The sequence below is a fragment of the Lineus longissimus genome, chromosome 2 (genome assembly GCF_910592395.1).
Source record: "Lineus longissimus chromosome 2, tnLinLong1.2, whole genome shotgun sequence".
Taxonomy (NCBI): Eukaryota; Metazoa; Nemertea; class Pilidiophora; order Heteronemertea; family Lineidae; genus Lineus; species Lineus longissimus.
The window spans coordinates 25,003,304-25,502,606 of record NC_088309.1 but is presented as its reverse complement, the minus strand read 5'-3'; the positions used below and the strand labels follow the sequence as shown (position 1 = coordinate 25,502,606).

Here is a 499,303-nt window from a genome sequence, read left to right as displayed (position 1 = left end):
CATGTAAGATTCCCACAGAAGAAAGTCATTCAGTGGTCATCTCCATGTAAGATTCCCACAGAAGAAAGTCATTCAGTGGTCATCTCCATGTAAGAATAAGATTCCCACAGGAGAAAGTCATTCAGTGGTCATCTCCATGTAAGATTCCCACAGGAGAAAGTCATTTAGTGGTCATTTCCATGTAAGATTCCCACAGGAGAAAGTCATTCAGTGGTCATCTCCATGTAAGATTCCCACAGGAGAAAGTCATTTAGTGGTCATTTCCATGTAAGATTCCCACAGAAGAAAGTCATTCAGTGGTCATCTCCATGTAAGATTCCCACAGGAGAAAGTCATTTAGTGGTCATTTCCATGTAAGATTCCCACAGAAGAAAGTCATTCAGTGGTCATCTCCATGTAAGATTCCCACAGAAGAAAGTCATTCAGTGGTCATCTCCATCAACATTCATGTAGTAGTGTGACATTAATATTGATAGGAAGAAAACAAGACACCTTTCTAAAATAATTTTTATTGCCTATGAAAAGTATATTGGATAACAGCAGGATGATGACGACGGTTTTTTATGAAAGACATGTTCATCACGAAAGACAAACATTAGTTGAATGTTACATACACAGTATATTGAGCTGAAATGTATCGATTAAACTGGTTTCAACAGACCTTTAAAATTGGACGGAGAATGCAGTTGTTTTGTCTCCCAGTTTTGATTGCTGCAACAATGTATTTTATAAAAATGTAAGTATCAATCATCTATTAAGAAGACCAAATGCCCATGAAAAATTAGAACTGTCGATTGTCTTTTGCTACTGCAATAACAACTTAATGGGCATCAGCCTCCCTGCCAAGAAATTTGCCACACTTGAATTTGTACCCGAGTCCTTAACAACCCCTCAACGTGTCGAGGTCTGCACTTTCTATTTCTATATATGCGTACTGGACTTTATGAAAATTTTGGATACAGATTTTCAATTGGACTCGGTGATATATGTCATTAACACACAACAAGACTGTATAGACCAATGTGATCCTGAAACTAACGTTATCTTTGATTCTGCAGACAGCTCAAAGAGACCCTTCAGGCAACAGCTAGCTTTTTATGACGTCATGTTCTTTTAGACATGCTAAATCAAAGTGAAGTGTTCGTTAGCCTTAAAGGAGAAAGGATACATCTTTGCGTCTCTGTTATTATTTACTTTGTTACGCAAAGGATCGAATGATTATTTTAGCTTAGATCTGATGAGGATGCCCTTGGCATTGGAAAGATCAATAAATCAGTCGGATTATTTTTAGAATCACAACATCAGAAACCTTGCTAACAGGTTCCTTTTACTCCTTGCTATAGTAGCATATCGAAAACACAAAGCAACTATAAATATATTATGTGCATTCTACGTGAGCTATTAGAGCGAGGATAAGCTATCGAGATGCAATGACAATCATTGTGATTGAATGACGTGAGAATGGCTTTGTGTGATAACGAATTTGTTTCTTGTTTTTTTCTTGTCAATATTGGTTGAACTGCTTTAGATAAACATTCAATACATTGAAAAATTATAGCTTTATTTCGGATTTTTTTCACACTGAACAAATAACGTCAGCAATTTTGATGACGATCATATGAAAATGCTTTAGTTTCTTTGCCTGCCTGAGGATTTTGTAGCACTTAAAAGTAGAATAAGCTACATATAAAATATCTCTCGTTATATCCTTGTGCCAAAAGCGGCTTCACAGATTTAGAAAAGGAGAGAAAAAAATTGAACACCTTACAAGGTCAAACTTTTTTATCATGAGTGTGTCACCCACGCTCCATGGTTTATACTTATAACAAATAATGAAAGATATATACATAAAATACAACAACAAACTTTTGTGCCATTAACTCTTGACGTCAATCTCATCTGTATTTTTTATTGCACATTGTGAAAAAAAGCATTCTTCCATAAAGTTTTGGAACATCTAGAATAATAGATGTCTGAAGTTTTGGTGATGTCAAAACTCTCTGCACCTTGTTTGCCTTAATTTGATAATGAGAAAGAAAAAAAGAATGCTAGGATTCCCTTGCCAGTGACACCACTCTCCTTTTGAAACCAAGGTTGGCTGAAACTAACATTTACAGGGATGTGATGGTGGTCAGAGCAAAAAAATGAAAACCTTTCCATGTGAAAATGTTGTCCCTAAGACTGCCCTGACTTGCAAAAAATATGCCTCAAATGTTTATTTTTGGTGCTGTTATAAGATTTCTGGAATGTTCAACGTGGACCCAGTCTACCCATGACTGATTAAATCAATGATGGATTTGTCCCAATTGTCCCAGCCCGGAAGAACCATGGCCCTTCAATGCTGTCATGGAATGTAATCAAGATTGCACCCTTCATGCTCTGGACGGCAGGCGAATTAACGTTGTCCCAGTCTGCTCCTGTTACTGGCCATTCTCTTCTTACTGCTAGATACTGTCTCTTGTTGTTGATCCTGAAATAGACACAAAGTGAATGCAACTATAAAGACTTATCTATCCATGTAAATTATAATTCGGACAGTCTATAACTCGACGACAATATCATGAGGCAAGGGGTTCAGGAGAACCTGAAAGCCAGTGACAGTAAGCCTTTACAATTGGTTCATTTTCTTTCTATTGCAAAAGGTCACTGGTAATAGGCGCTCAATTTCTTCCCCAGTAAGTTTAGAAACTGATTCTCCAAGGTGTTTGTGATAATCAATGCCATCTGTCCATTTCTGTTCGAACTGAATTTTCTGCTCTCTAAAACTGACCTGGTTTCTAAGCAATGCCTGGTAAGCTGCCTGCTTTTGCATTTGTACCGGCATTCCACTTTGCCTGTTGGTCAACTGGTCATATGCATTGGAGGTGCGCTTTGGAGGAAGAGGGGGAGGCAGGTCATCTGGGGGCGGGAATTGCTGAAAATCAACACCAAAACAAAACTTAGAGATGCTGTAGTCATGGAACGGGAACATAGACTCTGTAGTCATGGTACGATCCCATAGACTCTGTACCCATGGTACAGCACCATAGTCTGTAGTTATGGTATGGTACCACAGGCTCTGTAGTGACCCTGTGTGGGATTGCTCCATGCCCATAAATTTTGAAAATGTTATCATATTCCTTTGTTGTTTACCATACACAAACTTCACCAATAAAATGGCTGAATAATTTCAATTTGGATCTAACCTGAGGTGAACTTCTGTGAGGTGGAAACGGTCTCTGGGGAATTCGCACACCATGATAAACACTGGAACTGCCTGTCACCAATTCTGTATAATCACAGGAACCTTCCTCTTGGCCGCATGGAGTTGTCAACAAGCCACAATAGTTGGAAATGTGAGCCTTAGGATATAAAAATAAAAAGTGTACAGATTGCACGGAATGATCCAGTTCCTTTGATATTACAATTGCCAAAGCACATATGGTAATTACATATTGGGCTGAAGCAGAGCAAAGATACAAGGTATAATGATAGCTTCTGTGTGCATTAATGTGTACTCTCTGCTGTATTCTACATTCTAGGTGACCCTGCACTTTCGGTTACCGGCTGGCAGCACAGTTCATCAGGTCTCAAATCATTTGTCCAATCTAGTGGCAATGGCAAGAGGTAAATTTAGAAATGGGATATGACTTACTGTTTGATGATAGCAGACAAGGTCTGCCAGGCTCCTGTGAACCTTGGGTTCCCCTACAATGATGTATTTCCCATTTGGAAGCTGATCAACCATATAGTGACGAATTCTGTCATCAGCTCTGAATAGACACAAGACAATAATTACATGTATATCATCAGTTGAAAATTGCGACACAACAATAGTGCAATGAGCTTATTTCATATAAAGTATTCTCTTTAATTAGTACAGCATGGTAGGCCCTACAATGTGATAATACATCTTCATACTTACTTGAAAGACAAGCTGTATCCAAATCTGCTTTCACTGACCCTGATCAGGAATGCTCCGACAGGTTCATCCTTAAGCAGACCTTCTGATTGCCTGAAAATAAGATAACACAACCAGATGTACTGGTAGATAGATCTAGAAGATTGTCTGCAATTTGCTTCAATATATCTGGACATCATCGCCCAAATTACTGTTAAAAAGCTAAAGATATCGCAAAATGAATGCACTGGCTGATATGAGAAACACTTGGTACCTGGGTACCTTTGTGCATTATAAGGTCATAAAGTGAGAGGAGAGCATCAACTTCATTTACAACAGAAGCTGATAACTCAGTGGCCATGATCAACACAACAGTTTGTCGTTCTCTCCTAAACTTGGGAGTGGGAGCGCATCTATCAGCAGCATTACCTCCTTGTAATGATGCCATGGAACCACTCAAAGAATCCACCATGCTGCGATTGGACATTTGACGTTTGTGTCTCCTTGAACCAGCGGATGGAAGCATGCTTCGTGCCTTTTTTACCATACTTGTTGGCCACCGGCTGCTCCAAATGATAATCATCTTCTACGACTTCCTCATCTGAACTGGCCTCTTCCACGTCGTTGGTGACCTGGAATGGAATTTGAATCGATGGATATACATTCAACACTCTCACTCTGGATTATCTTGGAATGCATGTCTCGCCTCCCCAAAAGAAAGGCAACCTCATTTACTTGCACTCACCGTTTCCGGACTGAATGAAAGAGTAGGTTTAGGTTCTTCTGATGGCAATAATATCTCGGGTATAGGCTCATTTCTGCACTTCTTGAAAAAGGCTGCAAGAAAAGATAAATTGTGCAGGTCATTGACAAAGACGAGCAACCTTATGGTATCTGAATCTTGGTTTTATGTCTAAGTTTCTTCTTCTTCTTGACTTCAGAGAACTATTATCCCATCCGACTTATCTACAATTGGGGGACTGGGATTACTGGCCTACTGTACTGTTGACTCCATCTTCGACCAGGGGTGTTCATCAAAATAGCAACAGCTCATTTCATGGTCCAGAGAGAGAGATTGACAGAAGATCGTGTCGAAGAGATGGAAGACCACTGCATGACAGCAGTTAGAAACTAGATAGGAAGGAATCTTAACAAAAAGCATATTGCTAAAGCTTGTCAAGGGAGAAGAAATGGAGCAGCTTACTTTCTGGGATTGTTTTATCCTTGATACACATCTCCTCCTGTTTCTGACACCAAGCTGCCCCCAACGCTGCAACATGGCTCATGAATGATGCAGCTTCCAAGTCACGTTGGTGGGCCTCCAGCCACAATCTCTTTACTTGCCGACGGTCAAGGAATCCACGCACATCTGAACAAAATGTACAGATAAATGCTTTGTAAATCAGTTATTGGGGAAGACTTCTTGATATGAACACAAAAGCTGGGTAAATCCAAGAAAACCCCAAAAATCTAGTAATCAAATCACTTCATAACTGGTCCTTGCCCTGCTGTTTCTGTCACTGCTTTGACTTTGACAACTTAAGCAGAGGTCCACTATACATGTAAAATAGACGATGAATATCAAACTTACGTTTTTGGATTGCACGAGACGAGATCTCCAATTTCTCCATTCTCTCAGCCAACTGATCGAGATGGTAGTACTTCAAGAACACCTTCGTTTTCCTGAAATAGAATATGTAAAATCATTGATACTGTGAACCATGACTTTTCCGCAAGTATAATGATATCTTAATTTCCGCAAATACATTGTCAAACGGGAGGGGGGATTACATGACAGAGATGAAGTAATTACCCTAATTGCCATCCAGTAATCTGTGATTTGGCGAGAATATTCCTGCAACTCTCCTTGTCTTCAGGGATACCCATCTGGCAGAGTAAGATTTGATACCTAGAGGAAAATATTTGTGATTAGCCAAAGTTAAGTTCAAATATCCCTTGGTGAAACTTCTATCATGATATCCTTAATAAATGCCATCATGAATGGAAAAAACTAAGATACCAGTAGAGATAATCGTACAATGTAGAAAGCTTAGCAAGAAAAGAAATAGGCCAAAGTAAAATGATTCCAAGTTTGACAACATGACAACATTTTTGTATGAAAGGATACGTCAGACTTAGCAATAATCACAACACTCATGAGAAACAAATATACACAGTGACAACACATACTTTTGCACGAATTCAGCAAACGTGGGTCTTATAGCAAACCCTTCTCTTCTTATCTTGGTCGTCTCCAACATGCCTGTATACAGGAGCTGAAAGAGCAGGACAACATACACGTAGAAACCAGACGAAGCACACATGACAAGCAGCACATCTTGACAGCAATAGAGTTGACAATACTATGGTATGTCCTATAAATCGTATGCTCCTCTGGGGGAGGGAAAAGTATGCAAGATTAAAGAACCATCAGCATAGGACAAGGCAGCCTCATTTACACCGACTGACAAGCACGAGCACATACACTAACAACAATAAGCATAATACAATTAGCAAATAATACATGTAGTGCAGACACGCTGTAAGTACATTTCGCTTGGGACAGCCAAATCTGACTCAAGTATAGTGAATCAAGTACACAGTGTTCCTACCTGTCTCTCCACATAGCCATTGTCATAGAAGTTGGCCTGCTTCATGGTGTTGGGCTTGATACAGCGGATGAAATGAGGCACCGCTGCTGTCATCCTTTCCATCAAAACTTGAAGCGAATTCTGTTTAAAAACAACACAAGCTATTTAGATGAGAGTGTTCACAAGGTAGGTAGTCAGGTGTGTTGTCTGCCTGGAAGAATGCAAAATCAGATACTGTTTGGGAATATTGGTAATGACTTGGCTTTCACTCTCACAATCACCACATTTTACTGTGCATAACATTGTAAACTGGTTGCACATACCTTGAACTGACCACCAACAGTAACATTCCTTTTGCCTGCATCTTTTGCTGGAGCTTTGGATCCCAACTGGAAACAAGAAACGGCAGATTAAAATGGTTGTTATACATTGTGTGTACAAGTACAACAAATGCTGACCCGGTTGCTCTCATCACATGACCCTAACTGAGCCAAAAGTGAGTCCTCCTAAAGATCAATCAATCGTAAGATGTTTATCAACACCCCACTATTCTTGTGTTGAAATGCCTTTTGAAAAGCGATTGATTCTTTGCCGTGGCATGTACCTTTCGTTTTGTGCTGCGGGTCCTCCCTCTCGATGTTCTGTTCTGCAGAGCAAGGGTCCCAGTCCTTGTAATCGTGCCTCTGAATATGAGCCTTATGAGATCATTGTGACTGTCCTGTAGCATCTCCATCACCCCGCTGGGCAAGGTATCTCGGTTCTTCTCTAACCATTCATCAGAGCTGTACTCAACCAACCCTGCGTAGTGGGCGATCTTGAACAGGTTACTCGTTGAGTCTTTCGATTTGGTGTAATAGTTTGTTTTGGCAAAATTCTGATTGAATTTCTCGACAAGAGAGTGGTCTGTGGCCTGTAAAGAAATTGAGAAAGAAAGCTTGCTGGATCAAAGCATGAAATGAGATCAAGGTTAGAGCTATGGCTCATTTGAAAAGTCTGACTAATGAGATTATATTGGGCAAACCAAAACAAGCAAAGGCCTTCGTCTTCAATTGATGACTTCTTGTTCTTCTTCTGCATTTGATGAAAGTCACAGGTATTTCAATATACCTCAAATTTGCCTCACCTTTGGAAAGTAGCTCTCCTCATCAAGCAGTGCTATTAGTCCAATGGGTTTGACCAAGAAGAGATCCTGAAATCATAAAGGGAAAATCCTACATGACTGATTCATATTTGACAGATCCCTGATGCCAATTCTCAGTGTGACAAAATCATCTGCAGGGCTTTCTCATAAGCATGATGACAAATAGGACCACAGTCGAAATGTCACCCTCTATTCACTTAGGACAAGCAAGGGGACACTTAAAAGTAACAGTGTGCATTACATATCAAGTGAACAGAGATATTTTCTAACATCTCAAATTCCCTTTGAAAGCAAGACCCACAATTTCACTTACCAGTAGTGGTTGGTTATCCACATACGTCACCTGGGTACAGTCAATTCCCTCTCTTTCATATTCGACCAACTCCAATTTGAATATGTGCTGGTTGAAGAAAAACTGTAGCTGTTCATTAGCCAGGTTGATACACGCCTGCTCAAAACTGTTGTGCTCGAAATGCTCAAAGCCAAATATGTCGAGGATCCCAATTTCATTTGCTTCATTTGGAGGGAGGGATTCCTGCGGTGCCAGGAGGCAGTTGACCTTGTTGACGATCCAGCTGAATAATCGCCCATACAGAGTCTTGGCAATGGCATCTCGAGCATCTAAAACATAAACAAGCTTTGTGGTTAATCCGTAAGGAAAGAATGACTGACACATGAAGTGTCTACTTATGACTTAGATTGAAACTTATTGGTACCTAGATAACTAAACAAGCTAACTTGGGAGAGTAAACCTCAACCTTCATCAGGACACAGGTCAAGATGACAAAAAGTTTAACTGACTTATGCAATGCTTTACTCATAATGCATGGCAATTACTCTGAAATGTTGAACTGACCTTCTGCATGATCCTTTGTGTAGAACCTTGTGATCGCCTCCCCTCTTGTCTTGGTCACACTCTGGGTCATGCAGTGTCCAAGACTCTCTTGGTTCAAACCCAGTAAGCTCTGAAAGAGCAAGATGCATACAATGAGATCATGACAGCGGCTGACGATATTCTGGTCATCAGGTGTATGGTTCAAAAGGTGTTGCCTGATCATAGTGAAGCAGGTTGTTATTCCTACAATTCACAGAGTGAGACATTACTGTCAAAACACAGTGTACAATCTAGAGAACAACTAAGGTAGTCCCAAATACCACTACGAAGTAAGGTACTAGAATCGTTCTATTCAAGCTGCACAACAACAACCCCTAAAGTCCTCAAGTTGTAAGTCCGATTTAAACTCAACTCACTGCCACAGTCTTGATGGCTCCATTCTCATCTTTAATGTAAGCATGGTCATCATCTGATGCTTCGAAGTCGATGTTCCCCATCGTCAGCACACTTGACAATATGGTGAACATATCCTCTTGCTCCTGTAATCAGAAATCATCAGATGAACATCCAATAGGATCGGATCATCTCCTCATGCCGGATGAAGGAATAATGTTACCAGCAAGCGAATTGCCCAAGACCACAAGTGATGTGCAAGTATCGGGTATCAAACCCAAGAGTAATGCTCGGATCATCAGACATCTCAGCTACTAGACCATGACACTCCTCAGAAATGGACTTACTGGTTCAGTAGACTAGACGTACTCTTAGAGATGTTCCAAATATCACATAATCTATTGCAAGTTGCTTATAAATTGTGCTTACCTCATCATTGAATCCAACCATATCAGCTGCATTCACCAGCTCATCAAATTCTCCTTTCAATCTCTTGAAATGTTTCTTCAAGCTGATTGCTCCATCAGTGAAATATCTGCAAAAAGAGTAGGCATTAGAGAGATTAGTGCCATAGACAACTGAAATGTGTGGAAGATTACTTGCAACAAATACTATTCGTCTGTTGGATGACGACAATTGTACTAACTTATGACAAACGTGAGATGAGATTATAGATGGGTACAAAACTATCATTACCTATAGGTATCACTGTGTTTCAACTGATATTTCTGCAACTGTTCAGGACTGAGTCCAGCGAACATGTAGTAGAAGATATGGAAGTTTTCTTCTCCAGGGCTCTGGCGTACCACACGTGACTTCTCCAGGAGATATTCAGAGATTTTGGCTCCCATGATGGAGCCATGTTGGAACTTCAGCTGTATATATTTGCCAAATCTACTCGAGTTGTCATTCATGATGGTCTGAGCATTACCAAATGCTTCCAATAGTGGGTTCACCTGAAATGAGGAGGAACAATATTTCATAGAATGTGGCAGTGATTTACTTGAAATCTGTGCATTTAGTCACATCCCTCTTTGGTCCAAGGCAAAGTGTGGCCCTACAGTTTACCTACCTGAAGTATCTGCTGCTCAAGCTGAGTATTGCCTTTACATAATTCTATCAGCTGTTTGATGATCAATTTGGTGCTCTCTGTTTTCCCAGCACCACTCTCTCCACTGAAACGTAAAACTCTTGGAATAAGACCCTGGGAGGAAAAGTTGGGTTGCAGGTGTAGGACCATGTGAACCATCTCTTGAAAGGCCACAGCCAATCGAGCTCTGAATCAATGTAAAGATGTTGGATGTGGAAAGATTAAATCAAAACGTTATCACAAAGATTTTATTTTGAAGCGTTCATCGAAACCAACCTTATCAAAATGCATTGATTTTTCTGCGAGGTTAGGCCAGTACCATATCCCAGTAATGCCTGATAAGCAGAGTCTGCAACTGCATAGATATGAGGAGGCAACTGGCCTCTTTTCACCATTTGATATTTCTTGCATTGCTGTCAAAGAAAAAGAGAAAGAATTAAATATCTTGAAATGCAAAGGTTCAACTTCATTATTCGGCCAATCCATTGATTAATGTTTCTGTCAAGGTATTGATTAATGAATGTCCATTCAATGAATAACTGAGAACCATTGCATCCTTAGTAAAGGATAATTCCCATATGTTAGGCCTACAGACAAATGACTGTAATGTCTTTACCTCCTTCCCATAGATTCCTAAGTCTGCAAAAGGATTCACGGACACCAATATGTCCCCTACATTTGTCTGAAAGAAAATTAGGTGAGATATTAAGGGAAGGAACTAGTATACAGTGTCATACAGTTTCCACATGAATGTCTCATTACAAGTGTTCATCCTTTACTGCCCTATGTTCTCAAGAAATCATCTTTAGAATAGATACAAAACATGGCGAATGTCAGAATGAAATGGTAGGTACAAATGAGCCAGGTGGAAGCATTCTTTGACCCGACTGAAGGATCAGTCTCTGCCAACTTTTGCTCTAATCACAAATGCCTATCATTATCGAGGCAGAGAACTATTTGGGGGGGGGGGGCTGTGGGATGACATTGAATTTTCAAGTTGCTGCGATTGTAATTGTTTTGAAGTTTCACACATCGTGACTTTCATGATAGTCCAGACAGTGCCTGGCACATCACATGAAACAGACAATGCAAGCCTAAGGTAACACCCATAATACACAAACAGTGACTCACACATTTCATACACAGTCACTGTAGTGTACCCACAATATAAATGTGTGTGAAAAAAAGGACAACATTTTACTCACATAAATCTGTTGCCTTTCATAACGAATTTTGAGTTCATTTAGTAAAATCTTTTCGTCCAACTTGGCAAGAGTGGCAAGATCATCCGTCTCCCCAGGCGCAGCACCCTCAATCACTCCAAACATTTTGAAAAACGGTGGTTTTTACAGCAAATTTTGATTTTTAGCAGACACTTATTTCCTGGTGTGGAACACCCCGAATGATGTGACGTCATTTATTGGAATTCCCAGCAGTGGAATATAACCAGCTGGATGAGGCATCATAACCTCATGAGAGACATCTTTTCAGTTGGACGGCACCGAGAGTCTTTACAGTAAGATATAAACTAAGGAATGGATGGCTTCGAGAGATCAGTTGGAGACCATCTTTGAAATGGATGGCACTGAGCAGTCTTTACAGAGAGGGATGGATGGGCTCAGAGAAGCTACAGCAGTATGGGATGGGTAGCTGAGAAGCCTCTCTCTGTACAAGACTATCTGGTATTATAATATCAGACCAGTTGGTCAGTCAAAGCCATTCAGAAAGTGTGGTTAGAGTTCCATGAGAATCTTTTTGCAGCTGGTGCCATGCTTGCATGAAGGCAAGGGTTGAGGAAGACAACTATGGAGAGACGACTTATCAGAGCATATCTGATAAGCTGATCGACTGACAGGTCACAGACAAAGAAAAAGGCATATTACAAAATATTTCAAGTGTATTGCATTCATATTCTTTTTATATTGCATACAATTAAACATACATTCATCATACATTTTCTGAACAAGCGATCAAAATGAAATTTATCCCGGAGGAAGTCCCAGCCTGAACGTATGCTTACCAAGATCCTATTGTTCTCGAACATGCCATGACACAATCTCTTAGTACAACCTGGGTTGTATGAGACACCCAGTGATGTGCCGAGTACTCTCTACATACATACATACAGATCCGTTTTTGTTCTTCTTGCAATTGAGCCAGTAGTCTACCTAGCAATTCGTCAACAGTGAAGTGAAGTGAAGGGGGTTTATAGAATCACAGACAACAGATTAGACCAGCATGAGCCAAACAGGAGTCAGTGGACTTGCAATTCAAATGGCACTTTTAGTTTGTGTTCTATACAAGGAGCGTCTGCTACTGCGTTTGGTTTCGGGTTGAGCACAGTTCTCCTTTGGTTGACTTCTTACTGCCGTGTCTGTTTTTTCACACAAATCAAAATCCAGATTTTCATGTAATTTGAGAATTGGAGACTGTAGCAAGTGAGAGAGAGCTCGGGCAGTAATGTTGGGAGAATATTTCTTAGGGACACTTGCGGTACTCTTTGGCGACTCCTTTTCAGAGTCGGATTGTTCAGCTACTGAGTAATGTGGAAAACCCGCCTCTTCCATTTGCGGGCTTGGATTTGAATGGGTTGGACTACGTGGTAATCTGTTAAGTTTTCGTAATGCCTCAACGCGATGATGAGAGGGTGAAACGGGCACATTAGACTCTGCAACAAGTTTCTGGTGATGGAAAAGTGATTTTCTCGGCGACTGGACATTTTCTGACATCACTGACAGAGCCTCAAGACTCTCCTCATCTTGCTGGGAGAGATTACTTCCTCCTAGAAGCATGGACCCAGAGGAACAGCGAGATAGTTGCGAGCTCCTCAGCCCTTGTCGGCTGTTGGACTCCTCGGAGTGATTAGAAATGCCTTGGGCACTAGAAGGTTTGTGGGTCTGATGTAACAGTGTGCTTCTCAGCTCCCTCCGGCCATTGGAATCCTCAGAATGATTTGAAGCACCGTGGGTATGAGAAGTTTTGATAGAATTTGAGAGACCTGATGGAACTCCGGAAAGACTTAGCGAATGACGCAAGTAACCTGATGGTGTTCCTTGACTTTTCTTAGTGAACGAAGTATCACTGCTGAATCCACAGGTTGTCTCATCAATGTATCGAAACTGTTCTTGACCATTTGATAAGAAGACATCTTCATTTTCAGATGAGAAATAATCAGGACACGACACCTGAGAACTGATGCTCTGCATTTGGGAAACCGGAGATTCCTCATAAGAAGGAAAACCAACACTCTGACCATCACCTCGAAGTACACGTCGCCGCTTTGTTGGTGTCCCAACCAGTTCTGGTTTACCTTTTCCTCCATTTCTTGCCTCCAATGCCCCTTGCCAAGGACAAGCTAATCCTGCAGGCAAATCACCAGTCTTTAATACCTCGCCCAGCCTTTTACGTTTACCAGAACCCTTAACCTTATCATAAGCACCAACAGAACCAATGGCAAGTCTCTTTCTTGGGGACTTGGTAGACATATCAGTAAAAAGCTCCGGAGTGAGACCAGTCTCTTTTGACAGGCCTCGGGTAAATCTCTGGGGTGTAAACAGACACTCTGGGCTAAGATCGTCAGCACGGACAATAGGAGATTCCTGTTGCTGCACCCTTTTACCTGAGACAGAGTCTGCTTTTTCATAGTTTTTTGAGTAACTGTTGTTATCCTTCGTTGTATCCATCAGTTCCTCTGTGTCTTTCAAGGACAATGAATTTCTAGCAGATTTGAAACTTGGAGTAAGGAGAAGCACCGAGTCTACAGATTCAGTATCAGGAGATGCCACGCGCTCTTGTGCAGCACTGCATTTTTGGTCCGCGTATTCAATAACTGTTACACCATCCAATCCCTTCGGACTTGACACTCGACTGTGTTTGCGCACCTTACGATTCAACTTTGGCGACCTACTCTCTTCAGGCGGTTCAGCACTTTCTGCCTCCAGTTTCAGTTGCTCTCCTGTAGGAGACTGTTGAACACTCTTCCGCCTCTTTTTCCGCTTCCACTTATCAAAGGAATCTGGAGTCTTCTTCAACGGATTCGACTGTGGAGTAACATCTGCTGGCTTTGCTAGCATCCTCTCAGGTGTCACGTCCCCGAAACTCAGATGATTCGTCTTCATCACAATAGGACTGTTTCCCAACAGCGGCAAGATACCATCCAAGTTGATAGTCTCAAATTTATCTGGAGTCGTTTTACCCCAGTCGTCGCCAAATAGACCAGGAGTTGTAGGACTTTTTTGTTTACTTTTAACACCAACAGGTGTTCTGATCAACTTGTCCTTTATATTGACATCTTCAACACAAAATGCAAGTGGTTTCTGAGGAGAGTTTTCAGCACCATTCAGAGTTGGTGTCTGTATATCTGATCCAAGGGACTCCAGGCACAGTCTCTTAGCAAATCGAACAGGAGAGCGACCATCTGCAACTGGAGATGAAAAACTTCCGGTTTTAGACTTCAAAATGCTCCTTGGAGTCCGAGGAGACAAAAGGCTACTCATTTCTACAACCTTCTTTTGCGGTGTGCTGAATTTAGATTCAAAAACCACAGTTTTGCCAGGAGTGATCGGTTGACTTGATTGGTCTTGAGCGGACTTGAGCCCAAACAGATCCCTTCTACCATTGCTTCTTCTGAGTTCATCCACAGATTCTGAAGTATCCTTTTTCGGTGTCCTTGTCCTTGTGAAATATGGTGCAGCATGCATTTCCAGACCTCGGCGTTTTGGGGTCTTCTTCCCACCAGAGAGAATAGATTCAGGCCTATCTGGAGTTTTACATGGAGTGTGAGGGCCCATTTCTATTGGTTCAGACCAAATTACTCGTTGTGGCGTTTTTAAACATGAATCGGGAACCACTAGCGTACTTGATGGTGATTTCTTGGGAGTTGACACAGATTCATCCCGAGCGTATCTAGTAGGGGACGTAAGTCTCCTAGGAGACTTAACTGGAGTTTTCTTTGGCGACTCCTGCATGACGCCAAGTAATCGTTTCTTCACACCAGATGTGCGGTGTGGAGTGAGTTTCGGTGGCAGGATTTCTGGCCGAATTTCATCCTTTTCAGGCGAAAATAGTCTTAGTGATCGACGTGGTGTAACCTTTGGCGAGCCTGATATTTTCTTTCCAGGACTTGGGCTGCCAAACTGAGAAAAGAGAATGCTTTTTGCATGTTCCTTGACTACTTTATCAGGGGATCTGAATTCTCTGGTTACAGTTCTGTACTTTTCAACATTCCTCGACTTCTTACTGGGATGATCAGAGTAGAAGGATCTCTTTCTTGTGAGGGCTGGCGCAATTGACATTCGTCTGGGACTTTTTCGCACAGCTGGAAAAAAAGACATGAAATCTGTTTAAGACATATGTGCCAAGTTAGCCTTATATGTGTTTTAGCCAAGGCCAGTTAGAAACTCCATTATAGTGCTAGGGATATCAGCTGGTACCTTATCTTTCGAGTAAGTCGACTAAGAGACAATAACTGACAGCTTGATAAAATCTCTGGGAATATCAAATTATGCTTACCAGCACCTCGCATTGGTTTTTCAGGCGATTCTTCCACAACCATCACTTCAGACTTCATACTCATTCGTCTTGCCAGTTTCTCCATCTTTTCACTATTTCGTAATGACTTTCCCACTTGCTTGTGTTCGGGTGTTTCAGCAACTGTCCGAGTTTTAAGAACTGAAAAAAAACCCAACAATATCAACCATTTCACAAGTCTGTTACGATAGCCCAAAATACTGGTCATATGACGTCACACTGTAATGCAGGTCGATGCAATGCATAACGTCATTGATCCAAATCACACAGTAGTATCGTAACGTACATACTTTTTCAAGGACCTGGATCTGTCCCTCTCTACACAAAGTCACTATTTTAGGCTTCTAAAACAGCACCAAAATATCAAGATAGTTCATCAATTCAACTCATCCAGTGAGGACAAAACCGGTTATTCAGATTGGCAAAGTCGCCATTCCTTACTCAGAATAACCAAAACTTGTCAAGAAAATTACAAACCTTTTTTCTTTGGAGGGCTCTCCCTGACGTGTGCAACATTCTCCATGACAGCAATGGACTGCCTTCTCTCCAGGAGGCGCTCACTTCCAGCGCTGAGGCCGCCCATGAACAGATTACGACGAACCTTCTTTACGTCTGCTGAATCTGAAGATGTAAACAAGGTATGAGGTAACGTTTGCCTATCATCAGAACAATATGGAGACAATATCTTGATGAACTGAACAGGAGAGCATCCCATCTGCAAATGGAGATGAAAACGTCCTCTAGACTTCCAAATGCTTCTAGTCCTTGTTGTACGAGGAGTCAAAATGCTACCCATTTCTACAATCTTTTTTGTGCCGTGCATTGCTGAACTTGAATCAAAGGACCTAACTAAGATCAGACTTACCATCTTCTGTTTCCGTTTCCTTCTTCTTTTCAACTGTCTCAGCCACCATGATTGGGATATCAGAACTGGAAGCGGCTCGGGGCAACTGGAGAGAGAACAGACATTGACAACAATCACACTCATGCAGAAACCTCCTGAGTTCAGAACCTCTCCATTGAAGATAGTTTTTCTTTTGTACAAAGGGTAAGAGTATAATGTAATGTAATCATAGCAGAATTGAAGTTCTTTTCATGTTATTACTTCATAAGGCCTATCACAAATGTGATTTAAACTGTAACTCCTGCTACATCATTGTATTAGTACAGTCGGTGAGACCCTGCAACACTTTGTGTACAACTGGGCCTGACTTTGCCTGGAGGACACATCATTAACTAACCTTTTCCTTCTTAGAGCGCTTTCCCGATCGTCTGCGGCGAGACTTTTGAGCAACTGGCATCATGATCTGCTTGTTACTAGCCATATCACTGACACTCGAGTAACGGCTCACCTTCCTACTCCTGGGAATGTACAAAAGATCAGTAGAACCTTATACTTTTGTTTGCAAAATCAAAAGGATTAGCCACTCATGGCTGTCAATCAAATTTGGCGCCAATAGAACAAGAGGTTTTTAGGATTGAAGGTAAACAATGACCCTGAACAATGGGAGGGGACACTTCCAACACAAACAAACTTTTATAAACCTAGAAATTCTTACCTCGTTCGGACAGACCAAGGGTCACTTGAATCCTCAGAAAACAGCAACTCTGACCTAACAGACGACAGAGATCGAGCAGACGACACCGACCTCACTTGTTTCTCATCATCACTTTGTGAGGATGGCGAGAATAATTGTGGCAGGAATTCAGGAGGTTGCAGCATCAACTCCTCATACAGGTTTGCCATTGTCAAAGGTATCGTTGGAGCGTAGCTAGAATAGATAGACCTGATTAGATAACTTGCCTCATGGGAATCTGATGTGGGCTGCAGGAGTTTGCCACCAATTTGGGTTACTGGCCCAACTGACTCTTGTCTTTGGTCCAGGAGAGGATACCTAGACACAAGCTACTTACTTATATTTCTAACATGAATGGGCTTTTTGCTTGCCCTGGTGAAACATGATAAACTTTTAAAAGGAATGCAAGAGGATAACAGTACTCACTGTTCCAAGAGAACCTCATTTAGGAACCTCTTTTGGATACTACTATCATCAGAGGCAACAGTCATACTGTTTATCATCTTGACGACTTCTTTGATTCTTGTATCATCAACAGATTCCACTTCCTGGCCCTCGGCACGGAATGATTCTTGTTCCATATGCAAGGCTATCTGAACCTGAAATCTGATTGAGAAGAAAATTGAGAATTGCATATTCAGCGCGATCCTCTGGACATCAGCACACTGTCTGTCATCAGTCTTGCAAGGCATCAACTAGACACTCAGGAAATAATGTCAAGTTGATGTCCATTTATCATAAATGTCAGAATGTTTTGTTTTTGTTCACGGAATTTGTGTGTACACTGCGAGCGAAGCAAGATGACTTACTCAGTGACTTGATCCGCTTTCTCAACAGAGCTTGCATTGAATTTTTCTTTCAATGTTCTGGTATCCACCATCAACATGGAATTCATAAGGGATAGTGTGCTTTCTTTTGGGTCTGCTTTGCCGCCCTCCTTGTAGTAATGGTTGACAATCACAAATGCCATCTGTGCATACAGAACAGGCTGGAATTTTCCAGCCAGAACTTTCTCATAGTTTTCTTGAAGATGGGCAACCAGCTCAGTATCGTCTTTGAAATCTAAAAAGGAGAATGAATGGTTTTTCAAGATTTTGAGAAGAAAGTAACAGATTAAAAAGACAAGCTCTTTAGGACCAGTAATCAAAATGTGCGATTGAGAACCAATTCAAAATACCTTTTCCCTCAACAAGAGAGCGGTCTATTTCAATCCTTGCTGGTTTGATCTTTTCTTTTTTCTCTTCCTTTGACGGACTGTTGTCAGATTTCTGCTTCTCCTCCATTATTTTCCTACCCTTTTCAACCATTGTTCGAGCTCTTATCGAAGTGTCCTTTTCATTCTTCAACAGCTTTGGAGCACCACCTGAAAATATGCGCGAGGACATAGGAATTCAGCGCATGAGGTCATATCACCTTATGATTGGGCACATGTCACACTGAATCCCAACCAATCAAGACATTCTCATTTCCTGGACCTTGGAAGTCAGAAGAAGATGTTATTCATGCCAATCCTTGGAACAAAATACTTCTATTCAAAGGTACCCCCTCCTCTCTTATTTGATGATACTGACTACTTAGCAGTAGAATCAGGTATCAGTCAACGTGCTCACCCTTTCCTTCTTCTTTCTTTTCTTCCTGTTGTTTCTCAACTTTTTTCGGATTTGCCCGAGTCGGATCTGGATTACTGGCACAACGATAGAGCTTCTGGAGTTTTCGTATCGTTTGTAATTCCTCACTACCAGGCCCAAGTGACCCGTCCTTCAGGGACTCCACCACTGACTGCATGGTGGCCTGTCTGCAACCCTGAAGATACCAAGGCTCCAAAATGCTGCTGAGCATCTTGGTGTCTGAGTGTTCATTCGACACTACACTTTCCAGATCTGAAAGGAAAAATCAAACGGACAGTAGATCAGAAGAATGGATATGCCTATTGTGCAGGTGATCCTTCTACACTGCACTCTGTTTAATGTTCAGCAGAAACAGCAGTTGGAGAATCTTGACACTAGGAGGACAGAGGCAGACCAGAGGTCAGAGCCAATTCACCACATCTAAAGACAATTGAGTATATGGTGCTTGTCAAACGCCAAAAACAAGATTTACCACAATATAGTCCATTGCTGGAGAAAATGGCACTGCACATAATCAATCTTTTTCTTTGGTATTCTTACCTGATGGCATGGCCTGGTGAACCTGACGAATTGATACACCTTCTAAAAGATGATTGACTGTTCTGTCCAGGAATGACTGCAGTCCCTCATGTTTTGACTCGGCAATCAGTTTGGACGTGAGGAGCTTTTCGACAAATAGGATATGGTCTGGCTTGATGACTGTTAAAGTGGCCGAGACGGAGGTCAGTGGCTGCAGGATAGCTTTCCAACATGTATTGCGTACAAGTGATGTGAAGTCTACCACCTGAAAAATAAAATGAATACAGTTATAACTTAGTTTATCCTACCTTGAAAGAGAAAGGTTTCAATGTAACAATGCACAACTAAGTTGTAACGGTTTATTGGAGCAATGTTCCATCATACCTTATCTTCTAAATAAAAACGTATTTTGAGACCAAAGGTATTATATTAGAACAAAAAGCTATCGGTAACACCTGATCAACAACTTGAGCCCGTGGAAATTTGAAAGTAACTATTTTGAAGTACTCACCAGAGCTAGATTCTGCTTTGAGATTTCAGCCAGAATACTGTAGAAGAGAGCCTCTTTGCTATACTTCTTACTCTGGGTGCAGAGATACACATCAGTATTAGACAAATATTCTAGAGGCAGGGCTCCTCGTTGCAGTGTGCCAGAGACGGCAAGTACCACAGTCGAAACTTTTGCATCTTTTCCACTCTTTAACTGGCCATTAAGACGGTGGTTGAGAGTTTCCCCTTGGTTTAACAAACTCTGTGTGTCTAGGTAACAAACTTGCTTGCCTTTTTCTACAAAAAAAAAGTTGGTTTTCAATTTTAAGTCAATAAAGGTTGAGGTTAAATATTGCTACAGCATAGAGGAACATATCACTGAATATGGGAGAAAAATTACCATACGTATGGAAGAAGTGTGGTAAATTATCTTGTTGGGGTTTAGGGGTTTCAAAAAAATAACTGTCATCTTTTAATTGAAAACAGTTGTAATTATTTTCAATTAGTATTTTGTTTCCCTTGGCCTTGACACTTATTAAACAGCACAAACTGCTTGTACAGGAATGTAAAAGCAAGACTACTAACCTGTTAAGAAGACCAACCCAGTCCCTGCTTTACCATCATGGACAGCGTTTGCAGTTGTTACATTAGCATTCCCTATCATATGGTCGCTAACTGATGAAAACGGTACCAAGGCATCAAGATGGGGAACAGCCACCTTTTCATTTGCAGCACAAGTTCGATCATCTACAGTTCTCAAATTTGGGACAATCTGGCACTGAGTCGGTGAGCCAAGTTGAAGTATAGCACCAAGAGGAATAACTCTCCCTGAGAATTCTTGCAGGACGTCATTGAATAGCTGGAGTCCAGGACTGCTGTGTGGCTGCAAATTTGAAAGAAAGGTCAATTTAGTACATAGTACCTGATGATGTTAGGATAATTTTAGTCTAAAAAAACTAACAACAGTAAAAGTGAGGTCATCTGTTCATCTGCATAAGGACCAAAAAGATCCGAACCTTTGGCTATGCCAACTATCTGGTTAGTATTTTTGCTTCAAAGCGTCCTAAGATCACAAAATGTTAAGTAATGTAGCTAGTGTATACCTGTGTTAGCGACGACACATTCCAAGTCACATCCACTTTTTCAGTCAAATCTACCAAGAATATTCTTATTCTCTTCCCATCACAAATTTCTCGGAGCAATGGTGGAGTTGTGATCCTGTTCAATACGTCTTTTGCCTTGATGTTACTTGAATTTGCCACATCCTCTTCAAACTGTTTTCCAACTGGACCATACATAAAACTGCCTATGTCCTCTTCAGTGTTCGGGCAATGGGAGAACACAAATGAAATGTTTTTCCACCCTTGGGCCTTTGGTTGGGCTTTTTTGTGACGTGACGGACGGACAGGGGACATGATTTCTGGGCGTCCCCATGGGAAGTCATTGGACAAGTCCATCAGTCCATATTTCGTGGCTTCAGAACGGCACCTCACTCCCTTGGAAATGGAACCTTCCTCCATCATCCGCTCATTCTCAAGTCTTTCTTCTACATCGCTCTCAAATACATCAAAGTTCTTTAGATTAAATTCTTTAAAGTCTGACCGTACATTTGGCGATGCCAGGGAGCATGAATTGTAAAAAGTGTATCCCCACCTCAAGTTATGGGAACTTGTTTTGGTTTGAGAAAATACTTGACAGAAATGGGTCAGCAGTTTCAATGCACTCAAACGGATTTGGTTGGCAACTTGTTGGCAAGCCAACTCGTTCTCCTTATTCCTCTTATATGACTGCAAATCGACCATGAAAGCGATTTGAAAAACATCGCCGTCGAACGACATGATTTCTGATTTTGATGAGGATTTTAAATTTTTTGTTCAGCTTCAGCCATTTTGAATTTCGTTCCCTTTACACTGGTCGCTCATCTCTCTCGTATTCTAAGCACACGGAGAAGTCCCGTTCGCGAATTTTTTTTCCTGAGGTCTCGTTAGGGAGTTTTTCCCAAATGTACGCGATGATGACGTGCCCCATTAACACGACGTAACATCTATTTTAAAATCCGTTTCCAAAGTGAATGCATGAGGACAACCCATCTGTGTCGTATATCACTGGAAACGCCCGATTCCCCTGATTCTGCAGTATGTTAAAGGGCATTTTATTTCTTTAAAAAAATCATAAGCGTCGCATTTGCTCCAAGCTCTGTTCACCATCCCAAATGGCAATATTGCCAATTGGGCCGGACAATCACGAAAAACCCCAAATGTTATACATTTCTTCCTGAATAATTCTTACAAGGACCATTCTCCCATGAAAGACAGTTGCTTACGCTACACAAATATAAAAAAAAATCGAGGGTCAACCATTGAACTTTTGAGATATGTTGAATTTTGCACAAATCAGCGAAAAACGCACCAACTGGCACTGGACGGCCTTACAACACGGGGCCGACGCACATCCCAAGTTCAGTGTACACATACGTTGGCCAACAACAGTAAATGCGTGCTTTCTTGTTAGCCGCCTATTGAGTAGCGCTCTAGGTTTCAGAAACTCCGAAAAAACATGTCTTTGCCAAAACAACTGCTGCATCAACACTGACATACTGTGAGGACAGAGAAATCAATGATTTTAGGAACTACGGTGAGGGGGGCTCCCCCATGTTAAACAGTTGTGTGGGTTCACTGGAGCTTGCATTTTCTAACTTGTCCCCATATTCCTTCAAAGGTCTGTACGGAATGTTTCTTGCCAAGTTTACATTCAATGGTTAAGCTTAACGACGATCACAACCAAAAGTGAAAATGGCAACTTCCTCTCCAAAAGGTGGAAGGAGTCGCCTCCCAAGTATTTGCAAGCAGGATGCGGCTCCTCTCCAAACCCTCATGCATATGGGGTTTCCTAAAGAAAGAGTGTATGTTCTGGCTTTTAAAAATATACAGTTCATGGTGGTTACCATTGTCGATTTTGTGTATGAAGTGCGAAAAGTCAAATTGAAATGTGAAAAATGTCCTATTTCTCTTCCTCTTCCTCTTTCAGTTTCACTTAGTCTTTGATTTGGTTGAAATCCAATCCTCCTTGACATTGTCTTTAACTCTGTCCCCTACATGGCTTATCTGTGCATGCAGTCTTGGCTTCAATATACATGTTATACATGTAGATGTTGACTCAGTTGAGCTGGCCTGTTATACCGGTATACTCAAGTGAATCTGGCACACAGTAGTACTAGTAGGAGGAGCTTTGGAAGAGGCGAAAGGCTCAAAGACGAGATGTTGAGCAGTTGGGGATGGAGCTGGTGAAGGGTAGGACTAGGAGGGCCATGAGAAGTCAGTGAGTGTCTCCCAGTTGGAGCAGAGAGGGAGCTGAGGAGAGGGCGGCGGGCCAACGTTCCGTGCACTCTCTGTCATGTTCGGTTATGACAGTATATGAATACATGGAATTGACCATAACAATCCATGTATTGACAATAGGTATGACATGTATGAATAGTGACTTCAGTGACCTCAATGAACACAGAACAATTTTCATTGTATTCATTGTCTTTGGTTCCACTTTTTCAGGGAGAAGGCCCTTGCTGCAACAGGCAACAATGGGGTTCAGCTGGCAACTGATTGGTAAGTTGCTTCTTGCTATTCCACAGCCTAGGGTGGCTCAGGAGGAACACAAATTTGATATAATTTTTCATCGGCAGGCACTTGACATGTCAGTATACAAAGTTCAGCTTGGGACAGAGACCAAGTGTTGGCACTTGGTCAAGTGTACTGGGACATGCCACAGAATAATTGTTTGGTAAATTTCACTAGAATTGCGTTGAAGGTCTACAGATCTTTTTCATGTTCTTCTACATAAATGCTCTGTGCTTTGATAACAATTATTGAATCACTTTCAGGTTGTTATCCCACATAAATGATCCATGCCTTGATATGAACACTCCAAGAGACTACTTTGTCTACTTGTGCCCAAAGGGTAATCTGTTGCGAGATTTGCAAGATTTCTGGGTGACTTCTGCTGCTAAATGTGGGCGGAATAAGGCGCATAACTACTTCCCTCACATAACATTGTGTCCTATGTTCAAGGTGAGTGACTGTAGTCTTTAGCGAGATTTCGTCTTTATTTTCAACTCCTAATTAATTGCAGCGGTATCATATGTTTTGTTTTTCAAATAATAAGAATACCAGATTCATCCAGTCTTCCTTGTTTGTGACCTAATTACATTTCCTGTGGCTTAGCGTTAAAGCTTAAAATACAATTGTTGTAGCATGTTATTATTTTTATTTTAACAGGTAGAGGACTCAAAACTTGACGTGATGGTGAAGCTCTTCGAAAAGGTGATTGACAGATTCACCAATGAATCTCATAGACTTGGCTTAGAATATTTTGCATCAGATAATTTTATCGGAATGTTTGTAACAGAGGAGGGTGAACGATTTATGAAGAAAGTGGTGACAGACTTAGCAGAGGAGGCCAAGACAATAGGTAGGTCACGGTACTGGGTATGTAATTGAGAGAAAAAATGGCTAAACAGTGTAACCTCCCTTAGCAGACACCTCTTTTCGCAGGACACCCTCTTTAATAAGGACACTGATTTCAAAACTTAAGATTCTGATAAATGCTAAGTGGATGAGAAGGCTGAAAATGTCCCACTTGCAAAAATCTTCTAGTTGTTAAATGTTGGTATTCAACTGTTTTTGCAACTTTGCCGTTAATTGCATTTATCCTATTTTTTTTCAGGCGTAACGCTAGAAAACTACAAAAAACAGCTGCACTTGTCACTTGCCTATAAGTTCTACCCAAAACACAAAGCCATGTTGGAGAGTTTGGCCCATAGGGTCAATACAACTGCTCAGACTGGATGGGATTTCAGACTGTACTCAAGAGATCCGAGAAGTCGGGATACAGAGGTATGTGGTGTGCTTGTAGCAATCTCTATGATGCTTTTCAGCACCTTTTTTCCTCATTTGGAAGAATTGTGAATTCACTACTGTACTATATACTACTTTAAGGTTAATTTGTATTTAAACGTGTAATTTCCACTGTGGACCTCTGTAATCAGGAAAGTGACCCACTGAAATGATTAACTCCGCAAAGTTTCTCTGAAGGCAGCACTTTGGTATCTCAATCATTTAAGCTGTACCATTCTCTATCCTGTTTCAGGTTAAAAAGGTCCTAGGTATAAACAGCGCATTTTACCCCGATGAGCTGGACCTCTTCCCTGGAGACTTTATCCTTGTGAATGAGAAAACAAAGGAGATAGATGGTTGGAGTGAGGGGACGTCTTGGCTGACTGGGATATCGGGCAGGTTCCCTTTGGCTTATACGGAACCTACAGCAGAGATGGATACATGGATAAAACATGTGCAACGACCATAGTGAGTGATACTTACTTTTGAAAATCTTCTATCATTGATTAAGGCATCTGTGACTGGATCAGAAGATTGAAGGCTTGTGTCTTGCTTGTAGCTCTTTTAGAAGAAGTATGCAGATCCTCAGTATTATAATGTTTCTGTGTTGTTAATTGCTCGATCTCGTGTTTCAGTTATGCTGCTGCCTGCAGCGAGCCTGAGCCAATGGAGAATGAGGTATCAGTTTATGAGACAATATACAACAGTCACACTACTAATAACACTCCTGAACTACTCAAGTCAACCGTCCCAATATATGCCAAGGTAGGTATCTAAACTTTACAGCAGGCCAGTGATCCAAGTAAAACTTATATAACAAATTTTGCAGCCTCTGCATGAAAAAGTTTCAATTCCTCAAATCACGTAATTTTTTAACCCAAAGATGAACACTACCTGAGGTCACAACACTTAGAATATCTGATGTGAATGTCATCTAATCAGATACTAGACTGAAATTATCTGTCTGTTTTTGGTGTTAGGTTGACAAGACGGCAAAGGCAAAGGCACGTGAAACTAATGCTGTTGCAACAAACAAGGAAAATGGTCCCCGTCATGTTTATGTGTTAAGACATGGAGAGCGGATAGATTTCACATTCGGTCGACGGTGGTTGGAGGAATGCTTTGACGAACAAGGTAATTATCTCTGTTTTCAGTCTGTGTGATATGGGTTTTTTTTTATGTGAACTGAAGGTTACAGTCCCATTCGCAATTGTCATCCCTAAATTTGCATACGTTATGTGCAATGTTCACATAACTTACATGCAACTTAGGCACAAACTCTTTGTGTAGTTTGCACAAATACTCTGACCACGATCTACTTAATTAACCTTCCTGGGAGTTCTGCACAATCTACATGCACCTTTCGCATTCTCAAATGTTCATGACTTTTTCAGGAAATTACTCCCGGCAAGATCTAAATCAGCCAAGAACAGTTCCATACAGAAGAAAGAAGTATGCTTACATCAAAGACTGTCCACTTACTGAGTTTGGCGTCTTCCATGCTAGAGCTACAGGTAAATAGTGACATTTTATGCAGCAGAGAAAGATGTGATTTTTAGTTGTTTCAAATATTCTCTGGCTGGATGATGACGTTGTCAAATCTTGGTGACAAAAACCATATTGGCGGCCTGTAAGGTGTGTATTTAGGTTCTGTTAACTTCTGCTTCTGTTTATGAGATGTGTCACTAAATGAATCTGATCAACTGGAATTACTGTTAAGAAGAAAGCCACCTTGATGATATCTTTGTTGTTGCTTGTATGTTGTAATTTGCTTTTCAGGAGAGGCAATGAAGGAAGCTGGGGTTCAAATCGACTTTGCTTATGTGTCGCCTGCTTTAAGATGTGTACAGACTGCGTCTGCTTGTTTGGAAGGTAAGACAAAATCATTTCAGGGATGTCATTATTTATTATGCCTCCCCCCAGCCCATCATTAGCTCTTCGTTTCTATCAAGCAGGAAGTTATGTGTGCATCTACTATACATGTAAACACACCAAATTTAGGCAGGAATTTATCAGTATCAAGATGGATCTTGCACAGCTATTGAGTAACAAAGAGTTGTTGTGGATATCATTGAGAATATCTTATTTCTTCTAGGGATGGGCTTGAGTACATCAGTACCTCTCAGGCTTGATTGTGACGTCTTCGAATGGTTAGGCTGGCATAAACAAGACATGCCCGAATGGTTTTCTCCTGAAGAGTTCAAGGAATTGGGCTACAACATTGACCTGAGTTACGTACCTCAAATGAAAACCTCTGACTTGAACCCTGAGGAGTCAATAGAAGCGTATTACAACAGGAACCATGTGTTTGTCAGGAAGTTGATAGAGAATCATCAAGCAGGTGAGACCAGTGTACCACGTGTTTGGCAGGAAACAAGTTGAGTGGTCAGCATGTTGTCCAGTGATGAAGCCTGTTAATGCCTCGGTGACAACACTTATAGGTTCAGCAACCATATTCGTTGTGCTAAAAGGGTGATACATGTAGCTAGCGTATACGTAAAACTGTCTGGTGTTAGCTGGCGACGGGTAGTATCATTGATCTATGATTAGTCAATACAGCTCATGTTCTTTTTCAGTTGGAAACATATTCATTGTTGGTCATGCGGGTACAATCGACACGATGACGAGGCAGCTCACTGGCCGCACTCCTGTCCTCAACGACAAGTTTTTCCAAATGGTGCAGAACATTCCCTATTGCTCTCTTGTGCACTGTAAAGAAAGTCAACAAGGTCGAAAATGGTCGTTAGTGGAACCTCCAGTGCTGCCGATGACAAGTAGAGGCAATAAAAAGTTCAATTGGAGAGTAGTTTTACAGTATTAAGAATTTAGCATGTTGTTTTGTATCTGTGATTATGACTTATGTATCTAAAGTTAAAACAATAAAAATTGAATTTAGAAGTCTGGAATAGTTTCAATCGGACAAACGTGAAATAATGCAAGCATGATAATAGTGATACCGTATCTTCAGACATGTCAGAGGCTGACATTTCTTGGCCACTCATGAAGAAAAGGATGAATTACAATCTGCTCTGTGGAGTAAACTTTCTGTTAAATTGGGGGGGGGGGGGAGGGGAAGAGGCCTACTCTCTGTACATACTTGGTAGTCCAGGAACAGGAAGGCAGATTGACAGACAATATACCCATGGATAATCTATACTTCCATATTTCCTTGGCATTGTTCTTCTTAAAAGGCTGTTTTAACTCATCAAAATCTGCTGCTTGACCGAAAGCTTTTATGCCAAAGTATTTTTGTATTTTGTACCTGGTTATTATAGATGTTGTAGTTCTGGGGTAGTGCAAAGTTGTCTGAATTATGTCTGGTTGAGTGATTTGATGTTTCATGTATGTTGTACCGTTGCCCTTTGTTTTGTAAACCTTGTTTTAAAAGTAGTCCTCTAGTTACAAAACTTCCAATGTTTGTTATGGTCTGCTTGCTCTATGCTGCTTAGATCTCCAATCATCTTGAACATTTATCTAGAGTACCCTATACCAGATTGAAAATGAGCAGATTTGTGAGTGAATGTTAACTCTTGATGGCCCAAAATGCATTCAATAGAATCTCCGATAGAATTGTTACTTGAGTGAAAAGTACAAGTCTGACATGTACAAAGGTATTAATCTGAATATATAAGCAAGAATCGTAGACATATTATATCATTGTCAGGTACATGGCAGTGGGGTCAGTACTTAGTAAGCTTTTGTTTGTCATCTGCATGTAGTTCTGAAAAATATCATTGTCTGTCTGTAAATCACACCACACACTGGCAAATAAATCAAGACTAATAGCAAGTACCACAATTGGCCTTGCTGATTGGTCAAAAGAGTAAATGACTCAGACCACACAACACTTTCACTCTGACTGACTTTTGATTAGGTTGCCTGTTTTCAAGGCCAGTTGATCTTGGTAAATGCCAGTTTCCTATGTTAATATTTTATCAATCACTTTTCTATGAAACTCAAGATTATTGTGATGCACACACAAGTAATTTAGTGTTGTGTTTTGCTAGTTTGTCGAGCAAACATGTATAGAATTGTATAATGGTGCTGTGTATGATAGTGTAATTGTTACCATTATATAATATAATTGAGATTTTATTTTGTTATGACTATTTAGAGAAGAGGAACAGTTTTTCTGATTTAAATATTCTCGAATTTTGTGAGGGGGTTGACTCAAACATGGTTGGCAGACCAGAACACTTTGTGAAAAAATTTCAGTTGCAATATTTTACAAGGTTTTCATGATCTCGGCAAAGTCGAACAAACTGATCATCATTGAATACAGAAATACTTAAAATGTTTGCATGCCTTAATTTTACAGTTACCAGTAATCGCAAAAATATGTGCTCGTGGGAAAGAAAATGTAATTGAAATTACCGTTATAGGGTTGTCAAAATGTGAAAGGGAGGAAATGGTGCCCCCCTGGCAGGGATGGTTCATCCAGTTACCCCTCTAATGCACAATACCAAAATAGATGATTCCCAGGAGGGGGTCTGGGGGCGTTGAAACATTGCGGTTGCAGAGTAATCAACTTCTTTGTTAAGCTGTACTGAGTGCAGTCGTTTAGGTGCTTCATACACTTTTTTCCCTTGATATTTCACCACTGATGAGAGTAATGTAAAGGAGTCATTATTCTTTGTCTTCTTTGAATTTATCTACTGCTGATTCTAATTCTGATATTCATGTTTACAATATGTCATGTGCATGTATCCAAATGCCACAATTTGCTTGTCTTTGTCGTAGGATGTGTGAACTAATGAAAAAAAAGGACCAAATGTTGATACATGTAATCAACACAGGTGATACCATCTTGACTTTTATGTGTTTGTAGTAAATCTGTTGTGTTGTGAGTTGTGCTTCCACTTTGCCACCAACATACATGTACATGTAAACTTTAGATCTCATATCATCTATCCAAGAGGGAGACTAATCATTTGCTAGGGGGGGGGCAAAATTTACAATCTGAAGGCAGTTTCAAATTTTTAGCTACTTATTGTCAGTATTTAGGACAAAAGATTTTTGCCAGTTTAATATCTATGTATGAAGCTGGACTTCTGATTAGAAAGAAAAATTTACTGTAATCCGGATGCTGGCAAGCTTCCTTCGTGTTTATTCAAGGTTTTATTTGTAATCAAGAGCAATTCCAATTCAGTTCAACTTACCAGATCTAATGTTGTTATGGTAATAAAGTAAACTTTCCTCTAAACGGGCTGTGTGCATTTGTTTTTTCATTTTCCATCACATGTCTGCAATGACAGATACTTTTGAGAAGTCTGTTGCGAACAGAATCTGTATAGGGTGTTCCAAGAAAGAAATAGAGCAACAACCAAAGGGGTAACGGTATTCGGAGCAATATCACAAGGTGAAGGACCAGTTCTGTGCAACCAAGATGTATACGCAACGAAGGAATGAGGAAATCAAGAAATTCAACAAGATCTCCAGGATGTCACATTTTCAGATAGTCAGGATTAACTAAAGCAACAGAGAATGGGTCATAGATTCGTTGTGATCTAGTGTTGTGACAAGTTTCTCCAAGGGTAGCCTGCTTGAACTGCTTTTATATCTGCAGAGAGGACTTTACGTGGGGATGTCGGGAGTTGTCATTTGTCTCAGCAGCCACAATCTTTCCTTCTAACCTCCTCTGCATGATATGAGGGAAGCCCATAAATGGGCAAGTGCAGCATGGGGCCCAGAAAGGGAAGATATCTGTCTCGCCAATCAATGACATCTTTCACCATGTGCAAAAAAGTGACATGAAATAAGTATCTCAATAAAAATGCAATTTATTATAAAAATGTATCATAAAGATGCCGAGGAGCATAGAAAATAATAATATATATACATGTAGTTGGAACAGAGCTCAGTTTACAGTGGTGAGACTTTAAGCATCTCTCTGACGAGAATTATTGGCACGACTTCACATTTATCTGTGTACCAATATCTATGTCCAATTATTCAAACTTTGGTGTCTCCCCCAACTGAATCATCAGATCTGCCAGTTCAGGATCTTTCGCCCAATTTATTCCACTCGCCGATATAAGTCCTTGAAAAAGATGTCTCTCCACTGTGATTTTATCCACCACCTTTGATAGATTTTGCTTAGCACTGAAAGAGGAAAGATAGGAAGATAAGTTTAGCTCAAAGTCATAAGCTTGGGTTTATAAGCTCCTCTCCATAAGGGTGCACATCATACAGTTTTCTAAATTGCGCCAATTATGGTTCAGTGATTCCGAGTTTGAAATACAGATATTGCAAGGATGCAGGCGATTTGCCAAGTTTCTCGTCGGAAATACTGGAATTACGGTGAATTTTGGTGATCTTATCTTACACCCTTGATACTGCTACAACAAACCATTGTCTACGTTTAAAGTTCTAAAAATATATGTATTTAGGACATCCAGTGACTACTGAAATACTTCTAAATTAGATTCTTATAACATACTTCTGCACTTCTGGATATTTCTCAATCTCCTTCCCTAGTGGTGCTTCTTTCTTCTCTTTGATATCATGCATACGCTCTCTATTTTGGATCTGAATCTCTGAAATGTGTAACAAAAAACTTATAGTATGATAAAAATGAAGCTGACACACTTCCAATCATCAGATCGACCTAATTATAGCCCTTATTTTTTCAGTCTTTGGTTACTTTTTGACACCAACAGAACTGAAATAATCTGGATTCTAAACAATTCAAAACAAAAACTGACCCCTGTTTTTGGATCTCAGTTCCCCCAGTTGTGCCTTCTTTTCTTCCAGTTTCTTCCGTTTTTCAAGTATTTCTGTCACACAATATGTCTGCTGCTCCAAGAGTGTCTTGATTGATCTGATTTATAAATAGAAGAGGAATCATCAAGAGTAATATTTGTATGCAGGTAATGCTTTGTTCCCTTCATCTCACGAGGTAAAATATCACATAGATAAAGCAGTTTTGAGAAGTACATGTAGTTGGGGAAGGCAGATTCTTCCAGGCCTTGTTCTATAGACTGGCGGCCTGCACAAGATTATCACACAATTACCATTACCCTATAACTAGTAAAAAAGTTATCTTTTAATATAAATAACAGTCTATCTTTAAAGGATGAAGAGAAATTAGCCAAATTACCTCTGCTTTTGATTGTCAATGACTGGTCCATCTCCAGCGCCATCCTGCACTGCATGTGGGTAGAGATATTTCAGCAGTTCTGACCCAAGCTGCATTCTGAATTAATGAGATGAACAAATTCCTCATAGATGAACAGCTACAGGTATCCCCCTGAATCAGGTCCCCCTTTCCGGAGGATTTGAACCTTCTGCTCAGAAAATGAGCTAAAACCTCTACAGATGTTTTGTCACAGTTTAAAACTGAAAGTAACCCAAGGGGATCAGGCTTCAGACATAATGAAACTGTTTTTTAACAGATTTTCAAGACCCCTTCAAGCCATGTTTCTATCTGACAATGAAATGACAAACGATTGGAGTACTCTAGGAGCATACCTTTTCACAATTAACTGCTTGCTTGACTGCACTGACAATACATCTGCCAACTTCTTCTGCAAAGCAAGTATACTGAAAAAGAAGAGGTAAAAGTTCTTTTATTGTTAATTTCCTCCTTCTCCTTTAAACTAAGCAGTTAGTTTCTGTTCTTTTAGACATAGTTAGTTTCTCTTCTCTCTGGACTATATATTTTCTGGTGAAAAAACTATTTCCGTCTAATGACAGAATGTGATGGGAGGGTTGTCATGTGCATACAGATCTGAGTTCGAGATGACTCTCACCTTGGAGCACCCAACTTCATGAAATTGACCTGAGACCGAATGACAAGTTTTATGTGGAAAGTCTTACTTTTCTTTCTGTAGCTCTGGATCCTGAACATCATTTGAGAGACTGCGGAGAGACCTGGCTGTTTCTAGGGCAACCTCTTGTTCCCTCTTCTGTAACATCAGCCATTCATTGAGATGCTGACGATCGAGGATGGTTTTTGGAACTGACACACTCCTTGTCACTGGCTCCGACGACACATCTGAATCCATCATCAGTTTCTACTCTTCTCTTTGAAACTTTGTTAAAAAGGAGACAATAGAATTGGTTAATAACGTTGCATCTTATTACAGGACCAGAGATGCCAATCATATTATACATTCAGAACTATCTTTTTCGTGGACAATGAGAAGAAGACACGAGCCGAGGCAAGCAGACCTATCTACGTCACAGCCTGAGACATAGTCACAACCTTAACTGGCGTACCAACTAGCCTACAGTACATGCATAAATTTAGCTTGGCTTTGTAGCCATCATCAAGAAGAGGATCGTTTAAGTGTGGCATTCGCATTCAAAATGGCCAAAATTTATTTTTGCATACGGTCGCATAAGTAGGGTACGGACGCACTGTTGGGGTATCAGCGGACTGGACTGTCACTGTGTCAGTGAACGGGGCACGTTTCCCACCTTACTCTAACCGGTACTACGGAGTACGCTGCATGACAAGGGAGCGAAACGACTTCAATTTGGAGCGAAACGACGGGGGCGAATGGCTCAGGAAGCGAAATAACCGCAGACTAGTTTTGTGTACAACGTCTATATTTGGTACACTGTACATTGAGATAGAATGGAACTAAAAACCAGTCTCCATAAAGCAAGATGGCCGCATTTGATAGAAATTCTCGGTATAAATCTTACAAATTATCTCAACATTTGAATTATGTCAAACCTTAATTCGTTGTCAGCAAGCAAGTGTTTCTTGTTCTGAAGCGGTTCAATACATTTGCTGGTGAATAGAGTGCAATGATTTATGTAAAATGACCTTTAACTTTTCACAATTTTTCCTATTTCCTCAACTCCTCAAGTTAGTTGGCGCTCAAGTGTCAATAGGCCTAGGCAGTGCACTGCTACTGGCACTACGCAATGGCAATGCACTAGCCTACCACTACTTTCTACTATACTATAGTCACTACTGAATTTATGTGTCAGGTTTGTTGGTCCGACCCTAGGTGGACCAGCATATCTGTAAAAGGGCCTTTGCGGTCCTGTCTCATTCTTGGCTACCCACTGTCATCTGATAATTCATTTTTTACAGGATTCATGTGGCGACATGGAATGTCGCGGAACAGGGACCACCGATTAACTTCGACTCATGGCTGGGATTAACCGGGGAGACCGCACCGGAGCTTATGGCTGTCGGGTGAGTATATCCTGTTAACTTGTAGGCGCTTTAAATCATAAGAGTAAGGCTTATCCAAATCTGTTTTTGAATAACAATACATGCATGTAGATTTCATTTTGGCATTCCTCTTATCTCTAATAAAGTCAGCAAATATTGGACTTCATTTGTGTTCGAATTTTTGTGATTTTACCCTTTTCATGCTGGTGTTGTTTCATTTTTCAGATTACAGGAAATGGCAGATGAAACCCAGTGGTCAAATAGGATATTATCTTTTCTGACTAGCAAAGGATATGTACGAGTAAGTAGGGTTGACCACCTTTGACTTTTATTGACATTGTGATCTGGGCAATTCACTTTACTTTGGTTGCCACACTTTTACTTTGATGGAAAATTGGCAGTCTGTGAAACTCGTGCACTTTATGGGAAACAAAAGATCAAAACAGGTAAGAAACAGGAATAGCTTGGGATAGACTCCTCCTTCCAGGGTAACGACAGAGTCAACAGGTACCCCAGTTGATGTCCAACCTTATTAGAGACTTGCAACAAAATGCTGCCAAGAGCGATTACTGCTGTTTCAAACTGCTTCAGGGCGAAAGCCATTTTGGGCATTCTTTGTTGAAACCATGTGCACTGTATGCAATCAATCATCTTTCATTTCTATTGAATACTACATCTAGTCCCAAGAATTGATAAAGACTAGTCTTTATTGATTCTTTGTTGTATATAATACATTACAAAACAGATAACGTGATACACAAGTATATTATGATGCTATTTTCATAATCCAGATTAAAACAAGAACTCTAGGATGGCTGCTGACACAAGTTTTTGTCAAGAGGACAAAACTGCTCGATGTTTCAAATGTAGAATCAGAAAGTACCAAGACAGGATTTGGTGGTTTAATTGTAAGTTAAGTATTTTAATCTCAAAAGTGTTAGACTTGGCACTTGAGCTAAATTTGGGGCTGGATAGTTTCACAAGCAACTTAATTTTGTTGAAAGACCAAACGGAGAGAACGTGCTGAATATGCCATGTACTTTTAATCAAATCTATTTTTGTTGTTTAATGTTTTTGATAGTAAACAAAAACAAAATTTGATGGGCATCACCAGATTCTCCATGTGTAACAAGGATACAGTTGAAATATTGCCTCAAGTCCAATACCTGTTTAAATCGAGTGTCAAATTGCTCTTTAATTGATTTGTCTTCAGGCTAATAAAGGAGGTGTCAGTATCAGACTTGACTACTGTGGTGTCAACTTGATCTTTGTCAACTGCCATCTCACTGCCCATGACCCCAAGGTTAAAGAGAGAATTGAGGTAAGGCTAAGAAAGGAGTGTCTATGTGTATTATGTAAAGGACTGATTGATGACAGAGTCTTTGCATTTGAGGGAAAAGTGTGTTCATACTAACTGAATGTGCATGGCTTAGCCTTAACTGCAGACTGAATGCTCAGCTGTTGTTAGCCACTGCCTCCAGCATGTACGTGTAGATTTGTGATATAGTTTCCCCAATTCATTTCCTTCAGGACTACATGGATATACTTGATGCTCAGAAATTTCGGGACTCTGATGTGGACTTCATTCTTGATCATGAGTAAGTTTTAAAATTCCTCTTTTGCTTGCTGTGTTTTTGCTTGGTGATGGGGCTCATACCACTCCTCTCTTAATGGAGGAAATAAATCAAACTATCAAGAAAAAGTACCGGTTGTGGAGGAAGTTTAAGTCTTCAGGACTTTATTTTCTTTCCATCTTTTACAGTTATGTTTTCTGGATGGGAGATTTAAATTTCCGTATCGATGACTTGGACAAGACTGAGATTGAACATAGAGTAAAGAAAGGAGAGCTTCAAACTATGTGGCCTCATGACCAGGTAGGGTAATTTTTTCTCGTAGTCTCTCAGTTTTTCACTGAACTCTTCGTCCAGACAAATTCATTTCTCCAATTTTGCACTGAGACGAGAAAGTAATTATCCAGACAAATTCATGGAGATTGTTATATTAGCAAGCATCCCATAACGGCAAATTATCTCAAGAATGAGTTGTTTTGCTTCACACCTGCCTTGTCTGAGCTCTCGACCGCACTCTAGCAATTCTGTCTCCATGAGGGTCTGCTGTAGCAACTGTCAACTGCACTGGTCGTGGAATAGACACTGTTACACTAGGCCTAGTAGGCACAAGGGCAATTTATCGTAATCAATTTATGATAAAATTTGGATAAAATGGAGAACTCTTTGTTACAGCTCAACAAAAGTAGAAAAGAAGAAATCATCTTTGTTGACTTTGAGGAAGGCCCACTAAATTTTGATCCAACATATAAATACGATATAGGAACAGATGACTATGACTCAAGGTAAAAAATTCTTTCTTTTTCTTTGTTAGTAGAATAGGCATTTTTCATGATTTTGGTGATGGTTGGACCGCAGTAACTCTCACAAATTCTTTCTCTTTCAGTGAAAAACAACGAAAACCTGCCTGGACTGACCGAATCTTGTGGATGACACATGAAGATTCCTTTAAAGATGTTACTCTCTCTGCCCAACAACTTTATTATAGAAATTATCAAGAATACAAAAACAGCGATCATAAGCCTGTCAGTGCTGGCTTTGAAATTAAGGTTAGGCAGCATTTTGTGTTGGCTATAAAGGACTTTTAGTTGGCCTCATCATAGTACATGAGACGTAAGACTCTAGGCATGTGTTTTTGCTATCCACGCCTTACACTACCCAGGTGTAAAAGTGGGCACCGGTCGGAAATGCTCAGGTTATAGTCAAGTGCCGATTGAGCAGCTCATCTGAGTTCAACTGATTGGTTTCAGGATAGAACAGGTTTAAAGTGTAAAGTCTGAGGACAACTACCAACATTGTTGATATCACACTTTTCTAGAACCCAAAACTTAAACTTCTGGCTATGTTTCTTTACTTTTATTCACATTTCTTGTAGGTATTGAATGAGAGTCCCTCAATGCCAGTCCAGTTCACCACTGTGTGTGATTGGAAGCCTGGCCAGGATAACGAAGCAAACTATTCTGTTAGTGGTGACTTGGAGGTTTCAACATGGGATTGGATAGGCTTATATCGAGTAAGTTCAGGTCAGGTCAGAATCCAAGGTTTTCAACGACCAGCTTAGTTTGGCATGGCAAACACAATTCCTAAACTCTGTGGTGATTGTAAGTTAAGGAGCTTAAAAATCACTCCCATTAGAGTGGTAAGCTGCTCAGAAGTGGCAAGTAGACATTGATATCTGACAAGAAGATGAGGTTCTCCAACCCAGTGCCGGGTTGGTTCCTCTTTGTCGTCATGTTCCCCAGGAATCTAGAGCTCAAATATCAATTATCCCCCAGAGACGGATGGCCAAGACCTTGTCAGTTACTCACATACTCTTAACTTACAGAGTGACTTCAAGCACCCAGAGGATCACCTGACCTATGAGTGGGCAAAACCACAGGAGAAAAATGACGAGTCCGAGATAAAGTTTGGTGGCAGCTACACAGCAAAGCTTACTGGGAGATTTGTCTTGGCCTATTTCAATCGGAAGAAGAACTATTTGGTCGGTTATAGCAATGAATTTGATGTAAGTATCATTTGTTCATTTGTTGTGAGTCAAATACAGTAGAACCTCTCTATTAAGGACACCCTCGGGACTGACAAGTGCTGTCCTTGATAGAGAGGTGTCCTGATTAGAGAGGTCAAATTGAATGGAAACAACCAATTTGGGACCAAAACTAGTGTCCTTAATAGAGAGGGTGTCCTTAATAGAGAGGTGTCCGTTAAGGGAGGTTCTACTGACTACTGTATATGTTTGATATTTTGAGAACTTGCAATGTGTATTGTAGGTGGTGGTAGCACAGTCGCATCAATCTAGACACCGTTGAAATGTAGTAAGTTGGCTCTTTCCAGATTGGACTGCTTGACAGGAATATCTGAAGCCTGATGGCTTGCAAGATATCAGACTGTGAGGGCGATTTTAGTCTCTGATTAAACCTTTCAGCTGCACTGCAAGGAGTACATAGGTCTTACTTGGAATTGATCCAGGGCCAGTGGGTAATTTTTGTGACCCACTGCAAGTCTGTTGATGCACTCAGGAAGAATAAAGAGACGTATCAGTATAATAAATCAAACATGCTTACATTGCAGATCTGAGAGTGAGGTGGCGGCTCTGTGATGTGGAGATAAGAGGGACCAATGTGCTGCTGAATTGTCAAGAAACCGTTTACCTCAGGACATAATACCTGCTGAAGTAGTATAATATTTGAGAGGGGTGATAGAGGGTTATGCCCTAAGCCCATTATGTTCCTAACTCTGGTGCTGGTTTTCTTATAAAGCAGTCAACTGTTGGGATGAACATGCTCATTCATCTCCGATCCCTGTACAATAATAGTTCTTACCAAGAAGATCCTTGAATGACTTTTTTACCAAAACACCAATTACTCTAAGAGAACTTGTTTGTATATCATCTTTTGATTTAGTATTGTCTTGGTAACAATGATAATGCTAAAGTCATGCTTTTAGTGAAAACTCTAGTGTAAATAGTAGCCGGTTAAATGGAGTGAAATACATGTATATGAGCAATTAAATCTAAAATTATATCGGACATTTTATGACCTGCTGTCTGTGAACATAACCTCATGTTATCTCTTAATGATGTACTTTGCTATGAAACTTTGATTTCCGGTTCAACTCAAGAGGATGGGGGGGGGGGAGGGGCTCAAACTTTGTATTGGGAAATTGAAAGAAACGAGTTTGAAGGTGTCCCAAGAAACTTCTACATGTATTCGGATATAACCGAAGCTGTGAGGCGAAAGTTCTTAGAGGACTGAGCGGTGTTGGCTTGAAAATTGTTATCTGTTTCAAATAATCTGAGTCTGTATTTTGTGAGTATCGTTGGCTCCCAATCACAATCGCGATGAAGGGAATTGTTGGGGTTTAGTCTGAAAATCCAGTAGGATCAGGACTGATGTTGGTTGTAAGAAGTCATATCATGCATTTGTATTCGGGTAAATGTAGAATACAATAGGCTAGTGTATCTTTACAGTTATTCCACCTATGCACTCCATGTCTGTGTGATCATAGTTCTTTCTGACATATCAAATCTGACAGAAAACTCTTGATTTTACTGAAATTATATATATTATGATCATGAGAGAGATTATTTTGCAAAGTCTACAACATGTAGATGGTATATACACGTAGTATGAATAATTCCAGATTGATGGTTTTTCTCACCTTGCTTCAAGGATTGTTTTATCATGATCATGGATCGAACTTGATTTGTTAAATTCTAGCTTCAAAATTTCAAATTGATTTATGCTATGGGGGGTATTATATCAGCCTTTCTATTTCAGATGTGTGAGAGGTGGAATTAGAATATGAGCCTAGCTTAGGGAAACAAATACATTACATGTATTTGGTGTCCTCGGTTTTCTGGTCTTTTGTTCTCTTATCAAAAATGTGCTAATATTGTAGATATTCTCCCTTTAAAAGTACATGGTCACATGCAGTATTTATGTATTGATATTCAATGTTATAGGTGATATGTTCTTTATTATGACATGACACAGTATATGTAATGATTATTACAGAGTATTTTTGCACATGAGATTTTGTTCACTTTTATTTAGGGATTTGTATAGAGCTATTTTGTAATTATTGGAGAAGGCATTAAAACTTTACAACTTTTGAAAAATGAGAATGAATTTGTGTCAATTGCTTTGTTATGAACAGAATGATGTTGAAGGGTCCTAGAAATGACTGTTGCCCTGTCATTTCACACTAGTACATCAGTTACAGGGCACTGTTTCTCTCGGGGAAACTTTTGTCGGGAGTGTTTGGAGGCAGAGTTGACGTGTACCTTTTCAGGGCTTGTTAGGAGGTGGATCTTTTTGAAGGACAGTCAAACCAAACCAACAACGCATAGGCAATCGAATGGTTTCTACCATATCATTCTCTGCACTGTGATAGGATGTCTACACAATGCACTGTTGAATCAAGAGCATAAACTCCACTATCCAGCAGTTCCATTTCCATTGAACCAATGGCTTGCCTGGAATAGCACAGTCAGGCAAGCAGTCCAATATTGACAAAATCCAACACAGCTGAACTTGAGGACATTGCCCTCAGTTAACAGATGGGTTGTTATTGCCACCCCTAATTCCTATGTTCAACAAATAAGACCTGACAAGCACAATTTATAGCAGAATTTACAATATTTATTTCACTTATTACATGTATTATTAAACAGTTTTTTATGTCGTGAATGGGAGGGTCAAAGGTTTGAGCCCTATTGTCAGTTATTTCTATTGTGGCCGGTTGCTTTATAGCTGGCATTCAGTAAAATATAGTGTACAATTATCAAACTGCCTTCTCCCCAGGCGTCTGGAATGAGAGATAGGAGTGACACTATAATTAACAAACCTTACTTTCATCAATGTGGGGTATAACTTTAGCCTTAATACTCACTGTCCAAATACCATGATTACTGCTAATACAAGAAGTTTATGGGAAAAAAATATAATCAAAGAAAAATACATCAATGTTAACTAATGAAACTCCCTGGCTTCTTAACCACACTGATCCTACATGTACGTACACAATAGGGCTTACAGGACTTCGACATGGACTCTTCCATGCCCACTTTGTCTATAGCTCTTTTGCAAAGGTAACTGATGGACACAAACAATGAGAGAGAACCCCTTTCACACCTACGAAAAGGCATTTGACCACTCCCGTCGGTGTTCATAGAACCAGTGTAGTGTTTCAACAATGGTTATAGCGTAGCAATTATACACTGCACTAATAAAACAATACATCTATTGGAATAATATAGTACACTTGATAACTTGGAAATAAACAAAAACAAGAATACCTGACAAATATTATATCCATACTGACAATGTCAGAGCAACCAGAACAACTTTTGATCATATGCATATGATTGCATTACATGAAAACTATATTAATGACATTATATTTGCCAGAGGAATCAACAACGAAATCAAAGCATTCTTGCACCACAGACCTACATGTACGTTACATACATGTACATCTATTGGCATTGGTGAGAGTCACCTAATTGTTTTCCATTACCAGAAAAAAACATAATTACCATCTTAGCACATCCAGTACAAAATTTCCATTATACATATAGTACCATTTATCATATATAATTTGTCCATTTTACAAATAAGTACTGAAAACTCTCTTTGACGTGTTTGACATTTGTAAATAGAAGCATGATTTGAAATACAGCAAGTTCAAGGCCGTTAAAAAAAGGGAGCGTAAAAAGACATGACATTACCAAAAATTTATAAGGCCTAGCAAAAGAAAATCTTTGATTTCACAAAATGCTTATACGTGTATATAGCTCATTTTAACCAAAAATTAACCAATCATCTTTTGTCCCAAGTTGCGCATTAAAGTTCCAACATTCATCTGCAGAGTGTACATCAGTCAAGAAGAGTATACATTTTGAAAATACGTACCCAAAAAGAGGAAAACCAACATGGACTGAAGCATTATCCAGGCATGGGGTCCAGTACCAGTTAGAAAAGTCACTGAGAAAATACAGTTGTGCAAATCTCTATATGACGTATGAAAATATTACATTTCACCTTCCTGCCTAAATAGTTGGAAGACTACTGATGGTTTTTGTTCATTATTTTACTCGAAATATATGATATATATTCCACAGTGAAGGCACTGCAGAGTAGACATCTATAGATGTATTACCTCTACAAACTAATATACCACAACAATCCTAAATGTTTATACATCAAAGTTTTTCTGTCTGTTTTTTTATCATGTATTTATAACAATTGTGAAAATACAGAGATTAGACCAATTCTAAAGATCACAGAAAAGAATTAAGAGCACCAGAAACAGAACAAGAAAATTCTCAACTTTGTAACTAAGGAGTTCTTTGAGCATGTTTCTATGGCGGGTTTTATGAGAATAGTGGTTGAAATCAAACAAATTCTTCAAAATCTTTTTTTCTGTTAGAGTTGTTCATATGTCTTCTGGCCACTGGAGCCTTGACCACAGGTGAAGGTAAATCTGAAGCCCTCCTGAAAAAAAATTGAGATCAATGATGCTAAACGATAAACCTAGCTGCATAATTCATACTGAACTGAAACTGAAGCTACAATAGCTGCACAAAATTACTGATAACAGCCCAGCCCTCTGAAGCAACGAGAAAAGTGTAAGAATACACTGTTCCTAGAAGACAGTTCGCTGATCAGGATTCTTGCCAGACTGGTGACATCATAGAGCTCTCCAACTTGCCAGACATAGCCTGAATTAAAACGCTTCTGGTGCCTGACAATAACGAAGGGGTAAACACCAAAAAATAGGCCAAAATTATCCAAAACCAAATGCAACAAGTCACTTATTGTTTTCTTCTTACCTTGATGTTGCTGGGAAGCTCTTCCCAAAATTCAGCATGTGGAACCAGCTGCCGCTGCTCTGCACCCGAACAATAGTTATAAGTTACACCACCTAAGCAATACACCACAACTGCTACTGTAAATCTGAAACGAAACACATTTCAGGGTCTCTTGAGAAAAATACAATTTTGAAGAAATTTTTGCACAGCGACCCAGAAGGATGTGGACATTTACTTCTGAAAAGCCAATAGGTAATAGCAGGATCAAGTACCATGGAAGACTGCTCACCTCAATTCTGCCAAAAACTCGGTTACACACAAGGTTTGAAGCTCATGTGGCAGAACAAGTGAAGTTCCATGACTGACATGACTAAGAGAATTTGTCATAAATCTAAAAAACTATGCGTATGTAATTTCAACTATGCATGTGCAAGACTGAATAGTGAGATGCCTTCACACTGACAGGGCACAGCATTAAAAACAAAGTTATTACTTACAATATGACAAGGACACTTCCAGCGCTAAGGACAGCTATTGCAGCAGCAGGTGTGACTTGGTAGCAAGCCCCAGCATAGCGAACAGTCACATTGTACTTGAAAATAGAAACCAAAAGCAATCATGGTGAGCTCTTTAGCCAACTTTTCGTCTACATCTTTCAGCATCCTTAATGTTTGCCAAATCAAATTCTCTTTCTCTGGCAGAGATATTCAGACCCGAATTGCTCTTTCATTCATTTGATTAACTTGATAGCTTGATTTCTCAAAAGTTCAAGGATATCGAACCATGATATGAACGATCAGGGTTAAAATGGGGGGAACGAGTTCTAGCTACACTGAGAGTCTCCAGTCCTGCCAATTACTAATACAAAGCAAGAGAACTCTATTCCCATAAGTAGGTAAACCTGACTATAGGTGAAGCCTAACTTACTGTGCACGTTCTGTCATTATAAGTAATAATTGGTGTCCCTGGTACTTTTGATGCAACAGGTGAACTTCCAGCTGCTCTCTCCACAGGAATCCAAGGGACGTTTTTGTCGCATAGAAACACATAATAAGAGGCCAGACGACATGTTGTGTTCTGTTTGGTTTTGTGCTCAGCACCCTTTGGGAACAAAGCCCAGAATTCATTTACCGCTAAAATAAAAGAAGGAAAGCTATAAACTGATGTGCTGTGGTTCACAATGTGTATTAAGAAAGCTGATACTGTTGGTATATATAGAGCAAGGCTGCATACTCCATACATGTACTTTCAATTTTACAGTATTCTCATGTAGAGGTGATTCTAGGCGTTTACCTAAGAAGTCCTGAAATACATTCTGATTTACCATTTCATATGCTGTTTCTATGCTTAATTAGAATCAATTTCGTGTACTAAGTATGGCTCTACACTGCACTCTTCTTCTAAAGGCTGCATTGCTTTTTAACTGCATCACTGCATGTCACAAACATGGACATGTTAATTCGTTTATCTTTCAATGAGCCAGACTTACTGAGGTTCACAAATGAACCATTCATCCCGAGACTTGCATAAGCTCCAGACGCCTCTGATTTCTGGCAAACAGCAGCATCTTTACACATTGTGCCAGCTCCAATGTCAGGTAACTTCTTACATAAGCTCATGTAGAATGTACACTTTGTCCCATTTTGACATGGTCCTTTATCTGTGGTGAATTCCCAATAATCAGCTCTGAAGGGAGACATTAAAAGAAGGCTCTAAAGAAACAAGCCAAAAAGTTAAAAGTTAATCTCTGCAGCTACCACTTTAAATAACAGAAAACTGCTGCTTATGTTAACATAGGCTACATCATACTCATAGTACATCTGTACACGCGACACTTATCACTAAGGGTATACAATGTTTCACGACTGATTCTTCTCCGACTTTCACCCTTACCACAATTGATCGTACCTCGTTAGATTCTTAGTATTGTACCCAATAGGTTGACAACTTATTGGTGTCGCGGGTGTGGTCACTTGTCCATCGGTTACCATGAAAACGGCCAGAAATAAAAGAGCAGACGCCCCAACTTTCACATTTGCTGAAGCCGCCGCCATGTTGGTCACCTGAGATTCAAACTGCGCTTGCGCGAGGTTACCGCATATATGAAGGTTCCGTATCCGTTTGTTTGCGCGTTTTGCGATCCTCGATTCGACTGAGCAGATCATACTCCTTGGACTTTCGTAGTGATAGTAGTGTGATGAGGCGGTATCCTACACTATGCTTGAATATTATCGCTGCTTTGGATAATGTAAGAAGATTAGAAGAGCAGATGTGAATACTCTTTAATAATGTTTCATAACAAAAGATATGTCGCGCCAATAGCTTATCTTACTTAGTATCTTTTGCGGTAAAAATTCATCTCTGTCACCCGAAATGTCCAAGGAAACCTGCACTCTGGACGCAGTGGACCGGCTCCGTTCCTCACTCTAAGGAGACCCAGTTAGGATGACGCAATGGACAGCCCAGGGAGTCTGAGGAAACCATGACCACGCCCTAGCCAGGCCCTACCGTATATACAACAGTGTGATCACAAATTAAATAGCTCTGCTAGTAACAATGGCAGTGCAGTGCATGAATGAATCTAGACTGCAACAATCTTGACACACAACGTTTTTCTTTTTGTTTATGTGGGTCTACATGGTCCAATCCCGGCATAACCGAATGGCCTCAGCACAAGGCTTCATATATAACTAGACAGGGGGGGGGGGTGAGGTACGATGCATCTTTATATTAGGGGGGAATCGTTTAAATTGCAAGCAAGGCAATCTGACAATAGTTTGCAATTCCATGAATTCAGAGTCCCTTACAATATGGACAAAACCTTCACGAATCCACTTACTTCTTTAAAGCGCACTGTCTACATGCCGGTGTGACAGCGGATATAGTCCCCCTGGAGTCATAGTCCGGTAGCATTGTATTTGACCAATTAAGCAGCATGATCTATTGTACCGCTAACCCTAACCAAAACATTTAGCAATGCGGGCTATTGTTCCACGGACTATCAGCCCTAGGGCTACTATCCCTTGCACACCGGTAATCAAAACATCTTAGTGGATGTAATGATTGAAAGTAAAAACGTTTCATCGGGTGTAAAGGCGCGCTTCCAAAGTTCATTACATCTGATCTGGTTTGTTACTTTTGTACGAATCGATGTGAGACGACAGAGCTAGCCGAATGAATCAGAATTTTACACGTAATCTTAGTTTTTATTGCATAAAAACACTTATTTTGTGATAATCAAACTCAACGAAAGTATCCAGTTAGAATACATTGAATCCGTGTAAACAAAAGAACAAAATGGTTTGCATTCCATGCATCGTTGTACCGTTTGTTTTGTGGGTTTTCCACCGGTTCATTCGACCTTACATTTCCTGGATGTGGGAACCACTTTTCAAAAAAACCGATTCGGCTGTGACGGCTGCAGGAGATGGAAACACTTCAGAGACAACAACAAATGAAAAGGTGTTTTGAAAAATATGCCTACTTGTATTTTAAGTCAATTACGTCGCTAATATGTAAAGTCAAGGACTTAGTGAGCCCCCCTTTAGGTCGGGGGAGCTCCCCCGAACCCCCCTACGAGCATATGTTAAGTGCAAGCTCTAACAACTACAGCTGTTACAATGGGGGGACACCCCCCAAACCCCCCTCCGTCGACATAGGTTTTTACCAGTGCGTTGGGGGGAAGCTCCCCCCAAACCCCCCCGGGTGGACAGTCAACTAGCCCTTCTGTGTCATACTGCTGGAGGGGGGGTGCGATGGGACCATCCATATAGTTCCTTCCGACACATTTTTGTTTTGGTAATGTAATACATTGTGATTGTCCTTATTCACGGGAATCGGGCGTTTCCAGTAATATACGACACTGAAATGGATTGTCCTCATGCATTCACTTTGGAAACGCATTTTAAAATAGATGTCACGTCCTGTTAATGGGGCACGTCATCATCGCGTACATTTGGGAAAAACTCCCTAACGAGACCGGAGCAGACGGCTGAAAGTAGTTTATTTATTGGCCGCTAGGGTACAGAATGTACGTCGCTCACCCAACGCTCACCCGAAATTTTCACGCAACTATAGCTAAATAGAGCTAGTTCTAGTTTGTGATTCATTTTGATACTTCAGATTTGGGCAGTAGACCAATATAACTTAGTCGTCAGTGTGGTTTTAAGCTGGAAAAACGTATTTATTTTTCTTAAAGTGCCTTTTTTGGACGGGTGTGTGCGATTGTTTTGTTTTTATGTCACGTGACCTCGACCATGTCGACACAAAATTGAAATAAACCACCCTTTTCTGTCATTATTTATGACGGATATTTCTCTAATAAAAATATCAATATAATTGGCCAATTTCTTAGGCATATGTAGCGAATTCCCATGAAGATTTAAATTAGATGTTCTCGTAACCTGTTACAACTGGTCTGATTTATAATTCAGCGCTACAACTGGTCTGATTTATTTATTCAGCGCCATTTTGAAAAACCAAAAAAAATTGTTTGTTGGATATACAATAATTACTCTCTTTATTTCTCTTCATTTACATTATATACTCCCGCACACACGTGTATCTTAAGAGCCCCTCCTAAAGGGGGTCTTATCAGTCTGAAAGTCGGAAAGAGGGATGTGGGCCGGATGGCAATACTACTGTACTTAGGCCTAGGTAGGCCCTTTGTCATGTGCGTCAGATACGCCGCTACCAGTACCACCTAGGGTCAGACAAACAAACCATCTTTACAATAGATCTTCATGGTAGACACCAGACAATGGTTCGAGAGGCATTGTCTGGTGTCATTGACCGTGAAGTTCTAGATGGTTTGTTGGTCCGACCCTAGGAAGTAGGTGGTACCGGCGTGTATCTGGAAAGGGGCCTATTTCACTGTCCCCCACTAAATTGGTGAATTTGGGCGTGCAGCGTGCTGGACGTCGGGTTGGCATATGGCATGCTGTGGTCATAGTGCCATCTTGGTCGAAAATGTAGGCTGAGGGGGAGCAGAGACAGTGCTCCTGGTGACTGGGTGTGATTTAAAGATGACTAACTACTGTAAAAAAGCCCACATGATACCATATGATAAGTCAAGCGTCATTACTCATGGTCTTGTTCCTCTCATTTCAGACCACCATTGGATCTGTGAAAAATGGACATATTGTGTCAAATGGAGAAACAACAGTGACTTCTGGCTCAGATAAAAAGACAGATTAGACAAATTGGAGGATTTTTAGTCTTGATTGAACTGGGAGACATCAGACATGGGAGCCAGAAAGTACATTCTATTAGGAAATGGAAGTGTGATGCAACCAATGCACTCTCATTGGTTCATAATTTTGAATCAAGCTTGAGGATGGATGATTGAGGAGCTTTGATACATCTAGTTAGTGACACTAACTCATCAGTTAATGCCAATGGTCGTCAATGACAAAAAACATCCTAATAGTCACAGATCACTTTTCACAGCAGGAATGCTATGTGACACGATGTACCGCTTCAGAGTATGGATCATTTATGTCATTAGCATTATTCTCTAGCCTTCATTTGTGTTATATGTCGCTCTGTTGATACTATGATCCTATTTTCATGTTGGAATGAGGTAATCAGTCATATTTCACAAACATGACATAGTCTCTAATCATGTATTAATATTGGTGTGATTTTGCACCCAAATTAGACACAGTTTCATGTATTTGGTATAAGAAGGATAACACCTTCATCCTACTTTTCCATGTAAGTGGAATTATGTTCTCGTTTTAAAAAATCTTTGATGCCACAGTGTTTGTGAGGTGAATTGGGGAGGGGCGAGACAGAGCTTGAATTCAGGTTATTTCTCAAGTATGATGTACCTGACAAAGGAACCATACAACTATATAATTGTAAATATTCCACTCAGATGTAAAGTACAATAAACTGTTTATTTATTAATATGTAGTTTCCGTTTTATTTGAAGATCTGGTCACTTTTTCTTTCAAATGACATTTACTCTTCTCAATCTCCATGCTGTTGAGACCATAATGCACATCTTTTTTTCGCTTTTCAAACTGAGGATTTCCCTGGGAAAGACAAACTATGGTTGTCAGTTAGCATTGCCGTCTTGTGGTTGCGATAGTTTGCTGAATTTTTGGTCAAATCAACTGCTTGAATTGCCTTCTTTTAGTTCTTCCCTCTTTGAATGGAGTATATCTCGGAGAGAGAACCATGGTTACAGGTTTGCATTACTTCCATGATAAAAGGTTGTGACAAATGTGGCAAGACAGCAGCTTCATCAAACGATTCCTCATGAACACCATGGCAAGCTTTGATACAAATGGAGAAAAACAAACCCGGGAATTAAGAGAAACATTTTATTCTCAATAAGAGAAGATTCGTACAGTCATATTGTTGAAGTATCCATTAGCGTGAAAAATATTTATCTAGCTACGCAAGTGGAAGGATACATCAGAACAACCTGTGGAGACCTCATCAATCAAACAGCTGTGTTGTCTGCATGGCTCCTGAGCCTCTGGTTGTCTAGTCAAGTAGAAGCCTTGCTTGATATGGACACTTCAGCTAGCCTTCAGATAAACTAAGCCCCAGTACCAATACTACGTAAAAGACCTTCCTGATACCACTTGACATCCATGCAAGGTCTCTGCAAAACAACTTTATACAATGTCATGAAACAGATGAGTTTCAATATATTTCTAATACCAGGCACTTTACATGTAGTTAATACTACTATTTGTGTAAAGATAATGTGATCAAATTAAAAGTGTAGACCAAGTGTTAAATAAAATACATAGTTATATAGTACAAGCAAAAATCCACTAAATTTATGCCATGATAAATATTTCATACTAGCACAATAAACTTTCCAATACGATTTGATCATGTCTGCACCTATCTGACAACTACATTATGTACACTGGGCCTATCAATATCACAAAACAGCCTGTGCGGAAAGTAGGCAATACTTAGGTAAGGAAATAAAGATTCTTCGCAGATGTGGAGCACGTGTACATGTACATTGTAAGATTACATGCACATGACTGTATAATAAATTTTATTCCAAGGGTGTAATTATTACAAATTTGTATACAACAAGCAATATTTTTAACTCAGTCTTAACGTATGTCCCATGAGTACAGTCATATTGAGTATCAGGCTATGCTTGATGACTGTACATTGTACCACGGAAAAAACGCCAATAGCAATCCTAGACTTTATCAAGATTTTTTCTCATTTGCAAATTGAGGAGGCCAGTATTAGAATGTCAACCAAAACATTGAAGCTACTGTCCATTTCAGGTTCTCTTTTTTCTCAAGTTTGCCATTTCTTCTGATAGGACCTGTGTTACTTTGATGGCACCAGCTGCCTCATCTCCTCCGATCTTTGTGATTGCAATCCTAGCCGCCTCTCGAACTGTTGATATTGGATCATTACGCCTGAAATGGGAAAACAAAGCAACTTATATTGTTGGACATAAACCATTGTTTTGGTGCAACAAAACAATCCGATTAAAAGCACTGTTTTTCCTTGCCATGTTTTCATTTTCTCACTGATGGTGAAGTGAGCATTTGGTTTTATAGGACTAAAATTAATCAGTTGGAAACACCTGAAATGGCCAGTTTTTAAACACTGTAGGCCACCTACATTTGTGTCGGCATAGCATTTATCACACGACTCGGTGATGCTATCCTATTTTTTCAATTCAGATGGGTTATAGCCAAAACACATTACTTCTCGATCAGATTAGGTCCAATGGAGACAATACCAGAGCAACCAGCAACTTACCACCTATCGAGTACAGGTTGCACAGCTCTTTCAGCTTTGAGACTCCCCAAGGAGAGACACACACTTTCTCTAACCAACCTGTCCTCATCTTCCAGCGACTTGAGAAGATGATCAACAACTTTCTTTGTTTTCTTCCCTAAAATTGAAGGACATTGGGTTATGATACCATCTACATGACAGGTGGGCACATCCTCCTAAAGCAAGCCTCCCACAAAGCCCTGCTGAAATTGGACCTCATACAAGAGTGCGTGGCAGTCAGAAAGCCAATCATTCCCAATCAAAATCTGTCATTCTAATGAACATGATCTCGTACTCACACACATTACAATGCTGACTAAACAACAAAAAGGGACTCAGTAAGTAAGCAAGCAAAATCTTGACCAGAATTTCAAAATGAATACTGATAGATGAATATTCCAGTAAATAAATTCTGTGTAAAACGTAAATGCTCAACGGTTATGTCATACCTGATCTTCCTAAAGCTAATGCTGCCACTGCTCTCATATTTGGCTCTGCATCTTCTAACAATTCCATCAACGTGGTGATAACTGAGGGAGTTCGGAATTTTCCTGTAAGAATTAACAAATACGGTAATGTCAATGATATCAGTAACCAACATAATAGTTATTCCTGCGCATCCATAGCAGGAAAGCAAATATGGAAATTTTGTTTGATTTTCTGCCAACTGCAATGTTGATTCAAAGTCCTTGAAGAATATTGCTTGTACTTTGCTATTGGCAAGGCCACATCCACAGGAAAAGGCGCTCTAGTACTTACCTAAATTCTGTACAGCTGTCAATCGGACAGTGCTATCCATGTCAAACACTTCTTTCATAGCCACAATAGCTGTGGCGTAGTCCTGAACTCGGGAGAAGAAATAGTGTGGGTCATCGGTCTTGTTAATACAAAACTGCAAGTAACTGGACTTTTTCACATCTTTCGCAAGCTCAAAAATGTCTCTATAAATCAATCCACAGAGCCATTTTTCTTTGTCCATTCCAAACACGCGGACAATCTCCACTTTATAATCGTCGGTGAATGCATCACGGAATTGTAACCAGGGCACCTGGCTTTCCTCATTGAAATGACGAGTCCAGAAATCCTGAGTTTCATCGCCAGTCTTCTTTGAAAATTCGGCCATGAACTCTACCATGTCTTGATCCTCTTCATAGTCTATTTCCATTCCTTTCGTTCTATTCATAGATGTGAACCTTTCATCGTCTTCGACATCTGCATCAGGGTCCGGGATGCCACTCTCAATCTCTGTCCTGAGACTATTCAAGAAACTTGCAAATCTGCTCTCATAGTGCTCGTCTTTTGTGAAAAATGTCCAGTTGATTTTGGCAAGAATCAAGCGTCTGGAAATAGAATGTCAACACTGATAATATGTTCAATTCATGCAGCACAGATAAGAACATATAACTTTGATGTCAATGAAAATGAAATTTTAACCCCTTGGTTCAGTATTTTGTTTTAGCATTTATCAGATTATTGCTTCAGACACCTTCACATGCTGCCCATGAATAGGCATGACGTGTTAGGAAATCATATCTTCACACAAATACTGACCACCAAGGTTTTTTGCATCTTATCTACAATCGAAACCTAGGCATATATGGATTTTGGTCAGGAATTGTTTTAAAAAGTGAAATACTGCATGCAATCTCATCATATACACACCTGCCACTGTCTAAATTTGGAGAAATTGCTGAAAAGTTTGCAAGGCCAACTGGAAATATGGGTGTGTTACTGATGTAAGCAAGTGACAGTTCGTCCTGGAGTGCCTTAGAAGCTGCTCCTTGTGCACTCATGATTTGGATGAAAGCCTGAAAAGAGTAGAAAGCAGATTCTATCATATATTTGCAAAACTACATTTCAATGCTTCCTTTGAATTCCTCCTTACATGAAATCAAATTCTGTGATGGAAATAGTCATCCCAGTCTCTGGCAACCAACTGGTTGATTTTAAGTCCCTGGACATACATGCCTACTGTCATTCAGATTTAGCAGTTCATACTTCTATTCCATTGCTTATCAGATAAAATTACAATTAACCCTGGTAGCATAATTACATATCTTCAAGGGCCAAGGGTCTTGTGGCCTACTTGCATTGCTCATTGGAGTGCACACATTTTGTCGCAAAGCCATGAGGCGAAGTGACCTTATCTTATTGGTTTAACATAACCACTGAAAAGAAATTCATACCACATCGCTTACCTTGCACTGAACAATGGCTAGGCCTTTCTCTCCCCCAGATTTCCCTATCCCAATCCATACTTTGAGACCAGCTTTGGTCAATTTATCTGAAAGAGAAGGGGATAGTTTTAAAATCTGGCATCATCTATTAATGTGTTCATAACATAGCATTGGCTGACCAGGTGTGACTAATAACTGTTTACCGGTGGCCTCCGTGGTCCTATCAGTATCAAAATCTTCACCCTGATCTGACATAGGAAACTGCAAATAAGTGAAGCAAAGCAATTTATTGCCCATCCATTTGGTTTGCACCAAATTATCCCACTCACCAGCAAAGATCTTGGCCTTGTCTTTATCTGCTTCATCAAAGCTGATCATGACATCAATGTTACTGCCTGAAATCGACATCTTGCCCAAGTCATCCAAGGAACTATGCTCTGCTGGGTTAGATGTGGACGGAATTGAAGTCACAGTTATCACAGCCAAGTCTGTGTGTTTGGAACGGTTGTTGGATAAACCGTTATGGTTGAGGTTAAGATCGCTCTTTTCAGTGACACTTGAAGCCTCAATAACTGGAAGGAGAATGGGTGAAGGTCAGAGGTGTTATTACGATTATATGGCTTCATTGTCCAGACTTCGTCTTGTATACAAAGTTTTGATATGAGTCTTATGACGTCCGAGTTGGTTGTGACAATCTTGAAGGTAGCTGTTGTTTGTTAGTAGCATCCCCTCTACAGGTTACATGTAGTTGTTGATTTCAATGGTGCTTGCTACTCAATTGGTATGAACGTAAACTATCATAAAACATGAGCCATGATATGATTAATAATAGGCCTAATTGTAACACCCATGGAGTGTCGATTACAAGTAAACCAGGAAATCAACTCAGCCTTATCAATAGATCAGTTAATCAGCAAAAGAGCAAAGACACCCACCATGCTAATATTGCATTGATCAGTCATTCGGCCATCGTCATTCAATCATTCAGTAACTATTGCGACTTTGTCGACACGGCACTGCCCACTGGCACCAGTGCAACTGCTCAGCATCATCAGTGACCATTGACAACAAAGATAGCGTCATTCTTACTATTGATGGTTATGTTGCGACCGTCAGGCTGTGGTCGAGTACGTCTTATCTGCCTCACAACAACCGAAGAAGAACAGCCCATACCACTTTTACAACGACTGCAGAAATCACCACCATTTTGCCTAGCTGCAACTGTATTCACTTCAGTTGCTTTACCTTTTTTACATGCTCCAGAAGTTCATGAGTCAAATAATGATTTTATGTACATCAAAGGGACATGATCGGATGACGTAGAGGCGACTTATGTCATGCCATAAACATGAAATCCTGACCAATGATGTAAATGGTTTTACTTCCGCATAGAGCGCCAATGCGGTCAGTGTTGGACAAATTGAGCATTACACTCCCGTGGCAGTGGGCATGGTGGACCTGGTACTACACAAGTCCTAAAACGTCGCAAGAAGTTCTACCACTGATCACGTATAGAAGTTTTTCAAATGGTCTGTGTAGCTACATCTTGACCATCAAGGAATTTTTACAAATCGCATCAAGTAAAACCCCTAGTCGTCTGGTAAGAGTCACTCGGGGTCGAATTGGTTTATATTTTCATTGTTTGCGCCCCATAGCAAGATAAACCTTTAATTTTTTAACCAATCAACGGAGCCGTTACAACGGTGTCCTGGAATGTTGTTTACACATGGCCGCCGAGTGTCGGAAATTTTTCATTCATCAAATTATTTTTCCTTGGTTTCTTCTGAAGTGGTTTTTATTCAATACTTGGAGTCAGTCAAGATGTAGATGATCACCGTGAATGAGATACTAGTAATACCACTATCAGCAAAAATAAGTTAGTGTTGTTTTTCCATCGGATCTTTTAGGACTATAGGCCTAGGCCTACTTGTATTCTTCAAGAGACAAGACTTTATCATCATCATATTCATCATCATCATGTCATTCATGATCATCTTCATGGAGACATCGATTTGTCATTATCATAATCATTTGATTGTTTGAATCACAGGCCACTGAATCAATGGCCCCTCCCCCCTCCCCTGTTTGCTGACTGATAGCCCCCCTCTCCGTCTCCCCTCAACGATTATCAGAAACACTCTTATGTGCCTATCTTGCACATGCAGTAGCTAGTAGAATCAACATTTGGGGTGAGCAGAGTGAAGTTTTGAATGTGTTAAAACTGTTTTCTAAAAATCAAACAAACCCGAAACAGTGTTTTTCATCAGTGATGAGACAATGCTGGTTTATCCTGTCCAGTTAATTAGATTTGTAGCACATTAACATCATCTGTTTAATATTCAGATATGCCTATTCAATACATTCTCACTCTCAGTCTCAATCCTTCAGGAGGTCACAATAGTAAAAAAATACCGTAAAATATATTGCTGACTTAGTGTGAACATCAGGTTTTTTTCTGGATATTCTCAGGTACCAACAGATGTGATATGGGATCAGGTGCTTCCAGTAGCCGGGCTAGTTCTCCATCAGCTCCATCTGAGATCAAGGTAAAACCACCACCTGACAGGGAACCGGCTGTCAAGCCGACCATGACCATGGCAGCGAGCAAGAGCCAGCAGGAGATTGGACCACAGGATATCATGATTAGTTACAGTCACAGTGATAAGAAAATGATGGAGAAAATTAGAGGTACGTAGTATTGTACATGTAGTGAAGATTGGGAATGGCCGGGGGGGGGGGGTGACATAAAACTTTTCAGTATTAAGCTCACAAAACATAGACTTACTTGTATGGAAATTTTCAGTTTTGAAATACTTCTGGTAACTACTTACTTGTTCCTTGTGAACAAGTGTACAAGTTGTAAGCTAAGACTTGTATTTGAAAAATGAGCAATATATTACATAATGTTTTTCTTCTTTAGTTCCACTGGCACTAGTGCTGTGTGTAGGCCCAAGACTATTGTACCATATCATCATTATTATTGAAATCAAGGAAAGACAATCCAAAATTATTGTTTTATTTGCAGTTCATAAATTTGTTTTTATGAGTGAAAGTTTTATTCAAGTAGGTCAAGTGGGATCTATATCATCATGTCAAAAATATATATAGGCGATTCGCCCGTCTACCCATTGTTAGACTGTAATGTTGATCTACAATGTACATGACAGATCACCCATTGAGTGTCGTATCATTTGAAAGACATGAAAGAGATTGTATTGAGTATTGCTCCATACAGTTTATGTTATGTAGTCCTTTGGCCTCTATAGCATTTACGGACATCTCAAGTGCTGTGATTCATTGAATAAGTCTTGTGACATTCTTAGAATTCATCTGCGCTGAGGAGAAAGTAAGATGGCATGATGTCATCCTTAGACCTTATTTCATGAAAGCTTACAGCAGATATAAAATAATGATATCAATCAGATTGTACTGGCTGACATTCACTATAATATATTAAATTAAATTAAAAACATTTGTATTGCCATTTAATAAACTCTCCCCCTTGCGATAACATCTCCAGAAAAGGACTGAAGGATATAGGATGGAAAGGATACTCTGTGTGGAACATTTTTTGATTTAAAAAGCTCCTGAAATGGTGTGGCTGATGGACATGATAGATGCAACAATCTATCATCCCCCATCCCCCTAACTGTTACATGCACATCATACTAGTGATGGGTGTGGCTTGAAGAGTTCCCTCAGCATTCATTTTTGAATTATTTAAAATGTACAAGTAGTGGTTATTGTAATCAACAATGAATGTAAAGTTATCCCACTATTGATATTCTGTTCAGGTGTAGAAATCAATGTGTATTCATTACATATGTACAATAAAGGTTACCAATCAATATTTTCTCTGTTGAAAATGTTAACTGTATTTTCCCCTTGGGCTATGGAATGTGGTTATTTTATACTTCTGTTTATACAATCACAGGAGCGTGAAGTTCAAGTCAAGTAAATGCTTTTACGACTTTGTGCTCGCAAGCATCTATTTGACTTAAACTTCACGCTCCTGTGTATACAATATGTATATTCAATCCAGGTGTGTTAAGAAAGTTTTTGCTGGCTCCAGTGACTGTGTCCATACTGCAGTTATGTTGTACATATTATGTTATCATGGTCTTCCAAAGAAAGTAAAAAAAACAAACTGAAAAGTCATTTCCAGAACTAATGTGTTCGCCAGTGTGCAACCTACATGTATGTACTGAACAGCCATATACATGTACACTCCTCAAGACTTTCTACAAGCATCATACTTATCTTTCAGATGCCTTAGAAGAAAATGGCATTAGTGTCTGGGTGGACATGGTTGGGCTGAAGGCAGGTGTGGACTTCCTCAGCAAGATTGGACAGGCAATTATTGATGCAAAGGTGAGGCAAAATCCATTGAAAAAGGACTCTTGGCTTGTGGTCATCTATTCATCAAGAGGTTCCTGGTTCAAACCCCACCATTGCACCTTAGTGTGAGACTTCGGCATGTCCCTTCGTTATTTGATAGATCCTGCTCCTTTCAAGAATTATATACTGAGATCAATGAGCATCGAAATTGACATGTTTGATGTTCTCTGTTTTCAGGTGTTTCTCTCCCTTGTGACTGAATACTCTGTCCAGTCAAAGTATTGCCGTGATGAGCTTGCCCTTGCCTATGTATCGCAGAAACCTATCTTTCCTGTGGGATTCAAAAGCAAAGACTTCCTATTCCCACTTATGGATGTTGGCATGTGAGTAATTGCCCAAGTCTTTCATAAGGATTTGTGGAGATGTCCTGGGAAACCTTAGCTCAGAATAAGTTCATGTCTGGGGCCCTTGGTCATGTCAGACTCAGCACTAAATATATCCCTCGTACAAGCGTGAATCATTTCGACCTACTGTGAGGTGTGAGAGACCTCTATTGGCGGCTTTGTGTAACTTTATCTTGCCTGCTTAGCTGCTGCCTATATTGTCTCTTTATAATGCCAAGGCTTCGTTATAAAATCTTACGTCTTCTTCTGTCTTTTAGGAGACTTCAGCTCTCTCGATTTGACTGGTACAGTGTCGATAAAGACAAATTTGAAACAGACTTTGCTAATGTGATCGAAGATATACAGACAGAAATAACCAATGTCAAGAATAAAGAAGCAAGGGAGGAGGCAAAAGAAGGTGGGTTTTTTAGGTAGACAGTCCACTCACTCAATTCATGCCAATTTCCTTATTTTAACTGCTAGGGCTACATCACTAGCAAACTGAGGCAAAAATGACCCACTCCTGTCCACTCCCTTGACAAGCTTTTACAGAATGCTTGTCATTAAGTCCACCATCTCTGTCTGGTTTCTGACTCTGTTGTCTTCAGTGAAAGTTCCGACTGATAGCTGCTCATTAGTCTGTGACTCTCAATTCCACAGATGTGTGCCTTTCGTGTTTTCTTTGCCTTCAAATCCCTACATTTTCTGGGTTTGTTATCTATTTTGCGCTGGAACTTTTCAGAAAAAGAAGAAGCTGAACAAGAGAGACCAAAATGTAAGTGTTATTTTAGTGATTAGCGTTATAACCCAGAGTTTGCCATAATAGGGAAAGATGTGATATTTATGGCTACATGTTGTATATCAATTTCTGAAAATTCATGGCAAATTTCAAAGTGTTTTCTCGTTGTATCTACACCTGCTGATACCTCACTCATTTTATATTGATAGTGAAAGTGACATTGATAGTGAAAGTGAATGAACAGCTCAATCACTCTACATTGTAACTGTAAAGAGTTTTCAGCATTTGATATCATAATTTTTTTCGAAATCCTAAACTTATTGAAATTTACTAACTTTTCAGTAGAAAGAAGTCAAACACGACCTCAAATGCGGGTGCGTACTTCAAGAAATTCGAAGCAAAACCAAAGAAAGAATGACTTCTGGGATAAACATTTTGCCAAAAAAGAGACTGTTGATTGGAATAGGTGAGAAATTTTTATTTAAGCTATTAAACATTGCATATAGTTAATGTTTATCAAGTAAGAAACATCCTTGCTGGGTATTTGTTTTATAATCTGGAAAGTTACATGGAGTCTAGGGCAGGGCTAGCCAAATCATGAAACTGTGGGGCTGATTTCTGACCTCTAAATGCATCATTGACTGGAAAAGGGTGCACTGTTCAATGTTAAATGCTTCAAGTTAATGTGGGGCGGGCACTAATTAAAATGGTACAGTCTGGTATACTCTACAAGCTTTTAGTTTTAGGGCATGGATACAAGGTTTCTGGTCCATTCCAAATTTTGATGTGACAACTTTTTTTCTCAGCATGAAGCAAGTGTTTACGAAGGAGTTTGATAACAATCTAAAAAGTCTCTTCACCTCAAATGAAGATAAACAATGGCTGGAATCCATACTCAAGAGGGAATTGAGTGTGAAAGGACAGATGACCAGAAGACGTTATGACGGTGAGTGGTTCCTTATTGGTTATTGGCAGAAACAGCTGTTTGCTGATAGGGTATTGGACATTTCATACCAGTGTGTCCCATCATTGGATGTTCATGAAATGTAATCATTAACTTGGCCGTAAGGTCTCTTGTGACTGAAATTTATGGTTTTAAAGCAAGTGTTTATAAAGACCTTTATGAATACTTGGTTAAAGTAATCATTAGGATGTAAAAGCTATTCTGCAATTTTAGTCAAAAGCCTCGAGGATATGTATTTGGTGGAGTTTGTAATTTGATAGCTTACAGTTAAGTAGGCCAGAGTATCAGATGTATCTCATATGGCTACTACAAGTTCAAAAAAAGAAAGCTTGTTGCATTTCCTTTTTGAATTAAGGTCATGAGCCCATATAGTACTATCAAATTTCAGGATTGTGAATACAAACTTTTATAAATGCCCACATTCTGTCTTTTATCCTCAGAATTTTGCATGAGGGACAATGGTGAGCTCGAACCATTTTGGAGCCGGGTTGAAGACTATGCTGTTGAGAGCTATGCTATCAAGAAAGTGTTTGAGATGGAGTCATCTGTCCGGGTTGAAGCTATTTCTAACCTCGGTGAGTGTATGGCACGAAAGAGCTTACTCTTGAACAGTCTCATACTCTGGGTGATGATTTGAACTCATTTAGGCTAGGGACATCCGTGATAATTAAAATAAAGTGACATGTCCAAAATGACAAGATATGGGCTGTATTGTACTGTATATTGCCGATTTTGAATTATATAAGCTTCTGATGATGTCATGTTTTATGCACTGCATACATGTACATGTAATCCTTTGAAATCTGTCTTCAGAAAAATACAAAAGTCCTGCCGTGGTGGAGGCCTTGATGGATCTTCTTGACGATGATGACTTCAATGTGTGCGCCGTGGCAGCAATCACGCTGTCTAAGATGCATTGTAAAAGTAACATTACGAGGTTGAGAATTGTCGACAGGATTATCAATATCTTGAACAGTAGCGATCGTCTAGTACGAGAAACAGGGTGTTTGGCTCTCGGACGATTGAAGGCCACGAAGGCCGTCCCAAAGCTTGTCACATTATGGTAAGCCTGCTTTCTGGAGTTATCAACTTTATTCAATAAATGAACACAGTAGTTATACACTTAAGTTAGGCGAGGAGTAGACTAGTATGGGGGCGAGTCTAGACTGGGATTTCAGATTCTGCTTACTTCTCAGAATTCAATACATGCACATGTATAGTTACAAATATTAATTTTCAGTCAGTGATAAGAAAACTGTGTGTTTCCAGTCTGGTCTCCAAAATCTGAAATACTATAACATAAGATTCACCACGAAAACTAGTTACTGCCAACATCAAGTAACAACTTACAAAATGTTTTTTCACGGAAATCACTACCGAGTAATGCAAAAACAACACTGGTTTAGTGATGTGCTAAATAGTACCGTTTTGACACCATACCCGGCCACGCAATGGGGCCAACATAAAACCTTGCCGGCACTCATTGGCATCTGGCCTCTGCATGCTTTTGAGCTCTTGTTGGACTATAAGTTGTTCAGAAGTCTTCCTCATCAATGTCATCTTCCATTGGCGTTTGAATCATCGTCTGACTGTTATTTCCAAAATTAATCACCCTTGCATTGATACTGAAGTTCATAGGTGCTTGAACTTGCAGGATGTTCGGATACATTTGCATAAGTGTTTGCAACTGCATCACCTGTTCCGGTGATGGACCAGGTCCACCAGGGAATGGATTTGGCATACTAGTGGCACCACCTTGAGAATAAGGTCCCGTAAATTGATTTTGTGGTACAGAATTATTTGAGTCATAATCCCAGGCTTGCCGTGGAACTCCTGGCGGACATTGTTCCCGTGTCGAGCCAATGTTTCTCTGTGTTTGAAAGCCAGGGTTGTTGAGATGTAAGGTGGGTTGTGTATCATACTCCATGGTGTCACTGTCACATTCTGCTGTTTTCTGCTGTATTTGTTCTCTCTCCTTCTTCAGATTCTCCTTCTCACGTTTCCATTTCTTTAAACGTATTCCCTGTTCCCTCATTAACCACGTTTTGAATTCTCGCTCTTGTTTCCATTCTCGGTCTAATAGAATTGGCTCCTTTTGCTGTATCATGTTTATGACACCCTCGTCCCAAGCATTATCAGTCAAGCAGATCCCTCGGATGCCTTGCAGTGCAAAGGGTACCTTGTACCTCACAGGTTTTCTCCAGTATTCTGTATGAATTGGTATGGCACACCATTTCTTTTCGCGGTTGAGAATACTTTCCATGATGATTGTGTTTTGGTAGAATCGCATCCAGTTATCATCGTCACAAAAGTTTTCAGTCAGCAGCATCATCAAAAATGTGCTCTTTTTGCAATAGTACTCGAGTCTCTCAATCTCATTCTTTCCACCTTTCCTCTGTTCAAGGGTTGCAATGCGTATACGTCGACCACTCAGATGATTCTGGCTGCATAATCTGTCAATACAATAGCATGCTTTTTCTTGGTCATTCTCGTGATACACCAAAAGCGCATCAAACTGGCCGTCTTTCTTAAATTCTGGGTAATCCTCCTCTGCGATGGGAACATTTGCTGGGACCATCGTCTCCAATCCAACTAAGAATCCATCTTCATCCTTTTGGATTTCTGTAACAACAGATGAGCTGATCTCTTCAACTTGGATACTGTTTTCTTTGTCAGATGGCAGACGTCTTTTTTCTTCCATGGTGTCGGCTGCCTCAGCTTGGATAGGTTCACTCGTGACCTTCAGGCTGTCATCAAGATCTTCAACTGCATGAAGAAGAAAACAATTAAATTAGCAGTTGTACCTCAGAATTTTGTACCTCACAGAATGATGTGATTACACTTGGACCGACAGAAAATTTATCATGGGTTATTGAATTGCCATTCCTAATTGGTAGAGGAGGCAGGTAGATTGAGTCAATGGAGGTCAGATTACACTTTGACCCAGACAAAATTCATCATGAATCCCATTCGTATTAGATCTCATTAGATCTCATGGACAGTGGTTGAAATACACCATTTAGGTGGTGTCACAATCAATTGTGCGCAGTCTACTTTGGATTGCCTACACCAAGAGGTAAAACAAAAGAAACTTTGAAATAAAGATAAAGTCACAAGCTCACCATTTTCCGTGTCTGACTCTTTGCTAATTCTGGTGGTACCATTTGAATCCATGTTGCCTTCAGCCTCTGCCCGTGTCCTATTCTGTTGAGAATGCACTATCACTCAGTATAAATGATAACACACGCACCAAGCCTGTAAGTGAAACCAGTCCCAGTCCAAGCCCTTGAACCAAAACATGTTCTGATACCGAATCTAATTCGTACACTTGGGATTCCCCATGATCCAATTGCATTTTATTTGTGCAAGCCAATTAATCATTCAGTGCATAGTGAGTGATATTCGTTATCAATATTCAGCTGGTACTTCACGACACAGGCCCAGTATACTACTCCTTTTGAGGACAAAAATTGAATAGAATTTACAATATTATTTGCATGCAATGTTATGGTTGGTTACTTTCAGTTGATTGCCAATTGCATTTTATTTGTGCAAGCCAATTAATCATTCAGTGCATAGTGAGTGATATTCGTTATCAATATTCAGCTGGTACTTCACGACACAGGCCCAGTATACTACTCCTTTTGAGGACAAAAATTGAATAGAATTTACAATATTATTTGCATGCAATGTTATGGTTGGTTACTTTCAGTTGATTGCCAATCCAATATTTGATTTTGCAAAGCTAGGCATTGTTGGTCATACTGATTTGATATCCCTCCATAAAGCTAAATCTGAACTAAACTTAGATCAGAATTTGGAGCTGAGAGCAAGAAGTGATACAAATACCAGCAATAGTTGGGATTCTCATCGATAGTTGGGATTCCTGTGTCACCGCATCAGTACTGTATGACATTGCTGTTACCATGGTGATGTCGAGGGATCATGTCTCTGTTGGGTTGAATTCGAAATATTGCAACATCAGTTGGAAAGTGCTTGCGTACATTGTTTGTATTTGTGGGTTAAGTTTCAAAGATCAACATTGCCGTACTGGAGTTATCTTACATGCAAATGCACTTAAAATGCTCTTCTTCTTTTTCCAGGCGTAATGATGTGATATCAACAGTACGTGAAGCAGCTGGGATAGCCCTGAAGGAGATCGGAGGTGAAGAGGCAGACAAGGCAATACACATGACAAAAGTCCTAACGGAAGAAATAAGGATCTTAACGTTATCATGAGGACACACGAAGTAACACAGGATATCTGCACTAACCATAGGGTTAAAGGATGATTTGTTCTGAAACAGGCATGGAAGCAGGAGGTGTTAACGTGGAAAACTGTGTGAAACATGAATGTATTTCGAAATGGAGGGATGTATGCCCTTATATCCCCCCTAGTTCCATGTCTGCCTGGTGAAAATCATTCTAGAGCCAAACCCATAGACACTTTTATGTTTAATATTTATTATTAGGATTAGGAGGAATCCTTCAGTGTTCGTAGATAAATATTCTTCATTATTTCTGCCCTTATAAAGAAGTACTGTTACTGTTATTTATTTATTAGATATTCAATATTAATAGGTATTAAGTTGTCACAACATTTTTGTTGTATTCATATGATACTCGATTTTCGATCAGTCCACCGGTGTAACTCACCTTAGCACCTATATGACCAGTCAGTTTTTGGTCATGAAGCAGCTGATAACGATTGAAGAAAAGATGATGATGATGATGATAATCCTTAACTCCAAGCATTACAAGCATTTTCTGACATGATACATTGGCATGGTATTACCGGTATTGTGAACTGCATGTACATTGCCATGTACTTTTCCTCTATATTCTTGATTACTGTTAAAATAATGTGACTGATTGTAAGTTGTGTGTCATCTTTTTGATTTGCTGTGTATTTCTTTGTTATAGTAAAACAGGTGAAATTCTATGATGGTCACATTGCTTTTGAAAGGCCAAGATTGTCGGTTGTAGGGAATTCAAGACACAGTATATCAGAGTCCCTGTAGCATCATTGTGATTTTACCAGACAAAGTATTATTCATGTATAATCAAGCATTCAGGTGTAGATGCGGTACATGTATAGGACATTCCAGGAGATGCGAAGTTTTATAGCTGTTTATTGGGCTCAAATCCTCCAATTTCTTCTGGTTGGATCACAGCATAATTAATTAGACTAATTAATTTTGTACCCATGTAACGTCAGTCACTTCATCAAGTGATGAAATCACTTTGTATGAAGTATTGTATAGCTGGCATTTGCTAGCAAATACACTTGAGACTACTAATTATTAAATTAGCATATTGCTTAAAAGAAATTGTTTCTTCTTTTTTTTCAAGTGGATGATGGCCCAAGGACTGGTGACTGTCTTATATCGTTTTTGGCGGTCTGAGCTGGCGACGAACTAGGTTGCAGGGGCAAAGAAACAAACATTGATTCAGAATGATTTTATTCATCACAGTTGGAAATGGAGGAGCGCATTGAAAACCGAGACTGTCCTTTGGAACCTGGTTGTCCCTGGTGTTGGTCTATGGACAAGATTGGTTGAGACAGTCATGATAATGGAGTGTCATTTATTGACTACTACTGTATAGCCACAAGATGTGCCACAGACTCTGTAGTGGTGGAACTTTAACACCAGGGACAACTGATTTGGTCAGGCTATTTCATTTTACATTCCTCCCAACATTTACTCCGAAAAGACACCGGCACTGTGTTCTATCAGACAAACTTTGGTCAGCCTACTAGGTAATCAGATTCCAGCTCAAATGAAGTTATAAAACGATCATGGATACCAAGGTCGTCCTTAACATCGTCTGCCCTGTTGATTCTGCCTCATGTCTTATATTGGGTCACAGCAAGTCGAATACATTGTACTTTGTATTGCTGCATGCATGCATTTATGAAAAGATTGGATAGAATAACAATTACTTAGGTACTTAAGCACATCATATTTATTACCAAAACTACCTATGCACAACAAAAATTTTACAAGTTAAACCACCCTGATGACAAAAGTACACATGAAGTAGCATCGTATTTCATAAGATGCATGATGAAATTCTCTTAGTTACTAGTCATAGTATAAATGTATTGAGGTTTACTGACTGAACTGCCAAAACCACTCATTAAAATCACATCTTGTCAGCTTCATTGGCCCTGCTTATAAGTCTTTCGACAGTTTCCTGGTCATCTTTATTCACAAGTTTCATACTTTCTGTTGAATTCACCAGATGGACCTCTTCCAATGAGAGTCCAGTAGCACACGTATCATTGATACGGGCGTACTTTATCTTATAGTGATTACTATTAAGTCGAGCAAGAATTTCGTAAGTTCTTTCACACTCTGCAACATTTACATCAGAAGTTTCACCATGACGAAACGCCTTAGCAACATTCCGGCGTATGACAGATCCAAGATCTCTGCCACTTTTAGTTGCATCCACTGGCCATTTTTGACACAGTTGCATGAATCTACGATACAGTGATGCAGACATCGTAACACAGTCAATACAGCCTCTCAAGATGTCTTTATAAGAAGCACCCTGATGAACTCTCGTCTTAAGTTATCAAGAACCCTTTTGCACGTTTTGTTGGGTCTGCTCAGCCTGAGCTTGGATTAGTTTCATTCGCTTCCTTTGATAATGTTGCCAGTGCAGTAACTGTTGATCGTCAATGAACTTCGCACACTGTCCGTTAACTATTTCTTTTCGGAAATGTTCATACTGAAGTAGGTCCAAGAATGCCAAACACTGGGGATATCTGAAATTAAAGGATAACATTTAGTCTGCTGTCATCAAGTGAGAGAATCTTTTTTGTCTTTTCACGCCGTCTTAAAATGTTGTACTGTACTTGTTATGCATTCATCTGGTACTGAAACATGCAGTATTGTAAAAAGACAACTTGGATGCTAGCCAATAACGATGCTGACCTCAGACTGTAAAAACTCCTGATGGGAATCGCCCTCTTTAGTTCTAATTTAACTGCAGTGCTGGAGATTAAATAACCACTACTATTTCTGAAGCCCACCCACAAAATAACTGGAATTTCCACTCACTTCAGGTACTTGGAGTACTCGGGCTCCTTCCAGTAGAGTAGATACTTCAAATAGTTGACAAAGGTCTGCTCCTTAAAATAACCTCTTTGAGACAAAACTGGAAGGAAGGGAAACCAAGGGTATTACAAAATAAATATACATGTAGGCCTACCAGTACTACAATACGGTACTTTTACAATACTCTCTCTTAGCTAAAGTACTCTTGTCTCAGCTAAAACCTGATGTCATGAAGATTCATAATGATACAATGATACGTACAGTTCAAGTAATTCGGGTTAGCTAGGCACTGAACAAATTCCAACTCAACTTGAAATCGCAGTTTCTGCTGGTCTTCAGTTTCTGGAAAAAAGAACGATGAATGAAAATCACTTGGATTTGAATGGTCTTGGATGGTTAACCAATTCTTAACAAGGACAGCTCCTCCTTAGCTACAAGAGGGATGATAGTGAATCAACATTGACCAATATAGTGCTCGGACTATTTCTCCACGGGACTAAATTTACTTTTACACAGGCTGGAAATTTGATCGGGTCCTCATTTTTAAGTTGGGCTAGAGGCTTTATTTCTTAGTAGATGGCATGGAGATTTATCAAATATACGCAATATCGCTTGGATTGTAGTATCAAGTTGCTTTTGCAAGGAATTTTGATTGGAAATCGGGAGATTTCAAGCAAATTTACCCGACAAAGGAAGAGTACTCAATCCTCTTGTGGCCATTTTCTGAAGCCATGATTTACTCCGGTACCACCATTGCGTTATGAAAACATCTTATATAAAATTCAAAAATCAATTTTGAAATTATTTGTTACGATGAACTGACTTAAAAGAATATCTTCTATTTCTTGTAGGATACTCAGATATTTCTAGATAGAAATAAAAAAAGTAACTTTTCTATTATCTGCTGAACACTGTCATGTCAGCGCCCATGTTTTCGAAAACAATGAGACAAGACCACTAATGAATATTCATAGGTTGGAGGGTCGAGGCCTATCAATTAGACGAGTGCATGTTTTTTACTCTCAAGTACATATTTGGAGAGGTATTGAAAAAATATTTGCTGTGGCAAGTCTACAGATATAAAGAAATTATTTGATGAAAAAATTAGTTTCGAATTTTGCTAATTGGGTAATAGGGGGCGTGTTTTGAGTTTTTTCTGCCAGTTGGCTGAAAACAGTGGAAATATCAAAGTCTGTCTAATTTGTCGATTATAAAAAAATTTCCGTGGTCAATCACCAATTTCCATCGCACCAGTTACTCGCAAGACTAACCCGTATGTCATATCCGAATTTCAGTTTCACTACTTGACGCGTTCTTTGATGCGTCGCGGTCAAACATTGACAATTTAACTGCTAAAAGGCTTAAAAAATCAATTGTGGTCTTGTCTCCAATCAAATTCTCCGGCAAAAAACACGATTATAATCGCCTTTTAGTCCACCATGGTGGATGTGAGGACCGTCAGCTCTTCTGTATTTGAAGCATTAAGGGATGTTAACATTAAAGACCTGTTGGAAATCCCTGAGAAGGAGCTGCGATGTATTTTACCTTGCCTTGTTCGGATGGCACTTTGTGCTCCTCTTGACACTAGTGCAAAATGGAACACGGAAAGAAAGAGGATTCTCCAGATATTGTCTGGTCTAGAAGTGGTCAATGGATTGGTTGCATTGCTGTCTATAGATTTTCATGCACTTGAGCAGGATGCAAGAAAAGAACAGCAACTAAGGTAGAGAGATCTTGACCTCGGCTCGGGCTGTAGGCGTAAGGCTTTGTAAGGTCCAGGCCACTGGCTTTAGTACAGACCCCTGCCCAACTAAACTAGGCTTTGCCACAGGCTGATTGACTGAATTTTTTTTCTAGTACAAAAACCATTTATGCTGGTTTATTTCTTTTGAACAGCATTTAGCGGCCAGGGATGATGTCTATGTTTGCGATTACAACCATCACTATTAAATCCTCCAATTTCCAATAACCAATTGATTTCCAATTGATAGGCCAAGCATTGTCACCACCTTTATGCTAAGGTATTATTTGCAATACAACTTAAATACAACTTCTCGACATTTTCAGAGCTAAAATAGGAGGAAGCCAGAATGACAGCATCCTTATTTCCCAGCTACAGCATGGGATTGCAATTGAATTTGAGAGGAGTGATGCAGCAAGGAAACTTAGGCTTGTTCTTAGTGAACTTTTATTTGTTATGTCGCAGGTGGGTAAAATCATTTGTCTTGATGTGTACAACTTTGATAACTATTTGAAAGATACTTTACTTAATTTTATTATTTTCGTGTGAACACTTAAGTTTTAAATTGATTTTGAAATACCTTTCGTTGATGATACTTTCAGATTCGTGAACCTCGATCAGACTTTTACACCAAGTCTTCAGATTTGTTTGATAGTGAGGTCTATCTTGAGGAGGTGTCTGATGTCATGTGTATTGCACAAGCTGGTAAGACTGGATAATAAACTATTGTTTGCTAATTTGAAACACTTCTATTCTGGTTGGGTGATTGGAGAAAACTTGTTTTGGGAACACATGTTTGTTTATTGATTCTGGTTGTCCCATCCTATGAAATTACTGTAGTATAAATATGAGAAAGTGTTGATAAAACACCCCGCTACTTAACATGTTGCGCACTGGCACCCTGAAGAGATAGGCTCAGTTCAGAAAACTTTGCAAAATGTTTGCCACCATATTTGTTTGAACACCATATTACTATGTACATGTACTTTCATTTCTTTCTTTTACAGAGTTGCCCAACCTTCTGCCAATGACTGATGTGTCTGAGACATTGCTGCACATGAAAAATGGCAACTGGTTGTTAAGTAGATTGGTAGCAAATGCACCTGATAGTTTCCTTGAAGGTGAGATACTATTTCTATGTCTTACCTACAGACCGATATTTTTAGCTTGGTTGACCGAGACCATAATGGTTGTTATTGTGAAAGTGAGTTGCAATTACGTTATTGTAATCTTGTAACTGCTGCATGTGAAGAACCGAGAAAACCAACACTCTAGACCCATGGTGACACTTCCAAAGAATTGCATCTGACTCTGACTCAGATTTTGCTGATGAACTGTAAGTTTTGTGATTCATTTATCTTTGACTTTTTGTATGCAGTTTGTACGTCATTGGTGATGAATGGGGAGAAACAAGAGGAAGAGTCATTAGGCGGCCGGAAGAGATCAGACGCCCTTCAGATGTTGTGTGAGATGAACCCTGCTCAGATACTTCATGTCAGAGCAATCTGTGTTAGTAACTGTCGTCTGCCAAGCTTAGCGGTCCAGCTGACCCTGCATCATTGTCAACACTCAGAGGAGGACGGGGAGGAGGATGACAGTGGCGTCAATGAGCTTGTTTCCTTTATCAGTGGGTTACTCCTGGGCAGTGATACAAATGTCAGGAATTGGTTTGCTCAGTTTGTACGCAATGGACAAAAAGTAAGTATGAATAAGTTTACTGGTGCATTTTTGAATATCATTGAATTCCATAAAAAGCTGCTTATGAAAATCCAGAATATCTTATAAACTACTGAGTTAGGGTTGCAGATGATCTCCCTGAAACAAAGCCGGGGTACTTGTTTGTGTTGTATTCTGTTCTATTCCAGCTGTATATGTTGGCCATGTATTATAATTTTGAATTTTTCAGAAAAAGGAGACTTCCCCATCCACGCTGTCCTTCCTTCGCCAACATCTCCTTCAAGAACTGAACAAGTTGTTCAAAGAGGGCTCCAATAAACTCCCAGAAGAACATATTGTGCAGGCTAGTGCCTTTACCAGGCTTTACTGTGCATTGAAAGGAATAGCTGGATTGAGGTTAGTGACCTCTTTCAATTCAACATGCTAATGTGGTTAACATTGTGTCCCTTTTGTAATTGAAGACGCCGCCAAAATTTTTGTGAAAACAAGTCCATAACAATCTGATAACATCAATAAGCATAAATGATACCCTTCTGTTACATTCTATATTTTTGAAACAGAAATTTATCATTGTTGATTCTTTTCCAGGTTCAGTGATGATGAAAGCAAAGCCCTGCTGCGCCTTGTCACATGCCATCCACCGCCATCCCTGGGTGGTGTCCGATTGGTGACACTTGGTCTGTGTATGCTCATTGGATGTCCTCAGCTAATAAGGTAATTAGCTGTATTCTTATGGCTTCTCTTGTGATTCGATTGCCAATTGCAAGCCTGAACTCTTGTTCAACTTTTAACTGTATTGCAATGATCCAAATAACTAGCTATGATGAAACGAATCTTTTCTTTTACAGCAAATATACCAGGAACATCATACATCACATCATTTCTACACTATTTTTCATTGCAGTGGCCAAGAACCAGAGAGAACAGCAGTTGAATGGATCAAGTGGCTTGTGAAAGAGGAATCGAAATTTGAAATGTAAGGATTTTGTAAAGTCAATTGGTGAAGGTGCATGTCATTTTTATAATAGAGGATATTTGATGTTGAACCTTGAGTTCAGCTAGCAAGACTAGAACGGATGGAACCCCAAACCCTCAAGTTCCTCCCGAGGCATTGGCAGTCAAAGGTTACGAGTCATCTCTTGTCCGCCCTGGTGATTGTCCATGTCCCTGATCCTTACAGGAGGCGTTAGATGAGTTGTTTGATTACAGCAAACACCAAATAACCCCTGAAACACAACTAATGCTTTATTCTGTTTTCCAGTGCTAGTGGCGTTGCTGCATCATTTGGTGAGATGCTGTTCCTGATAGCGATCCATTTCCATGGCAATCAGACCCAAGCTATTGCCGAGTTGGTGTGTACGACCTTGGGGATGAAGAGTGCTGTGAAGGCAAACGCATTGTCCAGATTGAAGCAGATATTCACACAGGATATATTTAATGAACAGGTATATCTTTCTTCAGTTTCAATGAATTTATTCGTAGAATTTCAGAGTTTTTCAATAATACAATTCTGGTGAACGAATTTGAGGTGACATTTCTTGCCATTTCTTTCTGAATTTAAGTTGCTGTACTAAGAGAATTGATGTACACGTACTTTGGGAAATTTGTTTCTGATTACTGTCTCTATTGGAAATGATCCTGTTGTTTATGCTGATTTCTTGATATTACAGGTGGTGACTAGTCATGCAGTCAAAGTAGCAGTCACTCCACGCTTGAATGCTGACCTGGCAGGATTTCTCCCTATTCACTGCATATTCCAGTTGCTGAAGAGTCGAGCATTTTCCAAGCACAAAGTTCCAATCAAGGTCGGTATCAGATAGCGAACTGTGGACATATTTTTTCCTCTGTCATGAGTGGCCCAATCAGATTGTGTCTAGAAATCTGTTGAAAGTTGTGTTAGTTTTGTTTGGATCCGAGAAAGGTTTGGTGAGAACTCACAAAAAGTTATGCTCTCTTAATGAACTCCACACGCTGTTCCAGATCTTTTGAATTTTTGGCTAGAATTGAAAGCAAAGAAAAGTATAACTACAAGGACAATCTCTTTCTTCTCACAGGATTGGATATACCGGCAAATTTGCTCTTCGGCCCCTCCCCTGCATCCCTTACTGCCGCCCCTGATTGAGACATTCATCACGAGTATCCTCATGCCAAGCATCAAAACAGCTGGTCACACGAATGAACCGTTCACTGAGGAAGAAATCATCAGCATATTTAAGAGCTCAGCCTTGATGAAAACAAGCCAGGCAGATGCCATGGAAGTTGATTCGGACACGAATAACTTGGATAGTTTCACATCTCAGCTTCTGATGTTGTATTACATTCTGTTGTATGAAGACTGCCTCATGAGTAACATGAAATCAATAGGTAAATATTATCACTTTATTAATTTCATTTGGGGATTCTACCTAATTATTCTAAATCCTTACAAGACTTTTGACTGGGACTCATCAGAGGAGGGAAAGTGAATTCGCCAATCACCTCATTGTATGGTATTCTGATATGCTTTCACATGAATTTCAGTGGCTTCAAGTAGAAGGGTGAAGAGGTATTCCCAAAACCTCATATCACAGCTCCCGATCAAGTACCTTCTGCAGCAGGCCCAGCGAGAGCAACAACTCTATGCTGGTCTCTTCTCACCAATGCTAAAGTAAGTATTGAAGAAAGTCTTCTGATGAACCAGGGTGTTGAAGAAAGGTCACATTGCTGTAGTTGACAGAACCACTTCTGCAAGACCATGGTATTATTACTACATCACACAAGATGTGCATGTACCGAGTTGCAGACAGTCACTTTGGATTTAGTGATAAAGTCTGAATATGAACACCTGCTCCCTTCTTGACAGTCCATAGAAGCTTGTGTTTGTGAAAAAACAGGCTATGTCCTATGTGAGAACAGCTAGGTGCATGCTGTGCAAGAAAGGGGTCTAGCTCAACAGTGACGGTTTTCAGATTGTGTGATGCTATGCTGTGGTAATAATTCAGATTTTACTGTATTTGTTGATTTTGTCCTCCTCAAGGTTATTGGCGACCCACTTCCCTCACCTGTGTCTGGTACAGGACTGGTTGGATGAAGAGCTTCATTTCGATGTGAAAGGTCCCCACCATCCCGTTAATCTCAATGTTTCTGTTTGTAATGGCAAAACCATTCAGCAAGGTGAGAATCTTAGAATCTGGACCAAAAAATAAAATCAACCTAGAGCAAGGACAAAGCATAGTATTGAAACAGATAAAGAATACACCTAACTGAGTGACCATGAAGTAGAAGAAGCTGGATAGGAACACATTTGGGGGGTTACTTCTATTGACAATGTGGTTATTCATCACGTCTGTCCATCTAAACGTGCATTAGACTATTTAACATCTTTTCTTTTCTTGCAGCATTTGATTGTCTGGGTGAGTCCTCAACCCCACTCTTGATGCAGTTAGAATATCTCCAGTCCCTGCCCATGGCAGAAATCATCAAAAATGCAGACGTGATCATCGAAAATCTTCCAAAACTTTTGGAGGAGAAGGTCCCTCGAAAACTTCAGGATCTCGTTCAGAATATTTGGGTGCAGTTCAATACCGTCATGACAAGAAGGTGAGTTCATCTACCTGGGTTGTTCATCTCTTCCAGATCAGCACCCTAAGCGAAATTGTAAATTTAGAGTTAGATGGGCATTAAGAGTAAAATGTAGTAAAAGTTGGTTATTCTTAATTACAGGTTGAGAGTGATGACGGTCAATGCCCTCAGGTCCAATGGCATGCAAAAAGGCCTTCCTTACACCGAGGATGACATGACAGTAGATCCACTGATTGTGCTCAGGTGTGACGTCAGAGTATTCAGGTGTCCGCCTATTCTAGAGATAGTGCTCCGGACGTTGTTGTCCTACCTTCAGGCGTCGCGGGCCTACCTGACGTCTCACTGTCTCACAAACCCTATCCAGGAGAAGAATGGACCTAGCACTGCCAATCAGGAGAGGGAAGAGTTGAAGAACGCCCTCATAGCCACTCAGGAGAGTACTGCAGTTCAGATCCTGCTCGAGGCATGTTTGCCAAGGCCTGAGGAGAAGGTGAGCTTAAATCTTATGTTAATTTTGTTATAGAAGGCCAGCATTTTCCACGCTTTTAATGGCTTAAACCATCATGTTGCACTGAAGTAAGTAACAAAGTGCGTATACAAGAACAGAGCGAATGTTTGTGGCATGTAATGTAGAGAGGACAGGATGTGACTTTGTCTCATCTGGCGGGACAAAGTCACAACCTCATTTCCTGTATGGAAAAGAACACAGTACTCATTGATATCAACTACCTTGATGTACCTTTTCGAGGGAAACTTAAGTATGGTGTGATTGTTCAAGATTCGTGCATATTTGCTATAATTCTACAATGTTTCCAACTGTTTTTCAGGGGAAGGAAGAAGCCCAAAACAATCTGCGGGAAATTCACTGCCTCATTTGTTCACATCTTCACCAAGTGTTCATTGCTGATCCAAATCTGGCAAAGCTTGTGCACTTCCAGGTCAGTTTTGGGCGTTTTTGCCACTGTTTTGCATCCAGTTAAGATTCAGACATATAACAGTTTTCAGGATATTGCCCAAAAGCTATTTCATCAGGCCTTGTCTAATGAACTTTGAGAAACCTTCTGCATGTGAATCCATAAGAAGCAGAAAACAAATTTGTTAGATTGAATTTTTCAGAATAGAAGTGGTTTATTGAGGCCTCACAATCTCCTTTTCTCTTCAGGGTTACCCCAGTGAGCTCCTTCCCATGACAGTTCGTGGCATTCCCTCCATGCACATCTGCCTAGACTTCATTCCCGAGCTTCTCAGCCAACCGGACATGCACAAACAGATCTTCTCGATCGAGTTGGTGTCGTTTCTGAGTCTCCAATATGCCTTGCCAAAGTCATTGGGGATTGCCAAGCTAGCTGTTAGTGTCATGACAACACTCCTAGGAGGTAAGTTGTACCATCATTGTACAGTCCACGGATGGCTGCAGTGAGATTGGACATCAGTGTACTAAGTCTCCTCTGTATACTAACCTAAATGTTGTTTCACCTCTCATTTCCTTCTTCTTACAGTTTTAACGGCTGACAGTAGATCTAAATTCTTTCTACCCGTGCTGCCGGCCTTGGTACGGATAGGGCAAGCTTTCCCGCCTCTGTGCGAGGATATCATCAATCTCCTGACACAGCTTGGACATGTCTGTGCTGCTCACATCTCAGCCACGAGGAATAAACTGGTCACAAGTTCGAAACGGGACGAAGACGACATTTTTAGGGCACAACCAAACATTTCACAATCTACATCAGAGGACCACAAACTTTTTGAAGAGCTGACACACACCTTTTCTCAGATTGTTCAGAATACTGTCATAGTGAAATCGGTGACATGATGCGATTAGTGTAAAGACTTGAGGACTTGATATTTGTGTTGCCTTTTATACAAGACAGTGACATTGTCATGCATTTTTGTTGTTGAGTTATTGTGGTGCTGAGAGATATGAAGGACAGTGATATTCAGGCCCTCCTCTTTCAATCAAGAAAACAGGTTGTCCTGCAAAACTTGTGGTCTCAAGATGTTTCAGAATTGAACATATTAAATGCTTAAAAAGTGTTAATGGTTTGAACAAATAGTTGTGAATGATATTTCATTATGCTTTTGATATGAAACTTAAAAAGATGTGATGTGAACTTTGTTTTTGCTTGTATCTCTTATTCCATTTAAAGACATAGAACCAGTGGGATGATTGAAACGAATAAACCTTTCATATAGGAAGTCTGGTGTCTCTTGATGAATAGTGGGAATGTGTCTTTGGTCTTCTGTTTGAGATAGCAATCCTGTTGTCTCTGGAAGAATGGTAACATTGAATCTTTGGCCTTGGTCTCAGAAAGCAATCCAGATTTCCTAGCTCGTGACAGGAGGTGACAAAGTGTCTTTTGCTGTAGGATTGTGATTGCGAGCCTGTAGATGTCAGTGAATGACATTGTGTCTTTCCCTTAGTTTGAAATGGCAAGTATGGTGTCTCTTGACGAAAAGTGGTAATGTGCCTTTGGCCCTCATTTCGAGAGCAATCATGTTGTCTCCGGACGAATGGGACATTGCATATTTAGCTCTGACATGAGTCAGCATCCAAGTGTATTGGCGCATCTTTGGCCCTAAGTTTGAGATTTCTGAACGAAATGTGACATTGTGTGTCCAGCATTCAATGGGTTTGAGACAAAAGCAAGGTGTCTCTGGTCGAGAGTGGCATTATCTCTTTTGAGATAGACGGCCAAATTGTCTCTTGTGTCTTTGGCCACGGGTTTGAGACAGTAAGCATGTTGTCGCGGGAAGAATAATGACAATTTGCCTTGGGTTTGATATGACAAGTCTGGTGTCTTTTGCCCTTGGCCCTTGATTTATATAAGGTTTGACGAGCAGTGACAATTTGTCTCTGGTCCTTCATTTGAAATGAGCAGTTTCGTGTTTATGACGAATGGGGGAATTGCGTGTGTCTCTGGCACTGGGTTTGTGATAGTACGCCTGGTGTCTCTGGGCGCATGGTGACACTGTCGAGACAGCAAGTTCGGTGGAGTTGGGCAGCACTCTGTATTCTCTTGAAGAGTGAAGTAGTCACATAACGTCGTTGGGCAAATCCTGTGTCTCTGGACGAGACGCCAGGTAACAATGTCTGTGGTCCTTAGTTTTAGACACGTAGTAAGTGTCTTGGAGGAATGGTGGACTCGCGCGCGTCTCTGGCCGTGGGTTTGAGATAGCAAGCCCCGTAGCAAGCATGGCATAGCGTATCTTCTCTTAATAGCCATACACACCAAAAACGGCGAAGCTGTCTTTATAAACTGAGCCATGCATATCTCCATGTCCGTCTACCGCTGTGTCCGCCTTGTCGAGACAGGACCAATACCGCTATATTTTCCCGACACCGTGCAGATCAGATCAACACATAATTGCTTACAATAATTCATTGTGCGCGTCTCAATGATATTGTATATGTTTGAGATTATGACGATTATTATATCAAAGACTATTGAAAGAAACTCGCGTTAGTGCGTTCGCACGTATGAGTATGCATGGCTCATTTTATAAACATGTTAAGGACTGTTTCGTAGCTGTTTATTGAGAGGACATCCAGACTGTGTCAACGACGAACGCGAACGGTTTGGATGTGACAACTTACGAGTTGAGTCATTTGAGGTGCTCGGGAAGACGAGGCTAACATGGTGAGTCATACGTTCATCTTCCAGTCCTGTTGTGAAGGATGATACCCACCCAACAAACCCGACGTATGAGGTGAAGAGAAGGCACATACCGTGTCTTTAATTATTAGAGTGGTCCGGCTTGCCCTTTAACTCCTTGGTACTACAGCCAAGGTATTGGTATAAGGAGCAATCTCCCTCCCCATGGATTTCTCCACTGGAGTGGTCCAAATTAAATTCCCAGGCCAGATTACAGATAGTGTGCTGTAAACTAAGTCAGGAGCCGTCATCCCACCGCAATTTTGCGAACTGCCCGGCCCGACGGAAACTAGAGGCCAGAGGGCTTGTCACTCGGCTAAGACGTTAAGGGTGGGGTCATTCTTTTGCACACCTTCCTGTGGCAGTTTCTGTCGCACCAGAATAAACTGACATCCAGGTCTATACTGCGTCTTTCGTCGCAGGTTGGATATAAATATATATATAGAGACATCAATCCGACAGTAATGTATAGCATGATAAACTGACGGCTAAGGGCAGTTGAATCGAGGACCTATAATTATTCTTTTACATTTCAGGTGAGCCTAGAAATACGTCCCTTTCGGCTGTTCCAGAGGCTTCCCCTGTATCTCCTGAAGCTCCGTCTGACTGCCAAAAACAAGCCTGGTTATGTCATACTGACTCTGATCTTCTTCCTGGCTCTGGCAAGCAGTGTCTTCCTTGCTCTGTACCTGACGGCAACGTTCGTCCTCACATCGATTGGAATACACCCAGATTCACCGTCGAAGATTTGCCGGGCCTACAAAACCATTTTCCCGCCAGAGAACGCAGAGGCGTGGCTCAGACAGACGATACAACCCAAATACGACAACGCGGGCGAAATACCAAAAATAATTCACCAGATCTCATGGCATGCCGATGCGGGTGAAGACTTTCTGAGGAAAATGGTCAAATGGAAGGCTAGTAAAAAGTATCAGTACATATTTTGGACGCGGAATGACGTGAGACAACTTTTGACGGAGAAGTACCCACAGTATCTTCCACTGTTTGACGTTTTGGGTGATGAGCTATTAATGGCGCCTTTCATTTTACATCACTTTGGGGGAATATTTGTGGATTTGAGGTTGGAACCTACTGGGTCTTTAGATAAAATCCTGATGGACGGAAAATGTATCATCGCAAGAGTTCCCAAATTGTATTCAATGATTTTGTATAAGACTGACGTTACAGTGACGTCGTTATTCATGGCGTCCGTCCCACGTCATCCGTTTCTTGGCTACCTCCTTCTTCTTCTTCCAACCCAAGACACTTCGAAATGTCCTCAGGCGGAAAAAAGGACGGCACCTGTTTTACATAATGTGTTCAGCTCTTATAAGACAATATTGAAAAATATTGGGGAGGTCTCGCAAGAATTTGATGTAAAGACAATTCCCTCTAATAACGAGGTCGCAAATTGGTCCGATGTGAACACTATTTTGAGACAAAAGGCGGAGAAAAGGTGTCGGCATATCAATAGGCATTTTGGATGGAAAAATGAGGAAGACAAGAAGATTCCTTGCGAATACCTAAACAAACGTGACTAATGATACGCAATTATCAAGGATGTTAACACCGCGCACTCGACTTTGTCCCGGCCTTTGCGTGTGGACGGCACACAGCCGAGGCCCCTTGGTTGTCCTTGTCATGTTCATTGTAGACACCACCTCAGCCGCCAATTCAAAGTGCCATATGACATTGATGGTTTCAGAGATACAATTTTTCAAAGTTTAATAATTCTGTCATCAACCGACAATATCAGTAGGAAAGAATTTTTTTCGAACCGTGCGTACAAGGTTATATACTAGTATATGTGTCCCACTGTGGTTGACCAAAAACAGGCAGCTCAAAAAGGGACCTTTACTGTTTTGGGATGAATACAATACTCACTTGTCAGAACATGTGCCATACACGACTTCACGTTCATAGGATATTGTTCTACTAGCTTATCCAAGGAAGTGTTATTACTCCCTTTGATTATCCAAGGTAGATCTCATGAATGAATCATTTGTGATTTTGAGTGAACAGTATTGAAACGATGTCTTCGTCAAGATACATGAGTCTAACCTTAACTTAGACTGTCTTTACATTTCTACTATAAGCTAGTTGAAGACATAGGCCTACCGGCGTGTGTTCTATTATTTGTGGGCCTGATTGGTCTTCCGCTAAAGCTTGTCACCTCTTGGCGATAGGAGGATAAATGGTCGTCCAGGCTATTAGAGGACGAATAGTCGCCTGTCACAACATGTCCGTCCCAGGCTATATTGGAGGAAGAAGGGTCATCTGCCATGAAGCTTTTCACCTCCAGGCAATATTTGAGGACAAATGGTCTTCTGTCATCTCCAGGCTACAGGAGGACAAATGGTCTTTGGTCACAGCCTGTCACCTCCCAGGCTACTGGAGGACAAATGGTCTTCTGTCATGTCTGTCACCTCCAAGCTATAGGAGGACGAATGGTCTTCGGTCACAGCCTGTTACCTCCTGGCTGACCAGGAAAGGACAAATGGCCTTCCATCATCGCTTGTCACCTCAAGGCTAGTAAAGGATGATTGATGAATGATCTTCCATCATAGTTTGTCACCTCCAGGTCAATGAAAGATTAATGGTCTTCAGTTACAGCCCGTCACCTCGGGGCTACAGGAGGATATATGGAGTCTTTAGTCATAGTCCGTCTCAAGGAGCCTGACCAAGCCATGATAGAATCTTTATCAGAACACATAGAATAAGTTGAAAATTCTTGGATAAAGAATTTATTCTATATCATGTAAACATGAGACAAATATTTGTATGACATAGACATTTTCAGTCCAAAATGTACATGTATAACATGTACAATGTAGAGTACAAAATGCTGCTGGCTCATTCTGATGAGATTCAGATAGTTTATAAATGCAGTATGCAAAAGATCATATAATTCTAAAAAGCAAATTATAAAGAATAACAATGCAAAATACAATACATAAAATATTTGATCAATCTATCAAAAAAGACAGATAGCTTTGACCCACAGGTATATGTAGTACATCATTTCCAGTTAAAATGTATCTTGATACTACCTGTTCATGTATGGCTAAATATGGCAAGATGCTTTGACAAGATATCACTGGGTGAGTTTTGATTTCCATTATGGTTCTGCACATTACAAATTCTAACCGAAGACACACAGCAAAAAAGTTCATTAACAAAATGGCACAGAGCTTAGCATAACATGTAATCATGAACCATTAACCAAGAAAATGGAGACATTGTGTACAAAACTTGAGTAAAAATATGATGCTAAATGAAAATAAAGAGATCCTGAACAAATTCAATTCGATGCATTTTGTTCTAATGGCAATACAAATGGATGTACAACATGTTTCTGAACACTTTGTTGTTTGACCCCCCTTCCCTTATTTTAACTGTGCCGACCTATGAATTATGAGATAAAGACTTTCAAGCAGTAGAAAATCAAAGTTCTTCTCTGTAGTTATGCCTAGCTTGTCTTGCCCACTCCAAAGCCTCCCGGACTAGTTTCCTGAACTCATCAACATTCACCACAGTATCTGCATTGTGATTAGTTCCATCTGCCTTAACAAAGTGTAAATCCTTATGTTGATTATGCCACTCAAGATAAGGTCCCTTAGCTGTGAGTAAAGTTCCAAATGCTTTGTGGTTAGTTTGAGCCTCATATGGCACTAGCTGGACAGCACAGGTGAAGGGTGGAGCAAATAAGGCGTTGATGAGACCTGCACCATTCATTCCTATCAAGACACTGTATTTTTGGACAACTTCAATCTGAAATGGAAAAAAGATACTAATAGTCAGTATACAAGGTACTGTTTTAGGGAAAGAGCCAATTTTTCAGCTGGATGTGATCTGATCTGCTTCCACGACCTACCTGTTTCCGAAATGTCATCCCATCAAAGTTAATCACATCGATTTCTGTGAATGGCTTCACTGCTTTGATGATGTCATCCTCATTGAGAATCAACCTTCGTCCAGTCCTGGAAAGGGAATAAGGGCATGTTTTAATTAGAGGCGAACCAAGGAGCAGCTAAATAATACACAAGTGAGCGAATCAGGGGGAGAACATATGTTGTACTTGATTGGTCTCCAGGTGAAAAGTCCAGATCTAAACCAAATAAACCAAACTGTTTTTGCTCCATCACAGCCCCTTAAAACATATCACATACACTGAAAAATAACTAGAGCGGTCAAAGAAAAGTCACCCTTAGAGTAGGAGATTTAACTTACCTTTTAATCAGCCCAACTCTTATTTTCGAATGTGGTTGTGGCATCACTATTTGGAACTGATCCCTCACAAATTTTATGTATTTCAAGATGATGTCCTCATGTTCAGGGAACACTGTATAGCTTGATGTCTGGAAATAGTGAGAACTAAAAGTACAGATTTTGACTAATGATTTTTTCCAATTCAAAGGTAAAAGGGTTAGGCAGAGAAGTTTCCTTATACAGGTACAGTACATGAAGATTCTTAGAAAGAATGAATAAGTTCTACCCCACTTTCTGAAACAACAGGAGCCAAAAAGAACTTCAGCAGCCATTGGCATTGACTGGAAGTACTTCAGAGATTTGAAGTAAACATGCTTTTCCTGATTTGTAACTTGAAACTTACCCCAAAGCTTATTTCTCTAAAGCAGATATTCTGCCCTCTTGCCAATAGTTTTGCATTCAATGGCAACAGTTTGTTTCTGCCAGATATGAACTTCAACATCTGCATCCAGTAGATGGAACTGTTGTCAAATGCGGGTGTTTCCCAATCAAGTGACTGCAAATAAAGCAAATGGAAATTGAGGGACCATACATTCAAGAATCATCAGTTATGCCCTCTGAATCTTTCCTAAAACTGAACTAGTTCTAGGTAGAAGTTTGATGATCACATCACCCATCACTAACTTATGACTGCAGACAATAGATGGAATCTCAGGTCAAAAATTACCTCTAAACGTTCCTTTTCAACTGCTGGGATGATTACAACCGGCCTGTTCCTGTTTTCCTGCTTATAATAGATGGCTTTGAAAAGGGGCATCAAGGTGTCTACATGCATGTGGAAGTAGTTACTGTCATAGTGATAAAAGATGACAAATACATATCCCTTGTTGTGGACCTCATCACAAGTCACCATTGGCTCAGTGACTGTCTCTATAGGCCAAGGTTTATTAAGGAATCGTTCACTTTTTGCCCTCTTGGAGTTGATTTGAAATGTTTTTGATGAGGGATTGAGAAGAACGTTGCTGATGGAGTAGTAGTAGCCAGGATAATGGCCTGGATCTCTTCGCATCATGGAGCCAGGAAAAGCGGTTCGCCCTGGCGATTCAAAGCAAGTGGCACAGAAGACGATGGACAAGATGATGACGATATGATATCCCATCTTTGCCAATGTTGGTTGAATCTGAAAATATATCAAAGTCAAATAGATTATGCAGATTCGATCAATAGGTCAACAAACGAGACTGTGTCATGATGACGCCAATCAAATCAAGATTAAATTCAAGGCTGAAGAAGGAGGATCTGAATGACATTCCTACCCATTGAACAGATATATTAGGAAGGACTTAGTGCTCAATCAAAAGGTGATAATTAAAAGTCAAGCAAATTCATCACTGAGAATGGCATCCAGACAGGCTTGTTTTTGTCACACCCTGTAAGCCCTGTACATTTGTACACACTCACGCAGGCCGTGATACATCTACCAACTGAGGAAATAAACTTTATGGAAACGGAAAGACTTTTGAGCAGTATTACCAAGCGAGCAAACTTAGATAAAACTATGCTAGGTATAATAGCACTTTACTAAATAAATGATCAAGTTAAGACAGCAAAAATCGGCACTATATCGAAGAAAAATCTCAGGATGTCAAAGTGTGAATTTGACAACCTACCTTCCAGGTTTCTTTCGAAGGACTACAGTGTATGCATTGGAATAGGGCGATCGGACTCGGTCAGCGAGGTTGCAGCAAGATGGCTTCCCATCTCAGTGGTGGCAAAGTGAATCTGGCAGTTTTGCGTGAATCCTATCGTCGTGAATTGCTTGAAAACATAGACAGATGTGTAGGAAGCAAGGTAAACGTACATAGAATGTGCTGTCCAAATTTGGTGGTAAAAGCTTTCCATCTCGATTCACAAGCGCTTGATGAAGATGAGATTTTTGCATTTCAATGTTTAGCTGTCATTTAATGAGAGCCAGTTGGCAGTTCTCTGTCATTTCCTCTAATAGTAACAGTACTTGTTGGTGCCGATTAGCGGCAAAGTTAAGAAATAGTAGAAATATTCACTTTAGTTTGTTACCACCCCAGTTGGTAGCCGCGCTGGTCAGTTTCGATAGCAACTCAACCTAATTAGCATATTGCGTGGTTTTTTTCCCCGGCAACTAGGTCATCGCCTACGTCATCCGAGAGTTTGGTATGCGAGGAATGTTGTATGACGTCAATTCAATTATTGTTTGTGCATTCTTGGCGTTGGTCTGGGGGTATATAACATGGGTCCTCTGAGCATTTGGCAGAACCAACCAAGGGAGCTTTCCTGATTGCTGAAGGAAGCAACAAAGTTAAATAGCAAGCCAGCTAGCTAGCAAGCGTCGTACTAACAGTAACCGGTGAAATTTCTGCCCGAAGTTCAGAGCCCGAGTATATTCCAACTGACCAAGCCAAGTCCAAGTCCTCAAGCCTATTGTCCCCATTGAAACCCTGGTTCAGGAGATTTCTGGCGAGATAGATCCTCTACCGACAAAGATTGGTGTATGTCCGTGCTATTTGCAGTTTGAATATACAAGTTTAAAGACGTCAAAGTTATCTTACTTTCTTGCAAAGATTATTCTCAGTAGCAGCATCGGGGAGCTGACCCAGGCGTCAATTGTGAGATTGGCACCGCAACAGTACTCATCAGTAATTGTTTGCTAGGATAAGCTGATCTGATTCTACCATGGCCTGTTGACAGTCAGTTGCCATGCAGATACTTGAAGAGCTCACAACACTAGGCCTAGTCATAGGATTATGAGCCTGTCATTGACAACATCAGCGTCATCCATCCTGCATTATCGTATATCATTTGTGTCACCTGTGGTCATATGGCCAATGTTTTATGTCTCTCCTATATGTACCGGTATGCTCTTTTTTCCAGGCATTGGTGTGGGATGATGCATTGACCGGACCTTTTGGACTGATAGCGGAATACTCCCTCCTCAAGGTAATTTTGTAGAATGTGACTGTCATCATTTATTCATTAGATTTGATAATATCGTAGATTCCAGTCACCTGAAAGTAGGCTGATTATCAGTTAGTGTGACACTCAACTGCTCAGTCCCTGCCACCACAGGTAGCTGGTTCTCATGGTACATCAGCCTATGCATTATGGTATTGCATTATAGTATTGTGCAATACCAGTAGTACTAGTAGGCTGTCTGAATACGTACATTGTAAGTCATCCAAAATGCCCATTTGGCACCAAAACCACTGTCCCTAATAGAACTGCATGGGGAATTTGACAGCAGCAGAATAAAAGTACATTGGATTATCAAGTGAGACCTCTTTTATTCCATTATGATATCAAGTGATTATATAGTTTGATGTTCTGACTTTTCTTGTTTCTTTATAGGAGCATGAAGTGGACAAGATGTATCCTCTCCGGGCGGGGCAGCTTCCACAGAATAGTGTACAAAATATCATCTTCATTGTTAGACCCAAACTAGAGCTGATGGATTCCATAGCACAGATTGTGAACAAGTGAGTAACTTTCTATTTTGTTATTTGTAATTTGTTTAAATTCAAACTAGATTGTTAGCCTTTCTGTCATTTTTTTGTTGTCACGCTGGTTTCTAATACATCTGCATTCTGTAATCAAGAACTATTTTGTTTCGACATCTTTCTTGTAAAATGGTACACCCAATGGCCCTTGTAATTTCTGTTATCTCTTATTTACAGGGAAGAAGAATTGGGAGGATTCCGCAAAGATTACCACATCTTATTTGTCCCAAGAAAGAGTTTGATTTGTGAGAGAAGACTAAAGGTAAGAACATTTTATACTAGCTGATAGACTGATCTACACTAGTGTCTTTTCATCTCTTAAATTACCTTTGTGAAGAATCTGTGGCGTCAGTAAATCTCCATTCCAGAAAACAACTTTCCTTCATTACTAGCAAGAGGTGGTGATTCAGCTCAGCCTTCATTTTTTAGTTGCATGTCATTTGACCTCAGTTTCAGGTGTATTCTTATCTGGTACTAAATATTTAGCTTTCCCCTTTTCAGGAGCTTGCTGTCCATAATTCCTTTGCCAGCATTGACGAGTATTGCCTCGATTTCATTCCATTCGACGCTGATGTGTTGTCCATGGAAATGGAGAGTTCCTTTAGGGAGTGCTATTTATACAACGATTACACTAGTCTCTTCTTCGCTGCCAAAGCCATCATGACTCTTCAGGCTCTCTATGGAATCATTCCTAATATTCATGGCAAAGGAGATTGTGCCAAGGTAGGGCTCGTCTTTACTCACACTGTTAAATTAAATTCAGTCGTATTCATATTCCTATTCTACCTTTCATTTTACCAAAAAAAGGTTCATGCATGTCTCTTCTTCTGTTCAGAATGTCTGTGATATGATTCTGAGGATGAGGCGTGAGATGGCTGGTCAAGAGACGCAGATCACCCCCCAGATAGACAGCATCCTTATCTTGGACCGAACAGTTGATCCACTCACACCCTTACTCTCTCAGCTCACGTACGAGGGACTCATTGATGATGTATTTGGAATTCATAATAGTAAGTCGTCAGTCACTCATTGGTCTTTTTCTGGGTTCCCTCTTGTGAGCATTTGTTGCATGCCTCTCCGGTTGGGCTTACAAAGTGAAGCGTTTTTCCCAAGGTAACTAGCAATGTCTCTGTGTTGAAGGTTGAGCCAGTGTCATATGCCCCGATTTCTTTATTTGCAGCAAGCGTTAAATTACCACCCGAAAAATTTGCATCCAAAAGTGGAGGATCGGCAGAAAATATAGTTGAACTCAAAAAAGTGATATTAAACTCGGCTGAGGAGTTGTATGCTGAAATACGGGATAAGAATTTCAATGCTGTTGGGCCTGTTCTTAGCAAGAAAGCTAAGCTGATCTCCGCTCAGTATGAGGTAAGAACAGGAGATAAAGAACTCATAATTTTCTCAGTTCATTTGTCAGTCTGACAATTTGCACTCAATGTATAGTAGTACCAAATAGTATCTCACGTGTCCCAGATGTTTGTGCCCCAATACATTCACAGTCGGCAGTTGATGTTGTTTGTTCTTGGCTGGGAAACAACTAAAATTTTTAATCAGTTCGAGAGTGTGCAATACATATTGTTCTTACATTACACAAAAACAGCATGGTGTATCTCCAGCATGGATTTGAATCCTCATTGGTTCTGTTTCAGGAGAGACACAGTGCCAAGACAGTTGGAGAAATGAAGCAGTTTGTCTCCAAGCTTCCCCACATGCAGGCGGCGAAGGCCTCATTGGCAACTCGTGAGTCTTCCTTTCTTTTGTACCAGTTTTTTAGTTACTGGTAGTCTGTTAGCGACATATTTAAAATTAGCAGACAAACTGACGGAACATGGTGCTGTGTAGGGCATGATCAGGCACATTGCAAACCTGCTAGGAGGTAAACAGGCTGCTTTAAACAGTAGAACGATTGTCATATGGAAGAGCACTTGTTACATAATGTAAGTGTATCAAAACACTCCGTACAAATGTTCTCTCCTTTCAACATTTTCTTCTCCTTTTCTTGCACAGACACATCAGTAGCTGAATTGATCAAGGAAGTCACAGATACTGATGAGTTCTTACAGTGTCTTAGAACACAGCAGGGTAAGTATTCTTCTGATAATCCTGCTTCTGTAACTTGTGGATAAAATACGACAGGAACCTACTCTGTTTCTATCTTTTGAAGTAGTTTGCACAGCAAAGAAGGCTGCTTCTGTCACATAATAATCATTTGCAATCACTTTTAAAAACTTTGCCTGAGTTTGGAGGGACGTAATACTTTACTAGTACCAAGAATAAACCGAGGGTACTCTTTATCAATTCTTGCTAGTACGATATGAAGAAACCAAATTGTCTTTCAGAATTTATCAATGGAATAGAAACAGACAAGCCTAACCCTTACGTAGAGGATTCAATAGCAAGGAGGGAACAACTTACCGTTGTGCTACGCTTGATATGCATCCAGTCAATCTGCAATAATGGCCTGAAGCAGAAGGTCCTAGAGTACTACAAGAGAGAAATCATACAGGTGAGATGAATATTTCGTCAAGTTTCTCTTTTTCTTTCTGAATCTGTTTTTTCTGACTTTGAGCAGCTCCTTGACACACCCAGAGTGCCTCCGAGGACACCTATAGCAGTGACAGTGGTTGTGAAATGCTTTTTGACCGACCATTCCATTTCCAGACGTACGGCTACCAACATTTGATCACGCTCGCCAACCTGGAGAAGGTTGGGCTGCTGCGACCACAGGGACAGAAGACATTCCATACAGTCAGGAAGACACTGCGACTCATCGTAGAAGAAGTACAGGAACAGGTGGGAATTAAGTTGAAATTAAAGGTCACAGTAGGCCCCCATCCATGACAAATATAACTACCATTTGGATGAAAAAATGGGTCATGTTCTTACTGAATACAGGTCATGACCAATTTGTTAGTTTTGTTCTATTCACTGCAGCAGTGATATTCAAATGTACAGCTCCAGTCATGTGTCATAACTACACAGGGGCACATGACCTCCCACACTTGAACCAATTTATGATCAACCTCTTTCCTTTCAGATGATTAAAACTGGAATGTACCCTCCTTATTCTTTCATTTCAGACCCCTAATGATATAGCATATGTATTCAGCGGGTATGCCCCTATCAGTGTGAGACTGGCACAGCTTCTTGCCAGGCCCGGCTGGAGGAGCATCACCGAGCTACTAAACTTCTTACCTGGACAGAGGTTTGATGAAGTACAACAGATACCGGTTGGGCTCAGGAGGAGACGAGGCTCTGGTAGTTCAACACATTCCAGCCAAGCTGAGCAGAAAGTGACACTGGTATTCTTTATTGGAGGAGTTACATATGCAGAGATTGCTGCACTGAGATACCTTGCTTCGACAGATGATGGTAAGAGTTTGTGTATTCGCTCCCCTTCTGCCAGCTCTGCTCTTGTGAGCACTTGTCACATTGCAACGTTGGTTAGGTGCCAATTGTGGTGAGGTGCCATCTTTTGTCATAGAGAAGCTTCTTATGTTTCAATAGATATGGTCCTTATACTGTTTCTTATGTGATGTGAACCTCCATTCCAAAATCCTAATGGCATTTTAACATTTCAGCTCCCACAGACTACATCATTGCCACGACCAAAATCATCAACAGTACAAACTGGATGAAGTCAATCATGGATGAACTGGAGCCACCGAAAGCTGCTAACAATCCTTTTTACTAGTAACCTTGAAAAGAATAACTTCATTATAATTGTATAGTAAAAATTGGACTCTCCAAAACTGGATATATACTTGGACAGAACGCTCTGTTCGAAAGAATTCTCCACCTGTCCATCTGATCCCACATCAGGGTGTGTGCGTTACACTTCATCAATTAGTGTGGATTCATATGAAATACTGAAGGACATCATCTATGTCGGTCTCTACTGTTTTGTTGAGTTTAAACATGGAAATACAAACAGCCAGGGGGCGATTTCAAGCCCACTCCAAACTCAGATGTTACTGGCTATGTAAAATTCAAGGTGGTCTCTGGACTAATGTGGTGGATATAGTTAACAAAACTGTTGTTAGCTTGCATAAAAACCAGTACATGTACATATTTGTTCCTTATATTGGTATACTATTCATAAAACTCAAGAACAAACTTTCATGTCAAAGACAACAGAAATGTTCATTAATGTATATCTATATGGTGCTCAACTTATGTGAATAAACATATGTTACAAAGAACAAGTTCTTTCCTGTATGTTTCTCCCTCTGTGAGGACTATCCACAGTGTTGGCACCAAGTGTGGACATCCTAGTTTTCCAAGGACCTATTCTGGTTGTGACTTCATCAGCACAAAAATCCAGATAAAATCTTCTCCAAGCGCTACCTTCCCCCAAATGCCGTACTGAAAAGCCAGGATTTTGAAAGGCGCTTGAAGACCAAGCTAGATTCAGCCTCTCTGATGTGCAGGGCATTCCATAAGCGGGGGCCGCATGAGGAAAAGCAGCGGTTACCAAACTTGGTTCTTAGCTTGATCGTGTGCACACCAATGTGGTGTCAGATGACGATCTGGTGGCACGCAGCCCGTCCACATTCTTGATATTCAGGTAGGCTGGTGCCATACCATGAACCACCTTGAAGCACAGCAGGAGTATCTTGAACTGTATTCTCTGGTTAACAGGGAGCCAGTGGAGACTTTTGAGGACAGGTGTGATGTGGTCATGCTTTCTAGTTCTGCTGCTGATCTGGGCTGCTCAGTTCTGGATTCGTTGGAGTGGAGCAATGGTCTTTTCGGGGAGACAGGAGATAGTTGTTCGAATCCAGGCGTGATAAAATAAGTCAAATGCATGAATCAGACGTAGAATGCTCATCTGATCAAGAAATTTGCTTATTCAGCCAATAAGACTGGCTTTTGCAGATTTGCAAATCATCTTGATGTGCTTTTGTAGGTATATCCATCTCACACTACTTGACTTCAGTTGACAACCCATTCACCTCCGATGTGAATTCCAGGAACCGAACCAGTTCTCCTTGACGACACAATTGTTGTAGATATTGTGTATATTGTGTACTGCCAGTCTCGTGAGATCAGATAACCACTTGCGAATGCTGCATATGTAAAACAATGTCTTGCTAAAAATTTTGCGAATTCAGTTTGAATTGCCATGTTTTGGCGAGAGAGTAATAGTGTTGTGCGAAAATTGGTCAAAGTCTATCAAAAAGATCCACTTCCACCCCCAATGCACTGAGGAACGATTGTTAGTCAGTCAAACTTGGCATATTTTCGGGCGGCGCTATCACACGTGGTTGCTGTCGTCTGCATTGTAGTTCTACCCGTTGCCGCCAGTGATTTTGGTGGCACTGCTGGTCACCTTACGCATACATTATCGGCCAGTTTCCCGCTCCCTTCGTTGCCATAGAGTCTCCGGTCACGGGTTTCTCGAATAGATCGTTGATTGGCTAGTCTCAGTACTGGCGGGCTGCCATTCTCGCACATGTATGGGCTGGGTCGGCCCAAGATGGACAAACGATCGGCAATGGCTAGAGCTGACTCAATATGGCTAAAAGTGACACCCACTTGGCTAAATAGTGGCTAGGAGGAAAAAATTCACAGAGCCAACCCTGCAAAGCTCTTCACAGATTTGGTCATTATTCTTGAAATTTGCATGTTCAGGATGAGTTGATATTATTACTGTCCTCTATATGATGATGTTTGACAAACAGATGGTCGTTACTAAATTGCCAATCTTTTGGAAGACTGACCAGAATGGCGGCGATGAGCATGGTCGCCCAAAATGCTGCATGACTGCGACTTGTTGATGATGAGGCAATTGATTGATGGGCAAAAGACAATAAAGACTAAAGCTATGTGTAATTTCTTGAAAATTTTTATTTGGTTTTAAAAATACAATTTAGAAGAACTAAGATAAAACTTTCCTCTGGATAATCGAGAAAGACTCAAATATATATAAATCTATTCACATGTACAGTCTTGTTCAAAAGATCAAGACACCAAGTGTTTGTTGTTTATGCGTACAGTTACCTCAAACTATTTCAAATCATATTTTGAAATACTTATGTATTTTCAAAATAAGTTAGGAAGTTGGTGTTGGTGTCCATTCACTTTTTAACAATTGTTGTAATATGCACTAGGTTTTTATGGTTGGCAGACAAATGAACTACGGTACGTGTTGCACCTAACAGATCACATCAGCCACATAACACCAAATGTTGTTGTAACTGTAAATACTCCTCTGAGCCATCCACCCAAGAGACAGTAAGCCATAGACAGAATCAAACAAATACCTTTCAGCTTCCACCAAAAATTAAGTTAGAATTATTAAACTTGTATGATTCGGGCATCTGGATATTGACGTCACATGTTGATAAAAAGAAACTACATGTACATGTGCACATAGTACTTTTAGCCCCAGATGATGAAATAACACAGATAAATCAGTGCATAATTTCCAGTTGGGCAAACAAAATCCTTTAGGCATTCTATTTTTGAATCTTCTCATCTTGTCATTAGCAGACCTGTGCACAACAAAAAGACATTTGGTGATAGAACACCCTAAAATCTAAACTCAATCATTCCTAAAAGGCTTTAATAAATAACATGTGATTACAAGTAAAATGGATATAAAGCTGATCTTCTTAAACAGCTTATGATTAAATCAACATGGTTTTATAGCTAACTTAATAAGGTATGCATAATGTGCCAACATATAACTCGTGGACGACGAAATGTATCAATTATTGAAGCTTGCATATATTTGCAGTATTTTTTCTGGCACCTAGTATGGTGGACTGATACACAGTTGTAGATATAAAGTTCCATTATACACAAGGCTCTGTTCAGTTTAACATGATCACTTCACCTTGCAAGTCATCAAGCTTTTATAGAACAGAATTTGTTTCAGCAGCTAGCCTGATTCCTGTCATCCTCGGCACCCAGTGGTTTTCCATATGCTCCAGCTCTCGCTATTACAAACGACGTAGGAGTATCAAAAACCTGAAGCTCAGGATGGATTCCTGTATGCAATAGTAAAACTTTATGAAACTGAAACTATTTTTCAAAGGCACAACAAGGATATCATGTCTCTCGATACTACATCTTAATACACATGTACAGAAAGCATAATGATTTCATTTCGCTCAAATATCAGAGCAATCCTGCTTTTCACTATTAAAGCAGTTTGCATCACCCAGTAAAAGTTGAAGAACAGATTATTGAGCTTGGACAAAGTCAGCACCAGTATAAACTCGGATTTCCGAGACAATCTATCATTTCCTGCAAAAAGATTATTTCCCCTCAAAAGTTCATGCCTACACAGTAGACTTAGTCCTTTTTAACCACCACTCACAGATCTTGGCCTCGCAAACTCTGCCACCAGGGCACATCAGTTCCTTTTTGGCTTTTTACAGACAGCGACCCCTGTAAATAATGCTGCAAATCGTGTATTCATTTGCTCCACTGCAGCAGTCCAGCTTCCTTGGATTTTTAGCGGGACTGTCGACAGGGGTTGCAGCCTATCAAAAACCAAATAGCAACTGCAGCACCCCTGTAAGAGAGGTTGCTTAGCCATGTATAACCTGAGATTCTCCCCTTTCACAATTCATAAACATACACACATAAAACCTTCAACTACAAAGATTTTCAAACGTAGCACTTTCTTTCAAAACAACTCGGCCTAGGAAGTATGTCATTGTGATTATTATCAAAAATATACAAGCTCGCTTTCTTGTTTTTGTTGTAACTGAACACATTTTAGTGAGACTATTGCATAGTGAAATATAAACACACATACAGAGCTATACCTTTAAGTCAACTTCAGCATAGTTTGGCAAGACATGAAAGTTTTTGACAAATTACAATTCTTCGAAGAAAGCGACTCTTGATTTCGTTGTACCACCTCGGATCTGGAAGAATGGAAAATAAAAATGTTAAAGACCCTTAAATGCAAAAAATCACGTAGGGACATAAACCAGGCACAAGGAATCCATTGACACTGAAATGACGGTAAAGTGACCCTTCCAAGGACACAAGCCAAGTTTCAGCATCGGGTATCAAACGCCATAGATTGGATTATGTGTCCACAACTCTGTTACAAGACCACACTCACACTGCTCCTCTAGGCTGTGTTCTGTTCTTGGGGCAGTGTTCTGTCCCTCTAGACTTGTCTATGGAAGTAAACAGACTTGACCTACCTTCTTCAGTGTTGTGAACTTGGTTTCTCCTTTCTGAGAGTTCTCCTCGTGTATTTGATCCATCTGTGTCTGTTTCTCCTCGACTTTGAGCACCTCGATCTCAGACTTCAACTCGCGTAGCTGTTCCTGTAAGTGTTTGCTCTTCTCCATGTACTCGACCCTGAAATTGATAAATGTTAAGCAAGGATGTTAAGTGTCATCTTGACATGCATCCTGTGATTCAGAATTTTTTCTCGCTCTTTCGTCATTGCAACAAACAAATGAAAGGCCATTAGAGGGCGAGTGTTCTGATCACTTGACACACCAGCTTGAAATACCAGAGGTGGAGTATATGGAAAACCACTTGTTATGCCATGATGCTTGAGACAGCCAAAGTGATAAAATGATTCAGAGCATATTAAAGCCAATGCCGAAAAAAGAGGCATTTTCAACTTAGATGGATGTGAATAAATTTAACATGTGTACCGTATTCCCAGAGCAAATGCTTTTTCTCGGGTCCTTCGGTCGAAAATCATGTTAGTGGCCTCAAAATGAAAGGCATACCAATACCTTTTGAGACATTGGCCGCAACAGGATGAGACATGAACATATTGCAGATACCTACCTTTCCTTCTCGATTTCTCTCGACAGCTGATCCATGTCACCATTTGTTGTCAGGTCACACGTGACTTCTGTATCGGTTGAGACAAGGTCAGAGTCGAGGCCAAGGTCAGTCAACTCGGATACTAGCGGATTGTAACTGTAAAGACTCTGCAACAAGATAGAGAGTGATATCATTTTTGTGGTAAATGAAAAACTGTATAAAAAAACCCACATCATTATTATCAGTATTGGCACAAGAATCAGTGAGCACACAGAGGAATCAGAATCAACACCCAAACCAGTCATTTTAAGTTGACTTGTTCACGCAATTTAAGATTCAATTCAACTCTGAGCACCCTTTGAGAATTCGACAATACTCACAGACATTTGACTACTCTGAGAAAGTAGGGACAGCTTTTCTTTGGCAGCGCTTTCTGCATATTTGGCTTTGATCAACTCATCTTTTAACATTTCATGCTCTTGATACCTGTAATGAAAACTTCATAGGAAGTAAACGGAGACACATGCAGTATTAGTAAGTTATGAGCGATTAAATTCCAAGGGACTGTTTTAATACAAACATAGACACAACCTTAAAACTTCCATGAAGTAACAGAGGTCTAATGTGATTAGAACTTGAATCAAGGAGAATAAAATTCAGACTCCTCTAAACTTCACAGAAAAATTGGAAAATGCAATGAGAGAGAAATGTGTCTAATTATCCAAAGTTTTAAGATACTTACTTTCTTTCAGAATCTTCGACGATCCGTGCGGCCAGCATCTCTGCATCATGTGCTCGCTGTTCCATCAAGAGTTTCTCTTCTTCTATCTGAAAATATCAAACATAAGTTGAGTGGTTTTGACTTGATTGATAGTTAGTTCAAACCAGGAAAAACACCCAAAGGTTAGCCATAAGATACCCAATCACTAAGGGAAATTACGGAATCTTAAAGAGTACTTCCCCAAATCATATATGAGAGGAACTCAACCAATCAGTTGAGTTGCATCAATTGCATCTGTATCTCAGCCTCCGATCACAATCCTGACAAATCTCTGTTGTCATTTGTGGGCTTATGGTCAGGCAGAGTAACCTTCAAGGTCACCTCATAGACTCATGTTGAGTGTTTTGTCCTCACAACCAAAAAAAGCACCAGTTTTCAGCCAATTCCTGAAGAAAAGTCAACAACCCGTACACACCTTCATAGCTGATATTTTCATCCTCTGGACCTCTGCCTCAGCTTCAGAAGACTTTTGATTCAGTAACATGGCTTCTTCTTCAGCAATGCGCGCTTTCTCGTGAAGCAACTCAGCAGTTTCTTCTGATCGGCGCTGTAATAAAGGTTGAAGGAAGTGAATAGACAAGGCCAGACATGGGCCTGATCAAGTTGTGGGAATACTTGAAGTATGATACTGTTAACAACTTATTTATGGCATTGGTGTCTTCTAGACTAAGGCATAAAGAGAACTAAAGCGAGTATGAGACTTTAGCACCGACACTCCGGGGAATACCACTCCCACGCAAAAGCAAGGTAATTTAAAAAGATTTCAAATAAGCCTTTATCTATAGATTTAAATTCAGTAGCCTGCTAGCATAGAAAGTGTGGCCAACATTGGAAGTAAACCCCAAGATGTATTTTATTCAAGAGAATGAGGCAAACTTTTGAAGCAAACCAACTGAAACAACACATACCAGCGTTCTCTACAAAGGAAAGTAATACATGTAGAATCAGATATACATGTACCAGAGGACTAAACCCTGTGCGACAGAGACATGAGTTTTGTCTGAACTTTGACATCATTTTGGTCGTCATGATAACTTTCTGAAGTATTTTAACCTGCGTGCGGTGCACTTCCTGCTGCTGTCTTGAACCCTAAAACATTCATGACAGGAAGAATGCAGCAGCTTGCATTGCTTACCAGCGCGTCCTGACCAAGCCTCAACTCATCCTGTAAATGATTCAGCTTCCTCTGTAGCTCTTCCTTCTCCTTCACGGCCTCTTCCTTAAGTTCTTTCTCCCTCGCCAACTTGTCCCTCTCTACCTGTTTGCGCCCCTTCTCCTCCTTCGCCTGAGCTTTCATCTGTTGGATTTCGATACTGTCCGGTTTCCGCCGCCGCATGAATAACTCGTGATTGCCGACACATAACTCTAGCACCTGAGAAAATATGCAAGGAAATCACACATAACTCTAGCACCTGAGAAAATATGCAGGGAAATCACACATAACTCTAGCACCTGAGAAAATATGCAAGGAAATCACACATAACTCTAGCACCTGAGAAAATATGCAAGAAAATCACACGTAACTCTAGCACCTGAGAAAATATGCAAGGAAATCACACATAACTCTAGCACCTGAGAAAATATGCAAGGAAATGACACATTACTCTAGCACCTGAGAAAATATGCAAGGAAATGAACAGCAGAGGAAACCTACAGCACAGTGATATCCAAAGTAAAACAAAAATTCAAATTTGACTTGTTTTTTTTTTAGTTTGAACAACTACTGGTTCTTTGTTGAAGGATTTCTGAAATTCAGTATCATGTAAGGTTTGCCAAAGTTTTAGTGAAACAACCGAATCAGACTGATTGATCATAAATAACAAATATGCAGCTATTTAATATTTATCACTGAAAACATCAAACAGATTGATTGGTGCTAAAAAGTGCTAATTGACAAATTGACAAACGAAAACCTGTCAAAAAAACTCACCAGTTTATTAACCCTTGGTTTATTTGCAAAGAATTCAAAGCCAGGAGCTTTCTTCTCCATTGTTTTAATCGTGAACTGAAATACAAAGATGAAACTTACTTTATTAGAGTAGAAATTTGTTAACAATGGTGAGTATGAAAGAAAAACTACAGAGTGATATTAAATGGTCAGCTTTGGGCAATTGATTCGATTACCACAAACCTGCAACCCAGACAACATTCAGGACTGCCACAGGCAAGTAATGACTAAACCTCATGGAGAAAATTTCAGACCTGCGTATTTAAATGATTTACCGGTTAGTTCAAAATGGCCACACAAACGTGACATGAATTATAATTGACTTGCAATTCACCTTGCCTGAACTCACCTTTTTGTCTTTAAATGATATGTTTTTGATCTCACTCCAGGGAAAAGTGATTTTTGGCGTCAAGCGATTGTCTCGTTCATAGATGTTGAGTCCCAGTGCATCCACGCCAAGGCACAAATCTGTATCTCTCTTGTTCTGAAAAGATTTTTAAAATCGTAAGCAGAACTCTCAACAACAAGTCTATTTGGAAAAAATTACAATCATCTCCGACATAGGCCTAGATTCAAATTACAATGTACGTGCCATATATTTCTCAAGGCATGCAAACCGGATTGAACCGGAGTGAGCCCTCCATGCAGCGATCATCTTTGTGCAGATCGATGCATTGACAAGGAGCTGACTGGAGCGGAGGACCCGAGTGCAAGCTGTGGTTGGACTTTGTGAAAATACCCTTAATGACTCTGTTGGTAATTGACTCACCTTGATTTGAAAATAATTCACCCCGTACATTTCAAGGTCTTGAGCAATTTTCAGATATTCCATTTCTGCCTCATCCCTGGTCATGCCCTTGTGGTCAGCGTACCAAACCTTGATGCGGTCTTCCCACATCTCTGGTGTCAGCTGATACTGGTCCATGACCCTCTGAGGAAGCAGTTCTTCGTTTGATAACATTCCAGGCCGGTACGATGACTCATCGTAATCACCATACTAAAATATAGCAAATACAGTAGACAATTTTAATTTTATCTTTTAAATCTTGCATTAGATCTTCGATTAGAAAATGTTCTTGCTTGACAAAAGTCTTCATATCCATCCTGTTTTCATGGATGCTTGTTTGGTAAGAAATGTATGTACATGTATAGTTCATTGATGAGGGCCAGCCCCATTAGTAAAAACTTTAAATTTTCACTTAGTTCGACACATGCTTTGATTGAGTATTAACTTCTATAGCAGTTCATTTGTATTGGATGACTATTTTCAAACTTATGATGAAACAATTTTAAATTTCTATAGTGAACTGATGTTGTTATTGTCAGTGTTTATGGGGGTATCAAAAATGATACTCCAGGGAGCCAGGAGGCTGCTTGAATGCAAACTGAAGTTTACATAACAATACATCTTGACGCACCAATGGTTAACATGCTCAATTTCAACCTTTGAAACTTCGTTCAAGATACATGTATGAGACTAAAGCCACACCCTCTTTCAAGGCCAACATTCTTGGGTCCTCCAGTAAACGATTTCAAGCACAAGACAACTTGCCAGCACTCTCATTTTTGGAACCCAATAACTGTTCACACGCACTTGGCCTCATTGGCATCTATTTCAATGCATTGCCCCCGCCCACTTCAATTATTTAAGAAAAAGGTCAAAATTCTATTCAAGAGGACAATTCTTGCTAGTGCACCCAAGACGTGCGATCTTGATCCACTGCCGACATGGCTCTTGAAGGATTGTATTGACGAACTTGTGCCACCTATCACAAACATTGTAAATAGTTCAATGAGGGACGATGTGGTACCGAACAGTCTCAAGGAAGCACATATCAGACATTGCTCAAAAAGGCGGGTTTAGATCAGGACACCCTTAACAACTACCGCCCTGTTTCAAGTCTGAGTTTTGTATCCAAAATAATTGAGAAGGTGGTGTCAAAGCGGCTTGACGATCACTTAAATGTCAACAACCTACGTGAACCCTTTCAGAGTGCCTATACGCCTTGCCATTCCACAGAAACTGCTCTCCTCCGCGTTCAGTCAGACATCCTCACTGCCCTTGATAGGAGGGATGTTGCTTTACTAGTCATGTTGGACTTATCGGCTGCGTTTGATACCATTGATCATAACATACTAGCTGAGCGGTTGAGAGTAGTTTACAATGTGACAGGGTCGGCTCTTAAATGGTTCATGTCATATTTGGACAACCGGTGCCAATCAGTTAATATAAATGGTAATTTGTCATCACCGAAAACACTGAAGTTTGGTGTACCGCAAGGATCAGTGTTGGGTCCAAAGCTTTATACTATGTATACTAAACCTCTTGGTGACCTGATAAGGCGGCATGGGCTAGATTACCACTTCTATGCCGATGACACTCAACTTTATATTTTTCTGAAGAAAAAAGATGTTGATAACCATGCTGCTGCTATTAAACAGCTAGAAACATGCCTCGAGGATATCAGAAAATGGATGGATCTTAATCTCTTGAAACAAAACAGTGAAAAAACAGAGGTCATGTTCTTTGCTCCTAAAAACCAATGCCATGATTATGATCTTAGCCTCAGCATAGATGGGGTATCAATTAGTCCAGTCTCTACCGTTCGAAACCTCGGTGTTTTGTTTGACCGTTCCTTGTCTGTGGAAGCTCACATTAACAGTGTTACAAGATGTTGCTATATGCAATTGTGCAACGTTGGTAGAATCTGTCGATGCTTTACAGAAGATGCATGTCGCTTTCTTGTGCATGGTTTGGTTACATCCAGGTTGGACTACTGTAATTCGCTCTTTTATGGTCTCCCAGATGCAACCATTGGCAGACTCCAACGTGTTTAGAATATGGCTGCCAGAATAATCGCGCGTACCAAACGCAGTGAACATATTACTCCGGTCTTGGAGCAGCTGCACTGGTTGCCGGTGAGGATTCGTATCAAATACAAAATTATCCTTATGGTTTTTCAAGCTTTTAACAACAGTGCACCTTCATACTTGCATGATATGATAAGGTCCTATACACCAGCTCGGTCACTAAGATCGTCAGCTAAAACAAGACTTATCGTCCCAAGGACCAAAACGAACAATGGAGACCGATCATTTGGAGTCAGTGGACCAAGACTTTTTAATGGGATTCCAGATGCCATGAAGGACTTAGAGATTGGGTCAACTTTCAGACAATCACTTAAAAACCCATTTGTTCCGCGAAGCCTTTAGTTGGTAGCTACATAGACTTATATTCCGAATGTGCCATCTATGTTTTAGAGACTCAATTTTTTTTAATCTATCTGTTTTACCACTATCAAACTGTTTTAAATCCAAATATTTGCTTCTAACTCCATTGTAAAGTGCCTTGGAGCATGCTTAGCTTGTACAAGGCACTATAATATCCGGTATTTATTAATATTATTATTACTATTATGGCGGGTCCAAGGTCAACTCCCATTGTGCTGATACTGGATGGCTATATTATCAACAATGTCTTTCTTATTTCATTTCCATGCATTCTTTGGCTTCAACAATACAACTTGCAGATGCATTCAAATGGTGTCAACAAACCTTTTGGGGGGCATCTCACTGAATGAATGGATTATGGGTGTTGTGCGCACTAATATTTAACTAAGAACTGCTATCAAACAAAATGTTGGCCATCCATAACTCAACCAGCCTTTTATCTGGCCATAGTGACCTGATTTGTTTAGATAAACCTAGGCCATCGAACGAGCGACATCGATCTGGAACGACACTCTTGTGATACAGAAGGCTATGGATCGGTATTATTTTCTACGTTGTGTGGTAATGCTTGCAGCCACTTGTGTAGTAGCAAGTGTCCAGTATGGGAGTAAATGCTCCAGTGTCAAACTACCGGCTGGCATGACAACAGTAACAACGAAATGGGATTACTGCAAAGACGTAAAGGGAGCCCACTTCTTCTGGAATTATGATGCCACCACATTTACCTGTGCGGTGGTAACGCCCAAAGGATCCTATGTTGGAGTTGGCTTCAAGGTGTCAGAAACGGAAGGGATGTGGGGAGCAGATATCTATGTAGGGTTCAACAACTCACTGAATCAAAACGTGCTTGAGGTAGGTTTTCAGCATTTATGTGACTTGTTGATCAGCCCCCCACCACCACCACCACCACCAACCAACACAGATATGAAATGGAACCAAAAATAATCACAAATTTTAGTGAAAAGGATTTTGATTCCTGGTACAGATTCAGCTGAGCACGACAATCAACATCTCTCAAATTCAGATTTGAAATTGAATGAAGATTTCTTTGAACCACAAAGGATTCACTCATTTTTTACAATAGCTTCAAGGTTTTGCAAACAGATTTGAAAAATGAATGTTTCCCATTATTTTTCAGGACATGATATCGGTTAAGCCAGCTGGTGCAACTGGTGAAGGTGGTAGGCCGACCAAAGATGCAACTCAGAATGGGAGACTTCTGTCCATATCACACGTTGGGACTAAATCTCTCTTTGAGTTCTCCAGACCCTTGGCAGCCGCTGATCAACAAGATGTGACCATTGACCCCGTAAGTTGCACACTGAGAGTTCATTTGTGCATTTAGTAGTTTTTGAAATAACAGACTTTTCCAAAAATGCGACCTGCTGTGATCGTGTTGCAATTCTCCGGCCATTCACCACTGATAAGATACAACATTATCGTCAATGACGTCTGTTGTATAATTTTTAATATGCAAATATTTTCTTTCATGGATTATTTTGGCCTTAAATTTATTCTTCACAGGATCAAAATTTAGCAGGATTTTACTTAAAAGAAAGGTATGTCCTCATGCTCCTCAGAGAAAGGGGTGCAGAAACCATTTACCCAAGCTAATAAAGTTATCCATAGGTGGGTGCACTGGAACCCTTGCTAGCCCATGGACTGTAAGATTGCATCATTTACATGGTAGTTTGCTGTATTTATTAGATTCGTAATTTTTTTATCTTTTTTTACAGACAAAAAAGATAGAAATACTTTGGGCAAGTGGTGCAGTGCAAGCAGATAGGATTTCAAACCATGGCACTACCAACCGCGGCCACGCTTACGTTGACCTTAGCAGTGGTGCTACAAGCATCTACAACTTGACAACAGTTTGCCTCACAATCATGTTTTCATGGATTGTTCAGGCCTTGTGAACACTTCAACTTGACAGCAGTTGGGCAGATAACATTTTGATAGTAGTTGGGTGTAACATAAATATTTTATTGATTTAATTGTGCTGGCCTTGTATGATGATGATCACATTACCACTTTTAATTTAAAAGGGCATGCAGTTTTCCTGACTCATCCCCACGTTTCTAGTGATAGCTTGCTAAAGAATTTCAAGCACTGTATGGCTATTTGATCTTTTCCTTCACATTCAACAAAGAAATCACATTCACACGTTCCAGATCTATGGCTTATCACGAGGCAATAATGAGCCCCTGACAAAGGACAAATGTCATCTCATCCTATATAAACTATCCTCGCCCCACTCAATGATCAATTACAAAAGAGCAGTATTTACACTGTGCTGGTGTTGGATTTCAAAGCTTATGATATTATACTCAATTTTATTCATGTTTTGATCACATGTCTTGACTCAAGCAAGAGGCAAACAAAATTTACCAATTAGATTTTACATGTTTTAATGAGATAGGCTCTCAAACGAGCAACACAGGTTTTATTTGTTGACAGTAGGCCCTAATATCAATAAACTATAGAATCTAGCATAGTGATGATATTAAATTTCTCATAAAATTTATTTTGATAGTTTCAAATAACGATGTTGATTTCAAAACATTTATTAAAGGTTACCTTGTAATTTTAATGACAAAATAAAGTATTTAGAGAAGTTTATGATTTGACTTCAGTTCATGTTCTTCAGACTTACTCCTCAAGGAGGAATGAGGAGGAATACTGGCCAAAGGACACAACCCTGACATACCTGATCACCAGGTATTTCATACACAACCTTACCTTTGCTTGTATTGCATAGGAAGCCAACAGGACTGATGCTTCTGGTGGGCAATAGATGTCACCATTGACAATGGACTGTTTGACTTGCAGAAAGAAAAGATGCTGGGTGATTTCTTGAATGAGCTCTTCAGATACGTCCTCTGGGAAGAATTTGGCAAGGAACAAAAATGGCAGCGGACTTTCCTTTGGGATATCTTGATCAAGTACCTGAAATCAAAAGTACATTGTAGAAATTTGTAACAATTATTACTGTTTCATATGCACACCCTTAAAATTGAAACGATGCCATTAATATTAGAGCAACTTGTGCATCCAAAATCCAACAACATCAGTATCAATTTCATGACAAAATCCTGTCCATAAACACTGGTCTAAATGGTGAACTATATCAAGGCAGTATGACATCATTTGTCTTTTTATTTTCTATCATCCGGCTAGTATCAAAGCCTTAAAATCTATCTTTACCTTTTTATCAAACTTCAACCAAGCAAGGTGTCCTTTTGGAGTGACAAACTGTAGACCAAAATACCATGTCTCTCTCAATCCAATTGTTCGGCAAACAAGCTCATACAATTCCTTACCAGTACTTTTGACCTGAAAAGAATTCAACACTGGTATAGTCATAATAAATGCATAGATCGAAAATTGGAGAATTCTGACGATCTTTATCAACACCTTCTGAAGTAAAGATTACAACCGCTAGCAGTAACAAAACAGCAGCTTTTGTATGCTTGCTCTTTTTCTGGAACGTAATTAACAGTAAAAACAGCGCCAGACATCCAGGTTCAAAAGCTGGCCAAACTTCCTTGCTTCGTGGATATGGGCCATGATGGGGTACAGAATTCATAGACACTTTGACACCAAGCGGAGGAAGCCACTGCTGGCCCAAACAAACCTGTGGCCAGCAGTGGCTTCCTACACCAAGCGGCGGAAGCCACTGCTGGCCCAAACAAACCTGTGGCCAGCAGTGGCTTCCTCCGCCTGGTGCAAGGGCCTCTATTATCAACATGCAGTGACATATAGACAACTTAACAACTCTGGTGCAGGAATGACTTAGCACTGCTAGTGCCTGGCTTTTGCTAGTGCCTGACTTTTGCTTGCCCCCCTCCCCCGGTGCCATGTGGCTATAGGGCCTAGGCTGTGCGAGGCTGGCGTTGTCCTGCGTCCGATTCGTCGTCTGGCCCTGCAAAAAGGTAGATGTCGGTAGTTCTAGACCCTGTATATATTCTTACCCCGATATTGAACTCCAATTCTGCATCCATGGTGGTGATGCGGATAGGGTAAGCTTTCGACTGTTTTGATTTTGTGGCGGTTGAGGCCCCGCCTCTTTTGAGACTACCAAAAGGCATATTGCCCAAATATTTCAGACAAGTCAGTTACATTACAGTAGAGAATTGCTTTTCATTTCATCAACGATACAATTTATTTGGTACAAAATTACTCAAATCCATGTAAAATCGCAGAGATAACACCAGCTCAACTTGTACATTTTGTACATCAATGTCATGAATGTACACTAAAGGTATAGCAAGTATAGGAAATTTGCGAAAGTGGCTAAATTGGCTAAAGCGTGACTCATCACGGAAGGAATTTCAAGAATTTCTTGGCCGAACAGGACTAAATTGACCCGAACCACATTTTCCGTAAGTTCGGAAGCCAAAAATAGATTGAATGATTCGATGAAGATTACACTTTTTGTAACAACCTCGACTCCAAAGATTTTTACTACCTGTCATCGAGGTTCAAACTGGTTTTTTATAAGTTTAGACCCGAAACACGAAACATTTCTAACAAAACGGGCTTGCGATAGAATAAAGCTGCCATAGCTTATAATTCTTACATCACTAAAGCTATTCTATGAACTAAAATATATCATTGGACACTTATTTGCTCAAATTGCAGTTTATTCTTACCTGAAGCCCTATTTGTCTGGCTATTTGGCGGACTTCGTTCCACTTCGCAATGCCACTCTTTATTTATACCGCATGAGAAAATTTGGCGGGTGATTGTCGATTTTTGCTGATGTTGTCAATTATTAGTTGTTTTTATGCTTGTTTTGCAATAAAGATTCACCAGACTGGATCAAAAGCCGTCTCCAAATAAAACGAATACGTATTCAAGATGAGTATGGACCTGACATGTGGTGCGATTGAGGTTTGTACGACATCAAAAACACTGATCCGGGAAGACCAAAAACAAGTCGCACGACAGGCCTGAACATACATATTACATGTATGCATCACGTACATGTCATGCATGCTGACAGACATTGACAGTAGGCCTACATCATGACATGGCTGATGCTGAACATGCTGAAGGAAGTCGAAGAAATGGAAGTTTTATGAATTGAATCATGACATCAACTAAGCATATCGTCATGATATTTTTTTAATCTGTCATTGATTGCTGCCAGAAGCTGAGCACTACAGTACACAGTGACAGTCAGTAGGCCTACACAACACTCAACAGCATCCAGACATGCCAAACTAAACTGTTGAGACTCTTAAAATAGATTTGCGCATGGCAATTGGCATTGTGATTGGCCCGAATGATTGGGGTATTTGCGCCTGCTCAGAGGGTGAAGAAACATTATCATTGAATCAACTAGGCCCTGTTGGCGTTGCCTATAGGCCTGTGATGTAAGCGCCTGTGGCTGTGGTACAGAAACTGGAAAGCAGTTATTTATTTATGGATGGTATGCCCCCGGTGTTGGCAGGTATTAAAATAAATGGACCAGTACTTGCTGAAATGGTTAATGCCCTTTAAAGGTACCTAGGATCAGGACCTGGCTATAACTTATAAAGCATCCTTAGCCCAGCTTGGAGAGTGGGCATTGGCAGATGACAATCACGAAGATCAGGAGACTGATGTATCGAGTGTATTACAAACAAGAATAATTCTTTTTTCTTTCTCTTTCAGCAACTTATGACTGGCCATGATGTTACTTCACCGATTTTGCAGATTGTTGTGAGTGTATAGTACTTCTTTGTCTTGATACTCCTTTGGGGACTTGGTTGGAATTGTCGTCATGGTCGGTGGGGTTGTTTTGTATTCCGTTTGTTAAGTTAGAAAAACGTTGGTCGTCCGGAATCCCCTTTAATCTGAGTTCTAAATCTAAGCAATGGGGAATAACCGTAATGCTTTTAAAGCTTTTGTTGATTTGTTTTGTTATAGGGCCAGAGGAAGATCCCTGGAGGACCATCGGACAGATACAGGCTGGTGCTCTCAGATGGCGTCAACTTTCAATCATGTGAGTTCGACATGACCTGTTGCTGTCTGCTCTCTTTGGAATCTCGGATACCAGGAACAGTTATGCTTTGGAAAACCAGTCGTTTCCCCTTAATTCTAGTCCGTATACAATGTTCAGACCTGTGACACATTTTGTGACTACCAATACTACTATTTGAAATACACTCCTCAAAATTGATATGGAGACATAGGCATCGCTGCGTATTGAATAAGATTGAGGTCAGTGTGACCTACTTTTCGATAGCTTTTCCAGTGTAAGTGGGTCAAGGTCATGAAATTCCCATGTGGTTAATATACAAAAACTTTCATTGTGTGAACCTTTGTCATCTCTTTCAGCTGCCATGCTGGCCACTCATCTCAATCATCTCATCGAGAATGGAGAATTGGACAATTACGCAGTGATCAAATTAGAGAAATTTTTGTGCAACACTATTCAAAATGAAAAAGCGGGAGGTCAAAGGTATGAACAATATTCACTTAGCAGGGTCGCGTCCAGAAATCTGAGCAGAATCTATGTCCGCATAAGATCTGAGTCTGAATCTGTGAATGCGTAAAACGTTTAAAAAAACTCTGAAGGGGGAGTCGAGCGTGGGGTATACTCCTCTTAATGTTGAATTTTTAAAACTTGAATGCCGAAGACGGCACTATCCAAGCATTAATGGCTTTTTCAATTCATTTTCAGACGTGTGGTGATTTTGCAAGATATAGCAATTCTTGCACGTGGTTGTGATGTTGGTGATAAAATCGGCAATCCCGTAGCGTTCAAATCAGGTCAGCCGAGTGTCGTCCCCGAGCGTAAGTAGCAATTCTAAGCAAATTCGTCTTTCTCACTACGTACGAAGTAATCAACGATGACGACACAACACCAATCAAATTTAGGTCTCTGTTGGGGTGTGACCATTTGATGGGTTTTTTCCGCTTGGCCTGGCTATTCAGAAACGGAAAGTGGAATAGGTCATCACCACCTAGATGTCCTTGATTTGGGTATCTATATTTCTTGTGTGTTATTTTACAGAAAAACCTGATCTAACAAAACCTGATTTTGCAAGTAATCGGGATCCAGCCCCGAAGCCTGCACCCCCTGCGAACATGAATAGAGGTGGTAACTTCTATGGCAACAATGCGTTACAGAAAAGTCCTCAGACTCCAGGTGGGACTTCAATGCGAGTCCACCCTATTGACAGTCTTACACCATATCAAAATAGGTACAGTTGTTTGGAAATCCTTTTCCCACATTATTCTTGCACATTTGCAGTTGTTATTCATCAAAGTGAGTGTTGTGTGACATTAGACACGTCACAATCAAAGTAACGACGTTACTGACATTTCCTTGTGAAATACTTTCAGATGGCAAATCAGGGCCCGCGTCAGTCAAAAATCTGGAATCAGGACATGGAGCAATTCGCGTGGTGAGGGACGGTTGTTCTCAGTCAACTTCGTTGATGAGAGTGGGGAAATCCGGGCAACTGGTTTCAATGATGCTGTTGATAAGTTTTATGAACTGCTTGAGGTTGGCAAGGTAGGTTGAGTGTGGCCCTCTCATTCACCATATTGGCCTTAGCTGTTTTATTTTTTTATACTTTTGGCAAATGTTGGTTCAAATCCTTAAAATTTTTCGATATTTTGTGACATCACGCTCATACTGCTTGTCGTCTGCTGTTGTGCTAGATGTTTATTTTCTGTTCTATTCTTTTTCATAGATTTATTATGTGAGCAAAGGAACCCTGAAAACTGCCAATAAACAGTACTCGTCTGTTAACAATGACTACGAGATGACGTTCAACAATGAGACGACTATTGTACCATCAGACGACGATGGATCTTTACCGACTGTCAAATTTGACTTTTGTCCCATCCAGAATCTCGGAAATGTTGCTGCTAATACGACAGTGGGTATGTAGTAGAAGGATATTCATTTGTTTGGATCCATCTATGGGGAATAAAATTTAGTACGAGTCTTCTATTTCAGGCCATTCAACATAAATTACTTGTTTATCATCACCGCCCGCCCCGACATTTAGGTCCCGTGCCGATTATTTTGATATTCGATATATCAAATATCAAGGTACCGTCCGCTCCAAGTTGTGCCCTCAACTTCCAACTCAGATTCAAACAACCTACCGCCCTAATTTTACCTGACCCGGTGGCCTGTTGATAATTGATATCCATTTCCCCGTTCTGGCCATCACACATGTGGTATTAGTTACGACTAAACAAATCCAGAGACGCAGCATGCAGCCAGCCGATGCTGAAAAAATGTCTCAATACCTCAGTACAGGTGACACCAGTCTCGCTCAACGGCAATGAATTATTTTCATTCAAAGTGAATTGTCAGCACACAAAAGAATTATTGACTCAGTGAGACTACACTCGGGGAGATTTTGGAACCAATACTTTCTCAACCTCATACCTGCATGGGCAAATGCGTATCGGCCTACCAGTTATTTTTATATTGCCGATGAGCCTGGAATCGAGATGAATAAACGCATGTGTTTTTATTTCTTGCTCAACGCATGAATGTTTGACCAAAGCTTACACACTATGTGGTGTATGAGGAGAATGTTTTCAATGGGCGAGACTTGGGGCCATGCTGCTTGCTGTCACTTTGCATGCTTGTGTCAGATATACATGGATTTGTACGGTACATACATGTAAAATGTCAGAGGAATAAATCATCAGCAGATCATGGTGACCAGGATATAAAAAAGAAACAGCTGTTGATGTCCATACAAGTTTTGTAATTAAACTTTAATTTGTATTCTCCTGTCCTTATTTTATCTATCCATTTTGGAATTTGATCACTGTATACATTTTTAGGCCTCCCTGACACATCTGTTGTACTGATTATAACTTGACATGGCTTATACATACATTTGTAATATGTCAGTCCAAAAATTATCAAATATCGAATATCAAAGCCCCTCCCAATGGAATACATTGCCAAGTTCATGACCGAAAAATATCAAATACCAAATATCAAAGGCCCTCCCCATCAAACACTGGCGCCAAACAAAATATCAAATATCAATATCAAAGGGCCTCCCCTCCAAATATCGTGAGGTGGAGTGATGATAAACAAGTAATTTATTTTGAATGGCCTCAGATTACTGTGATAAAGATTGGGAATAAGTGAGAATGTTGCTTTGAAAATATTTTTCGAATGTGGCGGTCCGTAGTTGTCACGGTTTTTACAAGACATGTTCAAAACAATCTGGGAAGACACTGTAGTTTACAAACAAACCATTTCCTATTAACATTTTCTTCCAGATGTGATCGGTGTTGTTAAACAAGCAGGGGACGCAACGACGATTACATCAAGGTCAACAAATAAAGAATTCACAAAGAGGGATCTGACAATAGTGGATCAGTCAAAGGTTGCTGTCTCCCTCACATTATGGGGTTCTGATGTAAGTTGATGAAGGATGTTTAGTTGCTACTGTTCTGCAGGAACTTTGGTAAAGATACCAGTACTTCGTGACAATAGATGATTGTCATGTTCTTTCAACTTGAGATTGAGACAAACTCAGCTTGGGGAGATAATCTAGGGATCTTGTGATGTCTTGCCTAAAAGCTCTTAAGATCTTAACTAATATCAAGTTAAGATCAATCTACTTGCTAATAAGTACTTGCTGATTGGGAGTTTTCCTCAGAAATTTTCTTTGTGCATGGAGTTTAATCAGAAAGTTTTCAGGTTTTTCCCTTCATGGTTTTTTTACAGGCTGAGAAATTTGATGCAACTGGTTGTCCTGTCCTCGCTGTAAAGGGTTGTAAGGTGTCAGATTATGGAGGCAGGTCCCTGTCAGTGCTGAGCAGCTGTACAATGATGACGAACCCCGACATCCGAGAGGCCCACCTCTTGAGGGGTTGGTACGATAATGAAGGGCAGAACGAAGAGTTTGAGAAGTTCCAGGGAGATGCCAGAAGTGGTGGAGCAGGTGGAACAAACTGGATGTTGCTGCGTGACGTGAAGGGTGGAAACATTGGGCTTGGAGAGAAACCTGATTACTTTAATATCAAGGGATTATTGGCGGGATTTAGAAAGGATAACTGTTTATACAAGGTAATTGCTTATCCTATACAGTACAGTACAGTGAATATAGCTCGGTCATATTTCTGTGTACTGGGCGGGAACTGTGGTAGTTCTGTTATTTCAAGTGGGTTCTCAGAAGGAGACGCCATGTTAAACTAAATCTGATGAACTGACACACTACTAGTTTAAGACTTCTGTCATGTGAACCATACTTTGGGAAATGTCTCGATGAATATGAGTAATTGATATGATTTCTGTTTTTGCAGGCGTGTCCCAACAAAGATTGCAACAAGAAGGTTGTGGATCAAGGCAATGCAATGTTCCGATGTGAGAAATGTAATGAAGAGTTTGGAGCCTTTAAGTGGAGAATGATATTGAGTGTAAGTTACACAAAGCTGTTCTTTCCTCAGCCCAGCAGGCAGAACAGCTCACCAAAAAATCAAGATCCTCTTTGATCAGCCATGTTTCATTTTTATCTCTGACTTATTTCAGGCCAATGTTCAAGATTGTACAGATGACCATTGGGTGACTTTTTTCCAAGAAACAGCCGAGGCAGTTCTGGGTATCTCGGCGGAGCAGCTCGGTGCCTTCAAAACAGAGGATGACACCGCATTTGAGAATGTGTTCCAGCAAGCTGTCTGGTCGCAATGGACGATGAAAGTCAGATCAAAGGTTGAGAAGTATAATGTAAGTACATGTAGTGAACTCAGACAAAGACAGAATGGGTTGGATTTGAGCAAACGTACCTGTATCAAGCTGTGAAAAACTTGGATTGTGGCTTTGTAATACTTTTTTCTTATACAGTTGTGTTTCAAACTAGATCGGCCAGTGTTTTACTTTAGTTTAATTTAAATCTTACTGTTTGTGTCTTTTCAGGATGAATCGCGACTGAAGTCAATTTGTGTGAATGTCAATCCTGTCGAATACCAAACGTACAACCAACATCTTATCGACGAGATAGAGAAAATGGCTGTTTGAATATCTGAAAATGATACAAACTGGACTGTCGAATGTCAAATTCACCCATACATGTAGTTGGTTTACATCTCTCGCCATTTCATATTGAAATAATTTCTGTAGTACCTTAACTGCAGCCTTTCATATACATGTATGTATAACCATCTCAAATAGTAACCTGTACATGTTTCGTCGATAGTGATGTGCTTCTGTCTCCATGTGCAAAAAAAAGGCGAGAATCGGTATGCATGAGAATGTCATGCGATCACTGCTCGTTGTTATCATGCTAAATAAATTATATCATTCGCAGTTGGTAATTTTTTTGATTTTCTTCTGTTATGCAGATGATATATTTGATTTGTAGAGTGGAAAACTTTCATTCTTGACCATTACATGTATTCACCCCAGGGACTAGAACAGCTTTCACCTGTGTCTGATTAGAAGTGGAAAAAATCTCTGAACATGCAAGACTGAACCAAGATGTTTAAAATCGGTTTCACAACGGACGGAAACAAGGAAACAAACCTATCCTAAGCCTGGTGAAGTGTCGTCTCCATGGACTTCACATACATGTATGGCATGCTTTCCTGGCAGGCGGCACATCTACATGTACATGTAAAAGTAGTTTGTCTTGCATCCCCATTGGCAAGTCTTGTTGCTAAAGACAGTGATTATAGTTCCACAATAAGTTGTTCCTAAACATTTTGACCTCTGTGGTTAAGATACTTCTCTACATGTATTTAGGACCAAGATATTCTACCGTGTGTGGTTCCAAGGTCCCACCGAGTCCCATTCAGGTCAATTCTTTCCAATATTCACACACAACTCGTATATGTATATAACACAAATTTTAACAACTGGCAATTTATTTTCCACCACATATCAGGAAAATTTTGAGACGATACAGTATCAAATCAAAAACAGGAAAATCACTGAATAGCACATAATATGATATCCTAGTACATGTATGTATAGGTTGATAAAGGCCTTCAGACTGCATTGCATGACTTGGGGTCATAGCCAGTATTGAGCTAACCAAGAGACATCCATCAGATAAAAGGCATTGTATCATGAATTACCAAAAAAAGTCCAAGAAACTAATTTCTTTAATAATTTCTGAGAATGACAATGAAATATCATAAGGGTTTAATGTGCATAGATTGACCCTGCACTTTTACATAAACTAGTCTTTCAAGAAAAGTGTCTTCTTCTGGTTCAATCAATAATTTGATGACCTGCTCATTCTGTTGAAAATTGTTCCCAATAGCAGTAACATGTCGGCACTTAGCTGTTCAAGTCCATGCAAATACATTGTTCATCATCACAGTTAGTCCTTTTTAACCTGAATATCGATGACTGCAGTTGGAAAGCTTGCCAGCAGATCATCTTGCCTTGTCCCCTAAATCATTGATCATATCATAATCAATCTGAAAGAAAAAATAATTCATTGACAAAATTGTAATTCACTATGGATAGGTACAATATCCGATTACAAGTATGCAAGCACGACAGCACAACCTGTAGAAGTGTGTCCTCAACAGCCATGCCTCATGACTTTGAAGAACTGCATCTTTTTAATATAAGACCAAATGCAGAAGTTAACAAATGAGCATTTATTGCATCTGATTGCTTTAAAATGAATGCAGCTGACCTCAAATGATGAGAGGTTTTACTTGGTGATGCATATTTGTGTATGTAGAACTTGGAAACCTTAACTTTTGATAGGAGGTGGTTGAGTTGTTTAAGAACCAGTGGAATATGTCAGCTCACCTTGGGCCATTTTTCTGTGATGAGGGCAATTAAATCATCCTTGACATTCCCCTGAATGACTATCTCATCATCACCTGCTGGAGGTATAGATGAACCACAGCTGAATTTCTGACCAAATAGTTTACTTGCATCACGTAAATCTATATCTGTAGAAGAAAAATAGTATAACTAATGAGAAATATACTCACAGAGAACCTGCTACCGCGTTCTTTGAAGTTGATGCTAAAACTTAACAAAAGTGCTAATAGTCCACCACAGGAAACCCTTAACAAGTGTCTATCAGTAAGACTGTTTTTTATTGTATCCAATCATCATCAACAAACTCCAATCTTGCTCTGGGAATGCTGATGATGTAAGGACGGTTATTCTAGCACAGGCTACCAAGTTTCAAGGTCAAGAAGACACAAGAACCTGGACTATGTGCAATGATTTTTGACATGTATGTATGATCGATATCCAAGTAGAAGAAGAGATTCAATAGCATGCTTGCCACACTGACAGAGAACTCCTAGTAGGAAGCTGAAAGTCCTTATCATCCAGGGTACTTGTCCAGTGACAAATCATAATGTAATTTAAACAGTTTTAAATCTTTCCCCAGACAAACTGTATATAAGAGGATTACCGCTACACAAGGCATCCTATGGTGCAAGATTCACAGAATGAATGAGCCCTGTCAAGGAAGTGTGAAGTAGGTGTGAAGGATCCAAGGAAACTATGTGCCAAAAACAAAAGGCTACTTTGTATGAGCAATTTTATTGTACCAATGATGGCATTACTGTCAAGGCTATTAATCAAACAGGACTTAACACATAAAGAAATAACAAGTGTCAGTTCCATGTCAGACTTATACCTTTGTATTGCCCCATGCATTGTATTTCCATAAAAACGTCTTACCATGAGAACCTAAACCTCTTATCACAGTCACAAACTTCTTTTTGCCTCTGGATGCTCTGAATACTGTGATTTTCTGTGGTGCTGCTTGTTTCTTCTTGGAAGATTTGGCGACACCGCGGCCACCACGTGTTTGCCTCTTCTTCTTTTCACCTTCTTCCTTCTCTTCACCGTCTAGAAGGGAGTTTTAATAATAACAGGACGAGTTTAGTAAACATATTGATCTATGTCAATGAATTGTGACCTTCACACCACAATTCGTGAAATTCAAATGAAACCTTACTCATTATTTCATAAACCATTGCGTCACACGGAGGCCCACTTTTTGGGAAATGACACTAAATTATAAAGTCACTCTGTTGTGACATCAGTTAACTTATTGACTAGGCTTTAGGTTTTCCGCTTTTTGTTATGTCTCTATTTGGCCACATCTGATTGTGAAATGATAAGTTAAACATTTCATTATTGCCAGGGCAGAATCTTCAATCCTTGAATGTTTAGAAAACCTTGTCAGCTTCATTGTATGTTCTATTCCAATCAGAAAGCCTCATGGAACATTTACTCACCATTAGCATCAGTGACTGTAAGCCTTTCAAATTCATCAGGCACGTTATCCTGGAGCCATTTCTTGCACTTTTCATAATCTTCCTCTGGACCATTTTCACAATATTCAACAGGTAGACCACATTCACCTGAATGAAAAGACAAGTCACTGAAAGGTCTGAGACTTTATCAGCGTGAATTTGAATCCTATTCCTACATCTACTGTCACTTCAGGATTTTGCCATGACGTCCTCCCCACACAATTATAGAGTAGAGGAGATGTCCAAGAGTTGGCCAATCGTGACTGCATGATACTCACCACAGTACAACACTTGCAAAGGATATTTCACATCTTCGTTTGGACCTTCATAACTGAGTTTAAACTTCTCATTCCCTTGAGTGGCCATCCTGACCTGATGAAATAGAAGAAAATAAAGTTTATTGTCAACCAACAGTATAACAGGTTACTACAGCTTACAGCATGTATCAAGAATAACAAGTCATAAGTACTCACATACAAGTTGTCGTCAACAGCCAACATCTGGATACCAACTAAAATTTTTTGAAAAGGGGCAGGGTTTGTCACTTTTGACCAGTACTGTACCGCAATCTTTGTACGGGCATTACTGTAGACAGTGTGAGTGTAGTGTGTACTACAAAAACCAGTCCACATGTATAGCTTTTTGCGCATATCTCGGCACAATCAACCATATCCTAGATGCTACATTAACTGTATAAGCTACTGACATACAAATGTTACATGGATATTTCAGAAAAACTAACGTAAATTGTCTAAAAATGCAGTTTTTGACACAGGCCAAAAACCGGAAGTAAGAGGATTTTTCTGTACTGAGTATGCGCAGAGCGAAGAGCCCAATCGAGGCGAGAGGCAAAATCGAAATAGAAAAACCGATAATTCCATCAAAATACGGCTTTATTTCGGCAGGATCGTGTATATGATTTGTGCACATAGGTAATATTCGATGACAGAAACCGTTAGATGACTTCCTACCGTTTCAATTTCTAGTGATGAGGTGGTAGTTGTGTTCAAAGTGTCGTGTTTTTGTCAACATGAAGGTATCCCTTTGCTGTACATATGCACTATACAGTACTGATCAAAAGTTGCATACCCTGACCCAATTTGTTAATGTTGCGCTCATAGTTAACTAGGCATACTCTGTAGCTTGGTAAGTGTTGAGTATGGTAGTCCGGCTGCGCCATAGTGAGAGTCGGCCTGACCCTGATTGTTATTTGCTAGGATCTTGAGTCTTCTTCAACGTCCGACAGAACACAGTGTTACTTTGTTTCATGACATTGTGTAATTACAATGTTTTAAGTCCCCACAACATGCACGCGCACCAGCTGAGTACATATGTCGTAGTATATCAAATTTCAGATCATGACCAATGGATGCCAATCATCAACACACATCCGCTAATGGACCTTGTAACCGTGGTAATCGACTATTGAATGGACACCATGGAAGCCCTGGTAACAGACCCTTGCTTGATCATAATCATGTCGAAGATAGACTCTATCCAATGTTTTCAGCAAATATTAGTGAGTACAGTTTAATATTATTTTTTTGAGAAAGACCCAGTGATAACAAGTAAAGCCTCATGAATGATGCTTTAGTGATGCAGGATTCAGAAGTTCAAAACAGCGGGCATTGAAGAAGGAAACAAGTGGCCCCACTGGAAATGCATTATTGGCACCAACAATAAAATTTTCTAAATGTTTACATTAATGATTAGCACGATTTTCAGGTCCGGGGTTAAAAATGGTTCTACTGGACATCTATGCCAAATGCATCTTTTGCCAGTATCACTATTTTAAAATGTCACTTTTATATTTCATTAGGGCATAGCCCAATACAGTATGAACACATCTATTCAGGTTGGTATAGTTTCTGAAGTGGTTGGCTTGCACTGTCAAACTGCATGTGGTTAAGTTTTTTTGCTGCATTTGCTATACAGTTTTAATTCTAATCAAAGCTTTTTATCTGCATCATACTGCCGGTCAGCTGGTTCATTTCAGTAGAGTTAATTTTATCGGTTTGCTTCAATTTCAAAACAAAATTGTTTGTAATTTGTTTGCATTTGCATACATGTGTATTGCTATTGTAATGTTAGGCGTTTTTACACGGTGCGGGTTCAAGCCGGATCGAGACTAGTTCAGATACCAGCCGGTTTATTTTCCCTCGCGTAAAAGCGAACCTACCGTCCTGAACCCTCCTGGTCCGAGGCGGGTTCCGATCGCCGGTCTCGGGTCGGTGCAGGCCGGTGTAGGCCGGTGGAGGAGGGTTTATTTATGCGTGTAAAAGCGAACCGGCTCCGAGCCGGTTTGCACACGGTACTCGCGTGACGTCATTCGCGGGAATAGCTGCCGTGTTCCTGGCATGAAATTTTCCGCGGAAAGAAACTGCTGTGAAATCTTCAATTTATCGAGAGCAAGAGCTTTCTTTCCATACAAATGCTGTGTACAAAGCAAAAACTCTACATCTCACCGGCGCCATCGTAAACCATTTTGTATTATTTGTTGTTGTGATATTTTCGTAGCTCCACCGCCAGCAGGATTGATCAGCGCCACCAATTGACGATGTTAGTGACGAACCGGCCTGGAGCCGGATCGAGGCCAGATCGTCGAACCGTCCCCGTATAAAAGCGAAATGAACCGTCCTGAACCGAACACGCCTCGTGACGGTTCAGGAGGGTTGTCTTGAACCAGCACCGTGTAAAAAGGCCTATAAGGCAGGTCTTGTATTCCGTTATTATCATTATCAGAAATAATGTGTTTTTCGCTATGTATTTAGCATGCATCCGCTATTGATATTGAATGGCCTGACCACTCAAACTTGCAGATTACTTCAAAAGTTTAATTTGAATTGAAGTAACTTACAAACAGCTTGTTGCATCCTGTTTGTTATTTAATCTGTACTGTTAACCTTACATTACAAGTATAGATTTAGCAGAGATCAGGTATTGATTGAGTTTGTAAATACCATGAAATATTAAGCTTAGTCATATTTCATTGACCTGTTGATATGGACACAGTGATGTCACAATCAGTGATAGCTGTGACAATGGCTTCTTGTGATCTGGCGTTGACAACTGAATGTAGCAGAAAGATTAGAACCTAGAAGTAGAACAAAAGAACATAAAAAGCACATCCTATCACATCACTGGAGGTATACACACGAAACTGTCAGATCCATTGTGGTTGTGATTGTGATCATCATCGTGTCGGTGATAACACTACATTGAGCACCTGTAAAATTGGCACCTCTTGCAAGAGAATTGCCATTAAATGCAAGTCTAATTAGCACTATCATTCTGGTGCATTAAACATCATTAGCAGCTGTCTGTTGCATTCAAAGCATCTTGCAAAAAAGGTTCACTGGTCAATGCAGACTTAGACTGTTGTTAGAATTCTGTTCCTTTGTCATGATCCTGATCTCAAATAGTCTAAAGGCTGGTACACCTGATTCATACCAGATCCCTGTTGTTGAACTCCCAGCAAGCCAGTGACATGGAGAGTCGGTTGCTTTTCTTATTGTCGTACTCGGGATAATCCCAACCTTTATTTGAAAAAAGTATTAAGAATACAGAATCTCATGCTTACTCCCATCAGTTTATTGGTCAGCCTTGATAGTGTCCTTGACAGAGGTTCATTTTGATATTTCCCCATCACAATAACCACTTAGAGGATTAGGCATGACTGTTCAAATGAGATATTGAGTCAATCTCCTCTAATCAGCTTAACGTGGAATTGTAAAAATGATCTAAAACACATAATCCTGTGATTTGTCAAATGGTGTCATTGTGTAGTGATGGTGAATGCCCTATGCTGATTCTGCATACAGAAATGGTCTACAGTAACATTTGGCAGTCAATATGTTATGTTGTTCACAGTGTCAGTTACACTTAGTATGAGTCAACCTACAAGCAAAAACGTTATGGAATGACCAAAAATTGATCGGCAGTGTCACTTCAGTATTTGAGATAATTTATGATTCTGTTTTGTCAGGGAGTTTTAAATTCACATCAATATTTCATGTGAGCGATCCATGTTAAATGCATAATTTTTGGATCTCGATTTAAGTCATTTGTGTTGGATTTCCAATTGATTGTGTGACATCTCTCATGTTGTCACTCTGTTATGGATAAACCCTGGGAGTGTAATGGTTTTATTTGGAGCCTTGATGTTTGATTTGGTCACTTGAAGGGACTGAAGAAGCATCAGTTAATATCCTTGTGGAAAGGAAGTGAAGTTATTTCATTGTCTTGGATATTTTCTCAAAAATAGAATGAGTCAATCCTCGATATCCGAGTCAGTTTGTGATGAGACCAGTCCTCTCATAGACAGCGGAGTGGACATATGGTACGTCAAGTACGAACCACACCAAGCACAATGCCGACAGAACTGTATGTTGTGTAGTGAAGAGTGTATGATTGTTAGTGGTCAGCTTCATGAAGTGGGATGCCTGTGTAATCAGAGTGACGTCTGTTCCTCATGTCTGACAAGTTCAACTGAGTATCATTTCGGTTACAGTAAGTATGAACAAATACGATATATTTATGGTTATTTGTTCTTGAGTTCATTGTTGGCGCACAAATTGGTATGGCAAAGAGGTTTGAACTTTGATACAGTTAATGAATTAAAGGGTTTGAAAAAGTTTTAGAGTTGATTGATTCTAGTTTGATGTGCCAATTGGATTCAGGATTCTGGCCAGACACTAAAACTGGCATCCAAACAAGCTCATGTCTCCACTCCTGTCACTCCAGGAGAGTACACTGAAAGATCAAAGCTTGTTTCAACAACTGTCCAAACTATAGCCCACTCAATATTGATTACTTTAGAGCGTCAATTAGCTTGATTACTTCAATCAGACTTGGGTGGGACCAGACTCATGATGCCTGTTGCTCATACTCATTGGCAGCAGCTAGATTGGCATGCACAGTGGTTGTTGGAAGATATTCCTTTGATGTCGGTGATGGGGCTGGAACTCCTGAAATGGGTTGGTGGGGGGTTTTGCGATATCCCTCTGATGTGGACGATGGTGCCAGTCAGTCCTCTTTGATTAAGACAGACATTTGACTCCTCTCAGAACACTACATGGGATATGGCCATGGACCAATTCAAAGAAGATTCATATTCTAAAATCTGTCTCAGACTCTTTCAATTTATAGTTTATATATTGTGATATGCTGTAACATTGTGACTCATTGACATTTGTGATGTTTGAGAAAAGACACTCCCAAGCTGGTCTGTTTACAGTCCTAGTCTCCTTCCGTCACTTTACATTTACAGTCATTAATATCGCGAAATGCAAGAAACTTGTACTGATGTATCAGAAATGACAAGAACATGCTTTTCATTTATTATTTGGTGGATTGCGTGTGTTGGTTCATTCTATGACATGTAGTAGTCCATGCAACATGAAAATATGCTGTTGTCTGAATGCCTGTCAATAAGGCTAGAATGCAATGTGAATGAAAAATATGCTATATTGAAATGATGATAAAGTATTAATAATGTAATTAATATTAAAGTTAATTGCATTAATTAAGCCTCCTAATTAACTTATTCTGCTCAGTGTTTGTTTGGTGGAAGCAGATGTGCTGCTGCAGAGGGCCTTGGATTTGTGAATAATAAATTCCTGATCAGCTTGAGTTGTTTTGAACAAATGAATCAATCTACGGTGACTGGCTAGGTGTTTATGGCAAATCCCCTAGGCTTTTCTAAGCAGCTTATTGGTCGGTTTATGCACAGTTCTGGACTTATCTTCAGCCCTCCTTCTCAGTTCTGTCAGTTGCTGTGGTCACAGGGATTTAGTACAGTTGTTTGAGTGGCCAGGGAGTGCTGCATATACATTCTTTAAGCTTTTTGCATCTAGACCTTGGATCTGACAGCAGATGTCCTGAAGTGTGGCGGAACAAAGGCAGTATTCTTGGGATTGCATGTCTGCCGGAATTGTCCTCATCTATCTTGTAGACTCATCAGTGCGTGGCAAGGACTGTATCTGGTGGATCCTGTTTATATCTGTTATGAATTAGATTGAGAAGATTTTGTGAATTTATGGTTATTTTGTGCTTTTGATAATTGGAGAGTTTGAGGGTTACGGTTAAGTGTTTTATGAAATGTGCTTATGGAAACAAGGATGGAAACTGATAAGAATCCTGAGACTAAATCCAGGGAAAAAGGTTTGTCTTGTGTGTCTTCTTTCAATTCTGCATGCTGGTGTTGTGCTCATCGTTTTATTCATTATGACCTTTGATTCCAGGGATATGTAGCTAGATAAAATCAGATTCTGTTGTCACATCACAACATTCTAAAGTTGTATGATACTGTACACACTGAAACTGTTACAACTTAAGTTTTAACTTTACCATTGCTAATTAAACTGATTTCTTGTTTCAGCTGCCAACCAAACCACCAACCATGAACCCAAGCACAGTACGCCCATCAAGAACGGTTTACTGGTATGTGTGAATCTTTGATCTCAGGTTTTAGGTGTGATAAAAGAGAAAATTGAAAAATTTAGAGAATGAGTGAAAATATCTCCTCAGACAGACCCCGGTTCCTTTTGTGTACTACTGTTGAGCCTGAGGGTTAACTTATCAGATGTCCTTATCTTTTGGTGAAACTTGGTTCAGTTAGCACCCAGGTGCCAAAGTCGGTTGTATTTGAATGCTTTATATTCATTTTCCCCTCACTCTAGGTGACGAATCCTGCCGTCAGTTATCCCAGTCCATCCTCATACAACAATGGTGCTCCTCCATCCATCTCGTCCGCTCATGCCAGCCGTTATACTGTCACATCAAGTATGCGACCGCTACGGACGACCAGTCCAACAAGATTATCTAAGTCACTCAGTGCTCTTAAGGTGAGGCCAATTAACAAAGTTATTTGTTTTCTGTGTTGGCACTTGTTGCAGGCGGCTGCAGTTGGGCACTGATTGAGTTTATTGCCCTTTGTGATGCCATCTATGTGACGTGAGAGATATCATTCTTTCCCACTTCACGTGGGGTCTTTTGCTTACCTTGGTAGTAGTATGGCCACCAGGTACAGAGACAACTCAGTTTTAATTCTCCATTGCAGCCTTTTGGTACAGAGTTGGAGAATGGTACGATACAAAAACAACGCCAGGAACTCCAGATGCTGATCACGGAGCTGAAGGATCGGGATCGGGAGCTGAACGATATGGTCGCCGCTCATCAACGTCAGATGTTGGCGTGGGAAGAGGATAGACAAAGGGTGCTTACGTTGGAACAGAAATGTGCTAGGTTAAATGGTAAGTAGAATTGGGTGTGGAATATAGAGGAGTTTGGCAGGAATAAGAAATGCACAATTCAAAGTGATGGTGATGGCATAAAATACTGATCTATATGAAGAATCCAATATGGAATGAGGGCAATTTGAAATAAGCGTTAATTGTGAGCTACCAAACTTTGTGTGGTAACTCGATCTTCAGAACTTTGATAGTGACAGTGTGCATGTGCGACAGGCTTAGTCGCTTCATACGGATGTCACAAATGCAATGAAGTTGGTCTTATTGTATTCAATACTAGTATGCGTAAAGAACATTCTAGTTAGCTTTCATTATCTAAATCTTTCACTTCAGCTGAGGTTTCCAGCAAGTCTGAGCAGGTGAAGTCTCTGAAAGGCAAACTGAAGGCCAGGGAGTCTGAGGACAAAGACAAGGCAACTGCATTGCAGTGCACACAGGAACAGCTGTCGAAACTCAGTGAACAACATTGTCAAGCATCCATGCAATTACATGAATCCCAGGTTAGTATGAATAGAGCTAAAATTTTCATCTGTTTCCATGGGGACAATTTCAGCTGGCTTCTTCAATGTACCAAGTGCTGAGATTTTCCATTTCAGCTAGCTTCTTCAATGTAGCACTGAGGTTTTCCATGTCAGCTGGCTTCTTCTTCAATTTACCAAATTCCATTTAACTGAACATGTTTTTGCACCAAATTTCTTTGATTGTGTTGCCAGATTGGAAAGCGTGGATATGGTGAAACTGACTAGGTGTGTTCATGACAAACTATTATCATTTCAGGAAAGGAATGCCAGCTTGACAGGTTCCATGAAGGAGATGTGTAGTACTATTGGACAGTTGGAAGCCAGGGAACAAGAACTTATAACAATGCTCAAAATGAAGGACAAGGATCTCATCGAAGCGTCAGATCACATCTCAGATCTGAGTGCAAAGTTAAAAAGGTTAGACAGGCATAATAAAGAACATCAGAAAAAGGAATCGGAAGCAAGACGGCAGGCGTCGGAATGGAAACAAAAACACTCAGAAGTTCGCCAGGAAGTCGACAGATTAAGAGGTAACTAAACTAACCATAACTTCATCTGTTTGTTATAGTACACAGTCATTGTAATAAGCACATGTCATAGGTGTGGCATGCAGTGTTTGTATAGCATTTTTTCTAACGGATTACCTTCCTTGTGCTGCTCCAAATAAGTTTGAAATGTTACCTTAGAATTGGCTATTGTTCCACTTCCTATACTTGCGATTACAAGCCTCCCGGCAAGTTTAAGTAGTCGACCTACATCTGGATCACCCTTATATCCAGGATTATTCACACAATGAGATTGCCATATTTCTCTATTTAATGAGCCCTTATTTGTTTCAGGTGAACTTGGTTCCAATAGAAGTGCTAATGAAGAACAGTTTATAGAATCTGAAAAACTAAAATCAGAAATTCAAGAACTGAAAAAAGAATTGGAATTGGCAGGTGAGAATTTTTTCTTTCCATATTTTGTCTTACTATTATTCAGTGTAATGTATTTGCTGGGAGAGTGAAGAACTCAGTGTGAAAATCTGAACTTTGGTTGTCCTAATGCATTTTCAATAAGCCTCATTGTAGTATTGACCAGTGTTCTCAAAACAGAAGATCTGGCTCCTTGACCACCTTTTTACACCAGCATCTTCAGTTGATTTGCGAATGTATCATTATGCTCTGTTCATATTTCAGCTGAGCGGGAGAAACGGAAGGATGAGCTAGTTGATCTTCAGAAGTCAAAGCAGGAGCGAGCTGACGCAGAGCTTGGTAATCTACGCCAGATTTATGAGCGGCAACAGCGAGATTTGTCACTACTTCATCTTAATTTGGAAAGTTCCAAGGATTTATTAGCAAAGCACAGAAAGGCGGCATTTGATGATACCACGTAAGTTATTTCCTAATTGACATAAATCATGTTGTTAAAATGTGAATTCAAACTTGTATTGATTGACTTTGCTGTGGTTACTAGTGGCTGTAGTGAAAGGAGGATATTTTTTCAAATATTTCATGGGACAGGTGGCCTGATGCAAAGCCGTGAATACTTAAGTTCATATACATGCAGATAATTTCATCGCTGAATTGTGCCATGAGAGCCACAGGTAAACTGATTGGAGAGGCTAATGAGGTAAAGTCAGGCCACAACTCGTGGGCAAGACACAAACCCATCATCTGATGACAATGAGATTCAGCAAGCCTCAAGATCACAGAGGCTAATGAGGTAAAGTCAGGCCACAACTCGTGGGCAAGACTCAAACCCATCATCCGATGACGATGAGATTCAGCAAGCCTCAAGATCATGTAAGTTTCAAAAAGTTTGCCGATTATCATAGTGAACCCTGTCCCTTTTGTCATTCCAGTGACAGTGTCTTAGATGACTACAACACCACCTCTGGGTTGTCCAAGTCATCGCTGGATCAGCATGGTATGCCATCATATGACCAGGGCTTGGATATCAAACAGATTAGCTTCCTCAGCTCTATCGACGATGGCAATCCAAGAAGTGTTGATACATCATTCACATCGGTGACAGATGGCGAGGAGTACACGCTGCCTTCTGCAAAAAATGTAAGCATTGTTTCTAATATTCTCTAGTAAATATGTCGAAAGTGGTGTGTATTTTTTACTGTTACTTCAGTTTTATCTGTATGGTTCCAATATTTAAAGTACAGTGGAATTTACATAATTTGTGTTGCATCTTGAATGTTATCTAACTTTGATCTCCCTTGCAGCTGCTGTCTCCCACCAGTAAACTCCATCGCCTCCTGGCAGAATCTCGGCAAATGGTGGAAGATCTCGAAAAAACGACTTTACCTCCATTTGTTGGAAAATATCCTGAGGTACGGTAAATAGTTCCGACTGATTTTAGCGACCATCTCAAAAATGTTTTGCTTGACTATGTAATTCGGCAGTCTGACCTTTTTTGTAAGATTTTGTGTGGTTGGACAGAAAGACCTATTTGACGCGTAAAGTATCATTGCCTTGTGATTTTCCAGCCTCTGGGGACAGAAGAAATTAAAAACGTTAATTTAAAAAAGTTTATCTTGCAAATGGTTTTCTTGTCATGGCGTATTCGGTTGTGGATTAACTTTTATACATACTGCTGTTACCAAACATCTCTGTGATGTCCCCTTATGATGTTGCTGCTCCTGCCTGTTCCTTCTCTCCAATGGTTCTAAATACTGTCTCTTTTCCAGACTCCAGCTAAAGATGCATTCCAGTCTCCACCCGTAGATGTTTTCCAGACTCCACCTAAAGTAGCTCCTAATATCCCACTCAATGAGACAAGAGATAGTGAATGTGATTGTTGATGCAGTGCCGTCCCACTCATCTTATTGTTTTCAATTATTTATCATTCTCAGTCATTTTCATCTTTGAAAGACATTACTTCATGGATACCCTCAATTTGCTGACGTACATGTACATGTAGATAGCCATGTGGTTCGAGGCGTATAGATTTTCTTCTTTGATATGATAAATGTAGTCATCAGAAAGTTTTCTGAAAATTCTGAGAAGGAAATTATTTTGCAGGACATTTTCAAAATTATCAAAGGCAGAGCCACTAAGGTTAGATAAAGAGGACTGCTCATGTAGATATGTACATTTTGTGTAAATTTTGTTATGTTTTTCTTACTTTTTCAATATCCTCTGCTTCTCAGTGTGGTAGGCCTGGTTATTTTCCTATCTGCCACCATTTTATTTTTTGCGTTTTATGGGAGGCAAACTTTAAAACACGTGAAAACTCCAGCTCTAATGCATTTGCAATTATGCAACAAATATGTGATTTTGTTTACCATAACTGAATATGGGCTATTTCGCCTTCCTCTGGCATCTTCAAAATTCTCGATTTACGATATGCAATCCCAGTAGGTCATCTGGTCAGCTTCTTACAAACTTCATGTTAGTTGGCACTACAAGTTGTTGCTGTTGTAGAATAGTTATTGACAATTGTATATACCTGTATGTCTATGCACCTTTGGGTTCTTTAATTCTTGATATGGATATTGCTGATATCGGCCTGTATCAACTATTGGCCGTGTAATGATTGTGTTCATTCTTGGTTTTACCAATGCAAGTATTCTCATATTTTAAGGCATTTATTGGTATGATTACACTTTTGTTCAAGAGGTTAACCCACCAAAAAGTGATGAAGCAATTTTTAGCAATTAGTTCTGAATTTTGGAGCAAATCTTGATATGGGCAGTGTTGTTTGTATATTTGGTTTGACAGCTCCCAGACTGTATGTATAATATCTGTCAATATGTATATTCAGGTATGCATTTCAAAATAAACTTATATGCAAAATCCTCTGACATTGTGTTGCGAGTTCTTTTCTCATAAAAAGATAAATTTTGTCTAAACAGCCTGGTAACCTAAGAGGATTAGAGGAGTTCATGTCAGTATTGACGTCCTGAATGGAGATTGAATTGTGCAAGCAATAACTGCAACCAGGATGGGATATCTTATGAAGCAACAAAATACCTTGGCCTCATGAGTCAAGAAGACACCAATGAATGGAGACCAAAAACGCAATTCGTCATTGGATAGACACAACGGCACGAATGGAATTGCACAAACGACAACCACAACCTTTTATGAATTGATTGCTCTTTTGTTTGTTTACGGTATGAATAAAAAAAACACTCCCTAATGAGACCTAAAGAATTGACAAGCTGTTGTGAAAGTCGTTCAATCGTTCTCACGCAAGAATGGAATTGCATTCGTTCATTCGTTCACACAACGGCAAGAATGGAATTGCGCAAACGACAACCACAATCTTTCATAATGAATTGATTGCTCTTTTGTTTGTTTACGGACGCGAAGTCATTCTGCCATTGGCATTGCACAATTATCCGAAGAACTTACTTTTATGCAAAAATATAGCAGAATAAAGAATTGACGAGCTGTTGTGAAATTCGTTCATTGTGTACTTATTATGAATCTTTACAGTTAATGTCGTGTTTTATTCACTGACACTTTACTAGATCTGAGGAATCGGAGGTTTTAGCTAAAGTGACGCAAATCAATCTCACAGAACAGTGGCCAACCTGTATATGCTGTGGTGTAGCCAATACTTCAAAGTGGTGTGCTTGTTGTAGTTGTGAATGAGAAGGAAAATCTCGTGAATAAAATAGTTATCATCCAGTTGATACTGTTCCTTGGATACAATATCAACACACAGATTAAGAATGGAGGGAGAAAAGCGGCCAATGGTCATGGAGAGAAAGACTGATTGTGCCAATTTCCATGGAGAGACTCGTTTGGCCTTGGGGAAGAGGATGGCATATATGCTGCGATATGGTGCCATACAGAATGGCCTTACAGTAGACGGAGAGGGTAAGTCAGGGCCAGGACAATACTTCCCTCGAAGGTTGTCCTTCTGGGACATAGCATTGTGAGAACTAAGTTTAGAGTTGGTTGTGACATCATTGGGAACTCCTTGGCCTCTACTGATCTGCTCAACTACCAGGTTACCTTCTGGAATGGGACAGTTCGTGACAAGACTGATGAGAGGAGTAAGCTGTGATAACTCTATCATCTTCAGGAGACGGTAGCCTTTGGAGGAGATGGCACAATGTCAGGTCTGGCCAATTTCATTTATTTTGTGAAAGTGTTCTTAATTAAAATGTGAGGTCTCTACAAATATATTCAACGAAATCTAAGATCTATTCGTTACCACTCACTTGACTATGATGTTAGTACTTTAGTCCATCCCTTGCAGGTTTTGTGAAAATATCAGAGTTGTTAGGCACACATATGATGCGGCACCATACAGAAACAGAGGTCTTGGAAGAAGTTAAGAACGGTATATCCAACAGAGGCAAAAAACGATATGAACAGAAGACTGTAAAAGGCTGCACATTTGTCAGGGCTGCATACCTGAGGAGGTTTGAAAGGGTGAGTTTTGTCCCGTCTTTGTTTCGCTGTTAATCAGTACCTGAAACACATATAGCAGTCTCTTTTATTATCCTTCCAGAATATCAATCATGAAGGAACCAAGGTGCCTCGTCTGATGGAGTCTTGTTTCAGCACCATCACTACCAATATCAAAGACTATGACCTGAAGGATTTCTGGGATGAATATTTACTCACGTAAGGGTGCTTTCCTCACAATGTGTTACATCAATTTCTGACATTTCAATCAAGGACAGCTAGACAAGGTGATCAAATTAATTGAAGTTTGTAGTGATGATTTTCAACCTGGATTTTCCCTATGCATCTCCGAGAGGCTGTCTCTATTTCAAAATGCTGGTGACTTCCTCCAGTGATCGTTGTATTAGTACATAATGATTACTCTTCAGGTACATCATCCATAGACTTAAACGTCAAAAGAAACTCAACAATCCTGCCTTGAGAAGTATCCTTGGTCCAGCCATTGAGAATTTAGACTTGGAGGGGGTATACATCACTGAAGCCACAATCAAATTGATTGCAAACCGTTGTCCAGACCTCAAGTTCCTCAACTTAAAAAACCGCGGATTCCTCATGACAGATCATCTTGCACAAATACTTTTAAAGGTAGGTCTAGACAGTATGTCATAATCAGTGTGAAACAAGGCTGGTGCTACACTGGTGGATGTGCCTTGTTGACTGTACTTGATGCAGCTAAAAAAACTGGTAGGGCAGCTCAATTGTGATGAAACTTTCTTGGAAGATTATTACGGTACATGTGAAAGCCACCTCGCACAAGCATGATTTTGAGTAGAAACAATAAGCTGACAACATTTCTGGTCATGCTCAGGTTGAGTTATCTTGAAAGAAGACATTATGCACACTACATATGGTGTGGCTGGTAGAGTTGTGAGACTCAAATCGATATCAAACTATCGTCTTGTTTGTTCCTTTCAGAAAATTCCCAAATTGGAAACCCTCAATCTAACAGGATGCCAACATCTGACAGACACGACACTGCATCATCTTCTCAAGTACTGCCCCAACTTACAGTATCTTAATATTTCCAACCTTCAGCTCATAACTCAAGATGCAATTATGAACTTTTTGGCAATGGCGCCATCTTTAGTCCATATTGACATTTACTTCAATCGCAATATCAAGGAAAGTATGATTGAGACGATTGAAGAGATCTCTCGTTGTGGGAATATCAGTGTGGTTCTGAAGAGACTGAATGACAGTGATGTTTCTCCATCAAATATGGCAGATTGTTTGTCCAAGTTTAGAATGGTTGTGGTTTAGCTGACAAGCTGTGGGGTAATTCACAAACATTAAAAACCGCATATGATTTTTAATATTTTAATAAAAAATATTCAAAAATACATTGTACACTCACTGAGTTCTGTGATTAGAAAATCACATAAATTTTGAATTGCCCCATCATTGACATAATGCTTCTGAAAATCATCAATCAGAATCTAGACTCCATCCATCGTTACTCAAAGAAACTTTAAAAGCAACTAGTTGATTGGAAGTGAAGCTTGTTCTCATTTCCTTAACAAAATCAAAGTGTTTACTTAACAAAGTCAAACCAGAGTGGATCGATAGTGGATTCACAGTCTTAGCCGGATGTCACATGACACAGTTTAATGGAAGTTGTACTTTGTGAGGGACTGTTGTTTCAAGGGAAGTGTCTCTTTAATTGACAGTCCAAGAAATTCTAAGTTTTGTATCTATTTTAGAAAAGTTTTAGTTGCCCTGTAACTTGGTCTACAAGTGAAGCTGGCCCTGGTCCTACTCCAAGAACTGTCTTTGAACCAGGTGCTATTTGTGTCCTCCCAGCATCCTGGATTACTGCGGCGGTTAGTCCTAATGCTCTGGCGTGTTTTGCCAATTCTAACCTGTAAACAAGAAAAGAGTGGGACATCATGGCATTTATACATACTAACTCGCCTGTTGTGCGTACATGTAAAATGCAGACCCACAAAGGCCACAACGCTTTAGATGATGATGGTAAAACTTGCCCTTGGAGAGTCAGTTGTAACAACGACCGGCAAACTGACAAATTTTCTACAGGATATCAATCAAAACATAGTAGGAAGCCATGATGACACTGTTTATATTCTGGAAGCTTTTCATGTAAAATTTTGAAGGATGAATTTAGGCATGATATTTCTTTTTGACTGCCACAAGAAACGCAAGGATGTGCTTACAATGATGCTTCTGTATCAGTTTTTAGAACTACTTTTGCTTGTCCACGATATTCCCATTGTCGAAGAACTTGTGCATCTGAACGAAGTAACTTTTGACAACAATTCACAGCTGCATGAGAACACTGAAAGGAAGAAAAGGAAATAATAAATTCAGTTATCATTGAACAATTTTGCCACGTTTTACCTTGGGGAAAGAGTAGGTTGTCGGTGCAAGTTTTCGCTGAATGATATTACCTGATGAACTATTTCTGTTCAGATGGACTAGCAATACATTTCACATTGAGTCATTTTAGATAAATATATTCACCTGGGCAGCCACTTTACCCTTTCCCATCTTCAAGTCGGTCCTCACCACCAATACCATTTTGAATTCTCCAGGTATTTCACTCATAGACACCACCTAAAATAAGATACAAAAGTGACTTATAAATTATTCCAAGAAAAGGTAACTGATCATGCAAATCCCCTCTCTTACATGTGTCTTTAATACATTGGTCAGCTTCATAATTGTTTCATTGCTTTAGACAGCAATTGAATTGTCATGCACAGCACTTTACATGAAATGTGATGTAATAAAGATCTACTTTTTTTGTTTATGACTGATATAGTTTATTTTGATGACTTTAAACCGGACTTTAATCAGGTTGACATTGTTTAGGATGGTCGGTTTTTAAACTACACAGCACTAAGTTAGCAAATTGACAACTCACCAAGTCCTCAGCAGCAGATTTTGCAGCACCAGCAACAGAAGAAGATCTTAGTCGTCCCCTGAGAATCCATCCTATACACACACCACAGCCTAGGCCTACAGCCAGGCTTAGTACTGTTTTCTGATCCATTGGACGTAATTTCTGCAAAAGAAAATATTCAGTGTCAGTGTCACTACACTACAAAAACACGGCATTGAATTTTTTTAAATCAGGAAAATGTATGTACATAGATGTAGATTGCACAGGGAATGTATGTAAAATTTAATTGTGTAGAGGGACCTGGCAGCAGTACCAAAAAGAACGCGCTGGCGCTTACTCGCGCAAGCGCGGCGCTAGTAATCGAACACGCTATTGGCTTGAAGGAGGAGAGAAAAGTTTGCAACCCGTTGCACGTGGTGGTCCATTTTCGTCAAATTTTCGTTTTATTTCGAAAAAATCTCCAAAATTACGTGACTAGGTCACAGGCACAGGCGTTTCAGTAATCCATCTTGCTTTGTACATCAGATTTATGTTACAATTGTGAATAGAACGCTCAATATGTTCTCATTCCCAACACAACTTTTCCTTTCTGACATTCACACTGCTTTCACAGCGCCACCACTGTGTCAGTCCTTGAACTGAATACATTACTTACGCCTTGGCCATGCTCCACCCCCCCCCCCCCCCAGTCTCGCTACTATTCTGTATCAAAATGTATTTAATTGCTGCATCTCTTTTTCATTCCAGGTGGGTAAATGATTGAAGGATAGACGATAGTGTCATGAATAGCATCAGAACTCTTAGTCTTATATCAGGGTTTTCACCCTGTTTGAGGAGATCTCTTCAGACTTCTGTTCAGCCTATTATTAGACAGACAAGAATACTTGGGTCCTTAAACTGTCCTGGTCCGCATCGATGTGTCGTAAACTCCTCTGTTTGCTTTTATTCTTCTGATTCGAACTCCATGTTTGGCACTCCTGTCATAAAGCCAATTCAAAATGGTAGCGAGAAACATTATGCGCACTCTGTCCTTGAAACTTTAGATGGCTATAAGAGCAGAATAATCAGTGGCCACGATAATATAGAAGCAAATGAAGTGGTTCACTCTACCTTGGATAAAATTCATTCGGAGGAGTTCGACAGTTCTGACCCTGATCGTATTTTAGGTGTCCTGAATGAATTGTCTTCACTCTCCGACCAGGCGAAAAATGCATTGTATCAGTCCACACTGTTTTGGGAGTTTTGTGATATCCTGACTAATACTTTGTCACAATGCACTAGTGATTGCCTTATGAGTTTCATGGAACTGATAGCTCAGCTTGGATACTGGGAAAAAATCCCTACCCAGTTTAAAGAACAATGTGGGAAACTTCTTTCAGAAATAAGGAAGGAATGTGCTGAAAAAGCTGAAAATTGGTCAAAAGGTCAACTGCTCTTCATCATGAACTTCTTTTGCATTTTCAACACCAAGGTTGTACCAGGTGAAATTTATTCAAGACTTGAATCAGAAGTGGTGAACATGACTAAAGAAGATGTCATACAGTTGTTGTACTTTTTGAGTTTGTTCAAGAGCTCTGATCCAGGACTTCTTCAGGAACTAGAAGACAAACTTGAGAGGATATACCGCGATTTCACCGATGACGAATTGGCTGTGGCCTGCCTTGGGTTCTTCAGATCACAGCACTTGATAAGGTCGGAGCAGATTATTGGCGAAATGTTGGACAGGCTTGAAACAAATAGTCCTACCATGCATGAAATGGGCATTGTATCATTAATGAAATGCGTTAACTATTCTTTAAGCAGAGATGTTGGTTTGCAGGATGGCCTTAGGACAAGCTTTAGAAACATAATGAAAAACCTCTACCCGCGCCTTGAGGAATTTGATAATAGCACTTGCATGAACTTGTTTCGTCTGTGTCACAGTCTGAGGATGATGGACCATAACTTAATTGATGCTATGTGTCAGCGTGCTATCAAAACAGGACTAGGTCAGTGGCGACTGAAGGATATCTCATTTTTCCTCTTCCGTTGTGCCTCTTTCCAAGCAATGTTGGCAGAAAAAGACTGGTTCTATGCAATATTTGTGAAGGAGTTGGAGAGCAGTGATCGGAGAGCTGAATTCATGCATTTCCCTCGATGTCTTCTTCAAGCGCTGACTGGACTGGCGTATGTTGAAATCTACCCATATGACTTGATCAACGAGTGTCTCAGCCCATCGTACAGAAAGCTATTACTTGGTATGTTTAGCGTCAAGGATGTAAGGGTCTACATCCGTGTTTGCGCTAATGGGTCTTCATATTTTGTAAGCTGCAATTCAATCCATTTGGACTACTGCCAGAGACCGTTCCTCGGACCCGGCACCTCCATAACAATAGAAGTGCACCAAGGTTCAGCCTCTGCAGTTTAATTTCAATTCAACTTTTTAAACCATGAAACCTCAAAATTAAGGAGTAGAGATGATTCTTAAAGAGTGGAAAGGTTTAAGCAGGATTCACGATACCAGCATGTCCGGTAACTAACTAATTCTGTGTACAGTGTACATGTATTCCAGTATCTTTCACTACATTTCCTCTCTATTCATTTCAGAGAAGTCTAACGTGGATCCTCTTCGTGAGCTCATTGTCCTTGATCAGGCCATGGAGATTGAATGCCCAGATTATTCAGGTTGTCGACTTCCCTCAGATACGATAAACAAAGTCCAAAATGTAAGTTGTACTGGTAAATTTCAATGTGAAGCATACATGTAAGGCATTCTTCTTGTAGCATGAAGTGAGGGATTGACAAATAAAATTCTTTATTTTTACATTTCCAGGATCCTCATTTCAAGAAGAATACCCGGCTTCCCCATGAGAAGAGACGCCTGAGTCATCGTGATCAGATGTTACTGGATATCCAGGCACAGTTGGAGATGTTGTTTGGCGGTGACCCTGTGGCAGAGTTAGCGTTTGTCTTGCCTCATTTTCAGACTGCTGGTAATTTTACATAATTTTGTCATTCACCTCCCTAATGTCGGCTTATTTTAAAAGTCAATCCTGAACTTCAGATATTTCTCGACTTGGCCATTGGTGTAAGAAAGTTACAGCCAAAATGCAAGGATAGCTCACTTTGATATGCTTGATTCTTAAGTATGTATAATTTCCTGTTCCCTTCAGATATTCTAATGGAGGTGGATGAAGATAAGAAGATATGTCAGTTGTCAGAATGGGTTGACAGGGAGCAGGCGAGGAAGGGACACAAAAGGTATGCCATGGTCGCAGTAAAACGGACTCCTCCAGTTTTGATATCAGATTGGCTTAAACATAGGTGGTTTTTCTCTGTTTACCCCTCATGACAACCTGTTTTCAGCTTAGATATGACTTGATGTACCACTAATGACCTGTTTTGTGGTTTCAGCTTAGATATGACCTGATGTACCACTAATGACCTGTTTTGTGGTTTCAGCTTAGATATGACTTGATGTACCACTAATGACCTGTTTTGTGGTTTCAGCTTAGATCTGATTGAACTACCACTGCTGACCGTTGTTCTGATCTTCGACCGTTACCAATTTTACATTGTACTGTTATGTACATTGACATGTTTGGTTTCAGATTGGTTTTGATCTGTGCTTCACCAAATGTTTACCACATCTACCAGACAGACTATGGTCACTCCAGGAAGATTTCAGGCATACATGTGATGAAGAGAAGGCAGCTGCAGAAGCTGGGGTACACTGTGATTGAGGTAAGTAGCAGGAGAGTTTTTACTAGGGAGTAATGACCTGAGAAGAAAAGCAACACATTCTTGTCCAAATTTACTGTTTTATAATTTGCTCTATTATGTTTGATTTCCAGGTCCCATATTTTGAGTGGCATAAATCAAACCGAGAGTTTTACCTGAAGAAGTTGTTAAGCACTCATGTTGCATTGGAGTAGGAAGGAATATGGTGGAAATAACATTCTGTATTAACCAGTGTCTGCCAGTGTATCCTTCTAGCCTTGGGGCTAAAAACCAAGGTACATGTCATAGCAACTAGATTGGAGTTTAAAATTGTGTAAAATTGGCCAATCATGCATGTACACAGCCGGTATGGTCCATCAGGTAAAGCAGTTGTTTGCTGTGATCAGCAGAACCAGTGTAGTATGGAGCTTAGTTATTTTCTCTTGCATTGAATGTCCAAATGAAATATGGTGGCCAAAAATTGAATTTGAATGGGTTTTTAGAAATAAATAGTACATGTACATGTACTCCTCACAGCACTCTTTTGTTTGTCTTCCTGTTTTACGACTAGTTGGCGAGATCAGTGATCTACAAATTGATACATTGAGTGGTGACATGTGTATTGAGAAAGACTGAAGAGCATTTCTATCAAATGTGGGATTCAAGTGTTGTCATTTATTACATGTACATGTTCAGATGGGTTGGTTTGAATATTCATGATCATGAAGCGTGCAAATACCTTAAGTATTTGCACTGCGGGAATACCATATAGCATCAGAACAAGGCGGAAAGTATGAAGACGCATCATTAGGTATTCCTAGGGTATTCGCACAGAACCGGGTTTTCAGTCGAACATGTCACCGAAGTTTAGGTCATCAACTACAATGTATAAAGAAACACTGAATCATTCCTGGTGATCATTCAAAAACAATAAATTTCCTTAGTGGCTGCGGTAACTGGATTTCCTCCGACCAAATGTTGCAAATTAACGGATACCTGACGACACGTCTGAACTGAAGGCGACACTGGTTCTGGAGAGAGAGTCCATTCGTTAACCAGTCCGCCAGCCAGCCTCCCAATTCGAGCTGGGTTTGATCGTTGTCTTCGGTGTCCTTGTAGTAGCTCAGGATGGTTCGCACCTCTGGCTTCATGCCGCACAGTATCGCAATCTTAACAGCACTAACGAAATGCTCCAGTTGCTCTTGATTTGAAAACACTTCGCGCAGTCTTTCAGGCGTCATTTGCATGAATCGCTTGATAATTCTGCTGAGGGCTGAAAGGGCGCCCTTGCATTTCTCATATCTGAAAGCACCACACTTCAGCAACTGACTTGTAATACCGAAAATGTCGGTTAGATAGACCATTTGATCTTTCTCATTGGCCTCGGCGTACATGAGACTTTCAATGTCCAGCAATGTTCTCTCTAACGGCGTTGTATAGAATGAATGGTGGTCTGCACCAAACTCCTTCAACAACTTCATGATATATGGGCTGATTGTCCTCCGATCATGCCGATGGCCCAAGGACTGAAAATGCAAATCTGGCCATTGGATACTTGCACTCTCCACATGGAAGTCTCTCCGATGAATCAGTAGTTTATTCACCTCTGTTGGACTATGCCCTATCAGGATATTCACCAGCAGGTGCTCGCATAGTTCACATGCGCAATTTCGCTTGGGACTAACAAGTACTAGTTTGTATTCTTCATGACCATTCATTCTTGTTTTCTTACCAGATTGTCTATCAGAATTGCATTTTAAAAGCGAGAACTCCTGATCGCCGCCTCTTCCTTAACTGTCCCGTCTGTTTTCTGGACGATGCCTCTGTAAGAGTCTCTCACTGTCCCTCTGGCGGTCCTCGTTACGTTATCAGTGAAGGCCAAATTGTAAAATGATCTGGCCGGATGATAAATGGCCCAACGTATGGTATAAAAATGTATACATTTATTAACTGTTCCGATTGATCCCGGCGAGTGATGAATCGTTATGATAATTATACCGGTATTCATCTCAATTCAATTACTTTATGCTAATACTAAATACCACTGACTATTTTTGACTATAAAATTACTTTCACTTTTAATACAACATACCTAAATTATCATGTTGGCGCCGTGTTAATATAGTATTAGATGGAACGTTATACAACAACTTAACGTATAGCCAAATGTAGGCCCCACAGTTGTGGAAAAAAGTGACAGCCTGCATAGGAGGGCTCGTGATTGCGTATATGCAACTTTGTCTTCTCTATAAACATGTTTAAATAATATATAAATCAATACTATATTTCACTTCTAAGAGGTCAGTAGCAAATCTATGTCGTATTCGTGAAAGAAAGCGCTCATCATAGCGTTTATTAAAGGTTCATATTTCATCAATTTGCATTGAGGGCGCTTTAGAAATGTTCAAACACAATGAACTTTCTGAGCGGCTGAGGTAACTGGATGTCTTCTGACCAAACATTAGAAGTAAGCGGAAACCTGACCATACGTCGGAGCTGGAGGCGACATTGGTTCTTGAGAGTTAGTCCGTTTTTCCACCAGTCGGTCAACCAGCCTTCCAATTCAAGTTGAGCTTTTTCTCGGTCTCGGGTGTCCTTGCGGTTTTCCAGGATAGCCTTCACTCCGGGCTTCATTCCGCACAGTATTCCAGTCTTCACGAGGGAAACAAAACTGTCTGTTTTGTTGTGAAACGCCTGGCGATGTCCATCGGGCGTCATCAGCATGAATTGTTTGATACTTCTGCGAAGTGTTGAGCGAGATTTTTGTGGTCTTTCCTCTTTGTAACCACCAGCCTTCAACAGGAGACTAGCAATAACAAAGAACTCGGGGTTCGCCATACTGCCACTCCGTTTAGCCACGAGCAACATCATTCGCTCAATTTTCAATAATACTCTTTCCAATGGTGTTGTGTTAAATGAGTCTTCGCTATGTGGGTCTGCGCCATATTCTAGGAGTATCCTCACTATTTCGGGGTTGGCTGACTTGGCGACACCATCGAAGCCATCACTGTGATAGCCACTGTAGCACTCCCTGCGGCATGTTGGCTGTGATGAGCCATCATCCGTGCAAATATGTAAAGCGGTCTTGTTGTTATGGTTCTTCAAATTGACGTCTGCACCGTGACGGAGGAGTAGCTGTACTATCGGCAGATTCCGCTTCCTGCAAGCTTGCATCAGAGGTGACACGACTGCCCGCAATCCGTGGTGATCAATCCGAGTGAAGGAATTAACGTCTGCGCCCTTGTCCAGCAGAATCTGTGAAATCCTCTGAGATTCCCTCTCGACTGCCACATTTATAGGGCAGCAGTACCGGAGACGCGAATCAAATTGGTTCACGTCTGCGCCATGACGTATCAAAAGCTTTACCAAGCTTTCGTGTCCAAATTCGCAGGCAATAAACAAAGGATAGTTTCCTTCTTCAGTCCTGGCATCACAGGACACAGAAACTCCTTTCCTGAGAAGGAATCTGACTGTGTCGATCGCTCCAATACTACAAGCAATATCTAATGCATCTTTTCCTCTTGTTTTGGAGAAGGTTTGGCCGGTTTCCTTGTCTAAAAACAATTTCATTATCTCTGGATTATTTGTCTTGGTATCCAGCCACACTCGTCGGTATGTGTCGATACCGTTGTACCAATCAGCACCGAAAGAGAGCAGTAATTTCACTGTAGTGACATCACAATTGTCGTATGCGATCGGGAGGAGATTGGACAAGAATTCTTTTTCGAATTGCTCCAAAGATGAATTGAGAAGTTGATCAACCATGTTTGAGCACTTGTTACGAACTGCTATTTTCACAGCGACTTCTAATGACCGTTTCGGTGAGTATGGACGATGGAGGCTGTACTCTTGCAGACGGGATTCTTCCTATAATGAGATTAAAAAAGGGAGACGACCGATTACTGATAATATCATTAATACTGGTACGACTAAACTTGTTCAGAACGAGTTTTAATGGAATACGATACAAAATAAAGTAATAGAAATAACTTTGCCCCGCACTGGCAGCCAAACACTAACTACAGACACAGCACAGCCAAACACTACTGGCGCAACATAAATGTATACCAGGACACCACTGGCACAGGATAACACCACTGACGTTCACACCGAATACCAATTGTGGCAGAAGCAAGATATATGTATAATGCAAACCTCATTCTGCTGTATTATTCTGTGTACGGCGGCAAGAAATTCTTCTCTTTCGTCCATCAGTGCTTCACGGTGTCTTTCCCAATGGCAAGAAGAGTCCTGAAGTTAGACTACAAAGTAAGAATTCATTCACTTTCTCATGTGGCCTTCACACAGTTCGTAAGCTTTTATGACAAAACGGTGGTAAGATTTTTCTGCCCGGTCACGATTTGACAAAACCCCAAGGACTGGCCAAGGCCACGGTCCGTATTTCATGTTAATGGTAATTACCCCGACGGAAGTTTATCATGTCTTGGCATGTACTTCGAAAGTAGTGGCGTGCATAGTTGGACAAAATTACAGAAGCATTAAACCCAATTAGGTACATGTGTACAACCAAAAATATACAAGCGAGCCTTATTTTTGGTACAATTTTGATAGTTTATTCATGGGTAATTAACCTTTAATAAGATAGGGAATACACCTATACCAATGGAGTAGATTCTTCATACATGTCATACAAGCCTTGTCCATCTCGTTCAAAGGCAACATCAGCATATATCACACTATGCTCTACCCTAGAATATGCCGCTGCTGTGTGGGACCCTAAGACCATTGAAAAAGTAAAAAGAAAGGTAGCCCGTTTTGTCGAAAGAGACTACAAGCGTACCACGGGTGTCGCCACCCTATTACGGAACCTGGATTGGGAACCACTAGCCTCAAGGAGGAACATCCGGCTAGTAATATACATAGGAATGAGAATGATGTCAAAATCAATATATTTCAGAGTGTTTTTATGAGGAGAGGCTGCACGTTGCCTCATGACTAAAAAACACCCGCGTTGATGAAAACAGTTTATATATCTACGAGTAATATAATTTGAGACCGACTCATAATCACCGCAATGACGTTTTATGAACTGATGAGTCAGTGAGCGCCTGGCCCTGCGTAGAAGTACTTTTTTTCTGAAACCGAGCTTTTGGCAGAGAGAAAATGAGCAGCAATTTCACAGCGGACTTGTTTATTGGTTCAGTGTCAGTGGAAGCCTCAACCCGGTCGGCTATGGTAGTTCTCTTGGAATACGTGACACTAATGCTCTACAAATGGTGGACAGTTGTTAGCGTGGGACTCGGTGTTCCCGGGAACATGATGTCGCTGATGATCACGATGAAGAAGGACAACCGCCAGATCAGCACATGTGTCTATATGGCCGGGTTGGCCATTGTTGACACGTGCGTGTTGTTATTCTCGGAGATATTGTGGAAGTTGCTGATTTCTCATGGTCTTGGACCGGGATTGGAAAGTAATTTTGCGTTCCTAAGGTAGGTTACCTCAGTCTTGATTTTAACAACCACTAGCATTCCATATTGAAAAAGAAGTTAGTGAAGTCCTATATGCATCACATCGACAACACCCTATATTTCTCCGTAAAATTGTAGTGTTTTACTCTTTGGTCGCCGCCGCGCAATGTACATTTTGCTCAAGCGGATATTTGGCGATTCAAATAACCCTTTAGCGCAGTCGGCGGGAAGCGGAATTATATCATCGAACGACACCAAATGAAATAGCATGTAATTTTTTAGAGCCTAATGTCGTTTCGCCGTGGCGGCGACAAATGCGAAAACAATGCCGGCTCTCCTTGGGATGCGCAGACTCTACTTTGGGAAGAATATACACATGTCATCAGCTGTTCCGTTTGGAATCACGGAATCCGGTTACTACGAAAGTTATCTTGGACGGATATACTGTGTAAGCCAATCGAGAGACATCTTTACCACCTATGTCTGTAATGATTCCCTTCCTTCCAGCGCCATGTGGTATGGAGCCGATGGCTTTGCCGTAGTCTCGGGGTTGTTCCTCGCCGAAATGAGCGTAGACAGAGCCATCGCCGTAACATACCCGATGAAAGCAGCCACCATCTGCACCGCCAAGAGAGCGGTCAAGGTCACAATAACGACCTGCGTGTTGGAGATGACCTTCATGATCCAGACATTCTTTGTATTGACCCTTCCTGACCCACCGACAGGAGTTGCAATCCGAGATGTTAATCAGGCGACGTGGTTCGTGGAATTTTACAACTACAATCTACTTATCCTTGGTACCATCCTCCCATTTTCTATCATTGCCACCTGCAATATTATAATCTTGATTGGTGTCCAACGCGCCGCAGTTCGACGCAAACAAATGAAGTCCAGCACAGCAGACGATAATGAAAAGAAGCTAAAAGATACGAATTTGACCGCCATGTTGTTAATGACGTCATTAGCCTATCTCCTCTGCTCGTGCCCAAAGCGAATTTACGAATCCGTGGCTGTGGTTGATTTGAGCAACCCCTATTGGACAGCCAGGTATTGGTTGGGTTATTGGGTCGTTGTCGAAATATGGACCCTAAATTTTGCCGTGAATTTCTACGTGTATTTTCTTAAGGGCGGGAGAAAGTTTCGTCAGGACGCGACAGTAATATTCAGAAAATTGTTTTGTCTTACTTCTTTGGAGTGATTTGTTTGCACTGCATTGTACAATTGATATGCAGGTTTCGCAGTTATCGTCACGAACGAAAAAGGTCACTGCCCCTTGGTCGTTCGTGAGGGCTGCGAACCTGCCGGGAATAAGATGGATTCTGAATTGAAAAGAACAATAACAACATGAATATCAAGGTGAACTTCGTCTTCTTACGTCAGCACATCCTCGCATTTGGAAAAAAAGAAAGCCAAATTGTATTTTACAAACAATTCTACACCCGATTCGAAACGTAAATGGTATCCTCACGGGCATGTTTTACACTGGCCATCCACCTGCGTTGCGAACATTCGGAATTCGTCGGCACGAGCTAAGTTTATTGGATGCCGGTGACTTGGGTGTATGACGACCAAGAATGGTAGATGCCCATGCGAATAGGCCTCACGGGCCGGGGTAACCGATTCGGGCAACCATGATGCAGATTACCAAATTCCCAGCAAAGAAATCGTCAGATACCATCTAGGGCTGTCGCACGATACGCATGAGGAAAAACGCCCCGGTTTTTATTAAAGGTCAAGTACTTTTCTTGCCGGTGGCAGAAAGCTGTGATGTATATCCATTACTTTGTACGATGTTGCACACTTGCTTAACGCTGAACTCCTCTTCTAGAAGTTCTTCACCGCCTCGGCCGATGACTGAGTATCAGAGAAGCGCACACGCCTTACTCCCCTTTTGGTAGTTCTTTGCTTTGACTGATGCCTGAGCAGCATATCCAGCTGCTTTGAATTTAGTCTTAGGATTGAAGGCTCGGGTTGCACTTGGGCTTGACGTGCCCGGTTTGTCACTGCTTTTCATCAGGGATGTCCGCGACTTCGGTGTTGGGGTAGCTCTGCTTTGCACTGGTGCGGTGGGACTACTAACAAGGGCAACAGATGCTGAAATATGAAGGAGAACGAAGTTAAAATGGCACATTATTGACATTTATTGGGTTTTTGGTTATTTGGCCAGAAAAATCAAGCATCAACATAGCCAGATATTTCCCGAACAACCAGAACCAGATCAGTTCTGTCAACACATTTTAGTTCCCAGTTTGCTGACCGGATATCCGAGGCTAAATATTATAAATCACATGCCATTATATTGTGTAATGACACATGTGTCAAGCCCTTGAAGCTAACCAATGAGAGAAAAATCATACATGTATGTTACGTTTCAAAATGACTACATCACAGAAATTCACAATCCGCATTTGGGAAAGAAGAAACCCTCCTTACGCTTTGCTTTCACCAATTTTGCCTGTTCCTCCCACTCCTTCAATGGTTGAAGATGGTCTAGCATATGACAATCAAGGCTGGCATTGTCGGCCTTGTTGGAGTGCTGAGCAGCAGTTTCACTCATGCGGGTAATGTGCGGGCTCTTCTGATGGTCCTCACAGAGCCAGAACACATTCCCCGTGGTGGTAAGACACCTATAGTGAAATATGACAGAAACGTATGTCACAAATTCTTGTTGAGGCTCATGGAATCAAATTAGAATGGCTGACAATCCTGTCAAAGGAAGCTAGTCTGGTGTCGACCTGGCGACTTATTCTTCATCTCACGACCGAAAAACAGCAATGACGGCAACCCAGGACACGACCGAAGCGGGCAAAAATAACGCGAAAAATGATAGACATACCTTGCTAAGCTTCCAGAGAGTTTTCCATGCGTTGTTTTCGCAGCATACCGCCTCAAAGCTTGGAAGGAACTCTTGTAAGTCGCACCCTGTTCATCACAGTTCTGAAAGTAAATAATGGAGGTATCATCATGAGAAATAGTGAAAATTCTTTCTCGTGATGTCATCGACATTGATGACCATATTTTGTTGACCCGCAGACTTCAATGCCATTTTTTGACAGAGTGACACGCAGTCGTTCAGTTTTCGAGTGCTGACCGCGAAAAGATCGGACAGATGATAAGGAGGATCGCACATGGACGGAATCGTTTTGGAGACATATACGCCCGTAGAAGAATTGTTACCGGGTAGTTTTGACACACATGACAAATTGGGGTACTTTTAAATTTGCGGGTATCAAGGATCTTTCTATCAATACTGTATCATATCATTCTAAGTTTAGTTAATTTTTTACTTGGTGAACATTTTACCTCGTCCAGCCACTTGATATATTTCTTGCCTTCTTCTCCTCCAATACAATTCAGGCGAATATTTGGGCTGAGCTGAATAACCGCGATGGTCCTAGCCAGGTAGGGAGAGAAGCGAACCAGCTCGGACTCGCAAATGCCCTCTGGAACAGGGATTGCCCTTCCTTCTACGTGCCAACCCTGAAATACAGGATTGGTGGTTTTAAAAGTAGAATCAACGTTAATACTTTTAGTTTGCTATTGACAATTGTAACAACACTTTTGAAGACCACCAAATCATAGTGTTACAACACTGAACACTGTTTTCAAAAGTTTTACTGTCAGTGCATAATACCAGGGATGTTTTCTGATACTCATTGTGCAAAAGTCAAAATAACGCTACATGAAGACAGGTTTAGATAAAACAAATTTTCATCAGATAATGTTCAGAATTACACTGTTATACAGGAAGCACGCAGCACACAAATGTAGGTGCCCTGGGGAATGCATGAGATGCGCAACTCGCCTGCAGTATCATCATAAACAAACCCCGAGGCATCACATAAATAATTACGTCGTTAAAACGTACACGTCAAACTAGACGATGGGGTGAAATTATGATCCTGCGTACTCCTCATGATATTGAGATGAAATCAATGCAGCTGAAATAGGAAGCCACCACTTCTTTCCAGTAATAATCCATCATCAATCAAACATCCCGAGGCCCATTTACTGCCCAAACCAACTTATAGTCCAGGAGAACACGAAGAACGGAGCGGATAGTTCTATTGAATTCCCGAGATATGACACGATCACGAATATTATATACTATGTTCAACCAGTTCTGATTTTCCATATCGCTACACTTAATTTCTATTCTCTTGAAACACGACCACAATTGCATATGAATGAGCAAGAGAGGGAAGTAGGCGATGATGAATGTCAGTTTGGAGGCCCTTGGTACAGCAGCTGACGAGACAACGGTGTCACCTTTTGTAGCTCTTCTCGAACATGTCACGGTTATGCTTTACAAGTGGTGGACTTTCGTCGGCATTGGATTTGGCATCCCAGGCAACATGATGTCGCTGATGATCACGATGAAAAAGGACAACCGCCATATAAGTACATGTGTCTATATGGCCGGGTTGGCCATTGTTGACACGTGCGTGTTGATATTCTCGGAGGTTTTGTGGAAGTTGCTGATTTCTCATGGTCTTGGTCCGGGATTGGAGAGTAATTTTGCGTTCCTGAGGTATTTATATGTACATCAATCGTTAGTTTTAGACGTTTAGAAGTTAAAGTGCCCCCTACTGTTGGGGGGGGGGGGGTACTAGTATTGAAGAGCCGTTGAAGTGACAACCGATGTAGCAGTCTTAATTGTACCCACTGGAAAATTGTCCTTCATGGTGACGTGTTAAAGCATTAGTTCTATAGAATTTAGAAACCTATGACTTTCAGTGCCTCTGGGACTGAAAAAAAGCCTTATAGAATCATCTGCCCCTCATTAACTTTTTTTATCTAAATAATTCAGTCAGATTATTGAATCAATCAGATTATTGAATATTTAAAATCCTTCTCATTCAGTATCATGTGGTACGGCGCGGATGGCTTTGCCGTCTGCTCGGGTTTGTTCCTCGCCGAAATGAGTATAGACCGAGCCATCGCCGTGATATACCCGATGAAAGCGGCCACCATCTGCACAGCCAAGAGAGCGGTTAAGGTCACTGTCACGACCTGCGTGTTGGAGATGACCTTTCACATTCAGACGTTCTTCGTCTTGGCGCTGCCGGACCCGCCGAATGGAGCAGTGATCCGTTACTTTCCCCAAGCGAGATGGTTCGAGGCGTTTTACAACGCCTACTTGCTCTGTCTCGGGACTATTTTGCCATTTTCAACCATTGTCATTAGCAATCTCATCATCCTAATCGGTGTCAATCGTGCCGCCGCTAGACGGACAAAATTATCAGACACAGCAGGAAATAGTGAGAAAAAGATCAGAGATACAAATCTGACGGCCATGTTATTGATGACGTCGTTTGCATATCTTCTCTGCTCATGCCCAAAGCGAGTGTACGAATCTGTTGTCGTTTATGACATGAATGTGCCGTATTGGAAGGCTCGATACTGGCTCCAATTTTGGGTTTGCACGGAAATATGGACAATTAACTTCGCTGTCAATTTTTACATATACTTCCTTGGAGGTGGAAGAAAATTTAGACAGGATGCCAAAGAAATATTAAGGAAACTGTGCTGTTTTCGTTCATCGAAATAGTTTGAAATCACGATGAGCGCAGTTACAGCCAAAATGATATATAGTTAAAGGAAGATAGAAAGCTTTCCTGCATCCCCGCATTTTTTTCATTCGCATCATCCGCCTAGTAGTCTAGCATAAACGCTAGAGAAAAGTTTAGGAGGATAACTGAAATACGTCACTTCGGAGTAAGTTCCCGAGTGTAACATACCTGTTCATGTTCGCAGAAAAACCTGAAACAAAGGTTTCTATGCAGAAAAGAATGATCCAGTCTGCTCTCCAAACTTGATATACATTTTTCTTTCCCTGTCAGTGAGATGTCTCTTCCTTGGTCTGAAGAGGAGAAGCAACGTTTTATTGTAAGAAATTTGTAAATTGCTGGTATATGGTAAATCGATGCGGAACAGAAAGATCTCTCGTCTGCGAGTAAAATCGGTAATCGCCGGGTTTGATCGCAGACGTTTGAATGAAACACTGGATTCACGTGGCCATTTGGACATGTCCTGACAATGAGCTTGTAAGTACGCTATACGATGTTTTACATACCTTGCCTTTCCTCTTCCTCAGGATCAGCAAAGTCAATAACAAGAATCCTAGGAAACGGTTGCATTTCATATACATCAGTGTAGCTGGTCAGCTGGCGGAGAGTCCTTCTCTGCGCGAGCTCAAACAGTTCCTGAAAAGTGCGATCTTGGGAAAATTAGTGCCCGGTGGCGTCGAAAATGACGATGTTACAACCACTAAATGTAAAATCTTAACACATCGACGCTTTAATGTAAAACGTTAAATGTTTTACATTAAGAGCAGCAAGAGTCGGTTTTTGAATAATGGTTGTGACAGATGTTGTGGTATCATGCAAAGGATGGAAAAATAATAGATCTGGTGCAGTGACTCAGCAAATTATCCCTTGGACGAATGGTGCACAGCAGCAAGCTATTTTTTCATGGGAAGATTCCGAGCAGTCATCCAAATTCCTTACATCGAATGATTAAGCCAAATATGCGAATCGTGGCTCCAATGTTCTTACCTGATATGCAGTCCTCGTTTGTTCTTCATACATTTTATTCCTCGTCTTTCTTTGACTATTACCTAACTTTTTCTCAGTTTGTTTCGTCACCAATTCTAGTAGTTTCCTCATCCCATCGTCGGCCGACTCTTCAAAGTTGACCTGGGGGTAGTTTGGAGCATGTAGGCCAAGCTGAAAATTATAGATCAGTCTCTATTACCAGAATGATCACCGTAAGGGAATGTAGGCCTAGTATTCACATACCAAGTGATGGACAGGATTTTACAGGTACCCGGACGCGATGCATCGCTGTCTGCATCTTCGGCATAAAGTGAGGACAGAATCCGTCGTGATCGTGATATTCCTTATTTTCTAGAACATCAAAACACACAATATTTTCTCACTGCTGCGAAGTGATGGGTTTTCGTAAACATTGACGTCAACAGGACGGCGTAGTGTAGTGTGTTGTCTAGTGGTTTGGGAATCAAACTCGTGATGCGAAAACATTTGTTTGATTGCTTGCCAAGGACAACCTTTTTTCGTGCCCTGAACTTTGACTGCTTCGTATTTTGACGTAAACAAAATTTTCTTTGTAGCAAAGAGCCGGAAACACTCCAAACCTGCCTTCGCTGATGCTTATTAGCAAGAATAAACAAAACGTCTTTATGAATTCTTGATATTAGCAAAGGCGTCGATGTTTCTCATGATTGAAGTCAATTGGTAAAGGTCTATATTCATTTGCATGTTAAAGAACCTTTGCGCGCAGGGCAATGCCGCGTGAGCTCAAAGTGTACGAACGTCGTACGAGGCAACTCTTATGCGGAGATGGTCCTTCAGAGTACTCAATACTAGATACCCAGTATCGGCTAAAAATATGTTCTTTACCTCAGTGGCCCTCCATCGCTGGCTTCTCCCAACTACCGCTAACACGATAGGTAACTGAAGATCTTTGGTGGCGAACCTAAACTCCATCTGGCAGTTGATGGAGTCCGCGTACTCATCCGACACACAAGCGACCATTATATTGGCGTCTCGGAGGCTTTCTGATATATATTGGAGCAGGCCTCCCTGAAAAATCAAAAACAAGAGTTTAAAACAATGCACACCGGACCTGAAATGCACACAGAACCTCCCACAGAAGGAGAGTAAGAGCCCTATTGCCATCTTTAGTTATTGAGAGCAATTTGTAAAGCAGTACCAATTTAGTTCAACTTACCTCCCTGGCCCTGTCTATATCAATGCTAGACTTCACCCCATTTTCTTCAAGGTAATCCTTCATATCTATTGGGTCACCGTAACCTACTGACCTGGAGGTGGACCTACAAAAAGCAATTAGTTCAGAAACGGAACGATTAAGACGGATATTATGATAAGCTCAGTGACACTCTGATCTGTCGAAACTCTCTGATGAACACCCGATTCTGTTTTTTCTCGAAATCACCGTAGGAAAATACTAGCACCACGCAAACGAGCGATTTAAAAAGCACTCCTTTGCGGTGGTCAAAGCAATTGCCTGCAACGCCTTTCTTGCAGTGACCGCGGTCAGTATCGAACCAAGCGATCACCGGTTTTATCAGCAGACGAGGAGGGCTTTTCGTCAAACATAGCAGTATGATAATCGCAGGTTGTTGCGATTTGCATGTAAATCTTTTTCTTTCGGCGGCGGTTTAGTCCAAGGAGCACCCAGGCTTGGACATGATAACACTAAAATACACTAAAACATTAAAATACACTCAAATAATCGTTTGGCAAAATCGTTTTGCTCAGCTATTCTAGTACAACGGTAATTGGAAGTGATAAGGACGCCACCATAAACCCCACTTCTCACAAAATATGCCTGTTATACGCTAAAAGCCGGTTGAGCCGCGTCCGTTACACTTTGCCGTTACACTTTCCTACACAGGCGCCCCTCTACCGACTTCATTGCGTCGGCTACGATCTATATGATTCAAGGAAATCGAGGCTTCTACCTTTGGCCCATATCGGCAGCTCTCTTGGAATTCTTCCAGCAATAGCTGAAGAAGCAGGTGGGAATTCGTGCAATCCCCCGACCCTCTGACAACTTGTCACTCAGTAATATCAGCAGTTCATCCATCTTGGTTTTGTTGTGTTCCTCCCTTTGCATGTTGCAGTAACCCTGAAAATTACGACGGTGTATCTAAAGGATGAACTAGTTGCATTTGGGGTAAATTTTTTAAAGTAATGTTGATAGACGATTCTACTCTGGTAAACGAACTGTCACTGGCTGAAAATCACTGGCCGTTAATCACCGATCAAGTTGGAAAAATTATAGTTGATACCTCATTTGCTACCAGCATCCCGATCGTACTCTGTTTCCAGTCGTGTGCAACAGGCGGCCCGACAGTCACTAAGACCAACGGCTTCTTCAAGACAACCCTCGCAAACTTGAACAGAATGCAACAGTCTTTGTCATTCACGTAGTTGTTTGAGATCATGGCTACGAAGACCTTCGCATCTCTCAGAGCGAGGATGCGTTCCTCCAGACCGTCCTTTGCTGTTGCAGACTCAAACCAGCTAAAAGTAGAAGTTGGGTATAAATAAAGTGGTTAAGATATTCCTTTCGAAATCTGGCCGTTTTGGTATAGGTAGTATGCCGTAGAGGCTTCATTTCCCCTTCAGGCAAATCAGTGTATATCAGAAAATGCTTGTAGTGACATCTCATTAGAGTTGATTTGAAACATGCTGAACTCGGCCAAACATGCGAAAACAGTGAACATCGATTTCTGAGAATGCTGTTCCTTTGAGGTGTACATTTGTTATGAAGTAATGAACATTATGCGAGAGAAAGATGCTCACCACGTGTAACCAGCGTCCGTAATGTTAGTCTTGACCTTCCTAGGGTCAACAAAGTCTTGATCTTGCTCTGGTAGATCGGCTTGGCAACATGATATGAAGATATCAACACTGAGATCGAGCCTGATGTCGGTAAGGCTGTGCACTGTGTTCTTGAGATGGAGGTCATAGTCTTGGCTCTCAGTCGGTGGACACGCACCTTTAAATGAAAAATGGAAAAATTTTGTATTTCTTATTTGAAAGCATCGAACGAACCTTTACCTTTACATTTAAATTTCGCGAAAATTGAAGGAAAAATATTTTCACGATTTTTACTTTTGTGGACTACAAAATCTATTCTGGCTTCTCTGAACAAATTTGAAGAGATGAGCAAACGTCCGCAAAATTGCGGCAGTTTTACCGTATTCTGAAGGTGTTTAGAACGTATTTGGTGTTCATGACATTAAGCTAGCTTCCATCACTAAAACTATCTCCCACTGACATTCATTTATCACTCACTAATCAAGTCTGCTATCGAAAGCACATGGAAGTTCTTGGAACACTGCAGGAAGGGAGTCTTCAGTCCTGATGCTCTCCTAACCGTAGATGCCTTGAACATGTACGGATCCCTGTCCATACCGAGACAATCTGGGCATGGCACCTTGTAGTCATAAACAACTCCTTTGAAGGATTCCTGTATAAGGGTTTCGAACACCTCGTGGATCATGAACAGCATGTTCTCTGGGCGTGGACCTTGGCACTTCACAAGCAGCTTGTTATCTCTGTAAAAGGAGCATTTTATGACTTCATGAAGATTTAGTACTCCATGTACTGTTAATGAGACAAGAGTTTCAAACCTTATAATTATAATGCTGCAAATTGGGGTTTAGAAAGCATTACCTAAAGCTTTCTTTCGGCCATCTAGGGAACTTCACAAGTCCGCGGATAAAATTGTATGATACATATTTTTCAAACCCGGACCCAGTGGCTCTACAACATGCCATAGACAAAGAGATGACAGAGACAGAGCCCTTGCGAGAAAAAAAACCACCCGAGTTCGTGAATGTATTTTCATTATCCATACAGGTGCCCTTCTGCTTATTCATCAAAAGGAATCGCCTGATTGATTCTTTTCACAAGTTTATTACATCAACTCGGTGTTCTCTTTGTGGAGTTCAAATTTTACCATCTTATGCATACACTCACTTGCGTTGTGTCACCAGTGCTGTATGACCATTTTTGTTGAGTAACGACCCTCTTTTCCATATGATGGAGCTATCACAGTATTCATAGAGCCTGACCTGGCCACGATTGAAAAGACCTACGGGAAGATACTCGAACCGATACGCCATCGTCGACTCCTTGTGGCCTGATGCTTTGTCGATGTCTGGCCATGATACCTAAAACGGGTGCAAAATAGGGTGCACATTTTATGAGAGGTGCAAAATAGTGGAAGCTGCCGCAAAACCAGACAATAAATGACTTTTCATCTAAATGTTACGTACCGATTTGAAGTCTATAAGTAGACACAAAAGAGAAAAGGAAATATACAATAAAAAAGAGGATAAATTGCTAGCGAATACCTCTGGTTCGGTTTCCGGGAGAAGACAAGGCACGATGTTCATCTCTCTTTCTGCAAGCGGGAAGGTCAGGTCAAACTTCTCTGTCAACCTCAGGAGCCACTTGTGGAGTTTCTTTGGGTGTTCATTCCAAACCTGCGACACATCACTGTGTCTGAATTTGCCTTCCTGAAAGCCGAAGTATTGCTTTTGATACCTAAATCACGATGGCAGCCGTCTAGCAAAATGTTTTAATTTGCACCTTTGAATAATCTTGATTGGATTTCCGCTTTATTCTCAGGCAAAATTTTTAGGAATTGTCATTTCGACCAATCAGGAGTCATCAATCCTGTTTTACCAATACTGTCATCAGTAATGAACCAATCATAAAAGGGTATTAACGTATGATGTATTGTAATGATAAACATAAAAATGAAAAATTGATTGAAAACTACCTTGATTGGCGAATCCTTGACCGAGACTACAGAGGCCATCACATCAACTATCCACTGGGGATTTATTACCACTTGGTCCTTCAAGAACTCATTATCGAAGTGCTGCACCGTCCCCAGGTCATGAAGGAACTGTACTGCTTGAGATGTCTGGAAAGAAATGGTACATGTATGACGCTTCTGTTTCAAATACCATTCACATAGTGATGCAATAGTTATAAAAAATCAGATGTTAAACCGTTTTGGGACCAACCGCCCACTTGCCTCTTCGTCAACACCAACTGGAACTACATGTAACTATCCCAATGGCTTCTACCTCAGCACCTTTTTCAGTCATCAAAACTCTTGCAGAAATAACTGTACATTAGTCATGAAGACAACCCTACCTCAAGTTCATCGAAGATGCCGCTAGCAAATGCTATCTCCTCCACCCGCTGGTAGTTGATGATATTTGTGCTGATCTCCCGTTCGCTTATCACAGCTTTCTCAAAGTTGAACCAAACCTCGGGTATGTCTTCTCCCATGTATTTTTCTTGCATAGTGACGGAGAACAATTTCTCTTGAAGATCGGCGACGCCCTGGAATATATACATGTACTTCATACTTGAGCATGACCAATTGTTGCCCAGGAACCTGCATGCAACAAACTGGAGTAGCGTCACTCTTCCACTACTCTTCCGCAGAACTAAGGACGTGGTGCTGCGGTTAAAAAAATGAAGAAGAGAAGAGGTATTAAAACGAGCAAGCGAAAGAGACCAGACGGCTTTGATTGTAGACATGATGATAATATATGGTCGAGCTCTTACCATTCCAGTTAATGTACTTATTGAATGAAAGCCAGCGATTTGTGGGTATCTCTTCTGAAGCTGCTGTGTGGGAACGTTGAACTGTTGCACCTGGTCAAGGTGTGAGCCTACCACGAGGATAGGGGCGTGGGGGGCATGCACGGAGATGGAGCTCAACCAGAAGTCCAGGCCGGCGTGCTCAGCCCCAAGACGGAGGTTCCACAAGAGGAGGTAGATGGCTCGATTTGAGAGGAAGAACTGAAAAGGAGAACGAGGACAGAAATTATAAACTCGAATTGAACGAAAACATAGTCGTCCGCTTCAACGATTTCCATGACTACTAGATCTTTAACTCGACCGGCTATGCCTTCAACCAAAATAAGAGAGCTTGCTTGGTGCATCTTTGCTCTAACTCTCCACCAAAATCTTTTATATAGCTCCTAAGCTTCAATTGCAGTCGCACTTCTTAGTATATAGGCCTACATTAGCTAGTCTAGCAATTTGGAGACTCCTTGCCTGGTGGGTGTTGTAGTAAACTGTCTGTCCAGCGAAGTCCCAAACACTGTAGGTGACAGAGTCTTCCTTCCCCTTCACAGTCCATGAATGGATGTCAATACCATCAGTTATATCCTGTCCGGATTCAAGATGTGACATGTTGGTACCACTGAGCAAGGCTTTCACGAGGCTGGAACGATAACGCAGGTAGTTGAAAGTAACCAAACGTTAGCCCTGTATGCTTTTGCGAGGTCAAACGGGCTGCTGATTTGGCACTAGAGACAAGCGGGTTGGGTAAACTCACTTGACCACGAGGGACGTTATTATTTTTTAATATGATATATTTCGATATCAACAGATAGTAGAGTGGTCAACAAATGTTGGCATGACACGAAATGGCGTCCTGGTATTCAACTTTATCAATACTGATAAAATCATCTGTCTAATCGATGTATTACGACTACACTACGCTGAACGCAATTTTCGATTTAATTTTGACCGTCATCTGAGGTGGATGCTGACCTAGTTTTCCCCGCTCCACCAAGACCAACTAACATGAGCTTGGTCCGCTTACACTTGACAGATCCAGTAGTCAGTCTCCTCAGGTAGGCCATGACGGGAAAGAACCCCTTCGAGGTGATCTCTCGTGGAGGGGTGCGCATAGATGGACAGTCAGAAATGTCTAATCCTAAAGAAGAAATCACCACTTGTTATTTGTTATCTCTATGGAAGGTTGCATTTTCCTTCATCATGTCATCATTCATTAAAGATGCTCGTTGGGGATATGTACACGTACTCTTAAAATTGTAGTTCTCTATCAATTAGTGTCGTAATGCCGTAATGTAGAGGTGTCCGCCTGGGAGAGTTGTCCGCTAAGGGAGGTTCTACTGTAGTTTTAATCACTGCAATTTATATATATATTTATATAACTAAGCCTCAATAATTTGTACTCCGGCATTCCAATAATGCATGGAGGATGCACAATTCGAGATCACGTAGAGTTCGTTTCTAAGTCTTTTTCATCTTGGCAAAACTTACTTTCTAGCGGCGAACTCCCAATAGTCCCTGGAACTGATGTTAAGTAAGGGTTGTCAGACAAAAGGAGTGTCTCAAGTTTGGCAAGACGGCTGATATCCTCTGGGACTGACACGATGCCTTGGTAGGAGAGGTCCAGGTGAGTTAGGTTCACCAACTGCAGGAGTTCCTTTGGGAAGCCACCAGTGCTCTCAGCCACTGGTTTGCTTTTCCCATAAAAGCCAAATCTCGGGAACATATTAAAGATTTTCGCGTTCAGTTTTCCCATTTCTGTGGGATCGAGAGTCAGGTTGTCATCCGCATCAAAAGGCTTCAGTATGTCGTGATCTTCTCCGTGTTGCTGTAAAGAAAGACTATTATTATCGTTACAAGCATTGGTATCATGTATTGAAATCATCATCGTCATCGCAATCGTTATCATCGCAATTGTCATCTTCAATCATCCTAGTCACCATCATCAATCAGTAATCGCAAAACCATCATCGTCATAATAGCCTTATGATTCCTCTTTCTGAAAAGAAGATGTGCTTTCTACTGCACTGGCAAGCCGGTCAACCTACCCGTTGGTGCCTCTTGAAGTATTCTTTGAGATTCCACTTGGTGAGGAAATCGTTGAAGCCAGCATTTGTGAGATACTGTCCATGTTTGACCTGCGGCCAGGGCACACCACTTAAGCTCAACTTAGTCAGTTTCTTCAGATTGCTAAAGCTCTTTGGTAACTGGGAGAGGCAAGAACCAGCCATAGATAACTCGCGCAGGTTGGCTAGACCTCCTATAGTGTCTGGTAGAGGATCCAAAAGCAAGCAGTCTGCAGTTAGTATTTCTAGCTTTGTGAGTTTTGTCACGACTTCAGGCAGAGAAGAAAGGTTCAGATGGCTTATGTCCAACTCTCTCAATTTGTCCTGCAGCTGTGTTAAACCTGACGGTAGCTCAGTAATCTTGCTCCCGTTTAGCTTCAGCGAGGAAAGGTTAGTGCATAGACTTATGTTACTCGGGAGCTCCTTGATGTTACATCGTTCCACTTTGAATTCCTTAAGCCCGCGTAACTGCTGAAAGAAGTCACTGGGAAGTGTCTCAACTGTCTGTTCAAGTTTCGCAGTCTTGACGAATTGTAGGTATTGCCGAATCTCTGGAATGTCGTCGAAGTCACTGGGGTCTATACTATCACTCTCTCGGTGGGCAGGACAGATAGCAATCGCACTTGTCTCGTTCGTAGTTTTATTTTCTTTCGAACTGTGCTCAACAGCAGAATAGATGAACTTCAGGGTGTCTTCTGTTAAATCCCCCACTTCTGGTACCTTTCCTCCGGCATTAAAGATGACCAGGCTTGATGTGATGTAAAGAAGAAGCTCCCTGAGGTAATATTGGACACGATTATCATCCAGCGAGCCTGCGGCTACTTCTGGCAACATCTTGTCGTAGCCAGGAAGGAAAACCTGAAAGGAAAAGATTTAGGTACAATAACCCATTGAAAAAAAATGGACGTTATACAGTGAAATATTTGTCTGGGGTAAATCTCTAAGACAACAACCAGATGATTCTTACCTGACATCCCAAGGACATGAACACGTGGAATGGAAGGAAGAGGTTGGTGAGGTCGGCTTGTTCCTCCGGCAGAGTTATTCCTTTCATGTTCAGCAGGTGAATGCCAAGCATTTCTGCAGCTGAAATCCGGAACACCATTGGTAATCAATCTTAGCAAACACCATAATTATATTGAAATGTTGTCTTCTGCAAAGGGAACGATTTGAGCAGGATAACCATTGTCGTCATCTTTTTTTGTGAAAAAAAAGATCCCCAAGTCGTCTACCTTGGCAGGAAGATCTGAATGTTCTGTCTTGGAAAATCACCCTGCTACGGTACTTGGTACATATCGTCTATACCTACGCATTGTGAGTTATATGTAGTGGTGTAAACGGATGACGTTATTGTTTTCTCCAGTAAAAGCAATGATGTCATAGATAAGAAGGATGAGGTAGACTATATGAGCCTTGTAGGTGGTAGGATATTTTAGGTGGTCGTTTAACTTACAGCTGGAACAGAGGTACACAGCCTGGAACAAGTCCTGCCTTGAGTGTGGAGGCAATGTTGGGTACATCAGTGACCGTTCATCGATCTTCGCCGGGAGCAGTAACATGGATGCAAAGCTTTCATATGCTACATCAAAAAGAAGATTTTGTCATGTGTTTTGATTATATAGCGTCTCATTTTTTAGCGTTTCCATATACAGCTAGTGAGGGAATTTATGACTTTTTTGATGGGGAAACAGAAAAAAACGTATCAATTTGCCATTCAGCATTCCGAAAAAAGGGGAAACATTCAAAAATAAAAAGTACATGTACTCAAAAACGTTACACCGACATACCTAACCGTTCCTCGACAGCTGACCTCACCCACTCCACGAACCTCGGCCTTGACCTTGTGTAGGCACAGACTTGGGCCTCAGTGGACTCGTAAAATCGTTGGCAATTGCACATGTCAAGGATGTTGGGCTCCCATCCATTCCTTTGCTCCTAGAAACACAACATGTAGCCTATTGGTTTTCAATCCTTATTGCTGAGGGAAGAAATGCAACAAGGCACGTAGTCTGACACTACTCGTCGTCACATGAATCTCGTCAAGTTTCTAATTTATACTAAGACAAACGTATACGTCGTCCAGGCTTCATGTGGTGTGTACAACTAATATTTCGTTTGAACTAGCTTCTTGCGATATCAAAGACTTGGGAGTCAAGACGAGACTACATGAGATAAACAGCACACATGTTACACCTTTGCACATTATAGATCTTTATTGGTATAAAAAATGATTCACTAATGTCATCGTCAAGCCAACAAACTGAGCTGAGCTTATTTCATCCAAACACACTTAAGAGAAATTATATTATTGTTTTTCGAGAATTTCTCTGACTTACCTCTGTGAAAAACCAGAGTGGAGCTGGTAACACTATTTTCTTCTCAATCAATGTGCTGAGGTCCTCAACTGGAGAGATGATACGATGATATAGCCAATCATTATCAAGAACGTTGTCATAATTGGGAATTATTTCACGTTTCGTTTGCAAGATGAGTAAGCGGACGGTGACGTGTATGGAGAAGGTGGAGGCGTTCGACATCACGAATATCGGATGTATCACAAGACCCCGACCTGGCTACGTTTAGATTTCCAGAGTCCGTATACGTTAATTAATTCCACAAAATCAATGGGATTTTTGCACGAGAAGTATGATGTAGGTATGTATTTTGTTTTCGTGTGAGGTGAAGAAAGCAATTTACGCCAACTCGTTTCGGGTTACTTACTGCAGGTGACAACGGCTTTGTCACTTGTTGTTGCCAACGGTTTCTTCTTCTTCCTCTTGTAGAACATGGTCGGTACTGATGACACTGGAAAACAGGGAATGAATGTATTTCAGCTGAAGTACTATTAGTTAAACCAAACCGATCCCTAGTAACAAGATTCCCAATCGAACTTATAGAATCTGTCGAGACTCCTACTGTCGTACATCTTATACGTTTATCATGTCTATATTGTACACGGACAATATGTCACTAAAAATAAGCCAATGACCAATGTATTCTCGCTAAACCAAGACATATCCACGTCGTAAAAACAAACCTCTCGAGGCAATCTGACCCAAAATCTGTTCATGGCAGAAATATGTGTTATACTATCAATACTTCGACTACTAGTACATCACCAAAAGACGTTCATCTGGTTAGAAGTACATGCTTATACGCAAGGATCGGTTTATCAAGTATCTTCAGTTACATTCACCACATCATGATTATTTCATGACTTACTTTCCCTATGTTCGGGAAGCAAGAAGAGGGTTCGATCTGTGTTGGATGCAAAGGAATAACCAAGCGGGTGAATCTTTGGGTCGTCTCTTGCCATCTGCACTGTGCCATCCTCTGTAAAAAGATGACCGACAAAATAAGGAATCGAATTAAAGTAGTCATTACTTTCAGTGGAACAGAAAAAAGTGAATAAATGCGTTGTATTAATCCGCGTTCCTGGAAACGGTGTAACGTTTTCTGAGTGCTTCCGTTTCTGACTATTTCCCATCATTGTTTGGGGAATGCTAGAAAACCGTTTGACAAATTTCTCTCTGTGCCTCCTTTCGTGGCCTCTCTAGCCGTCAGTTGTATTCAAACCCTGACGTATAAGGAACAACCAAAAACGTTACACGGACACTTAGGAATTGGTCAGCAACGTAACCAAACGACATACCTGTGGTGACAATAAAATTGTTTTCTGTTTGTGGCGTGATGGAGCTGAGTACAAGGTGACTGGGGTTGTCTTGTCTTTCTACCTCTGCGTATAGTTTGCCTTCCTTGGCATCCGGATGGTCCAGTGTCAGTGGAACTCCAGTTGACTAAAAGTAAAATGGAATATTTTGACATAATTGTGAGTGTATAGACCTCTAACTAACTTCGTGTAGCCAGCTACAAACTTGGGACTTAACTTCTCAGCCATGATGAGTAATGCTAACGAAATGAGACTTTCACATACCGTACGGTAGAATACTAAAAAATATTATCAGTCACCGTTAGATGATTTTATCGAAGACCGGGAACCTGTTATCGGTATTGATCCCATTTCTTAAAGAATATGGAAAAAATCCTTACCAGAGTTGGCGTCTGAACTATCATGCTTCCAGCTTCACTTCCAGTGAGAGCTACTTTCATGCTTCCGGCAGGTAAATATTCAGTCCACAGTCTTTCTGCCGCTTTGTAGAAGTCAACAGCGAACATAGAAGGCGGCTGAAAAAAGAGCGCTTTCAATAGTCATCTACCTTGACCATCTGAAGGACAATTGTCTTGACGCTGCAGCAACTCGGCAACACCGAACAGAATCGACTTCTAGGAAATGCTCATAAAATTTTTGGATGCATTCCAGAACCACCCTCACTTCAGGAACGGAAATTGCTACGGTTGAGCCAGGAGAACAGTCGAAGTAGCTGTATAAATTAGCACCAACCTTTCCTCCAGAGTGTTCCGAATTCTCCTTCATCTTTGCATGTACGGGAACGTATCTTATCTTCAGAGAAAATAAGGTGCAATTTTTGATTTTCCACTTCTGGCCCGTCACACCCTCAGATGACCAGTCCTTTCCGATGCATCCTTCCGATGGATTGAAAGTGATGATGGGTGTGTGATCGTCTCTGAAACACAGGGTTTACTTATGAATCAGATAGCTACTCTACATCAATCAACATCATCACGGGAAAGAAGTGAGAAGAATCAGCACTTGGATCCCGAATGAGACACAAGTTGCTTTGCACTTACTAATTCGGCTTGCAGATTTCCTAGCGGATCGCAGACAACTTAATGTGATGGCGAAGCGTCTGGGTTTTAAACGCGCATGTCTAAAACATCTTTACAACAATCGTCGTGTTCTAACTCCTTAGTCTTACCTGACCAAGCCAACACTGGGTTTTGTACCCCTGAAATACAGGATGTCTATCGAGTTGAACAAATCCGGGCTGAAGTTGACATTATCAAGAACATAGAGCTGGTCCTTCTGAGTGTGGAACCAACTGAACTCTGGATGCTGAACCACCTTGCCTTCCAGAGCCACAGCAACATTGCTCTTGCTGAATTTGTCTATATCTTTAATTTTGTATTCTTTCCAAGTGACATTCCTGATTGTCTGAGGGTTCAAGGAGGTGTAGAGTGCCTGAAAACGATAACACTTCTTCTGCAACTTCGAGATGGCATGCTTAAACACAATCTTGCTCAATGGGGGACTCCGTAATCATTCAGAACTCGGCCGTTGTCATAGGTATAGGTCTTTCGCAGTTCGACATTCTCTTACATCAAAATAGTATCGTGTTTCAGGTTGTGCGTTTATTCATTTCATTCTTTCTTTACAAGACAACTGTTTTTCGTTGCTCACACAACAGTAGTTTGAGAAAATACGAATCGTCAGTTGAACCATACCTGGAGATACGTCTCACACCGCTGGCATATTCCACAGCTAGGACAGAGAGGGAAGTTGGGAATCTCCTCACACCCACAGTGCCTGACCGTCTTTCCCATCAGTCCATACCCCGGGCAATCCCTTCCCTTGATGGCACAGCCCTGGCACATGGCACAGCGATTGTAGTCAGACAGAGCATCGTTGCAACTGGTCAACTGGGAGGTCATGTGCAGAGGAACGAGACTCAGGTCTGAAGTAAGATTAGAAGCATTACATCAAGGTTGCATGAAGTGTGTGCATCCAGTTTAATTCGCTTACTTTCGCACATAGCTTGACGCTTTTCATACTTCTTGAAGATTTCTGCAAGAAGTGAAAAAGTGAAAAAGAACCTCCGTACTTGTTTCGTCGACTTGCATCACTTTTAAGAAAATGAAGCATTGGTTTTGTCGAATTGAATACTAGCCTAAGCCTCACCTGGTCCAAGCAGTTGTTCCACTGTCCTTGTGTTGTTTAGTGGTGTTTCGCTGCACTTGTACTTTTTACTACGGCACTTGAGACCTCTAGTTGCCCCCGCTTTCAGTAGGATGACATGATAGAGCCACACGTCCTCATCTTTCACTATCTTACTGTTGACCATTGTCGGGATGCAGGTCGGACAGGGGATGACAACCTAAAATGAAGGATGGTGGCCATGGGATTGCTAACAAGAAATTAAAACTTGCACAAGACGTTGCCACTTACTTACGTTACCTCAGACAAGAGCATGCCAGAAATATGCACAGTCAGAACCAGTCTGTAGAAGGCTGCTTCATAGGTTTTATTGACATTTACGATTTTGATACAATAGGAAAGTCTACTTATGACTTGTCTAGCCAGTGATACTGTGTTAAGAACTGGCTGTTGGTCAAAGCTGCTTAACATAAATGATATTTGCAACCAGATTGTACCCCGACTTCATAGTGGACTACTGATTTCTGGTCATTTTTCCTCAATTACTAACCGTTGCAAAGCAGCTGTAGCGCTTGATGGTGTGGTCAAGAATGGTTGTGATCTTGTTCATCACAGACCAGAGGCAGTTGACCCTGACCGCGGTCGCCTCACTCCGCTGGTACTCTGTCCGGCCGGAGACACAGATCACTGGCTCGTCTGCAGGGATAGCATGGTAATTTCACAAATTTTTCAACACAATATTTAGCGTCATACAAAATGAAATCAACACGTTACAACGTTATGGAGATGGTAGTATGTCAACAGTTTTGTTTTAAGGAACTCCTTTGTATGAAATATGGTGCAAAAGAAAAACAAAAGCTTACCTCTACCATTGCTCTCAAGACCAACCAGTACATCAACCACGCCTTGTCTGATCAGGAATCCGTACTTCCACAGCAAGGTGAACTTATAGATCTTGGCGCACTGGCTCGTGAAGCTACTGTACAGAGACAGAGGGGCCCCACATGAAAACTGATAGTGCTTGTTACGTTGGACAACGGTTTCGTATCTTACTTCGGCCCATATGTCTGACTGCAATGATAGATCCCAAGGTTAAAGTACGACGCAAACGATCGATGGCTTTTAAGGAGCCTGTGCATGAATTCCAGTATCACTCTAATGCAATCTTAAATCACTGATGTGACTCCTAAATCACAATACGATTTCATATACCAACCTTAAATCTCTATTTGCGAGCCATGCAGCAAGGTAGGCTGTAATGTGATACATTGTATTTTCCACTTTCCTTAAGCAGATGGACCTTCCAGTCCATATTAGCCATTCAAAAGCCGTTTCCCATTCTTCCCGAAATGAAATCTTAGCATACTGATTCCTCTACCCAGAGCGGCCACACTCGGCAGTATCTTATTGCACTTACTAGATTAATGGGTGGCCCATTCGGCAGAGGGTCGAGAGGGACATATGCGTAAGGGACGTCCGAGGTGGTGATGCGATCCACGGCACACTCTAGGAGCACTCCATAGTCAAGAAGCAGCGGTAAAAGCAGTTCCAGCTGAAGCGGTAAAGTACAGACAGTAAATTCAGTAGAGTCAGACAGTCAATAAAGCATATTACCGATGTTTATATCCTACGCCAGATATCAGACTTATTGTGCACAATTAATCTTTATAAGCTAGAAAGTGCTCTTCACCTACAATCTTAAACGTCCTTAACGGCAATTCGGTTGTAGTTGGCATTTCCGCCAAAAAACCCATAAAATTTGAGAGAGGAACCCTACAATCTTGGCAAGGAGGCATTCATTGTTTCGCTATAACTCACCTGTTCTTCCTGAACCATTCCCGCGAGTGCCTCCCGCAGGGCTTGTTTCGTCCATACCGGTTGATCCTTGCTTACGAAGCGAATCAAGCGCTTCATCTTCTCATCTGGCGGTGGAGGATTCATCAAGATACCCAGGACGTTCGCTAGCCATTCTGGGTTCGTAATCAGCGGACAGCGGTCAACCTCAGGGAAATAGAGCAAAGAGCCCTGAAAGGAGATATCAAAGTTTTTGCAGAAGAAAGTTGAAAGAAAAGGTCAATCGTGTGTTTCATAAATTACAACAAATATTGGAAACACGATTGTCCGTAACGGTTTATAAGTAGCCATTTTTTCATAACCTGTGCTTTCTGCCAATGAACAGAGTAGAAGAGGAATTGTAGACAAAACGAGGCCATGGGTTCATTTAGCAAAGTTCTCTCCAATGACCATCGCATCTACGTTCAAAGAAGTCACATGAGCACCACTAGCCATTCTAGGCCACGGAATACGGTGAACCTGGTAAGTTATCGGTGTGGGTTCGACTACATAAACAGTTACAAATGTTAAACATTGACAAACCTTTTGGTTCATTGCGCGAGCAATAGTTTTCAAATACGGCTGGTGCATTTTGCTTGTCTTGAAACCGGCCATTTCGGCAGCATTGCCAATCTTCTCTGTTGCTTCTGACTCTGAAAACCCCAAAATAGGCTCCTTTTCCTCGAGGAGTCTGTCCATGACGGCTTGGCTTTCTGCACAGTTAACCATCATCCAAGAGAAGGCGGAGTTCACGTATGATCTTGCATCCTTCAAAAACTTCTCCGGATTTACCTACATTATGAAAAATGAAATGGCCAATAATCTGAGAGCGAGGAACGGACGATTCTGAATCCCATTTATGATAGGTCGGCTTTCAGTTTATAGTCCGAATGGGTTTGCTTTTACGCTTTCCTTTAGCAACGGCTCAACAGAAAACCAGAAAGTTGCTTTTTGGCATACTAGAATTTTGATTTATCGGAATCATTACATTAGGAGACAAACTGCGAAGACTAATAACACTGGATTACTGGACTGTTACAGGCGTCAGTGTTCGCCTGGCTTACTTTAATATAAAACTAAGTTACCTTTCTATGTGTGTCGATGATATCAGTGAAAACAGGCGTGGCCCGGAGCTTGTCTAACATCACAGCCGCATCACTGGCGTAGAGCTGCCCTTTCATGTCGTAGTCATGGACCAGCCACTTCCTCCTGAAATCGCAACGAAAGTTACCGTGAGTGCCATAGAGGATTCAGCCCACAAAAACAACTCATTTGGGATGTTGGTGACTTGGTCGTTCTTTAGGATCGCGCCTAATTGTCGAGATCTAGTTTGTACTTGTATGTAGCACACTGATTATAATATGCTAGAGCAAGAAGATGCTCAAATTAGTGCCCTTTTTCTGAAATATGAGTTACATGTAAAGTAACCCACCGTACTCGTTTACGAAAACAACGTAACCTCCTCAGGTTCTGGTGTGCCCATCTCGAAATGGAAAACATGACACTTTACTACGTGCGTGCACTCTTCAATCATAAAAGACTACGAGAGGATTTGGGTTATAAATGGTAGAACTGACTTAATCATAATGTGCAGCCTTTCCTCCAGGGGCTTGTGACATTCCTCCAACCTCCTTATGACACCATTCTTGAGGTTCATCAACCTGCTGCTGGCTTCCTTTCCTGCCATCTTTCCAGTATGAAGACCAACCAGGACCGGAACAACGTACTCAGACTTGAATAAGAATAAAACAGACACCAAAATGAGATATAACCTAATCAAAACATCTGAATGAATAAAACAGAAACTCCAATGTACATTTTACCAAGATCGAATAAGGACTATTCTTGCGTTTACCTACTTTCGAGAGGACATATGCAATCTTTCTGAAGTAGAACGAACACAGATAGTCGAGTCGATCTGGTGTGCACGACTCCAGGTAGAAGGGAAACAGGCAAATGGAACCATCGCTGATGACCAGATCCTGTGCAGCCTGGAAAGAGTAAGTCCAATTGTAATGGTACCATGATGGTACCTAGCGAGGGAAATTGGTGATGGATGAAAAACAGTAAAGACTACACGTTGATGATTGTTTTCAGTGGCTTATTTAAGTGACAGCTTTTTACTTCGAGCCACTAGATAACTTGATAACACTTGATCTTGACGGAGATTTGCGGAAGAATGACAAAGTGCAATCCTTCGACAGTCTTTTACAATACTGATTTCGAAAAGGGAAACGTAATTTAAAAAGAGCAACACATCTGAAATACCATTATCTGAACTCTGTTAATATCGTAGACGTTGAGTTTGAATTTGCCGATGGTAACTCCTCTGGTGATAGTCATAGGTTGGTTGTCTGGAGGTGAGTTGCCTGGCCCCTCGCTCAGATACTTGCCGAAGTTAAACTCCATCTTGCCGCTCTTTAGTATGACTACCTTGTACTGCACCTCTTCAAAAATGTCTGACCCGTCAGCAACATCTGAAATTGAAGAAAGCCGAGGCTGTACTGATCATGAAAATTCCGTGAGGAGTTATATTCAAGGACTATATATATATATTAGAGTATCAAAACGTGGCAGGAATAAAAAAAGGAATTATTAGAAAGCTGTTGAATTACAAAATGCTACTTGAGTGATGACTTACATGATTTCGGCTCCTTTAGGTAGGCTTTATTCAGCTTCTTTTTGATAGGGCAGATCATTGGGCAGCCATCAAGACGAAGGTCGACTGAAGAGGAGCCTTGAATAAAGTTAAAAACATGTAACCTGGTAGAATGTGTACTCCATCTCTTTTAAATTCTACTTTAATCGCTACGATGTAGCTTTTAACCTCACCTTATCTCGGCAGGTCACTGAACCTTTGTATCGGTTTGATGCCGATAGCTCTGCTTCAAAAAAAGGAACGAAATTGCCACGACTGTAACCAAGTAGCATGTACTCCATTCGGTTAGTAGCGTGGAACATCAAAGTATCAGAATGCTTCAAGTGTATAACTAATATGGAGTCTTGGACGGCATCTTTGATAATAAATAACTTACCGAAGGACAGTGGGAGTGTTGAAACCGCCGTGCAGCTCATATCAATGAACCCGAGAGGCGGTTCTTTCTCCAGCAGTAATGAAAGGCTTGCTGATGTTACCTTACTGCAGCCAATCAGCGTTATGTCCTGGAGTACCGGGCTAATCTTACATAACCAGCGGACTCCGGCGTCTGTCAGATGGACACATCCTAAAGAAAAACGGAGCAATTTACTTAAAAATGATTAAAAACTAATTCAAGCTGCCTCTTTGATGACAGGATATCTTCCGGTCTGCTCGAGGAACTTTGCATGTATAGTGGCCAACAAGAAAATAAACATCGCTGAAGAGGAGGCTCAGTCGTCAAAACAGGGGTGACTGTCCAGCGAATGCTAAAATGAAGGGCAAGAAGAATGAGATGGAAAGGTATTGCCCTCTTGTCATTTAACATCATTCGATTTCAAACAAAGAAAATGGTCACTCAAATATACATGTATATTAGTAAGAAGATTGCTGTTCCGGACAATTCATTTGACCTGCGGTGGTGCTGTTCGGAACTGGGTAACAATCTACTTACCCGATGCGCTGAACTTCCGCAGATGTGGTAAGTACACTGCGAGTCCGTGGTCCATCAATATTCGGAAGAAGATATCAGTCAGTTGGTCGAGTCCGGCAAAGTTCAATTTTACCAGTCTGTCGGTGGCGACTGTCTGTGCGATAAATTCCTTGGCGGGGAATAGAGACAGTCCTGTCTCATTCAAAAATATCTTGAAATGCTCGATAGTAAAACTTTCTAAAAAACGAAGTTGATATTGATTTTCATACGTTCTTCTTCTAACAGAAGTGGCAATGGGAAATCGACGCAACTTTGCAATCTCTCTCAAAAGGTCTCAACATTATCATTTTCATCAAAGTGACTGGTTTCAATTTAGTTCTTGCAGCAACTTTAGCATTGGCGTTCCACGGGGTTTGCGCCGAGGCTTGATTATTTCACTTCTATAACGTTTTTGCAGCAATTGTTAACATATATAGTTTGGTCCTATTCTTGTTGCATTCACTTACTTTGTGGCTTCTCTTTCTCCACCTCCCTAGCTGGCATCACATCTCCCGCATTAGAAGCGCCAGGCGACCCGGTCTGCTGTACGTATGGCCCCCGCAAACCACTCGCCTGGGAATTTGGTGCCCGTAACCCCGTCTGTTGCGCGTATGTTCTCTGCATTACATTCATTTGTGGAGTTGGTCCCTGCAATGCACTCTGTTGGAGTGTGACGGGGTGAGGAATATCAGATAGACCGCTGGGCCCTTGCTGGGGCTGCAGGCGCTGATAGATCTGTTGCTGTTGACTAAGGAAATGCTTCGCAAATTTCGGTGTGTTCCAAGGTGGTCTTAATGTATATTCTTCAGACTGTTGATTGGCGGGCGGCAGGGGAGGAAAATCGCCGAGATAGTCATCCTCATTTTGACCAATCAGTTCTAATCCCTGTTGCACTTCCTCGTCCGTCATATTAGGAGTGTTCGCTATTTCCTTCAACATCTTTGTCATGGCTTCAGAGTTCCCGTTTATTTCCGTAAGCATGTCCATTTGATCCTCAATGTTATCATTATCGTAAGAAATTGTATTTCTATCCGGCAGGTCATCATATGCTGGAGGTAGTGACCATGATAGCTGCCTTTCCCGGGCGTATCGCTCTCTCCTCGTCTCGAGTATTCCACTCGCCTCATCGTCAGTATCTTCACTGCCGTACTCGCTGGTTCCAATGATGTTATTTGGCTCAGAAGGTAGCGCCCATGATAGCTCGCTTTCCCGTCCGTCTCTCTCACGCCTATCCAGCAGCTGTTCCTCCAAAGTTTCCTCATTGTCATCCGACACCAGCGAAGAACGTTTAATTCTATCAGCATCAGAAAGTACGGAAGGGTTCCATATTCCTTCGAAGTCGCTCCTCAGGCGCCGATTCCCGCCTGGCCTGTCTTCCTCAGCTACCCAGTCATGACTGGAAGTTGGCTGGGCCTTCTTGGCACCATCTAAGGGTTCAGCCATACTGAGAGCCGAGCCGTCACAGGCGAGCTGATTATCAAAAGTCGATGTGCATTTTGAAAAATTCAAAAAATCCGGAAGACTACGAAGGACACAGTATAGCTCTGCCACACTTCACATGTTAGGCTAAATCACAAGTACAGTCCCTTCATGTTAATGTGGTTAGTCCACTTATCTCCAATGTATTGCAATCTATATGTGTTGATAGTTAGGCTAATGGATATACTTGCCATACCTCCACGTACACAGAGATTACCGCTCAATTCCAATCATATACAACCAATGCTATTGAAATACGTCGCAAAGTATGTTGTTAAGTGCACAATTTGACATTTTCAATAGCGAGCTGAATTATAGTGATATATACATTAAGAGTAGCACTAGTTTGATATTCTAAGAAAATATCATACATTCTGTGAACTGTGTCCGTCGACCTGTTTTTAGTATAGTAATGACCTTCGTTCAGCATGTCGATCCGCCGTCGTTCTGCGTATATCCGTCCTTCACCACCGATAACTCACCCCTGATCGGCCGTCAGAAGGCCTATTACTTTATCGGTAGTCTCCCTGCATTCCCCTCCTTTCCCACGCGTCCTCTGTCTTCAATTATGATGGCTTTCAGTGCGTGTCTCCTGAGACAACCACGAGTGAGTGTAAGGTGTTCAATGAGTAACGGTTCCAGGGATGTTGACCTGACCCAAATCCACAGTGCATGCATGTTGTATAGAAGGGTAACCTGATCCGGAGGTTGGCACTATCAATTCAGGCCGTCATTTAATTATTTTTTGTCGAGCAATTTGATTGGCCACCCGTTTTTGATGGTGCGTCCGACAGATCACCTTTAGGACGATATTCACCGCCGATAAGTCGGCACGTCTATCAGGCTCATCTGACGCCTTCTTAATAAAACTCGAACAAGAGTGCGCATCGGCACAAATCACAAAAATGAAGAACATAACAAGCCTGCTCTTATAACAGAGCCTCAGACAGAAATGTGTTTGTAACCAAAGGTAGCTAATTAATTCCAGATATAATCTACTGCTCCCCGCCAGCCAGTTTCCTTTTTTTAAACACGCGAGGCCAGAGGGAAAAAGAGGAATCTTATGAGACCTTAGAGTGATTGTAAAGCACCACTGGCCTCGTCCTTCTCGCTATCATGAGAAAGTATAAATAGGATAGCAAAATTGACTAGCGTGCTTTCAAGGGAACGTTAGATAGGCTACAAAGTCGAATTCGAACTCTTGTTACATGCAGTGCGTTCATTTATTTCCACTTCGCTTTCTAAGCCAGAAATGTAAGTATACATGCATGCATACTGTCAAGGTGCATCACGATTACATGAATTAACAGAGAGCAGCCTTGAAGCGCTATAAAGGTCTTGATGCCGAACTTTAGTATAGTGCAGATATTTTGTGCAAATGTGACAGTATGCTATACATAAGTAGGAGTTAGTCCCCGGTGAATGTGTCTGGAGAAGAAGTCCTAAACCTAATATCATATATGACATCGTTGAAGTAGAAATGCAGACAATGAGTTTAGTTATCATATGTTTGTATAATCACCCTGTCATCTACAAACATGACATTCGGATTTAAATGTTGAATTGCATAGCGCATGTACTATCTTCAAATGATATATTAATCAACTGTGCTTGAACATTCTCCAGTACTAATTCATGTCACATACTTGTTGTCCCCGGAAGTATTTTCTTTCAGCGGCGTTCCAGCATGATCCTTTCTGCTTGTCTGAGAGGCAGCCTCAGCCTCACCAAGTTCCGTGTAATCGAAAGCTTCATTGAAGTCACCATGTTGATCATTCTGTTTGTGGGCAAACCAGCGGTCGTATATCGCTTCCCTGGCTTTAGATAGGCCGAAGAGAATTGCATATGCGACTGGGGTGACCCCAAATACCGAAAGAGCAGTATACATGGCGGCTGTCTTAGGGGCTTGAATCCAGTCCAATGCACGGTAAATGTATGGTTTATCAGATGCGCTCAAGCCGCCGGAAACTTGGTAGATGGCAGCAAAGACAAGATAGGTTACGGCGTAGAGCATTGGTTGAAAGATATGCAGTATCCTGTACGGGATGGCAACCACTATGACGTCCATGATGACGTAGATAGTGTTGGCGGCGTGGTTAAGTAGGTCTGCCGAAAGCAGGGAAGTGGAGTCTGAAAAGAAGAAGGACGTTTCATTGAAAAAGAACTAACATGATTGTATGTACTATCCATCGGAAACCATGCACTTTAATTCTGTAGGTATATCCGTTTAAGTAATACGTATCACACTATAATGTTCGGAATCTGAACAATAGTGCGTAAACTACGTCTAGGTAGATCCGGTTCCGACCTATTGAATCGTTTCTATTCAGAACCAGCTGTGAATAGAAACGATTCAATAAGTCTAAACCCACTCTATTCGAACGTAGATGATACGTAAGAATGTCCAGATTTGGGACACGATGCAGTGCGGGTGTCATGTACTATAAAAGCGAGATAATTCCAATCAGAAAAATACTCAAATAATGCAAAGAATGTATATTTGCCATTGAATGGACGCAACGTCTCCCTTGGAGGAATATGCCTGTGCATTTATGATTGCCATTCCAAAAGAAGCTTATCTCCTTTATAGGCGAAATTGTCTGGCAGATTACTGATGACTTGCAGTGCTGCCCTATAACAGGATGTGGTACGACAACAGCTAGTTGTGTGTATGTGTTCTGACAAGGATAGTTAATTACGGTTCTAGTTTCACGTTTCTAATACCGTTATTCAAGCCACTCCCACTGCGATGTCATTAAGCATGTTCCATGTCGTTATCTATCTTACCTGCGTAAGCGGCTACCCAATAAAAGCCAGTGATGACAAGAGCTGCTGTCGTGGACAAGTTGAACAAAACCCACAGGAACCGGAGGTAGAGTGGCATTGACGTGAAGACTAGTGTTCCTGGAAGAAAAGAAAATGTGATGAGCTTACTTTCATAAAGACGTGTTTTTTGCCGTTGTGGAACGACATTTGTACCCGATGGTTCACTTTAGATTCGTAATGAACATTATTGACTAAGCTATTGGGCGATTTGGTGCCAATGTATTGACTGAGAAGAATTGCACCGGAAGCAAAGTTTCGACGGGTGCGCTTTGTCAGAAAGCTTTCAGAGAAGCATACTTTAAATCATTCTGAAAACAATTTATCGTGGGAAATTGCAATTGTCTTCAAATTGATGCATAGTCTCCTCTTGATCAGCGAATGGCATAAGTGCACACACCAGAGTTGTTTATAACTCTACCTGATCGGGTTCGGTGAAGGTAGTAGATGGCAACGCTGGCATGGACAATGGCTCTCAGTGTCATCAGGGTTAGGTTCCAATCGGTTAAGTATATGATCCAGAGAAAACGGTTCTCCTCGTACGTGTACCAGCCATAGTTCCAAACGACACTGGCAATAGTCCAAGACAACCAGAACGCAGCTGCGATTACTCTGTACGCAACAAACCAGCCTTGGCCAACGTTCCACTGGAAGAGAGCGTGAGGGAGATGTTTAACAATCACAGCTATCAGGGCCAGGTGTCGATCACTTGGCTCCGCTCGTCGGACTCGCCCGCTTCTTTCACCCGAAAGCGACCTTGGATGGCAGCGCTAGCTGATGCATGCATGATGATAGATATCATGGTTAGCTTGGTCGGTTAGCATTATTTTTCATGCTGTTGTGCGCAAAAGGTCCATCTCTTACGGTAAAATACATGTAAGATGGACCATTTCTGTGCACATTCACAGTCTGTGGATTTACAAACTTGATTGTGCTGAATTTTTTCAAGCGTTGAAACGAACTTACCCGTGCCGTCATGAACAACCTAGGATGGGGATGATCGAGCTTGAAGTTGGCGAGACGGCACTCATTCCCTGGACAGCAACCAGAGCATCCGTTTTCAGGCATTCTGTCAAATGGAAACCAACACAAAGTACGTGGATGATTTGGCAGAGAAATAACATGGCTGGATAATGAATAATCTACTCTATGTCGCATCTGCCTTAATTATACGCCTTAGAAGAAATCTATATGATAGAATTGTTCCATCTGCTCCTGAAATAAACATCATGGGCCAAATTCATAAAGGGCGTTTAGCTTAAAACAGCGTTTAACTACTGAATAGACAGATTCAGGTCCTTCATGTAAATCTTCACCGAATATGAATAGGCCCTGAAACTGATCAGGGAGTAGTTACACACGTCTAACCCTTAAACGCCCTTTATGAATTTGGCCCCTAATGTATATGGCGTATGAATGAAATTAATGCATCTGCGAGAGAAAGAAACGTCTATTGATCGATGCATATCCATCTGCTATATAAATAACGTCTAATCCATCTGCCCTACGAATTAATTCCTAAGAGAAACAACGTCTAATCTACCTGTTGTTTTTGTAATAGAAATTCTAATAGTTGTGGGGTCCACTTCAGCAGTAGAGCTTAATCTTAATCCCGAAGTGAATCATGGCTGGTTTATACTGAAGGCCCAGTGTCTATTGTATCATGTCAAAGCTGTGTAAAGGCTGTTTAACGAATGGTATAATTACATTGATCCTCCATGGACTCTATTGAGCCCCATATATGCAGATGTCACTCTGCTAACGACAGTGACAACACCGCCCTGTGCAACACCTGCTTCAATGATTCTATTCATTACATTGATGTTTCATTCGCCTCTTCACCTCCAGGTATTCCACAATTGGCTGCTTTGATCGGCAGCTTTTAGTGTAGCCTCACTATATGTCACTTCCTTTGATTGTGCAACTCGGTGGCAGCGTATTTTAGGAATGGTCTATAGACCGGCGCTTCCTCGCCCCACTATACGTCCCGGCACCTCAAAGGTAACTTCCCCATGTGCCAATCGTCATGTGCAACACTTGCTTAGTGATTTTATTCATTATGTCACTGATGTTTCGTTCGTCTCTTCACCGCCTGGGGTACGTACAGCAGAGATTTGATGCTTTTCTCGGTGTATCACGTGCAACTTTTTAATCCAAGATCTTGGCGCATTATGCCAACTTGTTAACAAGCTGCTCTAAATGTAATTGATAATGATAATGACAATGGCCATCTATATGGTGCTCTTCTGCGGGAAATACTACCCTCAAAGCGCCCCTCTCCACTCCTCAAAAAACAACGTTATAACCGTCTCTTTAATTTTTCAAGGTTTGTCTCGGCTCGAAGGGCTTGGGTCAGTTTGTTCCAAAAGAACGGGCCCGGCGCAGCTTGAAAAACTGCGGATGTCGAACATACCTCAGTTCTTCGCGATTTTAGTGTTTGACACAATTGAGAGGATATCTTGTGGAGTTTCGTACAACAGTTCTTCAGGATATTCGGTACCAAGTCCATTAAGTGCTGTTGCCGCGCCTAGGTTGCAATCATGGCCATACGGGCTCTCCAAGAGATGATATTTGGACGTTTGCACCAAGATCCCTTTCTCTGCATTTTTCTAGCTAGACAAAGGTGGGACGTCATTGAAGGGTAATCTAGTTCTTATTTTCATTTCGCACAGCCACTGGTTCACTCCACACCACAAGGCTATATTAGTGATTTTTGATATTTTGGACAGCATCGCTCGATGATGCATTAGCAGAACGGAACAATTAGGATAGCGAGCTTTGCGTATTCAACAAGTGACATCCGTTCTCAGGCAACAGGTGAATGGGTACTGCCCAATAGGGGGTCACCTGTACATATAGTACTTATGCAATGCACTACACGAACTGCTAGGACTCCCCTGTCTGGCCAATGGTTTTGGCCGTTTGGTATTACGCCTTTCATGACATTGATTATTCATATGAAACGCATTTTTTTTTCGGTACATTGTCCATAATGTCTATCAGTTTCATTAAAACGCAGCAAAATGCCGCCACTTCGTATTGATGGTATATATGGACAAAAAAGTTCTTAATGGGCGCAGTATCCAAGGAAACAAACACAATGAATGAAGACAAATAGTTTAGTTCGTGACTCCAGGGAACCAAGAATGGACTGAACGGAGATGCAGCTTTCGAATTCATTTCTCGTCTTCATGTTTCTGAGCATAATATTCTTATCAGATGGTAAGTGGTAAATTCTTTCCAAATTGTGTCATTGATTGACGCGTTTACATAAACTTTTGGGCACAGCTGTATGTAGCCTGGGCAGTGATGGGAATAATTTTTCTTTCGTTCACGTCGGAGGGGGGTGTGTGTGAATCGTGACATGTGAAGCATAACACGTGACGACGTGACCTATATGAAGATTCGACATTTTAAAAGGCCCTTGTCAGAGCATGTCATGTTTCTGATGGAAAATACATTGGGCCTCGTTTTAGACGCAGCGGTCCTTGGTATCGTCTTAGTCTGGTCACTTGAGGCAGTTGGCATTGTAGGAGAGGGCCCGGAGCGGATAAAGGCATATTCTGTTCACACAGTTGTTCCGTGCCTTGCGGATCTGAATAGTTCAAGAATCTTCCAGGTGTCCTCGACCAGGTAGATAGATGTAGGTGCGCCCTTCTGCAGGAAGGAAACGTTTTTTTGCCAAGCTACCGACAAACATTGATTGTGCGCCACGGGACAAGACCGCTGTAAATGCGAGCAAGTCATCCCTATTATTAAAACTGTATCCAAGCCAAACGCAGGAATATGGTTGATGGGTAACTAGGTTTTAAAGTGCATATTGTGTCCTTTTTACAGAAACCACCCCTCCGATTGGCTTCTGGCCGATGGACTCAAGGTCGATGACCAAAGATGTGTCCGGCAATGAGAATAACGGGGTCGGCTATGGGCTGCAACTCGCCATCGGGCCAACAGGAGTGAAAGATACAGCGCTGCAATTCGCTGGTCATGGGAATTCCTACATGACAATAAATAATTCTGGTTTAGACGTCGGTGCTGCTGGCAGCTTCTCGTACACGAGTTTCATTTACGCTGATAAGAAAGACGGTTGCCTCTGGGATGGTCGTCAGTTGCACGTCCGTCACATACATACGTATGGAGCTGGCCAGACAAAGAACTCTTGGTAAAGTTCCAGTCGGCTAGCAGCAACGCAGAAATTTTTCTTGTCCGGCCAAAATTTCCCATAGAGTACAACAAGTGGCTGTTCATAGGTGTAAGTTATGACGTAAAGAATAGGAAAGTAACATTGAAGATGAATAACAAGGTGAAGCAATTTGACGTCACCAAGAAAAATCTAGCTCTGACTGAGGGTGAACTTATCCATGTTGGGAAGAGACCGGGGACCGACGCCACGTCCCTTAGAAGTTACTTCAGTGGTCGGATGAGTTGCATCATGCTACACAAGTTGGCGCTCTCGCCAGAGGAGATGGAGAAGACGAGGGAATATTGTTTAACTCGGCCGACCGGGGGTAAGAGTTTTATCTTTTGCTGTAGTGGTGCATTGAGAGTGAGGTTCAAACATTAAGCATACTACACATGTCGATGAAACATCATATTCGGTTTGGAGGAAGTGACACAAAGAAGATTGTATACTTCTTTTGATCTTGAATAACTCCAAAAGTTTTAGCTAAATTTCTACTAGATATTTGCCATAAGAGAGGTCAGTACTTTTGGTTTCCAGTTGGTGTGGTCTCATTTGCAATTGTTATTGTGCAATGAGCACATACATTTTTCGACACTTCTGCAGCTAAGCAGTGGTCACCAGCATCAACGCCAAGACACCCTTCGGCATCTCTATAGACATCACAAGTTCAGTCATATGTCCTGTCTGATTTCAGGTACTTGGTACCAATTGTATCAGAAGGATAGTAATATTCCTGTTGCACACCAGCTATCAGAAGAACAGGCACGCGATGTGTTCTATTGCGTTATCATCTGCAAGACGACCGAAGACTGTGTGTCCCTGTCCTATTCGACAGCAGGGAGGTGTCGGCTGTCAAAGGTCAACTTCTTCCATCGTGCAGTTACAACCGGAGCTGAAGTGGGAAGTCTTGTATATTCCTGGGATTTTACCGCTCCATTGTTTTGAATTTTGAATTTCTCCAAGACATGTTGTTTACTGCTAAGCCACCTTTATATGTGGTTTTATTGCTGCACCACCAGAGAGGGCAGTATTTTTTACACAGTCGTTTACGGAATGGTTGTAGTGGTTTTTTAAACGATGATTTGTATGTTAACCATGTGATTGAAAATCCCATGCAGTTGTCAGTTTTGTTCACAAAATGTTATTGAAGATTCATTGCACTATTTCTTTGACTCAACAGCGATATGAATTGTTCCGTGAACTTCATCTACGATTTCCACCACCCGTTTTACTTACATTGCAAGATTTCGTTTTTGGTAGGGAGACAGTGTCTCCATCAGATATTACATCTTCAAAACTGAATATTTTTTTATTGTAAGCACCAAAGTTTTCCTCGGATATGATTTCTTCTTGGTAATGAAGTCTACGACTATATCCTGTTTCAACTCTGTTCTTTGTGCCGACATGAAAATTTGAAACTGTAGGGGGCATTGAATTTAAGCATTTAAGCATACTTTTACTTGTCTTATTTCTTATGCTAGGCCTGTTTTGAGATACAATAAACGCAATTACACCGGTGTAACATCTGTGGTTGTTTCCCATGTGTCAGTGTTTCCAAACAATAGGCAGCTAGAGAGACCATGACTTTTCAATAGGGGGGATACACAGAAAAACTTGTCAATCTATTTTTGAGCGTTCCCAAACAATGAGGGGAAACACTCAAAAACAGAAACACTCAAAAACATTACACCGGCAATATTTATAATCCTGATAAAAAGTCTTAAAACCTCATCAATAAAATTAAATCAATGTACATTCAAATATTGGTTGTTTATTGATTTAGATTTTTTTTAATAGAATTTCCGATCAGCGAAAAACATACATACGGATTTACTATTAGATATACCAATAGGATTTTTATTTGCGACTTCTAGACACATAGGAACAGACGAAGATGGAGGATTCAAATGCATTTCTAACTGTCTGGTTTTTGAGCATCATATTGGTCTCGCCAGGTAGGTGCAACCGAGTTCGGGTTTGGGTCGGCTTTCGTAGCATGCGATTGCGACCAGCGCATCCGTTACAGCTTCGCAATGTTATTCTCCATTCTACACCAAAACACCCAAACAAAGGGTCTTGTTCTGCAAAAACGAATGCCTTCTGCCATTCAATCCAAGTCGCGTTTGACAGTATATGCGCAATCGCGATTTGTTTGAATCGCACAGGACATGCGTAATCGCAGATCCTTTGTTTGAATATGCAGTTGGGCGTCAAATTACAAGGCCGTCACGCGTGCAATATCGCAGTCGAAAAAAATATATTGTTGCAACAGCATTCACTGTGAACCTACCCTAACCCCAATATTTTCACTGGGGTACAAATTATAGCTATACATGCAGGTCCGATGCCGAACCTATAGTTGCGTATCTCCTTACAAGGTTCGATCCCGAAGTAATGAATTGATCATACGATTAATCTTTGACTTTTCAAGAATATTTCCCCAGTTGCATTCTCAAAATCACGACTTGCTGTCGGTGTTACATGTACATAGCTTGAGGTGTTAGTTTCTTAAACGTTATGGATTGCAAAGAAAAGCCGAGAGGAATCTGGCCTAAAGCTACAGCCTGAAGATAACGTTATTATTTTTTTATGACAGGTATCCTTTAAAAAAATCTTACAGATGTCACCCCTCCGATTGGCTTCTGGCCGATGGACTCAAGGTCGATGACCAAAGATGTGTCCGGCAATGAGAATAACGGGGTCGGCTATGGGCTGCAACTCGCCATCGGGCCGTCGGGAGTGAAAGATACGGCGCTGCAATTCGCTGGTAATGGGAATTCCTACATGACAATAAATAATTCTGGTTTAGACGTCGGTGCTGCTGGCGGCTTCTCGTACACGAGTTTTATTTACACGGACAAAAAGGTTGGATGTTTATGGGAATGGTTGAACCCGCGACGACCACTACATCCCACATTCATATGGAACTGGCCGAATAAAACACTAACTATACAATTCCTCTTTCGCAATTCCTCCCCGTCGGCTCATTACTGTCAGCAGGCGTTTTCCCTAAACTTCAACATGTGGCTGTTCATTGGTGTTAGTTATGACGTAAAGAATTGGAAAGTAACATTGAAGATGAATGACAAGGTGAAGCAATTTGACGTCACCAAGAAAAATCTAGCTGTGACTGAGGGTGAACTTATCCATGTTGGGAAGAGACCGGGAACCGAAGCCACGTCCCTTGAAAGTTACTTCAGTGGTCGGATGAGTTGCATCATGCTACACAAGTTGGCGCTCTCGCCAGAGGAGATGGAGAAGACGAGGGAATATTGTTTAACTCGGCCGACCGGGGGTAAGAGTTTTATCTTTTGCTGTAGTGGTGCATTGAGAGTGAGGTTCAAACATTAAGCATACTACACATGTCGATGAAACATCATATTCGGTTTGGAGGAAGTGACACAAAGAAGATTGTATACTTCTTCTAATCTTGATTAACTCCGAAAGTTTTAGCTTAATTTCTTCTAAATATTTGCCATAAGAGAGTTCAGTACTTTTGGTTTCCAGTTGGTGTGGTCTCATTTGCAATTGTTATTGTGCAATGAGCACATACATTTATCGAGACTTCTGCAGCCAAGCAGTGGTCACCAGCATCAACGCCAAGACACCCTTCGGCATCTCTATAGACATCACAAGTTCAGTCATATGTCCTGTCTGATTTCAGGTACTTGGTACCAATTGTATCAGAAGGATAGTAATATTCCTGTTGCACACCAGCTATCAGAAGAACAGGCACGCGATGTGTTCTATTGCGTTATCATCTGCAAGACGACCGAAGACTGTGTGTCCCTGTCCTATTCGACAGCAGGGAGGTGTCGGCTGTCAAAGGTCAACTTCTTCCATCGTGCAGTTACAACCGGAGCTGAAGTGGGAAGTCTTGTATATTCCTGGGATTTTACCGCTCCATTGTTTTGAATTTTGAATTTCTCCAAGACATGTTGTTTACTGCTAAGCCACCTTTATATGTGGTTTTATTGCTGCACCACCAGAGAGGGCAGTATTTTTCACACAGTCGTTTACCGAATGGTTGTAGTGGTTTTTTAAACGATGATTTGTATGTTAACCATGTGATTGAAAATCCCATGCAGTTGTCAGTTTTGTTCACAAAATGTTATTGAAGATTCATTGCACTATTTCTTTGACTCAACAGTGATATGAATTGTTCCGTGAACTTCATCTACGATTTCCACCACCCGTTTTACTTACATTGCAAGATTTCGTTTTTGGTAGGGAGACAGTGTCTCCATCAGATATTACATCTTCAAAACTGAATTTTTTTTTATTGTAAGCACCAAAGTTTTCCTCGGATATGATTTCTTCTTGGTAATGTAGTCTACGACTATATCCTGTTTCAACTCTGTTCTTTGTGCCGACATTAAATTTGAAAATTTGAAACTGTAGGGGGCATTGAATTTAAGCATTTAAGCATACTTTTACTTGTCTTATTTCTTATGCTAGGCCTGTTTTGAGATACAGTAAACGCAATTACACCGGCAATATTTATAATCCTGATAAAAAGTCTTAAAACTTCATCAATAAAATTAAATCAATGTACATTCAAATATCGGTTGTTTATTGATTTAGAATTTTTTAAATAGAATTTCCGATAAGCAAAAAACATACATACGGATTTACTAATAGATATACCAATAGGATTTTTATTTGCGACTTCTAGACACATATCATCAGGAACAGACGAAGATGGAGGATTCAAATGCATTTCTAATTGTCTGGTTTATGAGCATCATATTGGTCTCGCCAGGTAGGCGCAATCGAGTTCGGGTTTGGGTCGGCTTTCGTAGCATGCGATTGCGACCAGCGCATCCGTTACAACTTCGTAATGTTATTCCCCATTCTACACCAAAACACCCAAACAAAGGGTCTTGCTCTGCAAAAACGAATGCCCTCTGCCATTCATTTCCAAGTCGCGTTCGACAGTATATGCGTAATCGCGATTTGTTTGAATCGCACAGGACATGCGTAATCGCAGATCCTTTGTTTGGGTATGCAATTGGGCGTAAAATTACAAGGCCGTCACGCGTGCACTATCGCAGTCGAATAAATCTTGGGCCTATTGTTGCAACCGCATTCACTGTAAACCTACCCTAACCCCAATATTTTCACTGGGGTACAAATTATAGCTCTACATGCAGGTCCGATGCCGGACCTATAGTTGCGTATCTCCTTACAAGGTTCGATCCCGAAGTAATGAATTGATCATACGATTAATCTTTGACTTTTCAAGAATATTTCCCCAGTTGCATTCTCAAAATCACGACTTGCTGTCGGTGTTACATGTACATAGCTTAAGGTGTTAGTTTCTTAAACGTTATGGATTGCAAAGAAAAGCCGAGTGGAATCTGGCCTAAAGCTACAGCCTGAAGATAACGTTATTATTTTTTTATAACCGGTATCCTTTAAAAAATCTTTTAGAAGTCACCCCTCCGATTGGCTTCTGGCCGATGGACTCAAGGTCGATGACCAAAGATGTGTCCGGCAATGAGAATAACGGGGTCGGCTATGGGCTGCAACTCGCCATCGGGCCGTCGGGAGTGAAAGATACGGCGCTGCAATTCGCTGGTAATGGGAATTCCTGCATGACAATAAATAATTCTGGTTTAGACGTCGGTGCTGCTGGCAGCTTCTCGTACACGAGTTTCATTTACACGGACAAAAAGGCCGGATGTTTATGGGAATGGTCGAACCCGCGACGACCACAACATCCCACATACATATGGAACTGGGGGAATAAAAGACTAACTATACAATTCCTCTTTCGCAATTCCTCCCCGTCGGCTCATTACCATCAGCAGGCGTTTTCCCTAAACTTCAACATGTGGCTGTTCATTGGTGTTAGTTATGACGTAAAGAATTGGAAAGTAACATTGAAGATGAATGACAAGGTGAAGCAATTTGACGTCACCAAGAAAAATCTAGCTCTGACTGAGGGTGAACTTATCCATGTTGGGAAGAGACCGGGGACCGACGCCACGTCCCTTAGAAGTTACTTCAGTGGTCGGATGAGTTGCATCATGCTACACAAGTTGGCGCTCTCGCCAGAGGAGATGGAGAAGACGAGGGAATATTGTTTAACTCGGCCGACCGGGGGTAAGAGTTTTATCTTTTGCTGTAGTGGTGCATTGAGAGTGAGTTTCAAACATTAAGCATACTGCCCATGTCGATGAAACATCATATTCGGTTTGGAGGAAGTGACACAAAGAAGATTGTATTCTTCTTTTGATCTTGAATAACTCCGAAAGTTTTAGCTTAATTTCTACTAAATATTTGCCATAAGAGAGGTCAGTACTTTTGGTTTCCAGTTGGTGTGGTCTCATTTGCAATTGTTATTGTGCAATGAGCACATACATTTTTCGACACTTCTGCAGCCAAGCAGTGGTCACCAGCATCAAGGCCAGACACCCTTCGGCATCTCTATAGACATCACAAGTTCAGTCATACGCTATATGTATATAATGTGATGTCTGATTTCAGGTACTTGGTACCAATTGTATAAGAAGGATAGTAATATTCCTGTTGCACACCAGCTATCAGAAGAACAGGCACGCGATGTGTTCTATTGCATTATCATCTGCAAGACGACCGAAGACTGTGTGTCCCTGTCCTATTCGACAGCAGGGAGGTGTCGGCTGTCAAAGGTCAACTTCTTCCATCGTGCAGTTACAACCGGGGCTGAAGTGGGAAGTCTTGTATATTCCTGGGATTTTACCGCTTCATTGAAACAGATTTGAATTTTGAATTTCTCCAAGACATGTTGTTTACTGCTAAGCCACCTTTATATGTGGTTTTATTGCTGCACCACCAGAGAGGGCAGTATTTTTCACACGTCGTTTACGGAATTGTTGTAGTGGTTTTTTAAACGATGATTTGTATGTTAACCATGTGATTGAAAATCCCATGCAGTTGTCAGTCTTGTCAACAAAATGTTATTGAAGATTCATTGCACTATTTCTTTGACTCAACAGCGATATGAATTGTTCCGTGAACTTCATCTACGATTTCCACCACCCGTTTTACTTACATTGCAAGATTTCGTTTTTGGTAGGGAGACAGTGTCTCCATCAGACATTACATCTTCAAAATAGATTTTTTTTTTTATTGTTAGCACCAAAGTTTTCCTCGGATATGATTTCTTCTTGGTTATGTAGTCTACGACTTTATCCTGTTTCAACTCTGTTCTTTGTGCCGACATTAAATTTGAAAATTTGGAACTGTAGGGGGCATTGAATTTAAGCATTTAAGCATACTTTTACGTGTCTTATTTCTTATGCTAAGCCTGTTTTGAGATACAGTAAACGCAATTAAACCGGCAATATTTATATTCCTGATAAAAAGTCTTAAAACCTCATCAATAAAATTAAATCAATGTACATTCAAATATTGGTTGTTTATTGATTTAAATTTTTTTGAATAGAATTTCCGATAAGCGAAAAAACATATCGTTGGTGTACTTTAAAACCTCGTACATGCATTGATTTTTTTCAATTCTACAGAAGAGCGAAAAATGTAGTAGAACTGCAATGCATTACTGATGCAGTACTTGGTTTTCAAGTAACGTAATGGTGCTAAAAGGCTTTTGGTCGGTGGATTCTAAAGGACTTGCAAGTTAGCTTGAGAATGAAATTCGTCCCCCCGGGATTTGGCCGAAATGGCAGATGCAAGGTTTTCATAGTACACCGACGATATATTAATTCGGATTTACTAATAGATATACCAATAGGATTTTTATTGGCGACTTCTAAACACATATCGTCAGGAACAGACGAAGATGGAGGATTCAAATGCATTTCTAACTGTCTGGTTTTTGAGCATCATATTGGTCTCGCCAGGTAGGTGCAACCGAGTTCGGGTTTGGGTCGGCTTTCGTAGCATACGATTGCGACCAGCGCATCCGTTACAACTTCGTAATGTTATTCCCCATTCTACACCAAAACGACCAAACGAAGGGTCTTGTTCTGCAAAAACGAATGCCCTCTGCCATTCATTTCCAAGTCGCGTTCGACTGTATATGCGTAATCGCGATTTGTTTGAATCGCACAGGACATGCGTAATCGCAGATCCTTTGTTTGAGTATGCAGTCGTGCGTAAAATGACAAGGCCGTCACGCGTGCAATATCGCAGTCGAAAAAATCTAGGGCCTATTGTTGCAACCGCATTCACTATAAACCTACCCTAACCCCAATATTTTCACTGGGGTACAAATTATAGCTATACATGCAGGTCCGATGCCGAACCTATAGTTGCGTATCTCCTTACAAGGTTCGATCCCGAAGTAATGAATTGATCATACGATTAATCTTTGACTTTTCAAGAATATTTCCCCAGTTGCATTCTCAAAATTGCTGTCAGTGTTACATGTACATAGCTTAAGGTGTTAGTTTCTTAAACGTTATGGATTGCAAAAAAATGCCGAGTGGAATCTGGCCTAAAACCACAGCCTGAAGATAACGTTATTATTTTTTTATTACCGGTATCCTTTAAAAAATCTTTCAGAAGTCACCCCTCCGATTGGCTTCTGGCCGATGGACTCAAGGTCGATGACCAAAGATGTGTCCGGCAATGAGAATAACGGGGTCGGCTATGGGCTGCAACTCGCCATCGGGCCGTCGGGAGTGAAAGATACGGCGCTGCAATTCGCTGGTAATGGGAATTCCTACATGACAATTAATAATTCTGGTTTAGACGTCGGTGCTGCTGGCAGCTTCTCGTACACGAGTTTCATTTACACGGACAAAAAAGACGGCTGTTTATGGGAATGGTCGAACCCGCGACGACCACAACATCCAACATACATATGGAACTGGCCGAATAAAACACTAACTATACAATTCCTCTTTCGCAATTCCTCCCCGTCGGCTTATTACCGTCAGCAGACGTTTCCCCTAAACTTCAACATGTGGCTGTTCATTGGTGTTAGTTACGATGTGAAGAATTGGGCACTAACTATCAAGGTCAATGACAAGACGAAGGTGTACCACATAACCAAGGAACACCTCGACCTGACATCGCCTCCACTCATTTATGTTGGAAGGCGACCGGGATTTGATCGCTCGAGTAACTTCCGAGGCCGGATGAGCTGTGTCATGCTACACAAGGTGGCGCTCTCGCCAGAAGAGATGGAGAATGCTAGGAAGTATTGCTTGGCGTATACCAAGGATATGGCTGGCGATAAGAGTAAGATTAGATAATTAAATCAAAACACTTCCAATATACGATAGATTAGATGTCTAAATTATCTTGGCATTTAAAGAGGTACATGACGTAGGCGACTGGTATCCACCATCATATAAATCCATGAACATTTTCATCCAAAAACATGGATTTTTTTGAGGATATATTTTTCATGGATCCATGAGCTGAAGTCCCTGGTCGCTATGCTGTCATGGAGGCAAATTGAAGCAGCGGCACAAGACCGTAGGAGACAGAGGACCTTGGACGACCTGCTCTAGATGGAGCCAAATAGTTTAAGGTTAGTTAACCACTTGTTAAAGCTCTTGGTGATATATGGCACCCGAAAGGGCCCCAACCAGAGAAAAGCAATTATCGGTCGATGTCCCTTAAACTGCAATTATTACTACAACTATTCAAATTTTAGGTACGAGTGCCAACGACAGATACCGGCTGTACCGTAAGAACGCTATCATACCTGTTGGACACCAGCTCTCTGAAGAACAGACCCGTGGCGTCCTCAACTGCATCTTCATCTGCTCCAAGACCGTAAAATGCGTGTCCCTGTCCTATTCCACAGCAGGGAATTGTCGCCTCTCAAAAGTCAACTTCTTCAAAGGAGCAATAACATCCGGAGCTGAAGTTGGAAGTCGTCTGTATTCCAAAGATTTTACTGTACCGTTATTCTGAACTCGTTTCATCTTGTTAATGAAACTTAGCATTATTTAGAACAATACATAGTTAGGCCTTAATGAGTCGTCCCAATTGGACCAGCAGTGAAATTGGGTCGGTTATCATAAGTCAGCTAGAAAGAAACGAATCCTGTGAATAAAAACGAGACGGCCTTGAAAGGTAAAAATACGACACGATTTCGTAATTACGGTGCGATCAAAGAGGTACCGCTGGCGATTGGAGCAGTCGCCGGTAGTAGTTTTGAGAATAGACTATTCTCAAATTTCAATAATTCGCGCAAGAAGGAATTTTTTCATTAGACCATCTTTATTTCATTTCTGGATTACTTGATACGGAGCGTCAAATTTCAGTGCGATGCCCGTGGCACATGAAACAGGAAGGCGTAAACAAGTGGGTGGGTGGTTTACTTCCCAAACCAGATTGGACAGATTTACTCAAGAAAACTTAAAAAGAAAGTCAATTAGAGTATTCGGCTATCGTGTATTTTAATCTCCAGTCATCTTTCCATTATGTAAAATTGCCGAGATACAAAGTCTTCAGCGACAACATCCATTATGGCTGGTACACCGAATGCAGACGAAAAAACTCCCAATAAACAGGCATGTTGTTTAAACAGAAATTTATCAAAAATCGCGAAAAGATGTTGAAATTGCGCTCGGCCGCTTTATTTACTAAAAGTGAGCACGCAAGGTTCCATTTCGCAAGCTCTATATTTTGAGCAGTGAATATGACCGGTAAGTGTCCATCTTCCACCGCTTCCGGTTTTTGTGGGTTTAGACTGCCCAGCCCTTACATTCCGGATGTAACATCACGATGTAGCCAACTTCTGTCAGACAGGTATATACCGGAGGTCAGACTGACGGCCATCTTGCATGGTCATCCACTACGGACTTCCGGTCCGGCATTTGATCTCTGCTGACAGGCTTCCTGCAGCGCGAGATTGAAACCTCTCAATTATTGCAACTCTAAAAACAATGGAAGAGATCAAAGCAAAGAAGAAGCAGTAAATGGCTCTTATTTAAGATTTTGCTAAGTGTCAAACGAGCGGCGATGACCACTGAGTGCTGCCCGCCATCGCCTGGGGCAACCACGAGCAGTCAGCGGGAGTCAACCGACAGTGGTTGATTTAATTTGTCGCGTTTACACCTCCGTGATTCTGATAGCTGCAAATCAGATTATCGTCCAGAAGAGCATGGTTCTTGAACGATTTAATCCAGTTGGTTTACCAATCCTGAAGATTTTTGCCACAAATGATTGATATATTTACTGTACCTTACTACCATAAAACGGTGGTTAATTATCTTCGTGCGTGGTTGGGAGATTTCGCCGGTCCTCTTGTGTCGAGAAAGGTGAGGGTATTGCTTCCCTGGAAGAAGCAAGTGGGACGTGGGACAGTTAACACTTTCTTCCGTGATTGCAGAGGTACAAGCAACTGTTGAAGAAAACAAATCATTACCAGCAACTCTCAAGGTACCACATTAGTTTCGTGACCTTCTAGCACAGATGGGTGTGAAAGTTTTATCACATGGTTTTACGATTAGATCGCTATCGCCCCGGCAGAGTGTCATAATTAAGGGCTGCATCTTTCGGATTGATGACCTTTTGACGTGGCCAACGATACAGTAACAGATAAACCACCCTGGAGCAAAGCAGCCATTTGATCGCCTTGAGAAAGTGTTCTCTTTCTGCCCAATGTAATATTCACCAGAGGTTCTCAGATCGGCGTGTTGGATTGCTCGAAATTAACACCTCGTCCGACGCCTTTCACCTCTGTGGGTGTTAGGTTCGATTCCAGGTCGGAGCTACTGATGTCTTTTTCGACTCTTTCAAAATCACTATTTAAACCAAAATCAAATTTATTGACATGTTCGTACTGTCCTCCTGACACCCGTGATTTGCACGACCTTATTCTTTGTTCCACAAGAAAGAGCAGGCTGAGGAGGTATAGCGATGTACAGGTATACAGCAGACGTACTGATAGTCATGATGGTTCTTACAGAATGGAGCCAAGTAGTGTCAACATCTCAGAAATTCGGACAGTACCTCGTCAATCTTTCTCTCTCGTCCAGTACGTAGCATACACGGTTGTCATTTTTGTTCGGAGTCGATCTTGAGTGTCAATCCTGGGGGTTTACTTGAACGTTGCAAGGCTGTATCTTGACATCTATAATCTGTTCAATATCGTGAGAACCCTTTTTCTTATCTGGGCCCTTTTCATACCATCTGACCTGGGTTTGATCCTTAAACTCACTTCGTAGATCATTATCACAAATAGATCAATACACTTTAGTGGTACCATCTGGGCTTTTTACACTACACAATTCACAACTATAGCTGAGAACTTAGAGTAACCAAGAATGATATCACAAAAAGAAGAGCCTGTCTCAGAAAAGTTTTGTTATTGTACCCTAGGCAAAAAGCAATTATCCGATACTCATTACTGGCGTTAGTTGATTGCTGTCTCCTCCGAAGAAGTGGATATCTGGTCATGGAACCGACATCAGAATAATGATCTCAACATGCTCAAGATGAATGACTCAATCGTGTTGCCATATATCTTGGTCTAAGGTAGCACGAACTGGCAAGTTTACTGATTACTGTTTAATTGCAACACACCATTTGTTTGATTTTTGCCAGTAGCATCTAATCATTGAAACATATCCGGCGCCTACTCACAATCGATGTATTCAAGTACTAGAGAAACCTCGTATCGAGATCTTGTTCCGTGGTGTCAAGACGTTACGGAGCCTTTCCGTGGAACAAGACCGTGCCGGCAGATGAAATAAAAGGTAGTTAGCAAATAAAGCAAATCTCTTGAGAAAATTTGTGTTATTGCGTATATCAGTTCGATGAGATTGCTCGCGCCACTCTGACCGAGGTATGGAAAACCATTTTATGTTGCAAACCACCAAGCCGTTTCCTTTATGGAGTATCTGATTTCTTATAGTTGAAAGAAACCAGGTCACCAAGGTTTTTACCTCTGATCAATTCCGAGGTGCTTATAAGGCACAGATGAGCGAATACCAGACAGCGTTCACCAACCCTGCATGCCGACACCAGATTCGTTTTTGAAAGCAGTTGTTCCGAATGTATGGCGCCAAATTCAGTGATTGATCAACCAATTATGTTGTTAATGACTCTGACACGTTTTGTAGGAAAAGAACCCCGTCTCAGAGTCATTCGATCGGTCTCGACACGTTCATCCAACAGGTAGAGCAGCCAGCCGTCCTGTCGCCATCAACTCGCGCATCAGGCTGGTCCGAGCATTGGTATCTCATTACCTTGGTTAATCAATACCGAAACGTTTGCTTCTTCGAACGTCCGACCTTCAATCCTGTTAAGTGTATGTAATTTCCGTGTCAAAAAGTCTAAAATTCAGGGAATTCAGTCATTCCTTTCACACAACAACTGTACCAGTGCCCACAGTGGTGATTGGTGAAATGCTTTTTTCCTTACATGTATTTTGGTGGGTGACAATTCATTCAAAAGAACTGATAAGGGGTAGACATTTTTCTGCTTCTATAATCATATTGGAGACAACCAAAAGCCGTTGAACATCGACGCCGAGGTTATTGTGGGAAAATTACAGTGTGAACCGACCACAACACCTTTGCTATAAGTTTGATGTTGATGACACCTCTCTGGTCGCATATTATTTCAATTTTTATCAAAGTTCTGTCAGATGCAGCTGAGTTCCATATATTTTGCTTCCAGTTTGTTTGCTAGTCCCATTAACTTGCGTTTGTTATTGCGCAAAAGCCAACATTTTTAGGCACTTTAGCCCTCGAGCATGTTTAACTGGGGTAATTTGTCACCATTGCGATGAGTTTGCGAGGCAAAATTTAGTTTAACGAACTTCTCATAGGCGGCTAACCCATCTCTTGTATTTGCGGATTTCTCTCGGCGTTATCGCAATTCTCTCAAAGTACTTGACACAGGAACAAGTAGTGGTCACAGCCGTGCCGTGGATAACGCTCTACGTGCAGTCATCCCTCCGAGGTACCGAGAATATGATTTGCATCGTCACCAATTGCGGCCTTTCCTGAAAGTAGAAAGTTTTGAGAATGATTAAGTTCAGAGTTACATGTACGATAACGTATTGAAAATGTATCTTTACAGGAAATGTAAAATCAACAGCAGACTGAAAAGGGTGTAAACACAATGGAATGACGCAAAGTTTAATCCCACTGGCAACGACTTTAGTCTCGAGTCCAAGAAATAAAGATATTGTTGTCAAAGGAGCATGAAATTCGATGATGACGATGATAATCGAATATGATAAATTGACACGCAAAAGTGATCACCTGATTTTTGTCATGAGATTGAACAGTCGCCAAATAATGATCATAGTTCTCCCTATATCAATAAAGACGCATGTCACACACCGGACACGGGCCTCGCACAGAAAGAAATTGTGATTTTTTTTTAGATGTATTTCTTTAGCTTTTTTCCTAAAATTCGTAACACATGGGTGGAGTACCTGAAGACGGAGAAATGGCTTATCATTCTAAGTCGCGTTAGTAGGCCGAATTTCAACACAACAATTGAAAAAAAGGACTGTAAAACACGGGGAGTGAATTTTGATAGTTCGTATTCGCGAACGCCCTACATATATATACATATATATATATGCATCTACGCATATGCGAAGATTGCAATATTAAGACTGGAAAAGATTTGTGCCAAGATGTTGAATTTTTCACATCATTTCCTAAAGGCTTTTTTCAGGGTGAAAAATTTGGCTTAGTTTGTTGTCCTTATACGTGTATAGGCTGACTGAGGGATCACATTCATGAAAGCACACTGCATTAACCTCACTTATTTTCTTTCAGTACTAAATATCTATATAGTCCTGTAACGACAGGCGAAGGATTCTATAGGCAACATTGCATGTCGCAAAGCAACTGATACCTTTTCAAATATTTTGAAAATAACGCATAAAGCATAGAAAGCGCATGTACTTGCTTAAAAAACTGGCTCAAATTTTGTTCATTTTTTAACGAACGTAATCTTTGACGACTTTCTCAAAGAAATCGTTCAGTTGAAAATTACAAGAAACATCGCGAAAAGACGCCGATTTCTTACTGCGCAGTAGACATTAATCTTGACAGAAAAAAAACGCTGAGCTCCCGCCCATTATATCAATCTCCATTCATTTCCTTATCATGTCGATCATGACGCCCCGTCCATCATGTCTTTTAATTAGAATGTTAACCATCTATTTATGAGGTCAGCCTTTTTGAGCGTTTACACATGTACCTGCAAATAAAATGCAAAAGGGTCCAATAATGAGATAAGTCGCGATCGTTTCTCGACGGAAAAAAGTAAGGGTTCAGGATCTTTAACCTCCGGTCCCTCTTGAATAGCAAGTGGCCAAAAACGATGTTTCAGACAAAAGATCGATGTTATCAAGATTTGCCCGGATAACACTTTCATAAGACGTCACAGTAGAACAATGGGAATTTAGGCGGCCTAGGTGCGAGCGGGCTTTGTTCAAAGACAATAGATCATGTATTGGGCGAGGCCGTTCATTTACAAGGTTAGGGGAAATGGGAATTATAGAGGTTGAATTTCCCCCTTTCCTATTCCACTACGAATCGATGTAACTAACAGTGGGCTTCCATTTTTCCATAATTTGTGGGATGAATGTACGATATAGAACATGGCAGTTCCTGTCTAAAATGTTTGGCAGACCTTTTAAGCCTTTAATATCAATGATAGGATTGTACTCGTTTACTGTGGGCCCTAGGATGGCCGCATGGTCCCATATGATCAAGCAAACCTTACCAGGCCTCTGGAACCAAAATTCTTAGTTCCCAACAGGTAACAGGTGAATGAGTAGGCCTACTGCCCAATAGGGGGTCACCTGTACATGTAGTATTGATGCAATGCACTACATGCACTACCAGGACTCCCCTGTCTGGCCACGTTATGGTTTTGCCCGTCTGATGTTACGCCTTTTTAAGTCATGCGCTTCCAAGAAATGATTTTGGTGATTTCGCCAAATTTTTGTTTGTAATTTTAAAACAAAAACGCAGCATAATTTGGAATTCAAAGCTTTTATTTATACATCTACTGATCTGCAATACTCATCTCACGTTTAAAGATCATGATTTTAATTGTGCACTTCTTTCATTTCTAATCTATTGAGAAAGACGCCCTGTGCAGATAATACCCGGTATATGTTTCGGTTCGTTGCCACGTATGAAATTCGGCCATATTTATGACGTTGTCTGAAAAAAACAATGGCGCCCTGCCAAGATGCGATCGATTCTCTTCAAGTAATTCAAAATGCACCCATCTATAAATAGATTTTGGAAATGTATTTTCATACATTAATTGTCCTGATTAACCTTTGAAAACTGGGAGTCATTGAAAATTAGAGCACCCAAAGTTGCTTCATAAAACGGGGATATCACATTGAAAAAAATAACGGCAATTTGTCAACAACGAGATGCGAGAGTATAAATACGAACTGCGCAATACCTGCGCTCAGTGAGCAGTAAGGAGTCAACTGGCGATTGTTATGCTACAGGAGACGACTCCTTCAGAAAAAAACCGTTAAACCCTGCGGCTGAAATCAAATCTCTCAATTTCTTTTACTTGTTTTGTGACTTGGACGCCTTATTTGTCAGGTAAGTGGGAAAATAAAATAACTTTTTTGTGTTACTCAGTAAATTTCGATAATTTTGTTAAGGGTTGTTTTGGCCAGTTTGTCGAGAGTTTTGAGATCTCGTTAATACCGAGTTGAGTATCATCTAAACAGAATATTCCTACCGTTCCGCTTTCTTCTGATTGCAGATTTGGAAACGTAACAATAATCGACATGTTTTTAAATATATGTCTCAGCGTAAAATATTTTGGTCGTTTCAAAAAGGCCAAGTATTATTGTTTTATCTGGTAAAAACAAAAACAAATTATTAATAACAATGGAGGATTTACTTGTGTTCGCTTCATGCAGTTTCTCATACAACAAACAGATGTCAGCACTGCTGGGTAAACAAACTGAGTCATACCTGCCTCGTGTTGGAAATGAGCGTGATATTATAATTTGAATAGCGACAAAACCATGATATCATCACAAAGCGTGAATTACATTTCAGCGCAATCAATGCCAGAAGGAGGGTCGTCCCTAAGTGGCTTCACATTGAACTTCTGAGCACGTGGTTCCCGCCCATTCGGTGCAGGAGTGAGGTGCCAGCAGCCAATGAAAGTCGCACCCCGTGTTCGTCACGTACCAACCAGTCACGTGACAATCAGTGGATAAAAAGGGAAATTTTGCGCGGGAGCACCAGTCAACAATAATATCAGCAAAAGTGGAGGTTAACTTAATGTCTCCCAAAAGAAGTTAGAAACCACTTCTTCGTTCTTAATATATATAACAGCATTGGATTATAGAGTGTTTCTCGAGGAGGGTACTCTACTTCCCCAAACATTAGTTGAAACAAACAAACAATATGCATATTGAGGAAGCTGCAGATGCAGTGAACTGCGACGTGGAAGCTTTGATGCTTCAAGAACACAACGGATTATTTACACCGAATTTGGACTATGGTGCACAACCTTCTTGGGATTACTCTATGAATTCCAGTGCAATGGATCAGAGGACTTTAGACCAAGTTGCTCTCCATTTGCGCCTTATAGGCGATGACTTGGACTCTCACAGTGTTTTGAAGCTCCGTCGGAACTTACCGTTACAAGTCCTTGCTTGGAGAAATGTCTTTGAGGTGCTACGGCCGACAGGTTTCATGTTGCAGGCCCTGATTTGGATCTGTGACAAATATGTCGAACACCAGTTATAGCATTGGGACTATTTGCAATCTTGTATGTTCGATTTACCTCAAGATTATGACTTAGGAGATGTTGTGCTGAATAAGGTAAAGAATAAAAGTTTTCTTTAAAGTTGCATGCCAGACATTGGTTCCGAAAATTTCGGTGGTGCTTTCAATAAAAAGTTTGAATGTTTGCTAGAACTATCCCCTTTGACACTGTGAATGACCAAAAAACGAACTGGAGAATCTGAAAGCCACTCTGTTGCCAAAATTATTCACTGGTAAACGTCATGATACACATGTAATTACATGAAACTTTATCGGAGTAGGCTCGGTTTGAACGTCAAAACATTACAGATAGATCATCATAAAAAAAAGCAGATACCGATTCCCCCTAAATATAAGGGCGCCTACAACGCCATCTGAAACAGAAGATATAGTGAACTACATGTAGTGAACTCGAGCGTGGAAGATACAGCTTCCTCAAGAACACAACGGGATCATTTACACCAAATTGGGACTGTGTTGAATTGATTATTTTATTAACGTAATAAGCTACTGCTTGATTTTATAAGCAATCTTAGCCGAGACATTCAGTATTTAGAAACTTACAAATATAACTGTAGACTAATTGTAATATTTTTATTGAGACAAGGGGACAAACTGATATAAAGGAAATTGTTAGTGTTCTGCATGTATTATAAAATCTCAGAGTGCCGCATGGTTGCCCTCAAAACTAGAGGAACACCTACGTATTGCACTGTTTATTGTATTACATTAACTTATAGATACTGACTTGTGAGAGATAGGTAGGCCTAAATATATTAAAAGACCAGCTAACATTCTGGCTTGATGAATCATCGTTAAAATACGATATTTAACCCTTAAAACAATCGTACATATACATGCAGTGTCTGCTTTTATAGGCCTATGCCGCATCAACAGGATTATGGAAATCTGGTTGATGAAGTTTTAAAACATATTGTTAAGTTATATCAAAGTTGATAACGAGTAACAATAATAATGAACCGCCATGAAGGTAACCATATCACTTTTCGCGAATTTATCATGTTGAACACAAACGCGTGTTCATCTTTGAGTCATTAATTTCATGAATGGCTAGAAATATACTATTTCCTGATGCTGATACATTGGGCGTCGATTAGTTTCATTAAAAATATTATGAATCAATCAATGAATGAAATCATATTGATCATTACTTGATGTAAACTATATACTTCCTGACCTAAAAATTCTACGCTACGATGGACTCAACTAGGCCTATGCCGATGTTGTGAGTCATACTGAATGTTGGTGTACTCACAACATGGTTGTTGTGACGCCCTACCAGGACTTTAGGTGACCTATATTCTCTTCGGTATTGAAACGAAATCGTATTAAGCCGGATGTCTCTTTTCATATACGTATATAATTGACATACTCTTCGCACATGTCATGTACCGTTGTAATCTATCGACGCGATCGTGTACCTCGGTCATTAAGGTTAGGGACTATGGCTAAAATACTAGTGCTAGTATGTATTATGTTTACACGGCCTATTCGTGCAGTTATAACACAGGCAAAAAATTCATGAAATCAACCCTTGAAACTAAAGAATTCTATAAATTCAGTCTAATAATAAATATGTTACGGTGTAAAAGTCCAGTGTGATCGTGAGGAAAAAGCTTCCACCTCACATTTCACTGCATCAGGCTCATTTACTCATACTGTTTAGTGTTATCAGTATGTAGTCGATATTTCATTGGCTACATTCAGTGTTCTTTGTTGCTCTACCGATTTTAAGTAACAGAAAGATACGTGTATGTCTCGAATTATATTTGTTCTTGCCTCAAGTAATTGTTTTGTATTGGCACTTTCATGTGGCAGCATGCATGTCGAGGCTATAATGGACTCCGTCCAAATTCAGACACTTAAGTATTTATGTTCTTGATTCTTTGGCCAAGTGCCTTGATATTTTCTTAAATATGGGCCAGCGGCGATCAGTAGAGTGATTTTAACATACGTAACATATACATAAATACATAATGGGCCTGAAACTATTACTTAAGGTCATGCAACATTATTTTTATTTTTTTAAATTTTTTTTTTCGTCTTAAACAGCAGGTATGTTTTTTAGTTTTATACATTAAAATAAAATTTGTACTATATTTCAAATAATACTGGTAATAGTTTATAGCGTGTACATGCTCCTGTGTATATCGTACATAATTTAAGTAATTTGCTGAACCTATTTACCATTAGCATAGCAGTGTCCAATCATGAAATAAAAAAAACCTTTTAGTTTTTAGGAAAGCAAGGCCATGTTATTTAAGGAAGGATATTTTCCTCTGGTGATTTCCTTTGACATTATTCAACTGTGTCACTTTGATCTGAGAATTGCTAATCTAAAATGTGCTACGCAATTGCATTGCCGAGAGATTAATGCAATCATCGATCCGTTTACCTGTTCCGCATGTATTTTCATGTAGCCATGGAGGGTGCATGCGCACTGGTTTAACCACGTGGGTTTGTTTGTAAACATAGAGCAAAGCTAGGTGACGTCATCACCAGAACTGCCATGGGCGTTTCTCACAATGTTGAAATAGGAAATGGACGATTACAAAATAGATTATCTGAATATGATAGAGCATATTCAACTATTTGTGTCTTTCTTTTTATGCTAATATTTTTTTGGGCCTATACAGGTCATAGAAACGGTACACACTATATCCATGATATGCATTTAATTCTGATGTAGATTAGTAAATCAAATGTGTAGGTCCTTTGCAATTGACATCCGCGAAGCTTCCAATGAAAAAGTCGTAAAATATATTCAACCCAATAAATAAATAAATAAATAAATGATACATGTACATTGTAATGATTAATCACACTCGGGACAATATCTCGTGTTATATTCATTGCGTTCTTCAAATAAAAGTCATCGCCTCTATTCGATTAATCTTCAGGAACATGACAGGGGTCATAATGTTAAAAAAGTGACCCAAACGCATTTTATCTGATGCAGTGAACTGTGGGAGATATAGCTTCCTCAAGAACACAGCGGTATTACTTACACCGAATTTGGACTGTGTTGAACAATCATCGTGGATTCGATTATTTGTTATTCATTCAATTGACAAGTTGCCAGTTGATTTTACAATTAGTTTCTAAAACGATACTCACAATACCTTTTTGAAGTCATCCGGGTGTTTATTATTTCAGCAGCCCACAAAAGAAACATATATTCATGTACATATATATATACATGTTTATTGGACAGGACCATCTCCACAGTCTGATTTTATAAGTCCTTTTTCCTTGTATCCTTGCAGGTCCATCGTTTGATGATGAACAAGTCGTAATCTAGAACAAGTCCACATCGCAGCGATAAATAAACTATGCAGTTGTACCGGGGAGGTATTTAGTCAAAGATCATTCTTTATACTTCTAGGCTCCGGCTCTGAACTACAAGAATAATTATGTTCACGAGTGATAGTCTAGAGAAGGGTCAACGGATTGACAACTGCTCTGGTTTGTCATCTTGTGACATCATCAACCGACCCTCATACTCTGCTGCGGGATAGCTGCGATTTTTTAGAAATGAACTATTTCAACGTCATTATCAGTGTGTGCGTCCTTTCTGGTCCTGTTTTTTGAGTGCCTCGGGATATCTCAGGACAAAACTTTGGTCCATACGCTACAGGGATTGCATCAGGTTGTTCACTTTCCACTGAAAGGACATTTATGTATTGAACGTGTACTTCGTTCCGTTGTCTGCATACGACTACATTCCAATTTTTATATGTCTTCTTATGGTACAGACGAAATGGACATTCTTGACTTCGTCACGAAAGTAATTTGCTCTGCACATGTGCAGCCAATGTCCACCTCGAGAGGCCAAATATTTGTGGTATTCAAAGATGACTACCTCACTACTACTACTAGGACGTTGTTTTTTAGGAATCCAGCAAACATTATGCCTTTTCCGTTATCAGATCTAAATACAAGAACGGGAGACTGTTTATTGCGAGATTGGCTATCCTTTTCCATACAGGTGCCCATCTTCCTGTTCATCTCATAGACAAGCCGTGCACACATCAGTTATTTATTAATTTTGGAGAACAAGCCGAGGAGTTTATCGGAACTTTTTTGATTGCTGAACAATGCAAAACTCCAGGGAATGCAGCAAGTCTTTTCTATTTTCGGTGGTATGACAACACTGAGTGGTACATGTAAGTTGTAGGTTTTTCAGATTACCGTTTTATTGATTTTATGGCATCATTCTGGATGCTGGTTTAAACTTGACATTATTGATATATGTCTTCCTTTTGAATCCTGAATAGGAATTACGATTTAACTTCCAAACATTTACCTTCTATGAAGTACTCATTTCTGCAATTATGACATATTCCTTCAAAAGTCCATATAGGTAGAGATACCTTGGCTATTTGGGTGGGTTGAATTATTAATTTAGAATTTAGGAAGTTCTGTCTTGTCTCTGAATAGAGCGGAGGCCAATCTAATGCTGCACTTTAGGTCTGTTCTAAAGGTTGGCTGAATCATTTTATATGAAAACCACGACTGGCTTCCAATCCTGAGCGAGATTAACAAGAATTGATTTTCGTACGGATTTCTGACAAAAGAATAAGAAAATATCATGCAAATGCAAATACTTGAATCAACGAAGGGCATTCATGACTTTTGGCCCTGTATCTACAGCTTTCTAGGCTTATCCCAGCTTGTTATCCAGCAATAGGTTTTCATTGTGTAGAAAACGGTCCTTATGTTTTTGTTCCAAGTGAACAATGTTTCTTTCTTCTCACTTGACAAACAGACCTCCAACAACATGCTTCAATGGGCTTTGGTTCATACATTGAAAAATATCAATATGACATGTAATATTTTGTCGCGGAATCCTTCTCGGAATTGGTACAGGTGCCAGGACTCAAAACAGGAGTATTATAACTCCAACACTCTATAATGTGAGTGCTATCATCAAAGCCAAAAGGACATATGACACGTGGCCTTTTTGTGATCAAGCATGAACTAATTGAATTTAGGAGCAGTGCAGCTGATGACATCAAGTATGCCAAATATTTTCAGGGATCATGTAAATTCCCAACTGACTGATGTCACCTGTTAAAACCAGAACATATTAAGATAGACAGTAACCCATCAATATTTCTGGCGACATCAAAATTGATGAACAATTTCTGAGGGCACTTGTTGGGATTTCGAGTGTTTTCAACCGCAATGTGAGACAGTCATTAAAATTCCCAACTTACTGATGTCACACCTGCACATATTAAAAGAGCAAACACGCCCAAATCTCAGCTACTCCCTGTCAAACATGACCATTGGAAGGAAATTTCTTTTTGTGAGCTAGTGTTTTGAAGAAAACATGTTATTTCGGAGTTTTCCTGTTTTCTTCAAATTTTTTATTCCATGTAAATGGTTCGGCCGTGGAAAGACGTCTATTTCTTCCAATGTGTTGCTTAATAAGAATAATCATCAAATTCGAGATGCTTAAAGTTAAAACAAATGAATACAGGTTTGAAGTATGATTCTGGAAGTCTGTGCCATAGTCACTTGAGAGATACCACCAACTCGTGTTCAAGACAATACTGAGACAATGGTCCCTTGATCGGACAAAAGTAATCAAGGTATCTTAACCTCTTGGGTAGAGCAGTTCCCTGAACATGCCAAAATACTCGAAAAGGCTCTATTGTTGTCTTGTAGGTAATTTGCTAAGGCTATAGACAATAAAATAAGAGGATGAAGTCACATAATCACAACCAATCAGATGTAGGTCATTTCATCTTGCTACAGGCATAACATTATTCAATGAAGTTTGTTTATCTGAGTTTGGTTTACCTATGTATGAGACTAAGAATATCATTCTCCAGAGACATAATAGGCCTACAGTATGTAGGTTTGTGCCAAAAAAGCTTGTTCCAGCTTTCATTGTATACTTTCATTTGCATCAGTTCTATAGCTAATTCCTTTTTGCCCTGTTAGAACACCTGACGGAACCCCTTGTCCAGTCGAGTTGAAGGATAGTGTGATAAAACGCCCCTCCTAAGTATCATAAGGTCAGAAGATACTTTATACCAAACATTTTGAGCCCCCTTCTTCGTACGGTGATATCGAGGGCCAGTTCCGGGGGCCAGTTTCAGGGTCAACAAGGTCAACAGTCAATGATATTATCTATGGTTGGTTTGCACTATAGTTCAAAAGCGATTCCAGGATCCGAAGGGTTGCTAGAAGGATTCCGGAATAGCTCCGAGTGACAGTAACTTTTCATTATTAATAGCTCGTGGCACTAATTTTTCGAGACCCTGTGCAAGAGCGTGATGCAATCTAATAAATGTCACTAAAGCACAAAGTTATGGTGGAACCCTCTTTTATTCGGACTTCCCGCTTTCCAGCGGTCTCCAGATTTGAGCGATTTTACTGTACTGTTTAGAATAATCAAGGCTCCCTCCAGTGTATATATTATATTATGCGTTGTAAAATAATGGACTCGTTTTACCTTTGCTGAGTGTGCCACTTTTATTTTGATATTTAGTACATTGTAGTTGTAACATTTTAATGGCATAACTTATCAGACTTGCCTCGTTTCTGTCTTCAGAAAATCCTTGAGCCACAATTTGACATGGGGCGATGTAGAATTCAAGATTTCATGGCTCCTTTATCAATTTCAATGCCATCATTTCGAATTTTTACCTAAGGTCACAATTTGAATGATAAACTTCTCTGTAAAGGAAAACCTCTTATTCGGAAAATTGTGTAATATCAATAGACATCCTTTGAATCCACCAACAGAAGGTCTTGCTACGACTTTTGATTGGTCGGTGTATTAACGTATGCATTCACTATACACTAACTGATTTTCATAGAGTACTAACTATATTGTTTCCAAGGGCCTACTGATTGAGTAAAAATGGGTTATCTTCAGTTTGCAGCCTATGGATGCTTTATATTACGCTCAACGAGATGTAGCCACATTTTCTTATAACTCTTTCCTCTTGTGTTCATTCTAGTTTCAATGTATTTTTATTGTACATCTCAATTGTTTTGTAAAAAACGTTTCTACATTTTTTTGCAATTTTTTCTAACATTATCCAAGAATTTTCGGTTTTGCATTTTTTTACATTGCCTTTTAATGTTTTTGTGCCATTTATCAAGAAAATATCACCATGTATTAGAACACTTTGTATAAAGCTTTATAGTGTCACATTGCTTTAGAAGTATAAAATACTAGTACGTGCTTACTCCAGCTTCACGAGCTAAGACTGTTGATGAATATTCAGATTACAAAATTACAATGAATAATGGTTGTTTAATTTCGTTCAACAAATCATTTAGTCGGCCACATCAATTCACCCGATGGCCATAACGTCATATTTCGGCTTGGCCTTTGTCTCCATTTTGTAAACATAATGGGAACTGTCTTAGATCCGTAAAACTAGAATTTGTATAATTTGCTGGGTAATCAAGCTTTTTGAACGAATGAAAGCCTTGCTGAAATCATTGCACTAAATTCTTGACAATTGAGTAAGTTAATCAATTATTTCACGCAGTTTCATTGCTTGACATAATTTATTGACTTAATTAACTTATCAGGGTGAGTAATTATCTTCAAAATTCTTGAAAGTACTATTAATCAACAGACGCTTATAATTAAAGACATTTTAGGTTCGAAGAATTACATGTATATGTAGTGTACGTCGTATTACATGTACGTTTTCTAAAACGAAAATGGCAAATAAAGCTAATCAAAATTTGGGCATTTAAACAATTTTTTTTATTTTCAAAAAATGTATGAAAATACTAAAATTCGTGTTTTCATTTATCTAGCTCATTGTTTCAATTCACTTCTCTAGTCATTTAATGGGTTTGATTTTTTCGGAGATATAATCCTTTGGGTGAGATAACTCTTATTCAAAGTCAAATCTCGTGGAAACGTTGAATATGAGTACTCATCGATATCCATCATCCATTTTACCCTTGTTTTGTTTCATCATTCGCTCCAACAAAAATTTAAAGTTCCGATTTTTCAATCCAGATTTTCGATCTTTACGATTCGGTTGCAGCACTGTTATTGTGCTTTATGATTCGGGAACATGAGTTCCAAAGTGCTCATTGGTATCACTCTCTTCTGTATATAGTTCATAGTTGTAAATAATAATTGTAAACAGTATCAAATGCACCATGACAATTTATGTACATATTGGTTTGTTTTGTGTAAAATATTTGATGTTCACTTGTATAGCAACTACAAGTAATCTCTGTTAATTTTGTCAAATCGGCGTATTCACATTCATATCCGATAGAATGGAAAGTGGTGTTCATCCTCAACATGGAATATTTTAATGAGCATTGTGACTGAATATAGTGTTTGTGAAGCACGCATGATTTCAAAATGAACACAAGTTCATATTATGTTGCATATGTAAATATACAACTATACCTAGAAACGAGAGATATACCTCTTAAAGATTAGAAATTTATTCTTTTCTGACACAGAACCTTTTGAAACAGAAGCTTTTTATATTAATCTGAACACAATCAGAATAATTTCGTACTTCCGTTTCTAGGGATACAGTTGTGCCAAATTGTTGCTTGCACGATCTCATTAAGTACATGTCTGCAAAGAAAAATATGTCCCATTGAAATAGGAATCGCTTTGTAGATCCATTGTTTCTGTGGTAATGATATCATGAGCTAGTGGGTGGGGGTTAGTCAAAACACTCCATTGTCAAGTTTGGTTGCAAAATTTCAACTTGAAAAGATGTTAGCTTAGAAGTAAACATTGGGATTTGGCCAGTAATCACATTGTTCAAAATATACGTAGATTAGTATAGTCTAATAAATTTTGCCTAGTTTCAGATAGTTTGACAGATTTTGGTTTAACGGATTCATTTTTATTTGGCTGCCTCTTTTCATATCAAAAGAAAAACAACTATTGATAACTTGTAAGTTCCTCTTGACTCCATTCTTACAAAATATCTCGTCACATTTTGATGACATAATTGCTACCTTGTGGTAAACGTCGCCTGGTCCATTTTGACATCATCACATATTGTGATGACGTATTATGGGGTTTTGTAAATCAAACTGACTAACAACTGAGAGAACTATAATTTTGCTTGCAAACAATACATTCCTATACATGTAATAGTTCTTCTGTTTCTAGCCTTAAATTTTAATTTTTGAATACTTTTTGTTACCCCAGTTAGATCCCTATTTATTCTATGATATTGTATCATTTTTAAACAATGATAGCACCATATAATAACAAAAATTTATAAGGCTCGCTTATAAATTTTTGTTGAGACCCTTCGTCGAACAAATATGGTGCAAAGTCTGATGAATATGCAATATTTTGGAAGGTTTTTAGATTATCACCCTTTTATACTCCGGAATTTCATATTGTCAACAATTCATTCATAATGAATCGTTGATATTGTGTATGCATGACTTCCCAATGCCTCAGTGTATTAATGAGCTGTCGAAAACGCACCAATTTATGTACAGTTTGGGGATGGTTTTGTTGGTTTGTAACATCAGGGATCCTTCGCACCCATGACGAAAACTTCAATTTTTAGAAATCTAAAATACATGTACTTTCATTAAAGTTGGAATTATGTATACAGGTATTATTTTGATATTAAGATACTAGTATATGTTTTTTCAATGTTTGACTTTTTCCTTTCTAATTCTTTGACTTTTCGCAGTTCATGCAATCTGTCATGTCGAATGTCTAGAAAATTGATGAATATGTGCAATCGATGAAACGTAGCATTAGAATAAATATGTTGGAGAAAACAATATAATTTTTACCGAAAAAAAAAAAAATTGTCAAAAAAATGTCCTTTCTAATATTTAGCCACGAGTAAGAGTTTTCGTCATAGGTCTGCGTTTGGAAGTAGAGAATAACACCATTTTAGATATCCATGTATAACAACTGTTTCAAGAATCAAACAATTACTGGTGAAGGGTGGTACCAACCTTAGCAAGTCATAGTCTAGTTGTGTCTAATTTGAAATATTTTACTGGGAAGTGGAAAGTATCACTCCAACAACAAATCTTCAAAATCTTTGCGAAGCAGTGTGTTTGATACCAAACTTAGCTAATTTGATGTTAAATGATGGTAAGCTAGTCAGTGAATGACTTGTATAGGATATATGGGCATTTTGTGTGAATAATGTTGGTAAGAAACGTTTTAAGCATTTTCTCTCCTCATGAATGTTTTCTTGACACTTATTAAGAGTGTACATGTAGCAAATCGGGGAAGATTTTTGATAGCACTGTCTCAATATTTAAAGAAACGTTATTTTCTCAGTCCTATGGAAAATTCTAGAATCGCGATAACTCTAGGTTGGTATTGGTTATATAGCTATCATTTGAACAAAATTACTTGTCACATAGTTTTGGCTAGGCCACTTTTCATAGTACGAGGTCTACATATTTGGGAATTCTCTCAAATCGAAATATGCATGGGATGACCATAACGAATTTTGTGGTCAGTTATTCATTCTGCAGTCAGTTTTAGTGCGGGGGCTAAACAAACTAGGGTCTCTTTTCGGTTGATTCAGATTCTGGAGTTTGTCATGTTTTTCCATAGATATAAGATAACATAAGCAAACCTGATAATCACGGTCATTTTCCAGATCTGTTATTTCAGTCGGAAATACTGATATACCTACGCTGCATTATATCTTTTCCCTGGATTAATTGTCAAAAATACTAAGAGTCACTGACCTGTCTGCAGTCGTCCAGCACCACCACAGTTCTCTGCCACTTCTAGAAAGGTCATAGACAGTACGTTTTGATTGACGAAATGAGAGAGATCAATATAGAGAAAGAAGTGGCATTGAATCGTACTCGAGGCCGACTGGAAAAAGTGGGTTTTAGGCAACACTAGAGCATTTTAAGGGGTCATAATTTCTTGTTAGAGTTTTCAGAGGTTGCTTGATGAAATATTGTAATAGAAAAATATTCCAACTTTTGAAGTGATCTCATTTGTATCATAGATAAACTATTGTTTTGTTTTTTTTGTACTCGAGACGTGCAATATATTTTTGTTAATCCAGAAAAAAGAAATGGAAATTGAATAAACTGAATAAAATTTGAAAACTCCAGAAAAGTCTCATAGTTATTATTGTCACATATACAGTATAATTCAGTTTGTAGCTATTCATCGGTTTTTTGAACATTGCAACATCGAACAATCAATCTCTCTGGCTCCATCTCTAAAACGTATCCCTTGGTCCGAACCTTTCGTTACAGAAGAAAATAAATCTTAGTTGGTTATTTTCTACAACACCAAAAATACGATTGCGCTTACACAATGTCAGATAATGATTGCTGCACATGACCGAGGTCTAGCAAGTGAAGTGAATTAATCACGAGGCAGGCCTAGTGGTCTATGCTTCCCTTACATAAGGGCATTAGAAATGGTTACAGAGACGGCCCTGGAAATTCAATATCAGACCAAATTTACCCCAGAACCTGTTTATGACGAATGTTGCGAAAATATTGCCTGCTCCTGCAAACCTCGTTACCGCTGTGAAAGCTAATTTAGTCTTCCCTGAGCTAGGGCGGTGTTTGGACAAAATAGTCACTTAGGAAAACGAGTCAAGGGGATGCACATCGGGTCGTATTCGGTAAGGAAATTTTTTTTTTCGTTTCTTTTGTCTTTATAAATTTACTCTTGTCCAGCACTTGATTTCCATGCATGTCATCGCTTGGTTAGTGAAAAGGATTTCACGGGTATCTGGAACGATGTACATTGTACTCAACGGCAGTGTTGAAATACATCATTCAATGTGCACTATTTACATCGTTGACTTATCGCAAATTCAATTTCAAATTTCAATTACTGGGCTTAAAACCTGCAAGGCACTTTTGGTCGTCCTCCTGCTGTGAATTCGCATTGCAAATGTCAACAAAGATTTCACCTATGAGGTTTTGACTGCATTTATCCTGATAATCCCATTCATGCACTGCATGATGATCAGCATTCCAGATGTCTTTTTTCTAGGAATCAGCCTCGCAGACACAAGCTGTTTAAAAATATTCGTTACTCAGCCATTCAGGAGTAATTCCTGGAAGTTACTATAAGGTTATATCTACAATTCGTGTATCATCGATTATTTCATTGCAGACGTCTGGGTCATTTATCAGTCATTTCATTAATTAAGTCTGATTCAGGCAATGCAAGGGGTTGGACGGGATGCTATCAACAACACAACAACAGCAATTTAATGTATATTGAACATTTACGTAAATGCCAATTGTTTCGATAAATGAGTAGGCCTACCAGTTGGCCCTTCGTACAGAGATAAAATTTCGTTCACAGAAACCTCTGATTATCATGATAAACAGTATCTCTTCCAAACTAAACAACATTATTTATCTAATTACAACAATTATCCTGGCCCTTTATTAATGGGATGGGTTTCGAAAAAATATTTTGCAGTACTGTATCCGACAAACAAAGTGCCCAACGAAAGGACAGCCTGAGTAAACCTTCCCATTGCAGTTCCGTGTACCGGCCAGGAAATTCAACCTAATTTAATTTCAAAAATGATAATGTAAATATCAATTCCAAGGCCTATGGCAAAGTCACAGATGGGACATGCACATTGTATAAGCCCTGTTGTGACGATGATTATAATGAGTTTCTAGGAACAGGCCCTGTGCTGTACATTCAACCATACCTGTCAATCAAACTGCAGGTTGAATGCCTCCATTATTTGATCATAGGCCTACATGTTCATGTAAGGGTCAAGGTCATTCACCACATTGATATACAATTGGTCGTCTAGATTTATAACTGAATATTAATAAATCGATGCCATAGTTGAAGGAGAGCATACGGTATTTTCCAAGAAATGTATTAGTTAATCCTCATGACATTATAACAAAATGTGAAATAATGGTGCGTAAAGTTAAGGGTTGACCATAGGCGCCCTTGATACTACCATTCACTTCATTCTGATTGCTTTATGATCTTAAGTTCTAACCAAAATGGTGGTGCCTATGGTTAACCCTTAACAAATCAATGTTTTTCTGTCCATTCACTGCACGGTATGATATATGCGTGATGATACACGCGGGCAATTTATTATCAATGCATTTGCGCTTGCCTGCCTGCATGTTAACACAGGCCTGGAGTATCGCAATGCACTATATGATGCAGTGTTCCTAGGCACAATTCTGAAGAAGTCGCTCATTTTCAGCAGGAAATTTTTATAAGCTTATTAATATAAGCCATGTGCGTGGTTGTTGTAATCTCTTGCCAATCGGCAGGGCCAAAAAATATGTTGTATCACCGAAACCATTGGAGCCATACTACTCTATGCGGCAGCAGGTTTTTAAACGGCCTTCATGTTGAATGAGAAACAAGTAAGAGGACTGTGATTGCATTTTTCACAACGGTCTGAGAGAGAATAGCATTCTATTACGACGTATCATTCTGACAGTGTCGAGACACACTAACCGACGCACGCACTGCATACATACACGCACACGAACACATGCACATACGAGCTGCAAATAGCTTGGCCCTACTTCCTTCATCTTGTCAAAGCAGGATGTATTTTTGTACACTGCGGCCGCTGCGGGGGCGAATTATAAAGCATCAATCTTGTTCTGTGGAAAAAAGATATTTTTTATTTATAGCAAGAGCCTAAGTTATTATTGTTTTCATCAGACCTTACATTGGGCGATGTTTTCGTCACGTCCAGTAGTAACCAGAGGTAGATTTTAGTAGTGCAATTAACTATGGCATTAGTGTGCAGTCGAAGCCGCAAGACCATTTTATACAGGTCAATCAATCGATATTTCAAACCAGACACTATGTCAAATGCGAGATCGTAAAATGACTGACAACTTGTACAAGTAGGTAGATTCCGTGTTCTTTTACGGGGCAAATGTACACAGTAAATTATTAGTAATGACAAATGCTTACCGTGGTTTAAATGGTTTTATGGCCGAGAAGGCGTTAGAAATATCACCGGTACATGCATATCCTCAACTAGAGAAATATCGTGAAGGCGTAACCGGTCGAGACCGGTGATTCAAAGTGAGTCGCCGACTGTCATGGCCGACATTATACCCGGATGTACGTGAAGGAAGACTAGATTCACGTAATGCAAGCATGATGGAACACGAAACAACAAGACAACCAAGTTGTACATGTAAAATAAACAAAGTCCACTGAGCGCACTATCATAATTATTTGCTAGGACAGATGTCGAAAGAGGCCCTCGTCTTATGTATAAGCTTGAAATAATGTACAGGTAAATTAAAGAGCGTGGTTTTTGCAGCTGTAGGCGTATGTTGTTGCCAGAGCAATCAGGCGTATCTTTTGCCTCTGTTAAATATCGATCGAACAGACCCACAGCCGCGATGGTTTTGAGAGAGCGGTCATCATTCAAATTGATCCCTTGACCCAAAGTACGTCGAAGTGCTTGACATAAAATCGCTGGCCCACTCATTATGGTATGACTTGGCTGTTGGAGGAAGAACTCAAATCGAGCTGCTGCCGATTAATTGCAGAAAGACGCTTATAACAGTTGTAGAAACGCCAAATTATCACGAATCACTGAGCACGAACGGATGTGAATATGCGGCAGCGTCAAGTGTCGTCGCTTACCTCCCTCTTCAGGCAATACTCCCCAAAACAATAGCACTCTCGAAAGCACAATAATAATCGTGTGAGCAGTAAGGCGAGCAATTTCGATTCGAGATTATTATCGAAAATTGAAAATCATTGACACTTTTAATGAGAATGACCTACATTGTGCCTTCCCTGATGGTTTTGGCCAAGTCGTGCACCTGTGCCGTGTGGTGCCAACTGTTACACGCTAAGTAACGTGGCCTTTTCGCACCGGCTTTACCGGGTTACAATTGACAACATCGCGTATCGAGAATTGCCATCTTTGTGAACTTGTGTTCATTAATGTTGGAATTGTTGTTTGTCATCAAAGGTCTCATACAAGCTGTTCCATCCCTACTGGCGGATTAGTGGTAGAATGCGGTTCAAAATGTTTCTGTTATCTTAGCTCTGGCCAATACTCACTCAACCAAGCTGATGGTAGCAATCTTCCTGAAATATTGAACAGAAGATACGATCAGAGGCCACGTTTTGATTGAGATTTCATCAGACCTGACTGTATCAAGTCATTCCCTACTTCAATCGGATAACATCCAGTCTTGCATCCCTTGAGGGGACACGATCGCCAGTAAGAAGCTTCGCCCGAACAATTGAGAATCTTGATGACCATTTTATTAAGCTTTTGAACATGGCCGAGAATAAACCCCAAAAAAGAAGTTTCGTACAAATTGGAAAATTTTCAAAAGTCGATTTCATGATTGGCCTTATCTTACCTCTTCATCTGGGAGTGATTCAATTTGTGATACGGACCTGGCGCCAGTAGAATGGTCCTCAATGACACAGCGCCAGACCGCAGGCACCTAAATATTGCCAGAAAGTATAAAATTGGGCGAGGTCTGCCATGGTCAGCTCATGCCGAGTACGGAAAAGGGACTTTTTCCAATTTCATTACCAGGAATGTGTCCGATTGAGAGTGAATGATCTCTCACCAGATGTCCGGCTCATGTTATCAATACATATCTGCACATACTCATATTGTTTACGAATCGTCACTTTCATATTTAATTGTCCGTTTCGATGCCTGTAGCTGGTGTCCTCACCATCAAGGCATGAGTGATAAAAATTCCTTGAAAGTGACAAAACATGTGTCCACAGCTGATTCGAATGATTCTGTGATATCATTCAGTTGGGTGTTGTTAGTATTGTTTTTAATGTTTTGCGTCCCTGACTCCAACTGAATCAAACGCAAATAGTGACGTCGGTCAGGAGACAAGCTGATTCCATGTGATGATGGGTCACATGTTCTGTTTATTAGTTTTGATCAATCTATTTGTTGCTCGTAGTAATTGATAACAACAGCTGCCCTTGAGTCGATTAATAGAACAATGCTTAACGGCCCTTTCCTAAATTTGAAAATCAATTGATTGTCCGATGTGAAGCAATTTAAACACACTTAATTGTCCATAAGTATTCCAATTTATTCAATGATATCCTGTTATGAATTTATCACTTTACACACTTTTACAATTTGACATTTATTCAATCGATCGGTTTCAAGTTGAAAGGAAATGTAAAATAAAAATGATGGGTTCACATATACAAGTAGTTAGACGTTTTACTTTGAACAGCTTTAACTCATTGGGACGTATGTATTTTATAATTGCGTACGGATGTGAACTGGGAAAACCTGAACATTCACTGATTTTTTTTCCAATTAGAACAAAAAGATGTTGCGTCCGGATCTTGGGCGAAGGCGACGCGTCCCGCTTCGGAGGCGAATTTCTCTCTGCAGCAGACTGTGACGATAACAGGCTTGACTGCATCCTTTCTAGGCTTTTCTCCGGCAGATGAGGGTATCATCAAAGCAGCAACGGTAACAAAATGAAAGCATCTTGTCGCATCATTGGCAATAGTCGCCCATTGGCTTCGTAAAAGCATCGATTCACGAAGTATGGTGTTCTAAGATTACAAAAGTCGTAAAGGATGAGCCAATTAATCACAACAATAGAAAGCATCACTATACGAGACAGCCTCCTCATCACTTCACAGCTTGAGGCGTGAGTGACCCGAAGCAAGGACGTGGCCCGTTTAGCATGTCACCAGATATGGACATTAGTAACAAGATCAGCCCTCGGGCTTCAGAGGGATTGCGGACTCCACCGTATTGCCATTCGTCCGGGCCTTGCTCTAGGCGCTTGCTCATTACAATATGACGGAGTACGAGGCTCATTTGCAAAAATGAAGACCATACAACCTAATTAAAAAGGAAGACACCACTAATAATCACCCCTTCAATGAGAAGATAATGAAGATTCGAAAGATATCTAAATGTAAGAGAGGCAATTACGGTTGCTAACTGGTCATCATTATTACCCGCTGGTATTCCTTCCGACCAACCATTCCACTCATTAACGTCGTTTCTAATTAGGATGGTAAACTTTCGTTTTCTGTCGAGTGAGGGGAATAAGTGCTGGCCGGTATGACTAAGAAGGGTTAGCGCCGATACCCGTCGTACTTTTTGGATCGTTTACCTGTGTACCAAATAGTTCTCTGCCCCTTGATGCCAACAGCCTCATTAATCATCCGCGAACAGACGCCATTGCGACAGAATCCCGCATCCGTGACATTAACCAACAATAAAGACACACTGAGCTCTGCCTCTTTCACTGGAAGACCTAACTGGTCGTAGCCACGACTCCGGCCATGGTAGTCATGGTACCACGTGCTAACATCAAACTCATTCAATGGCATTCACCATCATACCAATACAGACTGAGTCAAGCTGCACTTAGTGACCTCATGCGTCATAACACAGAAGCCGCCATTTTGCAGACGATCATGGCGCGTTTTGTTTACAATCCGGGTCTCTGACCATGGCTGGAGCAGACGATATAGCGATTTTGTGTTGGTTTGCGGAAGAGTCGAGTGGTGCTTCAGAGGCTATGTCTCAGTGAAGTGACTTTAGTTTCGATTCTGTCAATATCTCATGTGTGCTCGCACAAAAGTCAGCTAGATCACAGAAAGGGCCGACTGACTATTTTAGAAATTATCTATCCCATATCATGTTTTGTTCATTTTCTATCCCGTTCTGAGACAACGCTTAGATATATATGTAGGCTATATACAAAATGGGAATGGGAGCCGTGTAACACTGGGGCAATTTTAGGATACAGATGCTGCTCCACTAGCTACGTGTAGGCTTATAAACGACACTTGCTGTTGCGAATATTGGCTACATGTAGGGCTTATAATATGAAAATATGAGGTAACGCTGTTTGATTTCGTCGTTTAGGGTCTTGTAACAACTGTTTCCAAGAAATGTTGGTTTTGCGTCAAACCCTCAGTCCGATCTCTCCATCCTTGTCTCCATGTAATTATGAAACGAGTCATTATTCGGATTAAGGAGGCTCGTCTTCTTCTAAGAAACCACGCCTAAAATAGCCTCCTTCCCATCACATCTTTCATCTTGTCAGGAGCCTCGAGGTTACTTTCCTGGTCTCAAGGTCTATTCAGCTTATGACTATAATCGTTTATAATTGATTAGCCCAGGAAGAGGAAGGATATCGATTGTATCGACTGCAGGCCTATCACGATGTGCATTGCTAAGCATCAACTACGGTGCATCGAACTAAAGATGCCATCGCGAAATCATAATCAATTTGTCCACGAAGATGAAATCCGTGTCCTTCGGCGATGTATTGGCAACAAACGTCCTCATTGACCTCAAGATATTATTGCTATTGCAATGAAGAAAATTCTATACAATATCATTATGCATTGTATATCTATTGCATCTATTTAAACTCTTGCTGGGATATCAGCACCTAACACATGGTTGCAGTGCACCTAAAACCTAGTTTCTGATGTCAGAAGGGTCACAAGTAGAACCTCTTAAAGACGACTGATAATTTTACTTGGGCATCGTCAGGTGGTGTACTTCGATGACGCCAGAGCTCAGTCATCGCAAACACAGAATAGAGTCCGAATAACTCAATGATGAAGGCGATGAGGACCGCTGACAATGTACGGGATAATATCACGTGACTTGATGTCACCACATGTAGGGAACATGGAAAAACATGGTTGGTGATTGATATTGTTTGCAGTGACGTGGTTCGATCGCGTGAACGAGGGGTTCCTTGACTGTATCAGAGGTTCTCCTCGCCTGGTATTGCACGTAGTTGCCCTGGGGTATTATTTCTTGAAACAATGATAAGATCCTTAAGCTTGCAAATGCTGCAGTAAACGCACTTGTTTAACTTCTGGTGGAATGACAAAAAGCGTGGTCAAGCTACAAGAGTCATTAAGTGCAGAGAATGAATTGTGGTTTGTGGCTTTGGGCGTTACCGAGATGAGGCGTCACCATGCACTGGTTGGTTAACGCCACATGTGAGCAGTTATGAGACAGTTGCCATCAATCAAACGTACGAGTACAGTGTTTTTCAAATATCGACCCTCGAGAGTTTCTTCAATAACATCTCCAGGATTCCACTCCAAAACGATGAGAATATATGTCGAGACGATTTCAGACACACATTGACTGACTTCATGGTTAAACAACAATGTAACAATGATTCAGAAGAACTTGAAATGTAAATTAAAGAAGTTCCCTTTTCAGTTAAAGGGATTTTCATGTTGTTGTCTTACATGTTTACACTAATGAATATTCTGCACACATTGGTTGTAAGATAAAGGGTCAGTGTCATATAGCATAGTAGGCCTATACATGCTTCCCGAAATTGGTGGCTTGCATTGGAACTAACTTTTTCCCCCTTGTCCGTCATTAAAGGCATCCAAGTGTGTTGGTCAACCATGACTATCTCCTTTGTCCCTCCACCATAAGGCCTAGTTTCCCCTTATGACATCACTATTTCGGACACTCAGCGCCCCATTTCTGGAAAGGTGTATATCAGTGCGGGTGCCGAACAGTCCATACACCAGTGTAGTCATATCGCGGTGATGTGACGTCCGTTGCTGGACAGCCGAGCGTTCAGTAGGCCTTTAATAGTGATAGCCTCTCTTATCAGATTGTTGTCATTTCTGTATCGAGATAAATTCCGCGGTTGAATAAAACATGAATTTTCCACGCCTCTCTCTTCATTATAAAAACCAAAACAACAAACTGAAAACTCAAGTCATGTTTCATTTGAAATGCAGTCATTTCATGATTTAGCCTACTAGCACATGTTTCCTTGCGGGGGAGTTGGCATGCATAAATTCCACAAATCGCAAATTTTAGTACACCACCCGTTGCTGTCTCCGTGTGAGTGTGTGGGTTCGTTATAAATATTAATGAATATCATGTTGACTGTTATGGGCATATTGAATTAGTTTTCTATCATGTTTTCAAATTCATTTGCAGAATGTCAAAATAAATACAAGTACGCAATTTAATTGGATTGAATCCAATTTGACCTCATCGCACGACCACGCACAAAAAACAGCACATCAAGGTTATTTTTTATTCATTAGAAGTACATGTACATGGAATGTAGATCTAAAACCCTTTTTCATTTCACTTTGCTACCAAGAACACACTGCAGAAGTGTGTAATCATACTTGATAACAGCAAGTAGGCCTATGGATTTACATGTATAATATGTAGGGCCTTTGTCTTTTCTTCCGTAACAGCCTCATGGGCCCTGACAAATAAATTGAATTGCATCGTGTAGGTTTTAATTGTGTGCCGTATTCACCCGCACCGATACGCTTGTGTTATTATTATCGTCCTATTGTTATTACGTGTGGCTATTTGGGCTGTGTTGGTGACTGTATAACCAGACATACATAAAGAACCAAAGCGTTCAGGTGTGTTTTATGTATGCTCTGCTTTCACGAAGCTGGGGATTCCATATTTGCGCCGTGAGCAGGATTTGAACCTGATTTCTTACGGCCGGACAAGTGAACCTGTTGGTTCCTGCCCCAGTATCGTTCGTATCCTGTCACAGGATGAGAATGGACGAATTCGTGGTGCTGGCATACTTGAACGCGCTCTCCGATTTCAGTTTCCAAGTTTGTCAAATAGGCTTATTTGTTATTATCATTGTGTACACCCAATCGGGATGTTTTGTTGATTGTGAATAAAGCTTAAAGCAGACATGTACATATTTTGCTATCTTTCAGTTTTTACCAGCACCAGACAAACATAGTGTTTTTGTCATGGTACACTGGACATATGTGACCCTTCACAGCAAAACCAGGCGCATGTCGCTCTGAGCTTGGAAGGTTGAGACGGACTGTTTGTTCATTTCTCTGTTGTCTGCCTTTTGTGAAATATGAGCACATCAATTTCTTCCATGATCTCCTGGTGTCATTTAGGCTCATCTTCTGATCGATATGCGCCTGGTTTTGCTGTGACGGGTCGCATATGCTGCTACGAAAATCTCGGTGATTTCAGCCAAGTGCTGCCATAAATATTATCGAAGTTTTCACCAGAATTCACTACATTATACAAATCTATTCTTATAATTGCGTACTTTGATTTATGTATTTGTCACAATCACAATCATCTTCGAATTGCTGAATTGTTTCAATGTTATGATAATAAAAGAATGAAAATAAATTGAGGTCAGGTGCCATCGTGTCGAGTTCGTATCAACATTGGATATTTATCAATCTAAATTATAATTATGTTTCAATATAAAAATCATCCATATGTCACGATTTGTTATAATCGAAATACTGTGAAGGTAATTACATGTATCTACTCTCGTCCCGGATCTTCGCCGTCTTCAGTCGATCGCTCATGCAGACTTTCTTTGCCAACCTTAATGGCAGAGGCCCAAACTGACGAGTCACGAGAAAAGTTCAACAACAACATGACATTCTGGTACACTATCAAACATTGTTGTTGTTTCTGTACTATTGAAAACTCATAACTTAACCTTAGCAGGACTGAAAGCTGGTAACTTTATTGACATGATTGACCTGAATATTGAAAAATCAGATTTAATCGGTACTTTGGAAAGTTTCGAGGCCTATTAGCACCTAAACAAACGTATAGCACATGTATTTGACCTTTCTAATCAATCAAGCCTGGTGTTAGTTGGAGCAGAGCTTGAACTCGTGCCAGCATAGACTTGATTGCATATTACAAGGAAAGCATCAATATTGACTTGCTCGACTAAACAGGACCCATGGCGACCTAGACAATGATGCCCTGCAGTAAACAAGGGGCACCTGGATAAACTATCAGTAAACATTGTAGCTTTCCATATTGTCTAGACTTCAAAAAGGCTTGTGGTATTCGACTCGATGACTCGACGACGCGATGGCTCGATGACGCGATCGTTGCTATGGACTTTGCTAAAATACGGAATCCCATGATCCTGGTCTCCGGGCTACCGCTGCAACAGCAGAGGTTTTAGCTCGGCCTTCCCATACCCAGCTACGGTATGTAGAAGGATGTGCCCCCCCCCCCAGCCATGGCCACTGAAGATTGGTCCCCGCGATTGATTTTGATATTTAAAGGACTCGCGGAAGTTTCATAGCATGCAAAATGACAGGAGATTTAATTGACAAACAAGCTTCTAGTGGCCAATGTCAGATGTCATGTGGTAGTCTGTCAACAATCGGAATTTTGCATATGTGCAGTTTTTTAGACTCAGTCACTCAGTCCCTCTTCCGCCCCTTGACATTGCCCCCCCCCCCCTCCCCCAATACATCAGCCCCTATACATGCTTTCCGAAATTGGTGGCTTGCATTGGAACTAACTTTTTCCCCCTTGTCCGTCATTAAAGGCATCCAAGTGTGTTGGTCAACCATGACTATCTCCTTTGTCCCTCCACCACAGGCCTAGTTTCCCCTTATGACATCACTATTTCGGACACTCAGCGCCCCATTTCTGGAAAGGTGTATAGGACATTTAATATTGCCGTGCTGAACGGATATCCAGAGCCAACCTTGTCTCCAGGAACTCGCGTGTCATTTTAACATTGGAATTTCTGCTCGTAAAGAACCTGGGTAGGAGGTTGATCTGAACCAGCTATATTTAGGTGTATTCAGCTGTATTGACGGTAAGCTTGCATAGCAACATGGCGCATGGTTTTATCAAAAATGCGAACTTGTAGGAAACGAAAAATGGTCGGATTAGATACGGTGAAAACAGCTGGAAAGGGGTTGGTAATGATCGGTTCTTTTTTATTTTCCTCCACTTATGATTCTATGTATAAATCACAGTCCAGGCAGTGATATTCTTTAAAAAGATTCCAACTTGATCGCGTCATCGAGTCATCGCGTTGTCGAGTCATCGAGTCGAATACCACAAGCCCTTCAAAAATAGAGACACGGTAAGTACTCGATTAATCGGTGGTGACCCAGTTGTGTATTTCCGAAAGTTTGTTGGCCCTGCAGGAATATCTGCTCTGAAAACAGATGAAACTGTAACTTGTTTCATAAATGGTAAATGAAACGCAAAATCTATAAAGCTATCACCAGTTTATTTGTACGTCAACTACGAGCAGACATCTTAAATTGATGGCAAATAGCAACTTTCTTATCTCGAACAAATCCCTACAGAAGTTCGACCTCAAGTAAAAGTGATTTTATCGTCGAGTTTAACTTCCAAGGAACTGATTGATTAAGTTGGGTGCTATGAGAGTTTCATAGGAAGGTTTTGCATCGCCCATCAATTGTATCTTTCGCAGCCCATCGATTCCGTCGTATTCGCTATAGAGTAGTACATGTATCTTGGAGATTGCGGGAAGATATAGCAGCAATCAAAATAACTCACAACAAAAGGCTGGTGTTAACATGACCTGCACGAATCACTATGGTTCGTTACACCACCTTACACCCACTTACATTGTCATAATGACGCAACACTTCTTCGTATTCTTCGTAGTTGTTACGTTTGCTGGTTCGTTGAGAAAGTCAACACAGACAACAATGTATTTGACCTTTCTAATCAATCAAGCCTGGTGTTAGTTGGAGCATAGCTTGAACTCGTGCCAGCATAGACTTGATTGCATATTACAAGGAAAGCATCAATATATTGACTTGCTCGACGAAACAGGACCCATGGCGTCCCAGACAATGATGCCCTGCAGTAAACAACGGGCACCTGGATAAAATATCAGTAAACATTGTAGCTTTCCATATTGTCTAGACTTCAGAAATAGAGATACAGTGAGTACTCGATTAATCAGTGGTGACCCAGCTATGTATTTCCGAAAGTTTGTTGACCGTGATGGAATATCTGGAAACAGATGAAACTGTAACTTGCTGGATCGTTGAGAAAGTCAACACAGACAACAATGGGTCGTCTGCATATTTCGGCCTAATGCTAAAACCGAAACAGTGACATAATCTTAACTGTCATCTTTCATCCGAAATATGTGATATTTCCTGACGAGTGTAATTAGATGAAGATGATGTAATTATTAGACAACGTACCGTTAGAGAACAACGGAGGTTACGCAGAATCGAGATACAATCCGACATCTCTCGATTGTCATAGGATGACCAATCCATTCCTTTGCGTGTTAGGTTACAACAGTAGGCTCTTTTACGCTGGTTTTTGGACATAACCCCCAGGTTGCAAAGTTTGCAAGTCAAACATGGAGGAAGGCTACTTTATGATCCAGAATAAGAAATAGTATCAAACAAGGTTTTGCCTAGGAACAACAAATTTCTTGAAGCCGAAACCTTTTTCATTAATATTTATTCAACATTTTAATTTTTTCATGCATTTTGACAGCCTAAGACAGTTTCACTGCAATTAATGCATCATTAATCTTAATCTAAGGTTGAACAATTATCACACGACCGGCTGCCAGGCGACACCTTGCTAATTGGTAATGATGGCTAAAATGACATGTTAAACATGCTGGGAATATGTTGGAAGTACCACCAGAACGCCACGAATAGAAGAGGAGAAAACAATGGCTATGAAACAGGTCCCCTGTCCCTTCAAAGGGCTTGAGGGTCAGTAACACGTGCGTGCAGGTGCAGGCCCGAAAATATCAAGTTACACGACACCGCGCCACGCCCTTTAAAACCCTTAATAATAAACCCTTCCAGGCACATTAAGTTTTCAAGTTTCGCCATATTTAATTTTCTCCATCCCATGAAATATCTTTTTGCCCTCATCACCCTGGGGGTTATGTCATCCACTTGTGGCCCTTAGTTAACAGGGTTTTCCGGGTAGCCCGAATGGACAAAGGCCAGGGCGGTGATGGATTTGAGACCCTTCCTAATGGAGTGAACCCTTGCGAAGATAATTATGCCCTCTTGCGATATGTTGCGTGCTTTTAACCTTAGATAGAATTACATTTGAACCATGGCTTGGGGTCATGCAGTCCAGCACCCTCACTTTACAAAATAACATAAAAAATAATTTTATTAAACTCGTGTAATTGAAATGAATTAAAATGATTATTTTATATATAATTTAAAGCTCATTCTTTCTAGTTCTAGTGACAGTGGCAATGTTTAACTCTGTCCATCCGACCATGTCATACATGTAACCATTTTATTGAGAAGATAATTGAACATGAAATTAGTTGATAAACTCTGGAACAGAAGGAGGATCTGAGTTCTTGTCAGCGGGCAACAGTCTACACAAACTCAATCTGGGTATTGTTTTCTGTGAGATTTTTACTCCATCGCAATTTTCACCGAATATGCCGTTGATCGAACATGGCGCTTGTTACTGTTAAAATCGAACCATTGACATGAATGACGCATTTTTAACTCTGATTTCTTAAGCAATTGCACTTCCTGTTACAGGTGTATTCCGTTGTATTTTTGTGGGACTAAATTGTACTTAGTGTCTTCTGCGTGATCGTAAATCATCTTTTAAGTAATGAGAAAGTCTTATGACGCATACAAAACGAATATTCCAGAAGATAAGGAAAGCGTGCATATGTCTAATTAGCACATGGCAAGGTTCCATTTCTCAGTGAAACATGCTCAAAGTACGTTCTAGAAAGGAGGAAGTAAATCCTAATTTTACTCAAGCCGAGTACAGTCTTGGGAAACCTTGGCCTCTCCAGGACCCTCAGCCCTGCTGCGTTGCTGTTGAGTGACTTTCATTTCACGCTAAGTTGCCAGACTATAACTAAACATCTTCTGCAGACTAACGAACATTTTGTACAGGTGACTGCATAATCCTCACCTGTCTGATTTGTTTACGTCTCTTGAGTTACTCGGGTGTATCCTTGGAAAAAAACTAAGGTGATCAGAGAAGATGGAGATGTGCGCATGCGCACTCTGGGATAGAATCTGATTGGAGCATGGGGAAATCGATTGAAATCAATGGATAAGTCAACACTCGGTCATTCATGCTTGAGAAATGTTTCACTTTTTGTTGCCGAATCTGTTGGTCGAGAGAAATCACGAACTGAGAAAAAAAGTTTCAGGCTTGCCGTCATGAAAAAAAAAAACTAGTTGAAAGAGCGAACTACTTCTCCGCCCTGAGCAACTTACAGACACACATGCCTTGATAAAGTGCATGCCGATTGTACATGTATTTAGGCTTACATGTATATAGGCGTACATGTACGTGTGCAGAATGCCCATGATGCAATTATAGCTTTTAGAAATTTCATCAGCTTCGTCAAAATGTTTCAATTCAGGAAATATTTTATCTATTTCTGACGACGCCCATTGATTTCAATCAAATTCATGAATTATTTGCCTTCACTCACAAATCATCTGCATGCAGATTAACCGTGCAATACTTGACAATATTGTATTGATCGCTTTATCGATCCTGCATGTTTCGACCAATCAGGACACTTATGCTTGTTTCCAATGGTCATGGTCAGATTATGCAAATGCAAATGGTAATTGCCGTCGAATATCAACTGCGTAGTTATGACGTCACTAAACTTGCATTATATTTGAGAAAACCGTTTGAAAGCTGCACGTACACGTACAGGAATTCGTTTGCAAATAATAAAAAAATGAGAGTAAAACATGAGCAGGTTGACAACTTACTTCAGATGACAGACAATTAAAAAAAAATCTAAAATATTTGAAATTGTCTTACCAATCCGTCAATTTATTCCATTTTATTTCTGCGGTTACTCTCTACTACCAATATGTGACTCATATTTGCATGATATGTTCCTAATATAGCAAGGTGGTGCTTTTATTGGAGTTGCATGACTAATTAGCTACGTTGATCAGCTCTGAAGATATACATGAATGTTTTTTTCAGCCAACCTTTCAACGAAGTTTGCCTAAGTATGGGTCTAAAGTTATCACTCTTCTGAAATCGAACGATCTGCACTCCTGAATATTACTGCGGAACTTTACCCCAAGATTTCTCAATTCTTATGAGGTATTTCCCTGCTTTTCACAAACAAAGACTGATCACAGCCAGCACAATTCGAGATTTGGCCAGAGGCCAGTCTGATATTCTCGAAACGCAAATCTTTAAACCTTTTCTTTGGAAGGCTTCTCAATATTTTCCGATAAGCACGATTTATATCGCTAAATGTGATAGCTGCAGAGAAAAATATTATATTGTTTATTTTTTGGTACTACGAGATTGGAATAAATGCATGTTAATTGTAGTACTACACATATACACAATCATGTAGGCCTATACATGACTAATAGGTTATGTCACGTAAATAACAAGTCACCAAAAATCGTTTCCTGATGCTGCGGGTTAGTTTACTTTTATTTTTCAAATTCGAAGATAAAACTTTCCTCAAAATCTATAGCGCGTGCCTGATCCACTGCATTTTTATATTGTTACAAAAATCAACTCGAGCTGCGGCACTCGTCTGCATGCCACATCAATGCAGCTGTGTGGAAGCCCACTGTAACTTTGCTCTTGAGAACAAGATCAGACGTGCCAAAACATCAAAAGATTGAGGACAACTTGCGTAATGCGGAATGTGCAAGTCTCCGCCTGCAGGAGCAACTTCAAATTACCTGGATGGACGTTTGACTGAAAATTATAATAATTTATTCTGGTTTATTCATGATAATTTGTCATAGGCCTATAAATATATTCCAAAATGTCACTAGGATGCTTTATTTGGCTGTGCCGTAACGGTATTTTCCACTTTATACTCGCCGTGGACTTCATCAATGACTGACAAAAATAAGGATGATGAATCATGAGCAGAAAATAACTATCATGTTGCATTATTAATCACCACCGTGTCCGTAATAACGTTCCTAAATTAAGATATCAAGAATCAACTTCATTCTTGCGCCAGAAATTGCCGTACTTTTTATAGGTTTGGTTTCACTTTGTGTTTTACTATTTAGTCATTGGGGTCAACGAGTTGGGGTAATGGCTGTTGGGTTTGGTCAAAGTTGTTTTGCCAAACATGAATGATATAGTCCTTAGACTATTGCCAAACCACACCGATACTTTACATGAATACTGGTGCGAGAAAATTAACTTTTAATGAAATAACTCTCGGGCCGGGACTTACACCAGGCACGCTCAAGTAAAAATCTCTGATCTAATAGGGTATTATCTCATCTCATTGCTGACAGCGTAATCGTCAAACGTACTTTCAAAGTTTTCAGAAAACATGCTAAAGTTGGCCTAAGTTGAACTGAAGTACATAAAAAAGTATCGGTAAGAGTTTAAATTTTTTCTAATACGCGACCGCTTCCTTTTATTACGATGCGGCACGTGCTTATTACGAGACACGCTCAAGCATCCGCATAAAAAGTGAAGCATTCGCGAACGGTGAAGTGTTTCCTTGTGCAGAAGCACGCTTCAAAAATAGTTTACAAAGATTTGTCATGAGTGGTAATCAGAAGAGAAAAAAACTAAAATTTTACAAATTGGCATCGAATCAATCTGGCGATAGTCCAACCTGCTTGGACTTGTCTGCGGATTGAATAGATGCAATTCTTTTTTTGTATCTTACAGTCGCTAAGATTGTTTTCGCTGGCCATCATTCCCGGGCATGTTTTGGCAGGACTTGAATCATCACCTGTGGCCATTGTTCGTCTAGAATTGATACGTTCTCCTTCGTAGACAACATCTCGACTCCAAAAACTGACAAGTTTTAAAATAACCGAGTGAATAAGTGCGCCTTAGGGGTTCCGATGACTAAAACTGTTTTCGGTATTGTTCCGTAATAATGGCGCTTGAAATGGTGAGAAGATGGAAGATGGAACACGCCCGGGGGCGCAGTCTCCTAATCCGTTCTCAGACAGATTTAATTGCGATGAGGGTGACAGGCCACAGGTGTGACGACCACAATTTGACCATGGGCTCCGGCAGTGGGCAACGTCGCCACAGAGGATGCGACAAGCCTGAATGTCTCCAATCTAACTCTCATGATGCGTCTACATGTACAGGGGTGCTATTACTGATGAGATGTAACTTGAAAACATTTGTTGGTCCAGATTGGGCATTCAAATAATATACAACACCAGTTGATCGACTACATGCACGTATCAGAAGAGAAAGAAACTATGTATACGTGTAAGCGCAAAGTTACAATTTTACCAAACGAATGCGATGAATAGATGATTATTCTTCATATTCTTTCAGATGCACTGTAAAACACGGTTTCTTTTCCATTGCGGTATTGCCCACCGATAATTATTTGAGTCATTGACTTTTTTTAAGCTGCTTTGACGAAATGGAGAATATTGCGCAGAATAAATTGCTTCGTGAACTTATAATAAGGTCAACTTTAAAGATCACTTTTAAATCATGAGATTGTTACGAAATCGGTTTCGCTTTTTGGCAGACCAGGCGTCTGTCGTCCATGCATTACATATTCTTATGATAATGTTTATCATGACATTATTTCTCTGGTTGTTTTCGAAGCAATTATTTTGAAGACAGGTCTTGCGCAGAATACATCATCTCGAAGATAATGAAAGGGGCAATACAGGTCACGATAGAATCAGAAATTTGGCAAGATATTTCATACTTGCTTTCGAAATAATTGGTTTTGTTTTGAAGAAGGCAAAGTGATGCGCAGATGACATGGCTTCCCAAACATAACAGTGATAACGACGGGTCGTTTGGAAAGGTCATCCTCAATCATATCGAGTTCAAATCGCTTTTTGGCATGCACATGTATTCATCGGGCGATTTTACTTAGAAAAAAGTGTAGCGCACGGTAACCTATCGGATGTAAACAATCATTGCACTTGGCAGCGATCCATGGGGAAGGTGATGATCGCGTTATATTGTTATGTCCAATAAAAGACGTTTACATGTTTGTATACATATCAGGAAGCATTGAAAAGGGGAAGTGTCGTTGTTGCGTTCTCGTTTTTTCCTCAAACGAATGATGGTACATGTATACCATGTTTTCTTCAACTATACCGGTGAAGCGTTTTTGTCTGTTTCCCATTTGTAAGGGCCGCCAACAGCCAAGCAGACACCATGCATTCCCCAAAGCACTAAGGGGAACAGTCAGAAACTGTATCGCACGATGTGCCAATTCTTCAGCCCAAGAATGACCATCGCGTCTATTCCTCTGTACGTCTTTTCACTGGCCTGGTTGTCGTCTAAAAACTCGGGGGGATTCCCAAGTTGCCCAACTCCGTCGGCGTAAAATTAATTTATGTTGTATATTTTTTTGGTTTGTTGTCAAATGGCGTTACTATTGTCGCCATATCGCTGACCATTTATTTGTAAATGTTATCGGTTTCGTAGATCTATTACAGGGTGTCTCAAAAATAATAAACCGCATGCAATGGAGTATATTTCTATGATCATGATATACATGTATTTGCCATATACGAATGAAGCGTGGTACCTAAAAAGCATTCGGTCGAGATTGTGAAAAGAAAGAACATGCGATATTGTCTCCATGTACTCCAAGAAAATGTTAATCCCTACAGCTGACCCTAAATATTTCTAAGCGCCTTGCCGCGGGCCGATCCGCCTCAGAATTGGTGTAATAAACACCGCCAAAAAGATGAAAGAGATGAAAGCAACGTTTGGTTCTGGGACCAGTAAAACATACGCCACAAACATTCCATCAAACATCTTTTTATGTGGCACCTGATGATCAAAGCTAGACGTACAAAAAATCCTTGCCTCTCAGGTATAACCCGTATATCATGTTGATACGGAGCGCTCTTTTGGACCCACGAGAAGCCAGGGCCAAGGTTCTGACTGCATGCGCAGACCGCGTGGGGTAGTTATAGATCTGGCAAGAAACCGTGTCGTCCATTACTTTACATTTGTTGAAAGAGAGAGGTTCTGGAAGAAGCCTGATTCATGGCCCTGAATATAAGATGTTTAGCTGCCACCCCAGGCTGCTACCTTGGGAAAGATTTTCTGTATTATGTGACCGAGGTTCAGCGAACTCTCCTCACCTTGAAGAAGTCTTAGTCACCGGTAAAGACTACAAAATCATCGATACTCACTTCTCGATTCAATCACAGTAGCTTTTCAGCCCTAGCTGGAAATATCTGAGTTTAATTTTGCCTCTACTACAGAACCTTTGAGCAACGCACTGTGGTGGAATAGAACAGGCCGTATCAATGATATTCTGCTGACTTTGTTATTGCGTAATGTCCTATATTTTCAAAGTAACGCAGTTTCTTCGCGTGAGTCAGGAGTGTTACCAAACAAACGCCCACCGCAAACGCGCGTTATCTCTTAAATATAAGAACATGGCTCTTTTCAAGTTCCAAGTCAACTTATTAAATTTGTGACAAAGAGTTATCTTGTGTAAATGACACGTTGTCAAGGAAATTACACAATGACCATGTTATTTATAGCCAAATTCAATGAAATGAAAACAGAACGTCCTCCTAACACGATCAAAGAATTTTGATAACATTATGATACTGTTTGCCGATCTTATCAAAATGGCATTGACTTTTTGGTAGACAATTGTATCCTTTTGTTGGCAGCTAAGAGGATGTTAAGAGTCGGCGTCTCGTTCGCAATTGATTCAACATATTTTGTGAAGATTGGTGCGAGAAATTTAACTTGTTGCGTCTGGTGGGCGGCAGTGTTATCCTCTGCTAAGAAAACGGGCTTGTACGTCGTATAATCAAGCCTTTCTGCATAAAACCATCATCAGGTAAAATATTCCAAAGTTCAACCGCTTCTCGCAAGACCGGGGTGATATAATATCAGGGCATCCTATAGTTTTCCTTTAGTTTGCAATCCTTTCTCTTCATGAAAAAGAGTCTAAATCGCCAGATACACGCGATTTGTTTGATTGTGTAAAGCCATTTGCTTACATGCTTGCCTTTTTTCACCAAAAGTGCCGTTAGCAAATAAAACGAGCATGTTTTCATAATTTGACAACACTGTTTGACCCGAGGTGAAAGGTACACCAGCAGTGTATCATAGGCCTTCAGGATTAAGAAGAGCAAACATTCGAATAGGCTATGCCAAGTCTTCCTAGCCGATTATCTGCCAACACTGCAATGGTTAGGTCAACAACACCATGTTACTTCGGGCAAGGAAATGTAATGAAAATACACTGCCGCGCACGTCGTCATTTTGCCTTAGGTGAAACAAGTGGATTTTTGTTGGCATAAGTTTTCAGGAGTAGCTATATGTCTTCAGGTCGCTGAACTTGGATTGCTGAAAGAGATTTGTAACGCGCAAGGGGCAGTTCAGGTTATGTCCCTTATACTACCTTGAAATGAACCAATGCGCTATACAAGCTCATGACGATGTTGAAACTGCAGTTTTCGTTGCGATTGCTGATACCATCGGGCCAATAAAGGTGAGGACTGGTGACAAAAAATAACAAGCATTCCCGGCAGCGTTACATGCACTTTTCTCTTGGCATCAACTGGCTTTCCGTTGTAGGTGCCTGAACTCTCTGTAAAACGATAAGGTTCAGTTTCCTCGTTAGTACTTTGGTTTATTGGCCAATGCCAGTTTGGCCTCGGTTATTGGTCAGAAGGGTATAAGTTTACATATATCAGTTACAGAGATGATCAGCAGAAAATGCAGCTTAAAGAAATGGTGCATTCTTGACGTTTTGGTACCGAGGTCAATTATACATTTGCTTACTACCTGTGTACGATAGTTTGGTCATCGGGTTACTTTGGTAGCGTGATACCCTTGTGGTGAAAATTCTACTCAGCTGTAAGTTTGGCTTTGGATTTCAGTTGCTTCACTGATATGCTGAAAGGCAACTTTGCATTCTAGACATTTCTGCTGAGGTCATCATTTACCATTGCTCGCTCCGAACGCGGCAAGGTGGTTTGGTCGGTAAAATTCAACTCTTGCCCATTGACTGACCTAGTACGACATTTTCATGCTTGTAGCCTACGTACTCAGTTGATTCGTCATCGAGAAAAAAGTTGGGTAATACCGTAGTGGCGCGGAAATTTACAAAACGAAAGCGAACTCCGATTGTTGCACGTGGGAGTATGAATTCGGCAGCATCACACGCGGGTCCACAATCTATCGAAAAGTCTCTGAATTGATCTGGTTTCGTTTTGGATTCTTCTTTGCCGGCCGATAAAGGTAAAGGGCTGAAACTCGGTCACATGTTCTCCCCGTATTCTGTCCTCAAATTTCAAGCAGAGAATGTGCTGAATTTATCTCATGCTGGCCATAGCAACCCCTTAAACAATTTAGAAACTTCAGAAGGAAAGGGTTTAAACCGATCATGTTTTTTTAGCGATTTTACAATTAGCTCTCATGTTACTTTACGAAAAGGGCCAAAATGTGACAATACCCCTGAGAGTTACCTGTACCTGACAATATCCTGGCGGGTATACCCCTCGCCATTGTGTTGACAAATGCATCCGTTTAAAAAGGTCGGAACCCTATCTTGTACACATGCATTGAAAAAGGTCCGAAACCCGATGAAGCATTTTTTCGCGAGAGTTCATATTACAAGCAGGGAAAGGGCTGAAATATTGCATGTTGGCCACGGCAACTCGCTCAGATTCAGCATCCAGCACAGATTGCTGTGCTCGACAACTTCCAACTCATTGTTGGTCCATATCCGGACGCGCCAATTCTGCGAGGCATCCCTGGCCCTTTTAGGCTAGGAAGGGCACAGAACCTTTCTTTGGCCTCAAAGGTCCGAAATACTATACTATATTTGTGATGCGTATACATGTAAACGGCGAGGCTTTCATAATCCTTGAACTATCAGTTGAATTGCTTAAATGGTGAAATTACTGTACTGCTAGAAGAGGGGCACACGTAACACTGCACCTTGCGCAACCCTTTTTATTTAGAAAAAGGACCACTTTCGCATGAGTTGGCCTTAGCAACGCTGGACGGAATGGGGGCAGGTACATTTGCGTTGCAAAATAAACTATTTGCACTATCTAGCTCTTTTGAAGATGATTAACACTGGCCACTCACTTGACGCAACTAAGATATACCTTCAGCTGCGGCCGCTTTGGCAAACCTTCAACTCTGGCGTCATTTCTTAATTTAGCGCCTCTGAAAATATTTTTCTTCCAGAGGGCAAATTCATCTAGGGGCCACTCTCACTTGCTGCTGATACCCTGGTGTAAAGCACTTTTAACCCTTTAAGCAGCTCTAGCGGTAATTTATGATCATGCAGGGCCGTAGCGGGGTCGTGTAGCGGTGGCAAGTGCCCCGTCCCCGTATTGATCACTTGATGAAAAATCGTGTTTTCATGCTGATGGAGGATAAAAGAAGGGTTTGCTTGTTCCTTTCGATGGGGGATGCACGTCCATAAACGAGGCTACCAGTAAATTGACCTAGAGTTTCCCTCTTGCGTGTGCCCTTGGATTAGCCTTCTTAAGTTCTGCTGTGAGTTATCATGATCATACCACAAACAATAGTCTGTCATGCGGCGAGACACGGAACTGTTGGTCATAATGGGGCTTCCCGCAGGTGAAGCTAGGTGGCTTTTACCGGCAAGTCACCTTTGACTCGGGTCAAGAATCGTTGGACATGATCAGAAGATAGAGTTTGGCGTCAACGAACACGTAAGGTTCCGTCTTAAGTTCGTTATATGGTTTAGTCAAGGACAATCGTCCACAGATATTCATGACATTTATCCAATGGCCTTCTAAAACTCAAATGTTTCATAAACGACACTTATAACACAAACAACTCTCGAGTCTCCGGTGATACAGAAAAAAACCTTTTTATTATTGAATTCACCACGATTTCCTCTTGAGGTGACACAGCACAAATAAGGAATATTATTCATAATCTATGGGTTGAGTCACTTACAGTCAGATACAGCTGAGGATCACTGCTTCAACAACCACTTGTTGCCCAAGATCCAAATTGTCTGACCCTTCCAAGGACGCGCATCTAATGACAAACCAGTTGCGGTTCCCTTAGGACATTAGAACAGATAAATCAAAAGTATACTTAATCTCTTGGTCGAGAAATCACAATCAAATTGTCGCATTGCCAAAATGACCTATGATTTGGCCACGTGCCGTCTTTGTCAGCCGAATTCTAAAATGAGATGTGACTCATGTTTCCTGATTGTCCCAGAGAGACAGATCGCGAATGATTTGATAATTGCGCCTAAGAAAAAAACCATTGTCCTCGGTCGACTGCCCCAGGCCAGTGGGCCGGCGATGGGTTGTAGCTGATTGAAAAACTTCCAGGGAAAGTCGCAAGCAAATTTATCACACCAAGATATTTATGCTGTCTTGGTTGCCCTGGGCATTAACTGATTAAACTTGCGAAACGTTTTCCGAGTTGAGTTCCGAGACTGTTGTGCGTAATTAATATGAAACTCATATCATACTTCTCAAGTTCTGGAGGCCTTTTACGACTGGAAGCTAGAAGCCATCTACGTCAGAGGCTCATGGAATCTTCCTTTGACTCACTGAATTTGGCCCTAATTGACAATAAGCCGGTGTAATCCTGGTGTATTTCGATGTGTCATTGTTCATCCTCCATCCTGTTCTGCAACGAGGATCCTTCTGGGAACCACAGAATGACATAGTGCAGCATCCTCTGTACTCTGCTTCAGCAAATGAAAGGTTGCACTGTTGCATCACATTGGTGTCGACAATATTTGGAAAATGATTGCTTATTTGTCAGAAAATGATAGTAAGCCACTGAAAATTAAGTCAGTTCATGCTCTCAGGACGGACTTAGTTGCCAAGATATCAAGCACTCGTCTTCACTGCTCGTCTTCTTTACTTTGTGTACTGCATGTACAAATCAGTGAACATTGCATGTATACATGTGCACCAGTCGTGCATGTACTCCCAAATTTTAGCTGCTTCTGATGACCAAGTGCAGCTAGAAAAGGTTAACGCATGAAGGTAGAATGAGGTATCAGTAGCCACGGTTTAATTGTAGCCCTTGCCTATGATATTGATTGATATCTCCATGCATCAAACAATGCAGGGGCTACAAATAAACCGGGGGTACAAATACCCCATTCTACCTTATAATTGACCGTTGATATTTGATTGTCGCGTGTTATTCAATATCAATTTGTGTCTGGCATTTGTGACATAAATCACAGCATTAGACTGATGTGTGGTCTGACTGCGCTTTATATGATCATAGGAGATTAATAAATTATCCAGCGATTCATTATATCGAGGAACAGCTGGAAAAGAGATGATAGAATATTGGGGAAAGTTGATTTGGATTTTCAGGGAGGTAACTGATCTTATAATCACCAGAAAACACTATATATGACTTCAACGAGACTGGCTGTTATTAAATGTCATGGTGAGGATTGATTTATCGCGGTAGGACACCCGAGTAAATACTTCGAGGGTGTTTTGTCGATGGTCTTGGTCGTGGTTGTCCCCAAATAATAAGTCTTCCTTTGCAATGTTGTCCAGTACGAGTCCGTATAATTGAAAGTATTATTCTTCGCAGGTTGAGATTCCTCCACCTGAGATGTTGGGTGAGGGAAACGGAAGGAAAGGCATGATTCACTGATAGGCTTCACCATGATGACGTTTACTGTCCGCCGAGTGAAACTATCGACGAATGGATAACTTTCGGTATTGCCATCGGAAGGTCAAGGCCGTTCCGACCTGTTGAATCAAACTGGTCTAGACGGACGAGACAGAACTACTCCGCGTCTAGACACATATTATTGTATCAGGTCCCTTAATAGACTGGTAGTCATGGAACTCCGCCATTAAACATGCACTGTAAGCAATTAATGGTTCGCCACAGCCAAGATCGATGACTCTAAGCAATTTCAAGGTCGACCAGAAGCCATTTGTTCTGATGGGATTCGTTATATCGAATGAGATACTTGGCCATTTCTGGCAAGATGAGTTATCCGACGACACTCATAAAGATCCGTTCCGATGTACTTTCGTGACCTAAGACAGGACCTTCTTGCCAGGGGCGCTCACTGCAGGGTTGCCATCGCTAGCTTTATGCTTGAGGTTAAAGTGACAAGACCCATAGAGCTCTAATCGACAGTTTTACTTAATATGATATACATTGTGTATCGTTGTAATTCTTGATGCCTGGCCTTATAAAGTGCTAAATGATTATTGCAAGAGAACAGATTTCATCCGACCAATAGCCCTGTTAAAAACAATATTCGCAAGAAGGTCTTTAATTATAAATAAAGTATATGAAAATATTATCTTACAGAGTTGCCGGTTCCATAAGTGAGTGGGCCGTCATGTTGATCGAAACCAAATAAACTAAATAGCCACCACATTGTTTGTTTAACTCTCAGATTGCCTTAATGATCGTACTTAATGATTATACCAATCGCACAATACGAGGAAACCTGGTGGCTGCTACTTTGGTTGTCCACAGTTTGTAAAGTTCATTCTTTCTCATTTAGTTGCCCACAAAATGCAGTACAGGAACCATGGACTTACAGTTGTAGTGAAAATCTAGTAGCCCGTTTCGGTCAACCGAAAATCGACGAACGTGGTAGGGGGTCGCCGCTGCAGCAATGTACAGTTGGCTTCAACGGTTATTTGGTTAAGAGGCTTTCAACCCGTTGAGCTTTATATAGTTATTTTGGAAAATGTCAGCGAATGTTGGCATTTATAAATACTTGATTGAAGTCGTTGTCTGCGAATTCGCAGACATGATGAGAGTTCGTTTAATTAATTGTTGACCAATTAAAAATAAACTTGGTTGGTGTCCGTCATCGATATTTATAGCTACATAAGTATCACCCCTACCCGTGTAGCCTTGCGAATGGACTGTCTGTTTGTTCGTCGCGTTCGAACACAGGCCTGTCCTTCCTTCCGACAGAACTTGGTTGTTGGAACCTTGCCATTATTTTTCCGGGAATGCCTAGACTTCCGACGACAAACATAATCTCGCTAATTTCAGACGGTTTTCCCGGTTTATTTACACCAGCAAGTTAATGTAGTCTTACAAGTTTGCCAACGCGTCGAAAAATAATATGAAATATAAATGACACATGCCATAATCTTTCCTTCTTATTGAAGCACAGGCCCGGGCAAGTTGGCTTATGTTAGCTCAGTCACCAAGATTCGATATCGCCATCATGGCTCTTAAATAAACTTATTTTCTTGTAAATCGCGATTAGAATAATATTATTGCAGCACGTTTGTATTGTTCGGGACGTTTTGTTGATGCACAGGCTAAGGTTCATTAAATTCATGAAAGGAAGTGGATGACAGACGACAGCAATGACGTCATCACCTTGCGGGACAAGTCGTTGCTAATGAGGTAGCGATCAGGCCAATTCAAATGACAGATAAATATTATGATTATTATAAAAGCAAAGACCGTAGGAAGGAGCCAGGAAATCGCTTAAAGTAAAGTTCGTACGATCAATACAATGGCCATCGTGCACCTCAGTCGGTATCAAAGCAGTGATGCATCATGCCTTACGCGAGTTTTTGAATCGAAGCCTATTGCAGGCGCTATTGTTCACATGTACATCAGGGCGAAACTGGATAATTGATCTGCGCCAGACTTATAAACAGGAAATGAGAATGTGCATTTCCACCGCCCGAGACAGTAGGCTAAAGCGTGGGCGTGCGAAGTCCCTTTAAAGTTGTCCTAGCACGACGGCATTCTGGTTGTGACTTTGTCCTCGAAAGAGTGATTTGAGTTCTCTCCCCATGCAGTCATAGGTTGGACTTTTACCACAACAGCAGGAGTGTCAAACAGACGTCAAGCTCTCCCATAGGTCTGTTATTGCTTCGAAAAAGACTTTGTTAGCAATAGTTTTGGTGGCATTAACAGATTCACAAGATTCATCGTGCAACCGACGGAGATTCTGAGTGAGAACCTCGTGCAAATATATCAGATTCCGAGCAAGATTCGTCGTCAGAAGCTGTGTTTTTGTTTTGACGAGAATACTGCCATACACGTCATGCTTCCGTGTACAACCGTCCATTCGCTGCACGTTACATGTACATGTACGTTTCTTTCTTTCTTTGTCACTGTTTTTCTACGGCACGCAACCTTCGACAGTAATGAACGGCAGCCTTGCAGAATAAATTGACTATTGCATTTAATTCTTGATGTTATTAATATTTCATGGCCAATGTCGCGACGATCTAAAAATATCATGTTGACTATCAATAAATCACATTAACAACATTTCTAAGTATATCGAGCTTTGTAAAGCCGTATCCAACGGGGTTTCTCGGAGCAGGTTCAAAGAGTTTCATGCGATGATAATTTTCTTCTAGGCTGGCAAAACACTTTGGACGATTGATCGCAATTTATTTTTGGGGGTAGCAAGGTTCCATCGCTCTTCGAAATGGCCGCTAAAAACAGCAGCCATCTTGGATTTCGTTTCCGAACACCCGGCAAACGCTTTGATGACTGTTGCGCACTATGGTGACGGAAGTTACTTCTGACCAAACCTAATAGCATGCTCGGATTCGCCGGAAATTCCCAGTTGCTCTGTTTCGCAATGTGAAACGCTAAATAGATATAATATCAATTTAGACTAGGCTGAATTAAATACGCAAAAGTTAATTAACGTGTCTCACGTATCTACTTGAGGCAAACAACAGATGGAGAAGCGTTTCACATTATTCCATAATAGACTCTCAGAAGCATAAAGTGAAACACTTTCAGAGTACTCTCTCTTCAATCTTCACATTTTGGTCAATTAATGCTTCCCGTTCCCCGGAACTCATCACGATGTTGTTATTGATTCCTTCCTAAGTATCTTCCGTAAGGGGTAAGAAAGGCACGAGATGATGTTTTTTCATGCGATTTAAGTCGCTGCGACCTGTATCGATGCCATGACAGCAAGACGAGTGATTATAGTTTAATCAATCAGTCGCTGCATACCAAGCAGAATTGTCATGTAGTTAGGGTCCGTCGCAGGTTGCAGCGACTAAAATCGGTCGTTTGCGCGGCGCTTTAGTCAGATACAAATATTATGTTTGCGCAAATCTAGCGATACTTCATGGGGAGTTTGTAATAATTGCTGGCTAATACATGTAACTTATACTGAGGAACACTCATTGGTCGTTTAGTACATGCAGTCAGTACTCATTAAGTGGGTGGAATAAAACTTGCACAAGCAATTGGTACCTACATTGGACAAATTGAATATTTTCGATATTTCGCAATATCTAATCTGCATGATAACTACAAAGGAAGCGTGAGATTCCATTATTGCCGCCGGCGTTGTTAACAAAGGACAAAGTCAAGTCAAGTCAAGCCCAGGCCTATTGCTCGTTGAGGGTTCTACATTGGTGAATTATTAATATGTTATGTACCCAATTTGTTGAAACAAGCAGCTGCAAAGGCCACATATCATGACAAAGGCCTTTGTATGAATTATTTTTAGCAATGACGTTTCGGATACTGCCGACTCGGCAATTCCCCGCTCGACGCCGAAAAGGGAGTTTTTTGCAAATCTCCCGAAACGCCAATGCGAACGTCTATCGTGATCAGGAGGTCATACAATGAGATAGTCGTTCGCGTTGGTGATTCTGGGATTTGCGAAAACTCACTAAAATTGAAGAAGCATCCGCAAAACCACGGATAAGCCTATGCCTCGACTATCATGCCGCTCCTACCAAACTGCCCCTGCCTCTCGGTTGGTCAAGTCCGTCCGTCGGGGCGCGGCCCCATACATGTAGTTCAAAATGATTGTGGCTCTCCGCGTAATGCTAACCTATTCAGCGGGATGGGCTTTCGGAAGACGATACTTGTAAGTGGTGGAGAACGCCCCTGTTTGGTCGTGAGATCGATGAAACAAACGGACCCGCCGAATACCTCACCAGACAATAATGATTCCTGTTTACATTATCAGCAGACTTCTAAATCAAGACTTAGCGCCAACGCCAGACGAATCGAACGGCTGAGTTGGCGGTTTCCGGTTTGTTGTCATGGCAACGAGTAAACTGTCTGCTAACACCAAGTTTCAAGTGGTCATTTCAGTAGAAGGACGCGTTCAATAAATGATTGAGTTTTGAAATCCGTCTCAGTTGTCCGTCTGAAGCACGGATGGGCAAACTTAAAAGTTTCAATTCGTGACTGCGCTATATACAGCACAGTAGCTCAATCCCTTAGGTAGGCTCACCTCTTGCATTTTTAAGGGAATTTAGTCAGCGACTTTACTCAGTCACTGAGTTACAAAAACATATGGTGCCCATCAGCGACCACGAACTATAAGAGCTTTATCAGGTCATGGCATGAACCGCATTGAGTTACATCAGGGGCCTAGGCGGCACTTTAAAGAAGAAATAAATCGATATTTGGAATTTCATTACATTATAGACCTTTCGTTGTTCGGGTAACGTGATGTCAGCTGCTAATCACAACCAAACACCCATCCGGCGGTAGCTACTTCAATCGGCGCCGCCTGCTAATCAATGATGACATACTCAAAGCAACTGTTCTTGATGGCCACAAAAACATAACTGCGCAGCTTTTTGTCTGTGCAGGTCAAGTACTGTCACAACTTTCAGGTTGCGAAACCTGCGTGTAGTGCAAACAATAATGTTGCCACCGTTGTGAAGATCATGACGGCTCTAAACTGATTTTCATGAACATGTTAGTTCATAATGGATGAGACACATTTTAGACTCATGATTGGTGTTAGGATGGACGAAATGCACAATCTCTTTTAATAAGGACGTTCGACACAATTTAGTTCGTCTCTCGAACAAATCTAACATACATGTATTACATGTTTTATACAAAGGTACATGTTAAGCCCGAGATAAGCCACATCCAGATATATCATATTAACCAAGTGTTGTCGTGACCCAAGGGTGAAGTAAAAAAAGTCATACATGTAATTATGGCCGGATTAAAGAGATGAAAATAACCGCTGATAGTAACGTTGATTTTATACTGTGCACTTGATTTAAGGTGATAGTGTGGACAGCTAGTTACATACACCTGCATTTGTAGCATCATTCTTGATAGATATCGCGTTATTCATTAAAAAAACGTCCTGAAATTGTAGGGCTTATGACTTTTTACATATTTTTAATCACGGATATGATATGGTTAATGTGAGCATCTTCGTTAAACCAGTGACAGTTGAGTGACACATAAAGAAAAGCCCAAGCAAGTCTTAACTCGCCGTTTCTCGCTAAGTAAGGCTACAAATGATATCTAGAACATAATACCAGACTTAAACATAATCATGAAAACTTGTTTAATAATGATCCGGTGGCTAATGATGCCATTGTTATGCCACGTGTCGCGCAGTAGGGGAGCACGCTTATCTGCCAACGGGCCTAGGCAGGTTTGGTGTCACATAAAGCCTTTGTAATATCATGCCCTGATAACTACTAGTTTTCTTTCAAAGGTTTTATTGAGAATAATAAATATGCGTTCCCAATATCAATATTGTTCATGATTTATGCGGGCAAATTATACATAATTTGGAGCGATTATCACAACCCCCTGACACGCGACAAGCACACTCAAATAAATCTTCTTGGGTTCATCTTCTCGGAGTCGGCTTGTTTTTTAACACCATTTTGTGGGCAGTGATCGCATGTCCCAACAATACGAGAAACACCCATACTTTTGAAAAATTACCCCGGGCGCGTGACGTGGAACGCTGCTACCGTTTTTTTATGACTGTAGCGAATGCCAAACATCTTTTTTTGTCGTTTTGAAAATAATTATACCGGGTACACTTTAGAATTGATGGTTGTTCCGAATCAAATTATCACAGGTTTCAAAATTAGTATAATCTTACTTTGATATTTAAGGAGATTTTATAGCAAATCCTAATGCCTACGACTCTTCCCTGCTCAGGAGACAAATAGAGCACTTCAATACAGCGCTAGTCTGGGGGTTTACGTCTTTCATTTCTTCTCTGTCTTGTGGTACATACCACTAAACGGGATACATTTCCACTTATTTCAGGAGACGACATAAATGCGCGTCACACCGATGCAACTACATGTAGGCCTATTTCAAACCTAAATGTACATCATGACCACGCTATTAGCAGTAGGCCTAATCAGCCTGCACTTTAACTATCACCAAAATCTCCTTCACCTCGAATATATAGCATAGCCGGGTTGCGAAATACTTCGACCGTTGTCATGGTCATTTCGTGGACACGCGTACGGGAGTGTTGAAGCGGGACTTGGTTTTTAAATCAGAGCCTAGTCAGAAGATAGGCCGGGAGAAATGGAGCGGTTACTCATGTCATTGTCTTTTAATGCCCAATACATATATTTCAATAGATCCCACGCGCTCACTGGTGAGGAACGCGGCCCGTGAATAGTTGGGGAAATCATGACTCAATGAAAAAGTCAAGTTATGACAGATCATGAGAACTAAATGCGCCTTAATAATTTATCCGTGTGAAACTGATGTGATATAAAAGGAATCTATAAATCACGTGCAGCCCACGCGCGGCAACTCAAGATGAAGAGTTTGTTATGCGAAGTTGTCTCGAGAAAAAAACTCGTGCGAAAGGAAATGCGAGAACCATGGGACAGATAGGCCAAGTCCGAAACGGCGGAGTGCATGGACTGTTCAAATCCTAAGGGTCAATTTTTTGGCTCGAAAGCCCTTAGTTCACCCGACAAGTGACATTTGTTCGTCTTGTTTACATTTTGAAAATATCATTTGGATTTTCTTGGAAAGCCAACAAATCCCATTGAAATTGAATATTCATATCATAAAACTGTAAAGGTCTAAACGGTCTGTTTCAACAACTAACGATCACTTGACCCAATACAAAGGACGAAGCAAGCATCATAAACAAGATTTATATATTTTGGTCACAAAGTACACCTGAAAGGTAGAGGTATACATGTATAATTATCCTCATTGTCCCTCTATTTTAAGCTCTGGCCGAGTTCTAAGGTCCGGTAAACTTATGGCACGTTCCCAAAAAAGCCTATGTATATCTTTAGTAAACAAACCATAGAAACGCGGTCTTTATGCAGCGAACATGTTTTCTATAATTGTGGATCTGACCCCCCCCCCCGCCCGGTACCAAAAATTATCTCCCCATGGAAATCAATTCGCGTAATTACCCATTTCATTTCCGTTACAAAAAAATAATGTCATTGTAATAGTTTTGATTATGATCTTCGACCAAATTCGTCTGCACTGAATGCGTCACAACACAGAAAGTAAAAATAGACTTTGGCTATAGGCCTATTTGGCCACTGTTCAAGTATATCAACCTGTATTTCTCGGATTGAGGAAGCATTCATGTTAACCCTCGTCCTATAATAGCACAAACTCTATACGTAGTAGTTCAGTCTATGAAAATAAACGAAAAATTTAACAATATTTTCCTAATACATGTATATATGAATTACTAGTGCTATCTGTGCTGCCGCATCGAAACTACAACAGAATGTCGAACAAGTAACTCTGTTAGCCTAGAAACTATCTAGTGTTTCCCAATTTCAAAATTGAAAGAAAGCCAAAAATGAAATATCTTTTTTTGCAATACTTGACATCCCTTTATATTAGTACGCTCATTGGAACTGACATGATTCATTTGACTGATGTCCAAGTCTCTTTTCCTTTCTCTCGAGAGGTAACAGTAATAATTATCTTTAATTGGGCCAACTCTAAACTAATCGAAGAATATCATCCCCTTTGTTTTGTTTCCACGACACGACAGCAAAGATGGAAACGTGCCAGAAAAATCTGCGTTTTTATTGTTGCATGTTGCGAAATTGTTTTATCCGGTTCCCGCTCAGAATAGCACCCTCATGGTGGCTTTATCTATTTTTAAAATTGAATTAACAAGAATTCAAGCAAAGTTAATTTACTGCCAAGCATGGTTAGTGACAGACCAGCTACCCTGTGGACGTCAACCTGACATCTTTGGCGAAGAAGATAAAATATCAATAAAAGGCACTTGGATGATTTCCAAACCAGTGGGGACAAAATCACGCCACAACCTACGTTCTGATTGTGCCCAAAGCGTCGATCAGAAAGCATGCATCAAGACTGGGACAAGGTCAGGATCAGACCAGAGAAAGTCCAAAGGGCTGTCTAGAGCAACAGTAGGCTTAGACAGCGAACCCTGGTAATACCGATTCTGCTAACGCTTTTGATACAGCGACTGCCTGAATCTGTCCTCTCACAGCGAGACATGGTTACGCCCTCTGATACAATGACTGTCTGGATCCGTCCTCGCATAGCAAGGTATACGCCCCGCATTTGATGCAAGGACTGTCTGAATATGTCCTCACACAGCATGTCGGGGATCCGCCTCTGATACAGGGCCTATTTGAATCTGTCCTCACACAGCTAGGCCGAGATACCCCTTTGGTGCAGGGACAGTCTGAATCTGTCCTCACACAACGGGACATGGTCACGCCCTCTGATACAGCGATTGCACACACCAAGACATGGCTCCGCATTTGGTCCGAATATGTCCTCACACAGCAAGACGGGGCTCCACCTCTGATGCAGGAACTGTCTGAATATGTCCTCACACAACAAGGCATGGCTCCGCATTTGATGCACTGACTGTCTCAGTCTGTCCACACACAGCAAGACGGAGCCCCGCCTTTGGTACAAGGACTGTCTGAATCTGGCCTCGAAAAGCAATAGCGGCTATGCCTTTGATGCAGTGACACGGGGATCCGCTTTTGATGCTACGACTGTCTGAATCTGTCCTCGTGCATTGAGACGGGGATCCACAGTTGATACAGGGAGTCTCTGAATCAGTTCTCACACAGCACGCCGGGGATCTGCCTTTGATACAGGGAGAGTCTGACTCTATCCTCACACATCAAGACGGGGCTCCGCATTTGATATAGGGAGAGTCTGACTCTCTCCTCACACAGCAAGACAGGGCTCCGCACTGCTGGCAGTGGCCACGTCTTTGCCAACACGGTGAGAGAACTGAGACAGTCACAATCCTATGGTTACGGCTTATTTTCAGTTAAGCATGAGTGTTGTCGAGTCTCACCTCTCCTCACGAGGACAGAAACACAACGAGTTGGGAAACCAGGGACAGTATCACAACCAGCCAGGAAAATAGGGGACAGCATGAGAACCAAAGACAGCACATCATCTGGAGGTACTTTGAAGCAGTCAATGTGCAAACTGGCTTTGGAAATGATGGTTACACCATGTGCTCCATCACTACTGGTCTTAGGAAGAGTCATATTCATGACCCAATAGCTAGTTGCTATTAACAGTACCATTCTTTTATAGAACGATTCTGCAATAAATAAGGAATGAAGACATGTATAAACACATTAGACAATTTATTTTTAGACTTTTAACAATACTAGACGTCATATTTACACTTTCTTTATCAAAATAACCCTTGTGGACAGATTCTCAGTCTTATTAGACAAGGTCACATCATATCACATAGAAGATAATAAGAGAAGTAAAGTCCCATTTCCCCAACTGAAAATATTCTCTTCGTGTTGCTTATTACTCTTCACATACACTTTCTGCACAATAGCAAAATTCTTCAAGCTACATTTTTGTTGTGGGAGGGTTGAGGTAGCTTGTGATTATCCCTCAGTGGCCAGTATCCTCTTCCTATATTGTAGCAAGTATGGATTCTCTGATCTATGATGGAGAATAGGCTTACCAGAAGTACTAGCATGACCAGCAGTGACGCAAGACTGCATCATCAAATGCCAGGATGAGAACCGGGGATAAAATAAGGCTACCACAATCCTGCCGCAGTCACATGATGCAACAGTAAGAGTAAAGGCTTTATTATCACTACTGCACAGAATAAGCTGATGACACCGCAACAATTATTTTCAATACACACATGATCATATCACCTTGAATTTTACCCTAGCATCCCACTTAAGCCAAAAGAATGGTAACGCTAGCTACCAAACAGTACCTCCCTCCCCTCCCCTGCCTGATAACACAAGATAGGAAAGCTGAAGCTTAAACCGGGACACATAACCCCTTCTTCTGTTTTAGCTACACTTCTTTGCACCACCAAGTATAGATGATTTGAAACCCCTACTTAGCAAAGGAAGAAAAGTGGTACATTTCCTATAGTTTCCCACATTCTGGTCAGAAGTAATACTAAAGTCATTGCGTGTAATGGAGACTTCTAGAAACTCTGCGCGCGCGTGACAAGGTATTTTTCTTCTGACTAGAAAAGTGTTAGGCATGAGACTGGCACTTTAAGATTCATACAGCAAAAAGGTAAGCAGTAACAGACATCAATATCTATGGCATTCCATCACCCAATCCTTACCCTAAGATAAGGCCCATGGGCCTACCGAGTGAAATTCACACCCCAACAAAATTAGCCCTCACGCAAAGTGGTCTTGACCGGGAATTTGCTGCCTCACGAAACCTAGCCATGTGGTAAGGTTACTTATTATCAAAGTAGGGGAGATAACACCAACAGCTAACGTTTTAGAAGGAAACACTGGAAGGTTTCTGGTTTATGCTGGGCTGCAGGTGGTTATCTCTTTTCCGACCTATCCCTTTTTTATACAGAATGTACTCATAACTGAGTCAGCACTACTGTAAAGAATGCTGCAGAGAAGCAATCTTTATCACACGTGCAATATTCAGCCATTTTCTTTTTCATGAAATTTGAGGATACAATACCTAGATCTTGACCATGATACAGCTCTGTCAGCATGGTGAATACCCTTAACTAAAGCTATTCTCTATCACATGATAGTACTTCTCGCCAAAATTACAACAATACCCCAAACCCCATCTATGGCTAGGCACCAGGACATGTTCATGCTGCAGTCATTTCAGACTAGTACAATCAATCTAGCCCTAAAACAAACTACGGCAGAAATTTGGTGACTGACTGGACTGATGTGATGTAAATTGTCAATCACACAGCCCCATGATCAACCAATGAAGACCTCATAACGTCAAAGGAACCTGCAAAGATAAAAACAAAGCAAACATGAGTGAGGTAGATAATGAGGACATGTTGAAATATTTCTCAATGATTTTAACTTTTTACCAAAGTGGGAGGGTTCAAATTCTGAAATAAGAATATAACTGTGTTAGTGGGGTTTGCAAGATCAAACTGACAAGGGGATAAATTGACACTTCATACATATTTCAACAAAAATATTGGTAATTTTGGCCTACTTTCTTCTGCTGGGCGCATGTAATTATTCAAGAGGCCATTGCTGGGATTTCGGTCCACCCAGTAAAAAGATGTCAATCATAGGATTATGAAGGTAAACCAACTCTCTGAAAGGTCTTGATTTGTTTGCAGATGGCTCGGATCAGGATTTAATAAACAAGACGAAATTGTCAAATTGACCCATTTCCAGACGGAGCAATATTCTTTTTGCCTGCTCTATCAGCAACTCGATTTCCAAAGTTCTCACAGTAAAACATGAATACATCAATATTGGTATCATCAGCAGTGTACGACCAAAATAAAAATTGTGTCAGTGGAAATAAGCTCCAATTAGGCCACTGCACAGACAATTTATATGGTCCAAATTATCTTAATAATAAATGGTAAATATTTAATCAGAGGTAAGAAATAAATCCTTTAAAACAATATAGCAAGTGACAACATGTCAGGAATGTCAAAATTGGAAAGATGCTTATCTCACAATGGCAGAACACGTTGATAAAGTCTGACCTGAGAAAGTGACATTTTGGATTATTGCTATATACATGTATATTTATCATCGATGAGAAGGGCAAACAGTTAAATGAGGTCACGTAGATACAAAATATTTATAATATTTCAGATTATACTTTTGATGGGGTGAAAGTTCCACCTGCCTCTGAAAGTTCAATTCTATTTCAATTTGATTAAAGAGATAAGATACTGTTTAGATGGTGCAGGAACATGTCAAGGCCTGTTCAAAAACTGTCACTTAGACAAAATATTTGTTTTCATACATTTTGACACCTCATTCTCATTCTTTTAGGGACAGTTTGCTTAAGATTTTACCCAAAATAGAAGTAGGCCTATAAACTAAAGCCGCCCAAGTTTAAAGCTGTATTGTAGATTAAGTTGAAATTAGAAAAGGCAATTGAGATATTAGACAAAACAAATATACAAGTCTCAGCCTGTTGACCAAGGGATTATTAAACTAATTAAGAAGGTTCAAGGCTAATAGGCCACTAAACTAGACCTCATTAACTGAAAATCAGAGTGCACCTAGTTGCCAAATTGGCACCAATTCTCCAATTTTCATAACAGGGTCAAGGACAAATACAATGTTTTGAAAGCAGATATATGCTAATGTTGTTTTGACGGCTGATATGTTAATGTTGTTTTGACGACTGAACAAGTCATTTTGTGGGTCAAACCCGAAATACAATGCTAACCTTATCAACCTGGGCCTATTGATTGCCCGAGTGTTCCAAGAAGAGTAACCTGCCAAAATCACCAGCGGGTCTTTCAAAAGCATATGACCTCAGGGGGAAGCTAAGGAGGTTATGAACAAAGTTCAGGTTATATGCAGCTAAAAAGTTAGGTCCACAACCATAAAATTGCAAATTGTGTCCTCAGTCTGTCTGAAAACAGCCAAATCTGCATGAAAATCACATTATTTTCAGTCTGTTGGTTTAATAATCTGAAAGGCGTTGAAAACTTATTCACTCAAAAACAATAACTGATCTCTTGGCCCCCTGGCAACAGAAAACTGAACTATTCTAAACTGGCCTCGCCTCTGAAGTGATGATTTAAAGTTATTTGTATTATACAAGCCTAACAATATATCTCCGCACCTAATTTGGGGGTTCTTTCAAAAACAGACAGACCTCAGCATTTCTGTACTTTGTTTGAAAACACTTTTTTTGAAATTTTGTGAGGAGGCTACAAAATTGAACATTATGAGGGTTTAAACAAAATTGTAGCTAATAGATTTTAGACTAAAAAACTAATTGGCCCTACACATACTCATATAGCTAGCACAGAAGTACATAGCAGCTAAACCAATAGAATAGCAATAGCAATAGCGCTATAGTCTAGACGCCGTCAGGAACTGCATGACATATGTATTGTTTCCAAACATATCATCAAGCAAGCATTCAGGTGTTCCGCCACAAAAAGTTCTTCTTGGAAACCTTGCATCTCATCAGGAACACAATACGAAACAGCTTTACTGTTCTAATTAAATTTTCACTTCACTGTTAGCCCATGCTGGTGCCCAACCATTGAAGTTTCCAAGAAACCACAATCAGGCGGCAACCCTAGCAAGAAACTGAAATGGAATTCTGAATTAAACAAATCCTCCATGTGCTGATTTCATTTCTAGCCCCAGCCCTCCCTCCCTTCAAATGAATAAATTCAAAAGATCTGTTCCAGTGTTGTCTTCTTCCACGTGATCATGCCGAAATGTACGGTCCAAACTTTTGGGTCCAATATCCAAAACTTACATAAAATATCATAAATGACAGAAAACTGGTATTCAGTGGAATAGGAAATTGAGTCTATGCACTGCCAGAAAAGTCACCTATGGTTCAAAGAGGTGAACAACAGAGGCAGAAGAAAAGCTTTCAAAACTGAAAACAAAGGTATCAGATTACAATGTTATTGAACAACAGTACAGAGAATGCCATATGAAGAACAGCAGGAACAAAGGAAGTTAAGAAGAAACCTGACCATGTGACAGAAATGCTTGCCATGGTATGCAGTGAAAAGCAGTAGGCATGAAACGTGATGACTGTCCTCTGCTGTGGAAGTGCGGCACAGATTATCTTATTTGATATGTGGGTGAACGTCACGAGTCACCTAATTCCATCTGTGGATGCTTGTCACAGGTCGTCTAAAACCACCTGTGCACGCATGTCACAGGTTATCTAATACCATCTAATGGTGTTTGTCACAGGCCGACAAATATCATTTGTGGGTGCATGCTGTCACATTGATAGCTTTCATTTGTGGTTGCATACAAAGCCAAATCATGATTTTACCCCAACTTTATTTCAAGAAATCACATATCTGATTGCCACAATCACAATAGCTGCTTGAAATGTAGTTTGCCACTTGACCTACCTGGAAATTAGATGCAGAAAGATGCTTTATGATGGAGAGCAACATTATTTCGTGTCTTACACCTGTTTTTATACCAGAAAAATGACAGAAACTCTGAGGTCAGACAGGGTTAAGTACAGCATCATGGTAAGGTGGAAGTTTTTAGCTAGAGTTGATGCCATGTATCATTTACTGTACCAAACAGTGCATCGGTGTACGTCATTACAGGTATAATGTAAAGGTGAAATCTGTCAATTTGAGTTGAAATTCTGATGCCAGAAGTATGTAACCATCACTCAACTTAGCAGGAGAGGCATACCTGATAGCTCCTGGGGCTAGGAAGAAGCTAACTTATTATCTGGATGATAGCAGCAGTTCTAATGAACTGTTAAAGTAGCTCAGGTGCGGAGGACAGAACACTTAGGTCAAAACGAAAAAACAAACCCACTTGCAATTACTCCAATCACAAACATGGAGCACACTATGGACCAGTACGAAATAGCTGTCTGCTGTCTTAAGGACACCCCTTGCGACTTCAGATGAAGGAAGAGGAGGTTTGAGAGCCAACTGCCACGCTGTGTCAGGCAAGGGTGACATTTCAAGGAGTAGGAGGATTAAAATTTTCAAGGTACTAACTTTTGAGAGCAAAAAAAAATGACTGTGGCAATCCAGCTGAGCAGGGGCCTTGGCAGTGAGCAGGAGATTACTGCTGCCCCTGTGTACCTGTTTGCATATCTAGTGCTCCTCACCCCAGAGCTACTTATGACTTGCCTTAAATTGCTATTGATAGAAGGAATTCACAAGTGTCGGCTGTGAGGCAACCAGAAGAATTATGCTTTCTTTTTTCAGGAAACATCGGAGTACATTTTCATAAACCTTCGGCACACAATGCCCTTGTCAGCCAGCAATGAAAACCTTCACCTTGTGATGGTCAGGTGCCAAGTTTTTGTCTCCAGCAAAAAATAAATCAAAGACAAGCCATGGAATGATAAGACAAGTAGTTTATGAGCTGATGGGCGGGTATACCCAAAATACTAGCTAGATAATTCTCATCAGAAATGACAACATTTCTACTGGTATATTAGTAACTTTCACCAAAGTGGATCTACTGCGTCTGACCACGTCAGTAGTCAATGGCTGAGAAGTCATGAAAATCTTGTAGTATGCGGGCTCAAGTTATAATTCTTCATGTGCAATGGCAAAAATAAATTTTTGTAATGAGCATACCCAAACTACTTCCTATAACTTTGCCATATCCAAACCTGGCGCCTAATCATAACAGGACGCTGACTACAAAGGCAAGTGCGTACCAAGGATTCCAGCGCAATAAACAAGGCAAACAAAAGAAAGGTACACTCATCATCAGATGATCAAGATGATTCCAAATAGCTGACAGGGAAGATGGCAAACTTCCACATGAACTGTTTAATGGAGTTAACCAAAGGTAGAGATGGAGATACAGTCCAAATTGCTATGGCAAGGAACTTCGGCAAAAGAAGTTTGAAAAGTACCATGAAGTTAAAATTTCGTAGATGAAGTGTTTAGTTCCTCTTAATAGATGCACAGGACACCACAATTACTTAAAACAATATGTTTTTCCCCATTTTGTCAAAAAGTCTACAATGTGATTTCTCGCTATTTCCAATTGATGCTAGAGTGTCACATGCATCAGGTGGAGATGTTAATTACTCTAAACTCGACTTGTTAATTAAGGAAACATGTATCTACAGGCATGTTGGGCAGTGACCCCGAGCATTTTATGCGTCCACAGTGCAAAATAATTGCACAGACTGAAAAGTTTTGGTGCAAAATTTCAATTTCTCAGCAGAGGGTGAGAAGTCTAGTCTTTAGTACTTTCTCACCAGAGGGAGGTCACGGTAGCAAGATGTAAGGACGTAGGAGCCTATTCCATCTCTCTTCGCTACCCCAGAAAGCACCACAGTTCACTAAGTTGGACTTCACCAAATGCACCAAGATATCCAGTTATCAAGTACACTTTGAAAGAATGATTCAAGGTGATTTATAATTGTGACAAGGTTTTTACAATTTTTAGCAGAATTAACTCAGTGTGCACACTGCTGCAGATAAATTAGTGAGCAGCTGCCGTTTGAGTGCGAGACTGGAAATCTTTTCATTTATTTCATTTTTAAGGTTATTCGCAAAATCAGTCTACGAAAATTCCGTGATTAAACCAAAAATAGCCTATGCATATGGATCAAGATATTCCTCAGGGAGTTGACCATAATGTACAGAAGAAACACATAGGTACCTTCATCCTTTTATCATAACAGCCAAGCTAATAAGAACAACAATAAAATATTTCAAACTCAAATAGCATTGAGAAATAAACTTAAGATAGCACAAGGATGTCTGATTAAACAAATCCATTTAATACATGATTAAGGGCAAGATTTATGGTCTATTCGCAGGTGGCGCGGTGCATATTAGTCTGGCTGAAGACGATCACAGCTATTTATGGAAATATTTTTGAAAACGACCATTAAGGGAGTCCCTCAGCTACATTCCATCAGGATGATAGGAAGCTGTTTAGCAGGATGGAAAGATTTCAAATTCTTGATGGCAAGCTATTTAGCCTGATTGACATTTTTCCTGTATCAAGCAAAGATTTATGAGGGAACCCTTTTGATAACCTTGCCAAATTTATCCATAAGCCATCAATCAGAAATATGGGCAAGGAACTGACAGAGAGAATATTTTCACAAAATCACAATTTTCATTTTTTGCAATTATCGGTATTTTAATATAAAAATTTAGACATCTCCATATATTTTGAGTTCGGATTTGACAAATACCGGCCCGCACATAAAACTAAATGATTCCTCAAATGACCATTTAATTCCTTCAATACAGACATCAACCTTCCCCTTATGTTTGGGTCAGCCATGAATGGGAAGAAAGGTGATAGATTTCTCATCAATGGTTTTTAATGACCATCACCATGTCTCGTGCCACCGCAGATAGCACACTTTCATATTGTTCCTAATCACTAAGCGGGAATTCAACACCGCATGCTTAAAGTGTCATCTTTCAGGGGAAAACTGCCTTTGGCTGTCCGTGTCTTCTGAAAAACAACCCCTTTTGTGTGATAAGGGTGTATCCCTCTGAAAGGGCCACAATATTTGCCCTAAATGAATTCATCTTTGTAATATAATATTTTATCGAAAATAGCCTAGAACCCCTGTCTAATTCCTGTTGCATGGTCCAGGCACTGCATTGTTTGCGTGACAAGTGGAGACTCACAGTGACGCCCGGTAATTAGCAACACGCGTGGTCATCCCTGGGCCGGAAATACTAGTCGTTTGCAGATCAGAAGGTACTCATTTTAAAAACTGGCAAGAAAATTTGACCAAATCTGACTCGTGCTATTAATTGGTTTATACGGGTGCTATACCAAGGTAATTTCATTTTAGCAGAAGCAGGTGAAGACACTGATGAACTCTCGAATTCACACAATGCTCCATTCATTTGAAAACTCTTGAAAAGTAATTACTTGCTATATCACAGTACAAAATGTATTTGGACAATGAGAAATTCTTTGAAGTATGAGAAATGATTCTACCCTCATAAATGTTTTGATTCAACTTTAGTTTTCATTCAATTCCAATTGCAAATCAATCATGGCAAAGGGTTTGATAGAATTCCATCGGACCACAAAAGGATTAAAATTATCAATGAGTATGAAGTAGACCTTCTAAGAAATGTTTGGATACATTTTGAGGACCAATTTATAAATGTTTTTATTGGCTTCGATACATTTCGAGATTTCATTTGATTTTACTTGAAAATTTTCTGTGAGTGTCAGATAACCCTTTAGTTCGGAGCGAAAAAAACAATAAACATATCGATATGAAACAATGATCCTCTCATATCATTCCACACGGCTAAACATAATTAAACCGTGTCCTTTTTCTGACACAACCCAGTCAAGAAGAAGTTGAGAACTGCTAAATGTCTCCCAGCAAACACCTGATGTGCCTTTTGTCCCCCCTAGAGGGGAGAAGGGCGACAATTAGCGGCTGTGACAGCTGACTCTCAATAGCCACTCAAGACGCCTGACAAATCGAGCGTGGACGCTCCTACAACAAACTTTATAATCACATACGAGGGAAAAATCGCAAAGGTTGATGAGTCGGCCACGTGCGTTGTTATTGGCCCGCATTGCACTCATCGAAGGAGGTACGAGTGGCGAGTTTAATTTAATGGAAAATGAGGGATGATTCATCTGGCGGTCGATTCTTTTGTTTCAACTCCAATTGTTAAGTGAATGAATGATTCGTTTAGGTTCTACATTAAGTCAAAGCCTGTCTCTTCCACAGATGACAACTTCTGTCCCTTCGTCCTTGATCATAAAAGGGTTAACACCAGCTTGAAACCAGGCCAACACTGCACCCATGCTCATTTGAATAAGAAGACACTCCCCTTGATCATTAAATAAACATAGATGGATCAAATCTATCATGAGAAATTCAATAAAAACACCACATTTATTCGTCCACGTGGTACAATCAATATTGGACAACTTCCAAACACCAAAGCACATAAACAAAAGCTAGTCGACAATTTGCCAAGTGAACACCGGCATAAAAACCCCATCTGTAAAACGTCTTGAACCCTGTTTCTTAAATTACAAGGTAATTCAAGGTATCTTCAACTGACCTTGAAAAACCCCTTTGTAGACTTCCTTCCTCTGTAAGAGTGCAGAGCTTGACAGCAGATGTCCCCCACCCACATTTCAGAAAAGTGACGCTAATATGAATATTAATTTTTTTGTGAGAATTTCACATTTTTGTGAACTTGAGTTGTGCATGTTTCTGGTCGGGTGATGGCCACACCTATGACCTTTGTGTTGATTTCATGATGTGGATCACAATAGTATCTCATATGCCTGGACAAAATCAAGATATAAAATCAAATAAATCAAAGTCGAACCTATCTATTGTTTTAATATTTTTAATGTTATTGTGTCATAGTTTATTTTCATGTAAATCATAGAATTTCAGATTTTTTTCAAAACAGTCAAAGGTTGATGACTTAACTGCATGCATGCATTGTTTAGCACAAACAAGTAAGAAGTTTATTATCGTTATCATTCATATTTTATCAATTCAAAATCAGAATGGGCAAATAATATCAGAATGGGCAAATTATATTCTCTTCTTTCTTCTTAAATTGAATTGATAAAGCATACGACCATGATCATTCAATTCATTGGAAAGGTCAGTACCAGAATGAACAATTTCTGATCACAAAAACTTTTGTGGCTGCGTTCACTTTCAGGTATCAAAATTACAGAATTTCGTTTTATTTTCTTCTGAATTTAGACGAGTCCTTTACAGTTTGATCCAAAGCCTTGATGACTTCACTGAAATGGCATTGCTTGATCGGGGGAGGCCACTCTCATAAGCACTGTTGTTGTTTCTCAAGAACATCACATGACTGGACTGGCAATGAAATCAATAAAGTAAGCCAACCAAATGCATTCGAAGGACAAAATGACAATGAAAACACAAACAATAATTTCAGAATGTTTTCAAATGTTTAAAGGATCACCTTGCACTCGACGAACAAAATAAGCGACCTTAAACAGAAAAAGCGGCAGAAATATCTGATCTGTATATATTTATAATAAGACATGTGAGAGTACAAGATTTAGCTTCAAAGGGTTAAAGCAAGATATAATAAAAGTCTTGCCAGAAAGCCAGTGTGAATGGCAAAGAAAAGGACATTCAATGCAGAAGTTCAGCCAGGAAATAACAGCTGCAGGATGCTGCGCAATAGAAGTATTAACCACAGCTTCACAATCAGCAATATCGCAGATTGGCAAACGCCCAACCTTTCTAGAAATCAAATGTTGATTTAATATTAATTATACATACAAATCAGGCTTAAACATGAACAAATATCAAGTGTAAAAATCACTCACTGAGTCTTTAAATTCATCAAAACATCTTCTAAATCAAATGACTAGACTTAAATTATCAAATAAGAAATGTTTGCCTATAAGGTGGATGCCATCTAACAGCCACATTGGACGATTTCCAACTACCTGAATGCATGTGAATGTCCATGATGTGTCACAGTCCAAACATGCACCATTGGTCCATTTACAAATGGAAAAAAAACACATCATAAATTGCATTGGGAATTAGTTTGAAAAGTCAAAAGTTACAACCCTATCAGGGCAAATTGATAAGTTCCACGATGGAGCCAGATTACCTCTCACACAAAACCTCTCACGTCCTAGCAGGACAACGCAGGAACTACCAGTAACGATTTTCTCAATGTTATTCAATACAACTATCATTATGGACCTGGTGGCCATTTTCAAAAAGATTCAATGCTAGGTGGATAGAAGGGTGATTTATATACCCACTGAGAAAATGTCCAATGTAACTCGGGATCATCCAAATTGAAAGATGAATATTGTCCTTTGGAGAGAGGTGTCCAATCTGAGGGGTAGAGGACAATCAAAGGGTGACATGATGTTGTGTCCCACATGTGGCAAAACATAATATGTGACATATTTTGAGAAATGAGTGCCCTATATGATTGTTACACAAATAGTCAGTGTACAACAAAAATTTGAGTTTCTAAAGATTGTATTCAAGAAGGGTGTCCAAAACCAGAAGCATCAGTAACACATTATAAAAGTGTGTTATCAGGAAATCATTCAGTGAATAAAGTTAGAGTACAACATATTGTCATCCTAATTGAAGTCGAATTTTGAACAAGGATACTGTGCTGAAAGAAAGTGGGCAAGAAAGAAGTGTCATCAAATTCTTTGAAAAAACAAACTGAGTGTGTACAATTTCACAAGAGTCAAAGGAAAAATTGATTCAATGCACGATTGTCATGGAATTTCAAAATGGCTGCCACAAGCTACCCTGGATATTTGAGCAAATTGATTGCTAACATCTGAGGATGGGACACGAGGGGTTAATTCACCTGTTTTTAGTTGCATACAGCATCAGGAGGCACTGTTTTTCTTAAATTGGTATGTTTTTTTGCAGTGGCACGTTGCCAAAAGCGATACAAAATGTTTTGCTTGTGCAGCATGCTACCTGCACGACTGCAAGAATTATGATAATTGTAAATTTATGCGGAAAAAAACTCGCACTTCGAGATGATAACTTGCACAGGATTGGTCACTTGGTAGAAAAAAAGATTGCATTGAATATCGCAGATGTCAACAGTGATCTTGTTGGAATGAACGACATTGTCGAAACATGCAATCATGGCCATTGTATGGGATGGGAAAAGTGGCTAAAGATGACAAAAACTTGAATTATCTGGCTGGGGCTTTTTAGATTATCAGTCAACAGTTCTGAGAAGCAAGAGAGATAGGAGAAATAAGTTAATGACTGCATGTAGACCTGGCTTGTTTGAAGGCTAAAAACTCAATCAGTGCCAAACAAAAATCATCAACGATGAAGGCACAGCAATAAAGACTTACCAATTCTTATCTACAATGCACAAAATTCACTTGCCTTTGTGCATAGATGACAAAATGACCAATGGCAGTCCCGAAACGGGCAACAAACCACCAGATTGAGTAAATCATAAGTATTAGCACTGCGCAGATGGTTTTTGCTTGAAAGCCAAGTTCAAACTTAGCCAGTGGCAGTGGCAATTTTGGGCAACAAAACACTGGCAATGTTCTGGTGTGCCAAAGAACTCGACTCTGTCTAGCTGCCACTCTCATCACAACTTATCGCCTACTTGCCACTTGCGCTTGAAGTTCACGACAATTCATTTGACATTTCTGCCGCAACTTGGCATAATTTGGTCCCTGAATATATCTGTCAATAGAGCAAAGCAACATGCAACTGAGAGGCCATACGAACCCGGGCTAGCAATAATTCTAATTGAAATGTTAACAACAATGGCATTGCGGTGAATTATTGAGATATCGGCATGAGGTAGCGAGAAGTCTCACTTTGAAGATTGCTCAAATATGAAAAATGAATGATCAAAAACAAAGTGATGAATTGTTATTTTGTGTTGTTTCCTAGGGAGAGTTGGATATGGCATGTGCATTACTCATGAGGTGGCAAAATCAAGGCCAAAGTCTTTTATGCACTTCCATTTTGTTCAAGACAAAGTTCTATGCATCCATGGGATGAGGACTTGTAGTTCTGTGGGTTGTTTTTAGCCTTTCCCACAGCATCATCAGTGTGGGCATAGCTCAACTCTTCTGAAGCTCAGAGTTAGAAATTTCAATCTTTTCAAATTAACGTACTGTTACCTTATACCATTACAAGTTTGTTTTGCTTGTATTCTGGTACGTCACACTACAACAGCAAGAAAGAATATCCCAATCTCACTCTGGCGAAATCATTTCATTCTGATGATCGAGTAACCTTAATGGGAGGATACAACAACTGTATTAATTCTTCATACCCATGGCGAGAGATAAATATTTTGCAGTCGATTTCTTGGCATGAAACAAGTTTATTTTAGTTTATTCGGAGAAATAAATCTCCACACAGGTCTGTGTCCTGTTTTCTAGTTTAAGTAAACCAGTGAGAATGCATTTACATGAACTTAGTTTCCGATCTTCCTTGAAGTCTAAGGCTCATTAAAAATAGGTTAATTAGTTGTCTGTTGTTTACAAGAACAGATGGATTGATATTTTAAAGCAAATTTGCAGCTGGAGTTGTCCAGGATTTAGCAGCATGGGAGTGTTTTTAAATTGATGGCTTTTTTATTGGAAAATACACCCATTGGTGGAATTAAATGGAAGCGAAATCTGAAAAGGATTTCCTCGCGATCATCTCTTCTGAAATTGTGGAGGTCAAACCAGATGTATCGCAGAGCTGTTCAGATTGGTACCATGATATGCTCAAGGTTAAGGGCTTACAACTAATGTTGCAAATTATTAACATGACCATTCATTCCATCACAAAGTCAATACAGTGTTAAGAGACCCTCTTTCAATATCATATTCCAAGCTAAATCAGATAACCTCACTATAAAACGGACCTCACAATAAAAGGAGAGCCTCTATTGTCAACTTCACATTTACATCTCATGAAATCTTTGGATAATAATCACCCACTGGCGTCTATTCATGGCCTGTCATGTACCATTTACAATGAAAACACGACCCTTTTCAAGGGAATCAAAAGATCTTCAGGGTTCAAATCTGATCAAATAAGATCATGTTTAGAACCCTTCAGTGGCTACATGCGATCATCAGCACCACCTACTAACTGAGTGTGGAAGCAGAATCCTGGTGAGATAGCGTGGCTCTTGATAACAGCAGTGTATGATCACTGTTGATAATGATACACTGGAATCCCAACCCCCCACTTTCTGAACTGATTATATGATGAACCATAAGCGTTCCCGAGATTTCTCGCGAAAGGGGTCTGTTTTGAGTTTGCATCTCAGGAAGAAAATAAGGACACAGCCTCAACTTGAAGCATCCAGAACTTGCCATCATTTTGGCACTGTCCCTACCAGGCCAAGGTCACTCATTAGCTTGGAAAGGCATCTTACTCAACTTCTCCTGATTGTGCATACTAAAAGTGCTTTTCAATACATATTTGCTTATGATCTCATTGGTTTTGACGCAATCCCCCGTAACCCCACCTACAGAATTTGTTGGCTCTTTCCCGACTGGGCCAAGGCAGTCCAGTTAGATCATTTTTATTTTATAGCATGTTCCATCTAATGGCTTCTTATTTCCTTTACTAAGCACTCTGGTTGATTGATTGATTTATACCGCTTACCATGAATCATGACTTTAATCGTTCCAAAGTCATAATAAATCACACTAATTTCTTGGGCGGAACTTCACTTCTAGTTTAAGTAAATATTTGCTCAAACAGCAGTTTTATCAATCATGTGGGTGGGTGGGTGGAAAACTTTTATCTAAAATTACTGCTTTTTGCAATGATAAACTAATGATCCTTCCATAAAGCACTCCTCACATCATCAATATCATCAATCACGCATGAAACACCAATCATGAAAAAAAGTTGATAAGAATCTAATGGTGTAGATGATACAAAAATGACCTTGGCCTATTAGGATTTCTGCCAGGTTTAAGACAACTGTGGGCATTGACCTGATGAGGACAAGCGAGTGAGTCATGGTATTACATAACTTTTGCTTGATAGGCGATGGAGCGAGATAAAACACCATATTTTTGCCAATTGTAATATTTGAACTAAGACATCTAAAAGTTAAGAACACAGACGAGCTGCTCAATGCATGTTCTACAACTTGAGCGTTTCTGACCTGTACCCATCCCCCTGGATGAAATTGAAATCGACAACATGCACATCCAAGCAACCAAACCAGGTAGGGGGCAAGGGCAAACAGACAGACCCCAAAAAATTATAGAGGCCATTGACCCAAGGAGGACAAGTAATCAGTTAGTCATGCTGTTACATAATTTCTGTCAGCTGTCAGTACTTTGCAACAAAACCACAAGCTGCCCAAACAAAAATGACATAATAGGCGGGAAAAGCCTTGACCTGATGGGGACACTGCCAGAATATTCTAGGCCATGTTATTTCAGTGATGTACATGTATTTAGCCGCCTTCCGTGATCATATATTTCTTAGATAACATGTTGGATTTCTAGGCGATAATATGACACACAAATATCTCTTGATTGGTTTTTTTATGACTTAGCAGTATTGGCGGTAGAGAAATTGAATAATACCCTGAGTCATTCTAGCCGCTAGGTGTTCATAGCCAGAGATTATGCAAGTATTTTTCCGTGATCAGCTGATTGGCAGCATGTCCAAGTCGTGATAACCTGATAACCATCGGAAGGTATCATTAGATTCTCCAAAGCAGATATGATATCCAGGCATATTCTCTCAGCCAGTATTATCACCGATCCCTTAATTATCATACAAAAATGGATACCAGCCGGATATCAATATTGAGAGTTACAGTCAGGGGTTAAGGCATCAATATCATTCACTTTTATGGACCTAAAATCTAATTACCACAGCCATATCAATAATGATCAACATCAGCAGACATCCTCATAAAATATGAACAAATTGTCTTAAGGTTCAGGTCTTCAACCAGACTGATAACAAATATCACTTTGCACGACAGTTTTTATGGCAAATTGCTTGATATAATACGCCAGATTTGTCCCTTCCCCCTGATCTTGGTGACCTTAATACTTCTGCATTCAACAGACGGGCCGTATTTGCATATGTGTCGCCCCTCTCCATCTTTGTCTTTCAGGATGCTAAGTGACAACTTTGTATCTGTAATGGCTACATAACCTGAGTAATTGCTTCCGAAAATCATCACTGGATAAAAATATGGCTTTTTGGGCAAAAATCAAGGCTAGCAATTCTGATTTATAGTTGCAAATGACTAACAGCCGATATTCCTCCGTAAAGCTGCAGTACTTGACATGGTCGAGCAACTTCATGCATGTGACATCATGCAAAGTCATTTATGACCTCTGATGGAGGTGCTGCACTCCAATGGAGGAATACAGTCCTTGAGCATGAAATAATCTAGTCTCGATTTTAGTACTGATACCTATGCCAGTGTGTTGTTAAAAGCAGAAGTATACGGAAATGTGAGGAGACTGGAAGTCTAGTTTTTTACAATACACCTGAGCCAATGTGCCAATGCCAGACTATAGGTTATCCCTTCTTCTTTCCCATCACCACCTATGATAGAATCAATAAATCAGAAATCCTCGTTGAACTTGAGAGAAATCTTTCCTGTGAGAATTAGGTGATTTTTTTCTCTTTGCGAACAATGTAGGCCCAATAAACCTTCCTTCCATGTCTAATTCAATCTAAAGGTATATAAACAAAAGTCTGACAGCTCTGAGCTGAAACAAACAGGAGGGAGACAACAAACAAATTCAGAAAAACTGAAGTAAACCAGGAAGTAATACTTCTTCCATATCCACGTACAGAGCCAAAGTGCATATCACTGCCTTTTCCATTGGGTGTACATATATATTATGGCCCAGCAGAATTGACAGGGATTGGCTACTCTCCACCTTACAGATGTGATTGAAGGAACAAATCCAGATTATGGCATTGATGCATGTATGATGGCATGAAACACGTAATTTAGGATAGCGTCCGATGAAAATATGTTAGCGCATCATTTCTGATAGGCCTCATGTATGTCATCTGGTATACGATGCCACACGCTGTTCAAGTGACGAATCATCATCGTTTGGCTGCTGTCTAATCCAATCTGGCAGTGATGACGTCACGCAGCTACATGTAAAAGGCATCACAATCAGGCTGGATACCAAAAGACAGCGTCATGGCAGACTATACCTGTCACCATTATACAGAGTAGATCAAATAACTGCCATAGTACAAAATAATCACACAAAGATTCGATTTATCATCACCAAATATGGCTTTACCATGGAACAACAAGAGCAACACAAAACATGGCAAAGCAAAACAGATTCATTGAAAAAGATGACGACATACCAGCCATATTGTTTGATATTCCTGAATTGGGTCAAATGAAACATTGGGGTCACTGCAACAATAGGCCAGCAAGGACAAAATGGCAAGTTTAAAAAGTTAAACGCATACTGACCTACCGTCACCATCCTCCCGAAGGACAGTCTCCACTACCTGAGTAATCCCAATATAATAACTCCATAACATTGACATTTTTACTGTCGGAAATAGACAAAATAGAAATCTTGAAACGCAGTTGTCCCAGACAGATATTCTAAAACCTACATAAATTATTTCCAGGGCTATCCAGATATAAACACCTGGTGTTGGAGATAAATTTAGGAACATTCAGCCAGACTAGACAGACTTTAGAAGAACCTATACATTCGTCCAAATGGACTTTTCCAAAGCAAAAACTGGGACATTTTCTCATTAGATATATAATCAATGAATTCCACAGATCTATAGATATCAATACCATGTCTGGAATTTGTCTGATTTCTATGAAATGCCATGTGAACCATTATGTTTTAGGTCTAGACCCCTGGGGAAGGATAGAACCTCAATAAAACAACCGGACTGAACTAACAGACATCAAGCGTTTCAGCAGTGTTGATCTCAAGTCCCAGTCTGCGGCCATCTACTTTGACCTCTAGCTCCAACTACATGACCTCTGTACCTTGTGCATCAGCATCTCCAAATTAAATATGACCTACTTCCAGAATTAGGTCAACTAGGTGACCTCATTGTGCATCGACATATGTGAACAGTTCTTTTTCAGATGATTTTGGGTGTGTTGTCATTGGCATAGGTGAGAGTAAAGCATATTTAGTTGCACTGGCTGCAAGAAGAGGCTGAGGAATCTTCCAACCCGTCATGGCAATACTGCCCTATAGCTTGGCTAGCCAACCATTGTCAAGGTGGTCAAAGTTTTCACACAAGGTAGCATTTCCATTCCTTCAATTCGAAAGGGAAGTTATTTTGAGAATATCATAATTATGATATTTGCCTTTTTGATTCAGGTTGTACAAGAGGGGTTCACGATATAGACAAGAAGGTGAAAGAGTGCACTCAACCTTTCAGACAGAATAAATCATCAAGGAATTTGCATATTCTATGGATCCAATGTATAGGTAAATGGCACTGAAAGACAAAATCAATACAGTTCTATGCAAATCATGATTGCAGTACATGGACATGGACTGTCTGCACGCTGCTATACATCAAATGGTCTGCTATACATTGGCATATCTGCCGTCGCTATGCTGTACAGTTCTTTTCTTGGAACTGGATGTTAACCCTATATTGCTTGAAGCGCCTAATGTTGGAAAAGAAACGACAACACCTGGACTGAATGAAAAAATACTTTTTTGTACAAATCATTTATATTTTTGGCAGCACAGTCTAGCTCATATCGGCCAAGTTTCAATTTTACAATCATTTACAGTACACAGGTGCACAGATGGTGAAACTAACATCATATTTTTGTTTATGGAAGATTCATTCATAATTACGGTATTGAGAAATTCCCTTTTTTTATAAATAGAGCCAAGGTCTTTTGCACTGAAATGATGTGGTACGGTAAATTATCATTTTTGAAACATTCCTTTCTCATTTGGTCTTTCTAATCAAAAAATATTTTCGAATCAAGGTTATTCTCAAAATCTGCCAAAATAAAAGTCCCTTGAAATTTTGGCCATTTATGGTATGGTATGGTATGTATGGCAAGCCAAAGCGGAATTTATTCAAGACTTTAGAATTACCATTCAAGAAGTTAAATATAAGTTCAGAAGGAAATATATGTTCAAGACTAAAATATGTTCAACCTTGAATCAAATGTTTTCAACCTTGAATAAAATATGTTCAACCTTGAATAAAATATGTTCAACCTTGAATAAAATATGTCCAACCTTGAACAAAATATATTCAACCTTGAACAAAATATATTCAAGACTCACGTGACCATATTCAAGACGCACGTGACCACAAAATTGATGACGTAGTTGCTCATGTTTTGATGCTTTACGGACTTTCCCGAACCCGCGTCCAGACTTTCCCGAACCCATGGTACTTGTGTTGCGTTTCGGAGCTCGAATTGTTCGCACGAAGGTTTTGACACATGGTTGTACACGTACCTAGCCGCCTACACCTGACATGTACTGTAATCCTACACATCATGACATGGATGCCGAGTGAATGTCAGAGTCGATACATGTTTCACAGACATATCAGGCAAATTATAGGTTCAAAATGCGCAATGCCTCTCACCTTTCATACCACTGTATCGGATTCTCGTTGTCTTTTGACATGTTTGAGTGTTTAGGCTATACAGGCAATCAATCACGTCGTGAAACAGAACGCATCAGAAGTACCACAGATTCTACGCTCTACGTCATCAATTTTGTGGTCACGTGCGTCTTGAATATGGTCACGTGAGTCTTGAATATGGTCACGTGAGTCTTGAATATATTTTGTTCAAGGTTGAATATATTTTGTTCAAGGTTGGACATATTTTATTCAAGGTTGAACATATTTTATTTAAGGTTGAAAACATTTGATTCAAGGTTGAACATATTTTAGTCTTGAACATATATTTCCTTCTTGAACTTATATTTAACTTCTTGAATGGTTATTCTAAAGTCTTGAATAAATTCCGCTTTGGCTTGCCATAGGTATGGTACGTGAGATGTGGTTTTGAGGTGGTATCATTATGGTATCAGACGTCCGAGGTCAGTTTTCAGCTAAAACAGTGTAACGTATTATAATATTGTACGCACTAGTCACAAGGCAATAATAACAATGTTATGATCGAAGTATTATTCAAACTAAACAAGTGATTTTAATATCTGACTAATGGGCTATTTTGGGATTCATAAATGAAACTGATGCCAAATTTTCATTCAGAATTTGTGGGCGGCTCTTCCATTTGTAACCGGATTTTCCGATAAAACACCTGTTGGTTCGAAACCTTATGACAGCAGAACCTCTCTATTGAGGACACCCTTGGGACTGACAAAGGCCGTTCTTAATAGGGAGGTATCCTGATTAGAGAGGCCAAATTGAATAGAAACTGCACAAGGGACCACAATCACTGTCCCAAATAGACAGGGTGTCCTGCCAACAGAGGTGTTCACTATAGGAGGTTGACTGTAATGACAAGTGAAACCTGGAAAGTTGTCAACATCATGAACAAGTATCAAATTACCATACGTGATTCATCACTTTGAGGGGAAAGTTGGGATTTATGAATGAAGCTGTTGTGAAAGTTTCAATTCTAAGGCCTATATGTGGGAGAGGAGGAGTTGGAATCTGACCAAGTTTTTGAGAATTTCATAACAATGCGTGGGAGTGTTTTAATGGTTTAACGAGCGTTTCATGATTATTATTCATCATTCATGTCATAAATTACACACCCTTGAAATGTACTTAGCTCCATGTGATAGAATGAGACGATAAAGCCACGACTGCGAAAAAACATTGATATCAATGTCGTTTCACATTCTCAAAAAGACATGAATCAAACTACTCTCCTTAAAATGATGAACTAATCTGATGATTTTGCTAATTCTACAATCCATATGGCACAACGTGCTGGTTAATTAATTGACAGCTCGTTAGCCACAAGTTCTTGACACCCCTATCATCAGAACACCACGCTCTCCAACCCCAATGTTTTCTTTACCCTCAAAGGATCAAAGCAGTGCCCCCAGTCCAACCACCATCGCCTTGTGCAGGTAATGGGCCATGAATGAGTTGAATGAAGCTGAAAAGTTGCCCTCATGAATCTTGTATTGTTCTTTTCTGTTTGGCGGATCTTATTGTTCAAGAAACCTGCCAAGAGTTGGCCTTGGGGAAGATGTGCCGACCAGGAAATATCATTATTCCAAATGATGAACTTGTGGGCAGACTTTAAAGTTTAGTTTATGTCATTGTTGAAAGGTTAACCTGTGTTATATTTATTACTGGGAGAGATTTGATATTAAGAAAATGACACAATCTGGGCTTTTGAAATGGAGGTCGATGGAATAAAATTTTCTAAGACAATCCCAAGAAAACACAGAGATTTTTCGCTTCGCCAGGTGTTTTCTTGGGTATTAATACATTGATGTACACAATTGTACAGGACCCAAGAAAACCCAAGACGCATGCAAGATTATGCAAGATGATCTTGGGTTTTTCTTGGATTTATTTTCCTAAGAGAATAGAAAACTCTTTGGACATGCAGAAAATGAGCAACTTGGAAAACAAATGGCCAAACGAGTTGAATATCACAGTTGGACTGATACTGTAAAGCATGGATCTGACCATGCATACAAAGAACAAGTAAAGACCACAGCCTCGATATTATCTAGCATTTGGCAAGATTTAAACAGCTGAAAATACGGAAAAAAACTTCCTGGCTACAAACTTCATCCGGACACCTGCAATAATGGTATCAAAACTGATTAGATTTTTTAACCAATTGCCACATGGCTCTTCAAGGCGAAGTCGGTAAAAAGATTTACCACAAACAAATTTTCTGCTCAGTGCACTAATGAATTCAGAAACAAGTTGGGTCGGAACTGTTTTTTTCCATCAACAAACATGATTTGCGCCCACAATGTGGCTGTGAAAATGCTGAATGACTTTCAATTTCAAACATGATTGACCAAATTCAAACGACATGTGTGAAAAATTGAGAATAAGTCTGGGACTGACATGAACATTTCTGCATCGATGAGTTTTGAGGGAAAACCACCTGAAGTGCCAGGAGTGTTGCCTTTCACCATGCAAACATGACAGATGCATTTTTTCAGATGCACTTTTTCCCCTCAAACTCAAAGATGAACAAGATATGATCAATATTTCATCAAAAAATGCTTTGAGGAAAATATTTCAATGTGGACCAAAATGGATTTTTTGTATCTTTATAATATTAAAGTCAACATGTTTACAGTTGGCAATTTGGGTAATTATATTTGATTTTTGAAAAGAAAAAGGTTTCCATATCAGTTGCGCTTCCAAAACATTGGAAAAGACTCAAGTCAAAGTTAAAACTTGAATGGGACAATTTTAAGCATTATCATTTTTCTGGGTGACAGCGAATGTAAGGCATAAAAACGTGATTTTTGTTGCTTCAATCTGCGTAGCAGCCATGGAGGACATCACGATAATTCTTTATTCCAACAAAATGGCCCCCACACCTCGAAAACTAATCCTTGAACAAATGAACAAGTGGATGATTCCTTGATATTGTTCTCCATAATTAGCAGGTGTCACTCGACTTGGAATCAAATCATGGACCATTCTGCTCTAACGAGTCGTCAAAGACCAAAGGATGGTTTGAGGCAGAGGACAGCTTACAAGTGATTCAAGGCAATGCCAATATATTCTTTGTTTCATACCCAAGTGAAGGTGATTATACCTTCATACACATACATGAAATGTTTCAATAGCTACAAATTTGCCCTTTTTGTCCCTCTTCAGTTTAGTTTTTTCAGTTTTAGCTTACCCAGTACATTTTTTTGTGGAGAGAAAACGACCGCATGTTTGTATACCCTACGACTTTGTTAATTAAAAATATTAATTGAAATACTGGAGAAACTGATATTTCTGTCAACGAACAAAATACAAAGTCTTTATTGATGTCTAATAGAGGATTCCGTGACTCCATCTCCAATATCACCTTTCTGATTGTGGACGCAGCTCGGCTGTCTCGATATCATTTCAGGAAAACTTCGTTTTTTATAATTTTTCAATCAAAATATCACTCTCAACCTATTTGAAGAGACAATGAAAAGTAGAAAGTAAGTAGGCCTATATGCAGGTGGTAATGATCAGCACAAATAAAAGTTGAAATCAAAACCAGACATAAGCAGAGATTAAAATACTATACTATTTAATATTATAAGTCTGGGAGACGTCTGGTTATCCATCATCATACATCCCGCCTGTCTGCCACAGGCATGGATTTTTCATTGATCCGTCATGAATGTTTCAATACATTCAATAAATGCATGCTCATGCACCATGCCGCAAGTGCATGCAGGTAAACAGACTGACATGTTGTGCCACCTGTTCATGATATGAAGAACTTATTGTAACCAGACGTCAAATTCAACGAAAGCTCAAGGATAAGGACACGAAGGAGAGGTGAGTGCTTTCATGAGTCAAATGGAAGTGGTTGCATATTCTAGTCATACTAGTCCGACTCGAGATCTGAAAGTCTTGAGTTCGATACCCGAAATTGACACATCACTTGTGATCGAGGTACAGCAAGTCACTTTACCTCAACTGCCACATCATTTTGATGACTCGTGAAAAAACCCTACCAAGAGAAAGATGTAATTGTGATGAATTCATTCTACCTGTCTATGACAGAGGCACATAGCAAATAGTCTTATCCAACTTATTAAACTTTATAGAGACCATCTTGAAAGGTCAAGGAAAACACCGTATTTCATATAAAACGATACACCCTATTGAACCAAAAATACACTTTTCATCCCAAAAAAATGACCTATTAGGTCAACACTGACCTGAGATGAGGGCACTCGCCACTGTAGTGATCATGCTTTTTAAGTACCAGACTGTTTTAAAATATCCTTGCTGGAAACATAACCAACTTATTCCTTGAGGTGGAGCCATCATGGAGATTAGTACAGCAACTTTTAGAATGAAATGCAATAAAATTGGCTGGGGTATCCTACAACACACAACGGCTGCAGATGTCATGGCAATAAACCCACAAATATTCCCCTAAAAACATGATATGTCACTTCTAATTAGAAATCAATACAGATAAACAAAAAGCAGCAGCTAATTATGTTATCGATATCACGTGTGCAGGATATTAACAACCTAGGGACCTATGTGCACTTGGATAGTACAATGACCCCTATTGACAAGTGCAACCTTTACTTTCATAAGGCACACGAGCAAGCCAAAACGATCATGTGTCCTGTTTTAGGATGGCTAGAATCAAGAAGATCTGCTAAATTTGTACTTAGGCAGCATTTTGCTTGATTTAAGGTAGAAATCATCATATCAGAGAAACAAGTGATCTAGTATAATTTCTTTCTTCAGGTCTGTTTGGTGCCATTTATGCCAGTCTAGAAGCTCATCACAGGTGGAACTGGATTCAAGGAGAGCAGCCAACTCAAGACTCAGAGAATCAGTGGCCACAACTGCGACATGGAAGTCCATGAACTCAGATGTACTGCAGCATCATCGATTGAACCACGGACTGGCCTTGTGCGGAGTCAATAAAAGCACAGAGTAATTTTTCCCACCTGTTTACTTTCCCTTCAACTTACAGCCAAGATTAATAGCCTTGCACCGGGTCATACCTAGTTCTTGCGGCGTAATATTTAAACTTGTCTTCACATGATGTAGTGTCACGTTGTTGGGAGTGATGCATTTCTGCGAATCCGGCCCTCATGACGAAGCTTTTTTGGCAAACAATGCAATTTATCACGATTATTTGATAACTAATCACACTCGCATGAACCTTTGAAAATGATATGTTTACAAGTGATTAAGATTGGCATGGTCAACATGGAGACAAGCATTTTCAAATTTGGAGAGTAAATAGCAATCACAACCTGTCTTTAAGCAGGTTGTTGCCCTTGAAGCATCATGATCGGTCTTTAATGGGTTGCTGCACTTCCATTTTTACCTGATTTGATATATGGACTTGTGATCTGGACTTCACATCACACTGAAATGCAAAGCTTGTGCTGCCATCTGCCCTTTGAACACCAAACCAACAAAATATGTGAGGAGAATTTTGAAGCATGGAAAGGATGTTACGTAATGGACGAGAATGTCACCTCTTCATTTTTGAGCACTGTACCCTACCTTTGCTGACAGTACTACAAATACATGTCCAAAGTGCGCAAACACTTAAGAAGTTGTTTGTGCACATTTCATTTGCAGATGCATAAAAAAACTGCCCCCTTTCAGGAATTCTGTAAACTAAATTAATGCCAGCCCAGCATTATCTTGTGCTATGTGAATATATGGATTATAAAACTTACATTTAAACGTGGAAATTCCATCCCATCCCCTCATCAATTAAAATAACTGCACACCGACTGCCGTTGATCCATCCCTCCAAGCAGGGTTTTCAGCAATGGCTGCCCGACACATTGGACACGTTGGCTCGCGGTCGAACCACATCGATACACAGTCTTCACAGAAAATATGCTAAAAAGGAAAAAACAAATGGAAGACGCCAAGGTAAATAATGCTCTACTACAGGTTATCTGACTCAAATCTTCCTCAATTATCTAACTCAAAATATTGGCTTTCAACCAATTTGGCTACTTCAGGAGCAGCAGTAGCACAGTAGCACAGCACCCGCCTCATGATCATAAGATTGTTAGTTCAACACCTGACTGAGTCACTACTTGCAAGTTAAATCAGCAGTTTGAAGCTGCTCTCTAAACTACAGAAAATTTTATGCAGAGACAGGATAATATTGATCCCAATAGCACTTTTTGAGCACATCCCATTTTAAAAATTTTCCAGTGGGCTTGGACCAACTTTGTCCTCAGTGGCTCTCGCCTTTCATAACATCAGCAATATGTCACACTTCACACGTATATCACAACCTGTGAACTCAACGGGTCCATAGAACATTGCCCCACGTATCCCGAGAAAGCGGTGCCATAAAGTCTGGCCGCAGAAGATAGTGACGCTTATCACATCACCACGAACAAAACCGCTTTGAACTTTAGAAGATCGTAAGCACCTGCAGTTATTCTCATATAAATAAATGAATACTTATCATTTGGAGTCAACCATAAAGTCAAATGTACCTTTAGAAAATACAATTACATAGTTTGTTTAACCCTTGGAGGCCGAGTTTCAAACTGAGATAAAAAACCCATTTATTTCAATGATGCTATGCTTATCATTTGCATAGAGAAGCTTTGCAGGACTTTTTCCAGTTCTAGGACAAAGCTAATCTTCAAGACTCACCTTACAAGTCAGCATAACTGGATCATGATAATCATCCTGACATATAGGACACGCATCACCACCACTCGTTTTCATATCATCAGAGCTTGGGCTTGAACCATAGTTCTGAAAGATAAGATGCAAAATGTTCTTCCAAACTACTTTCAAGATTGTTAACAGCTGCCTGGACTTTCACACCAATAACATTTACACCTTCAGCGCCGAACCTACGTGGCCCAAATCCCCCTCCCCTTTGAGCTGGTAATCGGAGTCTCATGGACTGCATGAAAGAACTACGCCATCGCCATCTTCAGGGCAAGGTAGGAACTGAAAAGACAAGAAGATGTCTTCCCAGTTCCAACTTTGCCCTGAAGATGGCGATGGCGTAGTTCTTTCATGAAGTCATTGAAAGTTCTGAACTACGCCATCGCCATCTTCAGGGCACTGCAGGAACTGGTCTTTTCAGTTCCTATCTTCCAAGATCTACGCCGAACCACGTAGATCTACGTGGCCCTAATCCTCCATGTTTGAGCTGGTTATCGGAGTCTCGTGGACTTCATGAGAGAACTACGCCATCGCCATCTTCAGGGCAATGCAGGAACTGAAGACCGTTTGATCTTTACAGTTCCTATCTTGCCCTGTAGGTGGCGATGGCGTAGTTCTCTCATGAAGTCCATGAGACTCCGATAACCAGCTCAAAGAGGGGGGATTTGGTCCATGTAGATCTACGTGGTTCGGCGCTGAAGGTGTTAATAATGACCAGGTAGCCCTGACTGCGCACAGACAGGCCCTGGGTTATGTTACAAAGGACAATTCAAAATGGAATATTGGGCAATACCAATCAAAGTAACAACAGACAATAGAAATTAGACATCCCGTATACGGCCTGATATCCCCGAGGGTCTTTGCCTGGTAAGACATCTGCCCTATTATTGCCCACAATCCTCCAATCCAGATACATACCACATCTACTCTGAACTTTCTCCACGCTGAGATGAACTCGTTACACTTCGTCCGGCAGGTTGAAGCCTGAAAAAGAGTGTCATACATGATTCTGAAATGAAGTGCATCAAAAAAATTTCACTGGGGCTCAATGGTACAAAAGTAAGCTCTCCAATTTCAAATAGCTCCACAATGCCATCTGGTAATCATTACCATAACTAGGACAAACTGGACACAACTTGATCAGAAGGCACTTGAGTGGCAGACCAAACAATTCTGATATGGACAGCAAAATCTCTTGACCAAACCAAATCTGAAGATGTTGAAAAAGATTCTCACCTTGCAAAAGACGTATATTCCAAGGAGAAAATATGAAAACCATTCAGCTCCCGTTGAGGAATCCAGGAGAAAATAACACCATGGAGTGACCGGCGTGAGGCAACGGTAGAATTGAGCTGTGTATTCAATAAACATGTAGTATTTCCCCTGAAAACAAGGCAGAAAATACATTGATTGGATATCTTTGGAATCAGATCTTAATAGCAACTTAAAATAATAGGTTTTTCTCTCCATTCCAGGCTTTCCTGACAACATGTTATGATCATTAGAAATATAGGCATTTTCATTGAACCTTGTGACAAATACTAATTGTATTTCTCACATTTACAACGTCTATCGTTATTTCTATGCATGACAGTGATGAACAGTTTTTGAATTGGCAATTGAAAGGCAGTTCTTACACAAGGTTAAATTACAATAGACACTGATGGCCCCTTACCCTTCTTTTTGTGGCAATGCATGCTTTTGGAATAATAGTTATCACAGTCTTCAATCCAATGGCAACAAACTTGATGACAAAGTCGGTGATACCGACAATCCAGAGCAACATCCAGAAATCCACCTTTTCTATGCCTGGCAGGCTGAAATATAAACTGAAAAAAAGAAAGGCAGGGGTCAAATAACGTTTTTTGTTGATGATACCATGAGAATGATCTCTCAAACCAACTTAAAATTTGACTTGGATTATCAAATATATTCCCTTGGGCTTGGAAATCTTTTCTTCCTTATTTTGAGGAGCAGCAAGGCCTTTCCCCACGGCACAATGAGGACTTAGCTTCAAATCGGTACTCAAGAGAGCTAACTTGCATGCTCTCACCACATGAACGATTCGTCATCAGGACAATGACCGAAGGGAATTGTGGCTGGACCACCAGACTATGGGCTCCAACCAAATATGGCACCAACGGCCATTGCAAGCATTTTTAGTTGCAATGCAGAGGGCTATAACAATAATTATGATATTATAAAGAATTTCACCTGTTTATATGAAAATAGTAAGATTCTAAACTGTGCTCACCTCCTATACAATTGCTGGTCAGCAAAAACAAAGTAGATAGCAAACACATTCAAAACAAGAAAGAAGATAATTGACAGGAGCTTCAGCGTCGGGTATGGGTATGAATCCTGAAACCAGAAAAATAAATATATTGAGCACAAAGGTCATTGTGCACACTTTAGAAATTATTATCAATTTTACAAATTTATTTCTAGGGGATGGTGCTGGGCAGTAATACATTGTAGCAGGAAGGAGGTGAAACTGTTTATCTTGGGAGTCAGTAGATCATAGCAGAATGGATGAAGGTGATTGGCATTGGCACAGCTGTCAGTAAAATAAAAAGCAACTGACAAACGTTACAAGTTTTGCACTTTGGCACCCAACTGACACTAAAATGACTTAATGTCCTTTAGACAATAGACACAACAATAATCCTGGAAGCTTACCCTGTTCCCAACCAATTTGACCAGCACTGTATTAGAATGATAGAAGGTCCCACACACACCAATCAGTATGAGCACACCTGAAAAATGCCATGACATGTTCATCAATAAAGGTACAACTTGAAAGAACAGCAAAATTACATTTACATGCACAAGAATTAACTGAAAGTTATTTTCACTCAGGATTTGATGTTGATGGTCAGCCCAGTGCTTGTCTAGTCGTCATCTCTTTATACCAATGGAATATGCTGCAACATGACCTCACTGATCTCTTAAGAAGCACCCACATTGGGAAAAAGTATTTTGTGAACATAACAGTTGCCTTGAAGAAGCAGTTCTTACCTAGTCTGTGATCATAGAGAAGCTTTGCAAATATCAGCAAAAGAAATGGTGCAAAGCCTTGGGTAAGTTTCCACAGCGTCATCAGGTCAGGTCGGCCAATGGTGGCAGTTTGTTGTGGTGGGGGCTGGGCATCATGGCTATGACCGTGACCATGGGAATGTGAATGTGCATGGCCGTGACCAGTCCTATTTCCGTTTGCAGGCTCTTCTGTGTTTGGGTCAATGTTTACAACGAAGGTATTAGATTGTCCATCAGAAGGCATGGAGACAGCTCCTATGGCTTCTTCAGCATCGACTCCAACTGGCAACCAGTCATTCAGTACATTGACGACTTCGGTCGGTAGACCACCAGATCTGTTTTGCGGCATCTTGATTCTATGAATTGAAAATGATATGAATGAGAATTTAACCTCGGCTATACAGGAGTCAGGAGACGATAGTCGATAGTGAAATACTAATGACCAACACAACATCAGCACAACAATACACTAGATACGATAGATGTTCTCTGGCCTCTACTGCCTTGGGTGGCCGATCATCAGAAAAGCACACTGTGATGTGTCAAACATCATCATGACGAAACCATCATGACACTAGACTACTGCCACTGAGTACTGTCTACTGGCTTCAACTGGCTGCAGGGTTTCAGTTTTGATTTTGTTTTTTGAGACGAAAACGTCAGTATCAGTGGCTTCAGATCTACTCATTAACAATATCATCGATGGCTATAGAGAGTAAATATGATACTTTGTATCTCAAAACACAAACAAGTACCTTATTGTGACAAATTACACATTTATTTGAGGAAATTATAGAAAAATTACAAATCCTGTTAAACAGCCTTGACCTTTGAGAAAATTCGATAACCTTTTATTCTTAGTACGCGATCAATAATAAACCGTTCAAAGGCTATGGATTAAAACATCTCTTATAATTAGTAAAAATTGTTTCAATAGATTTTAATTTCCAATATAAGTCTTATTTTATAGTAATATGGATTTAATTGGACAAAAGGGTGATTCGCTGATGACTCATCCGTCGGTTCGAATCATTAAAGTTTTTTCTGGTTTCCAACTTTGTCATGATTGTTATTGTGTCCAATGTTTGGGGCACGATTTCTTAGGAAGCGCTGGGTTCTGGTCGTTATATTCGGACTTTCTCTCATCTACTTTCTCAAGACAACATTCTACCAGGTGTATATTCAGTATAACCCTTTAATTTAAGTAGTAGGCCTAGGCCTAAATCTGTCACTTTTCTGACAGCCTTCCGGCTTCCTCCCTGAGTTTCCTCAGTTCCTGATCCTTCCTCCTCCACCTCCACCAAGACCACTTACCCATAGGCCTACTAGGCCTACACTACAAGTCCACTAGGACCAAGGCAATCATGATCATTTCACCTTTATACCACCTTATGTCGTGTCGATGAAGACAGCAAGTGTGTTCAAAAACATGGACTCCTCTTTATAGCATGTTGACACATACTATTCAGTTCTCTTAACCTCTTAACTTACGTCATTTCATAATCTAGCCTATGTCTTGTCATTTTCAGAGCTCCAGTCTGGTATTACGAGATGAGTACGCTGTGAGGAAGCCCCGACCACCAGAACTCTTCAAGTGGCAGCCAAAGTTTGATAGGATCAATGAAACTGCTGTCAATACCTGTAGGAATTCTGTTCAAGGAAAGAAACTGTTAGCTGATGAACGAGGTACAACTGTCATAAGCCTACTGTCATTATCTGATGTGATGTAGAGTTGATGTGTGCTGATGAAATGCTGTTGTTTAAAAATCCGTGAAAAAAATATCTATTCTAAGTGTAACGATTTGAATTAAATCTTTCCAGGTTACGTTTGTGAGAGATCAGACCTGTTAGTTGGAGGCTGCTGTGATATCAAGGGAAAAACGGCCCGCCGTTATACTTGCGATAGTTGCCTACAGAATAACTGCTGTAGCTTGTATGAGCACTGCGTGTCTTGTTGCTTGCAGCCAGAGAAGGTAGGTCACTGTCTTTTCCGCAATTGTAAGTGGGCTGATTCTGATCAAGAAGTGCCAAATTTATGTGGTTTGTTTGCCCTAACGTACTTTTTAAGACACCCAAAAAGTGAAGGCTGGAAACTTCAAACAACAATCAGGACTCTGTATTCATGTGGGTCTTGTTATTTATCATCGCTGCCGTTGGGAGAAAAAACGCCATATGTCTGTGAAATAAGAATTCTCTGGTATCTCTAGCAAGTTCATCATTTTCATCTTCAGGCAGCGGTAAATCAATTTATACAAGCATTCTTTTTCTTCCAGCAACCCTTACTCAGAAAAATTCTAGGAAAAGCTGCTGATACTTTCAGTCATCTGTTTGCGTCAGTGACAGATCATTTTGAGCTGTGTTTAGCAAAATGCCGGACTTCCTCCCAGAGCGTCCAACACGAGAACTCGTACCGTGACCCTGTTGCGAAATTTTGCTATGGGGAGAATCCACCCGCCCTTCAGCCAATGACCTCTTAACCAACTCAGAAATTTGCTGTCAGATTTCAAATATTTAGATTTTATTATTGGTCTTTATTATTGGTCTTAATTTATTGTTATTTATAGGATCTCTGATGTTTTGTTGACGTTAAAATTGACTGCATAATTGAAATGATTAGATATGGTGATAAATATTACACGTAGAATGTGATTCAGGCACCATAAAATCGCACTTGTTTAGAATTCACTATCGTTAATTGTCAATCAAATAGCACAATAATTGATATCAAATTGTCTAACAAATGGACACTGTAAAGAACTAGCAAAATGCAGAAAAATAAGAAGGCTTTGAATAATCCTCCTCTGAAGAAGGAGGTACCAGACCGGTCGGATCAGAGGCCGTATGCCACAATATGGATGGACTCGTGCTACCAGGAGACACTCCTGCCCGATCTGTCTTGGACCAAGGTAGGCACATTTTTATGCTTTTTTTGCCTTTTGGATTCATCCAAAGATACAGAGCAGTAACGTGAGGCCAGGAGCAGATGACTTTGTATGCTGTGATGATTCAGCAATATGAAGCTGTAGGGAACCATGAACAGCATTGTAACAAGGCAGCAGAACTTTGAAGTTGGCTCTAGACTTGACCGTTAGCCAGTTCAGTTGCTGGAGGACTGGCATAATGTGATGTGTGTTTTCCAACCTTATAGTTCAAGCAAGGAGTTTGCAAATTTCTTGTAGCCAACACAAAACACAACAGATAAAATGATCAAGAAGATTGATAGCCTCCATTTCTTCTTCGCAGGTCGAGCCAAGGGTTTGCGAGATGCTGGCTCGGAAGATCCAAAAGCAGCAGAGTCAACCTGAGAGGATGCAGATGATATTTGAATTGGTCGGCCCAGAGTTTAAGAAGGAGTATTTCCCCAGTGAACCATATCAGCCATCCCTACTGGTAAGCAAGGATATGTATGTCAGTTGACATTACTCTTATTTGTCAGATTTGGATATCTGTAACATGCCGCAGACACCTGTAATAATACTTGAATAGGTTCTTCAGGACACCTAACTGAGCGCTATAACTACAGGCTCTTTGCATTTGCAGGAAACTCCCCACATGAATGCCGAACAGAAAGAACGGTTACGTTCTGAAGCACAGGTTTGGTTGAATAGTCAAGCATACCGAGCTGCCAAGGAAAGTGGATGTGGCCGAGTCCTGCCGGGGACAGAACCCACGGATGATCTGTGTGATGAGCAGATGAGATTCCTGCAGAACGTATTTGATATCTTTGTGAAGGGCTTGGATCGTCACCTGTATAAAAATGAACAGGAGGTCATGGTAAGAAAGGATATGTTTGTTTGAAAGATGAAGTCTTTGAGCTTGAGGTGCTGCTCTAAACAATAAGATTCAAGTGGAGAACAGCAGTGAAGAACTCGTGAAGTAGAACTTCTCTGTTAAGGACACCCTTGGGACTGTCAAATGCGATCCTTATAAGAGTGGTCAAGATCAGAGGATGGGGATGAATAGGAGGATTCAAAATTATCTACCCTGCCGACAAGTACCGAACCTTTATTTCATACTTTTGCAGAAAAAAAAGAAGATCCAGGAAGAAGAGGAGAAAAAGAAGAAAAAGGTTACAGAAGATAAGAGTCGTGTGCAGGTTCTTGCAGTGCGGAGAGCATCCATGTTGAGTGCCATGTCATCTGCTTATAGTAGGAAGTCAACACCATTTTATGGTAGGATCACCTTTATAGCCACTTCATCGCTGAAGTGTTTTGAATCATTTGCATATTGTTGTTGCTATCATATCAGTGTAGGGTAACAACATTTGCTTGGTTAGACAAGTCGAAAAAATCGTGGATCTTAGAGGAGCACCCCAGTTGATCTTAATTTCAACCTTCCCCTGGTTACACGTCATCCTTTTTTCCAGACAAGGTCACACGAATTGGTGGAGATGAGCCTGGATACTATAGCGATCAGACGGAGGCTGTGGGTGACTGTGTGAAGAGCATCCTGCAGCGGGACCCCAGGAGATTTGTTGATGTTTCACGGAGGCTTCATGGAAGACAGATGCCTGGTTCGCTGAGGTCGTATATGTGGCTGGATGTTTTGTTTAAAAATGATAGGGAGAGGCTCAAAGAAGGGTGAGTGAGAGTTGGGTTTGGACCATCTCTGAAGTGATTTATAAAGTCCTACTTTTCGTGTATGGCTGTTGACCTGAAACACTTTTAGGGCAGTGCATAGAAATATAACACAAAACCTCTTTATTGCAGGAACGTTGAGAAGATCGTGCGTGAGAGGTTTGGAAGGGCTGTTGCACGAGGTGTGGGAGACTTGAAAATGAAACGAGCTACACATTCACCGATTGCTGGTCTGATTGAGAATGCTGTGGTTGAGGTAAGTGCATTTTGTCAACTGACAGCCAAACATAAGGGGATCAACAGCTTCATGTGGCTGAAACTGACTGCTGACTTCATAAAATAGACCGAACGGGGATCTATGTCCCTTAGCTATTGTTGAATGCAAAGAAGTAGAAGAATCTTGGTAGATATCTATTACATGTCAAATTGATTACGGCCAAATACTCACTTGTGCTTATTCTCTTTCACAGAGTTATGCAAAAACTTTGTCCATGCAGCCATACAACTTTGAGAAACATTTAGTCGATACTGCCAGGGCTCTAAACATCCTTTACTCATATGATAGGACCTATGAACCTTATCTTATCCACTGGTTGTTTCCCATGCAAGTTGCATTCAAGGAACAAAGTCATGCAGGTCAGTACGGGGATTAAGAGACCATGTCCTTTGGCCTAAAACAGGAGTTACACCTTGATCATCTGTTGTATGCAAATAAAAGCTGTCAGCCATTATCAAATGTTTGAGGCTGGCTTTTGGTTGGTGTCTGTTAACTCTGTCAAAGCTCACATCATTGCATGTAGGAAACATTGAATAGGCTGTGTCTCGGCATGGTAACAGATAGCAAACATAACTTCATGATCACCTCTCTAAAACAGGTACCGACATTTTCAGGTGAACATGTGTACGAGTTGGCCATGTACTTAGATCTCCTCAATCAGAACTGTTTCCCTTCCTGGCCAAAGATCTTTGCAATGGCTGAACAGACCTTGGACATCTTGGAGCAGTTCGATCCGGAGTTCCACAGGCATCTGAGGACTATTGCACAGACTGATGCAAATATCAATTCCAAGGTAGGAAACATTTGCTCATATGATTTCAAGTATGTAGTCTTTATGCTATGAAGTTCCAGGAGGGAGGGAGGGAGCGAGGGGGTGAGTGAGTGAGTGAGTCAGAATCTGTCTCGGGCTGGCTTATGATCCAGCACATCTGATAACTTACCAACCTATTGTGGTCAGCATGGGTGATGATACAAACGTTTGGTTTGAAGATGAAATCCCAGGGTCATGATTAGCTGCTTCAACAACATGTAATTCAACTTTAGGCTGAATCATCTACGAGAGGAATAACCTTTCTTATATATGTGCAAATGGCATCTTTCATTTTCTCCATTACAGGAGTTCATGGTCTACCTGATCCATCAGGAGAAGGAGAAGGCCCAGGAGATACTCAATGCCAAGCAGGAGGTTGCACCAGATACACCCAGATCAAAGGAATCCTTGGCGCTGTCACGACCGCTGCTGGCAGATCCCCTCGTCTTCTTGAGGAAGTGGATTGGAGAGGTAAGTTCTAATTCTTCAGTCGGCAATCACAAGTCAGAAGTATTTTAGTACTTTGCAGAGAACTTTGAAAAAACCATTGAGGGGATTTTTTGAACTGATGTGATTGTCAATCTCTATGACTCTTTGCAGGGTTTTGTGAGTGTACTTGATACGCCAGCCGTGATGTTTTTGTGGGACCAGAACTTCATGCAGCTGTGGCAAGGTCATGCCATGGAGAATATGTGCCTTTCATTACTCATGTTGCTGCGCCACAAATTTATGGAGGCTAACAATTATGCAACCATGAAGGACGTAAGTTGAAATCGTTTTCTGGACTTGCCATATATGACTCATGTAGCCTTACAATTTGAAAATCATTTGCAGCATGCAGTCATTGATGTGTTAGCTTGCGATGAGACTTGTCTGTAACCTGCTACAGTCTTTGCTGACTGAAGTCCAAGCTCCAGTCCACTGACAGTCTAATTATTGCCTGCAAGGATGAGGTAGATTTTGGCATTATTCTGCCATTTGGGGTTGTACACTGCATCTTATTAGTTTTTTATGTGTGAAGTTGAATTTTCTTTGAAAACAGAAACCTCTGTGTACCTCTATTTGTATCCTGCTTAAACTTCAGGTGTTTTTGAATGGTCCATGCTGTCTTTACACTGCCGACATCCAGCGGGCCTGGATCCATGTCGAGATGGGACAGAACCTGAATGGAGTGCCATATCTAAACAGACAGAGACCAATGTAGGTATTTTGATTGATAGGGTCTATTGTTTATATTGTTCATGCTAAGGTAGAAGGATGTATACACAGCATACTGTTCGTAACTTGAAGCCATGGATGTTCAAGGAAACTACCTGATGCTCTATACAAACCTATTAACAATTGTTATCACATTTGTGATATGTTGTCAGGTCGGCTGATTTTACTGATTTGCTGGTTCTTTTTCAGAACCCCGCCTCCCACACCAGGACTCAGTCCCACACCTGTACCAGGAGCCACAATTGTCGAAGGTCCACTAATGGCTGTTGGTCTAAAGGACATCAATGTCAAGCTGGTCATTCCGGAAAAGGCTTGGAGAAATGTAAGTTGGTCCGATTTGCTGAAATAACAACGCACCTATGCGCTATTTGGAAAAGCAGTAGTGTATAAGACAATGACAGAGTAACTAGGCCAATGACCCAACAAGGCACCTGTAAACATAGTCACATGGACCAAACTTTGAAAGGACAAACCAAAAAAGAAGGCGGTTTCAAATGTTTATTCCTTTTCAGGAGAACTGGATGAGACAGTTTAACCCCTCAAGGTTGAAACTGATGTGCAAGGTCTACTTCGGCCAGTACAAGCTCGACATGAAGATAACCCACCAGGTGCCATATCTAACCGAAGGTGACAACACTCCACGCGGAAGCAAGATATTCTCCCTGGATTTCACTGCGGATAAGATTGAATTCCATGACCTAGATGCCTCACAGTACACATTGAAAGCAGATAGCTATCCATATGCCATTTTGAGAGTGGATTATCTTCAGCTGCATGGGGATAGAAAGTTGTGTAAGTTTTCCATTTTACTTTAATCCGTCTGTTCATTTTAAGTTTGTTGAATTAAATTCCATCAGTATTCTTACTTAAGCTAAGCACAATGTTTTCAAATGTCTGACGTCCAACTCTTGAGGTTGTAGGTTACTCATCTCTGCATAGCTGGTGGAGACATGCCACTATGCAAACAGCACTAATATGTAAGGACAAGGTCTTTGGGTTTCAATCTCACATTGCAGCTTTTTTAACCTGTGTTTTTTTTCAGCTGTCTCTCATACTGCACTTGGTTGGGCAAAGATACCCTTGTACTCTAAAGAGAGAAGACAAGCAAACCAACAACAGCCAGCACCAAATCAGGCTGGGCCACAGACTCCTGGTCAGACTCCAGGAAGAACAGGGAACACACCTCGGCAAACCTCTGTCCAAGGTCCCACCCCCCAACAACGGCAAACTCTCACATCCCGGCAGCAGCCTTCAGCAGCAACAGCTCAGAGAACACCCACACAACAAGGCAACTTGACCAGTAGACCCACCCCCTATGGACAGAGCGCGCAGAACAGCCCTGCACCTGGAGGTCACTTGGAGCACATGTGGGTTGGTTCATGGGGTCACTGGACCTACCCACTGGAAGCTGGAGATGTACCAGACTCAGTGCTACAGGTGCCATCACGGCCTCCTACAACTACATCAGGTAGATTAACCTTGTCACATTGATTCCGTTTAGTTCAATGAAATTATCAAGATGCTTCCTTCCATCCGTACAGTTTTGCATAAAAGAACATCAACCTTCTTTCATTTAAGGGATCATCAACCAAGGATCGGAGATAGCCTGTGTCATCTATGATCCACAAATACCAGAAGTGCCACCATCCCCGATTGTGGCACCCAAGACTCCTGTCAAAACACCAGCTTCTTTACCGACACCAATTCCTACGCCAAAAACCAGGGAGCCAACTCCTCGGGTTGAGTAAGTGATGAAAACGCATTCTTCTTCTTCATATAGATAAATATTTGATGACGTCACTACATGTTGTTGTGGGTGCAGGTTGTGCGCGTACTCTACCAGCCAGTCCACATTGACTTGTTGAGCAAGCTGTGCCAGAATCTGTCTCAGTGATATTTCCCTCCATAACAAAATAATGTTTACCTCATCACTTTCAGGGAGCGTGAACCAACACCGGATGACCGAGCGTGGGTCCCGCACAAAGCAGGAGCTGCCAAGAATGACCCTGAACCAATGGATCTCAATAGTACCTTTGATATTTATGTGGATATGGTCAGATTTATACCGGATTTGGCCAGCATTATCAAGGTGGGTTGCCGTATTTCCATTCATGTTGAATTTATGTTACATGTATGTAATACCTATTTCCAACTTACCTTTTCAAGGTTCTTACACCTGTACAGACATATTTGTGTGTTCATCTCAAAATATTTGAATTCCTATGCAGGTTACTGGAAGAGTGCTGAGGACAGGTGAAATAGCCAAGACCCCCGACATCCTGACCTTCCCAGAGATTCCCAACGACCCAAGAAGTCCCAAGTTCAAATATAAACTAACCATAAATGAGATGAAGAAAAATATGGACCCGAATGCAGTGATTTTGTTGAGGGTTTATACGGTACAGAATAATGACCAGGACCTTGTTGTAATTGGGAGCTGTTTGATTGGGCTCTGCAATAACGAGGTAAGGCATCCCATTCATCCTTTTCAATCAGTCGCGTCTCTAAAATCAGGTCACCTCTCTTAACGGCAGCATTTCTTAGCCCAAGGGTTGTACTGCTTGTTAATCATAGCAAACCCTGTACTCCACCTCCATATTAAGAAAGCACTGCACAGCATAATTTAGCAGTTTGACAGCATTTACTTTGTGTTACCTCTTCAGGGAAAGATAAAGACAGGTGGCTACCAGCTACGTCTTCATAGTGGGATGCCAGAGCTGCCTCAGGGAATAGCAGGGCTGGTGCCTGGTGACCTTGACAGCAAGCCCAACATACCATGTGCGTCGGTGCTGGTTAGGATTCTACCCCATGCTACGGTAAGTACTGATACATAAGCTACAAGTAGTATAGCCCAAGAATCTAATTTTTTTTGGGGGGGGCAGTTAATGTTGTGAACGACATCATCGTTTGTTATGTGTGAACTATGTGTGCAATTCAAATTTAGAGCTCGAGTAGTTACATGTAAGGCAACTTGATTTAGAATTCAATGTCAGGTTCAGATATATTTTCCAAAATGTTATAATGGTATCTACGTGTGTACACATATGTTGTGAAAGTGCTTGTGTTCTATTTCAGAAGCACTTACCAGCCCCAGAGTACAGGACTTGCTACTACCACTCGGATGATGCACAACCTACTCAGACAGAGTGGGGTATCTTTAACAGCTACCTCAGCGATACGCAGTATCCAAAGGATTATCTCGAGTTGGTGAAAACTGTCAAGTATGCTGACCGGGATGGTTCTGGTGAGTTTCACATCTGTGGTTTGGTTAAGTCGGCCTTTAAAGTGATCTTTTGCCTGCTTTCGTGTTGTGTCTTTCTCCTCAAAGGAGCAATGTGGGACAAATAGAAATTATGATTAAATACAATGGAATCACTTTCGATGCAATGCAGCAGTAACTAGGATGATTGGTTATGTCTTTCGATTACAGCATGGCCATTCTGCTCAGCTAGGCCCATGTTTTGTTTCAGGTACGACCCACCATATTGCGATCAGCTTCCTCCCACAGCGTCTGGATAACAAGAAATACCTACCTCCACAGAAGCCGGCTAATCAGCTTGACCTTGGCATTGCGGTCAGATACCGCCAGGAAAAGGGAATGATGATATCTATCCAGAAAGCATTTGGCTTGGATGGTGGTAAGTACTGTATCAAGAAATTAAGTCCTTTGGCAAAATGATGGTGGAGTACAACTCTGCTTTTCATTCTGAAAGCGGGCCAATCAGCCGGGTCTCTGACTGGTCAGTTCTGAACTGGTTCATATTGCAAGATTCATTGGTATTGGTGGACGGTCCTTCCCAGTTCAGTTTGATTCTTTCTTATGCAGTTGATGTCTACACCCAGTGCTTTGTCAAAGAAGTCAGGAATGCTCCGCCAAAGAAGTCTGCAACTCCAGATGGTGACTCGCTGCGATTTTTAACTGAAAAAATGGAGTATGACTCTCCACAGAAGGCACCGTTGTGGGTTGACAGCGCCGTGGTGAGTAGAGTCATGCATTGCTTGAGCTAGACCTGGAAGAAGGAAGCGATGATCAGACGAGTGTTTGATTCATGATCGGTGGATTGAGACTAGGACATTTCACCTGTACACTGCCCTGCTGCAGAGTTGGCAAGGATGTAAAACAGTTAGCCCTGTTTTCAAGTTTGAAACATCACTTTCACACTGATACATTATCACCAATACCATTACATTGTTCATACTGAAATGATATAAGAAACTCTTGATACATGTACATGTAGTAGGCCTACATGTAGATATACAAAGAAATTCTGTTGCAGTTGTACATTGTATGTTGGCCATTATCATTCTTTCAGACTGGTAATCCTGTCTATAGAAAGAACAGCTTCCTGTACATTCAAGTGTACTGTATGAAGTTCAAGTACACCCCAAATGCATCTCACAGCCAACCCGGGAAGCTGACCAGTGTTAATGGGCAACAGTTTGACCTAGCTGCAGATTCTGATTGGTTTTGGACTGCTGTCCCGATGTATAAATGGTAAATACATGTAGTCAAATTCAAGCTGCTTTTTGGTAATGTTCAGTTGACTTCTTTACACTTACATTTACTAAGACTAGATATTGAAACTGCAAATAAGGAAGGCTGGTTTGAGAGGTTTGAAGGAATCAGTCTGCCTTTCTGAATACTTGTATTTCTTTTCTAACTTCTGGGACATTCTCTTGTCATTTCTCAGGGAGTCGACACACAGTGGTATCCATACTGTGCCACTCTTCAAGGGAAGGATATCGCCCGAGTTGAAGGCCAAGTTCCTTGAGAACGGCGTGGAGGAAACGATCTTCAAGAATGACTGGGATCAGGCCACTGTCCATGTAAGATTACTGTTGTGGTTTTCAGCATTTCTCAGGCTTTGTTGTCGGTTATGATTGCAAAACCAATAACTTACATTGAAATTAAGCAAACATCTGTGAAAATCGTGCGTGGAAGTCAAGGTTGTATTCTGATATTATCAAAATTTGTTTTTCAGCCGACTGCTGGACTAATTGTCAAACTCTTGGATAAGCAATATGAGAAGGAAGATGAATTTCCTATCCAACCACTGCCGGTGAGTACCAATATGAGAAGAATACCGGTTAATTATACAAGTTTCTTAACTAACTGAATAGAATAGAACGTCCATAGAATATTTCTGGGCTAAATGACAAATGTAGTTGACCGATGGGTCTTTTTCTTGCATGGAATAGGTGTCTCTGTTTTGCTTGCTCTCACAACAAGTTTATATTTGCTCCTCTATTCATTTCAGCAACACAAACTCATTGATGCCCTTGGCAACGCGGCACCCTATCTTGCTGCAATGGACGATATGTCGGGCAAGAAAATCCATGATTTGGTTGTGGATTCTCTGGAACCTAAGTACCGCAAACTCGGGGCCAGTGGGGAAACCTACCTTGTGGAGCAGAAGTTTTATTCCCAACTTGCTGTGGCAGCTTTCAAGGAACAAATTGTAAGTTAACATATAGCCTACCAATTAATTATCTTGTATCAGATTTATGTAGCCCTACGATAAAAGGATCTTCATTCTTTGACAAAAATATTCAACCACTCTCAGTTTTCTGGGCCTCCAAATCGGACATATTTGTCAAAGAAGGCCTGACTGACATTGTAGTTGGGAGTGCTCTTGTAATATCTACGTAGTCCATACTAAAGAGGTGTTGAAAATTTGTCATGTAAATTCTTCAGCAATGAAATTCACCAAAATGTAAAACCTGGATCAGATGGCAAAAATTGTTTCCTTAATTTTGATTTTTACCTCAATTCTATTTTAGAATTAGATTGCTGGTAAGTGTAGCCTACTTCAGATGTGTTATTGATGTGTTCATGATCAGTGCTTGACCAATGACATTATTTTACTTCTTGACATAAATTCAGGCCTCAGTCTAAGGCAAAAAGAATCGGAGCTTCAGTTTGCAGCAAAAAATGCTTCATGTACATATATTTTTGGCCGTGCTTTGTAACGTTGGGTTTCAGTAGTCAAAATGGTCCGGCTGCTTTACATAAGAAGTTTTGGTCAAGCACTATTTGTGTTGTGTGCAATTTGAAGTTAGTGTTTAAGATTCAAGACACATTTTTGTCCCACTAATTTGTGTTGTGTTGTGTTTAAATGTTTATGAGTTACACGTTTTCTAACCAGCTGTATTCCATGTAGATTATATCATAGTGTAACTGCCATATTTACATCATCAGGTCATGTGGTAATTTGTTCTCCAGGGTTTTTTTATGTGATTCTGTGTAATGTAAGAGAGTTGGAAGGGCCGTCAACTTCTGTATCCCCTTTGGTCGAGAGAGGGTGACCTGTCGTTAAGTTTTCTGAGGTCTCACTTCATAATCTACCTTGCAGGAGGAAGTGGAGGGACCGATGCCAGACCTCAACCAGGGACATCAGTCACCCCAAAATATACTGTCAGTGTCGCAGGATGATGCATTCAACTAAACTTCATGGCCAGGGTCGGATTTAGCGAATTTGGGAGGAAAGGTGTTGTTTCATCCTCTCAGAAATATGGCCTTCATGCCTGTGGAGCAGACTTTGCTGCAGTAACTGATATTGTGGAGATCCTTCAATGCTAAATTCAATCATGACCAGGACAGTCATTGAACAGGAATATTTTGTTATGTGTCGTTATATTCTCTTTCTCTTCTGTTGATTGATTGTAAGGGAAGAAGACTGTGTGATGTCAGACAATGTACCGGTCATGCTGTCGCACTTTGAATGCACCCCTATGATGAAATCATGAACAGATTTGTCAAATATGGGATTTGAAATGTGATCCAGAATGTGTATATTGACTTAATTTATGCCAAATTGCCTCATGCTAAGACTAATAGGACTAAACACATAGGATAGCCTTTAGTTGCCATTTCACAAAACCGTGGAATTAACTGGACGTAAATATGAGTACCCTGGACTTCATTCCTTATAGATAGATGTTCATTGTACGTGTAGTTCTTCGATCATGCAGTTACTTTTGTTATGGAGATTAATGGGTTGTCATGCAAATCATGTTTCCAAAGAGTTCGATCTCAGATATTTGTTTGTAAATACTGTGTACGTCGATGTCTGTTATGTGTAGGTAGAATGTTTCTAATATAACATGAAATAAAATGTCAGTTTGTCTGTTATAAATACCTCTTCAGGCGTTTTTTTGTAATCCAAACTTTTAGAGTATTGTGTGTGTGTGTCATCCCTAATGAAAGGACCAGCCAGATTTTAGCTTATTAGATTCTCCTTACTTCAAAACTCTCATCTCAAATGCCAGGCACCAGGCAAGAAGGCCATTCGTACCCCATATTCAACTACATGTAGCTGGCAGCTAACCATGCAGATATATCGGAAAGAGCTACCGACGAGGCTCGAACCTATTTAGATATGTTTGATTAGCAGTCATTTGAGTCCCAAAACAAGTTGGTCACAAACTTGGCCTTAACCTGTACTTGGCGGTGTCAAGTCAATTGGGCTTAAAATCCCCAACTCTCGAAACCTTGGTTCACGTGATGACTCATCTGGAGGGCTTCTAGTGCATAGTACTACAATGCATTTCATATGTACTTTGGGAACCCATTCTAAATGTCTGTGCAACACTCGACAATGAAGACCAAGATTATGTAAAGTGTACGAGGAGAGGAGCATACGATCGACTCGGGTGAACATGCATGAGGATGTCAGGGAACCTCAAACGTCAAATGCTAAGGTGACCTGTTGACCTCAACTTTTTGAACCCAAAGTGGGAGTTTAACTGAAGGTGATCACACCAAGTAAAAATTTATGTTCTGAACAACCAGCCCAAGCCCACAGAGCAATAGGTTGGATATCTGTCTATCGCTTCCGTCTTTAGCCAAGGAGAGGAGAGGTGTCCATCCCTAACTATTCATGTTTCTCACTGGGATGGTGGCAGCAAATCTCGGTCTTACATGAATGTCTTGTTCAAATTCAGTGCCTATCACAGTAATCAGTAAGGCGACTTGACCAATGTACGAAGGATAGTGATGTATGAGACAATGTATGGCCAACCCACAATGATTGGATCTGTTTCACTGATGAAATTCTCCATGCGCGATCGAGATAACATGCTGTCATGGTCCGGTCTTCAAGGAGCATTAGGTATCGACACAGACTGACTAACAAGAATGCAAATTAGAGTGACACCTCACATTTATTATTGCCCATAACAAAGAAAATAAACATCAAATATGGCGAGCACATTATGCAAATAAACATTATACGTACATTGTAACAAGAATTATTGTAACTATCTATAATTTCGATAAAAATAAGTAAACGTGAGCATGTTTTCGTACCAGTATTTGAATAAGGCCAAGTTCACAGAAAAATACTAGGCCACTTGGTGTCGCAGGTCTAACACAGTTATAGAATGAATAAATCAAGTGATTTCTCATAATGTGCTATGTATTTCTATGATATAGGTAAGGCTTGCAGAAAGGTACCTGAAATCGTCACTGAATTTCAGATAGAAGGAATTCCAAAAGAAACATCAATGAGATCATAGAAAGAAAGAAAAAAGCACATTGTATTTCAGCAGTCGGCCATATTGCATAGTTTGACAATGTCAGCAGTGCGCAAATAAGATTATTAGCTCAAGCAACAATTTTGATGAACACAGAACGCGAAGAGTTTCAGAAAAATCCTCCGGTTGTTTTAGAAAATACATTTCAGTCAACAGTAATCTCTCCATGTATATACACAGCACTCCTCAGCTGGAGTCTGATGATGTCAGGTGTAATTTCAAGGACTTCCCAACAACAAAATTGCACAAGCAACAACAGAAATGAAAATTTACATGTATGACACTTGAAAATGAATTATGGCACAGTCATAAGCAGCTTTTGACAGAACAGAAGGTTATTTCATTGAGCATAACTGAAATATTTACATGTAATGAAGCCAAAGGGAGCTTAACCTCACGTTTATAATACAATATCGTATTTCACACAGATGTTTAGACAAATTTCGAAATGCATCGTTTCAAAGCACATTTTCTCCACGGGAGTGACCTCAAGTATGAACTGGAAAACATTATTTACATGTAAAAGTACACTTTTCAAGCCATTTCTCTACAATTTGTCTAATCTCATAACACATTCAATAAAATAGCAGCAGTAGAAATGAGATCCCGAAAACAATTCCTCACATCCTATGGCCTTGTAATTGTGTCTCGTTACTCTAATCATAAAATGACTCCTAGTAGTTGATGCAACAGGTCTTGTCTTATTATGTACATTTACATACATGCATGGGCTCGAAACATCTTGCTGACAAGAATTAAGCATCAAATCTAGGAATGTATATAGTGAGGGAAAACCTCTTCGAAAATAAGTTGAAATCCATCCTTCAGTCTGGGAACCAAGACTAAACTTGATATAGACCCATAGCCTGGAAACATCCCAGCATATCAAAATGATTTTTGATGCTTTACGCACTATTGTTAGAAATCGATTAATAATGTCATATTTTCCTGCAGTGAAATTGTCTCCAGATATGCTGATGGATATATCCAGACCAAGAGTCATTTTCCCCTAAGTAAATAGTCGATGCATGCACTCACTTAATTCTGATTTCTGAAATATATGGTTGTTATTAACATTAGATGAGGTCTTTGGATATCATTGCCAGATGTGCAGGCATGAGTTATGCTCGGAAAATTGTCACCCAATCACGAGTCTTGCTCTAAACCAACTCAACTTGTTCCAGCGTTTTGGCAATATTTATAGTATTTACAGATGTTACATGAAGCAGGTGAGATCTAAATGTATTTCACACATTTCTTTCACTCTGAGTATTGAAAATGGAAATTTTAGTTTATCACAGATCATTTAATTACAATGCCAGAATATGATGTGATGTTACCCTAACACCAAAATATGTGTGGAGTTTATCTAGAAACCTAAGGGCATAATTTGCCCTTACATGAGAACCATGCACCCATTTTCTCACTCTTTATGATAATATGATACAAAATATCATCAATATTGCAACTGTTGGTTGTAATGGACGGTTGCTGTGATATAATCACCTTTATTATGGCACTATCTATTGCATGAAATAAAGAATTCTTCATCAATGGCTGCGAGGCACAAGAAATTATAAACACAGCCCCAAAAAGGTTTAATAAAAAAAAAATTATCATAGAATTTAACAGAGTATATCATATTTGTAAAGGAATTATGAGATCAATTGACATTGAGATAACAGTATTGCTTCAGTGTGTGAACTATTTTCATCACTCAGCCTAGGCCTACTGATCACTGGCTCAAACGAGAGATAGAAAACCAGATAATTATTGCACTGCCATTAGGCTAGATACAAGAAAGTTGCTATTACCATCCTATTTCTCGAAATCTTGGGCAAGGCGGGTTCAGTTTTCGTAGTATTTTCTGAAGTAAATTTCTAAGGAAATGAAGCTTAACAACTTATTATTGTGTTCGATAATGCCACAGCCTTTATACTGCTAATAAGTTCAATGGAAATGCTGGAATGATGGATGAATATTCTTCACGCTAAAGTTCTTTGTCGCCTATTTTCTAGTCACACCAGCTACTTTTTCCGTCCCTTGTCTCTGTTTGATTTTCCTGGGGTACCGGGATCCATTCTGTAGCGATACTTCTCTTTCTTTCCAATACCCTTCATGACCTTGATTTTGATTTCTTCTCGTGTGAAAGGTCGTTCCTCCTCATCTGAACTGTAGTCATCGGCCAAATCATCACTGTAAAATAAGTAGAGGGAAATTAAGAAGGCATTTTATCAAAAACTTGCTTTGAAATAATAGGTTTCCAATACATTAGCATGACACTCCTAAGGTAAGAGAGTCTAATCCAAGGATCCATCTAGTGAACTTACCCTGTAGTTGGAGGCATAATGTTCAGCTGAGTGGAATGGACGGCATTCTCTGAAATTCCCAGTAACGCTCCCTTTGGAGGTTGATTGATATCTTCCTCTCCTCTCTCATAAGCCTGGAATGCAAATGCAAGTTGTTGTTTGTGGTGCAGATAATAAGTCCTTAAGGAGTATTCCACAACAGGGAGATAAATATGTGCTGCGGACTCGAAGTCACATTTTGAAAACCGTGGTTTGGGATGGTAAGTATCAAAGAGAAAACCAAGAACATTGTACTATCTATTAAAAGCAGTGAATAAGTGAACTTCCAATGGTATCATCCATTCATAGTCGCACTAGCAAGCCCACTTCATGCTTCACTTTGGCCGTGTCGACCTAACTGAATCAGAAGACCAGCTCGAAGTTTCACTTACTCTAGTCTGTATGTAATTCTGTATTGAAAGCAGTTCATTGGTTCTCTGCTCGACGAGGCCGAGGTATATCATCATGTTGTTATCACGTATGCCATGGCCACTGCCCAATAGCTCGTTCACAGGTTTAGGGTCGCAGTTTATCTTGTCAAACAACGACTGAACCCCCACTCTCAACTGGTCAAGCGTCTTGTTGATTTCTTTGAGTCTTTCCTCATCTGAGTCTGCATCCTTCGTCGCGACATCTAACTGAACCTGAAAACGCAAGAGAGCATTTGATCAAATTACAGAGTGTCCCAGATAAGTGCTGACACTCGCTAATATCAATTTACTTCAAACTGTAGTCCTACAGATTCGGTCTTTCTATGACTTCTCATCCTTAGAGGGCCTCATAAAACTCCAACCACCACGGCACCAGCCCCTGTCAATTTCATCCACAAAAGGTAAACTCTACTGTACTGAAACAACTTAGGCAATCAGAGTTGTCAAGGATTGAATTCAACTCAATACGGGAGTTAGATGCAAGTACAAACATACCTCAAGTTCCTTTAACTGGACCTTTCTCTCTCCCTCCATTCTGATATCTTCCTCATTAAACTTCTTCATATCCTCGCGTATATCATCACACTGCTCCTGCAGCAGCTCAGCATCGTTACTCAGCTCGTTAACGTAATTAAACAGGGCAAAGTTCTTGTCTTCTTTCTGTATGAATTCCTTGACGATTATATCAAGGTCTTCCTCTTCTGTGATCTCCCTTATGCGTTTAAATGCAAGGTCATAGTCGTTGATGAGCTGGCGATCATGGTCGATGGCCTTTTCTCCGTCACCACCTGCATAAAAAGGTTTTTTGAAGTTCAGTAAGCCATCATAAAGGAAAGATGTTGAATAATTTTGAGCTTGGGTTCAAGCAAATGAGCCATGCCAAGCTATTTCACAAAATAATTAGCTGAAGAAACCCAAAATAATCTAATCCATCCAAACAACATTTTCCTAGTTGCCTAATGGAAAAGGTCTCAAGAGCAGACACTAGTAATATCAACCTTTCCAGTAATTCTAAATTGGCAATAAGAAATGCCCTCTTCAATAGGGTACCAGCAAAACTGTGTTCGGCGTTACTTTGCACTCACTATCACTAAGGTATTGCTGTGTTGTGAGAGAGACATTGAGTCAAATGTCTGGAGTTATGATGTCATTTTGACCCATACCTGGTGGATATCAGTGCACCTGTTGGGATGCCAATACACTATAAGGATGTCTAACAAGCACTAAATTTGTACAATATCAAAGGTGGTTGTTATATGCAGGTGTGGCTGTTAGTTATCAAATGAGAAAGCGTGAATGTTCAACATTCAGTAAGCTCTTTGGTGACAAATATCATAGCCAGCGCTGAAAGGGTTAAAGACCTCTCAGTCGTTATTTCTTGGAGCTCAGATGACCGCTTAAGGAGGTTCCACTGTACTTGTATATCAGTCAACACTTTCTTGTACGTATTTACACAATTAGAAATTCTCAAATTCAAAGTTCAAGTTTTAAATTTTTGAACGAACGTAGTAGCCTGAAGCAGGACTTCTGAAGCGACATCAAGTATTTACCCCTACGCTTTTTCTTAGCTGCCTCCTCATTCTTATAATCGGCTCTGTCTTGGGACTTGATGTTCATGAATTCTTTGAGTTTGTTGTCATGAGTGATGACTCTCTCCAACTCCTTCATCTCCGAGTCATGTTGGGCCTGATCCTTCTGGTTCCTCTCCTGCATCTGAACCATCTTGTTCTGGTATTCATCACTGAAACAGCATTGACATAACAATGAATGAGCTATTGGATGCATGTAGTTGTTGACTAAGAAACACAACAACTTGTTCCTTAGTGCTTCTTCTTCGTCAGTGTTCAATCTATGGCAGTGAGCATTTTAGCAATTAAATGGCTTATGGGCCAAGTAGATAAAATTTTGACTTAATTGGCCTAAAAACTTAATCTTCAGCAGCTAGAGGTTGAGTTCCTAGCAGACAATTGCCACCACCACCGCCACCACCACATCGCTTCCTTGCCAATGCACTAACCTGGTCCATGATAAGTCTCAACATCACAATGTTACAACTAACTGCAAGTTCCGATGCCTAACAATAAAACTACATGCACGCTTCCACTCATCTACAAATCATCAACAGATGCTGACCTGAACGGGCTATCTGAGTTCAACACGACTGATTCCCTAGACTTACCGTTGCTCATAAGCTGAAGTAGCCTGGTCAATGACTTCTGCCATCTCCTTCTTACAATCTTCAAGCTCCTTGGACAACTTCTTGTGGATGTTATCAAATCTTCTTCTCTCTGTTCTGAGATGATCGATCTCCTTCCTGAGGTCCTGATTGGATGTTAACTGCTTATTGAAGTTAACCATGGCCTAAAAAAAGTTTTTTTAACGAATTGAAACCCATGCTGCAATTTGAGAGGTTCTATCCAAAAAATTACCACCAAATTGTACCAACCATAAGTTACAAACAGTACCAGTTTACAGTCGAAATTTGGACCCATGCAATACATCACTTTCCTTCTCTTCTGGTCAATTAGTGCCTGGCACAAAATAATGCCATCCCTGCCTAATAAATCTGCCTTAAAACAGGGCTATAATCACATTTAAAGCGTTCCTCCTTGTTAAATAAAATTTTCAGGGAAAAGAAACTCAATTAAAACACTTCCTTCTTGTCACACTTTCTCACAATCAAGATCATAAAATAGGCCTACTTTGCACAATTTAAAAACTGGTTTATTACCTTATCCAGTCTGTTTTCCAGAACCCTGATTTGTTTCTGAGTAGCAATCTGAGCAGCTTGGCTTTGGTGAACTCCGCCCATCCTCTTGTGCTGCTTTTTGATTTCTCGTTCCATTTGACGTATCTGGGAAAAAAACATTTAAAACTTTTTACATAACATGTATTATCCAATCAGACAAGGAGATAACAAATTTGTTTCTGTCAAAGATGGTTTATGCACTGTAACAGGTTTTTTTAGTCATGTCGGCTGAACATACCTTGTCATCAAGTTCTTGTATGTATTCCTTTTCCTCTTGAATCTTGTCTTCTGATTCATCATGAACATACACCAAATCTTCCAACTGTTCTGTCACTCTCTCATCTTTCTTTTTATTCTGATTACTATCTGTGTTCTCCAAGTTGGTGCAGATTTCATGGTTCTCTCCCTCCAACTTTTCAATGAGTGATCTGAAATTGAAATATATTACTTTGAGTTTAAAGAGATTTAAACAACCAAAAATTACATGTCAAACTTGCAGCTTTTTTCATTGAACATGATGATCAAAATAGACATAATTTGGGACGACTCAATTATAAATGGCAGGCAGTGTGAACACTGACTTACTTCTGTTTCCTGATAACATTTTGAGAATCTTCTGTGTATGCTCTTCGATCTCCACACAATCTCTTGTACTGCCTCTGCAACTTTTGAAGCTCTTGCTCGCTCATGCCATCCTCTCCCCCATCATCACTCCCATCAGACCAACGGCTAGAAGGTCGCTGTGTCTTTGACATGATTGCTTTTAAATGAATTACCTGGTGAAGGAGATATACTTAGTAGTAGCATAATTTTAACATAATTAGAGCAGTGCCAATGGCAATGCGAATTAAGAATATAGGCCCTATGTCATTGTGATGCGATGTGATCGTCTAAACTGTGGTGGTGTCAGCAACATCCTAGCCAGTAAGGTTGGACACAAACACTGCGACATAATTATTTTAAACACCACCTAGGCCTCCCAGACCTAGGCCTATTTATTCTATTTTTAGTGTGTGGGACTGGGATGAGGCCTAGGCCTAGGGTAACGCGTGGTGCAGGCTGCATAAACGGTCAATTCAATTCAATGACATTCACATTGACAATAATTATAAAATAGCCTAGGCCTAATCTAATTTCATGATGATCATTCAAAAAGGTCCTCAAAAACATATTCAAAATTTCAATTTACCGCCAGAAAACTTTTGCAAGCGATTACATAATTGCCTATAGGTTTTACTTACTCTATTAAAACAACAATTAGACGATTACTAGGTGGCTTAGTTCATGTAGTTATGCAATAATTTCCACTGCCACTGGCATGAATGTGTCAAAATGTTCTGATTACACCGTTGCCCAGCAATGGGGTCAAGGCCGTTTTGCGTTCGCGTGAACGGAATTGCGGTTGTTTCGCTCCCTGACCTTTTCGCCCCCAGTCGTTTCGCTCCAAATCGAAGTCGTTAAGAGTGTGGAGGTTGGTGCTAAGGCACGGTCTGATGGACTATATGTGGACCATGGACTGTCCTCATATCCTGATGGATACAATATAGTGACGCCAATAATATTGTCCCATTATTGTACTGTGGTATTTTTCAGAATGCACTTTCGAATTAGTTGCCTTTGATGACACTACGTTTTTACATGTATACATGGAGGCAATCAAAAACCTCAAGACCATGAGGTCATTGAATGCTGGTGATATTGTCCTGAGTGGCCTCCATTAGAATCATTACTTGCGAGATTCTCCAATACAAATGGAATGTGACCTGAATTAAACTTCCATGTGGTTGCCTGTACTAGTCAGGTATGTCTAAACATGTACAGTTGAACCTCCCTTAGCGGACACCTCTCTATTAAGGACACTCTCTCTATTAAGGACCCTAGTTTTGATCCCAAACTGGTTGTTTCCATTCAATTTGACCTCTCTAATCAGGACACCTCTTTATTAAGGACAGCACTAGTCAGTCCTGAGGATGTCCTTAATAGAGAGGTTCCTAAGTTTCCAACAAAAATGAGTTGTGCAGTCGGCTCGCCAACTCTCACAGCTTGGATATGTACTCCCCAGCATAAAACATCAGATATTTCTGAAAAATATTATCTTCCGGAGATATCTCGCAAACATATGGGTGTAGGGGCTTCAAAATGAAGGAGACCAAGTCAAGAACTATCGCCTTTATTTCCCACACATGATTTATTGATGCAACATTGATTTAATATACAATAGAAAATTAATTTGAATTGTTAATTATTTCCCAGTACAACTTTATTTTCCATTTTCAAATAGTCTCAAGTAATTTTCAGATGCACCAATGGGATGAATAGACTACTCTTGAGTCCCTAAGTCTCGTTAAAACACTAATAAGCGTTACACAGATAGATCTTTATTTATTATTGCAGCTGCACATTATCAGCTAGACTTCATGGTTTATCATTCTGTTGCTGTGTGCTAAGATTCAATGTCAAATTACTGATTGTCCATCATCAGTCGAAGTTCCCTCCAGCAGCGATGGCAATATTTTCACCCTCTCCATTGGGTAAATAGTCAAGGAACCATATCCTGTCCGTCATGAATACTGAAATAAAGAATTTGGAGAGTTTAAACTAAAGAACTTAGGAGCCTCTCTTAGCGGAAACTCCTCCAAGTTTGTTCATTTTAGTGTCTATCAAGGACACTCCTCTTCTAGAGCAGACAATTTCATTCAATTTGACCTCTGTAATCAGGACATCCTTTCTTACTAGGACACTCCTCTTCTAGAGCAGACAATTTCATTCAATTTGACCTCTGTAATCAGGACATCCTTTCTTACTAGGACACTCCTCTTCTAGAGCAGACAATTTCATTCAATTTGACCTCTGTAATCAGGACATCCTTTCTTACTAGGACACTCCTCTTCTAGAGCAGACAATTTCATTCAATTTGACCTCTGTAATCAGGACATCCTTTGTTAAGGACAGGACTTGTCAGTCCCAAGGGTGTCCTTACTAGGGGTTAGTGGGCTGATTTAAGCTGATGGATTGTAAACCCGAACTCTTCAATGTGGCTTTGACCATCAGGAGCATGCCGAGTCATCCTCTGTCTGATACATATGTGGCATTGGCAAATACTTTTTCGAAGTCTTTCAGAGATCAGCCGCTCACAACAGAAATATTTGGGACATGCAGGGAAAAAGGTAAGGAAATTATAATGACTGATGACTTACACATCTCTCCTTCTTGGAGTGTTTCCACAGGCGCCTGACATGTCTCATTACAAGGATATTTAGGCAGAGCCTTGACAGTGCTTTCCCCCTTTAACTGGGCATACCAGATGAATGGAGCTTCCAGAGGAATCTGAATTACAGAAAGAATTACTCATTTCAATTGCTAAATCAGTAGAAATACCACTCCAGTCTCTAAATTGGCGACTTGGATTTCGACTGCATCAGTTCCCTGTCAAACCTTAGGAGTTCAGTTCACGGTCCCAGGTATTCCTTTGTTAAACATTCTTACTATGATCAACTCATCATAATATAAATGTACTTTCAATATAAAAATATATGATCTGCATGACGATCCATATCATGGTGACTGTCGTTGAGAAGAGCTGACCTTGTAAAGCTCACTGTAATAGATATCAAATATCAACTAGCTTACTGGTTTGAAATTTTTCCCTCTGTAGTTTTTTGATATGAAGACCCAGTTGACCCGATGCATATCTGTGGAAGGTGGAAGAAAGTATGGCCTTTCATAGAACTCTCTCATTCCCTTTGCGACTGGAAGCATACAGTTTTCCCTGCAAGAAGAGTTTTCTTCATCTTTATGGCAAAATATGAATGAAAGAATCATGATTTTTTTGGATCACCTTGAATGAGTCAATGAATGTGTTGGAGGAGGTGACATAATGTCCTAAGGTCCTGATATGGATGTACGTATCTCCTACCAGATGTGTCGTCTCTGACATCCACCATTGTATAACATTAGTGCTCGCGATCCCCACTCCGAATTATAAAAAAATTGGTTCAGACAAAAATCTGTTTTAAAATTTTACTGGCTTTATGCTGTGCAGTTATCTGTACTTGGGTTGAAACAAAAATCCTAAAATGAGCCAGGGCCTTACCAATGAGCATAGTAATTCTGTAAAATTCCTGCAGCAGCCTTCTTGAGGAACTGTTTGTTATTACCATGGACTGAGCGTAAGTTACTTCCAAAGTAGCATCCACTGTAGTCTTTCATGCCAGGGGTCTTCAGGAACAGCTGAAAAGAGTACGCACTTACATGTAATAGGGAAACATCACACCTATTTTTAAATCTGGAAGACCTCAATTTTCAAGGGATGGTGGAAGGTTTACACTGTTAGCAAGGTCAGGGCACAGTTTAAATTGAATGTGTTTTTGCCATGGTGGTGTAGTGGCTCAGTTGTAACTGAGACTGTACAACACATGCATTTGTCAATAACAGAAATGATGTACCTGCTCCAGGAAGGTCACATTGAACTTGTGCATGGCCGGCCAATCGTCAATCGCATCCGTGATGATCACTGGTAGGTCTCTGTTCATGTATTGTTCCATCAAATCAACATGGCTGATGTTCGTCTCCCGCGGAATCCCTTTTAGGTCGTCACAAATCTGGAAAAAAAGTATGAAGAAAAAATTCGTCAATGGACAATGTGCGCACCTGGCTTGAAAATTCAATCAAAATTAAAACAAAAATATGTATCATCATCAGATACACACAAAAGATAGGTGTGACAGCGTATCGCCATAGACATTCATTGACTCATTCTGAAGTAAAAGCCAAGTCATCACTAGCACAAGTAGAAGCTGGACCATTGCTCCTCCTGGACCTGGATTGGACTGAATGGTCCATTAGAGTTTATTTTTCCAAGCTTTTACTCTTCAGTTTAACCAATCTTCTAGTTAGAAGCCCAGCACTCTCTCCACTGCTTCTGTGACATACCTCACAATCCTCTTTATATATGCGGTCACCTTCAAAATAGGGATTCTCCATGGCACACTGTCTGTCATATAGATACTGCCAGTCCCAATAGGGAAGAACAAGCTGAAATGACACAGAAAATAAAATATTGAGAAGAAAGGTGACAATTACCTTTTAAAGGAGACATAAGGCCTTTCTACACGAGGACAGTTGGAACCGGCTTCGAGCCAGCTCGAGGCGGGTCAGAATAATTTTTACCGTGTAGAATGAAATCAGAACCGTCTCCAAGTGACCTGACCCGAGGCGCGTTAGCACTGCAGTCTCGAGTCACTTGAGGCCGTTTGGAGCCACTTCAAGACGCTTAATCTCTCTTGTAGAACCGATCTGGCCTCGAGTCACTTTGCGCACGGTACTAAAATCGGGTAGCGCAGTATATCATATATATATGATCCACCGAATAAAGAGTCACATGCGCCACCATGCGACGGGTTAGTGGTTTAAGTGGCCTGAACTGACCTGGGGCCGGCGATTTGATCCGTCTCCGTGTAGACAGCGCAAAGCCAGTTACAGGTGATCCAGCTTCAAGTGGCTCGAGGTGAGGAGGGCTAAAACCGTCCTCGTGTAAAAGCAACTATAGGTGCCAGCTACCCAGGTAGGTTAGATCAAGTTACACTAATCGCTGATAGGGGTGTCTCCTATCTGACAGTAAACTGAACATATCTAAGGGAATATAAATGTTCAAAGAGAACAAGGGTCAGCACAGCCTCCTCCTCCAGCCCTCAAGTACATTAGCAGGCATGGCGTTTTTCCTAAAGGGATGTCAAACCTATTCAATTTCCCAATTAAGCAAATGGGTATCCATGAGCATTGATCAATGATTCCATCAAGTGACTCATCCAACCATGAAATAGACATGCCGGTTGAGCAGAAATGATGATAATGTGGTCTCAGTGGTGCGGCATACATTCCAACATAACGCTAATTTGATAGAATGATAAAGCAGAGACAGCTGAGATAGTCAGTGGGAGCACAAGTCTCCAATCAAAAACAGTGATGTCCTTGGGTGTCCTAGTCATATCACATTCGGTTTTCATGTAAAGCTCAATGCCAAATTGTTTTACCATATTTTCCAATAAAGCTATGCACTGAAGGCTGTTAGTATTACCAATGAATTGTATGAAAAACTGGAGTCCTAGTTGCGGGCAGTATGGAATATGGATGGAGAAAGCCGACAAGTAAGTCTTTTGATAGTGAATTGGTATAGCCCACACCTGAGACAAGACCTTTTTAACCTGCAACAGTTGTGTCATGGCATTGCCTGGCGTAATATTAATATCATTCATGACATTAAATTGAAAAGCTTGTTAACACAGGTGGTTTATGCAATGATATCCATAGGCCTACAGCTGTTTGCAGAGTCTGGCAATTGACTGAGATTGGCCAATGACACAATACAAAATGTATACATGTAATTGCATAATTGTTTTTAGACCCTAACCAGATGGTAACTGATTTCACAGCTGTTGTAAAATACAATGTAATTCATCACAAAATAATCCATGCATGGCACTGGTAGACATACAGTACTGCCCAGAAGTAACAACATCAAAGTAATACATGTACATGTATATTTGTGAGCAATACAGTACTAGTACTGTCAAGATGTAGCATTAAAATGGAGGCACTCACTAATAGTACTAGAAGCATACAGTACTCTCCAGAAGTAACATCATCAAAGTGTGCATACAGTCAGCATACAGTATTGTCCAGAAGTAACATATGAGTGGACTCGTACAGTGCTGTTCAGAAATTACATTATCAAACTGCACTCTAGTTGTCATGCTGGCCGTAGTCATCTGTAAGCCTTTGACCCTATGTCAAAAATGCACTCACAGATTAGCATGCAATCAATGAGTACTGTCCAGAAATAACATCACCGGTAGCATTAAAGTATACCGATAACACAATTTACACATTGTCATTGACGTGATGAAAGTGCACTTAGCCTATAGGCATCAATCAAGCACAGTCTACCTAGAGAGCAAAAGTCACTGAAATAACATCATTATTGTTAGGTATACAGTATTGTTTAAAAGTAGGCCTAATACATGTATCATTATCATGGCAGGAATTTAGGAAAGAGTTACCTTTCCTTCAGAATTTCAGTATCTCTAGCTCAGTAAGAGGAAAAGATAATTTTCATTCCAACCTACCTTGACCATTGCAATCCTGCTATATGTCAGGGTCAGCATGTAGACTGGGTCGTAATGGACCACTCCATAGGCAACCAACAAGAGCACAGCAACCTTGAGAGCAGTGATAGCTAACCGCTGTCGGTTAGCCTTTCTCAAGCTATCAAGCAATGGTTTAGCCCCGCGTTCGATTTCCAACGGAGTGAAACCTTTAGCGACAAAGAAGTGATGAATTGTGCGTATTTCCTGGTCAATAGCAGCAATTTTTTCATCAATCATGATCTCAGGAGTTTCTTCCTGATCAAAGGACTCCTTTCGCGCTGCTTGTTGAACATTCTTGTCATCCTGAGGACCTTGAGCGGGTTTCCTAGAGCGCACAGCCATCTCTCTGATCTCAATCTGAAATCGGTATGTCATGTATGTTGACGGTTGTCTGGGATCCCTCAAGGTGGTGCTGGTTATCGCAGATGATGCTTCCATCTAGTGTGATCAAAATGCACCAGTCCTTGGACTGCTCACTTTACCTGCTTTTATGTATGTTTGACACCTCACAGGCACTTGCACAAGGCAGTGAATAAAAATCCTTACGGAGTCTGGGAGAGAGCACTCTAAGAAATATTTTACTATTAACACCTTCAGCGCCGAACCACGAAGATCTACGTGGCCCTAATCCCCCTCTTTGAGCTGGTTATCAAAGTCACATGGACTTCATGAAAGAACTACGCCATCGCCATCTTCAGGGTAAGATAGGAACTGAAAAGACCAAACAGACCAAACTGTCTTCAGTTCCTACCGTGCCCTGAAGATGGCGTAGTTCAGAACATGAAAGAACTACGCATGGCGATGGCGTAGTTCTTTCACTCCGATAACCAGCTCAAAGGGGATGGGGATTTGGGCCACGTAGATCTACGTGGTTCGGCGCTGAAGGTGTTAATAGTAAAATAGTTACTATTTAATGGATAAATATTGCACCTACATAGAAGTAGTAATTTTCACTACTTCAAAGTAGTTAAGAAATTTAACCAAATAAGTGGTAACTTTTTTTACAATTAAATAGTAATTATTTTACTTTTTTGATAGTTATTTTTCACAGTTAACTATTCCTGGTGTTTATGGTTGAACACTCCTCTTCTGCTGTAGAACCACATAAATGGTATTTTTTTTACTATTTCTTAGTATATAGTTGTCGCGGTTATTACTATTCCTTGGTGGTAATAGATCAGCCAGCGGTCCTTGGTGTCGCCGCGTGGGTTACGTCCAGTGAAAATGTTTGCAAAGGTCAGGGAACCACGATCTGACATCCATAACCAGCGTATCCCCTTTTCATGCCAGTTATAGTCGGGTGCTACACCACAGTCGGGATAGTGGCCGCCAAATGAATGGTTGTTGAATTTAAAATCATGAAATCATGAGACAGATCAAGTTAAAGGTCAAACTCAAGAACGTCATGATCAAGATTTCCTTCCAATAAATTTTCAGCAAGAGAGACAATGTTCCATTGTCTCTCCTTGCCTCGGTTTTCCAGGGACGAAGGAAGCGCCGTCTGTCTTCTTATGGAGAGATTGGGAGATTGGTATAAATAAAAAATATCATCCTTCACCATGGTGTCTTAATGAAGGTGCTCGCCAACCTTTATACAGCGTCCAGCCATGCATCGATAATCCTTAAATGTGAGGATGATTTTTTAATGTCCACCTGATATATATAATGACATAAAACTAATAAGTCAAAAATTGATGATTAGTATGGTCCAATTTCATTTTAAATTTACGATCTGATAATTTTAAACATTGTTACATGTTATTTTGTGTCAAGTGAAACTGGGACACATCAGTCCCCAAGGCATGATTTGGATGCAACTTATGTTCTGAAAATCATCACTGGATGATTTGATGACCGTTTCACTGCTTTTGTCCCTGGTGAAGTCTAAATGACGTGATTGGGAAAATTTCACCAGTTGCGTCACAAAGGAGCGATGGCTGATATGGATCCTTCCCAAAATAGGGTGGACTCAGCCCTTGTCCAGCTTGGGAGTTACGGTGTCTGGCAGTGGGTGGTGTACACTCTGTGGTGCGTGAGCACGGAAACATCGATTGTTACGAATCTGATAATAGTACCGGTGTTTCTTGGTAAGTGTATATGCAATATTTGTTTCAATGAGGAACGCCCTGCTTGGTGGGGTCTTCGGTGTAAAACCAATCGGTTAAGGATTCAGATCTAGCTGTGCCAACACGTGGCCAAATATCCAATACATGTACATTTGTGTACAGGATAAAAAAAATGAGCGAAATCTTGCGGAATCATCAAAACGATTATTTCACCTGCAATATGGCCGGACAGGCGAATTGGGTATAGTCATCATTAAAATCAACAGGGACATTCGCAGATGTGCAGTGCGCTTTTTTGCCCAAACCTATTGTTAGAAATATTAAGGATCAGCGGAATAGGATTCGAATCTGCGGGTGCATGAAGATCGAAGCTGCCTCGAGGTTACCAACAACCCGGAATCCCTGCCTGATGGCTAACTCGGGCCATCATTGCATGCTTGCTGATGAAAGACTCGAATATCAATTATTTTGCTCCCCTGCAGGGCGCATTTATTGTTCATTTTGGGCTACCTACCGGCTATTTGCTGCCTCTTTTTGGCATCTACTGAAAGCATAGTCGCTATCACATAAACCTGCCAAATTGACATGACTAAATGGCTCATTTGGCATTCGCTCTTCTGTCAGTCATCACATGTCATTGCTGTAAAGAATGTCATATATCATGATTGGAATTGATTGTCTGATTATATTCTAGACGAAGACATACATTGCCAACTCGACACCTAATTGCAGAAAACACTAAAATGGCCCTGTTTGTGGATATCATATTTCAGGTGGACAGATCTAGTCGCACTTGAAATTTGACTATCAGCTTGACCCCGCGGTCAATGTCAGTCCCTAAACTGCTATATATCATCATGTCTCGTTCATAACCGATAGGCCCTAACCTGGTTCAAATCCTGACTTTTAGGGTAGGTCGAGGATGAGTTAGAAAAAACACCGATTTCTTGCTATTCATGGTATCTTCTTTTAGTGAATCTTCCAATTTGCCCGTTTCTTTCGCCGGTGATTTAACTAAAACCGTCATGCATGATACGGATGTACCTCTGATGAAGCTTGGACGCTTCGGCCGGTGGCAGATCATCGTCTACAATTTATGGGCTATAAGCAGTATGGTAATGTTTGCCTTCCAATACATGGCAATAGTCTTTCATGGTAAGTTTTCTTCTTTTTAATATGTATACAAAATTACCCAGTTTGGTCATTTAATACATAAGCCGTCATCAACTATCCCACACAGTCGGACGGTAGCCTATATTGGACTCAATACCTCTGGCAAAAATCCAATAGGATTACATGTACGACGCCGCTAATGATGATGGTGATGATGATGATGATGATGATGATTGTCGTAGTACGTGTATTGTTGACCAGTATACGTGGCAATACATTGTACATTGTTTCCGATTATTACACGTAAATCTTCTTTTTTGTTCCCACTTTTCACATCCCTTCACTAGCCGCGATGGGTCAGCATCGTTCCAAGGAGTTGAGGTACTCGCTTAGTGCTACAGAAACCGGGATAAACTCTGGTCTGATGAGGGCAAATCGGCGCAATCAATTTCTTAACAGAAATCATGGCAGCATTCGTCTTTTTCAGTTCTCATCATTCCACATTTTAGAATGCTCCAATGTGTTCGGTGATAAACGCTGCCTGACTTAATGCAAATGACATCAGTTTTTGCTGTCGGTACCCAGCATGTCTAACACTGACAGGACTGAATGATGAAAAAAAGCCCATTTGGGACCGGCGATTCTTGGTCGTCATAGCGGGGTGGTCGCCGACCGGGGTTCCACTATACATGTATATTGACAATCGACCTAAAAATGAAATATGCAATTAAACAAAATCTCATAACTCTAGGTGGACCAATGAATTTTCACTTTGCTATTGAATGTACATGATTGTATATAAACTGACGTTAATCTGTCACTCAAATAAAAGACAATTGACATCATCTATATGAAGTTGCCTATCAGGATAGTTTTAAGTACCGTACGATTACTAAATATTTAACCTAACTGACATTTAGACCGACGATGTTTGTATAACGTACATCCAGATTTACAACGACAGAGAGTTGCCCCTGTTAGAGAGAACTTTCAACAAGATGAGCAAATGGAAGGGAACGTGTATGGAGAACTGAACCCGTTGATAATTTATTTTCAGTCCTCAAAACAGATATTTCCCACATTTGGTCCGCGGAGTCGAATTTCTTTAGCGTTGAGTTAAGTTAATAGCAAATTTAGTAGGCTGTACACATTTACTATACGTTATGTTATATCCCAGAAAATAAATATTTAACCCATTGCTTATTCCACGTTAGTCTATAGACTAGATACCCGAACACGATGAACTAGATTCCATGAAATTAACCCAAATGTGAAATAGAGGATTCTTGTTGACTTTTATAGGTGGTGTTCCGGAGCATCGATGCCGCATCCCAGAAAATGTCACGGCTACGAGGGTGGGCCATTGTCAGCTCTACTTCAATGTCACAAATGAGACCACATCGTGTACATATGGCTGGGAATACCCGGATAAAGAATTCGGCAATACTATAGTCAGTGAGGTAGGGAATTGACCGTTTTAGATGTAATTTGACCAAAGAGGATACGTTGGCAGCGTATAACAAGCTTTCAACGAATGGCAAGATGTTTTGAATCCTTCAAACTGACTGGCAGAGTGTTTTCATGAACATCCATCAGTCTATAGTTTCATGAACATCCATTGATCCACCATGCCGATCCACCGTCGTTGTGCGTATGTCCATCCTAGGACTGATATTCACCGCCGATAAGTCGGCGTGTTCATCCACCAGGATCCGACATCTTAATATGATTCCTTGATTCCTTCTCCCTTTCAGTGGGATCTGGTGTGTGAAAGAAACTTCTATGCAGAGCTGACACAGACCCTGTTCGTCGTCGGAACGATGGTGGGGAGTGGTCTCATTTCGCCATTATCGGACAAATTTGGAAGGAAACCAGTTCACCTCATCTCGCACTTCTTCCTGGCCGTGATATCATCTTCAACCGCAGCGGTTACCAGCTACCCAGCGTTCATCGCCATGAGAACATTGTGTGGAGTTTTAATACCAGTAAGCATTCTACGCTTGTACTTGTAAAGTACATGTACAGTAAATAACAGAAGGTTGGGGGTGCGAACTCGCCCTTGTATTATTGGGAAATGACAGCCCCTTTGGGAATCTCAACGTCGCCCATGGATTTCGATTTTATAACATATTAATCCTCGGACTTTGCTTCTTGTTCCAAGATCCCTTCACCCCGACCATATAAGGACTTATTCCAGAGCTTTGGCACAAAACATCCCTGACTAAAGTCCTTCGATCCCACTAGCATTCTTTCGAGTTCGTGTTATTCGTATGATTGCATTATCTTTCGCAGGGAATCGGCCTGACAGGAATTATAGCATCATGTGAAGTCTTCCCCGCCGGACAACGCACCTTTGCCGGTCAGTTCATTTACTTCTGGTGGGTGGTGGCGCTCATGATCCTGGGAGGGCTTGCCTATGCCATTCGTGAGTGGCGTCACCTACAGTTGACTGTGTCATTGCTGCCGCTGGTAGCATTGTCTGGATACTGGTAAGAGAGCATGACATACTTTTAAGATTGTTTCACCGCACGCAGCAGGCACAATCACTAAGACAATATCGTAGCATCACGTCACATCAATCGCATCACATCGAATTCCCAATCCAAAGAAGAAAACAGTAGTAACCGGTGTCCCCGTGTAATGTTGTGAGAAGTTGTTCTTCTCGTGGTTGAAGAATTGATATACATGGCGATGAAGATAAAGACGAATTACCGTCGGCATTTTCCAAGGAGAAAATTGAGTCATTTTTCACTTGGAAGATAACACCTCTACACTGGAAGTGGAAGTTGAATCTGACACGGCTAATTTCGATTAGCCATTCATGCCACTTTGGTCTAACTCAAACTTGTTTGTAGGTTATGTCCAGAATCCATCCCGTGGTTAGTTGCCAACAACAAGATAAGGAAAGCCGAGAAGATAATCCACAAGGCTGCAAAAATAAATAAAGTCAGCCTCCCTGAACACCCGTTTGAAATCACTGATGACGATCTACTGAAAGCAGATGCAAACGGAGCTGACGCCTCAACACGTGACACACCGCGTGGTATACTTGACATTGACGACGACCTTGGGATGCAGCCACTACCGTCTGCCGCGCTTGATTTCGACAAGGACGATATTGGGAAATCGAAGCAAAATGGTAAAGCGAAAATACAAAAGACAATCGGAGGGAAACACAACAAAAAAGTGGAGGACAAGCAAGAGTTTAAGGGCGATAACATTATCATTGCTCTCAAACATAAGGTAGTTCTGAAGAATCTGATGGTACTACTGGCCCTTTGGTAAGTTATTTTATATCAAAATTGAAGGTGCTAGTACAAGACAATTCGAGAAAATGGGCAATAGCCACAATGAGGCTGTGGTTATGCCTATCCCTTTGGTATTCACACCAGACCTGGAATTGCCCGATTTGTTACTGACCAAATTTTCACAAAATGTCGGGGGCTCTTCGCTGTTCAGTTTTTAACCGTACCGCCATTCATATTCTAACGTATTTCCTGTTTTTGAATTGAAATGCCTTGTAATCGTATGAAATGTCTCATATATACTATGTACGAATTTTCCTGCATCTTTAACATTCATTTAAATCATGCTTGCAGGTTTGTCAATAGTCTTGTTTACGGTGGCCTTGCCCTCTCATCAGCCTCGCTAGCTGGGGAAAGGTTCCTCAATTTCTTCCTGCAGTCGTTGGTGGAGCTTCCTGCAGTATTCTTATGTATCTACGTACTCAAGAGGTCAGCGAAACTATTTTTGTTGTACAGTCGATTTCAGGAAAAATACATATCCCAATACCAAACTGACGTGTCTGGTCAACTTTTACTGTGTGGATATGGTAGTACGAATTTACAACACCACATAGAATAGGAAAATTACAAATCTTCGAAACTATTATGAGTTTTCGACTGTTTTTCCGAGCGAGGCACAAGCAATCGTCTGTGGGCGGATCGATTCAGTGGAAACTTGTCACTCCGACATATATTTCCTATTTTCAGATTATCGAAAAGAATAACTGTCTTATGCATTAGATATTGTTGTATTTTTCAGACATGGTAGACGTTTACCAATCTGCATCTTTCACATAATTACCGGCATTTCTCTTGGAGTCATAGTATTTGTTCCAGAGAAAACAGGTACATAATATATAATTGACTACTCCCTTGCAAGCCACGAGCTCTTAGAGTTTGTTTCATAACGCACCAAATAGTCTTCACTTTCTTCGTGCATTTTGTAAGGTTCCATGTCTCATTCGCCAACTCTTTCACCGGTACAGCCAATGGAATTGAACCAATCACAAGACAATAGGCCTAGTTGCATGTGCTATGACTTCCGGTCAATTTTGTTTGAGAAAGAGTAACTTGGCTAACTCTGTTTCTGCTTTCAGAACTTTGGCCAGTGGTGATGGTGTTGAGTTTAATTGGACGCTTTGCGAGTACATTCACCTTCAATTCACTTATAATGTATACACTTGAGCTGTTCCCTACAAATGCACGGTAAGACATATACCTTATCAGTTAACCAGCTTCCCGATGAGTTTCCAAGAGTACAGATGGCAGTTTTAGTAAACTGCAGATTGTACCCCTGACCAGATAGATTGGATTTTTCTATGATAACAAAAAAACACGCTGAAAAGTTTGGTTCAGTTTTATAGCGCAACATGTGACGAGAAACCCCATCACACACTTAGTTCATGGCATCATTTTATGGTTTACTCGACTGCTGCGAGATCCGGCTAGCAATCATCAAAGGTTAGCGTCGGGTGCGATAGTCATCATTGGGCATGATATTGATACGATATTCCAAGACAACCATAGGATTTATAGATCTTGTACTGACCTATACTTGGTTTTGGTGACTTTAACCGATTGATTCTTTGCAGAAATTCAGCGCTCGGAATTACGTCGTTTGCTGCTCGTGTGTCAGGAGCTCTCGCACCGTTTTCAACACTTCTGGTAAGTAATCCATACTGGTACATGATTGAATAGCTTTGTCATCAGGTCATTTGGCTAGTAAAAAGGGTGAGATGATTACATTTACAAGATATTTAATTTCTTTATTTCATGGCTCTGTAGTTTCCACATTGCTCAGCGATAGTATCTACTCTGGTCGTTTGTGAGGACTGCACTCGAGGAACGACAGAACCTTGGATCACAACTGAAACAATTTTCAAAATATGTTTTAGATAATAGTTAATGGGTGTGCTGGGCAATACAGTCCATTTCATCATCCTGATAATCTTTCCTCGATGTAACGGGTGACAGAACAAGGCCGGTCCACTGCATCCGGAGTGTAGAAGTTTCCGTCACATACCCGTCTAATCGACAAACCATTCTTTCTAGATGCGGACAATATCGTGGCTCCCAGGACTGCTCTTTGGCATCCTGAGCATCGTCGTGGGAATCCTGACGCTCCTCCTCCCCGAGTCGGTCAATAGGCCATTGCCAGAAACAGCGGGAGAGATCGAAGTCTGGCAAAAAGAACAGCGATTCTGTCCGTGTATGAAGCCGAAGGCTGCTGCTCTTGAGAAAAGCGAGGAGAGTTCTGATGAAGAGACTGTTCATTTTTCTGTTTAATGCTCAAGCATTTAGACAATCCTGTTCTCACGAAATCCGTACCCATCGATGATGTCCTTTCTTGTTTCTCGTGGCAGATTAGGAGAGTTGAAAGAGGGGTCAAAACATAGTTCCTTTAAAAAGCAGTTATGCCCGATGTTTAAAATGAACCGAAGATACAAGGTGCTGAAGGAGTGCCAAGAGCTGGCCAAGTATTCTCCAGAGTAAAGGGTGTTGGACTACATGTTCGGTTTGTTTAAGGAGATGGGGTCATACTCTGACCTTAGGTCATGAATTGAATCATGCTTGATCATGTCTCATGTGGTTTTAATAGCCAACAACATGATTGATTGATGATTGGGTGCATAATTTTTTGTGATTCTATATAGGCCATAGACCATCATTGTTGTGATCACTTATAAGGCCAGCATGCAATGATCGAAAGGACACCATAGGCGAAATGATAAAAAGTTGAGTTATAAAAGTTTTAAAAGTAGGAATTTTTTTTAAATGCAACAAATACAGACAGGTAAAAGTTGTCAAATGTTTTGAGCGAAATGGAGGACTTGGACAAGGTTCTCGGCCGTTTGGGTGGATATGGTCGATGGCAACTTTACGTGTACACATTGTGGTGCACATTTTCAATGGCGACGGACTGTTTCCAGGATATCGTCTACAATTTCACCGGTAGGTAGCGTTCCAGTTGAGATTAAATAATCAAACGAAAAACACTCCCTATGGCCGTTCAGATGTTTTGGTGCAGACTGTCCCATTTGCTGGACTCGATGAAAGTTTCCTGAACGTTTTCCGAAAGGCTTCCACGCACCTGTGATTAAAAACGACAATTGATTGTTAAACAATAAATTTCATTTCGGTTACGGCATTTCTCCTCCTACATTTCAATTCATTTCCAAAGCGCCGCGCAAACGAGCGATTTAAGTCACTGCGACCGGCGGCGGAGCTACATCCAATTGGCCAATTTGTTGAATTGTTTAACCAAGGCCGTCGCAGTTCAGCCACAAATCATCATGTCGTGCTCCGTCACAGGGTGCAGGGACGTTATCGCTCGCTTGGTGCTTAACCGCGCATCCAAAATCAATATCAAAGTCTATAGTTCATTTGGGGAGGAAACGGGAGTTACTCCTTCTAATCACTATAAAGACAATCTTAATGCTATTGGCCAAGGACATAATAAGAGGTTATCGAAGAAATTACATGATCACACAGGCCGATAACAGGGAAACAACTGACGTAGATTGTAAAAATGCTTTGCAGTAAATACAAAAGGTAGTGAAATGGACAAATACGTTGTTGTAAAGGAAGCCTTCCAGAAGCTGGGGAGGTACGTAAGATGGCCTTGCAATTGTGTACTCACACGGCTTGGTCTCTATTTAGTCAACAGCCAGGAGTCTAAAGGCAAGATGAAGATTCACGATGTCGCCAACATGGGTCTCACCACCCATGACAGTACAATGAAACTATTCTCCGATCGGGTTACGTCATTGAAAGATATTCGGTTAATTCCTAAATTTTTAGGCCACTGCGGGTCTCATGTAATGCCATGTGCGGGATATCGATTCGATATAATCAAACAGTCTTGTAAACTGGGCTAAGTGTTGAACTGGCACTCTTCTGATCCCCAGAAAATGGAAGGAGGTGCGAATGCTGTCGAAAATGCCCTGCAAGAGCTTGGGACGTACGGGAAATGGCAGCTGTACAGGCACACGCTGTGGTCTCTGTTCAGCCAAGCGGTATATGTTTTTCATTTCATTGGCGTGACTTTTTACGGTAAGCATATATCTGTGGGGATATTTTCAAAATTGACCAAATCGTATTCGTTTTGTTGAATTTTACCCTTTTTTGTTCAAGATTAGACACATTGAAAATGTTGAGGTAAGCAACTCGTCTGGGGTTGATATTGATAATGATGATGATGATGTAGATGACGCATGTGTTACATCCTCGACTCCGTCTGATGAAGAATTGCAATTTTTCGGACGACCTTTCGAAATATTTATAATAATAATGCTTAAACTGACTGCATGTAGATTAGTGCATGATTATGAAAAGAATTAACACATCCGACCTGACCATAGGATAAATCAGATCAATATGTCAAGTAATATGACAAGTGGTCCTCTTCGATACTCTTAGCAAACAAAATAATGATAAGATCTCGAACTACATGTGACATTACACAGACTATGAAAAGTATATATTCGATGTGCTACGCAAAGACCCCCAAAGGTGCTCGATGAGTATAGAGCCATAATGCAGATGACCTTTCTTCAGCTCTCTCTTGGCCCCTGCAGTCGTCGCATGGTCAGGGTCCGCCGATCTGTACGTCCTGTTGTTACTGACTTATAGCTCAGCAAGCACCAGTATCCGTAACGTTTGGTCATACGGGCTCTACCGCATTGCTATCAAGTTATTTTATTACCGTACATTTGGTTCGTAGGAGGCGTTCCTGAACACCACTGCCGTGTTCCAGAAAATCTGACGTCCACAGTTTCCAACGTCGGGAAGTGTAAACTTTACTTCAATACGACGGGCGAGGAGACATCATGCATCTACGGTATGGAGTACCCAGACAAGAATTTCGGCCAGACTATAGTCACAGAGGTAAATACTGCTGACCCGAAATAAAATGAATTGGTTGCAAAAGTCCAACACGAGGAGACGTTCGTAGTCCAGAAGCTGCAGTCATCTCCACAGTTTAACAGCTGCGGTTGCCGCCATAGGGAAACTACGCTCGAAACCAGCTGTTTGTTGGTACAAATGTAATTAAAAGTTTCTTGCCAGCCGTGGCCCAGTAAACGACTTTAGATACAATAAACGGCTGGACAGTACTTTTAGTTTACACTCCCTTTCGTTTCAGTGGGATCTGGTGTGCGAACAGAACTTTTACGCCGAACTTTCTCAGACCTTGTACACAATCGGCACTATGGTCGGATCCATGGCCATTTCACCTCTCTCGGACATGTTCGGTAGAAAGACCGTCCATCTGGGCGCTCAGGTCCTTACCGCCATCATCTCTACTGCTTCGGCCCTGGTTCCCAACTACGCAGCATTCGTTGTCCTGAGGACTCTTTCCGGGGTTGTTGCACCGGTAGGTGTCGCTTTTAATGATTTCACACTGATAGTTGAGACTACAGTAGTTCTCGGAATCCGATAGATTTAGAATTTTCTTCTGTTGAGAAACAGAACTTGGTATACCTCCACCAACAAACAGTGAAACTGAAACTTCAGAGAGCATATTTTCTGCTCCCTTTATCTGTTGACACCCGAACGGGGGCTGCAGCAAATTTGGGCAATTGTTTCCCTCAAACGACTTCTCTCTGCATTTAACGTTGCTGAGTGCGACCTAAAACATAGTTGTTACTACATGCATGGTTGGTGCTCGTATTGTGTATTTTTAATGCTATACATGTTCTTAAATATTTTCATATCCATGCAGGGTGCAATTCTAACTGGCATCATCGCTTCGTGTGAAGTATTCGCAGCAAAACAGCGGACCTTCGCTGGACAGTTCATCTACTTCTGGTGGGTTGTCTACCTGTTGATGCTGGGTGGACTAGCCTACGCATTGCCAAATTGGAGGCATTTGGTTCTGGCACTTTCGCTTATTCCTTTGTTTTCGTTAGTGGGAATATGGTAAGAACATTTATAAACACGTATAGTAAACTTGAAAATCCATCAAAATATCTTGCAGAAGAGAAGATTTAAGAATATCACACTCTCAGATCAGAAAATTGCTTCTCCAGTTTTGCGGCTAACAACTAAATACATTTAAATGTACGAGTAGTGCAATATTATCACATAGGCCTACATGTACTCGCTCGATTGGGGGAATAAGAAAAAGAATGACATTTCATGGTTTATTCCTGATGTTATGTTGATAACCCCTTACCTTCATTACATCATTACAGGCTACTCCCAGAATCTATACCATGGCTTGTCGCAAATAACAGAATAGAGGAAGCTGAAGAAATTCTCAGGGATGCTGCTAAAATGAACAAATTAGAAGTGCCCGATCATCCTCTCGCCAAACTGATTCTGCCCCTGTTAAAACGCGAGGATAGTGACATGGGGACGGACTCTGTGGTTCTGTACGAAAAGAACCAGGAAGCGGAGGTAAGACAAGACAAGATTATTCATTCAATCAGAAGGTCTAAGAGAGGCAAGTACATCAGCCAAAATTGGAAGCTTATTCCTCATCTATCCTTCAATATATTGAAAAGCTCTAACAACAGAATGTGTAGTGTAGGCAGGATAACATTATGGTCTTACATATACATATATTTCATCACCAGGCCCATCAGGCATGTCACATGAAAGAACAGCTGGAGATCTGAGAACAGCGTTTTTTGAAGCATCATTTTACAGAAATATTGATATAATGGCAAGTTCTACTACAAAGTTTCATGATGACGCCCCGATGACGACACAGATTTATCGGATTCTGATTGGCTGAGAACATGTGTACCAATGTACACTGTACTGCCCGAAAGGTTAAGGAAAAAAATTCGCGGCCGCGGTCCACTGCGTCCGGAGTAGAATAAAGAAGCGTACCGTTATATCATGGAACTTATATCGTATTCCGTCTAACAATGTTTGCAAACTATTTCGCCAGGTTTTGTATTTTTACAGGGCAGTGAAGTTGCCATTAAACAGAGTGGAAACATGAAGAAGAGGGGCGGATTTATGAACACCTTGAAGGAAGCCATGCGGCGGCGGAGGTCCAGTCAGATTCCCGAGTCCACACACGAGAAGGGGGAGAACCTCATTGCCGCTTGTCGGAGACATAAGATTGTTCTGAAGAATCTTATCATGTTGTGCTTCCTATGGTATGTAAGTCAAAGAGCCCTACTAAGACGAAAACGCGGGAAGTGCATTTGGACAGCCTTGAGAAAGTCACAACTTGATGACGCTCGATTAATAGCCGGGAAAACGTGAAGAAATGTGAGGTTTCTTCCTTCATGTACATGTAATCTCCGGTATTTTTAAAGTAAAAATCTCATCAAATCACAGATCAAAGTAACCAGGAGGTTACAACCAGCTTTTGCCTTACCAGGCCGGGCAGCTATAACAGTGCATATATATTTCATAAATGTCTTCGATCCTGGAATTGGCAGGTTCGTTCGTCACCCTCCGTAGGTCAACCAACTTGGCTGTATTCAAACCCCGATTACACAAATAGGAAATTCTATGACTACATGTAGCAGTTCAATGCTTGGTAACTCTATTGGCACATAGGTACATAACAAGTCGTATGTCGAACAGCTACATGTGACTGGATTTCTTTTGTTTTGACTTTCTCTTCATATTGTACATGTAGGTTTGCGAATGGGTTGGTCTACTATGGCATGGCCCTTTCTTCAACCAGCCTTGCTGGAGATAGATTCCTCAACTACTTCTTGAATGCCTTGGCAGAGTTACCATCAGTTGCCCTCTGTGTATGGATGTTACAAAAGTGAGTTTACATGTTTGGCATCTTCCATCAATTTCCGAAAAAGCCATGGTCATTCTGGTCGTTGTCTTTACTTGGGAAGTAGATCCCGCGTTTTTTTTCTAGTTATGCCTATCATGATGAGTGGTGCTTTTCTTTCAGATTCGGGAGAAGGTGGCCTATTTGTTTGTTCCACATCTTAGTTGGCTTATCACTTGGTTTTCTTGTGTTCATTCCAACGGAAACTGGTAAGTGATCATGTCAAGGATCTCCTTTGACGTAGCCCGAGACTTTCCGATTGAGGGAGCGATTTAGATGACCGATATTGCCAATTATGGGATTATAGCGCGTGACATCATGTCGGGCGACCCTGATAGTTGAGAATATGTGGTTAGTTTATTCAAACCAACAAATTCTATAGGAAGAGAGAAGTACCGAGTTGCATTTCTCCGTATTGAGGATGCTCGTGCCCAAAATCTAAACGAAAACGAGAATGAGCCCATTACATCGAAAACATACTTTTGTATTAAATGCATGTTTAAGATCAAATAAACGATTCAGCAAGTATGATTCAAGCTGCAGGACTGGATGGTCAATTCGGCCGAATAACATCTGTCAATCCTTGGTCACGACGTTTCCGGCAATTTTCTTCTTTTTTTGCAGCGGATGGGACTAACCTGATCCCGCTTGTGATAACGATGAACGTAATTGGGAGGTTTGCTATAACCTTCACTTTCAACGCACTGATCATGTACTCCCTAGAGCTGTTTCCAACGAACGCTAGGTAAGTATAATGGGTAGACATCTGTGCGAACCACCAAACACACATGTATCATACGCGCTTCATTGACAGGTCTATATAACCTTTTTTTCAAGACACTAACAGGCCGAAATGCCAAGATGACCATGCAGCCATGATTTTCGGAAAGGTTAGCGCGGACATTGCAGTCATGGTGCAGCTTTAGCCTTCTTTGTTTGCCAGTAAAAGTAGGATCGTGAAATATTCAGAGAATCCTTCTTGGATTCTCCTGGTCATGCAAGACCCAGAAGTTCCAAACAAGTTAGTCACTGACTTTAGCGTTCGTGGCAAAACTGAAGGAGACAATGGCAAACTAAGGTTAACGCCAAGTTTGTTGCTAAACTAATTCAGAACAATCATGCAGGTCCATGTCGACTGAAGAGCTAAACACTCCATGAGGCTACATAAAAAGCTTGCTCACACTGCTTTATTTCGATTACCTTACATGTATATGTACATGTACATGTGTAATGTAATATCATATTCTGGTTCCAGAAACTCTGGTCTTGGCGTAGCCTCATTCTTTGGGCGCATAGCTGGCTGTTTCGCCCCATTCACTACGCTTCTGGTGAGTAAAGGCTAATTGTTAAGCTTCTTAAAATCACCACAGCTGTTAGAACAAACTAAAGTGTATATCATAATGAATAGAACAAGAACGACCAGAAAAATATTGAAATTCACCAGGGAACGCCCGCTGAAATACATCTTCAAGAATTTACTATGCATCTTTTTGGCAAACGACTGTCCTATAAACCTTGCGCATGCCTTATTCCTTATGGACATCGGTCTATATTTCATGTCGATATATCTTAAGTTGCTTCCTTCCGCCTTCTACGATGATATTTACTTGCCAGCTTACTTCGACAGACTAACAAAACATAATATCACACGTTGTTTCAAAATTTGTCTTAAACACCTTTGAACAAGTCAATATTGTTTGCTTTAAATCAGTATATTCTTTGTTGTAGTTGCGGTTGAGTACCTGGCTGCCTGGTGTGATATTCGGCGTAGTTAGTCTGATTGGGGGACTATGCGTGCTGTTCCTGACTGAGACAGTCAACAAGCCCCTCCCGGAGCACGCCGTTCAGATCAAAAACTGGCACAACGAGCAGAGCTTCTTTCCGTGCTTGAAAAGAAAGAACGTATCGGAAAAGGATTTGGAGATTCACGATCCGAAAATAGAACTTTGATACTTAAATGATGATAAAAAACCGACATCACAGAACCAAAACGGTTAATGCAGTCAGTGCTCGCATTTAGTAAGAAAATGTTTCCGGATTGCAACAAAGCACAGAAGAGCATCAGTCTGATACGGCATCGACGATGACATAGAATTGTTCTTTGTAAACCTTCTTACCGGTGTAAAAATAATTGGAACTAATATGCCGAGGAGGCTTTTGAAAAATAAATGAAACAATGAAACTTCGTGGTGTTTTTTCATCATTGTCATCTTACAGTCAGTCTTTGTGCAAAGTCGGACATCTAACTGTGTCTAAGGCAAAAGAACTGTTACAAGAATACACACAATTTTGTTGCGAGAAATAAAAATACTAGGAGTGATTTTATTTCCATAGAATAAAGCAGTCGCAGAACTTGTGTCAACTTCTAAATAATTTTATGTTATGCTAGTATAAGTACGTGTATTTGGAATCGAAGGATATACAAATAAAATTCAAACTCTTCAGAAAAATCAAAACTTAAACAGTGGATAGCGTACATCCATGAGGCAACTGATGATCATGATGGTTTAGTTGCAGAACTTCCCCTGCTGTTCCATAATATTGAGTTCACGGTCCATCTGACAGACTGCTAACACGCCACAGCACATCATGTCACAGTGGTCCGTGCAGATTCCACCCTGTCAATTGAAGAAAAAACATTACCCTTTTTAGAGCGCTTTTTCCATACCGTATATGCTAAGAATTGGGACGTGGAAAAATTACTCATTGCCCATTGCTCAATAGTATTTTGGCCTGAACAGCAAGTCAATTTTTTAGAGCAATAAGCAGGATGGAAGTCAAAGACGGGCGTGATTCCAAAATGGTAGACACTTTCACCAGTCTCCGTCTTCCATGCAATCATAAGGTATCTGAGATCGAGGTAGGCTATTATGGTCTACCAAAATGGTGGACGGGAAGGACACAGGGACATATTATGGCCTATTGGAACTGTTTTCGTTTGAAATCTCTCTATCACCGAATCCTTACCTGAATTCGATAACGTTCACGCATCTTTGTCCTGAGAGCCGCCATGCCCCCGGGAAGGCAAGGCACACAGCAGCATTCACCCATCCGTGACGTCATCTGACCAACCAAGCAGGTGTAGCAGAACATGGCGCAAAAACCTGATGAAGAAAAAGCCAATTCGGCTACAGCACTAATTTTCATGTCAGATTCTCATTACTACATTAACGAAGTGGTTGTCCAGAGCACATGATCATTAGTTATTTATGCGGACTCCCATGGGTTTGCATTTCAACTATGGATACACGAAGTTTTACTTCACATTTTTTTGGTTACTTCCGGCGCAGGGGGGGGGCTTTATAAAAATATTAATAAAGACTTCTCTATGAAACAAGCGTATGCAAAAGAGAAGTAAGGAACACACATGTATAGATATAGCGGTTCTCGACGAAACTTTTCATTGTTGTAAAATATTGTCGATTTCAGTTGTGAAACTCGATGCTATCAAGCTAGCAAATGCACGTATCGGTTAGCTAGGCCTATACGAAAAATCATTAGTTGCCTTAGCAACAGACATAGGCATGAAAACCTCGTCTGAAAGGATAGCAATATGAACTTACATGTTTTGTAATCGTGACAACACGCACATAGTCCGGTTGACCAATCTCTCCTCGGTTGAACGAACTGAGTCTGAAGGACGGGTTGCTGGATAGCCACAGTAACTGCTGGAGCCGGCTGCTGGATCCACACATTTTGATTTGGGTTAGGGAAGGGTTGTATAATAGCCATGAAACAAACAATATCACCCAAGCTAGTTGAAATCTCCGATTTAATGATTGTTTTTTATTGTCGCGATGTGTCAAGTATCGAAGAAAATTAAATCGCTGCGCAATCTGGGTTCTAGGGACAAGTGGGGACGAGATATTTTCTGTAAAATGGTCTTCTGGACGGCCCTAAACCTGCCCCCCCCCCCCCCGCTAATCTAAGACCCCGGGCCAAACTGTGAAATTATCATGCAGCGATAATCTGGAACGAAAATTTCCTCATTTTATGAATGGCTAGGATATGTCTATCTGGATAAGATAGCGTCCCCCCTTGATATATACATCTATCTGTTTATTCCTCTTTAGTTAGAAGACAAAAAATATGACAACAAGGTAGTGTATAACAAGAAGTCAAAGTGCAAGTAGAATAATTATGTACAGATTGGTATCATATAGTTTGACGTCTACGGCAGTGCGGTATTACTGAGAGTCATACACTGTATGTTGAACATGCTTAGATCATGTAGATGATCACGCGTTGACCACAATTTTTAGCAATGTCATATTGTCGGTGTAATCCAGTCCATCTGGCCGAGCGGCGTTTCGGAAAGCTCGCAATCATCCATATTCCAAAGAGCGGCGTTAACATACATTACATTCGTTCTCCACACGTTGCCGATTTAACTGGAAAACGGCTTAAAAGTCTATTGCAGGCGGGTGCGTGACCACCAAGACGTTCCCGAAAAACGTCCAGCTGGTGACTTCAACTTGACTTTCTGGCGATAGATTGAACTACCCAACATATGATGAAGAAAGTTCGTGATATACTACAGTGTGATTATACCGCTGGACTCTTCAATATGATCGGCCCTATTGTCGCTATTGTGGTTGGAGCAGCTTTGGCGGATTGACGTCATCTAGTCAAGTTGATTGTTTGGTAATTGTTGCTAGGTAAACCTTGATGTCTGGTAAACCTGGTAACAATCATGAAATGCAATGAAACACTACTGTAGCAGTGTTGTTCATTTAAAAGACACATTTTGACGAAGTCACAAGCCACCTCGTTCTCGTTTTCGGATCAGCATTTAAACCTCTCTAATATTTGAAATGGATCGATATAGGTTAAAAAAACGAGGAAATAATGTTCTATGCTAGGCCAGGCGCAGCCTGCACGTACAGACATGCAAGTGCCGATAATGGGTGATTTATGCAGCATCATGAAAAATGTCTTTTACGTGTCGGCCAATCGGCCTGGTTGACCCGAACGGTCGATGAAAATTCAATTCAGTCCGACGATTTCGAAGAATCAGTTCCCGGTAAACGTAACATCTCGTCCCCATGGTATCATTTGCATTGAGTGGTATTTAAACATGATTCTATCAAAATAGAATCGTTGGGACCCAGGCTGTTTTTGTGGCTAGTTATATATAATTGTGTGCCTTGGATACCAGATTGTTTACATCTGCTAAGCACTGGATCAAAAACTCACCTAGGATTAAAGACAATTTTTTCAATTTGACGAACTCGAATTCGTTTTCCAGTTAAATCGGTACTATCTACATGCTCATAACTTTTCCGAGTTCTACCCAGGGAGGAACTCTTTAAAGGATTAAAGTCAAATTTTCAATTGGACGAACTCGAATTGGTTTCTCTGTTTGCAAATATGACGGAACCTGTCCAACATCACCCTATCAACCAACATTCACATCATCAAAACCAGGTTCAACCCTACCAGCCAAACGCAGCCCAATACCAACAAAACCAAGCTCCAATGCCGAATGTAATGGTTCAACAGCCAGTCGCTCCAACCGTGATGCAGATTCAGACACAGTTGGTCACCAGCCAGCCCCAGCCGCTGAGAGAGTGGTCCACCGATCTCTTCGCGTGTTGTGTAGACTTTAAAACTTGTAAGTAAACATGCTTGGCTTAGCTTAATGTTATGGAAAGCATTTATTCTTATCCGAAAAGACACTACGAATCATGGTAATTGTTCCCTTTCAATGATTTATACAGAGAGGAACTTCATCAGAACATAAAACCTTTGTTCAAAACGGTTTTTTTTCATTTTTTCTGCAGCAAAACTTGACCGTACTAGTATGCCGCATCGTCTGCATGGTTTCTGTATTTCTGTGAACACGCCTCAACGACGAAAGGGGTGGCAGAAAACTCGAAAATATCACGGCGGTGAAAATATTGCTTCCATAAACCAGATAACAGTTTACTTGAAGGCTTCTCTTTCGTTATTAGGTTGCTGTGCCATCTGCTGTCTCGGTTGCCTAGTTTCGAAGGTCAATGATCGAATGGGGGAGTGCTGCTGTGTTCCTTACCTTCCTGGTGGGATGCTGGCATTGAGAACCAAGATGCGAGAGCGATATCGCATTCAGGTAATTACATGTATGCTCATTTGAGGACTTTGTCACCTCAGTGCACGTGAATGGAGAATATTTCTAGAACTGTGAGTCTGTTGCGTAGAAGCGCACATTAAGTCTTTAGTCAGTAAGATGGCAAAGAGTTCAATGTCTCGGCGTGATTGTCACCGATGAAAGTCGCGTGAATACCGAAACAATGATGAGCGCGTTTCAGTCGCATGCCCGCCGCGAAATATTTTATGTATGATTCATGATGCCAACACCTGTGCCTGAGAAAATCGCAACGATAAGATATTCGAAACTACAATCACTACTATAATGGACGTAGAGCTGAAATAGTTTGTCACACATCTCCTCCGTCAGTTCAGATCGGATGACCTCGAAACTTTTCCTGAAAGTCGTGGTTGATATGGAGATGGTCCTCGCCAGGTAAAACTTGGTAAACTTTGCAGCGATCTCGGAGAAATAGCATTTTTTGTTCTTTCTTTATATGGGCATACTAATTAACATAAGGGGCCTTTTCAGCAGGTCTGATTTGCATATGGGGCCATCTATTAAATCAAAAGTGTGGGATTAAACAAAAATAAGCCGGGAAAGTATTGGGGCCACTATATGTTTAAAGCATTCATCTTTCCGCAATTTTCCACCTTTATTGTGGTCGTACTCTTTCACCTTACGTTGTTAATCGCTCTTAATTTTTCTAAGTACCGTATGGGAATTCATCACGTGATACACGTCACATTATAACAAAACCGCCTCACCCGACCCAAGCACTGGGCGCAAAGTAGCGCACAGCTCCCTATATGAATACCCGGGGCAAATATAAAATATGATATAAAATCCCGATTAACATTTCTTTACTGCAATAAAAACAGGCTAACCACTGCAGATTAACAAGTAAGTGAGTGTTCCGGAACGAGTGGAGTCCGTGCCGAGGCTGTCGAAAAAACCCTAGGCGAACTACTTCCTCCGTCTGGTGCAGCTGCCACCCACTATATGCTCGCGGCATTTGTTGTACTAAGTTCGTAACACGCCAACTCTTTACCATTCGCGAAATAGTTCGTCAAAATAAGTCGAGACCACATTGAAGAGTGGTGGAGTTTGATTTTTCCGGTCGTTTTGGCCAAAAACGCGTATAGTGTAAGTAATTTGGAGGAAAATCGTCCCCCCAAATCATCCTGTTCGATTTGTAATCACTTGGGTCGGCGCGGAGTGATCCACATCACAAATCGACCTATTTTACGCATATCAAAATCAAAACAACATCACAACCCCCAGACATATCATTTCATTTCACCAAAATTGCCCCGACCCCACAGTAAGCCAACACCCTAAATCAACCCGCGCCACGGGTATTATGCTAGTACATACAACATGCCAAATGCACTGAGTGTATTTTGTTTCAGGTAATCTCGAAAACTAGTTTTTAATCTGGACAATATCGAAATTCTTTTTTCTTGACTGCAGGGTGGAATCTTCAAGGACAACTGCATCATTTATTGGTGTGGTCTATGCTCTATTTGCCAGATGGACCGTGAGCTGAACATAATGGAACAGCAGGGACAGTTCTGCCGTAACTAAGATTACGTCACACTAACTGCAATTATATACAATTCTGGACAATGCCTGATATATAAAATCAGATATCGAGACTAATAACTAAATAATTAGATTATCTAAATAATTAGATTATCAATGATGTGATTGTTAGAGAACCGCCACTTAGTGTCCGCGTATGTTAACACCCATCTCACATAATGGCAACCCCAAACCCGGTGAATTCAATGTAAACGCCGCTCAGTGCAAATGTTATATCAAAATAGATTATTCGATAGTTTTCTGCTTTCTTTTTCTGAAAACCTTATACTGAGGATAGTTTTTTTTGGAGTGGGCATGCGAGAACAACGCACTTCACTTTGTTATGCCCCACTCCACTCAAACCGAACCAACAAAAACATACTATTGGAGTGGAGGAATGGAAGCATCGGCGCCTATCTCACCCATCCTGAGATACAGCTTTTTGATACTCCTACCTCGTATATAAAAAAATATCGAGAGGCGGAGTATATTTTAAATCACGTGTCTCACCAGTCAAGCAAGGCTTTCCCAATTTGCCAAGTTGTCGCCAATTCGGGCTAAAAAAGCCCTCCCCGACTGAACCAGGACTATACCATCGGCGGAGCTAAATCGGGAATCGAGTTTCACGGTGATTGCTGCTAGGGACCAAAGCGCCGCGTAGCGGCAAAAAAGGAATCTGGCGAGACATTTATAACGGGGTCACCGTCACTTATTATTGGACTTATAGCGCATTTACGGGGTTGCAACTATTTTGCTTTATAGTGTCACCAGGAAGAAAAGCATGCGACCTAACGCCGATCTATTTGTATAAACTGATAATTGGAAGATTTATAGCAGGAAACATCAATAAAATAATCATTCCACGTCGTCTTTTGAGGGCATTTTTGATTGTAAAAAATATATGTGTACGTCACCGGAGACTCTGCAATGATAATTTTATCACAGCAGTCTCGCGCAAGTAGAAGTTCTTTACCTATTAGTTCTTCACTTATTAATCTCAATGTCTGGCGCAAAGCCAGACGTTTTCCATTACGATTTCACTACGATGTTTGACAAGAAGGAGCAGTGCGCGAGATATGCTAATGAGCAGACTTCCCTCGCTTCAGTTTTGGAAGAATGTTCCATATCGCGCTAAGCTGACCACTGCTGACCATGACAGGCGTGCATTGGACTGGTACAGGTTGGAACTGAACATTGAATATGCTGGTTGTGACGCTTTCTGATGAGAAGTTGGTCGTGACTGATGCAGTATCCTTGGACTTGTCCACAGCATCATTCAATCATTGCTCTCTGAGCTGCCTTGATTCTGTACTTACCCAAATACTGAGACCAAATGCCTGTTGACTGTGCTTTAAGAGAGACTGGCGCCATGCCTAGTCTCTCTTAAAGCACAGTCAACAGACACCAACCCCCTCAGACTCAGAAACCACAAACGCCCAACCCTTCCTGCTACCTTAATGCTTCTGGATTGCAGACTGATAGTTACCCAACCACTCTCTTGATTATATTACATGGGTCGCCTCAGCGGGCCTATAGGGTATTAGGCTATTCCCTGAATAGCTCCGATGTCATCTTCTTGTTTGAACTGTTGTAGATAAATTAGGGTAGACCAAAAATGTCACTAGCTCATTGCAGAGGTTATACTCTGCGTTAATTAGGACAGATGGGTACGAGACGGCGCAGTGCATGGAGGCAAACAAGCGAGCGAAGAGGCGTTCTCCAATATTACGACAACGTTATATTCAGGTTTTGCAACACCAAACAACGAGGTACGAACTACCGAGGTCAGTCGTGTCATTCAGCTGTGTTAATTCATTTCATGCAACACTCGAAAATCTTCTTCATATACCTATGTGTGGAATCAGAGAAACGTCTCAAAGAAGGCATCAATGTATACATTCACGAGGGACAATAGACTTTGTACTTTGTCGTTCGTATATAGCTCTTCGTAGTAAGAGTTGCGAAACGTGCCCAATATCAGTATACATTGTGTATCGATCGTTTCTGGTTGGAGCGCCAATCGTCAAAGCGATACCGAGTACCTCTGGCCATTTCCCGGAAAAGCGCTCGTCAAATTGATTTTCCGCAGCCTTTTCTTCCCGTCTACTGCATTATAGGGAGTTTTTGCAAATGCATGACCTCATTGTTCGACCTGATAACGAAGTCGAACAATGGAAAAGCCGTTCACGTTGACGTTTCGGGGGGGTTGCGCAAACTCCCTATTATAGGTATCAGGAGAGTGAATGAAGTATGGAACTTCTATTATTTCATTCTGTATTTGTTGCCAAATCAGCTTTATTAGGTGTAATCATCAGACAAAGTAATCTGGTCCAGTTTTATGACACACTCCTCCATGACTTGGCTCGCATCTGGTCCTTCAGCCTCTGGATTGTATTGCTGAAAACGAGAGATTCCAAATTTATAAAACATACGAAGATCTAGGACCGCTAAAATATGGAGCACAACACTGGCCTGGCATCATTTCGACATCCTCAGTATTGCAGACCTGAACCCCAGTGGGGTCAGAAAACTACTGCGTTATACCTCCTTACCTTTGTAGTAAACTTCAACAGCACCTGGTATACTCCCGGCTCTAAATTGGACGCACGCGACGTTTCCTTTGGACTCGAAAGTGGTTCCTATTACTTCTCTGTACAGGGCCTCCTTAGACCAGACTTGGGAAGTCAACACTGGTGAATCATTGCACTGGCCATCGAAGATTTTAAATGATTCTCCTGGTGCTAGGCTCAGATGTTTGACCGTTAGGGCTATCCTAGTACCAGGCAGTCCTCCAGGAGGAAGAGTGATAAGTTTCTGGCCACCGCCAGGATGGAAAACATATTTTATGGTGCCTTCCAGTGAATCTGAAAGAAGATGGTGAGTAACAGGGCATTTTTGAAACGGTTTACTCGGAAAAGACTCTCCCGGAGATGTGGGGGATGACAAAATGACACTTTTCAAAATTTATCCGGACAAATCAAGGTCAAAAACACTGCCCCACATTTTTTTGGTGACTTCTTTGACCCCCTGTTCCTCTTCCGCCGCTAGCTACGCCCAAGAATATAAGAGTCATTCATCGTAACAGCTAAGAGAATCCATAACTTATAAGCAGGACGAGGCGTATACAGATGATATGCGTTAATGAACACGCACTTACCGAAAGAGAAGGCTCCACCCACTAATGCAAGGACCGCAAGGAGAACGTTCCACGTCATTGTCGCTGTCGATTTTGATATCCGGCCACTGACAAACCAACAGGCCTATACATATATAATAATCTTGATCACTTAGGTATCACTTAGATATCAATGTATACATGGTTCATCAGCGCTGATGCGGATGAACTTTCCGGAAAAATTCAAATAAACTCGAGTAAGAGATAAGGTTGAAATTTCGGATCGGGTATCTGGTCAGATGTTGGGCTGCACACCTTTTCCCACGAGAATCGATGTGGGACAAGATACTTTTTGGTTATTTAATCAGGGAGTTGTTACAACTGTTTAGCGATTCATTCAACAACTCATGTTGTTTAACTTGAATTAATATATACCACTCATAATTTACGTTTGGTAATGGAGAGAAAAAAAGTCTTCTAGAAAGTTGGTGGTCATTATCACTGACTGTGCACTACGACTGAAAGGAAAAGGTGGAGTCAACTTCCAACGACAATTCGTCTGCTTCCTTATCTTTGCCTACTCTTCACAAAGAAGGCAAGCGGGAAAGGCACGCACAACACTGGACCTGATAGGAAAATATGTTTCTCTTCGTTCATTTTCCACGTTGCCATGGATACGAGTTGCTTTCCTTGGTGCGCGGATGATACAGCCCCCTTATCTACACTGTTACACACGCGTAACTGAAAGGTACGCCGCTAAATGTTGAAATTCTTAAGTTGTGGTACTTTCTTTCCACATATCGGGAGGCCCAAAAACACGCCCTCAACCTTAGTGGTTATAATATAACCTGACATATATTCAATATTGGTCAATGATATAGAGGATACTTTAAAAATGGAAATGAATGATTTGGGGTAGTCCTTGCACAGTGACTCGCGATTTGTTTCGGACCCACACCATTTTTGAGACACCCTATACTGTGGATATCTTTCTGTTTACTATTCATATCTGGCCGTTTATTGTAGGGAAACAGTTTCGGAACAAACAAGTTACTGGCATGGTTTCGTTACACCATTAACTAAAGGTACATGTAGATAGAGCTTTGTAGAGCTATGTGTACATATTTCTTTCTGCAGTAAAGTTGAGGGGAACCTTCGAAAACCATGACAGCTAGTTACATGTAAACGTGTCCGTCAGTTTTAGCGTTTGTAAAGCAAGGGGAACAGTCAGAAGGTATAAACACTTGACAACGATATACCCGACCTTGTACATTAAAATGTTTGTCTTGAAAAGCACAATAGCGCTATATCGAACCACACGTTGTTGTGCCAATATAACGAGGCGGCTTGTAATGTACAATGTATAAATATATTGACATTGGCATCAGCTGCAATGATATCTACAACTAGATGTCAATACCTTTTCGCTAACGCCAACATTTCATTCATCCACACTCCCTCGCAGGAAGATCGCTTCGATTTCACCGCATAACGTATAAGGCACAGCCTCGTCTCTGGGAGAGATAACGCGGTCAGTTACCATACGGCAGGGGCACTCTGTCACATCGCTGACTATCTGTGGATAACTCCAGCCTTCTTGCAGGAGGAAGAGGGGCCTGTCACCAGTGTGGAAAGGTGACCAGGCAAGGGGCATTCTGCTCCCCGAGAGGACATTTGGATACCCGTATGCCCTGGAGAAGTAAGTATTAACGGCTTTTCTTTATTGGTGTTTATTATCAGTTTGTTATTATCGCGGCAGCATGGCGAAGTTTCGTGTGTCATGGTTTATCATCGACATCTAGATCGGTATCTTGACGATGGTGATGTCAAGTCGGGATGCTGCGTGTGTCAAATTATAGTTGTCATGACTGCAAATTGCGACCAGCTAACTTGATCAGGCGGATCAGCGTTACGTATTGTTGCATTTCTGTCAGATTTGATAACAACAAAGCGAGCGACAATACGACCTGGTTGTTGATATCATGTTAGCATAGTTCATGCAGATTCATAATAAAAACACGCAACCAACTGCATGCAAGATGTGGTTTCTCTAATCCTATTAGTGCAGCAAGCGAAAAACTGTTTTGCATGATGTGGTTAATTAGTTGTTGTTATCATGTTAGTGCCGATTCATAACAAAAACAAGCGAACAACTGCATGCAAGACGTGGTTTTTGTAATCCTATTAGTGCAGCAAGAGAACAACTGTTTTGCAAGATGTGGTTTTTGTAATCCTATTAGTGCAGCAAGAGAACAACTGTTTTGCAAGATGTGGTTTTTGTAATCCTATTAGTGCAGCAAGCGAACAACTGTTTTGCAAGATGTGGTTAGTTGTTGTAATCATGTTAGTGCCGATTCATAATAAAAACAAGCGAACAACTGCATACAAGATGTTGTTGTTATTGTTCTCTTGTCAGTGTAAATTCATGACAAAAATAAGCGAACCTGCCCAACTGCATATTTGAAGACAAAAATACGAAAGTCGAAGCGAACACTGCTTGGAATTTGTCGTATGTAATTCTCTATATATTCCCTATTCCCCTATAAGTGCTCGTGTACTGTTCCACAGAGTTATTGATTCGGCGAGCTGCTAATGTACAAATGGAATAGGTGGATTCTGGCGGCGATGGTGTGATGTCAAGGTTAGGTTATAAAAAGAAGATTATTTTGATATCGTTAATTACCGTTCGCATTGAAAGTTATTGGTTGTTGCAAAAAGAATGAGACTATTTTTCATAGCTCTGTTTACTCGGATTATATAGCTGTTAACAAGGTTAAAGACAACTCCCTCTCAACCGTCGAGACTTCTCAAAATGTCAACCACAGCCTGAGGACATCAGGGGTTTAGTGCTCCGGCCTTTCACTCCTGGCCTGATTCTCTTCAGGATGTGCCAACCATAGGTATTGCATAATCATTCAAACTGGTTATAACTATTGTCTCAAGTTGCACTAATTTATTATAATGATTTAGGAAAATGTTCTTACTCCCCTCTGTGATTCATCTACTGTCACGAATTGATCTGCAAGGGTCATTTTTCAAGACTTTGATTCATAGAAATACGACGTTCATGTCATTTTGACTTCTATTGACTTGTAATGTTCGTGATGTATATATGTTTATTTTCAATTTTATCAATGGAATGTAGTCAAGTCATTATTGGATTTTCAAGAACATAACTGCTAAGTGTCCTTGAAAAACCAATAAAGGTTTCGAGTTTATTCATATTGACAGTCATATTGATCGAGTTTTACTCTTCCCTCTGAGGGAATAACAAAGGTTGCACACATTGGGTGATTTCAAAGTTGGTTTTTGCAGTACTATCACCCTGAGTTATCGTTGGTACAAGTTCATGTATAATTATGTGCTACTCTTCATCATCATCACCATCATCATCATTATCATCATTGAAGCATCTTGATCCCTTTGGATCTTTGCCTACACGTGCATGCAGAGCCAAAGTAATAGGGTGTGGTGTTTGTATGTGTTTGCTACAGTACATCGCATACTTCTACTATACATGACATTCTTACGGACGTCAAGCTCTGTATGTGCATTGCGGCCATTACTGACCAGAAAGCTGCTGCCTAATGTATACTAGGCCTACCCCTTTAAGGGGGCATTCATCCCTTCGAATGCTACCACAATACTGAACATGAAACAAGGCTACTATTTGCCCGAAGGGAAAAGGCAGATGTCTATCGTGTGTGAATTGTCATTTACTGTTCATTGGATCAATACGAGACTATCGATGTCCAATATTAATATACAACCAGGTAGCCATGCCCGTGCACATGACACTATGGGTCGCCATGCACGTTCATAGCGCACTATGATTATGTAGGTTTGGTTTCTTTTTGTAAAGTACAATGCCTATTCTATTCAATTTACGACTTTTGAAATGAAGCCTAGGTTATTTCAATCAACTGTGATATCATGTGGCACGAAATGAGTGAAACATTGAATATAAACATGCATTGAAAATGTAAATCGCATTTAAAAATGCCCGTCTATATAAGTTGGCCTGTATGTTAAGGAGTTGTATCATCTTATTAGATTTAGTTTGGAGATACCCGTAAATTACAAGCTGGGGTCATAACCTCATATTAAAGGAACACATGTTGGGTGTGGGATTACATGTTAACTGGCCAGGAGGACACCCCCGCCCGCCATCGTGCACCACCACATGAAGTATCACACCAAAGCTAACGTCATATACATGAATTTTGCCGATGTTGGCGTGGCCAATATGATATGGCGCGAGCAATTTGACACCACATGTTTATTAAGCTTTCTGCTAAAATCGTGGATACGGCCATCAATATGTACCTTCTGAGAGTCGCTGATATAAGGATGATAAACCCCTTTCTACAATTCGACACTAAGTAATTACTTGGCCAAAAATATACCATGCAGGAATCGAGAAAATATTGCTCTGTCGATTGTCTAATCTATGCAGCCCTGTTCTCCACGTTCTATAGGCAATTAGGCGTTCCGGCGCTCATTTGATTCCCTCAATAATCTTGATTATATCCGTAACCATTAAGTGATTAATTCCTGTCATTATCATTACTTGATGTTAATGTATTTATACATGTACTTTATTGCCATCCATAAATGAACGTTATGTAACCGGTAACCCCCTTGCCCGTCGCCCCCACCCAGTAAAAGTACAATGTAAATGACCTCAGAATCAGCCTGTCAGCAGCTTCAAGATATCATTAAGAAATCAAATCCGCTTCATTTCTTCTCAATTTGGGATTTAATTTCACTTGCAATTATTCTGTGCGCATCCGTCCAATCACTGCTGACAAGTCGTCGTGATTCTTCAGGAAAAACGGGTTGTTGACTTTCACTCGAACTGACAGCAGAGTGGAATGTCATTAGGAGGAACCATGAGGTAGGTTACACCGAGATCTGATGCTGGCTCGTTAGTGGTTTGTTGGTTCGTCATGGAGTTTGTGTTTTTTACGCGTGATCAACCCCCATCAAAACGAATTACCGGTGTAATCATTCGAGTGTTTCCGTTTCTGACTGCTTCCACTCATTGTTCAGGAAACGCTAAAAAAGGATATCTGTGATATTACGTCGAGCGATCGAGATAAATAACTCGATCGCTCGAGATAACTCGGGCGATCGAGATTAGTCGCAGGGGATTGAGTTATTTATCTCGAGCGATCGAGATAATAAGTCCATCGATTGAGATATTTTCAGAAAAAAAAATGTTCACGCTGAAAAAAAAAATCATGTGATGTCCTTTCCCAGCCACCGTATGATTCCCTGCAATGTGTCATTTGAGTTGACCTATTATAGGCTATTATCAACTCGCCGAGAAGACCTTCATCGCGTAACCTCACTCCCGTAGCCCCAAGTAAAGACATTCTTGCTTTTGACCTTTCATAACAATCAAAGCATCAGCTTGATCACATGTATAACATGAGATCATCGTGGATAAGTATTACTTTTAAAGATCAATCTTGTTGCCCGGGTTTCTAAAGTACGCCGACACATACTACAGGGAGTCTTGGTGTATCTTTTTGGTTTTGAGGTGAGGCTGGGACTAAATATCCTAACTGTGTATTGTAGCGACTGGTATGGCATGTTTGTCGAGGACGCCCCATATCACCTTACACCAGATCTCGGTTCTTCCCTCAATGGTCATTTTAAAACGAACAAATAGGGTAATAAGGCAGTTATTAAGAAGCATGATAGAGAATTAAGACAATTTCATTGTTTATAACAAACCATGCACACACGCAACCTTCCACAAAACGCCTTCGAAAAGCATCGATACTGTGCTTTCAACTTAGTTTTTGATATCGTCTCACTTCAATTATTCACAGCGCTACATACGGTGGCCCATTAGGGACATCATGTTTTTTTTAGATTCAAATACGATTATTTTTTCTCGAATTTTCTCCACGGAATTAAGTATTTTCTCCGCGGAAATAACATTTATCTCCGCGGAAATAACATTTATCTCCGCGGAAATAAATACTTTTCTCCACGGAAACAACATTTATCTCCGCGGAAATAACATTTATCTCCGCGGAAATAAATACTTTTCTCCACGGAATTAAGTATTTTCTCCGCGGAATTAAGTATTTTCTCCGCGGAAATAAATAATTGATTCCGCTGATATGATTGGTCCTGCATTTTAGAGGACGAGGTCAAGGTGAAACTATTAACCCTTAAACCCCAACCTTGCGGTAGGCTCGGGAACCAAGCTGTACAGGCGCTGCCCGCTGGAACACGAGGCCGCTTGTCAATCCCGTTTGACATTGTCAAATCTGACAATCATCGTGTTACTTACATCTTCCACAGTCTTCATGCCAACACTATACACGTATAGTCAGATCTGACAATGTCAAACGGGATTGACAAGCGGCCTCGTGTTCCAGCGGGCAGCGCCTGTACAGCTTGGTTCCCGAGCCTACCGCAAGGTTGGGGTTTAAGGGTTAATAGTTTCACCTTGACCTCGTCCTCTAAAATGCAGGACCAATCATATCAGCGGAATCAATTATTTATTTCCGCGGAGAAAATACTTAATTCCGCGGAGAAAATACTTAATTCCGTGGAGAAAAGTATTTATTTCCGCGGAGATAAATGTTATTTCCGCGGAGATAAATGTTGTTTCCGTGGAGAAAAGTATTTATTTCCGTGGAGAAAAGTATTTATTTCCGTGGAGATAAATGTTATTTCCGCGGAGAAAATACTTAATTCCGTGGAGAAAAGTATTTATTTCCGCGGAGATAAATGTTATTTCCGTGGAGATAAATGTTATTTCCGCGGAGAAAATACTTAATTCCGTGGAGAAAAGTATTTATTTCCGCGGAGATAAATGTTATTTCCGCGGAGATAAATGTTGTTTCCGTGGAGAAAAGTATTTATTTCCGTGGAGAAAAGTATTTATTTCCGTGGAGATAAATGTTATTTCCGCGGAGAAAATACTTAATTCCGTGGAGAAAAGTATTTATTTCCGCGGAGATAAATGTTATTTCCGTGGAGATAAATGTTATTTCCGCGGAGAAAATACTTAATTCCGTGGAGAAAAGTATTTATTTCCGCGGAGATAAATGTTATTTCCGCGGAGATAAATGTTGTTTCCGTGGAGAAAAGTATTTATTTCCGTGGAGAAAAGTATTTATTTCCGTGGAGATAAATGTTATTTCCGCGGAGAAAATACTTAATTCCGTGGAGAAAAGTATTTATTTCCGCGGAGATAAATGTTATTTCCGCGGAGAAAATACTTAATTCCGTGGAGAAAAGTATTTATTTCCGCGGAGATAAATGTTATTTCCGTGGAGATAAATGTTATTTCCGCGGAGAAAATACTTAATTCCGTGGAGAAAAGTATTTATTTCCGCGGAGATAAATGTTATTTCCGCGGAGATAAATGTTGTTTCCGTGGAGAAAAGTATTTATTTCCGTGGAGAAAAGTATTTATTTCCGTGGAGATAAATGTTATTTCCGCGGAGAAAATACTTAATTCCGTGGAGAAAAGTATTTATTTCCGCGGAGATAAATGTTATTTCCGCGGAGATAAATGTTATTTCCGCGGAGAAAATACTTAATTCCGTGGAGAAAATTCGAGAAAAAAAAATCGTATTTGAATCTAAAAAAAAACATGATGTCCCTAATGGGCCACCGTAGCTACACGTATGCGCTCTTAAAAATAACACACCGTAATTTCCTCATTTGATTACTTAGTATATGGTTACCATGGCACGCCTTGTCTTCACAACAATGCATGCAAGAATTCCGGAGATTGCCAATTTTGTTGCCGATCATGTATTCATAAACGTCAACGTCGTCATTTTTCCAACAGGTTCTGATTTTGCACGGTGTTTTGCGCGGAAGCAAATGATTCCTTTTTCATCTCAAAATAACGCGCTGAGTAGAATCCCTTGTTCCCTAGACATTTTACCCCAGGACAGTTCAGACTTCTACACCGGGCTCAGATTATCTGTGGCGCTTGTAGCTCTTACACAAGACATGTCTCCGAACTTCATGTTGCAATTGTCTCTCTTCCCCGCCCCCAACTCGTTTGTGGATATCCGGTAGTCAATCTTATTCCATTTGCCTCAGTGACTAATCTAATTTTCACCCCTATATACCCCGGGTAGCTGCACGATTGTGATTGATAAACCAGAGGTGGGTGGCAAACATGGTAAATTGATGGGCACCGCGCGGGTCTGCGAGCTGACATGATCAACCTCTACACGGGGAAGAGAAGATTGTATTTATCTTCAAGCGCGCTAATATCAAAATGGTCGCTTTTTTCATGGGCAAGATGAAGGCTAAGTACGGAACCAATTTCTTCATAAAACTCGAATATGTTTCTGCTCCATAATCCTGCTATTTATAAATATAAGTCCTACTACCCTCATGATATAATATATGATATATTTTTAGTGATGTTGCTCTGACCAGAATGATACTCCATATGCTCTACTCTTATCTCTTTTCAGTGATGTTGCTCTGACCAGAATGCTGCTCCACATACCTGTCCTCTTGATCTTGTTCTACTTGGTAGCCACAGAGAATGATGTAACTATAACCACCAATCTCGGCAGGATTACGGGACGGCGGAAGACCCTTAACTATGACATGGGTAAGTCATCGCAAATTATTTTGAGAATTCGTGAATATCTATCACCAGATATTTCTTTTCTGTGAGCGGCACCTTCGAAATTCCTCCAATTCCAATCGAGTTATGTTGATAAAATTTACCACAGTTCCAGTCAAAAAGAGCGGAGGCTAGTTGTGGTAAACTACAATATTTTACTCAGGGATGTGAAAATGTTCAAGACCCCCTCCCCACCCACTGCTGTGCCTCTGAAACATGAAGCGTCATATAGGATAATCGATTTGTGATTGCAGGTTCGTTCAAGGTGATCGATTCCTTCCTTGGTGTGCCTTACGCCCAGCCACCAGTGGGAGATCTCAGATTCAGGGTAAGCGTGCCATTTCAAAATGTTCATTAACTATATTTCAGTTACCAATACAAATTAAATCAAGGATATGAGTACCTTGTATGACTACAAAGTATATGTGTGAATCTGCTAAAGTGGAATCAGGTCTTTATTGATTTTCTACTCACTTCGCCCTCCCTCTTTTCAGAACCCCGAGCCAGCAACTGAATGGGAAGGTGTCCTGGATGCTACGAAGAAGCCACCCAAATGTCCGCAGCCTGTCTCGTGCAGTGATGTAGAAAATGAGAGTTGCTCGAGTAGCAAAACGCTCCATGTTCAGGAAGATTGTTTATACATCAATATTTATACTCCATATAAGGTAATTTTGAAGTTCTATTTTGGTCCTTTTTGGCGATATTGTTCTTCTTTCTTCACCACACTTGAAAATATTCCGGAGATGTGAATTCCGACTAGTTGAATTTGTAATGACAATGGTGGTATTGAAGTTGTGAATTCCGACAAGAAATTGCATTTGTAATAACAATGGTGGTATTGAAGGTGTGAATTCCGACAAGAAATTGCATTTGTAATAACAATGGTGGTATTGAAGTTGTGAATTCCGACTAGTTGAATTTGTAATAACAAAGGTAGTATTGAAGTTGTGAATTCCGACTAGTTGTATTTGTAATAACAATGATGGTATTGAAGTTGTGAATTCCGACAAGAAATTGCATTTGTAATAACAATGGTGGTATTGAAGGTGTGAATTCCGACAAGAAATTGCATTTGTAATAACAATGGTGGTATTGAAGTTGTGAATTCCGACTAGTTGAATTTGTAATAACAATGGTGGTATCGAAGTTGAAAATTCCGATAATTTGAATTTGTAATAACAATTTAATGGTGGTATTGAAGTTGTGAATTCCGACAAGTTGAATTTGTGATAACAATGGTGATATTATTGAAGCTGAATGTCCTGTTTTCTTTCAGACTGGAAGATCCAAGAAATTCCCTGTGATGGTATATATTCACGGCGGTTCATTCCTGTACGGATCAGGGAATGACTATAATGGGGAAGCGTTGGCCTCCATGGGCGTTGTGGTGGTTGCCTGTAACTACAGGATCGGAGTTTTAGGTAAAATATGACCCAAAAATGATTTGGTGTCAGGCCAGGCATTGATGATCCACTTACATGTATATTCGTAAGCACATTTATTCATCCTGACTCTCATGATTTTATATGTTCTCTTCAAATATAAAGTAGTCGCCGAGATGAATTACAATATGTCTGTTCGTAATCGAAATGCGAAATCTGTTTAGGAAGGTATACCCCTTGCTTGGGCGGATCATCTGCCACACCCTACTACAATGTACTTCTTTAATGGGGCTTCGGCCATGATACCTCGGTTGGTTTTCTTTTCAGGTTTCATGTCGGCCGGCAACCAGGACATGCCTGGTAACTACGGCATCTATGACCAGGTGATGGTGTTAACTTGGGTGAAGGAGAACATCGAGGCATTCCGGGGCAATCCCAATCAAGTCACACTGTTCGGCCATAGTGCCGGTGGAGCCAGTATTGGACTACACCTGGTCTCGCCATTATCAAAAGGTACGAGGAACTGATCTTCACCCATCAGAAGGTAACGAGATCAAAGTCTCTCCTACGATCTCAGAAGTAGTCCTGTCTGGTGGTAAAATCCGTGATCATAGCCGAGAAGATGTCCTTAGATAAGGATGTACCGGTATATGATACCATGCAGGATTAAACATGAGGTCCCTTATACCAAATTAGTCTCATGCGCCCATGAGTGTTTGAGAGCCTCTTTAAGCCTAAGGGAGATTCTTGACACTTTTCTTGCTTGTCGTACTCTGCCCGTCGAACTTCCTCATGAGTTTGATCAAGGATAGGCAGGAGTGAAACACTCAAAATAGCTTCTAATTTATCCTTTATTCGATGCATATATTCGAACGAATCTTCTCCTTTAGGTTTATTCCATCGTGCCATCATCCAGAGTGGTCCAGTAAATGCTCACTGGGCCCAACCAAAGCCTTCATCGTCATATTTCCCCCAAGTTCTACAAGCACTTGCTCAACGGCTGGGATGTAGCTATTCTAAGGTGCCGACCATGGTCACGTGTCTACGGAGGGTCCAATGGCCTGACATGACGTCAGCGTATATAGAGGTAAAAAAATTTTCATCATCGTCGCCAATATTGAGTGTTGCATTTGTAACCCTCAAATGTTTTTACTTTAACAAGAAAAACTTGCTGAGAAAAAGTTGTTTTTGAATAAAGCTGTCTTTTCCCACCCAACTCTAGGTTCCAAAATTCACGGCAACAGGAACTGACCTCCGTCCTTACATAGATGGTAACCTGCTGCCAACGAACGTGACGTCATTGCTGAAGAATGGTCCCATCAATGACGTGCCCGTCATGATTGGCTCCACCAAAGACGAATGGAGCCGGTTCATGACAATGTTCATGAACGACACTTTTGACTGTAAGATGATATTTTAAGCCTTCATTCGTCGAAGACTAGAGTGTCTTCGCAAATCCTGAAAACGGCCATCCCAGTGTTCAACTGTGTGCTTGGGAGTAAATGAGATCAAGGCATTCGCATTGTCGTTTCAGTGGCTTTGCGAAAACTCTCTGGAATCTTTCAATCGATCTATTTCTATCAAAACAAAACATACATGTACTAAAGTTATACAAAACATTGATTACATGTCATAAAATGAAAAGACTCCAGTTGATGGCAATACCAATTGTGAGGCAGTCATCTGTCAGAGGCCCTTAGCGGGCATCATTTTGTTGTGTAACGAGGGAGGGTAGTGCCGGATAAATGTAACTCCCTTATCCTTCCGGCTTTCACCCTCGTTCATTTTCTTTCAAGCACTATCATTCGAAGATGGTCTCGACCGAAAAACATTCACCAGAAGCTTGAGCTACGCCTTTTTATCGCTGTTCAAGTGGCCCCAAGCACTGATAGATGTACTACTGCATGAATACACTAACTGGGACACGCCCAATGACCCCATCGCAAACTTGAATAATTATATTGAGGTAGGAATTTTGGTCTGTACATTTTGGACGCAGTGGTATTGACCTCGTCCTCCCCAGAGAGGATGATAAATACGCTGACGAAATCGGGCTGCATTGGCAACCTATCTTCCTGAAACTTCGAACAATTTTCGACAGATAATAGTCGAGTAGTTAAGAAAACGAAAGACGAAAGCGCCGATGTGACATGTCATGCAAGATGGTATGACTAAGAAAAACTGGAACTGGATTCTATGTACCATTCTTACCACTTTTCTGCCGATGGGGTTTTTGCTTGTTGATGAATCATTTCATTGAACAAATCATCAATCGTGTTATCATTTTCAGCTCTTCACAGACAACGACTTCCTCGCCCCTTCTATGCAATTAGCCAAATACCTAACAGACAAAAATCAGCCAGTGTATTTCTACCAATTCCACCATAAGCTGCCGATGAATCTGGAGAGCAAGAGTGGGTGGGAATGGATCGGAGAGAGAAGCTACCACGGGATAGAACTTAGCTTCCTCTTCGGGTCTCCGTTCTCTGGGTTGGCGGTGGGAGACTCGGCATGGTACGAGGGGACATACACTGAACAGGACAGGAAGATGTGTAGAAACATCATGACAATGTGGACAAACTTTGCTAAAGAAGGGTAAGCGTACATCGTTGCAACTGGGTTGGGTTGTTAAAACAAAACCTGCTATACAAACTCCAAGGAAATACGAACATTAGATTATCAGTGAAAAGGTGACTGGTTTAATTAAACAACCAGGCCATGATGACTGACACTTAAACTGCATAATTTCACCGATTTTTGATTTCAGGGAGCCAACACCAACCAACAAAAATAGAGATCTGATCAATTTTGAGTGGAAAAAATTCAATCCAAATACCTCAGACTACCTACATATCGCTGCGGACGTGACGGAGATGCGGCAGCATTTACGTTCCAGACAAGTGGCTTTCTGGAACACACTCATCCCAAACTTGACCAAAAAACTTGAATCGATTACGCAGCGGACGTTTGAGGTTGAGATGTGGATTATTGTGGGCCTGTCGTCTCTGTTGCTTGTCATTGTAGTGTTGCTCATGGTCACCATTTGTAAAATCCGCGCCCGGATTGATCGTGCTTGGAAGAACGTCCCTCCGAAGGACAACGTCAAAACGTGAGATGAGATTCAGAGCTTCGGAATTTTGTCAGAAAGAATTAGCTCTTCTTTACCAACCAGTTCGTTGCCTAAAATAGATTGAAGTGGAAGTCCCGTCGAACGTCATGTATATGTAGAGTCTTTAATCAAAAATGTGTAAGGCAAGCTTCTTACCACCGTATTACAGAGTCTGAAAAAAACTACTTGGGAACGCTTGGAGATGTCCTCGCAGAATACTGGCGTCAGGAAAGGTCAAGCTTATCTCTAAGTTGCTGCCTGCGATCTATGAAGTCATCTGCACATGCACCACACCCAAAGCGAGCAAAGCTGTCCTAAAACCGTGGACGTGGGAAGTTCGTGAAGAGCAACAGATATGAGTCACGGATTCCTTGAAACTGACGGCAATGCAGCCAGGACTCCATGGAGTAGACTCGAGGGAGTTCCTCTGTCTTATCTACAGGAATGAGGCCGATCAAGGGCGTGCATACGGCGCCGTGCGGATTGTACCTTGGAGGTGTCACACCAGGGTGGTACACCACTTACGAAGACGAATGGACAACCAGTATTTGAAAGACCGTCAAAAGGGAGAGTTACACAGATTAAGAATTGGTCGGAAAACCTTTTAAAAACTCCTATCGAGCTTGATCCATCTACCAAAGGGTGAAGACATGAGATTGTAGTAAAGTATATACGTTTTCGTTTATGTTTGTTCAGGTTGATTGTGATGTCGACGTATACCTGTACAAACCGTATCCGGGTGTTGTTTCATACGTAGTAATAATAGTCATGATCGCGCGGTGTCCGCCAAAGGGAACAAGTGGGGAAACCGACAACAATCTTACAGGGAGTATGCCTTCCAGCAAACTTATCGATTTCGCGTGACTTGGACATCTCGTCAGCAATTGCTTTTGATAGAGTCCGTGTGATATTCTGTAAAATATTTAATTGCAATGTTGGTCGGATCGTGAAATAAAGACATGGTGTCGTGTATGTTGTAGTGCGTCGATTTACACAAAAGTTTTAAAATGTATTTTTGACTTGTTGATTTCTGTATGGTACAATTGTCATGACGTGGTTGGTTATGTCACTTAATTACATTCTCTTTGTATATCAGGGTTACGGGTGGCCATATAGTGTATAATTGTACTCATATCTCAGTATTATTATGACGAGAAGACTGATTTAACCCCTCAGAACGGCTCCAAGTGAAGTCGGAGACGTAGATGTCAGAATCGCTAGTCGGAGGGGATACTTTCGGCGGTTCCAGCAGGCAGTCGGTACCGCTGGAAGTTCAGTATGCTTGTAGAGTGGAAGTTGCATAGTAATCGATCACGTGCGGGACTGCGTCTTGGTCGCGCGTTTGTCAGAAAGTCTATGGGAGGTGTTATATTTTGTCATGACCACGTGGATGAGCTTTATCTTATATAAATACTTGGTGGGGCTCACTGGCTGATTTAATGATGGTCGGCAGTGAGTTATGAACTATAATACAAACGAGAGGGGAAAACATAAAAAGCGTGTACGGTATTTTTGGAATTGCATATATTGCAATCATAATTTTATTAAACGTAACAATATTCAATGTACATGTACATGCCTATAAAATCGTCACTGTTGTTTTTACGTTGTGACATGTTTTTCGATGGACAAATTATGTTGACTATCATGGACAGTATTTATATGTATTATTCGTCATAGATAACATGTCGTTAGTTGAAATAAATTCGTGTACTGGTATATATACGAGGTCGGCTTTGGAAACTATCAGTTCTTAAACTAATGTTTTAAGCTTCCAACTGGACGACGATGGAATAATTTAGCCCGTCAAAATCCTCTGATGACGCCAGAGCATCATGGTTCATGGAAACCGCTGTCCACCAAATGTTTAAGTGACTGTTGGACGCCTATAAATGAATTCGACCCAAAACAACTCCCTATGGATGCTAGAGCATCATCTCGTGGATGGTTGCTTTCTCAGCCGACGACAAAATGCATGCCACTCTTCCCCAGTTAAAGCGTCCCAGCACTCGGTCACCACTGATTTCTCCAAGGTGCCCATTCATCGTCCCCGCCTTCCCGCTTGGAGGAAGGGACGAGGCCAATCCACAGCGTTCGGAATGTCGTCGGACAGGGACAAAGGACTAAGTAGACAAAGTCCGATCAGACAACAGCATGCAACTGCAGGGTCGGGATGCGAGGATGTGAGAAGGACATCATAAGCTTCAAAGCATTTTCACTCCTGAAGAACCAGCATGCAAGTGCTGACCCTGATGGGACATGGATGCGAACAGGATGTCACATCCTTACTAATGAAGACCATAAAAGAGGGAGTCCGCAGATCCCAGTGAAATTCAAAAGATCACAGCCTAATGGCAAAAAAGGATTAAAGTCATGGATATTTTTATTACATTAATTTATTATACAAAACACATACTATACAAATACAAGACTTTATAACTAGACAATGCATGCAGTGATTAATCCCCATCTTAATTCACTGCGTCTAAAACTAAATCCATCTGCAAAAACAAGAAATGATAAAACAAAGCCTCACAAAAATCCAGGACAGACCCTTCCGGTCTCAAAAGACACATCTTGGAGTTTGTGTACTTTGCACTTAAAAATATTTGTTATACATCATTACATTATGGATAAAAGCTTATGCTCATTGCTATATACACGCAAGAAACAGTCAACACTTTGCAGAATAAAGCATGGTGAACAGGAACCCAACACAATAGCTTTTTAAAAACTCGCCAAAATCTTATAACCAGAGCATTCAGAGGCAAGTATCATGGGATGAGCAGAAGCACTAGATTATTGATCAATTCAGTCACCAATTGCTTAAAACCTGGTGACACTTTGATGCTCATTTAGAACAAAGTCTTGCTAGGCCGAGAAACTTGATATTTTCAATCACCTATTAATTGACAGAGCTAGGTAGGATGCACCCAGCACAATATTTCTAAATTGCCATTAACAATATCAGTTCTTTGGGGCCTAAATCATGATGAGAAATTTACACTTGATCCTGGTTTGATGCACAGGAGATTTCTAGTCCAATCTGGTACAGACTTGCATGATCAGTAGCCTCCACCATACAAATCAAGGCAAATAAAATACGATTTTGCAGAAATAAGTCTTTGTCAAGGAGTCTCTTGTCTAAGAATCTGCAACCTTTGAAATCACAGGTCCTTTCAACTCGGGATATTTGCTAATTTTACCAAATTTGGAACTAGAGTATTTGTTGTAAACGGCTGTGTGTTTTCCGGTGTCTGCTTTCTGCACGCAGGCAGCAATCTGTCGCATCACAGGCTTGATTTCAGATTCTGGATACGCACTGTAGAACGACATGGTGTCCGTCTGAAAGGGAAACGCATGTTCTGAATTAACCTTTGTTATCAAATTTCATTTTCACCAAAAACTGCACATAATCTGATAAGTCTTCACAGGAATATCTGCCTTGGTTGACAGCTTGATAAATCATCATCATAACCTTCTTTTGGAAGGACAAGGACACTTACCCAATTTGCATCTCCACCCAACACCTTCATTGAGAGGCAAAGAGCAGCAGCAGCGATCTTTGACGGAGCATGGTGCACCATGTTGTATTCGATAATGGTCAACTCCATGAAGTATTTGGCCATCGAATGTCTAGTGGCATCGACCTGAAAAATCAACCCAGAAAGGTTACCGTACTGGTCACAGAGGTGAAAAATTAAGACTATTTTGTTATCTACAACCACACGACCAATCTTCCCTTCAAATAAACTGACGATTCTGGTATGTTGTCTCTAAATCTACATGTGCCATTGTGACACATCCACACAATTTTAACACTTAATGAGGAACCGGCGTTGAGATAAATGCCAGTGGCGGCGCAACAATCGATCGTACCTTCTCACGCCATGACGTCATTTTCTGGTCTGTTGACGTCGCATGAGGTCAACCACGGGAAACCATTGCGTACATTTTTGCACAGGATTTCAACAACAGAAAACGTGCCCAATAACTGGCATCGCGCATATTTTCCACAAAATTATCTTAAGAAACTGATAGCTCAATAGATTTAAAACAGGAAGATGCAAACGTCGCCGAAATCGGTTGAAAATAAGCGATCGTTTTCGGGCTCAGAAATAACATGATAATGCATTGGAAATTGAGAGTTTTGGTACGATCGATTGCAGCGCCACGTGGCGGATAAATCGCGCCGGTTCCTCATTCTTACCACAGCAGCTTTGGAATTCCTTCGGAGGAAGTGAAGGCAAAGTGGTTTGCCAAGGTTGAAGTCGAGAGTTCTCAAAATGTGGCATTCCATGCGTCGGATTTCAGCCTTCGTGTATGCATTGTCTGTGATGTATTCAAAGTCACCAATCTCTGGCGCGTACATTTCTTCATATTTGGATGCAATTAGCATAGCTGTAACACCAACTAGCTGGAGCTTCTTCTTGGGAACACGTTCCTTCTGCAACCAAAGTGATCAAGGTTTTATTATCAATTTAAGGACTGAGTACAACATGCGGGATACTCATAAGGTTGGCTCAAATCAAAATGATCCACATGATGACTTATCATGAAAAGTTTTACTTACTGAAAGAAATCTGTCAATGATGGCCACTGAGAGGTAGAGCGTTTCTTGGAGAAGATGGAATCTCAAGTGAACCTGGATCAGCCAGTCGATCAGGATTGAACGCATCCTGCCGTTGATTTCCTGTGATGCACCCAGATAGTCAGCCTCCACTGCATACTTGTTCTAGAAAAGATTAGTAATTGCTTTTGAAGTACACATGGCCGAAACATTCCTATCTAAACATGACAAGAGCTTGAATTAGAAGAACTGGAAAGACTAATCGTTTCTGCTGGGATTGGGACAGAGTATTCTTTGCTACATGTAATAAGGTGATTGTCCAGGATGGCTAGACTTGAACGACAAAAACTTCAGCATTGAAACCAACCTCTAAGAAACGCATGTAGTCGTAGATGTCGTTTACATATTCACTGACGAGCTGTGGGTTTTCGTAGTCTTCTCTGTCAATATCGACAACATTTGAGGGCAAGACATAGCTTGAATAGGCCTTGACTGGACTTATCTTGCCGATTGGGACCTGTAATAATAAGGGGATACCAGCTGAGTTTTAAAAGTCAACAAATATCCACTTTACGGTACCAGCTAGCACAATCTGTATAAAGAGTGTCCAATTTAAATCAATCATCCGCAATCTATATTGTTTTTTTAATAAAGAACTCATTATTAGGCTGTAGGAGGGAGTGTCGAGAATTGGGACAGAGTCGATGAATTACTTGGGGTTTGCTCATTTTCTTCATACTTGCCTCAGCTTTAGCGCGAGAGTTTTCTTTCTCCGCAATATTCTTCAGTGATGTTGTTGCCTGATGCTTTGTCAAACCTTTATTGACTGGCTTCTGAAATAAACAAAATCAATCGCCAATCTGATTGTGTTATCAGACTACAGGAGGATGAATATATATATTCAATTTCAAACAGCTTTTTTTGGTTTGGATAACGAAATTTGTCCAAAGAACACTTGACAACCAGAAGTAAAACTTTTAGAACAAGTTCGAGATCATTCTTTGTAGGTTAGGCCGGTAGAATATACATTTGTGCTTATCTCAAACAAGGACCTCTGCTCCTGGCATTTCGTCATCTTAAGATTGATTTTGTTGCCATTTTCAACTTATTTCACCAAATAAACGTCTGAATTTGGGCATCCTCGGCTACGTCTACGTGTACTTACTTTTGCTGCATCTTTTATCCGGAGGTTGGAAACTTTGTTGTGGATATCTCCAAGAGCTGCTCGGGTGCCAAATGTATTCTTCGTCACATGCTGTTTCCCTGCCCTTTCAGTGTTTTCCTTGTTTGTCCTGGTATCCAAATAGTTCTGAAGAAAAAGACGACATTACAGTCATTTGGGCTCTGGCTTGTCTTTGTTAGAAGTATTTGTTAGGCCATCAACACTTTGCAGCCTCGCCCTTCAATGCAAATGCATAGCCATATTCAAATGAAATAGGCCTATAGGCCTATACAGTACACCACTGGCACTGCCACTGGCCTACGGCATATGTAGTGCCTTGTACATGTTGTATAGTCCTACATGGATGGAAAAGGGTGTACGCTCTTGTCTCGGCCATAACTTGGTGTGGATACTTTACTATTGAGAGGCCACTAAGCTCTACACTTAGCCTACTACTACCAGTACCACAGAAGAACGTTATGCATGCCTAGTATTAGTATTGTTAATGATATGATGAACGAAAAACAACATTATCAACAAAATAATGGTCAGAAATAGACGAATACGAATATTTGGCATAGTTACCGAATTCTGGGTCGTTCTGAGAGCCATTCTGGTCAGTTTTGGTAGTTTTTCTACGTGAAATAGCTTTGTAATACGGTGTTTTTATACGGTGTTTTTAGCAATGTTTACTATCGCGCTGCACGAGTGCTAATGAACGATGTACAAGGCAGTGCATTTGTACATGTTCTTTCAAAAGACAGCGGGCTCAATTTTGATTGGCTAAGATTTTAAAAGGCAAATAAACAAAATGAAAAAACGATTTTTTTTAATGAGTCAGTAGATACACTAACTAAATACAAGTAAAAGAAAGGCAGTTTCCTATTCGAATCTTTTAATTGCTTTTTAGAAGAAAAAGTAAAATATTTGTTTTGTAATGCCATCTACCAGTAACCTTCAGAACTGAAAAAGTCAACATGGCGTCCTATCGCCAGGATCGAGCTCCGCCGGGCGGTTATGGGCCCATAGAATGGGCCAAGAAGGTCAAACCAAGAGGAGTCAGTGGTAGGCAGCTGGTCTTACCGTTGTAGAATATATATTACGTATTGACAGAAATATCCGATTCGCATTTTCAGTGTAAATCTGCCGAACAAGCACCAATTTCCAAATTTAGTGGCGCCACCTACCACACTTCATCATCATGATGTACAGTGTGTCGCGAAAAAAAGGTGTTTGACATTGGTCTGTCGGTCATTGCCACTTGTAACAACTAGATTTTAGGAACTTTACCTTGGATGGCCTGTAACTCTGACATTGAATGACAGCGCACTGACACATGAGTCAGTGAGTCACTGTCAGTGACAGTGGGCAGCTGTAAATTGCTAGGCTACTGGCTAGTAAATGCCTTGATCTTTGACATTCTTATCTTGTTTGTATTTGATCCATTTTTAATGGCATGTATTGATCTAACCATTGTGAATTTCAGGTTATGCCATGTTTCTTGGTTTTGGTGCTTTCTCACTCGTTGGTGGGGCTGTCACTGCACTCAACAAGAAACGTATCCGGTAGGTGAATATTCAGGTCTGCTGAATCTCTCATCGTCTACAGAATTCAAGACAGAAGAAGTCAATGAAAATGGAGACTCTGACATAAGTCTGCTGAGAGTAATAGTATGCATTTGAAGGTGATAAAATGAGCTTGTTGTAGCTTGGAACACATTTGATTGAACAATGTACTGTCTAACACAACAGTAACACTGATTTGGGATCATCTTAAAATTACCCGATACAATGAAACATGACCTTTTTCATCTCTCTCTGATGGGAACTATTTAATTAAGTTTTTCATCTCCATTTTCAGGAAACAGGAACTGGAACTAATTGAGGCAAGAATTTCTGTGGAACCACTCATGCAAGCAGAGAAAGATAGACTGTAAGTGAATGGTGTCTTCGGAGCAGTTGCTTGTAGCCATAGTGAAAAGTTTGTGAAATTGTTTTGGTACCGACTATTCACCCCTTGGCACAATCATTCGCCAAGACATCAGAAATCAGGAATCATTCCTGGATCAAGATACTGAAAGAAAAACACTTATAGTGAGGAATGTCAAGAAACTAGGTCACAAACCTTTTCATCTAATTTCAGATTCCTGAAGCAATGTCGTAAAAATCGTGATGATGAGAATGAACTGATGAAGGATGTCCCTGGCTGGGAGACTGGTACTCTCTATGGTAAACCGGTCTATCACAACAAGTACAATCGTTGGATGGAACCCGACTTTTACGAATACTACGCCCATGTCAGTCCAAAGACTTTGTACAAGAGACAATATGAGAGGCTGAAGCATTAACAAGATGTGACGCTAGTGTTGAAAAGCTGAACTAAGTAGCCGAAGGATTAATTCTGTTGATTGCAAGCTTCAACTAGAAACATCACAAAACAGTATCTGCACAGAATTCACCCTCCATCTCCTTTGAAGCATCATTGTGAATAGACTTTTGGTAGTGTTAGTTGTCCTTGTACATTATATTCTTAGAAAAGTGGATATATGAAGAATACTATAAGATTTGTAATGCAGTACAAGACTGTCTGAAATGTACCACCTCAGATGATAATGTAGCGTATAAAAATCTTTCAAGAATTTGTTATAAAACCTTGAAACAGAATTTTTCTCGACTCGAATAGATTGTTGTCCATTCCTGTATCATCCTTTCTCACGTCACCAGAATAAGAGTTTGGTCTGTTGTGTGGAGGTTATGAAAATGATTCATCAGTTAAGTTTTAAATGAGTTAGATCCGTGTATAGTGAATTGAGTTGAAATTATAATCCTCTTATTGTGTAAAAAAGTGTCGGTGTGTTTCTTCCTCATCTTCTAAGAATTATGTAGTCAGAAAGGAAGCAATTTTGAACAGGAAAGGCTGGACATCACATAAATTGCTCTTCAGAATATTTTCCAGAGAAAATGGAGCCTGGAGAATCTTGCAGTTGTTCCAGGCAAACATAGTTTGTCCTCGTAGTTCCTCTAGTCTTATTGGTGCTATCATCGGCCCAGGACTGCAACTTCTCATTGTACCAGTCTTCAGGATTATGTGACCGTTTTCAAGGTACCCTATCAATGACTGTAGCAGCGTGGAGGATCGATTTCTGGTAACGATAGACTCACCTGATCAAGGAATTATAAGAGTGGTGTATGAGTTCCTCACACCCCTCAATTTGCCAGTCACAAAAGATCGGGCAGGTCTATTGTCAATTGAAATCTATTCCCCTTGCTGGTACGGAGTATCCAACCAGGATCTTTCAAAACAGAAGAGAAAAGATGGACAAATTTATGTTAAAAAATCATATATTTATGGCATTGCAAGCATGTCGAGAGCAGATGCACATGACTATATATTGCTATCAAGCATTCACTAAGAACTCATGGGACTTAATAAATTGCCTACTGGCATACAGATATTTGCAGCCTTGTTCATGCTGTGACCCTAGAAAGACAGTGTGGAGGTTGAAAACCTACATTACGCTATCAAAGCCAGGTCAGTCTCTGATATCATTTGGTCAGACTTTGTGCACCAATCACATCCTTTCAGTCTTTCACTTGACCATATATACAAATGTAAGCTTAGTATCAATTGGTAAGCTATGCATCCAGAGCTTCAAATGTTTTCGTCAGGACTGTCATTTTTGCTTGCTCGGTGAAAGAACGGCCCAAAGACAGACAGCAACAGAGACGATTGCACCAGTCCTGAAAAGAATGGAGAGAGATCAAAGCCAACAGCCTAACATGGAAATGGATTTTTGTTGCTTAACAACTCAGTTGTATTTCTGTTATTGCCATAGGCATTTGGTTGGTGAAGGCGAAATGCGGGGCAAAATCGTAGGACAGAAATTGAGTTGCAGTAAGAAGTGCATGAAATGAACCGGTTTGGAAACTGTACTACAGTCAAGTTGGTGATTTATGGTCAAACATGTTTAACTGATGAAATACACAAAAGTACTCCAAGGGGTTGGAACTCCAGACCTTCTCGTTCACAAGGCAATCACACAAAAGGGAATTGACTGGTACAGGCCTATCCATCCTAATTTTAAACTTCTGCCGTTTTCATTAAAACCTTATGGCAAAAACACCAGCTTACCAAAGAACTCTTCTAACCACAGGAGAATGTTTCCATATATTGTACTTGCACACTTTGATGTGTTCGTGTTTGCTAAATTCTCTTAGGATGTCTTTGGCACTGCAATGAAAACAAAAGAATATACATGTAGGTCATCTGATGTTTACTCAAGACCAGGGTTTCATACTACATGAGCACAGGGTCACATGTACAAATAACTGATGTACGCCTGGTTATACTTCACAATAATCTATCATTGCCCAGTTCTTGCAAGGAGCAGCTCCTTTGATCCTTTCTGTTTGGTACCCAGTTATGCTCCGCATTAAGCGAAGCAACTGCAGGGTAAGGTGTCTCCCTCAAGGACACCGAATCAGTGACTTACCACCATATATTTCCAACTGCTACCAAGGCTTGATGAGATCCCTGTAATCGTACATCAACAGTTCCATACTGGGAAAGCACACCTGCCAACTGCAAAGAAAGTTGATGTTACTTGGTTGAAAGCATCATGGTAAAGTTTTGCAAAAAGACTTGCTTACACTTTTTAACAGCAAACAGCAAATTTTGTCTCTGTTTCCACACACTACAAAGACTACCACATAATACATTTATTTTCTAAGGTTGGGGTCACATATACGGACTAGGGGGCCACAGGTAACCTTTTCTGCAGTGTTTTTTCAAAGCAATAGTACGTGTATCACTGAAACCTACCTCAGAAGTATTGAACTTATAATTAGTTCTTTTCGATCTGAAGATCAAGCATTCTGGCCTTTGTGTTGGAGGGTCAGCACCAGAGAAGTTCTGGAAAAAGGACGAGTAAAGATTTAGTTCAGGTATAATACACGAATTACATGTAAGTCAACGCAGTCAAAAAAAATCTCAAATGACACCAGCCGCAACAAGGGTAAGACAATAATGAACTAACATCCTAAGTGAGACAGGCACAGTTTACCCTCAAGCTTATCGAATTGAACAAGTCATGATGCGAACTTTGATGCGATAGACACAAAAGCCCTGGTTGTGGCCAGACTTTTAGACTGGCAAGAAAACTACTACCCCCTATAAAGCAGAACAAGTAGACAGGATTCTGGCCGAATTCTTTCAAAGATTCCATCCACCTTACTATCAGCTTCTAAACACTTACAGCATGATTTGTGGATGCTCTTATGATGTTGACATTGTTTGCCAACTCGGTCACTATTGGCAGGTACTGTCTGAATGCCAATTTGGTCATTTCCTCAGCCCTGTCGAAAACATAATACCAGTTATAAAAGATTGCAACTATCTCTCTATGTCTGCTAGTATACATGTACAACTTTTCTTAGACTTTAATTGGTCATGGTATTTATTATGCCCTGGGTCTTCTTCCAAGAACGATGGCTTCCATCACTAGCAACTACATGTAATGTGTCCCACTTGGTGATGTCTTGCTTGCCCTCGCCAGGAATGACTACACCATCCTAGGTTTTATATCTAATTCACAGAACAAAGTGATATACATGTAGGAACAGGAGTCATGCTCAAGGACTCAGAGACAACACTACAGTGATCCTTACAGGAGTCTAACTATCTCCTCGTTACGGGTCCAGCACTCTTGCTACTCGTCACAACACTTTGTACTGAGCAAGAACAGGAATCATTTGTTCAACAGCTATACTCACTTAGTGTCCATCTGGCAGTACATATGACACAACTGTAAGAACACTGAGGGACAAGAACAAAATAAGATGTCTTTAGAAGAAATGAATTATGACGGCAAATGTTTTAAGATGAGATTTGAGATCGCATGCTCAACATGCATGATTCAGTACACGTTATTCAAGCCATAGGCCTATGTATATGTATCTGCTATAGCAGCTAAACTGAACAGATTCACATTGGACAAAATATGTCATGGTGGACACCTCTACAAAACTTACAGGCATAGTTCTCAGACACCATCATTACCATATATGTAAGCTAGTAGTTGTTGCAGATCCTTGGACAAATTTAAACAAAACTCACCACCCCCAGTCATGAAGGCGTCGTAACCAGCTTCATGCGGTTTCTCTAAATTTTCTGAAACAGACGGAAAACAATCAAAGTGTAAAGGTAGAATACAGCCAGGTGGATCAGATTAAGTTCAGAAGGTCATGGATAGGTGTTTTTATGATCACACAGTACATCAGCACTATCATACCCTATGTGCATCATTAAATTGAACCAAGTTATACTAATCACATGTCAAGTTTGAAATTCTGAACATTATGTCAGCTCTACCAATGTCAGAAATCAGAAAAGACATGAGTATACAACTCACTGTATCTGTCCATCCCGTCTGCATGTGCTATTGATGGGCAGTACAAGAATCTGGTGGCAGTCCTTTGGCTGAAGAGAGAATAACAATGGGATCAACACATGGTAAAGGCCATAAGAACAGGACCAACCACAAAAAGAAACATTCTGTGACAATTTCCCCGCTGTGCTAAGTTCACACTGCACAGGAGATCCTAATTTTAGGTCATTTTTAGTCTGTTATTGGCTCGGCAATCGTATTTGTGACAAAGTCTGTGAAAGTGGCAAACAACTGTCATTGAATCAGACCATTAGTATATACCTGCCAGCATCCTATTTCTTCTATGAGGAGATACTAACCTGACAAGTGTTTTGAAAAGGGCTGCTAATCCTGTATCTTCGAGCAGACCAGTCTCGAGGAAGGGCTGGAAAAATATGATAGGAGCTGAGGAATCTTGTTAATGGCATAGGTTGTCATGTTTTTAAAGGAGTGCTTCCACTGAATTTAATGCGCAGCACAGGCATTTCGAGGAAAAACAAAGCTACAAGTAGGCATACCCTTCTCAATTTGGCTGACATGTGTTTTGTGTCGAAGATATATGGAAACATCCGATGAATGTCTAACTTGAATGTCTTGTAGTTTTCTGGAAAGATATTAAATAATGAGAAAGCAAAATTGGTTAATCACTTTACCAAGTCTAATGAAAAGAAAATATGCATACGTAGGTAGTTACAGCAGTTACGCGTGCGTGGTATGGAACCGTCATATTCCTTATGAGCCCTCAAACAGATTTCAATCAGCTGACACCAATTGTTCAACAATGATGAAAAAAACGAGGCCGACTCACAAGCAAATTGATTCATGTGTGTTTTAAACAAGATTAAACAAGTAAATGGATGATTTCCTACCTGGAAGGGGTTTGTAGAATTTGTCATACCACATCATCAGATCCATCAGCATATTATGACCACACACAGGCTTTTTGCTTCTGACAATTTCCCTGAAAATCCTTGTAAAACCAAGTAACTTATCAAGACACCTGGAAAAGAAAGTACCTGTACCTGTCACTGTCAGTGGAATATGGTGCCCAAGGGGACAGTGTTGCAAGCAGCTGTCAGACAAATAAAACTGGGGTACCGGTAGTCTCATTTCTCATTTTATGAAATTGGAATAGCTTACTGCTTTTCTTGCTCCATCCTATCAATCCTATCCTGTACCTCTAGTGTCTTCCTCTCATTAGCAGATACTTTCTTGACTTTGATCATGGTTTGACCATCTTCTTTCTCGACTTCTGGCCACAGATCCAGAAAACGTTGCTTCAATTCAATCTGGATGAAATATTCACCTATACCTGTAATATACCAATTAAAACAGGGCGTTAGAAAACAGCACAATTCATTTTTGACAAGAATGACGAAGTTACTGAACATGTAATAAGCCAGTGATAATCACAAGATTACCATGAATGAAAAAACGAAATAGACAGCAGCATGTCTTTCAGAAAATTGGCAATATGAGCTCCAATCAACACGGCAGGATGATCCAGTGGTACTGCTGTCCCACATGCATCGTCCATGACATCTGAAGAAGATTGTCTAATTGAGTAGATCAGTGGCAGAGCATGTTTAGAATCAGGAGGTCATGGGTTCGACTCTTGGAAGGATCACCACTGTTTCATCTTTGTGTCCTTGAGCAAAGAACTTAACCCTACTTTGTTTCTCTTCATGCATGAGTACCTGTTAAAACATACATTCGTACCTTCTGGTAAATGGAGTTGTGTTGTTTCTGCTTCTTTGGCCTGGACACGCCACTCGGCCACCACAGAACAAAACTTTTGGAGTACTCTTTCATCAACATCTCTGAAATAAAGTAATCAGAATCAAGCAATCAGGTAAGTAAATGTTATCGATACTAAAATAGATAGTCAAGGCATACAACATGACCAATATAACATTGGCTGATGGAATACAATAGGGAGTTTGCAGGTCTTGAACTGAGTCACAGGGTACAGCTAATTATCAAGTCTATTGTAGTTTTGAACCATCTCAAATGAACTATACCATACCTATCAACTCCTTCAAGAAATGCATCTGACTTCAAATGGAATTTCACCTTCTTTTCCTGCTCATCATTGAGGTAAGAAACACCAGTGTAGATAAACTAGAAAAGATTACATCACAATGACAATGTGCCGAATACAAAGTAATTATCAAAACATGGAGTGGTAGCATTCCCTTCCCTTAGCAGCTGAAACAAATTTAACAGATAATAAGAAGAGATCAGCCACAACTGTAGGAGTTACATGTTGAAACATTTTCTGTCATTGAAATGATACAATGAAATTCAGCAGCAAAAATTTTATTCATGGGGTACAATCCACTTACTTTGTTGAAATCAAAGTTGTGTTTGCAAAGGAACTCCAATGATGATGCCTGGCATAAGAAGCGTTGATCGACTGGTCCAAACGACTGGGGAATGAGGTATATGTTGAATGTGTGTGAGGTATACCTGCGAAGTGTTTAAAAGAAATTATGGAAGTATGATTCTTATAATTATTGAACGTGACAAATCTTCATGAAAAATTCAATCAGCACCCAAATTGTACCATTGGGGCAATTGATCTGTACCATTCATTCCTGATTTGAATATAAAACCACACTCACTTGGTCTTTTGCTGCTTTTGATTTATGAAGACAGAGACACCTGTAAAACATCAAGCAATAAGTTTTTCAGATCTTTGAGTGGATGTTAAAAACATCAACACCAAATGGTCTAAGGTAAGTAGTATATTTTACGATTACAACTTATTTTGTGGTGTCACCCCACCCAAGGTTGTGACTGTCTTCATTGTTGGGACATTCGCCCATTCGATAAAATGAGTTTAAAAATCAACTTGAACAAAATTCTATTTATCCCCTGTTCAAACAGGTGAACCAGCCATAGGACACTTTTCCAATTCCTTATAATAAATAATACTTCAGAGGAATTTGAAAACCTTACCCATTTGTGAAGGAGCTATCTGAAGAACACTTCTTCTGACCTTTTTGTATCTAGCCTCTCCAGTGTCAAAGAGGCTGCAAATCAAAAATTTCATGTTAGAACATACTTAAAGTTGCAAAGCCTTGGGGATTGAACTCTTCTAGAAGTAATTTGAAATTTTTAAAATTTTTTCAATTTTTAACATAATTTTATCTTCGGTATGAAGAGAGCCGACAAAGACTGCATCGTTCTAAGATAACCTTTTCACATCACATAGCTCAGCTTATGGAGACCAAATTGTATCAGCTGGACTTAAATCATCCTGAACATTCAAGGGACAACCCCAAACCATCATCGTATCAGCCTACCTTGGTGTGTTTGCAGCAGATGACCTCAATCCTGTAAATTCTGTATCCAGGGCTGAAATAACCATAAAATATTAATGTATAATCAATGAAAATATATAGGCCGACTTGTCTATACTGTACATACACATTTTTCAGACTGGCTTCAGGCCTTGCCAGCCAGTATGTTTGCCAGGATTGGTCTCCATAGAGATTCAACCAAGGCGGGTAATTTTGATGAGGGTTCTCCATTGTGTGTCCTAACGAAATGGGGTAACAGACTTTTGACGAATCCCTGGCAGATGGCACAGTGAGTTGGTTCTTTTTCAAGGCCCGGGTCCATGCGAACATCGTCAGGTCTGGGCGGACTAGGGCAGGCTATGGCACTGGGGCTGGGCCATCCCAACGGCTCCTGCTACTACTGCAGTGCAAGCCGAGTGATGTCACATATCCAGACAGTCAGTCTGCATGCAGTCATCATCTCCGATCCTAATAGGTAGACTATGCATGCTGCCTTATGGTAAATCATAAAATGTAAAATCATGAAAGCTCTAGGCTAGCACATGTGACATGAGCACTAGCATAGCATGGTCTTAGTAGCAGTGCCAGTGGCAGTGAGTGTTTGACTCTCAGACTGTGATACGTGAAAGATCAATCAATCAACGTTACCTATAAAATCAGCATTTCTGATTGCCTCTACCATAGATTCAAAATGATCTTCAAAGTTAGTTCTATCTATATCAACCATTGTCAATGATTTAATCGCAACAAACAAATAGTAATCATCAAATGTATTGGCTCTTGAAAATTTGACAAAACAGACCATGTGCAATGTTTCTAAAAATAGCTCAATTTTCAACGCTGGAGGCGAGAAAGTTGAGTATTCATTCTCCAAGCAGCCGCCGTAGTGCTTAGACTAATCTCTCTGCCAACACACCTTGGCCAACACACAGGCCTCCATTACCAAACTCGCACAGTGACGATTTTAAACTTAAATTTCAGGAACGAAATCAGCGTTTGCCCTATTACAAAATTATCATAGGTGCGTGAAAATGCCAAAGTTGCCTACTTTTAATTACCAATGTACCGTACACTATAAAAAGACTTCTTTATAGTTTATATATATATATATAGATTGAAATCTTCCCCATGTTATGATATAATTTTTTTTGTATATATTTGTCACGATCACAATCGGCTACAAATATACACAACGAGGTTGTAATTTCTCTGTAATGATGAATATCATGCGGGTGTCTAAATTTGATTCGAACAGAACAAAAACATATGAATGTAACTGAAGGTCGCATCCCTCCTAAACCTTTACGGCGTTTCGCATCATTCTGCAAAATGACGTCGTTCCTGCACATTTGGGGGATGTCATCGCATTTTGTCAAGTATAATTCACTCATTACGAAACCATTTCAACTCAACCTCCAACACTGAGAGCGGCAGGATCAGGAGACTTTTCCACTCTGAGAATTATACCCTTGAACCATGGAGGAGACATCAAGGGTACCGACGGAGCCGATCTTCCGACCGATGGCTCAAGAAACCGACGACATATCGTACTTCTTCTTCATATGGGTGATCCCCGTTGTCGTCGGGATCCCCGGAAACGCCCTGGCCATCATTGTGGCCAATCGTAAGCATAACAGGCAGTTGTCGCCATGTGTCTACATGACGGCGATGGGTGTGGCCGACACGGTGCTGTTACTGGAACGGATCATGGCTATAGTTTTGAATAAGGTACTTTTGGCGCATGGCTTTGTCACGGAACCGCTTTGGTGGTTTAGGTACGTATGTCCTTGGTAACTCTTTGCCATGAACCAATTTCAAAGTTGACTGTTGCTGTAGTCATTGTGGTCAGATCGGTTATGTAAAGTGGCTACTTTATGCGATTTCCGATAGAAAATACATGTATGACTGTAGAGTGAATACGGATTCCATTGGACTAGTGGCTAAGGCGTCCGCCTCGAGAACGGAAGGTCGTAGAGGAGGTTCGAACCCTGTTGGTTTAGCTATTCCAATGTTGTCAGCTAGCTACCAGCAAGTAAAATAAGTTCAAACCTGCCCTCTCTTGCCAGGCTCCTGCAGCCGGGATAAGGTCTGGAAGTAAAGAGTGCACAATAAGCAATACCTGCCTGGGAAGATTGGGTTTATGAGACACTCTTGACTTCCAAACAACAAATACCAGCCGCTACAATGTATATCTGGAGGGAGATCTGTACACTGTTCCTATTTCACAACGTTTACATATAGTTCATTCCGTGTTCACTGATGTATTCTATTTTCGCCAATTGAAAATGCGTTGGACCCGTAACCAGAAATGGACGAACAAAATGACCACAGCCTTCTTTCAGAATCCAAGTGTACATCCTCTACACGAGCAGCATCCTGTCAGGTCTATTCCTAGCGGGAATGTCCGTTGATCGTCTGATTGCTGTTCGGTTCCCGATGGATGCTCAGAGGTTGTGTACCACTTCAAGAGCCAGGACGACTGTGGTTATGATGTTTCTTTCCATAGCTGTGCTAAATGGACATCTTTTCTATGTTCTGCAGTATTTTTATGACAAACAACTTGGTAAGTTCACAATCAGAGCTGAAAGGGAATCTTGAACCGCGAAGCTTTATTTGCCCACGTCTTAAAAAACCCAATTCCCCGCCCAACATCGATAAATATATTAGCTATCACTGATGAAAGCTGTCGTAGCCAGGCGAATATTCTTGGGTGTTTTCTAACTCTGTAGTAATAAAAGAACCTCATAAATCTGTTTTACTTCATGTCATTGTTTGAACCGTTGCCTTTTCTTTCAGGAATATACGCCATTCTGATATTAGCTCCTGACCCAGAGTTAGAAATTCTTGAGGGAATTTCGACCAGTTTTCAATTGGTCGTCGGTACCATTCTGCCATTCTTCATAATTTTCACTTGTAATATCCTCATCATCATCACTCTGAAACAGGCATCAAAAGCGCGTCAAAGATTAGAAACGAATCAGAAAAATGTCGAATTAAAATCGCAACATCTAACGCGCATGCTCCTCTTTGTCAGTTTTGCTTACGTCATCACGACCTTGCCCTATAGGCTGTACCACTTGACAATGAAGATCCCAGTAGTTGCTAATCTGTATGATCTGAGGGTCCTCTATTGGAGGAAACAGTATGTCATTTCGGTTTGGTCACTTATAATTGTATGGATGTTCAACTATTCCCTTAACTTTTACCTATATTGCATTGGAGGGGGTAGGAAATATCGTGATGACGCGAAACTTGTCCTAAGCAGGTTATTTCGGCTTCGATAAAGTTGAAAAATCCTAGGCCTATATATATATCAATTGGGTCCGGGTGAGCTCTGAGGTTACCTTCTATCTTCAAGCCTGTTTCCAGCCAATGGTGAACGCGGAAAAATTCGCGGCATTCAGCCATATTTTCAAAGGTGAAGCCTCAGTTTGAAGTTCCCGGTGAATTCGCAGATGAGGTAGCTCCACCTCAACAGCTGCAGCGCCGGGTGTGCGTTAGCAGTCAGGTACATCAACAAGGTGAAAAAGATAACCTGATGGAAACGCATGCGCACCGACACCGGCCTCTTTTCTGTAGTCGTTCCCGGCCTAACATCTCCGCGCTTAAGTTTCATTTCCAAAATAGAGGAGGTTTCTCTGGGATCAGAAAGTTTCGCCTAATTCCGGTAAGTGGACCTTCTTCATTTTGTAGTCCTGATATTTTTGTTACAAAACCACAAAATAGAGAAGATTCGATCATGTCACATTCCTTCGCCGGCGATAGATGGATGGAGGCCATTTTGCCTGTCGACCAGCCTTTGCTATATTGAACACCTAAGAAATTCGTTCATCAGCTCATGCAGCCTATCGCAAAGAAATCAAACAAACCTTTAAGCAGTAGAGAAACCAGCCCATCGCTACCCAGCTAAGATATCAATGATGATATTAGTGAATTCCTGGTAATTATTTCCCAACCTTTCCTGTTTCCTCTATCCTTCGAATATACATATACTTATGCAGATGGGATAGTTCGGAGGCGATACTGCATGTTTCTTAAACTTGTTGTTGGCAGCAGCCTTCGAAAACCCGCAGGTAGATAATAACGTAGTCATATACCGCAGTGTACTTGAGCAGTAGTAATGTTCTCTTGGAAACTATAGCGTGTCTGAGATGCGCTCGCGATCAAACACATTGGATTAACTTTATATAAATATATAAATCCATTTTTCTCGCAAATCTAACCCAGAATACTTGTCGCGAAAAGCAGTGACCGTTCATCAGTTAGTTTGCTAACTGAACCAAGTATGGGCTAGTTACTCGATTGGACTGCTTTACCGTTGAGTTTGACGGGGGTATAGCTTTCGGTATCATCAAAATATGGTGATTTGAATCGCCGACCTGCATGATTCTAGTGTATACATGTACATGCAATTAGCCCCTTTTTCTTACCGAAACAACTTGGATAAGGTTTGCTTTGACTGTACCGAGGACAATCGAATCCTCGCTATGAGAACATCTCACAAGTTTAAGCTAGTTCCTCACATTGTAGTCATTGACTTGTTCCCTTTCAGTTGTTTTCCCAGAGGAGGGAACATATATATATGATTGATTTCATCAATCATTAAGATTGTAATGCTCAGTTCTACACAGTGGCCTATCTCAAGTGTACCATAGACCCTTTGCACATACGTTTACAGGTAACACTGAATGCTTTTGAATCCACAGTTGGTGCTTTTCTTAAGCAACCTGGGGTCTGGGAATAATAAAATCAACACTCCTAGTGTAAGTAACCGTTGCCCAATTGATGAAATTTTCATACAGGACGTGGTTGATTTGATGAGTAAGCGATTGCAGGCCGATTCACCTCTTGAGCCGTACTTCGTATGAGCCCGCGTACAACCTGTATAGTATATTACATGTATATGATAGGCTTGGTTGAGAATGTTTTATTAAGAGATTCCAACCAGACATTCTCATCTCTGACGTACATATCGATGAGGTCTGAGTATTTTACCTTTTTATCAGATAATGTCATGGTCGAGAAAACTTTATCTTGTCGAACCAAACTATTTGATTTGGTGCGGGTTCAGCATATATACATGTACATGTACATTTAGTTTTTTTGCCACGTGCGTTGAACGAACGGATGCTTTAACTTTCTTAATTGTGCGAACTCATTAAAACATCTGCCCATGGACTCTTTCGATACTGGGGGTGGACCAAATCTTGTCGCTTTGTCTTTCTACAGACCTATAGTGAGTAGGCCACTTATTGATAGATCGAATCCGATGGTAAGATATCTTACCTCAATATCTCTGATCCACACCTTGATACCACAGACAGTCGTGGCCTTACCCTTAAACCGGTGAAATATTCTTGATATAAGTACGCCGAAAAGTGTTGAGCTTGACCTTCCGATCTTGGAGATTTGTGAGCAAGATGATGGCAAGCCAGCATGGCTAGTACGGTGAAACATCTCAAGAAAACGATGACGCCATGGATCCTGCGCAAACGAACGTAAAATGAGAAGTGTCGCTTGGATACTGTACATTCGTCCAATGACCTCCAAAAAGAATGTATTATCGAAAGCTTGTGCCACAAAAGGTTATTGCATCGGCCGGGAATCGAATCCGGGCCTCCCACGTGGCAGGCGAGAATTCTACCACTGAACCACCGATGCAGTATACCTATTTTCTGCACAGGGACAAACTTGAATGAACGAGGAGATGATAGACAAGCTTTTGACGTCACCGATCCGACTACCACACCGGCCAAGCAATTATTTTGAAGCCCAATCATTCGTGTTGTCTTTCTTGTGGGATATTTGCGAATAACCTAATCATTGTTGGTTTAGTTTGATATTTAGGGCTTGTCCTGTGTACCTATCATACATAACCTATCACAAGGCATGCATGTCTTAAAGAACACATGGGAATACGCTACAGTCGTGATCGACAGACAGTGTACATATGAGAAGGAAGGAACGAAAATAGTCTGGAATGTACGGTATTAACGATTTTATTGGATGTACTATACTTTCATCAAGGAGAAAAAAGTTGACCTTTATGTAGAATGAGGTTTGGAAAAAGTGTGGTTGTTGCAGATGAGAGAGATGAAAATGATCATATTAACATTGATCAACATTGATTCCTGACCGATGTTACTGTAAGGTAAATTTTTTGAATGACGGAAGTTTTCCTTCTTGATTTGCTCTATCCTGAAGCAGCCATGTAGCGTTCTCAAGGCGATACAAACAGCAATGATTTTTTGCCTGCGTTGGCGTTTTCTACGCAGTTGGCTTGGTTTACCACACAGGTGATAGTGAAGTAGGATGAATGTAGGTGGAAAGCAAATGTAGAATCCTAATACACAACAAAACATCACTGGAAATTTGCTAAGGATACACTGTACACGTCTTCCGTTCGGATACATCTAATTTTAAGAAATTCCTGTGGTAGAGGTAGGCAACTCATTGATGTAACATAATGACCGTTGTTGGTTTTTGCTTTCCATTTCCATTCCGATAATTTTGCTTCATTCAATTTGTCCTGTTTGAATATACGTATTCCGATGACTCTCGCTTTATAGCTCTACAACCTCTTGAACTTCCAAGAGTGGTGCTATACACGTTATTAGGTTTTGAATATGTGACTTCCAGCATGATTTTATTCAGATGCCCGAATGACTTGCTTCACAGGGGACTGTCTGATGATCGATCAGGCCTCCTTCTACGAAAGAAACTTTGATATTGGCATAGGCACCTGTTTCTACAGACTATTGCTGGTCAACCATTACACACTTAACATATGACTGTCCCTTGATTGATTCGGGACCTATAGGCGGAGATTTGAATTTTTTAAGTGTCTTCTTATTTCCTAGTGTTTTCTGCATCTAAGATCAAATAATGTAAGCCTTCTTCGCACTTTTTGATGCTATCTTATCTGAAGAACCAGTCTGTTTTATGCACATGTATACCTTTCCAAGAACAACGAAACATTTTTGAAGTACCTGCAATTCTGATAAGACGGCATGTACTCCTTCGCACTGGTAGAATGCTATCAATTTCTATAGAAAACATAATGGTTATCCTGGAGATATAAACAATACCTCACCGCTTTCCAGTGCCAAGTTTTAATGAATCAGCATCTACATTGTATAGAATGGCACTATTTTATACCGGCCACGTCGGCACTGCAGAATTTAATGTGCAAGTTGACCCTGAAAGTTGATATACATATACCCCTTGCTCGGCAGCATGTCTTCTTCTATTGAAAGTTGTAAAAAGAAGCTTTCTTTCCCAATAAAAACGTGCTAAAAGAGGCTTGGAACCTTGTCTTACTCGATTGCAAGATGTAAAAAGAAGCTTTGAACCATGTCTTACTTTATTACAAGTAGTAACGTTGTATTTCACACTTGAAATGTGTGAGAAGAAGCTTGGAACCTTGTCTTTTTCTATTGCTTGATGTAAAAGGAAGCTTGAAACGTTGTCTTTCTCTATTGCTTGATGTAAAAAAAAGCTTGAAACGTTGTCTTTCCCTATTCAAGTGAGTAAAAAGAAGGTCGGAACCCTGTCTTCCTCTGATGCTATATTTAAAAAGAAGCTTGTAACGTTGTCTTTCCTTATTCAAATGTGTAAAAAGAAGCTTGTAACGTTGTCTTTCCTTATTCAAATGTGTAAAAAGAAGCTTGTAACGTTGTCTTTCCTCACTCAAATGTGTAAAAAGAAGCTTGTAACGTTGTCTTTCCTTACTCAAATGTGTAAAAAGAAGCTTGTAACGTTGTCTTTCCTCACTCAAATGTGTAAAAAGAAGCTTGTAACGTTGTCTTTCCTCACTCAAATGTGTAAAAAGAAGCTTGTAACGTTGTCTTTCCTCACTCAAATGTGTAAAAAGAAGCTTGTAACGTTGTCTTTCCTCACTCAAATGTGTAAAAAGAAGCTTGTAACGTTGTCTTTCCTTACTCAAATGTGTAAAAAGAAGCTTGTAACGTTGTCTTTCCTCACTCAAATGTGTAAAAAGAAGCTTGTAACGTTGTCTTTCCTCACTCAAATGTGTAAAAAGAAGCTTGTAACGTTGTCTTTCCTCACTCAAATGTGTAAAAAGAAGCTTGTAACGTTGTCTTTCCTTGTTCAAATATGTAAAAAGAAGCTTGTAACGTTGTCTTTCCTCACTCAAATGTGTAAAAAGAAGCTTGTAACGTTGTCTTTCCTCATTCAAATGTGTAAAAAGAAGCTTGTAACGGTGTCTTTCCTTATTCAAATATGTAAAAAGAAGCTTGTAACGTTGTCTTTCCTCACTCAAATGTGTAAAAAGAAGCTTGTAACGTTGTCTTTCCTCACTCAAATGTGTAAAAAGAAGCTTGTAACGTTGTCTTTTCTTACTCAAATGTGTAAAAAGAAGCTTGTAACGTTGTCTTTCCTCACTCAAATGTGTAAAAAGAAGCTTGTAACGTTGTCTTTCCTCACTCAAATGTGTAAAAAGAAGCTTGTAACGTTGTCTTTCCTCACTCAAATGTGTAAAAAGAAGCTTGTAACGTTGTCTTTCCTTGTTCAAATATGTAAAAAGAAGCTTGTAACGTTGTCTTTCCTCACTCAAATGTGTAAAAAGAAGCTTGTAACGTTGTCTTTCCTCACTCAAATGTGTAAAAAGAAGCTTGTAACGTTGTCTTTCCTTGTTCAAATATGTAAAAAGAAGCTTGTAACGTTGTCTTTCCTCACTCAAATGTGTAAAAAGAAGCTTGTAACGTTGTCTTTCCTTATTCAAATGTGTAAAAAGAAGCTTGTAACGGTGTCTTTCCTTATTCAAATATGTAAAAAGAAGCTTGTAACGTTGTCTTTCCTCACTCAAATGTGTAAAAAGAAGCTTGTAACGTTGTCTTTCCTTATTTAAATGCGTAAAAAGAAGCTTGTAACGTTGTATTTCCTTATTCAAATATGTAAAAAGAAGCTTGTAACGTTGTTTTTCCTTATTCAAATGTGTAAAAAGAAGCTTGTAACGTTGTCTTTCCCTATTCAAATGTATAAAATCTTTCCCTATTGCAACCTTTGACTAGCTAATATCTTTACTGAATACTCTTTATGACTTGCCATTCTCTGAATGTATGAGAAGCTTACCGCAGTGGCGGATGTTGCAAGTGCTTGTGGTTCATTATTGATGCGATTCCGAGAATAAGTGACGAATTTCAAAGGTACATGGGGGTTGGGACACCCCATGCGCTGGGTTAGTTTATCATGCCGGATGCGTAATATCCGTTTTTCTTCACTCTTTTCAGCAAAAGCGTGAGATGACTTCTACCAAACTCGATCCAAGCAGTTTATTATAACCAGGAACTCAGCAACATTAGAAAGGTAGGTACAGTACAGTGGTCGGTCGTGTAGCGTAGGTAGAGCAGTATATAGTCTTGTTTGGTTAGGTTTGGAAGCAAACAGTCCACCCGTTCGAGGAATAAACCACCCATGGTGCATCTTAGAGGTGGTAACACATTGGGCGATGGGAAAGGTGCTGCAAATTTGTTTTATGGTCCGGTGGTGACATTCTGCGTTGATGGTAGGTGACTCAGAACGTAACTGTTCCTTATTCCAGCTGGTGGCTGGGTCCACTCAAAATCTTCATGTCGGAGTTGCTTGATAGTTTTTTCAACTTTTTTCTTTCTGCGGCTTCTTGGGTCATGCACCTAGCTCAGTTGGTTTGGGTTTTCTTTTATATTGGTTTTCTATTGGTCTACCGTTCTGGTGTCGACAGGCTACAAACGTGAAAGCAAATTACAAACGCTCCGTTTACCCGACCGTACATGCATTAGGCCTATAGGTTTCAGTCAGCTCCTCAAACATATTCTCGATCTCAAATAGTCAGCCTACAGGTTATATGAGTCAGAGCAAGTGTGCGAAGCTGGTATGGTAAACAAGAAATGTTGATAGTAGGTAAAGTTCCACAGGTACCAACGATAAGTTGCTTTGGAACAGTCTGAAGAGACTTGAGTTGTTTTCCTCTGGATGTGAAGGGTGAAGTCCTGAAGATGTTGCCAAGCCCCCCTAGTTCAGCACTACCTTGAGGACTTCGAGTCAGCGCCACGATTGGCGGAAGATGTTCCAGATTTTGTATCAGTGACGCATGCTAATGAGTAGGCCCCAAAGTGATGTAGCAATGTCTGGTATCCACAAGCGTAACCGGATACCATATCATCTGGAGGCTTTTCTTCCAACTCTTGCCACTTGTGGCGCTGATATTAGGTCTCCAAAGGAGTACCAGCTGATTCACATGCAGGTTCTGAAATGACAGTTGAGAATCATCTAAAGCAGGAAATAGTACATTCCACACGCTGATCCTCGGCCAGGAACGAACGTAGAGAAAGATATTTGGAAAACTTATTCAGCTTTCCTTACTTGACTAGTCGAGGTAGTTGAACACTTGAGTTTTTAAAATGGTGGTACACAAACGTTGTTCATTTTACACGGTTCATGACTAAATATGAGGTACTTCCATTAGCCCAAGGGGACAAAAATCTAAGAAAGATCACTTTAAAAAAGTCAATATTTGTGTAAATTCTGATTGGCTTTTTTGCTTTATCAAGTTTTTTATCCTCTAGGAAAATGGACCTCGATCGACCTCCAGTTAAAAGTACAGGTATGCTCGTCACGCACGCGTAGTAGAGACATAGCCTTTAGGTGCATGAACAGTTGTATGTTAACATGGTTCAAAACCGGTTGAAGAACTGCATGAAACGATGAAACAAACTGTCCAGCATATTATAGACCAATATAGATAACTCATTCAGTTTTTTACAGAGATGTCTAGCGAAAATGTACACGGACAGGAAGTTTTCGGTTAAAGTTAATAGTTGTTTATATCACCCAAATGAATCGAGTGAACTGTTGGTTACTTTCTGCTGGAAACGACTGTAGATGGTGGCTGCTTTCCCATCTTTCTTCGCCAATGGCTCCACTTCTACATGGAGTCGGCAGTCGATAGAAAACAGGTGTCATTCGTGTGATATATCAGGAATGTTTCATTCGCTGATACTATTTCATGGAGAGATAAGGAGTATTTTAGAAGTTTTGAGATATATGGAAGAAAGATGGAACACGTCTTACGAGTATGAAAGCTAATGTACACCTGTCCAGTATCTAACTTGAAAAGGGAAAATTAGTACTGATTATTCCTTTTTACATTATCACTTGCCCAATAGAACGAGAAGCCGATGATGACACGCCCGAAGTTTTTTGTACTGGTTAAATTAAAGAGTGTAAGGAGTAAATTGAACTCACCCGTCAGGCATACGCCCAATAACGTGCAACGAAATAGCTAATCTAACTAAACCAATTAGGTATCTCTTTCACTTAACTGCATGCCAGACTACCTTGCCAGACAAGTTCATTATTGCCAAGATCAACAAGTGAAGTCAGATTCTAATGGCATGTTATACCAAATCTCAGACTGGAGAAATCATGACGTCACAAACATTATGTCTGGGTCGGCAGGCAAAGAAGTCGGAATATTTTTAGAGAATCAAGTTTAAGTTTGAATTCACCAGGATGTGAATGATAAAGAATTCCGTCTTTACACAAACGTAAACTTTGGAAAATGGGCCATTTTTTGAGCAAAGTAGATTTAAAAGAATTATTATTTACCGATATTTTCCCTGTTGTGTCTTTCAGAGCGGAAACCAAGTCCAAGACCCGTATCCAACATGGCGAAGCTAGCGGACGAGATTGACCGGGAGTTCCTGACGTGTAAGATCTGTCTGGACAGCTACAACAATCCGAAATGTCTCAACTGCTTGCACACATTCTGCGAGCAGTGCATCGAAAACCATGTCATGTCAGAGACTACCTACAAGAAGTACAGCGACTACAGAGACTTCACATGCCCTCTCTGTCGGAAACGCACACAATTACCTGTTGGCGGCGTCAAGAAACTACCGGACAACTTCCTGGTCTCAAGTCTCTCAGAAGTCATCGGTAGAGAAAAACCGTCAAAGTTTCCATTCTGCGATATATGTAAATTAGTGAACCACAAGCACCGAGAAGCGGCGTCTAAATGTCTTGATTGCAACAAGTTGCTCTGTAAGCCGTGCATTGAACTGCACAGGGAAACCAAGGTCACGAAAGGTCACAACATTTTCGATGTGGAGATCGAGAAGGATATTGAATGCAAGGAACACGAGGAAGAGGTTGTCCGATTTTACTGCGAGCCGTGCGAGACATGCATATGCGTCCTATGTACTTTCAACGAACACAAGGACCACGATATCTCAAGCTTCAACGATGCTGTCATCAAGTATAAGGAGAACATAGAAAATCTTCTGAGGAACTGCCAGACGAAGATACAGGATTACCAAGCTGAAATGAACACGGTTGCGGCATGCGGGGAACTTATTAAAGATACTGAGAATAAGATTAAAGAGGTTGCTGCAGAATTCATGTCGCAGATTAAGAGTAGGGAAAAGATCCTCCTCGAAGAGGTCCGCAATATTTTCGGCCCCGAAACCGTCAACCTGATTGAAAATCGAGATGAGATGGCAGCAAATCTAGACGGATTAAAGAGCACATGCAGTCTCACTGACATTATTTTGAAAGGCAAAGACATTGAGCTCCTTCTGCTAAAGAAGCAGGTGTCGGATAAGTTATCCACACTCTCTGATATCCAAGTCACTACACTTCCAGCCTCTGTGAATAAGAAGATCAAATACGTCCCGGGTAGCCTCGACATGGGATACGTGATGGATATGGACCGCCCTCTATTGACTAGGTTTCGCTCCACACGACCGTCGCTTCCCAATCTCTCAGGTGTTGATCTAATAGAGTCGCCAGAGCTGGTAACCACAGAATCAGTTGGCACCCAGACTGACCCGGTAGATGCAATGAAATCGACTGAGCCGCCAGACATGACAGAGATATCCGTCCAGGCGAACATGATAGAGGAGAAACCGATTCTGTATGAAAAAGGCTGTGGCACGGATACCGTTGAGACTGAGGAAAAGGCTGTGAATACAAGGTCCAGACAGAGCTCGATCACAACCGGTACCAGCGGCACATCGACGAGAAGATCTGAGGTGAACGCGGCTGACTCTGGTGAGAACACCCCTGCGTCTCCAAGCTCAAACCGCCGCAGAAGACGCCGGGAACGCAACAAGACACAGGACTACAGTACGTTGATTGATGATCAGCCCCCTACTATCCCAAACAACTCGTACAGTACCTCTAATAATGCGTACGGCGCTGAGCCAGATTCTGGAAGACGCCAGAGAAGAAGTCGATTCCTTTATGGGAGTGGAAGTATGGACGAGTTTTACAGTGCTGAAAGTACCAACGCACAAAGCCCCAACAGCCCAGAATAACACGACTAACTCCACCTACATACGCTTCAGCAACATCAAAAACAATACATTTATTATACTCGTTGCTAATGATTAAGTTAGACATTGTTAGTAAGAGCCAAAGAAGATATTATGAGCCATAAGTAATTTCAGCACATATCATTATTGTGTTCGACCCCTGAACTTGGCATGCGGTGATTCGACCCTCTTTTCCCCTTCGCTATGTAACCAGGTGCTTCTGCGCTTGCCAAAACCTCTTAACAGCTCTCGGTGTCTTCCTCTTTCTGCTCACCTATGCCACTCTGCTTCTCATAGTCGACACATACGTCATGTGGCCCGACATTCTTCTCTGTGCCTTCCTCTAACATTTGTTTGGGACTTCCGATTGACCAATCGGGAGCCATGTATTCAATCTAGCAAAATGTGTCCCCTGATTGGCCGCAATGTAAACCGCAGCCGTAACAACTTCTTTGGCTTGGCTCTTCATACTCATATCTATCTCGTAAATCTTATCCTCTCCTAGCAGCCTCTCAACGGCCCATGCCAGTGCATCCATGGCCAGCTTTACTGAGCCTTCATCGTGCGACTACCAGGGCGGACAACTGCTGCCCTGGCGCTGGCTGTTGCTGCTCTTGTATTGCGAATTACCCAAACGGCCCGTACCTGTACCTCAACAATAATTCACAAAGTGGGGTCTATATACTGTTTAACTCTCAATGCCAATGCGATGGACAAGGACCTTGCGCGAAAACGGAAATGTCAGCGACTGCACAATCCGGGAGGTTCGATCAGCTACCTTGGAGCAAGAAAGAAAGCAGTGCCTCCCTGGACGCGGCCGCATCCTGTCTCGTTACTGCGCTGGACCCCCTGCGTGTATATAACCCCCCTCGTCCCTCCTAGACATACAGCCCTCTGCAATAACCTGATTACTTCTTTCTTTGTCTTGATTCAGCCTCGTACGGACGTGACGGAAGCCCAAGTCCAGACAGATTCTCATATTATTAAGACGCGTCAACAATGTGGATACAGAACAAGAAACCTCCAACAGGACGACATGTATATAATCCAGTAACGAAGAGACAGCATGGACTAACACCATTTCAATCTGTTTTACACGATCTCCTGTCTTTTCTAGGTGGTTGTGTCATCTGAGAATGACTGAGCCCAACAAAAACATTATTCCACCACGCATTTCGCAAACGCTGGATGACCACATCTCCTTGCTTTTCTAGGTGGTTACATACTAGTCATCGTGGTCACCATAGTGTGTTGTACAGTGGCCATTTCGGCCGGTCTATATCGCTGGTTCTCTTGACACAGATTGGGAAATAGGAACACGTGCATTGAATGGTCACAGAATGCTCAGCATCAATTGTCATCAATGATGGATTTGAGACCACCTATACTACTGGTGATTGTTCAGTCTGTCGCAAGCGCGGTGTTGTACAAAGGCTTAACAGGTAATGTGTCACGAATGGCACATAGCACAACTTCCATGCTGAGCTTACAAAATAAGCCGAGAACCATTGCGCTAACTACGGACCGGAAAACTGTCTATACAAAAGTTCTCACACAAGGACGGAATTGGAAGCAACTGGGTTTGCTCTTTTGCCTACTCTCTCTCTGACTCGGCCCACCTTCTCTCTCGATATTCGGCACATTCATGATCTATCTACCAGTCTTGACCACAGCTTTACAGCTCTATCTCCCTGCCATCTTCTCTCGACTGTGCGTGCCCTGACTTGCTATTGCTATTAGGACATCATACTAAACGTCAAAGTTAGCCAAGGAGTGGGATTTGGTGGAATTTACTCTAACTGATAAGTTTGGCCTGATTTCGTTTGTATGTAATATGACAGCGTGTTCGAAGAGTTAGATAGGATGTTTTTGTTGAAAGAATTCCAGGAGAATCAGAATGAGACGTTTCGTCGTGAAGGTTTCGATGAGTCTTCGCGAATGATAGTCGTTCGAAGATGAAGGAGTGAGTTCAAGATAGAAATTGGAGTACGAGGCGAAAACGACAAGTCGTCTCTGCCTACAACAAGGCTCGTCGGGTGTAAATATTCAATAAGAAACATTATGCTATACAAGGATATGAAAAGATCCATCGATCAGGAATTATGCGAATTAGGAAAATTATGAAAATAAGCTCATGAAAATTGAAGAATGCGCTATGACATGTATTCATTTCTGTTTAATGTGGGTGATCCACCCATTCCCGATGACACGTTCCATGCTTCCCTGTTGTAATGTACGTATGGAAATTTGACGGAACACAAACCTGCGGCTTTCCGGGTTATTCAGCGGCGCCTATTAATTTTGGTCGGAAAGGGGCATGATCGAGAGGGAGGGAACTCAACGGGAAGCCGGTGGTCACCCACATGTCCTCATTTAGTCTTAGAGTCTGTGAAGGTGCTAATTGCAGATGTGATACACCTGTTTTAATGTATACATTTCGGTGTTATGACAATTAGAACTGTAGTTTTTAAACACTTGTATCATACTTTGATTGTATTTATGAGATAATACGTCCAAAGTTATCTGGACGGACTGCGTGGTGGTGCTGCCATGCAGGGATGTGATGACATCATCTTCGCCAACCTCACTCGGCTGTACAAAAAGTATTTATTCCAACAGGACAATTTATTTGACTGAAAAATTTTAGGAAGGCATATCATAATGATCAACGATCAGAAACTGCTTGGTTTGACCCTGTCAGACATATACCGGTAGTACTTTGTCGCACTAGCTAACTTCCTCGGCGCAACCAATAGAAGGAAAGATGGCGTCGGTCAAGTTTGCGTGGAGATAAATGTAAGTGACTATTGCACACACATGTAGGTCACAATCAGATAAGATTTAGTCGCAACTGTGATCTCTCAAGCTGAATAAAGTAAATGATATGCCCGCTTAGAGTTCATGTTTTTAATTATCTGTAGGATGTGATGGAGACTGGGCAAACCATTAGGGATCACAGTCCAGGAGATGGATAAGACTCACGGAGCAATTAACCAGTCGTCATCCGAAGCACCCAATAACTGGGAGGGGGCCGGGGGCGAATGACAGAGACGAGGCCGGTCCACTGCAGCAACCGGAGTGTACTGATGGAGGAGCCCCATCCTACTGTATTCGCTATCGCCGGGCTTCGAATTCCGTGTGACCTTTTGTCTTTCCTGTCAACGGGTTGAGATCTTGGTGTCTAAACGCAAGTAAACACTGCGATTCTCGTCTGGGCCAGGCCAACACCCTCGAAACCCAGTACAGCATTTTGACCACTTGGACTGGAAAACCGCAGCGTGTGCGCCACTATCCTTGAAAATGTGATATGGCTTCCGCGTCATTCTTTTATTGAACCTTAGAGCATAGTCTGGTGACTCTAAGCTGCAAGTTATAAAGAACGTGCAAGATTTTATGTACGTTTTGCAAGGACTTTTACCATGGAAGGGACCAGAACCATGAACACGTGCTATATTTCGTGGTGTCCAGAATTCAAATTTCCCGGGCTTCGAGGGAACGAGAAAGCGCGCGATAAGATATGTTCTAAAAATAGAACGGTTCTTTAAATTGACGTGAGGTATTCCCTTTCGGGGATTTCTCATGCTGAAACATTTCCTGACAGACACAACTGACAGTTGAGTTGTTTTTGTTGTTTTAAAGTGTAATTTATGTATAATTTGTCATAATTTGCAAGTGAGAAGTCACCATGGAGAATGTAGATGCCGATCTTCCCCTCTTTGTCCCGGTAAGTTATTAAATTTTGGCGGACAAGAGCAAATAATAGGCTGGGCTAAAGTAAAGAGAAACAACGTTCACTCAAAGAATATTAGAGAGATGCTGTGGTGTTGTGTTGTTGACGTGTTAAAGTTTCAGAAATTTTGCCTGTTATCTTGTTTAAATTTATACTTTTATAGCGGTAAACATGTATTTCCCCAAAAAGCAGTGTGGGGGGAAGGGGGATCGGGAGGGGACCCATGAAGACCTGACTGATGCCTGTCTTAAGTGTCTTAAATTAAAGTCTTCTCTTTCCAGATTCATCCATTCATAGACTTCTTCACATGCCCAATCTGTATGGAGACGTTCAAGAATGTGACAGTCACATCTTGTGGACACCGATTCTGTCAGGGATGCATCCGAGAATGCGTGGGACGCCTACACAAGTGTCCATGTTGCAATAAGAGGGCTGGCATTGAAAACCTCTTCAGAGATGCTCAGTACTCATCACTATTAGGTAGGAGTCAGGACAATTTACTTAGTAAAAAAAGTTGGCTAGGCCCGTGGGTGTTTTTAACAATTGCCATGTCCATTAATCCCCTACTTTGCAACACTGATCTGATCATAACCAGGAATATACCTCTTACAATCTTTTTAATTTTCAGATCTTTTTATTCAAGAGAAAGACAAGGCAGAGAAAAAATATTTTGATGGACTTATAACGCGGGGTAAGATTCTATTTTGTGAAAAATTGACTCCGAAGTAAAATGCCAGTTATAGAATAATGAGGAATGTTTATAGAAATCACATCTTTAGACTGTCTTATGGGTGTGTTCCCATTGTTCAGTAGTCTAATGCTAAGATAAAATTGACTCAGATTATGAGTGCTGTTTTTAAGAAGAAAGCACTGACCTGTATGCGAACTTGTTTCATAGCATTAGGTTCTCAATCAATCTCTTTTGCAGACTTTGCTGATGCTTCAGATCAAGACATGGCTAAACTAGGTGTTCCCAATCCACAAGAAAAGGCATTCTCACCAGTTGAATTAGTACTTAAAAGTAAGCTTGGCAGGACTTAAGTACTGTCCCCTTGTGAGGTGTCCTGATTACAAAACTAAAATGTTGTCTCTGGAGTGCTCTTTCAAATGTGTTGTGTTTATTACCGTAGTACATATTAGTTGGGCTGAATCTTGGAAAGGATGTTTTCACAAATGTATAGGGCGAATGATGAAGGGGTTTACAGCGTTTACATTGCTATTATCAAAAATGTATAAGCAAGAATTTTCAAAACGAAACCATGAAATTTTATTTCCGTCTTCAGAACACTTGAAGCAAAGTTTAGCAGCTCATGAGAAGTATTATCAGGATCTGAAGAAAGAGTTCCATAAGAGTGAAGCAAAGATTCGGTCAGATTACCAACAGAAAATGGAAGATCTCCAGAGACAGAGCTTACTCCAAGATGGTAGGTATGGGCCTGAATTCTCGATTTAGCTGTTCAGAGTCATAACAAAGGGTTCTTGGAGAGAAATTTTCTCTTCCCATACCTCAATTCATAGATTGCTAAAATTCCCAACTACACAAGTGCACTGGTAAGGATACATGCCCATACATGTATGAATACATGTTGATATTTTATAAGCTTAGGCTGAACAGAATGCTATTGCCTGAAGAGCCATGATTTTGGATAAACTATGGAGCCGTTTCAAGGCAGGAGGCCTTATAATTTCCTTCTTCTGATTGAAATATTCCAGAATTCGAACGACAGTTTGCCGACCTCCAGCAGACACAAGAGAGACATATTGCCAAACTCCACGAGGAGCTGGAGTCGTGTGGGAAATTGGTAGCCGATGCTTACGATCGTTATCTTGGGGAACACATTCCCTCACTGGCGGTTCTCCCTGTCAAGATCTCCGTCACTGTACTCTGCAAGAATGTCTCAATTCCTGATGTGGTGCTGAAACCTCAACAGAGGTATGTCTGGTAGCGAAATGGATTTTTGAAATTATTTTAACAGGGGTATAGCAGGCTTGTTTTTGTCATGATTTAGATGTATCTCCTGACACAGGAACTCTAAATAATTTTATCTGAAAGGGGTACGTTTCATTGAAGATGTACAATGAACGGGTAATTGATGGACATGGTTTTCACTTCAGTGGTGTAAAATTTTTAAAAAGGTGTGATTTTCGGTCATATTTCTTGGTCAAGCATCTGCTGATTACTTGTAATCATGCTCATGTAAGGATTTTCTGTTATTTACAGTACTGAGGATATCAAGAATATTGTGGAATCACACTTTGAAAACAAAGGAGACAAGGTGGTCAACTTCGGTGATATCAGCTACATCTATTTTGGGTGAGCGAAAATGGTCATGAATATTTCCAAATTTACTTCATGTACAAATACACAGGTGAAGATAGGCAGGGATGGATATTCAAAATCAAGATTTCAAGTGGTGACGTCACGGTGTTGTTTCTGACAAGATCTGGGGACACTTAAAAGAACAGCACTAACGACACGTTCTTTGGCATTCCAGAAGCATTATATTGAATCAAACAGGTGAGCCTCCTTTACTTCAAGATGTACATGTATTCAATAAGAGCATTCAGCGTATCAAACCCAGTAGACATGTTACATGTTTAAACTACTGATTGTTCTCTTTTACTTTCAGTCCGTTTAGCAAGAGGAGTCTCTTTGAGATGAACCAAATTGCTGAAGACCTAATCGTACATGGGGCTACTCATCCAGATGTTATTGTGTTACCAGAGGGAAGTAAGCCAGTGCTGCAGTTCGGAGTGGTAGGTAGTCTGTTGGCCCATTTGTTTGCCTTTGTCAACAGGCCCTTAGCTGCTACAATTCGGTTGACCTTTTTCCAGCTGCATGGTTTTGACAATTTATGGTACCTCTGGCTCACACCTGCGATATACCGGGTGACCTGGATCCCAACTTGGCTCAGGTCATTTTTTCAGGTGTAATCTCTTTCTCTTCCAGAAACCAGGCAGTGAAGTTGTGTTGCGTGGAACCGTGCGATGTAAGAGTGACATGCCCAAAGAGTGCTTCGCCAGTTCTTTCAAGCCAGGGGAGCCTCAGACAGTCGACTATTTCTCTTGTAAAGACTGTGGCTTCAACTGTAAGTACACAATCTCTGACATTGAGAATGTGAGGCTGAGTGGTACAATAATAGCCCGTACAGGACCGTGCAACTGGCACTGGTATTGGAGGTCGAGTCATTCCCCCTTAGGCTTCGATCAAAAATAAAAAAGCGTGCTTTTATTAAAAAAAATTCTACAGTGTAAAACATGCAATGTATTGCAAAACATGTAAAATGTATTGCGTACATTACATGTAGAAGTGGATTCATATTGTATGTAATTGAACAATTCTATTACTGAACTGGAGTCACTGTATTTTGTCCCAGAAGTTTTCTCCTGATTTTGATGTATTCTACTTCCAGGGGTGTGTCGATCTTGCATGGAGGTTTGCCACAAAGGTAACTAGATGTCATTTTATTTCGATTTCAAATTTTATCCTTTGGGGACCCTTAAATGTCATTCTATGTACATCATTATCACATGTATGTGTACATGTAGTCTCTAATGATCATTTTATTATCATTTCAGATCACACTGTAGCTCCATACATCATGCAACACCAACCAACCTGGGCCTGCTGCTACTGTCCAAAGAAGAAGAAATGTGTCATACAAGCAAATACAAGTAACTAATGCCGTTTGGAGGACTAGTGCAGTATCGAATGGACACGGCTGAAGTGGAACCACAATGTACGAGCCAAAAATCAAGTCCTCACCATGCGGATCTATCTTAACAAAGTCTCAATCAATTCTTGGTATCATATACGTGTATATATACGCATAGATATGTGATAATAAAGATGCATTATTGTTGAAATTTGTCTTCTTTTGCATTTATGTACAACTTGGGAGACAATATTCTGTCAGCACGGACCAATTTTTATCAAAATTGTCCACCAGAGTGCAAGATAATCTTGGGTTGGGACACGACCTCCAGTAAACACAGACAGCTAGCTTGATACATGTATAAAATACCTATCAGGTTGCGAGACACATCTCCCCTTATGACATCATCTCCAGTCAGAACGCCAGCATGATACAACTGAACAAGTACATCAGGTTGTGACACAATTGGTGATATGAATAAAGACTAGCAAATGCTTTAATCTAAAACTCCATGTACATTTACACTGGGCCTTTCTGTACAAAATTATAGTACATGTAAAAGCATTTGCTGGTCTATTCATATCACCCAATGGTTGATGGGTTGTGACTCAATTTGATGTTGGGACACAATCAGAGCTGCAAGTCATGAGACAATCTCTGGTTGACATGATCCAGGTAGGACTTGTGCATGTTGAGAGGTAATGGGTGATCACTGATGACAAGTAAATACTTTTATTTAAAGCTTTATGGACATTGTACTAGGTCTTTCTGTACAAAACTAGAGCAAAAGCATTAACTAGTCTGTATAATTTTGAATTGATTGAGAAGAAAACATTGGATTCTTTCACATATTTTATTTTAACTGTCATCTGACAAAAAAGATCGGTAATAAAATGAAACATTGTTAGAAAATTGTGCATTCAAAATAAGCACAGTAATATTGGGCATGAGATTACCAGAATTCTCAACTTCTTCTAAAATAGACAATGTTTGGAAAATGAATTTTAGGTTATAATACTGAGTGGATGTGGAAAAAGCAGAGGTCAACAACAGCATGCAGTATGTTATTCATCTTGTGGCTTACATATACTGGTTCAGAGCACATGACTTTAGAATTGTATTTAGAAATACAGAAAATCAAGCTGCCATACATGCATAGCTAGACAGGGTCTTCTGCAATGCTTGGCCACTGATCTGCATGTACATGAACCACTGGTGGTGTTGTTGATATGATTATACATGTACATGTAGATGTAGGTTCAAATTTTCAGATGTTCATGGCAACTAGATTCCGTTTTTCTACATGTATTCTGTTCAATTGGAGGTGAATACTAACATACTAACTTTTCTCAACATATAAAGCATGTTGTTTTAGGGGACATTTTCCATTTAAAGCGTACCATGTACAGTTACATGTATATACTACATGTACAATAATGCCAACCTAGAAAAGTCTCGTCTTCTTAGACACTCATTGATGCAGTATCAAGTCAACTTGCAGGACTGACAATACAACATGCATGCATCTGTGTTGTTCTATTTACTTGTTATACAGAACTTGCACATAATGAAGCACAGTAAGATTTAAGGCGACAGCAAGTACAACTTCATACATATATATAGACCAGGAAAGTGAGAAAACATACAGCTACCTAGATCATCTAAAGCCAGAACACATGCACTGAAGATTGTTTTTTTTGCAGCTCCATACGTCACAACTGCACCAAATTCTTGCATCACGCAATGTCCACATGATTTAGTTCCACATGTGGGTAACAGACTGAACAGATTCTTCAAATGGTCTCTAGAAAAAGTTACATTTGCAAATAGGAAAACATTGGCTTGTTACAATGTACCAGTACATGTACAATAGAAAAGTATCTTTACAATATTGTGTGGTAAACCAGTTACCTTCATGTGCACATATACTTGAGCATCACTAAAAAAGGAGGGGACATGTATATTCAATTTGTAAAAATTTTTATTCGTAGGCCTTCGGCCAAATAGGCAACAAACGAAATGACAACAAAGAATGGAGATAAAAAACATGAATCTCAAAACATACTCCACATGAATAAGAATATTGTACAAGACATACAAAGCATCACATCAATGTTCAGCAAACTTCTCAAACTTTCTCATAGAAGAGCATATAAGCATTGGAATCCAGTACTTCACTCAGCCGTACTTTATGTACCTCAGTATCTGATGTATAGAGCCATCTGTCACTGAAGTTTTGTCCCAATGGTGGCAGAGCTCGCCGGTAGGTCACAAAATGTCCCGAGAGGGCATCACCATGATGAACTAACACGGCTGTAAGTTTATATTTGCAGTCACTTCTTTTGTTTAAGTCTGGCATGTTGAGTAGCATGGACAGATTGGCAGCTTGGATGGCAGTGTTCGCACTTGCGCTGAACGCAGGAACTTCGGCCGCATTTTGTTTGGCAGGAGTTGGACTGGTAGATGCCGATTGGACAGCAGGTGAAGGTGCCTCAGGTTGTGCAGCGTGGCCATTAGGTATCATAGGACATTGTCCATTCGTACGAGAGTAGGCGGCAGTTGGACCGAGTAGACCATTCATTCCCAGACGCGGCCGGTAGTTCAATGCTTGCAGCATTGTCATTTGTTTTGTTACATTCGGCCTGGATTTGCTGACAAATTTACTTGGTCTTCCGAGAGGCTGCTTGCCACTAAAAAAAATGAAAGAATTTGTCAGGCTCTAGAAAGCAGTTAGTGGATTACTCTTTTTTTAAAGGTGCAGTACTTCAATGTTCTCTTTTGACTGCACAGTGATCCATACGTAACAATTGAAAAGCCAGATGCCTGTTGTGTATTCAGATGATTTAACTGTCATGAACAGATAAGCAGGATCGATGAATTTCAAAGGCTTTACTCAAATCAAGAACCAAAGATTTCCACAACACTGAGCAAGGAGCTTCATTGACTATCCACACAATGCATTACGATATACATTACTTACACCATGCACTGCATACACTGTCATGCTATACATGTGTATTCAGAATTTTTATGAGCAACTGAACTCACTTCAGTGTGTCCCATTTTCCTCCTAATAATTTGCTATTATCAATATCAGTCACTGAATCCTTCCTGCTCCGATAGACATACTCATCCATGTGGAGGGTCTCGGGGAAACTAATGTGGTCACACTTCTTGGTTGGCATACCATTATTCAGCCAGACAGTACGTTGGATGTGCATACATAGACACTCTGGCAGCTGAAATTACAAAAACACATTGGCTTATAAAACTGATTTTTCAAAGTGTGAAATTAATGTATGTGGGCCTGTTCTTTTCACTATGCAGGCAGAGCTCACAAATGCAGTTTACTGCAGGGCCGAGGAAGGGGTTATAGATCAGTGGATGTTGTTAACTGACACAAATCTCAACTTTACCTTCCCAATTGTCATTTTCTTTGTGAATGTTGTCTTTGGGGTACTGGTTGCCTTCTCTTGACGTAACTCTTTCTGCCTCTTGGCACAGCCTTCACACTCAACATTCTGGACTGTCTCTGATGAGATGAAGTGTCTGAGTAAACCTTCCAATGTTAGGCTTCCCTACAAGATAACAAATTAATAAATTAGCACTCTCAATCAACTGTACTAGAGCAAATGTCACAGGCAAATGGCTCCTGTTTGGGTGTCTGATTCTGGCCTAACAACTTGGTTAAGTTTGGCATCTTCAGAACATGAAAACTCTCCGACTCACCCAGAAATTCTTTGATGGAATGGTCAATGACAAGCTGTCAAAGGTATCATGCTTGACAGGACTCTGAAAGAGAAGGATGGAATTACATTTTACACTCTTTAAATAGAAGGGAACAGACCACAGTATTTTCAGAACAATGTTTATATCCTGTGAGCTCACAGGATAGGCTACACTTTTTTAATTTCCCAGATAAAATTTTAATGACTGGCACAACCGACAACAGTACCAATAGTTCTTACCCAGTACCTATTTTACGCCTAACAGTGTCAACAGTTCTTACCTTATAAGCACATATTTTACACTGCAGCTGGCTGGCTAATCTCCCTCTGAATGGATGGTCGTTTTCTTTGGATGGCAACTTGGGTAACATTGTGTGGGTCTTGGAGACGGCTTCAGTCTGAGCATGGGTGGTCTCATCGAGTGTGGACACGTCTAAGAGTGACACAACCGGTGGGTATTTTGTGATCTCTTCATCTAGAGTCTGAGTAAAGACATGGAACAACTCATGCGCATCCTGGAGTGGAAAAAGACAAGTCTGCTTCATCAATATGTATGTAATATTGTATAAAAACATACTCACTACCCATCCAGGAACTCTCATATCCCCTCCCTCAAAGAAAAAGAGAACACTAGTACCAAGGACAATAGTCTTGCTAAAGGCAGATAGAATCCTACTTGTAGCTGTGGGTGACCAACCAATTGAAATACCTTTTTTTCAAGCACTTCATGGTGGAGCTGGTGGAGGTAATGCACACTGAAAGTGAACATCTTTATCGACTATTACCTGTTCATCTGATGATATCACCCAATGCCGTGATCTTAAAGAATCAATTACTTCCACAGGACAATAGGGGTCGTCTTCATCTTCGACACTTTCATTGTTGACGACTGCAAGAAAGAAGACATTGCTATTGGTAGTTAATCAAGCAAAACTGTGACTTGAGCTCGTATTTTAAGAAATTTCTTGTCATTGCTGAATATTCACAAGTAAGTTAGTAAAGTCTTCACATCGCTTTGGAGTAATACTACATATGTGCTCTATTCCACAGGCAAAGACACAAGGAGTGCCCTACAATCAAGTGGTCTCAATAAAAGCAATTTTACAAGTAAATTCTGTTTCCTAACCCTTTGTGGTTTTTGCCAATGTCCAAGCAAGATAGCCTGTGTAATCAGAGTTGATGTGTTGGTCAATGAAGTCGCCCAGCCAGTTTACAAATCTCGGGCTGCTGGAGAAACCCTGCAGGACAGCGTTCAGAAAGCAGGTGTTTCCCAAGTTCACCAGACCAGCGCATTTATCTGAAGTGAAAGTGAAAGAAAACGGAGATCATCGACTGTCTAACTCAACTGTTCCTTATTCAGCTCGTGCGGATTCCCCTCCAGTTCTTTACCAAGCTGATGTCTTGCCGTCATAATGAATGTCACTAACTTGAGTCCTTGACTGAGGATAAGCCCGGCCAAAGGGCAAGGAAGGTCCATCTCTCTGCAGTGCATTTTGTTGTATATACATACATACCTGACCCAGATCTTCTTGTTTTTCTCTTCTTGTCAGATGGTCCCCAAAGAACATAAATACCAGCTAAAACGGCTGCCCCAACACCCCCTAAGAAGGCCCAGTTCTTTGTCTGGTCCATTTTTGACCAGGATTGCTAATTGTTGAAGTTTAACTTTGAATAATCTTGACTTTTTTTGGGATTAACAAACAAAAACAACATGCACCATGTCAGCAAATCGGGTTTTTATGAAATGTGGAATAGGAAAGTGTCCATGTGGAACGGTAAAACATGGTTCAGGGCTAATCAGCTAAATAACGACGGTATGACATCATACAAAACGATAAAACAAATTTGCATTGTTTCCTTTATGCATAGTTTGAATCACTTGAATTGTGAATCTACATTGATTCTGTTCTCGCTGACCCTCCTATTGACAGAGAATACATCCTGCATTTAGTAGCACCCACTGACAAATGACGTCATCGGAGGGCTTCCCCAAGATTGTAACGATGTCAAAAGTTGCTCAAGAACCACTGAATTTTGGCCTTGTAGGCAATATTCCAGAAGAATATCACTCTGCTGACCTTCGAAACTTTTTCTCACAATTCATAGAATCTGGAGGATTCGATTGTTTCCATTATAGACATCGCCCTGAGAAGAAAGTGTTGTTAGATGAATCAGGTTTGAGGCAAGAAGTTGGTGAACCAAGCTCAAAGGGGAATCCCCAAATGCAAAACGTCACAAATTCGTCCAGTCCACAAACTAATTGTAACCCTTCTACCTCCTCAGCATGCTCCACTAGTGATAAACAGACAGTAATTGATAGCTCTAAGTTGTCGTGTACGAAATGTTGCCTAATCCGTCTTAAGAAGTTGCAAATGGATCGCCTTCTAAAAATGTACAATAAAAAACATTGGTTGGACAAAAAGGGCGATTCCATTGCAAGGGTCTGTCTGATCACAAGAGTTAGTATTGGTAGTGATGAAAGCAGCAGATGTTCCGCTCAAGATGCGGGTTACAAGACTCGAAGAGAGCAAAGACAAGTTCCTGAAGAGAGGGAGAAGTTCACACTAGAGGATCTCAACAAACTAGCAGAGCTTCACCCTCCTGCTATCATGCCAAATGGCAATGTGGGAACTCAAACTAAAGTCTTCATGGATTTGATCCGTGACTGTATGTTGCCGCCAGGTGTGATTAAAAAGTTAGGACTTAGTTTTCCTAAAATGAGATGTAAAAGACGCTATGGGAATGTCCCGTTTGATTATGGTGACGATGTGATTTTTGGTGCTGAGGAAGATGATGTGGTTCTGTCAGCAGATGGACATGAATTGTGCAGTAATTTAAAGAAGCTACAGAAAAGAAAATCAAGTAAAAAGTTGGTCAAGGAAGCAGGTGATTCGGAGGATGAGCAAGAACAAGAACAAGAGTCTGGATCGGATGTAAGTTATTGAAGACAAAATACTGATACATGGAGCGATACAAACAGTCAGTGTATAATAATGTTAAGACTGTGATCAGAAGACCCAATCAAATTTAGTTGGCCAGTAATTGCCAATTGCTCTCCTTTAAAAAGTGAAGTTAAAAGTGTGTCAGTTAGGAGGCATTTCCAAGAAAAATGATACATAAGGCCTGTGTGTATAAGAAGTTAACTAACCCATGGCATTGGATGTCTTGTATCAACTGACCTTCTCTTGTCCATTGTGTTCCAGGATGACACTTGTGAAGAGTGGGAGCGACATGAAGCCTTGTACGATGATCCTGACAACCAGGAGAGAAATAAGGAGAGGCTTTTTGAGGAGAAGATTGAGCTGAAGTGGGAGAAGGGAGGCAGTGGTCTTGTGTTCTATACTGATGCTACCTACTGGCAGCAGCAGGAGGGAGGTAAGCATCCTACCTATAATCATCATCATCATCACTTGGCTTCATGGCCCAGACTAAGGCCTTCTCCACATGACACCACCTGTGGTGGGTGCAGTGAAAAAAACTGAAATCACAACGTGTCTTACTTTGTTTCAAATTTATTTGTTCAATTTCAGATTTTGATGAACAGACTGCTGATGACTGGGATGTTGACATGAGTGAATATTATGATCCTGGCTCAGGAGATATGGATGCCAAGGCACTCATCACTATGGGTAAAGAGAAAAGGAGGAGAGCAGGGATCTTTGATCCGGATGACCACATCTTCTCTGGAAAGATCGGAAAGTTTGAAAAGTACACAAAGGTGAGAACAAATCTTAATTAGAATTAAGGGCTGGTGACTGCAAATATCTCATAGTTCTAAGTCCATTTCTATCAATGGATGAACAAGTTATATTTATTGATTTTTTTTCTGTCTTATCTTTTAGGGTATTGGTCGTAAAGTGTTGGAGAAGCAAGGCTGGAAGGAAGGGACAGGATTGGGATCAACGATTATCGGGATGGCTGATGCTTTGGAAAACGAAGGACATGCTCCCAGGTGTAGAGATGGATTTGGGTAAGTGTTTTTCAATCAATCTTTGGCTCGCTGTAGAATGTGACTAGCACGACATTTTAGATTTGTCCTCACCTCCGGTATTCCTATGAATTCTGCTGAAAATTGAGAGTCCTTTATTCATGATGTTTTCTTGTTTTCCAGATATCATGGAGAAAAGTTGAACCGCTACCCAGTAAAGAAGGACCGTGGTGAGAGAGATGTGTTCATTCCAACAGTATATGACAAGCCAACTGAATTGGACCAACCAGATACTTTGCGACGACGAAAAAGTCATTATACTATCAAGTATAGAGACAAAATTGCATTTACTAAGGCTAGTGATGATCAGACATGATGCCGAAGTTAATCTGACATGGAAAGTGTGATTGTCTCATTGTGTGGACAATTTACTCCGCTGTCTATGGTCACTACATCATTGTTTGTACATTGTATGAATCAAAGTTATCTGTATACTTTTAATTTTATGATGTAACTATGAATAAAGTTTAATTGATGGTTTGTAAAAGTTTATGTGAAATCTCTTCTTTCCAACTATTATCTCTTTTACACTTCTGTGAAATGGTCTCCCATCAATTGGGGCATTCGCGCATTGTAACGAAATACTCCTACTCCCTGTATTGCACGCGCCGATCCGAAGTTTGACCGCGCTCAACGTTGCTTAACTTCCACTCTGGGGCCAACGCGCCAACCACTGGGCCATAAAGGAATTCTCTCATGGCCGGCGGGTTAAGCCGTGCCATATACCTGGGGGTACTATACACTCCCATCCGTATACATGTAATTTGATGACTGGTTGTGACCTGCAATGCCCCATCCCCTGGTGGTATCCATCTATCAATATGGGGCAACCTTTAACATAGGGCAACCTAGGCCTGATCAGCCGAGTGTAACAGTTAAAATGTCCCTCCAAGAAATCATTTCAACCTGATCAGGATCTACGTCCATACATTCAGTCCTCTTTTATTTCACGTTCATTGTCGTAAAGGGGCACACTAACAAGAACGGCGACTTATTTTGAAGAAAAAAGACACTACATGAGAAAAACTTGACAACTTTACTATACACAACAATCGCAGCATCCGAAATATTACAAAAAGAAATAGATAACGTCCTTTAAGGAAGAGCGACTCGCGTCTGAAGATTTCACAGACCGCCCGAAAAATGTTCATAAGTTGGAAATTTTCGAACGTCTCTGATCTTCGCTAACAGGTGGATGTTTCTTGAACTGTTTCGGAAGGCTCTCCCGGGTAGGCGCCTCAGTTGTATCCTTTCCATGCGAATGAGTTGATGATCCCAAGTCCTTTGTTAGAACAGTTTGATTGTGTCCTATTGCTATCTGGTGTTGAGTTTTTCGGGCCATTGGAAAGTCTTTTTACCTGGAAAATATAAAACAATAATATTATCCTATGGTGTTATGAAGCAATAATATGAGTTTTGTCTGTATATATGCGCGGAGATGTTGGCGAGAGAGACCAACAAGTTGCTCTGGTAATTCCTCATATATATACTCATACGGTTATGGATGGGGTTGGCCCTTCTTCCGCGCGCCAACACTTGTTTCAGCGCCCAAGTTTCACTCCTAAAGACTTCTTTTCAGGCTCCCATGAAAAAATCTATTAGAGTGAGCTCAATAATTTTTTGCGATAGCTTCCACAAGACCAGAGCTTGCTGAATCAACAGACTAAAGATTACTATGCCCTATCGCTGTATTATATTTCTCTGGTCAAAAAGTGACAAAGTGACCAAAATGCTTCCCCGACCCCATTAAGTCAGAAAGGCTTCGAGTCAGTTTGCTAATCTTCCTGAAGATGGCGCTCGTGTTGCTTTAACGTTGAAGCCATTGGAGAAAGAATAACCGGCTGGAGATGGGTAATTTGGCCGAGTGACGTTGATCTACGTCGGATGGCGCTGAAAGATATATACATGTACTAGTATTCTGTCTGAGATGGCGATGGGGCATATGCCTGATCACGGAGATCGTGATAATAGCTTTCCATCTCAAGAAAAGTATGAGAAAATCCCCCGATTCGTCACAAAGATAGTTGAAGATATAGCGACCTTCAATAAGGCAAACATACATGAAAAATACCTCAAAGCTATGTGTTAGTAGCATTTGAATAAGAATTAGAACGATAAGAATGATATGAAAGTCTTACCATGTCCTCAAACTCATACTGGGAAAGCCATCTTGAATCCTTCGGGTACTTCCTCTCCCTCTTTAGTGGGATGTAGTACAGCCTGTCCACCGCGTCCTCAATCTGAAGCGCCCGGCCCTTCTGGTGACCGAGGCCGAAGTTTGGTTTGATGATGGTGCCCCAAGGCTGCTTGTGGCTTTTGAGAATAACGGATGGACGATCCCCGTAGTATGCCATTGTGGCAAAGTGTGTATAGGGCCTACTTTCCGCAGAAAGGTCTTTTACACTCTCAAAACAACCGCTTACTGACCGGCGAAATCGGCTTAGCGGTAAATGGAACCTGATAGAAAGACTTAAATATTTTCCCCAATATTCAGCGTTATGTCGGAGATTATTAATCATAGGCATTATGGGTATTACATCCATACATTTTTTTTTTCATTTCCGAATAAGTTTGCTTTGAGGCCATTTATGTATTAGCAACCATTAAACAAATTAACTATTAGCAGTTTATGGACGTTTGAAGTTTTTATAACAGGTGGGGATGCCAAAGCGTACCACGTCTTAATGATTACAAGCAGCATACTTTGAACGAGCGCTTTTACCAAGTAATTCTTTTTTCTAACTCGTCATGAATCATTCTGGCCATCCGCTAGGTCACGGTGTTGCAGCTGGAAAACCGTTCCCAATTGAAAAAGCCAATTAATAGTTTGAAATTGTAATCTACATTAAAATGTAAGGTAATTGTATGCGTACATGTATTTTCACAGAAAATGTAACAAATGTTGTTGTTGTTACATAAAATCCATGCATAAAATCTCACCTACACTGATGATGTAAGGTTTTCTCATGCGCTACCAATCAAATTTAAATTAAATTCAGGAATTTAAAGGAATAGACAACAAGTAACATCATATCTTGCTGATGCAGGGCAGTATCAGTGGAGGCCTATTAGCTTTAACGGTGAACTCTAACAGACAGGAACCAAGGAGGGGCCGGGGGCAGGTGTCCAATTGGTAGTCAGCATGTTACTACATAGTATGCAGAGTTTGGGGATGGAGCGTTCGATTAAGCGAAAATCGTATTCCTCTTACAAGTATGAATAATTTGGATGTATCATTATCATACGAGAGGCACCTATCGTCGACTTCGTGTAACTTGTTCTTGATACCAGTACCTGGCTTCTGCCTATAGTCTCCCTTAACGCCGCGGTGAAAACCTTTATCAGCATACCAAACAAAGGATTCGCAATATGTATTTCGTAAGCGAATGATCGGACTTGACCGGCCGGACCAACCTATAAACTCTACACAGATGCTCGAACAGCCGTCACCCTCCCAAACCCGCCATAGCCAATTGATCAACCAGTCTGGTCGATCCGCTTACCGAGACTTGGCGAGAGGAGGGTATGGGAGCGAATTTTTCTTGATTTTCAAACTGTGCCAGTGCTTCTGTATCTTTGCAGCCAATAGCTTAGATAATCTCGGTGAGGATATTCTAACGCGGGGAGAAGATATAGAGCAAGAGATCGAGGTTGCGAATTCGTTAGTGGGCGCGTGACGCACGATCATGCTGTGACGTCACATTGTCCATTCCCGGATTCTTTGGATTACAAAGATAATTGACTTTGTGCACGCGATTAATTTTTTAGACGTGACTAATTGACTTTTTGTGCATCGAATTGTGTCTGTTTGATATATTTCGTTGAAATGACAGAACTTCACGCTGAAGGATGGATATAGGCATATTCTTTCGGTTATTTCTGACCGTTTGTTTGGTGGTGAACGGAATTGTGGCCAAAACTGGAGGCGGAACGCACACGGCGAGAAAGATAATCCAAAACCATGGTAAGACCTATAACCTTTCCTGAACAAATGTATATATCATCTGATTTGATCTCGCTTTCTCTCGAGTTTGCTTATAGCATGACCTTTAATTTTAGGCTTCAAATGAGATCTACTACACCATCAAGATTACTTTTAATGACTTTACACTTATACGATCAGAAGTCATTAGGGTTTTTTAATATTATTTCTGAAAAACCTCTCAGTACGGGGTGCATATTTGTGTTGACCGAAAACTTTATAACCTTTTCAAAAGCACAATAAATGACATTTTTTTCCTAAGAGTGTTGACTTGAATACCGTCGTCATTATACATACCCATCAGCGTCTGTCACCTCCGAGGTCCCGGGTTCAATTCGCGGTCGATCCCGGTAGGACGACATTCTCGACAACGTAGGTTACCTCCGGGGTCTCCGATTTCCCCATACTTCACATTACCCTCGCCCAGTATTGTTTATAGAGCTAATTATGTCCTATAGTTGACACTCAGCTTTCAATTCAATATTAAAAAATCCATCCCGCGATTTATACCTCTGATATCGTAACCAAATATCCGTCAGAGACTAAACAACGGCGGATATTGTACCATATTCTAAATCTGAATAAACAGAAATAAAGACTTGCACAATATTAAATGAGATGGATAATTTTTATACTCGCATAAAATATAAATGCTCCGCTTTTGCGTATTTGTGGCGGATTGGATAAGCATAAACGACGCTGCGTTCCATGCATGTTGACATGTGTTGCAATTTCAACATTTCGTGGTGTTAACATAGTGTTGACAGCAAACTCAGCCAATTCAATGTTTTATTTAAGCTGTTTTCAATGCGAGAAATTCAACCTGTATTCAACTGCATCAGCGTATCCCAAAAATGGTCCGCAAAAATATGTCTTCGGTGTGATAAAAAATGGTCCGATGTCTGCTTAAATGTGCTTGTTTTGACTGACTTGAGAAAATTTGTGGGTAGATCACCTTCACCATGTTCGGCAAGAAAAGGGATATAGACCATATGTTTTTGTAATTATTTCTCAATATTTCGCACATTAGAAGATGGATATGAGAAAGTAACGGGTCAAAATAAAAACATTCCAAGACACCTTTAACAATAAACCTTCACTTTTTGTGGATTCTCCCCTGGCAATCAATTAAAGACAGTCTATTACATAAACAGATTGTGCGGCTAGAAGACAAGGTTTCACTAATGGATTCAACAATAATGATCTATCAAGAACCTAAACCTTAGCATTACATGATATTCAGATCTATTTACACGAGCTCATTAATTCCAATTAATATTGTAGAAAGTATCTCTACAGATTGCTCAGCAAGCAGTATAATTGTCTTCAAAGTTTACTCAGGAACCGTTTGTGAAAAAACTGTTTGTTTTGGGTGTGTGTTCTCGGATGTTCTTTGTTAATGCTGTGATGGATGCATAAAGAGTGCGCCAGGATATTAAGGGATGCTAACTAAACACATTGGCCTGGAATAGAGTAGTGAAGAGTAGGCCCCTGTATGTGGGCAAATACATGAGGATCTTTGAAAGGTTTCTGGAGAAGAGTTCAGATTCATAACATTTCTGTTTGTTGTGCAGAATTCACAGTATGGTTGTACTAAAGACAAAGCTTGAAACGGTACCAGGTAAAAATCCCCCAAGGAAATATCCCCCCGGTTAAAAATCCTCCCTCGGGAGTCAGGATTCCTTTTATTATCAATCGTCATGTAAATGTACTTAGGTTATCAGATTAAAGCAAACAATGAAACATTTAGATCATGTCATGTAGTTTTTGTTATTCTTGATTACAGGGATCTCGCTATTCGCTCCTGCTGGCGAACTCTCTTTCTCGGATTCCTACATGAAAGATTAACCGAAGATTGCCGATGATAAAGCAAACACTGGGCACAATTTTTTCCCTTCAGATTACATGTATATCTAACTATATACCACACTGTTAGTAGTCATGCGAACACAAACAAATGGCCTTAATTCGCATGTGGCACTATATTTAAATGACTTTGCAGCATCGTCGGGAATATGCTTAATTAGTCATACATTACATAACAAGCCACCAGATTGACGACTGAAAAATGTAGTTATGGCCATACATTTTTTCTCCCTAGATTGTTGGCCAATTTCCCCAGGTAATAGTTGGCAAGTTTTTTTAACGCACGAAATCACCGGCGATGTTTCAACGTTTAGGTGTGGATGATGTAAATATTCATGAATGTACTAATTAATCGCATCGCATATCCGCAGACTCTTTAGCAGCAAAGAAAAAACACAAACTTAAGTGCATGTTGTTTTCGGAAGGTGCCAAACCCGTCAGCCCAACCAACTACTCTTAAACAGCAAAGGTACTTCATTGACCCTATACTGCGTTCAAATATTTGATACGTTGAGATTTTGATACTGTCATCGTGAGGAAATCAGCTGTTAGTGTTTGCTTCAAGCAGAGTCTTTCTATACAAAGAATAGTTGTATAGAAAGACTCTGCTTCAAGGTACATGTGACGGCCGTAGAAGCGAACATCAACCCTTGATTTCCTCAGGATGAGTACTAGCCATTGCGGACTCCAATCACATTCTGTAACCACTAAATTGGACTTCTATAGTGTGAGTGCATTAACCTCATGCCTTTTTAAATGTAATATACTGCAGAGAAGAATCAATGAGGTATCAAATAAGGAACGTTCAATTATTTATCGTCATGGCATTTTGAATTAAACGGCAATTTATTGTAATGAATTGTGGCACAAAGGTAATTGGTTTTCTAGAGAAGTTGCAGCTCATAATCTTTGCATTGACGATAGAACGTGTCCGTGATTCGGGAGGGTCCGATATAAAATCACGGCGTATAGGGAAGTGGTCATCATAACCAACTTGAAATAACCAACACTACCAATAGTGATTTTTTTTAGAAATATATATTCTAGAAATCGTTTCCATCCACTGATGGGCCGCGTACTAATGGTTTGTGTACGAAGTATGGTGGTCCGTTTTTTTGGGGCTATCTGGTGTATAATCAGTGAAACATAGAAGAAACGTCCACCCATGACCAACACAATTATCATAAGATGGGGAACCGACTGATTCCATTTGCCAAACCACCATCCTCCGCGAAAGCTGATAAGTCTTTCTATGTCCAGTCTGTTGAACACAACCCGAAATGTTGTTACCGTTAACAGGTTCTGAATCGCTAAGATTTCTTTAAAATCGACGTAAAAGGGAAATACGTAGTATTTTGTTTAATGCAAGAGAGTAAAACTTGTTTGTTATTCTTCAGGTAAGGATAACAAGGGTATGTATTAGTATGTTGCACATGGCATATATACTCCTATCTCTGTATCGCACTTCCGCTTCCCTTTGGTATATAAAAGTTTATGGAGAGCTGTAATGTTTATGGAAATGCCATCAACAGTTTTTTGGGGTATTAAACATCAAAATAATGTTGCTCCGGCCAACAGACAAGAGTATAAAAAATGGAACGCTTGGGGCAAAACGCAGTGGCTCCATGTTCGACACAGTGTACTTGCTACATGCATGCATATGAGCCACCCCCCGGTTTGGGCGAAAAATCTTTGAATTTGACCGAGAAAATCCTAAATTGGCCGCCAGTGGGCCTTGTTTCTTTGGAAAACGCTCTTTCTGGGAAATAAAAGTAGGCCGATGTATTGCTAGACCCTCCGTCATCCCATGACGCCCATACTCAAGAGACTGGTTTTGTTCACAGCGCTAGCGTTGTTTAATAATTGATACCTGAAACATTTTTTCTTTGCCCGCGTCCAGACCATCGGCACCACAATGGTAGGTATTACACAGAAAATTGCACCTTGGTTTTTCTCGCTCTGGGACTGTGATTATTACAGTCTATCAACTCATGGTTGTACATGCACTCATATTATACAATATGGCTGTCTATCATATCTACTGTTTACACAGAACAATCTATCTTCAACGAACTAATAGAACAAAAAAATCTCATCTGGTTACTGATCCAATCACGACTGTAGTCTAACAGGTTCTGTAAAGTTGGTATGGAACCCAGATACCAGCTACCGTCAACCACATTTTGTACCTTATAGGCAAGGTTCATATGAAATTTTTTCGGCCAACACAGATACAGAAAGTTAATGTACAAAACAAATAACGATAAGTAGTACATGTATATGGTCAGGGACGCAGTAAAGATCATCAGTTAGAGCATCGGCGACGGTCCTACGCCCGGCTCTATGTACAAAGTTATCGCCACGACGAATCCGCAAGTCACAATAAAACTCATTTCCGAATTTCTGACTTTTGAGGTAGATACCCATTTTAGTGACTGTCAGCTCACAACACTTCACTCTTCTCTGTTCTGCTGCTCCATTGCATCAAGCCAAGACTTGACAATTACACGTACCTCTTTATTGCTATGTGTTCGATTTCCCGACAGTTGTCACTTTGTCTGAAAGGTTTGGAGTGGTACCAGAGCCAGGTTCGGTCCCCTGACAATGATTTATCAGGAAAGGTCGTGTCAGAGATATGACAGCGGCCAGCAGAGAACACGATATAGTCGAGTCCCGCCGGAAATTATTGAATGGACAGAATGTGACGCTGAGGGTGTGGTGTTGGAATGAAGTGAATGGCCTGGTATCGGGCTAGCGTGTATAAAATTTGAATTTCCGTGCTTGGAAGTTTAGCCGAACCGCGGTATCTTTCAAAAACCTATATATGGCTCCGAGAGAGATCACGCATCGCCAACACTTGCGTGATGTTGATCTCCGAACAGCAGTGGGTGATAACTGTGACCACGGGCTCTATTTTCTTTGCTAAGTGTCGTGAAAGTTAACTAACGTAGTGTCCATTACGGTCAGAGTGTAGGCCTACCACATACAGACCCTGGTGCACCCATTAAATTCGTCCCTTTCCATCTGTTACACTATGATAAAGTCTCAGGCTCAAGCTGTGTCCACGAGTCAAGTTGATTACTAACCCCGGATGTCAGGCCTGTCCCAGGCTGATTTGCATATCCCTCCTAAATCTCATCGATGTCTTATCTGTTACATGACGGGCGAAACATGTAACAGACCAGCTGTCGCCATCATCCCATTTCCAATGGTATGAATTCAACGAAATAGTTGGTTCCACTGTCGGGCCTCGTGTGAGTTTTGGAGACAGACACGCGGTCAACGCCTGGAATGATATATATGCCCGTGATGACCGCGTCAGGAAAGGCTAATCGGTGTGCGATCAGCACCGTCCCATATCAGACCTTTTGATCCCACACAAGGACGGGCTATGGGAGGTTGGGATTCAGATGCAAAGAAAGGCCTACTTACTAAGGACTCTGCTAGTTTATAATATCAGCTCGTTCACTGTAATTTTTCACAAACAAAATCGCATTTTCACCACAATATTTAAGATTATAGATACACATGTATGTGCTTTTGTCTGCACTCCGTCGCTTGCAGCTGCGGTCTTATTTTGTAAGAATTATTGATGCTTATCCGCGCTTGGTTGCAGATGGGACATTTCTTTTTCCAATTTAGAACGTATCCTGGTAGACATCAAGTATTAGTGTCTATGAAAAAAAAAAATTTCTGCAAGTTACAAATGTTTATCAGATTGTCGCCCTCTCTATCACAGTGTAGCGGGACCGACCGGAAATCGTACGAGGGACCTCAGAGGTGACAGTCGCTAATGTTCATCAACATTTCGAGCGGTGCATTTCACTACCCTGTCGATCTTCTTTCGTTTCAACAGTTTCGTTTGGTTTCGATGATTTCATTCCGGTTTCGTCAGTAGCCTCACCTAACGATCATCCCATCATCCCCTGTTTTGATAGAAAGCGTCCAAATCAGTGTTGTACAGGCCAAGATCGGATCGATAGATTAGGTGCAATGGAGGCTCTATGGACGTATGCTACAATCGCTTCTAATCGATTAGCGGTCGGCGTCATCAGCCACCCTCTTTATTGCATATTAGTCGCTTTTCAATTGGCATCGATTGGACTTTCCATCCTATTTTCGCACGTTCAGTCAATGTCAGGTTTGTGAACTTCAAGCGCAGCATCGCCAAATGGCCTAAGAAAACTTAACCTTGAATGAACATTTCACCCATCAACGCAAGTGACAACGGATACACACACTATAGCCTTCACTATATACCTCTAATACCTCGGTTACGAAGCTTTCTTTTCAAGAAAAAACACTCTCCTTGCTGTTCATCTTCTGTAAGATTTCCTTAGTTTAAAGGGGATCAATCAATGGGAATGATAGATCGGTTTCTGTACTGGCATCGCTTTAGTCCCCGTTAAATCCCGTATTAGAATTTCATACCCAAACTTTAAAAAAAATTACACAGTGCCCAGATTTAAAAAGCTACAGCTAAATCTTCTGTGATGCATTGCCTTCCATTGGCAAGATGAGCCTTACTAAAAGATTTCAGATAATGGCTGAAAGGTTCTAGTTGTCATCAGCGCGGGGAAAATTTGCCTTTAGATGTAAATTGACAAATTGTGTGTGGGCGTGGAATCCAGGTGGCCAGGAGGATAATACCCATGTTTGCCAGCATGCGCCGCCACTAGAATGATCTCTTTTATGATTTTCGCTGGTGTTGCAAGGCAGTTTTGGACATGGTTAAGGGCTAACGGATACATTACATGAACGTTTTTCAATGATCGTGCTAGAAACTGGGGTGCAGCTAGAAGCAATTTTTGTATTAAGAACCAACACATCTCATGCCCAAGTTGTCCTTTTCGGTAAACTAGCAATCAGATTGGGAATGGTATCGATCTTCAAGCGATACCTTTGTTTAATAGTGTTCGCTGGCTTTGGTCAAGAAGATGTAAGAATGATACGGGAAAGAGGAGCGGAATGTAAGGCTTCCGAGAGCTTGAGGCCGGACTATTTATCTAGGCAAATTTCATTCACGGTTTGCCGGCAGGCTAGCATTCTTTTATCTCTACCCTCATACCAAGAATCAGGTATGCGACCACATTTTCGTATTGTATAATGGAAATGGAACGATGACGCAATAGCCATCAAATTATATCCTTTCCATTCAATGGCATAGAAGTGTGGTAATTTAAGACTGTGGTTCACTTATGACTCATCTATTGTTCGCCTACGACAAGGACATACATAACCTATTGATGATAAATGGTTGCCTATTCATTTCAATGTATGTTTTAGTTCAAACCTTTATCTTCCCTTTAAGCATAAACTATCAATTGTGATCGATTAGAATAGAGTTAATTAGCTTTTAATTAGATGCAGAGGTCATAATTTGAAATTAGGACAACCCTGCTGACTTTACGATGCGACATATCCATTTCAGATTTGGACTCTCACATCGAGGCATGGTGCGCGCGCGGCTTTCAACAACCCGGCAACTGAAACACATCTAATCTGTTTCTAATAGGTTGATATTTACCGTACATGTAGATCAGTTTATTAGATGGAAATAGTAGACTCTTATCGAAACTCGATACACTACGTCTCAGTCAATTCTATCGATATTGTCAAATTTAACTCGTATCTGTCACGTTTCGCGGTTGAAATCCTGCAAGCACAGGCCTGATACATGGATAACTTTGAGTTCCGCTCTAAATCGATGTAGAGACACAGATGATGAAGTATTCTAACACAATCAGTATTATGAAATTTCATAATTATTACATGTATTGATTAGAATGAGCTTTTGGTTAGCTGAGGCGGTGGTGGTTAAGATAGACGTATACACAGTGGTAAATATTCATTCCTTCCCTCCATCATTGTATATCAGTCAAAAGTACGTACTTTCTGATTAGTTGAATATCATGAACATATGATTGTTTCAACATCTTAAGAAAAAAATCTCGATACGACATGTACACGTACACAGTCCATGTGGTCATTGCGTGAAGCGTGAAACACACGCCGGCAATGCATCCTTCAACTTCTCCGCACAGAAATAATTAGACATCACCATGGCTTAAGTGTAATGTCAATGTAATAGATCGAAAACAAGGAGTGATATTGATACCATGGCTTGTGCCTAAGCCCGATACCCTTGGCCGTAAAATGCAACGCTGACAATCTAATAAGGATGCGTCTCGACGGACTTTGACAAGACTATAGTATCTGCGATATACTGTATGGCAGGCTTCACTAAAATCGACCACGGACCTGTTATCAGAAAATAACCCAAAAGCTACATTCAATGTATATGTACACTCATACATAATATGTATATGATGTGCAGATCGCTATTCAACTGCATTTCACTGTTGACTCAAACACATGCGGTTTCTTCAGCAAGATGTGCTCAACACCATTTGATGAAGTATTCAGAGATATTCTTATTGAACTCGACTCGACTCGCGAATAGCTGGCCTTTTCACATTTCTCCTTATCGCCGATTCCTTCTCCTGTGTACTTGTTTGAGGTGAAAAAGATATATTCGACTGTAAACTACAAGTGTTTAGAAATGGTGGTAAGGTTGCAACAAAATCGCAATCTGATAACCTTTTTGCACCTCAAGTTTACCAGTGCTTAAACATGTTTCCACGGCCACTAATTACAGTAAGTGGCCATGGATACATCTTCGAACTCTCAGGCAAGATTCTCATCGTGGGTGAGGTGACTTTAAAATCTATCGCTCTCTGGTCAGCCTCAAGTGATATTGAGATTATATTAGCATAATCGTCCTTCCTTATTCTTCAACATTTGGTTTCCTGACTTTTCAGTCACGTCTTTTGCACTGTGTGGCGGTCATGAACGGGCTGTCCTCACTTGAAACCTCCGGCTTCCAACTGAAATAGATTTATTTGACCTCGGTTCACTTCAAACAACTGCACACGATATCATTCCAATCCCGTTGACGATCTCTGACTGCCTGTAGTATGATTTGCAGCAAGCCTCTTGACCAAGGCTTTCTCCATACCTGTCATCCAAACACAAATATCTCCGCCGTACAATGATGGATTGCGTTTCAGAAAAGCCACAACCCGTCTCAAAATGTGCAAAACCCATAGCAACCTTGTTCTAGTGTGATAGACCCATTGTCATATTCCATCGAAAGTTAACCAAGATAATGCCATTTATTACCTCCGACAGTTAAGGAAATAACGTCTCCAAATAATAGCATCCATAGTCGTCCTGCCGGTCGTTTAATCTAGCACCGCTTGACAAGTTTGTATTATTTCATTCCAGAGGCAGTATTCAATTTCTTTCGTAATCACTGGCGGACGTGGTTTGGCCATTTTCAGCAACTGTAGCGACCATATTTTCTTTTTGTGTTGACACATAAATAATACTAGGAAGAATTCACCAGTGGTCCTTGATGTTCAGTTTAAATTTGACCAATTAGAGCATAGGATACATGATACCCCCGTACCGTAGCACGTCGTAACGGACAACGCCATTTGTCGCTGAAAAACGGTAATCTTCCTTTGTTTCTCGCGAGCTCATCACCCTTCGTCTTTTTTTTCTTGCTCAGATGCGAGTCTATTAGGCAGATTGGATCACTGATTTATATCCAGTTTACATTGCGCTGTTCTGCAAAAATCTACTTCAAAGTTACACAAGCTGTACATGGAGAGTGTATATGCCAAGACGGGGCAGAAATGAGCAGGAAATGGTCTCAGCCTAATTTGCTCAAATGGTTGCTTTCACAAGAAACTGTTTCACGAATGCAATTGAAAAAATGCCATCATTAATTAGTTATGTCCATATTTAAGAGGCCAGCTTGACCAATGCAATTACATTGCCGTTCTGCTCTCACAAACCACGGTAATTGCTCCCTTGGTGCTCAGATATCGCAACATTCATGACGGTGTTTGCGGGGCCAAATCAAACTGCTTTTCGCCACCTTATAGATCAGAATTATCTTCTTGCAGAGTTGCCAGACTCATTGATTATGTCCTTTATTGTGGAAGCTAATTCTCTGGTCCATGAGGTGCAGAGCTGCCGTGCGATCATGTTTTTCATTTACATTGACCCTGCATGCATGAAGAGGTGCATGCATGTAGAACAGCCATGCTACGTACATCCCAGACATTCATATCAACTCGGTGCGAGCTGATCGCCAGCGGTCGTCCGCACCATATTAAGTGATGGTACAGTTGGCTTCCCTTGACACTTGAACCATGTAATCCGCCTAAGAAAGTACCAGTCCAACAGCTCAGTCCGGCTGATGAGGTCGTATCTATCTTGTTACTGTCAGCTTCCATTGTGTTTTACTTGCCTCTGTGAAATCTGGTCAGTTAAACGGTGTCCGACGGTGGATTGATGCGCCATTTGGCGATCTTTACTGGTCTTGATTGATTACCCCTGCCGTCGATAGTGATTTATATCTAATTGTGCCTCTGGTTGTGGATATCGAGTGTTAGATGATGGACCAGCAGGCACGAGAGATTAATAGCAGTTCGAACGTCTCATCTAATTTTATAATAAAGATTCCAGGAACACGTTATAAATTCCTAGACCATTCCTAGATTTGGAGGTGACCAGTGATAACCAGCCATATCTCTAGTGAAATACTTGTGAAGCTTATATCAGACCCGCTTGTAATTAGAATTAACCATGGCCGCTGCGCAGTAACTAGACATGCCAGGTCAGCGCTGCGAAAGTTGGCTCGTATTGTACATATTGGTCGTCACACTTGAAATTTTCCTACGTAGATGAAACTCAACTTGAGTTTCAAATATTCGAAAAGCATGAACGTGACTTTTGAGGTGCAGTTTTGGTATTGCTGAATTTTACTGAGTGTTACATCCCCAAAGCAGTGGTGTCCACCAAAGACAACAATTTCTGAATCAGTCGTTTCGTGGGAGTGTTACAGAACCCGGTATGCCTCTTTTAGGATAAAAGGGCCTCTTGTTGTCTTTTCCTGGTTGTCTATGTCCTCGCACACTTTGTCTTAACTTACATGTACTATTCTATTGCTTTTAGAACTTTATCTTACCATCACTACAACAGCATTCTTATCTTATGGCCGAAGCTACATCCATTACAATTCAGAACTCAGAAATCTCAGAAATTTTAAATTCTAAATTATGAATTGTATCAACGATTTAAAACTCTTTGATACAATATCATAAGAGCAAAGAATATTAATTAAATCTTGGTACAAAAGAGCTGGTCAAAACGGAAAATTTGTTGTATTTTCGTTTTGTGTTGAGTCAATTTGTCGACTTCTATCTTCATTATGCATTTTATAGGACCACGTTGAGTGACACGACTGCAACTTTCTCAGCCTCTCTTCTACATGTACGTCTATGATAACAGCATGAACCACCATGTTTCATTGCAGGCCGGCAAACTGGCAGTCGCGGCAGTAATACGGGTACCGATAACGGATTCAATGGACGATATTCAGGTAATAGTTCTTCAATGACCTCATTGGATAATGCTATCCGCATGTTGACTCTTTTTGAAGGATTTTTTTTCTTAGTGGTTCCACAAAATAGCAGCAACGACCATATTTCACTGTCATGGCATTCTGGATGAGTGGGAACTACAGGGGGTACCGTGATGACGAGTTCAAATTGCGAAGAGATAACTTATCAGTGTAACAAAGCATACCTCTGGTGCCAGTTCACGTTTGTCGTCAGGGTTTTGTAAATAACATGGCTATGTGGAAGTCGTCTGTTGCAGAGAAAAGTCTCTCCGATGTAGAGTGTGGGGCAAAGGGTATACATTCACGAATTGAAGAGTGTTCTTGACTATGAATTTCTCACTCACTAATTGAAATATTCGTATGTCTTCAGATGTTGACGATGAGGACTTGCCCGACGAGCAACGGCTGGTGAAGAGAGTGTTTGCCTATACCGACTACGACAACACCGTCAGACCTGTCTACAATGCTACAGACAACGTGGTGGTGAGGTTCGGGCTCACACTAATACAGGTCATGGATATGGTGAGTAAAATTTCATCCATGGTTTTCACATCACTTTTCCCTAACGTGTACTTGTACACACTGGTTAGTATCATGCCACTATACTAATTCAGTGCAACACATTGGCCAAATGGTAACTGTTAAGATAAACAAGAAGACAGACTGATCTATGACATGACGAATCGAAAACGATGTCTCACAACCAAGTGGCATTTAAAAAAGATCACCGTAGTGTTCTATCCATACTTATCCAGTTGAGCAGACGGCGTGGTTTATTCCTCTCCAGGGCGCTTCGATCGATACTCATCCCGGCAGACTTATTCGCCCAATTGCCTTTACCATGTCGAGATGTTTTCGAATAGATGAACATTTGAAGGAAAAATCAGTGCCTGGGTTACCTGTCCTTGCTATTAGCACTGCATTAATCCCTGGTTTATTTACGCGTCCGGGCACAATCATTGGGCACTCAATGCTGCTAGCACCCAGTAATGTCCGAATCATTCGCTTCAGGCGAAATCAATCTCATGCTTTGAATCTTAATTGGCGGCGTGAAGGAAATTCCGATTTCTTTCCAGTTATTTCCAGAGATTTTCGGTATCCGCCAAAATCTTGGGTTTGATCTGGATTCAACGTGGAGGTGTTTCAGTTCCTTATGGTGTAAACGCAATCCGCATTCGCACCGTAATTTCATAAAAAATCGTGAAAATATTTCTTGAAACGCTAAGAGGCGCGGTAATTTGGTGGTAAACGGTCATTCAGTAGTCATGGGGAAGTCTGACATGACACTTCGTTGGAGTGGGAATGAAGTACAAGCAAAGGGAATCATAATAGAAAAAGTACCTGATGAGTATATTATTCAGATTACTTCTTGACAAATAGCCCAACATCACGAAGATTGTGTAGAGAAGTTGCACAGACAGTGGTTGATATACATAAACTATACCAATTTATCTTATGCAGTATTCCTTTGAGGCGAAACTACATCTATATATTATGAAAATAAAACCAAAGACGAAGGAGTTGTTTATCCAGTATTTCAAATAGTTGTCCAATGCTGCGTTATGTCATGTTCCAGATTTGCCTTTTCGATTTCCTGTGGTATTTAATCAACCAGTCTTAGATTGGTGAAGCACGAGTTTCTCTATACTCCTGAAATTCGACACAAAACACGTCGTTTAAAGGATCTAAAACCGCTTATCGGATGCACACAAAGAGATCATACATGGTCATTTCCTGCCATTCAACATGTTCATTTGGGATCGACTATGGGTGAGCGACACCAAAATGTCTGATGATCACGATGTCATCCCGTTGTCGCGCCCCTGCTACGGGGAAAAAATGATTAAGCGGCCTTACGTCAACGAAACTAGATTATCACAGTGTGATGCTTACCAACGAATCTCAGATTAACTAAGGTTTATTAATCACTAGCCGGATTAACATCGACACATATCGTCATAGTAAACTTTGTCACGCATCTTAGAAAGAGTATCGATATTGATACATCATTTTTTTTTCAATCATACAGATTACTTTGCAGATTAATACAGATTAGAACCGACAGATTAAGTATCAGATAACTTTCAGAAGGCCGTAATGATAGGTTTGTCGTCAAATCTTTACTAAGAGTTGATGGATGTAAATGTTCTGCACCAGAAAGACCGCTTACTTCTTGTTCTCATCAAGAGGAAATCAAGGCTTGAAGGTCGCTTTCCGGCCCTGCGCACCATGCATTTTGCCCGTGTTAAGAGGCAAGCGTTGAAATAAGCTCTAGGCTATAGAAAATTGGTCGATTTGTAATACCGTTGGGGGAAACCGGAGACCTTTGGAGAAACATACGCTGTCCGAGTCACCAAAACGTGCTATAACCGGCAATCGAAGGTCACGACCTCGGTGGTCGGTCTCCCATCGGTCTTAATCAAGACAACACTACTACATGTATGACCGATGCCAAAGTCCTACCTCACGTTCCCCTGAGCGATTACTTTGCATAAGAGCTACCACAACAGCAAACATTGTCGATTGAATGTTGGCTGAGGAGTCACTCACATTAATACATGTAATAATGTCCCACCGATCAGTATGCGGACAATGTAGAGATTCGACCAATCTGATTCCGGACATCGTCGGTGACATCCGTTCAGTCCGGTTGTAATAGATTGTAGGTAAACGATAACGATAACGAAACGTTGACAACGAAAACAGGAAATTCACGTTGGTCTTGTCAATGTATAAACCAAGATTGTTTAGCCGAATTAAATGATAGCAGAAGTTCAATGACATTCCTAACGTCGGATAGAAGTGCTTTGAAAATTACATGAGCTTTTTGTTTTTGCTAAAATCCCCATTGCTAAAAGACATCTTTAAAATTGACCCAAATTTCGACTGAGGGGAAATACAAGATGGAAGTGCGCGGAGGTACATCAGGGCAAAAACTCTGCTTACGTCATCATAATGACGTCACTTTGCTTCAGGGCTTGCAGCGCCATCTATAGCCTGCCTGCGGCCGCATTCCCGGAATTATGACGTAAACACAATTTTTCGGAATCAATCACATGAAGTGGTAATAATATTTCAAGTCCGATTAACCCGCACCTAAAAATTTGAATAGTACACTAATAAATTCTGCTCAATGGCATTGCAAACCATGAATGTTGCAGAGGCATACAATTGATGCGAAATTCATTGTCTGTCTATGATTAATCTGCATTTACAAAATGGGCGCTCTCCAATTTTTCAGAATATTGCTAATGCATCATGTGATATCGACATCAGGGTTTGCGGTTCTGGTTAACACGACAGCGCCTTCAGCTGACCATGATGGAATGTGAAACGTTCTAAACACGCTGGTTTATACGAGGTTTCATTTTTATCACGAATTATGCAATAGTCTTGTTTTCATCGCATTTTGATGGTCAGGGTTTCCGCCAGGAATTTACGTTAGGGGGGCACAATCCGGGAAAAAAAAAAAAAAAAAAAAACATTTTGGGCTAGATGCCCGGAGCATTTCAGAGCCAAAAACTCTCGTGCAAAAACACCGGTTTTCCTACATGAATTTTTGAAAATCGGCAAAAGAATACATAGTTATCATCCTTTTTTTATTCACTTCGTCATTACATCAAAATATCGAGAGGCGGAGTTTATTGAAAACTACTGGATATACCAAGATGGCAGTAGCTATAAAACTGTGCAGTACGAACATCATAACGTAGGATTTTCACTTGATACACACTTTTTACTGACGAGTCTGTCTAAATCATCGCCTTGCACTCACTAATTCAATGTAATTGGGGTTAGCCCGTTATGGGAAGGCTTTGCCTTAGTCGGCAGTGAATGGAAATTACCTTGAGTACTGAACACGCTGTTCTTTGGTAGGATCTGGTAATGGAGCGTGGTCTGTGATGGTGGTTTATTGGGCCCTTAATGATAATTATCTTTAGTTTATTTGCTCGATACGTGATAATCTGTGTTGGGATGCGCATGTGAGCTCAAAGGAGATTACCCGTTCTGGCAGTTACCCCGATAAATCAGGACACATTTCCGAACGGCTCTCATTCGTTGTCTTTTTATGCGAATGTGGTTGTCATTGTGTCGGGAGAATGACCTGAAACAAGGTCGGGTCAAACACATTGGTTACAATTTTGAAGTTGCTCGGATTTTTTCAGAATTTCTCGGAATTTCTTGTATTTTGGACGCGCTGTTACAAATGTATAGTAGCCGGTGGTACGATTTCGCATTTCGCAATACATGTACATCTTCATGCCTCATCTCCCCAATGATACAAATCTCGTTCAAAAACATGTATATTCCGAAAAAAGCCATATTGTTGACTGCCTTAACTGTATAGTAGCCAGTTCCCCTCTTTCGGAAATTATTTGCTTGCCGATAACCTGCAGCTGCTATGCCAGGCTTTGGGCTTTCTTTCAAGTCACTTCTTCTGATGGAGATTAATGATAGGGGCGATTTTCACCTCAAGCTCTCACCTCTAATTAGCGAAGCAATGGACATGGAAAGTCGTTCACCAGATCAAGGATGGAGGTGGTTTTGTTCCATACACAAAGGAATATATTTGCAGCTGACCAATAGTTTTATCCATGGTCACTACTATTGCTATTAACCACGGAAAAAACTATTGGATGGGTACCAGGAATACGATTTCGCCAAATCCTGTTATTTATTTATTTTGCAGTTCTATTGATCGAACGAGTGTGCTTGTTCGTCTATACGGCGAAGTGAATACGTTTAGTCGGTCATCTAATTAACAAAAAAATGATGCGCACTGGGATTCAACAACTTTATCTATGGGAATGCAACATCCTGTCTTGGCGTACACGGCACACCAAGAGGAAATAACGTACATGTACATGTATACGTTATTTCCTCCTTGGCACACCCATAGTAGCGGTTGTAAAGCACTTGACATTGGTTCATGCTGATGATGGCCACTGGCGCGTTGAAAAAGAGAAATCCAAATGAAGCTCGGAGAAAGAAAATATACTAAATACTGAAAGGGATTATGCATGCAGACAATAAGTTAAATATAAATATGATGGTATTCAAGCCGGAGGAACATCCTTTTATATCATCAATGTTGATTTCCATAACCCGCCGTGTAGGCAATAAAACATGTATTGCGTTCCAGTACTACATTGTATGGTCATGATGCGAAGATATTATGGCACCCCGAAGGCTATATCATTTTATATTCAGAGAATGATGTACATGTACATCACGTGAATGTAAATTTAGAATTTGCAGTGCCAACCGTCTGCCATGTGCTTCAGACAACCAGTTCTCTGTGTAAGTGAGATTTTGGATATTTATATTTTAATTTGTTCATCGTTAACTACAATTTATAATTTACTTGCAGAATATGAGGTGGCAGACGATGGAAATCAATGCTTGGCCAATGCACGTAAGCCCATTTCCAACTCTCCTCCACTTCTGCATCATTTGCATCTCACGTTTCTATTTTTAGGATGAGAAGAACCAAGTCATGGTGAATAACGTTTGGCTTACCCATGTAAGATCTCAGTATTATATTCCACATTTTTGCTTTACAAAACCCCGCAAGGCATCTTTGGGCTCCAAATATAATTTACGTAATGTCTACGGAAGACTCCTCAAATTCACCGTGATTTTCAGGAACCTGGCCTTTGGCAGTCTTAAGCAAAGTAGATCGTCAGCGGGCTTTTGTTGGAATTGTGAATGGCCAGAGAGGCCTGTTTCAAAGCGCAGATGGCAGGCTTTAAAATGAGCAGGTCGTTTCCGGCCGCTCGAGGCGATTGCAGAAGGCCGACGGAGGCCACTATACACAGAGCCTAAAGGGTCTTATTAGATATTTTTTCAGTTTTTTCTTTAATCTAAACACAAAACGATTTTAATTGACAAACGTCATTCTGCATGGCATGCTCACTTTTCCTAGTTCATAATTCCTCATTTGGTTCAAGCCTCTTAAGTGTTGTCCAGTACCTCACCAATCTCCTTCCTCAACCACACCCATAAGGCACTAATTCAATGTAATCGAATGTGATTTTCTTTAGGCTTAGATGTACACTTTTGCTATTTCCTATTTCCTTATGTGGTGTAAGCTTGTTGCATGCTGTTCAACCCCTTCTTCTCCCTCAACCACACCCTGATGTTGTCGAAATTGCACTTCCTTCCATGGAAATCGCTTGTCACGCTTTCCTCAGATGAACATTTAGCCTGCAAGAATAAACACAAACATGCGTCTTCCGGAGTAGGCCAAAAAACTTGGTCGACAAAATCATTCAGTTTTCAAATTTGCTGTTGGCACATTTAACAAGAGTCACAATTTCGACGATTGCAAAAGAGTAAACTTCCTCGCTGTTTCGAACCAGTCAAGATAGTCAAAATCGCTTGGGTTGAGCGGATAAAGCAGCGACCTTCCACAGCTGTGGTCGTATTGGCATCTTCGACCCAGGTTTCGGCTCCTGTTTCAGTGAGTTATTAAATTGATCTGCTTGGGTATTCGCGACGCCAGTCCGTGACAGGAACCTAATGAAATCTTAATTCCGTATATTATTCAGGATGTTGCAATATATCCATCTCATGACCTGTCTCGCATTCTCGAAAACTGTCAAGGTTGTATCTTTTAACTCCATTTATTTCATATTCAAAACATTGGATAGGATTTGAACCCACCGGCGGCGATGACTTGGTTGTGCTCACCATCGCCATTAGATATGCAGCGACCAATCAACAGGGGGCATCGTTTCTGAGTGCTTTGTTTCTTGGCATGTTTGCAACCGTGTCATCACCCAACAGTTCCAAGGACAATAACTCAAGGTTGACTTTGATCTTAGCTTAGGACCAATCAATCCCGCAAATCAGTCACAATTACCATGGCGTATAGCAACGAGTCCAGTCCGTCCCGGGGTTAGTTTCATTAGTTTTACTGTGGCCATTCGAACAGATGTCACGCAAATGACAGGTATTGCTGCTATTTATCATTGTTGAGGCAATTCTCGTTTATCTTAAGATTGCCCCATAACCCAGACACACATTGGCAGACATATATTACCAAGCCGCGACAGTTTGAGCCGAATTTGTGATATTGTGTCCGGGATATTGAAAGTCATGTTGAAGATTGTCATGAAGATTGCTTGCGACTGGTCCACTTGATATATATTCTCTTATCCGACAACATGGCTATAAATAGAAGGAATCGACAAAGGGAATGTCTTTATGTTCCATCTTACAAGTATGCTTTCAAGCACTTGATTATCTCAGTCTACATTCACTTGTCACTCAGGTTGACCCAAGACTCGCGGGCTAAAGTTACATTAGAAAATATCGTTGAATCTGGCTGGGAAATGCAAAGCAGTCGGTAGGGCCCAAATGCTGGGACCTTTTTTGATCAGACGAGCCGTCATCCTTTGACTGTTAGAGTGCGGCATGGTGGACAATGATACTTCAACTAATGGCTTCACTCCTTGAAGTCGCCTCAAACATCCGCACAAACACGAATCGTTCGAGGCAGGCACGCCTGAGAAGACTCGTCTCACTTCATTAGTATCTGGCTTAGCATCATTTATTGCAATGTTTTCATGGGTGAATCCACCCGTTGCCTTTAATCAATCCCTCTGGAATATCTTGACACTAGCTCATCTTGGTGCAAGCTACCGAGATTTTATGCCGACCTTGGAATTACTAGGAAGGGATTTTATTGGTTAATGGTTTAGATTGAGAATGTAATGATGATTTTCTGCTTCGTGATCAAAGTATGGAAATATGCTCAGTGAATTCCCGAAGAAAAAAATTACGATATCAAATTGGTAATATGTTTGCCAATGCCCCTTGTAATGGGGGCCCTAAAAGGTTCAATGTCGAGGTCATCGGTTTTTATGCATCATTGGGCTCATTCCTTTTTAACCTAGTATATTTGATTTGTCTTCTTAATGAGAAGACATAAATTGACGTGAATTTGCCAGATCGTGTCGCTTATAATTCCTGTTCGTATCATCAAGATAGTCTTTATCAACTATTGGTATCATATCGTATACTTGGCTCTAGATCAAGCACTATGTAGACAGCATTACATGGTTTATCACACGTGTCAAGGATGGTCCGTCATCTCCTTCCTTATAGAAAAATAGTTTTGACACCGTAGAAAGAAGGTACATGTACATATAAACTTTTCAGTGTCTTAGCGTATTACTGAAAATAATATCTAATCTACATTTTAAGAAAGAATCAGTATCGGCTGTAACATGTCAATAAGCTTATCTTGTTTCAAAGCAGCTAATGATAGTTTTCATTTAGGAATGGCGAGATGAGCGGATCTCGTGGAATCCGGCCGATTACAGTGGATTGGAGAAGATAAGGATACCTGCGGCCAAGCTTTGGCTCCCCGATATCGTGCTCTATAACAAGTGAGTAGAACCACCTGATCGACAACATCGGAACCGTTTGATTTCGAAGTTATGACGAAACAAAATTATGAGTAAAATGAGAAAGTCATTATTCGAATCTTTTGCTCAGTCAAGTCAAGAGACAATGAACATTCCAGGCATCGTTACTGTCGCGTCAAAATAGCTCTACGAAGATATACCTGGTAAATAATGTACTTCTGAGGAAATCTTCATGGCGCTATATTACTTCAAAAGTGTCATGTAACCAGAGGAATGTCACGAATTTGAGTTTTACGGGTATTGTTCAATATCAACGTTACATTTCAGTGCGGACGATTACACGACTGGTTACATGCCAGCCAACGCCATGGTCGACTACACGGGAAACATCTTCTGGTCCCCTCCGGCCCGGCTAAGATGTTCCTGTAAAGTTGACATTACCTACTTTCCATTCGACGTCCAGGGATGCAAGATGAAATTCGGATCCTGGACCTACGACAAAAGCCAAGTGGACTTGGTAAACTCATCAGAAGCGGTTGATATGGGCGCTTACATCACTAACGGGGAGTGGAAAATCGTCGGGACTAAAATCATACGGAATGAAGTCACGTATCCCATTGGGAGCGAGATATACCCAGATGTTACTATCACCATCGTCATCAGCCGCCGCGTCCTCTATTACATCATCAATATCATCTTCCCGTGTGTGTGGTTAAATGTGCTCAGCCTGCTTGCCTTTTGTATTCCGCCGGACTCCGGCGAGAAGGTGACTCTTGGGATCACGGTGCTACTCTCCTACTCGGTCTTTATGCTGCTGGTTGCCGATAGTATGCCCGCCACGTCAGAGTTTGTGCCACTGATAGGTAGGTTGGTTCAAAAGGTCTTTGGAAGTTTCGTATTGAGTTTAGAATATGGCGTCAACGTGACTTTTAAGGGCATATCTCCATGTAAAGCATTTCACGCCATGTATTGCGCACTTGGCCTATTTGGTATAAAGCGTCAGTGTCCAAGAACAGATCGACTGTGGGTGTGACAGGATGTATGTGTGGAAATAGTACTTCAAGTTAAGTTCTAATTTGCTAAATCGTCCCAGTCAACGCTAATGTAGCTCACTTTTGTTCAGTTACAAAGAGACGTGCGTACGTTTCGGCTCTCCTATCTGAACTAAAATGTTCCAAATAGCACCATCTGCATTTGCATAATGAAAAGATGCCAAGTAACCCAAGTGATGCTAACATGATTGTTGCGGCAAAGGTTGAAACATGCAATAGCTTTTTCCTATTGCTACACAGATCATCTTGGCAGAACGTGAACGATTTCAGGAAAGTGATAAGAGTTGTTTAGGGGAAACACATTAGAGAAGTGCAGCAGTATACTGCAATATTCTAAAAAAAACAAATGTTCTGAGTAAATACCTTTCAGCCATTAAAAGAAGACGTGCAGAGTTCTGAAGTACGCTGCAAATACTTATAAAAGCATGCGAAATTTATCTCTGAAGTTTTCACTTGCGTGGGTTTTTGTACGATCGAGTGAGTTCAAAGAGGCCGAAATCTCTCCAGGAATGACGTGCAGTAAAGATTTGTCGAAAATGTAAAATGAAATGTATTTTTTTTCTGGAATATCATTTTAGCACTGACGAAAATGATCTCATTAATAATTAAGTCGAGTTATCAAAAAAACAACAAATGTGCAAACACTGCGTTGTATTGAGCGAATTAAAGTTACCAGTACATGTACATGTGTGCACGCGTGTACATTAAAAAAATCCTCAACTTAACCGTTGTTTTGTTTGCCTTTCTTTTCAGGTATATATCTGACGGTCTCAATGGCGGTTACTTCCATATCTGTCATTCTTACAGTCTTCATATTAAACCTTCACCACTGTGGACCGCATCAGAAGAAAGTCCCAAGCTGGCTCCGCATATTAGTACTCCATCACATCGCAACCGTATGCGGATTTAAATGTTGTCATCATACGCCCAAAGAGCGGCGCAAAATACCTATCATATACGAGACGAACTCTAATAACCACAGAGCGAATAACATCAGATCAGAACCGTCAGAAGTTTTCACAAAACTTGTTGGGCATGACCCAACGCAGGGCGTGAATGCTGTGCGATTTACTCCTGAATACAGCTCGCCGCGGAATTCAACACGAGATCTGAAAGATCCGTACGGGGATGGATTTGATGATGTGGACGAAAAACGACTGACTCCTTTGGAAGAAATATTGAAATATCTTAGAATTATGGTGATGAAGAAGGACGAGGATGATAACGAGGTTGATATCGTGAATGAGTGGCGTCACGTAGCGGCCGTAATGGACCGGGTGTTTTTCGTTGTATTCATGACTCTTATGACCCTTTCCACCACGACGTTACTTGTATTCATCCCTCTCGGTAGGCCTGATTATCATGAGCCATTAGACCGATGATACAGAAAGGAAAACTTAGGATGTTTATGCATTTGTGCCTTGGGATAAGCGGCCATGTTTTTTTGGGAGAGAAGATGGCGTCCTGTGTAACCGCCATCATGTGATCTACTGATCGATCGGTACTGCGCGGTGTCATGTTGCCAAACGGAATACCAATTAATGCATGAGTGATGGTTTTAAAATGGCTCAGCCATCGATTTGCCGTGATAGCCGATTCTGGATGAGGGATTGTCATTCACTGATTACTAATAATGTATTCATGGATTAATGCCTAGCTGCAGAGCATGTCAGATCGACTGGATTTATGAGAGATTTTTGGCCTAGAAAGCCCCGTTCAGATCGAAGCAGACCGCATTTTCGCAAATTTTAAAATGGGAGAGCATGGGATACGATTGTTCGTAGTGTCATTGTAACTGAGAACCACATGTAATTGGTCTCCGGGCGGTGCCCATTGTTACTTTAAAAACGGCCTCACTATTGCGCCTTGTACTCAAAAGTTCTGAAACACAATATAATGGTTATGGATATGTTCTTCTTTAAATGTGCACATTTTCTATCCACGGCCTGTGGATATGTAATTTAAATTTCTTCATCTCGTTGTTGCCGTTTTTTGCCTTTTGTGTCCTTTTTTCAAGGACAAAAAATCGACTTCACTAGTACGAAGCGTTCACGTTCGATTCAATTAAATTGATATGGCATGCAGTCGTGCTGTTTTTACCGATTACTGAAAATAACGAAGATTGCTCAGACAATCTACGATGAAGGCATCAAGCAGAGCGCTGAGATTGGACTCTATTCTCAAGGGAATTATTTGAATGGAGGACACATGATGATATAGAAATCCGTTGCATTGAGCATTTTTGAATAGTTTTTACCAATTATCTATTCAATGCAGCTGTGAAATAATTCTAGTTGTAAATTAACTGTGTCCACGTGATTTAGGGTAGTTTCGTCTGTCTGTAAAGATATTGCGACGAAGTAGCCCAAATCACATGACGACAAGACAAACACAGCTGTGGCTGCGGTAGTGCATACCCCTCCACGAAATGCAAGGAGGCGTTAATCAGAACCAGGGAGCAAAACCCATATGGGCGAACGGATACCAACTGCCCGACCACTACCTGCCGCAGCGACGGACGAAAAAGTGGACTATACGGCGGCGACGCAATCCAGGCTATGTTTGAATGGCGACGATGGGTAACAGTTACGATTCAAAAATGAACAACGACATTTAGTAAGTTGCCTTGGTATCGGGCCGACCTTGTGATCAATTTTCTACGGTTTGAAAGAAAAGTTAAGGTTATCGTGATTTTTATTAGGGCCACAACGTGCAATTAGTTGTGACAGCACAGTGATTTTTGTAAATACGTAATACGGTAAACACTTAGATTACTTTCAAAACGGAGACAAATCCTCCTGTCTACATGAATGTGCACGCGCTGTTTGCCTCGTATGACCATTTTTGTAATCTGCTGCCAACAGCAAATACAGCAGTCTAAGAGTTACACTGAAATGATGAGCTCCAAAAAACTCATAAGTAAACTTTTTTCATTAACGGACTGCTTGGCTAGCCCCTCTTACGCTGTATTCAGTATATATAAAGGGTGTAAATGGTAGATATGTAAATGAAGTCGAATTCTTATCAATATTATTGCTGTAAATTTGAGGAATAAAGACAAATTTATTAATGATTTTGCCTGAAAGTGTTCTCCATGGCAAAGCTGTGGTAAACGGTTGTGGCGGTAATTTGGCCTTATCTCTTGCAGTTAAGCCAAGTTAGTGACATGTTTGTTTTGTTCAACTGGGCCTAATGCAAGATCTGACAATGGGTAGGTTTTTGGTAGAAAGATTATAAAGCCATCTGCTACAGCGTCTAGCGTCTCACCACAAAAGCCTGTGAAAGCGGCAGAATCGTTGTGGCAAACCCCTCTGATAGATACATGACTTGATGCGATGCGTCCCAATCAACTGAAATGTTCCAACCACAAAAAATAGGAATAAACCAGGCATCCGATTGAGCCTTATCAGGAACATTTGCCGGTTTCTATGGGAACGACTATACTGGCGGTTTTACCCTTATAATGGCAATTTCGAAATGATCTCATGTCAGATTTTGGCCGTTTGGGAGCAAGTTATAAATCAGTTGCAGGCGATCATGGTGGAATTGCGCGGGGATATTGTATCAATCTTCTCCATTTGCACGTTCTGATCATTGGCCATGATTTGTTGTTGTCCCAGTATCATTGCGTCTTTTGGCCGGTTGGGGGTGGCGCGGGGAGGGGAGGCAGTCGCAGATTGAATACATGCTCAGCAGGTGTTCCTTTTGTATACAATTATACACGTATTTGCTATAAGCATGTGTCATTGGACCGCTGCAGAGATAATCTCATCAGCATGGGGGAACTGGCCGCCCAAATTGCAGATGACGTTATATATTTGCCTTCTACGCCATGAAAATCAGAGTGCCTCTATTTAGTCACCAACGAGATCGTTACATCCATGACCTACCAACACTAGAGTGAAACAAGAGAGCATCGTCATCCGATCACTAAGGCTCCGTCGTCGTGAGCGTCAAGTGCAATTTCGATTGGTTCCGCCGGAGCCGTTGCCCGACAAGAAAATGGAGAGTAATCCATTGACCGGGTCAGGGCTGGGGACTGATTGGTCCGGACAGAACTCTCAATACGTCAGTCTGCTATCTGATAACCATGTCCGACATTCATCCGGGTATTCCTCGAGGGAGCCATCATATATTGCTCTTATTGGCAAGTATATCAGCACTTGTGTCAATAATCTGTTAGCCCCTTTGGATTTAAAGAAGGTGGACAACTTGAAATACAGAACATCAGACTCCGATTTACCCAATGCTGGCATACTATCTAATTTGCACCTCCGACTGTTATGTAGAAAACACAAAAATACGCAGGGCCAATTTAAAACCTCGGCCTGGTTATTCAAAAGCACCCCCTTACTGCAAAAATAAACTGGACGAGTATAATAGCTTTGCTTGCGGTTACGTCAAGTATCTTCATAGACTTATGTTTTTCAGTTAAACCCACTCTTAGTAAGGCGACATACCTTATTTGGTATTTGGTAAGAGTTCCCCTGACACGCACAAGCATCCATCTACAACAATGATATGACGCGGTCACACGAGATTTAAATTCTAGCATCTCAATACAGCCGTTATAATGTCACGAGACGCGGTGGGACATCAAACCTTTGACAATTTTCAAATCAAATGTCAAGACTTCCTCTTGAGAAGCCACACTCTTTCTTCCAACACATGCGTGCTTCGCCAAGAATTTTAAACCCGCTTTGTAAATTTCCTCGACATCTCCGTGTCAAAGAAACCAGATGTTATGCTATTTAGATACCAATTTTAGTGATCAGTCGGATCAATATACGAAAAGGTAGCTATGATCCCTGAACATTTGATCAACATATTAGTCTCTGAGTAACTGAATTTGCCTACTTTAGCAAGCAATACTAATCAGATTCATTAGGCTATCAAAACATACTCTTCCTTATAATAACCCTTTAGTCCGCAAAGAATTGCACGCAATCATGGACTTTCATTTGACTTGTGACATGTTTGTATCAAACATGGCTCACGCACTGTCTCTTTATGTCCAAAACCCTAGAGCCTGCCTGTCCAATTATAGAAAAAGGTCCGGGCTTCAATATCATAACAACCTTTGAGAGTTCAAAATTTGTTTGACCGAAAGAAAAGACAAATAGAGGTGGTGAAGGTAAAGAAGTTAAAGTGGCCGACTCTCAATCCAAGCATATATAAGTAAACGCGAAGAAGGTAATGCTCACCCTAAACAGGTAACTCGTTTTGGGGTTTGCGATCTCGGAGCCCTGTGAGTTACGATGGGGAAATAGTATTTTGAATGTCACTTACAACCTTGTGTAACACCCAAGGGACGATCTATATAATCTACGATCAGAAATGTCATCAGTTCCTGCGGAGCAGAGGATGATCACGACAATACCTATACTATACGTATCAGTTGGCGATTGAACCTAATCCTGAGTTGTCTCGAAAAGCCATTTTCTGCAGGAAATCTTCCGAGGAAAGTAAACCTTTTGCACTCAGAGACACCCACGTAAGAAATGTGAGCCCTCCTTACTCACCAGACCAGCGTAAATCAGATTATCACCCACAGGCGACGTCAAACACGTCAAATTCAAATTCACCTCAGGCGCTCGCTAACTTAATTCTATTATTTTCTCAAATTGTCTTATTTTCTTCAGGCTGTTTGAAGCTTTTAGCAACCTCGAGCGTTCATCGATTGATTGTCGACAATATAAAGACTGTCATGTGGGCGATTGATAGTGTTCTCTAGTAAGGAAAGATGTCATCGATGTTGAGATATGGGTTTCCGTTTTTTCATGCCGGCAATATCGCTGAGTAGGTCTGCAGATTTGGCAAGTTCTAAGTACATGTAATAGCGATAATGGTTGTCAGAGCAGCGCGATGACTGCACGTTCTCCGTCTGAGATGAGCTGCACGTTGATGCAGCCTGCACTACATGTATATCAGGGAAATTTCCCATCTGATAAACACCACCACTCATATAATAACCATAAAAATATCAAATTCACCTATTCCTCTGAAGACATCCTATACTTGAACATTATGTAGAATATCCTCTGGACAATATCGTCAGTGGTGTCTGGATGAGTTCTGGATGAGTTCGGTTGGTTTAGGCAGTTCTGAACTGTAAATCTGAAACTCGGGTATTGTCAAGCGCTACTCTCTGTTGTCCATACTTTCACCGACAGACTCTCCGTGCTGTGATTGCAAATGCAAGGCATATCCCCCGGCGTATTCACGCCACCCGCAAAACAATCCACCCCATTTTAGAATCAAGCTTGGCAAAGCCTTGGTTTGACAGCGCTATTACCAAGGCCATAAATCCAAGTTGCATCCGATGATAATGATGAACGAGACAATGATGAAGGTGATGGACGACCGAAATTCTCATTCCCATGACTACAAATTATGCATTCCTGATAAATGTTTAAAGATTCACTGATCTGATCGATTGTTTTGCTGAATGGCTTTTTCGCTGATCCCTGCCTTGTTGCATACAAGCATTTACCGGATTGCGATGATCATCCGTCGTCATGTTGGAGCCGAATTTTTCACAAAAAAGCAACATCTGTGGATGATTTTATTGATCATCCGCCGATCAGATTGTTAGGCAAATGTAGCATGATGGCAAATCTGCATTTAAAAAAAAAAACCCGACACATTTCAGTTGATAATAGTATAATTTGAAATGCTGTAACACATATCTGTTTTTGGGGACGAGTCCTGTCCATCAGTGAACTCAAGGCAACTTTAAACTACATTATTTGTATCTGCTGAAACTTATATACAGTACATGTACTTGACAGACATCCAACTGGAAATGAGACTCAATCATAGCGGAATCGGTTTTCCTTTCGTCCTGGCTGTGTTGCACAAAACGTGTGCTGATGATTGCCCATCCATCGATATATTGGAGACGCTGTTCAATAAAAAATCAAAAATCTGGGGACGATTTATTGATCAGAGTTTTTCCATTCAATGTTGCATAACAGTGGCAGAGCTAGTGATCACCATTTCACCAGAATTCATTATAATAAAAGTATACATGACACGATGCCATTATGTTTCCCGATAACAAGGATGGCCACCTCTTTGTCTGTACGCTATACAAGAAACCATCGCTTGAAGTATCATCAACTAATGGTTTCTCCTCCCAGTGGAATGGACAAGCGTTTCTTTATCAATTCCTCTGCCATTACCGCCAATCTAATGGCCAGTTACGAGAGCTTGTGGGCCAATTAAACTTCATCAGAAGACCACTGCCCCAGACATTGCCTTCGTTGATAAGTTAAGCGTAAGCGATGTCATGTACATGGACGTTTAATGATGCTTGTTTATGATCAATTCTATTCTGCCGCAGTATTGGATTTTGCAATATTTGTACTAACACTGAATGTTTCTGTGCCGCATTTTATTTGAGTGTAATCATTTTTGTAGAACGATCACCAGACTCTATCGTGATGGCATAGTCACGCCAAGTTCGCTCTGTTAACTAAAGGCAGGCTATAAAAATGGGGAATCTAAATCTACAAGTAGTGATAATTTAACTCTGAATTCCAGCAGAGCAGGCAAAAATACTTCCACACTGAGGCATCATTATGAGTCGGGATGAATTCTGGTATTTTTGATGTATCCTTTTATTGGTGTTTTATAAATTATTGTTTACATCCAGAGCAAGAGATGGAATCCAGGAAGTAGATCAAAGCCAATATATATCATGCTCAATCATCACACAGCTGTGTGAATATCATGGTAATTGAATGAAAACAAAATTTGGCACGCTGATGGCCCTTCTGATGCCAATTAGTCTGGGACCTCATGAAGCCTTAAGTATCATTGGTGTCCATTTAACATCAAAGATGGAATGTGCAGGCATATCAAAGTAAATAGTATCTCAGTAAGAACTTTGTGGAAATGTATAATTGGAAGAAAACAAACTTTGCAAGCCTAACCCTTTTGATGCTGATCAGTGGAGCTTCACATATTTGCCTGGTCAATTACGCCTTATTGGCCATACGTAACCGCCATCGAAATGGCCATGATCGCCAGGATGATTGAGTTGCCTTTGGCACCCTTTATAGTATGACAGTAATAACCCCGGTTTTAATATCAAGTTTGTAGATGTGGTACATTAACACTGTATCATTTACTGGGCGATTATTGCATTTACAAAGATGAGTTATCTTTCCGAGGATGCACTTTTATTGCCAGTGCTGATGCGAGAAGGAATTTATGGGCAACTGCTTCCGCAACTGGCCACTGAATTTAATAATGAGTTTGATAAATGTTATCAATGTTATTGTGTAGACTGATATACAAATACTATAAACCGCGTTTAAGCGATTGAGTGCAAAATATTAGCACTACGGATATTTTATTTTTTTCTCATCTGACCCGCAAGAAAATATAATGAAAATAAACTGCATTGGACATTAAGACGAAAAAAATGCCCCGGTACGTATGCATGGAACGGCAAGCAACCCTATCGTCTTTATACCGGTAAATCTTTGGCAAGGAGGATCGGGTTTCCTACTCATTGTGCCTCATGATGAAATTCAAATGGCATGGGGGTCTCAACTTGAAAACGCTGTAGGTTGCGTTTCACTATTTTTCATTTCCCGACCCCGAAGGAGCAGGTACTCGCCAGGCATCATGATTTCAGTATAGGTTTGCTGCGCTTCGTTCACAGAGAGCCGCGCCTATACCTTGCGTATGCAACCGACTGTTGACCAGTTGCATAGTTTTGATGCTATACATTGTTATACGTGAGTAGGTCGTTTTAACAGTCAATGATCGCTCCCAATATAACCACGGCCCTAGGGCATATACATGTAGGCTGTGAAGTATGAATAGGAAAAGAAACCTTGGAACCATTTCGTTGGTTTCGTTCCGTTGCTCGAAGTCAAGTAAACCAACCATAGCCGCTTACCGCCGGCAGTTACGCGTCCCCACCTAAATCCCAGCAAATGAGATGGGTAATCGGTCTGCCTCCAATCTATAATAGACATCGATTCTCCTCTGCAGTATCTGTAATCACAAATGAATGTCATTATTATACTGATTTGGTGGAGTTGTGATCCCATAATGGAAGGGATTGTGAGAATGTTTCGCCGGCGTAGCCTATTCATTCACTGTGTCTGTGTGTAGGAATTCGGTCTGTGCATGCATCCGGTACAGCCCTTTTCCATTCGATGCAATCGTGACGTTCATTTACACTCGCTCCACTCTAAGTATCACAACTGAGTACTGTAGGTTTTGACCGCGGAAGAATGGAACATTAATACACTGTGATATTCCAAATTTTAGTATCATGCTTTGTCGCTACGAAGTATCGAGCCAGTCCACGCCGATGCGACTGATTATTATGCATTGGAGCGGCTGGTTCGATCCGAGGACTGCATACTAACATTTTGCATCTTCCTTGAGTAACTGGTTGGACAATGTTCTATATAAATCAGACTCGTGGTCACGCGGTACGGAATAGACTATTGGTTTTCAAGCTGAGTTTCGGACTGAGGTTGAAACTGACCAACAAAAGGATTTTTGTATATCGGCCTTGTGGAATGTGGAATATATTTTGCAGACGTTCATTTTACCAGTCTATTGCTGACTGTATTTTTTTAGACAACATACAATGTAGTCTGTACCTTTCGCAACTTGTCAATACATTTGCCCAATTAACCTCAACGGATATATGATTAGAAGCTCAACAGCTCCTAACACTGACGAGGACTGACGTATTTTCTGGAAAATTGACACTCTTGTCCTCGTAATGGTCATTCTGACCACGGCTTCAGAACTATTAGCGACAAACTCTAAATAATTTAAGCTACCTAACTGCTAATGGACTCGGTTCTGACACCCAATGCATTGGTTCTCGAGATATTTGACAAAACACGCCTGCTCAGTCTCCAGTGTGGAGTTAAGAAAACGACTTCACTTTCTCAAGGAGAAGTAGGGTTAGCAATAGGTTATGACTGCTGTGAGTACCCTCAACTGCGTACCGAAGCATGTACTGGCCCATTTACGACGTCGGTTGGGCCCTCATTTGTGACCACTGCGTGCCGAAAGATGTACTTACTGACTCTCGTGACATATCAGTAAACCGTATTGTGACCACGAAATGATGTGAACAACATACACACGATCACACGTGCACCCTATCGGTTCAATTGTGGTCAGGTGACCTCTTCGTTTTGTCTTAGCGGATGAATATCATTGTTTGTAATGCCTCGCGGATGCCATAGATCATATCACGGCGCGTTCACCCGTGCATTCACCTTGATTACACTGTTCGTCCATCGTATCCATCCCCTGTACACCCATCCCACCTTTTGCCAATTGAATTCCCTTACCATCTCGAGCATGAAAGAACGGATATTAAAGCTGATCCACTTTGACTAGAGAAACCCTTGACTGTCAACAGGTTGGGATTGCTGATGTCAAGCGAGGCATCGTGGAGCCCAAATGAAAACAGGCTAATGCTTCGGTTGCTCGTGTCATCTCGATATCGTCTAATGTCTAGTATCGAAGAGAGCGAATCGTTTTTACTTTACATGAACAAACCGTTACTCAATCAGGTGACTCTTTTAGCTCATCTTCAAGATTGCTCGAACATCGCAGCCATCGATATTGTATGAAGAACTATAAACCATTGGTTCATATAATATTGCAAAACAGGATCGATAGTAAAGTAAACATCAATTCGAACGAAATGCTTATTCGACAATTTACATGAAATAGTCATTTGCTGAGACTTTGATCTCTGTGCGAAATGCCCTGCTTATATTCTGAGTATGGCAAAGACACTAAGCAAAACATTAGCTTTATCGAAATTCATTATTTGCGCAAAGAAACATCTGTTCCTCATGGGTAGAAAAACATGTACAACGTGTAGCTAACAACGAAGAAGAAGACATTTTTTTCTGTGAAATCAACCAGACATGGCAAACGATTCGTGATCTTATCCAATAAATAAGTGAGTGTGGCCTTTCAACATTTCATGCCACATGTATCGCGTGCTTCATGCTAGAATAGGTTCTAATCAAGATGTTTCGGTAAATATTGCAATTTTCAAATCCAGGCACGGATATTTATTTACGCACATGGTTAGTGGTCGGTAGTTTAAAAAAAAATTATTCATGTAGTTTAACTTGTATTGAGACTGTGCTCCAGTGTTGTTTAAAATATCGGATTAAAAAAAAAACTATTGAAAATACAGTATGTTGTTTTACGGACGATCAGATGTTGACATAAAATACCTATTGGATTTCTGATTGCATTAATTTTTCATTGATGGCCGTCCAAGTGACACACACATTTGAGTTGGTTATCGTGTGAAATTGTCAAGAACAATTGTAGCAGGAGGACAAGAATGATCGGGCAGTTTTGGCTGGTGACATTTTCGACCACGACAATTTAATCAAGTCTTGTAGTTAGCTGTTGACTTCGTTTATGAATTTTTCCCTAGGTTCTGTCATGAGCTTACTTCCTGTCAATGGTAGCATATTACCCTATCCCACCTTAACCCTCAAAGTATTGACATTACTGAGCTTCCAGAGAACGCACGGAGGCTACGGCGGCAATACCGCCGGAAGGTCAGTATGACCCTATCCGTGCCTTGATGTTAGCAGTACACAACTACCCAGCCGCGGTATCGCTGATTGGATTTTACCGCCGTATTCCCTGATTACATCTCACCAATTACAATAACCTGTCTACGCCATTGTAAACATGTCGTGGTAAATTGTCTATTGAGATATGTTCAGTAGACCATCGCCAGAGCAATGTATATTTGCTCCTGTCCCCTCAGTTAATATTTGGCTAAACAATCAGCATAGTCAGTCATTCCCAGCTTTTCCAGTTCTACTCTCTTCAGCGTATTCACTTGGCTTGTAATATACCCTTTTAGTACACCATCATATTATTGTATCGAAGATGATCAAGGTCCTGATTGAATTGTACATTTTCAAAAATAAAGGATATTAGGGTGAAATTTTTTGGCGAACACGAATAATGCAGGCGTATCATAAGAGTTATATCCAGTGGAAGCAAGTCAACACATTTTGGTTCAGTGAACTTTTCCGGCAATATCAGGTTGGCAAAGATAGGACGCTAGTAGCATGAAGATAAAAAATGTCGGGAAAAACACTTACGTGTTACATGAATATCCTCAAGGAATCAAGAAAATCAAGAAAAAAAATCAAGTGTATAGATTAAAAAGTTAAGCACAATTTATACTTGCTGAAATGTACTCAGGCTAGCTATTATTTCAGCGATTCTTTATCTCGACATATCATGGGTTAACAATCACGAATCGGTCTGCTCATTTCCAGTTAGGAGGAAGTGACCGGAGACCGCGATAAATCAAGATATGTTATATCAACCGTCAGGGGACTTCCAATCGAAATCACATCCAGAAGTTGTTTGCGGTAGTCGCTATTCGCTTCCTTCAGGCGCTGTTCGATAGGCGGGATTCACTTTATAACTGATCAGCTTTCATCGTCTTAATTTGGTGCACCATCCATGAATGTCGCCATATACCTCGGGCACCCTGTGTCTACATTCGATGATCATCACAACTAACTCAATTTCTCCTCTTTCAACATTATCGACTCGAAAAACATTGCGCATGAGGCAAATTGCAGATTGAATGGATGCAGAAGAAGTCAGTAATGTAATTTGTACTTCGTATGTGCGCCACAAGTGCAATCCACGCTCGCCGTATTTTGTTACGTGTTTTGTAATGAAATGTAACGAAATGATCACTGCCCTGTTAGGAAGTAAATGTCTATCACGAAGCATTCATCTGTTTCTTAGCTGGAATGGTATTGATTTCGTTGTTATCACGTTTATATACGTTGCATTATATTGAATCTCGAATGCGAGACTTCGAAGATGACATCATGCACTATCACAATGCAGTGGTCAAATCAAAACAAAAACCGACGCTAAACCGACACTAGATTAGTGATGGACCCTGGCGGTAGCCGCCGTATGCAAAGGTCGAAGAAATAACCGCTGCAAGGATACATGCAGGTCTGTAGTCCTCCAAGCCAATGGAAGGAGTGGTGACGACACCATGCACGTGATGAAGAGCCACGTTTACTGTTCAGAAAAGTTGAGGGCCAATTGATATTGCATGGGAGTATGGCAGCGGCCGTAATGTTTGCTTAAAAATCCTCCTGAGGGCTCTTTCGTTTGATGATGAAGTCATGATGTGGAAGATATTGCCTCTGATTCTCACTCGTGGTTTGATTATCACATTAATTTGCCATTGCGCCGATGATAAAGGATTATCTGAATGAAAGCTAACAGTGTTACGAATACAGCGTTACTGGATGGCGATAACCAAGCTTGATCATCAAATTCGAGCCAAGATGTGAAAACACATTCGGTGTCATGTTTAGTTGACTTGTCGAGTCAGGTATTGGTGCGTGTAATCCGTCCGTGTTTGACTGACCGGTGGACCGAATAAATGACTTCTCAACCAGCACTCATTGTGTCAGATCGCCTAATCCTTTGTTAAATATACAGTATACTGTAATGGTCATTTGTCGTGTTATGCTATGGGGCGGCGTGCAGTGTACTCTGACCGCTGACTTGTGCACGGAATAATCATTTCTCGACTGGCTTTCTTGGTGTTCGCCTGCATGTGTGACTGTCCAGTGTATATCCCATTCACTCGGGCAGGGACATATCGAGCCTACATTTCTCAAAATTGAGCTGTAGCTCCTGCATGTGTGACTGTCCGTTGTGGATTCCACTCACTCGGGCAGGGACATATCGAGCCTACATTTCTCAAAATTGAGCTGTAGCTCCTGCATGTGTGACTGTCCGGTGTGGATTCCATTCACTCGGGCAGGGTCATATCGGGCCTACACATTTCTCAACATTCACCTGTTATTGTACTTGTTGTTATAGATTGTCTGATATTGTAAAATTTGTTGCAAATAAAATCATCTCAGGTTGTGAAATGTTGTCTGTTTTGGTTATTACTCCCTTTTTCAATAAACAACATACTAATGTATACTAACATTGCCAGGTAAGTATTAAAAATACAACTTACTAGAATATTTATTTCGTTGTTGTCATTATTTCATAATGAACAGATGCTGTTTCTGCAACGAAAGAAAATGTTATCTTTGTCGAGACACCTGCTTCCAAGCCTTGGGTCTTACTCGACGGATACAATTGCTTTTTGATCACCTCGACTCAACAAACAGAAACTAACTCCTCGCACAGAAAGAAACCCTAAAATTATTGAAGCTCTGTTCATCTCAATCATAAGCTCTTAATTACTTAAAATTCATTGGAGTAAAAGCAAAACGCACCAAAGTTAGACTACGAGTCATCATAAATATATACTTGCATGGAAACTTTGATGTCGTTTTCGTCTATGATTCGTGACTATTTGAATATTCAATCTAAAGGTCTAGCGATACATATCAAAGTGGCGTGACTGACTTTTTAAATTACTCTCTACATGATTAGGTTATGATTTATGTCCGTTTTAAGGAGTCTTTAGTGGCGAGGGGAAGTTTGATGTTGACTTCTGATGAAAAAGATAAATTTAATCGCGCAATATCAGAATTAAACTCGTATGTTGCTGGTTAAGTTGGTGGTTTCAATCAAGTGAATTATTTTTAAATGTTTTCTACCCGATAATATTTTGAGGCCTGCCTTAATTCATCGCCAGTAGTGCGGATTTGCATTTGTAGTTTGGTTGTTGAAACTATTTTAAAGCCAAAATGAATTAAATTGAAACGAATTATACATGCACTTGCATGTATTTACGATTTTTATTCCTTGTGAAAAGATTGGCAAAGAATTTAGGCTGTAAAACTTTGAATTTGACAGGTTCCCATAATGCAAATCCGAGATTCGTTTTAATTCCTCAAAAATATTTGTTAAGATATTGAATGGTGTGCTTAAGGAGTTGTTGGGTGACAAAATATTTGTACATGTAATTTGGTATGTGTACGTAATGACGTGATTGCTGTGTCAAATACGACATTAATACAGGTTAGATTCCGTGTTATCTGGTATAAAATTTGCCAACAAACTGAGAAAAAAAACTCGTGAATTTATTGCCTTGTGGCAAGTACCTTGTAACTTCTCGTTATCATACAATGTAACAACCTTACTTTTTCTGAAGTCGAGATGCATCCATATATACTTTTATTTTCATATATCACAGCGGCAATTTATGGTATTTTATCCAAAAAGTAGTCAAGACTCATTTATGGCCTATCCTTTTTCACAACCTGTATTCTTTAGCGCGGGTATCATTTCATTCAAGTCGCACTACAACGATAGCTCTTTGCTCATTTGTTTAACCTTTTGTATATATCGCATTTCGCTGATACTCATAGGGTTAAGACACATAATGTAACATGACGAATATGCGACTAACGGGATATCACGGTTTTGTGCTCCATGTCAAATTCGAATGTATTTATTGTAAAGCTGTATTATAGGCCGATTATCTCATACAAATCGAGGTCCGTTGTTGGGGTAACCTGCAGCTAAGGCCCTCTTGAAAATTCATGGTCGCGTCAGTAATGGGATTAGAGAATGGTTTTTATGATAATCCATGGCTGATGTCGTCGACCTACTTTAAGAATACTGCACCACACTTCGAGAAATACTTACACCACAGTGACTAACAATGTACATTCGTGGCGATATTGACGTAAAAGCGAAGTGATTTGATAGTAATTCAACTAACTACTATATAATATTTCTCATTTCGATTTGGCTAAAAAGTATTGGCATGTATCTTACACTAAATATCACTAGTCTCTAATATTTCCATTGTACATTATAGTTCATATTGTGTTAACACAGATGCAATCTCAGCCGCTGATAAAACAGATAAATGGATACGGCGAAACGCCAGGAGCTCGTACCACGTGATCACCCGTTAACAGATTGCAAGGGAAGTCTCATCCTAAGACAGCAAGCCAGGCTCAACCTCAAGTTTGCCCAACGCACCGATCAATAGACACATTTATTATAGCTATGGATGCGAGTTTAACAATTCCTTCGTAACGAGTCCGTACGTGATTCTTGTACAATTGTTTAGGGTAACTTGTCACAGCAGTGGCGGCTCGCACGGAACCCTTTAATTACCGGACAAGCGCATGTCGGAACGGCTATCGCCAATGTCCACAGTAGGCCTAGTTGGCGTAATTAGTAGGTATAAAGCGGATCAAGTTTAAGTCAAAGGAGTAGGGGGCCTTATTATATGACTTGTGGCAAGTTAAGGAAGGCTTAGATCGTTTCTCAAATGTGCAAAAGTTCGTGGATGTAAATGAGTTTCGGAGTTAACAAGGAATATATCGTACTGATAAGTGAAGCATTGATACCTAGGAGGTTCTTTGTGAGGATATGCCAATTGGTAAGTAAAAGTTTTATTAGTGAAAAATAGATGTTATCTTCAATATGTATGACAAACATGGTACAAGCTAGTTGGGTACATGTATAAGTGCGCCGCGGCTGATGATATTCGAAGTTGCAGGTGTTATTCTGCGTGTTTGTCAACATTATTTCTCCCTAAAATAATATAAAAAACAAATTTTACTCTCTGCGAAGAGAAAGTGGCTATTTGAGAAGGGCTATTTGTCCACGCATAGTACATGTACATGTCATCGGGTCAATCTTCTCAAGAACGTCCCAACAACAGTTTCTTTACCAAACAGAATGAAAGGATTTTTTCCGTACCTGCATCTTCATTTTGATAATGGCCTTTCATACTACGATAATGGAATTTGCTTTCAAGGAGCATGCTTGCGTTAGATGGAACTAATGGCAGCCATTTCGGTGATTGGGTGTCGGAATAACCTGAGACAGCACTCAACGGAAAGAAAAATACAAAACGCTTGCTACCATACCGAGTGAGTTATTGTTTGTTTGTAGCAACCGTCTGCCGCTCTGATAACCAGACAACGCCACGCCTGTTCTAAGATGCTAACGATTTAAAACATCCAGGCCCAGATCAGGCTAGATCGTTTGTTCAACACTTGTTTAGGTAAACAAGAAGATTAGTATGGTCAGACCATGATAATACTATCTCGAACTTATGGATGGATAAAATTACTTTGAATACGCTTCATATATTCAAAAACTTCTTCAATACTGTTTTCTGTATTTTCTATTTAATACATATATTTTCGGTCGTTACAATTACTCCTCAAGTTACACGTCTATTTAAAGCTACTAACTGTCAAAGGTTGTGAAGTATGGCCAAGAAGTCAATTTAAGCATCACACCGACCAATTGAGATATCTGAAACGGTTCCTCTTTTTTCGAATAGATACGAACCACATACGGACACAGGCTAAAGTACGTATGCCCTGTGACGCCATAACATTATTATGCCCTAGTTACTCTAAGATTACGCACATTTATTAGATCTTTATGAATGTTATACGGGACCCCATATGGACCTTCTTTGTATGGATTTTTATCTTCGACAGCTCAAGGTTTTTGCTACGCTGGTTATTTATACAACGCGCTTGGTACTTGTGTAAACAGGCTATTTCATGTTTCAGAATACACCGATGCGCTGATAACTCTGAATACACTAACCAGTACGTAGGCCCACGGGCCAAGGGCATGCTGGCCTTAGGCTACACGAGGCAGATGTTACAATCTACGTTCACGACTGGGTAGGCCTCAATGAATAATTAATTCTGAGACGCCATAAACACATTATCACGAAGCTCCTAAAGGCAGGGAATCGAGGTAGCTTAGTACTTATTCATAATGCAATAACGCATAAGGGTCTTGAAAGAAGATTTAATGAAAATAGAATTGTATACTCTCGTCATAGACACAATTCTAAAACAAATCCATTACAACCGATCGAATCCCAATTGACTTCTACTATACAGTCAGTTGGCCGCGCCCCCGTTCGCAGCGCCAAAAGAGCGTTTCTCTCTGCGTTGCGCTGCTACTGTCACCTATCGGTACAAATTTGATACTAATTCGCGCCATATTTGTGGCAGAGACTAAAACCTCTGTAGCATGCACGACTGTTCGGGGAGAGCGATTGATCAAAGATGGCGAAATTGTTAGTTATTGAAAGAAAAAATTGGTGTTTATTTCATCAAATTCCAAGCAAAATCAACCGAGTTTGATCAATTTTTCGAAATATGATATTTTCGCAATCTTCGCTGAACATACCTTACTCAAAGATATTTTCCAGCTTTGCGGCGATATTTGGTAAATTGATTTTTTGCGAAGTGGTTGACCAATCCTAAATGAATTCATATCTTTTAAAACATTTGAGCACCCGGTTTCCTAAATATTTCTTTTTTGGCACTTAATTTGGTGATTTTTCGAAGAAATCTCATTAATATTTATGACGTTTTGGATCACGTGATGTTAATCAAGCCGTTTTTCGCGGCAATTGCGTGCACGACGCGATATTGTAAAAATATTTTAATGCACAGCGTGTCTCAAAAAAATTGTGGTTAAAAGTGAGAATGGCATGATGGTAGCCTGTTTGAGTTCTGTTGATGAATATGCTTAGTCTGACTATAATTTCTACAACTTGTGGCCAAATGACCAGATGATTTTGAGCCTTTTGATAAAGCTACTGGTAGAATAGTCGTCAGAAATGTCAGAGCGACAGTGACTGAGTGAGTGTTATGTTATTGTTATGTTATGAGACTGGAGGTATGTCATGTGTTCCACCATATCGTCATTGATATTGTATTATTGACCAGGAATACTATCGATTTGTGTGGATGTGCTCAAACAGTAAAGCATGAGCCATGATGCTTCACTTCCGAAAAGATCCAGGTGACTGAGATGTCTACTACTACTGTTGGGCAATCCGGCTGATTCTTCAGAAATTTCTCTGTATATCCTCTGTGAAAATAAACTTTCTCATAATGATATATCTTTTGTTTGTTTGGTAATTTTAGTTGCCTATGTTTAGGCACTTTTTTGCCAGATTTGCCTGTAAAAGGCTGCCATAGTTCAGGAAAAGAAATCATATACACATTACAATGTGGATCTTCACGGTCCAAAACACCAGGGCCTACTAGGTGACATGGCTCAATAATAGGCATTGTCTGGTAATTTTGGACGACCTTTGGGTGGATAGTTTATTTTCCCTGACCCTGGCCTGGGTCTGAACGGGCTTCCAAGCCATCAATGATGCTTATAAAGCCGGGAATAGCCTCATCAGTACCCCCACAAGAGTTATTTTGTGCCAGACATCGCGCACAGAACTTGCCATCATCTCATTTTTAGAGTTGCTGTATCAGTAAAAGATAATACCAAAAAGCTGATAAAGTATGTAATTTGAGCAGCATGACCAATGCCAGTGTTAAAGGTGTAAACTTAACCTATTACAGGACATCTTCCTGCAAGATTGTGATTGGTTTAACTTGAAGTTTGTCATCAATTTGACTGTTGTAATTGTACATCCAGGCTGTTGTCATTCAGGAAAAATCTGCTTTATCTTTCAGCTAATACTTTCACTTCTCCAGTCAATCGGGTTTGATGAACATGTCAAGCTGTTGAATGGTGTAAACAATCATTAGCAAATAACGTCACGAATGAAAATAAGTTTGATTCCTTCCACTTGAAAAGTTCAACAGCACCACTTGCAAAAATTTGAATTTAGCATTGTGTTTTACACCCTTCAACAATTGACTGTCTGTTTGTTATTGGTGTTCTTGTTTCAATGTTAGCGTTTCACTGTTAAAGAGTTTCAAGATGCAGAAGAGAGGATTAGTTATCTTTAATGTTAAGTTTCTTCTTTGCATCATTTTGTCATTAAATTTGGGCAATGGTGGTCTCATGAAAGGAGGGATGGGACGGCAGGATGGGCTATTGGACAAGTTTTCATAATCAGTATTCTAGAACACGTTTTGTAGCGATGGTGGCGATCCTAGTGTTCGGGCCTCTTCGGCTCAACTTCGGATGTGGTCGGAACCTAAATCCGGCTGCAACATTTTCTGACAAAAATCAGAGGCAACTTAAACGTATTTTCTAGCCGTGCGGCAGAAATAATCATTTTTACTATCGTGTTATTCAGTCAAAGATACATATAACAATAAATATCAGTCATTACTTCTGAGCACGCGCGATGTTTTTGATGAGTTAGGTGCATTTATTCAACAAAATTACGTGAAAAAATTGCAAATTTTCGGGCGACGACCGCTGTTCAAAGTCACGTAAACAGCAAACCTCAGGACTTTTTACACTTTTTTCTTAATGAAACTACTAATTAATGTTTCATCTAGAATAATATCTTCCGTTTACATGTCATTCAGAAAGATTTTGGCAAGTTTAGGATCGATTTCCGACTTCATATTTTTCACGCCTAAATGTACGCGATAATGAGCTCGTAATGATATGCAGTGACGTCATAGCGCAGAGAGAATTACGCGGAAATGGGGCCGCGGCCAACTGACTGTATACACCTTCAGCATGTTCCCGACCACAGCACGAGCAACCTCGTCAGACCAAAAAGCTTCACGGCGCTATTATTTTGTCATGGTATCAGAGTATTTAAAGAGTAGGACGTCTTATGGCCTTTTCGTGTTTTTTTTGCGAAGGAAGTAATTTGCGTGACTCGATTAGTTATGGGCGTAAAACGCTCGATACTGATAGGTCGATCTTGCGGATCAAAGCTTTAGTCCGAATACACACTCAACCATTAGCCAATCTGAGTTTTTTGCAGCAACGTTACATGGGTTTATGAATGGCGTGCAAAAGACATTCGCATGTCTCGGTTCGGAAAATGGTGAGAGTCTTCATCACAATGGCTTTGCAAGAGAATACGGCTATGACTTTACTGCAATACCATTCATACATTTCTAACATATCCTTATTTGTAAGGGGCATGGTGGAATATGTTACTGTAAAAAAGTCTGAATAGACAGCCTATTCTTTGACTTTTCATCATCACGCAAAGATCCGTCATCAAATGATATAAGAGCAATATTGCCCAAAGGCCTTGATTAATTCTAACAACATCCTACAACCAATCTCACAAAATTTGCATATCTCTTGCTGTCATCGCAATGATTTACACAGTTATCTTATGAGCAATATGGCGCAGCAAAGTGTGCAACATGAATAACATTACTTAGTGGTACAATAAATGCAATAAAGGCAAAAGTCCATCTTGTTGTTTGAATTGTTGTCATACTGAACAAAGTTGATGTCAGCGACTGTTTTTCTTGCTTTGATGTATGTGTCCGGGAGCAGTGTCGTTCATGGCTGTCATTTTGACATTATTGTTCTTACCAAATTTCTTTGTTGTACCATATTCACCCGAGTCGGATCGAAGTCGCTCTTGAGACGTAGGACACGTATATGTCTATTCCGCGTCCGACTGATCATCGAAGACATTTTCGTGAAAGGGCAATCTTCGTTCAAATCAGCATTTTCAGTCAAGAGCTCTTATATTCGTTTAGCATTTAGCTATTCATTGGGTTGTTTGCTCTCCGATATAGGATGTCGAAGACAACAGACATATGGAGGCTGTGCTATTCTTAGTCATTTGTACTATCAGCATTACTAAGTCGTCTCTCCTATACATTTCCTGGACGCGTGACTACAGATCCGCCGCAATTTCCGAACTATTAACTGAGCCACAAATTCGTTTAGTATAAGTTTCTGGCTCTAGGTGTTGATCAAGTCAGGAGCATCGTGACGAAAGGTTTCTTTCTTCAAAACATGACCTATTGGTACTTTTCTATTACATTTTCCCCAAAATGCCGCGCCTCGATAGCCTGCAGAGTATTGCTGACATTTCTCTGTAACGGAAGCTTGGGAATAGTCAGGCAGTAATTGAGTTTCCGTAATCTGATTGGATGTAATGATTCCTTTGCGTTGTGTGGTTTCTCAACTAGTCATCATTTTCACATTGTAAAAGATTGATGTGATTTGCGATGACACCGATACTGTGTAAGGAAGACCTCTTGTAGGCAACTGTGCTTGTTGGCGAAAATACGATTTCGGAGATTTGACACCTTATTTCAGTTGTGAACGCAGAGTTCATCGTGGCGGCCATTAGCCCTCAGAGAGTGGTCTCGGCTGGTATTTTACTGAGATGTGGTATATCACTGATTTGTTATGACGGGCGCGGTTGGCTCGACCCACCCAACATAGTCACCAGCAGGTCAAGATGGCGACAGGCCAATCGTAACGATGGATATCTTAATCCAAACTCAGTAGACTTAAGATACATGTAACATAATTACAAAATACATGTATATATTTGTGCTCTATTATCTTAGAACTCTGGAGGCACGCTTAATTCGTTTTGGCCTCATGGTCCTCAAAGTTTCTTTTCATGTTGGGGACTGGATGTCTTGCTTATACCAGCATAAGAAATATTGAAAGTTTGTTTGAAGCAGTTCATGCCACCAGACCATGGCGTGTGATGAAATAAAAACTTTCTCACAAAAGAGGAAATCTCATTTGTTGGTTATTCTCTGCAGGTCCCACCAATTAGAGTGGTTGTCAGTGAGGGTGATTGCACGACTCCTTTTTTGAAGAGGAGGAATATCAAGCATACGAATGCAGTTAATCCAGGAAACACCTTTCCCAAGAGTGTCTGTTTTCCTATCTCTGCAAAATTCAGTCAAGTGAAGAAGTGCTTATTGACCGAAAATTGACACATGGTTCTATCATATGCGATGAATATTAAGATCTGCCTATTTGAAAATGGATCGAGTTATCAAAACTACACCAACTTATTTTCCACTTTAAGTTCGAATATGTTTAAAAATTGATGGTCTTACATGTATGCAAGATTCAAGAAGGCAGCAGCGCTGTATTAGCAAAGCTTACTACCAGCTACTTGTACTAATCACTCATATGTAATGGAAATCGTATCGGGATTTTCGACTTTGGTTAGTAATGCAAGCAATTATTTACAAGAACAGATAAACTGTTGCATAATACCGTTGATTTGAAATGGCTGAACTTTCTATGATGATCAAGTGATTGAACACGAAAGATTACAAGGAAAGATTAGCCTGGACATAGCAAACTTCCCGTTCTTGTCCCAGTTTATTTCCACGGTAACTTGTAATTGTCTACTTCTCTACCTTTCTCTGCTCAGCTGCTGTAATAATGATTTTATCCCATCACATTAATTTACAAAGCAGTAAGCACAATTTACGATCAGTTTTAATGAAAACGAACCCGAGACGAATTTGCGATAAACAGCTGTGACTGTGGATCCTTCGCTTCGATAATCCTGCAATTAAAATGGTCGATTCCCGGTAGAAGGATATAATTACGTCTATGGCGTTATGTTACAGGCCGAAGCCTGGGTGACTGGTTCATCGCCCCTGGCCTGTATTGCTACAAGCAACATGTCGGATGAATCTTAGAGTAACCAGACTACAGATTTGAAGTTGAAATAAAACCTTGACATATTATTTCCAAATACAATGTAGCAACAGATCTCTTCGAGTTGACTTGAGAACATTCTGAGTACTAATTTTCAATTTCAGCTCGGCTAAACTGATGATGATAACGAGACTAACCGAATGCGCTAAAATGTTTCAATTGCCCCCAACCATTTCATTAACCTATCATGTAATTGAATATGGCCAACTACAATGAAGTACTGATTTAACATTTTAGATAAAAGGCCGTGTAAACAGTCTATTTGCAACATCTGTCAATGAAATGGACAACACTCTCATAATATTAGTGTTGTGCTCTGTAACATTAGCCTAAGTTAACAATTATTGGCGATTTCCTCACAAATAGTTCCTTCGTTTTTCGAATAATATTCAATTTTAGCAAACAAGAAGGTTTAATCACATTGTGTCTAATCAATTGATTGGTAAACATACACTCGGAAATTTATAAAGCAGCGTGGAAACAATACCCGTAAATAAAGGGCTAGCCAGATTGATCATTCAATTACTTAATGTATGTTGTGTTTTCACAGTTCTTTAAGCAAAAACCATAGAGTTCAGTATTCTCTTTCATCACAGCTATGTGATGAGTGCGAATGATAAGAAGGTTGCGCATGTTCTCGAAACCTAAGGCAGTGACGGATAAAATGGTGAACCGAGCTGACACGCTTTAGCAAGTTAGCTACAGTCCTCCTAGAGCATTTCACATACCCCGCCTGAAAGTGTTACCCTTGGCCATACACTTCGTTTCGGGCGATGTGCTCTCATGTACTCTGATGTACTCTCTGATCTGCACGCTGATACAACCTGAAACTGCTGGTTAACTCATCGCAATAATTGACCCGCACTGCGACAATTGCAATTTGGCCAAGATGTCTCCACTAAACGTAGCAATAATTCCGCGACCAGCGTGTTCGTTAGCAGACTGGTCTCGTTACTTGGGTAATTGGCTTGTTTATAGCAATGATAGGGATCTCCACTGGCAGGTGGAGGATGATGATAACATCAGCAATGGTCGTGACAGGATATGGATGTGATGCCCTCTCCTTAGCGCGGCCATATGTGATGGTAAGATTCATGAGTCTGTCTCAACCCGTTGCTGATTCGTGCCATGAAGTACTGTTTCAAGGCGATCTGGCGCTGATTTGACCAACTGGAGTATGTCAGTGTTATTGCGGCAGACAGGATATTGAAACTCTCCTCGGCTTGGCCACATGTTGTTGAAGAAATGATTCAACAATGTTGACAATGTCACAATCATTCAAGCAGCAGAGCATTGTGTTGTGTTTACCTGGTTTATTCATCATGATATATTTAGTTAAACACATAGCATAAATAGATCAAGGTGAAAATCCTCCCCTGTAGAGGAGAAAAGAGCTGACAGTACATATTTATGCACACAGAGGCTGTACATGTACCTCCTTACCTTGTGAGAACTACACGGCAACGTGAAAACTTCTTATTCTCATAGGTGAAAACTGTTACACCTACCAGAGACTCACAGCCAAAAAAATCATTCAGACATGTCAAATTCGATCAACCTTCCGCCTAAAAGCCTTGATACAGCAATATCCCCACAAATCTTCTTCATTCACCGCCAAATCCTATTAAATTATGTTATCGCCCCATTGTCAGTTTTGATTAACGATTGGATTGAATTTAAAACTCATACCTGTCGCTACAATGATACTAAATCCTTTTATTATTTCCCGTCCCACACATTTCCATTTAAGCTGGTCGTGACAAGGAACATGAAGATTCCACTGATACGTATATAATATTTGTGAGCTGAATATACTGATATTGTTTTCACAGTTTTTACAAAAGGTTATGAAAGCCGTATAGCGAGAATATCACTCCAGAATATCTGTTACAGTCATATCCTTTTCATAATGAGCTCTTGGGATTTTCAACAGAAAGTTAATGCAATGTTTTGTTGTTATTTTGACATATTGCACCAACGTCATCAAAGAAGGAATTACAGACGCCACGATTAGCGCTAACTTCGACTGGTCTTGACAGTAACGCCATGAACAAGACTTGTTGAGCTGCTAGAAGACGTTGCGCCTGGGGGCTGAATCATCAGATGTGTTCCATAACGATGTGCCCATGTACAAAGAAACAGAGCACCACCAGGCAAATTGGTGTTGTTTGATCAGCGTCTTGGTTGACACTTGTTAAAGGAGGACTAATTTAAAAGGCAGGAGTTTGAGGTCAAATTAGTAGTCATCAGGTTGCGAGTAAGCAGTTAGGGCATGGGTTGAGTTGGTGTCTGCCCATTTCGCCTTAACCTTATTCGCCTTATCCAATTTTGCCTTCTCCCATTTAGCCTTCTCCTAACTTGCCTTTTCTCAATTCGCCTTCTACGATTTCGCCATCGTCTTATCTCGCCTTTGTTCCAATTGGCCTTCTTCCTAACTCGCCTTCCTCTCATCTTGCCTCATCCTAGTTTGCCTTTTCTTATTTCGCCTTTGTCCTATTCTGCCTTGGTTCCATCCTGCCTTATCTCATCTTGCCTTTTCCTGATTGACCTTTGTGTCAATTCGCCTTCTTCCCATTTTGCCTTCTCCCGTTTCGCCATATCTCAACTCGCCTTTTATCAATCCCCCTTCGTTAAGCAAGGGGTCTATTATTCGCAGGGGGGGGGGGCAGTGTTTTGAGTAGTTTAATGATTCTGTTCAAAAAATCTTTGGTACTTGTATTATCTCATGCTAAGTTATAGCATTGCTGTGAATGAAGAACATCAAACGTACCAAAACCATCTAAAGGGAACACTGCGTGGGACGTTCTTGAGAGCTAACTCGTTCTGTGAGAAGGCCTCATAATTCCCCAATGATCAAAGGAATACATCTTCCAGATTGCTGGATTTGAGTAGGCCTATTGACCATAGTCCATAATAAAGAACTTCAGAAGCACTCACACTTTGAATGATCAATAAAATACTTAGCACCCCCATCCCTCCTATATAGTACCAGGTCACAAGTCTTACTCATCAAAGAATGCCAAAACACTATGCCAAAATATTTCCATGAAAGACTTGGAAAACTCTAAGATTTGACAAACATGGGTAAAGATACTAAGTTGGTTTTGGAGATACATGTAAGCTTACATGTAGATGGTTCAGAAGTTATGAAGATTTGAAAATATTGGTAATTAAGCAACAGCCTTGGGTAGGGTACCAAAACATAATTCGTGGAAACACTCTTATATGAAAGACTGGCCCCACAAACATGGGTAAAAGAGACAAAAGTCTTTTGTAATATGGTATGTAATGTAATATGACTATAATGGCTGAGAAGGCGAAATAATACAAAGGCGGGGCGGGTAAAGGCGAGATAGGATGAAGGCGAATTAGGACAAAGGTAAATTAAGACAAGGTGAAATAAGAGAAGGCAGATTAAGACAATGGCAAACTGAGACGAAGGCAAGAATGGATAAGGCAACTTGTGATAAGGCAAGATAAAACAGAGGCAAAATAGCATAAGGCGAAAAATGAAAAGGCGAAAAAAGACAAAGGCGAGATAGAATAAGGCGGATTGAGAAGAGGCAAAATTGGAAAAGGCGAAATAGGAGAAGGCGAAATGTATATTTTTTAAAGGCAAAATGGGAAAAGGCGAAAAAAGACAAGGCGAAATGGGCATGAACCGTTGAGTTTGTTTAAGCGATCATTATACTCCTCATACCAACGTAAATAAGTTTATATTCATTCTCATACGAAAGTAAATAGTTTTATATTCATCCTCATACGAAAGTAAATAGTTTTATATTCATCCTCATACAAACGTAAGTAGTTTTATATTCATCCTCATACAAACGTAAATAGTTTTATATTCATCCTCATACAAACGTAAATAGTTTTATATTTATCCTCATACAAGCGTAAATAGTTTTATATTCAACCTCATACAAGCGTAAATAGTTTTATATTCATCTTCATACAAACATAAATGGTTTCGATGCACTGTGAGGTCATGGTTTTAACATGTTCAAATATACATGTAGAGCATGATTTGATGAAATGTAAAAACATTGGAGGTCAATATGCTGTGAGATAGAAGAGACCACTGTTGGTGACTTCGTGTAACTTAATAAGATTTTAGCTGGCTCCTGCCTGAAGTCCCCCTATAAGTTGGCGCCAGATCAGCAGGAACCTTGCAGTCCATGATTGCCGAGGCGACGCACCAATCGTAGTGGTAGACATACAAAGCTATCTCAGGGATATAAAACGTGACGTCCTCTCTTTGAGGTGTTAAATATATTTCCTCTTGGTAATTAGTCCTGAGTGGCTGGAATGCTGAGATAGTTTCTCCGTGATGGAACCCAGGATTTTCTGACGTGCTGGTGAATCAGTCACACTATAAAGGCAGCATAAAAAGAGGGGTTTCTTAGGTTGATGTTCACGATTATCTACTGGCACGAGTGCCGTGTATAGGATTGTCAATTTCGTGTCTCATCAGAACAAATATTGCAGCATGGGATCAACTGTGCACCGAGTGTTGCCCAGGTTGTCTTTTGTGTGCATGTAGCCTACAGTACATGGAAGAAAATCATCTTTATGTTGACTGTAGGAGACTAAATCTTAGAATGTTCCTAAGTTTCCCTGGTTCATTCTAACATAAACAACCCTTCTAAAAAACACGCGGCTGTTGTATTTACATAGTTCAATTTTTCACCAAGAGTAAGTTACCCGGCATACATTTACTTCATGGTAATTCAACATCACGCCTCTGTGGCTTTCCAACTTCTCCAAACAATGACATAATAAACAATATCGAAAAAAAACCTCACGAATTTCATACCAAAAAAACGATCCCGGCGAATTAACTGAAGCGAAATAAGAAAGATGTCATATACCAACCTCACTCGAGAATTAGGTTCATCATTAGCTTACCACCGGGTCCCAGGGGTGTTTCTGGCTAAGTGATTGAATAAGGAAACGGCCGCCAGGTGATTGAGACAGTTGATATTGGATAAATATCGCTAAGCATTCCTTCAGCGTATCTTGTCCCAGAAGCAATAACACATAAAGGAGACAATGTGCAAAGTGTCTGGTGGCCCTAAGGTCTCCGGCGGCATCAGTTAATTACAGCGTTTTTGTCTGGTGTAATGCCTTGTCATACCTGCTCTGTCATACCAGTTAGATGAACACCACGACAGTTCCCCGCGGGGTTTCAAATAAATGTTTCCGAACGAAACATAGGTAGTTTAGACCTAAAACAATCAAATTGGTTTTGACGGATTATTCCGAGGTTTGAGCCACTACGGCATTGTATCAGCATTGTGATTCAAAATAGTAGACCGGTTGAGGGCCGACGGAAATTAACAACAGACTCGCCAAACTCCTTTGTTAGTTGTTTAAGGGGCCAAAGGAACTGATCAGTAGGAGTGCCCTCTTACCTTATAGCCTTTCAATTTCACCAACCCGTATTCTAAGTTGAACCTCTACACTGATTGCATATCAAGGCATATCATAAGGTTAACCGCAGTCATCAAAATGCTGTTACCCATCCAAAAGTTAAAAAGGATTACATTCGACCAAGGGATCATGCTTGCAATGAAACAACAGATTAGTATTTTAAGGGGTTCTCAATTTTGGTAGAATAGTATAAAATTGCATTATTTCATCAATTACGTTTATACTTCACATTTTTGAAAAGGAAATTTGGGAAGCAGAGCATCCGAACAAAGTGCTCTTACTCAACACGAAATAATTCTATTCAAAACGCCATTGATGAGACGTTTTCCAAAATCACAGCATCGCATTAGGAGAGGTTTCAAATTGCTTATTTCGTCAATTGGCTACAATGTCAACACTCTGAGGTCATTCCGTATGCAGTTAGACATCTGAAATTATCTCTGTGGCAGCCAACGGAAATCTCACTGTTTACTTGAGGACGCGGTGCTATCAAGTGGCTTGCTGTTGGGAATGATATATGTGGCTCTTAAGAGAGACTGTTACAGTAGATGTATAGCACAGCTAATAACGACTGTCCATAGACTTGCAAATCAAAAACTTATCTTCAGAATTGCACCATCAAATACGAGTGTTGGGTCGGTCGAAAGAAGTATACTATCGCATGTCGATTGTCATTTGTGGCCAGCTGCTCAAACTATGGGCTATTTCTGAATCAAGAAAGAAGTACTTGTGATTAACTTAACCATGTTTGCAGGAGTTAATTGGCCGGAGGCTGTAAAATGTTTTGCCATTTGGTAACCTCGTAGGAGGATTACGTAGGTGCATAAAGTTGTCACTGCTACTGTGGATCGTGGTCATAGCTATCTCGATACACTTATACTCCAGAATGAACTGGATCATTCAAAGAACAAGCTCCCGAACCTCACGGAAATAGAAAATAGAAATACGTAGTAAATAGCTTAAGGTAGTTTGATCTTGAATATGTATACGGTCGATCCTACCAAGTGATGGCACATCCAGGTAGCCTTCTAATACATAATGGAATATAATGCATTGCCCGATGCATGACAGGCGTTCTAAGCACAGCTTCCTGTTGAGGTCCAGGTCATTGTTGTGACTGAACGTGCCAAACCCTCTGTCGCTATTTGCAGACAGCTAATCTCGACGCTTTGTCCCCGGAAGCAGGATGACAAGACGATCAGACTAATCTGGAGAAATCCCCGTCAGACAAAGGAGAGGACTGTCTCATCGATTGGCAGCACACCTCACAGCCACGGTCCTGATGAAGTCACTTATCGCCCCGCCGATACGGTAGCGGTCACATTGGTTTTCCATTTCCGGTGTATAGTTGTGTTGGCTTTGAAGTGGAAGCCTCATAATGCCACCGGTTGGTTGTTGTTGTGGTTGGAGGAAATCAACTTGTTGCTTTAATGAGTTATGCCAGATATTGGAAACGTTCAATGTGATTGGCTACATGCAAAGGTGAATATTTCCAGTAAACTGATACAATACACGTTTCTATCAAAGAAAAATAAAGCACTGACTGGTTTATTTCTTCATCTTGATCCCCATTAAAAACGCCAGCGTCGTCTTCCAGAACTGTTGGTCAAGTCAAAGTCAACTAAAGGCTTTCGATATCGACACATCTTGTACAAGGTTGCCTCAGGCAGTTTTTAAACCTGTAACAAGCTCCGAGGTAAAGATTTCTTACGGCTAAGCGTGAAATTGGTTTGTCTAGATTTCCATTTTGCAAAAACAAGTGTAGCTTCCTGAACTCCTTCGATACCGTTCGTTGATAACACTTCATAGAATACAGCGTTAAGGCTCCTCAAACAGTTTTCCTTTTCCATGTAGTCGAATGCATCTGATCATACCAAGTCTGTCACGACCCGGGAACATGGCAGAATAGATTCACTCAATCTCATTATTCCATATAGGACGAAAGATGTAATTGAGCAAACAAGATTGATGAGTAAGCAGCTGTCGACCCTGCCGACCTCTACTCAATCCCCACCCGCTTGTTCCGAGCACATTGACATCATGTGGTGCTATATTTCCCAAACTTTTATGATAATTTGGTTCAAACAATACCAGCTGAAAATCTTTGCAACTTTATTTCTCCTCAGAGTCGCAGCCTTCATCCGCTTGATGAAGGACCTGGACAAGAAATTCAATGCAAATTTGCCTTTGGTATGTAAAATGCGTGTTTAAAAGTAAATGCAGGCGTTACACCAACAGGATATGGGAAGGGCCAACATGGGTCATGATATCACCAGCCAACTGCTTCATTACATTAGTGCCCGCTGCTGTCCCACGGGCACAATACCCAGTTCAAGCTCATCGGAGAGGGCAGTTCCAAATACATTATAGTTCTGAAGCCATGGCTTTTCAGTGAAGCTGAATATTAGTATGTCATCTCTTTGACTGCGATAGGAGAAAGATCTAATAAGTTGATCCTGCGCCGCTAAGGAACCTGTTTCAGGTGTGTCTTTAGGAATCAACTGATAGACCATGATCGCACTGATGTTGCAACGTCGATGAAAATTGTTGCAGCTTCTCCGCTAGTGATCAAGATGGCGTTTGAGTATTATCACATAGTGTTACCATTGATTGACCATCGATGGTGGAATGGGGAGTATTGAATTGGGTTTCATAAAATATCACGAAAAACCAAATTATCACACACTGATTTCTTAACCGTTGTTTTGATTTATTCTCAACGTACGATGCGAGAAAAATATTATCCAAGTGGATGTTTTGTTGCTTTGTGAGAAAACCCCCCATCTTATACAACTAGAGCTGCGGTCACCGCCGCCGCCAAACTGTATTCGGCCCCAGTGCTGCTTTGGCGTATTTTGATACATGAACTTCCCGGCCGCTTTCGCCCACAACCGAACCAAATTCAGGAAACTGTTCAATAATAATATAGTGGATTTGACCTTACTTCCATGACACTGGCGTGTCAAGTATAATGATACCCCTTCTAAGATGGACAGCGAATCTATGACGTCAATATGTTGTGGTTTCTTCAACAAGATTAGCTTTAAAGGTAGCGGACGCTTCTGTGTACTAATTAGTCCATTCTTTGATGTCTGATTCTGCTGTTCGCTTTTTCGATAGAGATAGAGTGAATGAGGATTATTCGAGCTTCGACGGGAAACAGGTCAGACTGAATACAAATGCAGGACGAATTACCATGCTACTTTCTTACCTTTTTCTTTCTTATATCTCGTAATGGCGGTGACCATGAGATTTATGACACACCGACGGGTACGTCGTTTATTTGCCGGAAACAATCTGTGTGATATGCGTACAGAAACTGTAGTTCGGAAAAGGTGGATTTAACGTATTGTTGCTCAACTTCTGCGTGATTGAAGAGAAAAATATGCTGAGCGAATTGAGGGAAGAAAAACGTAACACTTTAAATAAAGTTGAAGCTACGTAACGCTGATGTGTAATGGATGATATTGTGTAAAGTAATCTTGGAAAAACTGCACTTTTGGTCGATTTCTTTAAGATAACATACACAATCATGCGCCCTTTCTTACCTGATGGCAGAAAGAAATCAAAGCTGTATTGTATGAGTCGCCAAAACCCACCTTGTCTTAGTACGTGATAATTTGGATATTCTGGGGTCATCTTCGGCACGTCCAACTGTGAAGGGGGAAGGGTTGAAGTAAATGACGTGGACCCCTGTGATATCACATGTTCTCATCCCAATGCGAAGAGTATGACCCTGAACATGGTCCACCTTTACTGCGGTATGTTGTTTGCAGGCAGTAGATGTGGACTTGTAACAAACAAATGTTATTATGCACATACGTCCTTGTACATGCAAATATAGTGTGAAAAAATATGTATTTAGCTGATTCGTCGCGACTACGTGTTATTGTATCAATATTATAGTTTGCAATATGTATCATGATGTGACTAACCTTTAGGATACCTTTGTTTGGTAAGATGAATGTGTGACGCAATATCAGTATGGTTTTATAAACAGTAACTATTCCCTCGGCACAACTGGTGATTCTACCTTTTGAGATCATTAGGATTACTCTAACTGTTAGACTCGCATCACAATCAAATGTTGAGATCAAGGTATAAAATCAGGCAATTTTTCATATTGGACTATTGGACTACATGTATTAAGGAGGTAAGTCTGAATACTTCACCTTTGGCCCGTTTGCTGTCTCTTACATAGCTTGAGGTAACAAAGTCAATCTCGGGAATTAGTTTTTGGAGATAAAAAGAGGATTCATCAAACAGCTTGTCTCTGTCCTCCTGAAAGACCTAAGGTCTGATCAGCAACATCCCTGTTTAATATTGACATCAAATTCAATATCACTCATCGTGAAATCCGAGAAGTTAGCTGATACGTTGTTCCAAGTTCCAATTTTCGAAACGTGGATTGGTATTTTGCGATAGAGTGATCCTGGTTTTTGGTACAACGGACCACGATACCCAAGCCGTCCTATTAAAAAAAAGGTTCCTCTCATTCTCAATCCGTTCTTCAACTGCCGAACGAATACATTATCCCCAACAAAATAACGGGTGTTTGAAACCGTTGGTACACTTGTCTCCCCGTAATCTACAAAATATATATCACGTTTTCTCATGATATTTAAAGGCAGATTGTGATGTACCCGTGAAGAACACCATCAGATGTAGCATGGGGTGTATGTATCCGGGGTTATGTAGCTATGTGTTTGATGTAAACCTTTTAGTATGATTCCTTCAAGATGCTGTTATCAATATTGACGTTAACAACTATAACAAACATCGTAAATATTATTTCAGGTCATGGTTAGTCATGGTACCGGTAACAATAAATTCTCATTTCTCAATTCTTGCGTTTGCAGGCCTGATGTAAAACCTTCCATCATGTTAGAGTTTGTATGCATTTATTTTTTGGGGGCTTTTATTTTCATGCCATAGACCTTGCCTAAATAGTATGGATGTGTTGGTGGTCAATATTCTCATCCCGTCTGCAGAAATGTCATGGAAACAACTATCCTCAATGTTAGGAAATGCTCTTTCAATGTATTAAGGTGTTGAAACATTCAATTAGCTGATATAGGCACACCAGCCCCTCGCTCGTTGTAATTATCGTCTGAAATGTCATCAGACAGGTGTACATGTTCATGACAATCGTTGTGTTCGTATGAAACCCAGACGACGAACGTGATATTAAATTCTCTGCGTGGTCTTCTGAGAACTTTGACAAGTTTCTCTGTATGATTGGTAAGGGAGAAGTGCAGATAGTCCTTATATATACTGATGAACTAATTGAGACAAGCTAACGAAGGGCCAGCTTGGGCGTGGATAAAGGCTACCCATGCTTGCCACTATTCGCTGTCGTATGTAGTATCTGGTTGCTTCAAAGATGTACGTTTTGTCTTTCCTTTGGCCATTTTGTACTTTCTTGACTGACATAAAGTTAAACATCGGTACAACCCACCCAAAATAAGTTTCTAAATGTGATACCATTCGCCCTTTCTGTTTCCAGGGACTATTGAGTGCATGTAATGCGATACCATTCGCATTTTACGTTCCCAGGGACTATTGAGTGCATGTAAAGTGATAGCATTTGCATGTAATGTGATACCATTTGCCCTTTCTGTTTCCAGGGACTATTGAGTGCATGTAATGTGACACCATTTGCCCTTTCTGATTCCAGGGACTATTGAATGCAGGAACTATTGACTATTGAATGCATGAATGCATGTAATGTGATACCATTTGCCCTTTCTGTTTCCAGGGACTATTGAGTGCATTGAGTGTGATACTATTCGCATTTTATGTTCCCAGGGACTATTGAGTGCATGTAATGTGATACCATTTGCCCTTTCTGTTTCCAGGGACTATTTAGTGTCTGTTGTGTGATACCATTCGCCCTTTCTGTTACCAGTGACGATTGATTGCATAAATGCCCTCCCTCTTTCCAGAGACTGTTGACCGTGGTGTGAGATAACGCTATGCACATGAGGAGACAGGAATTACAACAGATTCTAATGGGATTATTTCTGGCAGTCTTGGTTGTCGCCTCGGAAAACGGTAAGTGAAAAAATGACAAAGTCGTTGGGCGGGCGTTCTCGCAACGCCAAAAAAAGATAGTCTACATTTTATAGGAAATTAGAATAACCTAAATCGGCGTTGAAACACACCCATTTCCTTCTTTCGGGTGCATAAAATGCGTTGATTTGGTTTGCAATACAAGTCACCCATGAATTGTCCGCCATCATGGTCCCCGTTGCACAGACGGACGATCCCAAATGTTTGGTGTCCATGGTGACGATCTCTTGATCGGATGGGAAATCCTAGTAAAACCTATCAACTGATGGGATCACAGCTGTCAGCCTGTCATCATATTTCGCTTTAAAATGCCTGCTGTTGACAATGGGATAATGGCTTAGTTAAAATCAAAAGGCGACTCCCGGTCACAGTTTGAGCGGAATCTGACGCGACAAGCCTGGCCGGTGAGATATGATTATTTTTGTCTCCCGCAAAAAACAACTGACTGTTCGATCTGACAAGGTTATTATCAATCCCAATGAGGTGTGTGTTTTTATATGCTGCTGTTGATGTAACACAATACCGTTGCCAGGCCGCGGGCTATCACTAGTTTTAAAGAACGAATCTGTGTTTTGCTTTGAAAATGAACTTATGCCAATGGCCTCACATTTCTAGGGAGGCAACGCAAATCTTCGAATCAGAAACGACCACATTGGTGGCACTATAAACACATTCAAACCCAAAGGAAATGGTAGCCAATATTTCAACCAAGGATCGTACAAAATCGGCTCGGTGAACATTCTTGAGACAATTTTTGTGTTAAGTTTTTGCCGAATTCCATAATGAACATCAAGAACCTTTGGTTCTCTCGTTTCACCGATCAAAGACTGTTGAAACCTTTGGACTATTGTAACGAATTAAAGAAAATCTTCTAGTCGAACCTCATTAGATACATATATGTTAATGTCTTGTGCAGTAAAACTCCACTAGATAGCTTTGATATCAGTGTGATATACCACTTTCAAACTAAATCTGACGTTTTTATTGAATACGCTATTCAAAACTAGTGACGACCTAAACCAAGTCCCTTTCTGATTTATTTAGGAAAGAGCATTTTTATTTCCCAACGTTATCATTATCAATACTTGGTAATTGTAAACTAGATTACTTCGGCAGATAAGATGATGTGATGTCAATTTGTTGATTGCAGTTATGGCCTCAAGTCTCAATAGGACAATTATATAGGTATTGACATCGAATCCTCCGTAGTCTTGTTCAGGAAATTGCAAGCCCTAACAATGTATTTAAGTGTGTATGTAATTGCCTTCTCAGTAGAAATGCAATCAGTAAGGTTAGACATACCGCTTCACTCCTACGCATCGGTGAAATCGGATTTTCCGAAGACGAAAGTCAGGCAGTGCAGAGTACTCCCCCCCCCCCCCCCCGATCGGTCAGCATGTGTTATGGTAACCGGCCTAAAATGGTTTATTGGCTGATTCCACAAATTACGCTGGCTCATCAGGTTATAGGGGTTGTTTAATACTAGGAATTCGCATTGGCAGAGATACCTTGGCGAGATGCGTCAGTTGCTCGGGAGCTACGGGCATAGCTGTGAAGTGCGTTCGTCAGGTTAATCACCTGCTGCGGACGGTTCGTACCCCAGCTACCAGCGGATCGAAGCGAATTTAATTTGTTGCGAAATGCCGTTAATTCCAGCCCGAGGCAACATAATATTCGCTGGGAGAGAACACATCATCAGCAGATTGGGATGATTCGTATTAAATGGAAGGGGAGGGATGAATCGGGTATCGCCACATGATTATTTCTTCAAATTGGTCTAGAAACTTGTTTTAAGTGATCGCGCCAGATTTCGGTTATCAAAAATGCACCTCTGTTCTGTTAATGGTGGTTCCTTTAAGTCATGGTATCAGCGTTCATTATATACCTTTAAGAGTTTGACGGGTAAAATCAGCGGCGTTCACGCTCAAATGACATTTTCGTTCCGATGGTCACTCAACCGTAAAGTCTATCATAAGAAATTGCCTTGGAATGAAATAAAGAAAGTGGGTAGATGGTCGATGTCGAATCTATAGGCGAGATTGTTGCGGTATCCATAAATCGATTTGTTTGGTGTCTGGCGGGATGTTAGAGTCGAAAATAAGAGTGGAACACTGCCAAAGTTCTTGAATAAAAAAGACGGTGTATGAAACCATAATTGGAGAGAGAACGCCTCTTCAGGGAAAGAAAAGAAGCTCTCATACAGCTTCCCAAAAATGATAATTGACAGTTTTGTATGGTGCCCTTCACTGACTAAGGTCGATATGTATCAAAGCATTTCACAAACAACAGCCATTAAAACTGTAGTCCTTCGCAGAGGCCCAATGGGGCATCACTGCTGCGGCAAGTAGTTACATTTGTTTCAGTGCTCACTTGAGCTCGTCGTGTGAAAGACACAAACCGATACAAGATCTTCGGGCTTCGAACCCACGACCCTTAGATTCAGAGTCGGACATATTAATCACCACGCTTGTAAAGCTCTGAAAGTTCAGAATGTAATGGTAGATTTTTAGATCAGCCTGTAGTAGTCGTCAAAAGCAATCGTCTGAAAATAAGTAAGCATTTCAATACTGGTGCCAGACTGCCTGTACGTGAAACATAACCGATCAACTTGCCGATCAATAATCATGACTGGTAACAAATAGATTGAGCATTCTCTTCCACTAAACATGACAGTCCAATCGATCAGGCTGGGTGCTCTTCCTGGAATGGGACAGATACTGTCCTTTACAATGTAGCTCTTTTCTGCTGGAATGGTCGGGTTGTGTCCCGTCGGAAACTGCAGTCTGCTTTCTTTGTTAGTTAGGAGCTCGTCTGCGGTGACCCCAATCCATGATTTTGGCAGCTTTAGATAGCATTTCATCATAATGATTGCCTGTCACATGCAGCCAATGCTGACACTCTTTTTCCAAAAGCAAGAATCAGTACTCTTTGCAACATATTTCTGCTATAAAACCATGTGGCACAACCCGAATATTCTCAAGACAAAAAGAATTGCGGTTTAAATTTTGTTAGGCACAGAACATGATCAAACGTTTACCTTCTGGTCTACATCAAAATCGCCCATGGGAAATCAAGCAGCTGTTAAAATACCTCCAGCACCAATTTCAACTGGTACCTATTTGTATTTCTGGGTTGAAAGAAGCAACCAATGAGTTGAGAATCGTCCATAATTTAAAAACATAAGTGAAAGTCAAGCCATGACCTTCATTTTGAGAGCACTGCGTCTTAATCATTACTACATTAACAAAAGTAGTTAAAGGTTCCTCCTCAGATAAGTAGTATAGTGTGCACTTAGGCACGAATGTGACATCAGGGGTCAACCGGTGCAAATGAACTATTACTGATTCCCTTTTCAACTCACTAGTCTCAGTCTTCTTCAAAGGAAGTGACAGCATGATAATGACGTTTCCTCTACACGATGAATGCGTTTGTCATGGTGGTGGTCTTCCCTATGGAAAGGTATAAGATAACTCGCAATTGACAAAGAGATACTGGTGCTGATGGCAACGCCTATGGGGTAAGGTATGACGGAACGGTTTGCAACCGCAACGTAGTTCGAGTGGCCATATCAGGTGACATTCGTAACATGACTGAGGGTTCAGTAGCAACCGTCTGTCACCAAGTTGCCATTATCGCATTCACATTGGGCGACTGATTATGTTCACATCACAAGGGTTTATGATTAAATGACAGACAACAAGTGGTATATAAAGGGCGAGTTTACTCCATCTGTTGTTCAGCTGAACAAGGATATTTGTCAAACCTTGAGAAAAGAACATGCAGTCGATTACTCCACTCAACCAATCACCTGAGCTAGTGAAATGACTGGTGGTATATGCGGCAACTAACTGTGACATTATCTATGTCTCATTGGGTAATGACAATGCTTATCTTCAAATCACTCTGGTTAACGATCCCATTCGAGAGGTGGACATACAGTCGATTAGTCTAGATGACTGCCTCTTCATCCAAGTAGCTGGTCCCAGAAAGCACTACTGTACGGCCGAAAGTTCAAGCAGCAACATCTTGACCACCCGGCCCGTGCCTAGGTCTTTGGGATCGCAAGGTTGGATCGTTTGGATGTCGACGACATGTGCACTTTCGTCACTTTCTGCCGTTGTGCAAACTGTCGGCCCACTTAGTGCGCATGTCGCCGGCACCCCGACGCCACAACCCATATTATCTGGTGCCATATAATAGGTCTCGACCTACATGGTTACCAGTGTAATGCATGTACGTTTTATTTTGTTCATAATTCAATGTCTTGTCATGTTATATCAAATATTGTACATGTATTTTACACGAATAAATAAAACAAGACTTCTCGATTACTTCTCAGTGATACAAACACAAATCACATCACGTGGGTTTACGATCAGATCCGCGATAAGAATAAGCAATCGATAGGCCTTGATGACAACCCCTTTCAACGAAGCAGCTGATCTATCAAAGTGGGCTTCACCGGTCGACCAGCGCTTATCATATTCATGAAACACGGCGGGCGACCAGCGAGATATTAGTTTTAGCAAACGAACCTTTGTAGTAGGACGGCAGTTGGTAGATCAATAAATATGAAGATGATTAATACAAGTATTTTATGCTTGGCCGTAGAACATCTAAGGATCATAGGCTGAGGCGATGGTGTTGGTATCACTTGATGCACGTACAGTATGCGTTGTTGAGAATCAGGCACGTAAATTAGGTAATTTTTTAAGTGGTATGTTGGAGCTCAAGTTTCGTACTAATCACAGATAGTAACATGCATACACTTGTGGTTCAAAGTTTATGGACTTCCAGTTGCATTTGATTTCAGTGACGTTCAATAGAAAGCAGAACGAGACACTTTTAGCATGTCATGCTCAAAGAAATCCATTTCAGGGTGCTATCATGTTTGAATGAAGATTCGAATTCATTGTAATCGATCATGATCTTTGAACTGATAGTGATCCAAATAAGCTGAAGGGCACGTCTCACTTTGATCATACTCATTGCTTATGGTAAAACGGGTTATCTTGTTCGCAGTGACATTGATTTACGCCTCGAAGTCGGAATTGAGACTTCAGATAATGCCAAGTAATTCGCTTGATTTTGTGATGTTTGAATCTTTATTCAAAGTAGGATGGTCATCAACTCAAAAGAAACTACGTGTGGAGGCGAAGGCACCAAATTGGAACACTGAGGCTCAGGGAACATGCGAGTATCATCTTGAAAGGTCCAACGGCGGAAATGTCAAGGGAAACACAGTTCTATCGATGCTTTGATTACCAAAATGTAAATTAACAGATTAATTCGTGAATGGTGCCAGATGGGCAAGATGGCTATCTTCGTCCAATTACATCTTTCTTTGAAGAAACCGTGGATGGGACTTGTTTCATTAACATTCTCTGTTTATTTTCCAAACACTTGGCTTATACCATATTCAAAAGTTATCATTTGCCCCCTGCCTGAGTCTATGCGTGATTACCGATCCAATGCCCAAATAGTCTGTGTTCGCATCACTCTCCCTGTATCCGCCACAGTTCAATATTTATCTTTCGGGAAAAATATTCGCGGCAGATTGAACAGTTGATTCGTTGATAGGGATGCACTTTATCAATCTACCCACGGAGAAACACGTTGCTTGACGATTAGCAAAAGTTGCCTTGTTGATTGTGGCCATGGCAGGGTCTAATAGCAGACTGTAGAAATAATATTTCATTCAGAGATTCTGGTCCAATACGGGGTGATACCAAAAAATTCAAATTCTGAAAAGGTCAATAAAATTCATAATCATTAACATTCAACTCCGGATTTTGTTTTTACATTTACGTGAGTCTTTGCAGAATGTTCACGCACGGTTTCAAGAGCTAACTAGTTTTTTTGTGTTTTTTTTTGAATAAAGTGACCAAACTATCTAAGATCAGTAATCAGAAGTAATTGGGAGGTGACGATGCGCCACAAGTGTTACCTTACCTGTGTCATCCCGTTACCACTGGACATGTTGAAGGGGTAAATGCACTCCTAGATAAGCACGTAGTCATCAAGCAAAGTTCAAACACAGTTTATCAACTTTGATGGATTTGTTGCAAGTTAAGATAATGTCATCTCGACATCTATGGCCAGAAGTTCAATACTTTCAATTGCATTCATTTGATAAACGAAGCTTGAACTTAGCCAATTGCAACTTGATTTTAACTTGGTTGACGATATGTGTCAGCGAATACGAACTACAGCCATTACAGACATCACTTACGCAACTTAACATGCATTCAGTACAGCCAAACAGTCTTTGTCGGCTTTGACAAGAAATATCATAGAAATCGTCAAGAGAAACTACTGAGTGTACCGTGTGCTTGCTGCATACCAATTACGAAAAGGCGACAGCACTGCACTACAAGTCGAAGGAGGATAGAGGAAAGTGCGTCAATTACCGTTTTGGTATAGGCGATTTGGACTACGGCATTCACATGATCACATGTTTGCGATATTCGAGAAACATGTACCTAAAATTGTTGAAGAATTCCTATCGAGTTAATATAATGAGATTCCGTTTGAAGGAATACCTACTTAACCTTTATGGTTTCCACGTGTTACGCATAACAAATTCTTACGTGAGAAACCAATAAAACAAGCCACAAATTGTAAACGAAGAACTCCGTTGGGGATTCATGTCCGCTCTCCTCCTTGGTGCAAGTCCAAGTCACACGCAATGCCCATAATTTTTCCTTCGTTAGGTAGATTTGTTCCTTCTGGCCCCGTGCGGGCGAATACTAATGGAGACTGCTTACCATGTCTGCGTATCTCACCCACTCACAAGAAGACACTTCATCTAAACTCAAAGGCTATCTTATCGACATTAAATTCTATTCTATTGGCGATCATTTTTCATGCTCTTGGCAGGTCCACGTTGTTACCAATTCATTTAAATTCTATATATTAAGAGAGCTGATTCAATCATATTCAGTGGCAAATTCAAATGTGAATGGTTGGAAAAAGTACCTATGCATACTAAATGACTTGGGGAGTACTGATGTCAATGGGCTTCCTCTAACGATACTGATAGAAAGAAGTCTATAGAGATGTGCGACTTTTCGTTAGATTTTTTCAATACAAGTTTGTTTTGCTCGATTTACAACACAGTTGTCTTCAAATTCACTTTTAGCGAAACAAAATGCACTAATTTCAAGGTCATCAACACCGCTGACACTGCTGATAGTCTCTCTTGGTATACAGATGCAATGAGTATCATCTGACGCATTCCGCCTGATCAAGATCACCAATTACAGCAAAAGTGTTCTCGGAAAAGTCACATCAAAATGTAATGCAGCAAATCTCGCCTCTCCCTGCAGTTGCAGTCGGATGTCCCGATCCGTCGACTTAAGCGAGGCGATCAGAGCAATCACAATTATCCCATTGATGTCTTAATGACAGTAGCAAGTCGTGTATTGTGACTGATTATCGACCAAGGGCATCTGTCAGCGCCAGGTTGGCCTGAGGTAGGGTCGCTGAGGGTCACATCAGATGCACTCATCGAAAGTTGCTGATTAGGGGGCGTGTCAACTACAGCATCACGGAAGTACTCCTTTGTTACGCTGCGCAGCTAAAATCGGTCTAGGGTAACCATAAGTGCCAGCCTGACAAACACCAAAAGTAAACCGTTTTTAGTGGGCCAGATAGCGCTTTAAAACCTGGGCATTTGGCAAGCGAATTTCAGCATTGAAAGTAGGGATGTGACTTGATAATGTAACGGATAATTAAGGGACTTGAGTTTTATCTGGAAAATCAATCCAATTAGAGGTCAGGTAAAACGCTACCTCATAGCGGAGGCAGCCACGAACGCTCCCTGACCACCTTGAAGCGGGTATAATGTTTTCGATTCTTCAGCGCGTCAACGACAGAAGACACTTTTAGCTTATTAAGCAGCCGATCTGTCCTCATCTTATTTTCATACGTCGATCGCCATCTATATAAGATATTAATGAAGGTATTAACATGTTGAAGGGCGCACTCAATTATACAGCCAGGATTCCTTTGTACTGACAAATTGATCACGCATTTGGCCTGGGAGGCTAATGGGGTTTTCACTGACCAGCCCGCGCAACACTCATTATCTTTGTGGTAGATCTACTACCGCCGGCTGGATATACGTCTCCAAACGTAAGCCAAGCTAATTCAGTCTGGTTTAGTCTGTAACACCCTATTTAACTGCATGATCAAGAAAAAAGAAAAAAAAGAGTTCAGATGCAAAGTAGACACTGTACTCCGATTCTTGCCGGTCTAGGCATTTCACAACTCAGAAAGACGTTTCATGAGGATCGGCGTAATCAAGATTTGCCCTGATTACCCTTAAGACGTCCGAACAATGAGAATTCAGGCCGAGGTGCAAACGGGCTTTGTTAAAAGACAATAGACGGGTTTAGTCCAGAATTCTATAGTGTGGCATAGGAGAAGCCTCTGAGCGCAGCAACTATTGTGGGCAGTCCACAAAATGCGGAGTACGTAAAAAATTGGAAATTCCTCTACGGCTTACCAGAGCCTACTTTGCTTGTTTCAACAACACTTTTGCTACCTTGAATAACAAACCAAGAATGCGAATGCACACCGTGTTGTTTCGCCATTATTTTCTTCAATGCGTCTGAAACTATATCTTGAAATAGACTGATGAGCTGCTTAAATTCACGTTGTTGAATAAAATGAATATCAATCCAGGATGTACTCCAGCTACAAATTATACCAGACAAATCACTCTATAGTAATGCCTGTGAGACGATATTTTTAAGCTTTCAAGAACACTTCCTCTCTATTGGATTTAACCAATAAATATATGAATAATATAATAATATAACATGAATAAATTCATTATACTTTTGTATCATATCTACTAAATACAACTTTATTGACAATTAAGTCGACACCACAACTATCCCTAAAATTAGCTTCTCTCTTTGGTTACACAAACAAAATGAGATTGTCAAAACAGTGACATGTAGGTAATGATGTCATGACTGGGTTGCATATCGGCGCCAGGCTCAGGGGTACTTGATTATGTTTACACAATATCTATAGCACCTAATGATATTACATGATGACCCACAGCGCTCCAACGATGCATCCCTAACATCCCACATCACAGAGCTATAATAAAAGCGTCACATCTACTATATAATGCTACTGAATTCTCATAGCCCATGTAATGTCATATCAAGAACAGATTAAGACGATATACGGCCAGCTGAATTGACCCTATTTAGAAGTCGCCCAGTGAGATTTAACGTGATTGCGTGGCTGCCATTAGCCCATTCTAGCAGACGTCGCAACGTAATGCAGCCAAACAGCTAACAACTGCAGTCTAATTCAATATAGTCTCACCTATAGATTTATGTCCAAGTGTTTCATTCGATTTAGTTGGTCCCCATAGCCATAGGTGATTAGAAGCCAAGTCGGTCTAGCGAAAGGACTTCGTCCTGATCAAGTCTATCAGCGCGGTATAGTGTGACGCTTACCTGTTCGATGTTGATGCGCGCTGCTGTGGGGTGATGACTTGGAATACTTACGAAGCATGCGGATTATCAGTGACCAAACAGGATAACAATGTTCACCATGAGACAGTTCTATTACATTTTGTGTAGTTTATTTTCTTTATCAATCGTTATGGGCTACATTCCGGATGAGCAAAGACTAATGGAAGTTATGTTCAGGAATTACGAACCTGCATCGAGACCTGTATACAACGCGTCTGCAGTTGTCCTTGTCAAATTTGGAATAACGCTGACGCAAATCTCCGACATGGTAAGTCCTTATCTGTTCTATACTCTCTATTTTTTAGATACCAACGTTAGGACTAAAAAAAAACGACGGAATAAGATCCCTGACGAGCAGCGCTTGATGACCAAGTTGCTAAGGCATTATGATACGGCTGGTAGGCCGGTGTATAATGCTTCCGATACGGTTACCGTCAAGTTTGGTCTTACTTTGACCCTTATTGCTGATATGGTAAGTAGATTTTGCTTTGATTGTATACAGTTCTGATTTCTGATTCGTCTTTTTCATTGTTTTATGACTTCTTTTTGCAGCTTTTTTCTGTCATAAAACCAGGCGTAAATTACCCAATAGATAAAAAACTACAGCATGCCATTCAACAAGTTCTGGTTGTTTCAGTTTATTCATATGTTCTGCTATAATCTTCTTCTTTTATTCAGGTTATTATTTTATCTTATTGATTAACAATGATGAAACAATATTAGAAGACCCAAAGTCAACTCAAATGATCAACACTTCCGATAGTGTATAGAAATAGTGAGAAGTGATATAACTCGGCGGGTATCCTTTTGACTTTAGTTAACCAAAGACAGCCCACTGCAAAGGCTTTGACTATTGTATTCTCGGCTTTTGACTTTAATTCTCATAAGCATGAATAAGTGTCTTATCTTGTTCTGACTGTGCAATACGCAAGTCCAAAGTATTATTATGTTCACCTTATTTTACTTAACAATATTGCTACACTTATCCGCAAGGTTGCATTTTTTTGTCTATACTTCTCCGTCAATGACGTTTAACAATTTTGGATTCAGAAGTCATTTTGTCAAGATCTCTCTTACATAATCTAGCTTTGCTTTGACTTTATGTGTAAGCAGTTTGCTGGCAAAATCTTTTTATAGTTTGTTCCAAACCAATCGTAATCATTAGACTACAAGGAATTGAGGTTTTTATCACGAAGCCAGACTTGATTTACTGCTGTGATAATACGTAAAAAGGTTTTATGGGTCCTCAAACTAACGGCATGGGGTCGAAGTTATTTGATGTTGTTATGGAATGGTTTGGTAAAGCCTGAAATTACCAATTGGTTTGGAATGACGCGTTTATATAATACTTTATTTGTGACCGACATAATTTTCTATTCGGAGCTCAAATGTTAAAATTGGCCAAAATACTTTTAACAGTAATTTCCCCCCGAATTCAAAAGAAACGCTTTTCGGTAATACCTTCTGTTAGCCACTTTGACCTTTCCAAATGAACGATAAGTGTGCTGGTCCCTCTTTCACGCTAAGGTACGAAAGTGCCTCGAGCCGTCCTGTCAAAATCACGCGACAATAATTTTCGTCCCTGTCCGTTCATGATTGATTGCTTTCCTGTAAAGATGAACATCAGTTTGAAATCACCCGACGGGTCATTTTAATAAGCCAAGTGTAGCTTTATCAATTTCTATCATATACTTGTTTTCAAATGTCGGCCGTAGTCGGAGTGATCCGTCGATGAAGTGAAAATCTCCCTCCAAATCGGCATTTTACGCCTCCTTGTATCATGGACGCCTTTGTTCGTTAGCAACGTGTATAGTGAAATAACGAAGGCCTTGTGCGTGACAAGCTATTGTGGAATATGGCCTTCAACCTAACGTTTTTTTGATACCTTCAAACGAAGATTCTTTTCGGACTTTTTCGTGAACTTTTACCTTTCATAAACCATACATCTTTTCGATCATGCTGTACATGATATATATGTATTGATCATTTTGACGTCGACTTCGTATCGAATGATAAAAAAGTGAATTGAGACTGAGACACTTGGACATGTTCATTTCAGCTGTTAAGAAGATCTAGCGCTTCCAATGAATTTAGAGCCTCACATATTTCTCCCTCTTGCCATTTAAAGGTTATCACCTAATATGAAGACGTCTGAAAGACGCTCTAACCAGTGAATCAATGCATAGTTCTTTCGAAAAGCTTCCGGTAACAAGTACTGGCCAGTCATTTTCTTGTCATGCGTAATAATTTCCCGTCTCGTGGAGAGAAAAGGCGGGCTGTTTTTTCATCCTGTATTGTACCAATCCGAACACTGAACGTCAGGGATGGCAATTGACTCACCCATGCATCAAAGCATGTAAAGGCACATTTAAAGCAAGTTCTTTTCAGTCATCCCACATATTCGAAAAAAGTAATCAAGAAATTGCATTGCACTTTGAAACATCACGATACATTAAGAAAATTATTTTCGTCTTTTCAAGTCAATGCGTCATTGGGGCTATTCTTTACTTCCTTTTGGCTTGCCTCTTTTATTGAACATCATTGGAACACCAAGACCTGAGCGTATTATTCTCATACAACGGACTCCTCATGTGAAATAAGATTAAAACCTCAAGGATAATTCAACCTTTATGAGAAGTTGCCTCTGTCCTGATATTTGTACCGTGCGCAACATTACCCTTTCTATGGCCGGCAGGTATTTGACTACGTTATTCATGATATCATTTCCATCAATTATGCCGTAGAACAAACTAAGAGTATATGGACCAGCTGGTCGGCTATTCCATCGATGCATTCAGCAAACATTCTTTTGATAGCCTTACTTAATAACAACATAATGTATCCCACATGAAAACAAATCTGATCTGCTTGGAGAGAGAGTGTTATTAGATAAAGTTTATCTACGCAGGAATTACCGTTTAGCATGCTATGTTACATCCAGCAATCTGGTCCATGGGTCACTCTTTAAAGAAAAATTGCCGGGGCCGGGCCAAGCTGAAACATTTCTTTGGGCAAGCTCCTCTGCAATGTCATTCAAGAAACATCCAGATCAAACAATAGTTTCCATCTGGCCAAATGCCAAGCGAACTAGGATTTGCCGAAAGCCAGACAAGCTGCATGTTTCAATCGGAGAATATTGTGTGCCACTGACCAAGATTACAATTGAAATATATTTGATATACATGTACATGTATATCCCGCTAGAGACTTAGTTAATGCACTATTTCGATGGAAATAATTGGCCCTAAGTGACGAACCTTTCTTCAATTAACATGAACAAAGGCCTAAGCATCATGTAGAGCATAAAATAATGGTCATTAAGAGGAATAAAACGTACTTCTGACTGGATTAGCATTAATTCCGTGACCTAGCTAGATGACTTTCTCTTCTGTGAAATGAAGCATCGAATGTACACCAGCACTCACGATATACCAAAAAAAGAAACCGATACCGATTTTCATTTCCATTCTGGATAAAAGAAACCCAACTTGAACAGTCCTAATGACTTTATAACTTCCATTCATGTTATTTGCTGATGCATCTAGCGATTCCATTCCATTCGAGCTCACACTACGCACCGCTAAATATTTCATTGGGGGAGCTCTCTTCAAAAGGTTATAAAGCCAAAAGCCATTGAAGTGTGCGTTCAGCCGCCCCATGATGAAGGAGTGTCGTACAGGAATATCGAGTGCATACAGACAAGAGTCGTTTAATGCCATGTGGCTTTCCAATTGAACCTCTGGTGGACCTGCCTTAATAAAAATCCGATAATCAATTGAAAAACAGCGGAGAAAGCGGAGCTACCGCTAGCAGGAAAATTATTTTACCATTAACGGTAACTTGATTTTTAAGTATAACGATTCGAGAATCTAGCCCATGATCACTGAATGAGCGCTACTGTAAGTGAACGTAGATGAGTGATAATTTTCTACTTTTGAGGGTCGGGGAAATATCACTCGAATCCATCAGATGTTCTGTATTAGAAGTATCGTTGTTTTTTATTTGTTACGCGGCAATACCACATTCCTTGCACTAGCGGGTGGTCGGAAGCTGTGTTTCGCAAAATGTTTGCTAGTTTGCTTTGGTTCGTCATGATATTCATAACTATTTAACCTATTATAAACCAAGAGGTGTATTACGCCATGCTAGCTTATTAGTAACACTGCCGCAAATATCGAAGGGCTTTTCAAGTAAAGCTGCAATTGCATATCTTTATTCTCACAGTTTAACCGATTTAAGACTGCCAAGAAATCGACACGTTGGCCAAGCATGTAGGCTTTGGGACACTGTTTAAAAAGTTATCATGTTATACCCAGTCGCGGTTTAGACTTGACTTCAGTATCCCATGACTGTTCGACTACCTCCCAATCCCCTACAAATCCTGGTCATGACATCTGTCTCATCCATCGTTCTCATAATCAGCGACCAATCTAATAAAGGTGCTGAGGTATGTTTTTAACAAATAATCAGGCAAGATGGATCAGTTAGCATTTTATTCCTTGCGGTACGGCTTTTTATCAAATCAGCAGAGCGTATTCATTTGCTGACCATCAGGCTGCTCTTGGAGAAATTGGGTATAACCGTTTATTAGCCAACCTTGCACGCCTTGGAGATTAGGATCTCCTTTCACTGACCTTTGATATGATAACCAACTGGATTCCGTCTATCAGAATGTGATTAGGGTCTTCAGTGTTCAGCATGTTAAACTTGTTCGGTGATGATACCACAGCCGTGGTCACGTTTGCGGGTCTGGTTCAAGGATGAGTTGTCCTTTCATCGTCAACTGAGTTGTCAACTTTGCCAGGCCCCGGGACTTTCTGATCCTGATGTTCAGTACCCCGTTAATACAGCTCTGGAGTATTCAGATCTCCCACACAAGTCTTGCAGTCATGCCCCGATCTGGCTCATCGCTCTGATAATCAGCGGCCAAACTAAAAACTCTGGACATGTTTTTTTAACAAATAACCTGGCAAGATGGACACATTAGCATTTTATTTCTGGTTGCCTGCGGTTCTTATCAAATCAGCGAAGCTCATTCATTTGCAGACCATCAAGTCGAGTCGATCTCGGGTTTCAATCTCAAGATCTGGTTCTCAGGGACCATCTGCTTCCGAAGATGGTATGGGTCTGACCGCCCATTAGTAGGCCATGGCGATTGAAAGATCTTCTTCCACGCTGACCGCCTTTGATATCATAACCAACTTGATGCCTTCCATCGGAATGGGATTAGGTGTGTACAGTGTTTGTGCAGTTAAGCTTTGGTTGGCCATGGCGATTTAAAGATCTTCTTCCACACTGACCGCCTTTGATATCATAACCAACTTGATGCCTTCCATCGGAATGGGATTAGTTGTGTTCAGTGTTTGTGCAGTTAAGCTTTGGTTGGTAGTTACAGCAGCTACAGCGCAGTCACGTTCCGGTGTCAGGAGTAAGGACTGGTAAACATACTCTCGTTACCGACTCTTTGCTGACTGAAGTATACGTACCAAATCTCTTTGTGAGGGTATTTTTACTCGGAATTGGCTATTATATGATATATGGCATTAAGCTAAATGATTCTCTGTCTTCACTATTACATTCCGTATCCACAAAGTTTCCTCACTAATGCAAGTAGTGTGCTACCAACAGTTTTACCACATTACCAATACATCATAGCTTCAATCATTACAATTGAATTGATAAATGGCACTAAATGAATTGAGAAAAAAGCTTTTGGCTAATGAGCACGAATTCACGGTACTATAGCTGCTATAAAGTGCAACTCACTGCGGTTCATTCATTTTCAACCTATTACATCGTTTCCACTGGAATTGACATTAAAACTAACGTTTTCAGGCAATCATTCAAACCCAAATGTGACGAGTTTAAGGAAAAACTCACACCTAGGTTCAGAAAAATATCATGCAGATCGGATCCGAGTATTGAGTGAACGATAGCAATGCAATCATTCCAAAATGATTTTGAGTTGGTTTGAGCAAATACCTTAAATGATGGATGTGCCCATGATGTCACACTCAGGTTAAATTTGGGTTCAGTCTGTCTGTCGTTTCAGCAACCAGCAGTGAGTTGCCTGGCGTCCATTTAGATACGGCTGTAAGTAGTGCTATCGTCATGGCCAGCTGACTTGAAAAGAGAAGTCTAGCTGAACACACTCTGAGTTCCATCTACTTGACTTGTCAAAGCCATCAGTCTGACATCAAACTTCGGTTAGATCAACTTGATTGGCATCTGTCAGTTTTTACTGCCCAGAAAGTGGATATGAACTCGACCATGCTAGCTGCAAACATGAAGAAGAACATGACCTTTATGCCATTTAGCATGTTTAGCAGCGTCTGTATATATTGATGATGATCCTGTACTGGGATAAACTGCAAACATATGTTGGCAGTTCAATGTTTGGTGTTCAGTCATGGAGTGCAGGTCATCCCCGAATCAACTTCGCTTTCGGATATTGAACCATCCACAGTCTGGCTTGTTCAGCTGATCGATTGCCACGAATATAGCGATTATATGAAAATAAAAATATGAAATATGACGTCGGTCCGTTTCAGAATGGAGGGTAATAAAAAAAATAACGTACTGGAGATGCCGGGGATTGAACCCGGGACTTCCCGCATGCGAAGCGGGCGCTCTACCACTGAGCTACATCCCCATGTTGGCAAAGTATGGCTCGGCTGCATCTACGACAACAGGTGTTTGTTTTGCTGCAGACCAATCACCAAGCCTGCTGCTTAATCGTGGACTGGCGTACATTTCAAAATTTCTTGCCCGTCGATCCGTTTCAGAATGGAGGGTAATAAAAAATTAATGTATTGGAGATGCCGGGGATTGAACCCGGGACTTCCCGCATGCGAAGCGGGCGCTCTACCACTGAGCTACATCCCCATGTTGGCAATGGCTCGGCTGCATCTACGACAACAGATGTTTGTTTTGCTACAGACCAATCTCCAAGCCTGCTGCTTAATAGTGAACTGGCGTACATTTGCCTCGGACCTTCGACCACGAAGCACAAATGATAAATAACGTATAAAATATTTTATCCGCAACATAAAAAATCCATGATTGAAAAGAAAAAAACATTTCATGTCGGCCGTTGTCTTCGATATCTATATTAGATCGAATGAGCGCATTCTCGTCAATATGGGAGAGATGTTGTTTAACTTTTTTATCTTCAAATTACTAATTGATACATGTATACCACATGGTAGTTTCTATGATGTACGCTTGAGTTGGCTCGCGAGCATTCCGTCTTGTCTAGACACGCGAATTCTCCACAAACTGCATGCGATAGCTACGTGGTTCGCATATCAATCACCGAATAAATGGTAATATTCGATTTATGGTGAGGGGATAAAGTTGCATGACGTAATTAGTGAAGATTATTAGAAAAACAATCCTTTGATGATAGAGAGTTCCCTTTAGCGTCTTCCTGAGGAGAATATTTCATGGTTTTTGCGCCATACGCATGATATATACAATCATGTAGGTAAGGATTTGAGTGCAATTGTGAGAACACACGCGTTACGCCTTTTGTTTGTTTCATTTATGCATATAGTAGTTGTGTTTGGCTGGAGATTCTAAACATCGTCAGCTTACTTAAGTAGGCGCGGTCAGTATTATGCAAGTTTTGATAAAAAAACCAAATAACGCTGGCTAAACCCATCAGCATCATTAAAAGAGGACTTGGACAGAAATATAAATGTCCTTAAAAAGTGGCTGAAGTCGCAACGCGTGTTCCAATCCCTTCAAAGCGACCATGTAATAAAAAAGACGATATACACGAGGAATACCAGTATGATTCATGCCAGGCTGATCATTAAACTGCACATCTCTTGTACGGATTCCGCGGTGAGCTTTGTGAGTGAAGTCTGATTAAATCATTACCGGCGTTCATTAAAGTAATTGATTAAACTTAGAGTAGTTGCAGCGAAGTCTGATATTCTGATGCCATAAAAAACCGGTTTTTCTTTTCCTGTTCAGTTTGCGAATGGAGCAGGTCTCTTATAGTATCACTCCCTGAATAATGTGGTGTGTGTCGAATTTCATTGACTAATCATCAATGAACAAGTATAGACTTATATACTTTTTTAGTTGAGAGATGTTTTTTTACGGCCAATGTATGATTTATGAATCTGAGACAACGCACGCAACATTTTTCATGATCCATTAACGTATCCACGAGACACAGATTTCATGACGATTGCTTTGTTAATAACAACTGTTGCCTTCAACGGCTTCCGTCCACGTGATAGATTAGGTTGAATGTGGCAAAAACTAATGATAAACAACGTATTTTTTGTCTAACTTTGCCTCTTTTCTAAAAACGTTTCCAAACTCGTTACCGTGCCGAAAAAGGTGTATCTACGAACTCCATGCACCAGTCGCTTGAGACCCTAAAAGCGAGGTACATTTGATTATAACGTGTTTTGCGTCTATATATCTTTTATTGGATTTTTCGCCGACAGCCGGCGGCAAAAATGAGATATCGGTAGACACTCAGGTGTCCTTGTACCGTCTGTGTGATTCAGGTTGCAATTTCGTTCCAATATGTTTCTTTGAGATTGGCGAGTGCCAGGGGTTGTGGGAGGACAGTTCTTTTATGGTGAAAATTGCCTCTCATTATCCAATAATTGAGTTTTTCGGGAAAGGTAACCAGTTAATGCCTTGCCTCTGCGCGTATCCTGGTGGTGATTAATTTTCGCAATGTATAGCGCGACGATGGCAGTCAGTTTCGGTCACGTGCTACTTGTTGCTGCCGACAGTAACTATCAAGCAACTAATATTCAACCTGTACGATCTATATTTATCTGACATCAAAATGTGAACGAAGATGAGGCGATCTCGGGTATCATACTCTGTCCAACTAAACCTTGCTGATCCATGATCCACTTTCGTTCTTGCTCTTGAGCGCTCAGCCATGAAGCAGGAAACACATCCGAATACAGTGTTTTGCGCAAATCTGTGCTTCAGTAATGGATACATTGATGAAGTTAGCTAAGTTTCGCAAAGAACAAGTTAATTACATCAGGTTAAATTAGTTAAAATGCTAATCATTTAAAAGCGTCGCCTACTCAACAGGCGCTCGAGTCTCTTTTTGCTTTCAGTGCTATGACTGAGCGGTGGAATGCCAAAGGATCGGATAACTGAGTTCATAGTATTCATGCATTTTGTCTTTCGCAAGTTTGAAGGACAGAAGGGGACCGAGACCATATGGTCATCCACCATGGGAGAATTGATGGAATTTGCCTATGTTTCTCACAAGCACATTATCATTTTTCATTTTAAAGTTGACAATTTTATCGAAATCATGTTTGGACGAATACAACGTTGATGGTGTTACCCAAACCTTCTGCGCCTGAGTTCACTGTCGGAACGGAAGCTACTTTTTCCTTTCGTTGGCGATTGAGGTGGTACTGGTTGCACTATCAGTTTATCCGATTCCCAAGGATCACGTACACGCGTAATACGAATGACGATAATGGGGAGCCTGTGGAACCCTGATATGATATCTCGGATACAGATATACCAGACAGAAATCGGCTGTGGCTGTCTACAGATATCAATCATCATATTCCGAAACTTATAGCAACAAACTCGTGCGTTTGTATTCTGCGGGCGTTCTTTTTGCCTCTATGGCAAGTTTAACCTACCAAGGGCTTGAGTCAGTTCGCCGTTAGGGTCCATACCTTTCCTGAAGAAGGACTGTGTCCAAGCGGAGGAGACGTCTGAAGACTTTAGTCATTCAAAATGGTTCTTACCTTCTTGGACCTTTTCCACCGTCTTTTAAAGATGGTGACTCCTTGTGTTAGGCGAACTCTTGTTCACAGTACATGTTCGCGATCATTACCCTTTGTGGCGTTTCACGTTTTGCCGTTTAACATTGTTAACTCGTTTCCCCGGGAGATTGGATTATTTGTCTCTTAGTATTCAGTTATCTTTGGGGGACAGTGTACTGCTTGATTATTCAACATTCTAAATCAAGTTCACCTGACGAATGTCTTGCTGCACTGTGAAATAAATATCAATGATCCATCGAATACATTTCTTTTGGTGAAAATGAGAAACGGCGCTGCAAGTGTAAATGCGTGGGAGTTGAAATAAATTTCACCGTCTCTACTAGGAGGAAATAAACATATATAAACAAGGAAGTATATTTCTGGTAAATCAAACCGTTAAGCTCACAATGAAAATTTATTCCTCTTGTTATCTCAGAACATATCTTTTCAGTTAAGCCAGCATGCCGTGTGGACTATCCTACCTTAATCAGTGAACGGCATGATGAAAATTGTTGAGCTTCTTTTTTCGAGTTTCGTTGCGTTCTTTACATCAGTTATCTTATCAATCTCCATGTTATCCAAGGCTCGAATTGATCAATCTGAATCTATACGCGACTTCTAAATGAGATGCATTAACGTAGAGGATCATCTATCATGTTTAGGCCAAGGTCACCACGGACCAAGGTGATGAAAAAGAAAACACGCTGATTGCACTGCTAATCGCTTGTCCCCGGCTTCATTTATTCTTCTGATTACGTTGATTAATGTGCGGACCATTTGGTATGCTCCACAGATAAGCGCTTAGCTGGCTGTGGTTGACAGATCACTTCTTTTAAGTCCCCCACCACTTTTTGCTAGTGCGTATGCAATAGCAATAGCAAAATCAGCATTGGTTCTGAAACGCTCGGAAAACTGGTCAGACTATAAGTGCATTGCAATACGCCGGCGCCTAGATGGGTCCTTTTCATCTAATCACATGCATAGCGACGGGAGGCAGAGGTTCATTGACCATGTTGAATTCGAGTCTTGTATACTTATTCGAAATTCCCATTAATGACTTTCCGTTTTCAAACCACTTCTGCTCTTCAGCGTTGCTATTTCAGTGCTCATCCATCAATTTCTGTTTTGTTTAATTCGCGTGTTTTCGCCAATCTAAAGAACGAAACAATTGTGTTCAGTTTGATTCTTCTCATGACAACTACACCTTATACTATTGACATCCGAATATCATAATAATACATCTAATGTCCCCGTATTAAGGATACGTCCTCATAACGAAGAGAATAAAGTCAACGACAGCAACTCAGTCATACGTTTTGTCTTTGACGAGATTTGTAAACAAGGCTATTTTCATTTTCACGAACGTGACAAAATTTAATATCTTTCTGTAAAGTGGGACTGGCAGAAATCAGTGCCGCTTAATTGAAAAAGATACCAAAAGCCTCACAACAAATGCGTAGAAACGACACTTTGTGTCACAAACACAGCGCAATAAATCACGCTAGCTGTCTTTTCCGGCTGCATCAAGAGCTACAAGTTGATAAGCAATCAAGGAAATCATGATTTCCGCACTGAAGAGGCACGTTATATCTGTTGTTGGGAGGCGAATACAAGAACCATCATAAATTTAAAAACGAGACAAGTCGCAAGTGATATTGCAGTTTGTACAAGGGGAAGATCATTAAAATTGAAGTCAAGTATAAATAGTGCATTTCAACGGAATGTAATCGTAAGGTTTTTAAAACTCGCTAGCATTGTGCAACATCACTACACCAGCGAATCAAATCTATTACAGATTATCCTCCGTGTGATGCTACATGTGGCGGTGCATTGTGGCGAGCAGGGACATTGTCCTCCTGGCCACCTAACATGATCTAGTAAATCCCAAGCCAAATGAAACAAGAAATAAAGTCATCGATTCAAAACCGACACTTGCCGCAGCATTCAGCAAGATGAGCTTGGATCGAAATCTGAAGCCCCGTGCGTTTTCTTTACGCTTCCTCAAGGAATATCTCATTTACCGAACCAACCAAAACACCAGTTGCCACAGGTGAAAAGACTGAGAACAACCCACATAGTAACTTGATTATCACCCGGGTACGTATTCTGTGACCAAGAGGTCACCCTGTTTGATCAATGCCAATATGGCCCGAAGTAAGCTAATAAAGGCACCGCTAGACGTGACCGGATGGAAGTGAAACGAGCCATGGATGTGGAAGCTTTCAGTCCCATTCTGCACCAGTATCAATAAGAATGTGCTCGAATTGTGTAGTGAGTGTCAACCTTGGGCTGTTTCAGAGATATTTTGCTGTCGGTTGACCAAAGTCATCAGAAATAATAAAAAATAGTGATTAATTTCTGGTACAATACCTACAAGTAATAGAAATTCTCTCATGCGTTTGTGTCTCGTACTGGCAATATCCTTTGACACTAAAGATACCGTCCAGTTCTTGTTAGTACATCTAAAGGTAACATGGTTAGCATCAGTCAATTCAGTGGCCGAGAAGTCACCCTGTTTGATGAATGCCAATTTACCCCAAAGTAAGCTAATGAAGCATCGCAAGACGTGACTGGATGGAAGTGAAACTTGCTATGGTTGGTCGCTTGTCCGATTATTGTTCACATGTATCATGAATCACGTGTGTAGCCAGTAGCGAGTTTCAACCCATGGAATGTTTGATATATATTTTGATGTTGGTTGATCAAATTCGTATCGCAAATTATTGAAAGGGATTATCAATAGGGTCACAGGCAATGTCCCCTTCAAATATACCATCCAGTTCTTGTCAGTTAAAGTCTAAAAAACCCGATGTATCGATCCTGTGTGTCTGTGACCAAGAAATTAACCAATTTGATGAATTTCAGTTATCAAGTTACATATAAGCTAAGTTAATAAAAGTGACCGCTTGAAGCATTCACTTCGTATAATACGTCATTTGACTACATTCATACCTTGAGGGATGTTTCAAGTATAAGAATAGAAATGAAATTGTTATTTTTATTTGCCAAATCTATGATTCGCCGTCTAAGTGATTTGATGATGTATGCATTCCAGAGGTAATGTCACGGTTGAATAATGGTACTATACTTATCTTACCACACCAGCCCACAGGCAATTCAACATTCATGGCTGTGATTGTACCTTCCTTAACGACGGGTATTATTAGATACCGTTGGCAAAATGAAGAGGTTATTGGTATACGTCAATCACATAATATTTAATCTCTACGTCTCTCGAGTCAGTGCATTTGCATGACCAATTCATGTCACCGTATACAATGATTATCATTTCTAAAGACAAAACTTGTGATGGTAATGATATCCTGATACCAAGACAGAAAATCGATGTTTTCAGTTCAACTGCGATCCCTTAATATTGCCATTTTTCTAATGTACTTGATGTGTTCCAAGGATCGTAGCACGGCTAGCAATATCCCGTAACGCTTAGCGTAATTAAGACACTAACATGGTTTTCCAATTTGATGCAGTGACACAACATACACATATATGTACAATGAACACCAAACAACTAAATGGCGCACGAAGACGTGCCGAACTCATCTAACGCCTCAATAGCAGTTAGGCCCATACCAGCCCGTCAGTGCGAGACCCTGGCGTCACATTATGGTGTATGGCCAGACAAGGACACTAATCTGCCCCCAGGGATGGACCATACATCTCACAAGCTTGTTACATCGGACAACGCCATTACTTTTGAGGGAAAGGGCAATTGGATGTAACGAGATTGCGATTGGGCAGGTTGGTGATTTGTAGCGTAAGGATTCAGGGTGTCGCTAGGTGAAGTCTAAAACTAAATGAACAAATGAAATGCAGGTACGATTAAACCAAATGCACGATTAGCCTATTTTCGCTCGAGAAGGTGGATGAAGATTGGAGATACGTTTTGAAGAATAACTGCCTAAAGTTGTTCCATGTAATAGTCTTTGACTGCTAAACAGCTATCATGAAAGTTTTGACCTGCTGTGGTATTGTAGTGGTATGTGTCATTGACTGTGATTTGACTACTATGCAAACTGACTGAAGTCCGGTTCATTCATTGAAAGGTGGACCAGAAAATTGTCTTTTTGGCATCCCCGCCTCGTACATATATGAATCCATGCTGTTTTGAATTTATTTCAAGAAGATGACATCACCAGCTATGATTACCCGAACGAACTTTACATTAGAGTACTAAACTGTAGCCTACCACCAACGTCAACCCATATTGGGTAATAGATTTTGTAAGTCCAATGCATCATGATGCCAAAACATGCTAATGCTGCTAGCAAAGCGATGGTAAAGATACATATTGAGGCGCTTTATAGGTTTGCTCTCGCGGTGAGACGGAGATAACAAGAAGACAAGACAGCCTGTCGAAATAGGCTGAACACTGCTGGAATTGATATCTTCTGATTCGTTTTTAGACAACACAATTTCCGTAGTTTGAAGGCTTGAATCTACCAGTGTTTGCTTGGTGCTGCTTTAGTTCAGAAAGAAAAAGGAGTGCCGTCATACGATTACGGTCTCCAGAACCGATTTGGCTCTCCTAAGTATAAGACTACTAAGAGGAGAGAGGCTCATAATTTGCCTCAAGTTCAGGAAACCACATAAATATTTCGCAATATACGTGTAGTATGGTATACATAATTGCGAGAGTGTAGCATTGTCGAAGACTTGGAGCAAAGATATGTTACAATGTGAATACCGGATTCGAGCAATATCAGTTATTCGCTTTTTTACCTATTGATGTTTCCTTATCATAATCCCCCAGGAAAAATACTTTCTCCTGTTGGCGGTTTTGGTCGACAGTGTTGGAGGCGGAATATAAATGCCTTGATCAGAATGTGGAAAACATACATTGTACGTCATCAGCACGAATGCTATGGTGCTGATTGATTGCTCAAAGCAGTGATCCATGTTAAATTGTTTGAACATGCTCAGTAAAAAATCTTCATCATCTGGTGCTGATTAGAAAGGTAGACTCACTGTGGTAGACCTACTAATCCTCAGGGTAGACGAATTCGTTTGTGCTTGAGTGGTTGTTATGACGTCTGAATTCCATGTTATCAAAAGAAAACAATATGCTGACCCTTGCATGACTTTTTCGACTGATCTGAATGCAAGAAGAGGGAGTAATCATCATTATCGCCTAGAGTATGCATCATCATGTAATGATCATCATTAAGATATCAGGCCTGAAAAGTTCGCAAATACAACAACTTTGTCTCCAACGTGATTTGCTTGAACTCTATTGGGGGAAATCCAAGGAGAGGGCAGGACTCACAGGTCATGAGGCAAAGCTTTGCCGAAAACACAAACAAAAGTAATGGAAGAAGTGCATATTACGATGCAATCAGAATTGCTCCTTTTTTACTTCAGACGTCATATATGGTCATCAGATGACCAACGATCAAGAGATAATATAGAATTATCGGCAAACCAAATAAACAAAGAAACAATGAGCAGGTTCTCTACTCGCTGTGATGCTGTTGTAAGCGAAGCAGTTGCATAAGCCCAGTTTTCTATTACATATTGTGCTGTTCGAAGGAGAAGGAGGAGCCAGTTTCTTACGAAAATGAATATAACATTAGGCAATTATAGTTGGTTACTAGCTTTGGAAAATATGGAGAAATACAAGTTACGAAAAGAGTTGCTGCTTTTGCTTCATTCTGAACTTTTAGCTGTACTTCCTCTTTCTTGCTGTGAGTATTATAACCATCTTCTGAGAACATTCTTCGCATGTATTATAAAGATCGTCCTCATAGGCTCTGAGCGATTACAGTTAGTTTGAAATTAAAGTGTCCTCTGGCATCCGGCGAATGCCCGAAATACCGAAATCTCCGCCGTAGCACTTTAGCTCTCAGGCAAAAGGATTGGATTATGCATGCTAGTTCATTCGGTTTGTATTTGCCCAGCTATAAGTACTTGAAGCAACAACATTTGTCGTAATTTTCTTCTTGTTCATAAATAACGCCAATACAGTATCTGATTGTTACAAAACACGCGGACTCGCTCTACATGTAATTGTATTGCATTATGTATTTATTCAGACACACTCAGCGCTTACGGGAGTCTGACCAGAACAAACTGAATCCAATGAATGAATGATCACATTGTTTCCAGACAAAGAGGAAATCGATGGGTAGAATCGGGGTAGCCATCAATATGACGAAGAACAAGAAAAAATAGTTGGAAGAAAATAGACTTGGTGTCATCATTTCAGTTGTATATCAAGGCGTACCTTCTCCTCGTCGTGGAATTGTATTACAGGCAGCTGCCACTTGATATTTGACGATGTCCATTTTGACACCGTCTCGGTCAGTGACCTTCTAAACTATAAAAGATACACTAAGGAGGGATGAAATCAGATAATTGGATTCAATGAAAGTTCTTATTTTTTGTCATGTATCTTTTCAGGATGAGGTAAACCAAGTGTTGACGACAAACGTTTGGCTTGAGCAGGTAAGATAATTTCCCATGGCAAAATTCGCCAGCGACGGTACGGTCATTGATTTCCAGTGTAAAACGTTATTTTAGCACCAAAAGCAGTGTTCGAAGTGAATTCAAAAGTTTTTGACTTGACATCGTTACTCCCCGAGCCATCCTCAGTTGCAACTAGAGTGGGAAACGCGGCGAATTAGCCTAGGGAACCGAAGCGAAACCGCTCGGTTTTCACAGGCGTATTTACAGGATACTTGCGGTATCAGGTAAGGCTCGAATGCAACTGATCATCCCACAAGCTGCGACTGCTTCCCGCTCTTTACGATACTCATCAGCTGCAAGGTACAATACATATCCTGTCACAGTGCTAATCAAGGCATAATAAGACCATAATCAATGACGACTGGCCAGGATGGTGGGTCACTAGGATCTGGCTAACAAGCTGGTCATAGCTTGAATAACAAGGATAGATGCATTTTTATGATGCTTCCTTCGCGGTCTAAACGAAACCCCGATACGGATACGGGCGCAAAATTCCCGTCGGGAGAAACTCCCCGGTAATTGTTCTTCGTAAATTACATGTGATAGTCTACACCGCTCACATTAATCTCCATTTTCGTCAATGGAAAAGGAAACTTGGTCTAAGATGGACGACGTGTTGATGAGAAGAGACAGTTAATTAGCTGATGATTGTGTCTTTATCAGGTAATCGGCGATCAATTACGATAGCGTCTAGCCAGAAATACTTCACTTTCGTTGAGAAAAATGTATTCATGATGATTGATGCGTATCATGTATGTGATGGAAATATGGTGCGGGAAAATTCGAATGGTAGAAAAACGAATTTCTGCGCCATTTTACCTTTGGTATACGGACTTACATCATGCAATCATGAATGTTTTTGCAGCTTGCAGAGGGTGCCGTCTTGACCCTCGCTCACCATCTCTGCAGGGGAAATTCAGGTATTCAGCAAACTCGAGCCAATCCATTCCTCGTTCGATCGCTAGGTGTCAATACTAAGATAAGGCAAAGTCTTTTTTTACCGACTATGGTAACTCGTAAAACACTGCGTTTCCTTTTTCAGGAATGGGTGGACGAAAGGCTCAAGTGGGACCCACAAGACTACAATGGCCTGAGAGTTTTAAGGGTACCTTGCAATAAAATATGGCTGCCTGATATCGTCCTTTATAACAGGTAAGAGGAATTGTCTCTACTCCTACTGACGAGGAAATTGCGAATAGCTGTGAAGGGCGAAAAGCTTACTCGGGCTAAAAGTTAAGTTCGTCGAAGATACTTTCCTGGCTGCTGGTAGTTCCTGCCTGAAGCAGCAGTTATAGTCCAAAGGCAAAGCAATCGACCAAATCTGCATTAGACATCGCGTCTTTGGATAGCTATCATATTTTATTGACAGTGTATCACAAACACAACCACAAGTTAAATTTTAAGGCAGTTCCAAGTAAACTTAGTGAGACTGAAACTTCAATCGACCACTGCTTTCCTGGCCCCCAGCCCCGATGCATGTCTGTCGTCTCTTGACGTTTACGCCCCGGCAAGGGGAAACATAAAGCTCATGACGAAGTCTGATTATTTTTCGATCAGAGATCGTAACGATGTCCCAATTAGCCTCAGATAGCAAACCAGCCGAGAAAATGAGATCGATTTTGCCACATTCTGCAATCCAGAGTTGCTATTTTAAGTGAATGCAGACACCCGTGAAAATGGTATAGGATATATTGATATCTTAAAGAAAAATGACTTATCAGGCATATTTTTGAAAACTTTTACTGATATGTCCCTGCTGAATCTGAAGCGTGTCTGTCGTAAGTTTAACGGAACCTCACTGTGTATCTAAATTCTTCTGGCTGGCATGAAAAAGACGAGTCAATCTTACTTTGTACACGAGTGAATCTTTCATGATTGATTAGTTAGAGAAAATGATGCGATTGGGAAAAGTGTATCATGCGTGGTCTTGTAAATCCTTTACCTTAACAAATTTACTACATCCAAATTCAACTTCAATCTATGATCATGTCATTTTCTCTTTCAGTGCTGATGATTTCACAAACGGATACATGCAAAGCAAAGCAATGGTTGACAATAACGGCACAGTATTCTGGCCTCCTCCAGCAAAGTTCAGAAGCTCGTGCAAAATAGACATCACGTACTTTCCTTTTGACGACCAACTTTGTAAAATGAAATTCGGGTCTTGGACTTACGATGGATTTCAAGTAGATGTGACAAACCGGTCTGCGAAGGTGGACCTTTCTAACTATGTATATAGCGGAGAATGGGAGCTGCTGGAAATATCTGTGGTACGAAACGAAGTAAAATACGCCTGCTGTGACGAGCCATATCCCGATGTGACTTTCACAATCATCATACGCCGTAGGACGTTGTATTATTTATTCAACATAATCTTCCCCTGTCTTTGGCTGACGGTGCTGAGTTTGTTGGGCTTCTGGTTGCCCCCTGATTCTGGTGAAAAGATTACGTTAGGAATCACTGTGTTATTGGCTTTCTCTGTGTTTATGTTGCTGATAGCCGAGAGTATGCCAGCGACATCAGAATTCGTTCCACTTATAGGTAAGCATGACTAGCTTTATAGATTAGGTAATCATTGTGGGGGCGGACGGTAATGCGGTCAGCGGCCATATGATCGTGAGCTTAAATATTTTAAAATCGGTAGTTCGGTGGCACTTTTGTCATTTTACTACCTAAAGGTTACAAAGCACTAAATCTGAAACGATAATGTTCCAGGAAAAATCAGCTTTCTGGTACTTATGGAAATACTAAACTGACACAACCACAGTGATTATGGGACACATACTTACTGTTTACCAATAAAAAAACATTAAACTAACACGAACACAGTGTTTTAGAAACTATGTTTATTGATGGCGCCCAGTGGAAAACGATAAAATGACACGAACACGGTGTTTTCGAAACAAATATATATATTTATTATGGCAAGCCACGAATGACTTCCATGAACTGCAAGGCTCACTCCACCTTTGCAGCTATGGTAGCCTTATATCGTGACAGCCCGCAAATGAACAGTTACAAATAAACGACCCTCGCTCATCAAAATACACAGTGTAGAGCCTGAACAATGTACAGGAGTACATAGCACAGCTCTACTAACCGAGAGAGCGGAGCGGAGCTCTGCACACCTCGGCGAATACATAATGAAGTGAGGAATGAGCACTCGCTTCAGCGGTTTTAATACACTTAGGCTGTGTAGTATAACACAGCATAATAGATTAAGTCATGGGCATTTTCAAGAGTGGCGCTACTTCAATTTGACTGACAAACTAATGAATCATTTTCAAGACATGAATATTTGGTCACCTCGCAGATATTACCTCAAATGCTGATTAATACTGAGTTGTGTAGACAATCATCATGACAACGATAAACTTTTAGTGACTGGTAGATCACACAAAGGTCGCGGTGATTGTACGTGTATTGTGGAAATTGAGTCACTAAGTTGAAACATGCTTGAATGCAGCCGAGAGATCTTTCGCAGGTCAACACAAATAAAAAGACTACACGTACTAGTATATAGATTTTTCAAAATCCAAATACTTTTATCTAAGAGTGGACATAATGGCTCCTCCTGGGGTGGTAAAGGAGCTCTCTCCCATTTGCCATGCAGCTTATCCAACCAACAAGCAGATACAAAGTTGCGGTATGTTTCTGACTTGTACATAATATAGATTCGGGATGTAAGCCGTCACCATAACTCAATATCAATGTCCGAATCGTCGTAAAAACAAATTGGGTCCGTACAGACAATCCTGTGAATTTTTTGTAGGGAGAATTTGCGGTATCACTCTGCATCATTTGATTATCAATCTTCCTCGTGACAGAATCTGGATAATCACAAAAATGCTACAGCCCGCACTGCACATGACCAAGCCTAGGGGCTTTTCGTGCAGCTGCGTAACTGACGGTAAGTTTAAACCCAGTATGCGGGGATGCCGATTGCAGATAGAAATTTGCGTTAACATGATTCCTTCCATGTTCTTTCTACATCATAAGGGTTATGGTCGGTTTAGAAAGGTTACAGTTAGGGCCAGCATTGCATAAAGAGTACAAATCCTGCAAGCACTCGACATTACTGGAAATAACCCCAAGCTTCTCAGATGCAGACTGCTTTTCTGTCTCTGAGTGTTATGCTGATGATTGTTTATTAAAAAAAACACATCGAAAGATGTATGGCCAGTCTTAATGGCCTGTGAACGTATGATAGTTGCAGATTACAATACAGTATATTATCATTCTGGTTTGTTGTCAACATGACAGATACGTGTGGTCGTGACGTAAACACATCCTCGAGCAATAAGTTTTATTAGCCAGAATCTCTAAAAACACGCTAATCTACTTATAAATGAGTATACTGCAAAACATGTATGTTCTGGGTAATCTGCGCAATAATTAGCTCATGCATATTTGGGTGATTGATACAACTGGCAATCATCTTCTGTCAGAATCTCAGCGGAGTTTGATCAGCTTTGACCAATCGATACTGTTTAATATGGTGGGCTTTGAAGGTTAATTGTAAGGGTAACACTTATCATGCTTACGAATGATCTTTGGTAGAAATGATTGTCACTTGAAAAGATTTTTGAGGCGAGCTTGATTGGAGATGTGTCCATCACATGGATCGTGTACCTAAAAAACCTGAAAGCGGCAAAATTCTTTTCCCTCTGAAATTAACATCTGACAATTTCGGGGTTTCGGAGCAGATTGTCGCAGATTAGGACCACAAGGACGACTCAGATTTACGTCTATTTGCTGATCTTAACAGTGCTGAGAGTCATCATAGTCAAAAAGTCATAGTAGACCTTTAAAGGTTCAAACTTACCAAATACAAGTGGCCCAATCGGGGGTCAACTTCACTTAACCAACGAACGACGAGGCCCATCTGACACACTAGCATGTCCCGTCCAATCTGAATAGCCTGCTATTGGCTGCCAATTAACTTGCTACAGCGGGCGGGGCAGTGAGAAAGGAAACATGATTTCCTCACAAATATCTTGTGGAACCAATAATTCTGTTGCCGTCTCCCATTATCTCAATAAGTGTTTATTAAGTCTTGTCACGAGACGGCTGACGGATCCAGCATAATTACATATCCTATTCGGCGCTGCCTCTCCGCTATATCTCCCTTCCTTCTAATCTCGGAGTACCGAGCTCCGCTTCAGCGTATACGACAAAATATCAACTATGTAAAAACCTCGGGTGGCAACAAAGATATCTTGGGAGAAATACCAGTAGGCTTATGATCGTATAAAGGAGAGTAATTTTGTCCACCGATTACCGATTACTGGCTCTCGATTACCCCGTCTTGTATCTATACCGTGGCCAACATCAGAAGCTGCGGTTACAAATTTTGCCACACAAATTTTTGACGACCGATGGTCTCATGACAGATGACGGATATTTAACATGTTTTCTTAGTAGACAAACTATACATGGTCTTATTGCAATGATTTGTTGTTGCGGTTGAGAGTCGGATAGACTATAGGCTAATGGGAGCAATTTTCGATCAGATTCATGCAGCGTTTGTAACTAAATCGAAATTCCGATGAACGAATACTCTTCCTGACACATCTGTGTATGGTACACCTTCATCAAATCATCCCTTGAATGGTATTCTAGATTAAATAAGAAATAGGATACATTTGATGAGTGATATTGAGGGGGCGACGTGTGATACAAACTGACTGGGCCAACTCGATTCTGAGATTTCATTTGCTCTTGAGCCTGAGGGCGCCGTTATAGTTTGATACTATTACATTTACTCCCACTCCAATTTGCATTCTTCCCCAGTACGTGCAGCAGTCTTAAATGTCCCCACGGCAAAAAGTGATGGTCATTAGTTCCCTGTGGTTCTAAAGAGACCATGGCCACCGTAACCTCAGACGAACAGTGCATATTTATTTGTTCCCCGGACACTCTCTCCTACATTTCACCTTTTTTTTTTTTTTTTTTTTTCACATTAGTCGTATCAGGAATATGACATACCATCATTTTATAGTAGCTAAGCATACATCACGATTGGCATGTGAACTATGGGTGGTTGTATCTTGTAGCCAATATAGCAAGCCAAGGCTTTACATTTAATGCCTACATGTACGTCAGTCGAGTAATTTGTAGATTTTTCTGTACAGACATGTTAAGCCAATGATATGAAATGTTTGATCAAATCACGAGTGCCGAGCGTATCTTATTATACACATATGAAACACTCACTACAAAAAAATGAAACGATTGTACTCAAAGCCATATGTCATCAAGATCGTATCAATACTCCAGAGTTGCCCTTATTGGATTTTTTCTTACTTTTATAATTGCATTTCCTTCGCTGTGATTCTTTAAAATCATTCCGCTTTAATAAAAATCGACTCCGGTGTTTATCATCAACATTTTCTTTCCTTCTGAGTAATGTAATTACCCATCAAAAGAGGTTATTCCTCGTCCCACTAATTTCTTGAGAAAATAGCACTTGCCTGCTTCATCAGCAATCTCTGCTTTCATCGCGATGTGGGACTTCGTCGTTAATCAAATAACTTGCTTCGCTCATCATATAATCTAATTTGTACAGGCGGCTTGTCCTCATTTACCTGAAACGACTGATCAACAGTCACGTCTTTTCGCGTGATCAGGCGCACCGCCAGATTAGGTCATGATGCCGATTCCTTGTAAGTGAAGTAAATCGATTTGTGCAGAATGCTTATCATTTTTAACAGACTCTTTTTTCTTCCTAAACTTGCATCGTGGGCCAGTCTAAACTGACAGGAAAAAACCATTGTCAACATTGGTTTTCGTGTCATCTTCATGCCAACAGGTGTGACTTGGAATAGAAGGGAAACATCAATAGGCATTGTAACTGCTACAGCATTTAGCCGATGTTTGTCTCGGGTGCGAATGATCAGATACTGCAGTCAATATTCTGATTGGTTCACCGTACAAATTATAAACCACTATTGTGATTTAGGCAATAAATGCCATCATTTTGAGTAAACGCTGCAAAGATGGTCTTATTTGAAACATTTTTTTCCTGTAAAATCTTACTGCGAGAAAGCCTGTCACTTCCAATACGTGATTTTTTAAAAAATCAACCTTATCAACGCCAAAAAATCCGCAATCTTAAAGTCTAAGTAGACAGAGTCGAGTCACCATCAGCGCTTCATATGATTTCTGCACGTCAGCTTTAAGGACACCGTAATCACTCACTCTCACTCCTGAACGCCAAACCTAAACAAGTTACGAAAATCAAGTTACGAAAGACAAATGAATCATATATGATGGCTACACGCTCAACACGTGACCTGCTGACAAAGTACTTCCTATGACGCCGGGTCAGGTCTGTTCTGATTCACCGTGAGAGCAAATCTCGTCTCCCAAGCTACGCTAACTCCTAGAATCGGCTGGGTGAACCACTTTTTCCAAGTTGTGTTATATTAACATCGCCAAAGCCTAACGTAATTTGTCGGATGAAAAATGGGGTGATTGATCTAAAATATACTTGACAATCAATATCAATCGAACGGTTTATGATAACTTGACAATATCAGATTCATCGGTCTTGAATATTTTGAGAAATTGAAGGGAAGTATAAACTTCTCAAGACTCTTGGCTCTTGAGATTATTCTTAGCCCCTGGCAGAGGTATACAGATTATTTTAGAGCAGCATAAACACCTGAATGTCTTCTTCATCATGATCATCCTCGCCTTACTACGTCACGTATTTTCGATGAAAAAATAATATATTCTTATAAGTAGATAAGTATACCAAAACATCTGGACGTTCTTTTCAAACATGATTAAGGCTGACGTTACATAGGCCTCATTCGTTCACTTCCCACATGTCACGTTCCAGCTTTACTTAACGTTCCTCGGTGAATGCACGGCCTTGTGGCATGCATTCAGTGAGGAACGAACGCATTAAGGGGAACGTGACATGTGGGAAGTGAACGAATGAGGCCTATGTAACGTCAGCCTTATGTAACAGTGACGGCTGTTAACTCACTTTTTGAAAACCATCAGGGCACGATTAAAAAGTTTTCTCCTGCAATCTATTAATCAAATCATCCTTTTCTAATCTTTCAGGCATCTACTTGACTACAACAATGGCGATGACATCACTGTCAATTGTGTTAACGGTCTTCGTGCTTCAGCTTCACCATGTGGGCCCTCATGAACGACCCGTGCCAGAATGGGTTAAATTCATCATGTTCAAAATCGTCGCCAGGTTGCTATTCATGCGAAAGGCCATAAAAAAGGCAGAATACGGCAGAGAGGCGAAACGTGACGAAATGTGCCTTGCAACATTCGGTGAGCATCATCTGGATATAAAGGACACCAATTGTAACGGGAGGCTAAGCCCCCTGCAACTGTCCCATGACAGACGAGATCGAGAACGGGGTAGCGTGGCCTTCGACAAGATTTCAAAACACTTAAGAGTGCTCGTCGCCAAACAAACGTATGAGGATAACTTTCAAGAGATCGTGGACGAATGGCGGCTGGTTGCACATATCATGGATCGTTTTCTTTTTTGGTTGTTTTTCATCAGTGGATTCGTTTCATCTATTGTGATTCTCGTAATAAGGCCTATGTATAAGCCAACTGGAGGTACATATGCGAATACGTGAAGGAGTGTGTTAGCTAATCGAACAGCAATACGGCAGTCGTGAAAAGTTGCCTTTTCCTTTAGAGTATTTTGACGTAATGCACGAGATTAATGTGAATGTGACATAATGTTACTTGTTTAATACGTCTTGAATAAAGTATACTCGCGCATATATCGGCATCTTCAAACAAAAGACTATGTGATATGATTGGATACTATGTCACATATTGGTTTAACTGTTCATAGGGATCGTTGATTGACTCGTACAGTTTACTGTCAGTCGCAACACCACACAAGTGCAGTTTGATAAGCTATAAACATCCTTCAAAATATCAATGTTACCTGTACGTCGCAAAGGGAGGTATCAAGCTCGCACACGGTCCTCTGAATCCACCGTTTCCTCTGATTCCTCCGTTTCGGCGTGGCCGGGATCGTTTGGGAACTGGACGGTTATATTTTATAGAATGACTTAAAATGTGAAGGTTGGTGTTCTAGTACATGTATATAATAAAGAGGGATTCGGCCTGTCCTATCTCTAACGTCATTCTAACGTACATGACTTAAACGCTATATTTAAATGGAGATGTATACGGTAATGGATTGTAGCTTCAACTCCAACTCTTTAAAACATGCCAAATCAATACATCAATGGACCGTAATCAATACTTTGTCACAGTTAGGTTACATTTGTGTTATCTATTCAACATTTACCATAACCAGCATCATGCTTCATCTTCAGCACCACTTGCTTCATTGATATCGGAATCACTATCATGTCTAAACATATTATTCTATTCTGTTGCTTCGAATCATCAGGAAATATCATTCGACCTAAAATTTCGTATGCACGCCATTACTAAGTTGCCTCGAGTTGTTACAGTAGATTGATATCCAGCCCGTACCATGCACAAGATAGCGCAAAACATCGTTCGAACCTCAACAAAGATTTCACAGAATCCGCCACTTTTTCTCACAAGCTATGGCATTATTTACATGAGTGTATTACCAATAAGTATAGATTAGTGCATACTTGGTATTACCAAGAATACCATCATGAACATTCTCATTAATTGCATACATCATTCTTCATCTAATCCCCATCAGTACTAATATCCAAACGTCAGCAACATCGTTTCCTCATAGGGTCACAATCAACAACCTGCCACCTTATTCCGCGCCCTTATCATCCCTGATCATTATCGTGATAGTCTTCATCATCGCCATCAACGTTGTCCTTTACACAATAACCATCATTGGCATCGTCATCATCATCATCATCATTGACCTTTTCATAGTCAACATCATCCTTATCGTCTGCATTGTCATCATCACCGTCATCATCACCATCATCATCTTCATCATTATGATCATCAACATCATCGTTATCATTATCACCATCATTATCATCATTATCATCTTAAATCATTTTTGTTTCATACCTATCAACATATTTTCAATTGGTTGTCTTGAAGACTGGCCAACATAATGAATAACTTGATATATGCTGTGAAAAGGATGTTGGTGTGCAGCCTAAAAGGACACCTATGTGTACGCCTTTTGACCTTGTCAATGACTCGGGTTACAGCGAGAGAGCGGTCATCTCTCTTGGGGTATAAAGAGCAAAACTGCCCAACTTCTGCTAAAGTGAAGTTCTGGGATCCTTGCCTTACTTGTATCCAAGAGTTTGAATTGCTTAGAAATTCTGTAATCCTGTAAAAAATATTGTGTGTTGGTAAGGACCAATCAAAAGCCGTCTGTTACCAAAGCTATATGAAGAAGTACAATGTATTGTAGAGGGCGTCTGATTAGACAAGTGATCATGATGTATCTATTTATATATTATGTAATTATTTAATGTACATATCGTATAGGGCGGGTTTTCTGACTGAAATCATTTTGATACTACGTGTAAAGTGTAAATACTATGGTTTTGGATTCATGTGATGTCATCGTAGTCGTGTCATACTCTAAAAACACACCGATGTCCTGAATGTTATTTCTATTCAAGTCAAGGAAGTCTAATGAAAATAGAACTTACAAAAAATATCTAGTCAGAAAATTGTAAAAAACATCGGTTTTAAAGTTATATAAGAGATATCCATCCACAATACTGTAAGATACATTAAAATAAATGACTGATACATTGACTGTTATATTATTTTTGTTGTCTCTTTCCTTCTGGCATGTCTCAGAGTCAGGATAGACGCAGCACAGTCGTCCAATAGTTGGGTCTTAAGCTGAGCGCACACGGGCAACAAAATGACAGCGAAACTGAAAACATTTGTTTTCGAAATGTTTTGCGTCTTTGTCGTGATTGTTTCAATCACCCGCACACGGGAGACAAAATGACACGGTCACGTCACTGGTCACGTCAAAAACAAGGGGTAACCATGGTTGCGCCATACGTCACACCCCGGTCACACCCACGTATTCCAAGATGGCGGCCGCCATGCATAACGACCGCCTCACAATTTTAGCGTTTCTGATCGTTCTTCGACTTAAGCATAGAAAACAGCCACCCGAGTGCCTTTTAACCAAGCCGAAGCCGCCTTGCTATACGTTTACATCGGTCCTGTTGCCAAAAGCCGCGTCAAAAGTCGCCTAATTTAGCCGAGGGACAAATGATTTGGGCGAAGACTATCAATTTGAAGTATGACAATATTTGAAGTGCTTTATCAAGCAGTGGCCTACTGCCATTTCGCAACCATTTACATCTCGGTCATTGTGTCATTCTGTACCATAGTACCTGCTTGAATTCTCAAGTGGGCTTTTTTATCAAGAGTGTATCAAGTCTGATAGCAAATTACAAGGTCTACGCCAAGAACATCAATGATACGACGGATATAAACACAGCCAGTCATCATACATGATTGTCCACAGATCGAGAATGTTACATTCAACAATCCTGCTCGTCCTTCTGATTAATGTACCGCTCGGTTTTACCCAGAAAGTTCAAGAGGGCACACAGCTAAGTGCAAGGGAGAAATCGATCGCAAGATATTCGGCCAGCGTGTTGGGATGGTTACCCGAGTCTGCGATACGACGGATCAAGCCTATACCTCCTTCAGCAGTATGTAAGAACGAGTCGGACAATGGCCGCAACTACTTTGACCGATGCAACTGGTGTCACTGCGCTGATATCGGGGAGGCGTACTGTACCCGGAAGGCGTGTCCGATTCGACCTGCCGTGCTGCCACGAATCCGACCGTTACCGGCTGCCGTTATGTGCACCAAGGAGAACGCAGGAAAGTCTTACAATGATGGCTGTAACATGTGCATCTGCCCAACCGGCAAGGCCAGTGAATACGCAGCGTGCACCCGGCGTGCCTGTCCCCCTGTGCTACCATTCAAAGATATCGTTGTGTCCACAACCGAGGCGACTTGTCGTGACCATTCAAACGGGACAGTGTTTTATGAAACCGAATGCAAACTCTGCATCTGCACGGGATTGGAAACATCATGGTGTTACGACCAAGAGCGCCCAGGCTGCCAGCGCCCAGTGATGAACAAGTTTCAGGAACGTGCCCGTGCGCGTGTTTTGTCAGGCCGCACTAGATCACGCGACGATAAAGGAGACGCACCGACTGCTATCCCGAGGGTCACCGAAAGGACCGCTTGTCTGAGTTCTTCTGACAAGGGCAGGACGTACTTCGACGGCTGCAACTGGTGCCAGTGCATTGGTGTCCATCGATCGCTGTGTACCTGGAGAAGCTGCAAAAGGAAGCATAGGAATTAAATCATAATATCCAAAGCAAATTCCGGAATCGAGCAGCATGTACATGGCTCGAAGGAAATAATTTAAGTACCTCACCTGTGATAAACCGAATGAAATGACAATTAAACGTCGGACATCGCCGTTACCATCATTGGGAAGATTTATATTTCCTCGCTGTGGACGAATTGCGAAGTACGAAGGTCCGCAAAAAATATTTTCGTTAAATCATTTCTCCTACGACGTACGAAATTCGATCATTGACAATGAATTTGCACAGGAATATATTGAAGTCACCACGATAATTCGTACATCGTTTTCAAGGGTTGCGAAACTTGCCGATTTTTAATACATTGTGGATGTACATTTAATAAGACATTATTGGATAAGGAGAAAACGATGCTTGTTATGTACATTATAGTCTAGTACATGTAGTTACCCAGCCTGGTCCATCAGATCGAATGCTATACTGAAGTCAATCAGACCATTTCTGAGTGACAGTGAAACTGAGGAGTCGTCGTCAACGGCACTCCTCTTTTTTGATAGGTATCAAACCCATGAGTCGCAAGATTTTGTTGGGAGGACTTCAAACAAAACAACATACTTTTAAACTGATATAATTAGGACGACATTATATCGAATCACCTGATAATTAGCATTACGGAACTTACATTTATCACTTAATTATCGCTAAATGAGATTACAGAGGTTTATGTGTCAAAAGCTTGATATCCTGTTATTTTATTCCACTTTACAGATCAAGTGGGATTGCATGTAATAAATACTATAATCTGTATAATAAACACAAATCTGTCACCTACATGTAATTTGTGACCTGCTCTGTCACATCTAACGCTTGCCGACAGGACTCCACATCAGGGAGCGGGGTCCATCTCAGTCAAGCTACTGCACCTTCCCTGATTGGACTTTTTCATTGCCCTCACGACTCTAGCGATCGATGGGAAAATCAGTTTGCGTCCTATTTAAAGGATAAACTGTAGAGTTCGTTGTTCTTCTCGAAGAGGCTGTGAGCTTATGAGTCAAACCTCTGATTATGAACCCGCTGTTCCAGAAGTCTCTATGCTACTGATGCCCCGGCCCTTTAGATAAACAAAAAACAACAACAACAATATTTCAAGCGACATCAAAGAGCGTGTCATGTTCCACAGATCTGACCGACAAGAACCGGGTATTACTCTGAAAGACACCTTGTCAGATTTATCATCGTATCAGATAATTCCCCTCAATTAAAATCAGCGGAAAGAATTAGTTTGGATTAAAAGGTATGAATTTGATTGAGACCCCAGGATCGCTTATCACGGGTCGACTATTGGACCTCAAACGCCCATAATATTTTATCAACGTCTCATCGAAAACAAGGGAGCAACCTGGTCGCATCAAAATGACGAGGATTCGGCCCTTTTTTCTAATGGTTGTGGCGGGATGGTGTGTTCTGCAAGGGACCGAAGGTAAGTGAATGCCATAAAGAGTGTCAATTCAGTCCAGAGTAGTTCATACAAAGACATAACCTTAGTAATTTCATTTACCGTGGTGAACCGACACTCACGTTTGTTCTCGTTGGTCGATGATGAAGAAATTCTTTGCACTGTGGAATTCCTCGACTATGGCACATTTCTACACGTCTTCTTCGGCTAAATCGATGGGCAAATGTCAAAAAGCGTCTTTTTCATCGCATGATCATATTCTCGCGTCGGGCGCCGCGACGGTGCATTTCTTTGGTTGTCTCCCCAACTTCATCTTCAGTGACTTTGAGTGAGTGAGTGTGACTATCCATATCGATAACTCTATAACGTTGCACAAAACAAGTAAAACAAGAAGATGAACAAGAAGTTGTGCAAGATTTCGATTCTTAAGGACAAACGGTCTTAGGTTACCCTGTTAAACAAAGCTGAACCATTGTATAAGAAAACGATAAGGCTGACGAAGAGCGAACGTTTCTTTTGAAGAACCAGTCCAGCATTGCTATTCATTTGACTTGATACCAGAAGATCATTCGCGAGCTTTATCACTTTTTGATAACATCAACTATACATGTATGATGGTTTTTTGTCATACAGTTCAGTCACAGGATCCCTGCTTACCCGGTAATCATCAGGAGATAAACCAGCCAGAGAGGAGTATCAACTACACCACGGACCCCCTGAAAGTTTCTTGCGACAAGTATATGTCCCCGGGGTGGTACCGGTTCACGAGCCCGGCGGGTTGGGAGATGCCCACGGAGTGTGTGCCCCAGATGAGGTGCGGGACCATGTTTCCCATCTGGCTACAGGGTAAATATAGTTGTTTTTTTCTTTCAAGGTTCTATCAACCTATACATTATTGATGTTAAAAGGACATCCATGTTGTAACAAAAAGGGAAAAATGAAGCAACATAAAACTATTCTTATTATAATGAATAAATGAAGACATACAGTCATTTAGTGTTCAGTCAACGAATGTTGAACTGTTGGTCGGAGCCGGACCTTAATGTACCCCATCTGCTTTCTAGGAGACACTCCCCCACGCGACGGCCAGGAACACGACCTACCTGCCTGTATCACAGTTGGAAGTGCTTGCTGTGCACTGACCTTTAACATCACTGTCAAGAGATGCAATGACTTTGCCGTCTATGAACTCTTCCCCATCACGACATGTGACATGGGATACTGTGCAGGTAACTTGAATTTTGCCTCTCTTGAACTATTCATTCCATCATTTCCATCGTGTTCCTCTGACTTTAATATGTCAAATTTTACCATCGTAATTTGGTAAATGAATTTTCTCCCACTCCGCGTGCCACTTTGGCGCTGATATAGAATCGCATCATCTTTGTAGGGACTGAAGTGAAGTGTCCGCCTGGCCTGTCGTCTGAGACTGGCTATACACCGTGTTACAGAGGTAGGTCTTTTAATGATAATTTGTAATGATTTGTACGTACCAGGTGCTGGCACCTTTTTCTGAATGTGTTGGTAACAGAATAGCCATTGGTCAAATAAATGTTTGGATGGTGAGTACATACTTTTACCTTAAATTAATGGTTTGCCAAAGATGCAGAACACTCACGCAATTCGTCGCAAATACTGTTTCGCCGTCTGGGAGAAGACTGCTAAAGCTTTGCAAAAGCAGACCTAAACGTCTGCTTTCGCGATGCACGTGATTTCTATTGCTGGCCAGTCCCTCGGTTTAAAGTGGGTTACCAATAAAAACAGATATAGAAGATGTTCTAGCCTGCCTTGTGGTCATGCATATGCAATTTTTATATTGTTTCGGTCTGCGAAGATACGGACAGAGCCTCATTTGATATGGTGTGTACATCTTTTACCTGAGCAAACGCGTCCACGAAAATAAAACCAAACGCTAAAACACATTACCTGAGTTTTTAACATAATTTTGTCTTCAGCCCCTGAGATAAAGGAAATTCCACAGCTCAACATAATCGAGTTGGAAGACGAGTTTCAGTTCCAGTGTAACATATCCAGCAACAATAACAGTAAGATAGTGTACGAGATGGGATATTTCGCTGAGAATCAACTCCTCAACAAGGAGGAGCTGGAACTCGAGAAGAACCACTTGCTGTTGAAGGAGCCTAATATGAACCACGGTGGGAAAACCATCTTGGGAAGGACGGTAGGTTTTGTTTTGAGAGTTGTAATAGGCTGGTTTCGCAGCCCTTACTAATATCTCGGCATTTGATAGATATAGAATATATAGAATATTCTTCTTTGTTAATACGTCGTCAGCTTAGACAAGAAATTGGGCATAAGCCGACTTGGTAGCGGGTAACATGTGACTGCCGTCATCAATGCGTAGTTCAAGACCTCCACCTGTTTCCAGCGAATTTGCAGGCGTATTCTTTCGAAACAGTTTTTTGCTTGTTAAAATTCTCGTCATTGTTTTCTAGCTTTACTGCCGCGTACGTGCACGCTTCCACGACAAACCGAACCAGTTTGGACGTTGGGTTAAAAGTCCTGGTTATTTTATGGGAATCGAGGTAGGTTTCGGCAATGAAGACGAACGGGCCGCCGACGCAGTGTCAATTGCTACAGCTTGCTTTAGATGTCTTTATTGTGTAAAGCGTTTATACAACCCACATCGGACGTCTATAGATTTCTGTCCCAGTCACTGCTACAACGACCATGAGATAACATCGTCTTTTTCGTAATTGACTGTATTCGTTTCAGATTGTGAACAATTACAAAAACGTCAGCCTGGCGGAGACGGACGGCCAACAGTTCATCTACCTGAAGTCAACCATTCCTTTCAAGTGCAACTCGCTTTACTACAATAGTCTATCGAACGGACAGAAAAAAAGGCAATGTAAATTAGAAGTCATGGTGGAGAATACAAACTCGGACGACAGACCACTCAGGTGTCCCAACGGGAAGAAAATCCCGCAGGTTAAGTTTGGGAAATGTATGATTGAGCTGGACATGGACAACTGGAACGACGTCCACGCCATTCCTATCAAGGCGACAAGAGATTTTAAGTATGACGGGGTCAGAATGCGACAGGTGGAATTCATCCCCATCGTGTCCAATATGCAAAATATCTGGAATGGATACAAGCTTGAAAACTATCAGGTTTGTTTATGATATTCATTATTGAGTGATGCAGTAAAATTGACCTCGCTCTTTTGATTCTGAACCAACTTAGTCCGAAAACAGGAAGTGGTGCGTTTGTCTTTTAGGCTCTGGACCGCCTGGTTGTGCCATTTTAGACCCAAACCACTTAGCAGCATGCCGATGTCGCCACACGACGACCGCAGAGGGAAAATGCTTAGAAGAAGCAGGCCTTCATGCGGTAGTAGCGACGTCTTCTACAACTTCTGTAGGGACCAACAGACTGCACTCAGTAAAACGATGATTTGGCAGCAATGATGCTGTTCATATTGGTTTGTTATCCTTCTGCAGATCACGGCTGAAGACTTCATCGACCAGAAGGCATACTGCAAGTCACAGAATGATCCCCACATGCTCACATTTGATGGACAGTAAGTCATACGTTTCATGATCAATATTGCAGAAGAGCTGCAACACTTTCCGGACTATGACAAAGAGCTAAATGTTAAAAACGGTCTTGAGTAAAAATCATCACGCGCCCACATATGTCGGGAAAGCTACCTTTACTAGGTCCGCTGTTGTTTGTGATTTTTACATTTTTCCTCTCATTTTTGCAGTTATTACAACAACTATCTTGAAGGGGAGTTCATCTTCTACCGACATAAGGCGCTTCCTTTTGAGGTACACTGATTTACTTTCAATGATTATTATCCGCTATAGGACACTTTCTTTCTGCTTCTGAGAATAGCTTGGTCAGAATGATGTCATATAGTTTTGGCGAATCTTTCTTGGCGACTGATGTCACATCCAGGCAATTATGCAATTGAAGGTATTGTTCTTTGTTCATCAACAGGTTAGAACTTTCTACAAAAAGTGCAACGGATTTGCATCTTGCAACTGCGCAGTCGCAGCCAGGGCTGGAGATGACGTCATCGTGGTCGACCGCTGTAACAGCGTGCAGGAAGTGACCATCTTCAATACCGACCGAGTGGTGAAGACGAGCGTTCTGAAGACAAGGGTCGTCTCACAGGACACTACATTTACTGAGGGATTTAGACTTCTGACGCTGAACAATGGGCTACAATACGAGGTAGCCTATTAAAGAATTATTAACAAAATTATTGCTGTTGTCGTGACCTTTTCTTTTCGATCCCCGTCTTTTTCAAACACAATTTTTTTGCGAGACAACCATTTCTTTTACACCAGGCAAATGGACAAGGACACTTTCACTCAGAAGTTATCTTGCTGTGTAAAGGACGCCTCTCTGGAGTTACAAGCAACCTTTGTCTAAACTATAACTATTGCAAATCGAATGGATGTAACACAATTAGCCCCCAACTACTAATCACCACCAGTGTATCATTGAGAAATACATCCTTCTATATTCCAGATTTATTTCCCTCATGGGGCATTCGTGCGCATGATCCTCACAAACGGTGACAAGTACCTTGAGTTCATGAATGTTTACATGTACCCCTCCCCAGACGACTTTGGTCAAGTGGAAGGACTGTGCGGCACTTTTGACAAGAATGTTGCAAACGATCTTATGCTGAGAGATGGAACCGTCTATACTGGCCGTGGGACAAACAGAGGTGGCCAGCCAAATGACTTCAATACGAACTGGAGGTATGCTGTCATAACGTCAGAAATGCTACATGTAGGCCTAGGGCTGATAAAACAGAATATTTGATACTCTATTCTGGTGGGCCTCCTCAAAACAAGTTGTGCGATAATTTCAATTTTGTATTGTCTCAATGAGTTAAGCCCATTAGACTCGTTAACGAAAAGTTAAAGATACATGTAATGTTAACCCTGTGTATGTTTAAAGGGTAATCCTCACGGATGTGTTTGGTATTGGTTTCAGAGTCTGGGCGAACGAAAGCTTGTACAGCGGTCAAAGCCCACAAAAGACGCCTTTCGAACAGAGTACTTATTGTAACTGCATCCGCGAGAAGGGTATGGGTCCAAAAGGAGGGGACGACTGGCTGCAGTGTCGGTTCACCAATGATGTTGAGCTGTGTGAGCTGATAGGCAAGGATATCACCAAGGAGAAACAGTACCAGTTCCAGCAAGAGTGGCAGGGTAACGCTAGGACGATTGAATTTGAGTTCGACGAGAATTTTGATCCCATGGTAAGTAAGACTTGATGGTACGTTTATGCGCTCTTGACCAGAGAATCTTTTGGTTTCCGGTCTCAGTTCTCAGTAGCAAACTAAAGCAAATGATACTTAATTACTGTCCTTTTTGAAAATAACCCACCATCAACATGCTGAATGATCGATGTCGAAGTTTAGGCTTGGTTTTCGGCCGTAATCAGGTTCGTTGGCTAAAATCTGTGTCATATTCGCATTATTTTCAGAACGTTACCTGGCCTACACCAAGTGGTTGGACAGAAGCAAAGGCGAAGAAGTTCTGTGAGGACTTCATCAAACGGTCGGCGGCAGCCCGAGCCTGTAGTAACTTGACTATCGACTTGGATCTCGAACACGACATTGAGATGTGCATGGAAGATATCAAGGTGACGTGCGTCATAATTGCATTTGTAAAATGTCTTTGCTCTAATATGATCCTGTATGTTCAATATGAATCCCAAACGTGAGGACATATTCTGTCGTCTTCGTCATTTTACTAATATTTACTCTTTGGCACCCTGAATGATTTTAAAAGACGGTTCATTTTTTCATAGTTGTGTGACTGCACAGACTTTGCCATGGGAGCAATCGAGGACATAAAGGAGAAATGCAGCGCAGAGATAAGAAAGAACGTTACACTTTGGGTGGATGTCCCCGGCCTCAACTACACTGTCCCGCCACCTATTCCGATGTGCATCAACGAATGCAGCTTCCAAGGCGAATGCGTGTCCGATGGTGTCTGTGTTTGCGACAAAGGATGGGCGGGTATGATCATTTATTGAATAATTTCATCTGACAGGGACTTTATTGTAGAACAACATGATAACTGTGGTTGTTACCCCAGTGCAGTTCTGGTCACATCCAAACAACGAAGTCCCCAGTATATAGTGTCGCCATCTAACCCTTGTAAATGACCGAAACGTCACGAAGACAGAGGACAGTCATTAGGTAAGAGATAAACAAACGAAACTAATGGTAAAGCCATGCATGTGTCATGATATACCGCACGAAAACGAATATATCTGCGATTAAGGCCAACTAGAAAGTGTTGCAGCAGGATTTATCTTGACGTTTAAGGTATTGACTGTTCCATCGATGCTACCAAGCCGCCAGACGCCTACTTCATCCCGGCCGGTGGTCGATGCGATATCAGAAAGTATCGATGTGAAAGTACGCCCGTCTATGGAAGAGGTTTTCAGGATATCTCTACACTGTCTTGCAGGTTCGAACCATATGATGTAAGTTGTATTTTCTATTGACTCCTGCACACTGGAATACATTTACTTTTAATTCGACCAAGATGGATCTGCGCCCGTAAACTCCTCAGTCACAGTGATGCCAACAATAGAAATTCAAATTCCTTGACAACTAGGGACATCCATGCATTGAAGTTATCAACCAATCAAGAATACAAGATCCAATAAAGGCTGGTAGAAATAACACTAAAAGATACCTTTTAAACTACTTTTCCTGACCAAAACATTTACATTTATGCCCGATCGATATATTTCAGTTGGAGACAAATCAACCTCTGATGTTCGCCCTCCGCGAGACAAAGCCCGCCCAGTTTGAGAATTTTGGTGAGGTGGTCTGTCCCACTCCAGTCTCGCGATTGAAGCGCTCAACCGCTGGCGTCGCCAATGAAGGCTTCCTAGTCTCAGTCACCAATGATGGGAAGACGTTGAGTAACAAGGTTCTGTTTGTCAAGTATGACTCCAGGTGCCAGCAGTGCAATGAGACAGGCTACTGTACCGTCAAGGTGAGACATCCTTCGGAGATCTCCGACCCGACCATATAGCTTGTATCGGGCTGTTAGTTACTTTCGCAAGAACAATAGTCACAACGTGACGACATGGTTCCCTACACGCCAAAGGAATAGATTTGGTTGGCGGAAGAAAGTATGGATGCTGCTTGAAGTCAGTCTAATCAGGTTGATGCCAACGCTCCTGAATACATGGGCCGGGTGTCGCTAGTGTCGCAACCCAGGACAGTCAAGGGCCCAGTCCTTACGCCATGAAATGCGAATTTTGTCCCGTCGTGGAAAATGTCATTAAGCGCTAATTTCCTTACACTATGCTTTCGAATCTTCAGCCTGGCACGTGTATGGTCGAGAATGCTTGCTTTATGAAAGATGACTTCGACCCTGATAACGAGTGCCAGAAGTGTGTCCCAAGTCAATCCACCACAACGTGGATGCACATCGAAGGTATACTGAGTTACATAAAAACGACCTGCGATCAATATGAACCCAGCGATTACCAGTTTTAGTCCCAGACGAGAGGTCGTTTGGTCGTGCATTATAGTGATTACAATTGCAAGTTGCAGTGACAAAAAGTCGCTCGTTTGCCGATTGTCCAATTTCAACGTTTAAGTTAGCTGGTTGTACGAAGACATGAGGCGAAATACTACCTGAGTACGAAACGTGTTGTTTTCATTTCAGGTTGTACGCTAAACACTGGCCTTCCTGCCTGGGCATATGGCGCTATTGGTGGAGGGGCTGCCCTCTTGCTTATCATCGCCATCGTTCTTATGGTGAAACTCTGCTCAAAACCGTAAGTAAAACTACACGAATTTCTCTACGCGAATACTTCTTGCTTCATCCATAATGAGTTTATGAGGACAATGTCACAATCATACAGAAGGACGGGAGGGAATCACTTTGAATTGGTTCTCATCTTTTTGTATCCGAATTCGTTATTGCAGGCCACGTCACATCTTCTATGTTTTCTAGGTCGCAAGTTGCTGCAGCGCCAATGACTAAGATGCAGCAGTTTTCTTAGAGCTAAGGGGCAGTTCAGTCGAGGACAATGTCCACAAGGTGCTTGGACGAAATTAGTGCAAGAGCGATGATTATTGGTGTAAGGACGAAAGACTACTCCTCTCTGGGTACTGAAGCGGACTTCCGTCGTTCTGATTGCTGGGACAAAAATTCATATCGTATAAAACTTATATCAGACTTTCATCTCTAATTCAGGTCGACTTCTGAAATTTTCTTTGCGAGTCGATCGATCATGTTTGTAAAGATTGATATACAATAAACGGTCAATTATGCCAAGTTTTTTAGTCCGATTTTGTGTTTTAAAGCTAAGGTTGACATTTTGATCGTCTTCCTAAAGGGTGTGCCATGTCTCTGGATGTGACACCTCTCTACTAAACGACCAGACATCACTCAACATGGTGAACTGTGTCTCTACTGGATGTGACATGTGTACATGGTGTGCCATGTCTCTACTGGTTGTTCTATCATTCTACAGGGTGTGCCATGTTTCTACCGGGTGTGTATTGTCTCTACTCGAAGTGACATCTCTCTGCGGTGCCATATTTCTACATGTTGTACTGTGTTTCGACTGGATATGCCATGTCTCTACTGAAACATGGATACGTTTTGAAATGACCTGGGCCGTGGCAAACATGGACATGGTCTTAAAATGAGACAACCTTATGCCAAGCAAAATATAGATATTATTGTCCGATAGTTATATGGAGATAATAAGATTAATGATGATATAAAACTCTTTTTTAGTACAATGACATAATAACCTTAATTTATTCATAGAGCATATAAATCACTACCAATGTTTACAGATACTATTTACATTCACAAACAAATATACAAATTGCTTTCAACACAAACAGCATTAGCACTAAATCATGCTGGTCAGACCTAAAGCATTTGTTGTTGCACATCATGTTGGCTCAGTCACTAGCAACCTCTGCCACAGGAGTGGTGCAGTTGCTATTCGGTACCTTCCAAGCAACATTGCATACCCTTTAGATTGTGACGCTGGCGCCAAAAATTGTCCTTCTTCAGGTTGATTGGCTACAACATCACAGCATCACACGACTGAAAAATCCAATATTACAGGATGTTCTGCAAAATTGCTGGCACAGGTTTGTCATGACCATCAGCTTTTAAAGTTCATTTGTATGCTTTGTTTCAGTGCCGCATATAGTAGTCAATGATAGTCGAGAAAACGGCAAACCCTGCTGCTCCCAATATGCCTGCCTTTACACCAGCTGGAAGAGAGATTGAAATTACATTACAATCACTAAGCCTGACAAGTTACTTCCGGCTACCGACTCATTTTCCTCTCCTGGGTATTTAAGACCACACTGCATCTTTGCTTACCTCTCAATCCAATGACGCCACCAACGATTCCCCCAGAGACTGTTCCATTGATCAACTCTGTCTTTCCTCGATACTGAAAGATAAGTTACCAGTGTAATCAGCACAGATTACCAATCCAGAAATGACGATGCATAGGCCTATACTAAATCGTTTATGTTTAAAAGTATTCGCCTCAATCCAGGTGCAAGTTCAATGAATTTGGAGATAATCTTTAGAGATGTGATGACGACCTTTTCACAAATACGCTCAGCCAACTTCAAACAACATCCTCTTGTGTGACCCTAAATTTTTGGACAGGACATTGTACTTTATACCTACCGATTCTATCACACATTCAGTACCAGCAAACATAGCACCAACTAGAGCAAAGTTCTTTGCATAAGAGAATGATCTTGTGCCCATTTCTTTCATAACCATACGGGCTGTGGGCGTCTCCTTTCCAGGAGCGACAGCTGTACTAGGATCCACACCAGCAGTGAATAAACCAAATGCTGCCCCAACAGCTCCACCTGGAAGGCAAAAAATTGATGAAAAATTGCAGATCGCAAATCGCACGACTAGAGAACATCGAGCGACAGACCATAGGGACTGCCGGGCAAATGGCCATGGCAATTCATGAATTGGCATAAAATCACACGACCAGGCAACGGTCTGTCGTCAGTATCCTAATAAATCCAAGGGATGAAGTCGCCTTACACAATGTTGCATGTAATGCAATAACTTTGAAAATCTTCACGACAATCCATGGCGAGCGATAACATGCGTCATGCCCACCCACCGAGCACGCAGCTAAGCACTGTGCGAAATGTACAGCTTTCCATAGCACCGTGAATGATCAGCTCTTCTCGAGTCTTCGGCTGCTGCGGTATGCCGGTGGACGGTATCACAACACGGTTGCTTGGAACCTTCTTATCACCAATAATTCGTGCCATCATGTCTGTGAAGAATAAATCATTTGAAATTGCTTTATTTTGCTCATTTTCTTGCGGTGATTGCCCTTCCATGCCCTCGCTGGAGGACGCCATTGCGAGGTTTCGTACCTTCACAATTTGGAGAGTGCACTTTGCGCGGCAAATTTGAAATGCCTTACGCGTCGCTAACTACCTCATTTGCTATTTCAGTTGCAAAATGAGCACAGTCCATCAGAGAAGAAAAAAATGACTTGAATGCCTGTGGGACGTTGAATCGGGTTTAAATTACCGGTTTCTAATATTCAGAGACAAGTAAACCAGCTGGGGGGGGGGGGGGGGGGGGGTGTTATTTAGTGCAGCGTTAATAGTCCAATCGCAACCCCGAGCTGGAATCGTTCGGTTACAAGGCCTAGGGTGAAACTGACCGTTTACCATCTCGTCTAATCCAATTCTTGCCCTAAACCACTGCGTCAATTAAGCCATTAAGCCATTAAGCATAATACTCGTTAGGCCTATGTTTTATTCGCCGCCCATTTCAAATAATGAACCGGTCGTTTAAACTCGATTCTACTGTATACCTGAGCGAAAGAACGCCTCACATCCATGACATCATTCGGCCAAAACTGTTGGAGGTGAACGTGTTTTTCTTGGGGGGGGGGGGGGGGGGGGGGCATCCCGGCTCCTACACGGCCCTGCCTGCAGTAGGCCATCTTTGTCTTGCCTTCAGCTCATGCAGCAGGTTCTTGGACCAGGCATTCGGTCATTGGGACTGGGACTCATTGCTACCAGGCAGAGGCTTAGTACGACCATGACGACTCTCGAGACCTCTCTTTCTTCATTAGTGGGAAGGACGAGTGAATCAAGGGTGTAGGCCTAAGAACCGGATTCCAACTCTCTGGATCCTATTCCCCATGTCTTTTTTTATTTATATTTTTTCATTTTAAGTGGATACCCATGACTCGACCTACAGTTATATTGCATGTACAATGTATCAATTTGCACTGATTTTGATTTTAATGGTTTTCAACAACATAATCAGTGGTAGATCATTGCTACGTTTATCATGCGGGTACATCAAGCAATGTCCCTTATTTTTTGTATCCCCACACTCCAGAACTAGCGGAAAGTCAAAAACGCTTATTTGAGACACCCACTAGTATCTTTCGCCGGCGGATTTTTTATTCTATACATGGTAGATGAAGTTTAACGGCACAAATCCACCCACGCCTGTCGGCTGAGCAGACATTATGTCAACCCTGATAAATAATTCATGAATTTGCTCTTAGGAATCCGATAAATTAAACAGCATGATAGTCATAACAGTTCCCATGCCAACGCAGCACGTCACTACCGCTTTGGCGCTCACAGTTATGTCCAATATCATTATCAAGCAGTACAGTTAGGCAGCGCACTTGATAGAAAATACATTTATTACAAACATCATTCCTGTGATAACTATAACGCTATAAAGGTAAGATTATTCCTTATTTTGGTTTCAAGAAGGTCATGGGTCAATATCATGTTCCTATAGGCCTACCCTAAAGCGACGTCTGATGATAAACCAAATAGTGGTGGTAGTACCATATGGGAACCTGAATATTCATATATACGCATACACAGTTTTCTATTTATCATTAGTATCATTAGTAACATAGTATCATTGACCTAAATTGCTGTGCTGAGTTGGTTTTTTGGTTGCATTTCGTGTACATGACATGCCTACACATGGCAAGCCATTCTTGCCCAGCGGTTCTACCACTTCAAGCACAGTGCTTGGTTGTTCAAAACAACGTTAGGTTTCACGCAGTCGCTCAAGTCACAAGACTTCGCATTAAGATACCACCCGCCCATGGCCACTCAAAATCCTATACATGTATATGTTTTGATGAGGCCTATATTTGTTGAGGAAACGCGATTACGCTCATATAGGCTTACATCATATCAGTTATGTAATCAATGATGATTACGGCCCACATTATGTATTGATAAGGAAATAGTTTAGTGTGTATATCATGTTATTATCATGCTGTTCATCCTGACAATATCACGCCATTTCACTCGATACGTACTTACTCCCTCAATGCTTGAAGACGGGTAGGCCCTGTTTCCAAGAGGATGCATGTTGTTCGACTAATGGTTGATGCACCTGGCCCTTTTCGAATATTAGAATTTGAAATGCCTTGTGCCTAAATATGACACACTTTTATATATGGGCCTGCGTGTATCACAGTGGAGGAGAACAGGGAATTATTGATTAACAAAAAACACTCTATTCGAGATAAGCAATGACAGATGAAAAATCAAGCCAGGTGTTTATGAGAACAAGATGTCTAAAAAAGTGGATGGAATTTTGATTGACATCAAAGAATTTTTTTCTCACCCACGGAATGATGTTGTCTGTCACTCGCTTATAATGTGTATGACTCAGAGAAGCTAGTTGAAAGAATGTCGGAAGATGACAGATTTTGAATTATGCCAATTTCCTGCAATAATGCCTTTAGTTCTCTAATCATTCTTTTCTTCATTTTGCACGTGACCTGAGACATTATTACCATTATTAATGGCGATTGATTGCTCGGTTACCGTAGTAACGTTACACCTTCAGCTCTGAAATATGAGGAGATAATGTCGTGAGCCTGATCTTGAGTACCATCGTTCTTTTTAGTTGGGTTTTAGAAAAGGCATTCAAATTGTTATGGAGATCAGTAAATATAAGAAACATGAGTAGCTTGCGATAGACTTCATATAACAGCGACTTATCAAGGATCCTTATGCGTTTGTGGATAAAACTCTGCAGAGGGCAGTTTTCGAATTTGTTTTCATTTCTATCCGTTATACGTCAAGGATCCGAGATAAGTCCCTTATTTCGACCTCCCTCTATAATAAGTCCGTGTGATGGCCGAACTGATCGAGATGAAGGACAACAAAGCTATTACTGTTAATGGTAACAGCCGTATATACCAGCCATCTATTCAAAGATTGGTAATATCCTTGATGTTATTTCTTTATTAGCGGTTATAAATAGAGCTTTCCCGTTGCTTGGAGACGCTTTGACGAGGTAAGGCTCTCGTCAAGTAAACATCTTGAAGTAAGATACCATACATCTAAGCTAAAAGTACAGGCGTGTCTCTAATAGCCACGCATCTCAATTTTTCAATGTGGTCTAGAAAATGAATCCTTTCGGCAGACTGTGGTTTCTGTGTCGCGCGGCCTGCCGACTACTCTAACATTTGTGGCTTCTGTATATCAATGACTGTGGACGAAGTTCCCGGCCGGCACAACCGCAATGATGTGATTCCCATGAGACACCACTAGCTGTAGTCGCCAACAAGCCGCTAATGAAGGGGATAGCCAAATCTAATAATGTTGCCGTACAAACAATAAAGCTGTTCTCACTTTTCGCAAGGGACGATTAGATTTATCGGTTGATACTGATGGTTGCGCTGCGAGGTTGGAGTGTTTCGTACTCGCTGCCCAAGCTTATGATCTTTTGGAACCAAGCACCCTGTCCGTACGAAAAGACGCCATATTTCCTCCTACCTCTAGAAGACGCGGCGGTGACCTTAGGATACGTACATCATCGATCCCAGTGTCTTTCCACCGCAATATCCTTCATCGTATAGCAATGATGGCTATCCGAGTGCACTGTCGGCTACAAATCAATAATCATAGTGCTAGTTGTGGATTGCTTGGCTCATTGAATTACAACATCGATCAACCAGTGTTGGTGGCGAGTCAGGTTAGCAAAGCACTTCTATAGGAGAAGAAAACCTCACGACTAAAGTCAACTCGTAATTATCCGCATCCTTTGGGGCGCTGGAGCACAAACTGCTAATCAGATTTCTTTAAAGTTGAGATTTTTTATTTACCCTTGCTTCGCGACCAAACAGAATTGTCTTATGTTAGCAACATGACAACAATGGCAACCAGTAGCTCACCCGAGATGCTAGTCATGTGATAATGCGGAACAGGAGAGGCTCGGAAACAAATGTTTTCTGCTTCCTACTGGTTACAATTCGCAGGTCGTACTATGTCTCGGATTCTGTATGAAAGCCTTATTTGTACATGCCTGGCTTCCTCTTGTCAATGTAGGCAAGTTCAATACCACCGAGCAATGGCTTGTCAAACTTTTCGTCAACACACATTTTGTTTATTTCAGGGTAGACCTCAACAACGATGATGCTTGCCTTTAAGGCACTATTGGTTTGGCTGCCCCTCGTGTCCATCTGCAGTGCAGAGAAGATGGATAAGGAGCTGAGGATGCCAGGAGTGCAGCCACAAGTTGTGAGTGTTCTACCATAATGACAGAAATGTTTTTTTTGTAACGATTTGGTCATACATTTCAAGGTTATCACCATTTCACTAAAGCACACACAATGTACTGACACTTTATATTTCGAATTCTCTGAAACCTTTGGTGTGATTCTTCTTGTATGGTCACCCTAACATTCCATATGATTAGTCTTTATTGGGGTATTGAGAATCGAGAAGTACAAGCAGTCCAACCAGTCTGTTGGCCATATTCCTTACAATGTCGTTGAGAGGTCACTCTGAAGGATGAAAGCAGAATAGCTGACAACAAAGGTTCGATTTCAACTTCTTTTCGTTACGTAATGTAAATCATAGAAGGATAGTGAAAGCTATATACATGGAATCCATGATATTTACCGCGATATCCTACGACTTCCTCAGGTGGATCATTCAGCAAGTGTTGTCAGTTTCGTTGACAGGTTTAGAAATCAATAGGAACTTGCACTTGCTTAGCGGGAGAATCACATCGAGTTTCCATGGCAACCACTTGGTCTCCCTGCTGACGATTAGCACTGGGCATCCGATTCCCTCGCTATATAAAATACATTGCCATTTTCACTAGAATCAACCAGTGTCGGTTAATTCGATAAGTACGATTTTAATACTGGCCCTATTAGCCCCATACCTATTACAAAGCTAATGGTAAATTATTCATAATCATATTAGGAACGTTGAAGGAATGATAGGTTTGAAAATGTCAAATGGTTCGATTCCGTGTCTTGCGTGAGCGGCAAAATTGATTGGCTGAACGCGCCGTGTCACCTTCATTTCTCCTCGTGTTCTGACTGACCTGCTCCACTGCCTCGAGTAAAAGTATGTACTAACCGGCTACTGTGTTGATACATCTCATCGTCTTTATGTTTTTGTTCAAAATGTCTCACTTCTGAGCAGTGTGGAGTCGTCGCGCTGTGTTTTGACATGTGTGGGACGTAAATGTATGTGACCATTCGGTAAACAAAACAATATTATCACTTTTCAGAATGATACATATCTGTGTTACGCAATGAAGATTGACCAGCTTCTGTACATAAGTGAGTTGGTAAACGCCTTTACGTCTGAGGTCACCAAGTTTTAAGCTTACATTTACCCTATCTACATCACATCATTCTGCTGAGCAAATCGCCTTTATCTAATTCGTACCTTTTTGCTTTAGTCATACACAAGCTTCTCTGACGAAAAAGTCAAAGACATCAGTCACACTCTTGAAACTGAAGAAAAAGACTTATGAAACAGTGTCGTGTATCAAAGTCCCACTTAATCTTTGGATAGAAAACAACACATCGTTTTTTACATTGCGTGTCTCTCATATCTACAGCTGGTTTCGGTCCCCATGCCGATATGAACACCGCCCATCATATGTTGCTCTATGGATGTAAGGAACCTGGAGATGAGCAGAAACCATGGTGGGTAAAATACACTGGTCATAAAAGTACCGGTATTTGCGGAGAACGATCTTATTCATTTTCTCACTCGTGGTTGATGAGATTCTAAATAGATATATTAGGCAAATTGTGTATCAAAATGAATGGGGTCTTAAAAAGAGTGAGTCTTGCAAGAATTGTATAACAAAGTAAAAAAGATGTCTTAGACAGATTTCGTGAGAAAGGGAAAATTTTAAACAACAATGTAAGTATTGTATTCTGAAGCATAAGACCTCGGAAAGAAATTGTGTAAGAAACTAAATAAGAGGTAAGCAGAGATTTTCGTCATCATTGATATTATCAGTAATGTGGTTTCTTCACAGGAATTGTGGTGAGATGGCTGCAACAGGCAAAAAATCTGACTTTGGACGTGGACCTGTCTGTAAGAGTGGATCACAGATAATCTATGCCTGGGCTATGGACGCCCCACCCCTACAATTACCAAAAGGTATGTAACTTAATTAGAAATGCTTCACGCTGGGTCATGGATGCATCACCCTACAATTAATTACCACGTAGTTACATTTATAAGCTTATTCTCCCGATTTTTTATTACATTTTTGTGTGTCTAGTGCGCCCGTTTATCAGACACTACACCGTTGGAATGACATGAAACATAGTGGCCAGTCCTTTCACTGACAGCCAACTGCATTGTGGATACCTCAGCCATTCTACTTCTTTCAGATGTTGCCTTCAAGGTGGGAGGCGATACATCAGTCAAGTACATGGTAGTACAGGTCCACTACAAGGACGTACGGAACTTCATACCACCTAGTAAGTTACATGTACCAAGAACTTCCTTCTGTTTGATATAAAAAGTGTCGTTGAGTTGCATGTGAGATTTAAAAAAAGTTAGAGTGACGCGTTACCATTACACTTCAACGTCATAGACCTGTTGGTTATTTGCGATACAAATTACTACCTTATAGACCAGTGGAAGCCGGTAGATGAAGGATGATATGAATGCCGCTGTGAACAAGGCCATTGATCAGTGATAAGTAGGATCTCCTGAGACATTCAGCGCTCGCGGCCGGGGAAAATCTGCACTCGTAGATGTTATTGTACAGATATTATCTTTGGTTTAAACCAATTTAGTGTCCATTTTGCATCTAAAGAACATATGCCAAATTACATCTTTTTCAGAAAATCAGAAGGATACATCTGGAATAACGTTACACACCACAACTACTCCGTAAGTAAAGTAGAATACCTTAACAGGGCAAATAGTTCCAAATCTAATTTTTTAGCTGAGTAGTGTTAAAGGGAGTTTCTCTGTTATACTGTGCTTGGAAACATGAATCCAATTAATATCTGGATCAGTTGACTATATTCACAATAAAACAAGGCACCTTTACACTCGCATCGTGCCTGTGTCAGTTTAATTCTAGTTTCAGTGTTTCGATATATTTTGATGTACATGAACATGTGTAATATCAAACCAGTGCTATCATGGTGTAGGTCATTATCACCACACTAACCCCTAGAATCTGATCAAAGTATAGGATAAGTTGTCACGATTGGTTGCTTTCAGCGCCTCCAAAACCGCTGGCGTATACCTCAGTGTCACAGGAGGGGAGCTACCACCCAGATCTATAGGTACCACGCAAAATTCATATAATGATACAGTCACGTCTAAGTTGGTTGTTCGTGTTGTGTTTTATTTTGATATTCTGCCTAAAGAAAACTAAATGTCGTTCTTGCATGGTGTTTTTTCACTAGCTTTTCATTTCAAATAACATACTCTCTTGATCAGAAGTCGCAAGTGGTCAAGCGGCAAATTAAAAAATCAAGCGTTAAAACGTGTTATACGTGATATTCGTGTGTCTCCTTTTGCTCCTAAGCATATACCAACAAACCTTGAATTTGAACCTTCGAACCGAAAAAACGATGTTGAATGCCTGCAAAACAAATCGTCTGTCACCATCAATACCTGTTTTATGCGATTCCGTAGGAAAGGACATGCATGCCATTTTGGCAACGGCAATCTCCTTTACATGGGAATAGGAACATGTTCATATTGTATGATTTGTGTTTTTAACGCGACAATCCGACAAAACAAATAATTCCCAATCAAAATTTTGATACACAGAAGCCTTATTTCAACATTCCTTGTTTGGTTAGGTGTTAGTGACAGGCGACAACAATATGTGCAGGAAATCATCTCTGGTCAAATATGCCAACCGAGACTGAGCTTAGGGGAAGTTGGCGTTTCATGATGCAGTCGTCAGTCGTAATGCATCCAAATAAACAGAGACCATCCATCAATATTAGTAAACAACATTTCTCAATTAAATTTTGCACCTGTGCATGCTGTCGAGAGATTTATTCCCCTTTAGTTTGCTCAGCATATGTGCGTGTGGTAAACTATATCAACTAGATTTCATCTTGTTGTTGCTTTTTGTTTTGACGGCCTTTTCACTAACTAACTGTTTTTGCCATAGAAAAATTAATATGACAGTTTCTCGGATATTTTGGAAATACTTGCGTACTAATTGTGCCTTTGCATGAGGAAGGGAATTCAACGAGTTATGCCAGTGCAAGTCACGGAAATTTATTGTCTCATCCGTTAATTCAATTTTGGTTAATAGTGGCATAATGACATTCGAAACAGACAGATATAGACAGATACAGCTGTTGCAAAAGCTGCCAGGGTGTGTACGGTGTGATTGTGTGATACATAAGTATTTGATGTGGGCGCAACTGTCGAATGACAGATAATATATACGTGCATGAAAGTATAAATATTTTAAACATTATCATTGACTTGGGAATTGAAGAAATTTTCAAAATCATTGTCGATAAAATCCACACCGTACTTCGTCGTATTTCAGTATTGCCAAATCTGCCTTTTCTCTCGATGATGCCTTGTTTGATGTTTGTTTGATGTTTGTTTGATGTTTGATGTTGTGACTCACTTGTCGTGTTTGTAGGAAGTTAAGAAGAGCAGCCGTTTATCTCCTTGGTACGGGCGGAATGATACCAGGCAAATCAACAGGTAGTGCCCGCTTAGTTTTCTCCTAAGATTTCATGTAAGAGCACAGTATGCAATTAACAAAGAGGCCAATCTATACCAAGGAGTTCTAAACGATAAATCGGCTCCTATTTTATCGGCTGTTCATATTAAAATCATTCAAATCATTCTATAGAACTGCATGTTCGACAGAGGAGATGGATTGCTACGTGTGGGCGACACGCTGCGAGTGGCATCGGGCCACCCTCACAGTTATATGCAGTGGTTTTGGGACTTGTACGCGATGATCATCCAATATTGATGTTATTCTTTTCTAGTCTACATGGAGGCTGCGTGTGATTATGATGAACCCATTGTCCTCCATCCGTTCGCATACAGGACGCACGCCCATACTCACGGTAAGGAGAATCTTCATAAGTTAGGTTAGCATTGTAATATGACCTCTGACGAATAATCAAGGTCGTTATGAACTCAAACATATTGTTCATAGCATTGGTCTCTGGGATATGAAAGATAGTTACAACTTCTATCCATTTTCCAGGTGCGGTCGTCTCTGGCTACCGGGTCCGTGATGGTGAATGGACCGAGATCGGAAGGCATTCGCCTCAACTGCCGCAGGTAAGACTTTACCAAGTAAAGCAACAACATGAAAACAGATGGCTAACCCTTGTTTATAGTCTTGACTGTGGCTGCGAGCGATGTGCCTGATCAGTGAAGCACAATTACAGACTGGCAATGGCAGCGATGCACACCCAGTCGACCGAGTGGCATTATTAATTTTCAACCTGTTGACTAGACATAACATCATGCCCGTTCTTTGTTTAAGGAATGATGTGATAGACCGATGGCGTTTTATATTTCAGATGTTCTACAATACAACGAATCCCGGTATGGACGTAAAAAAGGGTGATATCCTGGTAAGATGCTAATCATATTTCTTGATTCGTCACAAAGAAATTACCGCTCTGTGACCTTCCACCTAACAATTATTCTTAATTGCAAACGCAAAATTTATCCTTACCAGGCGCATCTTCATTAACAGTCATCTTCTAATCGTATACTTCGTCACAACGTCGGTCATAACTCTTCCTCTGTTGTGCCCCCTCAAAAGTGCCAAGAAAAACCTGGAAATTTGGAATGTCCCAATCCATACTGGCCCTCTCTTCCAGCGTCCAAGTGTTACTTGATATTTTTTTTGCGGGACTGGTAACGCGTAGATTTCTTTAAAAAAAGTATTTTGCTATTTCAGGCTGCACGTTGCACGATGGTCAACAAGGACAAAAAATCTGTTTATATTGGGTAATAAGTCTGGATCTCTTATCTGAAATCTGATTCCACATGGCAACCATTCCGCAGTATTCTAGTACTGATACCTGCAAATATCGTAATGCAACCTCACAAAATCTTCATACTATCAGTCAGCAAGTTTGCGAGGTTTAAGTACACCTTCTGATCCCCAAACAGTAAACAGGACCTTTGGAATATCGAAGAATGGCACCCCTTTTTTTTCTGGGTGGGGGTGTAACCTCGTTCATTTCTCCAATCAATTTCTGTTCCAGGTCGACCCAAAATGATGAGATGTGCAATTTTTACATGATGTTTTACGTCGACGGTACTAATCTCCCACAGCAACACACGTGTTTCACTGCAGGTCCCCCACAGTGGAACTGGAACTCATTCGCTGGCCTTGACCGGGCTGCAGCTCCCAAGACCGCTAGTGTCGTACCAGGTATTACAATATCTTCACTAAAATCTATAACTTCGTAATCTTCATTGTTCTTTATTTACATGTAAGATCGACTCAACACGATGAGATGTGTAATTTCTATACGATGTTCTACGTAAATGGAGCTAAGCTGCCGGAGCAACTTCAATGTTGGACTCCTGGACCACCATTTTGGAATTGGAACCAAGTTGATGGTCTTGACAGAGGCGCTGTTCCAGAGAGCGCAAACATTGTTCCAGGTATACTGAGGAATGATGGTGATGGATTCACGGTTTTATAGTTGTGGCGGTTTTGTATGTTGCATGACTCACTATTTAGGCGGGTCAGCTTCATCTGTCATACTCTGCAAGTTATCTAGGGGGAATGAAACACAATGGTCTTCCAGGCTAACCTGTGCTTTGTCAACATCAAGCTTTTTGTTGCGGGATGCATCCTTGCAGTTCACGATTGGGCTTGTCGCGTCGGGTGGCGCACTTTGCCATCATGCTGTCCTAAAATTTGCCTTGCAGGAATTTGTCTGATCGTGTCATGTTACAGTTATTATGTCATTGCCACATAAGTGCCTCCTGGTTGCCTGTACTTGAATCAGAAAAGTTTGGTCCGACTGGTGACTGGATATGAGATACAACTTCTCGAGTGCGTTTGACGGCATAGCCGGTCTTTGTCATGCACAGGCGAAAAGTCCTTCATTCGTAAAATCCTTCGGAGGAAGAGCTTGCGTTTGAGTTTGGCTTAGCACAGAATCTGGCAAGGCTTGCAGATGTAATTGTGCTAATCCATGGTTACAGGCCGCAGGTTCTTTAGTCAGTAGAGTTATAGTGCTCTCTCCCTCGCTGCCTTCGCATGCTGGTGTTTCTCTAGTTGTTCGTGGTTCTTTGGGAAAAAGGATCCTTCAGCTATCAGACAAGTTTCGCAACCCGTTCAATGATGACGATTCCCCGATTCCTCTTCGGACAAGTATCACGTATAGAAGATGATTTACGAGTATTACGTATTAGATGAATTAGTACGGGACTAGATCACACCACTGACCTTCATACTTTGTCTTACGAAAGCGACCTACCTATTTCAAATCGGTTTCAAAATTCTACATATCGATTCAGAGAAGGTGCGGGTAGGGTAGGTTCCTTCAATACATGAATGACGGATACCACATCAAAAACTGGAACGATGATGATATGGTCGGCTTTAGTATGACAACTGCAGATATACATGAACATGTACGTAATCTCACTTAAAATATTTCAGGTACAACTGAAGTCCTAAAAGAAACGCCCAATGCCATACTGGCCCAACAGGAAGCCCAGGGACGTGGTGTCCGTGACTACCTTGACAGTTACAACATCCCTGAGGACAATGAGGAAAGCTTGATAGACGACGAGAACCTTGACCAGTACCTGACTGATAAAGAACGTCTTCTGGAGCTGGAGGAGTACCTCAGAAGTGAAGACGATGACTACTATTAGGATCCCCCTGTCAAGCCGCGGCGATTTGAGCAGATAACATCGATCTGTCTTGACTTTTCTAGTCAGTTCTTCTGGTTGTGCAGGGAATACATGTAGAATCAACCAACCTGGCCATCTCTTTGGTCGAATTCTGGTTGTATTCTACTCCCTAGAGTATACAATCGACCATCATAGTCCCCCTCTCTGGTTGTGCAACATATTCCATCCCTTGAGCAGTTTATCAGCAGTGTCCCCTCCAATCGGCGTGTCGCTTTCGTTTGTATGCAGCCATGTTCAAATTGCTGCGGCTGGTGAACTCAATTTATACCTGCTTGGTTATTTTCAAACGCCTTACACACATGGTTCCTGATAGATCGTCTTCCCTTCTTTGAGTACACACTGTCACTATCATTGCTTTTGCCTATGGCTTAATTGTTCTCTTTTATCAGTTGGTATCAAATTTGAATGGATTCAACGAGAATCTTTAAGAATAATTTGTTGACTACTCACTATTCATACTTTACATGTATAACCCATTGTGCGCATTCGCATCGCAAGTGTACACCTTTGGCAATGGACCGAAAACCCACATTCGCATCGCCGTATTACCTTTTAGTTTCGCCACACTTGCTACAATGAGAAAAGCATGGAACCAAGTTGCGAGTCATTTGAGAAGAGCCACTCGAGATGAGGTGAGAAGAACCACTCGAAATTAGATGCTAAGTACTCAAGTATCAAGCATGAACATGAAAGATCCATGAGGTAAAAGGCCAATGAGGAATTTTTGAAGACATACCTCCAACGCTATGCTATTTCCTATTTCTGATTTCCTATTATATATAATTGACAAAATCTTCGAGGACTCCCTGGTCGTCCATGAAACATTATCATAATTCGTTTAACGCGGTTAGTAAGAGTCTGTATTCGTGCAGATAGACTGGGTGAATATGTCCGATGATACTCCTTTTAAAGTCTGGGAAGATTACTTATTTAATTAAAAGTATCCTACAAATAGTTTTCGTATATCGTAACACTATCCTACTATTTCTCTTTGCATATCTCTGATGCATGTGATGCGTTTATCATATCAAATGAAATAAATACTCAATATTAGTTTACAGTCAATAAAAGTTTATTTTAAAGGTAGCGTTTAGGAATTTGGCATATCATGAGCTTATGATGAGGTGCAAGTATACACACATCGTCAGGAATAAACAAAGACGCGTAGTCTTTAGTAAGTCTTGATCTGCTAGTTTGAAGTCAAAGAGGAACCAGTCATGTGGAATTCAAGACGTTTATTTTAACATGGTTCTCTTACAACAGCAATTTACTGCCATATAATGCACCCAAAGGAAATGGTAGTTTTTTTTAATATTTTTTTTAATCCTCTAACCGCCATATCAACTGAATACTCGGTGTAAGAAAACTGTAGTTCCGTGAAAGTTCCGCACAGTCTCCAAGGTATTTATGAAATAACAATATTGCGATGTTATAGTGACTATTCCATCCTTTCACGTAGTCGAAACCAATTCTCACCGACTGCTCATCGTAAAATCACACAAAAGAGCCAACCACAGTGTCATCTAAATGACAAAACAGCGTAATATTTATAATGTCAATGTGATCTACTAATATTATTTCGTGATAAGTATCAAACGTTGTTTACCGTTATATGTTCCATCATCAGTTGTTGTAATTGAGACCTCGTTTAAACTCGCAATTACATGTACATGGATACCAGACTGAGTCTTGTCGTGTCGTATCTCTCGCGTGGGCTGCTCACGGAGGAAATATATTTGAAACAGAGTAAGATTGAAACCATGTTTCGATTTAGTTCGTTTTTCCATGACGAATATTTGGTATCACCATTAAAGTTATCACAAAAGGTGAACGAAAATGTTTCACCTCTATTTCTAAGTGAGGAACTAGAACTAATAATAGTCACGAAATAACATTTTTGAAATGTCTGCATTTAGGAATCGCTACTACAGAGATACGAGTTGTGGGCCACACTCATCACTCGCCATGCTATAGAGATACGAGTTGTGGGCCACACTCATCACTCGCCATGCTATAGAGATACGAGTTGTAGGCCACACTCATCACTCGCCATGCTATAGAGATACGAGTTGTAGGCCACACTCATCACTCGCCATGCTATAGAGATACGAGTTGTGGGCCACACTCATCACTCGCCATGTTCGACAGTATGTAATTATAAAGTTGTATCGTTTATATTCCGAATCAATATATTTTGTGCAACCGCCATATTTGCTCAAGTAAGCTAGTTGTCGAGCTTGGCAGATAACATGACCGAAATGCATGTAACTACTACCCACCGTTTAAAGGCTTGTTCCATAAAAAAAGATGGCAAGTTCTCTCTGACTGTGCCATTTCTTTTCACTAAGTGATTGTGAAAATCTTCGCCCATGGTTGTGATGAAAAGGCATCTATTTTCTTGACAAATAAAATGTGATATGTATTTTTGAATTGGGATCAGGTTTAGAGTCTTTGGTGAAATGCACAATGCTAGCTTGCCTTGGAACTAGAATCGCTTGCTGCTCCGCTGAGTCATGAGGTCAGTTCCTAGCTATAAGCCACCTGTCATGGAGATTCGATCTATCATAACGATAAGAATCCATAGAGTCTAAATTTGATGCTAAAAGCATGTTTTCAGAAAATATTCCTATTGTATAAAGGGCTTCGACTTGTATATTGCTATGGTCAGAGTGTAAGTAAGTGAATGTTATTTACAGTGTAAAATGATGACACCATTGTGCAATATATTTGGACGATGATTGGCGAATTCTTGTTTCTTCTTTGTTCTTTCTTTGCAAATTCTTTTTCTTTCTGCTGACACCCGTATACGAATGACCACCTCGTTACTCCAGGTTACGTTCCGTATAGATACTGATAAAATACAGAGTGCCCTACGCCAGAATCGATGTAGAAAAGATGGCGGGCATTCCTGTGCCGCCCTTCTTCCTCCTTCAGCGCATAACAATCGCATAAATAACCATAGGAAAT

The 499,303-nt window shown here is 40.7% G+C and overlaps 50 protein-coding genes, 2 long non-coding RNA genes and 3 other non-coding genes across 83 annotated transcripts; 29 read left to right on the top strand and 26 right to left on the bottom strand.

Annotated features, from left to right (window-relative positions):
* Positions 1-509: 509 nt before the first annotated feature.
* On the bottom strand, positions 510-11,312 carry LOC135483243 (myosin-IIIb-like). The gene is made up of 24 exons (XM_064763920.1): positions 11,136-11,312; positions 10,547-10,612; positions 10,207-10,343; positions 9,913-10,015; positions 9,537-9,796; positions 9,270-9,375; positions 8,864-8,986; positions 8,469-8,577; positions 7,926-8,233; positions 7,595-7,660; positions 7,076-7,381; positions 6,795-6,860; positions 6,493-6,612; positions 6,071-6,156; positions 5,694-5,789; positions 5,472-5,563; positions 5,085-5,249; positions 4,626-4,717; positions 4,310-4,512; positions 3,905-3,994; positions 3,635-3,752; positions 3,186-3,341; positions 2,771-2,914; positions 510-2,470 (listed from the first exon to the last, which is right to left on the bottom strand). Exons 1-24 carry the CDS (start codon positions 11,256-11,258, stop codon positions 2,396-2,398), a joined length of 3,210 nt encoding a protein of 1,069 aa, XP_064619990.1. The 5' UTR covers positions 11,259-11,312; the 3' UTR covers positions 510-2,395.
* A 553-nt stretch (positions 11,313-11,865) lies between these two features.
* Positions 11,866-21,558, bottom strand: LOC135483242 (treslin-like). Its single transcript, XM_064763919.1, has 14 exons — positions 20,776-21,558; positions 20,258-20,555; positions 19,695-19,969; positions 19,205-19,448; positions 18,647-18,916; positions 18,214-18,399; positions 17,846-18,098; positions 17,463-17,642; positions 17,019-17,231; positions 16,701-16,821; positions 16,325-16,409; positions 15,937-16,080; positions 15,442-15,600; positions 11,866-15,247 (listed from the first exon to the last, which is right to left on the bottom strand). The coding sequence occupies exons 1-14, from the start codon at positions 21,508-21,510 to the stop codon at positions 12,201-12,203; spliced, it is 6,210 nt and encodes a 2,069-aa protein (XP_064619989.1). The 5' UTR covers positions 21,511-21,558; the 3' UTR covers positions 11,866-12,200.
* Positions 21,559-22,470: 912 nt separating this feature from the next.
* LOC135483241 (ecdysteroid-phosphate phosphatase-like) lies at positions 22,471-29,758 on the top strand. 2 transcript variants are annotated; one of them, XM_064763918.1, is made up of 12 exons: positions 22,471-22,574; positions 23,221-23,274; positions 23,550-23,736; positions 23,944-24,136; positions 24,392-24,561; positions 24,815-25,029; positions 25,197-25,326; positions 25,542-25,695; positions 25,956-26,075; positions 26,341-26,433; positions 26,657-26,902; positions 27,138-29,758. In XM_064763918.1, exons 1-12 carry the CDS (start codon positions 22,546-22,548, stop codon positions 27,380-27,382), a joined length of 1,836 nt encoding a protein of 611 aa, XP_064619988.1. In that variant the 5' UTR covers positions 22,471-22,545; the 3' UTR covers positions 27,383-29,758. The 2 variants fall into 2 exon arrangements, with proteins under 2 accessions (XP_064619988.1, XP_064619987.1); XM_064763917.1 differs by lacking the exon at positions 22,471-22,574 and adding an exon at positions 22,645-22,990.
* A 573-nt stretch (positions 29,759-30,331) lies between these two features.
* LOC135483240 (centromere protein H-like) lies at positions 30,332-33,146 on the bottom strand. Of its 6 annotated transcripts, none has more exons than XM_064763912.1 (7): positions 32,897-33,146; positions 32,380-32,594; positions 32,032-32,103; positions 31,661-31,756; positions 31,266-31,381; positions 31,001-31,097; positions 30,332-30,663 (listed from the first exon to the last, which is right to left on the bottom strand). In XM_064763912.1, exons 2-7 carry the CDS (start codon positions 32,568-32,570, stop codon positions 30,510-30,512), a joined length of 726 nt encoding a protein of 241 aa, XP_064619982.1. In that variant the 5' UTR covers positions 32,571-32,594; positions 32,897-33,146; the 3' UTR covers positions 30,332-30,509. The 6 variants fall into 6 exon arrangements, with proteins under 6 accessions (XP_064619982.1, XP_064619980.1, XP_064619985.1 ...); XM_064763910.1 differs by having other exon boundaries at positions 32,924-33,146; XM_064763915.1 differs by having other exon boundaries at positions 32,983-33,146.
* Positions 33,147-33,160: 14 nt separating this feature from the next.
* Positions 33,161-39,379, top strand: LOC135483239 (phosphatidylinositol 4,5-bisphosphate 5-phosphatase A-like). 2 transcript variants are annotated; one of them, XM_064763908.1, is made up of 12 exons: positions 33,161-33,200; positions 33,611-33,715; positions 33,920-33,995; positions 34,486-34,602; positions 34,908-35,015; positions 35,225-35,292; positions 35,457-35,568; positions 35,938-36,047; positions 36,149-36,311; positions 36,638-36,775; positions 37,088-37,267; positions 37,831-39,379. In XM_064763908.1, the coding sequence occupies exons 1-12, from the start codon at positions 33,175-33,177 to the stop codon at positions 37,834-37,836; spliced, it is 1,209 nt and encodes a 402-aa protein (XP_064619978.1). In that variant the 5' UTR covers positions 33,161-33,174; the 3' UTR covers positions 37,837-39,379. The 2 variants fall into 2 exon arrangements, with proteins under 2 accessions (XP_064619978.1, XP_064619979.1); XM_064763909.1 differs by lacking the exon at positions 33,161-33,200 and adding an exon at positions 33,309-33,327.
* Positions 39,380-39,886: 507 nt separating this feature from the next.
* Positions 39,887-44,132, bottom strand: LOC135483237 (uncharacterized). The gene is made up of 6 exons (XM_064763907.1): positions 43,982-44,132; positions 43,563-43,759; positions 43,001-43,206; positions 42,571-42,665; positions 42,095-42,218; positions 39,887-41,756 (listed from the first exon to the last, which is right to left on the bottom strand). The coding sequence occupies exons 1-6, from the start codon at positions 44,125-44,127 to the stop codon at positions 41,688-41,690; spliced, it is 837 nt and encodes a 278-aa protein (XP_064619977.1). The 5' UTR covers positions 44,128-44,132; the 3' UTR covers positions 39,887-41,687.
* Positions 44,133-48,388: 4,256 nt separating this feature from the next.
* Positions 48,389-53,421, bottom strand: LOC135483236 (uncharacterized). 2 transcript variants are annotated; one of them, XM_064763905.1, is made up of 8 exons: positions 53,272-53,421; positions 52,356-52,598; positions 52,048-52,133; positions 51,512-51,657; positions 50,609-51,189; positions 50,299-50,400; positions 49,832-49,967; positions 48,389-49,482 (listed from the first exon to the last, which is right to left on the bottom strand). In XM_064763905.1, exons 2-8 carry the CDS (start codon positions 52,432-52,434, stop codon positions 49,341-49,343), a joined length of 1,272 nt encoding a protein of 423 aa, XP_064619975.1. In that variant the 5' UTR covers positions 52,435-52,598; positions 53,272-53,421; the 3' UTR covers positions 48,389-49,340. The 2 variants fall into 2 exon arrangements, with proteins under 2 accessions (XP_064619975.1, XP_064619976.1); XM_064763906.1 differs by lacking the exon at positions 53,272-53,421 and adding an exon at positions 52,962-53,226.
* Positions 53,422-53,742: 321 nt separating this feature from the next.
* LOC135483234 (uncharacterized) lies at positions 53,743-63,771 on the top strand. Its single transcript, XM_064763903.1, has 11 exons — positions 53,743-53,902; positions 54,496-54,714; positions 56,294-56,397; positions 56,602-56,747; positions 57,026-57,165; positions 57,490-57,522; positions 57,829-57,952; positions 58,293-58,432; positions 58,891-59,025; positions 59,264-59,513; positions 62,554-63,771. The coding sequence occupies exons 1-11, from the start codon at positions 53,854-53,856 to the stop codon at positions 62,687-62,689; spliced, it is 1,476 nt and encodes a 491-aa protein (XP_064619973.1). The 5' UTR covers positions 53,743-53,853; the 3' UTR covers positions 62,690-63,771.
* On the bottom strand, positions 59,524-61,742 carry LOC135483235 (uncharacterized). Its single transcript, XM_064763904.1, has 2 exons — positions 61,573-61,742; positions 59,524-61,216 (listed from the first exon to the last, which is right to left on the bottom strand). The coding sequence occupies exons 1-2, from the start codon at positions 61,622-61,624 to the stop codon at positions 59,985-59,987; spliced, it is 1,284 nt and encodes a 427-aa protein (XP_064619974.1). The 5' UTR covers positions 61,625-61,742; the 3' UTR covers positions 59,524-59,984.
* Positions 63,772-64,894: 1,123 nt separating the features above from the next.
* Positions 64,895-66,247, bottom strand: LOC135483233 (mediator of RNA polymerase II transcription subunit 31-like). Its single transcript, XM_064763902.1, has 4 exons — positions 66,201-66,247; positions 65,779-65,859; positions 65,521-65,617; positions 64,895-65,225 (listed from the first exon to the last, which is right to left on the bottom strand). Exons 1-4 carry the CDS (start codon positions 66,235-66,237, stop codon positions 65,033-65,035), a joined length of 408 nt encoding a protein of 135 aa, XP_064619972.1. The 5' UTR covers positions 66,238-66,247; the 3' UTR covers positions 64,895-65,032.
* Positions 66,248-66,505: 258 nt separating this feature from the next.
* Positions 66,506-74,672, top strand: LOC135483232 (integrator complex subunit 2-like). The gene is made up of 18 exons (XM_064763901.1): positions 66,506-67,240; positions 67,585-67,723; positions 67,861-67,963; positions 68,266-68,379; positions 68,637-68,956; positions 69,165-69,331; positions 69,524-69,649; positions 69,840-69,911; positions 70,197-70,380; positions 70,606-70,740; positions 70,990-71,299; positions 71,456-71,582; positions 71,952-72,088; positions 72,313-72,514; positions 72,638-72,986; positions 73,324-73,434; positions 73,659-73,872; positions 73,996-74,672. The coding sequence occupies exons 1-18, from the start codon at positions 66,957-66,959 to the stop codon at positions 74,307-74,309; spliced, it is 3,408 nt and encodes a 1,135-aa protein (XP_064619971.1). The 5' UTR covers positions 66,506-66,956; the 3' UTR covers positions 74,310-74,672.
* A 1,299-nt stretch (positions 74,673-75,971) lies between these two features.
* On the top strand, positions 75,972-79,454 carry LOC135483231 (uncharacterized). The gene is made up of 2 exons (XM_064763900.1): positions 75,972-76,134; positions 76,686-79,454. The coding sequence occupies exons 1-2, from the start codon at positions 76,132-76,134 to the stop codon at positions 77,688-77,690; spliced, it is 1,008 nt and encodes a 335-aa protein (XP_064619970.1). The 5' UTR covers positions 75,972-76,131; the 3' UTR covers positions 77,691-79,454.
* An 81-nt stretch (positions 79,455-79,535) lies between these two features.
* Positions 79,536-82,019, bottom strand: LOC135483230 (protein O-linked-mannose beta-1,4-N-acetylglucosaminyltransferase 2-like). The gene is made up of 6 exons (XM_064763898.1): positions 81,892-82,019; positions 81,086-81,538; positions 80,762-80,914; positions 80,380-80,507; positions 80,024-80,129; positions 79,536-79,920 (listed from the first exon to the last, which is right to left on the bottom strand). Exons 2-6 carry the CDS (start codon positions 81,515-81,517, stop codon positions 79,594-79,596), a joined length of 1,146 nt encoding a protein of 381 aa, XP_064619968.1. The 5' UTR covers positions 81,518-81,538; positions 81,892-82,019; the 3' UTR covers positions 79,536-79,593.
* An 83-nt stretch (positions 82,020-82,102) lies between these two features.
* Positions 82,103-88,081, top strand: LOC135483842 (vacuolar protein sorting-associated protein 33A-like). Its single transcript, XM_064764890.1, has 13 exons — positions 82,103-82,209; positions 83,266-83,331; positions 83,740-83,867; positions 84,066-84,150; positions 84,390-84,611; positions 84,724-84,898; positions 85,069-85,256; positions 85,538-85,628; positions 85,896-85,970; positions 86,228-86,394; positions 86,550-86,681; positions 86,969-87,260; positions 87,470-88,081. The coding sequence occupies exons 1-13, from the start codon at positions 82,108-82,110 to the stop codon at positions 87,580-87,582; spliced, it is 1,836 nt and encodes a 611-aa protein (XP_064620960.1). The 5' UTR covers positions 82,103-82,107; the 3' UTR covers positions 87,583-88,081.
* A 1,664-nt stretch (positions 88,082-89,745) lies between these two features.
* On the bottom strand, positions 89,746-103,044 carry LOC135483229 (merlin-like). Of its 2 annotated transcripts, none has more exons than XM_064763896.1 (13): positions 102,574-103,044; positions 101,807-101,935; positions 101,342-101,548; positions 96,141-96,368; positions 95,721-95,855; positions 95,354-95,428; positions 94,559-94,795; positions 93,839-93,970; positions 93,385-93,470; positions 93,023-93,140; positions 92,664-92,809; positions 92,060-92,219; positions 89,746-91,771 (listed from the first exon to the last, which is right to left on the bottom strand). In XM_064763896.1, exons 1-13 carry the CDS (start codon positions 102,688-102,690, stop codon positions 91,721-91,723), a joined length of 1,821 nt encoding a protein of 606 aa, XP_064619966.1. In that variant the 5' UTR covers positions 102,691-103,044; the 3' UTR covers positions 89,746-91,720. The 2 variants fall into 2 exon arrangements, with proteins under 2 accessions (XP_064619966.1, XP_064619967.1); XM_064763897.1 differs by having other exon boundaries at positions 93,023-93,128.
* Positions 99,062-101,221, top strand: LOC135483227 (uncharacterized). Its single transcript, XM_064763895.1, has 3 exons — positions 99,062-99,454; positions 99,741-99,911; positions 100,339-101,221. The coding sequence occupies exons 1-3, from the start codon at positions 99,134-99,136 to the stop codon at positions 100,516-100,518; spliced, it is 672 nt and encodes a 223-aa protein (XP_064619965.1). The 5' UTR covers positions 99,062-99,133; the 3' UTR covers positions 100,519-101,221.
* A 290-nt stretch (positions 103,045-103,334) lies between the features above and the next one.
* LOC135483226 (replication protein A 70 kDa DNA-binding subunit-like) lies at positions 103,335-109,886 on the top strand. Its single transcript, XM_064763894.1, has 13 exons — positions 103,335-103,495; positions 104,261-104,308; positions 104,516-104,591; positions 104,927-105,050; positions 105,273-105,385; positions 105,606-105,795; positions 105,938-106,109; positions 106,291-106,483; positions 107,858-107,997; positions 108,309-108,650; positions 108,887-109,000; positions 109,113-109,307; positions 109,497-109,886. The coding sequence occupies exons 1-13, from the start codon at positions 103,463-103,465 to the stop codon at positions 109,596-109,598; spliced, it is 1,842 nt and encodes a 613-aa protein (XP_064619964.1). The 5' UTR covers positions 103,335-103,462; the 3' UTR covers positions 109,599-109,886.
* Positions 109,887-110,402: 516 nt separating this feature from the next.
* Positions 110,403-113,634, bottom strand: LOC135483225 (density-regulated protein homolog). Of its 2 annotated transcripts, none has more exons than XM_064763892.1 (6): positions 113,296-113,418; positions 113,101-113,194; positions 112,805-112,930; positions 112,242-112,412; positions 111,348-111,493; positions 110,403-111,004 (listed from the first exon to the last, which is right to left on the bottom strand). In XM_064763892.1, the coding sequence occupies exons 1-6, from the start codon at positions 113,320-113,322 to the stop codon at positions 110,960-110,962; spliced, it is 609 nt and encodes a 202-aa protein (XP_064619962.1). In that variant the 5' UTR covers positions 113,323-113,418; the 3' UTR covers positions 110,403-110,959. The 2 variants fall into 2 exon arrangements, with proteins under 2 accessions (XP_064619962.1, XP_064619963.1); XM_064763893.1 differs by lacking the exon at positions 113,296-113,418 and adding an exon at positions 113,565-113,634 and having other exon boundaries at positions 110,408-111,004.
* A 15-nt stretch (positions 113,635-113,649) lies between these two features.
* Positions 113,650-124,371, top strand: LOC135483224 (coiled-coil domain-containing protein 62-like). Of its 3 annotated transcripts, XM_064763890.1 has the most exons (13): positions 113,650-113,754; positions 114,178-114,341; positions 114,642-114,677; positions 119,202-119,263; positions 119,503-119,667; positions 119,883-120,075; positions 120,406-120,572; positions 120,850-121,123; positions 121,433-121,534; positions 121,775-121,967; positions 122,440-122,647; positions 122,812-122,919; positions 123,277-124,371. In XM_064763890.1, the coding sequence occupies exons 2-13, from the start codon at positions 114,188-114,190 to the stop codon at positions 123,388-123,390; spliced, it is 1,776 nt and encodes a 591-aa protein (XP_064619960.1). In that variant the 5' UTR covers positions 113,650-113,754; positions 114,178-114,187; the 3' UTR covers positions 123,391-124,371. The 3 variants fall into 3 exon arrangements, with proteins under 3 accessions (XP_064619960.1, XP_064619961.1, XP_064619959.1); XM_064763891.1 differs by lacking the exon at positions 114,642-114,677; XM_064763889.1 differs by lacking the exons at positions 113,650-113,754; positions 114,178-114,341; positions 114,642-114,677 and adding an exon at positions 115,689-117,331.
* A 553-nt stretch (positions 124,372-124,924) lies between these two features.
* Positions 124,925-127,327, top strand: LOC135483222 (F-box/LRR-repeat protein 2-like). Its single transcript, XM_064763885.1, has 5 exons — positions 124,925-125,416; positions 125,802-125,977; positions 126,057-126,172; positions 126,382-126,598; positions 126,929-127,327. Exons 1-5 carry the CDS (start codon positions 125,269-125,271, stop codon positions 127,271-127,273), a joined length of 1,002 nt encoding a protein of 333 aa, XP_064619955.1. The 5' UTR covers positions 124,925-125,268; the 3' UTR covers positions 127,274-127,327.
* Positions 127,317-129,210, bottom strand: LOC135483223 (peptidyl-tRNA hydrolase 2, mitochondrial-like). 2 transcript variants are annotated; one of them, XM_064763888.1, is made up of 5 exons: positions 129,187-129,210; positions 128,895-129,035; positions 128,492-128,584; positions 128,185-128,306; positions 127,317-127,872 (listed from the first exon to the last, which is right to left on the bottom strand). In XM_064763888.1, the coding sequence occupies exons 2-5, from the start codon at positions 129,021-129,023 to the stop codon at positions 127,710-127,712; spliced, it is 507 nt and encodes a 168-aa protein (XP_064619958.1). In that variant the 5' UTR covers positions 129,024-129,035; positions 129,187-129,210; the 3' UTR covers positions 127,317-127,709. The 2 variants fall into 2 exon arrangements, with proteins under 2 accessions (XP_064619958.1, XP_064619956.1); XM_064763886.1 differs by lacking the exon at positions 129,187-129,210 and adding an exon at positions 129,121-129,185.
* A 7-nt stretch (positions 129,211-129,217) lies between these two features.
* Positions 129,218-134,412, top strand: LOC135483221 (uncharacterized). 2 transcript variants are annotated; one of them, XM_064763884.1, is made up of 7 exons: positions 129,218-129,351; positions 129,621-131,110; positions 131,460-131,578; positions 131,686-131,845; positions 132,026-132,113; positions 132,464-132,596; positions 132,707-134,412. In XM_064763884.1, the coding sequence occupies exons 2-7, from the start codon at positions 129,655-129,657 to the stop codon at positions 132,785-132,787; spliced, it is 2,037 nt and encodes a 678-aa protein (XP_064619954.1). In that variant the 5' UTR covers positions 129,218-129,351; positions 129,621-129,654; the 3' UTR covers positions 132,788-134,412. The 2 variants fall into 2 exon arrangements, with proteins under 2 accessions (XP_064619954.1, XP_064619953.1); XM_064763883.1 differs by having other exon boundaries at positions 129,218-129,372.
* Positions 134,413-134,966: 554 nt separating this feature from the next.
* Positions 134,967-136,337, bottom strand: LOC135483045 (ankyrin-1-like). Its single transcript, XM_064763545.1, has one exon. The coding sequence runs from the start codon at positions 136,335-136,337 to the stop codon at positions 134,967-134,969; it is 1,371 nt and encodes a 456-aa protein (XP_064619615.1).
* A 1,515-nt stretch (positions 136,338-137,852) lies between these two features.
* Positions 137,853-139,862, top strand: LOC135483044 (uncharacterized). Its single transcript, XM_064763544.1, has 3 exons — positions 137,853-138,025; positions 138,512-139,160; positions 139,833-139,862. Exons 1-3 carry the CDS (start codon positions 137,853-137,855, stop codon positions 139,860-139,862), a joined length of 852 nt encoding a protein of 283 aa, XP_064619614.1.
* Positions 139,356-165,158, bottom strand: LOC135483043 (uncharacterized). Its single transcript, XM_064763542.1, has 47 exons — positions 163,940-165,158; positions 163,455-163,670; positions 162,900-163,088; positions 162,506-162,601; positions 162,133-162,341; positions 161,724-161,855; positions 161,442-161,596; positions 160,950-161,073; positions 160,408-160,656; positions 159,850-160,056; positions 159,449-159,583; positions 158,895-159,102; positions 158,582-158,727; positions 158,056-158,251; positions 157,602-157,831; positions 157,076-157,338; positions 156,640-156,823; positions 156,288-156,422; positions 155,890-156,034; positions 155,460-155,570; positions 154,959-155,042; positions 154,574-154,641; positions 154,025-154,172; positions 153,691-153,816; positions 153,205-153,323; positions 152,220-153,095; positions 151,663-151,999; positions 151,147-151,312; positions 150,646-150,814; positions 150,151-150,387; positions 149,731-149,922; positions 149,348-149,494; positions 148,917-149,081; positions 148,540-148,733; positions 147,853-148,115; positions 147,358-147,553; positions 146,841-147,075; positions 146,511-146,677; positions 145,757-145,859; positions 145,426-145,608; positions 144,562-144,732; positions 144,081-144,210; positions 143,746-143,867; positions 141,308-141,484; positions 140,841-140,941; positions 140,438-140,631; positions 139,356-140,098 (listed from the first exon to the last, which is right to left on the bottom strand). Exons 1-47 carry the CDS (start codon positions 164,913-164,915, stop codon positions 139,866-139,868), a joined length of 9,609 nt encoding a protein of 3,202 aa, XP_064619612.1. The 5' UTR covers positions 164,916-165,158; the 3' UTR covers positions 139,356-139,865.
* Positions 165,159-166,164: 1,006 nt separating this feature from the next.
* On the bottom strand, positions 166,165-181,698 carry LOC135483840 (protein rolling stone-like). Its single transcript, XM_064764888.1, has 5 exons — positions 181,622-181,698; positions 168,741-168,843; positions 168,196-168,421; positions 167,739-167,855; positions 166,165-167,081 (listed from the first exon to the last, which is right to left on the bottom strand). The coding sequence occupies exons 2-5, from the start codon at positions 168,840-168,842 to the stop codon at positions 166,585-166,587; spliced, it is 942 nt and encodes a 313-aa protein (XP_064620958.1). The 5' UTR covers position 168,843; positions 181,622-181,698; the 3' UTR covers positions 166,165-166,584.
* A 407-nt stretch (positions 181,699-182,105) lies between these two features.
* LOC135483220 (uncharacterized) lies at positions 182,106-203,730 on the bottom strand. Its single transcript, XR_010446306.1, has 4 exons — positions 203,593-203,730; positions 183,812-185,878; positions 183,109-183,268; positions 182,106-182,801 (listed from the first exon to the last, which is right to left on the bottom strand). It is a non-coding gene; the product is annotated as an uncharacterized LOC135483220 (long non-coding RNA).
* On the top strand, positions 188,340-200,757 carry LOC135483218 (uncharacterized). Its single transcript, XR_010446305.1, has 3 exons — positions 188,340-188,471; positions 188,940-189,713; positions 192,944-200,757. It is a non-coding gene; the product is annotated as an uncharacterized LOC135483218 (long non-coding RNA).
* Positions 203,731-235,720: 31,990 nt separating the features above from the next.
* LOC135483219 (RING finger and transmembrane domain-containing protein 2-like) lies at positions 235,721-265,745 on the bottom strand. The gene is made up of 10 exons (XM_064763882.1): positions 265,660-265,745; positions 264,887-265,260; positions 264,548-264,624; positions 264,123-264,229; positions 263,544-263,697; positions 263,105-263,251; positions 262,787-262,852; positions 261,845-261,949; positions 260,899-261,067; positions 235,721-237,361 (listed from the first exon to the last, which is right to left on the bottom strand). Exons 2-9 carry the CDS (start codon positions 265,251-265,253, stop codon positions 260,936-260,938), a joined length of 1,155 nt encoding a protein of 384 aa, XP_064619952.1. The 5' UTR covers positions 265,254-265,260; positions 265,660-265,745; the 3' UTR covers positions 235,721-237,361; positions 260,899-260,935.
* Positions 265,746-265,961: 216 nt separating this feature from the next.
* Positions 265,962-267,381, top strand: LOC135483217 (SREBP regulating gene protein-like). The gene is made up of 4 exons (XM_064763881.1): positions 265,962-266,078; positions 266,434-266,590; positions 266,726-266,877; positions 267,178-267,381. Exons 1-4 carry the CDS (start codon positions 265,986-265,988, stop codon positions 267,379-267,381), a joined length of 606 nt encoding a protein of 201 aa, XP_064619951.1. The 5' UTR covers positions 265,962-265,985.
* A 287-nt stretch (positions 267,382-267,668) lies between these two features.
* Positions 267,669-278,913, top strand: LOC135483216 (uncharacterized). 2 transcript variants are annotated; one of them, XM_064763878.1, is made up of 26 exons: positions 267,669-267,810; positions 268,148-268,294; positions 268,445-268,678; positions 268,929-269,076; positions 269,271-269,484; positions 269,614-269,737; positions 269,952-270,117; positions 270,373-270,551; positions 270,876-271,040; positions 271,170-271,331; positions 271,654-271,769; positions 271,977-272,109; positions 272,300-272,579; positions 272,830-273,255; positions 273,366-273,531; positions 273,726-273,876; positions 274,016-274,252; positions 274,451-274,603; positions 274,863-275,031; positions 275,258-275,425; positions 275,614-275,765; positions 276,101-276,282; positions 276,479-276,614; positions 276,770-276,847; positions 277,046-277,246; positions 278,141-278,913. In XM_064763878.1, the coding sequence occupies exons 1-26, from the start codon at positions 267,670-267,672 to the stop codon at positions 278,231-278,233; spliced, it is 4,521 nt and encodes a 1,506-aa protein (XP_064619948.1). In that variant the 5' UTR covers position 267,669; the 3' UTR covers positions 278,234-278,913. The 2 variants fall into 2 exon arrangements, with proteins under 2 accessions (XP_064619948.1, XP_064619949.1); XM_064763879.1 differs by lacking the exon at positions 278,141-278,913 and adding an exon at positions 277,569-278,058.
* A 1,018-nt stretch (positions 278,914-279,931) lies between these two features.
* On the bottom strand, positions 279,932-287,215 carry LOC135483214 (coiled-coil domain-containing protein 63-like). Of its 3 annotated transcripts, none has more exons than XM_064763875.1 (10): positions 287,092-287,215; positions 286,436-286,626; positions 286,089-286,278; positions 285,833-285,955; positions 285,281-285,462; positions 284,652-284,842; positions 283,597-283,889; positions 283,063-283,314; positions 282,653-282,765; positions 279,932-282,518 (listed from the first exon to the last, which is right to left on the bottom strand). In XM_064763875.1, the coding sequence occupies exons 2-10, from the start codon at positions 286,603-286,605 to the stop codon at positions 282,350-282,352; spliced, it is 1,683 nt and encodes a 560-aa protein (XP_064619945.1). In that variant the 5' UTR covers positions 286,606-286,626; positions 287,092-287,215; the 3' UTR covers positions 279,932-282,349. The 3 variants fall into 3 exon arrangements, with proteins under 3 accessions (XP_064619945.1, XP_064619947.1, XP_064619946.1); XM_064763877.1 differs by having other exon boundaries at positions 284,658-284,842; XM_064763876.1 differs by having other exon boundaries at positions 286,436-286,629; positions 287,123-287,209.
* A 797-nt stretch (positions 287,216-288,012) lies between these two features.
* On the bottom strand, positions 288,013-293,375 carry LOC135483839 (uncharacterized). The gene is made up of 7 exons (XM_064764887.1): positions 292,975-293,375; positions 290,783-290,884; positions 290,296-290,451; positions 289,944-290,080; positions 289,481-289,619; positions 289,048-289,177; positions 288,013-288,420 (listed from the first exon to the last, which is right to left on the bottom strand). The coding sequence occupies exons 1-7, from the start codon at positions 293,368-293,370 to the stop codon at positions 288,329-288,331; spliced, it is 1,152 nt and encodes a 383-aa protein (XP_064620957.1). The 5' UTR covers positions 293,371-293,375; the 3' UTR covers positions 288,013-288,328.
* Positions 293,376-294,872: 1,497 nt separating this feature from the next.
* LOC135483193 (organic cation transporter protein-like) lies at positions 294,873-301,753 on the top strand. 2 transcript variants are annotated; one of them, XM_064763841.1, is made up of 10 exons: positions 294,873-295,082; positions 297,477-297,634; positions 297,929-298,159; positions 298,467-298,663; positions 299,030-299,455; positions 299,774-299,908; positions 300,219-300,304; positions 300,556-300,664; positions 301,051-301,123; positions 301,511-301,753. In XM_064763841.1, the coding sequence occupies exons 1-10, from the start codon at positions 294,929-294,931 to the stop codon at positions 301,742-301,744; spliced, it is 1,803 nt and encodes a 600-aa protein (XP_064619911.1). In that variant the 5' UTR covers positions 294,873-294,928; the 3' UTR covers positions 301,745-301,753. The 2 variants fall into 2 exon arrangements, with proteins under 2 accessions (XP_064619911.1, XP_064619910.1); XM_064763840.1 differs by lacking the exon at positions 294,873-295,082 and adding an exon at positions 295,922-296,216.
* Positions 301,754-301,790: 37 nt separating this feature from the next.
* Positions 301,791-309,397, top strand: LOC135483191 (solute carrier family 22 member 3-like). 2 transcript variants are annotated; one of them, XM_064763836.1, is made up of 12 exons: positions 301,791-302,410; positions 303,367-303,511; positions 304,182-304,345; positions 304,602-304,832; positions 305,181-305,377; positions 305,653-305,857; positions 306,374-306,570; positions 307,062-307,196; positions 307,335-307,420; positions 307,836-307,956; positions 308,467-308,539; positions 308,940-309,397. In XM_064763836.1, exons 1-12 carry the CDS (start codon positions 302,321-302,323, stop codon positions 309,159-309,161), a joined length of 1,866 nt encoding a protein of 621 aa, XP_064619906.1. In that variant the 5' UTR covers positions 301,791-302,320; the 3' UTR covers positions 309,162-309,397. The 2 variants fall into 2 exon arrangements, with proteins under 2 accessions (XP_064619906.1, XP_064619908.1); XM_064763838.1 differs by lacking the exon at positions 303,367-303,511.
* Positions 309,398-312,396: 2,999 nt separating this feature from the next.
* LOC135483042 (cornifelin-like) lies at positions 312,397-315,712 on the top strand. Its single transcript, XM_064763541.1, has 3 exons — positions 312,397-312,825; positions 313,166-313,302; positions 314,755-315,712. The coding sequence occupies exons 1-3, from the start codon at positions 312,582-312,584 to the stop codon at positions 314,866-314,868; spliced, it is 495 nt and encodes a 164-aa protein (XP_064619611.1). The 5' UTR covers positions 312,397-312,581; the 3' UTR covers positions 314,869-315,712.
* A 1,415-nt stretch (positions 315,713-317,127) lies between these two features.
* Positions 317,128-318,139, bottom strand: LOC135483212 (uncharacterized). Its single transcript, XM_064763873.1, has 3 exons — positions 318,023-318,139; positions 317,418-317,729; positions 317,128-317,262 (listed from the first exon to the last, which is right to left on the bottom strand). The coding sequence occupies exons 1-3, from the start codon at positions 318,078-318,080 to the stop codon at positions 317,243-317,245; spliced, it is 390 nt and encodes a 129-aa protein (XP_064619943.1). The 5' UTR covers positions 318,081-318,139; the 3' UTR covers positions 317,128-317,242.
* Positions 318,140-319,373: 1,234 nt separating this feature from the next.
* LOC135483190 (fatty acyl-CoA hydrolase precursor, medium chain-like) lies at positions 319,374-332,825 on the top strand. The gene is made up of 11 exons (XM_064763835.1): positions 319,374-319,679; positions 326,449-326,591; positions 326,861-326,934; positions 327,101-327,271; positions 327,883-328,027; positions 328,316-328,501; positions 328,879-329,075; positions 329,211-329,391; positions 329,785-329,954; positions 330,279-330,583; positions 330,756-332,825. The coding sequence occupies exons 2-11, from the start codon at positions 326,468-326,470 to the stop codon at positions 331,099-331,101; spliced, it is 1,899 nt and encodes a 632-aa protein (XP_064619905.1). The 5' UTR covers positions 319,374-319,679; positions 326,449-326,467; the 3' UTR covers positions 331,102-332,825.
* Positions 332,826-333,483: 658 nt separating this feature from the next.
* On the bottom strand, positions 333,484-337,549 carry LOC135483206 (G2/mitotic-specific cyclin-B-like). The gene is made up of 8 exons (XM_064763865.1): positions 337,415-337,549; positions 336,833-336,976; positions 336,411-336,500; positions 336,035-336,184; positions 335,671-335,832; positions 335,308-335,544; positions 334,604-334,747; positions 333,484-334,442 (listed from the first exon to the last, which is right to left on the bottom strand). The coding sequence occupies exons 1-8, from the start codon at positions 337,439-337,441 to the stop codon at positions 334,242-334,244; spliced, it is 1,155 nt and encodes a 384-aa protein (XP_064619935.1). The 5' UTR covers positions 337,442-337,549; the 3' UTR covers positions 333,484-334,241.
* A 251-nt stretch (positions 337,550-337,800) lies between these two features.
* LOC135483211 (NADH dehydrogenase [ubiquinone] 1 alpha subcomplex subunit 13-like) lies at positions 337,801-339,829 on the top strand. Its single transcript, XM_064763872.1, has 4 exons — positions 337,801-337,894; positions 338,316-338,394; positions 338,690-338,761; positions 338,972-339,829. Exons 1-4 carry the CDS (start codon positions 337,807-337,809, stop codon positions 339,174-339,176), a joined length of 444 nt encoding a protein of 147 aa, XP_064619942.1. The 5' UTR covers positions 337,801-337,806; the 3' UTR covers positions 339,177-339,829.
* Positions 339,830-340,008: 179 nt separating this feature from the next.
* On the bottom strand, positions 340,009-347,352 carry LOC135483198 (poly(A)-specific ribonuclease PNLDC1-like). Its single transcript, XM_064763853.1, has 19 exons — positions 347,207-347,352; positions 346,562-346,613; positions 346,215-346,288; positions 345,878-345,917; positions 345,599-345,722; positions 345,280-345,374; positions 344,973-345,073; positions 344,394-344,565; positions 344,123-344,253; positions 343,772-343,857; positions 343,574-343,638; positions 343,239-343,306; positions 342,944-342,997; positions 342,601-342,643; positions 342,084-342,183; positions 341,651-341,740; positions 341,322-341,410; positions 340,961-341,059; positions 340,009-340,569 (listed from the first exon to the last, which is right to left on the bottom strand). Exons 1-19 carry the CDS (start codon positions 347,283-347,285, stop codon positions 340,503-340,505), a joined length of 1,629 nt encoding a protein of 542 aa, XP_064619923.1. The 5' UTR covers positions 347,286-347,352; the 3' UTR covers positions 340,009-340,502.
* A 522-nt stretch (positions 347,353-347,874) lies between these two features.
* On the top strand, positions 347,875-349,842 carry LOC135483041 (uncharacterized). Its single transcript, XM_064763540.1, has 3 exons — positions 347,875-348,333; positions 348,901-349,121; positions 349,355-349,842. Exons 1-3 carry the CDS (start codon positions 348,035-348,037, stop codon positions 349,840-349,842), a joined length of 1,008 nt encoding a protein of 335 aa, XP_064619610.1. The 5' UTR covers positions 347,875-348,034.
* Positions 349,843-350,028: 186 nt separating this feature from the next.
* Positions 350,029-362,760, top strand: LOC135483196 (tripartite motif-containing protein 2-like). 7 transcript variants are annotated; one of them, XM_064763847.1, is made up of 5 exons: positions 350,029-350,225; positions 355,810-355,885; positions 357,124-357,161; positions 358,193-359,812; positions 360,989-362,760. In XM_064763847.1, exons 3-5 carry the CDS (start codon positions 357,128-357,130, stop codon positions 361,003-361,005), a joined length of 1,671 nt encoding a protein of 556 aa, XP_064619917.1. In that variant the 5' UTR covers positions 350,029-350,225; positions 355,810-355,885; positions 357,124-357,127; the 3' UTR covers positions 361,006-362,760. The 7 variants fall into 7 exon arrangements, with proteins under 7 accessions (XP_064619917.1, XP_064619918.1, XP_064619921.1 ...); XM_064763851.1 differs by having other exon boundaries at positions 350,030-350,225; positions 358,193-359,683; XM_064763844.1 differs by having other exon boundaries at positions 350,030-350,225; positions 360,806-362,760.
* Positions 352,149-352,219, bottom strand: Trnag-gcc (transfer RNA glycine (anticodon GCC)). The gene has a single exon. It is a non-coding gene; the product is annotated as a tRNA-Gly (tRNA).
* A 628-nt stretch (positions 362,761-363,388) lies between the features above and the next one.
* Positions 363,389-367,468, top strand: LOC135483203 (E3 ubiquitin-protein ligase TRIM39-like). Its single transcript, XM_064763861.1, has 11 exons — positions 363,389-363,595; positions 363,883-364,081; positions 364,230-364,292; positions 364,530-364,622; positions 364,885-365,025; positions 365,315-365,534; positions 365,823-365,915; positions 366,232-366,358; positions 366,552-366,690; positions 367,015-367,050; positions 367,181-367,468. The coding sequence occupies exons 1-11, from the start codon at positions 363,557-363,559 to the stop codon at positions 367,282-367,284; spliced, it is 1,254 nt and encodes a 417-aa protein (XP_064619931.1). The 5' UTR covers positions 363,389-363,556; the 3' UTR covers positions 367,285-367,468.
* Positions 367,469-368,113: 645 nt separating this feature from the next.
* Positions 368,114-372,821, bottom strand: LOC135483200 (ubiquitin carboxyl-terminal hydrolase 30-like). Its single transcript, XM_064763857.1, has 8 exons — positions 372,500-372,821; positions 372,112-372,282; positions 371,771-371,874; positions 371,267-371,500; positions 370,987-371,049; positions 370,674-370,835; positions 370,306-370,496; positions 368,114-369,947 (listed from the first exon to the last, which is right to left on the bottom strand). Exons 1-8 carry the CDS (start codon positions 372,615-372,617, stop codon positions 369,386-369,388), a joined length of 1,605 nt encoding a protein of 534 aa, XP_064619927.1. The 5' UTR covers positions 372,618-372,821; the 3' UTR covers positions 368,114-369,385.
* Positions 372,822-372,974: 153 nt separating this feature from the next.
* LOC135483199 (G patch domain-containing protein 3-like) lies at positions 372,975-375,564 on the top strand. The gene is made up of 5 exons (XM_064763854.1): positions 372,975-373,918; positions 374,189-374,360; positions 374,516-374,703; positions 374,828-374,955; positions 375,097-375,564. The coding sequence occupies exons 1-5, from the start codon at positions 372,989-372,991 to the stop codon at positions 375,287-375,289; spliced, it is 1,611 nt and encodes a 536-aa protein (XP_064619924.1). The 5' UTR covers positions 372,975-372,988; the 3' UTR covers positions 375,290-375,564.
* Positions 375,565-378,316: 2,752 nt separating this feature from the next.
* On the top strand, positions 378,317-402,779 carry LOC135483197 (neuronal acetylcholine receptor subunit alpha-10-like). The gene is made up of 7 exons (XM_064763852.1): positions 378,317-378,937; positions 390,210-390,275; positions 390,667-390,818; positions 395,776-395,820; positions 398,583-398,692; positions 398,999-399,534; positions 400,477-402,779. Exons 1-7 carry the CDS (start codon positions 378,823-378,825, stop codon positions 401,103-401,105), a joined length of 1,653 nt encoding a protein of 550 aa, XP_064619922.1. The 5' UTR covers positions 378,317-378,822; the 3' UTR covers positions 401,106-402,779.
* Positions 402,780-415,690: 12,911 nt separating this feature from the next.
* LOC135483202 (neuronal acetylcholine receptor subunit alpha-10-like) lies at positions 415,691-471,101 on the top strand. 2 transcript variants are annotated; one of them, XM_064763859.1, is made up of 7 exons: positions 415,691-416,110; positions 434,478-434,586; positions 444,410-444,576; positions 460,298-460,342; positions 461,406-461,515; positions 462,369-462,904; positions 468,440-471,101. In XM_064763859.1, the coding sequence occupies exons 2-7, from the start codon at positions 434,508-434,510 to the stop codon at positions 468,979-468,981; spliced, it is 1,479 nt and encodes a 492-aa protein (XP_064619929.1). In that variant the 5' UTR covers positions 415,691-416,110; positions 434,478-434,507; the 3' UTR covers positions 468,982-471,101. The 2 variants fall into 2 exon arrangements, with proteins under 2 accessions (XP_064619929.1, XP_064619930.1); XM_064763860.1 differs by lacking the exons at positions 415,691-416,110; positions 434,478-434,586; positions 444,410-444,576 and adding an exon at positions 444,142-444,372.
* On the bottom strand, positions 450,685-450,756 carry Trnaa-cgc (transfer RNA alanine (anticodon CGC)). Its single transcript has one exon. It is a non-coding gene; the product is annotated as a tRNA-Ala (tRNA).
* Trnaa-cgc (transfer RNA alanine (anticodon CGC)) lies at positions 450,918-450,989 on the bottom strand. The gene has a single exon. It is a non-coding gene; the product is annotated as a tRNA-Ala (tRNA).
* A 745-nt stretch (positions 471,102-471,846) lies between the features above and the next one.
* LOC135483039 (uncharacterized) lies at positions 471,847-472,695 on the top strand. The gene has a single exon (XM_064763539.1). It carries the CDS (start codon positions 471,847-471,849, stop codon positions 472,693-472,695), a length of 849 nt encoding a protein of 282 aa, XP_064619609.1.
* A 1,193-nt stretch (positions 472,696-473,888) lies between these two features.
* LOC135483038 (von Willebrand factor D and EGF domain-containing protein-like) lies at positions 473,889-482,407 on the top strand. The gene is made up of 19 exons (XM_064763538.1): positions 473,889-474,140; positions 474,750-474,962; positions 475,181-475,345; positions 475,507-475,569; positions 476,072-476,298; positions 476,573-476,662; positions 476,853-477,251; positions 477,582-477,661; positions 477,848-477,911; positions 478,084-478,320; positions 478,621-478,856; positions 479,095-479,362; positions 479,590-479,748; positions 479,917-480,127; positions 480,440-480,600; positions 480,876-481,121; positions 481,454-481,568; positions 481,803-481,914; positions 482,094-482,407. Exons 1-19 carry the CDS (start codon positions 474,074-474,076, stop codon positions 482,140-482,142), a joined length of 3,162 nt encoding a protein of 1,053 aa, XP_064619608.1. The 5' UTR covers positions 473,889-474,073; the 3' UTR covers positions 482,143-482,407.
* Positions 482,408-482,890: 483 nt separating this feature from the next.
* On the bottom strand, positions 482,891-484,511 carry LOC135483210 (mitochondrial import inner membrane translocase subunit Tim22-like). Its single transcript, XM_064763871.1, has 4 exons — positions 484,270-484,511; positions 483,810-484,000; positions 483,492-483,564; positions 482,891-483,379 (listed from the first exon to the last, which is right to left on the bottom strand). Exons 1-4 carry the CDS (start codon positions 484,493-484,495, stop codon positions 483,300-483,302), a joined length of 570 nt encoding a protein of 189 aa, XP_064619941.1. The 5' UTR covers positions 484,496-484,511; the 3' UTR covers positions 482,891-483,299.
* A 1,264-nt stretch (positions 484,512-485,775) lies between these two features.
* On the top strand, positions 485,776-499,082 carry LOC135483204 (probable peptidylglycine alpha-hydroxylating monooxygenase 1). 3 transcript variants are annotated; one of them, XM_064763863.1, is made up of 14 exons: positions 485,776-485,873; positions 488,562-488,686; positions 489,693-489,744; positions 490,029-490,116; positions 490,458-490,582; positions 490,819-490,908; positions 491,278-491,326; positions 493,065-493,129; positions 493,423-493,503; positions 493,647-493,723; positions 493,969-494,022; positions 494,355-494,404; positions 494,665-494,834; positions 496,080-499,082. In XM_064763863.1, exons 2-14 carry the CDS (start codon positions 488,579-488,581, stop codon positions 496,295-496,297), a joined length of 1,227 nt encoding a protein of 408 aa, XP_064619933.1. In that variant the 5' UTR covers positions 485,776-485,873; positions 488,562-488,578; the 3' UTR covers positions 496,298-499,082. The 3 variants fall into 3 exon arrangements, with proteins under 3 accessions (XP_064619933.1, XP_064619934.1, XP_064619932.1); XM_064763864.1 differs by lacking the exons at positions 493,065-493,129; positions 494,665-494,834 and adding exons at positions 491,666-491,730; positions 494,901-495,070; XM_064763862.1 differs by lacking the exon at positions 493,065-493,129 and adding an exon at positions 491,666-491,730.
* The last annotated feature ends 221 nt before the right edge of the window (positions 499,083-499,303 follow it).

Excerpts from the sequence above, each read along its gene's own strand:
- LOC135483197 (XM_064763852.1), top strand. The coding sequence starts at position 378,823 with ATGGATATAGGCATATTCTTTCGGTTATTTCTGACCGTTTGTTTGGTG. Across the intron at positions 378,938-390,209 it reads AAAGATAATCCAAAACCATG|GCCGGCAAACTGGCAGTCGC; the intron begins GTAAGACCTATA and ends GTTTCATTGCAG. Across the intron at positions 395,821-398,582 it reads ATAACGTTTGGCTTACCCAT|GAATGGCGAGATGAGCGGAT; the intron begins GTAAGATCTCAG and ends GTTTTCATTTAG.
- LOC135483216 (XM_064763878.1), top strand. The coding sequence starts at position 267,670 with ATGCAGAAAAATAAGAAGGCTTTGAATAATCCTCCTCTGAAGAAGGAG. Across the intron at positions 269,485-269,613 it reads AGGGAGAGGCTCAAAGAAGG|GAACGTTGAGAAGATCGTGC; the intron begins GTGAGTGAGAGT and ends TCTTTATTGCAG. Across the intron at positions 272,110-272,299 it reads CGGAAAAGGCTTGGAGAAAT|GAGAACTGGATGAGACAGTT; the intron begins GTAAGTTGGTCC and ends ATTCCTTTTCAG.
- LOC135483243 (XM_064763920.1), bottom strand. The coding sequence starts at position 11,258 with ATGTTTGGAGTGATTGAGGGTGCTGCGCCTGGGGAGACGGATGATCTT. Across the intron at positions 7,382-7,594 it reads AGGAGAGCTACTTTCCAAAG|GCCACAGACCACTCTCTTGT; the intron begins GTGAGGCAAATT and ends ATTTCTTTACAG. Across the intron at positions 3,342-3,634 it reads TTGTCTGCTATCATCAAACA|GCTCACATTTCCAACTATTG; the intron begins GTAAGTCATATC and ends TTATATCCTAAG.
- LOC135483239 (XM_064763908.1), top strand. The coding sequence starts at position 33,175 with ATGGCCGCATTTGATAGAAATTCTCG. Across the intron at positions 33,996-34,485 it reads CTAGCAAAGGATATGTACGA|ATTAAAACAAGAACTCTAGG; the intron begins GTAAGTAGGGTT and ends TTCATAATCCAG. Across the intron at positions 36,048-36,148 it reads ACAGATGACTATGACTCAAG|TGAAAAACAACGAAAACCTG; the intron begins GTAAAAAATTCT and ends TTTCTCTTTCAG.
- LOC135483839 (XM_064764887.1), bottom strand. The coding sequence starts at position 293,370 with ATGACATACCGATTTCAGATTGAGATCAGAGAGATGGCTGTGCGCTCT. Across the intron at positions 290,885-292,974 it reads GCAGGATTGCAATGGTCAAG|CTTGTTCTTCCCTATTGGGA; the intron begins GTAGGTTGGAAT and ends GTGTCATTTCAG. Across the intron at positions 290,452-290,782 it reads TATATAAAGAGGATTGTGAG|ATTTGTGACGACCTAAAAGG; the intron begins GTATGTCACAGA and ends CTTTTTTTCCAG.
- LOC135483042 (XM_064763541.1), top strand. The coding sequence starts at position 312,582 with ATGACGGAACCTGTCCAACATCACCCTATCAACCAACATTCACATCAT. Across the intron at positions 312,826-313,165 it reads TTGTGTAGACTTTAAAACTT|GTTGCTGTGCCATCTGCTGT; the intron begins GTAAGTAAACAT and ends TTTCGTTATTAG. Across the intron at positions 313,303-314,754 it reads GAGAGCGATATCGCATTCAG|GGTGGAATCTTCAAGGACAA; the intron begins GTAATTACATGT and ends TCTTGACTGCAG.
- LOC135483206 (XM_064763865.1), bottom strand. The coding sequence starts at position 337,441 with ATGGCTCTCAGAACGACCCAGAATTCG. Across the intron at positions 334,748-335,307 it reads GGAATTCCAAAGCTGCTGTG|GTCGATGCCACTAGACATTC; the intron begins GTAAGAATGAGG and ends TTGATTTTTCAG. Across the intron at positions 334,443-334,603 it reads TGGGTGGAGATGCAAATTGG|ACGGACACCATGTCGTTCTA; the intron begins GTAAGTGTCCTT and ends TTTCCCTTTCAG.
- LOC135483229 (XM_064763896.1), bottom strand. The coding sequence starts at position 102,690 with ATGCCTTTTGGTAGTCTCAAAAGAGGCGGGGCCTCAACCGCCACAAAA. Across the intron at positions 101,936-102,573 it reads AATTGGAGTTCAATATCGGG|GTCAAAAGTACTGGTAAGGA; the intron begins GTAAGAATATAT and ends AATTCTTTTCAG. Across the intron at positions 96,369-101,341 it reads CCTATGCAATACAAGCAAAG|TATGGTGATTACGATGAGTC; the intron begins GTAAGGTTGTGT and ends GCTATATTTTAG.
- LOC135483236 (XM_064763905.1), bottom strand. The coding sequence starts at position 52,434 with ATGTCGATTTCAGGCAGTAACATTGATGTCATGATCAGCTTTGATGAA. Across the intron at positions 51,190-51,511 it reads CCAAATTTAGACAGTGGCAG|ACGCTTGATTCTTGCCAAAA; the intron begins GTGTGTATATGA and ends TTCTATTTCCAG. Across the intron at positions 49,968-50,298 it reads ATTAGCTTTAGGAAGATCAG|GGAAGAAAACAAAGAAAGTT; the intron begins GTATGACATAAC and ends CTTCAATTTTAG.
- LOC135483043 (XM_064763542.1), bottom strand. The coding sequence starts at position 164,915 with ATGGCTGAACCCTTAGATGGTGCCAAGAAGGCCCAGCCAACTTCCAGT. Across the intron at positions 155,571-155,889 it reads CAATTTTATTGTCACCACAG|AGGATGGCACAGTGCAGATG; the intron begins GTATGTCGTTTG and ends ATCTTTTTACAG. Across the intron at positions 145,609-145,756 it reads ATATAGACAGGGCCAGGGAG|GGAGGCCTGCTCCAATATAT; the intron begins GTAAGTTGAACT and ends TTGATTTTTCAG.
- LOC135483202 (XM_064763859.1), top strand. The coding sequence starts at position 434,508 with ATGCACATGAGGAGACAGGAATTACAACAGATTCTAATGGGATTATTT. Across the intron at positions 460,343-461,405 it reads CAAACGTTTGGCTTGAGCAG|GAATGGGTGGACGAAAGGCT; the intron begins GTAAGATAATTT and ends TTCCTTTTTCAG. Across the intron at positions 462,905-468,439 it reads AGAATTCGTTCCACTTATAG|GCATCTACTTGACTACAACA; the intron begins GTAAGCATGACT and ends CTAATCTTTCAG.
- LOC135483038 (XM_064763538.1), top strand. The coding sequence starts at position 474,074 with ATGACGAGGATTCGGCCCTTTTTTCTAATGGTTGTGGCGGGATGGTGT. Across the intron at positions 474,963-475,180 it reads GTTTCCCATCTGGCTACAGG|GAGACACTCCCCCACGCGAC; the intron begins GTAAATATAGTT and ends TCTGCTTTCTAG. Across the intron at positions 480,601-480,875 it reads GCAGGTTCGAACCATATGAT|TTGGAGACAAATCAACCTCT; the intron begins GTAAGTTGTATT and ends GATATATTTCAG.
- LOC135483842 (XM_064764890.1), top strand. The coding sequence starts at position 82,108 with ATGGCTTCCCATCTCAGTGGTGGCAAAGTGAATCTGGCAGTTTTGCGT. Across the intron at positions 83,868-84,065 it reads ATAGCACAGATTGTGAACAA|GGAAGAAGAATTGGGAGGAT; the intron begins GTGAGTAACTTT and ends TCTTATTTACAG. Across the intron at positions 87,261-87,469 it reads CCTTGCTTCGACAGATGATG|CTCCCACAGACTACATCATT; the intron begins GTAAGAGTTTGT and ends TTAACATTTCAG.
- LOC135483241 (XM_064763917.1), top strand. The coding sequence starts at position 22,947 with ATGGAGCTGGTGAAGGGTAGGACTAGGAGGGCCATGAGAAGTCA. Across the intron at positions 23,737-23,943 it reads CATTGTGTCCTATGTTCAAG|GTAGAGGACTCAAAACTTGA; the intron begins GTGAGTGACTGT and ends TTATTTTAACAG. Across the intron at positions 26,434-26,656 it reads TGCGTCTGCTTGTTTGGAAG|GGATGGGCTTGAGTACATCA; the intron begins GTAAGACAAAAT and ends TATTTCTTCTAG.
- LOC135483199 (XM_064763854.1), top strand. The coding sequence starts at position 372,989 with ATGTCAAAAGTTGCTCAAGAACCACTGAATTTTGGCCTTGTAGGCAAT. Across the intron at positions 374,704-374,827 it reads AGTTTGAAAAGTACACAAAG|GGTATTGGTCGTAAAGTGTT; the intron begins GTGAGAACAAAT and ends CTTATCTTTTAG. Across the intron at positions 374,956-375,096 it reads AGGTGTAGAGATGGATTTGG|ATATCATGGAGAAAAGTTGA; the intron begins GTAAGTGTTTTT and ends CTTGTTTTCCAG.
- LOC135483044 (XM_064763544.1), top strand. The coding sequence starts at position 137,853 with ATGTCGCTGATGATCACGATGAAGAAGGACAACCGCCAGATCAGCACA. Across the intron at positions 138,026-138,511 it reads AGTAATTTTGCGTTCCTAAG|CGCCATGTGGTATGGAGCCG; the intron begins GTAGGTTACCTC and ends CCTTCCTTCCAG. Across the intron at positions 139,161-139,832 it reads AGTTTCGTCAGGACGCGACA|AAGTTCTTCACCGCCTCGGC; the intron begins GTAATATTCAGA and ends CTCCTCTTCTAG.
- LOC135483217 (XM_064763881.1), top strand. The coding sequence starts at position 265,986 with ATGTTTGGGGCACGATTTCTTAGGAAGCGCTGGGTTCTGGTCGTTATA. Across the intron at positions 266,079-266,433 it reads TCAAGACAACATTCTACCAG|AGCTCCAGTCTGGTATTACG; the intron begins GTGTATATTCAG and ends TGTCATTTTCAG. Across the intron at positions 266,591-266,725 it reads ACTGTTAGCTGATGAACGAG|GTTACGTTTGTGAGAGATCA; the intron begins GTACAACTGTCA and ends AAATCTTTCCAG.
- LOC135483233 (XM_064763902.1), bottom strand. The coding sequence starts at position 66,237 with ATGGCCACAAGAGGATTGAGTACTCTTCCTTTGTCGG. Across the intron at positions 65,860-66,200 it reads GAGTACTCTTCCTTTGTCGG|AAACTGAAGACCAGCAGAAA; the intron begins GTAAATTTGCTT and ends TCTTTTTTCCAG. Across the intron at positions 65,226-65,520 it reads GAGTACTCCAAGTACCTGAA|ATATCCCCAGTGTTTGGCAT; the intron begins GTGAGTGGAAAT and ends CTTTAATTTCAG.
- LOC135483041 (XM_064763540.1), top strand. The coding sequence starts at position 348,035 with ATGGAGGAGACATCAAGGGTACCGACGGAGCCGATCTTCCGACCGATG. Across the intron at positions 348,334-348,900 it reads GAACCGCTTTGGTGGTTTAG|AATCCAAGTGTACATCCTCT; the intron begins GTACGTATGTCC and ends GCCTTCTTTCAG. Across the intron at positions 349,122-349,354 it reads TTTTTATGACAAACAACTTG|GAATATACGCCATTCTGATA; the intron begins GTAAGTTCACAA and ends CTTTTCTTTCAG.
- LOC135483045 (XM_064763545.1), bottom strand. The coding sequence starts at position 136,337 with ATGGTTGATCAACTTCTCAATTCATCTTTGGAGCAATTCGAAAAAGAA.
- LOC135483210 (XM_064763871.1), bottom strand. The coding sequence starts at position 484,495 with ATGGAAGGGCAATCACCGCAAGAAAATGAGCAAAATAAAGCAATTTCA. Across the intron at positions 484,001-484,269 it reads AGTGCTTAGCTGCGTGCTCG|GTGGAGCTGTTGGGGCAGCA; the intron begins GTGGGTGGGCAT and ends TTTGCCTTCCAG. Across the intron at positions 483,380-483,491 it reads TGGCGTCATTGGATTGAGAG|CTGGTGTAAAGGCAGGCATA; the intron begins GTAAGCAAAGAT and ends TCTCTCTTCCAG.
- LOC135483227 (XM_064763895.1), top strand. The coding sequence starts at position 99,134 with ATGGATCGGTATTATTTTCTACGTTGTGTGGTAATGCTTGCAGCCACT. Across the intron at positions 99,455-99,740 it reads TGAATCAAAACGTGCTTGAG|GACATGATATCGGTTAAGCC; the intron begins GTAGGTTTTCAG and ends ATTATTTTTCAG. Across the intron at positions 99,912-100,338 it reads AAGATGTGACCATTGACCCC|ACAAAAAAGATAGAAATACT; the intron begins GTAAGTTGCACA and ends CTTTTTTTACAG.
- LOC135483235 (XM_064763904.1), bottom strand. The coding sequence starts at position 61,624 with ATGGATTCAAATGGTACCACCAGAATTAGCAAAGAGTCAGACACGGAA. Across the intron at positions 61,217-61,572 it reads AGAGTCAGACACGGAAAATG|TTGAAGATCTTGATGACAGC; the intron begins GTGAGCTTGTGA and ends TTCTTCATGCAG.
- LOC135483219 (XM_064763882.1), bottom strand. The coding sequence starts at position 265,253 with ATGCCGCAAAACAGATCTGGTGGTCTACCGACCGAAGTCGTCAATGTA. Across the intron at positions 264,230-264,547 it reads TCAAATTGGTTGGGAACAGG|GATTCATACCCATACCCGAC; the intron begins GTAAGCTTCCAG and ends TTCTGGTTTCAG. Across the intron at positions 261,950-262,786 it reads GAAAGTTCAGAGTAGATGTG|AACTATGGTTCAAGCCCAAG; the intron begins GTATGTATCTGG and ends CTTATCTTTCAG.
- LOC135483232 (XM_064763901.1), top strand. The coding sequence starts at position 66,957 with ATGGTGGATGTGAGGACCGTCAGCTCTTCTGTATTTGAAGCATTAAGG. Across the intron at positions 70,381-70,605 it reads AGGATATATTTAATGAACAG|GTGGTGACTAGTCATGCAGT; the intron begins GTATATCTTTCT and ends TTGATATTACAG. Across the intron at positions 71,583-71,951 it reads CTCTTCTCACCAATGCTAAA|GTTATTGGCGACCCACTTCC; the intron begins GTAAGTATTGAA and ends GTCCTCCTCAAG.
- LOC135483234 (XM_064763903.1), top strand. The coding sequence starts at position 53,854 with ATGATCACCGTGAATGAGATACTAGTAATACCACTATCAGCAAAAATA. Across the intron at positions 57,166-57,489 it reads AAGGGAGGAGGCAAAAGAAG|AAAAAGAAGAAGCTGAACAA; the intron begins GTGGGTTTTTTA and ends GGAACTTTTCAG. Across the intron at positions 57,523-57,828 it reads TGAACAAGAGAGACCAAAAT|TAGAAAGAAGTCAAACACGA; the intron begins GTAAGTGTTATT and ends CTAACTTTTCAG.
- LOC135483226 (XM_064763894.1), top strand. The coding sequence starts at position 103,463 with ATGAGTATGGACCTGACATGTGGTGCGATTGAG. Across the intron at positions 106,484-107,857 it reads TGCTGCTAATACGACAGTGG|ATGTGATCGGTGTTGTTAAA; the intron begins GTATGTAGTAGA and ends ATTTTCTTCCAG. Across the intron at positions 109,308-109,496 it reads CAAAGGTTGAGAAGTATAAT|GATGAATCGCGACTGAAGTC; the intron begins GTAAGTACATGT and ends GTGTCTTTTCAG.
- LOC135483222 (XM_064763885.1), top strand. The coding sequence starts at position 125,269 with ATGGAGGGAGAAAAGCGGCCAATGGTCATGGAGAGAAAGACTGATTGT. Across the intron at positions 125,978-126,056 it reads ACCTGAGGAGGTTTGAAAGG|AATATCAATCATGAAGGAAC; the intron begins GTGAGTTTTGTC and ends TTATCCTTCCAG. Across the intron at positions 126,599-126,928 it reads TTGCACAAATACTTTTAAAG|AAAATTCCCAAATTGGAAAC; the intron begins GTAGGTCTAGAC and ends TGTTCCTTTCAG.
- LOC135483039 (XM_064763539.1), top strand. The coding sequence starts at position 471,847 with ATGTTACATTCAACAATCCTGCTCGTCCTTCTGATTAATGTACCGCTC.
- LOC135483240 (XM_064763912.1), bottom strand. The coding sequence starts at position 32,570 with ATGATGGATTCAGATGTGTCGTCGGAGCCAGTGACAAGGAGTGTGTCA. Across the intron at positions 32,104-32,379 it reads CCAGAGCTACAGAAAGAAAA|TATACTTGCTTTGCAGAAGA; the intron begins GTAAGACTTTCC and ends CTTCTTTTTCAG. Across the intron at positions 31,382-31,660 it reads ATTGACAATCAAAAGCAGAG|ATCAATCAAGACACTCTTGG; the intron begins GTAATTTGGCTA and ends TTTATAAATCAG.
- LOC135483196 (XM_064763844.1), top strand. The coding sequence starts at position 357,128 with ATGGACCTCGATCGACCTCCAGTTAAAAGTACAG. Across the intron at positions 357,162-358,192 it reads ACCTCCAGTTAAAAGTACAG|AGCGGAAACCAAGTCCAAGA; the intron begins GTATGCTCGTCA and ends TGTGTCTTTCAG. Across the intron at positions 359,813-360,805 it reads ATTCCTTTATGGGAGTGGAA|CCTCGTACGGACGTGACGGA; the intron begins GTATGGACGAGT and ends GTCTTGATTCAG.
- LOC135483237 (XM_064763907.1), bottom strand. The coding sequence starts at position 44,127 with ATGGCGGCGGCTTCAGCAAATGTGAAAGTTGGGGCGTCTGCTCTTTTA. Across the intron at positions 43,207-43,562 it reads TGGTTCATTTGTGAACCTCA|CGGTAAATGAATTCTGGGCT; the intron begins GTAAGTCTGGCT and ends CTTTTATTTTAG. Across the intron at positions 41,757-42,094 it reads AGCTTCCCAGCAACATCAAG|GAGGGCTTCAGATTTACCTT; the intron begins GTAAGAAGAAAA and ends ATTTTTTTTCAG.
- LOC135483230 (XM_064763898.1), bottom strand. The coding sequence starts at position 81,517 with ATGGGATATCATATCGTCATCATCTTGTCCATCGTCTTCTGTGCCACT. Across the intron at positions 80,915-81,085 it reads TTGAAAAGGAACGTTTAGAG|TCACTTGATTGGGAAACACC; the intron begins GTAATTTTTGAC and ends CTTTATTTGCAG. Across the intron at positions 80,508-80,761 it reads TTAGAGAAATAAGCTTTGGG|ACATCAAGCTATACAGTGTT; the intron begins GTAAGTTTCAAG and ends CACTATTTCCAG.
- LOC135483191 (XM_064763836.1), top strand. The coding sequence starts at position 302,321 with ATGGTCGATGGCAACTTTACGTGTACACATTGTGGTGCACATTTTCAA. Across the intron at positions 307,421-307,835 it reads GTTCATTCCAACGGAAACTG|CGGATGGGACTAACCTGATC; the intron begins GTAAGTGATCAT and ends CTTTTTTTGCAG. Across the intron at positions 308,540-308,939 it reads CCCCATTCACTACGCTTCTG|TTGCGGTTGAGTACCTGGCT; the intron begins GTGAGTAAAGGC and ends TCTTTGTTGTAG.
- LOC135483214 (XM_064763875.1), bottom strand. The coding sequence starts at position 286,605 with ATGTCAAAGACACAGCGACCTTCTAGCCGTTGGTCTGATGGGAGTGAT. Across the intron at positions 285,956-286,088 it reads TACAAGAACTTGATGACAAG|ATACGTCAAATGGAACGAGA; the intron begins GTATGTTCAGCC and ends TTTTTTTCCCAG. Across the intron at positions 283,315-283,596 it reads TCCAGTTAAAGGAACTTGAG|GTTCAGTTAGATGTCGCGAC; the intron begins GTATGTTTGTAC and ends TTGCGTTTTCAG.
- LOC135483211 (XM_064763872.1), top strand. The coding sequence starts at position 337,807 with ATGGCGTCCTATCGCCAGGATCGAGCTCCGCCGGGCGGTTATGGGCCC. Across the intron at positions 337,895-338,315 it reads CAAACCAAGAGGAGTCAGTG|GTTATGCCATGTTTCTTGGT; the intron begins GTAGGCAGCTGG and ends TGTGAATTTCAG. Across the intron at positions 338,762-338,971 it reads CAAGCAGAGAAAGATAGACT|ATTCCTGAAGCAATGTCGTA; the intron begins GTAAGTGAATGG and ends ATCTAATTTCAG.
- LOC135483200 (XM_064763857.1), bottom strand. The coding sequence starts at position 372,617 with ATGGACCAGACAAAGAACTGGGCCTTCTTAGGGGGTGTTGGGGCAGCC. Across the intron at positions 372,283-372,499 it reads AACAAGAAGATCTGGGTCAG|ATAAATGCGCTGGTCTGGTG; the intron begins GTATGTATGTAT and ends CTTTCACTTCAG. Across the intron at positions 371,050-371,266 it reads GTAAAATATGTGCTTATAAG|AGTCCTGTCAAGCATGATAC; the intron begins GTAAGAACTGTT and ends CTTCTCTTTCAG.
- LOC135483224 (XM_064763889.1), top strand. The coding sequence starts at position 117,088 with ATGAGTCAATCCTCGATATCCGAGTCAGTTTGTGATGAGACCAGTCCT. Across the intron at positions 117,332-119,201 it reads TGAGTATCATTTCGGTTACA|CTGCCAACCAAACCACCAAC; the intron begins GTAAGTATGAAC and ends TTCTTGTTTCAG. Across the intron at positions 121,124-121,432 it reads GGAAGTCGACAGATTAAGAG|GTGAACTTGGTTCCAATAGA; the intron begins GTAACTAAACTA and ends TATTTGTTTCAG.
- LOC135483225 (XM_064763892.1), bottom strand. The coding sequence starts at position 113,322 with ATGTTGGCTGTTGACGACAACTTGTAT. Across the intron at positions 112,413-112,804 it reads TACAGTCACTGATGCTAATG|ACGGTGAAGAGAAGGAAGAA; the intron begins GTGAGTAAATGT and ends ACTCCCTTCTAG. Across the intron at positions 111,005-111,347 it reads TCACAGAAAAATGGCCCAAG|ATTGATTATGATATGATCAA; the intron begins GTGAGCTGACAT and ends TTTTTCTTTCAG.
- LOC135483198 (XM_064763853.1), bottom strand. The coding sequence starts at position 347,285 with ATGGTTGATATAGATAGAACTAACTTTGAAGATCATTTTGAATCTATG. Across the intron at positions 342,184-342,600 it reads TACTGCCAGATGGACACTAA|GGCTGAGGAAATGACCAAAT; the intron begins GTGAGTATAGCT and ends TGTTTTCGACAG. Across the intron at positions 341,060-341,321 it reads GCAGTTGGAAATATATGGTG|TGCCAAAGACATCCTAAGAG; the intron begins GTAAGTCACTGA and ends TTTTCATTGCAG.
- LOC135483203 (XM_064763861.1), top strand. The coding sequence starts at position 363,557 with ATGGAGAATGTAGATGCCGATCTTCCCCTCTTTGTCCCG. Across the intron at positions 365,535-365,822 it reads GTGCTGAAACCTCAACAGAG|TACTGAGGATATCAAGAATA; the intron begins GTATGTCTGGTA and ends TGTTATTTACAG. Across the intron at positions 367,051-367,180 it reads CATGGAGGTTTGCCACAAAG|ATCACACTGTAGCTCCATAC; the intron begins GTAACTAGATGT and ends TTATCATTTCAG.
- LOC135483190 (XM_064763835.1), top strand. The coding sequence starts at position 326,468 with ATGCTGCTCCACATACCTGTCCTCTTGATCTTGTTCTACTTGGTAGCC. Across the intron at positions 328,502-328,878 it reads GGTCTCGCCATTATCAAAAG|GTTTATTCCATCGTGCCATC; the intron begins GTACGAGGAACT and ends CTTCTCCTTTAG. Across the intron at positions 330,584-330,755 it reads ACAAACTTTGCTAAAGAAGG|GGAGCCAACACCAACCAACA; the intron begins GTAAGCGTACAT and ends TTTTGATTTCAG.
- LOC135483204 (XM_064763863.1), top strand. The coding sequence starts at position 488,579 with ATGATGCTTGCCTTTAAGGCACTATTGGTTTGGCTGCCCCTCGTGTCC. Across the intron at positions 491,327-493,064 it reads TTACACACCACAACTACTCC|GAAGTTAAGAAGAGCAGCCG; the intron begins GTAAGTAAAGTA and ends TCGTGTTTGTAG. Across the intron at positions 493,724-493,968 it reads ATTCGCCTCAACTGCCGCAG|ATGTTCTACAATACAACGAA; the intron begins GTAAGACTTTAC and ends TTTATATTTCAG.
- LOC135483221 (XM_064763884.1), top strand. The coding sequence starts at position 129,655 with ATGAATAGCATCAGAACTCTTAGTCTTATATCAGGGTTTTCACCCTGT. Across the intron at positions 131,111-131,459 it reads GTACAGAAAGCTATTACTTG|AGAAGTCTAACGTGGATCCT; the intron begins GTATGTTTAGCG and ends TATTCATTTCAG. Across the intron at positions 132,597-132,706 it reads TGGGGTACACTGTGATTGAG|GTCCCATATTTTGAGTGGCA; the intron begins GTAAGTAGCAGG and ends TTTGATTTCCAG.
- LOC135483840 (XM_064764888.1), bottom strand. The coding sequence starts at position 168,842 with ATGCCTGAAAACGGATGCTCTGGTTGCTGTCCAGGGAATGAGTGCCGT. Across the intron at positions 168,422-168,740 it reads GGTTGTTCATGACGGCACGG|TGGAACGTTGGCCAAGGCTG; the intron begins GTAAGTTCGTTT and ends GCTCTCTTCCAG. Across the intron at positions 167,082-167,738 it reads TTGGGTAGCCGCTTACGCAG|ACTCCACTTCCCTGCTTTCG; the intron begins GTAAGATAGATA and ends TCTTCTTTTCAG.
- LOC135483223 (XM_064763888.1), bottom strand. The coding sequence starts at position 129,023 with ATGGATCAGAAAACAGTACTAAGCCTGGCTGTAGGCCTAGGCTGTGGT. Across the intron at positions 128,585-128,894 it reads AATCTGCTGCTGAGGACTTG|GTGGTGTCTATGAGTGAAAT; the intron begins GTGAGTTGTCAA and ends ATCTTATTTTAG. Across the intron at positions 128,307-128,491 it reads AGGGTAAAGTGGCTGCCCAG|TGTTCTCATGCAGCTGTGAA; the intron begins GTGAATATATTT and ends TCTTCCTTTCAG.
- LOC135483193 (XM_064763840.1), top strand. The coding sequence starts at position 296,018 with ATGGTATCTTCTTTTAGTGAATCTTCCAATTTGCCCGTTTCTTTCGCC. Across the intron at positions 298,160-298,466 it reads TGTGTGGAGTTTTAATACCA|GGAATCGGCCTGACAGGAAT; the intron begins GTAAGCATTCTA and ends TATCTTTCGCAG. Across the intron at positions 300,665-301,050 it reads CTGTTCCCTACAAATGCACG|AAATTCAGCGCTCGGAATTA; the intron begins GTAAGACATATA and ends GATTCTTTGCAG.
- LOC135483212 (XM_064763873.1), bottom strand. The coding sequence starts at position 318,080 with ATGACGTGGAACGTTCTCCTTGCGGTCCTTGCATTAGTGGGTGGAGCC. Across the intron at positions 317,730-318,022 it reads GGGTGGAGCCTTCTCTTTCG|ATTCACTGGAAGGCACCATA; the intron begins GTAAGTGCGTGT and ends ATCTTCTTTCAG. Across the intron at positions 317,263-317,417 it reads TGTTGAAGTTTACTACAAAG|CAATACAATCCAGAGGCTGA; the intron begins GTAAGGAGGTAT and ends TCTCGTTTTCAG.
- LOC135483242 (XM_064763919.1), bottom strand. The coding sequence starts at position 21,510 with ATGTCGTTCGACGGCGATGTTTTTCAAATCGCTTTCATGGTCGATTTG. Across the intron at positions 18,917-19,204 it reads TCACCAGGCCATGCCATCAG|ATCTGGAAAGTGTAGTGTCG; the intron begins GTAAGAATACCA and ends TTTTCCTTTCAG. Across the intron at positions 15,248-15,441 it reads AAAACCAATGCGAGGTGCTG|CTGTGCGAAAAAGTCCCAGA; the intron begins GTAAGCATAATT and ends CTTTTTTTCCAG.